This window comes from Pleurodeles waltl, chromosome 4_1, assembly GCF_031143425.1.
Source record: "Pleurodeles waltl isolate 20211129_DDA chromosome 4_1, aPleWal1.hap1.20221129, whole genome shotgun sequence".
NCBI lineage: Eukaryota > Metazoa > Chordata > Amphibia > Caudata > Salamandridae > Pleurodeles > Pleurodeles waltl.
Window position 1 is genome coordinate 395653810 of NC_090442.1, and position 576716 is coordinate 396230525.

Here is a 576716-nt window from a genome sequence, read left to right on the forward strand (position 1 = left end):
TTCCCAGTCCACGCACTTAACACGTATTTTTTATTCCAAATGACACATATGTAACACCTTCTTTATGGGGAGTCTGTTAGTACTTAGGTTGGAGATTGCCTGGTAATACTAGGCTGTGTAAGGCATTTTGCTGCATGCTACAAACTTATTGCCTTCCTCCTGTTTGCCATTTTCATTATTATTGCTTTATTTTTTTAATTTCTAAGACATCAGAACAGACCCGGGCCAGTAACTCTGTAATGGCAATCTGGCACTGCGTTGAGTGCATAGAATCCACTGGTGATCAGACACATAGCTTCGGGGCGGGGGTTGTTGGGGTGTTACACCCCCCTAATAAATGTATCATCTAGTAAATAGTTGGGTACAGATGCTTTCTGTGGGGTTTCTGTTTTGAAGTTCTTAAAAAAATGTTGGTTATTTTACAAAATATTTTGGTTTAAGTACCACTAACAATCTGCACTGCTCTCCCTTTCCACTGCCCCATAAGCCCCCCTCATGCCCTGTTTCTCAGATAATGTTTTTTACCATGATATGCCAGCGTGATTGTTGAGAAGTATGAAGCTCACGCCCTCCCCAGTCCTAATAACAAAGCTGCGCCCCTGGAGGTAACCTAGAGTAACTACCAGGCTCTTTGTTAGAAGTACAAGGCAGCAGGGTTGTCAAGTAACTCTTGTCGCGCTACATTAATGCTGCTGCAGCTGCTAGTGATGGGGCCTAAACGAAAGCTAGCTGAACCCCCAGTATAAGTGCATAGGAAACTGGTAAATTGTGTGCAATAAAGGGGCCATCCCTGGCTTTGACTGAGTGTAACAAGTGTGTGAGAGTTGTGTGGCAGGCTGTAGAAAGGTGGGCATTTGCTAAAGAGGAGTGTCCAAAGGTGGTGGAAGCCACAGCCTGTAAGCCAGCAGCTATGTCTGCATGAAAGGTCTGGAGTGGCAAGCTTCCATGGCTGCACCCATGCTACCCTCAATGCTGCCAGTCTCGTCCCATCCCGAAAGTTATGCAGGGTGAACTGGGTTAATAGCTGGGTGACAGATCACTAGGGAATACCAGGTTCTGTGGGCTTTTGTTCTTTTTACCTAATTTATGTTTTTTGTTTTCATTATTATTCTTATTTTTATGACATTTTTTAAAGGTCAATCATTTCAAAATAGACCTGGGCCTGTAGCTCATCAATGACAATCTGTCTGCGATTTGAGTGCCTACATCGACTAGAACGCTAGGGACGTCATAAAGCTCTTTGTTAAAAGCACAGGGCTGCTGCTAGCGATGGGACCTTAAAGAGTGCTGGCTGAGCCCCTGTGGATGTGCAAACGAAGCAGTGCCAAGCTTGTGTAAGGGGGGAGCTGTGCTTGGTTTTGGCTGTCTATAACAGATGTATGAGAGATGTGCGACAGAGTGTAGAAAGGAGCGGATTTGGTAAAGGGGAGTGTTGAAAGTTGATGGAAGGAACAGGCTGCGAGCTGGTCCTTATGTCATCATAAAAAGTCTCAAATGGCAGTCTTCCACGACTTGGCAATACCACCCTTGATGCGCCCAAAGCTGCTGTGCAAACTTCACCTCATGGTACTGCAGTACCAGTGAGCAAAGTCCAGACAGCAGCACCCATGCGAGTAGCACAGTCCCTAGTGGGAAGGATGCACGAGTCCAGTGAGAGGACTTCTGTGACCAAAAATCTTTTGTTTTTATTTTGCCCACTGGGAGGAATTTCTCTGAGTCTCCCCCACACGTGCCTGGTTCATATGGTGTCCCTGCCCTGCCCTCCTATACCTACTTTTAAAACATTATCAGGTCAGAGGGACCAAGTCCCTGAGTCCTGTAATGACAGCTGTTGCATTTTCTTCAAAGTTGCAGCAAGCCAATCAGATCAAATAATACCAAAATACCTCAGCCAATCAGAAGGCCATATTTTGTTTTAATTTTTGGTATTGCAGAACTTCCACCAGACCAACTGTTCAGATATAACCAACCTTTTAACCCTTTCATACCCACCCTGAGCACCTCTTTAACCACTCATTTTTCAAAAACAGTGGAACAGATTTACATCAAATTACAAAAACACTTTCTGAGTAAAGCTTTCACCTGGCATAATTCTGTACAGCCATTTTTTGTATCAGAGAGCACAGTTTTCCATGCAAATTAACACTGGAAATCAATGTTTTGGGACCCTTCCTGTTTTTTGACCCCAATTGACAGATCAGCACAAAACATTCCATGAAAAAGCCCAGGAGGATGAAACCTTTTTAAAGAAGTCTTTGTGCATAGTCCTCAAACAATGCGAAAGTCATTAGCAAAACAAAAAAAACCTCTTCCTAGGCAAACTCTGACCTAACTATAATAACATAGTGGGGACATGCCCTGTGTACTGTATATATACATGGCTTTATTTTGCGAGCACCTTGAAGTGAATAAATAAATAATATTATTTCCTATACCACTGTCTTTTTAAAATCTTTGGTGGCGTTGTCGGTGTGCCACTGTACCACAGGCGTGGAGGAACTTTGAGTATATTTTCCACAAGCGGGAAACTGCTCACCAGACGGCTACACCAAATCAGTCATCGATCCAAAGTGGCAGAAGAAACCGATTTCTTCAAATATAATTCATCAGCTTTATTGTCACTCATAATCAAATCAGCGCTGTCTCCACAAAAATGTCTACGCGTTTCGGCGAACGCCTTCTACTGGACATTGACAGCCCTCTTTGACACACCTACAAATACAAACCTAGAGCCTCATTTGTTTCAATGATACACTAGTGTAAACTAACATGGCGGCCATCTTTGAACATGTATATTGTTGAATTCAAACTGTAATGTATATTGTTATGATAAAAATCCATCCACATACCCTTGATGAAGGACGGCACATATTTAAAATAACAGTGCATTATGGCCAAACGTTTTACATATACAGTCACAATATAAATAATAAATAGTATGTAAATCAGGCCACTACACACTCATTCAGAGCTCTGTTGTAGCTGTCGAAACGTTTCTAAAGGCGGAATATCAAAATGATCTTTTCACTCACAGCTAAAGTGCCTAGTGCCTAATATGTCTATAAAGATATTAGAAAAACAATATGACTGGTAGCAGCAATATATCAATAAGTGTCTGTCAATGTATAGATTTGTCAATAAATAGATCACTGTTCATCATAACATATATACATATATATTCAATAAAGTTTAAAACATCTGTTGCATTATCAAAGTGTGCAATGTCGGCCATGTTGTATAAAGGGCCTAGTGCAAAAGTGCTAACCCATCTATACATATAGAGCAGTAAGACGAAAAATGCGTGATAAAAGAGAAAAATATTTGTGACACTTCCAGCATCTACAAATAAAAAGTCCACATATTATCAAATAGTGTTCAGTAAAGCGAACTGTGTCTATGTGGCACCAATATGTAAACCATCTGGGATATCTTGTATCATAACTTGAGGAGATGAAAAAGCTAAAAATATAGCTAAAGGGTAAAATCTTATTGATGTTGATTTGATTTCATCATGATGAATCGTCATAGATGGATATGTAGTTCTGCATCAAGATTATGTCCCAATGGGTTTTCTGAGCTGAGCACTAGTATTATCTTGGATTCCCTCTGACTCAACTCCAATGTTCTATCACCTGCCCTCGGACTCAGGACACAGGATGGGGGCAGGGGCGATTTCTCTTCTAGGGCTAAGGGGTTGCGCCCCTCTGAAATTCTTGCACATCAACATTAAATCGATCGAATCTCTAAACAAATCAATGTTTTTAATTCTGGGCTGTCTGTCCCAGGCTGCCTGCCCCACCTCGCTTTGAAGTAGGAGACGGAAGCCAGGCAGTAAATCAACTTCTCTGCACTGTGACGCAGAACGCAGGGCTTAGCTTTCTAAAGCCCTTCATTTCCATTATGGTCTACGGTGGTATCCACTATAGGCCAGTGACGCTTTTAGCTTCAAGGTTTTGGGCACTGGAGTCTTCATCCCTGCATGAGGGCAGGCATCTGTCATTCAAAGGCATCGATCCCACCCATTCCCATTCGTCACGCAGTAGGAGTGATTGCTAGCACGTCTGGTTTAGTGCCTTGTCCTCAGTAATGCTAAGTGTTATAATGCTAGTCTTGGGTTATTTATATTGTGCTGAGACCCAATGTCACCTTAACACCTCCAGGCCCTGGCGTCAGATCACTGGCCCCTTCAGAAGTGGAGCTCCTGTATTTGTTCCTCTGCTAAATTGTTCCAAAAGACGAGCAGGGTTCTGATTTACCTGGCAAAGTTTATCCACATATCCGAGTCAAGCTCAAAGCGAAAAATATGTGATTACTGTATGGGTTAAAACTGGCCCTATCTTCACTTTCTTCATGCCCTTAACATTGATGGCAAAACATGGATTGATTTGCAAACAATGAATGTTGAAAACCTTAAGGTAATGTGTGTCAGTGATTTTGTTCCTCTCTTTTTTCACGTTTTACTTAATGTTGCATTCACCAAGAGAGTTAGCTGTTTCATCATGCTCTGTTTCTGTATTTCTTTTTGTGCATTTTATTACTCTTGCATAGTGCATACTTTGACTTGTGCCAGGTGTTTATAAGGGGCTTTGATTGAGAGCGCTGGTGCTGAGGTTAAAGGCAAAGCAAAGTGCCTATCAGTGTGTTGGCGCCTCTGCAGAGCACACCGAACAATGATCATGTATTCCAGCTACAATTGAAATTCTGTGTAAATGTGTGTGAAGGTTGTGCAAAGAGGTCAAATATTTAGAAGGCACAAGCAAAAGGAAATAAAGTGCTCAAATGTGTATGAGTGCGGTGTATGTTTGAGATTGTAAAATGAAGGAGATGTGAGGAAGTGCATTCAGGGGACAGTGAAAAGAGGGTGCTAAAGAGGAAAGAGAGGAGATTGAAAACATGTAGATGGATGAGATGTGCAGAGAAAAAGGACATACATATCTAACATAAAGCACACATAACTGAAGGCCATGCTCCTTCTACAGGCCTAAGTAATATTTAATTCAAAGTCTCACAATTTCAGAATTGAAACATTTTCAATGTTAATTATTTATAAGAAATCATTGTTCTTACTCATTTACCTTAAACAGATAACCATTGCCAAAGCAAATAGGACTGACAAGTTTTAGGTGTATGTCAGTTGTTGTCTTATATTTTTGGATGCAATAACATCTCAGAGAGAAACCAAAAAATACTTCGGGTGGCACACTAAGGGAATCACAGAAATTTATTTTACATGCCCCTTTTAGAGACCGCCCACTTTTTTCATCCCACTTAAAGACCAATGTGCACATATTTCTGTATAACTGATTACAGCTAGCAGCTATGGGTGCTTCTTGATGCCTCGTTGGAATATTTTCTTCCAAAGTTGATGACGCATGCAGTGCAAGACAGTGCACAAGCACACACTTTAAAGGGCCAGAAGTTGTCACGCTGTACAATATGCACATTAAAATAACTGTTGAACTTATTTATTATTGCAGTAAGATATAGGGCGTTTTTTCTTTTGTTTAATGTTTCAAGGCAATACATTTGCACTGCTTTATAAACCTAGCTTTCTCACTAAATTAATTTGCTTTCAAAAGCACCATTTGTCCTTTTTTTCATTTTTTTCTTGGGAGGAGGACCCACCCTGGATGCTACGTTCGCTCGTTTCACTCCCTACATAATAGTCATAAAAGTAACTTTTACGACCTACGACTTTAAAATTTCACTAGCCACCACTGATGGGGGTAGAGCAGCCAAACTGGACTTCAAAGGAGGGAAGGACATTTGAGATATCAACTGTACCTCCCGCATTTCCTGCAGCCCCAACTAGGTGTCCCCTGCTTAGAATAAGGAAGGGGTGTGTTAAGGGAAACTTAGCCACACCAGTTGGTGGGCCCAGCCAGATCTAAACTCTAAGATTTAATTTTTGCCATCTTGGATTTTGGAGGAATATTGCTCCCTGGGATTGATTTTTGCCACACTTCCCAGGAAGTGGTCACTCAAGAGGGTGGTGGCCTGCACATGATTGGTCAAGAGCCCCCTCCCCCTGCTTTCCACCCCAAGATCAAAGATAAAAATGGCAGAGCTGCACCCCACCTCTGATCCCAACAAGAAACATAATAACGAAAAGAAGGACTGCCCTGTTGGACCCCTGACCTTCACGTGTACACTGCACTCTGAAGGACGGCACCAGCTGCACACTTAGGCTTCACAACTAAAAGAACTGTGCCTGGCTTCAACTTCTTCAAGAAGGGACTCCCTGTTTGCTACAGGTACAAAATAGCTGAGCAGAGTCCCCTGCATCAAGCCCTGAGGAAACTGACCAGCTGACCAGTGGCTTGTAGTCATTTCTGGATCTGAACCAGGTGCATTCTGGGAGTTGGAGTCCTAACCCTGTAGGAGCAACTTAGAACTTCTGGAACCTTGGGTGAGTTGTGAACTTCTAAAGTACCTTGAAAGACCTTTTGGAAGAAGATCCAGAAGTTTGGAGAAGATTGGAGAACATTTGGAAAAAAGCTCCATAAGTGGACTAACCCAACGTCGTGAGTCAAGCCGACTTGCACAGACCGCGACCCCTCCTGACTTGCAGGGTCATCCTGCTGAAAAGCTCCAGAGTCCCAGACTTCCAGGAGATCCCTGGGGGCTTGTGGAGAGGCAATCCGATGATGAGGCATCGAAATCGGCTTTCTGTGTAGGGTCGTCCGACGTCAGAGAGAAAAAGCTCCAAAAACGTTTCTAAGGCTGAATGTAAAAAGTTGACCGAGGATTCCCGCGCAGCGTATCTGAAGAGGGCTCCATGGAGGTTTGATTCAATTTCAAGTTTGTTCCAGATGAAGATTTCCATCACGGAAAATCATCTGAGTCCAAAGGTAGAATTCTTCAGGAGCTCTCCTGCGACAAGTATCCGAAGAGGGCTCCAGGGAGGTCAGATCTGACTTGCCACTTCATCCTGGTGAAGAAAATCTTCAAGAAAAAGACTTAGGGTCTCATTATGAGTTTGGTGGCATTTTGGCAAGACTGCCGCAGTGGCGGGCACCAAAAGACCGCCATGTTGGCGGTAATCTGACCACCCTATTACGAGTCACACAGCGAAGAGCGAAGTCTGCCAAAATTCCGAAACCGCCAGGACACTGGAGGGCGGGAACCACCAGCACACCAGCCTGCCTAGAAAACACAGATCCTATTAAGACCCACTAAACAGGTGATCCCTTTGTCCAGTGTTAAAATGCCAAAATAAGGAAGCAATCCTATCACAAAATGTGCCTCATTGTGCCAATAGTGGTTCTGCCATGGCGACGGTCACATCAGTAGTACACCACACCACACTGAATAGTTTGAAAACCCCACACCTGACACATATCCACAAACCTGACACACCTGCACACCACACTATAAATCACACCCCTTCACACCCTACAATCCTTTGCAACCAGAACACAACACACTGTTAGATAGAGGCCACAAAAAACGACTAACCATAGAATAGGAACCCCTACACACTTCACATAGCACTCATCCCACACCTGCACAACACACCCACCACATACATTAGTACCCCACAGATTCGACAGCACTTCTCAACAACTCACATCTCAGCACCCTCACCTCATCACCAATTGATTTTTCTTATTATTTTACTCTTCCTCACCATCTTGTCCACCACTACCATGTCCCCCAAAAAAAGTTCAGTTTCACAGATGATGAATTGAGGGTCCTGGTGGAGGAAATCATCAGAGTAGAGCCACACCTATTTGGAGCACAAGTCCAGCAAACATCTAGTGCCAGGAAAATTGACCTGTGGCAAAGAATAGTCGACAGGGTGAATTCTGTAGGCAGCTACCCACGGACAAAGGAAGACATCAGGAAGAGGTGGTAGACCTCAGGGGGAAGGTATGTTCCATGGCCGACAGACACCAGCTGGTGGTCCTCAGGACTGGCTGGGGGCCACCACCTCCTCCCCCAACTTTCACATGATGGGAGGAGAAGGTCTTGGACAGCCTGCATCCTGATGGCTTGACAGGAATACCTGTGGGAGTGGAGTCAACTACGTCACAATACAACAACTGTCACCAAACTGCAATGTTCTGCATGCTCACTGATCAGCTTTGGCCACCTTAAAAGCCAACCACCTCACCAACCCTGTGTCCAAATGTTCAAATACCCCTCTTTTGCATACCACACATCAACTAAACTCACCTGGGGGCACACTGTCTGTGTATGGCATGGGTAGTATAGGAACTGACAGCACTACTACTCCCAGCATGCACTGTTTTGCCATTAATGAAACTAGTATATCGTACTACAAGTTAAATAGCCTTGCATGTGAAACTAACAATCAATTCAACCCACCTGCCTTCTCCACTATTGTACAGTCCATGGCAATGACATTAAGGCTTTGGCCATCTGCCAGTGCTATTACAAGCAACACACAGCTACTGGGAAACTGGATGTACTTGGACTACACCCATGCAGAGTACATGAAAAGATATGTAACCACTAAGATACTCCAACATCTTGTATCAAGGTGTATGTTATTGGAAATCTCTGTGTCCCATGTAGCCCTAACCCAGATTTGGAAGCAGCTGCCGTTGTCATATTAGGGGATCAAGTAAAGGCTTTGTGAACATGTCACAAAGCATGTCGTGTGGTCAAACTTTGATATCAATTGTTGCATTACTTTCAGCACCTGTGTGTTCCACATCTCCTAAGAGTAATCTAGCCATTGTCACCGTGGAAAGGACACCAGAGCCTGCCACTACCCCTCTGGATGAAGCCCTCAGTAAGGAATACACCCCTGGATGTGTGAACATTGAGGAAGAAGCTGGCCCATCTGGGACACCTGGTCAATTAACAACTGTGACCCTCACCTAGCACACATCAACTCCTCCCAACCCTGTTGCTTCAACATCACAGGCAACCATTCACACCCAAACCTGTGTTCCATGGATAGTGACTGCCTCTGTAGCTGAAGAACCCCCCCCCCCCAAACGTGAACGTCCCCAAAACAGTCAGGCAGATCACATGCCAAGAGCAAAACCAATGCATATTTTAGAACTGGAATAGCATGTCACTGACAGTCTATGTGACATTAACATTCTTAACATGTTGCACATATATGGAACACATATACCATATGTCTGATTGTCATTGTTCTGCTGACTATGCTACTACAATTACATTACTTAAAACACATCAATTTTATACATATTTACGTGCATTTCTACATGTTTGCTCAAAGCCAGAAGTGAACACAATGTTGTAGAAATGCTTCACAGCTTGTGACACAACTTTTAAATAACTTTTCTCGTTCATGTATGGCAGCTGCAATTCAATTGCAATGTTTTAAGGGTTAAGTGTATGATGATGTCCAGGAAATGTCTTGGTATGGATTGTGGTAATATTTGTGGGTAGATGGGCATGTGCATGTGTGTACAGATACATTTTGAGTCCAGATACATATTAGAGAGTGTCATTTATGTAACCTGACTCAACTGCAGACTGTAATACATGATCATTGAAGGTGGTGTGAGAAATATTTGTTAAGATATACCATGTTTAGAGATATGCTTGTGGTCTGCTCACATGTTTCAAGCTGACACCTGCTGCTGGATATGCATTTTGTATGCCTGTCTCAACATCACACACGGCCTGACTGCAGATGGTCATCCCTCATTGAAGGGAAGTTGAAGGCAGTTGGGGATGTCTTCCCAAGGAGGATAGGGTGCCCGTTGGACCTTGACCCCCCTAATGGCCTGCATATTGGCGGTGGCCTACCGTAGTTGGATGGGAGTTTGAGGGCAGCACAGCAGCCACAAGAGGGTAAGTGCAAACTTGGCATATTTTCATCCCTTTTCCAGGTTAGTGTATGATGTGAAGGTGTTTAAGCTGTGACAATGTGGTAAGTGCAAAGGGTCAAAGATCTCTAAGGAACACACTGATGTACAGTCTCCAACATTGGCACACAGGTGCGCACATTCCAATTTGTATAGGGACATATTACTCTCGTATGTTGTCCCCTCTGTACAGAAGCACATGATGATGCACATGTGCCTGTGTCATATGTGTACCACTATACAGCTTTTCATACCCTGGTGGTTGTTCCTTCGCACCTGCAGGTAAATACTCCCAATATAATGATGGTAAGTTGTCCAGGTCTTGGCCCCCTGTCCATTCCAATGTCCTTGGTCCATGTCTGTGTGCAACATACAGTTTGACAATTTGATGCCATTCCTACTTTTCAAAAGGTTTCTGATGAGTGGTAGCATCATGTGAGCCTGTGATGTCCATCTGACATTTCACATGCCATACTTGCAAAATGTATTCAGACCTGTTACAAGGTGAAGCCCCTTGTTAAGTGAGGGATGTATATTGGTCTCTGTAATGTGTCATCTGAGTGGACATCCTATATGTTGTTAACCATGGAGGTATTGCTAGACTCCTATTGGATCACATACATTGGTGTCAGGGCTATGAATGTCAATACCATGTTCAAGTTCTATAGATGGGAAGTGGCTACACAGATATTTCCTTAGCCATAGAGTTCTAGGTATGATAAATAGGCCAAGACATAGGCCCTCATTACAACCTTGGCGGTCGGTGTTAAAGCGGGGGTAAAAACGCCAACAGGCCGGCGGTAAAAAAAATTGAATCACGACCGTGGCAGTAACCGCCAACAGACAGGTGGAACACAATGTACCGCCCACATTATTACAACAGTCCAATCCGCCACCTTTTCTGGGATAGATTCACCGTGAACAAAAACACGGCGGAAACAGGACTTGGAATGGAAAACGCTCACCTCTACACACCCCACGAGGAACTAGGATGCCATGGAACCCGAACTCCAGATTCTCCTAGCCTTTGTCTTCCTGCTCCTCTACCAGGAACATCAAAAACGGCAGCGAAGACCATGGGGAGTACTGCACCTACGACACAGGGGAGGCGGGAGGGAAAAAAGAGTGACACGCAACATGCAACACCCCCACCCCCACCCTCACCCACTACAACACACAAGTACATGTTGATACATTACATTTACAACCCCCCCAGAAGAATGCAAGGACAAAAGGAAATTAATTGAACGTTTGTAATCTATTAAAATACAGTAATCAAATATATATATATATATATATATATATATATATATATATATATATATATATATATATATATATATTTATATATACACTATAAACAAATAAATACACCAAGAATACAAGTCCAAGGTATTCTACCATTAAAGTCCGTGGACCACTGGGCCCAAAATGCATAGGCGAGGCCCACACAAGATACCCGATCAAAACGGAGAGAACACTTCTGGGGCATCAGATTGAAATACAACAGGCACCTCAGGGGGAAGGGAAGGGGGGACAACTCAGCCGGATGAGTGCACAACGCCAGCTCCACGAGGGGGCTCCATGCCCACTGATGTATCCTGGGGAGTGCAAAGCCACAGTCTCACAAGTCTTTACAGTGGGTGGTTTGCCCACTGCTTTATCCTGGGGAGTGCAAAGCCACAGTCTCACAGGTCTTTCCAGTGGGTGGTTTGCCCACTGCTGCATCCTGGGGAGTGCAAAGCCACAGTCTCACAATTCTTTCCAGTGGGTGGTTTGCCCACTGCTTTATCCTGGGGAGTGCAAAGCCACAGTCTCACAAGTCTTTCCAGTGGGTGGTTTGCCCACTGCTTTATCCTGGGGAGTGCAAAGCCACAGACTCACAAGTCTTTCCAGTGGGTGGTTTGCCCACTGCTGTATCCTGCGGAGTGCAAAGACACAGTCTCACAAGTCTCTCAAGTGGGTGGTTTGACAACTGCTTTATCCTGGGGAGTGCAAAGCCACAGTCTCACAAGTCTTTCCAGTGGGTGGTTTGCCCACTGCTTTCTCCTGGGTAGTGCAAAGCCACACTCTCAAGTCTTTACAGTGGGTGGTTTACCCACTGCTTTATCCTGGGGAGTGCAAAGCCACAGTCTCTCAAGTGGATAACAGTCTCCTCTGGTTCTGGAGGGGGCTTTGTGCCCAGAGTGCTTCATCCTGCCAAGGACAGAGGTAGTGGATGTCTTTCTCCACTGGTTCTGGAGGGGGCTTTGTGCCCAGAGTGCTTCATCCTAATCGTGGTGGCGTCAGTAACGTCGGAGCTTTTGGTGCTCATTGGCCTGCGGTGCTTGTGGTGGTGGTGTCCTGTGCAGCGGTGCTTGTGGCGGTGGTGTCCTTGGCAGCGGTGCTTGTGGCGGTGGCAGCGGTGCTTGTGGCGTCGGTGTCCTTGGCAGTGGTGCTTGTGGCGGTCTTGTCAGGCGACTTGCCTCTTCTTCTGTGCCTCTTCCCCACCTTGGATGGTGTCTTCCCACTCCCAACTGTACTCCTGGGAGAGGCTTTGGTGGTAGATGTTTTGCCTCTCTCCCGCTGGGCAGTGGCCAACTTTTTATGCTTTTGAGGTGGGGGACTGTCCGTGGTCTGGCTCCTTGGCACACTGGCTGCCCTGCTGCTTGGCGCACTCCAGAAGCTGGTTACTGCAGATGTTGTGGCTGAGGTGCTGGGTTGGGACCTGGAAAGGCGGGCCCTAGGGGACTGAAGGGGTGGGGAAGGTGAGGGGAAGAGGTCAAGGTTGGACAGGAAAAGTTTTTTGGACACACTGGGACGGGTAGATGGTGGGGGTTTGGGAGTGGAGGAAGAGGTAGTGGTTGTAGGAGGTATACATTTGCTGACTTTGGGTGAAGGTGCATGGGCTGGAGGCTGTTGTGAGGTGGATGGCTGTTGGGGGGTGTGTGGCTGTGTTTGTGTACCTTGGGATGTGGGCTCACAGACACACTGGGAGAGGACACAGGGGATGTGTGAATAGTAGTGGGGTGGTGAGTGCAAGTGAGCGGGGTGTGGTGATGGGTGTGCTGGTGATGGATGTAGTGGCTGAAGATGTAGTGCATGCAGGTGTGAGTGGAGGCGAGACAGGAAGGGAGGATGGAGACGAGGAGGAGGGGGACACAGTGGAGGCAGTGGATGTTGGTATGTGTGCATGGGTATGATGCTTGTGTGAGTGCCTGTGGAATGTGTGGTGCTTATATTTGCCTGAGCTTCCCTGGTGTGTTAAGGTGTGTGCATGCTGGTCTGATGGTGTGCTTGGGATAGGCTGAGGTACAGGTGTTTGGATCTGGGTGGAGGAAGTTGGAGGGGGGAGGCTGGACACAGGGACAATGGCTGCCATCAGTGCTGAGGCCAGAGTCTGAAAAGCTTGCTGTTGAGCTGCCTGACCAGAATGAATGCCCTCCAGGTATGCATTGGTCTGTTGCAACTGCCTCTCTACACCCTGGATGGCATTCAAAATGGTAGACTGCCCAACAGTGAGGGACCTGAGGAGGTCAATGGCCTCCTCACTGAGGGCAGCAGCCTGACAGGGGCAGGGGCTGAGGTGCCTGGGGCAAAGGAGATGCCCACCCTCATGGGTGAGCGGCCACGGGGCATATGCTGAGGAGCTGCTGGGAGGGCGGTGCTGGTAGGGGGGGTGGCGGCCGTACCTGTAGATGCGGGGGGCACAGACGGGCCCGCCACGGCGAGGGAGCTCCCATCAGAGGAGGAGTCCGTGTCACTGGTTTCAGCTCCTGTCCCCGCCGTGGAGCTCCCCTCGCCCTCCGTCCCACTGGTGACTTCTGACTCTGTTGTGTCGCCCTCCAGGGCCATGTGGGATGCAGCTCCCTCCTGCTCCGGTGCCACTGCTCCTCCGCCTGTGATGCTAATGCACACAAGAACAGAAAGACCACAAAAAGGGGGGGGGGAGACAGAAGAAAGACATGTTGAGTGCGTGCAATACCGCCACCGTTGGCGGACACTACAGACACAGAAGCCCCCTGCACTACGCCGTGCACTTAGAGTTCCCTAATTAATCCCCGGGACATGGGGTACAAGGCCTATGCTCGATTGCTGCACACATGGAAGTCACAGGAGCCTGACTAGGTCTAGTTGGCTCTGAACACATGTGGGGTGGGGTGACACATGGCCTGCCTTATGAAGGGACCTTGCCAACTAAACTCGCCCTGGCCTAGGGGAACCCACAGCCCACCTCCCCCCCAGACACCTTCAATGCGCGCTGAACCAGCAGAATGAGAGTGTACTCACCCCCTTGTGGCTGCTGTGATGCCCTCAAGCGCCCATCCAACTCCGGATACGCCACCGCCAGGATCCTGAACATCAGGGGGGTCATGGTGCGACGGGCACCCCTCCCACATTGGGAGGCAATCCCCAGCTGGGCCTCTACCGTCTTCTTGCTCCAGCGGCGAATGTCTTCCCATCTTTTCCGGCAGTGGGTGCTCCGTCTGTAGTGGATCCCCAGGGTCCGGACTTCCTTGGCGATGGCCCGCCAAATATCCTTCTTCTGGTGGGCGCTGACCTACAGGAATAGTACAGGGGAAAAGGAGAAGATATAACTGTCCGCACCGTCACAGTCATTGGCCCCCAGCCCTACTCTTGCTATGACACACATGCACTCACCGCGTTTCATGCACGCCTCATTCTTCACCTCCCCTATCTTTCATCCACACCACTCCACACAGGCATTGCCCATTCAGCATGCTCACAGTGTACTTACCTGTTTGTCTGGTGGACCGTAGAGTAGCGTGTACTGGGGGAGGACCCCATCCATAAGTTTCTCCAACTCCTCCGATGTGAAGGCAGGGGCCCTTTCCCCAGACACATGAGCCATTGTCTCTTCCAGACTGAGGTCACAGCAGCACTTGCAGTGTAGGTCCTCTCCTGTCGAAGATCAGGTATCAAGTGATTGAACAGACAGAAAATGGCGGTCACGTCTGCGGCGGTGCGTACCGTCACCGCCGGCGTACACCGTCATTGGCTCCTGGGACCCATAGGGTCCAATGTTAACCAATGCAGGATTGCGCCGTGGTTTTCGACTGCCTACAGCGACGGTGTACAATGCCAACGCAGTTACCTCATATCCCCTTGTCCCAACTTACAGGTCAGGCAGCCGCCATTTCAGGGGGCCACATGGCATTAGTTTTAACTGCGTCACACATATCTAAGCTTTGCATACACACTAATACACGCACATAGCGTTTAAAAAAAAATGTGTGGAATCAAGTCGTGTTTACATACCTCAGTGTTGGTTGAGTCTCTGCTCGCTGTTCTCCTCCATAGAGCACGTCTGCTGGGGCAGGTGAGGAGATGGCGGCATCTTCCGGTGTACAGACCGCTGGTGGACCTGTCGACAATGGAGAAGCGACATGTAATTGTCACCTACAGACTTGATCGTACCACAATCCTGGAACTGTGTGCCCAGTTGGAGCCAGACCTGATGTCAGCTATCCGCCATCCCACAGGAATCCCCCCTCTAGTGCAGGTGCTGTCAGTACTCCATTTCCTGGCAAGTGGGTCTTTTCAAACTACAGTGGCCATAGCATCAGGGATGTCCAAGCCTATGTTCTCCAATGTGTTGTCCAGAGTGTTGTCTGCCCTGCTGAAACACATGCACAGCTACATCGTGTTCCCTCAGGTGGAGGATTTGCCTACAGTGAAAGGTGACTTCTACGCCCTGGGACATATCCCCAACATCATTGGTGCCATTGATGGAAACATGATGCTTACATTTTGAGGAATAGCAGCATCCCTTATGTGATGGGGCAACTCCAGAGGCACCGTGTGTGGCAATTAGGTGAGGACATGGATCCTATACAGTGTGAATAGTTGTCTGGGGTTGTCCCTAAGGGTTAGTTTGTGTCTAACAGTTGTCCCTCAACATTTGCAGGTGTCTCTGGGTACCACAACCTGTCATGGCTACTGACTCCCAGTGAGGAATCACAGGACAAGGGCAGAGTAACACTACAATGAGGCCCATGGGCGAACTAGGAGGATTATAGAAAGAACCTTCGGCCTCCTGAAGGCCAGGTTCCGGTGCCTCCATATGACAGGTGGTTCCCTGTTCTACTCACCAAAGAAGGTGTGCCAGATCATCGTGGCCTGCTGTATGCTTCACAATTTGGCTTTGCGACGACAGGTGCCTTTTCTGCAGGAGGATGGTCCAGATGGAGGTGTTGTGGCAGCTGTGGAGCCTGTGGACAGGGAGGACGAGGAAGCAGAAGAAGGGGACATAGACAACAGAGACACGGTGATTCATCAATACTTCCAGTGAGACACACCTAAGAAGACATCACTGCCCGCTACATCTGATACCATTGTTCTACCTCTCACCTGTCTGTCACTTTCACCCAGTGTATGGACCCTGATTTGTCACTTTCCCTTCAAATTTCACAGGTGTGGGCCCCACTGTGTGACATCTGCGTTGTTTCCGCATGGACTAGAGCTGTGTGACATAGGTATGTTGACAATGCATAAGATATAGCATTTTTCCACAGTTATTACAAATACACATTTTCGGAAGCACAGACTGACTCCAGATTGTTTTGTGATTTAAGGGTGTTTATTTAAGTGCTAAATATTGGAGGGTGTTGTAAAATGGTCAGGGGTGATGGTGGAGGAATGTCCATGGCAGAGTCCAGTCTATTAGTCTCACAGGTGCATTGTCCAAAGGGGCATAGGAAGTGGAGCTGGGGCAGTTTAAGGATGGACAGGGTGACAAAGTGGGACAAAAGGATGACAATCAGGGTGGTCTCATTTCTTGGCAGGGGTCTTGGCATTGTTCTCTGTCTTTGTCCTGGATCTCAGGGACCGTTTGCGGGGTGGTTCTCCATCTGCAGGGGGTGGGGTGCTGGTGTCGTGGTCCTGTGGCGGTGCCTCCTGTCCACTAGCGCCGGCAGAGGTGGTGGGCAGTTCGTCGTCCAGGCTAGTGTCAGGGGCCCCTTGTTGTGCCACAGCGTCCTTCCTGATGTTGATGAGTTCCTTCAGCACCCCTACAATGGTGCCCAGGGTGGTATTGATGGCTTTGAGTTCCTCCCTGAACCCCAAATACTGTTCCTCCTGCAGCCGCTTGGTCTCCTGAAACTTGGCCAGTACCGTTGCCATCATCTCCTGGGAATGGTGGTAGGCTCCCATGATGTTGGAGAGGGCCTTGTGGAGAGTGGGTTCCCTGGGCCTGTCCTCCCCCTGTCGCACAGCAGCCCTCCCAGTTCCCTTGTGTTCCTGGGCCTCTGTCCCCTAAACCGTGTGCCCACTACCACTGCCCCCACGTCCCTGGTGTTGTTGAGGTGGTGGGTTAGCCTGGGTTCCCTGTAGTGGTGGACACACTACTGCTTGACGTGTCCTGGGGACAGAGGTATGGGCCCGCTGGGTGGGTGCTGTGCTGGTGTTTCCAGAGGGGGGTAGCTCTGTAGTGGCCTGTGCCAGTGTGAGGGGAACCGACTGTCCCGAGGTCCTGGATGGGCCAGGCTGGTCATCTTGATCCAGTTGGACAGAGCTGCTGTCATCACTGTGGGCCTCTTCTGTGGGTGGAGTGGTCATGTCTGGACCCTCCTGTCCGGTGATGTTGGGTAGGGGTCCTGCAGAGGTGTAAAGGCATGATTATTGCATCTGTGTGTGCCATGGTGTGCAATGGGTGGGTGACCCTGTACCCCAGTGCTTGCATTCTTGTGTGGGACCTTGTGTGATAATTGTTTAGGGGGGTGTGTGGGTATGTGCAGCGGCCATGCATTGGTGATGGGTGTCCATGCTTTGGTGTTGAATGCAGGGCTTGGGGTTGGGATGGGTGGTTTGTGATAGTGGGACATCTGTGAGGAGTTGGAGTGATGGGGGTGAGGGCGAGGGTGGGGGTATGTGATAGCATGCAGGTAGGGTGGGGGATGAAGTAGTAAAGATTTGACTTACCAGAGTCCATTCCTCCAGCTACTCCTGCGAGGCCCTCAGGCTGCCGTATAGCCAAGACCTGATCCTCCCATGTTGTTAGTTCTGGGGGTGGAGGTGGGGGTCCGCCGCCAGTCCTCAGAACTGCAATCGAGTGTCTTGAGACCACGGAACGTACCTTCCCCCGTAGGTCGTTCCACCTCTTCCTGATGTCATCCCGTGTTCTTGGGTGCTGTCCCACTGCGTTGACCCTGTCCACGATTCTGCGCCATAGCTCCATCTTCCTAGCTATGGTGGTGTGCTGCACCTGTGATCCGAATAGCTGTGGCTCTACCCGGATGATTTCCTCCACCATGACCCTGAGCTCCTCCTCAGAAAACCTGGGGTGTCTTTGCGGTGCCATGGGGTGGTGTGGGTGATGTGTGGGGTGGTGTGTGTTGTGATGTGTGGGGTGATGTTTAGGGGTGTGTGGTGTTTTGTGCGTGGATGTTGTGTGAGTGATGGTGTTGAGTGCCTGTGGATGCTAGTTTGTAGATGGTGGAGTCTCTCTCTGGCCTTCAGTCGCAATTGTGGTCGTAGGGGTTTGTGGGTGATGTGAGTGTGTGTTTTATATTGTATTGAGTGTGTGGGAGTGGTGTGTGTATGTGTATCACGTGTGTGTATTTGGAATTGTCCAATGTGGTAGTGTTTTGTAAATGTGTGTGTATTTTGAGCGCAGCGGTGTGTACCGCCAATGGAATATTGCGGTTGAAAGACTGCTGTGTGGATTCGTGGGTCGTGATAGTGTGGGCGTATTCCTGTTGGCGTGACGGTGTCGGTTTTGTTATCGCCAGTTTATCACTGACCTTTGGTGTGGCTGACTTGTGTGGGTGTTTAAATTTTGGCGGATTCCGAGCTGTTGTTCATAATAGCTGTGGCGGAATTCCGCAGCCGCGGCGGTGTGTTGGGGGTCTTTGGCAAGGCGGTAAGCAGCTTTTACCACCAATGTTGTAATGACCCCCATAGTATTTATATTTACAATATTAACTGTGTTTGCCAACATCATGTGTACATTAAATGATTATCTCATGATTCCACATTGTAATGAATTATAAACATACATTCTGTTGCTATTTTGGATTTGTTTTCAGTCCTTGTATGGAAACCTATTATTTTGCACTGACACCAATGTGGTGCTGGACTGGTAGTTCACATACACATGTGACTGGTATGGTATGTGTATTCATGCATTTGGCTTGCACTATGGTGGGTGTACCTGTCATGGAAGCCACAGATGTGGTTTGTCTCTTTGATTTTTCCCCAAACAGATGTAAGACTAGTCATGTCTGATGTGTGTATAGTGATTTTGCCACTGAGTCATTGGGCTATTGATGGAATAACTGCATGATATGTTGAACTGTATGTCACCTTCATGCACCTGGCAGGTGTCCATTGACTTGAAAGAGCAGATATACTACTGGTGGTTGTTTCTGAGTAAATGCTCTGAGCTTATTATGCCCTTATATGAGTGATATACTTTGTTTTCAGAAGGACAATGACTTAGATGACTTGGTCCACAAAGTATGTATTCTCCTTTCCTACATCACTATTGGTACATGTGTAAGTGACATGTGTTCTGACTCTTTCATCTTCTAACATTTGGTTATGCCAATTAAAGTAGTTGCATGTCTTGCGTTTACCATACAATATCTTTCCTTGCCTGGTACATGACATCAGGACAATTTGTTAGTATGTTTTTAGTTTGTGTATGTGATATGTAGAAACCTATGTTACATCTATTTCCCATAGTTTAGTTGTTGGTTGACTATGTTGCTGTAGATAGGGACCCAGTATCATGTGATCAAGCACCTTCTCATGGAATAGTTAGTGTGATAACTCCACTGATAATGTCGCGTAGGCTCTCATTATTCTAACGAGACTATTGGTATTCGAGTGGCAGAATCGCCTGTGGTGTGGGAGACTGAGTCTAACCCACTACAGGCGACACCTGTCGCTCCAATCCGGGTTCTGCTCCGACTAACTAGCAGTGCCTCATCTCTACCCCAGGGCAGGGATGATTGGGCAGCGGAGCCCATGACATAACTGGTTTCTCAGGGAAGCCGTGGTCACTCAGGTCTCATCCATTTCTCTCAGTTACATTAGTCTCACATGCACAATGACAAACAAAGGCAGTATATATTTCAGTAATGCTTTAATAAAGTGACTGCATCTTAGATAGCAAAGCATGGACTGCAATAACCAGGACAATACAGCATGACAAGATTAAGATTGTGACAAGGAGAGTAAAACATAAAAATAATGTTACCATATTGTCACTAGAATCAACAGACTAATTCCTACCTAAGTATGAAAGAGCCCAGCATATTAAGCTCTAATTCTGCCCTTCATCAGCCTTCATACCTGAGAAAAGTCTGCAAAACAGCTGTAGCGATGCATTTGGCAATCGGCATACAGTCGTGATTCTCTGGCTGGAATCTCCCTCTAACATGTAAGGGACAGGGAAGTGTTTTTATAATAAAACAGCTGATGTTCTGAGAAAATGTCCCTACATAAGGATTTGTATTTTCTATGAATGTCAGGGACTAAACTTATAGCACGTTCACCGGCAACATATCTTACTGCAGCTTTGGAAGAAGCACAGAGTGAGCAAGAATGTTTTGTTTGAGAACAGAGTGCTGGCTGAGGCAAAAACAGCAAGAGAAAATAAAACAAGACCGTAAAAGTGGCTACTGTAACATTAATAAAGCAAAGCCAAATAAAATATATCTAGGTTAGAGTGCACAATATCATGATATTGTAGGTGTGAGATCGGTAGTTTAGCTGGTGTGTGACTGTTTTATGATTGAGGGATGTACATTATAACTTGTTGTGACATGATGTTGGCACTAAACTGGTACTACCTGGGGTTGTTGTACAACTAGATGTGATGTTACTGATGTGTACAATGTAATGTAAGTGATATTTAAAGAATGTGATGACCCTACCTCACGTTCTGTTTCCCAGCATCAGCTTCAGCAGGCGAAGGCTTCTGGCCATGGGACCTTCAGTCGCAAGAACACCGACACCGAGGGACCCAGAGCCCCAGAGGGTGAGGGGAGGGATGCGGGGGAGACTGGATCCAGTTCATCATCTTCAGACTCCTCCTCAAGTGGACACTCCCTGGCGGTGGCAGACCCATCTGGGACCACCCCAGCACCATCTCTGTCCGCCACCCCCCTTTCTATCAAGCCCTCCCTGTAGCTTCCAACCCAGTTGGCCATGCCCACTCACCCAAGAGAGTGAACGTCTTCTTTGTCACAGGCACAGGCACCTCTTCCCAAAGCCCTGTTAGCCCTGCTGCCCATAGTGAGGAGGCTATTGTCCTCCTGAGGTCGATATCTGTGGGTCAGTCAACCATTGTGAATGCCACCCAGGGACTGGCAACTCAGATATAACAGAGTAATGCATTCCTGGAGGCCATTCATAGTGCACTGGCTGGCCTACAGAGACCATTTCAGGCTTTGGCCTCCACACACTGACGGCAGCCAGTTTCCCTTTGTCTACCGTGCCCCCCCACCTTCCTCTTCCTCTTCCCAATCTCAATCCCCCCTTCCCTGACCCAGCCAAATCACACAAACAGACAGACATGCATCCACCTCAACATCCAAGGGTAGCGCAGTCAAACATAAGCACCACAAGACACACTACCGGCATAAGCACAGGCAACATACACCTGCACACACAGTAGCAGTCAAAACCTGCCCTGGCACCCCCACCATCACAGACACAACACCTGCAGACACCACACCAACATTCATTGATCCAGCCACCACAACTATCCTACCCACAGACATCACCCAGCAGACTCTCAGACATCCACCCCAGTCACCACACCCACAACATGCTTACATGCAGAACATCCACCATACCTGTAGCCATCATCCCAACAGACAGCCATCCACCCACCACCGCATCCCCCAGCACTTCCAACCCCCTCAGCACAAGACACATAAACACCCACACTCACCCACTCAACAGACATCCAAAAGCATACCTCACACAAACACGCACCCAAGACATCTACAACAACACCGCATACAACCACTCCCTCTCCCTACACACACAAATCCTTTTGTTATGACCATTGCGTGTGTGCAAAAAATCTTTCCTCTCGGAGTTTGACCTTTTCCTTACTCCTTCCCTTGTGACACCCCTAAATGATCCGTTCCCTCCCCAATGCCATTCCTTCCACCTCCAAGGCCCCCCACACCCTCTGCCAGTACCCATTCCCCTCCCGTGCCCAGAAGTCAACCCCACTCAAGAAGACCCAACCCTCCCTCAAGCCTAAATCAACACCCCCCTCCCAAGCCAAATCCCAAACCCCAACTCCCAAGCCTAAGCACAAACCTTCCCTCCGCCCCCAGGTCATCCCTGAGGTGTCTTACTGTCCCCTTGATGCCCCTACCTGTGGAGGTTACATGGCAGTCAGGAGTCAAGTTCGGGCATCATATAGGGGGTTATTCTAACTTTGGAGGAGTGTTAATCCGTCCCAAAAGTGACGGTAAAGTGACGGATATACCACCAGCCGTATTACGAGTTCCATAGGATATAATGGACTCGTAATACGTCTGGTGGTAAATCCGTCACTTTTCCGTCACTTTTGGGACGGATTAACACCTCCTCCAAAGTTAGAATAACCCCCATAGTGTCTTTGACGCACCACATTGTTTTTATATTGGACTGCCCAATGCCTTAAACTTTTCTATTTGTTATGTAAAAAATATATTCAGACCAACAAGTTGTTGGTTTTCTGGATACATTTTTGTCCTGCTTTTCCTTTCCTAAGTTTGAGTTGTTCCTGCCTGACATTGGTTATGTGCAAGTATTTGTATGTGTGTGGTGCATGTGCTTCCTGTATTGTTTGGGCAGTTTGAGAGGGTCTGTGTAGTGCTTTTGTCCCCCAGGGATAGGGTGTGTGTTGTATGATGGACATGTTGTGATGGTATTGTGTGGTGTTTGTGTTGACATGTTTTTGTAGTTGTGGTGTGTGGCTTTGTGTGCTGTGACTGTGTGAGTCTACACGTATTGTGCATGGTATGTTAAGTATGATATGCTGTGTGTGTGTGTGTGAAGTGTGTGTTGATTGCTAAGTTGTATGATAGTGTAATTTTGTGTGTTAGTTCCCTGTTAGTTGTACATTGTGTTGCATGTGTGATTAAGCCCTGGCCTATGTCGGTTGTGTGTGCTTGACAATGTGTGAATGATGGTGCAGTTGTGGTGTTGTTGTGATGTGTTGGTATGTTGTATGGGATTGTGTGAGACTGGGCCTGTGCGGTATTGCCATGGGTAAGTGTGTGTTCTTGATGTGTGGGGTGTGTGTGTGTGCTGGCTGCAATGTGTGCTGTGTATGTGTGGGTGTCTTAGTTGTTGTATGTGAATGTGCGTGTCTGTGTGCTGTTATGTGTGAGTGCTGCCCTCAAAGCCCCCTCCCAATGGTATGTTATGTATTTGTACAAAATGCCACAATATACAACTCTAACAGGTGAGTGTGTGTACTCACGGTTGCTGCTGTCATCGTCAATGAAGATTCCTTTGTCTTTCGGCGAGCAGGATCAGTGGGATGACGTCTAGTTGTGGTTCCATGGCAGCTCCAGACAAGTATGGCTTCCTGGAAGTGAGTCTCGTTTTATACAGTTCATTTCTGCATGGGAATTCCATGGTGGTCCGACCTCTGCAGAAATGTTGGCGGTGTGCAACCTCGTAATAAGTCAGATGGAAATTTGGTCTCCGCCGGCCTACTGGTGCCTTCAACCGTCTGCGGCGGTCTGACCGCACTGGGGGTGCCGCCTGTGCTTTGGCGGGATTCTGTATGCGTCACCACCAAAGTCACAATTTGGTGGGTCTCTTCACCACCCTGTTGGCGGTCGGACCGCCAAACTCCTAGTGAGGCCTACCAAGGGTTGAGCTGGGATTAATTTATTAAGACCTAACAGGACCTAGTGGGTGTTAGTGGCCTATTGCTAAGTGTGGGTACTTTTCTGCCCTTACCAATAATCCACTTTCCAACAGGGACGTTATAGTTAGGCTTACATTTTCAAACATACACATCCATAGAAATTCACCAGATATAGTTAGAGTTACCTCACGTAAATGTAACTCACCCCCTAAAGGTATCTATAACTTGTACCACCATCATGCACAATTTTTTCATCAAAAATGATACTGCAAATATTACATTGATATTATCAATTATGTTATCAAAGATGTCCTAATTTGTGGGGTAATTACCAGTGCATGGCAAGGGTGCGAGATATTGTTACCTTAGGGCACGAGTTATAGTAAATTGAGGTAACTCTAACTATAACTAGTGAATTTCTATGGTTTTGTACCTGTAAAATGTGCACCTAACTATGACGTACCTGTAATCTTTGGCAATAAAATCAAGCTCTGGGTAGGTGGTGGTCCCCGGGACTGTGGGGGAGGCAAACTGGCCTCCCCCATACAATTCATGCATTTTGCCCCAGGGGGTGGTTGTCCACGGGGTGCAGGGGAGCCGTGGGCCCCCCGCAGGCATGATATTAATCGCCCTGGAGAGGTGTTGGTCCTTGGGGCTGTGGAGGGAGAGGAGCCCCCCCCCCATTAAAAAGAAAACAGTGACCAATGGACCTGGCCCACCTGGGAGCATATTTAAAAATAAGCTCAGGAGCCCGCTCTTGTTTTTTTTAAATTTCTACTGCGGATTTGCAACTCTGTCCCAAAATGGCTGCCAACACTTCCTTGTTGAAGGGATGGCAGCCAATCATATCTCAGCATAATATCCGAAGGGATCGCGAAACCTTCGCGTCCTTAGCTATACAAATTAGGATTTCCTTAAATTTCTCGAAAACTACTAATTAATACCAAATAACAGAAAGGACTCTTTCTGGACCAAGGACTACCTTTCTGCCAAATTTGGTATAATTCCGTCCAGCGGTTTCTGCACTATCGCTGTTCAATTTTTCCTATGGGAATTAACATTGGAAACACTCTAAATTTTACCCCCCTCTATCTCGGCCCCTGCTTGACGGATCACCCGCCACGTTCCAGACAGCAGCTCACATGAGTGGGCATTTTTTTGGGGACATTTTGTGAAAATTCAGCAAGCGCCGCCAAAGATATAGGAAAGCACAAAACAGCTTTTTGCATAGAAACTAAGTCCTAACTATAACTACCTAGTGGGGAACTCCACTATATATATATATATATATATATGTATATATATATATATATATATATAAAGTCTCCTCCACTTCAGCTCCTTCCTGGAAAGTTTTGGGGTGAGCTATTAAGTGGGGACCAAAACCATAGGAAAATTTAACAGCAATACTGCAAAAACAGCAGAACAGAATTAAACCGAATTTGACAGAAAGCTAGATCTTGGTCAAGGAAGCATGCTTTTTGTGATTTGGTGTAAATCTGTTCAATAGCTTTGGCGAAATTAAGCCTCAAAATGTTTATATGTTTCACACTGCAGTGCCACCACAGATCGGCAGCAGTTGATACGTAACTCCACAAGTTTAAGCTTGAGTTGCGATTGGCTGGCTGCATCCTGAATGAAAAGTTGCTGCTGCCTTTTTAGGACTTGTGGACTTTGTTCCCGAGTCCTACAAAATAAAATAAAATAAAATACTAGAAGGCAGGGTAGGGGTACCCTGACCTCCTAGGCCTTGTGTGGGTGAGGTTTCCATAGGGACCCTTTTGGGACCAAATAAAAAAACAAAATTGGTGGGGGGATGATTCCATGGATTCTCAGAACCATTTCGAGGCACAGTATGGCTGCCCTAAGGAATTGCAGCTGATCTTTGCATCAGTGGCACCTGAAAATCAAACCAAGGTGTTGGGTGCAGGGCCAGATGTCATGCCCAGCCTGTACTCTCACATATTACATCACTCGGGACAAGTTCAATGACTGCATTGATAACATCCCTAATGACATCACTGATAGCAAGACTGTGCATGGCGAGGGCACGAGTTCTAGTTACTTTTGGGCACAAATTCTAGTTAATTGAGATAACTGTACCTGGTGAATTTCAGTGGTATTGTTACTTTAAAATGTCTTGTTTTAACTGACATTTTCAGCTGACTATAATCTCCCTTTAACCTATTTTTAGCTAATATATATATATATATATATATATATATATATATATATATATGTATATACACACACACTCACACAGAAGTTGATATTGTCAACTATCTCATCTTCGTTACTTCACTTTTTGCTTCAAATATATATATATATGTATATATATATATATGGTCACTTAAAAAAACCAAAGGTTGAAGGGACATAATAGTTAGGCACACACTTTAAATTTACAAAACCACAGAAATTCATCTGTTATAGTTAGAGTTATTTCAAGTCACTATAACTCGTACCCTAAGGTAATTATGACTCACCCCCCCCACCATGCACAGTTATTTCATCAGTAATTTTACTGCAAATGTTTCAGTGAAATTATCAATGATGTTATCACAGATGTCATGAGTGCTATAATATCTGGGGTAATTAGCAGTGCATGGCAAAGGTACAAGTTATAGTTATCTCCGCGCACAAGTTATAGTTACTTGAAATAACTAACGATATCAGGTGAATTTCTATGGTTTTGTACATTTAAAATGTTCGCCTAACTAATGTTACGTCCCGGAAACCTTTGTTTTTTAAGTGAATTCTATGTTTTTTTAATGTAAAGTAATTTTAGTTACTGTACGTTAATCCAACTGCTGTCGTGGATGCCCTTTGGCCGGACGGGGTGGAGGATGGCCACCAGCCAACCCCCTATAATCACCCATCCCCGTGCCACGCATGGCCTTTGACAGTGTGTGGGAGGAGTTGGCCACATGTAAGCATGGAGGAGGAGCTTGAAGTTAATTCCTTTCTCGATAGGAAGCTTTTCCAAATAAGTAAAAAGCACTCGTTGGAAATATGTTGAAGTTGTTTATTAAGTCATCAAACAAGGACCCTGTTGCCATCCAACTCCGTGCCACTCATGACCTTTGGCCGTGCATGGCAGGGGTTTGTCGCAGGTCCTGGCCTGGGGTTTGTCGCAGGTCCTGGCCTGGGGTTAGGTGGTTTAGTGGGAGTTGGCAGCAACACAAACATTTTCCTGGGAACAAGACTTCAGTGTTCCATCACGAGGATAGTTTAACATTCAAAACACTGGTAAATAAACCAACACACAAAAATGAGACAGGAGGATTTGAACCCTCACCCCAGTGCTTGTCAGTCCAAGAGCTTTACCAGTAGGCTACAAGTAACTCTGCTGGACAGCCCATCAAAACATAGCTATAACATTCAAACCAAACATCTTGCTAGTGTGACACTTTTAAGTCATTTCAATACCAATCTCTCTTGATCTCTTTTCCATCCCATTAGGATATGGACTAGAGAGAGAGAGAGAGAGAGAAAGAAAGAAAGTGAGAGGTTGAGTGAGAGGAACATTTGGAGAAAGACTTTGACAGAGAGAAGTTGAGAGAGAGAGAGGGAGAGAGAGCGAGAGGAAAAGAGGTTTTCTAGACTTTGATGAATGATATACTTAGAATGAGATATTTTAGGGCAAATTAAAAAGAAAAATTTATTTGTCAATTAAAAAGAGTGAGATCACCTATGAGTATGTGCCTTAAATATTTGAAACTGAAAAGAAATTCAAGCAGGGAAATGACCATAGGCACACCTCTACTCGAGTGTTCGACTTTCAGTGTGAGTGTTTAAGAACTTAACCACTACACCACAGGTTAATCATTATTATGCAGTGTCCAGACATTACTATGACATTCAACTCAAATATTTTGCCAGGAAAAAGACTTCAATATTTCATCACAAGGAATGTTTACCATGCAAAACACTGGTAAATAAACAAATACACTGCATTGGGATTCCTGGATCTGAACCTTCAAACCTACTGAGTGACACTCCAAGAGCCTTACCAGTAGGCCAGACATCACTCTGTTCTGCTGTGTTTTAAAATATCACTATAACATTTGAACCAAACATCTTGCTTGTGTGCCGTTTGAAGTCATCCTATGGAGCGGCTATTGTTATTGCAATGGTCTCTCCACAGAATTAATTCAAAGTGGCAGAAAGCAAGATGCTTGCTGCCAGGAGAGGACCACAGGGGGCTCCTGGCCGGCTCCCCATGTCCTGTAAGAGCTGGCATGGCTCCGCAACCAGTGAACTGCTTTAAATAGCAGCTCCCTGCTTGCGGGAGCAATGTTTTCATCTCTTTCCCTGCACGCATGTTTGCATGCAGGGAAAGAGATAAATACTTTGCTTTCAGCAATCGGGAGCTCTTTGCCAGCTCCTCAAATCAAATCAGGGTTTATAAAGTGCAACTACTTACCCGTAAATGTCTCAAGGCGCTAAGGGGGTTTGTCCTCTGAGCTTCAGTTAAAGAGCCAGGTTTTAAGGTATTACTTGAATTGAGGTAGTGATGGCGATTGCCTGAGGTGCAGGGGGCAGGGTGTTCCAGCTCTTTTCTACAAGGTAGGCTAAGGATCTTCCACCAGCCAAGGTCTTCCGTATGTGGGCTACAGTGGCTAGTGCTTGTTGAGTGGAGCGGAGAGGTCTGGTGAGGGAGTAGAAGGGGATGCGGTGGTTGAGGTAGGAGGGTCCTAGGTCATGGAGGACCTTGTAAGCATGGAGGAGGAGCTTGAAGTTAATTCCTTTCTCGATAGGAAGCTTTTCAAAATAAGTAAAAAGCACTCGTTGGAAATATGTTGAAGTTGTTTATTAAGTCACAAAACAAGGACCCCTGACCGCAGCCTTCATCAACTGTCCTCAGTCTCCCCCTCATGGAATCCTCCCTCCGGCCACATTCTACATTCCATAGCTTGTCAGGAGCAGTACAATGAAAATAAAAGTACATAGAATAGATTGTCATTTGACATGTCACAAGATATAACAGAAGCCAGTGGTGGTCTCTTAGGGAATTGGAGATATGTTAGCGGCGGGGAATGTCCAGGATGAATCTGGAGGAGGCATTTTGGAAGTGCGGTAATTTCTTCAGGTTCTTCTCAGTGGTAAAAGCATAGAGGGAGTTGCCATAGTCGAGTCTGCTAGTAGCCAGGGCATGGGTTACGGTTTTGCAGCAGCCCTTTGAGATCCATTTGTAGACCTTCCGGAGAAGTCTGAGTGTGTGAAAGCAGGAGGATGTGACTGAATTGACTATGCGGGTCATGGAGAGCGATAAGTGCAGGATGAAACCAAGGTTGCATGCGTGGTTTGTTGGGGTGGAGGGGGGGCTGAGGGTTGATGGCCACCAGGAGTCGGCCTAGATGGTCCCAGGATGAGGAACTCACCTTGTCAAAGTTGAGCTTGAGTCAGCTGTCCTTCATCCAGGGGGCAACTACCTACTTCCATCCAGTTGTGGAAATTCTTCTTGGCAGTAGTGTGGTTTTCAGTCAGTGAGATGATCAGCTGGGTATCGTCGGCATAGGAGACGATGTTCAGTCCATGGTCCCTGACAATGGTTGCAAGCGGGGCCACCTAGACATTGGAGAGTGTGGGGCTCAGGAAGGTGCCCTGTGGAACTCCGCAGCTGATCTCTGTTGGTTTTGACAGGTAAGGCGGGAGTCGGACTCTCTGTGTTCTGCCTGCTTGCTGAAAGCGGAGCTATGTTTGCTTTTGCTTAGCTACCTCCTGAGTGTGGGCACCTCAGGAGATAGCAGGAGCCAGCTCTCAGGGATCGGCGGTCCCCAGGGCCACCCCTGGCTCCAAAAGGCCCCTTCCTCTTTAAAAATTTGCCCCAGTTGGGACTAAGCAACATCTGAACGTACATGTGGTCATGGCAGCGCTGCTAGCTTTGTGATTTATGGAGACATTTGAGTCCTTTTTTACTTAGGAATATAATGAAAAAACAATGAAGGAAAAATATTTAAAGCACCTGTGAGTGAATGTCAATGTTTTACTGGCATTTGAGAAAGGCAACCAGCTGAAACACGTCATGCTGGGTGAAATGAATGTGGCTGTGAATCCTTAGAGTGCTCCTCTTGGCTCTGAACTGGAGGCTGTATATATATATTTATATATATATATATATATATATATATATCCAATCCTTGTTACCACACCTCAATCGAAGAATAAAGAAGCCAGTACTACAAATTTTTGCTTCAACTATTTACTGGCACACAACGCGTTTCGGCTACTACTTAGCCTTTGTCAAGTTATCATACATTCCAACTTCCTCATAAAAGTACGTAAATGGTTCATCGACATGAAAGATATACTATAGACACAGATGGCAGAATACCTGAAACAATTCAAACTTGTCAAAATACACCATGTATTACAAATTCATAAAATGCAATTAATATTCTCCTGCCTATTTGTATTCCCATTATCCTTCACTAAGTACATTATAATTATAATCATATATGCAACACTAGCATCTCTTTGGAACCCTTTCCTGTTTAAAGTGCAACAGTGCAATTAACACCCCCAGTAGCCAATTTTTGGGAATAAAATGCAAAGCAGAAGGAAGAGTCGGAAAGGAGGAAAAGAAAAAGAAAAAGGAGAAAGAGGGTTAAGATAGAGGGGGAGAGGGGAAAAAACAACATTGCTCTCAATTCTTATTTGCTGATACTTGTTTTCCAATCTCCACCTCCATTTTAACCAATACAATACATATTTCACAATATGTCACATAGGCCTCTTGATTTTGCCCTGTCCACAAGTCAATTGATACCTAATCCTCCCCAATATCTCTTCCTACAAGCTATGTTATTAAAACCTAAAACCACCACCCAGTGCAAAGAAAGCTTTAACCATAACATGCCTATATGTACCGCCTATTCTTCCTCGCTGTTTTGCCCAAATGGAAATTTGGATTTCAACATGATTATGATTCTGATTCCAACATTCTCAATGTATTTTCTTGGTCACCACCTGAGACGTTCTTCTCAACTCTGTTGATGGCAAAATATATAAGGCAATCACTTCGGCTCTCATGGTACCTGTAAAAATGCCTAGCTACAGGATAATGGGGGTCATTGTTGGTAATGGCACATTAATGTTCTAAGATTCTCTTTTTAACTTGTAACGTAGTACTACCTACATATTTGAGACCACATGGGTACTCAAGCACATAGATCACATAATCTGTGGTGCGTGTTATATGTTGTTTAATCAACCATTGCCTGATCATAGGTAGGAGACTGAATTGCAATTTTTATTGGCACTACAAGCTTTACATTTCCCTCATTTATGTTCTTGAAGTCAGCCAAGACTTCTTTTGTGGAGAGATGTAACTGTGCACCAGTGTGTATTTTAAAGAACGTGCCTTCCTGTATGCGATGGGTGGAATTTCGTTCATTGTATGGCCAATGACGGGTTCAGCTTTAATAAGTTGCCAATGTTTATTAATGCATTTCCTTACTTTTTGTGAACTTCTGTTGAAAGTAGTGATAAACCTGGGATTAGGGTCAGATCGAAATTTAGCCTTTCTAGAATTATTAGAAAACAAGGCTTGTTCCTGAGAAATCTGCATTATTTTGTCTGTGGCTTGTTTCAAGATCTTAGATGGATAGCCCCTCTGTGCAAATCTCTTCACTGATAAAGCCAGAATCTCCATTACAATTATGCCTGGCCCTCTGGAGTTCTCCATAAGGGATGCTCCATTTGGGTGAGCTTGGGTGATAGCTTCTGGCATACAAAGTCATATTTCCTGCTGTATCCTTACAATGCAATGATGTCACTATCCTACTCTTTTCTATGTGTAATGCAATGCCCAAAGCTCACAGTCAGTATTGTTTATCTTGTGTGTGAATGCCGAATTGAGTTCATTGTGTCCCAAATTTTTGATCAATTCTTGAGCTAATGCAATCTCACCATCATATATTAGAAACAAATTGCCAATGTTCCTCACCTAAATGGGAATGTGTTGGGTGTATTCCTCATTCACCTCTGTCCAGACCACCTGCTCCTCCCACCAGCCCATGAATACATTTGCAAAGCTGGGGGCAAAGCAGGTACCTATTGCAGTCCCTGTAAGCTGCTGATACAACATATTCTCAAATATAAAGATGTTGTTTTCCAAACAAAAAGACATCATACATTGAAGCATACAAGTATGTTTTAAATATTTCAAGGGACGACTTCTCAGAAAGTAAAGACATGCTTCCGCTCCTTTCTTCTGATCAATACACATATAGAGGGAACACACTTCCAATGTGATCATATAATAACTGTATTCCCAAACAATATCATGCATACGTTTCAAAACGTCTGTGCTGTCCTGACAGTACAATCTCAGTTCCACAACATATGGAGACAGGAAGTGATTCACAAAAAAAGTGGTATTCTGAAGAGGGCCCTCACTGGTCTTCCTGGTTGTGATGTTATACTCTTATGGATCTTGGGGAGAAAATATATACAAGGAATAATAGGATAATCTGCCTTTAAAAAGTTAAATTAATCACTGTCAAGGAGTCCCTCAGCCAGCCATGTTTTCAGAAGGTTGTTATATTTGGCAATGGACTGCCGATAGTTTTCCCAGGTGGTAACCTCATAGCAGGTCTGGTCCCCAGGTTGTCATATTGCTTCTGCCCTGTAATCCCTTAAATTCATCAGAACAATGTTCCCACCCTTGTCTGAGGGTTTTATCACAATGGACGGATCTTTTCTCAAAGCCCTTAAGGCTTATCTTTGTCGCCTTGATAGATTATCATGTTTGTGAATATTTTCTTCCCTGGCTACTCACAATAGTTCTTGACTGACAAAAGCCTCAATATTATCATATGCTGTGTTGGGATTAAATTTAGACTTGGGTCTAAAGCCACTTCTAGGTGATTCATCTACTGTATAACCCATTTCCCTCAGTGTTTTTTTTCCATCCTCTCCTGAGAGTTATATTGCATATTCTGTTCCAATTCATATAGAGATACTACAGTTCTGTATCTCAAAGTCCTCCCAGGGTCAAGATGTGCTTCTCTAGCTTACCACGTTGTGGTTTTTCGATCATGCCCTTCATGGCAAAAGGTTTTTGTAGTTTTAATTTATGCACACATTTGAATAGATCTTCCTTGGTAGAAGTGTAGTCAAAGTCATTCATGGGACAAAAGGATAGCCCCAACTTTAAAACAGATTCTTCTTCCTGTGACAATGTTCTATCACCTCGTTGGTCTTTTCCTCTTTGTCCTCCTAAAATTTTACCTTTCCCTTTGCGCCATATTCTGTTTACTTGTGGGGTTTACTGTCTCTTTTTCAATAGTTTGAATTACTAATAGGAAGTCAGGGGACGTGATCCTAAAAGGGCACTGTGCGCTTGATTCCTAGAATCTAAGGTACATCTGAGCTTGAGCCTGTAGAGAGGAGCGCCTGTTGGCGTCGTCGTAAATCCACCCTGAGGTGTCATCTTGGACCATCAAACCATTTGGCACATGTCAATATTCTGCCTTCAGCATTATCCCTTTTGTCCTTTAGAAATTTGCTTTATTGTTTGATTTTAATCTCTTCCTCATATTTATTGAGTCGTCCTTCCAAGTCTTTAAGAATGTCCGTCACTGCTGGGTCCTCTTTCTGTTTGTCAATAGTTTCTTGTAGCCTAATCAATTCTTGTCTCATATTCTCCAGATCTATCTTAGCATATTTAATAAGCATCTCTATCATGCCCTTGAAAGTCTTTTCCATAATGAAGCCCATTCTCTCAGCAAGTCTAGGTTGGGATTCTCATATGTAGGAATTATAGATATCCGAAGGCCTCTGGGTACCCTTCCAACTTCCACATAATTAGACAATGAGGGGATCTCTCTCTCTCTCTCTTTCTCTCTCTCTCTCTCTCTCTCTCTCTCTCTCTCTGTCTCTCTCTATCTACCTATATCTCTCTCTCTCTCTCTCTCTCTATATATATATATACTGTATCACCCAGCTGATACCTCCACCTTGCAAGGTTGGTGTGAAATTGCGGGAAGCCGGAAACCCGCTAATATGCATACAAAAGCACCAGAAAGTACTGCAGACATCTAGAGACGCACTCCAGGACTGGGGTTTATTCAGCAACACATTCGGATTTAACGATCTTTTTCATGGCCAAACACAAACCGGTGCCTAGTTTCCTTTAAAAACATGTATACAACGTCATCAAGAAAGGCAAAGAAAATGAAAGACAGACAAACTACATTGGTAATCTATGCGAAAATATTTTCGATTTCCAAATCTGTTTCAAATTAAACACCCGAGCAAGATGCCCAAAGACAAAAATGTCATCTTGAGAACAAACCATTATTATAATAGTCTAATTATATTTACCAATTTATATCCTGGCCAAGTGGCCTGGCATTGCACAAGAATAATCAAAATGGCAACCCATCAATTATATGTCATGGTAACTATACATTTATAGAGTAAAGCATCTCCCCCTTCCTCAATGTCATACTGCAAACCCTTCTTATGGTATTCATTAGTTACCCTTCCCAACAATCTGTATGCGGGGGGAGAGTGCACAGCCCCTCCCACAGCTCTGTGGACCGCCACCTCCCCAGGGCTAAATACATTAAGAATGCGGGGGGGCTGTGTAGCCCCTCTTCAGCCTCGGGGACCGCCAGCTCTCTGGGGTAATGTTAAATTATATGCAGGAGCTTTGCGGCCCCCCACAGCCCCATCAACAGCCACCTTCCCAGGGCAAATGTTGAATGAAATGCAGGGGGGGGGTGCACAGCCTCTCCCACAGCCGTAGGGACCTCCACCTCCCCAGTGCACATGTTGATCTAAATGCAGGGGGCCCGCACCCCCCTGCAGCCCTGGGGACCGCCACTTTTGACAGTCCCGCCAAGTCAGAAGAAACACTCCGCTCGCAGCAAATGAGCTGTCAAACAGCTCTCACTTGCTCTGAGAGGAAGTTTCCTCTGTTTCCCTGCCTGCTCTGTGGCCAACAATTGCCCTCACAGAGAGGGAGCTGTATCTTTAGCAGCTCCATGTCTGTGACAGAAATGCCAGCTCCTACAGGAGGAGGGGACCCCACTGGGACCATGCGGGCCTTCAGGTCCCCCCACATCCCGCAACCTTTTTGACTGGGTGCCCTGGGGGGGCACCTGGGTGACATGGCTGGGCCCCAGGGGATGGGGTCCCCAGGGCTTAGATCAGCCTGGGAAAGGGGGCCACGCAGCCCCCCTCCCAAAAAATATATATATATTAACGCCAGGCCCTGGGGAATGGGGTCCCCTAGGTCAAAATCGGCCAGGAGGAGGGGCCGCTCAGCCCCCATCCCCTAAAAAATATATTCTAGAAGTCTGGGCCTCTGGGGATGGGGTCCCCAGGGCCAAAATCGTCAAGGGGAGGGAGTCCACATGGCCACATCCCCCCAAAAATATATATTTTAGAAAGCCTGGCTCCAGTGGATGGGTAACCTGGGACCAAAATCAGCCAGGAGAAGCGGTCCACGTGGATCTGCGGCCAACTCCCACTGCACATGGCCAAAGCCCATGCACAGCTTGGGGTTGAGTGGTTAGGGGAGTTGGCTGTAGGCCCTGGCCACGCGGCTCTCCTCCCCTGGCCGATTTCGGACCCAGGGACCCCAGGGCCAGACGTGAATGTATTAATTTTTTGGGGGGTGGGAGCCATGCGTCCTCCTCCCCCAGCTGATCTCGGCCCTGGGGACCCCTCCCATATATATATATATACACATACTGAAATTGTCAACTATCTCATCTTCATTACATCACCTTTTGGTCCCTTGTATGCCTCCTCCCACGTGTTATTAGACATCACAGGGTTCTGTCCAGGTGTAATTAAGTGAGGAGTGACAGCAAAGGACTGAAGCCATTTACTTGTTTCCAAATTAATTTGTTTAACTAGTTCCCTTCAAGGGGGGGCTTTTATTTCTGATTGTTTTACCTTTGTACCCACAGCCTTTTTGGATCTTCCTTGGGAGATATAGAGAGTCAGGAGCCTTTCGATTAAGGTTTTCTGTGGCAACCTAAGCCATGAACTTTTACTGCTCTGATAGAGGAGATGGCTTTAACGCTACTTATTGCAGTGTTGGGCACATTAAGAGACCTAAAACTGTCTAGACACTAACTGATCATTTATGCCCTGGTGATGATGTGAGCTTGGCGCAACATGGCTTTGGAATTTGCAAGTCATAAATTGCCTGTCATAGGGACATTATGCCGGGGTATCTATGGGTGTATATCCTCAAGATAGGACAGTTTTAAGGGCTGGTTCTCTTGATGAAATATTTAAAAACACTGACACTTTTGTAGAGCAATCTCTGTTCAGAGTGCAACTTCTGAGTGAGGTTTTGACGCTTTATTTGCTCGGTTTTAACAGATACTAACAAATATACAGGTACCAGTTCAGTATAATACCGTTTGTTCATTCTACTGCTTTATTCTTGACGATCCTACACAGGGTCGAACTGGTCTACAGGGCAACCAGGCAGCGCTAGACGGGCTTGTCTAACACGTCAGCGTGTGGGCCGGTGTTCTGGGTGTTTGTGAGCCTGTTTTGTAGTCTGCTGGGCCTCAAGCTCAAATTCACAAAGTCTTCCATACCTTGCAAAACACTTATATAGCGTGTTGTTGCGTAGGCTCTCATCATCCTAATGAGACTATTGGATTTTGAGCAACAAGATCGGCCACGGTGTGGGGGACAGAGTCTAACCCATGGTGAATGACACTTGTCACTCGAAATCCGGGTTTTGCTCCGGCTAACTAGCAGTACCTCATCTCTCCCAAATGGAAGAGACAATTGGGCAGCCGAGCGCATGACATCTTAGTACTTCTCAGGGAAGTCGTGGTCACTCAGGTCACAACCGGTTCTCTCATACAAAGTACGGTCTCATATATAAATGACAAAGGCAGTTTAAGTTTTAAAGATTGGTTTAATAAAACAACTGCATTTTGGATAGCAAAGCGTGAACTGCAATAACCAGAACTATACAACACAGTAAGATTGAAATAGTAACAATGAGAGTGAAGCAAAAGAATAAGGCTATCATAGTGCCGCTAGATTATTTTCTCCCGAAGTCATATTTCGAGCACAGCATGTAAGCTCTAAGCCTGCCTTTCAGGTTCCCTCGGGAGGACATCAACCCTCATACCTGAGCAAAGGTCTGTAATCTGCATTAGCATCTGCTATGGGGCATTCAGCATCTAGTTGTGGGTCCCTGGCTGGAATCTCCCTGTTGACGTGTACTAGGACTAAGAAGTGTTTTTATAACTAACACGCAGATGTTCTAAGAAAATGTCCCTACGTAAGGATGTGTATTTTCTACGAATACTGGAGACTAAACTTCTACCACATTTACCGGCAATGTACCAAACTGTAGCCTTGACTAAAGCACAGGGCGATCAAGAATGCATTATTTGAGAACACAGTGCTGAACTAAGCTAAACAGTGTGATAGAAGAAAATAAAACAAGACTGTAAAACTGGTTATTGTGAAATAACAGTGCGAAGCTGAATAAAATACATCTAGGGCAAAGTGCACAGCGGCCTAGTGTGTAAAACTAACGTGCATGAGGTTATATATAAAATGGCTACACTACACCCTCCCCTTGTTGGTAGAAAGTGGTTTAAGCCAAAGCTAAAATGCCCTAAGCTAAAATATATTTAAAACCCTACTTAATTTTAACAAGTCAAGAGGACACTCAAGCATACTATTTGGCCAATTTAAACATGAGCATGCGGCCAAAAGCCGAATTCAAAGGAAAATTTTAAACAGTTCCAAATCAAGCATCAGTCATGGAAAGCAGGAGATTCTCCTACTCGGCAGATGACAAAACCGGTAGATCCACGCCAAAAGCTACCAAGGAGCAGGTGTGTTCCATAGCCCCAGTCTCAGCCAAGGCGGCATCCCGTGCAGTGCCTATGAACGTGTTAATGGTAACTTCCTCCAGGAAGGGTAGCTCGTAATCAGCTTCTCTGAGCAAACGCAACCGCAGTGTGCATGTCGGGTAATGAACCCTCATAGAGAACATCAACAGATCAGCATCAATCATTGAGGGGCGTTGCTGTGAGAGACAGACTTCCAGTGCATGTTCAAAAGAGCACCAACGGCACCGAAACATGGGCTGCACACAGTCCAAAACCGGTCTGAATGACAGAGACCAGTCACACCCCAAATGTTCCCGGAGTGTTGCTCCAAAGTACTGCATCATGCGTTCATGACACAGCTGTGCTGATGGGAGCGCCTTCATTTGTCCTTGCTGCGGTGGGACAGCCATTGCGGAAAAACAACAGCAACAGCAAAATGCCCGCTAATAAAGCCAAAGTTTTGGGAAATCCCCAAAAAATGCTTCCGAAAATTGAGAGGATAGCCGAAGGTATCAAACCGAATATAGAAGAAAAGGTGTGAAAAAAAAAACAATACCAACAGCATTGAAAAAATTTGCTAATCCAGTCGTGCTGAACGCATTAAATATACGTCCCACGAGTTCACCAAAGTGTCTTGGAATGTTCATATTTAACAGGGACTGTATTTCTGCCGATGACCTTGCCTCCAGAAGTGCGTAGGTCTCGCATGCAGATGTAAGGGCCACATGCTTTTGAAACAATAAAGCCTTCAGTCTACTTAACTTGTCAAAATTCACCTTGGAAGTAGCAATGTGAGGCCAGATATCTGCTACCTCCCTTAACTTAGTGGGAGGAAACAACACGCTCCCGCAGCATGTAACGACCTTAGAGACCGAAACAACGTAAACTATTCCAGCCCGCATGCCACAACAGTCTTTACTATTGAGGAGGACGTAGCTGCTGTTTGAAAGCACCTGGAAGGTGCGTTTATTCAAGGGGACTGGATCTCCCTTCAGATAGCAAGCCAAATTTGCAACCGAGGCATTACACACCCCATGCAAGGACAGCTGCTTACAAATCATCGAATGGCTGACTGAAGTCTCGCATTCACTACCGCTAAGAAAGTCCTCTTTCATGCCATTGAGGCATTTGTACGAGAAGGGAAGCTCCCATACCTCAAGGATGTAACTATCTCCCAACCTTTCATATCTGCCTACCGGAACATGTTTCAAACAAGAAGTGAATTGTAATGTCGAAATAGGCAGATTAATAACCCTGTGTATCAACCACTCTGCTGAAGGAATCTCAGCCACGGCAAAAGACAATCTTTCTATATTTTCAATATTAAGCATGACATGAGTCGCCTTCTTTTCAGCCATTAGTTGTTGTTGTCGCGTCAAATTAAAGGAAAAAAATATTTCTCTGGCACTGATGTGCTGCCATGGAACGCGACCCGCCTTCAATGTCTGAAGTGTCCAATCCAGCTGCATAATGGACCTGGTCTGACTTTGTCCATGATATAAAGAAGACATATCAGATCGTATAATGTCTATAGCAGAAGAAACAATGTTGTTAATTGTATATATCCGGTCGGACAAGGTGTGAATCCTATTATCCACAATAGCTAATGCCTTTTTCAGATTTTCCTTATTTATCTGCCTTAACCGGGCTTCAGCCTCTTGCCGGGAAAGTTTCCATATTTCATTGTATACCTCACACAAGAAACGCTTCCTACGTGGTATCTTTGGGCCTGACAAAAAATCTTGTAAGTCAGTGTTGTTAGACAGGAGACTGAGATGTGTCTTAACTGCATCTAGTAAGGATGATTTTAGTCACTGTTGGCACAATTTTCCTACACTATATGTTGTAATTATGTCAGCATGTTCTGGTGATATATAGTGAGGGTCTGACCTACTCGTCCGGAAACCTCCTGAGGAGGTGACAAATCGTTGAAGAATACCCGTTGGTATCTATTGGCCACAATAACCACCCGCCTGGACGTGTCAGTGAAGCATTAAATGTACTATTCTGGAGCCACTCATTAAGCTCACTAAACGTTGCATTCATATATTTTTGGCAGTTATTACATTTTGCAGGGGCAGGTATACTGGGCATGTTTAATTCTCTAATTGTTGCTAAGCCTAAACAACTTATCTGTTGTACTGTTTCATTCAAAAAGATAATTTGAACGGGGATGAGACATGCTCTAAACAATGTTTCTCTACCCTTGGTCTGCCAATTTTTTGTTCCCCAAACACTTTTCAAATCAAAATTTTTTGACCAATAGTCTTAACCTTCAATTGATAACCGGGAAACAAAGGAGTCCGAATATATGAATTTAGTGTTGGTCAATAACATATGTTTATTCTTAGTCGGAGTTACCTTAAAATAATATGACTTTTTTGATGATGCCCAGAAAAATACACAAACTTTTCAAAATAAGTTTTTGAACTCCCTTGCGGGGGAGTTGGACAATGTTCCAATTGTGTATAATCAAATATCGTTTTTGGACTGCTCACTTTATGTATGAAGTGGTGCCCATAATAATTTAGCAAAACATGTCACCATAATTGTCTTTAAACTGGTAAACATCTTCACTTTCATAGACAGTATAATATTGCAATTCTGTCATCATTGAATCAATTGTTTTCACATCCCAATCATCAGATACAATGCCTGGTATAACTACATCATTCATAGATAACTTTAACACATACAGTATTTGAAGAATTTCAGTGGGACCATATATATCAAACATTACTTTATCCCACACAATCCCATCCGGAACTGGCACTGCAGAAATGTTCACAAAGGACAAGTCTCTTCGAACCTTATGTGATGAAAAATGTGGTTTCAACACCTCCTCCACCTGTTCAACCGCTGATCTCTCGGGAAGAAAATGACCATGTATTAACAGGAAAAAAGTAATGACAAACCCAATCCAAAGCAAAAAGGCTAGGACAGTCAAGGAAAGCCACACATAGTTCCATGGAAAAATGAAATAAGTATCTTTAAGCCAATGTATTAGCTTACGTGCACCTGACAGGTCAGCTGTCGAAGAGGCAAACAAGTCTGTTAGACCGTCATTGTAGTCGGCAAAATAACCAGAGGATGTTCGTGCAAATGGTGTAGCTGTTGCCAACGGTGGAGTTGGTGTTTCCTGGGGTGGTACGCTATGAAGAGGACCATCCGCCTGGCTTGTAGTCATAGTGACTTGATCAAATGTTTCTAAGTTGCTTGTTGTTAGTGGAACTAAGGCAAGATCATCATCATCCACCCTCCCCAAGCTCGGAGAGGCATCTGTATTGGTATAAACAACCTGAAGCAGAACTTCTTCTCCAGTAGTGAGAGGGATTCGGGAACTACTGGACGTTCCTCTTGGTCGGCTGTGTAGAATCGGCCACATGTTGTAGTTTGACATTGTCAATGGAAACAAAGCAATTTTTTTGGCACCTGGCAACGGTGGTAGAATAACAGTTCTGGTACCGTGTATCCCCAACACAGGGACTGGTGCTCGATAAGAAGGGCCAAATAATTTTTTCACTGCGACCTTTTCACGCACAAGATCCCCAACCCTGGGAATCCAGCCGGTAGGTGTTACTGGCACATCCTTAATTCCTGTGGAGGCAGCACTTTTAGAAGAGTTATCTTCACGGAACTGCTGTAATTCCTGTAAAACAGTGACATGATCATTTATGTCAAATGGTGTTTCTGCTGCCTCCACGCCAGGACCATCAAGATCAGGAACAAACATTTGTGTTCCGAACAGGCACTCATATGAAGTATGACCCCCCAGGGACCTTCTAGGCAGGTTATTTAGTGCTCTCTGAACTCCATGCAGGTGGGTTAGCCAACTACGACCCGTACCTAAGGCTCTGGCCGTTAAGGATTGCTTTAGATGGCGGTTTAATTGCTCCACAACAGAATTTTCCTTGGGATGAAATGGAGGCGAGTACTGAAGCTGGCCCCCAACGAAGCCATGGTGTCCCTGAATGCCCTTGAGGCAAAAGCAGGGCCCTGGTCCGAATGGAATGCCACAACTGCATATGTACTGACAAAGACTCACAAATCTTTAATAACAGTCCGAGCGTCAGCCAAGCGTTGTGGCCACACCCACACAAATCTGGAGCAAGAATCAACAGCGACTAATATATATTTGTATGCACTATCAGGTGTTAATGGACCGCAATGATCCAAGTACACACATTGTAATGGTCTATTTGAGATCAGGAGGGGTGTCTGCAGCGGGGGCTTAGCCATGGAAACTTTAATTTGTTGACAGATATCACAACAAAGGACATACTGCTTAGTCTCTTTATAGAGACCAGGCCACCAATAACGGGCTTGCAAGAGTGAAATTGTAGCCGCCACACCAGCATGTGCAGATGCCACCCCTTCATGCGCTGCTTTAATCAGTTGAGGTCTTACATCTTTATTGGGGATGTCGCGTACGCATACGCCTGGAATCTTAACTTCAGCGTTCAGCATACTTCCCATCAAGTATTGATATTTATTAGGAAATCCTCTAGGATAAGGCGTACCATCAACCGTAGCTTTTATGGCAGCCATGATGTATGTGTCTGGTTTAGAACTTGAACGAGTCACTGCAGCTACAGTGGCAACCACCACTGCTGACTTTGCATCTTCAGCAGCCAAAGTATTTCCAGCAACGTGTATTCCAATGCGCTGGTGTCCAAGTGTATGTATGACATGGACTTTGGATAGCATCTCTTTCAAGTCTGCTACCTTCCCCCACAGAAGTCTGAGCGCCAGTAATGCAGAAATTCATTAAAAGACTGTACGCAATAATATGAATCACAAACAATCACTGTGTCGGATCCGTATGTTCTAGTGCCATCAGTAGAGCTTTTAGCTCAGCCAACTGTGCCGTACAATCCCCTAACGTCTGTGTATAGGTATGTTGAGGACAGAATTTCTCCCCCTCCATATAGCCGCTCATGAACGCACATGAATATTGATGTTTAATTCCAATCGCTGGTTGCGCAGAGCCATCGGTGTACATGACTACATGATATTGATCAATAGGCAAAGTATCAGCGGGAACTGGCTATTCTACTTCATATTGTAGAAATTCTTGAGTTTGTAATTTTGGGTAAAAAATGTAGTCTACATCAGTGGCTGTTAAAGACGTAGCCCATTGTATCCATCGTGGATGAAGTGCTTTTGCATTCGGGACGCTAGCTCTTGTAACAGCCTCTAGGGCCGGAAAGGGGAAACAACAATAATGCGTTTTCCTTGGGCAAGAGGTCTTTCCTTAATAACAGCCATCTGCACAGAAGTGAGAATTTTCTCCGTGGGTGCAAAGCGTTGTTCAGCAGCGGAATACAAATGTGATTTGTATGCTATCGGGACTGTCTCACCTTCATTAAATGTGACATAAGTAAAACCGATGGCCCCAGCTATAACCCTGATGACCAAATGTGTCTTATTGTCCCGTGTGTGTAAATGCTTTGCTGCTAGCATATCTACCTGTAACTCGCGAAAAGTATGTGTATGTTCAATTGTCCAGAATTTGCTTGAAAATTCAGGACGTATTAACTCATATAAAGGTTTTATGCGTGTAGCATAATCAGGAATGTATGTTCGGCCAAAACTTAGAAAGCCCAACAATGATTGTAGTTTTTTAATCGTATTTGGTGGTTGCAATTGTGGACATTTTTCTAAAACTTGTGGCGCTAGGCTCTTCCCTTCATTTGAGAGCTCGTATCCCAGGAACAGGACGCTATGAGAAGGCAATCTTTGACTTTTTGAAGTTAAATTTGTAGCCGAGTTCGGCAAACCCTACAACAATGCAGGCTACCCGTCTTAAATGTTGTAGTAATTCATCATCCATGAGATATATATCTTCCACATATGTCAAAGCTTCAGGGTCTATTTCGTGTAAAATAGCAGTCACACGGGCTGCAAACAGTCCTGGGCTGTTCCTATACCCCTGAGGCAAACTACAGAATTTTTTCTGAGAGCCTAATGCGCTAAAGCTTGTTAAGTCCCTGCTTTCAGGAGCTATATTCTGGCAGAAGAACCCATTCGAGATATCTAAAGCCGTTTTATATTTCTTTGCACAATGTTGCTCATTAGTGCAGTGCTATGTGAGTTTTGTATAGCATATTTACGTGTATGTCCGTTTAAATGTCTGTAGTCCAAGACTATTCTATATGAACGGTCCGGCTTAGCTACAGGGAATAAGGGGTTATTCATCGGTGAGACACAGGGTTCAATCACACCCTGGTATTCCAATTGTGTAAGTATCTCTCTCACCGGTGCCCTTGCTTCATGTTTTATTGGATACTGTGGATGTGGCTGAGGTTAACTTTTAATGGGAATGACATGGTATGGAGAATCCCTATCCCAACCTACGTGATTTCTATAAAACGTAGGTGCTTGTGCTAGAGCCCATTCTACCGAATAGGACTCAGCGAGTTCCTCTGGAACAAGGGGCGAGAAGGAGGGTTTAATAACCTCCTCTCCATATGGGCAGGTGCAGACAAAATCAGGCGGCCAATCTTATTCGGCCAACAAGATGTCATATATTTTTACTACACGGTCCCAAAAGATTGCGTGTATGGTGCGTTCAATGTCTCCTTCCAATTGTAGAGTTACTCTATGCACCCTATCGGGTTTGGAGACACGCATGTCTGCTGTTTCTACTTGTATAAAGTCATCAGTTGCTTTCACCTCCAGATGCTCTAGAAGATTCTGGCGAAATATTGTGACCTCTGCCACGCTGTCTAGCAGTGCTAGAGCCCAGTTATTGTTCTTCAAGAGAACCCTCTTCCTGAGTGGCATGTCGAACTGAGACAGCTGCCACTTTTTTCTTTTTAGATTGTTGTTTTTGTTGTACTCGTTTCTCTTCCTTCTTAACAGAAACCTCCGAAGAGCGTTGTGATTCCTGTCTTGGTTTCAGGTACTCTGTTCTCCGCTCTGATCGCCCACCTCTCTCATTTCTCTTTTCCGATGAGTCCTGAAAGGAACGAGATTGGCGTGTATCAGTATATTGATATCTATCAGGCGTTTTTATATTCTCTCTATTTCTGAGATTATAACTATTCTGTGGGGTCTCCGTGCGTGGAGATTCTCCCCTTTCTTTTTTTATGCCTTTGCTGTTTTTTCTCCCAGTGTTTCTTATACCTCAGGTTGTTGTTTAGCATTGTCTTTATTAATTTTACCCTGAAATTGAGGTTTTTGTGGTCTAGCCCCTAGGCTATCTCGACGGATACTGGAAAATGTTTCCGCTATTATTTTAGGCAGCTCTCGCTCCTGGTCTTGTTGCGGACGGTCACGGAGCCGCATGCACACTGCAAGTGCAACTGCTTCCCCTTCAAGGTTACTTAGAATAATTGCGGAAACTGTGGCAAAATTGCCCATCAGTTGCATCCCCAAATCTAGGGCCGGGGCAGCCCCATATTCATCTTGAATTTGTTTAAGCACTTCCGGTAGGTTGGCTAATGTCGGTGTACCGTGTGCCGTTGTATAGAGCCCGGCAAATACCGCACCCCATGTATTAATGTGTTCAACTGTAGGAACCATCCCAAAGGGCAAGCACATAGTTAATATTCTATGTTTATCCTGAGGTCCTGTATGGGGAAATACTGCCTCCAGAGTATTAATTTTTTGTGCCAGCCAAAACGGAGTTTCCTCTCGTTTGGCTGGGACTTTACCCATAATAGAGTGTACAGTCACCAGATTTATACCTGGTGTTGCTGCATGTGGTATCGCTGGAGCAGCATACGCTGGGTTTGTATTTAATGTCTGCATTACAAATTGTACTAATCGTCTATATATTCCTGTTAATTCAGTATATAAGCGTCGAACCTCAGCTACCGCCACATTCGCAACCGCATAATGAGGTGTATATGTGGCCAATAAAGGCCAGGTAGGACCATCATTACTTAGTGGACCTAACCTTACTGGTAATATAGTATGGGGTAGAGCGCCATCAAGCCAATTATTATGTTCTTGATAAGATAGAGGTATCTCTAAAAATGTGTATGCCCTGTATTGCCCAGGCGCGTTCGCAGGTGTATACGTATGAAATGCATTTGTGTTCCCATCAACTGCTGGAAATGTGACCCAAGAATAAAATAGCTCTGTTCTATAGGATGCGTGGGCGTCCACCACAAATGAGACTGGACCTCCTTTTGCTGTGAGACCATGTGCTAGTAAATGTGTCGTAAGAGGATGTCTCATGTTAAGAGCTATTTGTACAGCGTGGGGATTCACCATCATGTAATCACTAAGAGTTCAGAGAAGGCACACCAAAACGGGGTTGTTTCCTTTTAAGGTTCGAGCTTGAACAACCACCAGCTGAAAAATAGGGTTACCTATACGGTGGTGGTGGAAATCCTCAGTACCACGGACGTCTCCGTATACGGAACTGAGGGGTCATTTAATAAAATGAGACCGAGATATGCCGGTGGACCCAAAAATCAGAGCCTGACCAAACGTTGGCGGCCCCATGCCGCGTAGGCTCTCATTATCCTAATGAGACTACTGGATTTTAAGCAACAAGATCGGCCACGGTGTGGGGCACTGAGTCTAACCCACGGTGAATGACACTTGTCACTTGAAATCCGGGTTTTGCTCCGGCTAACTAGCAGTGCCTCATCTCTCCCAAATGGAAGAGACAATTGGGCAGCCAAGCGCATGACATCTTAGTACTTCTCAGGGAAGTCGTGGTCACTCAGGTCACAACCGGTTCTCTCATACACAGTACGGTCTCATATATAAATGACAAAGGCAGTTTAAGTTTTAAAGATTGGTTTAATAAAACAACTGCATTTTGGATAGCAAAGCGTGAGCTGCAATAACCAGAACTATACAACACAGTAAGATTGAAATAGTAACGATGAGAGTGAAGCACAAGAATAAGACTATCATAGTGCTGCTAGATTATTTTCTCTCTAAATTATATTTTGAGCACAGCATGTTAAGCTCTAAGCCTCCCTTTCAGGCTCCCCCGGGAGGACATCAACCCTCATACCTGAGCAAAGGCCTGTAATCTGCATCAGCATCTGCAACTGGGCATTCAGCATCTAGTTGTGGGTCCCTGGCTGGAATCTCCCTGTTGACGTGTACTAGGACTAAGAAGTGTTTTTGTAACTAACATGCAGATGTTCTAAGAAAATGTCCCTATTTAAGGATGTGTATTTTCTACGAATACTGGAGACTAAACTTCTACCACATTTACCGGCAATTGACCAGACTGTAGCCTTGACTAAAGCACAGGGCGATCAAGAATGCATTATTTGAGAACACAGTGCTGAACTAAGCTAAACAGTGTCGTAGAAGAAAATAAAACAAGACCGTAAAACTGGTTATTGTAAAATAACAGTGCGAAGCTGAATAAAATACATCTAGGGCAAAGTGCACAGCGGCCTAGTATGTTAAACTTACGTACATGAGGCTATATTTAAAATGGCTACACTACAGTGCCTTTACAAGACCTACTTTCTGTTTCAGTCCGACTGTGGGCATACAAAATTTCTGTGTTCTCCACGGTGAACTAAACCAATGGACATTTCACTTGTTTTTTATTATCCCTTTATTTTATGTTAATTTTTAGCTGTGATAGGTCATAGCAAAGGCGAATGATGCAATAAAAGTCGTACAGCAAACCACATTTGAATAATGCATTTGGGGCTGGTTATGGGATCCCTAAATATTATATGAACTGTTCATAAGTGTATGCATTACATTAGCTATCTACCAAGTACTGCTCTGTCTTCACCCATTTGACTGTTTTCTCACCTGAACTCAACATCAAGATACTCTCACAAAAGACTGCTGTAATGATATGGCTTGGAATGTTTTGCATGTCACATAGAACCTGGTGACATCGCATAGACACGAAAGCGGCAGGTGTTCGTTGGTTGTCTTTTTCATACCAATCCTCTTTTTTCACACTTGACCGGCTTTACACCAACTATCTAAAGATCTCCGGCAAAGAGCCCCCCTGTGGGGCCCGTCAGGCATTGCAGTGACGGCCTGACGAGGAGCATAGCCCTATGATGAAGCATGTCACCAGATGGTGAGTGAGGGCTCTTGCTTCGAGCATATCGCTCCCCCTTCCTTTTCCACCTTCTTGTTTTTGGAAACCTGCCCTTAAAACCATAACCCTCTTTCTTATTTTGGAACTGTGTGTATATTTTGTTGAGTATATTATTGGGAGACGTACACACAGGACCAGGAGTTACTCTTTTTTCTCCGAATCTCCCACTCTGCCCCTCCTTTTTGAATTTGATGGTTCGTTGGTGGTCTCCAGCTCAGGCTGTGTTTGTGCTCTGTGCCCTTTATTATCATTTCTTAAATCGTGAGCTTCAATCTAAATAAATCATTTACCAAAAAGGAACTACGGAAGAGTTATTTCAACTGCTTGAGCCAAAATGACAGACTGAAGAGGACGCGAAAGTCAGGGATTCCAAGTCCCAGCAGCCACCAGGGCAAGGAAGGGGCAGAGGTTTCTGGCCCCACTTCACTCAAGCGCTACATACCGCAAGAAGACTACCTAATGAGTGGGATTCTAAGATCAGGGACTCCAAATCCACGCAGGCACCAGCGCAAGGAGGGAGTACAGGATGCTGGCCCCACTTCACCCAAGTACCGCAAGAAGACTACCTACTGAGTGGGAATCAAAGATCAGGGACTCCAAGTCCCAGCAGCCACCAGCGCAAGGAGAGGGCAGAAGGTGCAGGCCCTACTTCACCAAAATGCTGTATACCACAAGAAAACTACCCGCATGAGCGGGATGCTAAAATCAATCACTCCAAGTTCCAGCAGGCATCAGGACAAGGATGGGTGGTGGAGGCAGGCCTCACCTCCCCTAAAGAAGATTGCCGCTGAGCAATACGCACGAGGAATGCAGACCCGTTTCCACCCGTCATCACCCAGAGGAAGCCACCCTTCCTGGTCCTGCCGTAAGTGACCTTGCTGTTGATGTGCTGCTTCCTCGAAGAGGACAAGGTTACTGTGCGATCCACATATTGATTTTTTTATCACCCATTGTCTTATTTTACGCTTGAACCTATATGCCCCAAAGGGAGAAAGTGAGTTGGTGATTTAATCCTTGCCCTGTTTGCTCTTCAATGGAAGACTGTATGGGAAATGCTATTTACAAGAAGCTGACTCTCATTGAACATGGGGAAGAGGAAAGCTGCCCCAAGTCAGTGGGGGGTCAGTGACAAATCGACCTTGCAGCACAGTCATGTCTTAATACCAATTTATACGGTTGAAATCCGAAATTATAGATTTAAAATTGACGGTTATTAAATTAATGAAAAGTGTGTTTCATTTTAGCACCAGAAGCCCCCTGCAACAAGTGGGAGACCTGCAGGACAGTAATGGTGATAGCTCTGTCTCTGCTGCCAACAGCCAGGTAGATTTCCGTACACCATGGGCCTCCCACCTGAAGCTATGGCCGGTGCAGCCAGTTATCATGCCTGCTCATCCACCAACTCCACTAAACTGCATAAAGACCCAGACAACATAAATGGTAAACATTCTCGATCAAGGAAACTTCAGAGAAGGGTGACACTCATGGATGCTAGCAGCAAGGGAATAGAGCCACATTATCACCCCCATACTATAAAAACTCTTGTTGCCCCCAAGGCAACCTTCTCCGAGTCTAATATACCAACTTCCATCTATGACTTGCACATACGTAAAGCAGCTTATCACCTTTGTAACATTCACAAGAGAGAAATATTCATGGTTCAAGTCCCCAAGTTGAAACTGAAACAAGGTACCCACAAAGATGCAGTGTCTCTAACAAACAAGGAAGTATATTGGATAAGGAGTGTGCAACTGTTAGAAAGGGGGTCTCTGGTTGGCAGTCCGTTTGCACTCTGTCCAAGCAGGGACCCTCACTCTAGTCAGGGCAATGGAGATACACACTTAAGATAACCCCGGCTCACCCCCTTGCTAGCTTGGAACAAGCAATCAGGCTTATTAAAAAGGCAAAGTGTGAATTATTTGTACCAACACACAGAGTAATACAGTGAAAACACCATAAAAGGGACCCCACACCAATTTAGAAAAATAGGCAATATTTATCTAAATCAAACAAGACCAAACAACAAAAATCCAATATACACAAGTCAAGATATGAATTTTCAAAAGAATAAGAGTCTTACTCCATAGAAAACAATGGAAACATTGATTTTACACAAAGTATCTGGTTTGCATAAAAAATAAAGCTGCACAGGCGAGCGGTGCATCTGAAAAGTCAGTGATGCCTCATTCCTTACTCGCAAGTGAGGCCGTACGTCGCTTCTTCTTTGCCCGGGTAGGAGATGGTCGTTTTTCTCCCTTGCAAGAGAGCGATCCGTCGATTTCCAGACAGGGCACCTCGGACCCCCCTACCTGCATGCCATCACATATCCTCACCCTCACCCTCACTCCCTTCACTCCACTACATCCCACACACTCCACCATCACATCTCTTCAATCCCAATGCCAAGCCCTGCATGCTGTACCAATGCATGGACATCCCTCAGAGCCCTGCGTGGAAACTCATCACCAAAGCATGCACAGCATAGAGAACTAACAATCCCACCATGCACTTACATACAAAAGTGAAAGCTGACAGGGCAAATCCAACTGTAGAGGGGAAGCTAGGGATGTACAATATGTCGTACACATCAACCATAACACATCATTTACATCCCCACAGGTACCCCAGCCAATGTCACCGGAGAGGAGGTGCCAGCACTATCCAGTCCCCCAACTGAAGAGGCCCACAGTGATGACAGTAACTCTGGTCTTCAGGATCTGGACAATCTACGTTGCCCATCAGGGTCCACTGGACAGCTGGTTACCCAAGCCCAGTCACAGACCACCACAGGGCCTCCCTCATCAGGAAACCACAGCACAGCTCCCACCCAGCGTACCCACACCTCTGTCCCTAGGACACATCAATCAACAGTGACTCCACCTCTACAGGGACCCCAGGCCACACCTCTCACCCAAGACAACCAGAGACCTGGGGTCAGTGGCAGTGGGCACACCGTTCAGGGGACAGAGGCACAGGCCAACAGGGAAACTGGGAGGACTGCTGTGCACCAGGGGGAGGACAGGCACAGGGAACCGACTCTCCAGGAGGCACTCTCCGAGATCCTGGGAGCCTACCAACATTCCCAGGACACGATGGGCCCGATCCTGAACAACGTGCAGGAGAACAGGCGGCTGCAGGAGGGACAGTGCTAGGGGATCAGGGAGGTCTTGCAGGCCATCAACAACACGCTGATATCCATTGCAGGGGTGCTGGCAGACATGCCCAACATTATGAGGGAGGCAGTCTCACACCAGCGTGCCCCTGCCACTAGCCAGTCATCTGAACAACCATCCACTTCTGCTAGTGGCCAGGAGGCTCTGCCACAGGACTCAAAGGCCACCAAAACCCCTCCCCCTGCAGAAGGTGAACCACCCCGCAAACGTTCCCTGTGATCCAGACAGAAGCCAGAGACACATGCCAAGACCCCCGCCAGGAAATGAGACTCTCCTGATTTTCCCCCTTATGTCCTACTCAGTCACCCTGTCCACATTGAACTGTCATTGCTCCCCTTCCTATGCCCCCCTGGACACTGCACCTGAGCTACAAACAGACTGGAACAATATCCTCGACTTTCCTCCTATATGTTAGCACTTCAATAAACACCCTGCATGCCATTGCCACACAGATTGCAACCAAAGTCATTTAAATTTAAAGTTACATTGTCCTACATGTGTGTCATTGGAAGTATTGACGGATCACAGATGTTCTGTTGTCCTCATCCTCATCCTCTGCCTCCTCATTCTCACTGTCCACAGGGTCCAGTGCTGCCACAGGGGCATCTCCAGTCTCCTCCTCCTGCAGAAAAGGGACATGGCGTCTAGGGGCCAGGTTGTGCAAAATGCAGCATGCCACTACTATGTGGCAGACCTTCTTGAGTGAGTAGCACAGGGATCCACCTGTTAGATGGAGGCACCGGAACCTGGCCTTCAGGAGGCCAAAGGTTCTCCTTATAGTTCGCCCATGTGCCTCATTATAACGTTCTTCTGGCCTGGTCCTCGCATTCCTCACAGGGGTCAGCAGTCATGATAGGTTTGGGTAACCAGAGTCACCTACAAATATTGAGGGAAAACATTTAGGCACACACTATCCTATATGACCAACACCATACCCATACACCAACATCTACTGGGTGGGAACCAGGGCTCACCTATTACCTACACCCTGAGCCTTTGTAGTTGGGGCATCATATTTGGGATGCTGCTATTCCTTAGGACAAAGGCATCATGCACCGACCCAGGATACTTAGCATTGACATGGGAGATGTACAGGTCTGCCAAGCACATCATCTAAACATTCATGGGGTGGAAACTCTTACGATTCCTGAACACCTGTTCATTCTGCCAGGGGGGTGAGGGGACAAATGCAATATGTGTACCATCAATCACCCCAATTATGTTGGGGATATGTCCCATTGCATAAAACTCTGCCTTCACTGTGGCCAAATCCTCATCCTGGGGGAAAACAATGTAGCTGCACATGTGTTTTATCAGGGCAGACAACACTCTTGTCCGCACTATTGAGAACATTGGCTGTGACATTCCTGCTACCAAGCCCATTGTCACTTGGAAAGAAGCAGTTGCCAGGAAATGGAGTGGGGTGACAGATAGCGGATATCAGGTCAGGCTCCAATTGGGCAACAAACATGTAATGGGTCAGTGTGATTTGTCCAGTATGTGCCTATCTCTGCTGTTACGTAGCATGATTCCATAGGCCTGCTCCCCCCATGAAATGGCGTCCGCCTGTCCTGTGTGGAGGGACAGGTGGAAGTGAGCTAATTCTGCTGGCATTGTGCGCTGTGGCAGGAGGCGGTCGGGAACTGCTGTGCAATTCCCCATTGGTTAAAATTGGGGCCTATGGGGTACAGTGGCCAATGGTGATCTATACCGGTGGTGACGGTATGCACCGCCGCGGACGTGACCGCCATTTTCTCTCTGGTTCCTCACTTGCTACCTGACCTTCATTAGGAGAGGACCTACACTGCATGTGCTGCTGTGACCTGTGTCTGGAACCTACCATGGCCCGTGTGACCCAGCCTTCACTTCGGAGGAGCTGGAGAGACTGGTGGATGGGGTCCTACCCCAGTACGGACTGCTGTATGGGCCTCCAGACCAACAGGTGAGTACACTGTGGGCACGATGCATGTGGCATGAATGCATGGAGTTGTGTGTGTGAAGGCCTCATGTAAGGGGGTGGGTGAATGTCCTCTTTGCAGTGTACACGTTGTGTGCTGGGCTATGTGTCTGCCAATGGTGATGAAAACGGGTATGGTGGGCCATATGTGTAACTGGCTGGATTGTTTGTCTAATGGTGTTTTCCTGTGTGTATTGCCTCTGCCAGTCAGCGCCCATCAAAAAAAGGGTATATGGCGTGCCATCGCCAATGACGTGCGGACCCTGGGGGTCTATGGCAGGCGGATCACCCACTGTTGCAAACGGTGGGAGGACCTGAGATGCTGGGCACAAAAGACGGTGGAGGCCCAGTTGGGGATGGCCTCACAATGAGGAAAGGGTGCCCATCGGACCCTGACACCCCTGATGGCCTGCATACTGAGGGTGGCCTATCCAGAGCTGGATGGGCGCTTGAGGGCATCACGGCAGCCACAAGGGGGTGAGTACAGTTACTATCATTACAACTTACGGCTGTTGGGGTGATATCCAGGTGGTGGATATGTGTTAGTGAGTGTCCCTAGGCCAGGCCTGACATAGCAGCGTAGGTCCTCTGGTGGCTAGGGTTCTGAAGGGATAATACTGCCTACTTAGCTTGTAAGCATCCACTACTGGTCAGGGCTGTGTGGGTTCCGCATGTGCTGCCCTTCCTCATGCTTTAGTGGCTAGCAATATCAGTGGTGGTGCAATGCATAGTACTTAGGCCGGTTGCCTGTGTGTGAGGGTGCTATGTACACCAATGGTGGTGTTGGTGCAGCCATTGACCCAGTGTATCCTTTGTCTCTTTCTCCCCCTTTCTTGTTTTGTCATCCTGTCCCCATGTGCATGGAAGCTCCCTGGTGGTAGCGGACACTTCTGTGACCACCCCAGCTACAGGTACAGCCTCCACCCCCATACCAGCACCGCCCTCCAAGCAGCCCCTCAGCCAGTTGCCCGTGCCGGTTCACCCAGGAGGGTGGGCATCTCCTTCGCCCCAGGCACCTCAGGCCCTGCTCCAGTGAGCCCTGCTGCCTTCAGTGAGGAGACTATTGACCTCCTGAGATCCATCTCTGTAGGGCAGTCAACCATTGTGAATGCCATCCAGGGGCTGGCAGCCCGGATGCAACAATCTAATGCATTCCTGGAGGGCACTCACACTGGATTGGCAGCCCAACAGAGATCGATTCAGGCTCTGGCCTCCTTTCTGATGGAAGCCATTGTCCCTGTTTCTACTGTCCCCCATCCAACTACCACTTCCCAGTCCCATTCCCTCAACCCCAACCCATTCCAAGCACACAGCCAGACGAGCATGCACACAGGACAACACCCAAGAGTGTCACAGGCAAGCACAAGCGCCACACTTCATCCCACAGGCACTCACACAAACACCATCCAGTTACAGACACAACTACATCCACTATTTCCACTGTCTCCCCATCTTCATCCTTCTCCACCTCCCACCAAGTTACATCCACACTTACACCTGCATGCACTACATCCTCATCCACTACTTGCATCATAACCACAAGCATAACACACCTCACTGGCAGACACCTCCACAACACCCATGCACACGTCCCCTGTGTCCTCTCCAACTGTGTCTGTCCCCCCTCCTAAAGTACACAAACGCAAGCAGTCAGACACCCAACAGCCATCCACCTCACAACAGCATACAGCCCATGCATCTGCACCCAAATCCAGCAGACAAACACCTCCAACAACGACTCCCTCATCCTCCACTCCCATTACTTCTTTCTCTTCCCGCCCCTATGTCCCTAAAAAGCGCTTTTCATTTCCACCACTGACATCTTCCCTCCCCATACCCCCGTCCTGCACGTATTGCCAGGGTATCAAGAACTCAGCCACACAGTCCACGGGCCCAGTTCCATCTGCACCTACTTGTGGTGGAAAGGATTCCAGGCCACATATACTGAAGAGGAAGGAGCCTGCACCAGCCATCCGAAAGGGGAAGGAGCCTGCATCAGCAGGCAAGAAATGCAAGGAGCCTACACCAGCAGGCAAGAAGAGGAAGGAGCCTGCACCTGCCACCCGAAAGAGGAAGGAGCCTGCACCAGCAGGCAAGAAGGGCAAGGAGCCTGCACCAGCAGGCAAGAAGGGGAAGGAGCCTGCACCAGCGGGCAAGAAGGGCAAGGAGCCTGCACCAGCAGCTGTCACGGAGCCCCCACCACCAACCGTGGTTGTGCAGCCATCTGAGGGTGCAGGGGCTGTGCAGGGGCCTCTCACCACCACAGTGCAGCAATCCTAGGGTGTAGGGGCTGTGCAGGAGCCTCCCACCACCACCACCAGCACCACCACAGTGCAGCCATCACCGCCGCCGGCCGCAATGTGATCCTTCCTCCATGGGCTGCTGTGCAGCCTTTCCACTCCAGAACCAGTGGGGAAGACACCCACTTGAGAGACTGTGGCCTATCACTCCCCAAGACCAGGCACAGGGCATGTTGACCCCTCCAGAACCAGTGGGGAAGACACTCACTTGAGAGACTGTGGCCTATCGCTCCCCAGGACCAAGCACAGGGCATGTTGTCCCCTCCAGCACCAGTGGGGAGGACACCCACTCGACAGAGTGTGGCCTATCGCTCCCCAGGACCAAGCACAGGGCATGTTTTCCCCTCCAGAACCAGTGGTCTTGTTTCTGCTTCCGACTGATGTGCCACCCCGAGGTGCCTGCCTATTTGCCAACTGATGCCCTTGCAGTGTTCTCTCCATATTGATGCAGATGACAACTGGGGCCTTGGACTTTGCCCTGTGGCCATGTGGCCCATGCAAACTGAGGACTGGGCAGAGTCCCTTTTTCTATACATTTGTACATATCCGTAGCATTGGCTAAATTATTATTTATACTGTGTTGATCTTATTACAATCACTTTGGTACATTCCTGTTGTCCTTGCATTATTCAGCCGGTTTAGGTGGATTAACTTGTTTTCTTGTGCAGCTGGTTGCATGTATGTTGTGTGTGTGTGGGGTGTGTATGGTGCGTGTGTATGTCACTGTCGTTTTCCTCCCCCCATCCCTTGTGTGCTAGATGGCTGTACTCATCGTCATCGTCTTTGCCGGCCTTGGTGTTCGTGGTGGAGCAGAACGTAGACTATCATCGGAAATACTTGCAGTTCTGATTCCATGGCGGCATGGTTCTTCCCTGTATCTCCAAAGGTGAGTCCTTTCACTTCTGTGCAGTGTTTCCACCAGGCTTTTGATGTCGTTTGTACCGCCCTGGAAAAGGTGGCGGATTGTCTGGATATGGTGGGTGGAACTTTGACATCCACCTGGCTGTATTCGTCTACCGCCATGGTGCCTGTTGTTTCCGCCCTGGCGGCCGGTGTGGTACATTGGCTGTCTTTTGGATTTCTTTCCGCCATGGTCATAATTTGGCAGTAGTTACTGCCGGCCTGTTGGCGGTATCACCGCCACGTTATCACCGACCGCCAGGGTCGTAATGAAGGCCTATATGTACAATTAAGACTGAGCACTCTCCCACTGGCATCCTTAATGAGCAGTTGGTCAGTATCCAGATCTGAGTCTGGTATGTGCTCTGTATGTAATGCTAGCTATGAAAAGAAAGTGTTATTCCTTTGTCCTGTGTACAAATAACCCAGGTCAAAGTGGATTTAACCACTATGTTTAAGCCTGGGAATTAGACATTTCAGGGAAGCATTAAGGATTTGCAAAACAGATACTAAGCCCATGGTTCTGTGTGCAAAGTCAAAATTGTAGCGGGCTGCTTGGTCTATGAGACCTAAGCTGTCTAATACTGTGACCGATTTGAACTTTTGGTAATTAACATTTAAACAAGCCGTTTTGTGTGGTTAAGCTGCTTGATTTTATTTAATATTCCTAGGAACCTACCCCCGAGAATTGGATGTAAGTTTTTTAAGCTTTTTCTTTTTATCCATTTAATATCATTTTATTGTGCTATCTTGATGTTTTGTATGTATTGTATGCATTGTCGATTAATTGAATGTATTCAAACTGACAAATAAACTTTGACTGTGAACATATTGAGTGAGTATGGTCCAGGCGGACCACATTCTTTCAAGTCCACGCCAGGGCACTATCATCATCAGATGGTTCTATGATGCTGAACACCATCGCTCTAAGCACTTTACATAGTAACATCAAGGGCCTACTTAGAAAATAAAGGGGTTTAAGACTTTCTGAGTGGTAACAGCTAGTGACTGATCTTTACTTTAGCCAAAGGCCGTTGCATAGGATACTACCATAGCTGTTAAAGTTGTCCTCCTGGCCTAATCTGTTGTATGCTTGATAGCGCCAATAAGAGTTCAGTCTCCAGGGCCGAGGAGGAGGAGTCTGTATTTTGGGAACTTTGCAACAACCCCATGCACTGAGTATGCAATAGGCTGAGGTCTCGACATTTAACCAGTAACTGATGCACACGCCTGAAAACTGGGGTCGTGCTCCTCTGGAGTCGCAGGTTTACTATGTCTCTAGCAGCGGAGTTTTGAAGAACTTGAACTTTTGTGTTATTTTACATGACTGTATCAATCCGTTAGAACATTTATTAATTGGGGTTTACTCTGATTGTTCTTGCACAATCTGTTCATTCAGGAGTTGTGGGTCCTGTAGAACTATTTGCGATGATATTCGATGTAGAGACACTTGGGTTTGATTGATAATACACAGTCGTCCTAGAGTCAAACCACACTTTGAAGGTTGTGAAATGGAAAAAATATTCATATGAGACAGATTGGTCTAAATTAGAATCCTTGACTTGAGATTGTAAAGTGTTTTCAGCCATGCAATCATAGTTTTGAAGGATTTTGCTTGTGATTTAAAATATTTAAAGTTAAATATTCTTTCAGTGCATTCAGCGACGACTTTAAATAGGCTTAACCCTCAGATGTTTCCAGTGTACCAGTGTGCATTTGTTGTCAGGCCTGTTATGTTTGTGGATGGACCACCCCGGGTCGAATCTGCACTCTGATCCTGAGGTCTGTCGGCCACAAGAAAGACCTGGAACTGGAGTTGAAAATCCCAGCCGGCAAGGGACTGTGAGATACCACCTCAGACCGTGTCTAATGAAGCCCTCCCGTTTGAATGACTTTGTGGTAAACTGATTTAATGTGTGGACAGTAGTTTCCAGTAAATGTTGTGTTTCATAACCATATATCTATTTGCCTCTCTCTCTCGCTCCCTCGTTGTTTCACTCATTTTACCGATTTGTTGGTTTTGAAATGCTATGCACCATTTTGTCATTGTGCATCATTCAAGTGTTATTCAAATGGTTATTTTAGGAATTTTGGTGTCTGGGTAAAGGAGGAACGTTATGTTTGGGGATGGACCACCTCATGTTGAAGGGTCACATGGGAGTGTTCACTGGATGGACCCCTTGAATTGGGCTAAGGTGGTCACGGCTGTGATGTCATGGCCGAATGCAATAAAAATGGCCAGGACCCCAAACTCATGGTCCTTAGCCAGTATACCACCATATCGAGTCTCTGCCTCTTTATTTTACAATGCTGTGCAGCCTGGTACCTTTGTGGAGTATCCAACAAACCAGCGACGAATGGGTACATGCCTACCCACCTTCATGCTCCTGGGTGCCGTAACTGACATGGTCCGGCCCGTTCCTGTGGAGCATTTCCCATTGCTCCGCTTTCATTGCTGCAGCCTGTTCCGGCAATGTACCTGCTGCTCCGCTTCCCATTCCACAGCCTTTTCCTGCTGGGAGGCCTGTTCTGGCCATGCAGCATGCTCCTGCCATGCAGTTGCACTCACCTGTGCACACACAGGTGTGAGTCTCAGTGAGGGGAGGAGCAGTGGGCTCCGTCTCACTCCCCTGGCCTCCTGCCTGCAGCGGTATCTACGAGGCTGTACTTCCCCCAGTTTCTTCTCACAACAGAGGCCAAGTTGAAAATAAGGCTCTGGAGTTCTTGGGAAAGATGCTGGTCTAGGGTGCCTGAACTTGTACCACAGCAGTGATTCTCCCCTACCTTAGTTCTACTCTTCAGGTGTGAAGCGCTTTCTGACCTGCCCCTCTTCACCTCATCTAGCTGCCAGGTGAGTCATGCAAGACATACCTGCCACCTCCTGCTTGCACCTGTAACACCCTTCTCATATTCACACCACGGGCACACCTGTCATGCGCATAGGATACTGGGCCTCATCTCTCTGCGTAGGTCATTGGCTATCTAGGCAAATCCTGACCACAAGAGGTTCTTGTCGCCCCAAGTCCGTCATCTACCCGAAGAATCCAAGGACACCTTTTCTGCTCACCTGAAAGACTTAGCCAGCACATGCACTTTTCCCAATGTCAATGATGAGATTCATGCACAATTCACACCGGGTTGCTCTTCCGTCAAGCTCAGAGAGAACATTCTCCAAGTTCCTAGGATGTCCATGGGCAACATGCTGATGATGGCTCACTCTAACAAACTTTCCAAAGTGTGCGCTGCACATATGGAAGTGGCTCTGCAGCTCCAGTTGAAGATGGAACTGGTCAATGCAGTAAGTACAGACAAAATTAAACCTTGTCCCAAATCCAGCTCAGCTCCCACGACATGTTACAGATGCGGAGGGTCATATCCACACCAAGGACCTTACCCCGCTCATAGAAATTGGTGTTCAGCATGCAACAAACCCAACCATTTTGCCACAGTATGCCATTCCTCCACACCCAAAAAGAGACTGATACTCAAAGCGATCAACAGGATGCAGTCTCCCACCATGCCAGAGGATGGGGAGGACATGGACTATGATGATGACCCTGAAGGAGCTGTTCAGGTCATCCATGCACTACAACCTAGTGGATATCTGCGGAGATGCATTCCCAAGTGCAACATCCTCATGGCAGGACATCAGTTGCCAGAGTTAATTGACGCCAGAGCTTCACTTAACAATGAGCCGCAGGATGTCTTAAAGACACTACTACTTCAACCCATCTTCCACCCCACTTCCACCCAGGTTTTTGCATATGGATCATCCACACCCCTCCCACTGGCAGGAATCTTCACAACAGAAATTGTGCATGAGTGTAACTCAACTAGTGCCAAGGTGTACGTAACCAAAGGTGGGTATGGAATGCCATTAAGCTGCTGGACGGCAGAGTGTCTTCAACTCACTACTTTTGCTTTCAGTATCCACGGAGGAAGCAATTTTGAATGAATTTGCATCTCTCTTTGATGGCATAGGATGTCTCAGGGACCTTTTAATACACCTGGACATTGGTGACGCTATCCAACCCATTGCCCTGAAACATCTGAGGGTAGCTTTTCATCTACAGTACGAGGAAGAAGCTGAGCTGTGGAAGTTAGAGCAAGCGGATATCATTGAGAAGATTGATGGCCCTACGCCATAGGTGTCCCCAATAGTGGTGGCTCAGAAACCCAAGCAGCTAGGGGAAGTCAGAATTTGGCTTGATATGCACCGTCCCAATCTGGCCATCGAATGTGAAAGACATCTCACGCCCACTGTCGATGACATTGTGGCTGAAGTCAGTGGCTCCAGGTGGTTTTCTAACATAGACCTCCGTGCAGGGTACCACCAGTTAATGCTTGCCCCAAAACCAAGAGCAATCACTGCCTTTTCCACCCATGTTGGCTTGCGGAGGTACAAGCACATCAGTTTTGGAGTATCGAGCCCCGCAGAAGCATTTTAAGATACAATAAAGGGAGTGTTGGCTGACCTCAGATGCCAGTCATGTCAGTGATGGCATTTTGGTCCATGCACCGACACTAGAGGAGCATCTCAACCATCTCAGAGCCACCTTTCAATGACTAAAGGACAATAATGACAGCGGAGTTTTGGGTGAGACATGGACCGCTCATGGCCTTATTCCTGACACTGGCTTAGGGGCTGTATTATCACAGAAACAGTCAAGTGGTGAATGGTCCCCAGTGGCATCCCCCAGTCATGCCTTGACTGAGGCTGAAAAGCTCTATTCACATTGAAAAAGAGGCAGTTGCAGTGCATTGGGGCTGCCGCCATTTTCATATTAATGGACAGCCATTCACAGTTCATACAGATCATAAGCCACTCATCTCCCTCTTCACTGGGCCCTCATCAAAACCATTTCCAAGAATCGAGAAATGGATTCTTCAACTGCAAGCATAGTGTTTCTCTGTGGTATATCACACCAGTTCACAAAATCCTGCAGATTATTTATCCAGGCATGCAAGGCCCGCCACTGTGGAAGAGAAGTCTGATGCTGAGGAAGTGCAAGAATATGTTCAACTGGTGAGGGAATGTTCCATGCCACTCCCCATCTCCCTTGCAGACACTGTTAAGTCCTCTACCTCTGATGAATGCCTTCAAGTGGAAATCGGTATACCCTTACTCAAAAGGCCTCCCATCTCACTGAGGAAGCGAGACTGACCTTGTTATCCCGCCACAATGTTCAACTGGTGTTAGCTGTCTCTCTGGAAGGGTCTTTAATGAGAGGTCCCCGACTGGTAATCCTGAGAACCATGCAACAACAGGTGGTTGACCTCGCCCATGCAGCTTAGCAGCGGATCATTAGAACCAAGTCCAGATTGCCAGACAAGGTATGGTTCCCAAATCTGGATGATCTTGTGGAGCATATGGTTCGGTACTGCCTGATGTGTCAAGCTGCTGGACCGGCAGAGTCATCAGCACCCATCATCACTGAGACCATACCACCTATTCCGGGGCACAGAGCCAGTGCTGATTTCAGAAGTCTACTTGAAGGCAAACATATGCTGATCATCATAGACAATTTTTCAAAATATCCTGAAGTTGAGATCATCAAGTCAACGAAAGCCAGTCAAACAATTTCCCGTTTGGAAAAAAAGCCATGGAACTCATGGGCCATCATTATGACATTGGCGGTATGTGCTGCTTACCGCCATGCTGACTGCCGCCAACATCTGCGGCGGTATACCGCTACGAGTATTATGACCCACACATAGAAATCCGCCACTATACAGACACGCACATAAGTCCGCCAGCCCAAAGGTCAGTGATAAACTGGCGGTACCAAAACCCACATCGTTACGCCAACAGAAATACACCTACAGTATCATGACCCACGAATCACTGTGGCAGTCATTCAACCGCAGTAAACCATTGGCAGTACAGATTGCCGCACTCAAAATAACCACACACATACAAAACAACACCACATTGGACAATTCAAACTACACACACCCACAACTCTATAAAACACACACCCACACTACCCACAACCCTTTATGACCCAACGAATTTGACAACTGAGAGAGAGACAAGCCAGGAGCACCCACTGAATCTGAGCCACAAAACACCATCACTCATACACCATCCATGCACCTCACAGCACACACCCCAACACATCACCCCACACACCCTTACACACACCACTCACACTACACCCATGGCACCATAACGACACCCCAGATTCTCTGAGGAGGAGCTAAGGGTCATGGTGGAGAAAATCATCCGGGTAGAGCCACAGCTATTCAGATCACAGTTGCAGCAGACGTCCATTGCTAGGAAGATGGAGCTGTGGCAGAGAGTCATGGACAAGGTCAACGCCGTGGGACAGCACTCCAGAACAAGGGATGACATCAGGAAGAAGTGGAATGACCTACAGGGGAAGGTGCATTCTGTGGTAGCAAAACACCAGATAGCTGTACAGAGGACTGGCGGTGGACCCCCACCTTCTCCCCCACAACTAACAACATGGCAGAAGCAAGTCTTGCCGATCATGCATCCTAAGGGCCTGGCAGGAGTAGCAGGAGGACTGGGCTCTGGTAAGTCAAATCTTTACTACTTTATCCCCCCACCTGCATGCCATCACAAACTCCTACTCCTACCCACACCCCCATCACTCCACCACCTCACATATACTCCACCATCACAACCCACCCATCCTAATACCAAGCCCTGCATGCAACACCAAAGCATGGACCCCCATCGCAGACCTGCATGGACTCCCATCACCACAGCATGCACACTAGTGACAATCACTTAGTCAACCAAACCACGACTCACACAAGCTAAAGCTTCCTTGGCAATAACAACCATAGAGGTAAACATACCCATGCACAAGATGTCTCACGCAGAAACAATAACACTGCATTTACATCCCCACAGGACCCCCACACAACGTCACTGGAGAGGAAGTGCCAGCAACATCCAGTCACCCCCAGAAGAGGCCCACAGTGATGACAGCAGCTCTTCACCGCTGGATCAGGATGACCAATCTGGCCTATCAGGGACCTCTGGATAGTCGGTGACCCAGCCACAGTCCCAAACTACCGCAGAGCTTCTCCCCTCACGAAACACCAGCACAGCACCCACCCAGTGGGCCCATCCCTCTGTCCTCAGGACACGTCAATCAGCAGTGTGTTCACCACTACAGGGACCCCAGGCAACCCCACAAACACAGGATGATCAGGGACCTGGGGTCAGTGGCATTGGGCACACGGTTCAGGGGCCAGAGGCACAGGACAACAACGGAAGCTGGGAGGACTGCTGAGCGACAGGGGGAGGACAGGCCCAGGGAACCGACTCTCCACGAGGCACTCACCAAAATCCTGGGAGCATACCATCATTCCCAGAAGACCATGAGCCAGATACTGGCCAAGTTACAGGAGACCCAGCGGCGTCAGGAGGGACAGTACCTGGGGATCAGGGAGGACTTGAGAGACATCCACACCACCCTTGTCACCATTGCAGGGGTGCTGGCAAACATGGCCAACACCATGAGGGAGGCAGTGGCACACCAACGGGCTCCTGACACTAGCAACACCGAAGAACAGCCCTCCACCTCCACCGACGCTAGTGGACAGGAGGCCCTGCCACTGGAACAACAGGCCACTAGCACCCCACCCCCTGCAGAAGGAGAGCCACCACACAAAAGGTCCCTGCGATCCAGGCAGAAGTCAGAGAATATTGCCAAGACCCCTGCCAGAAAATAGGACTCACCTGATTGTCACCCTTGTGTCCCACCCTGTCACTCTGTCCACCTTGAACTCACATTGCTCCACTTCCTATGCCCCCTTGGACAATGCACCTGTGATACCAATAGACTAGACTCTATCCTGGACATTTCTCTACCATCAACCCAGCCCATTGCAATACCCCCTACACATATTATCACAGAAATTAATACCCTTGGAACAAATACAAGTATGGAGTCTGTCAATTGATTGAAATATGTATTACTTAAACAAGCTGTAAACATTGCAATTCAAATGTACAGTTATATTTACATAGGTATTACCTGTAGTGGGCAGCAGTAAACAGACCAGGAGCCAGAGTGAGCACAGATATCTGAAAATAGAGATGCCAAAGGGTACAGTAAGTGGCCCTAGAAATAGGGAAATCAGGCTGCCATGTACAATGTCAAACACAAAACTGCAATGGAAGGTGAAGTTACAGTGTCTTACCTGTGTGTCACTGGAAGTATTGTTTGCTTATTGTAGTTCTGTTGTCCACATCCTCTTCCTCTGCCTCCTCTTCATCACTGTTCATAGGCTCCACCGCTGCCACACAACCATCCCCAGGCTCATCCTCCTGCAGAAAAGGCACCTGGCGTCTCAAGGCCAGGCTGTGCAACATGCAACATGCAACATGCAACGATGATCTGGCACACCTTCTTGGGTGAGTAGTACAGAGATCTACCTGTCAGATGAAGGCACCGGAATCTGGCCTTCAGGAGGCCAATGGTGCGGTCAATGATCCTCCTTGTTCGCCCATGTGCCTCATTGTAATGTTCCTGTGCTCTTGTCCTGGAATTCCTCACTGGGGTCAGTAACCATGAGAGGTTGGGGTAACCAGAGTCACCTGTAAATATCGAGGGATACCTGTTAGCCACACACTCACCCTTAGGGACAACCCCCACACCCATATACCTACATCAACTGGGTGGGGACCATGGGCTCACCTATTAGCCACACCCGGTGCCTCTGGAGTTGAGCCATCACATATGGGATGCTGCTATTCCTCAAGATAAAGGCATCATCCACACAGCCAGGATACTTTGCATTGACGTGGGAGATGTACTGGTCGCCAAACACACCATCTGCACATTCAGAGAGTGAAAGCTCTTGTGATTTCTAAACACCTGTTCATTTCTCCGGGTTGGGGGGGGGGACAAAGGCAATAAGTGTACCATCAATAGCACCAATGATGTTGGGGATATGTCCCAGTGCATAGAAGTCAACCTTCACTGTGGCCAAATCCTCCACCTGGGGGAATACGATGTAGTTGCGCATGTGTTTCAACAGGGCAGACAACACCCTGGCCAGTGCGTTTGAGAATATAGACTGTGACATCCCTGATGCCATGGCCACAGTCGCTTGGAAGGAACCACTTGCCAAGAAATGGAGCACTGACAGGACCTGCACTAGAGGGGGGATACCTGTGGGGTGGCAGATAGCTGAAATCAGGTCTGGCTCCAATTGGGCACACAGCTCTTGGATTGTGGCCCTATCAAGTCAGTAGGTTAGGATAATGTGCCTGTCCTCCATTGTTGCCAGGTCCACCAGGGGTCTGTACACAGGGAGATGTCTCCTTCTCCTATTCATCCTCAGTGGTTGAACTCTAGAGTGAAAAATAGTGAGCAGAATGTCGTATTCAAGCATGTACTCTGATTAATATGCAATTTTTGTTTTACAGAAACAGTATGTGAACTTGTAAGTCAGTTGATGTGCCTATGTTTGCTGTGATGCAGTCAGGTGCCATGGCCTGTGCTCCCCTGAAATGGCGGCTGCCTGACCTGTGAGGAGGGACAAGTGAAAATGAGGTAATTCCGCTGGTGTTGTGCGCCGTTGCGGTCAGCGGTCAACGACCTCTGTGCAACACCACATTGGTTATCATTGGGGCCTACGGGTTCCAGGAGCCAATGGTGATGTACGCCGGCGGTGACGGTACGCACCACCACGGACGTTACCGCCATTTTCTATCTGTTCACTCACTTGCTACCTGGCCTTCAATAGGAGAGGACCTACCCTGCAAGTGCTGCTGTGACCTGTGTCTGGAAGCGACCATGGCTCGAGTGTCTGTGGAAAGGGCCCCTGCCTTCACTTCTGAGGAGTTGAAGAGACTGGTGGATGGGGTCCTACCCCAGTACCCGTTACTTTATGGTTCTCCAGACAAACAGGTGAGTACACTGTGAGCATGATGCATGGAGCATGAATGTATGGAGTGCTGTGTGTGTGTAATCCTCATGTAAGGGGGGGCTGAGGGGTCCTGGGCAGAGTGCTGCATGTATGGTGGTCAATGTCTGTGCGTAAGGGGATGGGAGTAATATGGTGGGCCATGACTATGACAGTCCGGATGGTATGACAAATCCCTTTTCTGCTGCGTTTTTCCTGCAGGTCAGTGCCCATCAGAAAAAGGGTATTTGGTGTGCCATTGCCAAGGAGGTGGGGACCCTGGGGTCTTTGACAGGCAGAGCACCTACTGCCGCAAACGATGGTAGGACCTGCACCGCTGGGCAAGGAAGACGGCGGAGGCCCAGCTGGGGCTGGCCTCCCAACGAGGAAGGGGTGCCCATCGTACACTCATCTCTCTGATGTTCCGCATCCTGGCGGTTGCCTATCCGGAATTGGATGGGCACTTCAAGGCATCACAGCAGCCACAAGGGGGTGAGTACAGATTCAGATTCTTGACTTTGCGCCCGTTAAGGTGTTACCTGGGTGGGGGATGTGGGTTGTGAATGCCCCTAGGCCAGGGCGAACATGGCAGGGTAGGTTCCATGATGGGCAAGCTCAGATGCTCTCCAAAAACAATAATGTTGGTGGGCGTCTACTACTGGGCAGGGTCCTGTGGGTTTCAGGTGTGCAGCTAAAGCCGTTAGGCATTGTACCCCATGGGCTGGTGACTGGCATTGTAACTGGTAGTGCATGGCCTAGTACATAGGGCTGTTCCCTGTGAGTTATGTATGCCAACTGTAGTGTTGTTGCTGGCGTTGACCAAGTGTATCCTCTGTCTCTCCCCCCACTTTTTGTACAGGTACAGCCGCCACCCCCGCACCAGCACCGCCCTCCCAGTAGCCCCTCAGCATGTTTCCCTTGCCCGCTCACCCAGGAGGGTGGGCATCTCCTTCGCCCTGAGGCTATTGACCTCCTGAGATCCCTCTCTGTTGGGCAGTCAACCATACTGAATGCCATCCAGGGCCCAGCAGGGCATTTGCAACAAACACAGGCATACCTGGAGGGCATCCACTGTGGCGTGGCGGCCCAACAGAGAGCATTCCAGGCTCTGGCCAACTCACTGATGGCAGCCATTGTCCCTGCCTCCAGCCTCCCCCTTCCAACTTCCTCTACTCAGTCCCAATCCCCTCAACCCCAGCCTATCCCAAGCACACATTCAGACCAGCATTCACCCAAATCAACACACAGAAGTGGCCCAGGCAAACACAAGCACCACACTTCATCTCACAGGCAGTCACACAAGCACCATCCACATGCAGACACACCAACATCCACTGCCTCCACTGTGTCCCCTTCCTCCTCCTCGTCAGCCTCCCTCCCAGTATTGTCTCCACTCACACCTGCATGCACCACCTCCATCACCAGCACGCCTATCACTACACGCCCCTCACTGACAGTCACCACCCCCACATCCATGAACACGTCCCTGTGTCCTCTCCCACTGTCTGTGACCCCTCCTCCCAAAGTACACAAACGCAAGCACATAGACACCCAACAGCCATCCACCTCACAACAGCATCCAGCCCATGCACCTGCACCCAAACATAGCAGACTGACACCTCCTACAACCACTCCTTCTTCCTCCACTCCCAAACCTTCACCCTCTTCCTGCCCCAGTATCCCTAAGAAGCTTTTCCTCACCACCATTGACCTATTCCCTACCCCTCCCCCGTCCTTCACTTCCGGCCAGGATGGCCAGAACCCAGCCCTGCACCTCAGCCACCCAGTCCACGGCCACTGTGGTTTCTGCAGCTACTGCAGGTGTGAGAGGCTCCAAGGAGGCACCCGTCAGCACAGCCAGTGCGACAGCACCACCTGGCAAGGCAAGAAGGGTCCGCCACCTAGCAAGGGCAAGAAGGGGACACCAGCCAGCAAGGGTAAGGAGGCACCACCAGCCAGCAAGGGGAAGGAGGCACCATCAGCCAGCAAGGGGAAGGAGGCACCACCAGCCAGCAAGGGCAAGAAAAAAACACCAGCTGGCAGAAGCAATGAGGCACAACTATCTGCCAAGGGCAGGAAGGGGTACACAACACCAGCCATGGTACTTCAGCCGTCCGAGGCTGCAGGTGAAGGCCTGGAGCCTACCACTACCGCGGCCAGCACCGCTACCTGCACCCTAGCCAGCACCGCTACCTGCACCGCGGCCAGCACCGCCACCAGCAGCACCACTGCCAGCAGCAGCAGCCCCAGTGGGCAGCCGTCCGAGGCTGCAGGTGAAGGGATGGAGCCTACAACCAACGCGGCTAGCACCGCTACCTGCACCGCGGGCAGCACCACCACCTGCCCCGCCGCCAGCAGCCCCACTGCCAGCAGCAGCAGCCCCAGTGGGCAGCCGTCCGAGGCTGCAGGTGAAGGGATGGAGCCTACCACCACCACTGACAGCACTGCCACCTGCAGCGCAACAGCCATCCACTGAGCAGCTGTCACCGTCGGCAAGCAGTGTGTAATAGTGACTATTTGAGCTGCAGTGCGTCCTGGCCCCTGCAACGCCTGTTGGTGTGACACCCAGGTGAGAGACTGTGACCTTGCCCCATCCAGGATTAAGCACACTGGGCACAAAGCCCCCTCCAGAACCAGTGGAAGAAGGCATCCACTCACCCCCTCCTTGGTAGGATGAAGCACACTGGGCCAAAGGCCCCCCCCCCAGTACTCCCCACGACCAAGCAGTGGGCATGGAGCCCCCTCCAGGCCAGTGGCATTGTACCATCTTCCGGCTGAGGTGCCACCCCATTCCCCGTCCCCTTGAGGTGTCTGTGTTTTTTCAACCTGATGCCCCTGCAGTGTTCTCTCCGTATTGAGGCAGGAGTCAAGTGTGGCCTTGGCCTATGTGTTATGGCCCTTTGGGCCACGGACATTTTGGAATGGGCATTGTCCCTCCTGTTGTATATATTGTACATACTGTTTATTGTTTAAGGACATATTTATCTAAAACTGTACTATTACACTCATTTTAATCCATTCCTTGTATCCTTGCGTTATTCCTGAGGGTTACGGGGTGTATATGAAATGTTTTTGCATCTGTTTGTGTGTATGGTGTTGGGGGTGGGGGTGTTGTGTGTTGCGTGTGTGTTACTCTCTTTTTCCTCCCCCTCTCCCTTGTGTGCTAGGTGCAGTACTCGCCGTGGTCGTCTTCCCCAGCGTTCGTGTTCCTGGTGTATGAGAAGGTAAACCAGCATTGGAAAAAAGTGCAGCTCGGGCTCCATGGCGTTGTGGTTCTTCCTTGAGTGTCGAGAGGTGAGTCCTTTCCCTTCGGTGTACTGTTTCCGCCGTGCTTTTGATGGCTTGGTACCGCCCCGGAAAGGGTGGCGGATAGGCCTGTTGTAATGATTTGGGCGGTACATTGTCTTCCGCCTGGCTGTTGGTAGTTACCGCTGCGGTGTTTGCTGCTACCGCCATGGCAGTCGGTGTGTTAAAGTGGCGGTATGTGTTGGTGGTTTCCGCCGTGGTCATGATTCCATTTATTTTACCGCCGGCCAGTTGGCAGTGTTACCGCCGCTTTATCACAGACCGCCAGGGTTGTAATGAGGGCCATAGTTTGTCTGGTGACAATGGTACCCCGTTCTCCAGTCAGGAGTTCCAAGAGTACTTACAATCTTGTGGCGTCTGTCACAGATGAATCACGTCACGTTTGCCTCAAACCAACGGAGAGGCCAAAAGATTTATGCAGACTTTAAACAAAATCCTCAGAATTGCCCTGGCAAATTGATTGAACATAGAGCCTGGCCTCTATGCCTTTCTGAGAGACTACCAGCTCACCCCACATGCAACAACCAAGGTGAGCCCCAGGCCATAAACGATACCATTCCCCATAGAGAAGAACCCTCAGTCTTAAAGAACCAAGTGGATGAAGCGCTGCGTCAGCACCAGGCCAAGAACGACCATGTCTCTCAAACAAGACGTGCCAAGAGGCAAGTAATTCAACTTGGTGATATGTTGCTAGTCATGAACCAACATTTCTGGAGTAAATTACTGCTGCTTTTTGAGTTTGACCCGTCAAGAGTAACCTCTGTTACTGTTATTATGATAATTAATCAGAATCAAGGCGAGACTGTCACAAAAAATATATACTTCTTCAAGCTCTACCAGCAATCAACTGTCAGTTTGGCTGATCCATCACCAACACCCACTTGGGGTGTGTTAGCACCTGAAGAAAATCACTCATTGGCTGGATGTCCAAGGAGCCAAGCCCTCTCCCCCCTGCTGACACCCTCTCAAGAGTATGATGAACATCTATTTCCAGTGACCCCGTCCAAGTCCAGCGATAGGGCGAGGAAGGACTGTTCAAATCTGCACTCTGATCCTGAGGTCTGTCAACCACAAGAAAGACCTGGAGCAGGAGTTGAAACTCCCAATAGGCAAAGGACTGAGAGATACCACCTAAGGCTGCATCTAAAGAAGTCCTCCTGTTCAAGAATTGATAAGTACAAGTTAAAATATCACTTCAGAGGATGATAAAAAAGAGTCTTTAGTCTTTAAAAAGCAACAAGTGTCTCTTGCAAGCACAAAGTACCTGGTTTGCGTTCAAATTCTCCGCAATGGACCACAGAGGAGGAGATGCATGGAAAACGGGGAGGTGTGCGTCAGTCTCTCCGGGCGCACACAGACAATGCGTTGATAATTTTCCACACAGGGTAGGCTTTGCATCAATTTCTAGCGCGCAGACTTGGATCCTCTTCGGGTTGCAGGATGCCCCGGGGACAATGTGGAGAAATCCTGGGCATGCAGGCAAAGTCACAGGAGCTGCGTCGATCCCCTGGGTGATGCGTGGAAATTTCTGTCAGACGGCAGGCGCTGCATCGATTCTTCTCTTCGGCTGCGTCGTTCCAGCTCGGCTTTGCGTTGATCCAGTGGGCCGTGCATCGAAGTTCCGGTCGCAACACTGACGCTGCGCCGATCTCTTCTCGGGGGATGGGCTGCCTCATTCCAGTTAGGCGTGCAGTGCTTTTCTCACCGTGATGCAGGCTGTGCATCATTTCTGGCAGGCTGTGCGTCGAATTTTCACTGCACAAGGAGTTCTTGGCAGGAGGAAGTCTTTTTGGTCCTGAGACTTCAAGGGACAGGAGGCAGGCTCTATCCAAGCCCTTGATGAGCACTTCTCAGCAGAGCCAGAGGGCAGCAAGGCAGCCGGGCAACGGCAGGGCAGTAGTCCTTTTCAGAAAAGCAGTCAGGTAAGTCCTATGGGCAGCCAGGCAGTTCCTCTTGGCAGGGTGCAGGGTCTGGTTCAGAGTTTGTTCACCAGTGGTATCTTGTCCAGAAGTGTCTGAGTTGGTAGGGTCAGAGGCCCTGTTTAAGTACTCAAATGTGCCTTTGAAGTGGGGGAGACTTCAAAGAGTGGCTTAGAAGTGCACCAGGTCCCCTTTTGGTTCCATCCTGTCTGCCAGGGTCCCAGTAGGGGGTTTGGTAGTCCATTGTCTGAGGGCAGGCCTCTGTCCATTCAAATGTAAGTCAGGCCCTCCCAGACCAGGAAGACCCATTCAGTATGCAGATGTGTGCAGGTGTGACTGAGCATCCTGTGTTTGGAGTTGTCTGAGTGAAATGCACAAGGGAGCTGTCAAGTAACCTAGCCAGACGTGGAGTGTAAGGCACAGAAGGATTTAAGTGCAGAGAACTGCTCACTTTCTAAAAGTGGCATTTCTAAAATAGTATTATTAAATTCAACTTCGCCAGTCAGCAGAATTTTGTATTACCATTCTGGCCATACTAAATATGACCGTGTTACTCCTTTCAGGTCAGAATCTACCACTCAAACAGTATATGAGGGTACCCCTAATGTTAGCATATAAAAGGAGCAGGCCCGACCGCAGTGTAAAAACTAATTTAGGAGTTTTACACTACCAGGATATATATACTGCACAGGTACATGTCCTGCCTTTTACCAACATAGCACCCTGCCCTATGGGTTATCTAGGGCCTACCTTAGGGGTGACATATGTAGAAAAAGGGGAGTTTAAGGCTTTGCAAGTTCTTTTAAATGCCAAGTCGAACTGGCAGTGAAACTGCACACACAGGCTTTGCAATGGCAGGCCTGAGGCATGGTTAAGAGGCTACGTATGTGGGTGGCACAATCAGTGCTGCAGGCCCACTAGTAGCATTTAATCTACAGGCCCTGGGAACATGTAGTGCACTTTACTGGGGTCTTACAAGTAGATTCAGTAAGCCAATTGGGTATGATACAATGTCACCATGTTTTAAAGAAGAGAGATTATTCACTTTAGCACTGGTTAGCAGTGGTACATTGCGCAGAGTCCTAAAACCAACAAAAACATTGTCCAAAAAGTGAAGGGAGGCAGGCAAAAAGTTAGGGGTGACCACCCTAAGGCTGTCAGGTTTAACAACAACCATCTTGCTCCCTCTCTTACTCTTGCTCGCTCCCCTTCACCAAACTGGTTTTGAAATGCTGTACGCCATTTTCGCATTGTGCATCATTCAAGTGTTCTCCAAATGTTTATTTTTGGTGTTTTGATGTCTGGGTAAAGGAGGAATTTTGTGTTTAGGGATGGGCCCCCCATGTTGAAGGGTCACGGAGGGGTGTTCACTAGGTGAACCCCCTGAATAGGGCTAAAGTGGTCAAGGCTGTAATGTCATGGCCGAGTCCAATAAAATCGGCCAGGAGCCTCACCTTGTGGTCCTAAGCCGGTGTACCACCATTCGAGTCTCTGCCTCTTTATTTTATAACACTGTGTGGCCTGGTACCTTTGTGGAGCATCCAATAAGGCCAGAGATGGGTACTTCCGTATTTCTCAGAATTTAGAAAATGTCAGACGTTAATTCAATGGACATCAGTAAATCATTTACAAACAGGAGGAACAGTCCCTGAATTCAACCAACTTCTGCATTTTGTTTGCTAGTCATTTGCACACGAATGTTTGCTGTGTTACATTTCATAACTGTAACACAAGAAGAAGAAAGTTCAGATGGCAACTCTGAAATGCAACAGGACTTGTGTGCAACTTGAAAGTCTCATGGTTGTCATCCAGAATGCATAACACAGCCTTATTTCTTGAGTTGGATTAAGCACACACTGTGGATTGTGTGGAGCACGTTTAATTATGCACAAGGCAATTCCTTTGAAGCGTGTGCTAAAGAAATGGTTACTATGGCTAATACAGGGATACTCATGGTTCGAAGTGCATTCCTCAGACACTCATGGTTTGTTGTGTGGGTCACAGGACTCAGATGTCAACTCTGCTCCTTCACTGTCAAGACCACCAGTTAAACATGATGAGGAAAAGGCTGTGACTATCTGGGGGGGGAGGGAGAGGGAGCAGACACAGCAGGAGCACAGCAGTGATCTCTGGTCTGCCTCTTTCTGCAAGATACTGCATCAACAGGGAAAAGCGGATATCAGTGGTGGCCTGCAGTTTTAGGAGGGAGGACGGGAAGCACACTCACACTTTCACACATGCACGCACATCCATTAACAACACTCATCAACATTCAAACATGCACACATGCACCAAACATTAATTTAAAAAGATCGCACACAAACACACATACATTCAGCCTCGGAGGTCCCAGGAGGAAGGCAGCAGTCCCAAATTCGTCACAGAGTGGGATGGGGTCAGTGATACTGCTGACCCCACCCCACTGTGTGACGAGGTGTCACTGGTTGACACTCGCCCTGGGCACTTCAGGGCTTAAACCTGAAGCACCCAGGTCGAAGTCAATGGGTGACGCTTCCCTCATCACCCAGGGAGGGCCTCAAGGCACCTTTGCTGAGCCAAGGAAGTCAAGCCCACAGGAGCTGTGACCTCTTCAGCCCAGCAAAGTTCAGCTCAGGCAGCCAGGAGTCTGCGCAAATCGTGCATGGCTGCTCCTGGCTGCATGACCTGAACATGAAGAGTGGCTGTCAGGCTGACCTTTGTTCAGCTAGACCAGCACTATTAATGGGGGGCAAAATAGGGATGGGGTGGCCCCTACGCCCTAGAGGACAGGCCGCACCTGGCAGATATGCTCGTGGAAGAACGTAAGCCAAGCAAATAATTAGACATAAAAGATTTAAGGAAATGTAGAAATACAACACCTTCCACTTCCCACTCTGACCTCAAAGACCAGGTTTTACCAACTTTTCACTGAAAGAGTGCCATAACTTGTCCCAAGCTACCAGGAAACTGCCCAAAAACCATCACCTGCGAAAGAGTATAATTAGATGGTCTAACAGGTCATCAAGAAGGAGAATGGTGAGCTTGAAGGAGGCAAAGGGTAAAGTGAGAAGTACTATGCTGAAATAACCAGGAGAGGCCTCAGAAGGAGTAAAGCAACAAAGATGTAGGGATGCAAATGGCGCAAACTGTCGAGCATTAGATTAGTCTTCCAACTACTTTTGCCAAGGGTGCCCTACTGAGAACATCCTTGTATTATATTGCTACCACGGGTGTATGCTGTCTTTCACTGGTTAGTACCCATAACTGTTTTTTCTTGCAGTGGCTTAGTCCCGTCCTGATTCTCTGGCCAAACCTCCAATCACCTGTCTGCCAGAACCGCCTATTATGCCTTTGTGCACTTAATCTATGATACGATGTGCACCCATTATGTAGTCTAATAGATCTTACAGGTAAATATGTAACCTTCCGGTTCCTGGAGTAAAGAGAAACTTGCCTCCCTAGAGACAGTGCTTTTTATGCTGTCTTTGACAGGACCACTCAAGGGCACTCAGCTCATTTTGCCTTAGTAAGAGTGCTCCTTACTCCTTGCTGTGCGTCACGTGCTTAGATGTTTACGGCTCCTTACTCCTTGCTTGCGTCACGTCCTTAGGTGTTTACGGCTCCTTACCCTTCAGTGTGTGCCAGATGCGTAGGTGTTTATGGCTCCTTACCCTTCAGTGTGTGTCAGGTTCTTAGGTGTTTATGGCTCCTTACTCTTCAGTGTGTCAGGTGCTTAGGTGTTTACGGCTCCTTACTCTTCAGTGTGTGTCAGGTTCTTAGGTGTTTACGGCTCCTTACTCTTCAGTGTGTGTCAGGTGCGCAGGTGTTTATGGCTCCTTACTCTACAGTGTGTGTCAGGTTCTTAGGTGTTTACGGCTCCTTACTCTTCAGAGTGTCAGGTGCTCAGATGTTGAGTGCCCCTTAATCCTCAGTGTGTGACATGTCCTTAGGGGTGCAGACGGTGCATTACTAATGCCAGAGGTCTTCAATCTTCGGTGCCTAGCAGGGTCCTCCGAGGTGCATGGTACATGCCGAACTGATAACAGTATTCTTCAGTCCTCAGGGTGTAACGGGGAGTGCTCAGCAGAGCAACGTGCAACTGAAGGTGGTATTGAATCAACAGCGTGCAAGGTTAAATCTAGTGTACGGTATTTAAATCAGCCGGCCTTTATGATCTGTGATTGTCTACTATTTCTATCGTAGTTGCTCCTCATATTCTTTTTTTAGCTTACTTTGAGTTACGTCCCTGCTTTGTTATAACTGTATTTAGGACTTAAATAATTTCATTTTGCACAACTAGTAAGGAAAGGTGCCTTATGGGAGGCTAATTCTGGCTGTATATGTATATAGGAAACCAGTGTTTGATGACTGTAGGATCCAAAAATCACGTGGTATTTTAAGTTTAAGGAAATGTTTAGATATAAAATGTTTGTATTGCTTTATTGGCATGATATCCAACTGTTAAATAAAGCATATAAATATATATGAACAGTGTGAATTACGCACCACACAGAATAAAAAAGCACGTGCAGAACTAGTGAGCGTGCAGTTCCATTCTCAGTGTGTGACAGGTGCATAGGCGTGCACAGCATGGGCTGCACTTATGCTGCGGTCTTTAATCATCTGTGTATTTGATGCTCAGCGAAGCGGAAGATGTACAGCACTGGGGGAGGTGATAGTCAATCCTCAAAGTGTGATGGGTGTGCAAAGAATTTCTCAGCACATACTTCAATAGTGTATATGTTATTCAATCGTTAGTGAGTGACAAGGGTGATCAGGGAAGCAGAGCATGTGGTGCACCTATTCAGTCAGCAATTCGCAACGGGGAATGCTCAGAATTGCTGGGTATTTGCTGCAGCATTCTACTACTCAATTATCAGTCTGTGACCCTCTGTGCTGCAGTAATCAGGGTGCTATTCAATCATCAGCTGTGAGCAGCAGTGCACAGAAGTGGTGAACATGTGCTGCAGGATTGTGGGGGTTCTTCAGTCCTCATTAGGTGACAAGTAGCGCACAGAAGTGGTGAATATGCGCTGCAGGAGTGTGAGTGTTCTTCAGTCCTCATTCTGTGACCGGTAGTGCACAGAAGTGGTGAATATGTGCTGCAGGTGTCATGAGCGGCTCACGGTGCTAAAGAGGGGTGGGGCAGCGCACGCGGATGGGGGGAGACTTAATTTTTTTTTAAAACGTACCTGACTTGTCACCACCGCGCTGCTCCTCTCCTGCACAGACAGGCTGCAGGCACAGGCTCCCAGCCCTCCCTGTGACCAATAGTGACACTGCTCAGAGAAGCGTTAGGATTGGCTGGGAGCACACAGCCAGGGTGCTCCCAGGTAGACTTGGAGCCTGTGCCTGCTCTATCCTGCCCGACAACACAGTGCTGGGCTGGCGATAGCCTACTGCGCATGTGTGTTTGGACGGCCCGAGTCGGCTGACCAAAACATACATGCGCAGTGAGAAGGAGTGCTGTGAACTCCCCCTCAGTGCTTGTCACAGTCTGTGGCACCGACCCTTTTACCAAAAAATGATAATAAACATAGTTTATTATCGTTTTTGGGTAAAAGCTTTGCAGCTGCTGGTGGGGGAGTGATGCTCCTCCGCCCGAGCGGGAGTGTGGATGGTTTTAAATCCTTGGTATGTGACAACACTCGTCTGTGACAGGTAGCACAGAGGAGTGGTGAATATGTGCTAAAGGAGTGTGTTTTTAAATCCTCTGTTTGTCCACGGCACTGGTGAAAATGTGCTGTAGGAGTGTGTGTGTTCTTCAATTCTCTGTATGTGACAGGTAGTGCACAGGGGTGGTGAATATGTGCTAAAGGGGTGTTACTGTTCTTCAGTTCTCTGTATGTGACAGGGAGTGCACAGGAGTGGTTAATATGTGCTCCATGAGTGTGAGTTTTCTTCAGTCCTCCGTATGTGGCCAAGGTATTGAAGCATACCCTAGTGGAGAAGCCACACCTGGCAGGAGTGTAGATTTCTTCAAATCTGTTTGTGACAGATAGTGCACAGGTGTGGTGAATACATGCTACTGGAGTGTGGGTGTTATTTATCCTTTGCATGTCACAATGATGCTGAGTCATGCTATCCTCCCTATGGGGGTAGGGATTCTTTAATCACAAGTGACAGGCATTGCACTGAAGTTATGAATATATGCTGCAGCAGAGTGGGTGTTCTGTCCTCAGTATGTGGCAGGCAGTGCGCAGGAGTGGTGAATATGTGCTGCAGGAGTGTGGGTGGTTTTAAATCCTCGGTATGTGACAACATTCCTCCGTGACAGGTAGCACACAGGAGTGGTGAATATGCACTACCTGAGTGTGAGGGTTTTTAAATCATCTGTTTGCGACAGGTAGTGCACAGCATTGGTGAATATGCGCCACAGGAGTGTAGATGTTTTTCAATCCTCATTTTGTGACAGGTGGTGCACAGGAGTGGTGAATGGGTGCTGCAGGAGTGTGGGTGTTCTTCAGTCCTCTGTTTGTGACAGGCATTCCACTGGACTTATGAATGTATGCTGCTGCAGAGTGGGTGTTCTCTCCTCAGTATGTGGCAGGTGGTGCACAGGAGTGGTGAATACATGCCGCAGAAGTGTGAGTGTTCTTCAATCCTCTGTATGTGACCAAGGTGCTGAGGCATTTTGTGTATGTGTTGTAGGAGTGTGGGTGTTCTTCAATCTTCTGTTTGTGGCAGCTGTGCACTGGAGTTGTGAATATGTGCTGCAGGAGTGTGTGTCCTTCAATCATCTGTATGTGACCAAGGTGCTGAGGCATTCTGTGTATGTCTTGCAGGAGTGTGGGTGTTCTTCAAACTTCTGTTTGTGGCAGCTGTGCACTGGAGTTGTGAATATGTGCTGCAGGAGTGTGTGTGTCCTTCAATCATCTGTATGTGACCAAGGTGTTGAGGCATTCTGTGGATGTGCTGCAGCACCAAGGGCTCTATTCAATCCTCAGTTTGTGACGGGTACTGTTGAAGAGAGTGAGTGTGGTAGTGACAGTGCTGTCTGTGCCCAGAGTGTGACGAGGCGCTCAAGGGTTCCACGTCTCGGCTTCACAGGTGAGGATTCTCTTCGGTGTTTAGTGTATGATGGGAATTAACAGGTGGTTCTGACTATTTCTTGCAGTATTGAGAGGGGTATTCAGTCCTCTGTATGTGACAGGCAGTGCTCAGGAGTGCAGAGTATGTGCTGCACGTGTAACAGTAGTGCCAATCCTTTGTGTATGACCTGATGCTCAGGGATCCCGAGTCTGTGCTCGACTGGTGAGGATTCTTCCCTGTGCTCACTGTGTGATGAGAATCCACAGGGGGTGCTGACTATTTCTTGCAGTATTGAGAGGGGTATTCAGTCCTTTGTGTGTGACAGGCAGTGCTCAGGAGTGCAGAGTATGTGCACGTGTAACAGTGGTGTCCATCCTCTGTGTATGACCTGATGCTCAGGGATCCTGAGTCTGTGCTGGACTGGTGAGGATTCTCTCCTGTGCTCACTGTGTGATGGGAATCCACGGGGGTGCTGACTATTTCTTGCAGTATTGAAAGGGGTATTCAGTCCTCTGTATTTGACAGGCAGTGCTCAGGAATGCAGAGTATGTGCTGCACGTGTAACGGTGGTGTCAATCCTCTGTGTATGACCTGATGCTCAGGGATCCCGAGTCTATGCTGGACTGGTGAGGATTCTCTCCTGTGCTCACTGTGTGATGAGAATCCACGGGGGTGCTGACTATTTCTTGCAGTATTGAAAGGGGTATTCAGTCCTCTGTATGTGACAGGCAGTGCTCAGGAATGCAGAGTATGTGCTGCACGTGTAACGGTGGTGTCAATCCTCTGTGTATGACCTGATGCTCAGGGATCCCGAGTCTGTGCTGGGCTGGTGAGGATTCTCTCCTGCGCTCACTGTGTGATGAGAATCCACAGGGGGTGCTGACTATTTCTTGCAGTATTGAAAGGGGTATTCAGTCCTCTGTATGTGACAGGCAGTGCTCAGGAATGCAGAGTATGTGCTGCAGGTGTAACGGTGGTCTCAATCCTCTGTCTATGACCTGATGCTCAGGGATCCCGAGTCAGTGCTGGACTGGTGAGGATTCTCTCCTGTGCTCACTGTTTGATGGTAATCCACAGGGGTGCTGACTATTTCTTGCAGTATTGAGAGGGGGTATTCATTCCTTTGTGTGTGACAGGCAGTGCTCAGGAGTGCAGAGTATGTGCTGCACGTGTAACAGTGGTGCCAATCCTCTGTGTATGACCTGATGCTTAGGGATCCTGAGTCTGTGCTGGACTGGTGAGGATTCTCTCCTGTGCTCACTGTGTGATGGGAATCCACGGGGGTGCTGACTATTTCTTGCAGTATTGAAAGGGGTATTCAGTCCTCTGTATGTGACAGGCAGTGCTCAGGAATGCAGAGTATGTGCTGCACGTGTAACGGTGGTGTCAATCCTCTGTGTATGACCTGATGCTCAGGGATCCCGAGTCTGTGCTGGGCTGGTGAGGATTCTCTCCTGTGCTCACTGTGTGATGAGAATCCACAGGGGGTGCTGACTATTTCTTGCAGTATTGAGAGGGGTATTCAGTCCTTTGTGTGTGACAGGCAGTGCTCAGGAGTGCAGAGTATGTGCTGCACGTGTAACAGTGGTGCCAATCCTTTGTGTATGACCTGATGCTCAGGGATCCCGAGTCTGTGCTCGACTGGTGAGGATTCTCCCCTGTGCTCACTCTGTGATGAAAATCCACAGGGGGTGCTGACTATTTCTTGAAGTATTGAGAGGGGTATTCAGTCCTTTGTGTGTGACAGGTAGTGCTCAGGAGTGCAGAGTATGTGCACGTGTAACAGTGGTGTCCATCCTCTGTGTATGACCTGATGCTCAGGGATCCCAAGTCTGTGCTGGGCTGGTGAGGATTCTCTCCTGTGCTCACTGTGTGATGGGAATCCACGGGGGTACTGACTATTTTTCGCAGTATTGAGAGGGGGTATTCAGTCCTTTGTATGTGACAGGCAGTGCTCAGGAGTGCAGAGTATGTGCTGCACGTGTAACGGTGGTCTCAATCCTCTGTCTATGACCTGATGCTCAGGGATCCCGAGTCTGTGCTGGACTGGTGAGGATTCTCTCCTGTGCTCACTGTGTGATGGTAATCCACAGGGGTGCTGACTATTTCTTGCAGTATTGAGAGGGGGTATTCATTCCTTTGTGTGTGACAGGCAGTGCTCAGGAGTGCAAAGTATGTGCTGGACGTGTAACAGTGGTGCCAATCCTCTGTGTATGACCTGATGCTTAGGGATCCTGAGTCTGTGCTGGACTGGTGAGGATTCTCTCATGTGCTCACTGTGTGATGGGAATCCACGGGGGTGCTGACTATTTCTTGCAGTATTGAAAGGGGTATTCAGTCCTCTGTATGTGACAGGCAGTGCTCAGGAATGCAGAGTATGTGCTGCACGTGTAACGGTGGTGTCAATCCTCTGTGTATGACCTGATGCTCAGGCATCCCGAGTCTGTGCTGGGCTGGTGAGGATTCTCTCCTGTGCTCACTGTGTGATGAGAATCCACAGGGGGTGCTGACTATTTCTTGCAGTATTGAGAGGGGTATTCAGTCCTTTGTGTGTGACAGGCAGTGCTCAGGAGTGCAGAGTATGTGCTGCACGTGTAACAGTGGTGCCAATCCTTTGTGTATGACCTGATGCTCAGGGATCCCGAGTCTGTGCTCGACTGGTGAGGATTCTCCCCTGTGCTCACTGTGTGATGAGAATCCACAGGGGGTGCTGATTATTTCTTGCAGTATTGAGAGGGGTATTCAGTCCTTTGTGTGTGACAGGCAGTGCTCTGGAGTGCAGAGTATGTGCATGTGTAACAGTGGTGTCCATCCTCTGTGTATGACCTGATGCTCAGGGATCCCGAGTCTGTGCTGGGCTGGTGAGGACTCTCTCCTGTGCTCACTGTGTGATGGGAATCCACGGGGGTACTGACTATTTTTTGCAGTATTGAGAGGGGGTATTCAGTCCTTTGTATGTGACAGGCAGTGCTCAGGAGTGCAGAGTATGTGCTGCACGTGTAACGGTGGTGTCAATCCTCTGTGTATGACCTGATGCTCAGGGGTCCTGAGTCTGTGCTGGACTGGTGAGGATTCTCCCCTGTGCTCACTGTGTGATGAGAATCCACAGGGGGTGCTGACTATTTCTTGCAGTATTGAGAGGGGGTATTCAGTCCTTTGTATGTGACAGGCAGTGCTCAGGAGTGCAGAGTATGTGCTGCACGTGTAACGGTGGTGCCAATCCTCTGTGTATGACCTGATGCTCAGGGATCCTGAGTCTGTGCTGGACTGGTGAGGATTCTCTCCTGCGCTCACTGTGTGATGAGAATCCACAGGGGGTGCTGACTATTTCTTGCAGTATTGAAAGGGGTATTCAGTCCTCTGTATGTGACAGGCAGTGCTCAGGAATGCAGAGTATGTGCTGCACGTGTAACGGTGGTCTCAATCCTCTGTCTATGACCTGATGCTCAGGGATCCCGAGTCAGTGCTGGACTGGTGAGGATTCTCTCCTGTGCTCACTGTTTGATGGTAATCCACAGGGGTGCTGACTATTTCTTGCAGTATTGAGAGGGGGTATTCATTCCTTTGTGTGTGACAGGCAGTGCTCAGGAGTGCAGAGTATGTGCTGCACGTGTAACAGTGGTGCCAATCCTCTGTGTATGACCTGATGCTTAGGGATCCTGAGTCTGTGCTGGACTGGTGAGGATTCTCTCCTGTGCTCACTGTGTGATGGGAATCCACGGGGGTGCTGACTATTTCTTGCAGTATTGAAAGGGGTATTCAGTCCTCTGTATGTGACAGGCAGTGCTCAGGAATGCAGAGTATGTGCTGCACGTGTAACGGTGGTGTCAATCCTCTGTGTATGACCTGATGCTCAGGGATCCCGAGTCTGTGCTGGGCTGGTGAGGATTCTCTCCTGTGCTCACTGTGTGATGAGAATCCACAGGGGGTGCTGACTATTTCTTGCAGTATTGAGAGGGGTATTCAGTCCTTTGTGTGTGACAGGCAGTGCTCAGGAGTGCAGAGTATGTGCTGCACGTGTAACAGTGGTGCCAATCCTTTGTGTATGACCTGATGCTCAGGGATCCCGAGTCTGTGCTCGACTGGTGAGGATTCTCCCCTGTGCTCACTCTGTGATGAAAATCCACAGGGGGTGCTGACTATTTCTTGAAGTATTGAGAGGGGTATTCAGTCCTTTGTGTGTGACAGGTAGTGCTCAGGAGTGCAGAGTATGTGCACGTATAACAGTGGTGTCCATCCTCTGTGTATGACCTGATGCTCAGGGATCCCAAGTCTGTGCTGGGCTGGTGAGGATTCTCTCCTGTGCTCACTGTGTGATGGGAATCCACGGGGGTACTGACTATTTTTCGCAGTATTGAGAGGGGGTATTCAGTCCTTTGTATGTGACAGGCAGTGCTCAGGAGTGCAGAGTATGTGCTGCACGTGTAACGGTGGTCTCAATCCTCTGTCTATGACCTGATGCTCAGGGATCCCGAGTCTGTGCTGGACTGGTGAGGATTCTCTCCTGTGCTCACTGTGTGATGGTAATCCACAGGGGTGCTGACTATTTCTTGCAGTATTGAGAGGGGGTATTCATTCCTTTGTGTGTGACAGGCAGTGCTCAGGAGTGCAAAGTATGTGCTGGACGTGTAACAGTGGTGCCAATCCTCTGTGTATGACCTGATGCTTAGGGATCCTGAGTCTGTGCTGGACTGGTGAGGATTCTCTCATGTGCTCACTGTGTGATGGGAATCCACGGGGGTGCTGACTATTTCTTGCAGTATTGAAAGGGGTATTCAGTCCTCTGTATGTGACAGGCAGTGCTCAGGAATGCAGAGTATGTGCTGCACGTGTAACGGTGGTGTCAATCCTCTGTGTATGACCTGATGCTCAGGGATCCCGAGTCTGTGCTGGGCTGGTGAGGATTCTCTCCTGTGCTCACTGTGTGATGAGAATCCACAGGGGGTGCTGACTATTTCTTGCAGTATTGAGAGGGGTATTCAGTCCTTTGTGTGTGACAGGCAGTGCTCAGGAGTGCAGAGTATGTGCTGCACGTGTAACAGTGGTGCCAATCCTTTGTGTATGACCTGATGCTCAGGGATCCCGAGTCTGTGCTCAACTGGTGAGGATTCTCCCCTGTGCTCACTGTGTGATGAGAATCCACAGGGGGTGCTGATTATTTCTTGCAGTATTGAGAGGGGTATTCAGTCCTTTGTGTGTGACAGGCAGTGCTCAGGAGTGCAGAGTATGTGCATGTGTAACAGTGGTGTCCATCCTCTGTGTATGACCTGATGCTCAGGGATCCCGAGTCTGTGCTGGGCTGGTGAGGACTCTCTCCTGTGCTCACTGTGTGATGGGAATCCACGGGGGTACTGACTATTTTTTGCAGTATTGAGAGGGGGTATTCAGTCCTTTGTATGTGACAGGCAGTGCTCAGGAGTGCAGAGTATGTGCTGCACGTGTAACGGTGTGTCAATCCTCTGTGTATGACCTGATGCTCAGGGGTCCTGAGTCTGTGCTGGACTGGTGAGGATTCTCCCCTGTGCTCACTGTGTGATGAGAATCCACAGGGGGTGCTGACTATTTCTTGCAGTATTGAGAGGGGGTATTCAGTCCTTTGTATGTGACAGGCAGTGCTCAGGAGTGCAGAGTATGTGCTGCACGTGTAACGGTGGTGCCAATCCTCTGTGTATGACCTGATGCTCAGGGATCCTGATTCTGTGCTGGACTGGTGAGGATTCTCTCCTGTGCTCACTGTGTGATGGGAATCCACGGGGGTGCTGACTATTTCTTGCAGTATTGAAAGGGGTATTCAGTCCTCTGTATTTGACAGGCAGTGCTCAGGAATGCAGAGTATGTGCTGCACGTGTAACGGTGGTGTCAATCCTCTGTGTATGACCTGATGCTCAGGGATCCCGAGTCTGTGCTGGACTGGTGAGGATTCTCTCCTGTGCTCACTGTGTGATGAGAATCCACGGGGTGCTGACTATTTCTTGCAGTATTGAAAGGGGTATTCAGTCCTCTGTATGTGACAGGCAGTGCTCAGGAATGCAGAGTATGTGCTGCACGTGTAACGGTGGTGTCAATCCTCTGTGTATGACCTGATGCTCAGGGATCCCGAGTCTGTGCTGGACTGGTGAGGATTCTCTCCTGTGTTCACTGTGTGACGGGAATCCACGGGGGTGCTGACTATTTCTTGCAGTATTGAGAGGGGGTATTTAGTCCTTTGTGTGTGACAGGCAGTGCTCAGGAGTGCAGAGTATGTGCTGCACGTGTAACAGTGGTGCCAATCCTCTGTGTATGACCTGATGCTCAGGGATCCTGAGTCTGTGCTGGACTGGTGAGGATTCTCTCCTGTGCTCACTGTGTGATGGGAATCCACGGGGGTGCTGACTATTTCTTGCAGTATTGAAAGGGGTATTCAGTCCTCTGTATGTGACAGGCAGTGCTCAGGAATGCAGAGTATGTGCTGCACGTGTAACAGTGGTGTCCATCCTCTGTGTATGACCTGATGCTCGGGGATCCCGAGTCTGTGCTGGACTGGTGAGGATTCTCTCCTGTGCTCACTGTGTGATGAGAATCCACAGGGGGTGCTGACTATTTCTTGCAGTATTGAGAGGGGTATTCAGTCCTTTGTGTGTGACAGGCAGTGCTCAGGAGTGCAGAGTATGTGCTGGACGTGTAACAGTGGTGCCAATCCTCTGTGTATGACCTGATGCTCAGGGATCCCGAGTCTGTGCTCGACTGGTGAGGATTCTCCCCTGTGCTCACTGTGGGATGAGAATCCACAGGGGGTGCTGACTATTTCTTGCAGTATTGAGAGGGGTATTCAGTCCTTTGTGTGTGACAGGCAGTGCTCAGGAGTGCAGAGTATGTGCACGTGTAACAGTGGTGTCCATCCTCTGTGTATGACCTGATGCTCAGGGGTCCTGAGTCTGTGCTGGACTGGTGAGGATTCTCCCCTGTGCTCACTGTGTGATGAGAATCCACAGGGGGTGCTGACTATTTCTTGCAGTATTGAGAGGGGGTATTCAGTCCTTTGTATGTGACAGGGAGTGCTCAGGAGTGCAGAGTATGTGCTGCATGTGTAACAGTGGTGCCAATCCTCTGTGTATGACCTGATGCTCAGGGATCCCGAGTCTGTGCTGGACTGGTGAGGATTCTCTCCTGTGCTCACTGTGTGATAGGAATCCACGGGGGTGCTGACTATTTCTTGCAGTATTGAGAGGGGGTATTCAGTCCTTTGTATGTGACAGGCAGTGCTCAGGAGTGCAGAGTATGTGCTGCACGTGTAACAGTGATGTCAATCCTCTGTGTATGACCTGATGCTCAGGGGTCCTGAGTCTGTGCTGGACTGGTGAGGATTTTCCCCTGTGCTCACTGTGTGATGAGAATCCACAGGGGGTGCTGACTATTTCTTGCAGTATTGAGAGGGGGTATTCAGTCCTTTGTATGTGACAGGGAGTGCTCAGGAGTGCAGAGTATGTGCTGCATGTGTAACAGTGGTGCCAATCCTCTGTGTATGACCTGATGCTCAGGGATCCCGAGTCTGTGCTGGACTGGTGAGGATTCTCTCCTGTGCTCACTGTGTGATAGGAATCCACGGGGGTGCTGACTATTTCTTGCAGTATTGAGAGGGGGTATTCAGTCCTTTGTATGTGACAGGCAGTGCTCAGGAGTGCAGAGTATGTGCTGCACGTGTAACAGTGGTGTCAATCCTCTGTGTATGACCTGATGCTCAGGGGTCCTGAGTCTGTGCTGGACTGGTGAGGATTTTCCCCTGTGCTCACTGTGTGATGAGAATCCACAGGGGGTGCTGACTATTTCTTGCAGTGTTGAGAGGGGGTATTCAGTCCTTTGTATGTGACAGGGAGTGCTCAGGAGTGCAGAGTATGTGCTGCACGTGTAACGGTGGTGCCAATCCTCTGTGTATGACCTGATGCTCAGGGATCCCGAGTCTGTGCTGGACTGGTGAGGATTCTCCCCTGTGATCACTGTGTGATAAGAATCCACAGGGGTGCTGACTATTTCTTGCAGTATTGAGAGAGGTATTCAGTCCTCTGTATGTGACAGGCAGTGCTCAGGAATGCAGAGTATGTGCTGCACGTGTAACGGTGGTGTCAATCCTCTGTGTATGACCTGATGCTCAGGGATCCTGAGTCTGTGCTGGACTGGTGAGGATTCTCTCCTGTGCTCACTGTGTGATGGGAATCCACGGGGGTGCTGACTATTTCTTGCAGTATTGAGAGGGGGTATTCAGTCCTTTGTGTGTGACAGGCAGTGCTCAGGAGTGCAGAGTATGTGCTGCATGTGTAACAGTGGTGCCAATCCTCTGTGTATGATCTAATGCTCAGGGATCCTGAGTCTGTGCTGGACTGGTAAGGATTCTCTCCTGTGCTCACTGTGTGATGGGAATCCACGGGGGTGCTGACTATTTCTTGCAGTATTGAGAGGGGTATTCAGTCCTTTGTGTGTGACAGGCAGTGCTCAGGAGTGCAGAGTATGTGCTGCACGTGTAACAGTGGTGCCAATCCTCTGTGTATGACCTGATGCTCAGGGATCCCGAGTCTGTGCTCGACTGGTGAGGATTCTCCCCTGTGCTCACTGTGTGATGAGAATCCACAGGGGGTGCTGACTATTTCTTGCAGTATTGAGAGGGGTATTCAGTCCTTTGTGTGTGACAGGCAGTGCTCAGGAGTGCAGAGGATGTGCACGTGTAACAGTGGTGTCCATCCTCTGTGTATGACCTGATGCTCAGGGGTCCTGAGTCTGTGCTGGACTGGTGAGGATTCTCCCCTGTGCTGACTGTGTGATGAGAATCCACAGGGGGTGCTGACTATTTCTTGCAGTATTGAGAGGGGTATTCAGTCCTTTGTATGTGACAGGGAGTGCTCAGGAGTGCAGAGTATGTGCTGCACGTGTAACAGTGGTGCCAATCCTCTGTGTATGACCTGATGCTCAGGGATCCCGAGTCTGTGCTGGACTGGTGAGGATTCTCTCCTGTGCTCACTGTGTGATGGGAATCCACGGGGGTGCTGACTATTTCTTGCAGTATTGAGAGGGGGTATTTAGTCCTTTGTATGTGACAGGGACTGCTCAGGAGTGCAGAGTATGTGCTGCACGTGTAACGGTGGTGCCAATCCTCTGTGTATGACCTGATGCTCAGGGATCCCGAGTCTGTGCTGGACTGGTGAGGATTCTCCCTTGTGATCACTGTGTGATGAGAATCCACAGGGGGTGCTGACTATTTCTTGCAGTATTGAGAGAGGTATTCAGTCCTCTGTATGTGACAGGGAGTGCTCAGGAATGCAGAGTATGTGCTGCACGTGTAACGGTGGTGTCAATCCTCTGTGTATGACCTGATGCTCAGGGATCCCGAGTCTGTGCTGGACTGGTGAGGATTCTCTCCTGTGCTCACTGTGTGATGGGAATCCACGGGGGTGCTGACTATTTCTTGCAGTATTGAGAGGGGGTATTCAGTCCTTTGTGTGTGACAGGCAGTGCTCAGGAGTACAGAGTATGTGCTGCACGTGTAACAGTGGTGCCAATCCTCTGTGTATGATCTGATGCTCAGGGATCCTGAGTCTGTGCTGGACTGGTAAGGATTCTCTCCTGTGCTCACTGTGTGATGAGAATCCACGGGGTGCTGACTATTTCTTGCAGTATTGAAAGGGGTATTCAGTCCTCTGTATGTGACAGGCAGTGCTCAGGAATGCAGAGTATGTGCTGCACGTGTAACGGTGGTGTCAATCCTCTGAGAATGACCTGATGCTCAGGGATCCTGAGTCTGTGCTGGACAGGTGAGGATTCTCTCCTGTGCTCACTGTGTGATGGGAATCCACAGGGGGTGCTGACTATTTCTTGCAGTATTGAAATGGGGTATTCATTCCTTTGTGTGTGACAGGCAGTGCTCAGGAGTGCAGAGTATGTGCTGCACGTGTAACAGTGGCGTCAATCCTCTGTGTATGACCTGATGCTCAGGGGTCCTGAGTCTCAGGGGTCCCGAGTCTGTGCTGGACTCGTGAGGATTCTCTCCTGTGCTCACTGTGTGATGGTAATCCACGGGGGTGGTGACTACTTCTTGCAGTATTGAGAGGGGGTATTCAGTCCTTTGTGTGTGACAGGCAGTGCTCAGGAGTGCAGAGTATGTGCTGCACGTGTAACAGTGGTGCCAATCCTCTGTGTATGACCTGATGCTCAGGGATCCCGAGTCTGTGCTCGACTGATGAGAATTCTCTCCTGTGCTCACTGTGTGATGGGAATCCAGAGGGGGTGCTGACTATTTCTTGCAGTATTGAGAGGGGTATTCAGTCCTTTGTGTGTGACAGGCAGTGCTCAGGAGTGCAGAGTATGTGCTGCACGTGTAACAGTGGTGCCAATCCTCTGTGTATGACCTGATGCTCAGGGATCCCGAGTCTGTGCTCGACTGGTGAGGATTCTCTCCTGTGCTCACTGTGTGATGAGAATCCACGGGGGTGCTGACTATTTCTTGCAGTATTGAGAGGGGTATTCAGTCCTTTATGTGTGACAGGCAGTGCTCAGGAGTGCAGAGTATGTGCTGCACGTGTAACAGTGGTGCCAATCCTCTGTGTATGACCTGATGCTCAGGGATCCCGAGTCTGTGCTCGACTGGTGAGGATTCTCTCCTGTGCTCACTGTGTGATGAGAATCCACGGGGGTGCTGACTATTTCTTGCAGTATTGAGAGGGGTATTCAGTCCTTTGTGTGTGACAGGCAGTGCTCAGGAGTGCAGAGTATATGCTGCACGTGTAACAGTGGTGCCAATCCTCTGTGTATGACCTGATGCTCAGGGATCCCGAGTCTGTGCTTGACTGGTGAGGATTCTCCCCTGTGCTCACTGTGTGATGGGGAGTGTTCGGAGGTGCTGAGTGTGCGATGCACTTCAAATCTCAATTTCATGTTATGTTTTTATTTAGTGCAATGTCTATCGTTTTTAACTACCCCCTAGTTGCTTATTCTCTAAATAAATGCACGAATATGTACATTTGAATGAGGGTAGAAAGTATAGTGGCTAGTGCCAGGTGCAAGATCACATGTGAACTATGTACACAACCTTAGAAACAAGGACCCATCTCTAACGCAGCCTTCATGCAAAACGTGGTTCAGATACTTTGCATCCAAGCGAACAGTACTGGGAGTTTGCATCTTAAACCGTAAACTAAACATGGCAGCTGTGTATAGAAATTACCTCTACGCACAGCAACAAGTCTAATTTAATGTTGGCTTGTGCTAATCTACAGGGCAGATAATGCAAAAACGTAGGCTATCACGATATTATAGCACTTTTATCAGTCAGAGTAATCATATCTTCATATGTTTTCACATTGCTTTTCTGTTGCCTTAACGTCCTTTAGTGATTCGTTCTCTCCACACTGGCTGATGCTGGGCATTTTATCCCACACGTAGCATATTTCTTTATTTCCTTCCGAGGTATGATTTTTTTTAATCTAGTGTCCATAATATTTGTTAGGTAGAATAGCTCCACAAGTAGCTGGCCACATTTGTGTTATCACCTAGAAAGCAGGTTAAATGGTCACCTTTGATACTGAGGCGTTCCACAAGTCACATTGAAATGTTTTTTCTGAATGCTGTTACAAATGGATATTAACTAGTGAAAGGGATCTGCCCCTGTCAGGACCAGTGAGAGGACAAGGTAAGTTAGATCCTTTGTACATGTAGGAGATATAGACACCGAGGTTGTATCTGTATTTACTCTATAAGCCGGATGTAGAAAGAGTGGAGTCGGTAAAAAGAACTTCAGTTCACCAAATTGCATTTTCACTCACACACGCTTACACGTGCACAACTATCCACACTTACACACACTTTCTCATGAAAACACACTCACCAGCAAGCACGCACACACACAACATACCTTTAAGAGGATTTTTTTTTTACTTAACTCATTTACCGGGGAAGGTCATATTCCAGATAAACTGTACTCTATTTTTTAATATACTAACAGAGAATAATGATACATTGTTCACTGTTAGTCTAATAAATAAAATTGAGAGAAAGCAACGACAGCGGAGCCCCAAATGATTACCATAAGGATGAGCTTGCGCTGAGTTCCTGGCAGTGGTTTTGCCATCTCTGCAGCCAGGGGTCGCAAAGACAGTGCTAGGGTCTCAAGGAGCAAGCCAGAGTCGTAACTGCAACCCCTGGCAACAACTCAGTGATGTCCCTGGCCAGTAAACGTCAGCCCAAATTGTGCACCCACTTTTACTGAATCTATTCTGTTTTTGCAGACTGATCTGTGTATCAACAGATCAGCTCACCTACGTATCAGTAGGTCAGTTCACAAAAAAAACTATTCATCGTAGGTTGTAATTCGACCTACCTCATGAGTATTAATGAGGTTGGTTGCAAATTGGAGCCCACTATGCATTGCTGCCATCATAGGGATGGTAGCCTTCTAAGTTCAGCAGACCACCATGTCTTTGATTGCTAAATCACTTTTTTGTAAAAGCACCCCATATTCTTATGAGTTCAAAAAAAATGAAAAGATTAACATTTTTAAGGGTAGTACCCTTGAAAAATATTTTTTTCAACATTCACTAAGGCGAAGGGGTCCCTTGGGGGACCCTCCCGTTTGCAAATGCCTTAAAGTTACCTTTCAGTAGTCAGTATAACATTGTTTTTTGTGACCGGAATTTGGTCACAAAACATTAAGACACCCCACTATGATTCAGTATTTGGAAGGGATAGTCAAAACATGCCTGTTCCAAATACCATATCGGTATGCAGACGCGAACCCAAAAACGTTACCAAAACACAATTTGTGTTTCTTCCATACCAAAATGCCTTTTTGCGGTTGCAAACAGCCCAATTCTGAGAATCGGGCTGTTTGTGAATACAAAAAGGTTTGGTACCTATCCTCTTATTTCTTAGTAGTATCAATGAAGACAGTTTTACAAAAAAAAAATCCAGGTGCTTACTTACACAAAGGTTTAGTGTGCAGAATATACACGGGTTACCAGTGCAGGCTAGAGCAGTGCCTGGGGAACTAGCTGCAAGATGGTTAAGTGTGCAGGTAAATGGGCCTCGCCCAGAGGGGAGGCACCATCTTCTCTCTGCTGGGTCATTGGGAGAGGTGCACAGGAGGCTGCAGGAGATGTGACATCTGCAGCCACTGCTTTCCTACCTTAGTGGGCCCCTGTGAAGGTATTTATTACTTTTTAAAGTGCAATCCGTAGACCAGGGCAACACAAGGTCCCAGATGGTGGCATATGGAGGCTACTCATGGCTGTCCTCATGTGCTTGATGCCCTCAGAAGTTGGAGGAGAGGGCCAAAAAGCTACAAAGAGGCAAGCAGGACCCTAGGACATATGGCTTCATGAAGATAGTAGTAAAGGGGTGAAGAGCAAAAGGGGACTAGCCCCCAAGAACACACTCTGTAGCAGGAAAGGAGAAGTGCAATTTGGGCTCCATACACAGTGGGGCTGGACCTCAAAGAGGGCATACAGAAAGCGGGAGAGGAAGAGGAAGCAGTGAGGCCGGAAGTGCAGGCACCCAAGAAGGGGACAGACAGGAAGTACTGCATTCGCAAAGGGTAGAAGCGAGCAAGGCTGGGGACAGGCTGTCAAGTGCTAATAGTGATGGAAGATCAGGAGGCCCAGGAAGAAGTGCAGATGGGAGACAGAGAAGAGGCAAAATCGTCACAGGTGAATATGGGATGACTACCAGATCAGTCACCTTGAGAGGAGAGTGTACCAAGGAACATTGAGAACACCAATTTTGAAGGGCAGAATTACCAGGCCATTCACCAAGACGAAAAGTGTCGTCCAGATGCAGAGGACCAGACCATATAATAGAGGGTGGAAGTGACAAATGGAACCCCACTGAATCAAGACGAGACACAGACGAGGATCTGAGCAATGACTATGAGGGGGACATCGAAGCCTATAGGGCTAGACAATCGGAAATATGGAGCAGAGCTACTTGTAGTGAAAGATACATAGGGGCAGGAACAGGACATGGGGCATTGGGCTGAGTGCTCATAGGTGGTACCAGGACTGGTAAAAAGATGTATGGCGACGGGTATGGAAATTGTGGAGCTGTTCAGGGGACCCTCTCTGTTGTATGAGAACACAAAGAAGGAGAGAGGTCGGCCACCAAAGTGACAAGCGAGGGGCAAAGACGAATGATGGTATCGGTGGTGATGATGCTGAGAGGACAACGGGCAGATGCAACTGATGTTCCAGAATGGACTAGGAGAGAAGGAATGGGAAGATACATGGGAAGCAACAGCCCAGGTAGGGTGAATGATAGGTACAAAGGAGCAAAGAGGCAGTTAACAAGGGGGGAGGTCCTGGGAGAACAGAGGCTGCAAAAGCTAAGTTCGATGGAGTTCCCAAATTCCTTGGTCATGGACACTGACTCTGACTGTGTATTCAGGGGAATGGTAGGAGAAACAGGGGATTGAAGGTATGGAAGAGAGTGTGCTGCAGGGAGACACATCAGAATAGAGGGATGATGACAATAGGACGAAGTAAGAGAATATGGAACAGAAACATCTGATAAGGTAGAACAGAACAAGACAGGGAAAGTAAGTTTATCATGTATGTGAATAGCAGCATCCTTTGGGGCCCATTTGCTGACTAGCACCAGAGAAAAAAAAATGGCTAGTATGTACATTGACATCGTCAAGATACTGTAAAGAGAGACATGTAGCAAAAAATGATCCAAAGTGGAGAAAAGGAAATTGGCCAAGAGACAAAAAGTCTCATCCAATAGAAACAAATGCATGACAGCAGTCACAATTTATGTTAACATTGTTTGTGAAAAATATCCAGATAGCAGTGTGGCTCTATAAAAAATATATGGACATAATTACGATGGTATGTGTCAATTTTCATTTGATAGCATGGATAAGATATGAGCGACAAGGATGGGATATGATGTATTCAGGGCAAGAAGGTCCAAGATTCCATGAAGCCATGGATTGTGGTGGACCAAGAGTGGTGGTTACGGTAGATGACGCCACCACCAATCATGAACACAACAAGCAGATTACCGTTGCTGCATGTGCTCTATCAGGGCTGTCCTGCTCCAGGATAGGTGGAGCTTCCAGTATAAGAGCATACTTGGAGCCGCGTGATAGAATTTTCACAAGGAAGCTACTTTTTAAGGTCGTGCATGAGTGCTCAAAGTGTGGCAGTAATTATTCATTAGTGCAATGCTTTGCAGAACAGGAAGATAACATTGATGACAAGGGCCATAAAGTTTGAGGCTTGGAGCTGTGGCTGCGACTGTACCCAGGCTGATTGGCCTCAGGGAAGTTGAAAGATTTGAAGGGTTCCGTATTCAGTAAAGTGGGCAGTGTGTGAGATGCTGGGCTGACAACTTCAAGTTCGTGAAAGGATTGGAGCACATACTGTGAGACAAATTGACAAACTAAATGCAGGTAGGTAGGATGACAAGCCCATTTCAGGAGTGCCCTTATCAAATTTAATGATATCCCCTTTAGGAATTGTGCATAAGAAGGCAAAAGGTGAAGGCAGGTTAATACATGTCCTGTCCTGGTCCAGTGGCAGCTGACTACGTGTCAGTGGAGGGTTGTTCTTTATACTACATTGTTATAGACAAGGCCATAGCCTTGGCCAGGAGAGGTGAAGAAGGTGGAGATGGTAAACATGGACATACATTGGGCTTTCAGGCTGCTGCCGGTAACTCCAGTACTTTCCCAGTCTTCAGAGTAATAGATTATTGGTAAGTGACAAGTGGGTGCTGGTGAGGACGCTGGTGCTGACATGTTTGCACTTGAAGATGCTACTCAGAGCCACATACATATCAGCCACTGACAAAGAACTGGTGGATGCTTAATCTCATTTTCATTGTTGCGGTTCTGCGGACAGGCACTAGAGTCAGAGCAGTATGGAGGAAGAGTAAGAGAAGAAATGTAGGAGTTGGGGAGATGGGGACACTGACTTTAGCTAAAAACTCCCTGTCGAGTAACAAGACCACCACAAAGACAGGCATGGACGGAATTTATAGAAGAAGAGTGAAAAGTAAAAGATGAGACTGGGATGGAACGATGGACAGGAGAGAAGATGTAAGGCATTTTTAATGTCAGTAGTGCAAAGGGGTTGTCATCTGTGACGATTACAGGAAAGAGAGCAGTATAGCCTTTTATGGTAAATGCATAGGAATATGTGAACTAAATGGGACGAGTTTGCAAGAAGGGTAGTGGAAGGATGGGCCACGATCACATGGAGGGTGGAGGACGATAAGAGGCCCGTTCCATAATCTTTCAATTGTAATTGCACAGTAGTGGTGAAAGATTACAGCACGGCATACGTAAAATCACATGCAATGTTACTGCCCTATCAGTACCGAGCTACTTGGAAATAAGGGTTTACGGGAGAATGCCCTGGTGTAGGTTCCAGGTCTAGAATTGTGAAAAATGTTGACAACTGACTTGAGAATAGTTCAGGAAAGGTGGGATGGGACAGGTGTCAGATGTACACTCCTACTGCTCTGGAGACGGTCGAGGTGAGCCAGAAAGGCTGCCGCCATTAACAAGGTGTTGAGGTAAATTTCGCCAGGTGCACACCATACGGGTGGCGAGTCATGTGGACACTGAGGCCCATATTTATACTTTTATAGCGCCTCATTTGCGCTGCTTTTTGACGCAAAAACGGCGCAAACTTATAAAATACAATTGTATTTTACAAGTTTGCGCCGTTTTTGCGTAAAAAAATTACGCAAATGCGGCACTAAAAAAGTATAAACATGGGCCTGAGTATAAGTGGCCTGGGTTGTTTTCAAAGGACAGTGTACACATGTCACTGTTGGAGTACAGAATTTATTTGATCAAGGTAGTGGAAATAGCGAAAGAATGGCAGGGGAAGAAAAGAAGAGGCAGGAGGTGGGGAAGAAGAACAACTCTAGGGAAGGGTTTTTTGGTGGCGAAAAGAAAGCTCAGGATGAGGTGGGGAGACAGGAAGGTTAATGGAAGAGGAGCCCGGAGAATGACATGATGGAAAGACATGATTGAGGATGGAACACAAGGCACCCTGGGCCTGGTGGTGGCAGGAGGAAAAGAAAGACCGGGGAGTCAATGTCAAACTGTAGGAATAAGAGTTATTGGAAAATACGATAAGGTGTTAATAAAAGTGGGGGTAGGACACTGTAGAGCTGGTAGGGGTGAGATTGCTTATGGGCGAGGGGATGGGTTTAACCCCTTCGCTGCCAGGCTTTTTCCCCCTCAGGTGCCAAGCCTTTTTTTGGCTATGTGGAGCAGTTCACGCTTAGGCCCTCATAATATTTTGTCCGCATAAACTACCCATGCCAAATTTGCGTCCTTTTTTCCAACATCCTAGGGATTCTAGATGCACCCAGAGTTTGTGGAGACCAAGAAATTAGCCAAAATACAGCAAAAATGTTGCTTGTTAAAACAGAAATGGGAAAAAGGGCTGCAGAAGAAGACTTATAGTTTTTTCCCTGAAAATGGCATCAACAAAGGGTTGTGGTGCTAAAATCACCACCTTCCCAACTTTCAGGAATAGGCAGACTTGAATCAGAAACCACATTTTTCAACATCATTGCCCCATTTTCACTATTTTTTGTGTGCTTTTAGCCTCCTTCCAGTTAGTGACAGAAATGGGCATGAAACCACTCTGGATCCCAGACAGCTAAACATTTCTAAAAAGTAGATACAATTCTGAATTCAGCAAGGGGTCATTTGTGTAGGTCCTACAAGGTTTTCCTACAGAAAATAATAGCTGAAATGAAAAAATATTGAAAGTGAGCTGAAAAAAAGCAGCCCTTTTTCTCCACGTTTTACTCTGTAACTTTTTCTTGCGATATAAGATTTTCAAAAGCAAGGTACTGTTACGTCTGCTTGACTCTTTTGGTTGCGGGGATATATAGGGCTTGTAGGTTCATCAAGAACCCTAGGTACCCAGAGCCAATAAATGAGCTGCACCTTCCAATGAGTTTTCAGTGTATACAGCAATTCATTTGGTGAAATACAAATAGTCAAAAATAGATATCATGGAAATCTTTGTATTTCCAAAACGGGCACACGATAAGGTGTTGAAAAGCAGTGGTTATTTGCACATCTCTGAATCCCGGGGTCCCCATACTAGCATGTGAATTACAAGGCATTTCTCAAATTGACGTCTTTTTTACACACTGTCTTACATTTGGAAGGAAAAAATGTAGAGAAAGACAAGGGGTAATAACACTTATTCTTCTATTCTATGTTCCCCAAAGTCTCCTGATACAAATGGTACCGCACATGCGTGGGTAGGCCTAATGTCCGCGACAGGAAATGCAACATGGACAATCACATTTTTACATTGAAATCTGAAGTTTTTTGGAAAGTGCCTAGCTGTGGATTTTGGCCTTTAGCTCAGTCGGCACCTAGGGAAACCTACCAAACCTGTGCATTTCTCAAAACTAGACACCTAGGAGAATCCAGGATGGGGTGACTTGTGGGGCTCTCACCAGGTTCTGTTACCCAGAATCCTTTGCAAACCTCAAAATTTGGCAAAAAACACTTTTTCCCCATATTTCGGTGATAGAAAGTTCTAGAATCTGAGAGGAGCCACAAATTTCCTTCCACCCAGCGTCCCACCAAGTCTCCCGATAAAAATGATACCTCACTTGTGTGGGTAGACCTAGTGCCCGCAACAGGAAATCAAGTGCCCCAAAACACAACATGGACGCATCACATTTTCCTAAAAAACTGATCTGTTTTTGCAAAGTGCCTAGCTGTGGATTTTGGCCTTTAGCTCAGCCGGCACCCAGGGAAACCTACCAAACCTGTGCATTTGTGAAAACTAGACACCTAGGGGCTTCCAAGATGGGGTGACTTGTGGAGCTCTCACCAGGTTCTGTTACCCAGAATCCTTTGCAAACCTCAAAATTTGGCAAAAAAAACACCTTTTCCTTACATTACGGTCATAGAAAGTTCTGGAATCTGAGAGAAGCCACACATTTCCTTCCACCCTGCGTTCCCCCAAGTCTCCCGATAGAAATGGTACCTCACTTGTGTGAGTAGGCCTAGTGCCCGCAACAGGAAATGCCCCAAAAAGCAACATGGACACTTCACATTTCCCCAAAGAAAACTGACCTGTTTTTGCAAAGTGCCTAGCTGTGGATTTTGGCCTCTAGCTCAGCCGGCACCTAGGGAATCCTATCAAACCTGTGCAATGTTGAAAAGTAGACTCCGAGGGCAATTCAAAATGGGGTGACTTGTGGGACTCTCGTCAGGTTCTGTTAACCAGAATCCTTTGCAAACCTCAAATTTGGCAGAAAAAAAACACTTTTTCCTTACATTTTGGTCATAGAAAGTTCTGGAATCTGAGAGGTGTCACAAATTTCTTTCCACCCAGCATCACCCCAAGTCTCCCGATAAAAATGGTACCTCACTTGTGTGGGTAGACTTTGTGCCCACAACAGGAAATGCCCGAAAACAACATGGACACATCACATTTCCCCCAAAGAAAACTGACCTGTTTTGTGCAAAGTGCCTAGCTGTGAATTTTGGCCTCTAGCTCAGCCCGCAAACCTAACAAACCGGTGCATTTTTCGAAACTAGACGCCCAGGGGAATTCAGAATGGGGTGACTTGTGGGGCTCTCGCCAGGTTCTGTCACCCAGAATCCTTTGCAAACCTCAAAATTTGGCAAAAAACACTTTTTCCTCACATGTCGGTGATAGAAAGTTCTGGAATCTGAGAGGAGCCACAAATTTCCTTCCACCCAACATTCCCCTAAGTCTCCTGATAAAAATGGTACATCACTTGTGTGGGTAGGCCTAGTGCCCACAACAGGAAATGCCCCAAAACAACATGGACACATCACATTTCCCCCAAAGAAAACTGACCTGTTTTGTGCAAAGTGCCTAGCTGTGAATTTTGGCCTCTAGCCCAGGCGGCACCTAGGGAAACCTAGAAAACCTACATGTTTTTGAAAAGTAGACACCCAGGGGAATTCAGAATGGGGTGACTTGTCAGGCTTTCGCCAGGTTCTGTTACCCAGAATCCTTTACAAACCTCAATATTTGACAAAAAAACTCTTTTTCCTCACATTCCAGTGATAGAAAGCTTTGGAATCTGAGAGGAGTCACAAATTTCCTTCCCTCAGCATTCGCCCAAGTCTCCCGATAAATATGGTACCTCACTTGCGTGGATAGGCCTAGTGCCCGCAACAGGAAATGCCCCAAAACACAACATGGGCACGTCATATTTTCCCAAAGAAAACAGACCTGTTTTTTACAAAGTGCCTAGCTGTGGATTTTGGCCTCTAGCTCAGCCGGCACCTAGGGAACCTACCAAACCTGTGCATTTTTGAAAACTAGACTCCTAGGGGCTTCCAAGATGGGGTGACTTGTGGAGCTCTCACCAGGTTCTGTTACCCAGAATCCTTTGCAAACCTCAACATTTGACAGAAAACACTTTTTCCTTACATTTTGGTCATAGAAAGTTCTGGAATCTGAGAGTAGCCACAAATTTTATGCCACCCAGCGTTCCTCCAAGTCTCCCGATAGAAATGGTACCTCACTTGTGTGAGTAGGCCTAGTGCCCGCAACAGGAAATGCCCCAAAAAGCAACATGGACACATCAAATTTCCCTAAAGAAAACGGACCTGTTTTTTGCAAAGTGCCTAGCTGTGGATTTTGGCCTCTAGCTCAGTCAGAACCTGGGAAACCTACCAAACCTGTGCGATTTTGAAAGGTAGACACCGAGGGCAATTCAAAATGGGGTGACTTGTGGGACTCTCGCCAGGTTCTGTTGCCCAGAATCCTTTGCAAACCTCAAAATTTGGCAGAAAAAACACTTTTTCCTCACATTTTGGTCATAGAAAGTTCTGGAATCTGAGAGATGCCACAAATTTCCTTTCACCCAGCATCACCCCAAGTCTCCCAATAAAAATGGTACCTCACTTGTATGGGTAGACCTAGTGCCCGCGATAGGAAATGCCCCAAACACAACATGGACATATCACATTTTCCTAAAGAAAACTGACCTGTTTTTGGCAAAGTGCCCAGCTGTGGATTTTGGCCTCTAACTCATCCGGCACCTAGGGAAACCTAGCAAACCTATATGTTTTTGAAAAGTAGACACCCAGGAGAATTCAGAATGGGGTAATATGTGGGTCTCTCGCCAGGTTCTGTTACCCAGAATCCTTTGCAAACCTCAAAATGTGGCAAAAAAACACTTTTTTTCTCACGATTCGGTGATAGTTCTGGAATCTGAGAGGAGCCACAAATTTCCTTCCACCCAGCGTTCCTCCAAGTCTCCGGATAAAAGTGGTACCTCACTTGTGTGGGTGGCACAGGTGCCTACAAAAGGAACAGGACAAAAATGTGTAGAGATTGATGGGCTAGCACAGCGAGTTGATAAGTAAGCACAATTTTTTCTTTTATATATTTTTAGACTGACTCTGCTTTGGGGATCCACACAAGTGAGGTATCATTTTACTTGGGAGACTGAGGGGAATGCTGGGTGGTAGGACATTTTTGGCGTCGCAGTGATTCTAAAAAGAAAAGTGTGGAAAATATGCTTTTTTAAGCAAATGTTGAGGTTTGCAGAGGATTCTGGGTAAGACAATGTTGGGGGATCCACACAAGCCACACCTCCCTGGACCCTCCGGGTGTCTAGTCTTCAAATATATATGGGTTTGGTAGGTTTTCCTAGATGAAGGCCACACCCGGGACCAAAAACCCTGGCCCCCACCCCGGGAAACAGTAGTTTTCTAAAAGATCATGTTGATTTGTCCACATCCTTCTGTGATGTTCCAAACACTAAAATTGTGAAAAGAAATCCTCTTAGGATATGTTAAAAAGACCCCTCACCCACCAACCAAGTTGGTGTCATGCTTCATCATCGGGGTCCCACCCGAGACACCTAGCATGTCACGGGTGTGCTGCGATGCCTGATTACAGAGGAACAGGTTATTTCATTTTTACCAAACATACTGGTTAGATTTGGCACCAGGGTGAGTGATGGTTCAGTAGATCAAATTTTATTAACAAGAGATTTCACAAATATAAAATGCGTTGTTAATAACTGGAAGGCCAAAAAACTGAACCAATGACTCACAGCTCGTGAGCTGTAAAGCAGCGACAAGGCACCAACCGCTTTACAGTCTATTCACACACCTTTCATACATGACATGCACAAGGCCATTCACGCTGCCAGCCGCGGGTCCAGCACATTTCAAGACTCACATCAACAGACAGCGCCATTCAAGGGCCCATCACTTTTATGCGCCCACATGCCTGGCACAGCAATCACACCACCTGATGGGAGTATGTGGACTCGCGTTTGGTTATCAGTGTGTTGCAGTGGCCAACAGCAAGTCACTATTTACACCGCCAGCCAAGTGCCACTCCACGCACACCTCCAGCCAACCGCCACTCTGTGCACGCCGCCATCACTTTTTTTTTTTAACAGCAAAGAAACCACTAACTAATTAGTAATAAGTACAAAACTTCAAATGCAAAAGCTCTAACTAAATGCATGACAGTAATGTCAACCGTGAAACTGAACACATGAAAATATAAAACAGGCAGTTCACGCTCACAGTAGTTCCTAATAATGTTTTTGAGTTTGGTAACTCCTGAAACAGCCACCCACACACAGCCCAGGCTTTGAAGGACAATCAGGGCAGTACATCCTAGTCTCCTTCCGGATACCTTTTCGAGCACAGACACTCTTTTAGCAGGAAAGTCTTTTTTGGCAGTGGGAGGAATGTGCTCAGCACAGTGGCAATCTTTCAATCTAGCCATATCCTCCACCACTGCTTCTCTAGGACCTCTTGCCTGTTCCAGCACAACAAGGCTCGCTATCACAGACTCCTAAAATTTCACAAATGTCATCCTTGACTCTGGAGAACTATTCTTGAACACAACAAAAGCTTTAAAAGTTGCCAAGTGGAACAGATGAACCGCTAATTTCTTATACCAAACATTAGCCTTATGAGCAGCAGTGTAAGGTTCCAACCTCTGATCTACTCTATCAACACCACCCATGTGCTTATTATAGTCTAAAATGCGCACAGGTTTGCGCACTTCAGCAACTTGACCCCAAACAGCCACAGGTGAAGTACTCTCATCATGGATGGTAGTTAGCATGTAGACATCCCTCATGTCTGCAACTTTCAGGGCTAGCAGCTCATCATTCCGCAAGGCACTGCACTGTCCCTTCTCAAGTTTTTTTACAGACAAGCTCTCTTGGGTAGCCTTCCCAGTTAGAGCGGATTTTGCCACAAGCAACAGTGTCCACTCTGAACAATTCCTTGAACAACTGCACTCCAGTGTAGAAATGATATACGTAAAATTGGTGACCTTTGTTAAACAGTCATCTACCAAGTTCCCACACCATTTTTTCGCTAACTCCAAAAGTGGGCGGACAACTGGGGGGGGGGAGGTCAATACTGAAATCCCTACCAGTGCAGATCCAGAAATTATTTGCACTACTTTCAGACTGCATATGCAATTTAATTCCATACCGTGCCCTCTTGCTAGGACTGTACTGCCTAAAAACCAAACAACCCTTGAACTTGACCAAAGACTCATCTACAGATATTTCTTTGCCTGGAACATAGACCTCTGAAAACCGGTCTACAAAATGATCAAGGATAGGTATAATCTTAAAAAGACAGTCAGAATCAGGGTGATCTTGTGGCAGGGCTAAAGCATTATCAACAAATGCAGTATCCTAAGAAGAAGCTCATACCGGTTATGACTCATGGTTGCAGGAAATATAGCAGTTGCCATCAAGGGACTAGTAGACCAATATAAAGGCAGTGATGGCTTCCTTATCAGCCCCCTCAAAAAAGTTAAACCCAAGAACATTTTCAACTCTCCCACATTTGTGGGAATCCGCCGGCTATCTCTAAAGTGTGGCCTAAGTCTGGCAACGTTGTCCCTCAAATACTGCTCTGCATACAAATTAGTCTGCTTAACAATCTCTTCTAAAAATACATCATCCCTAAACAACTGAAAGAAATTGACAGCCAAAAGGTTTTCCATATTCACTCTACACCCTGGGAGACCAGTAAAGGCAGGCAACTGTGGCTGTTCCATGTTTGGGGCAACCCAGAGTTCAGGTCTTCCAAAGGGAAGCCTTTCAACTGCTGGGTGCGGCATTATTGGCACATCAGTGTCCTACTCTAAAACAGGCACTTCATCAGCACTGAGAGTGGCTTCATCATCAGACTATTCCTCTCTGACAGAAAATTCACTTCCAGAATCTTGCACTTCCTCCTCTGCCTCAGATGCAGAGTCAGTCTCATAATCATGGTCTGAAGATGACTCGCAAAGCACACCAACAACCTGCTGAGTGGTCATCCTATGGCTAGCCGTGATCCTCCCTACAATAAGTAACTTGACAAATGTACCACCAACAACCAGCACTGTGTAAGATAGGTAATAAACAAAGTGTGGCTTTAGCACTAGGAGTTATAAACTCAAAAACTATACCACTCACTTTCCCAAAAAAAGCTAGACTCACCAGCAACTACTCTGCACAGCCACAGCAATCACGGATGATATCCCACTAAAAAGACAAAAGAAAAAAAAGACACATAAGACAACACAAATATCATTGTGCATTAATCTAATGACAATTTCACACACAATCCTGCATTTAGTACACCACTTACAAAATGTCATTCATGCATGGCAACAATAGTCATTTGGAGTAAATGTTTTTGACTTACCTAAAACATGCAACTATGCAAACCGCATGTCAACCACAAGCAACAGCAAAGGAAGCAAAAGCTTTGAACTAGAACAAAAAGGAAAAATAACACTTCAACTGTTGACAAATACCACGCCACCGAACATTTAGAAATGTTCCCTGGTGTCAAGTGGTCTCTGCCCCCCTCGGGCAGATGGGCCTAAAATAACTGGCCTATCTTCCCCCAAAGGGGGCAGATGTGGTGTAAATAATATTGCCCCCCCTTGGGGAGTGACCCTTTCCCAATGGCCCCCCCACACACACAAAGCACACACACACACACACACAAAATCCCTGGCACTAAGTGGATTCTGCCCCCCTTGGGATAGGCCTAAAAAAATAGGCCAATCTGCCCTCAAGGGGGGCAGAACTGCCCAACAGTGCTTTGCCCTCTTTGGGGGGTGTCCCTTGCCAAAGCGAACGCCACCCCAACACAAAAAAAAACAAAGGGAAAAAAAAAACCAAGCTTCTTGGTGGCTTTTACAGATGGGCCTAAAAAAATAGGCCAATCTGCCCCCAAGGGGGACAGAAATGGCATAAAATATATTGCCCCCTTTGAGGGGTGACCCTGGCCCAAGGGGCCAACCCCCCCTCCCCCCACACACACACACACACAACCACACACACAAGATCCCTGGCTTCCAGTGGCTTCTGCCCCTCTTGGGGGAAGATCAGCCTAAAAAAAATAGTCCGATCTGCTCCCAAGGGGGTCAGAAACGGCGTAAAATACATTGCCCATTTGGGGGCTGACCCTTGCCCAAGGGTCAGCCCCCCACACAAAAAGCACACACACAATAGCCCTGTCGCTAAGTGGCTTGCCAAATAGTGCTTTGTACCCTTTGGGTGGGCGACCCTTGCCCATGGGGCCACCCCCCCACACACAAATAAATAATCCCCAGTTTCTAGTGGCTTCTGCCCCCCTTGGGGGCAGATCGGCCTAAAAATAATAGGCCGATCTGCCCCCACGGGGGGCAGAAATGGTGAAAAATATTATGCCTCCTTAGGGGAGCGACCCTTGCCTAAGGGTCCGCTCCCCAACACATAAACACACACGCACAAAAAACAAAATCCCTGGTGCCTAGTGGGCATTCCTGTTGCGCGATCGCATTGCGATCGGGCAGCAGGAATGCTTAAAGAGACATTGAGGGAAAGGAAAAACCTCTCCTTCCCCTAATGCCTCTTTCTCTCCAATACCCCCTCCCTGGCTGGAGGAGAAACGTACCTGCTCTTCTGTCAACGCGCTGGAAGCAAATGGCTTTCACCACAGCTGGCACCCTCTGATCAGAAGTCATTACATAGGGGCAGGGGTGAAAGGGGAAGCAATTCCCCTTCCAGCCCTGACCTGGGGGTTGAGGAGGCCCTCGGGGGGAGTGCTAGCGCTTCCCCCGAGGGCCGATCCCAGGATGTAATGGGTGGATCCATGGTGCCTAAGCGCCGCGCCACCGGACATAACCATTACGTCCATGGCAGCCAAGGGGTTAAAGGTTAACTTGATAAATTGCTGGAGATTTGGTAGAACTTTGAGTTCTGCTTGTCTCCAGTAAAGCAGCCTTTTCTACATGAATCTGCGTCAGGAGTGGACCTTCTACGAATGATAAAAGCCAGTGAGAGGTGTGTGCGCTAGGTCACGAGGCCTGTTGCTACACTCTGCTTTGCTGAGCTGTCTGTGCACATGCTCGCCTGGAGTTCTAGCACCTCCCTGAAGCTCAACCTATTCAAGTCGGATTTCCTTTTAGTTGGCAATAACAACAAACAACAAACAGTACAAAGCTGCCTCAATGACATCAACCTGATGGCTTTGAACTCTAGCTTTCGTCAAATTCCAAAACACTTGGATTTCACCTGGGCACCTACCTCACACTTTAGGACTATATTGTTAAAAAATCAGAGACAACTTACTACTAAGCTCTCTCGTTTAAAGAGAGACAAACCATTTCTAACAGAAAGTGAACAGAACTGCTGTGTAAGCCTTCATACTCTTGAATCTGGATAGTGATAATGCCCTGATCCATGGCCTCCCAGTCTCCACACTGACACCCTTAGAGGGCATCCGGCATTCTGAGGCAAATCTCATCTAGGCCCTGTAGAAATATGATCACACTACACCCACCCTAATGAAACTCCATTGGCTTCACGTGCCACCACACACCATCTTCAAAACCAGCTGTTTTATTTACAAAACCACCAAGACCAGACTATTTTACTATCTCTGGTGGTTCCCAGCACATCCACAGCCAGGGCATAATTAGGCTGCAGAACAAGAAGTGAAACAAAAGAAAGAAATAAGTATCCTTTTTCTATCTATGAACCCAGGATCTGGAACAACATCCCCAAATCTATCATGATCACCACAGCACTGTCACATTCACAAAAGAGTTGAAGACTCACCACTACACTACATCACAGTGTAGTAACTATGCACAGTCATGCTAACTCTTTTCTCACTCGTTGACTTCTATGCTTGTCTTTGAGCCTGTACAGCACTCTGCTACCTTTTGGCTGGGTTTGCACTATAGAAATACAACCAACATACATATACATAGTGCTCATGTAGGATTTCTAGAAAAGATATAGCTTTACCTGTGGAAATATGTAAATCATTGCATAGATTCATTTACACCTTGTCAAACAATGTTAACGATGTTTCAAACAAGTTTACTGTTACAATGAAGACACTCTCTTGGTAAGCAGGAGTTATGTAGCTAGTTCTGGTTAATAAATCAGTTGCAGATGTATTGTAGAAGACACATTACTTAGTCAAATTCGCCATCAGGAGTAGTATTCTCTTTGCTCATCCCACTCAGCCTAACTACCCAGTCAACCACACAGCAACACACTAGCATTCTGTGACCTCATCGGAAGGGATAGTAGTGCATGGAATGCATAACAAGAACAGCATGTTATACTAGAGGCCAGATTTACAAGAAAGTGGCGCATTAGTACTGATGTGTCACTTTTCTTGCGCCGCCCTTGCCCCACCTAACGACACCATATTTATAATACGGCGCACCGTGGCAGTCATTAGAACAATAGTGTCAACATTTTTGGTGCGATTGTGGCACTTTGCTACACTAGCGTCAAAAATGTTGACGCTAGTTTAACAAAGTGCAAGGGGTCCCATTGATTTCAATGAGTGTGTACAGGGGTTAAAATGACAGGAAAAATGGTGCAGTGAAATCTTGTAGATTTCATCGCACCATTTTTGTGGGCCTCCTAACACTGGAAAGACCCCTTGCATACTTATGCCTTATCAGGCATAATGTAGCATAAGGGGTCGCAAAGTGGTGCAATGCACGCATTGCACCACTTTGTAATTATGGAGTGATGAAAATTACCTCCTTGATTCACATTAGCATCAAAAAAATTATGCTAATGAGGCGCAAGGAGGGGCTTGGGCCTTGTAAATCTGGCCTTATGTGCCTAACGCATATTTACTAACATTTCACACATCACAGAGCAGCAAGTGAAGTTGCTGCGCTGCATTGTGTGAAAGGGAGGAAGGAGAACAGCAACATACCTTCAAAGACATGGAACAGTTCTTCTCTCTCCCTCTCTCTCTCCTAGCACTGGAGCACTTGTGGCTCACTAGCACCAATGCAGGTACCCTTGAACCATGGCGCAAGGTTGCCTACATAGTAGTCAGGACAGTTTTTGTGGAGGAAGGGACACATTCCTGCACAAATGCTAGCCTTTGACACAATTTCCTCCTTCCTTGTGGAGCAGAATGCAGCAGGAAAGCAAAAAGAAAATAATGAAGAGAAATAAAGATATTTCTGCCTGTTACGTCAACCTTGGGTAGGTGCACGATTTTTTACCTGCAGGAGAGCTCTTCTGAAGAAGAAAATACCTGAAGACTTGTCTTTTGTAAGTTCCCCTTTCTTCTGATAGACAGATCTCTAGCTAGAATCCTAGCGTTGGGACACTTCGCCTGAGGCAGCCATGTGCTCTACAAGTTAAATAAAATAGAAAATAGAAATGTCCTTTATTGGGAACCCTAGATTTGTAAGAGACGTTGATTCAGAACGAGTTAGGTAGTGAATTAGACCATATTCTACTAGGATCCACGAGGTTAAATACATTGTCGGGGACATGTGCTGCAGGATGAATTCGAAATGTGCATCTGTAAGCAGTGAGAAAAAATATGTTTCTTAAATCCACACAGACACCCCTGGGAGCAATTTTGGTTGCAGTTAGAATAAAAGTTTACACAAAAATGTACTTAATGTTCAGCAAACCGAGACACAGCTCGTGGTTTTCACAGCAGCCAAAACTGCATCTTATTTTATTAAATGTCTTTCCTTACGCTGCTGCAGAAACTTCTGGAGGGTAGAGCCACAAAATGGCAGCTGCAGCAAGAATGTCAAGTTCACGGCAGGCAACAAGATCGCCTTTACTGATTCAAATATTGGTTCAAGAATCACATCACAAACTCAATTGCATACAGTTATAAATTCTTTGCCCCAACATTTTTAGGTTTCTCAGAGAAAGGGCATGCAAGACATATTTACATACAGTGTGCTTACAGCCTGCCCACAGCTTACCGTTTGTTAGCTTCAGAGTCACTCTCGTTTGCCTTGCTTTAGTTTGTTATGCCATGCAGGCATCATGTCCTCTTCTTGTGTTTGGCGCTCCCCTGGGGCATGGACCAAGTACTTGTGTTCAGCCACTGTTGCATTTTTTGAAGCTACTTTTTTCTTTGTGCTCAAGTACTCCATGAATGAACGCTTGTGTTTTCAGTCCATCTCCCATACCCACATACATGTGCCTTCTAGTCCCTCCCACTTGCCCCACTTCCATGATGCTTCTTTTTCCTTCCATCACCTACTCTGTACTGTACACCATTGCACTCCACCCCAACCGATTCTGTGCTACTGCACCACTGCACTCTACTCTGCACCACTCTACTCTCTGCCACTGGACTCTATGCCACTGTAATCTACATTACTCTTCTCTTTGCCACTGCACTCTACAACATTCTACTCTGCACCATTCTGCTCTACTTTGCACCACTCTACTCTAAGCCAATGCACTCTATGCCACTGCACTGTATGCCACTGCACTCAGCTATGCACCACTCTACACTATGCCACTGCACTCTGTGCCGCTCAAATCTGCACTCACCATTATTCTCTATGCCACTGCACTCTATGCCACTTTAATCTGTACCACTCTATGCCACTTCATCCAATGCCACTGCATTCTTCTCTGCACCACTCTACTCTGTACCACTCTACTCTGTACCACTCTCCGTCCCTGCACTTTATGCTACTCTACTGTACTCTGCACCACTCTACTCTACATAACGATACTCTACATCACTGCACTGTACATCACTGCACATTATGCCACTGCACTCTATGATACTTTACTCTGCACCCTCTACTCTAAGCCACTGTACTCTACTCCTCTGCACTTTACTCTGCACCACTCTACTCTGCACCACTGCACTTTAGCTACTGCACTCTTTGCCACTGCACTCTACTCTGCACCACTGTACTCTAAAGCTCTGCAGCTACACCACTGCACTCTACTTTGCACCAGTCTATTCTATGCCACTGCACTCTACACCACTCTACTCTACACCACACTACTCTATACCACTGCACTCTACTCTGTCACTGCACTCTGCTCTGCACCACTCTCCTCTGCACCACTGCACTCTATGCCACTGTACTCTATGCCACTGAACTCTACTCTGCACCACTCTACACAGTGGCGGTCCCTGGGGCCAGGGGGGCCGTGGGAGATCCCCTACAGAATATATTACACTTTGCCCTAGGGAGGTGGTGGTCCTCGGGCTGCCTGGGGGGAGGGCAGGTAGGACGCCCTGCATCACTTTAACAACTTTTGCCCCGGGGAGGTGGCAGTCCCCAGGGGCTACGAAAAGCCCTAGGAGGGAAGGCCCATGCGTCCCCTCCTTTTTTCACCCCCAATGTCCCAGGACATGTCCACCCAGGGGGAAAGTAAAGGAAAAGTGCAGTACTTATTTTCTTCTCTGAAAAATCCACAGTTCCAACAGCGGATTATTCCAATTCTTTTTTTTTAAATGTTTTTTAGCCCTGGCAGGGTTCTTAGGGGACCCTGACACCAAGGCTAGGGGCTCAGGGTATCCCTACCCTGCCCCCTTTTCTTTTTTTTGTGGGACTCAGCTGAAGCCAAGTCCCAAAAGGGCTGCCAACACTTCCTTGTTGAAGTGTTGGCAGCCAATCAGATATCAGCACAGGGACAGTCAGAACCCCGGAGTTTCCGCATCCCTAGATATCTATATTATTTTACCTTTAATATTTCCAAAACTACTGAATGGATCTACACCAAATCACGAAAAGCACAACTAACGCAACAAGATCTAGCTTTCTGCCACATTTGCTGTAATTCCAATCAGCGGTTTGGGCTGTAAGAGTGTCTAAAGACCCTATGGAAAAATGAATCTGGAAAACATATTTTGCCCCCCCTCTTTTCCTCTGCCCCTGCTTGACGGATCTTCCCAACACTTTCAAGACCGCCGCTGAACCAAATGTAGTATACATTTTGAAAATTTCATGAAGATTCATCAAGCCATAGAAGTTCAGCTGTTATAGTTACCTAAGCTAAGTATAACTTATGTCCCCGTAATGCACTGCTGATGACCTCACATATTACATCACTGATGACATGGTCAGTGACACCACTGATGACATCTCAAATTACAGCACTGATTTACTAATCCACAAAGAGTGGCACTCAGAGTAATAATTTACTTCTGCATGGTGCGAGTGACAAGCATCAGCGAGTTTCGGCTGGCTGACAGCCTTGGTCACGATGTATATATACATATATATATATATATATATATATATATATATATATGGAGATAGATAGATATAGATATATATAATCACTGAAAAAAATAAAGGTTACAGGGACGTTATAGTTAGGTTCTGAATTTACTAGTACAAAACCATAGAAATTCAGCAGTTCCTAAGGTAAGTATAACTTGTGACCACAGCATGCACAGGTCTTTCTTCAAAAAATGGACTGCTAATGTTTTATTCATACTTTTAAGGATGTTATTGAAGTTCTCATGACTGCTGTAATATCTCGAGTAGTTAGCAGTGCATCGCAAGTGCGCGAGTTATAGTTACCTTAGGGCGCAAGTTATAGTTACTTGAAAGAACTCTAACTATAACTTCTGAATTTCTATGGTTTTGTATGAATAAATTCAGAACCTAAATATAAAGTCCCTGTAACCTTTGTTTTTTTCAGTGGCCCCCTCCCCAGGCCGATCTCTGCCCCATGGATCCCATCCCCTTGGGTACGACCTAATTATTTATTTTTTGGGGAGGAGGGAGGGGTGCTGCCTGGTCCCCTCCCCGGGCTTATCTTGGCCCTGGGGACCCCACCCCCGGGGCTCGGGCTGATTAATAATTTTTGGGATGATAAGGGGCCCCCTCCACAGGGCCGACCCCACCCCAAGGCCTGGCCATGAGACCTGGGTGCCCCCCAGGGCATCCAGTCACAATGCTGGGGAGTGAGGGGAGGAGCTTGAAGGCCCCCACGGTCCAGGTTGGCTCCCCACCTCCTGTGGGAACCAGCATTGCTGTCACAGAGAGGGAGATCCTAAATCAGCTCCCTCTCTGTGAGAGCAGTTTCCTCTGTCTCCCTGCCTGCATCTTTGCAGGCAGGGAGACAGAGGAAACCTCTGCTCGCAGCAAGGGAGAGCTGTTTGACCGCTCTCCCTTGCTGCGAGCAGAGGGTTTGCTGTGTTTTAGTGGCAGCTGTGAGAGCTGCAGCCGAGCCACAGCAAACATCTATGTCACGGCTATGTCCCAGGGGTGGTGGTCCCCAGGACTATGGGGGGGACTGTGCGCCGCCCCATACACAATTTGGCAAATGTCCTGGGAAGGTGGTGGTCCCTGGGGATGTGGGAGGGGCGCACGGCCCTCCCTGCACACAATTTGACAAATGCCTCGGGAAGGAGATGGACCCCGGGTCTGCGGAGGGAGGGGCACTGGGCGCCCCCCCACATTTCATCTTTTTAAAGTCCTGGGGAGGTGGCGTTACCCTGGGCTGTTGGGGGACCAGAGGGTCCCCTCCCATTAAAATGTAAGTGCCCCCGTGACCTGGTCCACCCGGGGGCCTCACAGAAATAAGGACAGGAGCCTGCGCTTCTTTTTTAAAAACTTTTTTACTGCAAATTTGCGGCAAAAAAAATTCAGAAAAAATGCTTTTTATCCCTGAAGGGGGTCCCTCTCGGACCCCACTACCAGAGTTAAGAGGTCAGGGTATCCCTATCCGGGCCCCTTTTCCTTTTTTTTCACAGTTTTTAGTGGGACTCAGCTGAAGTCAAGTCCCAAGATAGCTGCCAGCATTTCATGGTTTGAAGTATTGGCAGCCAAACAGAGCTCTGCATTTGCCATGAACAAGCTCTTAATCTTCGTCACGTCATCGCGGCCAGAAATATAGGAATTTGTTTTCCCTTTAATATCTCTGAAACTACTGAAAGGATTTACGCCAAATAAACTGAAGCACAGTCTGAATACTGAAAGCTAGCTTTATGCCAAATTCCATCCAGTGGTTTGGCCTGTAGTCGTGTATAAAGGTCCTAAGCGAATAAGCATGGGAAATGCAACTTTTTTGATCCCCCCCCTTTTTCTCGGTTCCCCTTGACAAATCACCCCAAAACTTTCCCTGCGCAACAAGAATCACCGGGGCACTTTCTTTTTTTGAAAGTTCGTGACGATTCATCAAACGGTGCCAAAGATATAGACAAGTCAAAAAACGCTTTTCTATGGAAACAAGGTCCTAACTATAAATATGTGTGTGTGTATATATATGTATATATATATATGCACATATATATGGTATTGTAAGCTTTGGTTGTAAGATTATAAGAAATTAATGTACCATTAAAAAAAAATATATCACAAATTCACTGAAAAAAAACTCAGTGATGACAGCATCCAAAGATATACCAACGCTTTCCTTTGACTATGCACATCAGGAATTAGCTGCGTGACCAGTGTCAGACCCCATTTATAGGACTACAGTTCAGACAGGGGCTATTGGCCATCAAAACATAGTGATTGAGGTAATTTGCCATTGGCGTCCTTGGGTCCATCCTAGTGTGTTTCTGCAAACTAGGCCAAGTACACATCCTCCCTTCGACTTCCATGGTAGCAAGAGAGAGCAGTCCATGACTTCTCATGGAGGTAGCGTGGACAACAAAAGCTGAAAACTCATCAGTCAACCAACAGACACAATAACATATTGTCCAGCTCAATGCTTCTCATTTAGGTAAAGGAAATGCTTTAATGTCACAGCAGAACTGAAAATGACAGCACTCAGTGGGACTTCAATAACACCTTTTAACCCAAGTTACTATTCTCATTAAGATGCTACACTCCCTGCTTGTACAATCTTTAATCCTATATAGACGATATCCAATTAATACAGTCCCCAATATGTGGTCCCTTACACTTGTAGGACGTTGGAATGTAGCCCAGGAACATGTCAGCAAGAAAGTGGTTGGAAGGCATCATGTTGCTTGGGAGGATAGACTGTTATGTACTGAGTCTCTGAATCCTGAGTGAGAAACTAGCAAGTGGCTAGTGGTTCCCCAAATCCATAGGAATGTCTTTCCGTAATTGACCCCTGCGGTGTTCCATATAAGGACAGTCGGGCATAAGAAAGACCCAGGATAATTTGGACTCTTTTCTTCTAGCCAGGCATGATCAAAGACACAACGTTGTTCTCAAGAAAATGTCGTACTTGCCAACTGAGTGTTAAGTCAGGAGGTTAGACCAAAGCAACATTAGTTTCATGCCAACAATAAGTGTTCCATATGATTGGTTGACATTGACATTGTTGGTCCCTGTGATTCCCCCCTCCACAGCATCAGGCAAAAAATATCTTGTTTTTTGTGGATCATTGTGCAAGTTATCCAGAGGCAGTACCTCTGAAGAGCAACACTGTAAAGGAAGTGGCTAAGGCACTCCGAGGGATCTTGTCTAGATTGGATTTTCTAAAATAGGGATTTCTGACCAGGGAACAAACTTTATGTTCCCTTAGTTGACAGAAATGTGGAAGCAAGCATGCTGGTTTGACCTACCACTTCTGAACATCAACCTAAATCAATAGGTTGGTGAAAACATTTAATGAAACCCTTAAAAGTATGATGGAAACTGTCAGGGAACATTGGGAGGAATTAGGATCTTCCCTTGTCATGCTTCTTGTTTACCTACAGAGAAATGTCACAGAAAGGAGTAGGGTTCAATCCCTTTGAACGACAATTTTAGGCACCGAGTGCAAGGCCTAATAATCTTACTTAGAGATGGGTGGGTGTCAACTTCAGAGTCTGAATGTCGTAGATTTGTTGTGACAGAGAGAAGGTACTGTACTGCACAGCATTCAAGACAGCTCCTATAAAAATGAAGCCTCTGTCAAGAAGTGAAGTGCCACTTCAGCATACTGATTGAGAACCATAACAATGTTAGGATGTTTGCTGTTGTCTGGAGGTGGTCCGTGACTGACTGTGGTGAACATGCCTCTAACAGCGACTCGTTGAGGTAGGGAAACACTGGTACCCCCAACCTTTAAAGATGGATGACAACTACTGCCATCAATTTTGTGAGCACCCAAGCAATGACAGATCCAGTGGTGTATCCTGACTGGTGTATCCTGACTATAGATCCTGCCGGCCAGAAGCTGCACCAGAGGGAGTTGGAAGAATGCCAAAAATATGCAGGATGGCCTCCCACAAGGCCTCAACCTGCTGCAGTGCTGCCAATGGCCCGGGAAACTCAGACACATTGGGATCAATTGTGGGATTGATTCCTCATCCAGAGGTCAGGAGCGAGAATGGGTGCCCCCTTGTTTTCCTCACAATTTCTTTTTTAGAGTGGAGAGAGCACATCTTGGACCTGAACTGACTGACTTGGGATGATTTTCCCCAAGTCGCTATGTATCTATGTGTGCATCACATAGATACAGGAGACGTATTTCAGACTGAGTTCACAAATGCATCAAGGCAGAGGTTGCTACGATATTAGACTTTGGAATGACAGAGCATTCCTGTAGTCCTTGAGCCAATCTAGTGGTGTCTGTTCCCAAGAAAGGATCAAGAGATTTGCCATTTTTTTGGACTACCAAGTTTTTTTTGGCTACCATCCTCTCAATGACGGAGCCGCCCGAGTCCCAGAGTGGATGAGCTAGTCGATTGGTTTGGTGCTGCTTACTTGGGACTGTACAAGTTTAGAGTCATGCATTTTGGGCTTAGGAATGCCACTGCCACTTCTGAGCGTCTGTTGATCTTGGCACCCACGGGATCTATTATGGTTGACTCTGGTTAAGAATGGTACACAATGGAGGATGGGCACAGCTTCCCCAGGCAGTATTGATAAGTGTATTTCCTGCATTCGTGTGGCTGGAGAGTGGAGACTCAGACACTAAAGTGAGAAAGTTGGAGAAACTGGTTACCTTAGAAATCAAATGATGGCCGTATTAGCAAAAGACTGATGATTAATTCTTCCAGAGCACTGCTATTTAGTAGTGTTAGAAATGGGGTTTTTGGTTGGCAGTCAGGTTACCCCCTGTCCAAGCAAAAGCCCTCACTCTAGTCAGGGCAAGTCACACACAATCCAAGATTATCCTGTGCCCACCCTCTGGTAGCTTGGCACGAGCAGTCAGGCTTAACTTAGAAGGCAATGTGTAAAGTATTTGTGCAATAAATCATACAATACCACCATATAGCACCACAAAAATACACCACACAGTGTTTAGAAAAATATATAATATTTATCAGGATAATTGTAGGTAAAAAAGAATAAAGTTGCAATGGGAAATTGTAGAGATATCACTAAAAAGTGATATAAAGTGTCTTAAGTATTTAGAATATAAACAAAGTCTCTTTCAAGCACAAGTACCTGGTTGGGAGTGGAAAAATCTCCTCAGAGGGTCACAAAAGAAGAGGTGCGTGGAAAAAGGGTGTGTGCATCGATTTCTCCCCAGCACACCCGGACATGCGTCGTTATTTTCCACGCGGGGAAGTCGTGCGTCGTTTTCCGGAGCGCGGACAGTCTCTTTCTGTGGATCGCGGGGATTACCAGATGTCCAGGGTCTGTGTGTGGATTTTCCTGCTTGTTTTCCGGCTGCGTGTCGTTCTGCGGGGCTGCGCGTCGAAATTACGATCTCACGGCAGGCGTCGCATCGATTTCTCCTCTAGAGGCCGGGCGGCGTTGTCCTTGCGAAGCCGTGCGTCGGATTTTCGGTCGTCCCAAGAGCGTCGCGTCGGTCAGCGTCGGTGTGCGGCGTTTTTCTTGCCGCGGAACAAGCTGTGCGGCGCACGGAGCGTCTAAGTGAAAAAGAGAAGTCTTTTTGGTCCTGAGACTTCAGGGAACAGGAGGCAAGCTCTATCGAAGCCCTTGGAGAGCACTTTCACAGCCAGACAAGAGTTCAGCAAGGCAGCAGGCCAACAGCAAGGCAGCAGTCCTTTGTAGAAAGCAGACAGGTGAGTCCTTTGAGCAGCCAGGCAGTTCTTCTTGGCAGGATGTAGTTTCTGGTTCAGGTTTCTTCTCCAGCAAGTGTCTGATGAGGTAGGGCAGAGGCCCTGTTTTATACCCAAATGTGCCTTTGAAGTGGGGGAGACTTCAAAGAGTGGCTAAGAAGTGCACCAGGTCTCCTTTCAGTTCAATCCTGTCTGCCAGGGTCCCAGTAGGGGGTGTGGCAGTCCTTTGTGTGAGAGCAGGCCCTCCACCCTCCCAGCCCAGGAAGACCCATTCAAAATGCAGATGTATGCAAGTGAGGCTGAGTACCCTGTGTTTGGGGTGTGTCTGAGTGAATGCACAAGGAGCTGTCAACCAAGCCCAGCCAGACGTGGATTGTAAGGCACAGAAAGGTTTAAGTGCAAATAAATGCTCACTTTCTAAAAGTGGCATTTCTAGAATAGTAATATTAAATCCGATTTCACCAGTCAGCAGGATTTTGTATTACCATTCTGGCCATACTAAATATGACCTTCCTGCTCCTTTCAGATCAGCAGCTGCCACTTCAACAGTGTATGAGGGCAGCCCCAATGTTAGCCTATGAAGGGAGCAGGCCTCACAGTAGTGTAAAAACGAATTTAGGAGTTTTACACTACCAGGACATATAGCTACATAGGTACATGTCCTGCCTTTTACCTACACAGCACCCTGCTCTAGGGGTTACCTAGGGCACACATTAGGGGTGACTTATATGTAGAAAAAGGGGAGTTCTAGGCTTGGCAAGTACTTTTAAATGCCAAGTCGAGGTGGCAGTGAAATTGCACACACAGGCCTTGCAATGGCAAGCCTGAGACAAGGTTAAGGGGGGCTACTTGAGTGGGTGGCACAACCAGTGCTGCAGGTCCACTAGTAGCATTTAATCTACAGGCCCTAGGCACCTGTAGTGCACATTACTAGGGACTTATAAGTAGATTAAATAGTTCAATCAGGTATGATCCAAAGTTACCATGTTTAAAGGGAGAGAGCATATGCACTTTAGCACTGGTTAGCAGTGGTAAAGTGCGCAGAGTCTAAAAACCAGCAAAAACAGTGTCCAAAAAGTGGAGGGAGGCAGGCAAAAAGTTAGGGGTGACTACCCCAAGGCTGTCAGGTCTAACAAGTAGCCAGTGCCATCCAACACCAGGAACCAAAGGCTGGGTACACAGTCAGATGAGACAAATGCTGACATTAATGCACCTCGGTCTGCGGGATCTGCAGTTTACCAATAGAAATGAAGACTCTTCAGACTGACCTCATAAATGAGGTATGTAGTAAACTGGATTAATGACAATAAGTTAATGACAAATGCACCTCGACTCTGAGAAAAACTGAGATAGGTTCAATTGCAGTGAGAATACTGTATAGGAGCTTTGAAGACAATGCAAACTTCTTAATCTCAAATCTTAAAACTGCAACGTCCAAGTTGCAGAACCTACAGAGCGGGATAAAAGAGAGAAAATGTGATCTACACAATGGAGACAGAGTAGAGACTGCATCTGCGATACCATCCCTGATGACAAACTATTTCTTATGGGCATAGCTGTGAGATCCTTGGGCTTCAGATCTGTGCCGGGAGACAACCTTTGGCCAATAATTGCCATAATGGTAAATTGTCATGATAGCCTTCAAAGACAGCAAGGAAAAAGGGTAACTTTCATTGTGAATATAATTCTATATTCTATGTAGACTTTACTTTGGAAGTCAAATGGGCTACAAACCACCTCAGGGTTCTTAAATCGGCTTCACAGGAAGGGAGAGTGTAAGACTAAGCTGCATCCAGCCAAAGTAAAAATATTGAGGTGCACATCACTAAGGGTTAAAAGGTTGCGGTGGCTTATGTAGCGCTGACATTGTTCAAGTGTATATGTGGATAGATTCATTCTTACACATCATGCACACAGTTGGCCGATACATTAGAGGATGAGAGGATGTTGGATTTTTAACTATGTACACAATTAAGTCCCTACATATTTTGTGTCAAACTATGGCCATATACTCACTGGTCTATGGTAAATTGACTGCATTTTGATTGAAATCTGTTTATTCATAGTGTCTGTTCATATGATGTTTTTCTTAACTTTTGGTACTTGATTTGATGCAACAATGGAAACTACTTTATTACCCTTTTTCGACTATAGTACTGCTTACATATTTGATTGTTGCTTTGAGTTGTTTTTTTTCCGTCTTTTTCTTATTGTTTCATAAATCTTTAATAATTGTTGGTTTTCCATTGTACTTGGGTTTGAGATGATTTTTCTCCTGTCACCCCACATGCTTGAATTCAATTACTTTGGGTGGATGTTTTTTTATTGCACGTTTTCTTGGTTATTTGGTTACTTGGTCATCCTTGAGAAAGCCCCAGGCCTACGCACCAAAAGAGGGGCAAACACAAATGTTGGCTGTTCAGTTGTCTTATTATTCACAATCACACTTTGGAGTTTTATCCTTAGAAGAATAAACATTACTTCATATTAGAACGTTGTATTCTGTATGAACAGGAATTGAAAAATAATTTTCTAACTGGTCAACCAGCTTTATCCCCTATCTCTTTATGAACCTTGTCTCAATGGGTTACGGGTTTCCCATTTCTTGGGGACTGCTGAGTACTCAGATTGTACCCATTTAACAAGGAAAGCAATCCCTAGGACTTTTACCCCTCATTTCAGTTCCCATACATATGTTTCAGTGTATACCTGTCCCCACTACGTGATCGCATCAACACCGTCAACCTTACCTGGTATAAAAATGCTGCCGATCATCTTCAAACTGGAAAACATCTTTGGACCTTAGGCCCACAGACTTGGTGATTGAATCATGGCTGTTTAACAGTGGATGCTAAAGAACCATATTAAAAGTAAACTTTTCAAAACATGAAAATTATGACTTCTCTACATGGTCTCTAGCGATGGTTCCACCACCAAATGAGATGAAAAAACTCCACCTAATGAAAAATTCTAGTTCATTGATTAATCTCTCCTTACAGCATACCTCCCCTTGCTTCCATCTTTCTCACAGAATTGCCACTGGTCCTAGTGTTAACATTCTGATTCAGACAATGGACTAAGCCCGACCTCTAGACCAATAACCAGCAAGCTACAACAAACCAAGAGAGCTGCAGCAAGGCAAACACTATACCTGAGTAGAAGGGATTGCATTGTCCGTGCCCTCATAGTTTTACATTGGTGTCCAGCTGCAAGAAGAAACTCCTTCAAAGTCCTCTGTCCCGCACACCAGTTATGCATGGAACAGGACTAATCTTACAACCTAAACTAAAACTCTACAGTCAAAGGAGAAAGTTCAGATTTACAATGACTGCATCCGAGATAATTTCCCCTTTTAAAAAAGTCTGCATCTATGGGAGCTCCTTCTCCTTGCAGATATCCAAGCTCTGAAACGCATTTATAAAAACGATAGGGATAATCATCAACCCAAAAGTTCTGGGAAAAAGTAAGACATCCATTAAACATTGTGAATAATAAGCCTATACCATACACAATGTAATAATGCCTATTGGGGCTTTACCCTAAGAGGGCTAAGTACTTGCAAAGTGAGGTTGCTGTGTGCTCAGATAACATCTATTGGCAGCTGGCCTAAGGATATGGTAGAATGGGTTACAGCTGAATATATCTACATGAAAAGGTGAGGTGAGACGAAAAACTATTTTATGATATGATTGATTGGTCTAATATACAGTTACTGATTATGGTTGTTTGAGCTTTGGTTGTTAAGGGTAATATTTGTGCAGGAAATTTCGAGGTGAACATTTGCTAATATTTGTGTTTATATTATTCAGGAGGGATGGGTCAGGGAAAGTAACAGCGGTGACGTAGGAATTGCTATGCGAAAGGTTTTATGTGTGGTGTTTTGTTTTGGAGTAAGTTTAGTTTAAGAATGTAACAGGGTTTACGATAGGCCAATGAGATATGTATTGATAGCATAAGAGACTGTTGATTTGCATGAAAAGTTGTTGGTCTGTAAATCCTATCTATGTAAAATATTGAAACCCCTTAAAAAAAGGCTAATCAACAACCGCCTGTAATTCATGAAAGCAAAAATCCTCATGTGTTCCCAAAGTAATGACTGAAGTGACTTTCAGGTTACAGGTCAAACTGGTTTGTGTAAGCAGGTGTGGGAAACTATATCTAAACCCCATACCAGACCACATTCCTCAAAGATTACATCTCAACAATCACTGTTCTCCAGTCATGCACTGCTAATGGAGAAGTTCAACCAGCCAGAAAGTGCACTGGGGCCTTGTCAATGGGAAGGACATCACTGAAGTAAAGCTGCAACATACACTCTTGTTACTTCAGATTATTAGTGAGGTGGATGGGGCAAGCAGGTATCCAAGAGTGCAGGCTTGAAGCACCTGCTGGATCCTGCATGCAAGTGAAGCGCAGAATGGTTGCATGTTATGCTGTTAACTGGACAGATGTACAAGGGGATCACGATCTGCTCATTGGGGTGCAAAACAAGGGTGGGGGTAGACCATTATGACCTTACTGCACGTTTGCAGTGTGTTTTGTAAATGTAAATGTATGGAAGCAAGCTGAAAAAACAAAATTTGCTAGAGGCATGTCAAAACGTGTCAGCCAATTCCAACGGAGTGTAATCAGCTCTACAGAAATAAATTGTGTATCTGCAGCGTAGGGTCTCGAGGGGGTAACCTATCTCAACAAGCTGACAACCCCACAATACTGCGGCGGAATTCTCACTTATTGGACCCAGGTGGGTGAAATGAAGGAAAGAAAAGGTCTAATCTAACCCACTATTAACTTACTGGGGAGTCAGGGCGCTATGGTGTAAACCGGCAACAGGCACCGATTCTTTGCATTCTTACACCTTTCTCACTAGTTAGTCAGATGGGGTCATTATAATATTACAATAGGCACCTGACGTAATCGGTCATATGGTTGCGCGCTACGTAAACATATCAGCAACACTTTGCAATAGGCAATGTAGCATTGAAAAACAGGGGGCAAATCACAACGACCCTGGCTTCTATGACTATTACAAAATGTCTGCAAACACATGCAAGTATGATACTGGAGGAGCGACTTGCTCTAAGATTCTAGCTTCCAAATCATGCACCACTTACCTACCACTGCAAGGCCTAAAAACAACCACTTTTACCTCTAGAACCCAACAGATGTCTGGAGCCCCGTAGATAGCGCAGCACATCGAAACAATGCAGGGTTATTTGTTAGTAAAGGCCTCAACGTGTTTGGTTGCGTGTTTGCCACAACTGGAATAAAAGACGGAAGGGCCGGACTGCTTGGTGCTACCTCGAATACACCAGATTGCTGTCATATAAGTCCAAAAGTGGAAATTCAAACATGTCGCATTGTTGTCAGACACTATATTATAGAACAAATTTCAGGATGAGATAGTGCAATTAATGTAGGAAGTTGGCTCTGTATGCACTATTTCAAAGTAAGGAATAGTATGCACAGAGTCCAAGGGTTCCCCTTAGAGGTAAGATAGTGGCAAAAAGAGATAATACTAATGCTCTATTTTGTGGTAGTGTGGTCGAGCAGTAGGCTTATCAAAGGAGTAGTGTTAAGCATTTGTTGTACATACACACAGGCAATAAATGAGGAACACACACTCAGAGACAAATCCAGCCAATAGGTTTTGTTATAGAAAAATATATTTTCTTAGTTTATTTTAAGAACCACAGGTTCAAATTCTACATGTAATATCTCGTTTGAAAGGTATTGCAGGTAAGTACTTTAGGAACTTTGAATCATTACATTAGCATGTATACTTTTTATATAAAACACAATAAGCTGTTTTAAAAGTGGACACAGTGCAATTTTCACAGTTCCTGGGGGAGGTAAAGGATTGTTAGGTTTCACAGGTAAGTAAGTCACTTACAGGTTTCAGTTTTTGGTCCAAGGTAGCCCACCGTTGGGGGTTCAGAGCAACCCCAAAGTTACCACACCAGCAGCTCAGGGCCGGTCAGGTGCAGAGGTCAAAGAGGTGCCCAAAACACATAGGCTTCAATGGAGAGAAGGGGGTGCCCCGGTTCCAGTCTGCCAGAAGGTAAGTAACCGCGTCTTCGGAGGGCAGACCAGGGGGGTTTTGTAGGGCACCGGATAGGACACAAGTCAGCACCAAAAGTACACCCTCAGCAGCGCGGGGGCGGCCGGGTGCAGTGTGCAAACACACTTCGGGTTTACAATGGTTTTCAATGAGAGATCAAGGGATCTCTTCAGCGTTGCAGGCAGGCAAGGGGGGGGCTCCTCGGGGTAGCCACCACCTGGACAAGGGAGAGGGCCTCCTGGGGGTCACTCCTGCACAGGAGTTCCGTTCCGTTAGGTGCTGGGGGCTGCGGGTGCAGGGTCTTTTCCAGCCGTCGGGAAATGGAGTTCAGGCAGTCGCGGTCAGGGGGAGCCTCGGGATTCCCTCTGCAGGCGTCGCTGTGGGGGCTCAGGGGGGACAACTTTGGTTACTCACGGACTCGGAGTCGCCGGAGGGTCCTCCCTGAGGTGTTGGTTCTCCACCAGTCGAGTCGGGGTCGCCGGGTGCAGTGTTGCAAGTCTCACGCTTCTTGCGGGGAGTTGCAGGGGTCTTTAAATCTGCTCCTTGAAACAAAGTTGCAGTTCTTTTGGAGCAGTGCCGCTGTCCTCGGGAGTTTCTTGTCTTTCTTGAAGCAGGGCAGTCCTCAGAGGATTCAGAGGTCGCTGGTCCCTTGGAAAGCGTCGCTGGAGCAGGTTTCTTTGGAAGGCAGGAGACAGGCCGGTAAGTCTGGGGCCAAAGCAGTTGGTGTCTTCTGTTCTTCCTCTGCAGGGGTTTTTCAGCTCAGCAGTCCTCTTCTTCTTGTAGTTTCAGGAATCTAAATTCTTAGGTTCAGGGGAGCCCTTAAATACTAAATTTAAGGGCGTGTTTAGGTCTGGGGGGTTAGTAGCCAATGGCTACTAGCCCTGAGGGTGGGTACACCCTCTTTGTGCCTCCTCCCAAGGGGAGGGGGTCACATTCCTATCCCTATTGGGGGAATCCTCCTTCTACAAGATGGAGGATTTCTAAAAGTCAGAGTCACCTCAGCTCAGGACACCTTAGGGGCTGTCCTGACTGGCCAGTGACTCCTCCTTGTTATTCTCATTATTTCTCCTGGACTTGCCGCCAAAAGTGGGGGCTGGGTCCAGGGGGCGGGCATCTCCACTAGCTGGAGTGCCCTGGGGCATTGTAACACGAAGCTTGAGCCTTTGAAGCTCACTGCTAGGTGTTACAGTTCCTGCAGGGGGGAGGTGTGAAGCACCTCCACCCAGAGCAGGCTTTGTTTCTGTCCTCAGAGAGCACAAAGGCTCTCACCGCATGAGGTCAGACACTCATCTCTCAGCAGCAGGCTGGCACAGACCAGTCAGTCCTGCACTGAACAATTGGGTAAAATACAGGGGGTATCTCTAAGATGCCCTCTGTGTGCATTTTTTAATAAATCCAACACTGGCATCAGTGTGGGTTTATTATTCTGAGAAGTTTGATACTAAACTTCCCAGTATTCAGTGTAGCCATTATGGAGCTGTGGAGTTCGTTTTTGACAGACTCCCAGCCCATATACTCTTATGGCTACCCTGCACTTACAATGTCCAAGGTTTTGCTTAGACACTGTAGGGGCATAGTGCTCATGTACATATGCCCTCACCTGTGGTATAGTGCACCCTGCCTTAGGGCTGTAAGGCCTACTAGAGGGGTGACTTACCTATGCCACAGGCAGTGGGAGGTTGGAAGGCACCCTGAGGGGAGTGCCATGTCGACTTAGTCATTTTCTCCCCATCAGCACACACAAGCTGGCAAGCAGTGTGTCTGTGCTGAGTGAGGGGTCCCTAGGGTGGCATAAGACATGCTGCAGCCCTTAGAGACCTTCCCTGGCATCAGGGCCCTTGGTACCAGGGGTACCAGTTACAAGGGACTTACCTAGGTGCCAGGGTTGTGCCAATTGTGGAAACAATGGTACATTTTTAGGTGAAAGAACACTGGTGCTGGGGCCTGGTTAGCAGGGTCCCAGCACACTTCTCAGTCAAGTCAGCATCAGTATCAGGCAAAAAGTGGGGGGTAACTGCAACAGGGAGCCATTTCTTTACACAAGCCCCCCCCAGCCCACAGGCCAGGAGACTCAGCCAAAGCTGGGAGAGTCTTCCTAGTCTGTCAGACGAGGAAGAGTAGAGGAAATAGGCTGGTTTGTTGCAGGGCCTACTCTGCCTTACATCCTCCTGTTCAGGTCATTCCCTCTGGGGAACTGACCCACTTCCACAGTGATAGGACCTAGTCTGAACTGCCTCTTGTCTGTGCTTTTTATGTCTTCACCCATTCTCTCTATTTTGGGGTTAGAGGTATCCACCTCTGCTAATCTTATCTTAGCCAGGGTCACCCCTAGCTTACCCAAAGAGGTTACCCAGAGCTGGAGTAACCCCACCATGACCAAAAGGGTCAGGGGGCCTAACTTGCTATTTGGCATTGGGTCTGACCACCATACCAAGGATAGGGCAGCCATAAAGGCTAACACCCAGCAGAGGCCACTGACAGCTGTCAGTGCCCAGAACCACACCTTTAGCTCTTCACCTACAACTGAAGGGGCTAAGTTACAGGCTTCTTTGGGTTCAGGGTGCCTGTCTGCTGTATTAGAGTGGGGGGTTACCACATCTTGTAGTAAACACCCTTCTTCCACTCTTTCTTCTGTTAGCTGAGGAGCCACCCACTCAGACTTAACAGTTGCCTGACTAGCCAGGACTTCTTGTGGGTCAGGTTGGTCTTTATCAGAGCCACTTTTGGAGTTCTCCCCTACTGGAGCAGAATCTCCTTGGCTTGCTGGAACCTTGGCTACAGGTTGTCCACCTTTCCTACTCTGTTTCCTTTTCTTTTTCTTCTGGGGCCTACTTGCATTTACTGCAGAGGCAGGAACTCCAGAATCCTTGGGAGAGGACTGGCACTGGACCAGTTCCTCTCTTGGGCTCTGACTAACCTCTGGGTAGTCATTTCCAAGGAGACAATCAAGGGGGAGGTCTGTACTGACTACCACCCTTCTCCAGCTAAAAGTCCCACCCACTTCTATGGGCACAAAAGCCACAGGCCTATCAGTGACCCTGTCTGGGCTAACTCTTACTCTGGCCATCTTACCTGGGATGTACTGGTTTGAGAACACCAGCCTGTCATGCACAATAGTGTGACTGGCACAAGTGTCTCTCAGGGCAGTGGCTGGGATTCCATTCACCAGTAGGTGGTGGAAGTGTCTACTTCCCTCTGGACTCTCCAACTCACCTGTTGGGCCCTTTTTCCAGTTGAAGGCTATGAAGACCTCCTCATCTGAGGAGTCATCCCCAATGGCTACACTGGTTACCCCTGGGATTTTGCTAGGGGGTTTGTTTTTGGGACAAGAAGTGTCCTTGGTGTGGTGCCCTGCCTGTCTACAGTTATGGCACCATGCCTTAGTGGCATCCCAGTTCTTACCCTGGTACCCACCTTTGTTTTGGGTTGTGTCTCGGGGCCCACCCACCTGGTCTGGTTTTTGGGGGCCTACAGAGGACTCTTTTTCTTTATTTCTAGTGTCACCCACTTTCTCCTGGGGAGGCTTTGTAACCCCTTTCTTTTGGTCACCTCCAGTGGAAGTTTTGGTTACCCTAGTCTTGACCCAGTGGTCTGCCTTCTTTCCCAATTCTTGGGGAGAAATTGGACCTAGGTCTACCAGATACTGATGCAACTTTTCATTGAAGCAGTTACTTAAAATGTGTTCTTTCATAAACAAATTATAAAGCCCAACATAGTCATGCACTTCATTTCCAGTTACCCAACCATCCAGTGTTTTCACTGAGTAGTCAACAAAATCAACCCAGGTCTGGCTCGAGGATTTTTGAGCCCCCCTGAATCTAATTCTATACTCCTCAGTGGAGAATCCAAAGCCCTCAATCAGGGTACCCTTCATGAGGTCATAAGATTCTGCATCTTTTCCAGAGAGTGTGAGGAGTCTATCCCTAACTTTCCTGTGAACATTTCCCAAAGGAGAGAACCCCAGTGAGATTTGTTCACTTTTCTGGTTACACAAGCCCTCTCAAAAGCTGAGAACCATTTGGTGATGTCATCACCATCTTCATATTTAGTTACAATCCCTTTAGGGATTTTCAACATGTCAGGAGAATCTCTGACCCTATTTATGTTGCTGCCACCATTGATGGGTCCTAGGCCCATCTCTTGTCTTTCCCTTTCTATGGCTAGGATCTGTCTTTCCAAAGCCAATCTTTTGGCCATCCTGGCTAACTGGATGTCCTCTTCACTGGAGTTATCCTCAGTGATTTCAGAGAGGTTGGTCCCTTCTGTGAGGGAGCCAGCATCTCTGACTATTATGCTTGGAGTCAGGGCTTGAGAGGCCCTGTCTTCCCTAGATAGGACTGGTAGGGGGGAATCACCCTCCAAGTCACTATCATCATCCTCTGTGTTGCCATCCTCAGAGGGGTTGGCCTTTTCAAACTCTGCCAACAGCTTCTGGAGCTGTAGTTTGGAAGGTCTGGGGCCCATTACTATTTTCTTTATTTTACAGAGTGACCTTAGCTCCCTCATCTTAAGATGGAGGTAAGGTGTGGTGTCGAGTTCCACCACATTCATCTCTGCACTAGACATTATGCTTCTAGAAGTTGGAATACTTTTTAAGAATCTAAAACTAGTTCTAGGTTCTAATTCAAACTTTCACAAAACTTTTAAACTCTAAAAGGAAATGCTAAACAGGGACTAACACAAGGCCCTAGCAGGACTTTTAAGAATTTAGAAAAATAGCTCAAATTGCAAAAATCAATTTCTAATGACAATTTTTGGAATTTGTCGCGTGATCAGGTATTGGCTGAGTAGTCCAGCAAATGCAAAGTCTTGTACCCCACCGCTGATCCACCAATGTAGGAAGTTGGCTCTGTATGCACTATTTCAAAGTAAGGAATAGTATGCACAGAGTCCAAGGGTTCCCCTTAGAGGTAAGATAGTGGCAAAAAGAGATAATACTAATGCTCTATTTTGTGGTAGTGTGGTCGAGCAGTAGGCTTATCAAAGGAGTAGTGTTAAGCATTTGTTGTACATACACACAGGCAATAAATGAGGAACACACACTCAGAGACAAATCCAGCCAATAGGTTTTGTTATAGAAAAATATATTTTCTTAGTTTATTTTAAGAACCACAGGTTCAAATTCTACATGTAATATCTCGTTTGAAAGGTATTGCAGGTAAGTACTTTAGGAACTTTGAATCATTACATTAGCATGTATACTTTTTACATAAAACACAATAAGCTGTTTTAAAAGTGGACACAGTGCAATTTTCACAGTTCCTGGGGGAGGTAAAGGATTGTTAGGTTTCACAGGTAAGTAAGTCACTTACAGGTTTCAGTTTTTGGTCCAAGGTAGCCCACCGTTGGGAGTTCAGAGCAACCCCAAAGTTACCACACCAGCAGCTCAGGGCCGATCAGGTGCAGAGGTCAAAGAGGTGCCCAAAACACATAGGCTTCAATGGAGAGAAGGGGGTGCCCCGGTTCCAGTCTGCCAGCAGGTAAGTAACCGCGTCTTCGGAGGGCAGACCAGGGGGGTTTTGTAGGGCACCAGATGGGACACAAGTCAGCACCAAAAGTACACCCTCAGCAGCGCGGGGGCGGCCGGGTGCAGTGTGCAAACACACGTCGGGTTTACAATGGTTTTCAATGAGAGATCAAGGGATCTCTTCAGCGTTGCAGGCAGGCAAGGGGGGTCTCCTCGGGGTAGCCACCACCTGGACAAGGGAGAGGGCCTCCTGGGGGTCACTCCTGCACAGGAGTTCCGTTCCTTTAGGTGCTGGGGGCTGCGGGTGCAGGGTCTTTTCCAGCCGTCGGGAAATGGAGTTCAGGCAGTCGCGGTCAGGGGGAGCCTCGGGATTCCCTCTGCAGGCGTCGCTGTGGGGGCTCAGGGGGGACAACTTTGGTTACTCACGGACTCGGAGTCGCCGGAGGGTCCTCCCTGAGGTGTTGGTTCTCCACCAGTCGAGTCGGGGTCGCCGGGTGCAGTGTTGCAAGTCTCACGCTTCTTGCGGGGAGTTGCAGGGGTCTTTAAATCTGCTCCTTGAAACAAAGTTGCAGTTCTTTTGGAGCAGTGCCGCTGTCCTCGGGAGTTTCTTGTCTTTCTTGAAGCAGGGCAGTCCTCAGAGGATTCAGAGGTCGCTGGTCCCTTGGAAAGCGTCGCTGGAGCAGGTTTCTTTGGAAGGCAGGAGACAGGCCGGTAAGTCTGGGGCCAAAGCAGTTGGTGTCTTCTGTTCTTCCTCTGCAGGGGTTTTTCAGCTCAGCAGTCCTCTTCTTCTTGTAGTTTCAGGAATCTAAATTCTTAGGTTCAGGGGAGCCCTTAAATACTAAATTTAAGGGCGTGTTTAGGTCTGGGGGGTTAGTAGCCAATGGCTACTAGCCCTGAGGGTGGGTACACCCTCTTTGTGCCTCCTCCCAAGGGGAGGGGGTCACATTCCTATCCCTATTGGGGGAATCCTCCTTCTACAAGATGGAGGATTTCTAAAAGTCAGAGTCACCTCAGCTCAGGACACCTTAGGGGCTGTCCTGATTGGCCAGTGACTCCTCCTTGTTATTCTCATTATTTCTCCTGGACTTGCCGCCAAAAGTGGGGGCTGGGTCCAGGGGGCGGGCATCTCCACTAGCTGGAGTGCCCTGGGGCATTGTAACACGAAGCTTGAGCCTTTGAAGCTCACTGCTAGGTGTTACAGTTCCTGCAGGGGGGAGGTGTGAAGCACCTCCACCCAGAGCAGGCTTTGTTTCTGTCCTCAGAGAGCACAAAGGCTCTCACCGCATGAGGTCAGACACTCGTCTCTCAGCAGCAGGCTGGCACAGACCAGTCAGTCCTGCACTGAACAATTGGGTAAAATACAGGGGGTATCTCTAAGATGCCCTCTGTGTGCATTTTTTAATAAATCCAACACTGGCATCAGTGTGGGTTTATTATTCTGAGAAGTTTGATACTAAACTTCCCAGTATTCAGTGTAGCCATTATGGAGCTGTGGAGTTCGTTTTTGACAGACTCCCAGCCCATATACTCTTATGGCTACCCTGCACTTACAATGTCCAAGGTTTTGCTTAGACACTGTAGGGGCATAGTGCTCATGTACATATGCCCTCACCTGTGGTATAGTGCACCCTGCCTTAGGGCTGTAAGGCCTACTAGAGGGGTGACTTACCTATGCCACAGGCAGTGGGAGGTTGGCATGGCACCCTGAGGGGAGTGCCATGTCGACTTAGTCATTTTCTCCCCATCAGCACACACAAGCTGGCAAGCAATGTGTCTGTGCTGAGTGAGGGGTCCCTAGGGTGGCATAAGACATGCTGCAGCCCTTAGAGACCTTCCCTGGCATCAGGGCCCTTGGTACCAGGGGTACCAGTTACAAGGGACTTACCTAGGTGCCAGGGTTGTGCCAATTGTGGAAACAATGGTACATTTTTAGGTGAAAGAACACTGGTGCTGGGGCCTGGTTAGCAGGGTCCCAGCACACTTCTCAGTCAAGTCAGCATCAGTATCAGGCAAAAAGTGGGGGGTAACTGCAACAGGGAGCCATTTCTTTACAAATTGTTTTAAAACAATATATGGAGGAGGTTGGAAAGCATCTTTAATTTGTTCAGGAGGGAAAGGGTCCTAAAAGAGAGCACCATTATCGTGTAAAATGCCACATAGTGGCAGGTAACTGACAGGACTGTGGTAGGTGTCATTGGGAGAAGGAGGAGAGACAGACCGTCATAAAATTCAACCTTAAATGTCCAATCTGCAACACGAAATAAGCCAGGACCGGAAACTGGAGACTGGCTGCACAGTGAGGTTTAACAACAGCACATGAATCAGTCGTCTCAGAGTCCCATGGGTCTCAGCACACCTGCAGATTTGCAATAATGAGGTTCATGTTAACCTGTCACAAATTAAGAGGAAAACACTAGAATTTGAAGGAAGAGAGAAGTTGGAAACTTCAATCTCACTGCAGATCATCATGGCAGCAATTACGTACCTTTAAGCAGGAAATTGGAACCCAATGGCCACTTGTACAACTCTTCAAAAGCCTGGCGGAGATACTGAAACCTAATCTTAAAGAGCTATACAATGAGGGTGTAAGTAATTGTACACTCTGATTGTAGGGCAGACGTCCGGACAATGGTGCTGACAAGGTCTAACAAAGAGGAGCCACTGTGATTTCTAGAGACCCTTGTTTTATGAACACATTTTATTGATTATGCAACACAAATAAACATTGCTTGCTATTTTATACATATTATGTTTCTTTTCCAGAGACATTCAAGTCACAACAGCAGAACCAATGTGACATCAACACCCCCCATTACTATCCCTTCCTCCTCCCTCTGTCGCGCACCCTATACCCTGCGGTCTGATAGGAATGTGAAGTGGCGCGGCAGGATATACCTTTGAGATAGCTCGGGACTATCTGCTTTGTAGCAACGCGGGTACCCGGTTCTCATAACCTTAGTACCAAGGAAACAGGAATTCTATGGCCAGACAGACTTTAATGAGTGCTCTGTAGTGAGTTAAGCAGGGGGGTTTCTGGGTTTTTTAATGCTTCCACCAACTCTTCCCTTCCCTGTCTAAGTCCATGGAGCCCCGCCTGCGTTGGGCTTCTTGAAGCAGTACTGCTCCCTTCTAGTCAGCCTATTTATCTAATTTGTGTCTACAGACAAGTAATCAAGGTCCCCCGTCATTTTCCAGTTCTGGTGATTTCCCTCTTCACCATTCTGAAAGCTAAGTCCTGAAATCTACTAGTGGCTTTCGTTTTAGCTGGGTGTGGGAAATGGCTCAGGAGGCAATAAGTTGTTTCACATGGGACCGCTTAGTCTATGATATCAGCAACTGTCCTAGTAATCTCTTCCCAAAAGATAGCAAGAGTTGGGCAGGACCAGAGCATATGGAAAACGTTTGCCTCCACTTAACCACATCTGCGGCATTTTGCATCTGTTATGTGGAAAAAGCTATTAATCCTCTGCGGTGTAAGGTGCAATGTATACAAGTTTATTAGTTTGAATCTGGCATTCCTCAATTTCTGAGGGACTCTAATATATTTGGCCAACCCCTCAGCAATGGGGTTTTCCACATCTCCCTTCCATTGTGTGCGCAGAGTGCTCAAAGGTAATAGCATATCTTCTCTATAGGCAGGTAACTGCCTTGTACGTCCCTGAGGATGTAACAACATACATCCAACCCTTGTTCTGGGGGGGTTCCATCATCCCCGCTCTCCATTGTTTGAGCATAGAAGCAGTCAATGCACTGTGTAGTGTCTAGGGTGTAGATGATATTCTGCCCTGAACTCCTTGAACGGTAGGAGTGCTCTGTCACTGTAAAAGCCTCATAGTGTTGTCACGCCAGCATCCGCCCACTCTGCCAGCTCTCTCCAATTACCTCCACGTGGGAGGACCCCTAATATTTTAAGTGGTGTGAAAGGAGAGTATGGAGTACCTGCCCATGTCCTCTGTAAGCATCTGATCCAGCAGTGCTTCAGTACTGCAAATTCTGTAGAATCAGTTTCTGTGGGTCATTTCAGCCATGAAATTACTTTGAACAAATGGTCACTGTTAGACATCCTCAGCCTCCTCTCACTTTCGGGAGTAAGTCGCCCCGCCACCCGTTGTGTCGGCCATTGCAGCTGTGCAGTCAGAATGTACAATTCAAAATCCGGGACCGCTAATCCTGCCTCCCCACTGGATGCTGCAATGTAGTCAGTGCCACCCATCAGTGACCAAACCCCATAGGAATATTACCATAAGAGACTTGAGTTCTCAAAAGATCACCAGCAGGTTCCACACCAGTAATACTCCAAAGTAGTATAGTAATAGGAGTAATGTAATAATTGTCATTATTGTCACTCTGCCTGGCACTGAGAGGGGGAGTGATCTTCAAAAGTCCATATGTAGAAGGAGGGCCGAATCGCCCAATTGACCTAAAATGTCATTAGAGTCGTGGAATACTCGTACTCCCAAGTATTGTATACATCTGGGTCCCCACTGTAGGGCCACTAGTTTCTGTGTTGGTACAGTATTAGACTTTCTTGGGAATAGGCTTGACTTTTGCCTGTAAAATCTCAGTCCTGAAAACATTCCAAGCTGATCTAACAGCCTCCTGGCACCTGTTAGGGCTTCTTTCCTATCACGGAAGCCCAATAGATGATCATCAGGATATAAAGTTTCATAGTGGGTCTGCCCCTCTATCTCTATTCCCTGATAGTTGTTCCTCATTTTAGCATAAGAGGCTAAAGGTTCCATTGCTATCGCGAAACGTAGGGGTGACAAAGGGCATCCCTGGTGAGGTCCTCGCTCTGTATCATAACTCTGAGTTAATCTTCCCAGTCTTCACTCTAGCTTTAGGAGCCAAGTACAGTCATTTGGCCCATTAAAGAAACCCCCATCACAGGTGGAAGCACTCCATAATCCCATATAAGAAGGTCCATTCCAGGCTGTCAAAAGCCTTTTCTATGTCAACTGCGAAAATCATAGTATCCCATTGAATATTAGCCTCAGCTTCTAATATTGTAAGAAGTGGGTGAATATTAAACACTGTATTTTGACTAAGGATAAACCCCATTTGATCCGGATGAATACATTTTGGCATGTAGGGGAGGGGCCTGTTAGGTAAAATTGTGCTAAGAATTTTATAATCAACGTTTAAAATCAACATAGGGCATTATGTTCATTTGTCCCCAAATGGCTTTCCTTGGATCCTAAGTGGTACAATGAGCATCCGTCGAGTGGAATATGGAAGAGTTCCCACTTCCCTAGTCGCTTTATAAAGATCCACCAACTTGGGGGCCAGTGTCTTAACTTATGCAGCATAGAATTCCACCAGGAATCCATCAGTACTCAGTGTCTATCGTTTGTCCAAATGTTTTATAGCCCCTTGTACTTACAATAGCGTGATTCTCCCCAGTCCCCAATTCTTTGGCCTCTTCAGGTGTTAAAGTTTGGAATTCTAGAGAGGCCAGGAAGTCTTGAACCTCCGCCACATTTTCCAGGTTCGCTCTCCCATAGGGGGCCAACTATTAGGTGTAAAATTTGTGATTAATGACCGATTTCAATAAAACCTACTTCCCTGATCTGGATCTAGTTCGACTATTACCGAGCCTCGTTTGGCAGGATTTGCCATCCATGCCAATAGTTAACCTGTAGAGTCACATTCCACATGAGCCCTGACCATATATGCTGTATAGTCGAAGCAACCCAGGCATTCGACCTGTTCTGCAACTTTCTCCTTCGCTTCAAGTAAAGATGTTTTGAGGGCTGGGGATCCCAGTCTGACTAGTTCAACGGACCTCAAGGTGTTCTCGAAAGACAGTACCTCTGACAACAAGGTACGTCTCACGCTCACTGATTCAGCAATGCACCTCCCTCAAAGCACCACTTTAAATGCATCTCACTCCACCCAGGGGGAAGCAGTTGTTCCCGAGTTATCCTCAAAGTATTGACTGATGCTCTGTCCTAACAAAATCTTTATACACAGGCTCCTCTATGAACTCCGGTTTCAGTCTCCATGTGGGTAAGCAGGAAGGGGTCCGCCCTCATCCCAGGTGTAGCGAAAGCGAGTTGTGATCAGATATAGCCTTAGAGAAGTATTCTATATTATGCACCAAGCTAAGAACCTCCAGTGTGCACAAGATTGCATCCAGCCCCACATGGAGATCGTGTAGAGGAAAAAAGGAATAATCCCACTCCTGTGAGTGATATAACCGCCAAAAGTCAACCAATCCCCATTCCCCCTGCCAGATGGAAAAAAGTCGGGCCATCCTTAGAACCGGAGAACCACTGGAGGTAAGCGGTCCAATGCTGGGTCTGCTATACCGTTGTAGTCTCCTCCAATGATAACAGACCCCACTAAGTAAGGGTCCAGTCTCCTTGACATTTCTGACAGAAACCCTGCTTGATATGTGTTTGGGGGCATATATGTTAACTATAGTGATGTCTCTACCATGAAGTCGACCCATAACCACCACACTGCAGCCCTCTCCACCTTTGGTGCAGTGCCTCCCCTTCTCTAGCAATGAGGAGTGCTATCTGGGCTTCTCCCCCGTCTGGATAAATAAGAGAAGTCTTTTTACCATTTTGTCATGATGTGCATCCCCCTCACGTTCCAGGATATTATTTTATATGATGGTGGGTAACCATAGTGGGGTGAGCTAAGAAGGAACCCATTCTCTTTAGGGACCCATATTCAATGGAGTCATTAAGACACCATTTTCAGTTTAAAGCAACAGATATCCCTGGTGTGCGACAGGTAAATCCCTACCCCACATTCAAACAGGCCTGGAACACCGAAAATGCAAAATAATTCCCAGTAAGTTGCGGGCTTTGCTACATTCTGTAATAAATAACCTGTTGGTAGTGCGCTTTCATCTGAGGACAACCTTGTTTGCACAACTTTAACGGCCTGTCCAGCCGTGAAGGCAGCACCACTGCATACAGGAGTAGGTCTGTGTGACTTTATGGATCGTCACATTTAGAGCAGCAGGTTGAAACACTTTCAGCAAACCCAGTAATTTTACATTGTATTTGCCCACTGGGGGTAACAAACTGTGTTTTATTATTCTGCTTGGCTCCAGCAACCCACCTGGGATACTGTTATAAAATGTGCAGGACTACCTTAACCAGGATGCACTTTCCAACTCACTTTAGATGCACACTGGGGCAGAACTGGTACTTAACTGAGTAATCAGGTGCCTGCAATTAAATCAGCTGAGCAGCCATGCACTCGGTCTTTGAACAATGGAGGAGATGTTTGAAACACTTTCAGCACTGGCTGCACCTACTGAGGTGAAATACAACAGACTACTGTTCTCTGCTGATGAAGGGATGAACCCAGAAACACGTGTCCAGAGATGAGAGAGATGAATGAAAATATAAGAGCTGGAACAATGAAAATGCAAAAGAATTCCTTGTAAGTTGTTGACTTTGCTACATTCCTTAATAACTAACCTGTTGGGAGTGTGCTTTTGTCTGAGGACAACCTTGTTTGCACATATATATATACACACACACACATTTACTATATATATATGATTGTATATATATGTGTGTGTGTATATGTATATATACATATATATATATATATATGTGTGTATGTGTATGTGTGTATATATATATACATATATATATATATATAATCTTCAACAGATGGAACGATAACCATCTGACGGCTGCACTAATCCTGTGAGTCAGATCCCAATTATTGAAACAACATCGTATGGAGCAAGAGCCAATTCAGTTCATTGAATTTATTTCTTATAGGGGTAACACAGTCCTGAGATAAGATGTCAAAGCGTTTCGGCAGAACGCCTTCTACTGGACAAATCCGGCTAACAAGCCGGCACCATATAAATACAAGTTAAGATCCTTCATTTGTTTTCATGTCATAGTGATTTGATCCAATGCAGCGGCCATCTTAAAACATGCAACGACCTTTCCTGCTCTCAGGTGACGTGATGGAAATATCTTACTGCCGGCACACGCCGCATGTACGAGGCGCCTGGACTTATATATATATATATTCACTGAAAAAAACAAAGGTCAAAGTAACGTTATAGTTTGGGGAAGTTCTTAGTGACAATGGTAATGTTTTGAACCAAAAAAAAAACACAGAAATTCACCGGTTATAGTTAGCAGCACTGTCAGTTGCGGCCCTGCCATGCACTGCTTATGACTTCAAATATGACATCACTCATGGCCTGGTCTATGACATAATTTATGACATCACTGATGACATCTCAAATTACATCACTGATGACATCATCCAACGTGTGTCCTAGTTCATTTTACATAGTGACAAGTAGCTACCATAGTAATTTTACGTAATTTTGTACAGCTTGGGTGTAGCTAGTGGGTGTAAGTGTGTATAAAACACGTGTGTTCCTAATTCATCATAGCTGTGTAGGGGGAATGATGTGTTATAAATGTTTGCATTCATGAGTAACTCTGTGTGCGAGTGACAGGTGACTTGTATTGATTATGCTCCACACAACGTTTTGGTTCTGCAGAGAAAGTTTCAAACAGGAGAAAGATTCTATGTAGTAGATAATAACTTTTGTAAGCAGCCTTGAGATAATAAAGAGAAACATGTCAGCATGATAATTTATACGTAACATGGAAGTGAGTGTGCATCAGGTACTAACCTATGTACGCGCGCTTGTTTTGCTTCAGTAGGACTATCTCTAAAGGTTTCACCACAGTATGAAGAGTGCAGGTAATATTATCTTTAGCACTTCCAGATCTGGTTTGTTTTTAGCAAATAGTGTTTTTGACAACTATTGCATAGAATGTACACTGTTCTTAGTAGATCCTTTTTAATAATCCACGTATTTCTCATGCGAATGTCACTGTTTGCAAACAGTATGGTTTAGAGAGAACTCTTACCATAGAGTAAACACTGTTTACAATACTTAGGGCCTCATTTAGAAGAATGTGATGCATCGGCCCAATGTGTCAGATTTATTGTGTTGCCCTACAATCCCCTAACAATGCCATGGATGCACTGTATTTACAATACAGAGGTCCATGAGCACGTTTTCACAGCTGTGCCATAAATTCTGACGCATCTGTTGGTGCTAAACTCTTGCTTTGCTGGACTAGCGTAAAAAAAAAGACGCTACTCCAGCAATGTGAGTAGGCCCCCATAGAGAACAGCCCTGAATACATTTTACACCTCAGAGCCGGCGGTAAAATTCTGACACAGTGAAGTTGCAAAATGAAAGAGTAAAATGTTGTAAATTTCAATGTGTCAGTTCTGTGTGGCTTTTCCTGTGGGAACGCCTACTCTGCATACATTATACCTGGTGCAGGTGTACTGTGACGCAAGGGTTTACAAACTGATGCATTGGGCCCAATGCGTCAGTTTGTAAATCTGGAGTAGTGTAGAGCACTGCTAGTGCCACTGCTGCGTAAAAAAAAAAAAAAAACAGAATGGTGGCATAAAGTCCTTATAAATGAGGCCCTCAGTTCTCTACTGACAGCAACTTCATTCTATAGGTAAGTTCAGAGTGCGTCAGGGGTACGATACAGATAAACGGTGTCCATAGTAGAGCATTTGTTTTGAAATTGGCATTCACTATTTTGGTTTTCCCTGAACAGTTGTATACAGATTGAACACTATACGCAACAAGGGCTTCTCATATATCTGTGCTTGACTGTGAATGCAAACTATAGTACATGTAAAGCCATAGCAATTTATACAGCAATATGTGGGAAAACGAAGCTTGGATGATGTCATCAATGATATCATTTGTGATGTCATTAGTGATGAAATAAATGATTTAATAGGAAACATCATGAGGTCATAAGTAGTTCACGGTGGGGGCAGAAGTTATAGTTAGTGCTGCTAACTATAACTGGTGATCTGTATTTTCTGTTAGTTCGAAATTCACCTATGTACAACGTTACTATATCCTTTGTTTTTTCAGTGAATTTCTAAGGTTTTTTAAAGATCCAAAACTCATATTTTTATTACACCTAACTATAACGTTACTGAATCTTTGTTTTATTCAGTGAATTTCTAGTTTTTTTTAACAAAAATAAAATATATGCATAAATACTTATAAAGTAACTACTCCAACAATGTTTGTGATAAGAATTTTCAACTTCTTAGTTGTTGTAAATAACATATTCAGAAATATTCCTTGCATACCTGTCATAGTCTTTACATAAAAAACATATTTATATTTCAAAAAGACACAATCAATTTTTCCTGTACTGTAAACTATGCGGGAGACTCACAATATCATAGAGTTATAAATTTGTTCTAATCTGTTGTACAGTTTTATTTTTTTATCTGGTCAGTTACAGAATGCTAATCTTTAATATTAAAGTCAGTACAGTATGCATATTGAATTTTGTTTTGCACACTTGCAGCTCTCACTAGACGATCACAGGAGCCGAACACACAATCCCTTGAGTGAACTATTAGGGGGCCATACTTCCTGTCCAGCTCTCATGAGCCGCTCGCAAGATGGTACATTTGGAATTAAGTTCAGAACAGTGTATTTTTGTACTTCTGAAGAAAGTAAGACGAGAACTGTTGTTTAACATACAAAAACTGTTGCTGTTTTGTTGCATTTGAGATATTTAAGAAAGTTCTCTGTTTTTTTACAATCTTGCGGGCCTTTTGCAAGACACCTGCGGGATGCACATGAGAGGAAAGACATCCCAAGGAAGGGCTGTGATTGGTTCATATGGATGTCTTTATTTAGCAAAAAAAAAGATTTCTTTCTTCTTGCATCGTTTGCCTATTGGGAGTTTCTGTGATTACACCTTTTTGGCTACCTCTCTGACTTTGCTGATTTTCTGTGATCGGAATGTCATCCGATTCAGATGAGAACCCTACCGCTGTTCCTGCAAATCAGCCACCTCAGCCACCCAAGGTGTCCTTGGTCTGGGAATTCTTTCATACGAGGCCTGGTGGAAAGAAAGTGTCCGCCAACTATGTAATTTGTAAGATTTGCAAAAAAGAGTTCAGTAGGGACAGCTGGCACAAGCTATATTCCATTGGGATGTGGCGACATTTGAGAGCTATGCATCCTGAATGCCGGGCTGAGTTAATCTGTGCTACAGAGCTTGATAACTCATCAGGGGCATCCACAACTTTTCAACCCAGTGACACTGTGTCTGGCCAGGTATTCACCGCTCATGCAACTAACAACCCTTCATATCTGAACAAAGCTCTTTTTTACTGCTTTTGCAAGGAGATTATTTATTCTTCTGAGACAGGCAGGGTTTGCCAGACCAGACTTGTCCAGGAGCATAAATGCCCACCTTGACAGTACTTTTTTAAAGATTGTTTTTCTACATTTGTCTCCTCTTTGTTTTGAAGGAGACTTGAAAATGTTCTTTTCAGAGCTACCTAGTACTTTCATTATGTGTGTTATTTATGTTATGTACCCCTTTTATTCCCTTCTTGATGACTCAGAGCCATGATGCTCCGATACATAGCATGGGTGATTCTCGTGAGCCTCTTGTGAAAGTCAGGTGCACAGTCTTCTGTATCCACTGGAAAGGAGCAGTGTCCACAAGTGTCACAAGACTGTATTTTTATAATTGAATTTGCAATTTCACTGAACATATCCTGTTGTAATAGGTATAATTTATATGCACCAGATGTTCACTCATCCTCCACTTTTTTCCTGTGATCCAATGAGACTCTTGCAAGATCATAAAAATACTTTAGAGGTACATTTTTCATTTCCCTTCATTACAATAGGTGTCCCTTATAATTCACACTACTTGACTATGGGATGAGAGTCGCCTCTCCACTACAACCTTGCATGAAGATAACTAGTGTGTAGAGTAGGGTCTAAAGAGACACTGCCTCTCAATTCACACCTTTCCCAGGCTCAGTGGTATGCCTGTTAGGGTGTGGATGGTACTCACCTCACATGCAAGTCCTCACTATTCCATACTATCCCCAGGGAAATAACCATATTCATTAGTGTGTTCTCCCCAGCATGACAAATATATACAGCAGTATTTAGGGAAATGTTGTCTTCTGCACTAACACCTATCTACAGGACAACTGGGATATACAGTACAATTTTGTGAACCAGTAGCATCTGTCCTCTCACCTCTTCTAATAGCAACAGTGATATATAGTACTGCCTGAGACGAGAGTCCTCTATCTGCTGACACATCTTACCAGGGTAAGAGATGTGTCTAGAAGGGTTTGAGAGAAATGTATCTCTCTACTCATACCTCTTCTCATGCTGACAGCTATGCATAGTGGGCTGTGGGGAGAAACTGCCCTATTTCCTGAGACAACTCTCTTCCATGATAACTCTGTGTAGTATACTGTGTAAAGAGAATGACCTCTTTCCTGTGATGTGTCTCGTAGATAATGTGTGTGAAAATTAGGGTGTTTAAAGTGGCTTACATTTGTGGTCACACCTCTCCTTATTATGAAAGAAGTACAAGTAAAATAGGGAGTTGAAATTACATTTATGGTCACAAGTATATCTTGCATAACAACTATAGAGACTATGGCCCTAATTATGACCCTGGCGGTCAGCGGTAATATGGTGGAAAGTGCTGCCAACAGGCTGGCGGCATTTCCCACCATATTATGACATTGGTGGTTTGGCTGAAGCCAAACCGCCAATGTACCACACCGACCGCCACAGTGGTCACTATACCGCCTGCAGAATAATGACCCCGCCTACCCCCATGGTTTCCGTGGCTTCCTTACCGCCACGAAAACCATGGCCATAGGCACTATTAGTGACAGGGAATCACTTCCCTGTCACTAATAGAAGTCTTCCTCCTCCTCCCTCCTCCCTCCTCCCTCCCCCTCTCCACATACCCCCCACATCCCTTTCCTCTCCAAACCCCCTACATTCAAGCCCCCCTACACACACACACACACACACACACACACACACATACACATACACACATCCATTCACACACACATCCGCACACACTTTCATATATACACGCATTCCCACCTCCATACATGCACACACATTCAACATAAAACACACACCCGAATACACGCACGCACAAACAAACACCCCCCCCCCACAACACAACCCCACCCCCCTTCCCTGTCGGAGCACCCACTTATCTGTGTTCAGGAGGTCCTCTGGCAGGAGACGGGATGGGGCGCTGCTGCCACCAGCAGCGTCCACCAGCAGAACACCGTCAGGCCGTATTATGGGTCATCAGCGCCACCTTACCACCATCTGCCGGCATGGCCTCAGACGGATTTCTGCCCTTCTTCTGGCGGAAATCCGGCTATGGTCATAATACAGCAGGCCGCTGGTAGCGGCAGCGGCGGTCTTCTGGCAGCCATCGCCGCGGTGGGAGGCATTTTTTACCACCAATATCATAATGAGGGCCTATGTTATGAAAGCACACTGCACTCTCAGCTGAAACATCTCCTGGGAGTAACACATGTACAAAATACATTGTGGGTAGAGACTGCTCTCTCTGATCATACCTCTCTTCATGATAATGATTGTCATGATTGGAGTATAAAAAAATTTAGTTTTCTCTCTGTTGACAACTGTGCCTTTGACAGCTAGTGTCCACATTTGAATTTAAGGACACACTTATCTCTCTTTTAGACATCTTTTTATGGGGAGACAGGAATGTGCAGTACAGTATACACAAAGACAGAGCTCTGTGCTGAAGTTTCTCTCCCCAGCGACAAGCATTTATACTAAGGTGTGCAAAAGAACTGCCCTCTTGACCAGCAGACAGCACTGCGTGGCATATTATGAGAACGCATTCATCTCTGTGCCAAAACCTGCCTCTTCTATGAAAATCTTTATTTTACAGTGGGGAGAAGCATTAATCTCTCTATGGTACGTTAAATATTCATATACATGTAGCAGAACAGTTACGTTTCTTGAAGAATAAACTGCCACTTTATGTAAATATTAGAAGACTGTAATAATTTTCAAATCTTTAAAAGCTATTAAGGAAAGAAATCAGTAGTAAAATGTAACAACAGAACACAAAATAACAACATTAGTAAACTACAACAACAACAGTAAAAAAAACAACAACAAACTTTACAAACTATATACATTTCTTCTTCCCTTTCATTGCTAGGCAGCAATACATTCTCCCCTTTTACTTTATTTGCCTACTGGATTTTGATGTATGCAGATCTTCTTTTTTTATTCTTTGTTACAGCCATCTCAGCCTGCCAAACAATATCTCATTTAATAGTCTTTTTCTGTCAGGCTAGGTGGCAAAACAGTCTCTTAGAAAATATGCAAAAAGGATTTCAGCCAGGAAACTAGGAACAGCCAGTGTGAAACATCCTTTTCAGGAATGTAGAAGTATTGTAGATGCAGTCATTCTAAAAGGATAACTAAGACAATATTAGAGCATGCAGCCAAACTACACAATTCTTCAGCTGTCTACACATTATTTCAACTGGCAGATACAACCTCTCCCCATGTACCAACCGTCCTTATATAAATAAAATATTTGTTTGTGCTTATGTAAGCCGATAATTTTTTCATCAAAACCAAGTAGAGCTTCAAAGAACAAGCTTCTCCAAGAGTATAAATGTCACCGAAGGCAGCAATAACAACATCATATGTGCACTTATTTTTCTCCTGACTTTCCACACAGTTACTTTTCCATCTTTCTTTCAAAGTAAACAATTTGTTTTTCTTCCTCCGTGTTTTGTGTGACATGGTACTTTAAATTTCCAGTGCTTCTGTTTTCTATTTTCTCTCTAAAAATTACAAATAAATCAGAAAATGTAAAGTTACCCAGTGATCAGTAATTGATAACAATGATACATCACTACATTCCCTGAAGATTTCTACATTTTCTACCCACAAACACATATTTATATATACTGCACCACTAACTGCATGTTCCTTTCTGTTGAAAAATTCCACAGCCTCAAACACTGCATTATTTATCCACACTTAAATTATAACATGCCTTCAAATGTGGTTAGATAACAATTTGTAAAGTAACACATTCCTCTTTCCACACCTTTCCTAACAGTGAGCACAGTGTTTTGTTCTAGAAATGGCAATCACTCCACTCAAATATCACATGAGGTAAGGTGTGTGCATAGGAAGATTCACAAAACACTTGGCCTTGAATTAATAGATAGCAGATGCTTTGTTTTAAAACACTGCCTCTTTTACTTACAACTATATACATATTAGACATTTCATTTTTTAACATTCCATCCAATACTTGGAGACATTCCATCCACCACATTCGAAACTCTACCTCTCAAAACCTATATTAAAAAACACGCACCTCTATAAACTATTTTTTACTCACTAAACCTTGTATAGAATACAGTTACCAAGAGTAGTGCACTTAACAAAATTCATAAAGTATATTTTTGATGACCTGAACTTAGAGCAGTTTATTTTATGCAGCTGAAGACATCGGTCTGTCTCAGTTCCAGATTCAGTCACTTCTGTGGAGGACAACTTCCTTCTGCTCCAAGTCACCAAGAACAATCTGAGCTATCCCTAGTTCTGCACCCAATGACATCACACCATTTCTTAACCCATGCAATAAAAATGGTAACTATTGGTTGAGTCTTGGCTGTTTTTTTACTTCTCCCCATACGATCTCGCAAGACTCTTGCTGGATCAAAAAACATCCTGTGGCAGGCTCAATCATTTTCCATGTGAGTCTCACAGGGTGCTTGAGAGATCGAATGATCCCCCCATAAAAATTAACTATCTACTCATCACAGTCCTTGCCTCACACACTTTCTCTCAAAATCAAACACCACAATATGCATTAAAATTTATAGTGTATGAAGAACTCATCTACTCCTGTTTACTATTCGCGATCCTGCGAGAGTCCCATCAGACCATAAACATGAGTTAAGAACAAAATACATTTATTTTCTTCACATTAGTTATTCTTTAGACTCCTCCTTTCTAAATTTAGGGGTACATCATATCTTTCTGCTGCCCCCTTATATAGCTTTTTTACTTCATTTCTACAGCACCTTGAATTTTTCACAGTAAACAGTAATGGCCGCCATTGCATTTCTAACATTCCAACAGCCAGCCAATCAGAGAGCTCGTTCTCACAAGACTCATGGGAGCCTCTTGGTTCTGTGAGAGTGTGAGAGCGTGAGCATGTGTCTCCTTTTTTTTTTTTTGCTAGGGGCTTGAAGGGATTTTCCTAAAAAAAAAAACAAGATGCTTCCATAAAAAAGGGGTTACAAACAGATAGGAAGTGTAGGTACAAAGATTCTATAATAACCTTGCAGAAAACAAACAGAGATCTGTTATCAAGGAAAATTGCTTTTATATCTTAAATATATGTATGCAAAAGTCTATTGTGACAAACAATATTTTGTGAGTTAGTTTCTATGAAACAAACAGTAAATACCACTCACCTTGCAAATTTTGACTATATAGTTCAGGTGAAATGGTGTCTCAGTAATGGTATTCCATGAAATGGTTTTTCTATGAAATCACATACAACCATATAAATCCAAAGCAAGCAACTATTGCTCTGGGGTCCTTCTTGGACAGTGGCCATTTGGGTAAACATTCCAATTACAATTCTTTGCAGGATAGCTATAGTCCGGATGATTGTTTTAACATGTTTATTATACTCACTGATAGCACAAGTGTTAATATAAGTTAGAAATGGGGTTTCTGGTGGCTGGTGGCTAGGGTATTCACCAAACCCAGGCAGAATGCACCAATCTAGTCAGGGCAAGTCAGTAATGCACTAAAGATAAGCTGTGCACACCCTCTGGCATCTTGGCACACAGCAGGCAGGCTTATCCTCAGAGGCGATAGGTAAAGTGAGTGCGCAGCACACTCATACCAATGACACAATAAATACACCACAAAACAGACTCCACACAGGATTATATGAAAATATGTTTCTTATATGTAAATATATATCATAGACCAAAAATTACATAAGTTAGAAATACTATGCACATTATGTAATTGCTGACATAGTACTCATTATCCTGACACTGCTGGTATCCAGAACGGCATATAACAAATTATCAGGGTATGAAAAATACAGTAATTCTGCTAGAAACATAACACATTGTAGGAAGTTGGCTCTGTATGTGTTATTTCAAAGTAAGAAATAGCATGCACAGAGTCCAAGAGTTCCCCTTAGAGGTAAGATAGTGGCAAAAAGAGATAATACTAATGCTTTATTTTGTGGTAGCGTGGTCGAGCAGTAGGCTTATCAAAGGAGTAGTGTTAAGCATTTGTTGTACATACACACAGGCAATAAATGAGGAACACACACTCAGAGACAATTCCAGGCCAATAGGTTTTTGTATAGAAAAATATATTTTCTTAGTTTATTTTAAGAACCACAGGTTCAAATTCTACATGTAATATCTCATTTGAAAGGTATTGCAGGTAAGTACTTTAGGAACTTTGAATAATCACAATAGCATACATACTTTTTACATAAAACACATATAGCTATTTTAAAAGTGGACACTGCAATTTTCATAGTTCCTGGGGGAGGTAAAATAATGTGAGTTCTTGCAGGTAAGTAAACCACCTACGGGGTTCAAATTGAGGTCCAAGGTAGCTCACCGTTGGTGGTTCAGAGCAACCCCAAAGTTACCACACCAGCAGCTCAGGGCCGGTCAGGTGCAGAGGTCAAAGAGGTGCCCAAAACACATAGGCTTCAATGGAGGTAAGGGGGTGCCTCGGTTCCAGTCTGCCAGCAGGTAAGTACCCGCGTCTTCGGAGGGCAGACCAGGGGGGTTTTGTAGGGCACCGGGGGGGACACAAGTCAGCACAAAAAGTACACCCTCAGCAGCGCGGGGCGGCCGGGTGCAGTGTGCAAACACGCGTCGGGTTTCCAATAGATTTCAATGAGAGACCAAGGGGTCTCTTCAGCGTTGCAGGCAGGCCTGCACTGGAGTTCCGATCCTTCAGGTCCTGGGGGCTGCGGGTGCAGGGTCTTTTCCAGGTGTCGGGATTTCAGAGTCAGGCAGTCGCGGTCAGGGGGAGCCTCGGGATTCCCTCTGCAGGCGTCGCTGTGGGGGCTCAGGAGGGACAACTTTGGTTACTCACAGTCTTGGAGTCGCCTGGGGGTTCTCCCTGTAGCGTTGTTTCTTCACCAGTCGAGTCGGGGTCGCCGGGTGCAGTGTTGCAAGTCTCACGCTTCTTGCGGGGATTGTAGGGGTCTTTAAATGTGCTCCTCTGGAAACAAAGTTGCAGTCTTTGTTGAACAGGGCCGCTGTTCTCGGGAGTTTCTTGGTCTTTTGGAAGCAGGGCAGTCCTCTGAGGATTCAGGGGTCGCTGGTCCTGGGGAAAGCGTCGCTGGAGTAGTTTTCTGAAGGAGGGTGACAGGCCGGTAGGGCTGGGGCCAAAGCAGTTGGTGTCTTCTTCTTCTTTTTCAGGGTTTTTCAGCTCAGCAGTCCTCTTCTTCTTTAAGTTGCAGGAATCTAAATTCTTAGGTTCAGGGAAGCCCTTAAATACTAAATTTAAGGGTGTGTTTAGGTCTGGGGGGTTAGTAGCCAATGGCTACTAGCCCTGAGGGTGGGTACACCCTCTTTGTGCCTCCTCCCAAGGGGAGGGGGTCACATTCCTATCCCTATTGGGGGGATCCTCCATCTGCAAGATGGAGGATTTCTAAAAGTTAGAGTCACTTCAGCTCAGGACACCTTAGGGGCTGTCCTGACTGGCCAGTGACTCCTCCTTGTTATTCTCATTATTTCCTCCGGCCTTGCCGCCAAAAGTGGGGCCGTGGCCGGAGGGGGCGGGCAACTCCACTAGCTGGAGTGCCCTGTGGTGCTAGAACAAAGGGGGTGAGCCTTTGAGGCTCACCGCCAGGTGTTACAGCTCCTGCCTGGGGGAGGTGTTAGCATCTCCACCCAGTGCAGGCTTTGTTACTGGCCTCAGAGTGACAAAGGCACTCTCCCCATGGGGCCAGCAACATGTCTCGAGTGTGGCAGGCTGCTAAAACCAGTCAGCCTACACAGGTAGTTGGTTAAGGTTTCAGGGGGCACCTCTAAGGTGCCCTCTGGGGTGTATTTCACAATAAAATGTACACTGGCATCAGTGTGCATTTATTGTGCTGAGAAGTTTGATACCAAACTTCCCAGTTTTCAGTGTAGCCATTATGGTGCTGTGGAGTTCGTGTTTGACAGACTCCCAGACCATATACTCTTATGACTACCCTGCACTTACAATGTCTAAGGTTTGGCTTAGACACTGTAGGGGCACAGTGCTCATGCACTGGTGCCCTCACCTATGGCATAGTGCACCCTGCCTTAGGGCTGTAAGGCCTGCTAGAGGGGTGACTTATCTATACTGCATAGGCAGTGTGAGGTTGGCATGGCACCCTGAGGGGAGTGCCATGTCGACTTACCCGTTTTGTCCTCACCAGCACACACAAGCTGGCTGTGCTGAGTGAGGGGTCCCCAGGGTGGCATAAGATATGCTGCAGCCCTTAGAGACCTTCCCTGGCATCAGGGCCCTTGGTACCAGGGGTACCAGTTACATGGGACTTACCTGGATGCCAGGGTGTGCCAATTGTGGGAACAAAAGTACAGGTTAGGGAAAGAACACTGGTGCTGGGGCCTGGTTAGCAGGCCTCAGCACACTTTCAATTCAAAACATAGCATCAGCAAAGGCAAAAAGTCAGGGGGTAACCATGCCAAGGAGGCATTTCCTTACACACATGAATCACAATATGTCACCCTACGTATGGGAATCCCACAATACCATTATATGTCCCTAGGGTGCAGTGCACCTGGGCTCCTAAAATATTTTATAAGTCAGTATTTGGAGATTCCACATAGGTCACCAGAACATGGGTGTGACTACTACAGGTGTTAAGGTAATTCAGGCCAGTCCTAGATCCACAACACAGGGGCCTATTTTGAAGTCTTACATCAGAGAACTACAGGCCCACTAGTAGCATTTAATTTACAGACCCTGGACACATACAGTGCACTTTATTAGGGACTTACAAGTAAATTAAATATGCCAAACAGGTGTAGGCCAATCATACCATGTTTTTAGAGGAGACAGCACATGCACCTTAGCACTGATTAGCAGTGTTAAAGTGCCCAGAGTCCTAAAGCCAACAAAAAGAGGGTCAGAAAAATAGGAGGAAGATGGCAAAACTTTGGGACAGCCCTCCAGAAAGGGCCATTTCCAACAATATCAGTAACTGACAGATGAGATCACAGAAACAAAAATTGTCATTGTCATTCAGTGCACAGGTACCTCCTTTCCTGTCCACCTCCTTTGGTAGCCATCAGCATTACTCAATAGAACTTAAGCACATGTCTGATGATTCTGCCACATTCTTAGTCCAGTGCCTAAAAGGCCATAAGCCACTTTCTTCAAGCCTCTTCCCGTAATTTCAAAATTCTATACCATTTGTGGGCAACCATGTCCCATATTCAGTGATGTCTCTATGGCCATGCACCAGTCAATTGCCCTTCTCCAACGCTGGGTTACAATCTTTTCCTCAATAACGGACTGATGTGTGCAAGCTATAATTTGCACTGTATTGTATAGAATCAGATTCTAATTTGTAAGAGACAGTTCCCCCTTTACATATAGTAACATCATCAAGGGTCACAGTTCAATTTGGCTACCCGGACTTCTAACTGTTCAGTGAGAACTTTAGACCAAAATTAATGTATTTCGGGACTCTCCCACACAGAATGAATGAACATGGCTAATGCTCTATGTCAGCTAAGACACATTTGATCGGATACTACCCTCATTTAATATATTCCAGTCCAGTTACAATAGGTTTTGTGTAGGATTTTAATTGGTTCAGCCAACTACGCATGGGAATTGCAAAGCTTTGTTCCAATCCACATTCGCAAATTGCTCTAAATCAGACATCTATTTGTCCTAGTTGATTCTGCTGGTAGGTTATTTATGATGGTTCCTTAGATTCCAAAGACCGCTCCTTTCAAGATGTCGCCCCTGAGCAATCTCACGTCCAATAAAGGCATTGTTGCCCATACAATCATCCTATGCAACCTATTTATTGTTTACCTGCAAAAAATTTGAGAACTGTAGATCTGGCTAATTCATAGTTGGCCTGTTTTTCATAGAATGGTTTCATACCAGTGACACCACATATGTTTCTCAGTTTATCAATACCTCTGAGGCCTCACTTCTGAGATCCTTTGCTATTATAGCTAAATCAAGATAAGCAATCATGATGATTGGTGCACTGACATTTATCTATGAGTTTGCCAATATACTAATTGCACACTCGTCCACATTATTACAAAAATGTAAAATAATGTAATGTGAAGCGATATGGCTTTAAACATGCAAGAACATATATGGGCACCTTAGCTAGTTAAGTAAACAAAAAAGGATGAATACATCAAACCTATTTGCTGATTACAAAGCACAACTACAGTCCCTCCACTACATAGAGGAGGGTGTCGTGGATCCTACACGAAAACTGAAGACACAATGTGCTTTTCCGGATGTATTGTGGTCACGTTAACACATTGACAAAAAACGCAGGGCAGTTCCATCACAGTCACCCATAAATATCTTCATCTGCATGCTACCATAACTGCTAAATAGGGCAGCATCCAAGCAGACATCCAAAGCAAGAGCAGTCTCAACTTACTTAATAAAATTAAAGGTGGGCATGAGGTATAAACTGTTCACCTGCATATATTATATCCTGTGTGTAACATGGGTTTAGCCCAGAGCACACACATAAATGCCTGCATCTCCACAAGTGTAGACTCCACGCTTTTAGTGTGTAGTGCCCAATTATGCTTGAGTTCTGGTATATGACTATGCAGATGAGACTAAGGTGGTCATTACAACCCTGGCGGTCGGTGTTAAAGCGGCGGTAAGACCGCCAACAGGCCGGTGGTAAAAAATATGGAATCACGACCGTGGCGGAAATCGCCAACAAAGACAGCCACTTTAACACTCCGAACGCCACGGCGGTACAAACAAACAGCGCAGCGGTCACAGCCAACAGACAGGCGGAAGACAATGTACCGCCCACAGTATCATGACAGACCAATCCGCCACCTTTTCCGGGGCGGATTCACTGCGGATAAAAACATGGCGGAAACAGGAATTTCGAAGGGAAAACGCTCACCTCTACACACTCCACGAGGAATGAGGACATCATGGACCCGGATCTCCAAATTCTACCTTCGATAGTCTTCCTGCTCCTGTACCAGGAGCACGAACGCCAGCGGCGAAGAGCATGGTGAGTACTGCACCTACGACATGGGGAGGGGGAGGGAAAAAAACAGGGACACACACACGCAACACCCCCACCCTCACCCACTACAGCACACACACTAATACATATCTATACATCATAGTTACACCCCCCAAACCCCCTGGAAGAATGCAAAGACCAAAGGAAATGATTGTAACCATTTTAATCTATTAAAATACAGTATTATAAAATATATATACACTAGAAACAAATATATACACCAATAATACAAGTCCAGGTATTGCACCATTTATAGTTCGTGGACCACTGGGCCCAAAATGCATGGGCGAGGCCCACACTCGATACCAGATCAAAACAGAGAGAACACTGCAGGGGCATCAGATAGAAATACAACAGGCACCTCAGGGGGAAGGGAAGGGGGGGCACCTCAGCCGGATGAGTGCACAACGCCAGATCCACGAGGGGGCTCAATGCCCACTGTTCAATCCTGGGGAGTGCAGAGCCACAGTCTCTCAAGTCTCTACAGTGGGTGGTTTGCCCACTGCCATATCCTGGGGAGTGCAAAGCCACAGTCTCTCAAGTCTCTACAGTGGGTGGTTTCCCCACTGTTCCATCCTGGGGAATGCAAAGCCACAGTCTCTCAAGTCTCTACAGTGGGTGGTTTGCCCACTGTTCCATCCTGGGGAGTGCAAAGCCACAGTCTCTCAAGTCTCTACAGTGGGTGGTTTGCCCACTGTTCCATCCTGGGGAGTGCAAAGCCACAGTCTCTCAAGTTGATAACAGTCAGAGTGCTTCATCCTGTTAAGGACAGACGGAGTGGATGCATGTCTCCACTGGTTCTGGAGGGGGACTGGTGCCCAGAGTGCTTCATCCTGTTAAGGACAGACGAAGTGGATGCATGTCTCCACTGGTTCTGGAGGGGGACTGGTGCCCAGAGAGCATCACTCACCCCGTGACAGTCCCAGTTGCATCAGTGCCCCTGCCGCTCATGGGCTAGCGGTGCTTGATTTGGCAGTGCCCTGTTCAGCGGTGCTTGATTTGGCGGTGCCCTGTTCAGCGGTGCTTGAGTTGCCCGTGCCCTGTTCAGCGGTGCTTGATTTGGCGGTGCCCTGTTCAGCGGGGCTTGAGTTGGCGGTGCCCTGTTCAGCGGTGCTTGATTTGGCGGTGCCCTGTTCAGCGGTGTTTGATTTGGCGGTGCCCTGTTCAGCGGTGCTTGATTTGGCGGTGCCCTGTTCAGCGGTGCTTGCCCTTTTCAGCGGTGCTTGATTTGGCGGTGCCCTGTTCAGCGGTGCTTGATTTGGCAGTGCCCTGTTCAGCGGCGCTTGAGTTGGCGGTGCCGTGTTCAGCGGGGCTTGGGTTGGCGCTGCCCTGTTCAGCGGTGCTTGATTTGGCGGTGCCCTGTTCAGCGGTGCTTGATTTAGCGGTGCCCTGTTCAGCGGTGCTTGCCCTGTTCAGCGGTGCTTGAGTTGGCGGTGCCCTGTTCAGCGGGGCTTGAGTTGGTGGTGCCCTGTTCATCGGTGCTTGCCCTGTTCAGAGGTGCTTGAGTTGGCAGTGCCCTGTTCAGCGGGGCTTGTGCTGGCGGTCCTTCATGGCCCAGCGGGGCTTGTGCTGGCGGTCCTTCATGGCCCAACAGGGCTTATGCTGGCGGTCCTTCATGTCCCAACGGGGATTGAGCTGGCGGTCCTTCATGGCTCAACTGGGCTGGGGCTGGCGGTGTCCTCCTGGGCAGCTGGGCTGGGGCTGGCAGTGGCCTCCTGGGCAGCTGGGCTGGGGCTGGCAGTGGCCTCCTGGGCAGCTGGGCTGGGGCTGGCAGTGGCCTCCTGGGCAGCTGGGCTGGGACTGGCGGTGGCCTCCTGGGCAGCGGGGATGATGGCGGTCTTCTCCGCCGTGCTGCTCTTCCCAGACTTGGCGTGTTTCTTGTGGCCCTTCACCACCTTGGGAGGTGTCACAGCTGAGTCCAAACTCCCACCGGGACCCCTGGGAACGGCTTTGGTGGCTGGAGTCTTCCCCCTCTCCCGCCGGGCACTGGCCACCTTCTGATGCTTCACAGGGGGGGACTGGCTGTGCTGTGGCTCCGTGCCACACTGGCTGTCCTGGTGGCCGGTGCACTCCACATACCTGTGACTGCAGGCACCACTGGTCCCGGAGATGTTGTGGCTGAGGTGCTAGTTCGGGACCTATGACATGGATGGGGTGGGGGAGGTGTGGGAAAAAGTTCAAGGCTGGACATGAAAAGTTTTTTTGGCACACTGGGACGGGTAGCTGGAGGGGGTTTGGGAGTGGAGGAAGAGGTGGTGGTAGTAGGAGGTGTACGTTTGGTGACTTTGGGTGCTGGTGCATGCGCTGGAGGCTGTCGTGAGGTGGATGGCTGTTGGGTGGGTGTGTGGCTGCGTTTGTGTATCTTGGGAGTGGGCATCACAGACACACTGGGAGAGGACACAGGGGACGTGTGAATGGTAGTGGGGGAGATGACTGCACGTGAGCGGGTGTGCTGGTGGGTGTGCTGGTGAGGGACGTAGTGGCTGAAGAGGTAGTGCATGCAGGTGTGTGTGTAGATGAGACTGGGAGGGAGGAGGGAGACACAGTGGAGGCAGTGGATGTTGGTGTGTCTGCATGTGATGCTTGCGTGAGTGTCTGTGGGATGTGTGGTGCTTATGTTTGCCTGAGCTTCCCTCGTGTGGTGAGGTGTGTGCAGGCTGGTCTGATGGTGTGCTTGGGATAGGCAGAGGTACAGGGTATTGGGTCTGGGTGGAGGAAGTTGGAGGGGGGGGCTAGACACGGGGACAATGGCTGCCATCAGTGCTGAGGCCAGAGTTTGAAAGGCTCGGTGAAGGGCCGTCTGACCAGAATGAATGCCCTCCAGGAATGCATTAGTTTGTTGCAACTGCCTTTCTACACCCTGGATGGCATTCAAAATGATAGACTGCCCAACAGTGAGGGACCTGAGGAGGTCAATGGCCTCCTCACTGAGGGCAGCAGGGGTGACTGGGTCAGGGCCTGAGGTGCCTGGGGTGAAGGTGATGCCCACCCTCCTGGGTGAGTGGGCACGGGGCGAAGGCTGAGGGGCTTCTGGGAATGGCGGTGCTGGTAGGGGGGGTGGCGGCTGTACCTGTAGATGCGGGGGCACAAGTGTTGCCTCCACTACAAGGGAGCTCCCATCAGAGGACGAGTCCGTGTCGATGGTGTCAGTTCCTGTCCCCGCCGTGGAGCTCCCCTCGCCCTCTGTCCCACTGGTGAAGTCAGAGTCCGTAGTGTGGCCCTCCGTGGCCGTGTGGGATGGAGCTCCCTCGTGCTCCGGTGCCACTGCTCCTCCGCCTGATGATGCTAATGCACACAAGAACAGGGAAACCACAAAAAGGAGGGGAGAAACAGAATAAAGACATGTTGAGTGCATGGATTACTGCTACCGTTGGCGGACAAGACAGACACAGAAGCCCCCTGCACTACGCTGCTCACTTGGGCTCTACAGTGCAATTCCTGGGAATTGGCCTACAAGTCTATGGACGACATCTGCACACATAGATGACACAGGGGCATGAATAGCTGTACTTGGCACTCTACAGAGGTGGGGTGGGGGGCCACAGGGCCATGCCTTACGGAGGGGCCTATCCTACGGAACTCGCCCTGGCCTAGGGAAACCCACAGCCCTCCTCCCCCACCCAGACAACTCCACTGCACGCAATGTCAGCTGAATGAGAGTGTACTCACCCCCTTGTGTCTGCTGTGATGCCCTCAAGCGCCCATCCAACTCCGGGTAGGCCACCACCAGGATCCTGAACATCAGGGGGGGGGTCATGGTTCGACGGGCACCACTCCCACGTTGGGAGGCCAACCCCAGCTGAGCCTCCGCCGTCTTCTTGCTCCAGCGGCGAATGTCCTCCCATCTTTTCCGGCAGTGGGTGCTCCACCTCTGGTAGACCCCCAGGGTCCGGACGTCCTTGGCGATGGCACGCCAAATATCCTTCTTCTGGTGGGCGCTGACCTACATGAAATGTACAGGGGAAGAAGAGAAGTAATTACCAACTGCACCGTCAAAGTGTGTGGCCCCCATCCCTACCCTTGCCATGTGGCACATGCACTCACCATCTTAAATGCACGCAGCACTCAGTCCCCTTCCTTCTAACATCCAGCCCTCTCCACACAGGCATAGCCCATACAACATGCTCCCTGTGTACTTACCTGTTGGTCTGGAGGAGCGTAGAGTAGCGTGTACTGGGGGAGGACCCCATCAACGAGCTTCTCCAACTCCTCCGATGTGAAGGCAGGGGCCCTTTCCCCAGACGCACAAGCCATTGTCTCTTCCAGACTGAGGTCAAAGCAGCACTTGCAGTGTAGGTCCTCTCCTGTCGAAGATCAGGTATCGAGTGATTGAAGTGATAGAAAATGGCGGTCACGTCCGCGGCGGTGCGTACCATCACCGCTGGCGTACATCGTCATTGGCTCCTGGGACCCGTAAGGGTCCAATCTTAACCAATGCAGCATTGCGCCGCGGTCTCTGACCGCCTACCGCGACGGTGTACAACGCCAGCGCAGTTACCTCACATCCCATTGTCCCACTTTAGAGGTCAGGCAGCTGCCATTTCAGGGGCCCACATGGCCTCATTTTCAACTGCATCACACTTACCTAGGCCTAGTCTCAAAACACATACAGGCCACTTTTCGGATTATGATTCGTGTTCTGTGTAAGCTGTGGGTACGTACCTCTGAGTTGGTTGACTCTGTGCTTGCTGTTGTCCTTCATAGGCACCGTCCGCTGGGACATGTGAGGAGATGGCGGAATCCTCCGGTGTACCGACCGCTGGTGGACCTGTCGACAATGGAGGAAAGAAATTTGATAATCACCTACAGGTTTGACCGTGCCGTAATCCAGGAACTGTGTACCCAGTTGGAGCCAGACCTCATGTCAGCAATCCGCCATCCCACAGGAATCCCCCCTCAAGTGCAGGTGCTATCAGTGCTCCATTTCCTTGCAAGTGGGTCATTTCAAACAACTGTGGCCATGGCATCAGGGATGTCCCAGCCTATTTTTTCCAACGTATTGTCCAGAGTGTTGTCTGCCCCGCTGAAACACAAGCGGAGCTACATCGTTTTCCCTCAGGTGGAGGATTTGCCTATAGTGAAAGGTGACTTCTATGCCCTTGGACATATCCCCAACATCATAGGTGCCATTGATGGGACCCATGTGGCTTTGGTCCCCCCCCACAGGAGTGAACAGGTGTACAGAAACCGGAAGAGTTATCATTCCATGAACGTGCAGAAGGTGTTTGGCAGACCAGTACATCTCCCATGTGAATGCCATGTTCCCTGGCTCAGTGCATGACGCCTACATCCTACGGAATAGCAGCATCCCTTATGTGATGGGTCAACTCCGGAGGCACCGTGTGTGGCTATTAGGTGAGCCCCTGGAAGCAAGACAGTGGGAATGGTTGTCTGGGGTTATCCCTACAGGTTAGTGTGTGTCTAACAGTTGTCCCTCGCCATTTGCAGGTGACTCTGGTTACCCCAACCTGTCATGGCTACTGACCCCATTGAGGAATCCCAGGACCAGGGCAGAGGAACGCTACAATGAGGGCCATGGGCGAACTAGGAGGGTGATCGAGCGGACCTTTGGCCTCCTGAAGGCCAGGTTCAGGTGTCTGCATATGACAGGTGGATCCCTATTCTACTCACCAAAGAAGGTGTGCCAGATCATCGTGGCCTGCTGTATGCTTCACATTTGGCTTTGCGACGACAGGTGCCTTTTCTGCAGGAGGATGGTCCAGATGGCGGGGTTGTTGCAGCTGTGAAGCCTGTGGACAGTGATGAGGATGAAGCAGAGGAAGAAGACATGCAGAACAGGGACTCAGAGATCCAGCAATATTTCCAGTGAAACACAGGTGAGAATACATTCCTGCCTACTACATGTACTTTTACACTGATACCTCTCTACTGTCTGTCGTTTTCACCCAGTGTATGGTCACTGAGTTGTCACTTTCCCTTACGGTTTCACAGATGTGGGTCTCAACGTGTGTCATCTGCTTAGATTCCTCATGGACTAGAGCTGTGTGACATAGGTATGTTGACATTACTATTTCAAGAACATTTTGTCACTGTAATTGCAAATACACTATTTCGAAATCACAGACAGACTCCAGATTGTTTTGTGCTTTCAGTGTGTTTATTTAAGTGCTCAATATTGGAGGGGGAAGTTAATTGGTGAGGGGTGATGGCGGAGGAGTGTCCATGGCAGAGTCCAGTCTATTAGTCTCACAGGTGCATTGCCCATATGGGCATAGGAAGTGGAGTTGGGGCAGTTTAATTATGGACAGGGTGACAAAGTGGGACAGTGGGATGACAATCAGGGTGGTCTCATCTCTTGGCGGGGGTCTTGGCATCGTGCTCTGTCTTGTTCCTGGATCTCAGGGACCGTTTGCGGGGTGGTTCTCCGTCTGCAGGGGGTGGGGTGCTGGTGTGGTGGTCCTGTGGTGGGGCATCCTGTCCACTAGCACCGGCGGAGGTGGTGGGCAGTTCATCGTCCATGCTAGTGTCAGGGGCCCCTTGGAGTGCCACAGTGTCCCTCCTGGTGCTGAGTACTTCCTTCAGCACCCCTACGATGGTGCCCAGGGTAGAGCTGATAGTTCTGAGTTCCTCCCTGAAGCCCATATACTGTTCCTCCTGCAGGCACTGGGTCTCCTGAAACTTGGCCAGTACCGTTGCCATTGTATCCTAGGAGTGGTGGTATGCTCCCATGATGGAGGAGAGGGCCTCGTGGAGAGTGGGTTCCCTTGGCCTGTCCACCCCCTGTCGCACAGCAGCCCTACCAGTTCCCCTGTGTTCCTGGGCCTCCATCCCCTGGACCGTGTGCCCACTGCCACTCCCCCCAGGTCCCTGTTGTTGTTGGGGTGGTGGGTTGTCCTGGGTTCCCTGTAGTGGTGGACACACTGCTACTTGACGTGTCCTGGGGACGGAGGTATGTGCCCGTTGGGTGGGTGCTGTGCTGGTGTTTCCTGAGGGGGGAAGGTCTGTGGTGGCCTGTGCCTGTGTGAGGGGAACCGACTGTCCTGAGGCCCTGATGGCCCGGGCTGGTCATCTAGATCCAGTTGGACATAGGTGCTGTCATCACTGTGGGCGGAGTGGACATGTCTGGACCCTCCTGTCTGGTGACGTTGGGTAGTGGTCCTGCAGGGGTGGAAAGGCATGATTATTGCATGTGTGTGTGGCATGGTGTGCAATGGGTGGGTGACCGTGTACCCCAGTGCTGCCATTCCTGTGTGGGAGCTTGTGTGATGATGGTTTAGGGGGGGTGTATGGGTATGTGCAGTGGGCATGCTTTAGTGATGGGTGTCCATGCTTTGTTGTTGCATGCAGGGCTTGGTGTTGGGATGTGTGGTTTGTGAAATTGGTACATTTGTGAGGAGTTGGAGTGATAGGGGTGAGGACGAGGGTGGGGGTATGTGATAGCATGCAGGTAGGGTGGGGGATGTAATAGTTAAGATTTGACTTACCAGAGCCCATTCCTCCACCGACTCCTGCGAGGCCCTCAGGATGCAGAATCACCAAGACCTGCTCCTCCCATGTTGTTAGTTGTGGGTGAGGAGGAGAGGGTCCGCCGCCAGTTCGCTGAACCGCCTGGTGGTGTCTTGAGACCACTGAACGCACCTTCCCCGTAGGTCGTTCCACCTTTTCCTGATGTCCTCCCGATTTCTTGGGTGTTGTCCCACTGCGTTGACCCTGTCCACTATTCTCCGCCATAGCTCCATCTTCCTTGCAATTGAGGTGTGCTGCACCTGTGCTCCAAATAGCTGTGGCTCTTCCCGGACGATTTCCTCCACCATGACCCTGAGCTCCTCCTCCGAGAACCTGGGCTGTCTTTGCCATGCTATGGGGTGGTGTAGGTGATGTGTGGGGTGGTGTGTGTGGTGATATGTAGTGGTGTGTTGTGTGAGGTGCGTTGAAGTTGTGGGGGTGATGGTGTTATGTGCCTGTGGATGCTGTTGTACTTGCTGGTGGTGTCTCTCTCTGTGCTTTGTTCTCGATTTTTGGTAGTAGGGGTTTGTGGGTGGTGTGGGTGTGTGTTTTATATTGTAATGGGTGTGTGGGAGTGGTGTGTCTATGTGTATCAGGTGTGTGTATTTAGAATTGTCCAATGTGGCTGTGTTTTGTAAGAGTGTGTGTATTTTGAGCGCGGCGGTGTGTACCGCCAATGGAATACTGCGGTTGAAAGTCCGCCGCGTGGATTCGTGTGTCGTGATAGTATGGGTGTATTTCTGTTGGCGTGACGGTGTCGGTTTTGTTTTCGCCAGTTTATCACTGACCTTTGGTGTGGCGGACTTGTGTGGGTGTCTGAATTTTGGCGGGTTCCGAGATGTGGGTCATAATAGCTGTGGCGGAATTCCACGGCCGCGGCGGTGTGTTGGCGGTCTTCTGCACGGCGGTAAGCGGCTTTTACCGCTAATGTTGTAATGACCCCCTATGTGCGCTAATAATAGTGCTTGCACGCAGTCGTCACTGGCGACTTGGCAAAATGGCAGGACGGGAGAAGCAAAACAAAAATAGAAAAATATATATATGTGTAAAAAAACAATTCATCTTACCTAGTCGCCCTGCTGCTGCGTCGCCGCCGCTGCACTCCAGGCACAGGCTCCATGCCTGCCCTGCGCTAATCATGACACTCCTCAGAGCAGCATTATGATGGGCTGGAGCTCCCTGGCTCGGCGCTCCAAAGCAGACTGGAAGCCTTGATCGGCATTCTCCAACTCGGCTACACAGTGCTGGGTTGGAGAGAGCCCTTGTGTGTATGTGAGTTTGGCCGGCCCGAGACGGCCAGCCAAACATACATGTGCACTGAGGGGAGTGCTCTGTGCACTTCCCTCACTGCTCGTCAACCCCCATGGCCCCACCCCTTTAGAAATAAAACGACAATAAACAGCAGTTATTGTCGTTTTGTTTCTAAAGGTTTGCTGCTGCTGGCGGGGTGGCGGGCTGGCGGGGTGGCGGGGTGGCGACGCTCCTCAGCCTTAACTGGGGAGCCGCCCCAGCTTGCACGCATGTCAGAGGTCATTACTGAAAAACAGCAGTCTAACTAGCGATTCTAGTTAGCCTGCTCTTCAAGAATAGGCTGAGACAAAGGATGACTTAAAAGTGGAAGGATCATTTTAGCTTCAAGCAGCAACACTAAGGAACGTTGTATAAAGCTACCTCACCTCAGAAAGTGACCTTTGAACATCTGGGATGACTTAGGGAATTATGTGTTTGGTCAAGAAAACAAGAAGGGTGTCTACAATGGATCATTTTAGCTGCAAGCAGCAACACTAAAGAACATTATATGGAGCTAACTCACCTCAGGCAGTGACCTTTGAACTTCTGAGATGACAAAAACAATTATATATTTGGCCAAAAAAAAAAAAAGTTTGACTGCTTGAAGAACAGACGACTAGCGGGCTTGTTGGAAGGTGGGGCCTTGACTTGTTTCTCAGGGAGATTCAGGCAATCCTGCTGAGTAAGCAATAAGCAATAGCAAACATACCACACACTTGGGACAACTACAATATTAGTAATAAGAAATCTGGAATGTAGTAATCACCATGCAATGTAGTTTTACTGTAACATATTAGGTGCCAACGATAATCTGTTCAATATATTGCTTAATGGTATGTTTTGTCTGCCCGACAAACAAGGATTAAAAACGAACATTTGGTAAACAAGATGCATAAGAATAACTTTGTATTCAAATGAAAAGTTGCTTACCTGCGGTAATGATGTTTCTGGAGGATACTCTATCTATCTGCAGATTCCTCACCTGAAGAACAATCCCAAGGTGTCAGACTGAATCCCGAAAACTTCAAAGCCTCAATGTCACCAGTAGAAGGAGCTGGAAATGACATCAGGTGATTTCCCCAAGCCATAAAACTCCCTCTCCCCGACATCAACGTCAGTTTCCCTCTATTTTTTCCTAGCATTCGAGGTGAGAGGGAGTTTGCAGCACCTTTATAAATAGATAAATAGTTTGGAACCTTATTAACTGTCCCTACAAGTCATCTATCAAAACGGGGAGGAGGGCGGGTCAGTGATGAATCTGGAGTTAGAGTATCCACAAGAAACATTGCTACCACAGGTAAGTAACTGTTCCTTCTGATTTCTAATTCTACCTGCAGATTCCTCACCTGTAGTACAGATTTCACAGTAATACCCTGCCCAGGAGGAGGGTTGATGGATGAATCAGACCAGGAAATCTTGCAAAACGGATTCAGCGAAGTGCCTGTCCCTGCATACATCTGCATCAAGGCAGTAATTTTTTGCAAACGTATGCAAAAAAGTCCATGTCGCTGCTTTACATATTTCTGCAATTGGGACACCCCGAGCCCGTGCCTAAGTGGTGGACTTAGCCCTAGTGGAACGGGCCCTGATTCCTTCAGGTGGCTACTTAGTGAGGGCATAGTAGATTTTTATGTGGTGGATGATCAAACGGGATAGACTCTATCACAAAGACACATGCACGGGAGACCAGGGGGAGATCACAATGGAATCAGACAGGTCGCCCCCATCCTTTAGCCACTGCCTGCGAAGGCAGGGCCCTGATGTGCCAACATGCATGTGTGATAGGAGAATGCAGAAAGCCAGCAGACCTAGGTATTGCAAGACTCTCAGGACTGGGATTCTTGCACCTAACTGGAAGAATAGAATAATCACCTGGTTGTGTGTTATCCTCTGTAGAGGAGGGAAGATGTGGAGAAGGGTGGTGTTCATTACTGAACCTATGAACTGGAGTTATTTGCTATTAGCAGGGCAGCAGGTGAGATTTGGGCTCATTGATCGAAAAGCCCAGGTCAAACAACAGGAACATCGTCAACTGCAGGTGGTGCAATACTATCAGTAACGAGTTGGCTTTGAGAAGCCTGTTGACCAGGTATGGGAAGGTCAGCACACCTGACCATCTGAAGACTCGAGGTGCCGATGTTAATCCATAGGATAGTACCACAAACTGGTAGTGCACTGAGCCCACCACAAATCGCAAGTATGTTCAATGGGACTGCAGGATAGGGATGTGAAAGTACTGATCCTTCTGGTCCAGTGACACCACCAAGTCTCCAAGCTTCAATGCCAGTAGAACCTGAGCTGGGGTCATTATCTTTAACTTCTCCTTTTTGAGGAAGAAATTCAGGCCCCAGAGCTCTAGGATGGGGTTCTGGTGGCTGTCCTCCTAAGGAATTACGACGTAACATGCATGGCAACCTTGGCCTATTTCCCTATCTGGCACTAACTCCACTGCTCCTTTCAGAAGGAGAGGAGGAGGGTTGCAAGATGGATCCATGGCCTCACACTCTGAAATGATCCCTGTTTTGGTAAACATGGGGATTAGATTGCTGCTGGAGCAGGTGATATTACCTGGAATGGAAGAAGGACCTCTCCCAAAGCCATGGAATTGGCGAAAGAACTGAAAGTCCTTTGTTGGTGGTGGAAGCTGAAGGCCTATTAAACGTGCCATGGCCCTTGATTAATTGCTCCTTTCCCATAGATATACAGAGGGGATGAATATATATTTATATGGATATCCTAAGTGAAAAAAATAATTAATCACTGAAAACAATTACTATCTTAACCATTCAAATTATTTATTAGTTTTTGTCTCTCTTTATCTTGCTCTCATAAATAAAATTGGAACATTACAACACTATAGCCCTCATTACAACATTGGCGGTAAATCCCACTTACCGCTATGCAGAAGACCGCCAACACACCGCTGCAGCGGCGGAAATCCGCTACAGCTATTGTGAACTACAGGCCGGAATCCGCCAAAATCCAGACACCCACACAAGTCTGCCACACCAAAGGTCAGTGATAAACTGGCGATAACAAAAACAACACCGTCATGCCAACAGGAATATGCCCACACTATCATGACCCACGAATCCATGCGGCGGTCTTTCAACCGCGGTATTCCATTGGCGGTACACACCACTGCGCTCAAAATACACACACATTTACAAAACACAACCACATTGGACAATTCGAAATACACACACCTGATACACATACACACACCACTCCCACACACCCAATACAATATAAAACACACACCCACATCACCCACAAACCCCTATGACAAAAATTGAGAACGAAGCACAGAGAGACACACCACCATCAACAAACTAGCATCCACAGGCACACAACACCATCACTCACACAACATCCAAGCACCTCACACAACACACACAAACACATCCCCTCACACATCACAACACACACCACCTCACACATCGCCCACACCACACCATGGCACCACAAAGACACCCCAGGTTCTCTGAGGAGGAGCTCAGGGTCATTTTGGAGGAAATCATCGGGGTAGAGCCACAGCTATTCGGATCACAGGTGCAGCACACCTCCATAGCTAGGAAGATGGAGCTGTGGCCCCGAATCGTAGACAGGGTCAACACAGTGGGACAGCACCCAAGAACACGGGATGACATCAGGAAGAGGTGGAATGACCTACGGGGGAAGGTGCGTTCCGTGGTCTCAAGACACCAGATTGCAGTTCAGAGGACTGGTGGCGGACCCCCACCTCCGCCCCACAACTAACAACATGGGAGGAGCAGGTCTTGGCTATACTGCATCCGGAGGGCCTCGCAGGAGTAACAGGAGGAATAGACTCTGGTAACTCAAATCTTAACTATTACAGCCCCCACCCTACCTGCATGCTATCACATACCCCACCCTCACACTCACCCCATCACTCCAGCACCTCACATATGTCCCACTAGCACAACCCACACATCCCAATACCAAGCCCTGCATGCAACACCAAAGCATGGACACCCATCACCAAAGCAAGTCCACTACAGATACCCACACAGATCCCCAAACCAAATATCACACAAGGTCCTAGACAAGAATGTAAGCACTGGGGTACAGGGTCACCCACCCATTGCACACAATGGCACACACAGATAAAATAATCATGCCTTTACACCCCTGCACGACCCCTACACAACATCACCAGACAGGAGGTTCCAGACATGTCCACATCCCCCACAAAAGAGGCCCACAGTGATGACAGCAGCTCTGTCTAACTGGATCTAGATGACCAGCCCAGCCCATCTGGGACCTCGGGACAGTCGGTTCCCCACACACTGGTACATGCCACCTCAGGAAACACCAGCACAGCACCCACCCAGCGGGCCCATACCTCTGTCCCCAGGACACGTCAATCAGCAGTGTGTCCACTTCTACAGGGAACCCAGGCAAACCCACCAACCCAAGAACATCAGGGACCCGGGAGCAGTGGGCACACGGTTCAGGGGACAGAGAAACAGGAAAACCAGGGAACTGGGAGGGCTGCTGTGCGACAGGGGGAGGACAGGCCCAGGGAACCCACTCTCCACGAGGCCCTCTCCAACATCATGGGCGCGTACCATCATTCCCAGGAGACGATGGCTACGATAGTGGCCAAGTTTCAGGACACCCAGCGGCTGCAGGAGGAACAGTATTTGGGGATCAGGGAGGAACTCCACCCTGGTCACCACTGTAGGGGTGCTGAAGGAACTTGTGAACACCAGGAGGGACACTGTGGCACAACAAGGGGCCCCTGACACTAGCCTGGATGATGAACAGGCCACCACCTCCGCCGGCGTTAGTGCAAAGGAGGCACCACCACAGGACCAAGACACCAGCACCCCACCCCCTGCAGATGGAGAACCACCCCGCAAACGGTCAGTGAGATCCAGTACAAAGACAGAGAACATTGCCAAGTCCCCCGCCAAGAAATGAGACCACCCTGAATGTCATCCTTCTGTCCCACTTCGCCACCCTGTCCATCCTTAAACTGCCCTAGCTCCACTTCCTATGCCCCTTTGGACAACGCACCTGTGAGGAAAATAGCAATGTCCATTAAATTGTCAACATACCTATGTCACACAGCTCTAGTCCATGAGGTAATATAGCAGATGTCACACAGTGGGACCCACATCTATGAAATGGAAATGCAAAGTGACAAGTCAGGGTCCATACACTGGGTGAAAGTGACAGACATATGATAGGTCTAACAATTGTATGAGATGTAGGAGGCAGTGATGTCTTCTTACCTGTGTCTCACTGGAAGTATTGCTGGATAACGTTGTTTCTGTTGTCTATATCCTTTTCTTCTGCCTCCTCTTCTTCACTGTCCACAGACTCCACAGCTGCTACAAGACCTCCTTCTGGACCATCCTCCTGCAGAAAAGGCACCTGTTGTTGCAAAGCCATGTTGTGCAGCATACAGCAGGCCACGATGATCTGGCACACCTTCTTTGGTGAGTAGTAGAGAGAACCACCTGTCATATGGAGGCACCGGAATCTGGCCTTCAGGAGGCCGAAGGTCCTTTCGATCACTCTCCTAGTTCGCCCATGTGCCTCATTGTAGCGTTCCTCTGCCCTTGTCCTGGGATTTCTCACTGGGGTTAGTAGCCATGACAGGTTGGGGTAACCAGAGTCACCTGCAAATGTCGAGGGACAACTGTTAGACACACACTAACCCTGAGGGACAACCCCAGACCCAGACAATCATTCACACGGTATAGGGTCCTTGTCCTCATCTATGTGTGCCTCTGGAGTTGCCCCATCACATAAGGGATGCTGCTATTCCTCAAAATGTAAGCGTCATGCACTGAGCCAGGAAACTTGGCATTCACATGGGAGATGTACTGGTCGGCAAAACACACCATCTGCACATTCATCGAATGGTAGCTCTTCCTGTTTCTGTACACCTGTACACTCCTGCGGGGGGGTACCAATGCCACATGTGTCCCATCGATGGCACCTATGATGTTGGAGAGATGTCCCAGGGCATAGAAGTCACCTTTCCCTGTGGGCAAACATCCACTGCCTGCACTGTGTCCCCCTCCTCCACGTCTCCCTCCTCCCTCCCTGTCTCGTCTCCACTCACACCTGCATGCACTACATCTTAAGCCACTACCTCCATGTTCTGCTTTCCTACTTATCTCATATCAGAGCTTACAGAACCTCTCTGGAATGCACTTCTGAGTTCAAAGAAGACCTTTATTGTTGTTAATTCTTCCCCACCCACAAGTTCTTGAGAGACGAATTAATAGATTTCAAGCACAAAGTAGTCGCAGCAAGAAAACAAAATATATCACAGTACTTCTCAGTTGCAATGTACACAGCATATATATACCTTTATATGATTATAGTAGCAAAGCATAAAAAGGAAAATTCATCACCGTATGAGCAAGTACGATCTATCTTCAGCTTCATCTTTCTGGGGTCTGCAAGTTGATGACTCGGTCAACTGGGGAAAGAGATTATCTACCCACACGGGAGACTGGCAACTGACGCCTAGTTCGAGCCTGAAGTCAAGCAGATTCGAATCTAACTCACTGTAGCCCAGAGTCATCCTTCCAAAAGCGTGCCCCCTCCTCTCAGACTCGGGAAAACTACACAAGCCTTTGGAGACTGGCCAGATCTCCTAGACTTCTCCTCTTCCCAAGCCTGAGCAGAAAGGAAAACACCAAATGTACTCTCTCTTATCAGGTCTAGTCTGGTGTGAAGAAAACAGCTTGGTTCATCTTGTGGAAAAACACAGCTTGGAAGAATACAGACATCTGCGATGTTTCAACTGCAATGTCTAACTCCATGTTAAAGCCAATAGGCAGCTAACCTAAATATCAAGTGTAATGTCTAATATCCTGTCAAAGCCAATAGGCAGCTGAACTGAATACAAAATGTAATGTCTAATATCATGTCAAAGCCAATAGGCAGCTGAGCTGAATACAGAATGTCAAAGCCAATAGGCAGAATACACAATGTAATGGCTAATGCCATGTCAAAGCCAATAGGCGGCTAAACTGAACAAAACATATAGGCCCTCATTCTGACCCTGGCGGTCTTTGACCGCCAGGGCGGAGGACCGCGGGAGCACCGCCGACAGGCCGGCGGTGCTCCAATGGGGATTCCGACCGCGGCGGTAAAGCCGCGGTCGGACCGGCACCACTGGCGGGGTCCCGCCAGTGTACCGCGGCCCCATTGAATCCTCCGCGGCGGCGCAGCTTGCTGCACCGCCGCGGGGATTCCGACCCCCCCTACCGCCATCCAGATCCCGGCGGTCGGACCGCCGAGATCCGGATGGCGGTAGGGGGGGTCGCGGGGCCCCTGGGGGCCCCTGCAGTGCCCATGCCACTGGCATGGGCACTGCAGGGGCCCCCGTAAGAGGGCCCCTAAATGTATTTCACTGTCTGCTGCGCAGACAGTGAAATACGCGACGGGTGCAACTGCACCCGTCGCACAGCTTCCACTCCGCCGGCTCGATTCCGAGCCGGCTTCATCGTGGAAGCCTCTTTCCCGCTGGGCTGGCTGGCGGTCTGAAGGCGACCGCCCGCCAGCCCAGCGGGAAAGTCAGAATTACCGCCGCGGTCTTTCGACCGCGGAACGGTAACCTGACGGCGGGACTTTGGCGGGCGGCCTCCGCCGCCCGCCAAGGTCAGAATGAGGGCCATAATGTGCTACTGGTGAACATTGAGCAACTAATATGTGCAGTGGTGAAACACAAAGTCATTGGTCAAACACAATTAATAGCATCACATTCTACCCTATGACCAATGAATTTTTGTTTCTCATATCTCTTGTTTCAAACAAACAAAAAAAAAACATCAGCACAAAAAAATAAACATTATCAGCAAATCAGATTTGAATGATCAAAGCAATCACTGTAAAGCAATGGAAGTGGAATAACATATAGATCTCAAAACTTTTCACATCAGATACATCTACACAGAAAAGACTGAAACTTTTATACTCCGAATCAGATGATAGTGTCTCTAATTCAACAGTGTTTATAGAATAGCAATTTGATGTAGCATGAATGCTACTCATTGAAAGGTGCACGGTCCACCTGAAAGGTTTGCTGGAAGGTAAGTGAAAGTCAGAGTTCCACACGAAAAAACACAGACAGTTAACTGTTAAGGTTGCTTAGTTCCAGTGGAGGAATGTAATCAAACAAGTTGAACTTGAACTGAAGGCGCCATTTGCGCAAAATGGATCCATGGTGCTTGCACTTTACTCAGTCAGGTTCAGGTTGGGGGTTCGGTCCCTTCCCCGACCCCACACGCACACACCCGAAGGGAGACCACACAGCACACTCAGGGACAGTGGCGAAACGTGGTAGGATCTGCAAAAGAAAAAAGTATGACTTTTCTTGAAAATAACATTTGTCATTTGAAATGTACCCTTTCTCTTCCTTTCCCTGTTTTATAATCAGCAGGACATTTTTGGGACCCTTTACTATAATTTCTGCAGGTTCTGGAGGGTCACTTGGGGCTTCAACCCACACCTCAGCACTGAGGTTTTTATCTGCTGCACCACAGCTTCCCTTTTCTTGCACTGTCAGAAGGGCTGGGGCAGACTCATTCTTTACCAAACCTCCATTCACTGCACTTTTGACAAGTTGGGCCATTCTGTCTCCAATTTGTATGAATAAATCAGATTCTTTTCTAGTTATCAGCATAATTTTGATTTCTCCTTGGTAATCTGCAGCAATCACTCACCCTAAAACCTGATCAATTTGCCATATCTGTCCTGGTAACTTTCCTCTCCCCAACTGCTCTGTGACTGCTTGTGGGACAGATTGCTCTTGTGCGTGCTGCACAGTTTTTATCAAATCTAGGGGAATGTGCATCTCACTCCTCTCTGCCCACCTGTAAGTGGCTTTTTCTCCCAGCTGTTCACATTTCTGGTGCACCCACTTAGCCATGCCCACTAAGTCAGAATTCAGGGTGTACACTTCTCTCTCTGAATTTTTCTCTTTAACATCTGCAAGGGAATTGAACCAGTTAGGTACAAGCCATGTGGAAAACCAAACGGCTAAACCATTGGCAATGAACCAAGAATCAGCGTAAAAATGACACATCTCAAGCAGCTTTTGCTTTAAAATCTGACACACATTGTACAACGCTGTTCCTTCTACTGTGCTAGAAAACAACATTTCAGTCAAAGAATCATTGGTCAAACAAACATGCTTTTTATCCTCAGTGGACACGAATTCAAATGGTGCACTCAATTTCACTGGTGACTCTTTTACCTGTGGTACTCTAGCCCTGTCTTACAGGTACCAGATCCAGTGTATGATCCTAGCTAGGGGCACTCTTTTCTTCCCCTGTTCCTGATTTACATGTAAATCAGTGTTTCCCTCTTGCACTGAGCAGAAACCTAAAGTCATTACTTCATTTACCAAATCACAAGCGTGCAGCTGCATATAATTTTTCCTAGTGACCATATACCAAAGTGTTAGGATTTCACTCAGATGAGGGCTATACTTTTTCCAAAAATCAAACAAGCAAATTAAACTTGGTGTCTCTTGCTTAGTGCAAACAGTAAGAAACTCTAAAATCTTTTGTTTTTCTTGTGCATTTTGCGATGGTACCTCATAAATCACATTCTGAGCTCTGTTCTCCGTGTTATCAGTTAAGGAATGCACTTCAGCTGCCAAAAAACCTGGCTCACAAGGAGGCTCAGACTGGCTCACAGCTGTCTTAACCCCCTCATTACTGGAATGGGAAATGACAAATTCTTCTAAAACAGCAGTTTTATAACTTTCAGCATTATCTTGCATTAATGTATTATGGCTAATTTGCTCACGTAAATTCTTATTTTCATGTTCTAACTGCCTACATTTCTCCTGCATTTTTTCTGTAAGCAGATAAAAGTATCCAAACCCTTCTGTCCAAAACAAAAGGAACATCATTGCTTCCAAAAGGCACATTTTCTAAATATGCTTTTTCACAGCAAGAAAACATGTTTCTCACAGCACCATCAGGCAGTTTAACTACACATGCATTTTCAAACATGGTCTGCCGTGCTTCTGTAATTCTCTAAACAACAAAAAACAATTACATTTTTAAATTGTGCACGTAGAAATCTATAATTCGACTTTCAAGACTGCTGACTACGTCAAAATGTTCTGCTTTCCTACTTATCTCATATCAGAGCTTACAGAACCTCTCTGGAATGCACTTCTGAGTTCAAAGAAGACCTTTATTGTTGTTAATTCTTCCCCACCCACAAGTTCTTGAGAGACGAATTAATAGATTTCAAGCACAAAGTAGTCGCAGCAAGAAAACAAAATATATCACAGTACTTCTCAGTTGCAATGTACACAGCATATATATACCTTAATATGATTATAGTAGCAAAGCATAAAAATCTAAATTCATCACCGTATGAGCAAGTACGATCTATCTTCAGCTTCATCTTTCTGGGGTCTGCAAGTTGATGACTCGGTCAACTGGGGAAAGAGATTATCTACCCACACGGGAGACTGGCAACTGACGCCTAGTTCGAGCCTGAAGTCAAGCAGATTCGAATCTAACTCACTGTAGCCCAGAGTCATCCTTCCAAAAGCGTGCCCCCTCCTCTCAGACTCGGGAAAACTACACAAGCCTTTGGAGACTGGCCAGATCTCCTAGACTTCTCCTCTTCCCAAGCCTGAGCAGAAAGGAAAACACCAAATGTACTCTCTCTTATCAGGTCTAGTCTGGTGTGAAGAAAACAGCTTGGTTCATCTTGTGGAAAAACACAGCTTGGAAGAATACAGACATCTGCGATGTTTCAACTGCAATGTCTAACTCCATGTTAAAGCCAATAGGCAGCTAACCTAAATATCAAATGTAATGTCTAATATCCTGTCAAAGCCAATAGGCAGCTGAGCTGAATACAAAATGTAATGTCTAATATCATGTCAAAGCCAATAGGCAGCTGAACTGAATACAAAATGTAATGTCTAATATCATGTCAAAGCCAATAGGCAGCTGAGCTGAATACAAAATGTAATGTCTAATATCATGTCAAAGCCAATAGACAGCTAAACTGAATACAGAATGTCAAAGCCAATAGGCAGAATACACAATGTAATGGCTAATGCCATGTCAAAGCCAATAGGCGGCTAAACTGAACAAAACATATAATGTGCTACTGGTGAACATTGAGCAACTAATATGTGCAGTGGTGAAACACAAAGTCATTGGTCAAACACAATTAATAGCATCACATTCTACCCTATGACCAATGAATTTTTGTTTCTCATATCTCTTGTTTCAAACAAACAAAAAAAAAACATCAGCACAAAAAAATAAACATTATCAGCAAATCAGATTTGAATGATCAAAGCAATCACTGTAAAGCAATGGAAGTGGAATAACATATAGATCTCCAAACTTTTCACATCAGATACATCTACACAGAAAAGACTGAAACTTTTATACTCCGAATCAGATGATAGTGTCTCTAATTCAACAGTGTTTCTAGAATAGCAATTTGATGTAGCATGAATGCTACTCATTGAAAGGTGCACGGTCCACCTGAAAGGTTTGCTGGAAGGTAAGTGAAAGTCAGAGTTCCACACGAAAAAACACAGACAGTTAACTGTTAAGGTTGCTTAGTTCCAGTGGAGGAATGTAATCAAACAAGTTGAACTTGAACTGAAGGCGCCATTTGCGCAAAATGGATCCATGGTGCTTGCACTTTACTCAGTCAGGTTCAGGTTGGGGGTTCGGTCCCTTCCCCGACCCCACACGCACACACCCGAAGGGAGACCACCCAGCACCCTCAGGGACAGTGGCGAAACGTGGTAGGATCTGCAAAAGAAAAAAGTATGACTTTTCTTGAAAATAACATTTGTCATTTGAAATGTACCCTTTCTCTTCCTTTCCCTGTTTTATAATCAGCAGGACGTTTTTGGGACCCTTTACTATAATTTCTGCAGGTTCTGGAGGGTCACTTGGGGCTTCAACCCACACCTCAGCACTGAGGTTTTTATCTGCTGCACCACAGCTTCCCTTTTCTTGCACTGTCAGAAGGGCTGGGGCAGACTCATTCTTTACCAAACCTCCATTCACTGCACTTTTGACAAGTTGGGCCATTCTGTCTCCAATTTGTATGAATAAATCAGATTCTTTTCTAGTTATCAGCATAATTTTGATTTCTCCTTGGTAATCTGCAGCAATCACTCACCCTAAAACCTGATCAATTTGCCATATCTGTCCTGGTAACTTTCCTCTCCCCAACTGCTCTGTGACTGCTTGTGGGACAGATTGCTCTTGTGCGTGCTGCACAGTTTTTATCAAATCTAGGGGAATGTGCATCTCACTCCTCTCTGCCCACCTGTAAGTGGCTTTTTCTCCCAGCTGTTCACATTTCTGGTGCACCCACTTAGCCATGCCCACTAAGTCAGAATTCAGGGTGTACACTTCTCTCTCTGAATTTTTCTCTTTAACATCTGCAAAGGAATTGAACCAGTTAGGTACAAGGCATGTGGAAAACCAAACGGCTAAACCATTGGCAATGAACCAAGAATCAGCGTAAAAATGACACATCTCAAGCAGCTTTTGCTTTAAAATCTGACACACATTGTACAACGCTGTTCCTTCTACTGTGCTAGAAAACAACATTTCAGTCAAAGAATCATTGGTCAAACAAACATGCTTTTTATCCTCAGTGGACACGAATTCAAATGGTGCACTCAATTTCACTGGTGACTCTTTTACCTGTGGTACTCTAGCCCTGTCTTACAGGTACCAGATCCAATGTATGATCCTAGCTAGGGGCACTCTTTTCTTCCCCTGTTCCTGATTTACATGTAAATCAGTGTTTCCCTCTTGCACTGCGCAGAAACCTAAAGTCATTACTTAATTTGCCAAATCACAAGCGTGCAGCTGCATATAATTTTTCCTAGTGACCATATACCAAAGTGTTAGGATTTCACTCAGATGAGGGCTATACTTTTTCCAAAAATCAAACAAGCAAATTAAACTCGGTGTCTCTTGCTTAGTGCAAACAGTAAGAAACTCTAAAATCTTTTGTTTTTCTTGTGCATTTTGCGATGGTACCTCATAAATCACATTCTGAGCTCTGTTCTCCGTGTTATCAGTTAAGGAATGCACTTCAGCTGCCAAAAAACCTGGCTCACAAGGAGGCTCAGACTGGCTCACAGCTGTCTTAACCCCCTCATTACTGGAATGGGAAATGACAAATTCTTCTAAAAGAGCAGTTTTATAACTTTCAGCATTATCTTGCATTAATGTATTCTGGCTAATTTGCTCACGTAAATTCTTATTTTCATGTTCTAACTGCCTACATTTCTCCTGCATTTTTCTGTAAGCAGATAAAAGTATCCAAACCCTTCTGTCCAAAACAAAAGGAACATCATTGCTTCCAAAAGGCACATTTTCTAAATATGCTTTTTCACAGCAAGAAAACATGTTTCTCACAGCACCATCAGGCAGTTTAACTACACATGCATTTTCAAACATGGTCTGCCGTGCTTCTGTAATTCTCTAAACAACAAAAAACAATTACATTTTTAAATTGTGCACGTAGAAATCTATAATTCGACTTTCAAGACTGCTGACTACGTCAAAATGTTCTGCTTTCCTACTTATCTCATATCAGAGTTTACAGAACCTCTCTGGAATGCACTTCTGAGTTCAAAGAAGACCTTTATTGTTGTTAATTCTTCCCCACCCACAAGTTCTTGAGAGACGAATTAATAGATTTCAAGCACAAAGTAGTCGCAGCAAGAAAACAAAATATATCACAGTACTTCTCGGTTGCAATGTACACAGCATATATATACCTTAATATGATTATAGTAGCAAAGCATAAAAATCTAAATTCATCACCGTATGAGCAAGTAAGACCTATCTTCAGCTTCATCTTTCTGGGGACTGCAAGTTGATGACTCCGGTCAACTGCGAGAAAAAGATTATCTACCCACACGGGAGACTGGCAACTGACGCCTAGTTCTAGCCTGAAGTCAAGCAGATTCGAATCTAACTCACTGTAGCCCAGAGTCATCCTTCCAAAAGCGTGCCCCCTCCTCTCAGACTCGGGAAAACTACACAAGCCTTTGGAGACTGGCCAGATCTCCTAGACTTCTCCTCTTCCCAAGCCTGAGCAGAAAGGAAAACACCAAATGTACTCTCTCTTATCAGGTCTAGTCTGGTGTGAAGAAAACAGCTTGGTTCATCTTGTGGAAAAACACAGCTTGGAAGAATACAGACATCTGTGATGTTTCAACTGCAATGTCTATCTCCACGTTAAAGCCAATAGGCAGCTAACCTAAATATCAAATGTAATGTCTAATATCCTGTCAAAGCCAATAGGCAGCTGAGCTGAATACAAAATGTAATGTCTAATATCATGTCAAAGCCAATAGGCAGCTGAACTGAATACAAAATGTAATGTCTAATATCATGTCAAAGCCAATAGGCAGCTGAGCTGAATACAAAATGTAATGTCTAATATCATGTCAAAGCCAATAGACAGCTAAACTGAATACAGAATGTCAAAGCCAATAGGCAGAATACAGAATGTAATGGCTAATGCCATGTCAAAGCCAATAGGCAGAATACAGAATGTAATGGCTAATGCCATGTCAAAGCCAATAGGCGGCTAAACTGAACAAAACATATAGGTGGTCATTACAACCCTGGCGGACGGTGTAAAAGGTGCGGTAATACCGCAAACAGTCTGACGGACAAAAAAAGGGAATTATGACCCTGGCGGAAACCGCCAACAAAGACAGCCACTTTAACACACCGCCCGCCATGGAGGTACAGACAAGCAGCGCGGCGGTCACCGCCAACAGACAGGCAGAAGACAATGTACCACCCACACCATTACAACCCGCCAATCCGCCACCTTTTCCGGGGCGGATTCACCGTGGATAAAAACACGGCAGAAACAGCTTTAGCTATGGGAAAATGCTCACCTTCTACACATCCAACGAGGAACGACGACTCCATGGACCCGGAACTCCAAATATTACCTGCCCTTGTCTTTCTGCTCCTTCACGACCAACAGCGACGTAGGCGCAGAAGATACCGGCGAGTACTGCATCTACGACACGGGGGAGTGGGGAGGCAAAAGTTAGAGGGACACCCAACAAACACCCCCACCCTCGCATTATACAACATACACACCAATGCTGTCAAAAATATCACATTAACAACCCACAATCCCCCCGGAAGAATGCAAAGACAATGCGAATTACGGTCAAACATTGTAATGTGCCAATATACATGTCATACAAAAATATACAGATATATATCTCTAAATCACTCATATTTATATATACAATACAAGAAGTAGTGCAGATATGTACACAACAATGTCCGTGCACAAACAGTCCAAAAATGCATGGGCAAGGCCCACAAAAGATACCTGACCAAAATTGGAGCGAACACTGCCGGGGCATCAGATAGAAACACTACAGGCACCTCAGGGGGAAGGGAAGGGGGGGCACCTCAGCCAGATGAATGCAAAGCCAGATCCACGACGGGGCTCCATGCCCATTGATGTATCCTGGGGAGTGCAAAGCCACAGTCTCTCAAGTCTCTACAGTGGGTGGGTTGCCCACTGTGCCATCCTGGGGAGTGCAAAGCCACAGTCTCTCAAGTTGATGCAGGTCCCTACTGGTATTGGGGGGTGACTGGTGCCCAGACTGGATGAGTCTCCCCGTGAGAGGTAGTGTCCTGTCACTGTCCCAGCTGCACATGGGATAAGGATGCCTGATGTGGCGGGCCATTCATTCCCACCCGGTGCATTGCCCTGTTCTGCGGTGCTTTGCCATGGTCGTTCAGGACTGTTCAGCGGTGCTTTGCCATAGTGGTTCAGGACTGTTCAGCGGTGCTTTGCCATGGTGGTTCTGATACGGACATTGGTGTGTGGCATGACGATTTCCACACTGGACATTGGTGTGTGGCATGACGATTTCCACACTGGACATTGGTGTGTGGCATGACGATTTCCACACTGGACATTGGTGTGTGGCATGACGATTTCCACACTGGACATTGGTGTGTGGCATGATGATTTCCACACTGGACATTGGTGTGTGGCATGATGATTTCCATACTGGACATTGGTGTGTGGCATGACGTTCCATCATTGCCCAGCGGGGCTGTGGCATCCTGGCCCCGCCTGGGCTGCGACTCCGGCGGTGGTCTCTGGACCAGTGACCATACTTGGCCCCTCCTGGGCTGTGACTCCGGCGGTGGTCCCCTGACCAGTGACGATACTTGGCCCCTCCTGGGCTGTGACTCCGGCGGTGGTCCCCTGACCAGTGATGATACTTGGCCCCTCCTGGGCTGTGACTCCGGCGGTGGTCTCCGGACCAGTGACGATACTTGGCCCCTCCTGGGCTGTGACTCTGGCGATGGTCTCTTGACCAGTGACGATACTTGGCCCCTCCTGGGCTGTGACTCCGGCGGTGGTCTCCGGACCAGTGACGATACTTGGGCCCTCCTGGGCTGTGACTCTGGCGGTGGTCTCTGGACCAGTGACGCTACTTGGCCCCTCCTGGGCTGTGACTCCGGCAGTGGTCTCCGGACCAGTGACGATACTTGGGCCCTCCTGGGCTTTGACTCTGGCGGTGGTCTCTGGACCAGTGACGATACTTGGCCCCTCCTGGGCTGTGACTCCGGCGGTGGTCTCCGGACCAGTGATGATACTAGGGCCCTCCTGGGCTGTGACTCCGGCGGTGGTCTCCGGACCAGTGACGATACTTGGGCCCTCCTGGGCTGTGACTCTGGCGGTGGTCTCCGTACCAGTGACGATACTTGGGCCCTCCTGGGCTGTGACTCTGGCGGTGGTCTCCAGACTAGTGACGATACTTGGGCCCTCCTGGGCTGTGACTCCGGCGGTGGTCTCCGGACCAGTGACGATACTTGGGCCCTCCTGGGCTGTGACTCTGGCGGTGGTCTCTGGACCAGTGACGATACTTGGGCCCTCCTGGGCTGTGACTCTGGCAGTGGTCTCTGGACCAGTGACGACGGTGCTGGCGGTTGTGTCTGGACCGCCGGAAATGATGGCGCACTTCTCCGCCGTGACACTCACAACAGGCTGGGCAGACTTCCTCTGGACCTTCCCCACCTTTTTTGGAGTTACAGCTGACTCACCAATCGCCTTCAATCCCATTTCACTTGTTGACCCACCAGGAGTCCTGACACGGTCCCGTCGTCCACTCTCCAATTTCGGAGCCTTTACAGGGGGTGGGCTGCCAGTGCCTTGGCTCCGGGTCCTACTGCCTGCCCTGGTGGACGGTGCACTCCAAAAACCTGGAACATGCACAACTGGTACTGGAGGCTTTTTGGCTGAGGCGCTACGACGGGACTGATGAATTTGAGGGGGGTGTGGGGGCAAAAAGGTCAATTTGACATAGGGAGAGTTTCTGACGGACACTGGGATGGGTAGCTGGAGGGGGTCTGGGAGTGGAGGAAGAGGAGGTGGTTGTAGGAGGTGTCACTTTAGCTGTTTTGGGTGCAAGTGCAGGTACTGGAGGCTGTCGTGAGGTAGATGGATGTTGGGTGAGTGATTACCGGCGTTTGGGTACTTTGGGAGGGGGCGTCACAGACACACTGGGAGAGGACACAGGGGACGTGTAAATGGCAGTGGAGGTGGTGAGTGCAGGTGAGCGGCGTGTGGTGCTGGGTGTCCTGGTGTGAGTCCTAGTGCCTGTAGATGTGGTGCATGCAGGTGTGTGTGTAGACGAGACTGGGAGGGAGAAGGAAGAAGAGGAGGAGGGGGACACAGTGGAGACAGTGGATGTTGCTGTGTCTGTATGGGTGTGATGCTTGTGTGAGTGCCTGTGGTGTGTGTGGTGCCTATGTTTGCTTAAGCTACTTGTGTGTGTTGACTTGTGTGCATGCTGGTCTGTAGGTGTGCTTGGGATGGGCTGGGGTACAGGGGATTGGGTCTGGGTGGAGGAAGTTGGAGGGGGGAGGCTGGACACAGGGACAATTGCTGCCATCAGTGCTGAGGCCAGAGATTGCAGGGTTCGCTGAAGGGCAGCCTGACCAGAATGAATGCCCTCCAGGAATGCATTACCGTGTTGCAACTCCCTTTCTACACCCTGGATGGCATTCACAATGGTAGACTGCCCAACAGTGAGTGACCTGAGGAGGTCAATGGCCTCCTCACTGAGGGCAGCAGGGGTGACTGGGGCAGGGCCTGAGGTGCCTGGGGCGAAGGTGATGCCCACCCTCCTGGGTGAGCAGGCATGGGGCGAATGCTGAGGGGCTGCTGGGAGGGCAGTGCTGGTAGGGGGGTGGCGGCTGTACCTGTAGAAGTGGGGCGCACGGATGGTGCCGCCACCACAGGGGAGCTCACATCGGCGGACGAGTCTGTGTCGCTGGTTGGTGATCAGGTGGCCGACGTGAAGCTCCCCTTGCCCTCCGTCCCACTGGTGCATTCAGAGTCTGTGGTGTGGCCCTCCATGGCCATGTGGGATGCAGCTCCCTCGTGCTCTGGTGCCACTGTACCTCCGCCTGTTGATGCTGATGAGCAAAAGGACAGGGAGAGCAGGAAAAGGGAGGGAGATAGAAGAAAGAGAGTTTTAGTGCATGGCATACCGCTACCGTTGGCGGACAAGACAGGCGCAGCAGCCCCATGCACAACGCCGTGCTCCTGCCCTCTGCACATGCAATTTCATGGATATGGCCTACATGGCAATGGTGGAAATCTGCGCACATGGATGCCACAGGGGCAACTATACCTCAACTTGCTACTTTTCTGAGGTGGGGTAGAGTGCCACATGGCCTACATTACGGAGGAGCCTTGCCTACCTAACTCGCCCTGGCCTAGGGACACCCACAGCCCACCTCCCCCACCCAGACACCTCCACTGCACGCAAAGTCTGCAGAATGAGGTTGTACTCACCCCCTTGTGTCTGCTGTGATGTCCTTAAGCGCCCATCCAACTCCGGGTAGGCCACCGACAGGATCCGGAACATCAGGGGGGTCATGGTACGACGGGCACCCCTCCCACGTTGGGAGGCCATCCCCAGCTGAGCCTCCGCCGTCTTCTTGCTGCAGCGGCAAATTTCCTCCCATCTCTTCCGGCAGTGGGTGCCCCGTCTCTGGTGGGCCCCCAGGGTCTGGACCTCCTTGGCGATGGCACGCCAAATGTCCCTCTTCTGGTGGGCGCTGACCTACATGACATGCACAAGGGAAGAGGAACAGTCGTTACCAATTGCACCATCAATGTGTGTGGCCCCCTCCATACTCTGACCATGTGGGCCATTTATTCCCATGCTTTACTGTAGTATGACTTCTGCCCCCTTCCCTCTTCCACCCAGCCCTGTCCACCCAGGCCTAGCCCCTACAACGTGCTCCCTGTGTACTAACCTGTTGGTCTGGAGGACTGTAGAGTAGCATGTACTGGGGGAGGACCCCATCCACAAGTTTCTCCAACTCCTGTGCAGTGAAGGCAGGGGCCCTTTCCCCAGACGCAGCAGCCATCGTCGCTTCCAGACCGAGGTCACAGCAGCACTAGCAGTGTAGGTCCTCTCCTGTCGAAGGTCAGGTATCTAGTGATTGAACAGATAGAAAATGGCGGTGACGACCGTGGTGGTGACGTCCGCGGCGGGGCGCATCATCACCGCCGGCGCACCTGTTCATTGCCTCCTGGGACCCATAGGGTCCAATGTTAACCAATGCAGCATTGCGCCACGCTCTACGACCGCCTACCGTGACGGTGTGCAACGCCAGCGCTGTTACCCCACAATCCCATTGTCCCACTTTAGAGGTCAGGCAGCCACCATTTCAGGGGCCCACATGGATTCATTTTCAACTGCGTCACACATACTGAGGCCTACACTCAACACACATACAGAGAGGGTTTATTGTCTGGTGTAGTCTTGTGAGTGACTGTGGGTACATACCTGGAGGAATAGTGACTGTTTCTTTGCTGTTGTCCTTCGTAGGCACCGTCAGCTGGGACATATGAGAAGATGGCGGAATCCTCCGGTGTACCGACCGCTGGTGGACCTGTTGACAATGGAAGAGAGACATTTAATCGTGACCTATAGGTTTGACCGTGCCACAATCCAGGAACTATGTACCCAGTTGGAGCCAGACCTGATGTCACCAATCCGCCATCCGACTGGAATCCCCCCTGACGTGCAGGTGCTGTCAGTGCTCCATTTCCTTGCAAGTGGGTCTTTTCAGACAACAGTGGCCATGGCATCAGGGATGTCCCAGCCTATGTTTTCCAACGTCTTGTCCAGAGTGTTGTCTGCCCTGTTGAAACACGTAAGGAGATACATCATTTTCCCTGAGGTGGAGGATTTGCCTACAGTGAAAGGTGACTTCTATGCCCTTGGACATATCCCCAACGTCATAGGTGCCATTGATGGGACCCATGTAGCTCTGGTCCCCCCGCAGGAGTGAACAGGTGTACAGGAACAGGAAGAGTTATCATTCGATGAATGTCCAGATGGTCTGTTTGGCAGACCAGTACATCTCGCAGGTAAATGCTATGTTCCCTGGCTCTGTGCATGACGCCTACATCCTGCAGAATAGCAGCATCCCTGATATGATGGGTCAACTCCAGAGGCACCGTGTATGGCTATTGGGGGACTCTGGTTACCCCAACCTGTCATGGCTACTGACCCCAGTGAGGAATCCCAGGACCAGGGCAGAGGAACGGTACAATGAGGCCCATGGGCGGACTAGGAGGGTTATCAAACGCACCTTCGGCCTTCTTAAGGCCAGGTTCAGGTGCCTCCATATGACAGGTGGATCCCTATTCTACTCACCGAAGAAGGTGTGCGACATCATCATCGCCTGCTCCATGCTCCAGGCTCCATAATTTGGCATTGTGACGTCAGGTGCCTTTTCTGCAGGAGGATGATCTAGATGACGGTGTTGTGGCAGCTGTGGAGCCTGTGGACAGTGATGTGGATGAAGCTGAGGAAGACGAAAACGACAACAGGGAGTCAGTCATACAGCAATATTTCCAGTGACACACAGGTGAGAACATTTTCATTTTTACCATTACATTAACTTTCACACATCTACCTCTATCCTGTACCGACATTTCACTCACTTTTTGTTAACTGAGTTGGCCCCTTCCATTTCAGTTTCACAAATGTGGTAACCTACGTGTCAACTGTTTGCATCCTTGAAGGGCTTGTGATGTGTGACATAGGTATGTTAGCATTCCAATGGGTAACCCATTATGAAACTGTTATTGATAATACAGATTTACAAATCATAGGCTAACTCCATTTATTTTTAGTGTTTCATGGGTGTTTATTTAAGTGCTAAAAAATGAAGGGGGGTTGTAAAATGGTGATGGGTGATGGTGGAGGAATGTCCATGGCAGAGTCCAGTCTATTAGTCTCACAGGTACATTGCACATCTGGGCATAGGAAGTGGAGCTGGGGCAGTTTAAGTATGGACAGGGTAACAAAGTGGGACAGTGGGGGGACAATCAGGGTGGTCTTACTTCCTGGCAGGGGTCTTGCCATCTTGCTCTGTCCTGTTCCTGGATCTCAGGGCCCGCTTGCGTGGTGGTTGTCCGTCTGCAGGGGATGGGGTGCTGGTGTGTTGGTCCTGTGGCGGGGCGTCCTGTCCACTAGCGCCGGCGGAGGTGGTGGGCATTTCATCATCCTGGCTAGTGTCAGGGGCTCCTTGGAGTGCCACGGTGTCCCTCAAGGTCTTTTGAATGTCCGTCAGCACCTCTATGATGGTCCCCAGGGCGGAGCCTATGGTCCTGAGCTCCTCCCTGAACCCCAAATATTGTTCCTCCTGCAGACGCAGGGTCTCCTGCAACTTGTCCAGGACCGTGACCATCGTCTCCTGGGAGTGGTGGTATGCTCCCATGATGGAGGAGAGGGCCTTGTTGAGAGTTGGTTCCCTTGGCCTGTCCTCCCTCTGTCGCACAGCAGCCCTCCCAGTTCCCCTGTGTTCCTGTGCCTCCGTCCCCTGGACCGTGTGCCCACTACCACTGCCCCCAGGTCCCTGTTGTTGTTGGGGTGGTGGGTTACCCTGGGTGCCCTGTAGTGGTGGACACACCGCTGATTGACATGTCCTGGGTAGGGAGGTTTGGGCCCTCTGGGTGGGTGCTGTGCTGGTGTTACCAGAGGGTGTAAGCTCGGTGTTGGGCTGTGGCTGGGGAAGGGGAACCGACTGTCCTGAGGCCCACGATGGTCCGGGCTGGTCATCAAGATCCAGTAGGGTAGAGCTGCTGTCGTCACTGTGGGCCTCTTCTGGGGGTGGAGTGGTGTTGTCTGGACCCTCTGGTGTGGTGACGTTCCTTCGGGTTCCTGCGGGGGTATAAGTACATGATTATTGCATGTGTGTGTTTCATGGTGTGCAATGGTTGGGTGTGCGTGAACCCCAGTGCAGGCATTCCTGTGTGGGGGCTTGTGTGCTGATGGTTGGGGGGTGTTCTGGGTCTGTGCAGTGGGCATGCTTTGGTGATGGGTGTCCATGCTTAGTTATGTCATGCAGGTCTTGGGGTTGGAATGGGTGGTTGGTGTCATGGGTAGATTGGTGAGGATTTGGGGTGATAGGGGAGGGTGTGATGGTGGGGGTGTGTGATAGCATGCAGGTAGGGTGGGGGTTATGATGGTTAAGATTAGACTTACCAGTGTCCGTTCCTCCAACGACTCCTCCGAGGCCCTCAGGATGCAAGATGGTCAAGACTTGCTCCTCCCATGTTGTTAGTTGAGGGGGAGGAGGTGGGGGTCCGCCCCCAGTCCGCTGTACCGCGATGTAGTGCCTGGATACCGTTGAACGCACCTTCCCCCGTAGGTCATTCCACCTCTTCCTGATGTCCTCCCTATTTCTTGGGTGCTGTCCCACTGCGTTGACCCTGTCCACTATTCTTTGCCATAGCTCCATCTTCCTGGCTATGGATGTGTGCTGTACCTGTGAGCCAAATAGCTGTGGCTCTACCCGGATGATTTCCTCCACCACGACCCTGAGCTCCTCCTCGGAGAAGCGGGGTGTCTTTGGCATGCCATGGGGTGGTGTGTGTGATGTGTGGGGTGGTGTATGTGTTGATGAGTGTGGTGAGTGTAGTGGTATGTGGTGTTTTGTGCTTGGATGTTGCGTGGGTGATTCTGTGCTGTCTCTCTGGCCTTCTCTCAGAAATTCTGGTTGTAGGGGTTTGTGGGTGATGTAGGTGTGTGTTTTATATTGTGTTGGGTGTGTGGGAGTGGTGTTTGTATGTGTGTCAGGTGTGTGTATTTGGAATTGTCCAATGTGGCGGTGTTTTGTAGAAGTGTGTGTATTTTGAGCGCGGCGGTGTGTACCGCCAATGGAATACCGCAGTTGAAAGACCGCTGCGTGGATTCGTGGGTCATAATAGCATGGGCGTGTTTCTGTTGGCGTGGAGGTGGAGGATTTGTTTCCGCATGTTTATCGCTGACCTTTGGTGTGGCGGTATTGTGTGGGTGTCTGAATTTCGGCGGATTTCGTGATATGTGTCATAATAGCTGTGGCGGTCTACCGCTGCCGCGGAAGTGTATTGGCGGTCTTCTGCACGGCGGTAAGCGCCTTATACCGCCAATGTTGTAATGACCCCCATAATGTGCTACTGGTGAACATTGAGCAACTAATATGCGCAGTGGTGAAACACAAAGTCATTGGTCAGACACAATTAATAGCATCACACTCCATCACCAGCGCTCCCATCACCACACACCGCTCACGTGCACTCACCACCCCCACTACCATTCACACATCCGCAGTGTCCTCTACCAGTGTGTCTGTGAGCCCTCCTCCCAAAGTACACAAACGCAGCCACACACCCACCCAACAGCCACACACCCACCCAACAGCCATCCACCTCACAACAGCCTCCAGCCCATGCACCTTCACCCAAAGTCAGCAAACGTACACCTCCTACATCCACTACTTCTTCCTCCACTCCTAAACCCCCTCCATCTACCCGTCCCAGTGTGTCTAAAAAGCTTTTTATATTAAATGTTGACCTCTTCCCTACACCTCCCCCCTGTTCACCCCATAAGGCCCGCCTTTCCAGGTCCCAACCCAGCACCTCAGCCACCACATCACCGGGCACAGTGGTGCCTGCAATAGCGGGATTTTGGAGTGCGCCAAGCCACAGGGCTGCCAGTGTCTCACAGAGCGAGGGCAAGGGAGGGCATTCCGCCACCTCCTAAAGCAAAAAGTTGCCGACATCCCAGAGGGAGAAGGCGAAAACACCTGCCACCAAGGGCTCAGGCAAAACAAAAGTGGAAAGTGGCAAGACAGCTGCGCCACCATCCAAGGTGGGGAAGGGCCAGAAAATCAAGGGCAGGTCCACGTCGACGCCAACCTGCACGGCGGACAAGACCGCCACCAGCACTGCCGCCACAGAGACCGCCGCCAGCACTGCAGACACTGAGCCCACCACCAGCACCACAGTCAGTGAGCCCGCCACCAGCACCGCCACCACAAAGACCGCCACCAGCACCGCCGCCACAAAGACCGCCGCCAGCACTGATTCCACAGAGGCCGCCACCAGCACAGATTCCACAGAGGCCGCCACCAGCACCGATGCCACAGAGCCCTCTGCCAGCACCAATGCCACAGAGTCCGCCGCAAGAACTGCCGTGACTGACACCGCCGCCAGCACCGCCAGCGGCCCCGCGACATCCTGAGTCAGTGGCACCACCAGAGACATGGCTGCCATCCCCAGTGGTCAGTCATCCAAGGCTGGTGGTCAGTTCCAGGAGCCTGGGCAGCTTGCATGTTGCACTACCGTCAGTGGAGTGTCACATCCACTACCTCAGTCCTTGGCAGGATGAAGCACTCTGGGTACAAAGACCCCTCCAGAACCAGTGGAGTATCACATCCACTACCTCAGTCCTTGGCAGGATGAAGCACTCTGGGCACAAAGCCCCCTCCAGAACCAGTGGAGTATCACATCCACTACCTCAGTCCTTGGCAGGATGAAGCACTCTAGGTACAAAGCCCCCTCCAGAACCAGTGGAGACTGTTATCCACTTGAGAGACTGTGGCTTTGCACTCCCCAGGATGCAGCAGTGGGCAAACCACCCACTGGAGAGACTTGAGAGACTGTGGCTTTGCACTCCCCAGGATGCAGCAGTGGACAAACCACCCACTGGAGAGACTTGAGAGACTGTGGCTTTGCACTCCCCAGGATACATCAATGGGCATGGAGCCCCCTCATGGAGCTGGGGTCGTGCACTTATCCGGCTGAGGTGCCCCCCCTTCCCTTCCCCCTGAGGTGCCTGTTTCATTTCAATCTGATGCCCAACAGTGTTCTCTCAGTTTGGAGTCTGGTATCGAGTGTGGGCCTCGCCCATGCATTTTGGGCCCAGAGGTCCAAGGACTATGAATGGTGCACTATCCAGACTTGTATAGTTGGTGTACATAATTGTTTATACTGTATTTCAAGTATTGACTAATGGATTTTTATTGATTACAATCGTTCAACTAATTTCCTTTTGTCATTGCGTTCTTCCAGGGGGGGTGTAAATGTAATGTTGCAGCATGTATTAGTGTGTATGTTGGTGTGGGTGAGGGTGGGGGTGTTGCGTGTGCGTGTCACTCTCTTTTCCATCCCCCTCCGCCATGTTGTAGGTGCAGTACTCACCGTGGTCGTCACCGCCGTCGTTCGTGCTCCTGGTAGAGGAGCAGGAATACTATCGCAGGGAGGATTGGAGTTCTGGCTCCGTGGCGTCCTGGTTCCTCGTGGAATATGTAGAGGTGAGTGTTTTCCCCTCCAAGTCCTGTTTCCGTCGTGTTTTTGTTCGCGTTGGTTCCGCCGCGGAAAAGGTGGCGGAGTGGCCTCTCATAATAGTGTGGGCGGTACATTGTCTTCCACCTGTCTGTTGGCGGTGACCGCCATGCTGTTTATTTGTACTGCTGTGGCAGTCGGAGTGTTAAAGTGGCTGTCTATGTTGGCGGTTTCCAATATGGTCGTGATTCAATTTTTTTTTACCGCCGGCCTGTTGGCGGTCTTACCGCCGCTTTAACAGCGACCACCAGGGTTGTAATGAGGGCCTATGTTGGCTCTGGTGACTCCATATGCAGAGCCGGTGGAGGCTGTGGTTGGATGTGATAGTGGTGGCAGTGTGGGCCATGATGATAAATGTGGTGCTGAAAACCTGAGTGCTGGATCCAAGCAGAGCAGACGTGCATGATACCAAGGTGCGTTCCTGAATAGCCTCAGTTGGAATGTCATAGACAGTGGTAGCTGTTCTGGAATTGTCAAGCCCAATGGGGCTCCATATGGCATTGACGCCTTTGCAAATATGTTATACATGACATTGAGGAATACGTAGGTATCTGAGCCGTGCATCAGGAATTTGGGGAACTGCGGAGTCAAAGTCTCAGGCGTCGAAGGTGGAGCCAAAAGTTCCAGGCACAGTGGAGGTCAGTCATGGGAGGAGCAGGGTTCCATGGAGGATGCTCAGCTGGGATTAGGACCAACTCCAGTTCCAAGGACAAATGTCCAGTGAGAGTCAGAGAACATCTGGGAGACTTTCCTCTTGAGTGCTTTTTGGATTTTTTGTGGTGTCTCCTCTACTTGGTGGATGAGGAAGACTGAGAGCAGGAATGGCGCTGAGAATATTTCTTGTGTTGAGAGTCGTCCCTGGCACGAGCCATAAAGAACTTGGCCTTCTTCTCCTTGATGGCTTGGGGTTCATACTAAGGCAGGAAGTGCACATTTGGGTGTCATAGTCAGACCCCAAGCACCGCCAGCAGATCGGATCGGTGTTCATGATAGACATCGCCGACAAATCCCTACAGGGTTTAAAAACAGATTTCTTAGGTGGAGACATTGGTACTGCTTTTTGTAATTTTGTGAGGAGAACTTAGAGATTGAAGCTCCGGATCTGCATCAAAGAGGTGCAAAAAAGTGAACTCACATCAATGCATTGGAGTGGACACTTTACAGACCAAGGGATATCACGTCTGTCGCCGAATGAGTCCGGCGCCCTCTACTGATGGTATTGAGGCTTTGAAGTTTTCTGGTTCCAGTCTGATGCGAAGAGATTGTTCTACAGTTAAGGAATCTGCAGTCAGCAGTATCCATCAGAACAAAACATACCCTAATTATTATTATTTTTTTCCTTTTCCTTGGTGTTTTCAACAAACATCACACATTGCCTATGCATTCGAAAGACAGGGGTCAGCAAAGGCTGCCCAGATATGTGACAACAAGTAACTATCCCTATCAACTCCAACAATTCCCTACCCCCCAACTCGAACATCTTCTAGACAGTGGGTGTCGTGCATTGCGTGACTATGTTGATCATTGGTGTCTATCCCAACAACCATATTTCTGGCAGTTCGGCAAAACACAAGTGTTGGTCTATATCTCAGTCATGGCATGAAACCCCAGGTGTCTGTTCCGGGCACACCTTATGGGGCCTGACATTGTCTCTTCCTGCTGCTGGTCTCCCTCTGCCTCATGCTAATGTGGTCCATACTAATTACCCTCCTTAGCCCCCACAAAGGGGCTGTTGGCCTTCAACAGCAGTCCTCCTCAGGCCTTCAGAAGTTCCATATTTTTTCAAATTTGCAAGGGTACCCCTGGGCTTTATACACCTGTTCCTCCACCCTCATGCACCAGCAAAGGTTTGAGTCCCATCCTGCACTGTGGGTGCTGTGGGGCTCCCCATCCTTTGGCTATGTCCCGCCAACCAACTGTTAGGACTACATTGCATAAGAGCAGTGTTTCTCTCTAGTGTTTGCTCTCCCTGTGAGAAAGCCATCCTTTTGGCCCTGATCACTCCGCATTTTCTCACTGATGCTGGTGGTTACAGACTCTGACTGTGCCTTGGGCTTAGCTAACCAGGCCCAGGGAGGGTGCTCTATTTAAAAGGTATATGGTAATTAGGTGTAACTAAAATTAGCTCTGACAACCTAAGTCCCTAGTATATGGTAGGTTATGTATGTTTAGGGACCTCAGTGGAGTTAAGGCACCTATGGGTGCACTTGTGTGGTGTCTGATGTCATTTAAAGTCAGCCCTGCCTATCTGGCTGCTTTTAAGATAACATTAAGTCCAAATCCGGCTTCCAAGTCCTAAACTACCTTATTTTACATATAACTCACCCCTAAAGTCTGCCCAAGGTGCCCGAAGGGTAGGTGCAGTGTAATTATATGCAGAGACTTTATGGGGAGGTTTATTTTAAATTAATAAAGTCTTACTTTTGATAGGAGTGAGAGACAAATATCATTCAAGATATCAAATAATAGAATAAATCCAACAACTTGCCAATGGTAGATTTATTATAACTATTACAGGAAAATAGTTTTAGAACTCTTTCTTAAAGTTACCTAAAATCAGCCCTGTAGAGGCCTTTCCTGATTGATCAGCCTCTGGCGGCTGAGCCAACCTACCTTACTGAGGTGTGAAGTGACCTGGACTAAGACAAAGGAAGCATCTGGTGGGTGGAGAACAGCAACAGCAGATGGCAGATTAGGAAGGGGGCTGAGTGGCCAAACTGGTCTTCAAAGGAAGGAAAGACAGTTGAGACAGAAACTGGACCTTCTTCCTTTCCTGCATTCCCACCCAGATGTGAGCCCCTGTAATTAGATTAGGAGAGGAGCTGGAAAGGAAGTGTAGGGGAAAGTTAGCCACACCTGTGGGTAGGCTTAACCAGACCTGCACATCCAGGATAAATTTTCTCCAGCTTGAATTTTTAAAAACAATGCTTTGTTGGATTGGAATATGCCACACTTTGCATAAAGTGGTAATCACAGAAGGTGGCACCCCGCACCCCATTGGTCAGGGATGACCCCGTGCTTGCCAGCCTGGAAACCTGCATAAATATGGAAGAGCTGCCCAGCAACTCAGATTCCTGTTGGAAGAAATCAGAGGAAGAAGGACTGCCCTGTTGAACCACTGGTCTGCACAAAAAAGGACTGCACCTGCTGCACACTTTGGGAAGCAAGGACTTTGCCTTGCTTCTAAAGATTCAGGAGTGGACTTCCTGTAAGCAACAGGTACAAAGGAGCTACCAAGAGTCCCCTGCATCAAGTCCTGAAAGAACAGCACAGCTGACCAGCTTCCAGTGAACTTTTAAGGATTTGACCAGGTGCATTGCGGGAAATGTAGTCCCAACTCCCAAGAAGCAAATCAGAGCTTCTGCAACCTTGGACCAAGTTTGTGGAGACTGTCAGATCCCAAAGAGGCCTACTGCAAGAAGATCCAGAAATTTCAAGAAGTTTGGAGCAACTTTGAAAAAAAAGCTGTCAATGAGAGCCATGCCGGCAACGTTGGACTGCAACACAGACTGAATTTCAGATTCGTCCCACTGAAGCTTTTCACCATCAACAAGACTTCCAGGAGTTGCCTGGGGCCTCCCACTGAGTCAAGCTACTGTCATTGCATCGCAAGCCAGCCTGAAGAGGAGTCCTGCTCGATGACCATAGAAAAAGCTCCAGAAAAGAGACTAAGTCCGAAGGTAAAATTTTGACCAAGGCCTACAGCTTGGTGTGTCCGACTTGGGCTCCATCACAGTCAGCCCCAAACTTTGACTTGGGCCTGGTCAAAGCTAACCATATGTCCGCGGTTGGCGCTTTTTGTTTTTAAGAACCAGAAAGCTCACATCTCCGGTTCCATACACTGGATTTGTGTCATTTTGGTGTCATTTTACTAATGAACCACTTTCCAACACTCCCCACATGCCCAGTGTAATCTATTGGGGCGTGAGTTGCCTCTGTACTGCTGTCACCTGGGATATTCATGCCCCCAACTGTCTCCCAGTACGTCCCCACCTATATGCACCTCAAAATAGTATTTAGTAGGGTGCCTCTCTGGCCACAACCATTAGGCAGAGGTCTGATTAACTGTGTCCGATTCTGTGTATTGTCTCCCTCATTTAATATGTTCTGTTGAGCAATTTTAGCTGAAACCAGCGAAAGCTTGCCCATATTGCCACCTCCCAAAAGTAGCAGCAGGCCTCACCCTGAAAATCATCCTCCAGTTTGCCCTGATTCTGCTCCCACCTATCTCTCTAAGTGAGTCACATGAGGAGAAGCTATGAGCTATAAGTGTGATTTATGCTAATTATATGGCATGAATGGTACAGGGGATAGGCAAGCCCTCTAAACTCAGGTGGCAATTCATCTGGCAAGACTTCCAGGAGGGCTCCATCTTTCTTAAGATGTACTGTGTCTGGAGGTACCTACAGTAACATTTCGTATTCTGCCTGCACCTCCAAAAAGGGTACCATCCTCTCCTCCTTCCAGACATCTCCCACTGCTGAGATACCCGGTGTGTCCCATCTTTGTATCCCTCAATCTTCATGAGCTCTTTTAGGGCCTTTGACTCCCACAGTGGTGTCATTCTTTTGATCCTCCCTCTCTAGCCCATGTTCCATTCAGCCCTCCTCCAGATATTTACCACTATTGTTGTTGGTGATGGGAGCTCGTGTGTCCCCTACCCCTCCCCCCAGACAAGCACTCTTCTATACGCCTGGAGTGAGGGCTTCCATTGACCTAAAAAGACACAATCAAGCACAGCCACCAATTTTGCTGCTCAACAGAACAACTTCATATTTTACATGGCAATGCCCCTGTCCTATGTCTTTCTTGTCAGCATCGTTAGGGCTACCGGAGGGGCTGCATTATCCCAGAAGCATACTAGTGATCTTATCTATCTGTTAGAAAAACTATACTCGTATGGCATTTGGTGTGTTTCGGAGAAGGCAAAGTAATTTGGGCACATATATCATTTTATATAGCACTACCCTACTCAGCAGTGACAGAGGGAGGCTCCGCCAATGGCCTGTATGTTGCTTTTATGTCTCCAGGACCCTTCCCAGGTTTTTCAGAACAGCAGCTCTGGGTTAGCTGTAATGTGGTTTTAAACCAATGGGCTGCGCATGGACCAGGAAGTGTCCGGGTGGTGGATGCCAATGGGCAGTCCATCAATTTATTCCAATTGATGTGCAACCCTGTGTATGTTCCAAAGACGTTCAAGATGTATAGTATCTAAGCGACAGACCAGCTAGAGTCTGGCGGGTATGAAAGGATGTCGTTTGCAGTTAAAGATTGTGTGTCTTCCCAGTTGAGCCCCTTTGCAGGGCCTGGATCTACGTATTCAGTTTGCAAGCGGTTCAAGTGCCACCACAAACAATAATGACACTGGGCATTCCTGTTTGATACCCTGTCCTATCTGTATTTCCTCTAACAGCATGCCATTCACTCTTACCCAAGCCACAGGGTCTTGAAATAGCAATCTGACCAACCCCATCAAAGACTGACCGAAGTCCATCTTTCCTAGGACTGTCTATAAGTATGGTCATTCCATAGTCAAATGCCTTTTTTGGTGTCCAACAATAATAGCATCGCCGGTTCCCTCATCCTCCCACCGCGCACAAGGTAGCCAACAAAGTGCCTAAAATTGTGTTGCGCGCTCTATGTGGCTTAAAGCCCAGTTGGTTGTCATCCACCAGGGTCTCCATCACTTGCAGCATGCGGTTCATGAGGACCCACACCAGCACCTTTACTTCCATCTTGAGCAACGAAACAGGACAGTAGGATGCACAGACCACACAAAGCTTTCCCTCCTTGGGTATGGGAACAATCAGGACCCAGCGAAGGCTGTCCAGCAGTATTCCCTCCCTCCTCGCACTATTGAACAGCTCCCATAGGTGAGGCACTACCTGCGTTCGGAGACATTTGAAGAATTTGGGAGGAAGACTATTGGGAGCCTGAGCCTTCCCACTCTTAGATGGGTCAGGACCTCTGCAATCTCAGAGTCTGAAATCTCAGCCTCTAATGTTTATCGTACCTCGTCCCCAGTAGTGGGCATCAGGCGATCACAGATGAAATTGAGAACCCCACCCCATCATCGGAGGTAAGCGGAGCTGTAGACATCCCACTAGTAAACCTCCATGTTTCGGGCTATGTCCTCTAGTGTACTCAGCATGGCTCCATCTCTCTCCTTTAGTTTGTGCATCCATTTCTGCCCTTGTTCCTGCTTTGTCAACCAGGCCAAGAGCTTTCCAGTTTTGTTACCAAATTCATATAATCGCCCTTGTTTTGCCCAGAAGCAGGCCCTAGCTTCCTGTTGTGTCAGTCTTCTATATTCCTCTTGGATCTTTTCATTTCTAATCATCAGTTGGGGCGTTTGGGGGTATGACCTCTGCCTCCCCGAGCACCATTTTCATTTCCCGATCCAGGCACTCCTGCTCCCTCTTCTTTTTTTTCCCCCACTGTGGGAAATCAATTGCCCCGGGTTAACATTATTATAGGGCTCACACAGAACAATTACCAATTCCACTACCTCTTATTTTCCTCCAAATAGCAGGTGGTCACATCTGTAAGCTATTTTTTGATGCCCCAATCCATGAGCTCCGACAGGTCGAGACTCCACCCCACCCTTGGACTCCCAAAGGTCATCTGGAGGAGTGGTCGGAGATGACTCTTGGCATGTACTGGGTGTCTTCACAGCAGCTGGTATGCTGTTGCGGGACTTGGAGGTAGTCCTGTCTGGGGAGTGACTGCATGGCATTGGCCGCATATGAGAATTCCTGGCGTTTTGGGTGCTGCACCCTCCACAGGTCAGCAAATCCCATGGTGCCCAGGAAGGCTGCTGGGTGAGTATCAGCCATGTGTGGGTGTCAGGATTGTGTTATCCTGTCCTTTTCTCCCTGTGCTGTCTTATTGAAGTCCCCCCATCAAATGTAAGGGAGTCCGGTATGATCGACAGCCAGTCCCCCATTTTCACAAGGCCATGTGTCTGCAGTCCCAGCAGAAGGTACCATGATAGTACACTTAGGAGGCTGCCCAGCAGCCATCTAGGGTCACCATTGTGAGGTTGAAAGGTAGGTTTTTACCTACCAGGATTCCACAACCAGAACCTAGAGCGTGCACTGCCATCCAGTATTTTCCCCTATTGAAGAATCCATATGTATTACACATCAGGTGGGTCTACTGCAGCAGGACTGACTGGGTCATGTCAGGATATGAATTTTGTGACGACTCTTGTTAGTGTGCTGCAAAGGGCACTGAAATTCCATGAGACGCCTTGTTACGTGGGCTCAGTTGCTCTACCTAGGGTGTTTTGCTTGTAACCATTTAGTGCCCGCCCACTCCAATTTTCACATCGATAGCCACTGTCTAGTCTTGTGAATTCCCCTCCCCTCAATAGTAACTACTCTCCTCCCCACATTCTCTAGCGGGTGAGCTTAAAACTGCTCACCCCGATGCTCAAGGTGTCTGTCCCCCCCCAACTTTTGTATTAGCTGTCCCAGCCTGTCCATTTGGTTCAGTACTGGGTTCATTTTGGGGTGGGCCACAGTCCAGCAAACATTTGTTGTCTTCTCAGATAATTAAGTCTGCAGTCATGAGGGTCACCACGGGTGGTCTCCCTCTTCCTGTTCATCTCCCATTGCAGAGGTCTCCCCGTCTGTAGCGTTCTTGTCCATGTCCAGTGCGACACATTTATTGCCTGTGGACCAGGCCTGACTGCTCTGCATTCCAGATACCACCCTAGCTCTTTTGGACTCTGTCTGTGTTTTGGTGGGGGTAGACCCAGGTCTACTCAGTTGCTCACATACTGGTCTCTGGGTCCTCCAGCTCCCAGTGCGGTTGCCTTCAGGGCATCCCCGAACAGGGCGACCATTTACCTCCAACCAGTCTCACACTTCTGCCGCAGTCCCTAAGAAGTGTGAGCCAGCAGTATTTGTTATACACAGCTTCGAGGGGAACATTAGTGCATACTTGAAGTTCAATTGTCTCAGCTATCACTTTACATCTATGTACATTTCTCCAATTTCATGGTGTTATCTGGGTACATTTTTATGGTCCCGCCTTCCAGCTTTCATTGTCTTTGGGGCGTGCTACTTTCAGGATATGGTCACTATCACAAAAGTTAAGGAGCTGTGCCACCATGGGTCTCGGACAGGCACCTGATCGGCCCGTTCTACCTTAACCAGCTTTGAGGGTCACCAGCACCACTGAGCCCAGCCAATCCTCTAAGTAGAGTTCAGGCAAAGGACCCTCTGCCCGCTCCAGGACCCCTACTAAATGGATATTGTTGAGGAGAGAGTTGCCTTCCAGGTCATCCGGCTTTGTGACTGTGGCCAGGTTTTCTAATTCAAGTCTCTAGAAGTGGTTTTGGGTCCCCCACCACCTTCGGGGTCAATTGGGTGAGGGTCAGTTCCGTGGCTCCAACTCTCTCCACCAATTTCCTTTGGTTTGCCGGCAGCAGCCGTATCTCTTAGGTCACTGTCTTGACTTTGTGTTCTAGGGTGATCTTCTCTTGAATAGCCACCAGGATTGATGCAGAGTGAGCCTTCAGATTCTAGTTGGCAGCCTCCAAAGGGTGACTACTCGTGCCCCCCAGTAGCTGTGCAGAATTCTCCTGGTGCTCCTGTTTCACTCCCTTGACATGGTTCATCCCTGTTGCATGGCTCTCAGCATACTAGGTACTCAAAATCTTGTCTGATCTCCAGGAGCCTTTCACGCAGCGTAGTACCTTCCTTCAAAACTACACTAGGGCTTCATCATCCACTGGTAAAGGCGGCCTGGGTTGGCCCAGCATCTGGCACACCGCACCCCCCCCCTACCAGGAGCCCACGCTGCCACCTCAGGGCTACAGCCTCCTCCCCAATGGCAGCTCCAGGGGGAACACAGACAGGAGATGCACACCACATCCTGCCAAAGTGCCCCGGCCACTCCCAGAGGGCATGAGCACCTGCCACACCTCTCTTCCCCTCTCACCGAGGGACATCAGAACCCAAAGTTGGGCATTTAGTTGTCTGTGTAGTTGGCTTCCCCTGGTCTCTGGTGGTACACACCTCCACTACTGTCTCCTGCAGGCCTCTTCTGCTGTCATGATCACCTGCAGGACTTACCTGAGGTAACCCGACCCCAATCATGCTGCGGTCAACTCAGACACCGGCTGCAGGCACCCATGGGTTGTCATCCCGTTGCTCTCGCTTGCCATTCCTCTATTGCTCCAGACTCTTCCTTTCAACCACTTTGCTGCGAGGATCACAGCCATTTTGGCCTGTGGTTCTCCAGCTCTCCCCTTCATTCCCTGGCCACAATTTAGGGCCCGCCGTTCTCTCTATGTCCCAGATGCCCCTCCACTTGGTTGTGGGCCCCATTGGCACCTCCTTTATACAGGATAACTGACTCTGCCAATAGTGCCAGAGCTTTCAGGTCACATGACCGGCTCCATGAGTCCCAAAGGTGTTCTGTTTATGCTGAACAGAAGAACATAACTCACTAACCTCCTAACCAAAATCGGAAGTGCAAACAAAGGCTGTGTCACGTGTCACTAGTTTAACATACCTGTATGGCACATGTTTGAAAGGTTTAATAACAAGAATAGAAGCACTCTATAAATCCAAAGCAGGATAAGAAATTTAAACAGACACAGGAATCAAGACAAATCAGAATCCCTCTCAAGAAATCTATTCTATAGGAAGAAGTGCAACCTCCAAATTCTGAATGCAACCAAACATATCAAAATAGGATCTATATTAGGGGTGGGTGGAGTTCACAGAGTTGGTTTAAAACTCCATGGAATTCCACAAGCGGCGGAGTGCCACTTACCCTAGTGGCACTCTGGCCTGAATGTGCCCGATCTCAGAAGCACTAAGCAGGGTCGGGCCAGATTAGCCAGGCCAGGAGCATTCAGGCCAGGGCCATAGGTAGCAAAAGTTTCCATTCAGGCCTCTTGTGCACCGTCCTGCCACGTGCGCACTGCACATGGGGCAGGCCGGTGCCCAAGATGCCTGAAACTGCAGCTTTCGCTACATACCACCATGGAATGAATTCAGGCTAGGTACATAGGCAGTGAAAGCGGCAGTTTCAGACCTGTTGCGCACCAGTGTGCACAGAACAAAAAAAAAAAAAGAGGACTTACCTGGGTCCTCCCAGGGTCCTCGTTGCCAGCGATGCCTGGCTCTCTGCCTCCCTCTGCCCCTGCTCCCGGACTGCTGGTGGAGGGAGGCATGGATCTGGAGCTGGCGGCAGAAGCAGCTTCATTTGTCTCACTGACGTTGAGACAAATGTGCACTGCAGCCCAGTTATGGGCCACATAGCTCAGGTGCAGACCGTCTGCGCATGCGCAGTGTGGCCCATAACTGGGCTGCAGTGCGCATGCGGTGAGCTCCGCTTTGCTGCCAGTGGAGTTTTTGGTCAAACTTCATGCTCCAAGCGGAGTGCCAAAAACGCTGTTAGCAGAGCGGAGCTCGACGCCCACCCCTGATCAATACTCTAACTGCAGTCTTACTCTGGTCATATGTTGTAGTCCAGAAGTAAAGAAATCTGGAAAATGAAAACCTGTTTTTCTGAAGTCCACTGACAAAATCATACAGTTTGCTCTCTAGAACCAGGTGGGTTCTCTCCATGCCACGTGAATTTATATGGTTGCTCTGAGATGCTATTTACCTTCGGTAATGCTGTTTCAGGTGTTTGCTCTAACAGCAGACTTCTTAACTTATTTCTTCTAGACGCCAGATTGGATGTGAATAAATTTCTTAGGAGTGCTCCTGCTTACCGTTAGGTGGTGCCATGCAGCTCAGTGCTCCCCACCATACTGGAACTGATGGGGCAGAGCCACATATAAGCACCACCCCTGCCCACAGAAATTAATTTTCTATAGTCCCTTTATGCACCCTCAAGTGTGGAGCATTAACAAATGATGGTAGAAGTGTTCTGAACACTAACTTGGTATTTTTTTTTAGATGTTAAAAAAGGCCTCTACACAAAAACAGTGAGGTGCGAGGGTAGACAGAGTACCCACCAGAAAAAGCTTTAAAGAATGTAACATGTTCTGATGTATACTTCTTTTTTCCCAAATTAATTTTTTTATTTTACACTCATAAACTGCATCAGTATAGGTCATCTAAACAGTGCCGGATTACCTAATAGGCAAAGTAGGAACTGGCCTTTAATGGCCACTCCTTTTAGGGGCCAGCAACAATGGATCAATATAATATTGATTTGATCTTGAAATAAAATGACAATCAAGCTTTCTGAAATTGTTTCCAAAACACAGAAAAAAATTAATCAACTCAAAGAGGCGAAACTTGAAAAGCTCAAATAAACATAGCTCACACAAAAAATAAAATAGCTCCCTGCAATACAGGTATCACCAGCCAATTTTACAAAATGATCGCAACCCTCCACCACCCTCCCAGCCGCACTCAAGTGATGCACTTGTTCACACTTCTAAAGTAAGTACTACAACTCGCCCCTTCCCTTTTGCCAGTTTTATACATACTGATCACTGGCATTTACCAGGGGAATAGGAGAACTCAAGAAGTGCTTGAAGGGATCCCAAATAACTTTACAAACATAGCATTAATCAAACTGGCTGAAAAAGCTAGGCCTAGTTCTCTTCTAAACTAATATGATTGCTACAATGTTCACAAATTGTTTCCAGATGAGGGCATGGTTAAAATTCCAAATCAGAGTTTCCCAGAACTATACAGCAGGACTTCAAGTCACTCCAATGCCCTTCTTTATGCTAGTGAAGTTCAAGGTAAGGCATTAGGGTTTCAGCAGGCATGGGGGATCAACACAAACGTCTGCAAGCTACATGTGGTAAGTGACCTGCAAGAATTGCAGCAAAAAAAATACACAGGTGGGGTGTCTAATATATTGGCAGGCAGAAGCACTACAGGCTGGTCCACACCTGTTCACAGAAATCTTAAGCATAGCAAATTCTTTCAAACTCCATTTTTAAAAGATGCAAAGTACTGAAATAACTTAAAGATATCTATAATGGATGGCTTAATGGGAAAACAGTTTGTGATCTGGAACAAAAAGACTGCCAAATCTACAGTAGGATCCAGTCACTAAAGAGATACATTAAAGCAAAAAAAAACAAAATGGGCCTAATAAAGTAGACTTTATATGGTTTACAATTAAATGAAAAGGAAATGTAGCAATGTGGAATAGGGAAGGATGGGGGAGGTGGTGTGTGAATGGCAGACTAATGCTAAAGTAATACCAGAGACTTACAGTTTAAAAATAATTAAGTCACATGTCCTTAATATTTGAGAAGACACTTGCCAAATCCAAAGGGACTGACCCATGCTGCTCACTCATATTAAGCCTTAAATGTAATAATAAATACAGGGGTTCTTGGTTAAAGAGATAAATAAATGCAAGACCATTTTCATTATCCACAAGTCAATCCAGTCACTCCCTGGGTACCTAACCAGCCTCCAATTAAAGATCTATCTTCCTGAACCTAATGGATACCTACTTGCATAGGTTCAGTGTTTGTCAGATCAATCAGTGTGCAGTGATGTACTTTATAGAATGCCTGTTGCTTCTGAGCTGCTCTCCTCCCCAACAGACCCCATCTCCTGCACACTTGTTCTTCCCCTCACCACCCACAGGAAGCCAATTCTAACGGTGTTCCTCAAAAGCTATCACTTCCCCAGGCCTCACTGTCACTTCTTGAGGTGTGGGATTATATGTGGAAGGAAGAGGCACACATTATCCTGTGATTGCCCAGACCGGCCCATTGTTATTCTGCACATGACAATGAGCTGGGTGTCTTTATGAGCACAGTCAGACGGACTGCACACCAACCTTGAGGCTGTTGCATTATCTTGGGTTGTGCACCAGCTGCCAACCCAAGCAAGGAGTTTATCCACAGTAGTAAAAGCATCTTCTCACCAATTGGCCTGGTCATAGGCCCACTAGTCAATTGTGGATTTTATGCCTTTCTTACTAGAATCTAGTCCCTTCTTTGGGCTTCGCAACACTTAAGTCTTGCAGGGTGACTGCTGTCACTTTGACCTTACAGAGGTATTATTAGACGTATGTTTGGTATTGGGGGACTAGTAGTCACAGAACAATTATTGTTTCATTCCATTACCACCTGCTCTAATTCAGTACACTTTAAAAGACATAGCTAGGCAGGCTCAATAAAATGCTAATCTAGTATGACAAATATGACATACATATTTGAGTTCCAATACTTCTATCACCTCCTGGAGTAAGCTTTGACAGCTCGCTATTGCCTTCATTGGAGAGACAAGTTTCCAAAAGGAATAACTCAGTCATATGAAACAGTCTTAAGTTCTGTAACAGCAATCGTAAACAATGATATCCACCACCAATGCTGCCAATTAATAACCTATTGCCTGTGACCTAAAGAAAAGGCCTCACAATATATTTCAGATTGTTCCCTTTCACAGAAAAATAGTGTGGGACATTTGAAAAAGGTAGCAAAAAAAGTCAGATGAAGCTGAGATGTTTTGAGCCAGCTGAAGGCTTTTTGAGCAGAGAAACAGATCGCTTGTTTAGATTTTACATTGGTAGGAAAGTATGAGAAGGCAAGCAAGATATTGCAAAGGGAGGTGATGGCAGGATCTATGATCTCTATATCTCCAGTCAGGACATGTGAAGGAAGGGGTCCCACTGGGAGTGAGTTTTAATAGAACGGTCAAGAGGAGTAATAGAGTAGACAGAGAGCAGGCCGAAATTTAGCTGACAAATTGAGGATGGTTCAAGCTTCACAATCTTTTGTGAAGGATAACACATGCATTGCAAAAACCTTTTACAGAAAAAGAAAGATGTTTACATCTCTTCGGCCTCTCATGTTTTCACTGATTATGCCCACTTACATCATCCTCACCCCTCCTAGCTCTACTTTTCACCGGATCTCTTGCTTAGCCTATTAAGTACTCTTGCTGCTTCAGCCCCCCCCTTATATCCACTTCACCCCTGCCACGCAGGCCCCGTTCCCTAGGCCTCACAGCGCTGAACCACTGCTTCTACCTGAGCTTGGTAACACTGAATATTTTTTTTAAGTGTTGCAAGGCCCCTTAGTTAAAAGCAGGAGCGGGGCCCTGGGCAGCTGACCACACTGCCCATGCCTAGTGCCGGCCCAGTCTAAAATGAAAAAGCTGTGCCTGCTGTTAAGGGATATTTGTTTCATGTGCTGACAACAGTAAGACCACCACACCCCATCTGTAACTTCCTTTCCAAGGAATGCCCTCCATTCAGTCCTGGTCTCAGGTCCACAGGCTTCAGCTCATCCATCATCAAGTTGTATATTGGTGTACATTGGTGTTACCAGACCACGTGGGACAAGTAGAGATAAAACAACCCAACGTTTTGAGAGATGAAGGCTCCCCGGAAAAGCAGGAAACTCTGGCTTTATAGCCCATCCAGCCATCCCCATGTTTCTCAACTGTTGTTGAGCTTCCGGTTCTGCTGTGACCAGCAACACTGGCTTATGCAGTAAGGGTGCAGAGGGGCACACAGGCTCAATTTCCCCGCCCACAATGTCAAACTTTGCCAAGCACGGCTTGTGACAGCAAAAAGAATCTAGTAGTATGCCTATATAATACTGCAATTTGTTTTTCAAGGTGCCTCCATAAGCGTTTCCATACAGTATGACGGAAATGTTTTAACTGCTTGGTACCAATAGTATGGATAACTGGCGGAGCTATACAATAATGCAATTCTAAATTTGGGACAGCAGGGCCCTCTGTCAAACATGGTTGCACAAGAACTTCCCATTTAATATGCAACTGTTTCCCAGCCCAAATAAACATCGAAAGGGTTGTCCTAACTTGCTTAAACTAACATTGGCAAAGCCAGAAGGGCTCGCCTCTGCTAGTGGAGTAGGGTTGATTGGAGTTGAGTGGTGTAGATTTTAGTGGATTATGGTAGTGTGGAGTGAGATAGACTGGGGTAAGGTGGGGTGGGATGGGGTAGGATAGATTGGTGGAGTAGAGTGGAGTATGCTGGGGTAGACCAGAGTGGGGAGACTGGAGTGGGGTAGTGTCAGGTGGGTTAGATTGGAGTAAGTTGGAGGTGAGTGGGGTGAGAAGAGGGGCACAGAGTAGAATGGCATACAGTGTCATGGCATTGAGGCCCTCATTATGACATTGGCAGTCAGCTGACTGCCACGCCGGCGATGGCGGTGGTACCGTCGCCAGGCTGGCAGTGAAGACCGCCAAATTAGGACCATGGCGGGGATCCCTCCCATAGACAGCCAATTTAACACCCCAACCGCCAGTGCGGTCCGTCCACTGACCCTGGCGGTAGGCCTCTTCAGGCAGGCGGAAGACAACGACCCTCCCACCATATTATGACATAGCACACCACCAGTATTTCCGGGGCGGGACCATCGCCCTCAAAAGCCTGGCAAAAAACACATCATATAAAAGGAAACACTCACCTCCAGGGACACAGAGGAATCTGCGGCAGCCATGGAACCTGAACTGGAAGTCCTGCTGATGCTGTACCACGCGATGGAAGTCCAGTAGCACCAATGCTGACGAAGACGACGATGGTGAGTACAGCCGCCTAGCACACAAGGGAAGGAGGGGAGAGTGGTACATGCGTAACACACACCATACACACACACCACACACCCAGAACAATCTGCAGAGAACTCCTACACCAACAGAATCCAGAAGTAAAGAACGCCAGGACACATACCTTAGGTCCAACCTCAGTATTTTGTTGGACCTGCGCCCACAACAACTGAGGCAACTATATGTAAACGGCCATTGGCCAGTCCAATGTTAGCCATAAGCCACAGGGCAACATCCAAGGCCCACCTTGACTCCTGACAGCCCAGTCATTCCACTGGGCAGGGGCATCATGTTGTAAATAGGCAGGCACCTCAGGGGGCAAGCGGTGGTGAGGGGTATTTAGGAGGGGGGGTCCTTGGGTTTAAGTTTAGGAAGAGGGTCGTTCTTTACCCTTCTGTTTAGGGGCAAAGGAGTGGGCTGGGGCGAAGGGCCGGAGTGCCACTTATGTGCCCCTTAGTGGCAGTTGAAGTCTTAGGGGAGGAAAAGGAGTCGAACGGGAGGTGGAGGTACTGGGCTGGCGGGAGGGATCTTCCTCCTATAGGCCGGAGGAGGGGGGAGGGAAGAGGTCAAGGTGGGAAAGAAAAAGCTTCTTAGGACCAAGGGGTCCGGTTGTGGGAGGAGGATTGGGAGTGGAGGTAGAGGGAATGCTTGTAGGAGGAGTAGGTGTGCTGGACTTGGGTGCAGGTGCATGGACAGTGCATGTGTGAGGTGGATGGCTGTTGGGTGTCTGGGTGGGAGCGTTTATGTGGAATTGGAGGGGGGACAGACAGGGTGGGAGAGGACAAACAGGATGTGTGTGTGTATGTTGTGGTGTCTGCAAGTGAGGTGGGTGTGCTGCATGAGGTTGTGATGGTGGTAGTAGTGACTGCACATGTGGTGTATGGGGTGCATGTCCGCGTGTCTGCTGTTGTGGTGCCAGTGGGCAAGGCAGTACAGGTGGCAGGAACTGGGACTGATGATGCAGTGCTTGCAGGTGTGGGTGATGATGTGATTGTGAAGGAGGAGGGGGGAGACAGTGGAGGCAGTGTCTGTTGAAATATGTTCATGTGTGTTTTGGCTGTGTGTGTGCTTGTGGACTGAAGTGTGGTACCTGTGTTTGTCTATGCGAGTCCTGTTTGTTGATTTGGGTGCATGCTTGTCAGATTGTGTGCATGGGATGGGATGGGGAGAGGGCTTTGGGACTGGGAACAGGCAGTTGGAGGAGGGACTGAAGGACCAGGGACACGGGCTGCCATCAGTGAGGAGGCCCGAGCTGACACGATCTCTGTAGAGCAGCCAAGCCACCCTGAATGCCCTCCAGGAAGGCACTGAATTGCTGCATCTGGGATGCCAACCCTTAGATGGCATTCACTGTGGTTGACTGCCCTACAGAAATGGATCTCAGGAGGTCAATAGCCTCCTCACTGAGGGCAGCAGGGCTGATGGGGGCAGGGCCTGAGATGCCTGGGGTGAAGGAGACGCCCATCCTCCTGGGTGAGTGGGCACGGGCAACTGGGTGGGGGACTACTGTGAGGGAGATGCTGGTATTGGGGGTGGCGGAAGATCTAGTAGCGAGGGTGTTTCCAGAGGGGTCCGCCACCACCAGGGATCTTCCATCGGAGAAGGAATCAGAGTCTGTAGTCGTGGCACCTGTCTCCCTGGTGGTGCTCCCCTCGCACTCCAACCCACTCGTCCCCTCGGCATCTGTGCTCTCCACCTCCTTGGTCCCATGGGCTGCAGCTCCCCCACTCGCCGGTGCCCCTGCTCCTTCGCCAGATGTTAATGCACACAAGGACAGGATGAGAAAAGGAGAGAGGGTGGGGGAGAAAAAAAAGGGCGCACAGGGTCAATCATCAATCACAGCAACAACGTCACACATGGCATACACATCACAATCACTCACTGGGACTAACACAGTGCAGTATGGACAAGAATGTCAAACCACTACCTGGGTACAACAGTAGTAAACCACCCAAAGACTACCATCTGCACACCTACTAGGACTCTCTAAGCCCTGTCTGCCATGGTATGCTACCTACTTACCAATACCAAACATACATACCACCCTACTTAGCTAAGCAGGACTACATTGGAAAAGCTAAACCAGCTTTCTGGGGCACCCACTGACTAGAGCCTTGCACCCAAACCCCATGCCAGGCCACAAAAAAATAAATACCACACACTCTGTGCTCACCCCCTTGTGGCTGCTGTGCTGTCCTCAAGTGCCCATCCAAGTCAAGATTGGCCACCACCAGTATGCGGGCCATTATAGGGATCAGGCTCCAACAGGCACCCCTCCGTCATTGGTAGGCTGTCCCCAGCAGGGCCTCTACGGTCTTCCGGGCACAGCGTCTCAGGGCCTTCCACTGTTTCCTGCAGTGGGTGCTCTGCCGGCTATGGACCCCCAGGGTCCACAGATCCTTGGTGATGGTACACCACAACCCTTTCTTTTGATGGGCACTGACCTGCAGAGGAGACACAGACAAAAGGACACCATTAACTCAATAATCCATTCTGTCACACAGATGGCATACATTCTGCATATGACCCACATGAAGCACACACATGACCCCTACTTCTGCATACACATTGCATGCCACCAACCCCCCAACTGACACACTGCCAGCACACACAAACATCTACATGCAGCCATGCCACATCCAACGTACCCATGATGTACTCACCTGTTGGTCTGGAGGCCCACACAACTGCCCATACAGGGGTAGGACCCCATCCACAAGCTTCTCCAGCTCCTCCAATGTGAAGGCTGGGTCCCATTCCCCTGTAGCACGGGCCATCGCAAGTTCCAGACACAGGTCACAGCAGCACACGAAGTGGAGATGTTGATCTGGAGAGAGCTAGGAATCAAGTAAAGGGGTTAATGGAAAATGGCGGTCACGTCTGCGGCGGTGAACACAGTCACCGCCGGCGTTGATCATCATTGGTTCCTGTACTCCATAGAGCTCCATGTTAGCCAATGAGGAGTTCCACAGCTGTGCAGACCGTCTTCCGCCATGATGTCAAACGCCGGCGGAGTGAGGTCACTTCCACCCACAGGACAGGTGGTTGCCATTTCCTAATGCTAGTACTCATGTGGGACCAATATATGTGCGTCAATGGTACAGATTGTACACATCTATAAGATTCTTGTCTCGTACATACATACATGCACTGTGTACTGTGATGTTGTGAGTCCATACTTCGTGTAGTCAAACACATTTTAATTTTGGCCCACTTAGACACCAACCACTGGGGAGTATGAGGCTGAGGAGGCAAGCACACATGTACAGACCCTTTGTGGGTTTGGCTACACTGGAGGACCGGCACATAATACTCATCTATCATCTGGACAGGGCAACAATCACAGAGCTGTGTGCATAATTGGAGCCTGATCTAATTCCTGCTATCTGTAGCACTACAGCAATTCCTCCTGTTTTGCAGGCACTCTGAGTGCTCCATTTCCTGGCAAGTGGTTCTTTCTAGGTGACTGTTGGCTTGGCTGCAGGAATGTCACAGCTAATGTTCTTGATTGGGCTTGGAAGAGTTTTCGCTGCCTTGCTCAAACACATTAGCAGGTACATCTCATTCCACCAGACTGAAGGTTTGCCCACTGTAAAGGCTGGATTCTACACTATGGGACACATACCACAGGTGATTGGGGCCATTGACGGAACCCATATTGCCTTGGACCCTCCCAGGTCAAATGAGCAGGTCTACAGAAATAGGAAGAATTACCACTCTCTAAATGTCCAGGTGGTGTGCCTTGACTGTCACTTATGCCTTCCCTTTTTGCAGATGTTGGTGTGGTTACAACTGTGTACTGATGTGATGACTACAGACTGCTAAAACACATTTGTTGGATGGATTTGCACCTTACAGAACATTTGCACAGGATAATACAGTACAATACATTGCACATTTCTGCCTGATAAATAACTAATACTCTAGTTGTGTTCAAGGGTGTTTATTGAGGTGACAATAACGAAGGGATGTTGCAATTGAGTGGGGTGATGGTTGGGGAAAAGTTCAGAGTAGTGGCCCAGTTTGTTTGTAACATAGGTCCAGTGGCCATGGGGCCATAAGAAGAGGAGCAATGGCAGTCCAAAGTGTACAAGGTGACTCAGTGGGACATTCTGGAGGGGCTCATTTCCAGGTGGTGGTCTTGATCTTGGCAACAGTCTCTGGTGGCTGTCTGGGTCGCAGGGAACGTTTGCGGGTTGGGTCGCAGGGAACGTTTGAGGGTTTGGTTTACCTTCTGTAAAGGCAGGGGTGCTGCTGGCCTTTGGGTCCTGAGGCAGGGTCCACTTGCTGTAGCAGATGTGGAGGGCTGGTCAGTACACTGGCTAGTGGAAGGGTCCCGCTGGTGTGCTGTGTCCTACCTCATGATGTTGGCTATGTCACCCAGCACCCCTGCAATGGAGACCATGGTGGTATTCAAGACCTGCAATTCTTGCTTAATCTCCTGGTAGTGTTCCCCCTGAAACCACTGGTCCTCCTGTCCACTAGCTGCAGCAGATGTTGATGGCTGTTGAGTGGAGTGGCTAGTGGAAGTGGGCTGCTGGTGTGCTCGGTTCTCCCGCATGGTGTTGGCCATGTCACCTAGCACACCTACAATGGAGGGCCCTGTAACTGCTGCATGACCTCCTGGTGGTGTACCCCCTGCAGCGGCTAGTTCTCCTGCATGATGGTGATCACCTGGGCCATACTGTCCTAGGATTTTTTGTATGCCCCCAGGACATGTGTGAGTGCCTCCTGGGCAGTCGGTTCCCTGTGCCTGGCATCCCCCTGGCGCACAGCTGACCTCTCACTGTCCCTTGCCCCCAGTGCCTGTGTCCCCTGAACGGTATGCCCATTCCCACTTACACCCAGACCTTCATCATCTAACCTGTGTGGTGTCGACTTGGATCGCTGCACAGGTGGGCACACTATTGACCTACGTGTCCTGGGGACAGGGGTCTGGGGACGTTAAGTGGCTGCTGTGGTGTTGGAGTCAGAGGGTAGTGGGCCTGTGTGGGATGATGTGTGGGATGTGGAAGCTGACTGGCCAGTGGTCCCAGATGGGCCAGGGAGTTCATCCAGCTCGGGACATCCAGAGTTGCTATCATCACTGAGGGCATCTTCTAGTGGAGGACTAGGTTGCCGTGGCTGCTCCTCGCCGTGGACATTGGCTGGGACACATGTGGGAATGTAAGTGTTTTGTCAGGGTCATTGTCACATTCTGCATTCCTACCTTTGCCTATAGGTTTGGTGTTGTCCTCCCACCTTTGGTAGTGTATGGTGATGGATTGTGGGATTGGAAGTTCTACATGCTGTCCATGCATTGCTGGTTGGTGTGCATGCAGAATTTGGAGGGACATGCTTGCAGTGGGTAGGGAATGCAGGGGTACACATTTAGGTGTGGTAATTGAGGTGGTGCACTGTGTGGGATGGAGTAGGGTGTAGGTAGTCAGGGTGAGTTGGTGACATGCCATGCAGGTATGGGTGAAGGTAAGGTAGTAATGGTGACTTACCAGTGTCCAGCCCTCCAGTGACTCCAGTTAGGCACTCAGGATGCAGGATTGCCAAGACTTGATCCTCCCATGCTGTCATCTGTGTAGGTGGAGGTCTACCGCCAGTCCTCATGATGACGACCTGGTGCCTTGATGCAATGTAACACACCGTCCCCCAGAGGTTGTTCCGTCCTCTCTCGGATGTCGTCCCTTATGCGTGGATATTGTCCCACAGAGTTCACCCTGTCCACGATCCTCTGCCATAGCTCCATCTTCCTGGCAATGAAGATCTGCTGAACATGTGCCCCAAACAGCTGTGGCTCAACCCTGACGATTTCCTCCACCATCACCCGCAACTCCCCATCTGCGAAACAGGGGTGCTTTTGTGGGGACATGCCTGTTGTGTAGAGGGTGTTCAGTGTTGTGATGGGGTGTGTGATGCGTGACGGATGAATAGGTAGTTGTGGGTGTGTGTGTGTGTGTGTGTATGTCTCTTTTCGTGTTTGCAAAGGATTGTGAGTTATGTGGGGTGGTGTTTTATAGTGCTGTTGGTGGGTGTGTAGGGGGTGTGTATTTGTGTCAGGTGTGGGGTTTTTGTTCTGGCCAATGATGGCTTGAAGTGGTTTTGGGTGCCCAATTCCACCACGGCAGTGTGTACTGCCAATGGTTGATCGCCGCTGAATGACCACTGTGGTGATTCGTGGTTCATTATTTGGAGGGTGGTGTTTTGCTGGCGTAGCAGTGAGGGTGGTGGGTCCGACAGTTTTTCGCCTTTGTTGGGTCTGGCAGACTTGTGGTTGTGGCAGGTTTCTGTCGGTTTTATGTTTGTGTGTCATAATCTGGCGGGCGGATTACCGCCTCCGCGGCGGTCTGTTGGCGGACGTCACCACGGCGGTCTTCGGAATAGACCACCAATGTCATAATGGTGACCAGAGTGTCTTAAAGTGGAAGAGCATGGAGTGGCATGTCATAGAATGGAGAGGCGTAAGTGGCATGTCGTAGAATGGAGTGGAGAGGCGTGGAGTACATTTTCAATAGAAAAGTTATGTTTGCACAGAAATGCAGTTTTACTACACAGAATCGATAATGTGTGGCAATGTCATCCCCTAGTGTATTAATGTGTTTTGTTCATATTAAATTGTTTGCACCATACTTCAGAATTACAACAAATGTGCTTTTTTAGTTTCCTAATTCTGATAGGAATTAATATGTGCTAGAAAAAGCTTTTTGTTTCACAGCAAGATTGTCACATAAATTCTCTCACTTTCAAGTCAGAAAAAGAAAAGTAAACATCAAGCTCACTCAGAAGACAGAGGCTGATTTCTGATCTCTGTTGTCGGTCTATGGATGCACAGCAAATGTAACAAGAGAAGAGTAAGATTTAAAGGCATGTTCACAGAAAATGATAACTTGGAAAAATATACAGTAAACCAGAGGCTCCATGGAAGGGTCGAACTCGAGCTGGACAGCCTAAAACAAATAAAGCCAGCAAATTGGAAGCAAGCAACTGTCTGTTACAATCCACAAAGCCAATAGAGAGAAATGGGTGGAATGCTTTCCTAGGGAAGCTTTTAGAATGGCTAGAGCTGTCTGGTAAGCTTCAACCTAAAAATCCCCTTATTGGGGGGATGGGAATGTAGAAAAAAAAGATGTAAATGTTGTGGCAGGAACACCATCTTCAGTACCACTGTTCTTCCTGTCATGGATAATGGCAAGCTCTGGCACCTAGAGATCCTCTCCTTCACTTTCATCAACGTTGGTCCGTAGTTTGTTATGAGAACTAGTGAATGATCTAAGTAGATTTTTCTTCCCATAATCCTGATGGCCTTTTCACTCCACAATTAAGAAAAATCATGTGAGGGCCTTACAACAGCACTAGTCATGGAAATTAGTACCGATTTATTCCAGTTAATGTGAATGCCCCATACCACACCACACCTGATGAATTCTTTGATGACGTGCAAAATCATACTTTCCGGGGTATTGAAATACAACATAATGTCATATGCGTACAGAAATATCAAAACTCCTGCCTTCTAGATCAATACCACTCTGGGCAAATCTTTCTTTAACAACAGTAAGCATGGGTTCTGTTACAAAGGCAAACAAAGAGGGGATAGTGGGCACCCCTCTCTCATTCCTCTCTATATGTTAATTCCAGGAGTAAGGTTGTTATGGATGCTAATCCTGGCATTGTATTTGTATTTATTTTTTTAATATTATGCTGACACGGCAATACAAATACAACATATAATACACTCAACAATAAAAATCTATACAACACTTTCCCTACATTTCTGTAATGACACAATACCCACATACAAAATCCTGGCAGTGGAATGACTGTATAATAGAACTACCCATCACACAATTCCCTTTCCTGGGGCTATCTGCCACAGAGTTGCAAAGATATTTCCAGCTGAGGAAATCAAATACTTTTTGAGCCTCTATGAGAATTGCCACTACTGAAGTATCAGGGTCGATCTGATGGACCAGAGAAAAAACAAATATTGTCTTATGTGGACCTAAACAAGATGAATTCCAACTGCTTTGGGGACACCAGCCCTTTCATAAATGGGTTTGCCATTGCATGCTTCTCCAAATTCTTGACTTTTCTCTAAGCCTCCTCCCTACATTTAAGCAACGTTGTGTGGATTTTATGAGCTATTGCACATCCTGGTTGTTGGAACATTGTGGTTCAAGGTGCTTTAATTTCCCATTCCAATCTTTGAAGTGTACTCCTAATTGACTTAAGGAACCCAGCTTGCTTGGAGATAGACACACCTCAAATGAAAGACATAATGGCTTCCCAAAGAAACAAATTGGCACGGAGCCAACATTGTGCTTAGCGTATTCTGTAATACTTTCACCTTTTTCTTCTTTGTACATCGTGTCAAGAAGGGCATGAGACTGGAACCTCCATGATCTACATCCTCTCTCCACACGGAGGACCATGAGGAACCATCATCCATGTCAGAAGTGGTGTGTGCAGTGCATATATAAGTTCCAACATGGAATGCTGACTTCAGTTGTTTTGTGACTATTTCCACACCAAAAAAGCAGAGCCACATATGAATAATGGGTGGCCAGTGTGCAGAAACTAACAAAGGTTTACTGGTGTATAACCCATTTTGCAGAACGGGGAGGACAAGAGAGTCAATTAGGAATCTGGGGTTATAGGAGTCTATACCAGAAAAAGCATTACCAAAGTTAAGAAGCCTGTATTTCTCATAGAGACTTCCAACCACAGATTCCTCACCTAAGAATAGATACCCAAGAAATACCTCCACAGAAGTTGGTGTGCAAATGGCTCGACCAGGAAGTTCTGGAGGACTGAATATGCAAAATGCCTGTCTCAACGGACTAGACTGCCCAAGCAGTGGTGCTTCTTGAACGTACGGAGTGACATGCATGTGGCAGCTTAGCAGATGTCCAGGGCAGGTAACCTGTGTGATAACGCAGTAGTAGCAGCCTTGGCCCTGGAGGAATGGGTCTGCAAGACCTCAGGAGGCTGCTTCCTAGCTAGCCTATAGCAGATTTTGATGCAGATTAATCCATCAAAAGATGATCTGTTTCTGGCCTGCCATGCCTTTTTTCACTCCAGCGAACCCAATGAAGAACTGACCATCCACCCCTTGAACTTTGGTGGGCAAAATGTAAAAAGAGAGGGTCCAAATGATAGAGTCTCTCCTGTTTTTTAGAATGATGAGGAGGGGTGAAAAATGTAGGTAGTGTGATGCTGTGGCTAGCATGGAAAGGCATCATCAGCTTTGGCAAAAAAGAGACACAAGTCTAAAGAACCAGTTTGCCTAGGTGGAAACTACTGTATGGAATTGTAACCAAAAGAGCATGAAGCTCACTGACCCTTCTGGCCAGTTTAATAGTCACTAACAATACTGTCTTAAGGGTTAGGAGCCACAGAGGGCAGCTATGTAGGGGCTCAAATGGGACGCACATAAGGAATGTCAGCACCAGATTAAGATCTTAGTGGGACATGACAAAGCAGTTGGGGGATACAAATGTTGCAGACCCTTAAGGAAATGTGCCACAACTGATTACATGCATGTCCGCTGGTTTAGGTGCAGAACCCCACTCTGTTACTGCAACAGGAGGTCCTCTTGAAATGGCAACTTGATCAGAGGACTGATGCTTATGCTCAGGAGTTTGGGATATCAAAGATTCCTTGCACAGTCTGGAGCCACTAACATGACTTGGCCCAGTCAGTCCTGATCTTAAGAACTCGTGGCAGAAGCGGTATCAACAAAATGATTCCAGTCTAAGCGGAAGCGTCTCTGAGCAAGAGCCGCTTGGAAGCTAAAACGCACAGAAGCGCTTACATTGTATGTTCTCGGCAGTGGCAAATAAATTGAGACAAGGTCTTCCCCATTCTCAGAAGAGCCCTTGCGCCACCTGTGGATGTAGGTGTTATTTGTGATCTGCAAGGCATCAATTGCTGAGTTTGTTTGCCCTGGTGTTCAGAGATACTCCCAGGTGCCTCACAACCTCTGTTGCAATACCCCATGGCTGTGGTGTTGTCCATGAACACCTAAACCATCCTTTCTATGATGGATGGGAGGAAGGCTATCAAAATTAAGTGTCATTGTCAGCTCCAGCAGATTGATATGGGCCTGAGATTCAGCCTAGGACCATATTTTCTGATCTCCACCTTTCACATGTGGCCACCCAAACCCAGATGTGATGAATCAGTCACTGGTGACCGACTGTCAGGTGACCGACTTCTCAGGAGGCCCCTAACATCCTGTCTTCTAGATTTCACTACACTATGAAATGCTCTTGTCTGAGCACATATTTACACCCCACTATCACCTATTTGTTTGTTTAATTTCCTTTATTAAAACAATATTTTTGGAATACATTTTTGCTTATTTATGGATGCATAATTATCAGGTTAAGTACCACTGTTCCTCTAAAGCATCAGTCACCACTGTCAGCTCTGGGTGGGGAATGGAGAGGGGGTCTGCTGCTAATCCAATCACAGCCAACCACCACTGCAGAGATTTTGCAGTCCCCTCCAAAATCTGAACCAGGTCGGAGAGATTACCCAGGTGCTGTGCGCACTGGAACGTCTTATTCCACTACAGATCCTGCATATGCCAGTGAATGTGCTTCACCAGCAGGATGCAGGAAGCCATCAAACTCATCAGTCTCACAGAAATCCAGGACTGAGGTTGAAACATTGGGATCCTAGCCTGAATGTCCTAGACTCTCCAATCCTGAGGGCAGGTGCGGAATTGCACAGTGTCCCCAATGGCTCAGATAAAAGGGAGAGTCTGAGAAAGGAGACAGGTGTAACTTCTGCATGTTGATAATGAACCCCAGTGAATACAGAAGGTTTTACATAATGTGGAGGTGGGTGAAGAGTGCCTGGGGGGAGCCTGCCTTCAATAGCCAGTCGTTGAAGTAGGGGAAGACTATTGTGAACACCGAGGGGCACTTGTGAGGCCAAAGAGCCATCAAACACAGGTAATGCCTGTGGGCCTGCAAGATGGGAAATGTGGAAATATTTGTCCTGAAGATCCAACACTACCTTCCGGTCTTCGGGGTCCAGCGCAGATAGAACCTGAGCCAAGGTGAGCATCTTGAATTTCTCTTTCTGTACAAAGGCGTTGGGAGGGTGAAGATCTAGTATGAGATAGAGGCCTATGTCCTTATTCACACCAGAAAGCAGCTGGAACAACCACAAATTACTTCTGATGCCGGCACCCTCTAGATGGCTCTTTCGGTCAGCAAAACCTGCACTTCCTGATGGAGAAACAAGAGATCGTCTTTCATCAGCCATTCTGCAGGTGGTGGGAAAAAAAGGACATAACCTCACTGCATGACTTGGAGCACCCACTTGTCAGAGGTTACTGCTTGTGATGGGAGACAATGTTGCTGATGCACTGATAAGGTTGCTGGACCTCTTGGCCATTTTCAATACTGTAGATCAGTTGTCCAGGGACTACTGGGGGTCTGAAAAGCTTACCCAGGTGGTTCCCGGCTGCTTACAAATTAAGTAATAATAATAGATTAATAAACTGTATATATATAAATGCAGCATGTCAAAGTGAATATGTAAGATTTAAGGAATTTTAAATTAGGAGCTAACAATTAATTTAGTATCCTCAGTTTGATTTGAGGAAGCATTGCATCAAACAGAATATAGTATGGATGATGATAAGCTCCAACCTTTCCACTGAAATAAAAAGTCTGATTTGTAATTTATTTTGTGAATTAAATAAAATATTTCATTCTTTGTGTATTTGCTTGATGAATGATTGTTTCTGTATTTTTGGTGTATTGTCTTATGATTCAAATAAAGTCATTGAAAATGCTTATACCTCGGTCCCTGGCTTCATGTAATGGGTCAATGGGTGTTCCTGGGTACCAATAATGAGCCAATGGGGGTCCCTCCAATGGCATACTTCTTAGTGGATGCCCAAGCTGGCTGATCTTCCTCTGTTGGAAACACAATAGCTACCCCCACCACTTCCCAACTCAAAATGAGGGAAGGTAGCTGTGTTTTGGACAGACAGGGCATTGGTTGATTTCTGGCAAATGCCATTACTTTATAACAAACATCTTGACTACTACAGAGAGGACATGTAATGACTTCAGTTTCAATTTACAAGAATACAACCATGCTTGTTCATTTGTAAAGCTTCAGTTTCCATTGTTCCACTAATTGAGCAAGGTATTTCTGTATCTTTGACAAGTATATCATACTTTGCAATGCAAACATATTAAGAGGAGAAGGGGCAGTCAATCTGTGGAGGTGTGGATGGCTCACAAGGAAACTGAAATCTGTAACTGAATCACTGCAAATTGTACTAATTGAAGTTGTATGGGGTATTAAGAAATATTTTGGGGTAAAATTGTTGATGAATAGGTTACTAACCTTGAGTAAATTGCTTTCTGGTGGATACTTTCTGCAGATTCTTCACCCTGTGAATCTTCTCAGGTGCTAGACTGGATCCAGAAACTCTTGCACTAGTTCCTGCATATCAGCAGGTGGCACATCGGCCTATGTTGAAACTCAGTTGCATCTCAAGACTTTATTACGTTGAACCACATATAAGCACCACCCAGTGCACTGACCTCCATTCATTCAATGGACTCAGATGCAGTGTGTAGCTGACTGATTGAAATGAGCTGCTAGTGTGCAAAACTAACTGGGAACCTTATTAACATTAATTCTCATAATTATATTCCACAGAATGGGTCGAGGTAAGGCAATAAGGAATCTGTAATTATCCCCAGGAAAGAGCGTTACCAAAGGTAAATAATGTATTCCCCTGATGGTTGCTTCTAATAGCAGATTTCTCACCTTGGGAATAAATACCAAAGCAATGCCCCCTCAACGGATATGAGTCTGAGGAGTGGGCCAAGCAGGAAAGATGAACCTCCCTGTGGATTTGATTGTTAATACAGTAGTCCTCGATGAAAGTGTGCCCATGTGGCAGCTTCACAAATATAAAACAGAAATACACAGAGCAAGCACTGAAGTCAAATCCTACCTGGAGGAATGAGCCCTTGGCACTCAGGAGAACCCTTCTTGGCATAAAAGTTTGATGCAGAGGACAAAAAGTCATAGTCTATTTGTGGGCTGCTGGTACTTCTTAATACCAGCAGATCAAAGAAACAGAAGATCATTCATCTCAGATCTATGTAGGGACTGTTTAGAATTAAACGAGGGCAGCCTTTCCTCTTCAAATGAGAGGTGGTGTGGGGAGAAGATGGGGAGCGTGATAGGCTGCCCATGAGAAAAGGTGACATCACTTTTAGAAGCAAGGACGAACAAGTCTGAAGCACCAGGTTGACTGGAGAAAAGTTGTATACCCAGGATGGACTGAAAAAGCTTGTAGCTCACTGATGTGATGATTGAAATAAAGAAATAGAAATAAAAGGTCTCAGAGGATGGAATACTTTGTCACAGACATGACGGATACCCCGTCTGCCATTTTACAATCTCCATAGGTTATAATGAGATTGTAATATGGTGGAGGGGATATCCGTCACGTTTGTTATAGAGTATTCCCCTCTGCCAAGATCTAAATCAGGCCCTAAGGGGCTGATTATGAGTTTGGCGGACGGAAACATCCGTCTGCCAAACTCCCGCTGGGGAGGTCGTCACAGTGCTGGCGACCTCCCCACCGACCCCATTACGACATTCCCACTGGGCTGACCGGTGGAAACCAAGGTTTCCGCCAATCAGCCCAGTGGGAAAGGTGCAACAGCATTGTCACCGGCTCATGATAGAGCCGGCAGCAATGCTGCTGCATGCAGGGGGCACCCGCACCCTTGAAATGTGCACTGTCTGCACATCAGACAGCGAGCATTTTGAGGGTGCTGGTCAAGGGGACCCCTGTACTGACCATGTCATACCAGGGGCCTCTCTGTGGCCCCCTGCATTTGTTCTCCACCAGCCTTTTCCTGGCGGTCTGACTGCAACGAAAAGGCTGTCAGAGAACAAGGTTGTAATCAGCAAGGCAGCGCTGAGCCGCCCTAGATGATTACAACCAGGACCATCGTCAACCCTTCTGGATCACTGATCCTGGTGGGGATGGTGGTAGGTTGGCGGGTCTGCTGTGGCAGCGCGACCGCCAACATGAGGATGGCAGTCTTCGGACAGTCTTTTGTCGGAGACAAAAGTCTCACAGCAAACTGTGAAGATGCTTGCAAGAATCTCATATGAAGAATGTTGAAGCCAAGCTGAGATCTCACTGTGGCATTATGAAGCAGCACGGGGAAACGTGTGTAAGCCATTTTAGAAAACGCATCAAAACAGGAGTCTGGAATAAGGAGGGCTGATGAGGCAAATAAAGAATGGCCGGATGGAACAATAAGCAACTTTAACTGTGTACACAGCAAAGCCTTGCTTGGCGAAGGACAAGACAAAGAAGAGAACATCAGACAGTTTCACCTACAGGGGTTCAAATTTCTTCTCTCCACACAAGGTGACAAATTTAGCCAAATGGCCTATATTTTCAAACTTAGTGGATGGGCAGTGAGTACCCAAAATTATATCCACAACTTCTGTCATAAGATCACAACTCTAAACTGCTTCTGCTCGAACTCCATGCACAGAGGTGCAGATTGTGCTGGTTTGGGTGGAACACTTTGCCTTGCTGTTGGGACAGCAGGCCCTCCCAAACATGCAGTCGAAGTGGAAGCCATACACTCAGAGCCAAGTTTTCAGAATCCCAAACTCTAAGTCAAGGCCAGGGTTTATGAGGATGCTCTCAGCTACTATGCCTCCTGATCTTCTTCAGGACCAGTAGGATCAACGGCAGAGGTGGGAATGGATACAGAAAACCAAAGGCCCATCACAGGTATGTGTCTCCTATATAACTTTGAGGAGGATACTCTACAGCACAGAAGGCCAGGTAATACATATTCTCAGCAGTGGCAAAAAAAGTCTACCAAGAGAATTCCACACACTACCTCAGCCTACTTAAGCCACTGAGGGTCAGCAAGATGACACCAGCTAAGTTTGTCTGCTTTGATGTTTACGGATGAGGTCAGTTGGTTCACTGTAAGGAAAATCTGAGAAGTACCAGGCATTACCAAATGCTCACAGCCTACAGAAACCCAAACCCACTCTTCCCTATTTCCTACAGAACCACATGGCGGTCAAGTTGTGCCATCAATTGTACTAGCAAACAGATGATCGAGGCCCACCAGATAACATGCAGCTACAGAAGAAGGTGTATATGATGGTGCTGCTAAATCTGAGGACATGGGCTTCTGCCCTCCACCTCGTCAGTTAACATCATCAGTTTCCAATTCACATGAATTTGCAGACAGTGATCATCGCAAGGGTGCTGGTGCAACCTGTGGGCTACAGCATTGCCGCTGGCTCGATTAGCCTGTTTCCAACTAGGCTGGTGGACAGAAACCAAGGTTTCCACCCACCAAGTTAGCTGGAAACTCTTAATGGGGCCAGCAAGGAGGTAGCCTGTGTGGTGGCAACCTCCCGTCGGAAGTTCATCGGACGGTAAAAAACGTCCTCCGAACTCATAATGACCCCCTAAAGGTTGACATTTACTATTCCTACTACAACCTAAACCAACTTAGGGAAGGTGTTGCACACTATAAGGGTGACATTCACTATTTGTACTACAACGTAGAACAACTTAGGGAAGGTGTTGGACACTAAAGGGGTGACATTTACTATTCCCACTCCAATCTAACCCAATTTTGGGAAGCTGTTGGCCACTAAAGTGGCAACATTTACTATTCCCACTCCAGCCTAACCACCTAATAAGAATAAGAATCTTTTTTGCGTGATTCATTAAAAAGAAAACCATTGCACTGCAGTACAGTACACAATAAAATACACTTAAAATGAGATACATGTTCACAAAGCAAAATGTGACATTAGACAAAGACAGCCCCTAGTAAAATAATAAAATATCAATAAAATGCTAGAAGGCTAAAAATTACTGGGGAGTGCAAAGTGGATTCGATCAGCTCCCAAGCACATTAAAGTCAATGAGCTGTCGGCAGATGAACAATAAAAATATCGAGTTAAGAATCAATCAAATGAAAAACACAATTAAGCCTGCATCCAGAGATGTCCTAGTAACATGCAAGGTGTGTTATCGCAGAAAGTGTTGGTGCAGCAAATCGGGCATCTAAAAACCTTAACATGTAGTAAAGTGCAGGGAATATTGTGACAGGGCATGCTAGAGCACTCCTCTGACATCTAGAAGTCTTTTCCTCCTACTAGGGCAACCATTACCAAGTGAGCTGGAAAAGATCATGAGATACCAATGAACAGTGGGCAAGGGGTGACAAAACTTGAGGGTCAAGATAAGTCTGGCCTGGTGAAGAGTCAACGTATGCCTGATAGGACTAAAAAAAGGGGCCACAATACATAGTTGCAAGAAGCAAGCAGGATAGCAGTAGGGGTTAAAGTAAAGCGCCAAAGAGATCAGTGTCTTTGTGATGTTAAATAAAGAGGGCCTAACCATATTGGGGAAGGTGTTGAACACTAAAGGGGTTACATTTACTATTTCCACTCCAATTGTAACCAACTCATAGAAGGTGGTAGACACTAAAAGGGTGGGATTTACTCATCTCACTCCAATCTCAACCAACTTGGGGGAAGGTGTTGGACACCAAGGGGGTGACATTTACTATTCCAACTCAAATCTAAACCAACTTTAAGAAGCTACAACTATTTTTTTTATCCAATTCTAAATACAACCTATTTAGAATAGTATATTTTAAAAAAGCACAATACACTATTAATAGTACAAATTATATTTACTAAATTAAACAATATTAATATCATAAACCACAATGTTTAACTATGAAAAGGTATATACAACTTCAAAGTTAAGAAATTATATTCATATTTTATTTAATAACACATTTTTCAGTTTTGTAAAAAACATCTACCATTCATAAACGTTAAAAGAAATACAATTTAAATTACAACAAATTTGCAAATTTACTAAATAAATTGTATAAAAAAGTTCTTCAATTTATACATTAAATAATATTTTCAAAAAACATTTCTAATTTTTAATAGTTGATACAATTATACCAGTTTCATTAAAAAGCATATTTTAAACTATCTATAAATATCCAAATATAATATTTTATAAAAATAATTGTTTGAATTTTTTTTAATTTGTAATATTTTTTTTATAAAAACATCAAAATACATCTTCTTTCACATAAAATGTAAATTAATTTTATAAAACACATTTTATAAAACCAATTTATTTGCATATTTAAAAAATTAACTTAAAAATAAAACTTAAACTAGTGTTTTTTTTTTAGAAATCTCCTGACACTTATCCCCTAATTCAACATCCCACTGCTAAAAGTATTTTTCTATACTTAATAAAAATACAGTAAAACATAGGAAGTTCAACAATTCAATAAATAAAATAACTTGAAAACGAAAATAAATAAGACATTACATAATATTTTATTATCAAAAATGATATTATATCCAATGATATTTAATGCATCAATATTTTTTACATCAACATTATAAACTACACAAAAAAAAAAAAATTCATAGCAGATTTTATTGGGGTTTTTCAAGGCGATATGGCCAACAAGTCCCTCTCATACATAAAAAATAAGATCATCTGTGGGTCCGTAGAATGCAACATAAAGCATGCACATAAGACCCCCTTTGTCCCACCACACCACAGCCATTAAAAGACCCCCAGCAAATAACAGTTCATGTGGATATCTCATGTTCCCTTAACCCCACACATCTGAATCTCTTCCTCAAGATGCATACTGCTAGTGTGGACCGGTTCCTGAATAATCTCTCTATAGTCTGCTCACTTTTGCCAGATTTTATGGTATTCCTGTGAACCACGCCTTGCCTAATACAACATAATCTCTAGCCCCATGCAGTGGTCAAATTCCCGTTTCCACACCGCAAAGGAAGTGGGGGTCTCAGCCTTCCACGCTTTAGAGATGTCCCTTTTTACCAGCATAAGCCCTAAGAATAGGAGTGCCCTTTTATATCTATCACCCTAAAGCCCCTTCGTGACATACAAAAGTATCAACCGTGGATCCAACAGGATCGTTCAAGAGAGGACTTCACTAAGACAGGAACTCACCCCATGCCAAAATGTATTTAGTGCTGTACAAGCCCATACAGTGTGTAGGAATGTACCTTCTGCTATCCGACAAAGCAGGCATAATGGGCAACTCAACATTCCCATGCACTACAGACAATATATAGGGTAATGAGCCCTGTGGAAATATTTGAGTTGAATGAATCCGAGACGTGCCGATATGGCTGCTTCGTGAAGAGCTCTCAGCGTCTCGCTCCCATCATCTGGTCTAAATAAAAATGATATTTTTAACTTCGATATTACTTACTACAATATGTCAAGTCCCACGATTCTTGACATGATATTTCTGCTGCATGATATTTTTTATCCAATATTTTGGGCAAACACCATTTCAAGTATCCTAGAAACTTCCTATATACTGCTGACAGAATTGGCAAGTTTGGGAAATTAATTCCAGAGAATGAGATATAGCTCTGCTGTCGTTAAAGAATTTGGGCACTGCATGTGATTTTACGCCAGACCTTGCTCCATCAAGGCCCATGTCAATAAGCGTGGCTAGACATCTTTAGAAAGCCCAGATACACAAATGTGGCATCTGATGGCAACATCTCCGCCCAAAGCACAAGGAACTCAAACCAGAGTGTCTAGGCTGGACCGTAAAATGTATTTTGCTGTGCCATGGCCATTCTACAGTGTCTGGGCAAAGGAATTTTACTAACCCTTCAGGCTAACAGGTAAAACCTCAACTGTAGTGTCCTAAAGGACAACAGTATAGTGACCCAGAAAATATAAAGCATTCAATGAGCAAAGCGCTGGGCTAGCTGATGAAACACCTTTTGCTAAGAATATGTATTTCATGCTCGGTCCCGCGGGGAAGTAAGAAACAAGTTTATTACATTTGGTCATGGAAGTCTGAATTATAAGGCTATCAGGAGTAGGATGCTGCATTAGGAATGTGAGATCACCTGGCATCGGGCTATGACATTTCACAAATAGGGTGACTCACTGGCAGGTCGAGCAAGGCTTAGGCATGGCCACGTGACAGACTCAGTCAGGCCTTTAATAGAAGGCAGCAACAGTTCTAAGTCAAAGGCCTCAGCTGCAAACTTCAAGTTAGCACATGAGCCACTGCAAATCCAGTGCACCTGCAGCCCTATGGACCACCACTACAAAAGACGCACTATCCTGTTGGGGGCTCTAATTCCATCTCTTATGAGCGTAACGTTGGGCGAGCCCTTACTAAAGCCAGCTCAGGATTGGAAACAGCATCTGAGTAGGAAACAGCACAAGTGGAGTTGTGAGCAGTGTCAAGCAACTAAGATCCAGGGATCCTGCAGCATAGAGATGCAGCCTGGCACCTAAGGTAAAATGGGCTGACTGTGCTGGCAGTCAGTCAGTGCCACAGAGGGCCCACTGGTGGAAGCTAAACTGGAGGCCATGACATGGACCGAAGGTGCACCAGAGGGATCCGGAACCACAGCTGCAGCATGGCCTCCTTGAAGGCTGAAATTTGCTGTGGAGTTGATGGTGACCGGAGGAACTTAGTATGCATAGGCTCTGGAATTAGTATCGGATCTGAATTGGAGTTCAGACTCAGAGTCCAGATCTTCAAACACTAAGAATCCTCCTCCCGGAGTGTGTGCATGTGAAAGTAAAAGTGCTTCTTTTTCTACTCTTCTTGTGCTTTTTCCTTCACCTAGTCCCTTAACTTCAATTTGGACTTACCTGAAAAGAGTAAATGGGGCTGGGAGCGGCCTTGCAATTTGCAGTGAGATTGAAACCATTTCCTTTGCTCAGTAACAAAGAGTCTGGATTCCCTTCCCGATTGAACTTTGGATACATCAAGGAGCATTTGTTGCAAGATGTAGAGCGAAGCTTTGTGTCCAAGCACCAAAGAGAACGTTTTGTGGGTTCATGACTGACGTGCCTGCTGCACACTGGGTATTACTTGAAACCTGTCGTTTTCAGGGGCACTGCCACTGCAGACAACCAAAAAAGAGCATTTGCACAAACTTTGATGAAAAAGGCAAAAATATTATGAGTGTTGTCCCGAATATGCATCTACAGGCTTGGATAAAGAGTAGCTAACGCCTGCATGGAGTGCCAATGCCTAAATGCAGCTTTTGCATCGCCCTGCCTGGAGGTAGGACAGAGTCACAATGGAGGCCCGTGGTGCAACCTGCTGGCATGCAGGAGCTGTTGCAGGAGTTGGTAGATCCAATCTAGCACATGGGAGATTCAAAGTGAGGAATCCGAGGACTAGCACAGGTGCGGCTTGTGAGACTTTGCTGTGGGCGGGGCGGCAGCAAATTAATAAAACAACAACAAAAAAAAATATCACTTACCTACTCCACTCCTCTTCCGTCACTGCAGACAGAGGCTCCCAGCCTGCCCTGTGGCCCAGCGTCAGGATTGGCTCGGAGCACCCCAGCCAGGGTGCTCCCAGGCAGACAGAGCCTGGGTATGCTTTCTGCAGGGCTGGCGAGAGCCTACTGCGCATGCATGTTTGGCCGGCCTGAGATAGCCGGACAAACATACATGCGCAGTGAGCGGAGCACACAGTGCACTCCCCTCAGCTCATCATCCTCAATGCCCCGCCCCTTTAACAACTATAAAAAGATAAACATGGTTTATAATCTTTTTGTTTGTTAAAGATGATTTGCAGCGGCTGCTGCTGGCCGGGGACGCTCCTCCACCCTAACGGAGGAGCTGGACCAGCGTCTGTATCAATTAACAAAAACAAAGTAAGGATACCTCAATTTTGAAGTAAGCACTGTACAGTGGCTTCTGCTGATAATATGGTACTGCACAGGGAACAGCTGAAAGATACGCCTTGTACCTTGAACTTGCTTGCATGGGGGAACAGAAGGGGACGAAAAAGGGAAAGCTGTGCTAAAGTCCATAGCCGATCCTCAAAGTGCGCTGTGTGAAACCTAGGCCATACATATTGGGTTTGAGGCACAGGCTTGCCCTGTTGGAGCCTTGTCCTGTACCCGCATACCGCTGTGCATGGCTGAATGATAGTCAAAGTGATTTCAGCAGGCTGATGGTGACACACTTTTTTGCTTTACATGTTGATGAAGTCCTAGAGATTTTCCAGATCTCTTATCTGTGCACTCAAAGGTGTAAAGAATCACTGAAAACACATTTTAGGGTACAGGAAGAGTAGTGAACATTTTGGAACTTAGAACGGTAAAGAAAACACACCATTTGAGAAAAAAAAACCCGATTGACATGCTGCAAACCTGCGCAGTGCAAGGAAACGGTCACTATCTTATCAAAGACAGATTTGGGCTTAAAAATGCTGCGGAACACAAGAGGACCTTACAAAAGTGATAGAAAAAGCTGTTTGAATCACCGCCATGTACTTTAGTGCAAGATCCAGAGAAATGAGAAAAAAATGATAGCACTATGAAATACATTGGCAGGCGTTAAAAAGTAATGAAAATACACTTTGGAAAACCACTTTATTTGTGAACACAAATAGCAGAAAGTAACACATGGGTCCCTATGGAAGACATTCTTAGGTTTAAAAAAATGTCAGCGACTGTCTGACACATTAGTATAACGCCAAAAATTGGTCCTTGAAATATAATATATTTTACTGGTAGTTTAATATATGGCATTCATGGTGACATCTGCACAGCACGTTGGCTTTAAAAACTACAATATATGTAAGTTTGGACAAAACAAAGTAAGGTGTGCATATGGGTATTACTGCTACAATTTACTTATCGTTTATTTAATTGACTTGTGTAAGACACAAAAATAAATCCTATGATTCAATATTTTAATGTCAAGCAGGAGAGAGGCATAATTCAACTGCTTAAAAAGCATTTAAGATTAATGAGCTAGATAAAACACATAAATGTGATTCTCATTATTGTATGTATCTATAACAAACTGTAGTGCATTTTTTATTTAATTAATTCTAGTATCAGAATATTTGGTGTTCCTGAATTTATTTTAGTACCCAGACGAGGCGTTGCTGATCCTTGCGTCTTTTCGTCTTTAAAATTATCTGCCACCTCTATTTTTATGGGTTTGAAAATGCTTTATTATGTTAGAATTTAACCCCTGAACACGCGATGTAATATTATTGGAATAAATCACAAAATACGTGTTTGTCCTTAGCTGTTCTTTGTCTAACAACTTCGGAGGCTGTCATGGTTTGTTGATTTGGAACTTCAAATGATCCTTATTAAACTTATTTCGTTTAAAAGAAAATATCTTCTACTTCATGCTTTTTAAATGCTTGACGAAAAATCCATATGAATATTTGCAATATCAAATAAATCATTGATACCTACACAAGTACTTCTTGACCTTACATGTAACCTAACTGATATCAATGTTAGGAGTGTTAGAGAATGAGACACTGTATTTTTAAGGTCTGGCGCTGGTTATTGTTGAACTGATTTTAATCACCAAGCCTATCTAAAGAAGTAACCCGGGTCATACAAATTAATTCACACAGACATTGCAGTTACATTGAACCTTCGAAGCAGATTCAACTCTTTATTGGAAGCGTGTACAGTTCTACTTTTAATTCTCCAGAAATTACGTCAAACATCAAAACTCTCCTACCGGTAGATTTTCTGTTAATTACATTATTGCTCTTCATATTTAAAACTGTTTGTCTATGTGAACAAATCAGATATTCACAAACAACTGCACAGTCCTCTGAGGTCAGGGCTGTACTGTTCCATTAGGTGGCTCCCCGGATCCCACTCCCTCCTCGCTTCTCACAGTAGTGGTTATTCCCCCATTCACTATAGGCAACCTCCACAGTAACCACACTGGTAGTCCCTATATCAGGTGTCCACTATGTCTATTTCAAAGTCAATAGTGTTACAGCGCAGCAGCGCTAACTAAAAGGAAGTTCCCCAGGGTCGACTGGCCTTACACCCACCTCAGATGATCAGAAGTCCTTGAGCGTGCCACTTCTACAGGTACTGGAGTGGCAGCAGCTGCTGCTTCAGGTGACTTCACTGCATACAGGCCAAGCGGATTGCACTCAGCAGTCTTCACAGTACTCACACGCCTCCACAGCAGCCAGAGATTCTTGGCAGCTCTTCCTTGTTGGTTAAGTCTCTGCTTCCTCCTACAATTGGCTGGAGGAGGAGTCGAGGGGGGTGCCCATGGACACATAGCAGCCTCACTCACTTGGCAATGAATCGAACAGGTCACACGTTTTCTGGTCCTGTTGAACCCCTCTGGCACACTAAGTTACCGTATTCGCACAATTCATGGTCGGCTCAATTCATTGCAGCCCTCCTCTGGCATACGAGGGCCACAACTTCGCTCTGCACACAGACAACAACGCAATCAGTGCAACAGCTGTCACCTCACAGCTAGCAAAGGGTTTGAAAGGGGTCCCCCCACTGGACCCTGCCTCTTTCAAAGTTTTTCTCTTCCTCACAGACCACACAGGTCTTAGCAACCAAGTAGGTGCTCGTGTGCCCGGCTCCATGGCAGGAGGTCTTGAGTTGCCTCGATAATGTCTCCTCACCAAGTAGGGAGCCTAGCAGGTACTGGCTCCCAGTCCTGGTCACTGGCAGAAGTCTTGCAGAGCTTCCCCTTTTCACAAAGCCAATCTGGCTGCTTGGCAGATGACAATTTTGGGGTGTCAAGCTCCCCTTTTTATAGCCCATTTCCAGACACCAAATGTGATTTAAAGTCTGAGTCTTTGAAGTTTATATTGGGGTCCTGCTTCTTAAAAGTGTCCACTCCTCTGCTCTCTTTAAAGCTGTCACAGCAGGAGCTGCTAAGAGCCCCACAACACAGACCATGGAGTAAAAGAAAGAGTTCACACCTAAAAGCCAGCCACAGTGATATGTGCATCAAAGGATTAGTCCAGGGCCCCAGCCTTACTCTAAGATTTTCTTATCAGCCCAATCTCCTCCCCGAGATGTGTCCAGGCCCCTTTCCTGTGAACCACTCACTGAATCAAAGAGCACCTCTTTGAAGTGTATGGGGGGAGAAGCCTGGCTCAATGCAACAATCCACACATTTGTCTGGGGGATTCCTCTACTTCCTCACGTTTCACCATGCAGCCCTGGGTCTCCTAAAATGGAATGCTGAGTTTGCCATGTATTGTACCATCCACAGTCACCCATACACTCAGTGCATGTATACACCATACATACGCTGCACAGCACTATACTTTTTGTACTGTACCACTCACGGGCACACAAACATCCAGCACATGTTTAATAGGCATGTACTGCACAGCACTACATCTTTTATGAACTATATCATTCACAGGCACACAGACGCAGCACATGCATTCTATCTGCAGTCACTGCACAGTGCTGCCTTATACCCGTAGTGTGCCCTTCACAGACACACATACACCCAGTGCAGATACACCACTCCTGTGCCACGCACTATTACACATCAAACCAATGTGGGCCAAGTGTGAGTTAAGCATACAGCTAAGGAACCTTAAAAATGATTGAGCCTGTTGGTCTCACTCCAGTGACACATGTTAAAAAGGACCTGTTCACTCCTACTGATCGCTACATGGTATGCTGCTACCTCTGGGTTCGTGCTGAACACAGTAGCCTTCCACCACTATGAGGGTAGCGATTTCGGTGCCCCTCCCGATACAACAAGACCGCAATCTGCGAGACGGGCCTATGTCATGGGGCACACGCATGATCTGTGTTTGCCTAAGACAACAAAAATCAGCTTTAGGCATCCAGATATTAGCACAGTTGGGCAGGGATGTACATCAAGCGGATGATTTAATGCAGAATGCTTTCTGTAACTACAGCAAGCTTCTCAGGGTAGGAATTCAGTACTCATGCTAAAATCCTGGTTTGGACCAATCCAGCCTGGCAGACTATCTGACCTGTTCAAAATTAAACATTAAAAGAAAACTGTGTTTTTGTTACTTTGTAACTTTAAAAGCAGAATTAACAAATGTGCATTCTTCTCCAATTTTGAAGATCACACCGTACTGTAAAAAATCTCAACTAATTTGTGCAGGCGGTGCAATGTAAAATCTTCATATACACATCAAAATATGACTTTTTAATTGCTAGTATACAAAAATGAGTGCCACAGTTCAGTAAAAGCACAACACCTTTATACGTGTAATTTAAAGAAAATGTTTAATATTTAAAAATATTTATAGCACTTTACATTTGTGGAATTACAATTCAATGACACCAGAAAAATAAATTTTATTTTTCGGTGTGGTGTGTTAACAGAATCCGATGAAGTCTATTCCAGCAATGTTTCTGAACCTTTGCATTTAATAAAAATGTTGAAAGGTCCAGGGAAATAGAAAATACTAAAAACAAGGGAAACAGTGTAACTTCACAATTGTGGGGAAGTAAAACCAAGAAGTCCTTTGTACAATATTTGGTTAACACCATATTTACAGTAGCTCAAAAAAGGTTTCACTGTCTGCTGGCTTTTCCATTTTCTGTAGCTTCCATCCTGAAACACAAACCAGGAAATTATTTGTTTTGTTTTGTTATCAACATCAAATGTGTTCATAAATACACAGGTAAAGACAACTATTTCCTACAGAAATGTCCCTTACAAATAAAATGTGTTATTAAGTCTATGCTACGTCATGCAGTCTGATATTTAAGGGACTGCATCTTTAACTTTACAATGTTAAGAATGTTCTGAGACAGTCCCATGCACATCATCCTCTGTGTTAGCTAGGGCTGCAAAGTGTAGGCCCAAAAACTGAAGATAAACTATGAAACGAAACTGGGAAGGCATCTTTTATTACAAGAAGTGCATACATTTCAGCTTGTTTTCTCCTCATTACAAAACTGATTGCTTTAAACTATTTATTTCACTCTCGCAGTTAGAAATAGCACTGTTAATAAAATCGTCCTCTCATGCTAGTATCTAAGTTTACAGAATTAACTGCTGGTAAATAGCATTTTCACTAGGACCTGCTCAATGTGTATAATTTTATTTTGTAATTAATTGTATAGTTTACTGAGCATTAGGAAATAAATTGCACTGCTGTGTGTTATAATAGCAATATAACAAAGGAACAGAGTGTGCCCCATAGCGGCTCACAATTGGCGTTTGCTTTCCACATTATTTAACCACAACTGCTGCTTTACTTGGTCTTGCACTACCACTCCATTCCAGTGCTCCAGATGTAGAGTGAACTGGAATGCACAGTGCAACAGCCTCAAAATGTCGAAGAGCACAACATCCTAGGACTGAACAGAGCAAATGACAATTATATGATAAAGAAAATACAGATAATAGGTACTACACAAAAAGCTCATTCTGTTGAAAACTGGACTCCAGAGCAGGAGCAGATGATCCACTAATAGGGTTCTGGTTGGTGATAGGCCATGGGAATTCCCCTTAAAGACTCTTTTGGCTAATCTGCCCTTTTCGAATGCCTGCTGTCAATACCACCCGTGCACACTTATATTAAAGAGCAGCAAGATTGATGACAAATAGCATATACTTAAAAATACAAACCCGTTTTCCTCTTTCAGATTTTGGTATAACTCAGCTTTGTTGTTGATAGAGTTGAGACGCCCAGCAAACTCTTGGTGCTTCTTGGAGTTGGCAGTGTTAACTCTATTGCTCCACAGGGACAGCAAAGACATAGGCCCTACCAAAAACGAACATTGGAATACAAATCAAATAAGCATTATAAAAATGTATTACTCTAATTATGATTTTGGTAAGCAAATATATACTCACAGAAATGTGATTTTCACCTACATTTAATTACAAGTAAATGTATAAGACAAAACGGTTTTAAAACTAGAGTATATGTGCTTTATAACCATTCTAAAAAATCAACATGTCAAAAGCATCTGTTAAAAACATAAATACTAAAACTGACTTCTAGCACTATACAAAATACATGCAATAGGAATAATCTGAAATAGCCTTAACGAATATAAGATTTTTTTATAGGTTTTGGAAACAACTTATAAAAAATATCAATAAAACAGCAATATTCACAATACAAAATAAAACAGCAATATTATATTTTATTCAAATATATTTATATCACTAAGAAGTTTTTGAAGAATTTAACAACTCTATGGCAATTTAGCACAGTTGGTGGTGCAAGCGCAAACATGACTTGTTCAGCTGTGTTTACACTATTTATGAAGAATATTAATTGACGAAATCGTCTGCAATAAACAGAACAGTTTCCAGACGTTGCCCTCCTTGAGTGCCCACAACACTCTCTATGAGTTAGCCCCACCCTCTTGCCTTTATTAAATCTCACTGGAAGAGCGTCACTTTTTAAACTTAATAAATCTTCTCAGTGTATGATCAAGTACCGGTGACAAATGAGGTTGCATATCAGAGTCCCTTATACAAGTTAATTTGATGACTGCTTCACTTCACTCTGAGGCTGCTCTTTGAGACAGCCCATTCAAATAATTGCTTCATTTGACTTGCACTTGACCAAGAGAATACATCAGTAAGTTAAAAATTAAGATAGTTGTGATATATTGTACAGTTAAAAGCACAGGTGATGGACCTGGCATCCTTAGGGTGCTCTTATCCCAGACGTTTTGCCTTTCCCTTCTGTTTTGTTGCTGTATATTTTTGTTGGCCTTAGGACTCTGAGCACTTAACCACTGCTAACCAGGCTAAAGTGCATGTGCTTTTCCCCTAAAAACATGCTAACATTGGTGGATCTACAATTGGCATATTTAATTTACCAGTAAGTCCCTTGTAGAGTGGTATATCATATGCCCAGGGCCTGTAAATTAAATGCTACTAGTAGGCCTGCAGCACTGATTGTGCCACCCACTAAGTAGCCATGTAAACATGTCTCAGGCCTGCCACTGCAGAGCCTGTGTGTGCAGTTCCACTGCTATCCCAACTTGGCATTCAAAACCTCTTGCCACACCCTACACTCCCCTTTTCTTATATATCCCCTCAAGCAGGCCCTGGAGAGCCCATGGGGAAGGTTACCATGTAAGTAAAAAGGCAAGACATATACTTCCAGTTTCCATGTTCTGGTAATGAAAAACCACTCAAGTGGTCTTTCATCATTGTAAGGCCTACCCCCCCTCCCCCTTCAAAGGCCAGCATTAGGAATTCCATATAATAACTAAGTTGTAATTCCTGATTTGAGAGGAGTGGCTGGGTCATGTTTAATACCACTGGAATGGTAATACTAAATCCTTTTCACTGGTAAGGTAAGGTCTGATTTGTTACTACTATTTTAGAAATGCCATTTTTAGACAGTGGGCATTTCTCTGCACTCACTGCCTTGGGAGCCTACAGCCTCCTCTTGGGTTGGGTGACAGTTCCACTTGTGCATTCCCTTCAGGCACCCACAACACAGGATACTCAGCCATATCTGCATTCGTCGGCACACTGATGGGTCTTCCTGGGGAATGGGTGGGGAGGATCTCACAACTACATCTCAAAGGGTAAGGGCGGGGGTACACATAAAAGGGCTGATTACCTCTCACTGGCTGTCTGGTGCCAAGACTGACTTGAAAGAAGGACCTGCGCACTTCACAAGGATTCTTTGTTGGTCACCCCCTCACCCCACATCAAAGGCACTTTCCTGTACACGTAGTGGGCCTCCGGAGCCACTCTCTTCAGAACACGATTTGACTTGGAAGAATTTCTGCCTGGAGTAAGGGCTTCTGTGCCAAGAGGATTGCCACATGCTGCGGTGATTGCTCCCAGGAACCACTGCCTGACATGCTGAGTTGCCCTGTTGACTGCCAACCCTGCCCGGTGGATTCTACAACAAAGAAACATCCCCAGAGTGCCTCTAGGTTCAGGCTGGCCTGCCCTGTCTGCCCAAGGATCAAAACCGGCAAACTGTTGCCAGCCATGACCGGCCGTCATCTGGGCTTTGCCCCATGGTGAGCGTTTGCTGGGCCATCTGACATTTGAAACCGGTCCCAGTGCTGTCACTCTTGGTGACCCTTTGTGGCGTTTGCTGGGTCATCTGACCTTCGCACCGGCCCAGAGCTGTCGCTCTTGGTGACCCTTTGTGTACTGCCGCCCCCTCCTTCCCGTGGATGAGTTTGCCACTCGAGATCACCCCCTGGCCCAGAAGGCCTCAGAACTCTGCTACCTCTGGGGCCCACCATAGCTGCACCACAGAACCCACCAGCGCCACACAAGAAACTAGGGTCCATCTGCAGTCAGGATTCGTACCCCAATCCAGCAGAGCAAGGCATCTGGGGCTGCCTTCAGCCCCAGATTCATCACGTAGGTGCAATTGCTAGGCAAGACAAATAGGACTACAGTATGTACGCCCTATAAAATGATCCAATATCAAAAGTTAAAGTACTTTAAATAATCTTTACAAAATTCTACAAAAATGACTTCTTTCTAAGCAGGTTACACCTACCAAGTAGATGACATATTTACATCAGCTACATACTGCCTTCATTGGTAGCAGCGGCGATCCCCTCCTTGTCTGCCACTCACCTGATTTGGTGAGTCTGAGGGCTGGACTTGATCAGTGGAGCCCCACGCCAATCTCTGCCTCCCTGCATCCTTCTTTCTGTGACCCAGGGGAGAGCGCAGGACTCCGTCCAGGACACCATTCCCTGCCGCTCTAGAGAAGAGACCGCACCGGGAAAAACTACCATTGTAACCTGAGGTAAAGCGCCTCTGCAATTATTTCTAAAACACTGTGAGGGTGCCTGACACTCTGCTTCTTGTAACAGTATTGAGTTACACATTCAGAAGCATTACTAAGTGGATTATTGTTGATTTTGAATATAACTAAACATATAAACATTCTATATATTTTTTTTAATACTGTGTGGAGAATTGCACAAATACTTTACACATTGCCTGCTAAGTTAAGCCTGCCTGCTCTGTGCCAAGCTACCAGAGGGTGAGCAAAGGCCAATTTAGTTTGTGTATCTCACTTGCCCTGACTAGAGTGGGTGAATTCTGCTTGGCTGAGGTACATACTCTAGCCAACCAGAAGCCCATGTCTAACAAAAGGACAGACCTAAACTCAACACCCTCCTGACATTATTGTGGCAAGTATTTGATGTACATGAACAATGTGATAATATCATCTGATTTCTGCCACAAATGCTTCGTAGTGGGCTTTCTCTGTCATTATTTTAAATGAAAGGACCTGTATGGAGAATCTGTTTTCACTAATGTCGAAGACTTTTAAAAGTTTCCTGCAACTAATCAAAGAAGTAACACTTCTTACAAGGAATATACTAAACCCCTTAAAACACAGCTGGCAGAACCTTAGTTTCATAAACATTAAAAACTGTGCAGTCGCAAACATGTCACAATGCCAAGCTAGTTTTTTTGCTCCATATCAGGGGACTCAGACCTTTTCTTTAACAAGAGCTACTTATGTTTAATGAAAGTTATTATGAGCTACTAATATTATGAGTGTTGTAGTAGTGACAGCATAAGAAATGATTACCTTAGGCAATACTACCATCAGTGATCACCTCAGTCCATTATGCAATGCTGCGAGCAGTAATTTAAAAAAGGTGCTGTCAATTTATAATGCCTTTACATAGGTAATGCGTAACAGCAGTGTTTGTGGCACTAATGTAATATTAGCAATAAATCTCCCCAACATTACATGGTGCATGAATGTATCAGGTTTAAAAGTGTCCACCATTTTTCTCCAAACACCATGTTATGAGTTCTGAAAATATACACATTTTCATCCTGAATACATACTTTTCAGGGTGGGTATAAAAGTATCAATTCTGTCAAGCAAAAGCTTCTAATTTAGTAGGCTGGGATGGACACAGAAGAGCTACTCAAAAGTAGGTGGAGAGCTACCAGTAGCTCACGAGCTACTCATTGGAGAAGCCTGCTCTCTATGAAATAGATGAGACCTATTCTGAGAGACTACATTGCAAAGGCACACATACATTTTTTCGAGTGACACCTCATCAACCTCTTTGTAAAACTTCACAGGCCTATATTTCAGAAAAAACAAGATTTTATATATCGATACATTAAATAAACTATTTGAGTATAAATGCAGGATCAGGAGGCCACAATTTAATTCTGAAGAAATTAGATCTAATCCACTAAGATCGTCTGCATGTAGCAGAGTTTCAGTGGTTGTTCAGCCTAGTGTAGGAGGAAATGTTCTCGCACCATTGAACAAAGCAGGGAAATCAGGCATGTAAACAGCTTTATTCTAAAATAGATAGCTATTTTATGGTTTCAAAAATGTTTTTAATTCACCTTTGTTGAGCTGAGAAAGACAGCAAGTTCTTCAGGTAAGAAGGGCTAAAACAACAGGAGTTCCTATATGCACCCATGTGTAAGCAATTTCTATTTCTTGCAAGGGACCCACATCTGGGCATACCCTGGCCACTTAGGGAGCACATAACACCACAAAATAAAATGATGGATGGAGTGCTGAACCTTTTAAACACTCACCCCCAGTCACAGATCTGGGTTTAATCCTTCGTTATTTGGCGCACCATGTCACCCCAGTTCAGACCCAGCCTTATGCAAATCAGTCTTGACCCTGCTCCCTAAGAGCTACCCTAGTGGCCAGGGTATGCCTAGATGATGGTCCCTTGTTCACTGTGCCACTGGATTCAAGCTAGCCAGGCTAATGAAGGGTGATACCCTGAAACCGGACACAGGATGCTTGTTTCCAGTACAGGGAGATCCTAGTCTGGTAGTTTAGGCTGGACTGTTTCCATGGGGAGCAGGGTCAAGACTAATTTGCATATGGCTGGGTCCAAACTGGGGTGGCATAGTGTGCAAAAACACATACCAGATCAAACCCAGATCTGTGACTGGCGATGAGTGTTTGAAAAGCTTTAGCACGCCGTCCATCATCCTTTTGTGTTGTCAATAAAAAAGTAGCCTAAGCATATGGGAGTAAAGGTCTAGCTGAAGAAGCTTGGGTGACAGCATAGGCATTGGAGACCCTTCCAAACAGCTTCCACTGTCTCAAGTTTTAGTACATGAAGGTCTAAAAACGGTCCGACTAAACACTAAGGCCCTCATTATAGGCTGGCAGTACTGCCTGCCTCATTTCGACAGTGGCGCTTCCGCTGCAGTAATACCATCGGGACTGGCGGTATACCACCATGGTGGTCCAGGCAGTCATAATCCACCAGGGCAGCGTTGCTCTGAGAATTTTGCCTCTCCTTAACGCCAGCCTGTCCATGACGGTAGACACCGCCATGGAAAGGCTGGCGGTAAGGGGACTCGGGGTGCCCCTGTGGGCCCCAGCACTGCCCATCCACTTGGCATGGACAGTGCAGGGGCCCCCAGGCACAGCCCCATCGGCAATTTCACTGCCCGAATTTAGGACAGTGAAATGTGCGACGGGTGCTACTGCACCCGCTGCACATCAGCATTGTCGCCGACAGCAATGTTGATGTGACTTTTCCGCTGGCCCAGCGGAAAAGTTGAAATAGGGAGCCTGAACTACTGCCAGCAGTGGCGGTATTCTGGCGCCCGCAGCCTCAGTGGTATTCTCAGAAGACCGCGGAGGTTGTAATGAGGGCCTAAGTGTCCTATCACTCCAGAGGGCAAAGAAATTGACAGAAAATGCTACACCTCTGTCATCTATAAAGCAGGCCAAAAACATATGCTTAATTTTTTGTGAGGTAATTACTGGCCTAGGTACCTAAGACACAAGACAGATATGTGAAAACTTGCCAGGCCTTGCAAGTGCAAATTCCATCATCCAAAAATGTATCACACTGAAGACCCTCATGAGTGCTCAAAAGCCATCATGAAAAATGATGAATATGGATCCCAGTCTAGCAGATAATGGGCCATGAGCTGTGGTTTACATCAGTGGTATTAAAGCCCGACTCTAAGAGGAGGTCAACTGTCCAAAGACCAGTACAAATACAAATAAGGACCTTGTACCAGTGAAGGAGAGGAATTCAGTTTTTAACCAAAATTATTTCTTTTTTTTTTTTTTTTCGATTTGGGAATGACAGAGTTCTGAGAAGGAAGGCTCGGTACTGATGGGGGGAAAAACGTAGTATTTCGGACACCTAGACTAGATCATCTAACACACAACTTTACAGCATAGGAGTTATCCGTCAGGAAACATCCAGGATGAACCAAATATTTAAAGCCCTTTGTTACTATTACAAGGCATTTGCCAACAAAGGTCCCTGGTACCTCCAATCCTTTGTCAAACACTATGTGCCATCTAAGTTCAGCGGGCGCCATGCTGACCAGTGTTCAAAGTGAAGAAAGTGGGCATAGGTGGTAGCTATTTAGAACCTAAACTATAGAATACTCTTCCTCTTGCAGTCCGTCAGGCCCAGTTGGCACGTCTTTTCAGGAAAACTTTTTTTTTTTTAAGCTCTGGCTGACTAGGAGTTTAACGGCTGCATTTTTGGCTTATTGGTGCCTATGACTAGCGCTGGGACACCTCAGATGAGGTAGCTACGCGCTTTACAAACTACCATTATTATTATTATTTATAAAACATAGGTAAACATGCTAAATCCCCAGACCTGAACAAACGCTGAGAGGATTTAATTCTGTCTTTCTGAGTGCCTTACAGTACTTAACCACAGACTGCATAACTTGAAACTGGTTACTACTACTGGTTGTGCAAAAAGTCTGTCAAGGAGCCAGGAGAAAAATCAGAAACAAAAGTATAGTAGTGAGCTCTGCACTGGGGGGTGAGAATAGACAGCTTTGAGTCCAGAAAAGACAGTAAAATGCAGTAAAGTATGGCAGTTGAGTAAGAAATCTACTCTTTTCACTTTTCTTAAGGCTGGGTTTGTTTGCTTTTTTGGTCTTTGCTGGTTTTGCATACAGCTCACAATGCAGGACAAATGTCATCTTAAATTCAATTGAAAGAGCATGATTCTGTTACAATTCTGGGATGCTCGATCATACAGTTTTGCTCCCAGAGCGTTCCCTGGACTCATGAACAGCATTTCAAGCATATGGTGTTGCTGAAGACACCTGCTTAGTTAATCTGTTCTGGCATTCAGGGACCCTGCGGACAGGAAAATATTGTGCTGGCCCAGCCCCTTCTAGAGGAATAGGGGTCTCCTGACACAAGATCCAGGACCCCAACTCCACCCTGCTGGTTTCAGTACATTCCACACAGCTATAGTGTTGCCCTTAAGGACCTATACCAGTCTCCCTTTACTGGAAGGCGAGAAGGATTTGAAAACCACAAGCAGGCTGATATAAAGCTGGTCCTCCACTGGTTAACAGAGACCTCTGAGCTCTACCGCTCTCAGATGACCAACCCCCCACCCCAACCCCACCCAGAAGAGACACGTCCATCACCACCTTGGGTGGGAGAGAGACAGTGGCATGCAGGAGGACAGGTTGGAGTCAAACAGCCTTCCTTTGGAATCTGAAAGAAGTCAGAGAAGCAGCCCTATGCTGGGCCCACTGGTATCTGAGGGTATAAGGCAGATCCCTCATGTGCCATCTGGTATTCTGGATGAGGATACTCCATGACTGTAGACAAAACCAAGGATTGATCCCAAAATGTTGGCTCACTTCCTGAATGTACCACATCTCTTGTAGCAAAGGAAAAGTACTGAACGCCTGTCTCCAGAAATGCCCCACTAAAAGGAAGCCTCTGGATGGGGCTCAGGTGAGACTTCAACTCGTTGATAGTGAAATCCAAGGATGTCAGGAGTTCAGCTATCGTCTGTAGGTATTCTATGATTAGTGGTGAAGGAATAGGTGTACTCTTGACCTCCAAAGATGGACAGCAACCACTGCCATCACTTTTGTGACAATACAAGGGGCCTAAGCTGAAGGGGAGTACTACAAACTAAAAATAGTCTTGGCCAAACTTGAAACGCAGGTAATGCCTGTGGGATTGCAGGATAGGCATATGGAAATATTCATCCTACAAGTCCAAGGACACCATCCTACCTTCTTATACCAATGCATAGAGATCTGAGCCAGCATTCGATTTTTCAATCCGTCCTTTGAAAATCATTCAATATACAGAGGTCCTAAATGGGACTCTGGTGCCAGTCTTTTGGAACATTGAAGAAGCTTAAATAACATCAGTCTCCCTTCTCCAAGTCTGAAACTTGTTTGATGGCACCTGTTGTGAGTAACAAAAAAAACCTGGGCTCTTGAATTAGGATTGCAGAGTGCGCCTCTAAAATGTGTCTAGTATGGGAAGCTGTAACACCCAACTGTGTGAAGTGAAGAATCTCCAGCTGGGAAGGAAATGCTGGTTCCTGCCTTCTACCTTCTTGGCACAAGTCGACAAGGGCAAGAAGAAGCGGTTTCATAGATGCTGCAGCAGTAGAGGTAGAACTGGAAGACAGCAGTACTAGCTGGCCTGTACAATTCCTAATGGTGCTCCATCTATGAACTTGAAAGGACTGGGATGGCTGCTGTGCAACCTGTTGAGACAGCTGGTGTTACCAGTAAGCTAACCGTCTGGAGTAATCCTTAAATTTCCTGAACTGATCTGGTGATCGATTTTCTGATGTGGATAATTCCAAGGATTGTGCAATGGCGCACCTATTCTTAGATAGTTCTTGCACAGAATAAGCTTTATCTCTGAACCAAACATCGTGCATATCGATTAGGGATGCTTGCGTGTCACCAAAAAAACAGGTTTTTCTCATCCAGGCATGCCTCCTGAGCACAACACTGGTGCCAGTAGCTCTGCCAATGAAGTCAATAATGTGCAGGAAATCCTGGAATATGTATTTTGCCATACCCTGGCCATCATATTTTGGATCCTAAGGACCTCCGTAACCGCCAGCAAGATTTCACTGACCATGTCCTATAATGCATGTATGTACATGCCTCCTAAGCAAACCACATTGATGGATCTAATTGCCCAGCTAGCTGATGAAAACATTATTTTCTCAAAACCAGCAACACTTCTGGATTCTGTAGAAGTTCAGTCAGAAAAGAATATTGATTGACCTCACTTGTGAAGGCCTGCACTATCAGACTCTGTGGTGTAGTGTGCTGAAGTCCTGATCACCAGGAGAAGGTGTACATGGCTGAGCCACAAGTCCACTGACTGGCAGACATGAACAAGGTTTGCACCATGTAACAATAAGTGCACCATTAAATGGCAGTAATGGCTCTGACAAAGTGGGCACTTGTTCGACAATATCTGTCAGAAAGTTTGTTTTCATCTCAATGGTGGGCAACTGTGGATTCTAGTATCTAAGCTGCTCCGAGCCATCTCTGCAAAACAAGCACTTTCCATAGCTGATGGTCCATGTGCTAAGCGACAAAATGTTCCAGGAGATTCATCTATCATTTTCCACATTTACATGCACTGCATCAGTCTAATGAAGGGGGGAACCCATCCCGATATTGCATGTGTCCTGAAGGGACATATAAGCCTCCTGTACTAGGTCTGACTAACAGACAAAAAACAAATGGAGTCGTTGCTGGTAGTAGCATTGAGGCAGAGATCTCGGATTACAGTCAGGTTGTAGGTAAATTGTTTGCACTTTAGTCAACTCGTAGCTCAACATCACTGTGGTCAGGGCAGATGTTAGTGAATCAGGGTCTGAGATTGGGACCAGATCTTCCACTTGCACCATCAATCAGCACTTCTGCAGTAGGAGCTGGCCTGGAAGTCTGTGTCAAAGTTAGTAAGGACCAGATAGCAGGTCCAGGGTGAGCAAATGGCGTGCACAGCAGCCCCACTGGCAGTAACGGGACTGGAGACCCCTAAGGCTCCATGGGCCCAGAATGCACACCAGAGGGAGTTAGAATGTACCACAAATCTGCAGCATAATCTCTTTGAAGGCTGCTATCTGCTAAAGAGTAAATAAAAGGGAAACCCGGGGTATGCCAGAAACGATCGTGGAATTCGTTCCGACTCTGCGGACTTTGAAGGGGTGAAATTTTTATCTTGCTGCTCTCACACCTTCTTCTGATATTGTGTATCAGAAGAAGGTGTGAGACTGGGGCCGACTCCTGCTTCATCTTTTTATGCCTGTGCTTGGACTTTGCCTGTGAATGGGCTTCCAATTAGACTTGCTCATAAAGTCTACCTCTCACAGGAATGGCGTGTGACCAGGACAGAGACTAAGCGTGGGACTTGGAATAGGTGTAGACCAATGATTTGACTTGAACTCTTCTAGTGTTCAGTGACATAGCCTTTCACCTCCCATTCCTGGATCACCTCCGTTGCATAGCTGCAGTTATGTCTGGAGCCTAAGCACCAAAACATAACCATGTGCATAGGCTTGAAGCCTGTCTTATTCTCTGGGGACACTGTTACCTACTACACTGTCAATCTTCTGAAGATTTTGAAATTCTCAAACAAAGTTGAGGGGGTAGCTACGAATCTGCATCAGAAGGGGTGCAAAGAAAGGACCTGGCATCAGCCCACAAGAGTGGTGCTTATATGCGTCTGTGCTCTATTACCTTTTGGCAGTGCAGACTCAATACGGAGCCACACAACCCAGCCTACTTCTTGTTAACAAATATACAGAACTTTCATGTACTTAAAAACTTGATTACAGACTTCAGATATATCATGCAAAATACGTTATTGCAGAGTGACTTGGGACAGAATTTCAGGCCCTCAGAACAGAGAGTTCACCTACAGCCACTGAACATATTTTTGAGAAGTTTACTTAATCTGAAGTCCCTGCCTGACTCCACCCGACGGAGTTTCTGCCACAACAAGATTGTTGAAAGAAGGCTTGTGTACGCAAACTCACCCTACCTTGGTTGCCTGGATCGCATTCAGATGCATGAGGGCAGTTATGCCTAGAGCCTAAGCACCAAAGGCATACCTTGTGCATAGTCTTAAAGCTTGTTTTATTCTGTGGGCACACTGTTCCCCTAGCAACTTGTTTGAAAATTTCAAAATCTTCACTAGAATGACAAAGGTAGGGGTGTAGCTACGAATCTGCATCAGAAAAGGTGAAAGGAAGAAACTGACATCAGCCTTCAGAGGTGGTGCTTATATGTATCTCTGCTCAGCTACTTCTGGGCAGTACAGACTCAATGTTGAGCCGCACGATCCCACCTACTGGTGCACAGGATCACTACTAAGAAATTTTCAAGATCAAGTCTGGCACAGAGTGATCTTCTAAAAGTGAGGAAACTACAGTTAAAAGTATATGCATTCAAAATGCTCACACATGTTTGCGTTTGGCTGCCCATGCAAGATTGGTGCGGTCTTTCTTTTATGTCTCTCCTGCATTTCTCAGTTCGTTCATAAACTGTTACTCTAACCTTTACCACATCCTTAAAATACATGTCCTATCACTTTCTCAGCTACAAACATAAAAGTTCAGACTTTAGGCCTCCCTTTCAAATATCTAAGTTTTCTTAAAATCCAAAGAGATTCTCTTTGAACTTCCAATTTACCTTCCGAGTATCATCCATTCTACCACTAAATCCAGTCATTTACTTTTCATGTTTCTGCTGCACTATATTTAAATATCACCAAGGTATCTTGCACTTCAATGTATCGCCCCCCCTCCACTGATAAATCCTCATTATATTTTTTGTAGTATGTTTAATAAATGTATTTCCTACAATGATCTTTGAGTTAGATATGAAATCTGGTTTCAATCATGCTATCAATTACATTCCGGACTTTAAAAAGCTGTTCTGCTTTCCAACAAGTTTCTCTCAGTTAACATTTTCTGCAATACGACTACAGTTTTGCTATTTATTACTGATTATGTGTTCTGTTCTTGTTTACAAATATATTGAACTTTCATGTACTATATGCTTGATTTCAGACTTCAGATTTATCATATGTTATTGTAGAGTGACGTGGGACTCAAATTCGGGCCCTTAGAACAACTTGTTCATCTGCAACCAAAGAATATATGTTTTTTTGAGAAGCTTAGTTAATTTGGAGTACCCACCTAATTCCTGCCGGCGAGGGTTCTGCCACAACCACTTTGGTGAAGACTTGCTTAGGCAAACCCACCCTACCTTGGTTTTTGCCTAACAGTCACTTGGTCGCTTATTGACATTTCAAAATGTTGCAGGTTGTATTGTGACTCATGTTCTTGGGTTCAACCATGCTATTCTCCTTTAAGCACTCTAAACTGGCTGCCTGCTAAGACCCAAATCACTTACAATGCAATATGCATTGACCAACAATTGCGCTATGGATTAGCTTTTCAAGTTTTTAAGAACAAATGTTTTTTTTCATGTTCCTTTTTTGGCTTTGTTGTCTTCTTATCCGTATCTTCTCAAGACCAACCCCTGCTTTCTGTGTTGAACTGGAACATATTTCTTTGTCAAATCCTCTTCCATCTGGAATTAGTTTACCTCTCAGTTTTAGCACAATAGATTAAAACAATTGTGACAATTAAGTTATTTACCTTGTGGTATGTTCACTAAAGCAGTGCTCAGGACTCTTGGTTGACGACATCCATGAAACACCACTATATGTCTGAGCATTCTAAAATAGCAAAATGACAGGACAGAAATGCACGGATACTACTGAGATAAAACCAGCCTCAAACTAGACTAGATTGTTCACTAACGGCTTTGTTGTGTTTTTTCCCAACTCCCTTGGGGAAGTTAAGCCAATTTCATGTTAGTCTTGCCTCTACAGGTTTGCGCATGTTAAGTGAATCTTGTTACATGTAGTATTTTTTTCGGTTCACAAAGGATCCTGTGTGCAATTTACAAGTGGACATACTAGTACTGGAAAGTTTGCTCCCACAAGTATAATTTGTGTGACAGGTCTTTGTGAAATACGTTAGCAATCATGAGCTATAAAATGGAAATAACAATTTTCGTGCCCATTTGGTTACAGATTTAAATACTTTCTACAACCAGGATCACACAAGGCATTCGAAACATGCTTTTTGATATTTCCATTCCTTCTACGTTTTCAACTTAGTGTTTCTCAATCATACTTAATATACCTTTAGCTTTTTCCACTTGAGGTGAATCTTCCACAGTAATGAGAGGCTTTTTGTTGGGCGGCTCTGGGGAATCTGGGGAATCTTTAATGATCTCTGCTTCTGCTAATTCTTCTTTTTCACGCTCCAAAGATACTTTTAACCTTAAAAAAATACAATATTGGTTCAGAAAATACATACAGGTGTGGTAAAAATATGGCAGAATAGTATATGTCTGGTTGTCCTGTTGAAACCATAGTAGTCAAAGACACAGAATATGGTCTAGTTTAAGAACCAGGGAGAGAACTGTACAGAAGCAAAATTTGTTGTTGTTCATCAAGTATTTCTAGGCATACATACAGCACAATGTAAAGGGTAATTTACAAAGCACCTGTTATACAACACATTAACACAGTAGTGAGATGAACAGGGTAAAAGCCTGGTTTAATATGCCGTCAACATCTATAAAAGTTACACAATAGCAAAATAGAGCAGAGTAACGAAATCCCAACGAGTTAGAAAATAAGAGCTACCTCTACCGGTGCTTGCCAACTACCGTAGAATCAAATGTTTAGAGCATTGCCAATGTTTAAGAAAAGGTTTAGAAGAACCTTTTAAATTAGATATTTTGGGCATTGTGAAGCTTGTTTCATCAAGCACCTTTATATTTTTTATCTAATGTAAGAATATAGCATGGTTCTCATTCTGAAACGGGACGCAGAGTACTACATTTTAGAACAAGTTACTCAACTACAGTGATGCTCTTTTTGGTGGATAATCTATCAAACCCCGGATTCCTCACATTTTAAATTACCCCCAAGCACAAGAGTTGATCCAGAAAACCTTTCTAGCAATTGCTCCAGAGTGCCAGTTGGTGGCACAATCAGACACCACAACAACTTCACTCTGTAAGTGACAGTGTACATCCATAGAAAGGCACCACCCCTGCTTACTGACGGTAATATAAAACCAAACATTGTGCACCTTCAGATACAAAGCGTCATTGCTAGATTGAGAACTGTGACAGTGTGTAAAATTGAACTTAGGACCTTATAAGAACCTAGAGCGCCACTCCACACAAAGGGCTGGCAAGTGGGTAGGTGAGAAATCTGTGGCAAGAGTATTCACCAGAAAGATTGCTCCTGCCAATCGACAGCAAACATGCTATGTTCTGGTGGTAGGCACCCCAGGACACAGCTGGAGCCTGACCCTGGAGGGTGGTGTCCCCAGAGCCATTATAGACTCCATGGGGGGGGGGGGGCATGTTGCATTTCCCTCCCTTTCCTATGCACGGTCAGGCCCTGAGGGATAGGGTGCCCAGGGCCGAACACGTTTAAGGATGGGGTCCCCAGGGCCATTATTGGCTTCAGGAGAGGGGTGGTGTGGCCTCCCACCCTTTACTATGCATGGTCGGGCCCCAGGGAATGGGATATCCGGGGCCAAAAACAGTCTTGGGAGGGGGGCCATGCTTGCTTCTCCCAACCCCTCCAAATTTTGCTGGGGTTTGCAAATCCTCTGTAGTTGCCCGACAAATTTGGAAGTGGAGGGGGGGGGGGTCAGTTTTTGGCCCACAGTGGCGGGGACCTCACCACTAGGCCTAGGGGATCGGAATATTCATAACATACCCTCTTCTGTTTTTTTATTCTTCTCCATTTTATTCTTGGGACTGAGCTGAGTCCGAGTCCCAAGATGCCTGGGACCACTTCCTGGCTGAAGCAGTGGTAGTCAGTCAGATCTCATTTTGAGATCTCTAAAACCTGCGGACCCTCTGCATTCCTAGATATCTATAAATCTTTTTTCTTTAATAACTACTGTACGGATTTACACTAAATCACAATAAGAGATCTTTCTGGACCAAGATCAGGCTTTCTGCAAAATTTGGTGTAATTCAATTCAGCGGTTAGAACTGTAGTCGTGTTCAAAATCCCTATGGGGAAAATAATTTTGTGCCCTCCTCCGACCCCTCTTTACAAATCACCCTGAAACCGTCACGACAGCAGCTGAAGGGAGTGGTAAACTAATTATAAAGATTTGATGACGAATTGTCAAACGGCGCCAAAGTTATTAGCAAAACAAAAAATGCTATGTCTATGGAAAATAGGTCCTAACAATAGCTACGTACTCATGACTGCCAGTAGGTAATGTAGACAGAGTTTTGACCTTCCACAATTCAACAGGTCATCATCAGCACAAAAATAATGATTGCTGCCTAAATATAACAAGGACAATGGAGAGAAATCAAATAAAAAGAGGGATTATTCAAGGAGTTAAAGACTGACCAATTATTTCAAGAAAAAAGGTATAGGGACTATATTATAATGTACCTATTAAAATTCCAACTGGGGCTGTATTAAGAAAAAGGAGAGAGAAACAGTGTATTAAAGACCAACAGGCGTATGGTCAAAAGTGAGGATGGTGGCACAAGTGGCACACCAAAGAGGAAAAAATGTACAATTGTGTTAAATCAACGAAGACTAGTTTTGCCTAAAAAAAAGAGATGGGGGAGGGAGGAAAGGGCAAGAGAATTGCAAAATTAGCGATACTCACAAGCGACAATTGAAGTCTTTGCCAATGTATGTGTGAGTCCAAAATCTACTCACAATTAATTGTAAGGTTATACAGGTATCCACGGGTAGTTTAACAAATAAAGTCTTCAATATGGATTAGGTTAAAAAAGAACCAAGTGCTCCAAATCCTAAGGCCGACAGAAAAAAAAAATAAAAAAAAAATAATTCAGCAAACAGGAGGGGAAAAAGTAAAATGTTTGGAGGAAGATCGCTTTAAGGGCTGTCGGGTCTAACAGTAACAAACAACATAATGAATCAGGAGTAATGGAAAAAAACCAAAAAGATAATAAATTGGCAAATATTACTCAGTAATTATCAAGGCTCGTGGGCCAAGCCTTGAATTCTATCCAGGACACCCACAAACGTTTATGTTTGGGAGTATTCTCATACATTTTGGAGGACATCCCATCCTATGAATACTTATAAATGCTGCAAAGAGTGGGAAAGCATGGCTGCAGTAGAAGGAATTACTTGTCCACTACAGAGATATTGACAATTATAATGAGAAACTGCAGAATTACTAGTATGGGGTGCTATTTTTAACCACTGTTTTAATGCTATTCTAAAAGGAGCACAAATTCCGAACTCATGGTTACGAGCGGAGGTGGGCCCAATTTATAACAAGCATTTGCAATGAAATAGGTTTCGCATTAGCTTGAGTTAAAGCTATTGGCGTTGTAAATGCATTACTGGACTTTTCTTGCCACATAAATTGGTCAACCCTGCTGCATAATTTAGTCCTCTCTGCCACATAATACCAGTGACCCCGCATGTAACTAAAGCACTTCTTTTTACCTTCTCCCGCTATGTTCAGCAAAAAATGAAAATATTGCCATTATTTATTAAATTTTTTCTATTATTATTTTGGGATCCTGCCAATCTAGGGTGGGGACTCAGAGATGACAGACAGAAAGAGCCCATCGTGCAGTGAGTTATGGGCAAAAATGTTTTGTAAAAGTAATACCCTACAAAGCATTATGGAGAGTTTCCAAGTGCAGCAAATATTGTAGTATCTAGACTGTAATTCTCAGAACAGCCACTAAAAGGTACCACTATAAAAATAACATCTGTAAGAAACATGGTCATGTAACCATATAGTCAGCCCCGAAACGGCATAGCCACACGAAAACAGATTGGCAGAACGCAATGCACTGTAACCATATATTTATACATTTTCAGGCATAGCGGGCCTAATAGATTAATATTACAAACAAGGCCCTTAAAACACAAACTACACCCAGCTGTAAAACAAAAGTTCCAGCCATGAGAGAAGGTAAAAAGATTTAAAACAACACTGGCTGGTGGCGGTGGGAAGGGTTATTTGAGCCCCCCCCCCAACCTAGTGTGAGGACCAGAGATGCCCTAGACAGAGTGTGCCATACTGAACATTTTTATGGTGGTCCCACTGTCCGAGGACCACCACAGAGTGAGTTATAGGCAAAAATGTTTTGTAAAAGGAATGCCCCGCAAAGCATTATGGGGCAAGTTTCCGAGTGCAGCAAATACTGTATCATTTTGACTGTAATGCTCAGAACTGCCCCCTAGAGGACACCATAAGGAAATTAGCATTTGTAAGAAACATGGTCATGTAACTATATAGTCAGCTGCTAGAGGGCATAACGACAAGAAAACAGAATGGCAGAAAGTAATGCAGTCTAACCATATGTGTAACCCCTAGAGGGTGTACTGCCTTACACAATTTCGGGCCTTAGCAGGCCCACTGCAACACTATTACAAACAAGGCCATTAAAACACAAACTACCCTCAGCTGTAAAACAAAGGTTCCAGCCATGCGAGAACTTAAAAAGACACTGAATGGTGGGATTTACATTTTCATTTTTCTTTCTCTTTCTCTCTCCCCCCTCTAGGTGCAAGTGTGTGTAATACTAAAATGAATCTGGACTTAGGAATAAAAAAACAGAGCACGACATGCACAGAGTGCCAGCTAGCAACAAGGCACCATGAATATAATTTGGAACATACTGATACAGACTTAACCATATTAAATGTGTGTAGCATTTCACTAAATTTGAAACAAGTGATGCTGTAAAAGGCAGACAGCCCATCAGACATCACAAGCCCTTGAGGAGAGAAGAGATGACTGCACTGCCTCGCCCGGTATAAACGCCTGAACAGAAATTGGAAAATACGGTTGGAAAAGTATTTTCTTTTTATTTCAATAGAATAAAAAATCCTGCAAGCATTCATGCCTCGTATTTCAATGAGCAGAGCAGCCTGAGAAGATTTATAGCCCCAATAAAGGAGATAAGCAATGCCCCTATGTGAGATGTTGTGTGAGTGATGAGAGAGAGAGAGAGAGAGAGAGAGAGAGAGAGAGAGAGAGACACAGACACACACACACACACACACACACACACACACACAAGATGCGATACAAAGCTATGCAAGTTTCACAATATTGTTTCTAGGTTTAGTTACATTCTACCAGAAAGGGCATATTTTAGGAGCCAGAGGTAAATGTGGACAGCACTGGAATAAAGCCAAAACAAATGTCAGCGACATAGGAGGAGGTGGGGGGTATTGAATGCTGCAATGAAACGCAGGCAGATAGCCTAAAACACCCACAGTGAAAAGTGAGCAACCAGGAAATGACAAAAGTAGTCTATCACTTTAACAGATAAAGAAACCAAAGTGGAATAATACGGTAGTGGCCACTGCTCCGAAACAGAAAAAGGAGGGGGGAAAAAAAGGACTGATCACTTGCACGCCAAACATTTTTCGAGGACACTGCAACCAACAAATGGAAGTGCTTTAAGCCGTAAGAAGTATACTAAAAGTATACATGAGGTCAAACACTTACGCTCGACCTTAAAAGGGGAACAAAAGTGACCCTGCATACTACAGGCCTATTAGCCTTATACACATAGCCCAAAACTGTTCGGCAGGCATGTGGACTGGATAAAGTAAGGGGGTATTTTGGTCCCAACCCTATTCATCTTGTATATTAAGGGGCTTTATCTAATTGTAATGGAGATCCACATAAGATTGCTGGCTGTCCCGTAGCATCGTTGTTGCTCCCGGATGACACATTATTGACATCAAGCACACCAGTGGGACTTCAAAACCTATTGGAGAGGTTCTCAGAGGCATGCAAAAATCGTGGGTAGAAATTAATTTCAATAAAACAAAGTTCATGGCATTTAATCTCCATGAATCCTTTAGTGGTAAGGGGAAACCGGGAGGAATTTATTTAGAGCAAGTTAAAGAGATTTATTACTTAGGGGGTAAGGCTTTTTTACACTCTAGCATGGACCCCACATATTACCAAAAGTCAGCTTCCTCCTCAGCACATCAGCTTTGCTTTACAAAGGAAGGTGAAGACATGTAGGTTTAGGCTAGCAGGTCCTATTATTGAAATATACCTGGCTAAAGGGGTTAGTGCTGCACTTTATGGTGCAGAGTTACGGGGCATACATAAGCTGAGTGGGCTGGAAAAGCAGAAAATGGATTTAAGAGATCTGTCCTGGGTCTACCCTGAAATACGCCCTTAACCCCTATGCACCTGGATCTTGGCCTAAGAAATATAGCTCATGTTGCAGCACTTAGACCTTTAGGGTATTGGTTGTGAGTTTGGCATCACGAACCCTACTTCAGTTGAGGGATTCATTGTCTGAATACTGGAGCTTAATTGTAGAGACAGCATTCCCTAGGTGAAAACATGGCTAATCACTCTTGATATGTGTGACTTGTGGACCAATCCCAATAGTATTAATCAAAATTCTCTGGCGTCCCTCAAGGAAAGATATTTGGGCCAAATACTTGATTCATGGCTGAATGAAGCTAACAGGGGGGACCTGACAAGTAGGTTTCTGAATTTTAAAGATACTTTGCAATGTGAGGATTTTACTAGCTTGTTTGAACCTCCTTAAGCCAAGTCCCTGTATTTAAAATTTAGATATGATATTTTGTCGTTAAATAATTGTTGCAGTAGATGAAATAGGTTAAATATCAGCACCCTATGTCCACTCTGCCAAGACAGCTGAGAAACTGAAGAGCATTTTCTATTCTTTTGCATTTATTATGCTGAGAATAGGAGATCTTGGTTATTACTAATCAGTCAAGTATTTGCATCTAGACAGTTGAGGTTGATTATACGAATCCTCAGAAGCACAACAACAGATTGGTTGGTTTCTGCTTTATCTAGATATCGGTGGAACGCTTGGAGAATTAGATGCATGCTCTGTCGGCACACATAAGTTATACTTTAGTTGCTGAGTGGATCCATCCAGAGATTAGGCTAAGTTATTGCAATAAATTAAATGAGCGATAACATTTCCTGATAGTATAGTTTTAAGTACATAGATGAAATGTGCCATTTTAAGACAGTTTCTATTGATATATTGTGATTTTATAATCTTATATTTTAGCTTGTTATACATAATCTTGTAATATGTATGTATTTATATATGTTTTTATCTACTACATGGTTTACAAAGCAGAATAAAGATACTACCACTGCTATTAGTATGTATGGAAGTCAAGGATTTGTATACATTTTCATGTGTGGAGCAGACCTTAGTGAATCCCCAGAAAGTAAAACATATATACAAATCATAGGCTTATGCCCACAAGTTTCAGACTTTCGACTATCCTACTGAAAATTGGACCTAGGCCATGCATCTAAAACCATCTTCATAAATAAGAGAAGGCTTTTGCAAAAAGCCTTTTACCTTCAATTGCATTAAAAAGAATGTAAATATCAAGTGGCCTAGACTTCATCTACAATATTTTGCCCAGCACAGGTATGAAGTCTGTACACAGTGAATGGTTCTGACCCAGAATGCCATGTGTGAGACAAACAACGATGCTCGTTCATTTAGAATCCAACCTGTGCCAAACTCAGTCGTGAACAATTTCTGTAAACACTACATGGCATTAGTGGTGTGTGCCAAGGTAAACACCTCAATAGTTAATTATTTTAAAAAATATGAGTTAGTTCAGTTGTCTAGATGGGTCACAAATATGCAATTTTAGCTTTGAACAAAATAAATGTTTAAAAAGCACTTTATTTTTCTATATTTTTAAATGGTAAAAACATCACAAGTTGAATGTCAGATACTGTTTACTTCTGTACTTCAAGTAAAAAGTGACTGTCACAAATATGTAAACCTAAATCTTAAGTGTGGGTCAAAGGTAACTGCATCTATCAATAAGACTATGAGTGATTATGCATATTTAATATCGAAATAACTGTACCTTTCAGATTCCTGCCACAGTTTTTCCGGTTCCAAGTCTTTTACCGTTTTTTCTGCCTTGTCCTCTTTTTCTTCCCTCTTTCTCCCGCGTTTCTTACGTTCCTCCTCTTCCGGTGGTTTGCTTCTGCAAGCCAATACACACTCCAAGACACGCTGGTGTCTCTCAGAATTGTTGATATGGGCCCTTACCAGGGTCTCGAGCTCGTTCCACATGATTCGGTATTGCTCATCTCTTTAGACACAGGACGAAGTGAAAAGAATAACAGACATATTACATGACGAATTTGGACAACATTATCGTCAAGTAGTAAGTAAAGTTTATATTTTGCCATAAGCCATTATGGCTGCTTAAATACAACCCGAAACACCCAAGCAAGATTATTGTTTGGTGGATATTAAGAAAAATAACATCTAAACAGAGGAAAATCCCGTGCATATTGTAATTAGTCGCCGGATAGGGCTCTTAGTCTTTGAACTTAACAGTGAAACAATACATAGTACATCCTATTAAGAGATACACTTATAGCTTCTTCTTGAAGAAAAGAACATTTGTTTAAAAAATGAGAGGCTATGGGCCTCAATAGAACATTGGTAGTATTGACCGCCGCAGCGATGGCCGCCAAAACACTGTCGCCGCAGCTACCTACTGTCCGCCATATTATAACCGTAGCTGGAATTCCGCCAGAAGGGTGGTGGAATGCCGGCTGCAGCCATGGCGGCGGACGGTGGTAAGGTGGCTTAAGGTGGGTTTTTTTCATGACACCTGATACGGCCTGGTGGTGTTCTGCTGGCAGCAGCGCCCTGTTGCGTTTCCTGGCGGAGGACCCCCTGTAATCAGGTAAGTCGGGTGCTCCGACAGGGAAGGGGGTGGTGTGTGTTGTGTGTGGGGGGGTTTATGTGTATGTTTGTATGTGCATGTATGCAGGTGTGTGGTGTGTGGAATGCTTGTGTGCATGCATGGTTGTGAATGTGCATGTATGTTGTGTGAATATGTGGGTGCATGTATGTATGTCAGAGTGTGTGGATGTGTGTGTGAATGGATATATGCATGCGTGGGTGAATGTGGTTATGAGTGTGTGTATGCACGTGTATGATGGTGCGTGAATATGCGTGTATGTCGTGGGGACTCAGGAGAGGGGAGGTGGGGCGGGGAAGACCCCTATCAGTGACAGGTCCCTGTCACTGATAGTGCCTACCGCCATGGTTTTCGTGGCGGTAAGGCAGCCACGAAAACCATGGTGGTAGGCAGGGTCATAATCCCACGGGTGGGATAGTGACGCACGCCTGGCTGGAGACTGATGTCTCCAGCTGGGCGGCTGTTACCACCCTGGCGGACAGAGTGGAACAATGGCGGTTTGGCTCAATATTTTGGGGAAGAGTACCACCAGCCTGTTGGCAGTACTCTTTTCAAAAATACCGCCGTCCGCCAGGGTCGTAATGAGGGCCTATGTGTTTCATATTAAAGACGCCTGAGCCCTAAATCCCTTCAATTCGAGGAGAGAAGAGGTTGTATAGATGAGAACTGCAACTTTGATGCCTCTAGATAAGGTAGATGAAAGGCTTTGGTGAATTCTTACAGAATAGTCAATGTATTAGTGTAGTAACTTGTAAGACAGAAGCAGCCCATCTGCTTTCACACTAAAATTCTCGACTGTAGTAGTCCCAACAATATCTGTCTGTGCCCCTAAGCAATTTCTGATATTTTCCCAAAACACATACCTCCAAACTATAGGCAGTTCAAAGTGGAAGGTGCATTTTAGGATAAACAGTGTAATTGCTTCAAGATCTGGGACTTTAGGTTAACATACAAGGCCTTTAAAACAGGTAAATAATTTGTTTAGTATAGGAGTCAAGAAGAAAATAATACCTGGAAATAGTATTATATCATAATACAAAATGCAGGACAATTTGTAGGGTGGACCATTTTTCGTGACAGCAAACACATCTTGTAAATGTTCCAGTACTCTGGTTGGCATTTTTTGAGAAGTACACTTGCCATGAACAAGCCTAGTTTACACTTTCTTTCTTGACACCACTGATCGCCATTTATAAAGCATACATAATTTTGTCATTGTTTTACCTTTTAGGACCCTTTCCTCTAGTACCCAATGTGGAAATAGGCAGTGGATCATTTTTCCTCTCCATATCAACAAGATTATATATTGTTTTCTGGCAGTTCAGCACCTCCTCATCTGTCAAATTTTCTTTCACAATGAGAGTAGCCAGCGGTACAACCTGCATGGAAAAAAATGAATACAAAGGTAAAAAGTAGAGGCCTGAGTGTGGTTGCCTTCATATGACACAGTAGATTTTTTTTTTTAACTCATAGACATAGTAGGAACATACTTTGCCTGCTCTAGAACCAAAGACTAAACAGTAATCCCCAGCAAAGATACATCATCATCTCTAAGGTCCTGCTTGCACAGTCCGACTATCATTGCCATTGTGTGCTGGACTGGGCTGGGAAATTGGCCATATCATCATCCTCCTTTATGATCTTAGGTAATCTCAATTTCCATGCAGGTGACAAGACCAATACTAAATACCATATAGTTACGCTCAACCTACCATCCAATTGTCTCATTAAGGGGTTCTCCACTCCCACCCATAATGTGAGCACTGTTCTTAATCTGGCATTTACTCTGGCCACAGCCACTGTCCACCATATTTCTCTCCCTTACAGTGGTCAGATTACCACTTTGTGTGTATCCAATGGGTTTAGCTGCAGAATAAAGAAAGCCCAAAAGCAATCCCCTACATGAAAGAGAAAAAGCAAAGCAGAACATTTGACGTTGGCCATGGCTGATCTTATGCTTTTGAACTGGCCCGGCCATGAAGGCAATGTCCTGGAAACTACCCAATAATAAGACATGCCTACAAGCTACTAAAATGGCAATAATTTCCACTCACCTGCAGTGCATCTGCCTTCAGATGGACACTATTGCTGTGCAATAAGTTAGCCTCCCTCTTATCCAATAAGATGAGTGAAAGCTACAAGGAAATTAGGATACTAGAACTCACCAATAAGATAACCCTTCCTCCTAGTATGATTCTTCCATTAGAAAGATACAACTGCCTATAACGTCTTACTTGAAAGTTAGTTGTGTGCCATCTAGGCTTAGGTAGGGCTACCCCAGTGATCCCTGTCCTATGGCAAAGCTGCAATCCTTGGGTTGGGTTCTTGCACCACTGCTAATTCTATGATTGCCTTGAGGTAAGCCAAGTGTAAATTTTTTGCAAGACACTTGTCACCATTCCGATCCTGAAGAAAGCAGACAATAACCCAGGATACCAGAAACTACAGACAGATTACCTAGTTGCCAAACTTTTGCTAAAAATTATGAAGCAGCCTGAGGTCACATGCCTCTCCAGCACCCTTGAGACCTTGGGGGAGCTGTACTGGACGTAGGCAGGCTTCCTCAAAGCAGACAGTGTAGAAGAAGTTCTGATTATCACCTCCCTTGAAAAGCGTAACATCAGAGATCTCAAAGTTCTTGCTGGCCTACTGTTGCTAGATATCTCAGCAGCATCAAATTGACCAGATAACAGTAGTTGGGGTAGTTAAATCATGCCTTCAATTGGTTTAGGTCTTTTCTCAGTGTCCCTCTCTCCTTTTTGCTATTGAGAAATGGCTAGGTGGTGTCAGGGTCCTCCGAAAGTTCTGCTCTATCTCCTATCATGTTCAACATTACTCAACAACTATAGGAACAGATTAGGGACTTTGACCCAGTCCTGCACAGATCGCATGCACCTTTAGGTTAGGTTAAACCACCGATCCTCAGGGTTCAATATCCCTTGTGATCTACCTTTAAGGCATGTTATTTGTACATTTGCATGGTCTCCAATTTCTAATTTCACCACAAGTCTTGCAAACTACGTTGTTTGGATTATAGTATTTAGTTGGGAACGATTCAAAGAACTTTTTTGCTTTAATGAAAAAGTATTGGCTGAACGTTAGTTTATTGAATATTAATGTGATGCATTGCTGTGTTCTGAGTCTTTAACCCACAGCACCTTACTGCATCAGCCTTACCCTTAGGGAGAAGTATTAAACGGGGTACTTAATCACCAGTTTGAGGGTCTTGGGTATGGAGGCCTGCAAATCCAAGAAGTAAAATACCCACATTGACACAGTTGTGGCAAGTAAGTTCTGACTTGCATTAGACCTCCTGAACTGGATTTTCCAAGTACAATAGTAAGGGGTTTTACATTACGATCGCCTTGACATGCACCATAACAATGGGCTTACATTGTAAACCCTCTGAAAATACAATATTAAGGGGTTTTACAATCTGAATGGAAACACAAACACCATAGAAAGAGGCTTAACATTTTGAACTATGTGACAAATGCAATAGGGAGGAGTTTGCTGACCCTCTGACAAATGCAATAAGAAGGGGGTTTACATTGTTAACTATTATAAAAGTTATAGCAAGTGGTTTACACTGTGAACCCTGTCAAATAAAATGGGATCATACATTGTGAATATCAAGAACATGATAACAACCACTATATATAATGGCCCTTGACATTTTGAACTTTCAGTTGAAATATGTGATAGATACAATATGAAGGTTTTTTTCTCCATTGAGAATTTTGAGAAATGCAATAGGAAGTGGTTTAGTACACTGGTCCGTTTTTTTTTTTTTTGTTGGTCTAGCCATATTAAATGCTTGGGTTATCAAGATGATTTTATGTTCATTAGAATGTATATTTTGAGTCTGCCTCGAATGTTTGAATGGAATGGTCTCTCTGCACAGGGACAATAGTCATGGCCACGTGTAAGTTGATGCTTAAGCCAATATGCCACCTTTACTTATTTTTAAATGTTGTGAAAATTGAAGTAAGGCTTCTCATTTTACACTGTAAATGACTTGAGAAAGCATGTAGGCCTAACCTTACTGCTGGTGAAAAGCTCTGTGTTACCACTGGCCCCAATAAAGATATTGCTGTTTTTCAGGGTTAAAGCCTGTTGATGCCCAAACTGTCATGTGTAACCACGTAGGTAATGAAAATAGTGTCGCTGCCTGGTGATATTTTTCAGGGTACTTGATTTTCACCCAGTGGTTCTGCAAGGCCTTGTTAAGAGGGGTTTGCTAGATAATGCCACTTGAAATATTGTACATATTTGGAACATTGTTCATTGTGTTTGTAAGGAAATGCCTTCCTTGGCATGGTTACCCCCTGACGTTTTGCCTTTTGTTGATGCCAGTTATGATTGACAGTGTGCTAGGACCCTACTAACCAGGCCCCAGCACAAGTGTTCTTTCCCTAAACTGTACCTTTGTTCCCACAATTGGCACAGCCCTGGCACACAGCTAAGACCCTTGTAAATGGTACTCCTGGTACCAAGGGCCCTGTGGCCAGGGAAGGTCTCTAAGGGCTGCAGAATGTCTTATGCCACCCTGGGGACCCCTCACTCAGCACATGCACACTGCCTCACAGCTTGTGTGTGCTGGTGGGGAGAAAAAACCTAGGTCAACATGGCATGCCCCACAGAGTGCCATGCCCACCTCTCACTGCCTCTGGCATAGATAAGTCACCCCTCTACCAGGCCTTACAGCTCTAAGGCAGGGTGCACTATATACCACAGGTGGGGGCATAAGTGCATGAGCACTATGCCCCTACAGTGTCTAAGAAAAACCTTAGACACTGTAAGTGCAGGGTAGCCATAAAGAGTATATGGTCGGGGAGTCTGTCAAACATGAACTCCACAGTTCCAGAACGGCTACACTGAAATCTGGGAAGTTTGGTATCAAACTTCTCAGCACAATAAATGCACACTGATGCCAGTGTGAGATTTATTGTAAAATATGCCCAGAGGGGATCTTAGAGATTCCCTCTGAATACCAGTCCGACTCCAAGTGCTAGACTGACCAGTTTCTGCCAGCCTGCCACAACCAGGCGAGTTTCTGGCCACATGGGGAGAGTGCCTTTGTCACTTTGTGGCTAGGAACAAAGCCTGTACTGGGTGGAGGTGCTTCTCACCTCCACCTGCAGGAACTGTAACACCTGGGGGTGAGCCTCAAAGGCTCATGCCTTTTGTTACAGCACCCCAGCGCATCCCAGCTAGTGGAGATGCCCGCCCCTCCGGCCACTACACCCACTTTTGACAGCAAGGATGGAGGAGATAATGAGGAAAACAAGGAGGAGCCACCCACCAGTCAAGACAGCCCCTAAGGTGCCCTGAGCTGAGGTGACCCCACTAGGAATAGTGATATGCCCGCCTCCCCTCAGGGAGGAGGCACAAAGAGGATGTAGTCATCCTCCAGGACAGTAGCCACTGGCTACTGCCCCCCAGACCTAAAAACACCCCTAAATGTAGTATTTAGGGGTGACCCAGAACCTAGGAAATCAGATTCCTGTAACCTGAAGAAAGAAGGACTGCTGACCTGAAAGCCCCGCAGAGACGACGGAGACACCAACTGACTTGGCCCCAGCCCTACCGGCCTGTCTCCAGACTCAAAGAACCTGCACAGCGAAGCATCCAACAGGGACCAGCGACCTCTGAGGACTCAGGGGACTGCCCTGAACCCAAAGGACCAAGAAACTCCTGAGAACGGCGGCACTGTTCAAAAACAGCAACAACTTTGCAACTTATTAGCAACTTCCAAAGAACTCACTGTTCCCTACACAAGCGTGAGACATCTCACTCTGCACCCGACGCCCCCGGCTCGAGCTCCAGAGAACAAGCACTGCAGAGAGGACTCCCAGGCGACTACGACGACGTGAGTACCCTGAATCGACCCCCCTACACCTCCACAGTGACGCCTGCAGAGAGGATCCAGAGGCTCCCCCTGACCACGACTGCCTGGTAACAAGGAACCCGATGCCTGGACCAAGCACTGCACCTGCAGCCCACAGGACCGAGAGAAACCACCTTCCAGTGCAGGAGTGACCACCAGGCGGACCTCTTCCTGGCCCAGTTGGTGGCTGGCCCGAGAAGCCACCCTGTGCCCTGCCTGCATCGCCTCCATTGCTTTCAATAGCAAACTCGATGCCTACTTAGCATACTGCACCAGACCACCTCTGTGCCACTGGGGGTATGTTGTGTGGGTTTGTGTGTGTCTCCCCCCAGGGCTCTACAAAACCCCTCTGGTCTGCTCACCAAGGATGCAGGTACTTACCTGTAAGCAGACTAGTGCCAGAGCACCCCTGTTCTTCATAGGCACCTATGTGTTTTGGGCCCTCCTTTGGCCTCTGCACCTGACCGGCCCTGTGTTGCTGGTGCAGAGACTTTGGAGTTGCTGTGAACCCCCAACGGTCTGCTGCCTATGCCCAGGAGACTGACTGTGTAAGTGCTTTACTGACCTGAAAAACCTAACCAAACTTACCTTCCCCAGGAACTGTTTATTTTTGCAGTGTCCACTTTTAAAATAGCTTATTGCCATTTTATCCTAAACTGTGTATACTACTGTATTAAATCAAAGTTCTATACTTACCTGTTTGATGTACCTTGCATTTTATGTACTTACCTCAAATCTTGAATCTTGTGGTTCTAAAATAAATTAAGAAAATATATTTTTCTATATAAACACTATTGGCCTGGAGTTGTCTTTGAGTGTGTGTTCCTCATTTATTGCCGGTGTGTGTACAACAAATGCTTAACACTACCTTCTGATAAGCCTACTGCTCGACCACACTATCACAAAATAGAGGATTAGTAGTATCTAATTTTGGCACTATCAACCTCGAAGGGGAAACCTTGGACTCTGTGCACACTATCTCTCACTTTGAGATAGTATATACAGAACCAACTTCCTACAGTGTTTAGTTGTGTGTTCACTACAGATATTGTTTTCAAAGAAGCATTGGAAATTATTTTATAATTATGCAGTGCTGTCTTCTGAATTTCTAGTTTTTCTAGCCCTCAGCACATCACTGAGTCAGCCTAGTGCTGTTCTACCTCTTTACCCTCAGATTAAAGGGATAAAAGGGGTACTTGACCCCCAGTTGGGGGGACAAAGGTACAAAAGCTCCAGGACACCAAGACAAATAGACCCCCATTGGCAAAACTGCAGCCCAGTAACTACTGAATGCCCGGGGAACATATCAAATCTCAAATAAAATAGAAAGGGGGTTTGCATTGTGAACTCAAAGATAAATACAAAAGGACTGTACTTGTACATTGTGATATACTTCTAAAACACCATAGGAATTAGTTATTTTTATTGTGAACTATGTGCCAAATACAACAGCAATGGGTTTTGCACTGGAAACTCTGACAAATGCAATAAGAAGGGAGTTGTCAACTGTGACAAATACAATAAGAAGGAATTTTACAATGTCAACTTTCTGATAAATTCAACAGGAACAACATTTACATTTTGGACTCTGACAAACATCCCAGGAAGGAACTTTACATTGAGAACTCTGACAAATAGTATTGGAACTGGTATTTCAATGCGAACTTTGGCAAACGCAATGGGAAGCAGTTTTACATTTTGAACTGCAGTACAGGGGCTTTACATTTTAAAATATTTTACAAACTGACCAACACTATAGGAAGCAGGTTTAAATTGGGAACTCTCTGACAAATGAAATAAGAAGATGTTTAATTATTATGCCCCCCTTTACTTGCTCTGGCACCCCAAAAAATGCTTGAAATTATTAGAGGGAGGTGTAAAGGTCATGTCATTGTGTACTTTGGGTTTTCTAAAAATGTTAGATGGGTCTCACTATTTTATTTACTCATGCAGTTTTTGTAAAGCATGCTGTCACTCACCTACATTGTCTCCTGGCACTCATACTGCTGCATTAAAATGGGATACAGTGTCAGAAAGGCGTCTGTGAAATTTTGAAAGATCTGAATCCAACCGAATAGACAGGGTTAGAGAGTTCCTATATTGTCGGGCCTAATACCTGAATAGATTTTACTCACCAGTTATTTAGCCTGCAATGTGGGACTATGGTTAGCTTTGGACCTTTTTGGCAGTGATAGAACTGAGTAATAAAAGGTTAAATGCACAAGGCAGGTAGTTTTAAAATGATGTGCTTATTAATGGGCAGCCAGTGAAGTTGATTTGTAAAAAATAATTACACGCTTATTTTTTAATTTAAAGATAAGCCTAACTGATGCATTTCGTATCTTTTGTAAATGCGATGCAAGCCTAGAGAGAGCGAGTGCCCATAATCTAATTGATAATAGATTAAATCACTGGCAAAAATACCATTATGTGAGAACTGCAAGCGAGGAAAGACTAGTCATTGTTGTTTGAGAGCGAAGAGACAGGATCTACTTATGGCTGTGATCTGAGGTTCTAGTAAAAGCTTGAAAACAAGTAGGACTCCAAGGTTACGCGTAGGGGGTACTGCTCAGGAAAGAGACCTAGGCTGAGTGACTATAAAGAAGAAACTCGTCTATTCACTTTGTTAAAGATTGGAAGGATTTCCGTCTTACTAGGATTACGTTTAAAGAAATTAGCTTTCATCCATGATCAAGTAGTTTCCAACACAGAAGGGAGGGTCAGCAGAATTTTTAAGGAAGCTGGCAAACAAGTGTGTCATCAGCAGAAAAGTATGATTTTACTTGAAATGTCTGCAACAGGTAGGACAAAGAACAAATAAATAAGCAGCTATGGGTAAATTATGGCTCCGTGCAGGACTCCTCATGTTATGGGATTCAATAAAGAGCATTATTGTCCCAACTGAATAGTCTGTGATCTGTTTAACAGGAAGGATGATAACCCGGTTATGGCAGTCTTCATAATACCAAGACAGAGAAGCCACTGCAACTGGAATAGGTCTATAGTGTCAAAGCAGTCCAATAAAATAAGAACTCCTCCGTTGCCTCCATACATCATCATTCGAAGATCATCAACTATTGTTACCCTCATCTCTGTGCTGTGTCCTGGTCTGAAACCTGATTGCCTGTCTTGTAAGCAATGGGAACCCTGAATAAAAACATGAAGTTGAGAATAACAGTTTTCTCAATGACCTTGGAGATGTAGAGTGACTGGGAGAAATACCTAACATTTTTAGAGTCTGTCAGATCCAATGATTGTTTTTTTTCTTTTGTTGTAACAGGGGACATGCCATGGCATGTTAAGAAAAATCTCAGGTTACCGGGTAATATAGATGAATTTTTGACATCTCTTAGGTATAGTGCTATCTGTTTGAGACTGGGACAGGATAATCTGGGAAGCCAGAAGCTATGCTATCTGTAATCAATTTTATACAACCTCCTGTCTCAATAGGCCTGAAAGCATTAGAGGAACTGCCTACGGGATGAGAGCTTTTAACACTAGAATAATTCAACATGTCATTTGAGTGGGCTGCAGAGGTAAAATGAATGAATCTGTTACTGATGAAACATCCTGTGACCCACTGGAACGGTTGCATTCTTTTGTGACCTGTAAAACCTTCTCTAAGAAGAAATCAGAGATGACGTTCCAAAGAGCGGGCAAGTGGGCATAATGAGAGGTAGTCTGTAAAGGTTACTTAGTGGAGTTTTAAGCAGTCAACATTTTGTTAAAGTAAAAAGATCTTTTTGCTGCTCACATGAAAAAGATATTCGTGGAGTTGGCAGAAACCACATGATCATGTTTATTTATTTTCATGTTAAAGTCAACAGGCTTGATTTATTGTTCTTCAAATATAGTGGCAAGGGAAGTAGCCCTTTTGTTTTACAATTTGAGAGACTTGAGAAAGACTGTAGGCTTAAGCTTTTTGATTGTGAAAAATATAATGTTTTCCATTAGGCTCATATAGGAGGATTGCTAGTTTTTATGTCTAAAGTCTGCTGGTGCGCAAACTGAAATGTTATCTCACAAATAACAAGAGAAGACTACGTTATCATGGTTAGTTGCCCCATGTGATATTTCTTTAGGTTACAAATTTTGCACCCGGTTTAATCTGCAGGGCTCCTAAAGAAGGGGTTCCAATAATTAATTTGACCTGAAATCTTGAACATCCTTGTCCTTTTGAGCATAGTAGTTACCTGTGTGTGAATTACAATACTTTTCCTTTTCAAAGAAACAGCAATGGTTGGGCACTGTGTGTGTTTGTGTGTATTGCTCAGTTCTGAGTATCTATCCAACATCCCCACTCTGCATCAGATTTTTATTGATATGCCACAATACCTTGAGCACATGTTACATTATAAACTCTTTGAGAAATGCACTATGAAAGAGTGAACTCTGAGAAATGCAAGAGGAAATGATTTTAGATTTGATAACTTTGTAATACCTAGAACAGAAACACAATAAGGAGAGGCTTTGCATTGTTTAACACTAAGAGATCATCTGACCGATCTATACTTAAGGTGGTACTAGAGGAGTCTTGATTCTATTGTGTACATTAATATGTTTATCTTTAGCATATAATGGTGTGTGAATTGACATATTTTTTCTTTACAAAATTAAAAACAGTGAACATTGACTAATTAAGAATTGTTGTGCCCATTTTGGAAGTTTCTAACTTGTATCTAACCCCTTTAATTCACGGTGTTGGATCTACTTTTCTAACTACCCAATTGATACTCAATTCCTGATACAATAAAGTGATAGTAACTCTGACATTACCTTTAAAATCCTGCAATGCCTTGCTTCAATCCCATGTATAACACCAACAACCTTTTAAATCTGAATGCTGATAAAACAGAGGTGGTTATTCTTGGAATACTGCCAGCCCTCCTCTTCAGTCCAAAAATGTTGGTGTTTCTATCAGAGATTATTTTATGATGGGGGTGGTGTCTGCGTGGCGAGGATGATGGCTGCAATCTAGCCTAGCTCTGAGCCAGACTCCCACATCCTCTCGCTAATCCTGCTCTCCCGCGTGCCATCCAGACTTCATCAGCCACTCATTGGTGAGCAGGAGCGCACGGACGCCGAGGAACTGTTGAGACAACGGAGAAGGGTCCTCTGGGGCAGCGTCGCCTCTCACCTTTTCTAGAAGGCCTCTCCCTGCGGGTGTCGCAGTTGCCTGCACACCGCTGGAAGCTAAGGCGGTAATCGATTGCTTGGCTTCCTCTTGAAGGCAACTCACACCCCTTTAGGATCGTAGAAGGATGCTGGCAGGGGAAAGAAGAACTCCCCCATCAAATATACTCTCAGACTGGAATTTAATCAGTGATGACTTGCAGTGACTGACTGCAATGGGTCCCTGATCGTCGGAGGCAGTGCCTCTCCACGCATTGATACCTGGAACCTCCCTGATGTCTGCACTGAAGGATCCCTTAGTGCTGAGATGCATACCACCTTTCTGAGGCGCGCCGCACACCATGAAAACCACTCAGCATGCCTAGGGCTTAGGCCTGAAACCTGTGCGAACCCGGCTGACGCCCCATGCGGTGGCAGCTGGATTGCAGACGGCTTGTGCCTTCACTGATAGACGCCCACAGAGGACCCCCTCATAATCTGCCCCTCAGCTACACAGGATGATGTGCTCAATATGTGACCTACCCCCAGGCCCAAGAAGCCTTCAAGAACTTACACTACAGTGCATGCTGCAGTAAGAAATAAACTTTGTTTAGTCTCTTCCTCCCTCTCATTACCGTGGGATGGGCTCCCGTACTAATTCTGGCACAATCGTTTGGACTCATAGTTGCCTCTGAAGCTTGCTTTATTTTTTTGGGGATGTACTTGCGGGGCTTGCATCTTGCCAGCGAATAGGCCCTTGAACCGTTGCTACTGCAGTATACACGAAATTTGTCCAATTGTTGCCTTAGCTGGAGCTACCATAACACAGGAGGAGGTCTTACATGTACTACTGGCAATGAGGAACTGTATATTGTACTGCTTATGCCCGTGATTGAACCTACTAGACAGTCTTTCCAAAGCTATCACCATTTACCTGCTACCTTTACTGTCAACATACCATGCTGTGACCCTAATTGCAGGCTGCTATGGACCTCTCCTGTACAAATAAGAGGCCAATTACTGTTTTTCCACATCAGGTATTTCTACTGTGATCTATACATCTGCCTCTGGTTAACATACCTGAATTGTTCACTTGCTCTGGGTGCCTGGCCCGGGCCTGCTGTCGCAGCTCTTTCTGCACACCTGCTGGATCCCATCAGTGGAATCGGGCCCACCACTATTATTCTGTGGTTTGGACTGCTTGTGCTGCGCAGTGCCCTCGTCCCCCCTGGGCGCTCGCAGGTGGGTCCCTACTGTTGTGAACTTTCTCAATTGGATTCAACTACCTGAGCCTTTGATCATGGGATGCCTCCGGTCTGTGAACCCACAAACCACCTGCACCACCCAGGGACTCGGCTTCTTTGCCTGTCCCAGCCCTCCCCAGTCCATGCAGAATACAACCAATACATCCATCAACAGCAAACTAGATGTTGTTTTGACAGCTATCAAAAGTTCTCAGACTTCTTTGGAACAACATATAGACACTATATAGTTGCAGACCTTATGCTGCTGCGTGCAGCCCATCGCAATTTGCTGACAAGGTCCAGGCCACTGAACAAAGCATCCTTACGTTACAATCTCAGGAGCGAGACACAGATAAATGCCTGCAATCTATGAAGAAACAGATTTGCTTACAGGAGGAGAGGGGCGCTCCTGCTGATACAACATTTGCATTGTGGGCCTCCCTGAAAATACAGAGGGTTCAGATCCGGTTTCCTATGTATAACCTGGCTGCAGTCAATATTGCCCGAGTCCACGCTGTCTTCCATGTTTGCTGTCGAGAGGGCCCACTGAGTGCCTTCCTGCTGTCCTCCCCCCGGATCGAACCCTAAGCCCATGGTGGTTCAACTACTATATTATCAAAATGCCATATTGTGTGAGACCCGTAGACTACAGATCTGACAGTGGACAATGCACGTAACCTGATGTTTCCAGACTATGGTGGTCATTACGACTTCAGTGGTCTTTTTCCAAGACCGAAGAAGCTGCCGCTGCCAGCAGACCACAAGTGATGGCGGTCCGAAGATCGTCATATTTTGACTTGGGAAGGATTTCTGCCCATTTATGGGTGGGAATCTGACCCCGTCGGCCTGGCCAACAGAGGAAGAGAGGTGGTTCATCACCAGCACCGCCATGCCAACAAGGCTATGTCTGCCATATTATGATACGCAATAGAGCGTGGTGGAGTCCTTTGGGCAGTGCAGTGGAAAACACCAGGACCCATTCTCTGCCGGACGACCACCTTCCCAGGAAAGGTAACTTGATCGTCCGAAGGGGGGCGGGGGCTTGTTGTGTGCATGGTGGGGTACGAATGGGGATGTGTGAATGAATGGAGAGGGGGGAGTGCGTGAAAGGGTGCAGTGTCTGGGTGTGTCCATGATTGCAGAGAGGGGGTGCATACGTGTGGGTGCAAGTGGAAGGGTGTGTATGGTTGTGTGTGGTTGGGTGGGGTGGGTGCGTGGAAGTGGGGGAAGCTGTGTGTGTGGAAGTGGGAGGAGGCTGCATGCATGTGCCCGGATGGTGTGTGCATATGCGTGGAAGTTTGCCTGCATGTGCGTGGAAGTGAGGGGGAGGGTACGTGCATGTGCGTGGAAGTGGGGGGAGGGTCCGTGCATGTGCATTGAAATGGGGGGGGGGAGAGGGTGCCGGCAACAGGAATGGAGATTCCTGTCACCGGGTACGTTACCGTCAGAGTTTTCATGGCAGTGCGACCACGGCGGAAAACCTGGCGGTCTGCCGGGTCATTATACCACTGGCGGTCTCGTGGCTAATGCCGGGCCAGAGCTGCTCACCTCTGGCCTGGCGGTCTGACCGCACTAGCGGTACTGGTGGTGATGCGGTTGTGTTTGGTTCGGTTCAAAGCTGCAGTCGTAACATGGTGCTCATCACCGCCAGCCTGGCAGCGAACCGACAGCCACCATGGGGGTCAGGTGGCCTCCAAAAGCATAATGACCACCTGTACCTTGCTGATGAAACACCTTTCTTGCAGCTAAACCTCGCCTGTGTGAGCTGGGACTCAAGTACTGGCTCCTTTTCCCTGCTAAACACCTAGTAGTACGCCACAGCAAGTCGAGATTCTTCACAGATACTATGGATGTTTGGGACTGGAGTGAGTCTTCGGGCCTATGCACTTCAGGCCCAGTTAATCGTGGTGATCCACCTGCTTCCAGCATGACAGTAGGAGGTTGCCCTGGTGGGCGAAACCTTGTGATCCCCTTGACTCCCGCAATTGCGACTGGGACACACTAATTGAACTCAAAAGAACACAAATTAAGACTATACTACACAGGGCCGTCTTGACGAAATATCTACGCAATAATGCAGCCCCTAACGGGTTACTAGTAACCACTGAACCATGCATCTTCCTCGAAGACAGGGAATTCAGGAAAGATTGGTCACTGATAGCCTGGAAGTGCACACGTGATTGGCTGATATTGATCATTAAAACAACCTCCAGGCTATCTGAGACCTTGATGATACAAATTAAGACAGCTGAAAGCAATTTGAAAACCGGCTTTACAATCGCCGCATTAAAAAAGAAACTAGATGAGACAAACAAAACAATTAATGAATTCAAAGATTATCTTACCCAACGCAAAATCATGAAATTCCAGAAAGACCTAGAGAGGTTCTCACTGGAGAAGGTGCACCCATACTCAAAGGAGGACTACATGGCCAAGTCCCTTCTACCCTCTGACACATCCTCAGGGGGGTACTCGAGCTCTGACTCTGAGAATGATCGCATGCAGCCCTCACGCCCAAGACGGGCCCGGAGAGGGAACCCGAGGAATAATTGGCCTCCCGCCTATGCGGGTCCCCCGTCAGTCCCCCCTAACAATATACCACCTTGGTCCTGGCCATCCCCCTATGGGCCACCAAGTCAATTCCATCCCCCAATGTATCCTCTACCATCGGCCACCTGGGCTTACCGTAATGTTCCTTTTTTGGGGAGAGGCCCGAGACGAGGAGGAGGAAGGAAAAAGGGAGTGAGCTGGAACCTAAGAGAGGCACAACCAGACAACGAGACTCCCAGCACAAGCAAGATGTAGCTAATACATCGACCACTGTCATCAATTTGAGTAATAAGACACTAACAAACAATGAACTCCAAGCACTGGAGAAGGGCTTGGGTTTCGTCCTGACACCCAAGCTGGATGTGTTCAAGTTAAGAATCGAGTTGGCCGAGTTCTTCCGCAAAATTAGACTAAAAACCTTCTTCCTCCATCATCCCGAACCAGATACCAGGCTAGAGAGGCACACAGGCCTACGTCCTAAATCAAAATTCACACCCTCATGCCAACAAATGCCACCCGAAGTACTGGCCTTTGAGAAATCGGTAAGCAGGAAAGTAGATAGCTTACAAACAAGTCAGAGCGAGGTCTTTCATAACATCAGCAAGCAGGAAATAGTAGCCCTAAAAAATCTGAGCAATGATCCCTCAATTATTGTAAAACCAGCCGACAAGGGGGGCGCTATAGTAATAATGCCTATGGTGATGTATAAAGAAGAATGCTTACGCTTACTAGGCAACAGTCTCCATTACAAGAAATTATCAAAGGACCCCACAATAGATATAAAGGAAGAAATAACCTTTTTGACAAAGAAGGGCCTAGATAATGGCTGGATAACCAAACATGAGGCAGCTTTCTTGAACCAAACCAACCCCAAGACTCCATACTTCTACATACTGCCAAAGATTCACAAGAATAAGCATCCACCCCCGGGGAGACCAATAGTCTCAGGGATTGGTTCCGTCCTGGAACCCCTGTCACAATTCTGTGATTGGTTCCTCCAAACATATGTGAGAAGAATTCCGACCTACCTTAAAGATACCAAAGATGTCCTGATACTACTAAGCAACCTAGAGTTTGACAGAGACCGAGAGCAACTGATGACCTTGGATGTTGAGTCGCTTTACACCAACATCCCACAGGAAGCAACTCTAGAAGTGATTGGCAATTTGTTGAATAACAGCACCTGAGATTTTATTACTCCCCAGGAATTCGTTCTAGACCTCGCACATCTATCATTGACCAGAAATTTCTTTGAATTTGACAAAAACTTTTATCTCCAGATACAGGGCACGTCAATGGGAAGCACTTTTGCACCCAGCCTGGCCTGCCTCTATATGGACCATTTCGAAAAAGAAATGGTGCTCACAGAGGACAATCCTTTCTTTGATAAAATCAAGATATGGAAAAGATATATTGATGATATCTTCCTCATCTGGAAAGGCTCGAAGGAGGAAGCCACGATCTTTGTCTCCTGGCTAAATGCGCTCAATCCCTTTCTCAGATTCCCATCCACCATGGGAGATCCAGCCATCTCATTTCTTGATCTTCTCGTAACTGAAAAAAACGGACTCCTCAAAACCGAGGTATACTATAAACCAACTGACAGGAATAATCTACTCCAATTCCGCAGTTTCCACCCCCGTTCACTTAGAGAGAACCTACCTGTGGGACAGTTCCTACGTCTTCGCCGTAATTATACTGAGCTGACAGACTTTAAGAATCATGCAAAGAAGCTCACAGATAAACTGCAAGCAAGAGGATACCCTGCACACCTCCTGAGGAGCCGAGAAACGTGCTCGCTTCAGTAACAGAGAGGCACTACTACCACCCGCCGCCAGAACCGACATGGGAGACACCATGATATGCGTCACCACCTTTAACCCTGCGTCCAACACCATCAAGAAGATAATAAATGAGGACTGGAATATTCTCACCTCAGGAGGACTACCCTTTCAATCTCCTTTGAACGCCTTTAAAAAGGCAAAAAGTATCCGGGACATGATTGTCCACACTCGCCCACGGGAGAATCCCGCAAGAAACAGACAAGGAACCCTTTGAGACCTGCCATCCCCAAGAGGACATTTCCCCTGCGGCAACTGCAGTGTCTGCACCTTTACCAAAAAGACTCTTACGGTGGAATTGGGCCTACAAACACCATGGGAACTGAGGCAGATGACCAACTGCAAAAGCAAGAATGTTATCTATATGATAACCTGCCCTTGCGGCCTAAGGTACATCAGGATGACAATCCGTAGAGTAGGCACAAGCATTTGCGAACACAGGAGCAGCATTCGCTGCAAAAGAGATGCCACAAAACTGACAGAACACTATGTCACCAGGAACCACCATCCCAACGATATGGAATGGGTGGTTATCGACCAACTTAAACTCACAGCAACAAATCTAAAACAAAAGTTGCTACTTTATGAACAAAGATGGATATGGAGGCTATGTACTGACGCAAAGGGACTTAACAATATTACCCAATGGTCCACCCTGGGTTAACTTCCCGACTCTATATCAGCCTGAGTACACAGCATACACTCCCATCCAGTACCCCTGGTTCCTTCCATTCACCTTAACCCACTTGAGCCCTTTTTGTGTAGGAGTTCTTCAAACCCAGTCTGTCCCCCCTGTCTCTCACACTGGCCCCAATTCTCTTTCTCTCTTTCTTTTTTTCTTTCAGTTTAAAACCCCCCTTTTCCACCCCTCCTCTTCCCTGTTTTCCCCCTTGTTTTTCCCGTCTTCCCTCTGACCCCCCTCCCCTCCTTTTTCTCCCCCCCCTTGCCTGTCTACTCTTTTCTCCCCTACCTTTTTTGCATTTGCTCTATCCCCTCCCTCTCCCCCCTTTTCCCTTCCCCCCTTGCCCCCTTCCTCCCCACCTTCTTCCTTTTTTCGTTTATATATACATATATTTTTTGCAACCGCCCAGAGTTCTTACACTCTGGACGGCCTGGAGCCGTGCCCCCTCGGGGAAACTACAGTTCCCAGCTTCCCCGGGTGCTTTCTGACGCACCGTGGGCGCCGCGGCACGTCCTGCCAGCGTGCCCGGCCGCGTCACCTCGCACGAGGGGCGTGGTACCGGGAACACTTGAGGTACTACCCTCAGGGAGCGGGGTGGCGCGCCGTGGGGTACGCGACGCGTCACCTATTCGCGCCCCGGCCGTATCACCTTTCGTTTTCTGATTGTAGTTTATTCATTTATCCTTTAGATCTACCATAATATGAACCACCTGTTCAGGTAGGCCTCTTTCCCTTCTCCTTACACCTAGCGAGCATGCCTATTAGCTGCCCTATCTAGGGGATCTTCGACCCTGACGAATGCCCCTGACCTTCCAGCACTTAGAGAGGGCAGAAACATGTTGGTCCTTGTTTTTTAGACTCTACGAGACATTGATACTAAACTGAGTCCCCATTCCATTTTAACCCTACCTGCGCACACCTGTATTAAAAATACCCAATCAGGACTGGTGATACGTACAGTATTTTTATTCCTAACCTCATCTGGATCCCTGGTATTTATCCAGTAAGATTTATTTCAGCACTCCCTCGACTGTTCCTTTAACAATGAGGTTAAGTCCACCCAGGTAGTACTATCTTACCTGGGTGGGGCTAGGTGGTCAAATGATGAAGCATGACACTATAATGTGTGTGAGACCACCTAGTCCGTAAAGGGAACTCCCTCTTCTGAGACACAACCATAGTTATCCCTTCACGCACATCTCCATCTAGTATTTATCTACACCTAACCGGTACGAGTATCTGAGGACGCACTAATCCAGCTGCACCCTCCTCTCCGACTCACACTTCCAGTGGATTATGGACCCCCAAATCTAGAACAATTGATTGATTGTTGAGCGCAGAAAGGAGCTACAAACTGCTGCCACATTCCATGAATTGTCGCCCCTTTTAGATGAAGTACCATTAAAGTCCTCATGTGACGAGTCCCACATCCACTCGGCGCTCACAGTCGAATTCATCAACACTTTTACAAGTGACACCGCAGGCAGGTGATGACCTTGGTTAACTCTTTTGTTATACATAATAGTTCTTTCTGTTATTTCAGACATCTGGCTTATTAGACAATGCAGGCATGACAGAGTGATTAATTTGTCATCTATTACCTCCCTCTCGCTAGCAAAGCTACATGGGAGTTTGGAAGATGTTCTCACTTTGAGGCATAAGGGCACTAAGGAACATATGTTTTGACCTGTAGCACACACTCCCTGCTGGTTGGCTGTGGATCTTTAGCATGTTTCTAAAGTGTTTGGGTGGTCAGATGTTACTTTTCTCCTCATATAGTATTGTTCAATTATGGCAGTTATTTTGTTTGCTTTGTTTCAAGTATGCCATTCTTTTTAATCAGCACTCATGACCTTTCACTATTGGAATGCCAGCCATTTACCTCTCAACTACTTTTACCTTCCCTTCCCTCCCCACACAACTGCAGTATACATGGCTAAAACCAACATAATACCATGTCCACGATATCCACACCCCGTGTCTGCGCTATATTATCTATTTTACCTGTGCCATCACCCCGCCCCTACAGCTTTATTACAAGAATCACATATTACACTCACAGAGGCTGTGCAGTTGCAGCAGCGCTGGAGAGATCAAATATTCTCTGCCAACTTTTCCACCTATGCCAGAGGTACCCAGATATGGCTAAGGGCAGGCACCACCTTTGCCCCAATAACATCTGTAGCAAACATGGACGGCTGATATACGCTTGTTGAGGGCTATCTCAATGCCATGATATACTCCTGGACTACACTTATGCACCAAACTCTGATCAGCAGGGATTCCTTAATCATCTCACAAGGGTGTTATCAAAATGGACTGGGATTTCATGGCTTCTTGGAGGAAATTTTAATAGTGTGAGGAACAGTTTTATTGCTTGAAGGCCTGGCACTTTTAAGCTGGCCTATAAGGCCTTTAAGACACGTAAATAATTTAGCATAAGAGACAAGAAGAAAAAGTAACATGAACTAGTATAATATCATGATACAAGACGCAAGCCAATTTGTAGTATGGACCATTTTCTGTGACAGAATATACTTCTTGGAAATTTTCCAGTACTCTGGTTAGCTGCTTTTGAGAAGTACATTTGCAATGAACAAGCCTAGTTTACACTTTCTTGACATCACTGATCGCCATTTATAAAGCATACATAATTTTGTCATTGTTTCACTGATTGACACATATCTAGACTGCTCCCCCTCCCTCATACGACTGCCACCACTAATGCCCAAGTGTTGACTGCTTGGCTTACTCACTGGTGTCTGCCTGATATCTGGAGAACCCTCAACCCACAAACTACAGTCTATTCCATCTACTGTAGCCCGCATAAGCTTCATGCCATTATAGATTGATTTGCGGGCTCCCAGACTATTCTTCCCCTAATAGCACACAAGGATTATCTAGGTTGCACCTATTTGGATCATAATCCCCAGTGTTTCCGTATCGACTGGGACACTGCCCCTCCTCAGATACCTGCATGGCGACTGAAACTATCTACCCAGGAGTATCCCCCCTCCCCTTTCGGTCTACTCTTGATTCTGCTATATGTGAGCATTTAATGCTGATTACAGGGTCCTCTCACTTAATTGAATGGGATGCCTTCAAAGCAGTGATAAGGGTTTATTGTTTGTATTCCACATGAAACATGAGGCAGACCCTGGACAGAGACATCTCTTGCATTTAATGAGATCTTCTTGATCTTGAAATGTGTGTGATAACAGACCCCGAGAGTCGCAATACCTTATATAAGGCACAACGCAAACACACCACACCTATGTAGCACCTTTGATGCACTCATTTTTCTGCGCACACGGCTGGATCCCATGCTTCTGCAAACAAGGCAGGCACCCTATTAGCCTAGCTCATTAGACAGGAATACTCCAGGAATTCCATGAAGACACTACACTCGTCTGAAGACACCCTCTTATATACTCAATTGTCAATCCCCGCTGAAATTACAACAATGTATAGACACACCCCTGGCTAGGACCTCCATGGCATGGGCTCTTTTCTTTCTCGTATATTGTTACCAACCATTGCTCCCGATCAGAGACAGGAATTAGATGCAGCCATCTCCTTGTAAAAAGCAGAGGAAGCCACACATGCTCTGGCTGCAGGAAAGTCCCCAGGATCCAATGGGCTACCATCGGAATTTTACAAAGCCTATGCCAGACATCTAGCTGCAAACCTCCTGCTATTATACAAGGAGGCCCTGCAAACGGCCTGCTTACCACTTTCCCTTCTCAATGCCCTGCTTATTTCTTTAACCAAACCTGACCGAGACCGAGACCCTGCGCTACTTGGATAATATCATCCGCTTGTGCTTCTTAACACAGATAACAAAATACTTGCCAAGATACTGGCTGATCGCTCGGCTCCTTTGGTCCCTCTTCTCATACAGCCAGATCAAAACAGGGTTGTACCCGCTCGCAGCACGTCCTTAAATATGCATAGGCTGTTCAGGGTTATGGAAAACGCTCCTGAATTCTGGCCAACATCTCACTGTTTGGTCCTTGGTTTGGGGAAAGTTGAGATTCCCTGTTATGGGATTTCCTTTGCAGTTTTTCTTCCTTATGAAATTGACCTCAGATTTCTTAGGCTGGTGAGGCTACTCTACACCCATCCGTCAGTGCGTGTAAAAACAGGTTCACTGGTATACGACCCTCATCTTGATACAGAAAGGCACCCGTCAGGGCTACCCTCTTTCCCCTCTACTTTTCTCCTTGGCAAATGAACCATCTGCAGTGGCTCTCTGTATACACAGACACAGCTGGGGCATCCCACTATGTGATGGTGTTCATTCATTGTCCCTATACGCGGATGATTTACTGCTCTACCTCGGAGAAGTCCACAAGATCCCATCAGATTTGATGCATGTATTTCAGACACTGGCAGACTTTTCTGGCCTCAGACTTAATTGAGAGAAATCCTGTCTTCAATCCTTCTGCGGCATGGTCCCAGACCCAGCTCTCGGTCTTGCGGGTACCCGTCTCATATGGCAGCCCACTACCTTTAAACATTTTGGCATTCGAGTCTAAAGCAACATTGCTAACATATTTAATGGCATTAAACGTTTACGGTATCCTTGATACGCCTCCAATCACTGTGTTGGAGAACGTTCTTCATGGTGGCCAGGGTGGCGCTGGTCAAAATGGTTGTACTCCCCTGCCTGTTATATCATTTTGCTAACTTCCCCTACACCTCCCTCAATCTTTTTTTCACATGTTGAGTAGCCTAACACACAACCTAATATGGCAAATACACAGTGTAGGCTGGCTCTAGGCTAACTCTAATTACCAACTAAAAGTGGCAGACTGGGAGGCCCTGATTATGACCATTACTACCTAGCCTCTTAGGTGCAGAGGGTGGCCAGATGGTTGCTGGGGTTGCAGCTGTCCAACACCACCCCTGCCTCACCTCCTTGGCATCTCCCGCAGATATTACGTTTGTTCCATCCATGCTCTAAATACCACACCCCCTCAATCACTGCTGTTGAAGATAGAGTATTGCTGCTTTAAGCTTAGTCTCTATTTCACTAAAGTACACAGCCATCTGCTCCTGCACTCCCCTTGTTAGGCACCCCGAGAAAAGGGAGAGTTTTACAATGACTAAAGAGCTTTCTTCCTGGCATGACATGGGATTGCACATACTAAGAGACTAGAATTGAGACAGCGCTTTACTGACATTTGAAACCTTGTCAGCAGTGGAAGGCCTTCCAATTGGGCACTTCCTGTGATATAATTCCCTGATTGATGCTCTTGACACTGCATGAGATAACATGCAGTTGGAGCACCCAATGCATCTCATGATTCAGTACCTACACCTCATGGGTTCAGCCCCACACCTAATGCGCTGGTTCACCAACTCACTGCGCACACATACTGCCACTTCTCTATCCTTACTGCGTGTTCGATGGGAAAACAACCTGGGCCGCCCTTGTACTGACAGGACTGGACAGCCGTAATGGAATACTCTGCTCTCATCCCACAAACGCTCGCTTTTGCCTTATCTCTTTCGACATCTCATCACAAGAAGTTGCTGGCTGGGAGATGTCTATGAAGGCATGGTCTTCTGCAGCTGGGGTATCAACAAGTAGGGAGGATACACGTGGGCTCTTCAAATATCCATTATCTGATAGCTGGGACACCATCCTAGATGCCTTCCAATCCACATAATATTAGGAAGAACCATCCCATGTTGCCATTACCGGGGACATCCCAGGACTCAGTTATACCTACTACCTAATTTCACTACACTATGTATTCCACTCCCTTCTCCACATTTCCTACTCACAGCCACTGAGACTCTTATGTCTTTCACATAATACCAATCTGCCAAAGACAGACATTACCCCTAACCCTTTTCCCAATCCGTGGGCTTGCTCACTCGTTCCACTCCCCACTATGTTACCTCTGGACCTTGCATTTCATATGCATTATTTCTCTCTCCTGCTATGGTTTATTTTTAACCTTTCTCTTTATGATTTAAAATGTTTGATATGAATCTCTGGCCTCACATAACTTAACAGTTGCAATCCAGCAGCGAAGTGGCACACTTTCATGATATTATCGATTACAGTAACTAGAATGTTCTGTTTGTGAACGTAACCAATGCAGAAAATGTAATAAAGAGATAAAAAAAATAAATATAAATGATTATTTTTCCTTCAGCCCACATGTCAACAAGATTGCTGTTACATGCTACTCCTGTTGGAAGAGCTTATGGGAAATTCTTCCTCACCGCTTAATTAAAAGGAGAAGGCTAGTGAGCCAGGCAGCTATCGCATCTAGATTGGGTTTCAGCAATGTACTCTTTTCTAGCTTACTTAAATACGTAAAATGTCGGCTTCAGATTGTGCAATATGCAGCATCTCCGCCTCCTAATTTACCTCCGTATGCTTCTGTTAAACACGTGATGGACGTTTTTCACAGGTACTAGTAAATAAACAGATCTAATTTAAAATGCTTTGCATGGTGCACAGGGTACTTGGCCAGTATGTGGAGCATCTGAGCTCTCCACTTCAGCCATACGTGCATTTTCACGTGATTTGTTCCTCTTCTCCTGCACTTTAGGTTGTGTTCATATTCAAGTGAAGCAGAACAGACAGATCTTTTCTTGGTTCTTGCTTCTAGTCCCAGGACACCAGTGTTTAAGATTTTGCCCATGTGAGTGTAAGGTGAGCTTTGTGCATTTCAGTGCAGAGTGCAGCACATTTAAGCGAGACCAATTTGCATTGCCAATGCTTGTTTGCTTTGTACAATTACACAAAAAGGTACTGATTCTTGAAAGATACTACCTATTTGGGATTCACACGACAATCAAACACATTCATCTGCATTTAACCACACAGTGTAAGAGGTATAGCAATATGAGAAAATTCACCAGCACAAGCATTTGTCAATGGTGTGTAATTAAAGTAAACACGCTTATTGAAAACCTTTTACTGAAATGGAAAAATAATTGTACAGATATCGCAATATAGCTGACAGCAGCTAAACCAGGAATATTTGTCAATTACATACCTTTTAAGTGAATAGCAACTGCAAATCTTAGATCTTGCTTGCACATGCATGAAAGCTATATCAATCTAAGAAGCAGTCAAATCTCTGCTATGTGGTGAAATATCCCCCAGTTTCTGGAATTTACAAATTTGTTTGTGAATCGAAAGACAGATGATTAAACAGGAACAGAACATCTGTTATTTAACTATGACACTTTCAGATTTGTTTATGAACAAATCAATAGATTTCCGAATTAGGATACGTGTAACTTTTAATATTAACAATAGAGCATAACTCGGCAAATTCCATGTGGCCAAAAAGGGTAGGAAGGCAAGGTGGAGGCAAAGTCATTCAACTGCTCTTCGCCCTTGTTTAAATAAATAATCAGGGAAGTGTTCTGCAAGTACTGATGGAGTTCAAGGATGAGCAATTATTTACATGTGTGAAGTAAGTATGACATGCAAACAAATGTTCTCCACCACAGTCTTCTTCTCCACGAAGATTTGCACCATGGGAGGTAGTTTACATTGCCTTAACTTTATCAACCTGTAGCACTAGTTCTATACAATTCATCTCAAGCCTAACCTTAAATGGCTGCATTGTATCCGAGTTCTTAGAAATGCAAACAGCTGTGTTTTTTCTGCTGGTTTACTCCAGCAAGATGTTCTCAGCCCCAGATAGTTGAAACGGGATACATTCCCCACTGCGTTATCTCTGAGAAGAAATTACCTTTTCTGCCATAGTTGCCAAAGCATTAGCATTCCAAACATTTATTGCCAGACCTGAGTACACTGCTTGGTGAAAACATCAAGTAGCCTATGCAAAACGTTCAGCTAGTGTTGCATCGCTCACAGAGACGGTTGAGACACCTCCTTCAGCTTTAGATAATATGACTTCAATCCAACAAAAAACAGCTTCAGATCATTAATAAAAAGGATGAAAAAAAGGAATGCTAACCCACATCCCAGCCACTTCACCCCAACACCAACGTTGGCTAGGGCATCTCAATCTGCTAATCCAGGCGATCACAAGTTATGTCTGTTGACAAGAACAAACATTTCATGTATAATGGTGATATACACCACTGTTTATCTCAGGTTAATACCTTTTCTGCACATCAGAAACAAACAAAAACTTTGGTTTTTGGACTGAATGCCCTACCTAAATCCTGTTGGCCATTACTCAGATTTGCCTCATCTTCTAACCAGTTTTGCATCCTACTAAGAAACAACTCTCCATAGGTTGGGCGAAGCTGCAACTGACAATGATAGGGGCAGGTTTGGGGCACAGAATTTCAAAATCTATTTGGTTGCACAAGCTCAATTTGTGCACCACCGGATACATAACTGTAGCAAGTTCCACATTATGATCTGGAACAGGGAATAGTTGCTCCACTACCAATACAAGCTGTGTTGTTTCAAAATTCAATTAGACCATACAATGGAATTGTCACAGTGCAATGCAAAATATAGACCTGGTCCTGTTTATAGATGATTTGGTGGGGAAATCCAGTGATGTACTCAGCCAAGACAAACATAACAATTACCTATTCATGCATACTGCCAGCAAGTCCACAATGTGCGCTCTCCTATACAAGGACAATGTAACATATATTGGCGATTTGTTCCATAATCCGAGATTTCGCTCTTTTGCAAATATTTGGGGATGTCTCTCAACACCACACTAGAAATACTCACATACCACATTATAAGGAGTGTGCTCCCTGAGTGGGAGCCTCTGCACGTCGTCCTGATCAGCCCCTGGCCCGATAAACTCATCACTAAGCTGTATAACTCTGTGCTACATGGGATAAGCAAGGATGACGTCTCTGCTAGACAACAGTAGGGTTGAGATCGAGGTCTTTGATATCATAGACAATGGCTCACGGTTGCAGACAGACAAAATACGTATCATCTAAATGTAATTAAAGATTGATATATACATGTTTACATAGAGCTTAGTATACACTGGTGCAGATGGTCAATTATGGTTTAGAACAGGGTTCAACCTGCAACAGATGTTCTAGCCCTGATGCTAATTTTCACCAACTGGCTTGGAGCTGCCCGGAGGTTGGGGGTCTTCCTGTCAAAGGTAATAGTGGCAACAGAGAACGACAGAGAATACCTTCACTATGACTTCCATGGTGGCCCCCCAAGGTTATGTAGTAGACGCCCCTCCACACTAAAGAACATTAGTGAAGAAGGCTATGGTACTGAGGTGGCATAAAGACTCAATGCAGGGGGTGGGGTAGCGTAAGGGCAGGGAGAAGACCTTGTTTTAAAAACTGTCTCAGAGACATGGGGGGTTATTCTAACTTTGGAGGAGTGTTGATCTGTCCCAAAAGTGACGGTAAAGTGACGGATATACCACCAGCCGTATTACGAGTGCCATAGGATATAATGGACTCGTAATACGGCTGGTGGTAAATCCGTCACTTTTCCGTCACTTTTGGGACGGATTAACACCTCCTCCAAAGTTAGAATAACCCCCATGGTGTTTTGTGAAGAAATGTCGGAACTGTACATTTGAACTTTGCAGTAGATGTCTTGCCCGCAGGACTTCTGGCCACCCTCATGTGCCTATGTGGCAGGTGTTGCTGAGCTGGAGGACTAAACTAGGACAACAAAGGTACACGGCATATGTATGATGGATGAAACACCCCATTAGGACTGCTAAGGGTGGAATACAGGCTGTGTTGAAGTTATGATTATACCCCGGCTTTTGCACCATGTGACCACATGTGCACAACTGCTTGTAATGGAGAGTACTTCTATATACTATACTACAATACACATATTATGAATTAATATTCATGTACTTTGACTAAGTTCTACATAGTAATGTGTGTACTACTGGAAAAAAATAAAACAAAATTAAGAAAATAAATATCGCCAAAGTATTTCCCATTAAATTGAATGTTGAAATAGGCCTTTTTAGGTTCATTATACAGATGACCAATGATCACAAAATGCCATGATGGAGGAAGGGAAGTGGCTAAAATAACTGCACTCATAAACTGTACAAATACCGCAGATCCTTATATAGAGATTAATCTTAAAGATGTTAATGGAGACCTAAGTCAGGGCTTGGCATATTTTTGTTGTGTGGTCTCCTTTTACCATCACAGTGAGCAATGGTTTACTCTCACTTGATCGTCTGCAGGATGTTTGCTCGTGCTATCTCATTATACTTTTTTTGTGTATCAATTATTTTATTGGTGGGTGGAGTGGTTTGGCTGCAGCCAAGATAGCCACAATCTAAGGGAGCTCTGGAGAGCCCGCACTTCTAACTCTCACCATCTGTAAAATAATACAAATGCATCTGGGTCACAGTGTGCCCCCAGCCGGGCTGGAAACCCAAGGGACACACTCAAACACAGTCTAACAAGATGGACAAATACGCGGTGACCAGGCCAGCAGTGGTGAACAATGGGGGAGGGGAGGGGACGCCGGAGGCGGAGCAGCCCTCTCCGGGTGCCATAATGGCAGCGACCCAAGATCTCAAGAGTTCACTTGAGCCCAAGCTGGATGCCGTCACAATTTCCACAAGATGTCAGAAAAAGTTAAATCTGGGGAATCGCACATTAACCTGCTACAATCCATGTCCAAAAAACTGGAAGACCAGGTTCAGTATCTGACGAAACATCAATTGCTCAACACAGCCAGGCTGGAAGATCAGGAAGGCAGGGCAAGGAGAAACATTATCTGGGTTGTGGAGGTCCCTCAGGGGGCGGAGGGGCCCAGCGTGGATCTCTTCTTTGAAGACTTGATAGTCAATACCCCTCTGCCCCAAGCGCCTTTCGAAATTCTTCTACATAGAACGGTCACACAGGATGCCAATACCGGCGCCCAGGCCGGGGGTCCCGCCGAGGACCATTATCGCGAGGGTGTTTAACCACAGGGATGCCATCCTCCAAGCTGCCCGCACGCACGGCGATCTAATCTTTGAAAATGCCACAATACGGTTCTTTCCAGACTTTACGTTAAAGGTCCAGCACCAGAGATGAAATTTTGATGAGGTCAAGAAGATACTATAGTACAAGGACATTAAGTACACGATGCTCTTCCCAGCTCGCTTGCGAGTACTGGCGAGGGCAAATCCTGGTTCGTTACTACACCGGCGGAGGGGTGGGATTGGGTAGAGGGCTGGCACGCACCTGGAAAACGCTCCGCAAGAGGCACAAAGACAAACCATGCCACAGATCAGCAAGAAAGAGACACAGTGGCACAACCTGCAACGAACACAATGGATCATGATCCTCCTGAGAGCTGACTCTTGCCAATGTGACATGTGCTTGGAGGGGTCTATTGTCGGACTTGCAGGTGAGGTAGTGGCAGGGGTAGGAGTTTATGGAGACCACATATCAAGCAATTTCAGCCCTGATGTCATTGATTTCTAATGTCCAAAGAGCAGCAAAATGACATGATTGTGTGGCTGCTGTGGGCGGAAACACACAGCCAAAGAATAGGTGGTGGTAAACTAGGTGTTATACAAATCAGATGTATGGTTGGAAGTGTTTGCTAAGAAGGGTTTTTGTACAAACATATTGCACTTAAATTTTGCTTGGCGACACCAGCAAGTCCTTAACTAGCTGTATTGACTCTGGGGCGACAGGCGCTCTGCAAGATGGGGGTGGGGGGGCAGATTTAAGCCTACTATGCAGGGTAGCAGGGTGGGGACGTTTAAACGGTGGAATGTTGTTGTGTGCCATGCTGTGGTGCTTCAAGAGTTTACTCTGGTCTTGCCCAACTACACTATATCCCCAGTGTTGGGGTGCAATTACAAATTGGCAGGGGTAGGAGGGGTTGTCAGGTCACGACTGTATGGGGGGAGATTATTGCACTTTCTGACGTACCATGGAGCTTAGGAGAAAATCAGATGTTAAGGTCATGACCTGGAATGTCAATGGCCTTGGTAATAAAATCAAACACACTGTAGCTCTACAATACATTAGAAGGCATGCACCGGACTTTGTCCTGGTACAGGAAACCCACTTGAAAGGGAACAGACACAAGGCATTGGATCTAATGAGTTATTCCCTTATCGCACATGCGGGCTATACGTCTAACTCCAGGGGCACAGGAATATTGTTCGAATCGTCTGTGTCCTATATACCGGGCAATACACGGGCGGATCCGCTTGGTAGATTTGTAGTGCAGACAGGTAACTGGGAAGGTCAAACGCTAAACATATGCTCTGTCTATGTGGCGCCATGGCTACATATTGAAACCTACCAGGCACTGGGTGAAGTACTGCAGGAACTGCCTAAGGGTACCCTGATTTTGGGAGGGGACATGATTGATATTATGGACCCGGGGAGAGAGAGATTGACAGGAGCCAAGAAGTGGGGAAAATGTTAGTTCACTCAAGACATTTGTGGAGGCAATGGGACTAGTGGACCTCTGGAGGGAGCATAAACCGGTGGGGAACCAGTGCACATATTTCTCGACAGTACACAACAGTTTTTCACGAATAGATTATATCTTCGCATTGCATTCCCAGGAGGGACAGTTCCCTGGGGCTACACACCTTGCACGGGGCATATCCGATCACTCCCTAGTGGTGGTTGCACTCTTGGGCCCAATCAGGGACTGGAAGTTACCCCCAAGGTTGGACCCGTGGTATCTTAAAGATGCCGCCTTCCAGGACAAAATACGGGACCGGATCATTCAGTATTTCCAGGACAATGAGGGGTTGGTAACCTCACTGAGTACCCTCTGGGAGGCTTTTAAAACCGTAATCCAGGGCCAGACCCAGTCCCTGATTGGAGGGATAAGAAAATAACAATCCCTCCAGTGTGAGGGGTTGGAAACGGAAATTGCAGCTCTGGAGTCAGCAATATTGCAGAGAGGGCAAGCAACTCGAGTAGAGTCATCGGCTCTGGCAACAGGAGCTCAGAGACCTGGTGGAAAATAAGGAGAGAAGATGAGCACTTGCCACCCAGCGTCGCTTGTACAATGTTGGGGATAAAGGCAACAAACGAATAGCCTGGCTTGCGAGGAGAGACAGGAGGAGAGACTGGGTAGTAATACTCCGGAACACAACAGGGGCAACACATACTACCAGTGAAGACATAGCTGAGACCTTCGTTGGGTACTATGCGTCCAAGATTACGTACTCATCTGAGGACTGTGCTTATCTCCTGGGGAATGTACCCCTCCGGATCCTCTCTAGTGAGCATCAGGAGGAACTGGAAAAAGACTTATAAAAGGAAGAGGTGGGACAAGCCATTAGAGTTACAATCCAGGAAAGCAGCTGGGCCGAAAGGAATACTGGTCGAGCTATACAAATGTGTAGTCAAAGACGTCGCAAAACATATGTTACATATGTTTCAAGCAGCTAGGAAAGAGGGTATCCTTCCAGTGGATCAGAGACTGGCCACTATAGTAGTAATTCCAAAGAACGGTAAAGACCCGGTGGCTTGTAGTTCGTACCGGTCCATACCTCTCCTGAATGCGGAGGTCAAGGTTCTGGCGAAGGCTTTAGCCAATAGAATGAAAAAGGTAATAACAGTGATTCACCCGGATCAGTCTGGGTTTTTGCTCCATAGGTGTACCAGACTCAATCTTAGATGCCTATACGGGGTCTTGAACATGATGGGGTCTCCCGGCCACAAAGACGCAGCTGTGCTCTCCCTGGATGCCAATATTGAATGGCGTACCTCTCGCTGCCCTTGACAGGTTGGGTTTTGGCCCCCAGTATTGCGCATGGATTCAACTCCTCTTCAGGGCCCCTTAGCGCTTTCCCGCCCATTCGCTCTTCATAGGGGAACGAGACAGGGATGCCCCCTGTCCCCAATGATTTTCACACTGGCACTGGAGCCCTTGGCTGCTTGGATTCGGCAGTACATGTTGGTGCAGGGGATTGCAGGAGGAGGAGGATGGGAGGATAGTATCTCCCTCTACACTGACGATATCCTGCTCTATGCTACACGACCTCGCACCACAGTGGACATCTTCCAGATTTTTGCTAGCTATTTTGGATACCAGATCTACTGGGACAAGTTCCTTGCTTTCCCTCTCACAGGAAACACCCCTACATTGGGATCAAGTTGGACCACCCTTGTGGTTGGGTTCTGATACCTGGGTATGTATGTAACACATAGTATGGACAGATTCATGGGAGGAAAATTTGCTTTCTCAGTTGGAGCGCCTCCATGGTGATGTTTACCACTGGCGGGGACTCCCGGTGTCCCTGATGGGATGCGCCGTGCTCTTCAAAATGATAGCTCCCCCACGTCTGTTATGCACCCTCCAGAACACCCCATGCTGGGTCCCGCCCATGGTGGTCCAAAGAATTAACAGTGAGCTGCGAGTCTTCTATGGGATGGAGGTAGTTCACACATCTCCTTGCTTAAACTCCAAAGAAGTGTTTTTAAAGGGGGGCTGGCAGTTCCGGATATACGCACCTACTACTGGGCGGCGCAATTGTGTACGATAAATGATTGTGTCTTCACAGAGGTAGACAACCCGGCATTCCGAGTGGACAGAGAGGCAATGGGTGACCGTGACTATCCGTCAATCTTATATGGTGGATGGTCGAGGGGGTGATCACCTGCCACTTCATACTCGGTGGTGCGAGCAAGGAGGGAGGCTAATAAGTTTGTGGGATTGGAGGGTAAGCTTACAAAGAGAACCCCACTGTGGGACAGTAAACTGCTTCATGAGGTCGGGAAACTGCAGGGCTTTAGGCAATGGGAGCTGATTGGTATAGAGCATCTGGGGGACGACTGGAGGGGAGGGTCGCTGCTGACTTTTGAGGACCTAGAGAGGGAATATGAGATGGGAAAGTCCAAACGCTTTAGATTTCTGCAACTGGGGCACACATTATGCAGGCACATACTAGAGGGGGAACAATTGCTGGAATCATCTCCACTGGAAGACAGATTATTGTCAGACCCCAAGACTGACAAGGCCATCTCCCTGACATACTGGAAATTAATTAATAACTCACCTGATCCTATGCAGTCATTAAGGGAGCCTTGCAAGGGTGACCTGGGGCTAATCGAAGAGAACGACTGCGTGGAAGTGAACCAGAGCACAAGAAAGGTTGCAATAAGGGCACGCTTCCGGTTGATACAACTAAGGGTCTTACATACAGCATACTACTCAGGGTCACTGCTGCATAGACTGCGACGTAGTGAATTCACTCTGTGTGCTCGGGATGTGGTACAAATCATGAACAAGGTTATGGGTCGGCACATACTGCTGGAAGTTAGATGGCTTGTCTTGTGTATCACGGGAGTAGAGGTGTGGCCCAAATATGTGAAGATCTGGATGCAGCTGACAGCCGGGGTCACCAAACAAAATACAGCAAGGGAGTGGAGAGCGAGCGGACCCACCTGGGGTATCGGAGTGGGAGCATGACCTGGACTGGTGCCTGCAGGAAGAGCAAGTGATCTATAAAAGCAGAGGATGTCAGAAGAAGTACGAGAAAATATGTCATAGCGAATTTCCTACAGAGACACAGGGGATAATTTGGGTGGGGGAAAGGGGCTTCAGGGGCCCAGGGATGGGTAGTAAAGACTAGTTTGGTGTGATTTCCATGTGATTATGCTGGTAATATTGTCACTTAATGCTATCTAGTCCAATGATGCTGTTGTATACCTCACCTGTAATGTTTTCTACGGGGTCAATGATTGTGTCAAATATTGTATGCTGGGCAAATATATATATATATATATATATATATATATATATATATATATATATATATATATAGTACCAAAAAGGAAATGTCAGCAAATTCAATGACATGCAAGCCCAACAGAATTTCACAGTAAGATACAAATGCTGTTTGAGTAACATGCATCAACACCAAACGTTACTAAAATATAAGAATGGAATAAAAATAGATTAATAGGCGGGAGAAAATAAGAAATAGATGGAGAGAAGCAAAGAGAAGAAAGTAAAAGGACAGGAGGAAAAAGAAGGGAAGGAAGTCGAAACTACAAAGCAGGGGAGAGAGGGCAGGGGGATGGATTATTCAGGCAAAGCCAAAGTACTGTAGTGCTGGGGATGGGGCGGCAGTGACAATGACGAGATAGAATTATTATCCTGACACATTATAAAAGTGTTGCACCCAATTCTTAGGGATGATATTCATGACATGCTCATAGTGGTCAGGGTGCCTTAATCTGCATTCATTCTATCAGCTAGAACTCCTTTTAAATAAAATCATTAATTCCTATGTAGGAGTTAAATATTAATACAGCGATCAATAGAAGTTCTTTTCACTTAGTTTTAAGTGCTTAATTCAATGGTGAAAGTAGATTTTTTAATAACGTCAGTGGAATAGGGAGTGTACTTTGTGCTACCTGAAAGTAAACTCATCTAGAACTGGTTTTCCTCACAGCCCTGCTCCAGAGACGGAATACACATCCTAGGCTGACGTGTTAATGGCATGGCCTGTGGCAAAAGGAAAGTAAGAATGGCGTTAACAGTAGCCAGTTAGCTGTCTGGGAGGGGGTTTGAGGGGGGAGGGGGGGCAGCTGGAAACGCAATAGGCTGATTCCACAGTTTTACTTTTGAAGTAGAAATGCCAAAAAAAGCTGTCATGAACTGCAACCAATTGAGTCCCAGAGCTACCCTAGATGACCCGTCTGTGCCCCCAGAAACCAGTTCTAGCACTGACAGACAGGAGTAAACATCATCTCCACAAGGGTATGGCTAGCTGGAGGATCAAAGCTGGTACTGTGATTAAGTCTCCTAAAAAAGGATCCAGAAGATTACAAGCACTGGAAAGTTGCAGCATGAAAGATTACCTCCCCACCTCTGTGAGTCAGAAATATTTATTTGCTAGTAACATTTACTCGTTTACGTTTCTAGTGAGTGAGTGGCATCTGTAGGAAGCTAGATCTCGCTATAGTGTGCATGTGCAAAGAGTCAAGGTATCCCCAATTAATGTGCAGGACTTGCTTTAACAAATCCCAAGGGGCTCTATTTGTGGTATTGTGGTCGATCAGCCTTAGACTTAACAGAAGGAAGTGTTGTTCACTCACAAAGTCACACTCAGACACATTCAAATAAGGAAATCCGACACCAATTTAGAAAAATAACACACATTTTTATATTATTTGAGATACCAGAATCTACAAGATCAGGTAAGTACTTTTCGAGTTAGCGATTTTTTAAAGTGTAGAAAATACAGCTGTCAAATCTAAGACATGAGCCTAGAGCGTGGTAATATTATCCTATGGGATGGGGTCACTTGCCAACGAGTTACAGGACTGTTCTTCTGGACTTAAGGTAAATAGGGGCTAAGGTTCCAGAAAGCACCAACAGTTCGGATTTACTTGGTGCCTGCTGGTGAAGGAAAGTGGCTCCTCCACTCCAAGGGAGATGCTGGCAGGTTGGCAAAGTGCTGGCAGGCCTCCGAGGCTTTTGGAGGATGCACAGCTGCAGGACGAGTCAGGTCTTTGCAATTGTCGGGACAGTAACAGGTAGGCAATGTTTGGTGTTAAAGTCTACAGCTAGTCCACAGTTCTTGCGCTGATCGGCATATCTTTGTCCTTCTTGTAGTCAGAGGAGTTTAAGTTTCTGGTGTCAGGGGGACACCTAAATACTGAATTTAGGGGCGTTTAGGGGAGAGTAGGGTAGTAGCCAATGGGTTGACTACAAGCCCTATATGACCGCTTCCAGTGGGGGGGTGTATAACCTTATCCCAGAGTTCGCTGTTCCACCAAAAACAAGATGGTAGAACCCTTCCTTCTTTGAGCACATTAGGCAGCCCATCTTAGGGGTGGGACTGGCCTGGCGGCGCAATACGCCTCCTGCATAACTAATTTCTCTCCTGTCCTAGTGACAAATGGGCCTCAGGGCAGAGGGTGGCATTCCCCAGATCTGGGGGAAGCCAGCTTCATATATCAAACGGCGGCAGAGGCCTTGAAGCCCCCAGCCCAAAAATGCTGATTTACTAGCCATCCTGCTGGAGAAGGTGATAGCACCTTCCTCCAGAGCAGGCACTGTTTCTGGCCTCTGAAAGCACGGTCTCTCCCTCCAGGGGGCCAGAAACTTGGCGTGGTGGCAAGCTGGTCAATACCAGTGAGTCAGCACACTAGAGGACAGGTAGGTTTTCACAGGACACCTCTAGGGTGCTCTCTGCGTGCATGTCATAATAAATCAAATAATGGCATCAGGATGGACTTATTAAGACAGGATGTTTGATACCAAATACCATAGGTTTCAGTGAAGCAATTATGTAGCTGGGTAACCCGTACTGACCAGTGCCCATACCATAAGATGGCTTCCCTATTCACTTGTAACGTTTAGTAATCGAACTAGACATCACAAAGGCATATATGCTCATGCAGGTATGTCCTCACATAAAATATAAGGCGCCCTGCCTCTGGGCTCTAAGGCCTGCTGTAGAGGTGACTTACATATATTATATGCAGTGACTCTGGCATGGCACACACTGAGTGTGACACGTTGTGTTTTTACACATAGATTGCACCATGTCACACAGCCTGTAATGGTAGTGTGCATGAACTTTGAAGGGGAGAGGTCCCTTAGGGTGGCATAATACATGCTGCAGCCTTAGGGAGCCTCTTTAGTAACCATGCCCTAGGTACCAGGAATACCACTTACAAGGCACTTACAGGGGTGCTCAAGTGTGTGGCAATTATACACAATTAGATTAGTTTACCTTTTTTTAGGGAAACAGCAATGGCACTGGTGACCTGGTTAGCAGTAACACAGTGCACCTTCAGTAAAAAAAAAAAAAAAAAACCTTAGTACCAGTGGCAAAATGTGGGTGCGACCATGACAAAGAGTGTACTTTCCTACAGCATCCTGTGGTTGTTTTGGGTAATGTACGTGGACTGAAAGTGAAATGTAGATCTATATTATTTCTCTGTGTTTTCCTTCACCATTATGCTTTCATGTTTTGAAACTACAAATCTTCAATTCCCCTTGTCCAATTCTAACTCTTTTGTGTCTTTTTGGTTATTTATGTTTGCTTGATCTTAAGATACTGGAATTGTATTCTGATGTATTTGCAACTTTAAAATTGTTTGATACTACTTTACCTTAACACATTTCTCTGAGGAACTGCAGCTAATTTTGCCATAGTTACCAGAATTTGAGCCGAGAATCTGCTGAAGTACTTAGTTGTTACAAACCAAGATTGTGTTTGTTAAACTTTCAGGGTTAATCCCCTCCCAAATTAACAACCCATTTTCTGGCAAATACTCAATATTGGGTACAGCAGGTAACAGGTAAGTCTATATGGTGGTGTCCTGGAGCATTAATAATCTCCTCCAGAAGTCTTTTCTCAGGTGCTGTCTGTAGCAACCCAACCCTTTTTAGTTATTGGTTTCTCCACGTCACTGACATTTCCACGCACCTAGAAAACTCTCAACAAATTAACAACTTATTCCTTCAATAAAGCATGTTTGAGGAATAGCGGTGGGACTGGATACGCCACAACGAATATTGTGAGTCATAGCTTTATAAAGCTTAAGACTCACTTGTTTAAATTACCCCCTGATAAAGAGAACTTAGCACCCCAAAATGTGTTAAGAAAATATGTACATACGATTTAAGCAATCACCGATTTCATAAAGAATATTGCAAAACTGGATAATGTATTTTGAAAAAGGGAATGAAATTAAAAGATTAATTTGTCCTGAAGGATAAAGTTGTCTATTTGTAGTGCGCACCTTGAGGTCAGTGTAGAGGTACAGGAAGCATTGAAATTACATTGGAGTACGGAGATTTTCTCCAGTTGTTACTACACCATGACACAAGCCTGATCAATAAACAATAATTAGCAAGCAGTACCAGGCGATGACCAGTCTCTAAAAGTGGGGATTTTTCAGACCCTCGCAGAGTATGCAAATAATACTGCCATAAACAACGTTAAATATGCATATCCTAGTGGTGGCAGGTGGTAGACAAAGCAAACAAGAAGAGGTAGGCACACATTTTTAGAATATTTTCTCCACTTTGTGCTACTTTAGAATGTATAGTATTAATAACATAAGTGAAAAACCATGGTTTACAGGAAACAATAAACTTACTGCTTGCATGTTGAAGATAGTCGTCTGTGAAATAATCATAGGCCAGTAGCGAGTATATTTCTCCAACTGATCTTTCGCTCTATCCAATGGAATTTCCAAACTTCCATCAATCTTGTACCGCGCCTCCAAGAAAGGTGCTAATCTGTTTTCCCTCATGAACTCGCCAAAATCCTATTAATAAGGAAATAAAATAAACTGGAGATTAGTTCTCTGACATTTAGTTAACTTGCCAAATTAATGCTGTTGGCAGCGGAGTAGTGGCACCTGGATTGCACAGTCCTATGATAAAATTATAAATATTGACCAGAGTTTACCTTCTTTGTTGAAATCATACTGATGAACAACAGCATGTATTGTGCACTCGTGTTTATCCCTGTTGGGCTAGTTCAGTACAGGTGGCACATTGGGTACAGTACAGGTGGTACATTTTTAAGCTACTGGTGTCTTCATTTAGCAAAGTTTAAAGTTAATTTATCCTACAGACCATGTTCAAAACAAAGTACATTCACAACTAAGTCACTACCATCATAATATGAAGAATAAGCAATAACAAGCAGACTAAACATGCATAACTTTATGATAACAAGGTTACTCTAGTCTGTAGGCTCTTTACCATTATCAACATGAGGGTACCTTACTAACCGTGCTTTAAAACATCTAAGGTTTGTGCACTATCATTGTGCAGGCATTCTTTCTGACAAACTGTACTCCTTGCTTCTTTACAATAATAACCACCCTCAACAGGCTGCTTTAAAAAAAAAAAAAATTAAAAAAAAAAAATAGCTGGTCAATTAGTGTTTTTGGATTACGTCTCACGGGTTGGTGATACGGGGCTGAAATAGGACTGAGCCATTCCAGGGTCATTATAAATGTACTTTGATTATAGGGCTGTGCTCTAACTCTTTACCATCCTCATGATGAGGGTAGAAAGAACCCACAGGATTGAGACTGCAGCCTTGGCAAACACTATGGGAAGAAATTCCTGGCCACATTCAGCATTGCTCCATAAGGAAGACTCAAGAGTGCAATGTCTGCAGAATGCCCATGTGTAGAGCCCAGGTAGCTTCTTGGCAAGTCTTGGATTTGGGCAGGGCTGGAGAATCCAATGAAACCTACCTTAGCTCGAATGGAGTATTCTTCCCAAATAAATGGAGGTTCAGCCAAATACTCAAGTTGAAAATGGGGTGAAGAGAGTTAATCTATCGGGCATAAGTGGCTTTAGCATTCAGATGGACTGCAACATTGACTTCAAAGGTCACAAAATGTTTGTTGGTGCAATGCAGTGTGGTGGGTCTATTGAAAGCTACTGTAGACGAGGTCCTAACATTTTTGACACGTGTGACCTACTGAACCTACATATCAACACAGCTCATGGACGTCCTTCAATGCCACTGAGGCTGTCAAACACCAACTCATAGACCTTGTGCATCTAGATCGTCAACCAGACTCTAGCCAGACTGAATAATAATATTTTTCATACTACAGCATCTTGCAAAATGAAGGTCCTCTCCTACAGGAAATCTTTTGGAACAGTGCTAGATCAGCTACATTTAAGTAAGCTGAAAAGTGTCTGCTTTTCATAACCATACTCAGACTTCCATCATGATGGGGGGTCTGCTGCTCTATGTTTGTTATTTGCATGAGAAAACTGCTACACCCACATTCTCTCCACATCTATATACAAACAGTAGGCACCACATTTCCAGGAAATGTGGCTTCCCTAGAAGTTCATGCTGACAGCTTGCAGAGTCTCTCTTTGTAGTATCTAGAGAGTCCTTAGCCAGAGCACAAGGGTGTAAGGTCACAGATGGCCAAAGATTGTGAAATAGCCCGACACAAGTAAGAAACCATGAGGAGGGGTAATGTAGCTATCATCAGATATGAAAATGGATTAGCTTAGGCAGTGAAACCTACTTTGATCAGTCTGTTGTGTTCATACCAAGGGTACACTGCAGCCACAACCACACAAAGGAGAAAATGAGGTGGGGTATCCAGAAAGAAATGAAATGAAATACAGCTTACAAAGTGCAAAAAATACCCTAAGACGTCAAGGAACTGAAAAATCCAAAACAACCCGTTTGAGGAACAAGAGCATGGCTCTCAAAGAATCCTACAAAACAAACTGAAAAAAGAGCCAAGTCTTCAGGTCCTTCCTGAATGACTGATGGCCATCTAGTTCAAAGATGTGATGAGGAAGAGAATTCCAAAGTTTGGCAGTCATAAAGACAAAGGACCTGCCTCCCCATCTTGCTCTGTGAGATGTAGATATTATCAGCTGTTTCCTATGGGCCGATAGCAATGGTCTATCCAGATGACAGCACTGAAATTTGGACCAAAAAAGTGGGATTCCGTCCATGTAAGTCATAATGAGCAATACAGAGAGCTTTAAAAATAATTCTTCGCCTAACTGGGAGCCAATGTTATTTTTTTCAGCTCCTCTGATCTGAATTTAGAGATGTCGATAATGACATGGGCGGCAGCATTCTGTCCTGTTTGTAACTTGATCAGAGAGCCCTGCTTAATATTGAGTAAAAACGCACAGCAGTAATCCAACCTAGTAGAGATTAGTGCAACAATAATGTTTTTCTGAGCCGACGCCAGGATAAAAGTAAACATTTTCTTAAAGTAGGAGGGGATGCATTAAGAAACCATACAATTTAGAAACCATACAATTTACATGGGTATCAAACGTGAGATGTTCATCTACCATCACCACGGAATTTTTAGCTACCTTTGCAGGAACAGGAGGAGAACCTAACCCAGAAACCTACCAATTGTGACACTAGACCAGGCTGAGGGATGACAAACAAAAAGAAAATCCTCAGAAATAACAGAAATTAATGCCATCAGTGACTGTACCAATGATCTGGGTGTCACCTCCATAGAATAATACACTATGTCCAAACGACTGGATTAGCTTCGCCAGTGGTGAAACATACAAATTAAATAAGGTTGGACTAAGGGACGAGTGCCTGCGTACTTTCAGATAGAAACAAGTTGAGTAGATTCAAAGCTCTGCCCATGATCCCTAGCTGAGTGAGAAAAGATATCAGGAGTAAAGGGGAACACTGAATAAAGGGATGCAGAAAAATCCAGCATAAGGAATACCGCAGACTCTCCCGCATCTGCAATGGTTCAGATATAGTCGACTGCTACCACCAGTGATGACTCTATGCTGTGCCCACTCTGAATCCAGTTTGAGAATGGTCTAAGAGATCATAACATTCAATCAAAGCAATCAGTTCCCAATTCATATGTTTTGCTAAAACTTTAGCTGAAAAAAGGCAAAAGCGATACTGGACGATAGTTCTTTAAGTCTACAACATCAAGATTAGCCTTTTTAATTAAAGGAATTACCATTGCTTCCTTCCAAGCATTACGGAAACAGCCAGATGTGATTGCAGCATTAAGTAGCAGATTAAGCTGAGAGGCAATCGCCTCTAAAAAATAATGTAGAATGTAGAATTTTAGGTAGACAGGGGTCCAGAAGAGATCCTGACTTAATTTTCAACATAAGAGGCTCTACTCGAGAGATGGAAAGTGAGGAGAAGGACAACAATACAACTGTATCAGTTAATTCACAGAGATCAATAGTAGCCTAATTGACTGGTGGCTTTAGTAAAGGCAAAGATAAAGAGAAAGATTAGATATTCCTGTTAGCCACTTCTAAGGGATTAGAGATAGATTCCAATGGGATACATTTCTGAGTGTCAGAATATCCATAAAAGATGTTACCAATCTTGTCACAACAAAAATATCACCAACTCGTCACAAATAGATTGTGATAAGTCTGTGGTTGCTGGATCATTACAGTCAGAGAGCAGATTAACTACTTCAACAATTGCTTTGTAGGATTTTGGGCCTTTATGATGTTAGAGGTGCAAAACCAAAATTTGTCCTCATAAATGGCCTGTATGTAGTCACAAATTAAACCTACAAGCTACTTTTTCCTGAGAATCATACACTTGATGCCATTTGCGTTTTTTGCCTACAACATGATGTCTCATAATTTTAAGACTGCCCAAGATCCAAGGAGCTGAGGGTTTCGCTTGTTGTTAATAGTTGTAAATGGAGTCATAGTATCAGAACACTCCATAAGCTAGTTTGGATATGTGCTGTCTCTCCTCAGGATCAGAATGAGTGGGAAAACACATGGACTTCAAGGCCAGATCAAACTAATCCATATCCACCTGTTTCCTGTTCCGAAACTTAACTTTAACCGAAGAGGCCCAAAGAGTATTTTTATGACAGAGACAGATTTACAGAGAAACTTATAGCACTATAGTCAGACCAAATAAAAAGGAATGAATGAGGGACTTTGCAAAGCGCAACACATACTACAAGAGTGCCCCAGCGCAAAGGCAGGCGGCCAGTGAGGAGTGTAATCAAGCCTACAGCATAAAAAGATGAGTTTTCAAGCACTTACGAAAAACATTCTTCTCAGAGATAAATCTGAGAGAAAGAGGAAGCTCATTCCAGTATTTGGCCACAAGAACCAAGAAGACTGAACCACCTCACATTTTCCATTTGATACGTAAGATTGTCAATGGCCTTGCTGACTGGGACAGTAAGGTTCTTTTAGGACAATATTCCACCATCCTACTGGACCAATATTTGGGCCCAGTCTTATAACAGCTGGCATGAGCCACTGTTGGTCCTTTAAACCGAATCCTCTTTTCCACTGGAAGCCAATGTAATTGTTTCCAGTACTGGGGAATGGAGGTATGATTGGGAAGCTTAAATAGGAGGCAAACTGTAATCGATTAATTAAATAATCTGGGGCCCCTGGGTACATGATATTTGTGTAATCCAGTCTAGATAGAATTAAAGTCTGGACTGCTGTTTTTTGGGCAGCCCCAGGAAGAAGATTAAAAAATGTCCTCAGCAACCTCAGAATCCAGCAGGAGGTTTTAACCACAGCTTTAATCTGGGCTTTAAAGTAAATATGCGTATCAATGTGCACCCCTAAATTCTTAGCAACCTTTGTTGGCGTGGGGGGAAGCTGGTGGGGGGTTAGCTGCAGCTTGCTGGCCACACCCCTAACCAGCCAAGCAGTGGGTTAGCACCAAATAATAAAACCTCAGTTTTCTCCAGGTTGCATTGAAGTTGATTGGTCTTAAGCCACCCCATTACTGCTACTACACAGGCAGAAAATTCTGACCTGGTTTCTGATATATTATCGTCAAAGGTCAGCAGAAGTTGAGTATCATCTGCGCATGACACCAAATGGGTATCAAAGAATTCAATAAGGTATGCCAGTGGCGTCATGTGTATATATTAAAATGCGTTGAGCTCATGGCCAAGCCCTGAGGCACTCAATAATAGAGGATTATAGCCTCAGAGTAGAACAGGTTTTAGTCACACTGCCTGTTCTCTAAGTTCAAGGACAGAACTCAACCAAGCTAGTGCAGGCCTCTCCACTCCAATGGCGGTCAGGCATTGTAACAGGATCTCATGAGAGACTGTGTCGAACACCGCAGAGAGATCCAGTATAATTAAGGCCACGCTCTGACCAGCATCAAGCACAAATTTGATGGAGTCTGTTATTTCCATAAGCGTGACCTCCATGCTGTGGAGAGCCCTGAAGCCAGACTGTGATGGATGGATAAGATTAAAGGTGTTCAAATAGATCGACAGTTGGCTATTGACAATCTTCTCAATGATTTTCGGGCCCTCCGGGAGCAGAGATAGCATTCTGAAGTTAATAAGGTAGTCAGGATTCCTGTTAGGCTTCTTGAAAAGGGATTGACGTTTGCCCTGTTCCAAGAAGTGGGGACTATCCCAGAATTAAACAAGGTAGTGAAAACCTCCCAATAGATCAGGCTTAGTATAGCTCCTAACTGCCTTACAATCTGAGGAGGGAAGGGATCCAGAAGGAAGCCTGATTTTCTTTTGGCGAAAAGGTATGTTAATTCAAAGTCGTTAGGCGATATAAACAGACAACTTGCCCTGGACTGGTGGCAAAGATATAGAATACCATAATAGACAGGGTAACCCAACATTCCCCCAAGAAATGGGTACTTAGAATTCTAATGTAACAAATATTCTCCTCCTTGAACATTTGCTACATATAGAATAGGCATCACACTTGGATTCATTATCCATTGTGTCAAGCGGATGCTTCTGAATTAAAAAAAAAAAAGAAATCTAGTACTACATAGGGAGAGATTCGTTTCCAGAGGGGAGAGCAGTAATTTTATGGTCTGTAAAGGTCCATCAGGATTTTTAAAAAATCTTTACAGTTATTATTAGCTCCTACAATCTGGTTAGCATTGAAGGTGCAACAAGTGAGCTTCAGGTTGTAATGCTATGTACACTCAAGGCTGCTTTGTATCTGGTTTTATCATGTTCCGAATAGTGTTTTCTCCATTGACATTCTAATTTTTTGCACCCCTTTCTTTCACCTGCTAGTTCTGTAGTTAACCAGCAGGCTGAAGGACATTATCTGACAGTTCCTGACCTAATTATGGGAGCAACCCTGTTGGCAGACTTTGATAACCATGTATCCATAACCTCCTTGTCAAGTATAGTGTCTCCACCTAGGACTGATTTAGTAGAGGCTAAGACATTGCTCAGTGAGGAAATATCAACCTTCTTCCAGGCTTGATTACCACATGGGTGACTTAGTTTCCTGTTGTTCAGTGGAGAAAACGAAGGGCAAGAGAAGGGAAGTAAAAAATCAGACCAAGGGACCTTCGGAGGCTTATCATAAATAATTGGCTTGTTAGAAAACATAGTATCAGCTGTGCGATCAGCCCTATGGGTAGGTCCCAAGGGAATTATAGCCAGGCTGATGGTCACCAGTGTTTCCGTCAGGTTCAAAGCAGAACCGTCCATGGGATTGTGTAAATGAATGTTGAAATCACCCAGGATAGTAAAATTAACATAGTTAATGATTTGGTGAGCAAGTGCTTGGGCGATACAATTAATAACATTTCCTGCATATTCTGGGGAGGCAATACAACAAGGTCCCAGCAAAGGAGCAGTGAGCGATGGGAGAAATGCAGAACCCCAAAGCCTCGGCTCCTGTCAGTCCTTTGATCTGAAACATAGTACATTTGAGAGATTTCCAAAAATGCAAGGGCGACCCCACTGCCCCTCTCTGTCTAGATGGACCCAAGCATAGTAAGGAGGAAGGGATAGTTGCAGATCTGGACAGGATTAATAATTGAGCCCAGTTTCCATCATAAAGAGGATATCTAACTGCTCCTCTTCAATCAGATTAAATATGTCTAAAACGTGTTTAGGGAGTGAGCGAACATTAATGAGGGCTGCTTTCAGACAAAGAAATATCTGACTTCCCAGTCTTCTCTCCGATTCCCAGATTTACTGAGGAAAAATAATGTTTGCAGAAGAAATGAGCGACAGGCCCCACACAGACCGCTAAAATTGGGTTTAACACTTCCTCCTACAAGCACCTAATCCATAAAGTTGTTTAGAGGTATAAGTTGTGGGGAAACTCACCTCTGGAGTGAAACTGGCATAATGGCTGGCGCAGACAGCAGTCCGGCTAAGGACTGGCCGAGATAGGCTTGCCTTAGGGGCGCTGAAGCCATATTTTTATAATCAAACACTAGAGTGCTGCCCAGGACCTCGCACATCCTGTATTTAGAGGCCCCACTTCCCAGCCACTGTAATGGCACTGCAGCACCAAAACAAGTCGGTGGAGAAAACTTGAAAGAAGCAAGTAAGTTTGCTAAGAAAAACTACATTTAAAAAAAAAAAAAAACACTGTTTATTAGAGACAATCCCCCCTCAGCTGGACATAAGCAGCATAAAACATTCCCTTTCAACAAGATAAAAATAATTTCACATCCGAGCTCCCCCCCAAATTAGTGCAAAATATTTCACAGCAAAATGATATCAAAGTAGGTAACATTAGACAATGAGAGATCCCAAGTAGATGGGCTCACCTCCCAGAATAGCCTAGTGCCATACTGGGAGGTTAGTAGCATTGTATTAGCTTTACGTGACAAATTATTAGTGAAAATCCATTCCGAAGTGTGTCTGGCTAAGTGAGTAAGAAAATTTATCAATTGAAAGTACCAAAAACTGTACATACTTTCAATGAGTGATCTAGACTACAGACAGGACAACCTTTCTAAATGAATATTAAAATCCCCCAAAATATTGACATTTAATTTATGAACAAAAGGTTCAAGGAGTGAGCTGATAGAGGATTCAAAGTCCGCCCTAGGTCCAGGGGGACGATAAATTAGTAAACCTGAGAAGGTAAAAGTGTCAAGAACTATCAGATCGTAAGAGATAGCCTCACAAGTGGAAGAGGTAATTGATTAAATAAACTGACACATACTACAAAAAACAACTGCCAGTCCTCCACCCTGCTTGTGTTGATGATTCTGACAATCTGGTACTGCTTCTGCAATGTCTGGGCCTGAATCAGCTGAGCCAAGGTCTCACTTACAAACATGTAGTCAGAATTGTGGGACTGAATAAAATCCAAAAATTAATGAGCAAGCACATATTCAAGAGAAAGGACAACAATTTATTAGAGGATGTCTCCACTGGCAATTCAAGTGAGTTGTAAATCTGAGAACGCACAGATATGGGACGATCTGGACCAGGGTCTCCAACCTTTTCTGTAGTAAAAACTACTTATGTTCAATAATAGGCATCCAGAGTAACTGACAAGTTTACATTTTTGCTTTGCTCTTTTTATTTTTTGTAGGCTGGGCTGCAAACAGGAGAGCTACTTATGGGAAGCTGGAGAGCCACTAGTTGCTTACGAGCTACTTCTTGGAGACACCTAATCTGGACGGATTGAAAAGCAACATCTGTTGTAGCAAACCTCACTGTTTGAAACCAGAGTCTCTGGTTTAAACTGGGAACATAAATAACCAGAGCATTTCACCCTATAGCTTGGACGATCCTCTCGCATATAATAAATGTGAGGGCCCTCTATTGGCCCCAAATATTGAGAGGTTTTGGTACACGGTGCGGTGCTGCCCTGCAGTTTAAGAAACCAGCCATACAAAAGGGGTGTGGCTAGGCCATGGTGTGTCGCGTCGGACAAAAGGGAAGTGGAGAAATTAAAAAACAAAACTGAAGTCCAGCAACTCCTGCTTGCATTCAGAGGCTACATAGACATTATATTCAAACTAAAACAAATGTAAACAAAACCATAAGCAGATTAATAATGTCCTTCCAAGATGGTACGGCTAGGTTACAAATGGATCCAGGCACCTTCGACCAACAACTAGTGCTGTAAAAGGAAATTAGATGTGCGTCCCAGGAGTAGGACATAGGTTTAATGCACTCCAGCATACACTCGGTTCCACAGAGAGAATTCAAGTGACTACAAAGAGCAATCCCAGAAGGGCCTGACCCTGTGCAGGGAATCAGAAGTTTGTGCAGAAAATTACATGTTTGTGTTGTGTGAAATGTGCCAGCGGATACAAGTCAAACCATGCCCTGTCTTCACACACAGCACATGTACACCCACACTCCAAATACACAATTATAGGAAAAAGGTCATTGTCATAGGACTAAACTGATTTTACATGGAAATTGTTGTTAGACTCCACTTCTACAGCTAAAAAGGTCTTTTCCCCAACTAGAATTTCAGCCGCCACCAATCCTTACTCTTCGGACAGACTGGTGAAGAATTAGAAGTCACACTCTACCCACAGTGGGGCTATGCCATGGATCTGTACAAGTTGAGAAGAGCCTTGTGACAAAGAAGCACATACTGAGTCAAATGGAAAGGGAGGAAATATAGGGACAGCCAGAAAATCAATTGAAAGGCCAGTATTGTGCAACTATCTGCAGCGTGAGAACTTCATGTCCAGGATGCAGTGGTAGGCTAACCAAAGTTAGTACAGCCCACTGCTGTTAAGTTATGGGATACATCCAATTTAACAACGTTATGATTCTAGAATACATGTTAGGTTCTAGACTACTAGAACCAAGTGGAAGAAGGGTCTATTTAGGGGAATTACATTTTTCCTCAGCTCTGTATTTTGTTTCTGATTTGTAGAGCCACTTTATGAGCACGGGGTACTCTAGTAACGTGCACGTAAAGTATGCATCCTGAAAACAAATTTACAAGTTCAGAAGTTGTAGGCCTGTCTCCATGACAAATTAAGTACATACAGGGTACTTCGAAAATGTCCACTCCTCCACCCATTTCCATTGCACTGATGTGATGACCAGGGTATAAATAAGTCCAGGCAAGATGAAATAAGATAGCAATATGCTGCGCCTGATAACTGTATCACTACCTCCGCAGCACAATGCAAACAGGCATCTACAGGCACACTTCAATTATAAAACTATCTCTTACCACCACTGCGTTGTTGTTACACACACACACACACACACACACAAATACTGTTTCTTATCTTAATTACCTATATAAATATCCCTTTTGCATGCCTGTGATAGCCCTCCTGATGCGCACAAGATCTGTACATGTTACAAGGAAGTAGTTCACTTCAAACAAGACTTTATTTGCCGCATGGCCCTGGCCTCTAACACCCTACAATATGCCGCAGTGAAATACATCTGTAGAATGAGATCGTGCACCAAGACCAGAATTTAGATGTAATGATTCACATGAATTCCAAAACATTGCTGGCATAATGACACCGAATCAGGTATTCACTCATGTTTTTTAAACAATCACTTCAGAGACATCTTCACCCTTAAAATATTTGTCTCTCTTTTTGATAGGCTTTTAATGTGAAATGTGGACAAAATAAGTTAATTCACCATTCCTAATAAACATCCCATCTTCCTCGTTAACCAACAAACATTTGTGCTCAATCAACATCTTACCCCTTATCTTAAAACATCCCCAGGCCCCATCTTCATACCTTCATAAAGCACAACATTCCTATACCTTCAATAATATTTTACTCCTATATCTGTACATCATCCTCAACAACCTGCTTTTCTTCGAGCCTCACACACATAACATACCTGTGACCATTTAAAATTATATCCTCTCTGCAACCCACTCCCTGTACTTCAGGGTTGTTTTGGATCAGGGAGGAAAGACAAATTTTGGAATACCCCCTTCCCCAACCCACTTCCACGAAATCCATTAGAAGTGATAATAGACCAGTGAAGAGGTGACCTCTGTGCCCTTGTCCTCTGTACCACTGTAGAAGAAGATCTCAGAAAGTATAATGGCAGGTTAACAGTATCCAGCAGTCTTCTGTGTACATTGCCTATACTAAGCTGAATTGTGAAAATCTCTCCCGCATGCATAGCATGTCATGAAATATTACCTTCATTAACACCCTACTTCCTATGTATGCGCCTCATCCTCAACATCCTGCTTTCCTTCCAGCCCCACAAAATACCTGTGCCCATTCCAAATGATATCCCCTCTGCAACCCACTTTCCTGTACCTCAGGATTGTGTTGGATTAGGGAGGAAGGTAGAATGCTGGAATACCCCCTTCCCCAACCCAAATCCACAAAATTTGTTACAAGTGATAACAGACCGGTGAAGAGGTGACCTATGTGACCCCGTCCTCTATACCACAGTAGATGAATACTTTGCCCATATGAGGGTGAATTGTGAACATCTCTCCCTGTATGCATAGCATGTCCTGAAATAACGGCTGCATGGCTGGAAAAATGCTACCTGATCATCTCCCATCACAGATGGTACTCAATAGTTTTTTTATTTTGTTCCGACATCACTACATCATTGCTACCATTTGTTAGACTATCTGATCTTGGCTGTGTTGTATGTCAGTAATGACTGTCAGACATACCAGGTGGTCAATATGGTTTGTTTGACTAGATAAGGAAACAAATTGGTTACTTACCAGTAGGAGTTTTGCAGCCTGAGGAGTTTTCTAGATTCACACTCTGTGCATTATTTCGCCACGTAGTGGTTAGAATTGTCTTTTTTTTTGTTGCTTTTGTGGGCCTCATCGACCACCATTTGGTGATATGTCTGTCCCCTGTGTGACATCAGATGGTGCCCCGGATGTTCCTGTGTGTTGGACCTGGCCTTTTTTACATGGTCATCCCCAAACTTTTTGCCTCCCTCCTCCTATTTTCTTCTGCACCTTATTGTTGACATAAGGACTCTGGGCACTTTACCACTGCTGATCAGTGCTAAAGTGCATGCGCTTTCCCTTCTAAATTTGGTATGATTGGCCACTACACTGTGGGGGAATTAAAGGTTTTCTGTAGGGAAAGGGGACTACCAGAGATGGGGGATCTTGTGAAAACCCTGTAATATTTTAAAAGGGTCCGAGAGAGAGTATCAGCAGAGAACCAGGGTGGTAGTGAGTTTGAGGAGAACCCTGAGGGGGACCTCAAAATTTGTGAGGACTCTGAGTGGGAGGGTTCCCAGTACACACCACAGGGGGACAGTGACCCCGAAGAGTTTGAACCAGAGGGAGAAAATGGCTCACCAGGAATGCCAGTAGAGAAAGAACCCCATGGATAGGGAATCACTTGCTGGCTCTAGTCCTAGGAGCAGTGTCACCACGCATTCCCTGTTGTCTGAGGAGCTCAGAGATTGGCAGGAAGAGAGGGAGCTGAGGTTGCAGATAGCGCGACTGGCTGTGGAGGAGTGAAGGGCTGAGGTAGAGAAAGCCTTAGTCATGAAGAGGATGGCAGAGTAGGAACAGGCCTTTGCCAGGGAAAGACTCGCCCTTCAGTACAGTCTGACAAGTCTGGACTCACCAGCACTGTTGGTGAAGTCGAGTGGTGGCAGCAATTGTAAATGTAGTGTCAGGGACAATCCCCACATGCTCACAGACTTGGTGCCTGTGTTCAAAAAGGGGGAAGACATATATCAGTGGCTGTGGGATGTGAAGAGGCTCTGGTAGTGTACAGGATCCCTGAGAAGGAATGAGGGACTGCCCTGGGGAGCTATATACCTGTGGAGGGGAGGGATGCCCTACAGGCCCTTGAAGGGAGTGGCAGGCAGGAGAATTCCCACAAGAAGAAGGTGCTGATAAAGAAGTATGGCTTCACCCCTGAAGACTACAGGTTGAGGTTCAGGGACAGCAGGAAGCTGTCCCACCAGTCTCGGGAGGGAGCTTAAGGAGGATTGCTGCATGGCACTGGAAGGCTGGGTGAAGGGTTGCACAGCAAACAATTTTGAAGGGCTGTTCAACCTGAATGTCAGAGAGCACATGTTCTGTTGTTCTTTTTCAAGGTTATGCCAACACCTGTTGGAGTGTAAGTTCTCTGACCCCATGGAACTTGGAAAGGATGCAGACCTGTGGCTGAGTGCCTGAGAATTTGGTAAAACACTCAGGAATGATCCTAAAGGGAGTGGCTCATGCCCCCCCAACCGAGGGCAGGGGAGGTTTAGAGTAGCCCAGGCAAGTCCCCTAGTTAGGCGGGGGGGGCAGATTCAAGATTGTCCTATGTCCATCCCAGCCCTTGGAGAGTACCCCGAGGGAGCCCCAGAGAGGGAAAGGAGTCTGTACCAGGAGACCATCCTCAGAGGGGGATACCCTAGTGTCATGAGAACTTGGAGGTGCGACTGGAACTAGCGTCCAACCAGTTCTGCTGTCTGGCAGTACCACTCTGCAAAGGGGGGGGGGGGGTGCAGAAGCCCAGATTGAGGGATGAGAGGGAGGACTCTCCCCTAACTCCTACCCAAACTAGGAGTGCAGGTCCTAGGTTGGGGAAATCGGCCCAGGGAAACCCCCTTGATCTGGGGGTAGGGACAGCTGTTACCAGCATCCCTACCGTTTGTCTTCGTGGGGTCCCACTGCTGGTGGGAGGGTGCGGAACTCTAGAAAGAAGGGTTTGAGGGAGAACTCTCCCCTAACTCATGTCCAGCTCAAGGATACAGACCCTGAGTTGGGGAACCAGGTCCAGGGAATCCCCCGTGAGCTGGGGGTACAGACAGCTAGCTGTCACCAGTGTCCCTACTGTGCTGTCTTCTAGGTGTACAACTACTAGTGGGAGGGTGCGGAACTGGGAGACCAATTACAGGGTAGCTTCCCTGTAGTAACGGTTCCAATAAGTATAGTAAGGCAATAGACAGTGCAATTCGAACCATTCTTATTAAAAAAGAAAAAAAAAAGTCAGCCCCCCCCCAAAGTCAACAACTAGATAAAACAACAATTTCTGCAAGATTACAGTCAAGAAGCACTAAATTGAGCTGCGCAATTTTATTGTGCAACATAGTAAATGTTCGTCAGTGCCTACTAGAAACTTTGTTTTAGATACACTTTAAAATGAAAAATTCGGGGAACAACCCTAGGACATCAAGTCAGCCTGGTAAATCAAATGTGTTGAAAGTAAACTTCAGTGGCTTACTATGACATTACATTGGTCCTTCATTCTCTCAATAGATACTTGTTTAGAAATGTGTGCAGTTTCTAATCTTAAATCATAAAAGAGATTCAAAATTGTGAAGGCCACCTGAAACAGCAAAATCAATAAGATTAAAACAGCCATGAGATGGGGCACAAGTGAGCATCTCCACGTTCCCACAGTCTTTACAAAGCTGAGGAGCTCATAAGGATAGGGCAGAAAACCTATTATAAAAGTACTCTCCTCCTAATGTAGTACTCATTAAGAATCAAACATTCAAATTCTAAAAGTCTAACTCTTACTGTGATCCTGTAGTCTGTGACTCTCCCTCCACAACCTTCACTGATAGATGGAGGCTCCTCCAGAATGGAACGCGAGGTGCTCAAAACATGCAGGAAAATTTCTCCTCCATGACTACTTAGCATATGACTTATTACTTTGGACCCCGATTTCCGTGGCTGTTCCAATAAAACAGAACGACCTGTTAAAAGTAAAATAATTCATAAGTGGCTTTCTAAAAAGAAAGATACATATGTTTAAAAATTATACACCTTTACAAATTCATTCAGGTGTCATATCACATCCTCAAGAGGTTCAAAAGGTATCCAGTATATATAAGAAATCTTGGTTATTCAGATGTGAGCTTAATCGAGAGTGAGCTGCATACGTCTATTAAACTATGAAAATGGATTGGCTTTGGCACTCAGAGTTTCATAGTAGCATTCAACTCTCAACTGAAAACTCGTGGTGCAGCTTGAGAAACGCAAAGCAATGCACATAGGAGGCGGTAAACACATTAGGAGATAGGATACGTTATATACTATGGCATGTATAATTGATAAAGAGGCGTTGGCAAAGCCAATTGGTATGGTTTGCATTTTAAGTAAACTTTTGTTTTCTTTAAGAGTGCTGCAGTGAAAAATAAACTTGCTATCTTTATGCACAGCATCTCTGAGTTTAACTATTTTGTGTGCAATGATTCAATGTACTTTTGAGATGTAAAGTAGTAATTTATGCATTTTAATGGAAAGGGTAATCATACGACCAATCAACCAATGGCATGAGGTGAGAGGGTAATACTCACGTGGGGCAGAGCAAAAACCCACTATGTTTAATGATTGGTGAAAATAGGTCAACAGAAAGCTGCACTGCTAAGCTAGAATAAAGAGGAGGTGATAAAAGTACACTGGAAAACTATAATGATAATACAGCAAAACAAGCTATAATGAAAGACGGCAATGTGTGGCAACAACCACACATACTCAACTAACCCGCAAGGCACAGCAGCCACAACTTTTTTTTAGCTCCCTGCAAAGCTCTCAAAGTCAGCTGGGTCTGCATTCCTTGTCACTCCTGGGTACGATAGTATGTGCTATATTATTTATGGGTGGAGGGCGAATGGAGGGAGTCTACTGTGGACAGGTTTGTTTCCTCCCCGAACTGGTGGCTACAGTAAACAAATATAACAAACAAAACAGGCATGCAAGCAGAGCTCTATCATTAGAGCTACAACATCTCTGGATATATCCTTAAAAAAGGTGTGTGTACAGGCTACCAGGAAACAGTGAGAGAATATCAGGAAGCCAGATACACTTCAATGCATTATCTATGGGCACCATTCCTCCCAAGCAGGAATTACATTCCTCTATCAACAATTCAAAGCTAAAGAAACTTCACCAGACAAGCTAGAACACTGACAAATTCTCTGCCAGCAGATCTTAAAAAAAAAAAAAAAAAATCACACCACAAGGATACTGACAACTTTGCCAAGCTAAGACTGCTCCATTGAAAGAACAACAAAATAAGAGTCGGGTACAAATGCAACATATCCACTGCTAAACATAACAATGCAACATGGAATTTTAGATGCAAAATATTATATAATTTCTAACTTTACCGTTTAAAAGAAAGTTTGTAAGACAAGATGATGGTCTGCTATTTACATCTACCGGCGAAATTCTGAATGCTCCTGTGCAATAGTGTAATTCTGAAAAACACATGAAAAAAACAAAACGTGCTTTATAGGATAACTTTAGCATCAACAATTCGAACATTGATATGTTTACTTTTCATGTGTTGGTATCGCATTAAACAGGGACAAACACTTTAAAAACATTTATATATGAACAATTTCACCAAGGGTTACTTAGAACGAAGGATAACTGGGTATATGTATTCTAATTGCATAAGCCAGGTACACAGCTGAGCATTGCTCACATGGATATGTGGAGTTGTTTTGTTCGAAACCAATAAAGAAAAGAAGTATCATATATATATATATATATATATATATATAAACACATTTCTGTACTAGATGAATACTTTTGATTCTTCAGGACACAAACATGTAGGGAGTATTCAGAGCAATTTGTTGACTAGGCAAGCAAGCACCAAGTATCTTGTCACTGCCTGACTCCCTCCCCCTACCACAATATCACTGTTTCTTCTTCTTTGATAAAGGATTTCCATCACCAGTGAGTTGGCCCACAATTAATATTTTTTTCTCTACATCAGCTGAACAGGTACGATGGTCAGCAGGATCAGTAACTGGTGTTATTGTTCCTCAGGATCCTCAGCCACATCCAAGCTACCACAAGCAGCCCCAGTCAGTAATCTCCATGCCCTCTCTCACATCAAAAGCTTTCAGCAACGTTTGTGCAGATTGAGCCTGGAGACTGGTAGTTCTCTTAGTACGATGTTGGTCTGGAGTGCCCAGTCAATTCTCCTCAGTGTCCCATCAGGCACATAACCCCTCTTGCTCAGCACCAGAGGGCACAAGCAGGGCAAGCAAGGATAGAACCCTGCCTCTAGGCCTTACCAGGGGCATGAACACAGCCCCATCCAGGAAACGAGTGCTTCACCCAGTAAGCGACCCACCACAAAAAGTGGGACCCCATGCTCAAGCTGATGTCCTTACGCAACTTATAACATCAACCACTTGCTTTTCTTAGCAAGAGGAATCGATCAAAGGTAAGTGGAAGTCGACAATGTTGTCCTTAGAATGCTAGCATAGAATATTTAGAGCAGTCTCTGAATCATTTTGTGATAAAATAAGTACACTTAACAAATGAACAATAAATATAAATCCTACAAAAACTAGTAGAATGCCTTTTCCACAGAATATCAATTACCAAAAGCACACATTATGGCTTCAATCTACTCACCCACGCTATTAGTCCTAGGGGTGCACCATTTCAATGTTACAGTTTCCTTCAATCCACCTTCTCTGCCATTACTGTTTCCAATATGATCCCCAGCTACAAGAAAAAGGGAAACATGCTAACAAAATGAAATACAAACTATGCATTTAAAAATGTAAGGCATATTTGACAAATACACTCAAGCTGCCTGGCAACAAAAAAAACATGTGTAACAATACAACCTTTCATCATTTTCATCAGTAAAAAAAATAATGCTGAAAACCAATAAAAAGATACGACATAAAAAGATAATGCGATTTTCCTGGCAGATTAACATCAGAAAAACAAGTGTCGACAAAACCAAAAGGTCTAGCTTTTGTTATGTACATGGTTCGTTATGGCTGTGCAACTTTATGTGTGTTGCCCCCAGATGAAAGAAAATGCCATAAAATAGAACATATTGGCCTACAAAATGGAAGCTAGGACCAATATCTCTTTGAAGAGCAGATTAAAGCTGTACGCTCAAGCAGGAGTGTTACGATAAGGGGTCAGAAGAGGAAGCTTATGTTTTAAGTGCTGAACTTGAAAGGCATACACCAGCAAGTTATTGCATAGTACACTGTTAATATTTTTATTGCAACTTTAAGAGTCTTTTATGTGTGCGTGACTTTACTTTTAAAACAAACAATTTGTAAATGACATAAACAACATGTTATGATGATAAAGTAAAACAAAAGAACAGACGGGCAATTAGAAAATATTACTGTGATTAGCAGCATACGCTCCCTAAACAAATAATCCACAAAAGAGTAATTAAAATGCTGTCTTATCAGGTAAATGTAAACTTCAAAGGAAACACAGTAGCTCTTATTTACAAGCTACCATCATGTCCCTCCTGCAAACTACTTCATGCCCCATCGTAAAGACTAATGGGAACAACACAAAGGGGACAATGTAACCAAATATAAAATTAAAACATATGAAAGCCAATGACAGAGAGAGACCGACAGAAAGCGCACACACTACATAACGCTTATAGCACCTTTTTTTGTTAATTGGTGAAATGAGATCTTCCAGGCAGTTAAAGCTTTCTGCAGATCGACCTAAACAACAGAAGTGTGATCCTGCAAGGGAGCCGATGGTCAGCCAAATCTAATAGTACTGAAAAACATCCTTCCTTCAGAAGACTCTGCAGACTAGAATAATTTTGCATAGAGGAGGAACAAATGTTCCCTACTTTTATTAGATGCTCTTCTGCTGGAAAAATATGCATTATTCGCCTTCTAAAACATCACCAAACACTAGACTGGGACTGAGGAAACCTTTGATCTCTGCTGCAACTGTAATGTTAGGATGCATGGCTTATCGCTGTCCCTCTGCCAGAATGCTGTCACAAAACTCAAAACGTTGTCTCCAACTGAGTTCATTTCAAGGAAGGGAAGGCAGGTGACTTTTGCTGACTGTAAGTGCTGCCTCATGTGATGCTACACATCAGTGAAGAAAGCACTATGTAATGCAGCACTGTAGGGAGCTGGGTTCTGGTGGCAGTACCCCACCCCCCACCAACTTCTGGCCTGGTTTTCAGATGAAACTTCGACTGAAGTGCACTGGATTTCTGCTAACCAGGCTGTAGGAAGTTGGCTCTGTATATACTATTACAAAGTAAGAAATAGTGAGCACAGAGTCCAAGGGTTCCCTTTAGAGGTAAGATAGCGGCAAAAATAGATAATTCTAATGCTCTATTTTGTGGTAGTGTGGTCGAGCAGTAGGCTTATCAGAGGGTAGTGTTAAGCATTTGTTGTACACACACAGGCAATAAATGAGGAACACACACTCAAAGACAATTCCAGGCCAATAGGTTTTTATATAGAAACATATATTTTCTTAGTTTATTTTGAGAACCACAGGTTCAAGATTCACAAACAATACTTTAAATGAAGGATATTTCACTCAGGTATCTTAGGAACTTTGAATAACAACAATAGTATTTACAGTTTTGGCAAAAATGGCAATAAGCTATTTTAAAAGTGGACACAGTGCAAAAATCAACAGTTCCTGGGGGAGGTAAGTACATTTTAAGTTCACAGGTAAGTAACACACTTACAGGGTTCAAAGTTGGGTCCAAGGTAGTCCACCGTTGGGGGTTCAAGGCAACCCCAAAGTTACCAAACCAGCAGCTCAGGGCTGGTGCAGAGGTCAAAGTGGTGCCCAAAACACCTAGGCTTCAATGGAAATAGGGGTGCCCCGGTTCCAGTCTGCGAGCAGGTAAGTACCCGCGACTTCGGAGGGCAGACCAGGGGGGGGTTTGTAGGGCACCGGGGGGAACAGAAGCAGGCACAGAAAGTACACCCTCAGCAGCACAGGGGCGGCCGGGTGCAGAGTGCAAACAGGCTTGGGGTTTGTAACAGGATTCAATGGGGAGACCCGGGGGTCTCTTCAGCGATGCAGGCAGGCAAGGGGGGGCTCCTCTAGGTAGCCACCACCTGGGCTAGGAAGAGGGGTCGCTCCTGCACTGGAGTTCGGTTCCATAAGGCCCTGGGGGCTGCGGGTGCAGTGTGTTTCCCAGGCGTCGGGTTCTTTGAAGCAGGCAGTCGCAGTCAGGGGGAGCCTCTGGATTCCCTCTGCAGGCGTCGCTGTGGGGGATCAACTCTGGCTACTCACAGGCTCACAGTCGCTGGGGAGTCCTCCCTGTAGAGTTAGTTTTCCGCAGGTTGAGCCGGAGGCGTCGGGTGCAGAGTGGAAAGTCTCACGCTTCCGGCGGGAAACGCGTGGTCTTTAAAAGTTGCTTCTTTGTTGCAAAGTTGCAGTCTTGGTGAACAGGGCCGCTGTCCTTGGGAGCTTCTTGGTCCTTTTAGATGCAGGGTAGTCCTCTGAGGCTTCAGAGGTCGCTGGACCCTGTGGGACGCGTCGCTGTTGCAGTTTTACTCGAAGTGGGGAGACAGGCTGGTAGGGCTGGGGCCAAAGCAGTTGGTGTCTCCGTCTTCTCTGCAGGGCTTCAGGTCAGCAGTCCTTCTTTGTCTTCAGGTTGCAGGAATCTATCTTCCTAGGTTCTGGGGGCCCCTAAATACTCAATTTAGGGGTGTGTTTAGGTCTGGGATGTTAGTAGCCAATGGCTACTGTCGTTGAGGGTGGCTACACCCTCTTTGTGCCTCCTCCCTGAGGGGAGGGGGGCACATCCCTATTCCTATTGGGGGAATCCTCCAAAATCAAGATGGAGGATTTCTAAAGGCAGGGGTCACCTCAGCTCAGGACACCTTAGGGGCTGTCCTGACTGGTGGGTGACTCATCCTTGTTTTTCTCATTATCTCCCCTGGACATGCCGCCAAAAGTGGGGGCTGTGTCCAGGGGGCGGGCATCTCCACTAGTTTGAGTGCCCTGGGGCAATTTAACACGAAGCCTGAGCCTTTGAGGCTCACTGCTAGGTGTTACAGTTCCTGCAGGGGGGAGGTGTGAAGCACCACCACCCAGAGCAGGTTTTTGTTTCTGTCCTCAGAGAGCACAAAGGCCCTCACCACATGGGGTCAGAAACTCGTCTCTCAGCAGCAGCTGGCACAGACCAGTCAGTCCTGCACTGAACAATTGGGTAAAATACAGGTGGCATCTCTAAGATGCAGTCTGTGTGCATTTTTTAATAAATCCAACACTGGCATCAGTGTGGGTTTATTATTCTGAGAAGTTTGATACCAAACTTCCCAGTATTCAGTGTAGCCATTACGGAGCTGTGGAGTTTGTTTTTGACAAACTCCCAGATCATATACTTAATATGGCCACAACTGTACTTACAATGTCTAAGAATAGACTTAGACACTGTAGGGGCATATTACTCATGCAGCTATGCCCTCACCTGTGGTATAGTGCACCCTGCTTTAGGGCTGTAAGGCCTGCTAGAGGGGTGACTTACCTATGCCACAGGCAGTATTTTGTGTGCATGGCATCCTGAGGGGGATGCCATGTCGACTTTGCCTTTATCTCCTCACCAACACACACAATCTGCAATGGCAGTGTGCATGTGTTAGGTGAGGGGTCCCTTACGGTGGCACAACATATGCTGCAGCCCTTAGGGACCTTCCCTGGTCACAGGGCCTTTGGTACCACTCGTACCTTTTACAAGGGACTTATCTGTGTGCCAGGGGTGTGCCAATTGTGGAAACAATGGTACATTTTAGGTGAAAGAACACTGGTGCTGGGGCCTGGTTAGCAGGGTTCCAGCACGATTCTCAGTCAAGTCAGCATCAGTATAAGGCAAAAAGTGGGGGGTAACTGCAACAGGGAGCCATTATCTTACACAGGCCCCCAGTGCCAATGTTCCTTCCCTAAAATAATACACCTGGTCATTTGATCCCCAAGAGACCATACCCTTCAGCCACCTGTAAGTCCATAGTAAATGGTACCCCTGGTAACTAGAGCATGGGTACTGAAGAGGGCCACAGAGCTACAGCACAACTTCAGCCACTCTGAGGGACCCAGCACCAACCTTATGCAGACTGCCATTGCAGGCTGCATGACAAGGTGCTACCAAAATTGAAAACACGGCATGGCACACAGCCTGTGTGCCATGTCCCTTGACAATGTAATATATGTAAGTAACCCCTCTAGCTGGCCTTCCAGCCCTAAAAGGCAGGGTGCATTATATTACATGTGAGGGCACATCTGCACGAGTAGATATGACCCTGCTATATCTTTGTCGATTCTCAGACATAGTAAGCAACCAGGGAAGCCATTTTAAATGCATGATCTGGACACTTGTCACTACAAGCTTCCCAGCTACATGATGGCTGCTCTGGATATAGGGATGTTTGGTATCAAATATCACAGATTAATAAACCCTCACTGATGTCAGAGAGAGATTTATTAATAACTGCACTCAGAGGGCACCTCTAAAACCTACCAGCTACTAGACTCGTTTTTAACCCCCAAGGTAACAGCCAGCGCTCTTGAGGGCCAAAGACAAAAGCCGACACTCGGTGGGGGTGTTAGCACCTCACCCAGGCAGGATGGATATTCCAGGGAAATGAGCTTCTAAGGCTTAGCCGCCTTTGTAATGCAACCGAAGTCTCTCCAGATGGTGGAGATGACCGACCCCCCTGTCCTGACACCACTTTTAGCAGCACAACAGGCGGAAAAATTAGTCAGATTAGGAAGTGCGCCCACTTCAGGCCAGTCCCACCGCTACGGTGGACGAGCTGAAGTGGACACTTCTTTTTTTAATTTCTCTATCTTGTTTGGAAGAAATTAGGCCACTAGGGTTAGGGTTATGGCCACTTCCCAGCGGAAGTGGTCATAAGAACGGTGTAGTCACCCTAAAGGAGGTCAGCCACTGGCTACCACCTGGCACTCCCCATAACACCCCTAAATTGAGTATTTAGGCGGCACCCCTGAACCTTAGAACTCAAATCCTGACTACCTACGAAGAAAAATACAGAGGAATCGCACCTGCAGAAGAAGAAAAGAGGAAGCAGCTGACTTGGTACCAGCCTCACCGGCCTGCCTGCTGACCTCAACGGACTCTGCCCAAGAAGATGACACATCCTCCAGCTGAGCCTCCAAGAAACCGAGGAGGACTACCTGCCTTCCGCAAAGACTCAGGGCCTCATTATGAGGTTGGCGGGCCCAGCCCCGTGGAGAAGAGACTGCCATGGCGCTAGCGGTCTCCCCTCCAGCAAGGTTTCCACTGGGCTGACTGGCAGAAAGCTCAGAAATCTGCTGCTCAGCCCAGTGGAAACTGTGCTGTGGCATTGGCCTCGGCTCTTTATAGAGCCGAGGCCAATGCTGTAACCGAGGGTGCTGGGGAGGGGGGGCCCCTGCACTGCCCTTGACATGGCCCCCAGCTCGTCCTTTCTGCCAGCCTTTTCATTGCGGGGATCCCACCATGAAAATGCTGGAGGAATCAGGACTCGTGATCAGCATGGCAGCGCTAAACTCAGCACCGCGGTGGCTGACCATGACTCCGACCGCCGCCACCCTGTGAGGAACCATGTTACCCGCGGTGGTCCCCTGGGGCCTGACTGCCAGGGTGGTAATGTGGCTGTCTGGCCGCCTCCACGAGTCTGGCGGTCTTTCGTAATGAGGCCCTCAGACTCCCGTGAGCAGTGGTCTGCTCTGTAAAAAATCCAAGAAAGGACTCTGAAGCCTCATGAACAGCAAAAACCCGACACCTGAAGTGACCTCTGCACTCGATGTCCACGACCCGAGGTGAAGCCAACCAACGGTGCCAGCAAGGTTCCCCAGCTGTCCAGAGTCCGAATTAACCCCCTCTTGGACTCAACCAGGTTGTCTGCAGCCTCTCCACGCAGGCCCCCTCTCCCGCGGCCTTGTGGTGAGAGAAAACCCGACACCTGCAGCAACTACTGCACCTGTCGCCCACAAACCAATCTGAGGTGGGTCACTGGTGCCAAAAATGTCTCCCAGTTCCCTTGAGCTCGAGTCCACCCTGGTTCCACCCCTGCTGGACTCCCCATCGACGCCTGCAGGCTCAACACAAAGGATGCTCTGCCCGCGTGTGCTCCCAGATGGAGAAATCTGATGCCTAATGACACACCTGCATCTGTCGGCCCTGGACCCTGGTTTAAAGGACTAAAGGTGCAACTATGTCCTGAGCACCCCAAGTCTACAATCTATCTGTTAGTCCCCGATTGGCTTCCTAGCCAGAGCCTGCAGCCTGTCTTCATGAGGACCAATTCCCATAGAAAACCACTGAGCACCCGATGCCTAGCTGCACCCTGCACTTGGCCGCCTCAGTGCTGCCCTGAGTGACCTGCTGGTTGGTTCTGATCAGTGCCTCGTATTTACCTTAACTCTCTGAGATTGGCCTCGTAAGGAGTTATCCCTGTTTTTGCTGAACATTTTTTTTCTCCATAGGTTAACAATGAAGAACTCTGAAATTGCCAGTGTTGATTTTTGAAACTAAAAAGTATTTATGTTGAAACTGTACTTACATTCTAACAAAGATCTTGGGTTTAAAGTATATATAAACAAAAGTATTATTTTTCTAAATTGGTCTTAGATTTATTCTTTGAGTGTGTGTCTCATTTATTGCCTCTGTGAGTACAACAAATGCTTAGCACTATCCTCTGATAAGCCTAACTGTTCACCCACACTACCACATAATAAAGCATTAGTCCTTTCTACTTTTGCCTCTGCAAACCAACTGGGGATCCACTGGACTCTCTGCACGGTGTACTTTTTTTTTGGTGCACCATATAGAGCGCCAGCTTCCTACATGCACCAGCAAAAAACGATATTTCTCATTAGTCCTTGAGCTCTAACATTGTTTGACGATGATGGCAGCTATTTTGGATAATCAGGTATGACTTTAGTCGTGTTGTGTCTCATAGCATCCTTGCTGGGCAATCATGCTACAATGCTGCTGAACCCAGGACTTTACAAACTGGGTTCATTATTTGTTCTTGCAAATTTGCTGGAGAACACTTCACGGTTATCAAAAAATATACTGAATGCCAATTAGTGCTTGCCAACAATAATTTGAACTGTATTGAACATTTGACTTAGTGTAGTTAAGCACTTATAAAATTGCTTGCGTTTCATCTTTGTGCTTTTCCATGAAAGAACAAGAATAATCTTGCATAAAGTCAAAGATTACTAACAAGATATATATATGATTATCAGTTAAAGTATAAGTGTATTGAGCAAGTGATACGTGCACTGCTAATTACAGGGATTACAAAATATGAACAGCACATTTATTTTCAGTTATGCAAGAGACATGACACAACAAAGGCCTATTAGCATCAGTGATTGTATATTAATGAAGCTAAGGTAAAAACCTTGTCAAGAGAGGAGGACAGTTGGTAAGCTGTAGTTCTACTGAATTCTTGTTATGCTTTGGTTTCAGAAGCATCAGATTTATGCCAGAAAATAGGCAGTTGGTGACAAAGATATATCCTTTTCACTGGTAAGAGTAGAAGCAGGGGTTTAATAGCAAGGTAATAAAAGATTCTCTCATTACCTTTAGATACTGTATTTACTGACAGAAGTCAGTGCCCAGCAGAGTGTCAAAACAGAGTGGCGATATCTAATGATTCTGTATTCTCTCTTATCGAATTCCCCTTTTCCTGTGCCTACTACTGACCAATATATTCTTAGCGAATGGGGTTAGAAGTGGATGCGGCAAGGGGAGGATCAGAAAAATTGCTCCCGCTGGATCAAGAGTACACGATTAGTGGTTTCTGACAGACAGACATTGCACAAAAATCTACAGGGGAATTCCTTTCCCACCAGTGCCATATGTACATTGCATTATTGTGTAATTTTAAAAGTGACGTCTGGATCATTCTTCTCCCTCAGGTGATGCATTGTCCCACCACTGTACAAAGAACATGTGGACGTAAACTTCAACAGAGAAGGAACACCTACCTTCAGTTCCCACAAACAATGTTACAGTGCTTAATCTCCAGGTACTAGACTCATACCATGGTGCCTAATGGTCAATGTTATCATAGGATGAAACACTGAAATGTTCTTTACAGCCTTTGTTTACTGCTAAGCAGTTGATACGGCAGAGGTATTAGACAAAGAAATAAGTATTACATTAAATACAGCTCTACCATCTACACTAGTGTTAAGTGGTGTTGGAATCAAGTTGGAAAGTGGACCAACTATCCCCCAGAACAGTCCAAACCCCGTAAACAAAACTAGCCAAACTAGAATATGGATACCCATCAAGCTTAAGGAGACTTAAGGATCCCAAAGACAAGTACACAAAATTGCTAATGAACATCGTGTAGTTGGAGGTTTTGGTACTTGAGACAGCTACCAGAAGTGGAGATACTGGTCATCCTAGTCAAATGTTATTGCAGAAGGGCTAAGTGCTAAAGCACAGCAAAGTATCTCAGAAGTACTGAGCTTCAAGTGGCCATATCTTATACCTGGTCAGTCTAGTTCAAGGTTTTCAGTTGGTGAGACACCCACAAGACCGGGATGAATAAGTATGCAGATTTAGGGTCAGTGGCCAACTGAGAAGTAATCACACTACTTCTGGCAAAGCGTTGCTAACTGCTCCAACAATTGTGGATTGTAGCCAAACTTGACTTTAAACACATATTTGCTGAACAAGTAAAAATCAGAAAAGGTCAATGGTTCCAGAATCAGGACAGATTACAGTCAACAGGACACAACCCCCAAGACCTGGGGTAACAGAAGGAAATAACTTATTGTCCCTCTGGTTCTGTACTTGGGGCACCTAAGGGAACTGGGAAAATTATTGATACTGCCAGCTTAGTACAATAAGAGTACTGAAAGGCCTATATGTGACATATTAACAATCCTTCATGACCTAATTCAACCGACCTACGAGAAAGAAAATTGTGCTATGACCGAGCTTGCACTAATCACGTAGAATCCATGTCATTCCAGGATTAGAGAAAAAAATCAAAATCAAAAGGTGCAGGCATCTTGATTGTTTAGGTTTCATTAAAGATACAAGGTCTTTGGACCAGTACTCCGTTCCTTTATCTTTCATCATAGAGCTGCCCATCAGTGTAGCTGAGAAAACCTGTGTTACACTGGTAGAGTATTGAGGACTTCTGCCCAGGCTAGGAACAAGTCTGGGTAATGATCCTGACAGTATTGAAGTAGTTAGCATCCTATGAGGAGAGAGCCCTGCCTACACGCGGAGAAGATGTCCATCTTTTGAGACTGAACTCCGCTGACAAAGGATTACAGGAAGCTGTCTCTAGAGTATACCAGGTAAATTGTTTGCCCCCTACCTGCTGTTCAGGACATCATCTATAATCAACATCTTCTGCAACTAGCCAGTGAGGCCCGGGAGAAGAGTAGCTAGTTGTAACAGTTTGCTCATTGAAGCCTTTTGTGCCGATGTTGCCACCAGAGGTATCAAGGATTAACTCACCTTCATCCCTTGGCTTGGGGATTTTGTGTGACAGGTGGAGGAGATTGCGCTGTGGCAGGAATCATTAATCACTTTTCTCTAGGACAAGCTGTTCTGGAGATATTTATGTGTGAAAGCAGAAGCTGCATTGTTTCCTGATGTGCGTTTTCTGGCAGTGGCAGTTCTTGTCCATGACCTGGCAACTCTGGGCACCCCTGCCACTGCAACCTGTAGGTTTTGCGTTACAGGCTCTTGAACATTTTGCACTAATCTAGTGCGATTCCAGTGTACTGGAACCAGAACCAGCTGAGGCTTGCAATGGACTAGCCAGTAGCTAGATTTCAGTAGACTTTATCCATACATTATTCACTCAAAGATGTCCCGACCCCTCAGAAGAGACAGTTATGCTTATTATTGTCTATTAAGCAACTGAACTGATTGTCTAAACCTACATCGCTAACTTAAATTGACTTTCCCTGTCTCATTAAGAGACTCAAATGTTAAAGGTATGTGATCTTTTAGTTTTGAGTCCAATTGTACTGTGGTCCCAGGACACCAGCACTAAACGCTTGCAACTGTTACAACTTAAGCCCAGTAAAATATGCCTACTCCAAGACCCCACGAACGGGGTCGCACATATGTTGTCTTTGCACTAGATACTACTACGAGCTCACTGAACAGCTGTGTATCTCCACTTTAGGTATCAACTTTCTGGGAGTAGCAAAGTCAAACTGTTAAGACTTACTTTTGAAGGGTCTTGAGAGTGTAGGTATGGGACTGTAAGCAAGCACAGCATCTGGGTTTCCCTGTTCTCACTAACATATTTCAATTCATGATTCAGTTTTCAGTTACTGTTGCAGTTCACTGGACTATATTCTTGCCACTTGTTAGGACCGACAAGCACTGCCTGTATCAGGTAGCCATCACCAGTAAGAAAACAGCAGTCATATATCAAACGATGAGCAGCAGTGTAATAGAGGTAGACATTTGCACACAGGAAGCAATCTGATACAGGTGGGAGCTGTGGGAGGAGGAAAACTATATGAGGGGGAAACACTTTACATCAACAAATGCTCAATAAAGATGAATGATGCCACAGTAAACAAAAGGTCCAAACATGGACACTGGATTGCTGAAGAAAGGGATACACAGTAATGATGTGACAACACATATCCTTGACACACGCACTCTGGCTTCATATGGACACTGAGTTCCCTGCCCTCAAGAACAACATCCGCAGGCACCACCAGCTCATTTGGACCACCAAGAGATCCTCCTACAAGGGGCACATCGACAACAACGCACACGACAGCAAAGAGCTCTTCAACATCGTGAAGGAACTTGCCAACCCCAGATCCTGCTCCAACGACACCCCACCTTCGCAAGACCTCTGCAACTCCCTCTCCACCTTCTTCCACTGCAAGATCACAGACATCCTCGACAGCTTCAATACCTCAACCCCCACGACAGCCGCTGTCACCCAAACTCCGACTCACTGGACCCCAGCCACACCAACCTCCTGCTCTCCTGGACCCACGTCAACGACGATGATACCATCAAAACCATGAACACCATTCACTCCGGCTCACCATCCAACCCCTGCCCACATCATGTCTTCAACAAAGTAAGCTCCATCAATGCCCCCCAACTCCGAATGATCGTCAACAGCTCCTTCGAGGCCGCTACCTTCCCAGAAACCCAAGGCAGACCCGAGAGATCTCAAGAACTACCAGCCCATCTCCCTGCTCCCTTTCCCGGCAAAGGTCATCGAAAAGATCGTCAACAGTCAACTGACCCCCTTCTTTGAAGACAACAACACTCTGGACCAGGCTCAATCCGGCTTCTGCAGCAACCACAGCACCGAGACCACCCTCATCGCCGCCACTGACGACATCAGGACCATGCTAGGCAGAGGCGAAACTGCGGCCCTCATCCTCCTAGACCTCTCAGCCGCCTTCGACACCGTCTGCCACCACACCCTATGCACAAGCCTCCACGACACAGGGATCCGCTACAAAGCCCTGGACTGTATTACATCCTTCCTCACCAGCAGAACCCAGAGAGTCCACCTCACTCCCTTCCGATCTGAAGCCACCGAGACCATCTGTGGCGTTCCCCAAGGATCCTCCCTCAGACCGACCCTTTTCAACACTACAGGGCACCGCTTGCTAACATTGTCTCATACGCCGATGACAACCTCCACAACGAAATGAAGGCCATCGCCGACTGGATGGAGAGCAACTGCCTGAAACTGAACTCTGACAAGACGAAGATCCTCATCCTCGGCTCCACCCCCTCTGCCTTGGGACGACTCCTGGTGGCCGGCCACCCTAGGAACTGCACCGACGCCCCCAACCACGCACGTAACCTGGGATTCAACCTGGACTCATCGCTCTCCATGACCCGTAAGTCAACGCCGTCTCATCATCCTGCTTCAACACCCTCCGCATGCTCTGCAAGATCTTCAGGTGGATCCCCACCGAAAACCAGAAGGACAGTCACCCAAGCCCTGGTCAGCAGCAGACTGGACTACGGGAACCACGGCCAAACTCCAGAAAAGACTGCAACGTATACAGAACGCCTCCGCACGCCTCATCCTCGACATCCCATGCCGCAGTCACATCTCGGCCCACCTGGGAGACCTACACTGGCTCCCCGTCAACAAGAGGATCACCTTCAAGCTCCTCACCCACTGCCACAAAGCACTCCACAACGCCAGTACAGCTTACCTCAACAAACGACTCACCTTCTACACCCCCAAGAGACAACTCCGCTCCACCAACCACGCCCTCGCCAGCGTTCCACACATCCACAGGACTACAGCCAGCGGCAGATCAGTCTCCCACCTCGCCGCCAAGACCTAGAACACCCTCCCCATCCACCTACGGCAGACCCAGGACCTGCTGACCTTCAGGAGACGCCTCTATCAGATCTGGCTGTTCGAGCAGTAGCAACCCCCCCCCCTTCAGACCCTCGCGGGTGAGTAGCGCGCTCTACAAATGATTGATTGATTGAGTTCTGAGGTCAGTCTCACAAAGTAGCGGTGGTGGTTGATGCAAACAGTCAATAGTGCATCAGCAACATCTATAGTGAGTACAGAATTCCTGGCTTAACGTCCGGTCCTTCTATACTTCTGCCTGCAATGCTCTGAATGCCTACAATTGGGATCTGGGCGTACCTTCTTGAGATGCAGCATCTGCAAAGTCTTTACCCTCAAGCTCCCAAACGCTCACCTTAAACCCTTGGGGTATAGTTGTGACGAGAGCAAGAGACATGAATACTACCTCTGGTCCTGGCCTTTTCCCACAAAGGTGAGCACAACTTCTTGAGTAAAAGGTGAAAGCTAAACAAGTTAAAATAAAATAAAAAAAGGTCAGCTTCTATCCAGTAAAAGGCAGAGCTATAGAGTTTTTTATATAATATCTACTTCTGCAGGGGACTAAATGTATCAGAAATCTACTTGTCCTGAAAAAATGTTTTTTAGATATTCCTTATTTCTGAGCTTTGATAATAGCTCTGATAATAGCCTCTTTGATAACAGCAGGGATCATATCGTTCAGATGTTGGATTTAAGCAAGGAAACAACTAGTCCACCTTTCTGATTTTGTATCAGGCCCCAAATAATCGAGGACTTTATGTCAAATATTTAAATTTTCACACACTCTGCATATGCAGAGGCTCTGATTAGGCTAGTTTAGAAGAATTCCGAAAAAGCCAGCACTTTAATTTTGCAAAAGTTCTGAATACTGGCAAGCTGAGGATACAGAATGGCTCTAATGATTTCATTGCTCTCTTTCTTACTATACTTTCTGAGCAAGTAGCTTGTGAAATGCTCCAAAAATTTAACTCAGTTTCACAAAATGAGCTGAAAGGCCTACTTTCACCTTACTCATGAATTGGAAACTATCCCTCGAATAACTCCAATCCATTCACTTCCAGTAATTTCAATGATTCACTTGGTATATTTTTCTTGCCTTGTAAGGCATACATTCATACATTAATTTTATCACAGTCATGCTGTCCAATGATCTCCTTTTCAGTCCTGTATTATCATTACAATTTTAGAGATCCTCCTTTTTCACAACTTAAGCATCCAGGCAGGTCTCTACATAAATAACTTTTTACGGTCACTCTCAAACATATATTTATATTCAAATCCTAGACACGGCTCAGAACATATTTACACAGTAGCTCTGAAATCAATCATCAGCTAGCTCCATCATGCATGATTATCTAAAACAATTTGTCCCCAAGTGCCCCTGAAAGAATCTAGAAAAAAAAAAGAATCAAGGGATGTGATTTTAGAGCAAGGGTTGCCATAAAAATATTATGCAACTCTTCACATTTATTAGGGCCCAGGACGCCCAATAATTGTTATATTTGATCACTGACAATGGGATTAAACTGGCTAAACCTGTGACAGATTGTGAAAAAACTCGTGACCACTGTAGCACTGAATAAACACTAAATGCCAGTTTTGTCCTTTTGCAAGTTCATGGGGTAAAGCAATACATAATTCCTGCTATGTTAAGGTGACCACGAAAATTACATTTATTTGTGAAGATCCTTTCTTATGTCTCTAAAAAGACATACTTCCTTTCTCTGAGCCAACTAACGTATTAGTACTGATTATTTGGGGTGACCACTTAAATTATGCAGAAAGCAGTGATGGCTGAACACGCTAAACAAGTAGGCATTTTTTACCATTTTGTCTATTTGTAGCAGGATGAGGAAAAATTATTTCAGCTTTCAAGCACGACCAACTAGAATGGAGAAGCTTGGAGAAATATTTAAAAATATTGACCCCCATGATACACAGATTTATGGCCATATTTTAAGTAAGAGGGAAAGGTGAAGCGATAAAAATCACCTGCAGTAAATCCATAATAGCACCATGTGGTTTTAACCCCAGCATTTCAGAGTTTCTAAACTCAGCATGAGGGACAATATGAGTAACCTGTGTTACCACACCAAAATTCTGGACATTTTTTCCTCAAACCATTTTTCCCTGTGCACTCTTCAAGATGTACCAGCTAGCAAGTGTGCACTGAAGAAAAACGAAAACAAAATGCAACTTGCCATTCATTACCGCACATCTCATTATATTAGGATGTAGGCACAAACAATATTTGTACCTGATCCCGGTCAGCAGGGAGGAGGGTCCGACTGTAAAGAACCAATGGTAATAAAGCTGAGTTGCAGTTGACTAAGCCCGGAGATATGTATGCCATCAGTCTGATGCCAACAAAATAGTAGTTGTCAAAACAGATCACTTTGAAAGCACAAATGTAAACTAAGGTGCCGATTCTGTGCTTTGAATAATTGTATTTTTTAAAGGTTTTGCAACAACCAAATAAGAAAGTGCGATATTGATCCTCCATATTATTTTTATAATTTGTGCACGAGTATTCACAGTCCCTTAAAATGTCCAGAAAAGTAGGTCAAATGTCTCACATTTTCAAGCTACACAAAAAAATGATGCAGAAGGGTGTTATCAGACCTGGTTAAAATAATTGCTGGGTCCATAAATCTCCACCGCAGAATTTTATAACACATTAAGCCTGCAGACTTAGGCATTAGATTCATTGAGTTACACATGTTAAGACAAACATTTTTCATCCTTGGACACCTGATCGGAGGCCCCTTCTGCATTAAACCTGGCAGTTTCAATTAAGACATCTAGACATACCCAATGTGTCTTAATCCTGTGTCCTGTTACTGTTTCAGCTTTCTAAAAGAGCTCTTTCTCCTTGGATACTCGGAATAAAGAGGGATGTTGGATGACCTAAAGCATAAAAGCCACCGTACATGTTCAGCCAAGACAATTAAATCACTTAACATCTTATGCATTCAAATATTTCTTATGCATTCATGTTTCTGCAAAACATGATGCAGAAATTGGGATTTTCTTCCCTGTATGCTAATAAAACAAAACATTGTAAGCGTGTTTATTACCACATAACTATCTGAGAAACTCGTACATAGCATTACTTTCAGCTCATGGATACGTTAGCCCTTCCCGATCCAACCCGTGTTGCTCCACATGCCACTGACCTGAAAATCTGGCACTGACCAGTGAACAATCTTTAACAGTTTTATGATAGTCATATACGTGGCTGATATGTTATCACTGGCAGGCGCCAACAGTAGTTGGGCATCAAATGAGATTAAGCACCTCACATGGGGAAGCATCATGAAATAGTAATGCTCAGCCAGACATATCTGCAGGCGAAAACTTCCAAAACCTTAATTATAGGAAGATGGTCAGATAGAGCCGTATGTGAAGGAATGAGGGTGTCAACAGGAATGGCTGGACTTTACACACTTCTGCAACCATGTGGAGTTACCAGGGCAGACTAAGACTTGGGCCCTCAACTAGCTACCATGGAAAATTATTAGCACAACCTCTGGGTAAAATATGGAGTTAGGACCACTGTGACCAGAAGAAAAGCTGCAATTGCAGTATCAGGCCACCTTATGTAGATGAGTTGTGGGATTTGTCAGACTGTACACAGGAATCTTTGTTGCCAGAAGAGTTTAATTTCCCAAAAGGCTTTCTGCTCCTAGATGTCTGAGAAAGCTAATTAGCAAATTCAAAATGTACTTCACATTTTTTGTATTGCCAACTGTTGGCCTTTAAAACGTGCACAACAAATATTCGTGGACAAGTTTCTCTCAGTGTAAAACAGAAAAATATTGTGAATTAATTTTCATCTGCCGATAATGGCTGATCTCTATTCTTCCTTGCCTAACAAGATAAAATGTGTCAAAGGAGTAGGATGTAGCCTGTTGACTGAAATGACTGTTGTCTTTGTCTATTATATGAAGGTTATTTCAGCAGATACGTGCCCGAAAAAACAAAGTGAAAAAACATGAATTTCCGCAATGTATTTTAAAGTTATTTTACTTTTGGTGCAAAGGTTGCATAAATAATAAATGCCTGCACAGAAATTCGTAATGTACTTTGTATTTTGAAGATACATGTGTCCAGGCAGAACACTAGAGAAATATTCTTATTTTTGAATGGAAGCTAGCAGGTTATTAATTTAAAAATGTCACAATTATTTTCTGTATAACAGGCATTGCGTAAAATAGTACAAATGGGCTTCAGTTGATGACAGTTTGAGGGTTTTTAGCCTGCACTAATCTCTAAGCTCTTTTTGCCAGTGCATTTAATTTTTGTGCATGTGCTCATATTTTGCACAGTTCCTCTTTTTATTGCCAGTGGCTGATTTCATTATATATTAGCAGGCTTCTCAAACATGCACAATTTACGGGCTCGCTTTGAGCATACATTTGTTCTTGTGTAGAGTATTTTGTTACATAATCTGAATGACTCATTTGATTACATCTTTTTAATATTGTTTGTCTATTGCTCCCTTAGACAATTTACATGATGTGAGCATAAAACGTATGATATATTTTTTATTATTTTTGCTGGCTACATTTCTACTATAAAGAAGAAATAAAGATTAAAAGATCAAGTGGAAGTCTTTTGCATACATTATTTTTGGCAGAGTTTCTAATACACTTTGCCTCCTACTGATCCTGTGGATCTAAACATTTATGATAGAAGAAAGTTGTTACCACATCAACATTGACCACTGGGTTTCACAATTCCTGTTACTCATGCACCCTCCCTTTGAGTACAAGGGTGCCCTTTCACTTTCTGCTGAGAACAGAGTGATAAAAAAGGAGGAAAAAGTGACTAGTTAGCCAGTGTGAGGAATTAGCCTCCTATGAACCTCACTGGTCCAACCCTATACAGGCTAGCCTATGCTCCCACTAAGAGCTGTTGCCCACTTCAAGCTGTCCTCCAAACGCAAGCAAATCATTGGCAACACAGAGACACACATTTATTTTTAACTCACATCAGTTAGTTGCCGATACAGTGATGACCCACCATGCATTGCCCACTTACTGCTTTGTTAGGAGGGCAAGGATTCCTGGCTCCAATACCGCCTCTCTGTCTCCAGCCATTTCCTTGCTGCAGAGATGGTGCAAGACCAGGGAGTAAACAAGAACTCTTTGCCAGAGGCTCCAGAAATCCTAGGACTCTCTTTGCTGGAGGCCCCAGAAAGCCTAATGAATCCAGTCTGACATATTAATATCCCATGAACATTGAAACATCCTAGGCTTAGGCTCTGAAAAGGCATATCATCTGGTACCTCCGAATCAATTGTGTTGGTGCATCTTCTTAAGTCCTGGCCAATGAGAAGACCACACACACACCCCTACACATAAGAGCACGATCAGCCATTACCCTACTGATGCAAAGAGAAGCAGTTATCTATAGTGCAGGGAATCCCACCATGCTCTGCCCAAGCATATCACAGAGTCCTTCTGACACTCAGCAATGACCAGATCCCTTCCTCACAAGCACACCAGCTGTAACACTCTCTGCAGAGCTGACTGGAGCAAGATATGCTCTCATACAGGCAGAGTCACACTCACACTCTTTGTCTTCAAACCAGTGCCAGTGTCTTAGACCAGAACTTCAAAATGACTGACGCACACAAAGAACATTTCTATCACTCTTGTTACTCACAACTAAGGCTAAAATGGCTATCTTTATAACTAAACACACATTCATGCAACTAGTGATGTCTCCTCCTGTCCTTGATTGCACAATAGTTCTGCCCCATCATCACACCCAGACCTCCCTAGCTGCAAGCAAACCCACTGACTAATAAAACATTAGACTTTTTTATTTTTGTGATCAAAAACCATAATATTTTCATAGTAACAATACAAAAGCTTTAGGGTAGCCAAGGGGATATAATGGTAATTGGTTTAATCACTTTAGCAGACAAGCTTGAGATGGTGTTCCACAGCTTATCCCCTTATATTAGGAATGCTCTGCCGTCCCATTTTGTACAACTGAAGTGAGAAATGGCAAGGCTGGCCTTCTAGGATCTAGTATTTCTCAAAGGAAAGTATTTTTTGAATTGGTCAAAGAATTTTGTAGCTGTACAATGGACATTTGTATACATGATGATTTGAATGTGTTTTTTTCACTGGCAGCCAATGTAACCTAAACTAAAATAAACTAAAGACCTGATTACGACCTTGGCAGGGGGAATACTCCATCACAAACATGGGATATAATATAGCCTTAGAACCAGCCGTAGCGGGCTCTACCGGCTATTAAAGGCCCGCTCCTGCGTTAAATGCCCGAGCCGAAGGCGAGGGCATTTAACAAGGGAAAGGGCCTTTAATAGCCGGTAGAGCCCGCTACGGCGGGTTCTAAGGCTATTAGAACATTCTGCCACTCAGGGCAGAATGTTCTATTAAATAAAACAAATTGCTCACGGAGCCAGAGGGGATAAAAATCCCATCGGGCTCCGTGAGGCTTTGTTCACAGCTGTTGCTGTGAACAAAGCGAACATTGGAATGTTGGTGCTGCGGGCTTTTACCGGCCAGTAAAAACCCGCAGCACTCCATTGTTTTCAATGGAGCTGCCAACGTTCCAATGTTCTAATGAAACTTGTAACATGGCAGGCGGGATATCTGTCACGTTTGTGACAGAGTGTCCCAACCACCACGGTCGCAATCAGGCCCTAAATTACTAAACTGCAAAGTCAACTTCTCCATGTGAGTAGAAATCTTAGGAGGAATCCCAACTAAGGAATGATCATCATAGTTTAAAAGAAAAAACTGAAATTCTACTTGCTCTTAACGCCTGCAAATGCATGGACAAGCTGAAACGTTAAATGAAATTATAAACAGTAATGTGGACTGGTGGGTGATCCTACTTTCTGGTAGCGTAGGAAAGTGGGTTATAGTTCTTGTCGGTTGATAATATTGCAAGACACAACACGGAAGCTCAAGCAGAATAGAAGCGCAAGACAAAGGTAAAAATTGTGTCTTTGCCTTAAGTGTAATTAGGTGATGAAAATCTATCTGTGCTTACTGTAAGTTTATATCTAGGCTAAAGAAGGAGGACACCCTAGTGAAAGAAGAGGCTGCTGAAGTACACTGCACTGTTAAGGGGACTTTGATATGATTAAATCATGCACAATGTGAACAGACCTGCCCCTGTCAGACATAATCATTCTATTAAAAGGATATATCTTACACTAGATAAGCTATATTTTCTAATTGAAGACCCCTTGAAAGGGCAAACCACCGTTTATCTTCTTCTCCCATCTTTTACTTACCACTTTTTGTAAAGTCTGTATGTGCCTCTTTGTGATGAAGAAGCTCCACGTCATAATTTGCAGATGTGTTAGCATGCTGCTCTTCCTTTAGATAAAACAAAACAAAAGTATGCGTTGAACACAAAATATCAACTCAAATGACCATTTTGCTCCCAGAGATTGCCAGCTGCTCACTGATGAAATAAAAGATGAAGTCTATCATATTCACAAATAAAATACTGTACTCTTGGATGCGATCCAACAGCTATATAATTGCAAATCATTCCAATGGAACATATATGGTAAAATAAAAACGCCAACTAAAATTTTCAAATGCGCCCAAGTTCTAAGTGGTAGACTACCAACATTACAAATTAACTTTTCTAAAAGTGTCAGCACCCCAAACTAAATTGACTACTACTCATCTATTTATGTGCATGCAAGAGGTGAGGGTAAAATAAAAAGAATAAGAAATGAAGATGAGGAGACAGCACAGGAAAAGGTGCACAAAAATGCAGAGCGATTAAGGTAAAGGGGTGTATGGAAGACAATGCACGAAGGGATTACTAGTTGTATAGAAAATATTAAAACCTTATCGCACTCCTCATGTCATAAAATGAATAAGACTTAGAAAAGAGTTTCTGTTTCCCACCAACTTCGTTGTATAATTTGCATTCCTGGTATTTCAAACATACTAACTACACCCCTTGTGCCAAGCAAAAACTACTAACCTAACACTGAAGTCTGATTTTTCAAGAGGAATTATATGGGTAAACAGATCACTGTGGCCCAAGTATCGTTAAATACAGCGGATGACAAAGATCATCTAGAATCATATCAAAACCTAAATAAATTATATCAGAACCCAAATAATAGCACATAAAGAAATAAATTTAAAAAAATCTAATAAATCAAATAAATCATACCAGAACCCAAATAAATCATATCATATCCAGAATCATATCAGAACCAAATAAATGACGAAGGAAGAATAAGGAAAAGTGCTCAGCCTTCCTTAATTTGTAATGGAGTAAGTGCCTCTGCCAAAAACCCTGCTCAGAAGCCCGCACATCACACTATAAAATGACAGCGTACCAAATACTAAGTCAGTGTGGTCTTGAATACACCTCATACCTCTTTAACCCACTACCAGACACTCTGTGCACCTTTATCTTACTCCTGTGGGTTCCTGCTTTCTCCCTTTGTGACGGTTCAGTCTTTCTCTCCCTCAGACTCTCTTTACGTTTGCATTTTTTTCTCTCTGTTGCTCTCAGTCAATGTCTGAAGCAGAAAAATAAGGGCTGTCCCAAAAAATGAGTGCTGGGGTGCCCCTCCAGCATCCACTGGCACAAATTAAGCACTGATCATCAGAGAACCTTAGGGACAAAAGGTCTACAGTATATTGGGTAAGCATGAAAAAAGTGCAGGATCATACTTAACTTCATAAAGCCAAATGCGACCCTACACTTTTTTCAATGTTGTTACTTTCCTCTTCTACCCTAGATACAAAGTATGCACTTAAAATGTCAAACATAATCTAAACTTTTACCTTAGGGACGATGCCAAGATTTGGCATACTGTATTTCTGAAAACAGGTATTTCCAGAAAATGGGCATTTATCTGCAGCAAATGGTGAGTGGTACATGAAAAAGGACATGCTCTCTTGCCAATAGGCAGGCAGACATTCCTAGGTTTATTCTGGATGGGTGTGCAATATGACCACCAAAATCCACTTTGCACTTTAGTTTTCAGCAATACAACTGCAGTGTCTGGACTTCAGTTCCTCATGAACAGTGACAGGTTTCATCCCAGATTAATGAATATTTCCAAGATTAGATCACACTGGACAAGCTTTAACTTCTAATGTGGCATAACCTGCGGGCTCATCCGAGGTAGTCCACAACTTCTCCTATGAATACCTTGAAATTCTAGTTGATCTGAAATATGAGGATGACTGCCAAAAATACACACAGGCGAAAGCGTCCTCAGATAAGTAAGGTTTAGAACATACCTATGTGTTTGAGTGTGAAATTATGCAGTTGAAAGTATGTATTCCATTAAGAGCCCAATTACGGGTGAGGATGAATTATGAATGAAGATTCTGATTGGCAGGTATTTTCATTACCAGTCAGAATTTCTGCATATAACTTTGCAGGCCAAGTTTTCTGGCTGGTGAAATCATGCCTAGTCAAGTGTTCCAACACCAGAGAAATCCTAGTGTGGAAACACTACATAACTTAAAATTGTGTGTAGCAGAAGTCTACACAGGAACCAGGCTGTACACAATTCCTAATCAGAACCGAAGTCCACAGTGATACAACATCTGAAATGCATTTTACATTGACCTTTTATAACACATTTTCGTTGAAATATATGGCCATTACTCAATATTAACACAGCACTGCATCATGAGCATCTCTGACCTGAACCTAGCTGTAATATACTAGTGAAATAGAGATTACCAGTAAAGTAGGATTGTATTGTGACTGTATAAGGAACATTGTAGAAACAAAAATTGTTGTTTAGTTTGAAATGTATGTAAATAAAAATATAGAAAAACATACACTTATGTATTTTGACAGATACATATAACAATGTCTTGGATTAACTGTGCCTTAAAGTTTTTTCAACACAAAAGGATGACGAGCGAAGTGCTGAAACTTTTCTAACACTCTCTCCCAGTTCCAGTTTCGGGTTTAATCCATCGTTCTTTTGCTCACCATGCCACCAGTGTTTGGCCCGGCCATATGCCAATCAGTCTTGACCCTGTCATGTTACTCATCGGAGGAGAAGGTCTCGCTATATGTGGGTGATATTCTCCTCTATGTCACCGAGCTACAGACCACACTTCCGGTAGTCTTTGAAACTATAGAGCTCTTCAGTGGCTACTTAGGATATAAAATATATTGGGCGAAATTGGTGCTTTTAATCCATATGGCACCCTAGACTCTGCTGCCTTGCTGGGTAATTTGTGGCTAGAAACAGTGAGCTTTAAGGATGAAGGTATGCAGGTTATGACTGACAGAAATGTATGTTTTGGCTGCTAACCTTGGATGGATATACGAGGCCTTCAGAGGTGATTCGGAGCACTTGTGTAGGCTGCCTATAACCTTCCTGGGTAGGGGGGACCTCTTCAATATGATTACGCTGCCTAAATTGCTGTACAGCCTCCAGAACACACTACACGAATCCAGAAGAGATGTTTAACAAAATACATAGAGAGGTAGGGCTAATCCTCTGGGATGGGAGGACACCCAAGAATTGCATTGAGAATGCTTCAGCAGAATTCCTATAATGGGGGATATCCCTCTCAACTATCCGGGCTCACTACTGGGCAACACATCTGACACCAAATAATGAATGATTGTTTATGACCCAGAAGCACCCAACATATGCGCTGGAGAGGACCCAGTTCCAGCCACGTTCCCCTATACACTATATTTATGGGGCTACAGTTTTGAGCAGGCTATTGCCAGCAAAGCAGGTAACATTAGGCTTGTGGCGGAGAGCCTCCAAGATGATAGTATGGGAGTCAAAGGTTACTAGGAAAACAACCTAGTGGGGGGAGTGCTAAAGGAAATGGGTAAGCTGCATGGTTTTAGCTCCTGTGATATGATTGGCATCTCCGAGGTAGGGGATGTATTATATGATAGGACTCTTATGCCATTCCCCTCTCTGCACCAGGAATACCACTTGCACCAAAATCAATATCTGAAATTTGTGCAGCTCCATCATGCCTGGTTGGCTGAGGAGCTAGATAAGGTTGCGATGGAAGAGTATGCCCCGCCCGAAGGACGCTGCGTATGGAATAGCTCAGGCTAAGGCCATCTGGTTTTCTTCTAAAACCATTAATAACAAAATCCCTAATACTTTAGGCAAGCTGTGTGATAAGTGGATAACAGACCTGGTGAGACAGATGACACTGACTGGGCGGCAACCTTGATGCATCCTCGGGAAGCTGTAATAAAATCCTTTCTCCGCCTGGTACAAATCAATATAGTTAATAAAATGTATTGCGATCAGGCTCGATTACAGGGAATAGAAAGAGAAGCCTCACCGGAGTGCCTGCAATGTATGCGGAGAAGGGAAGACTTCCTGCATACTCTTTGGAGTTGTCTCATCATTCAGGCATGCTAGTCAGCCATTGTTCAAGAATTACAGGCTGTGTTGGAGGTAGAAGTCCCACTAGACCCAGAATATATATGGCGGGGAATCCCCACTGAAAGTGATATATATAGAGCTAAACTCCTGTTGCTTTATCAAGTATTAATTGTTGCAAAACGAGACATAGCGAAACACTGAGGTGCACGGGAACCGCCTCCACACTTTTCCCCATAATGAGCCAATGGAAGGATGGCATGGTTACGTATATGGGTACGGAAAGGGTCACATACAAGAGCGGGGGTGCAAATTCAGTAAAATATGTGAACCATGGATGCAATACTATGGTTTGGGGTCTGAGGTCTGTCGGAATGAGGAGGTGGATGTGGGTGCTACCTCTACTATGTAAGACTGTCCGGCTTGATTACTCAGTAGTGTTTGTCCTGATTATTATTATTAAGGGAAGCGCTGTGCCGGGGTAGATCTGGATGCGTATTAGTCACCTCTCCCACCCCCTCTTTTTTCCTCTGTTAACTGTCCTGCCTTTCCTTAGCTATTCTAAACTTGTATTGTTCGATGCTGCCCGAACTGAAACTTATGATGGTGACACCGTAGATGCTCCATGTTGCTTTTTTCTGTAGTATTTGCTGTTTTTTTTTCTTTACAGTCAATAAAGGTATTTAAAAAAAGAGATTTTAATACAGCTTGAACCACATCAATCCATACCCTAAACTTATAGTCTTTCAAGAATGGAAAATGTGAAAGGGAAGAATCAAGGAAAAAATGAACATTCATATATTTTGAGTTATGCAGTTAGCTTTTGCTACGTTTAAAATCGGCAACAATGGTCTATGGTCACCTGACACTTCTTCTAACTAACTTTACAAATAAGAAAACAGACGAAATGTAGCAAAAAAAAAAAAAAAAGAACTAATACATTTGTCAAAATGTCAATAATGTTGGAGAATTCATATTTAACCACTTGTGATAACTGAAAGGCAAAACGTAGTGTGTTTTTGATAGACAGTTGATATTGGCATCGACATGATACTGAGGAAGCAACATTCTACTGTACTATTCGAATACATAGGGTAAGAATTAGCTAGTTGGCAAACTACAGGAAAATAATGACAGACACCAAACAAGACAAGCTTATCGGACTGCAATAGGTCCTGGGAAGCTACGTCTAAACGGGTCACAGTACAATACAGCCGCTTGATCTGGGGCCCTTTTTTCATTAATATTTTTCCTTTTCCATAAAATGTACTGACCTGATCACAGACATTAAACGTGGGCTAGCAAAACAGAAAATATGATTATGAAGAGGAAACAATGCAAAAAAACTAAGAATTAAAATAAATGTTAAAAAACAAAGCAATATTAGCGAGAGATGCAATTGTCCGAACATTAAATCGGTGGAGGAGGTCAGAGTACCTTCATGGGGATGTTCGTGATGGTGGTTGATGCTAAGTCAAAGTGCTGCTGTACTAAGATATTCAGTTTGGTAGAAAGATGGCGTCCTGCTCGGACACTATGCACTTCACTGGTCAAAACCGAAGAAAGCTGAAAATGAAAAAAAAAAAAAAAAAACATTAAAAACGGAATACAACAAGAAAAGAAAAAATTTATATTTTCACATCTCAATGACAAGCAACGGTTTAACATAGTAGAGCAGAGGGAATGAATCTGGGTTTAGGCACTATGTTCAAATTAAAAGGGCACAGTCATTAGGTCGAGCATAGCAGTGTACAAGTGCTGCTTTTCCGACCTGTTGGTATCTAGTTGGGTTAACCACACCCACCTCATACCCATCACTTTCACTCCTTCGTGGACTTGCCTTTCAAAAATCCTTTGATGACATTGGTAAAAAGCCTTACCTTTGTCCCTCCTTAGGGCAGTTTTTTTTACCGATTTGGCCACCGAGCGTATTACATGGATAACTGCACGTTTGCAGATATGTTTGACTGTGAGCAAACTTCTTTTTCCTTTTGTGTCTGACGGCAGCTGTGGCGCTTTGAACTGACTTGCTTATGTCAACAGTTTTATTTTTCATTTTATGTGGCAAAAAAAGTCCATTTCGGAATTTACAACGCTAATAGCTGTAACATGAGCAAACTTGAGACCCACTGCATTGCAAATGCTTCTTTTTCTAGGCCTTCCAATTTTTACACTTGTGAACTGGGCAAAATGGCACAGCAGATTACCATTTTTTAAGCAGCACAAGCAACGAGATGGTAAAGGCTAAATAAGCAGAGCGATGTCTAAACAAAGCAATCACTCCTAAAGTGATTCCTAATTTGAAACTTGTAATATGTAAAAGCTTGTGCAGAAAAATGTAAGCGGGATTTAGCTCTCCATAAACAAGAGTTAAAGACACTATAAGTGGAGTATTGTCTCTAATGTTTTACAAATTCCAATAAACCTCCTTCCACGTCTCAAGGGACCCTTCTAATGGCCTACAACAAAATATTGTGAAGTCAAAGCTACAGATAAAGAAGTCAGCTTTCTTTTTACATGCAGGACCTCACTCTTTAAATCCACTGTAGTAGTGGACACACAAAGGTATTGTGCTTTGTGAATGTAGACCCACAAGTACCTTAAAATATTTCAATCATGAGAAATCAGAAGTTCTAATGAAAGAATGAGATCAAGTCAGCAGTTGCTTCCTAACTAGTAAAATGTGCTTAAAACCTACCCAGAAACACAAATTCATACTGCCCTGCTCACAATTTAAAAAAAAAAAAAAAAAACACACTTAAATGTATCTGGCAATGAAGAGAATAGGAACTCGGAATAAGAAAACAGAAATCATCTTCAGGATTGATGTGGCGTTTGTTTGTGTTGTGGGTAATACATTACCAAAATCAATATGAACTTTGAACCACTGAGTTGTAACAGTGCTAGAAGACAAACAACAGTCATCCAACTCAGCTTGGTATTATACACCTTTCTTTTATATGAAGAGCTCTAACCTTTGAATTCTGATCCAAATGTTAATTTGATTTCTGTGTCTCAGAACTTCTAGCAAAAAATGAAAGGTAACTCTGTGGTAGCCTAAAGGAGAACACAAGGGGGAGTCACCGCACTTTGACCTATGTCCTTACAGAAGTAGGCAACGACATTTGTTTTTTTGACCAGGTGGTAGATGTACTGTCCCTCTACTAGTTTATGTAAGATCTAGCACTATTATTCCTTGTGTGATATCAGAACCCTCTTTTACAGATTGTCCTTGAGGAAGGCGCTGTATAAAAATCTTGAGTTGGTACTATGGTAAAAAGGGATATTTTCTCTTCCAAGCCGAACCGCTGTTTGTTCTGGGCTGCAACTGCTCGCTCTGTTTCATCTCTGTTTTTTAGCGCTTTGATGCCTACTGGTCTAATGCGCTCTAGAAATACCATAAATGCAAATACTGATACGTTCATACTGACACCTGTAGCTTCTTTATGCAGCCCCCCACCAACCCGCAATAGCCTCCCGTAACAGCAACCCAGCGGTCCACTGTAGCTCTGCACCCAGATGGCCTGAACCAAGTAGAAGAGGACCACTGGTGTTTCTGCATTCCCCAGGCTCATGAGACTTGAGCCCACTTATTGGTTTACCCAGACTGGTCCTCCAGTCCACGTCTGCCGCCTGTTTCTGTGGGCCCCCTCCACCGTGACCGACACCCTATGGTCCAAGAAAACTCTGCAGCCGGATGCCCAGACCAAGTAGAAGAGGACCACTGATGTCCCTGCTTCCCCGAGCATCACAAGACCTGAGCCCTCTCAGTGGCTAACCCTGACTGGACTCCCAGTCCTAAACTGCAGCGGCGTTCCAACTAGACCGATCCCCCATTGACTTAACATTGGGCACCCGATGCCCAAGAGCTGTGTGGTGTGATCCTTGCCCAATACTTGCCTCAAGTAAGAGATTGGGCCCTTAAGTCGCTGTACTCTACCCGTTTCCCGTATTTGTTGTTCCTCCATAGGATAACAATACAGCTTTCAAGCTGTAAAGATTTCTCTTGCAAAACGTACTTACCTGATCGTATTGATTCTGGTGCCAAAACATATATAAAGATACTTGTTATTTTTGCAAATTGATGTGGATCTCCTTATTGAGTTGTGTCTCATTTATTGACTATGTGTGTGTATTTACAAATGTCTCACACTCCTCTCTGATAAGGCTAAGGCTGCTCGGCCACACTGCCCCCCCTAAAGGAGCACCTTGGGACTGCTAGCGCAAGCCGTGTCCACTAGTAAGGGAACCCCATGACTCTTTGCCAGTATATCTCATTTTTATATACCATATAAACAGCCAGCTTCTTACATTATTTGACTGCCAAAGAAGGATATGTCAACAAATAAAGTGGCCATGCATGACACCTTAAGTGCTAATGGTTAAAACATATTACTGAATTACTGAATTGTACACAAAAGGGCAAAAGGGGAAGACAGCTAGTTTCAATTTGTTGTGTGGGACAACACCCCCCCAATAATCACAGGGTAGGGGAAGGTGGCTGTGTAGCTCTCAACCAGCATGCAAGCTGGTTGACATGTTACTTACAAAAATGAGCCTGCATTGCTTGTTTTCTGTGGAAAGGGAGAGCAAGGAACTGACACTTTATGGGAGCATGTAGATGTCAGCCTTAACATTGAAAAGGCGAGCAGAGTCAGCTGTGGCTTGGAAGAATTAGTATGCTGGAAGCCATCCAAGACTTAGGTGTACTGGTTGAGAGGGCTCGCAAAAGCTGAATTCAAGATCCCATGTTCTCATTCTGTCAGTAGACAGAAAAAAATAGAAGACTCATTTAAATTCAGATTTGGGGCAGATTCACGTGGGCTCAGTCACCCGATATGGGGGTCCACAGATAACTTTGTAGAGACAGACTGCCAAGGCACCAGTGGATATTTTCTGATAATAGGAGAGTTGTGAAGAGGGGTCTCATTATTGAGTCTCACCATCTGGATATTAAAAGAGCCATAAAGCCGAGCAGCCCATATCACAAGAAGAATACACAATTTACAAGGTCATGATAAGAAAGCAAGAGGTAAAATTGGGAAACTACCTACTCAAAAAGAAATCTATGCACACTTTTGGCACTGTGTCTTCAAAAAATAATTAAGAGTGTAAACAAAGGTTTTTTATTGTACATTAACCAAGTACACTTTTAAGCACAACAAAATATGTGGACAGGCAAGCAGATGTCCACTTGCGACTTAGCTCTCAAGTCTTTAGCTGTCATGTATTCAACATCAGCCCTGTCATGAGATAGGGCTGATGTTGTACCATGCTTTATTTCTTCATTTGGTAACAAATAAACTTCACCTGTACCCTTTTTTAGTGATAGGTGCTGGAACTAAAACCGATAATTTAGCCACACTAATCTAAGAGACTGATGATGTTAACACTATTCCAATATTAATAGGTTTGCAATATTACAGTGAGATAGAAAAAATGAAGAAGCTTCTTCAAGAGAACCATAGATGCAAAAACAGAGACAGAACATGGCAGAGAATGGGGTGCAATTCAAACTACACCAACAAAACTACCAAGAGATTTCTTGAAAGATACTGAAAGAGATGAGAAAGTGTTGCCGGACAACACCACTATAAAGAAACGGATAAAATGATGATGAAGTGATATAATGCAAAAGTTTGAAATCTCAAGACAGCTTACAAAAAAGTCCCAGTTGACATGCCAATTTCGATAAAAAGCCAGGCGGTCCACCTCAATCCAACAGTTTCAGGTAAATGACAAAGCATTTGGAAGTGCTTGAAAAATCAATCAAGACAAAATAATTTCAGAACATTATTATTTTTCTTTTACATATGTCAGGTTTGTAACTGGAGCAGTAAAAAGGTGCACTGCTGCAGAAGGAGCTGACAAAACTGAAGAAAAGGAGAGTTTTCAAGGCTTTTCTAAATTGAAAATGGCCTGAAATTGATCAGAGGCAGACAATCCTATGATGGGGTGTGGAGTTATAGATTCTTTGCTAAGTCATCCTTCTAGTAATATGAAGTTTGCATAAATTAGGACTTCATTTTATAATTCACTGAAAGACCACTACCTACACTCATTTGCAAGCTTATTGCACTGAAGAACAAGTTACTTACCTTTGGTAACACTCTTTGTTGTGGATACTCTATCTAACTGCATATTCCTCACCTTTGTAATATTTCTAGGCATCAGGCTACAGCGAAAAAGATTTATACAGCATTGCTCATACACGCTAGTGGGCAGCGCTGTGTGGCTCAGTGCTGTCTTCATTCTGCCCTGTTAATGGCAATAAAGCCGCATATGATAGATTGGTGTAGGCTGTTGGAGTCTCTTTTCCCCTTTCAACGGGGAGCAAAGAACGCTGGAAGAGTGACAGATTGGCCAATGTGGAAAGCAGTCACAGCACTTAGCAAAAAGGCCACCCAGGTCATAAACACTACTTTTTCTGAGAAAAGGTGGTGTAGGCCACCTGCAAAGAGAGAGTTTGGAGTTCACTCATGCAATAAGTCAATGTTATTGCAATCAAGAACACAGTCTTCAGAGTCAGGAGACGTAGTGAACAGCATTGGTTTGAAAGGACTGAAAGTGGGGATCGAACTAATATCCCACTATGGCATAACAAAGGGTTTGAGATTAAACATATGAGTCAAACATTTCATAAACCTCATTACAACAGGTGATTTGAACAGGGACAGCTGGTCCAGCAAATGTAAAAATAAAAAACAAAAATTGACAAGATACCTTTAACAGTGATCACTGAAAGTCCTTGCTGGGCCAGAAGTAAAATAAACAAGACAGCGAACAATTTTTTCCTGTAATGTGTCTATACTGCAAGTGCCACACAAAGCCACATACTTGTCTCAGCACCTGGCATAGACAGACTTGGTAGTGGGATGCCTAGCAGAAAGGATGACACCCACAACTTTAGGACGACGATATCTCCATACATCAAGGTACTGATTGCAAAGGTTTGGGTGCAAGGCCATGCCGTGCAGCTGGTCAAGAGATCCTACCAAAGCAGTAGCGTCTTCAGAGGACAGATGATAATGGCCACAAGTTCCGGGCACCACACTCTCCTTGCCCAATCCAAAGCCACTAGAATATCTTGAGCCCAGTCATTCCTCACCTTCTTCCAAACTCAGGGCAGAAAGGCATACAGGAATCCCATCTTCCACTCTATCTGGAATTCATCTCAAATGAACGCCTTCTTAGAAACTCCAGCAGGCAAAGGTTTTGACACTGTTCATTCTCTGCGGTGGCAAAAAGATCTAGCCAGGGTTCTCTTTATTGATGGAAGATGCCTTGTGCAACCTCAAGATGTAACCACCATTTCTGATCTGCCAGGCACTGATGGCTGAGTTAGTCAGCCCAGGTGATTCACAATCAGGAAGAGAGCCTGAAGCTCCAGCCAGCTCCAGAGTTAAAGTGCCTCTTGGCACAGGACCCAGGACCCACTTGCTCAGCTTGTTGTAGTACCATAAGGAAGTGTTGCCATCTACGAGGATCTGAACAAGCCTCTCTTTGGAAGGCTTTCAGCGCCTGTCGAATGGCCCACAACTTCAGTACGTTAATGTGGAGATGGGTCTCTGCCAAAGACTACTCATCTCTGTTTCTTCCAGATGACCTCATACCAGTAATGACGGTTCCGTCACCACTGTCGCATCTGAGTAGGGAAGGAAGAGGGGGTCTGCTTCTGATCCAACTGCTGTTGAGCAGCCACCATTGCAAATCATTTTGCAATCTCCTCCAAAATCTGGATGGAATCCAACAGGTCCAGTGCGACTTCAGGTCCCATTGCAGAGACTGCATTAGCCATCTGGCAAAGTTGACAATGGGATGCAAGAGGTTAATAAGTCTGAAAGTCACTCTCAGTGGCACATAAGACCAAGGCCAAAATATTGGAATAATAGCCCAAATGTTCTGGACTAGTTGTGATGGAGGGAAGGCCCGGAACCGCACAGTATGGAAAACAGGTCTAATGAAAGGTAGCCTTTGTCACATGTGACTTCGGCATGATGCTAATGAACCCCAGTGAAATCAGTCTATGACTGACTGTGGCAAACTCACCTTTAACAGTCACTTGTTGTGGTAGGGGAAAACTGAAATCCCCAATCTCCAAAGGTCTGCTGGGACAACCACCATTTTTGTGAACACCCAAGGGGTACTGATGAGACCAAAGGGAAGTACAGCAAACTGAAATCCTCCTGGCCTACCTTGAAGCACAAGTAGAGTCTGTGGGACTGCAGGATGGGTACATGGAAGTAGGTGTCCTGTAGGTCCAAAGTCACCAACCAGTCCGACTGATCCCTCTTGGCCTTCTTGTGCTTCTGCTTTGACTTGTCGGAAAGTTTGGACCACAAGTATAGCCCGTCGCAGGAACAGACTGGGGAGAGGGAACGGGCCTGTGCCCTTGACTTCAAGTGGGACTTCTGTGACTTCCTCCGAAGTTCGACAACGAACAGCTTTCGACCAGAGCTTGGGTACTTTGCCCTGAATCGAATCACCAGAGGCATGCCTTGTGTGGATTTGTAACAGTCATCTGATTGTGACAGTTCCTACAGCCTTTAGTTTTAGGAGGAGACATAGCTTTCCTGCACACTGATAAAAACTGCAGAATTTTAAGAAAAACCTATGAGGAAAACGTTTGGAGCGACCTCCCAATTTGTGTTCAGAGGCATGTAAAGAAAGGAACTGATGTTGATGCACGTGCCTGGCACTTACATGTCGGTTCTTCATTACTTTTGGGGAGGAACACATTCAACTCAGAGCTGCATTAATCTATCTACTGGCACGCAGGAGCAATGGTGTTTAAATCTTCAGGATCCAGTCTGGTGCCTGGAGATATTCTAAAGGTGAGCAGTCTGCAGTTAAAAGTATCAATCAGAAAGCGCAGATGACAAGATTAAAGTCCTTTTACAATCTGGTTGTATGGCTATACATACATAATGCTGCACTGTGTAAGAGTGCCTGACGGGTAGGCATACCTTTATCTGCACCATTATTTCTTTGTGTACAGTCTTATAAATGGCAATACAGCCCAATTAAAAAACGCATCTAGAGTACAAAAGGCACTGAAATTAGTGACACTAAAAAAAACAATTATTAAATTATCATCAACATATCACACAGACCTTTAGGAAGGAACAACACAAGTTGTATCAAATTATTTTTAAACATGCAGTAGGCTCAGCAATACAGACGAGCTGAAACAAAGACAGAACTATGAGAACACGTCAGTAGTTTAAAGCCACCTAAAGTGATGCATTTGTATTGTTTTACTTCTTCCCAATTCATTCTTTGAAATATTGTGTGGGCATTTGGGAACTTAAGAGAGTTCAGCAGTAATTTGTCTCTGTTGGTGGCTGACAATAAATTGATTGTGCTATAAAAGAGGGTGACAACCTCAGACTTTACAATCCTGCTTTATATTTTAAGCAAAAGTGTCAGTCCTGATGCGTGTGAAGACTGAACTGAGCTACACAATTTCAGTTTACAATAAACACTTGGATTCACATCCTGCAGCCCGAGAGCGCAATCCCTGTGCAGCATGCGTCTTAATTGCTCTTGCTCAGAATCTATGCTATATAAATCTACTTCATTTTTACACCGTAGACAACGCTTTCAATTGGTTGTCAAGATCCATAGAAATTTTCGTTTGATTTTGTTATGAATGTGAGCGCATTATTAAACCTGACAACATATGCCTAATGAGCTAAATGTCCTGGACACAACCAAAATACTGACGAAGTATAAGAGATAAGCAACCATGTGAAGACTAGGAAGCTTTGCATCTCTGGTTCAATGAACAATAAGAGCAGATTTTGAGCCTCAATGATTAGGTAAAAAATACATTTTTTAATGAAAGGAAATTGCAGACATAAGTAAATCACAGAATTCTTGCCATACTGTGGTACTTTGTGCTTCATAAATGAACTATGGAACCTCAGTATGTCCCCAATAAAGAGCACATAAATATTTATGACTGCTTCCAACCTCTTTCTTTGGACGATCCGACACAAGGCTCTCTTCACCGACTGGGTAAGTATGGATCAGGATGAGTTCACATTTCTGAATCTGCATGAGACTAAGGCACAAAATGTTCATTTAGTATGGAATGTCAGCTTTTAAACAGTTATGCATACCATACAGTTGCAAAACATTCATGAAGTAATACATTTTCATCAAATTTGTAACTTTTTCAGATAATACAGTGCGTTTCAGTTCACATCATGTTTAAGGCTGATGGTCAGGTTTATTTTAAAACTGCGTAACATATGTTTCAATATGGGCTCATTCTATATGCATGTGTGCTTCTGCCCACTACCAAGTGCTCAATATGGCTCCTGTGCAACGAGTGATTGCCTTTTCTTAGAACAGCTGTATTACATGCTGACCCCTGCAAGCACTTTCACTCCTGCTCTCGCCTATCTTGTGGTTTGCTCAAATAACTCACCACCTGTACTATTCCCAATCATGCTTATTATAGACTGTTCCCAAATTAGTCCTCATGTAATGGATTGCCATTATGGCTGTGTATTGATATGCTTTGTCTGTGCATGCACAGGCTGAGCGTGCCTTAGAACACTGAGTGTGGATGCATGGAATGTTGGTCTTTGTGCTAAGTGGAGTCTGGGAGTTCACTGTAGTGTCCAGGCATGGGTATCTGGGATGTGTACATACATGGGCATCTGGGAGGATCAATCAATAATTAGTAATATTCATCATCATTAAGCAGCCTTAAGATATGCCATTCCCTTTTTCCATTTTTATAGCATGTTCATCACTTTTATTGTATATGTAATTGAGTTGCATGTTACATGTGGTTTTGCAGTTAATATTGATGTGGGTATTCTCAAGAGCTTTATTGTTTCAAACATATTATTTACCTGCATTGTTTGTTTACTACGTTGTCAGGCCTTTGCACATTTATGCCATCAGCATTTTGTTATGAAATATTTGATATGTGACGTATTTGTTTATAGCCTTGATAAAGTCGGAGGTGAATACACCATAAAGGCGAAACACGGATTGGTTGCATTGATGTCATGAAAACGTGACTTGTACTCATGTCAGAAAGCGTGGGCTTAAAGATTACAAGGAGCATGTGGATCTAATAAAGAGACTGGAACATGAATATAAAGACTATTGGATTTGGATGTTGTTATTTGTGTAACAAAAAGTGAGTTCTCAGGGAATCCTATAAGTGAGGAAGATAAGTATCCTGGAGAGGTGTAGTACCCTTTTATGTTGTGACTGGAATCCACAAGTTCTGTGTGAGTGCTCTGGGAACTCATCACGGTGTACATATGGGACGATTAAACAGGTGTGTGGTACTAGAGGCAGAGTACATCAATATGAAGTATCTTGTGTGTCTTTCTTTTCTAGTGCATTTTTGTTTCACCGATATGTGCTCTGGGGCCCATCAAAGTTTTGTACAATGAGAGGATTTGACAAGGCGTGGTAATGAAACCACTGTGCAGTGGTATGTATAGCCTAGCTTTTATTAACTGGAGTGAGCCAGAATGGGAGAATCTGAATTGGCTTTCAAAGAGTGTAATTGTAGGTGTGGGAAAAAGATCCTGCTCTACTGGCAGTTCGCAGAGTGTTGCCCACACTGCACAGATTTCAAGCAAATGTCCCCCAACAGCCACATGGCAGACTTTTTAACAAATGCGGCTCACCAACGTTAAGTGCGACTGCAGGCTCACAGCTGGCAGCATTCAGTTAGTTGGTTGGAACTCTTATGTTGCTGAGAGTTCAGATCAGGAGACCAGCTGGCTGACCCTTGAAGTCACAATAGGTTCTGTTTTGGAGAGATGCAGGTCCAGTCCTTCTCACATAGGCAAGGAGGGCAAGCAGGCCAGAACGGTCAGGCAGAAGTTCTTCCAGATCAGCAGTACAGCAGTCTGGGAGTCCTTGTAGAAGCACAAAAGGCTTTCTTTCTGGCAGGGCATCCATAGGTCCAGAAATGTACTGAAGTGGTGGTGCCTGATACTCAGTTCAAATACCCAGTGGTGCCTTTGAAGTGGGGGAGACGTCAAAGACGTTTTTGAAGTGCACAGTGGTCTTCCCTTCCTGCCCTGGCTCCAGACTCCCTCAAGGTGGGTGTGCAGCCCTTTGTGTGGGGAGAGGAAACAGCCTATTCAGGTGTAAGTGTGAGGTTGTGGCCAGTTCCTCGCTCCATCCAGTCAGAATGGCCCACCAAGTCACTTCTAAGCTCCCACTATGTGTGGCTGTCTAGATGGAATATACAAAGCCAGATGTCATCCACCCCAGGCAAGTGATCAGAGACAGGCTGCAGACACACAGGGCTAGGAGCAGGAAAACACCAATGTTCTAAAAGGGGAATTTTCGAAAGTGGAACAATAAATCATTAAACGGGATTTATCGTTACAATTCCATAGGTACTAAACATGACAGATCTACCTACTCTCAGTCCGGAATTACAGCTTATTGAATTCAATAAGGAATCCCCAATGTCATCCTATGAGAGGGTTAGGCCTCACAGTAGTAAAATTAGGAGTTTTTTCACTACCAGGACATGTAAAACTGAAAGATGCATGTTGTCCTTTTTAACTACATAGCACCCTACCCTTTGGCCTACCAAGGTCCTACCTTAGGGTTGACTTACATGTCATAAAAGGGGAGTTTAAGGTTTGGCAAGGGGTTTTCAAATGCCATGTCAACATGGCAGTGTGACACTCTATTCTGCATTGACAGACCTGGGATATGTTTAAAGGGCTACTAAAGTGGGCCTGAAAAAGCACACACTCATGTGAAACTCACTAATAGACAATGTATAATTAAGCAGGAGATCCTGCTACTGAATTAATCAGAGAACAATGCTTCTATCTTCCACTGTCTCTCCGAACGGGCGATTTAAAACTCAGGTTCACGTGAACATTTGGGTTGCTCTTGTACTTTATTAGCTTACCTAAGTGGGTGGCACAATCAGTGCTGCAGGCCGATTAGTAGCATTTAATCTGCAGGCCATGGGTGGATGTAGTGTACTTTACCAGGGACTTATAAGTAAATTAAATATGCCAGTTAGGTATACCAATCAAACCATGTTTTGGGGAGAGAGCACCAAAATAAAACTTTAGCACTGGTTAGCAGTGGTAAAGTGCACAGAGCCCTAAGGTCAACAAAAACAAGTTCAGCAAAACTGGAGGCAAGCAGGCAAAACGTTTAGGGGAAGACTACCCTAAGTCTGATAGATCTAACAGTTCCTCCTGCTGCATTTGTCCCTCCCATGGAGCATAGTCTTTTACTAACTTAGCTGGCACAAAGCAACACCCATCCTTCATGCCACAGGCCATCGCAAAAGCAGATTCAGCCCACAGAGTAGGAGATCAATCAGACCAAAAGCAGGAGGGACTGAACCAAAGAAGACAAAGAAACCAAGGCCTGCCAATCACAATACCAGAGAAAGGAGCAAACATTTGCATATCAAGGGCTTGCTTGGCTGAGCAACTCCCTCTCCCTTCCAGTGCAGGAGAAAAAGTTCCTGAACAACAGAGCCCAAAGCGGCCTAGCAGAACAAGGCCAACATCTGGAGTCATGGGTAGTCCCCCATCTACCTACTAAACAGGCAAACTCTGCATAATTTAAGAATACATTAAAAAAAAAAGCAGATTTGGTGATACAGCCAAAAACCAACAAGCTAAAGTGAAGCTAAAAAATAAATACTAAAGCAATGTCCCTCCAAGAACCATAAGGGAACCAAACAAAGTGGCAACAAGATCCCGCACCTAGGGACAAATGTCCGTAAGAGAACAGAGGCCACATGCAAGCACTGAGGAGGCAGCTGCTGAAAAACGCTAAAAAGAAAAAGACAATAGCCACATCCCTTGGAACTATTAAAAGCTTAGGGACTCTTGCCAGACATTAAAAAGCAAAATGCCAAAAACTTGTCTACATTGACCTGAGAACATATTCTAAAGCATTAAGTTTGCATAGCATGACAAGTGCAAACAAGATGAAATGCAAAAGTTTGCAGCTTTGTACTAAGGTGAGATTTGGCAGAGTGCATTGCAGTCATTGGTGGAGGTTACAGTGGTGGCATTGAAACCCAATGTTGAGAGACTTATTATAGGACTTCATGTTTCTGGAGCCTTAGAGCTTCAGCAATTTTGAGTGTGATCTAGCTATAACTGGAGTCTTGTCCCAGTCTGCACTGCTCAGTATTCTTTAGCCTTTCCAGAGGAATATTCAAGCTCAAAAAAGCTGGCTCAGAATAAGGTAGTGTTTGATTGTATCAGAAAGCAGCACACATTAGAAGACTACACAACTCAAGTCTGGTAGATGCATCTTGTTATGCCATAACTTGAACAAAAGACAATTGTTTGCCGAGACATTCCAGGAGAACTTTGGGATAGTCAATACTTATAGAATGTAGTCTTCTGAAATCCGGTTGTTTTAACTTCAACCTCTCCACAGTTTCAGTGCACAAGAGTGGTGCAAATTTATTAGTATATCTTTTTAAAAAACAACAACAAATACAATTGTTTGGCAAAGTGTTCTCTCGCATTTCCTGCACAGAGAACTGTCAAACATTGCCTGGACATTCTTAATTCTGGGGTTGGAGTGAAGACACTCCTGAAATGCTTCCATGTAATTTTCTCTCTGGTTTACAGAAAACGTTTGAATGAAAAAACTCCTTACTGTTGAGAAAGCAAATTCACCCATATTTGCATCACAATATATTGTTTAGGTTTACTATGAAAACGGTAAAGCTTATGTGTGCCTTACCACATGCAGCTATATTTTATTAATGATTTCCAATTTCATTTTTGTATCTGCTAGATGACTACTAAAATATTAGTATTCCTACACATTTACACGCATTTTCAATATACCATGGCCAGGTAACTCATTATACAATGAGCATTTACTGAATTGTTAGTATAGTGTAGCCTAGTTCTGTGGTTGGAAAACCGAAGCAAGGGTTTTAGAAGTGGCATCAGCTCCTCTTAGTATTATTTGTTTCACATTGTCATGAACTTTTCACATTCCTTTCCAAGAGAAGATCCTGGTACCTGCTCATTAGTCCTTTAAGCATGTTTTTATCATGTGGTCCTGCTCTTATTCAATCATTGGGGGGGAAAGTGTATAAAACATTTTAGAACTGAATGCTGCAACTGATCATGGGTGATGTTTTGGTCTTTTCAAACAACATTTATACTGCAATACTTTTGGTTGTTTGCTGGCTATTTCGCATTAAATTAATGCATACTACACCTTATAGGCTACTCTAAGTTAGGATTTCCTTTTACAATGTTTACAATAAACTTGTTTCTTGTAAATACTTTGTTGAATTACAGAAAAGATAGAGTGAAGAAAATCTATTCTGGTCAAACATTCTAGTAGCATTCCTGGCATTAATAAAGTGTTAGAAGTGAACGTGTGGAAAACAGAGGAATGCACAAAAGCCCATAAAGGGAAAAAATGTGATAAGAAACAGCTGAAACCTGAAACACTGTAGTCTGAACCTTAGAGGTCAGGAAAAACTTGGTCCAAGGAAGGCAAAGAACAGACCATGGGCAAAGCAACAGCGCACAAACCAGCAAGCGAAGCACAGATGCCAGAGATAGAACATGGACAAAGTGAAACCAAAAACTGAGAAGCAATCACGGTGGAATAGATCGTCAACCCCCTGAAAACAATGACAGCAAGGTCGCTCACCAACAGCTTCCTGCACAACACTATCACCATCTAAAGGAAGCCAGAGGAAGCCACAGCAGAGGGTGATGAATAGGGGAACGTTGTCAGCATACACCAATCTTCAAGTATACAACTCTTCACTCAAGTCACGAACTGTAAGGACGAAGGGGGCACTGCAAAAATGGGAACTAAACCAAAGACAACCTGGCCCACCAAGACCCTGGAGAGGCAATTCCATCCAGGAATCCAGACCCGACAAGAAAATAGTAAACAGGGGCGAGAAATGCAAACCAGGTCAAAAGAGAAAGAGAGCCTTCAACATCACCGGCCAAAGGAGATGGAAGACCTAAACAGCCCTCTCATTTGGCATTAGATGTGCAGAAAATCCAAAGCACATAAAACAGACAAAGGAACAAACAGGCAGACAGTAAAAAGCCTTGAACCAAAGTACTTGGATGCAACACTGCTCACAATGCAACAGGCAGGCCAACACAAGGACAATGAGCACAAATACTGATCTTCCCACAAGTCAGTAATATAGAGAAAAAATACACAAACCAGAAAGGAAGTATCTAAGGGAGAAGAGGGGAGAGTAGCTCCATATCTGCAACATTGACAATAAGCATATCCAAGGCTATAGTGCATGGGAAAGCAGGCTCTTTAATCCATCACTATCTTAAAAGAGGGAAACCGCCGGCAGAAAAAACATTGGGGAAGACACACGGAGATGTGGATGACAAAGAGTGGCAGTTACCAACACAAAAAAGGCAACCATCACACAAGATGCAGGCCAACCCACATTAATTAAAGGCCAATAAAGGGCCAAACCAAAAGCAGCAGGGGAGAACAGAACATGCACAAAGGCATGCAATACCCACACAACACTGGGATGAAGGCCTAAAAGACCAAACTGCCACCTGAGCAGCAGACTGCTGGAACACTGATGCAAACTGCCAACAGGACATGAGCCGAGATGATCACTAGACTAAAAGACCAAGGAACCGGCAGAACTAAAAACCAGTGCACAGTGCCAACCAGTTTCTCCAGGTCCTGGGGCAAAACTCTGCTACACTAATAAAAAGAACCTTGGAAACCGCCATAACTAAACTAAACAAGCAGTAATAGCTCCTTCTCCTGCCAAAGATAAGGACACAGGATAGGGCAAAGCAGGACAAGACCCACAAGCAATATAACAAATTTGTAAGAATAAACAAGTAACAGGCAAAAAGAACCGTAATCTGACCCAGGGAACAGATGATCCAGAGCCATAACCACGCAGACAAATCCATGGCTCGCAACCACCGGGCACAACAGACACCTAAGGGATAAGTAAGACTGAAAGAGAAGACAATCACCTAAGTCCCTCTCACAAGAGAGATCAGACTACCAGTCTCTGGAGGATAAGACCATGGAAGAAACTCCACCTGGCTAGCCTGGGCCCAGGAGTACAGGTAAAGACACAACAGGGACATCTGAAAGAACCATGGAGCCATGTACCACAGGCACATAAATCTAGGGAGGGGGTCCTGTTTCTTTTAAGTTGTATTGGTGTGCTACTTCTTACTAACTTGATCATCTTTGGAGTCTCACTGATAAAGACATTGACTGTTTATCTCTTGTGTGAGTTTTGCTTAGCAAAGCATCCACAAATCACCTGGTCTATTGGTGCTGCTAGAAATCTGTGAGTGCCAACTATCATCTCCAGTCTTTCCTCAACAGAGATGGCAAAAGTTTACCACATTACTCTATAGCAATGGCTGTGTGAAAGGGTGTAGGTGAGGACGTTGGTCTTGTAACCTTCCACTTAACCCAAGGGAGAGTAAGCTAAAGTCTTCTATGTGCTATGTTTTCCTGCTCCTCTGCCGCCCAGTCCATGTGTTTCCCTGTCTCTGCATATTTGTAGCTTTGTTACAGTGTATCGCGTTATCCAAGGATCTTCTGCAACAGTGCTCATGACTTCCCATAAGCAAATGTTTTTGCGTCTCCAATTGTCGGACCCGACTCCTTCTCCTCACATTTCATACTGCGGTCCCACTGCCTTCCCATTATATTACAATGTTTTAGAAATTATTTGTTTTCACTATGTTGGGTTCTGTTATGGAATGTTAGAGATGTAATTATTGCTAAGCAACGTGATGGAATGTGAAGGGAGGTAAAGATTGTGAGCAGTGACAGTTGCTTACTGGAACCGCCAGTGTTGGTAGCATCTTGCTTTTTTGGAATAAAGCTTTGAAAAGAGACTGGGACCGCGTCTTTCACACTAGGTCCTCTTGGTGCCAGAAAAAAAGAAAAAGACTGAAATCCCTAGTCTTACCAACAGAGGCAGATACATTACTAGATTGTCACATTATGATGGAATAGTTATAGTTCTGAATGTTTCCTAGGATGTATAATCTTATAAAATTGTTTAAATTGTTCTGTGGATATTCTGAGTTAGCGCCATGTCTTTACCATGCAGGCTAATTAGTGCATTTCCCTCGTCCAAGTGCCTCTCAAATCACTGTGTAGGGGCCAGTGGGGACTGATTCTGGGCAGCTGCTAGATGTGCCCGTTGTGTAGATGAGCATGTGCAGTACAGCTGTGGAAGGAAGAACAAATACGAGGGCAGATGAACCAGTTTGGAGTTTATTTTTTTTTGTTTTTACTTTTTTTTTTTTTAAGACTAACCAGAGTGCTGCAGAGATGTAATCCCCTTCCTTAGGAAAGAAGGGAGGACGAGTGTCCAGCATATGAATTTTCAAAGGAGGGCAGAGAAGAAAGAATGGCAACTAAATGGGAGTTTCATCATTTTTACACAGAAATTACTCAAGTCTAATATCCTTGCAGTGTCGCGGTCACAGTACGGGGCTAAAGCTGCTAAGGCAGAGTTGGGCGTCACGGACGTCAGTGACACTGCACTCAGGACTCAGGCTGTGGCAGGACTTCAGCAGCGCTGCTCCAGCATCAGGCCTGGGTTGCAGGTCACATTCATTGCACTCATTGGGGACCATAGCTCCAGTGCAGGCAGCGGCGCCGGTTCCGAAGTCGGACTGGAGTTGATGTGTTAAGTTTCTTCTTGGTTGCACCAGAGTTCACTTCCAAGGGCCCAGGGACTGGATTTGGCACCACTTGTCAAGTCGGGACTCTCAGCAGGAGAACCTGATCGCTGGCAGGTGAAGACTCTTATGGCCCTGAGTCTTCTTAACAGGAGGAAAGCTCAGTTCAAGCCCTTGGAGAACCCTGGAAAGCAGGATGTAGAAAGTTAAGTCCAGTCCTTTCACTCACAGGACAAAAGCAGCAGGCCAGCACAGCAAAGCAACAGGCAGAGTGGCATCCAGCTCTTCTTCAGTCCAGAAGTGTTCGAACTTTGTGGTGTCAGAGGTCCAGTACCTGAAGTCAGCAAACTTCAAAGAGAATCCTTTGCAATGTACAAGACCCTGCCTTTCCTGCCCTGGCCCCAGACACACTCCTGGGGATTGGAAACTGCTTTGTGTGAGAACAGGCACAGCCCTATTCAGGTGCAAGTGTCGGCTCCTCTCACCACTTTAGCTCAGGAAGAACCATCAGCCTGGTGATGGGCCATCAGGATATTCAGGGCACACACCAGCTCTGTCAGTGACATATGTTTTTCAATGGATTTCACCAGGAGACCTTGCACAACAATTTAAATTGTAGCATACATTTTCGAGACAAGAGTATGTTTGCCTACATGTCCATAAATCAATCTTTTTAATTATAGACCTATCTGCCTTCATGAGCCAATTTTCTGTAAGATAAATACAATATATCCAGAGATGTACAATTTGCAGTCTGGTTGGTAATTTTCCCAAACTTTTGTAAAAACCCAGGGCAACACTGTTGATAGTGGATCCATCTCTCTCTACAACAGGGGTCTTCAAACTAGGGGGGCCTAAAGAGATCCCGGGGGGAGGTGGGACAGGCTCTGGCCAAAAGAAGCATTATACAGATTACAGGGCTTTGTTTTAAACAGAAACATGTTAATGCATTTTTAAAAAGGTAACAGTACTTAATTGCAATGTTTAAATACATCTAGATGTATTTAAACATTGCCATCTGTAGGAAGTTGGCTCTGTATGTGCTATTTCAAAGTAAGGAATAGCATGCACAGAGTCCAAGGGTTCCCCTTAGAGGTAAAATAGTGGTAAAAAGAGATAATACTAATGCTCTATTTTGTGGTAGTGTGGTCGAGCAGTAGGCTTATCCAAGGAGTAGTGTTAAGCATTTGTTGTACATACACATAGACAATAAATGAGGTACACACACTCAGAGACAAATCCAGCCAATAGGTTTTTGTATAGAAAAATATCTTTTCTTAGTTTATTTTAAGAACCACAGGTTCAAATTCTACATGTAATATCTCATTCGAAAGGTATTGCAGGTAAGTACTTTAGGAACTTCAAATCATAAAAATTGCATGTATACTTTACAAGTTATTGACAAATAGCTGTTTTAAAAGTGGACACTTAGTGCAATTTTCACAGTTCCTGGGGGAGGTAAGTTTTTGTTAGTTTTACCAGGTAAGTAAGACACTTACAGGGTTCAGTTCTTGGTCCAAGGTAGCCCACCGTTGGGGGTTCAGAGCAACCCCAAAGTCACCACACCAGCAGCTCAGAGCCGGTCAGGTGCAGAGTTCAAAGTGATGCCCAAAACACATAGGCTAGAATGGAGAGAAGGGGGTGCCCCGGTTCCGGTCTGCTTGCAGGTAAGTACCCGCGTCTTCGGAGGGCAGACCAGGGGGGTTTTGTAGGGCACCGGGGGGGACACAAGCCCACACAGAAATTTCACCCTCAGCAGCGCGGGGGCGGCCGGGTGCAGTGTAGAAACAGGCGTCGGGTTCGCAATGTTAGTCTATGAGAGATCTCGGGATCTCTTCAGCGCTGCAGGCAGGCAAGGGGGGGATTCCTCGGGGAAACCTCCACTTGGGCAAGGGAGAGGGACTCCTGGGGGTCACTTCTCCAGTGAAAGTCCGGTCCTTCAGGTCCTGGGGGCTGCGGGTGCAGGGTCTTTTCCAGGCGTCGGGACTTAGGGTTCAGAGAGTCGCGGTCAGGGGAAGCCTCGGGATTCCCTCTGCAGGCGGCGCTGTGGGGGCTCAGGGGGGACAGGTTTTGGTACTCACAGTCGTAGAGTAGTCCGGGGGTCCTCCCTGAGGTGTTGGTTCTCCACCAGCCGAGTCGGGGTCGCCGGGTGCAGTGTTGCAAGTCTCACGCTTCTTGCGGGGAGCTTGCAGGGATCTTTAAAGCTGCTGGAAACAAAGTTGCAGCTTTTCTTGGAGCAGGTCCGCTGTCCTCGGGAGTTTCTTGTCTTTTCGAAGCAGGGGCAGTCCTCAGAGGATGTCGAGGTCGCTGGTCCCTTTGGAAGGCGTCGCTGGAGCAGGATCTTTGGAAGGCAGGAGACAGGCCGGTGAGTTTCTGGAGCCAAGGCAGTTGTCGTCTTCTGGTCTTCCGCTGCAGGGGTTTTCAGCTAGGCAGTCCTTCTGCTTGTAGTTGCAGGAATCTAATTTTCTAGGGTTCAGGGTAGCCCTTAAATACTAAATTTAAGGGCGTGTTTAGGTCTGGGGGGTTAGTAGCCAATGGCTACTAGCCCTGAGGGTGGGTACACCCTCACAATCCTAACCCTATTGGGGGAATCCTCCATCTGCAAGATGGAGGATTTCTAAAAGTTAGAGTCACTTCAGCTCAGGACACCTTACGGGCTGTCCTGACTGGCCAGTGACTCCTCCTTATTTTTCTCATTATTTTCTCCGGCCTTGCCGCCAAAAGTGGGGCCTGGCCGGAGGGGGCGGGCAACTCCACTAGCTGGAGTGTCCTGCTGGGTTGGCACAAAGGAGGTGAGCCTTTGAGGCTCACCGCCAGGTGTGACAATTCCTGCCTGGGGGAGGTGTTAGCATCTCCACCCAGGGCAGGCTTTGTTACTGGCCTCAGAGTGACAAAGGCACTCTCCCCATGGGGCCAGCAACATGTCTCGGTTTGTGGCAGGCTGCTAAAACTAGTCAGCCTACACAGGTAGTCGGTTAAGTTTCAGGGGGCACCTCTAAGGTGCCCTCTGGGGTGTATTTTACAATAAAATGTACACTGGCATCAGTGTGCATTTATTGTGCTGAGAAGTTTGATACCAAACTTCCCAGTTTTCAGTGTAGCCATTATGGTGCTGTGGAGTTCGTGTAAAACAGACTCCCAGACCATATACTCTTATGGCTACCCTGCACTTACAATGTCTAAGGTTTTGCTTAGACACTGTAGGGGCACAGTGCTCATGCACTGGTACCCTCACCTATGGTATAGTGCACCCTGCCTTAGGGCTGTAAGGCCTGCTAGAGGGGTGTCTTACCTATACTGCATAGGCAGTGAGAGGCTGGCATGGCACCCTGAGGGGAGTGCCATGTCGACTTACTCATTTTGTTCTCACCAGCACACACAGGCTTGTAAGCAGTGTGTCTGTGCTGAGTGAGGGGTCTCTAGGGTGGCATAATACATGCTACAGCCCTTAGAGACCTTCCCTGGCATCAGGGCCCTTGGTACCAGAGGTACCAGTTACAAGGGACTTATCTGGATGCCAGGGTGTGCCAATTGTGGAAACAATGGTACATTTTAGGTGAAAGAACACTGGTGCTGGGGCCTGGTTAGCAGGGTCCCAGCACACTTCTCAGTCAAGTCAGCATCAGTATCAGGCAAAAAGTGGGGGGTAACTGCAACAGGGAGCCATTTCTTTACACAAGCCCCCCCCAGCCCACAGGCCAGGAGACTCAGCCAACGCTGGAAGAGTCTTCCTAGTCTGTCAGGCGAGGAAGAGTAGAGGAAATGGCTGGTTTGTTGCAGGGCCTACTCTGCCTTACATCCTCCTGTTCAGGTCATTCCCTCTGGGGAACTGACCCACTTCCACAGTGATAGGACCTAGTCTGAACTGCCTCTTGTCTGTGCTTTTTATGTCTTCACCCATTCTCTCTATTTTGAGGTCAGAGGTATCCACCTCTGCTAATCTTATCTTAGCCAGGGTCACCCCTAGCTTACCCAAAGAGGTTACCCAGAGCTGGAGTAACCCCACCATGACCAACAGGGTCAGGGGGCCTAACTTGTTATTTGGCATGGGGTCAGACCACCAGGCCAAGGATAGTGCAGCCATAAAGGCTAACACCCAGCAGAGGCCACTGACAGCTGTCAGTGCCCAGAACCACACCTTTAGCTCTTCACCTAAAAGGGAAGGGGCTAAGTTACAGGCTTCTTTGGGTTCAGGTTGCCTGTCTGCTGTATTGGAGTGGGGGGTTACCACATCTTGTAGTAAACACCCTTCTTCCACTCTTTCTTCTGTTAGCTGAGGAGCCACCCACTCAGGTTTAACAGTTGCCTGACTAGCCAGGACTTCTTGTGGGTCAGGTTGGACTTGATCAGGGCCATTTTTGGAGTTCTCCCCTACTGGAGCAGAATCTCCTTGGCTTGCTGTAACCTTGGCTAAAGGTTGTCCACCCTTCCTACTCTGTTTTCTTTTCTTCTTCTTCTGGGGCCTGCTTGCATTTACTGCAGAGGCAGGACTTCCAGAATCCTTGGGAGAGGACTGGCACTGGACCAGTTTCTCTCTTGGGCTCTGACTAACCTCTGGGTAGTCATTTCCAAGGAGACAATCAAGGGGGAGGTCTGTACTGACTACTACCCTTCTCCAGCTAAGAGTGCCACCCACTTCTATGGGCACTAAAGCCACAGGCCTCTTAGTGACCCTGTCTAGGCTAACTCTTACCCTGGCAGTCTCACCTGGGATGTACTGGTTTGAGAGCACTAGCCTGTCATGCACAATAGTGTGACTGGCACAAGTGTCTCTCAGGGCAGTGGTTGGGATTCCATTCACCAGTAGGTGGTGGAAGTGTCTACTTCCCTCTGGAATCTCCAACTCACCTGTTGGGCCCTGTTTCCAGTTGAAGGCTAGGAAGACCTCCTCATCTGAGGAGTCATCTCCCATGGCTACACTGGTTACCCCAGGAATTTTGTTCTGGGGTTTGTTTTTGGGACAAGAAGTGTCCTTGGTGTGGTGCCCAGACTGTTTACAGTTGTGGCACCAGGCCTTAGTGGCATCCCAGTTCTTACCCTGGTACCCACCTTTGTTTTGGGTTGTGTCTTGGGGCCCACCCACCTGTTCTGGTTTTTGGGGGCCTACAGAGGACTCTTTTTCTTTGTTTCTAGTGTTACCCACTTTCTCCTGGGGAGTTTTTGTAACCCCTTTCTTTTGGTCACCCCCAGTGGAAGTTTTGGTTACCCTAGTCTTGACCCAGTGGTCTGCCTTCTTTCCCAATTCTTGGGGAGAAATTGGACCTAGGTCTACCAGATACTGATGCAACTTTTCATTGAAGCAGTTACTTAAAATGTGTTCTTTCATAAACAAATTATAAAGCCCAACATAGTCACACACTTCATTTCCAGTTAACCAACCATCTAGTGTTTTTACTGAGTAGTCTACAAAATCAACCCAGGTCTGGCTCGAGGATTTTTGAGCCCCCCTGAATCTAATTCTATACTCCTCAGTGGAGAATCCAAAGCCCTCAATCAAGGTACCCTTCATGAGGTCATAAGATTCTGCATCTTTTCCAGAGAGTGTGAGGAGTCTATCCCTACACTTTCCAGTGAACATTTCCCAAAGGAGAGCACCCCAGTGAGATCTGTTCACTTTTCTGGTTACACAAGCCCTCTCAAAAGCTGTGAACCATTTGGTGATGTCATCACCATCTTCATATTTTGTTACAATCCCTTTGGGGATTTTTAGGATGTCAGGAGAATCTCTGACCCTATTTAAGTTGCTGCCACCATTGATGGGACCTAGGCCCATCTCTTTTCTTTCCCTTTCTATGGCTAGGAGCTGCTTTTCCAAAGCCAATCTTTTGACCATCCTGGCTAACAGGGGGTCATCTTCACTGAGAGCATCCTCCGTGATTTCAGAAATGCTGGACCCTCCTGTGAGGGAAGCAACATTTCTGACTATCATTTTTGGAGACAGGGCTTGAGAGGCCCTGGTCTCCCTATTTAGGACTGGAAGGGGGGAATTGCCCTCCAAGTCACTAATTTCTTCCTCTGTGAAGTCATCCTCAGAGGGGTTGGCTTTTTCAAACTCTGCCAACAGCTCCTGGAGCTGAATTTTGGTAGGTCTGGAGCCAATGGTTATTTTCTTTATATTACAGAGAGACCTTAGCTCCCTCATCTTAAGATGGAGGTAAGGTGTGGTGTCGAGTTCCACCACCTGCATCTCTGTATCAGACATTATTCTGCTAAGAGTTGGAATACTTTTTAAAGAATCTAAAACTGTTTCTAGAATCTAATTTCAAACTTTTAACAAACTTTTAACTCTAAAAGACAATGCTAAACAGGGACTTAACACACAAGGCCCTAGCAGGACTTTTAAGAATTTAGAAAAATTTCAAATTGCAAAAATGAATTTCTAATGACAATTTTGGAATTTGTCGTGTGATCAGGTATTGGCTGAGTAGTCCAGCAAATGCAAAGTCTTGTACCCCACCGCTGATCCACCAATGTAGGAAGTTGGCTCTGTATGTGCTATTTCAAAGTAAGGAATAGCATGCACAGAGTCCAAGGGTTCCCCTTAGAGGTAAAATAGTGGTAAAAAGAGATAATACTAATGCTCTATTTTGTGGTAGTGTGGTCGAGCAGTAGGCTTATCCAAGGAGTAGTGTTAAGCATTTGTTGTACATACACATAGACAATAAATGAGGTACACACACTCAGAGACAAATCCAGCCAATAGGTTTTTGTATAGAAAAATATATTTTCTTAGTTTATTTTAAGAACCACAGGTTCAAATTCTACATGTAATATCTCATTCGAAAGGTATTGCAGGTAAGTACTTTAGGAACTTCAAATCATAAAAATTGCATGTATACTTTACAAGTTATTGACAAATAGCTGTTTTAAAAGTGGACACTTAGTGCAATTTTCACAGTTCCTGGGGGAGGTAAGTTTTTGTTAGTTTTACCAGGTAAGTAAGACACTTACAGGGTTCAGTTCTTGGTCCAAGGTAGCCCACCGTTGGGGGTTCAGAGCAACCCCAAAGTCACCACACCAGCAGCTCAGAGCCGGTCAGGTGCAGAGTTCAAAATGATGCCCAAAACACATAGGCTAGAATGGAGAGAAGGGGGTGCCCCGGTTCCGGTCTGCTTGCAGTTAAGTACCCGCGTCTTCGGAGGGCAGACCAGGGGGGTTTTGTAGGGCACCGGGGGGGACACAAGCCCACACAGAAATTTCACCCTCAGCAGCGCGGGGGCGGCCGGGTGCAGTGTAGAAACAGGCGTCGGGTTCGCAATGTTAGTCTATGAGAGATCTCGGGATCTCTTCAGCGCTGCAGGCAGGCAAGGGGGGGATTCCTCGGGGAAACCTCCACTTGGGCAAGGGAGAGGGACTCCTGGGGGTCACTTCTCCAGTGAAAGTCCGGTCCTTCAGGTCCTGGGGGCTGCGGGTGCAGGGTCTTTTCCAGGCGTCGGGACTTAGGGTTCAGAGAGTCGCGGTCAGGGGAAGCCTCGGGATTCCCTCTGCAGGCGGCGCTGTGGGGGCTCAGGGGGGACAGGTTTTGGTACTCACAGTCGTAGAGTAGTCCGGGGGTCCTCCCTGAGGTGTTGGTTCTCCACCAGCCGAGTCGGGGTCGCCGGGTGCAGTGTTGCAAGTCTCACGCTTCTTGCGGGGAGCTTGCAGGGATCTTTAAAGCTGCTGGAAACAAAGTTGCAGCTTTTCTTGGAGCAGGTCCGCTGTCCTCAGGAGTTTCTTGTCTTTTCGAAGCAGGGGCAGTCCTCAGAGGATGTCGAGGTCGCTGGTCCCTTTGGAAGGCGTCGCTGGAGCAGGATCTTTGGAAGGCAGGAGACAGGCCGGTGAGTTTCTGGAGCCAAGGCAGTTGTCGTCTTCTGGTCTTCCGCTGCAGGGGTTTTCAGCTAGGCAGTCCTTCTTCTTGTAGTTGCAGGAATCTAATTTTCTAGGGTTCAGGGTAGCCCTTAAATACTAAATTTAAGGGCGTGTTTAGGTCTGGGGGGTTAGTAGCCAATGGCTACTAGCCCTGAGGGTGGGTACACCCTCTTTGTGCCTCCTCCCAAGGGGAGGGGGTCACAATCCTAACCCTATTGGGGGAATCCTCCATCTGCAAGATGGAGGATTTCTAAAAGTTAGAGTCACTTCAGCTCAGGACACCTTAGGGGCTGTCCTGACTGGCCAGTGACTCCTCCTTGTTTTTCTCATTATTTTCTCCGGCCTTGCCGCCAAAAGTGGGGCCTGGCCGGAGGGGGCGGGCAACTCCACTAGCTGGAGTGTCCTGCTGGGTTGGCACAAAGGAGGTGAGCCTTTGAGGCTCACCGCCAGGTGTGACAATTCCTGCCTGGGGGAGGTGTTAGCATCTCCACCCAGGGCAGGCTTTGTTACTGGCCTCAGAGTGACAAAGGCACTCTCCCCATGGGGCCAGCAACATGTCTCGGTTTGTGGCAGGCTGCTAAAACTAGTCAGCCTACACAGGTAGTCGGTTAAGTTTCAGGGGGCACCTCTAAGGTGCCCTCTGGGGTGTATTTTACAATAAAATGTACACTGGCATCAGTGTGCATTTATTGTGCTGAGAAGTTTGATACCAAACTTCCCAGTTTTCAGTGTAGCCATTATGGTGCTGTGGAGTTCGTGTAAAACAGACTCCCAGACCATATACTCTTATGGCTACCCTGCACTTACAATGTCTAAGGTTTTGCTTAGACACTGTAGGGGCACAGTGCTCATGCACTGGTACCCTCACCTATGGTATAGTGCACCCTGCCTTAGGGCTGTAAGGCCTGCTAGAGGGGTGTCTTACCTATACTGCATAGGCAGTGAGAGGCTGGCATGGCACCCTGAGGGGAGTGCCATGTCGACTTACTCATTTTGTTCTCACCAGCACACACAGGCTTGTAAGCAGTGTGTCTGTGCTGAGTGAGGGGTCTCTAGGGTGGCATAATACATGCTACAGCCCTTAGAGACCTTCCCTGGCATCAGGGCCCTTGGTACCAGAGGTACCAGTTACAAGGGACTTATCTGGATGCCAGGGTGTGCCAATTGTGGAAACAATGGTACATTTTAGGTGAAAGAACACTGGTGCTGGGGCCTGGTTAGCAGGGTCCCAGCACACTTCTCAGTCAAGTCAGCATCAGTATCAGGCAAAAAGTGGGGGGTAACTGCAACAGGGAGCCATTTCTTTACACCATCTTTATAAAATAATTGTGAAAAACTGAAGGCAATGATTTTTTTTTTTAATCTGGGGGTGCAGCATTAAAAGGTTTGGAGACCACTGCTTTACAGTGTCTTGTAGTCATGTTTTGCACATTTAATTAATGTTCCTTGCTTGTACTGGCACAGCTAAACAACAAATGATGGAGTATTCCATGAAAGGCTATCGCATTTTCAGAAATGTTCCATAACCTTCACTAAGTTTGTTTTCCATTCCACTTCACATAACACCTTTTGGATAACAATACCAGCTGTAAGGAAAAAGCATTCTGGTCAGTATTGGAACAGGCTATATTGTCACAGTTTACAACCAATCATTTTTTTCCTTCTGGCATCTAAGAACATGACCTTGATTTGATTGTAAGATATTGGCCAACAAAGATGTCTTGTGCAACATCATCCACTTTCTGAAAAAGGCTACATGCTTAGCAGAGCTGGCTGATGTGGAGCAGGAAATCAGGGTTAATTTCCTCCGGTAGGCAATAGGAAATAGCATCTTTAGTCCTGAAGAAATTAGGGTTTAGTAGGTGCTTCATCAGTGAAAAGAAGATGCTGGAGTCAAAAACAGACAGGTGAAGCAATCAGGTATTGGGTCCCCTTTTTAAATCTTTATAATTATTTGGAGGACATTGATGCTACAACTTTCTACTCTTTTTACGTGGTCATAGTAAGCAAAGTAAGGCTCAGTGCCCTTCAGCATGGAAACCTGAGGAGAAAAACACAGAGCTCAAAGCAAGTTCTACATATAATACAACCTATGAATTCTAAAAATACAAGAGTAAAAGAGAATCGACAATGTGCAATGGAGGTACACAAGGATATGAGGACAGTGATGAATTGCCATCAAGACATTCTCACGTTTAAGACTCACCAGCATGCTGTATTCAATGAAAACTCCTTAATATAAATGCAGATTGATGTTACAGAAACTTTCAGTAAGCAGCTAATGGAACATGGATAAATTAACAATAAGTGTCAGAAGAGGCTAATAATAATACATTCTGTAATTTTCAAACAGGTTTTAACACTTACTGATCAGAACCGGCAGCAAGCTTATTATGCTCATGGATTGTTTCATTAACACAATCTTCCAACATACGTACATGGCTGTCACTGAAAAATAGCAACAATAAAGGGTTTTAGGCAACAGTTAGCACATTTGTATGAATGACTGGTTTAGTTATTTTATAGGTTATGAAAAAGGTTTATCCATTAATGGTTTGTTGCAGCTTATATCCCAGATTACAGTATTTACTATTTGCACAAAATTTTACTGTGGAGTTTTGTTCTCATCCCTTTAACCTGTTAACAACAAACTCAATTTCTGTCTGCATTGTGTCCTAGAGTGAGGTTGTTTTAATCACTGGGTCTTAATTATGCGAATTTGCATTGGGAGCAGTCTTTTGTGTGGATTTGGTGTTTGACCATTTTGATTTAGAAGGTTTGTTCAAGTAGTTCCTTGACCTTTGCACTAACAGCAGCCATCTGATAGATCTGCTTCCAGATAGATTCACCCAATTTGAAAAAACGGGCCCTTAATGTGGTCTGCAGTGGGTGCGCCAGCAGTGCCCAAAAGGCCAGTCAGTCTGCACCGTGGGCAACCATGTTGCTAGCTTTCCATACATTAGGTGAGAAGTGTATTGCATAGCGGTCGAACCTCTATTCTCCATTTCACTATTTAAACAATAAGATCAGTTGAAGTAACAAGTTAGGGTATCTACGTAAAAAGTCTATGGCTTCTATTCCTTTCTTTAGACCAGATACTACCAGGACTTTTAATCAAGGCACATCGTTCAATAAATAATTGAAGATTTTATTAAACATCACAACTTGGATGTAAAGCCCATGAATGAAATATGGTCTTTCAACCACTCTATGGAGGTTCTTAACTATTATAAATTGATAATTAGAACATATAAACCTATTGAGAGAGGTGGTAGTTAGGCTTTTTTGGTTAAGAAGTCTTTAAAATGCATAAACTACATTCTACTGCTGATTCAGCATTAGAAATGCTTAGTATTAAACTGAATGGCCCTGGTGGTTCTCTAGGGACACTCATATTGACAATTAGATCTTTTTTAGCAAATTTGAATTATGAAGCAATTGGAATATTGATTATGTCCTCCCCACTGAATCTCTGGCTCCTAATTTTTTAGACTGATTTGAAGACCAATCTTTTGTTCCTTACTCATGTTAAAGGGCACACCTAGGACATTGTTGTAATTCCCAGCCATGCCAGCCCTATAAACTCAGATCTGAACCCTGGTCAGAACATTTGGTCGCCCTTTCATTTGGGATCCTAGTAAAGACCATTACAATCAATCTCTTCTCCCCATGGCCAGGTTTAGGAGGTTGAACACTGTTTATGGTGAAACCCTAGTCTTTAAAATCCCTAAAAACACTTCGGTGTATTGCACCGTGGACCCACGATGCCACTGAATGATTATTATTTACTTAATTCTACTGCTGATAGTCTACCTCCACCAAATCCAGCAAAAAATCTTGTTCTTCGGTTTTCTCAGATCGAATACCCTTTAAGTGCTCACTGCGAGCTGATGAACAACACTGAAGCTGTTACTACGATCCAGCTGCCAAACTGAGGTGGCAGAAACGTAATCAAACTTATTCGTGTGAAATCAGGAAAGCTAAGGTTTTATTTTAACATTTTTAACGCCCCAAGCTTTCTTCTGCTATTGTACTGTTATCACAGAATTGCACGACCTTCCAAAATAGGTAGTCTGTCTGACTACAGCTGACAGATGCAACCAGACTGCAGATTTATTTAATATTTCAAATATTCAGGCTTCCTTGCAGGTTGCCTAAGGATCCCTTTTAGCTCATCCTGCAGTTTATTTTTTATGTGTTCTGTTAACTCTTATTTTTTTGGTTCCCAGGACCATGTAAAGTTTGCCACATTGGTTGTGTTTAGTAAAGACTGAATGTTGCTCGAGTCGAGTTAGCCAAGAGCTATTATCAAACTATTCATATAGTCCAGTATGGTAACTGGACCCCTTACATGTGTGTATGGCACTCTTTTGTTTACAAATCCTGTCTGTATCTGGACTCTTTACCAAATCGGACCCTTTCTCAGTTATCACACTTGGACAAATAGAGATGACAGTCTAAATTTGTGGAGACTAATCAACTTTTATATCTCGCCCAGATGGGATTTCTTTCTGGCCACAGTACTGAAAGGAACAGTGTTATCTGCTCTTAACGATCTGTAGGTCCCAATATCTCAGCCATCCTGATATTATTTGTTCTCTTGGTTCACTTGACACTGTGAGGGGCTATTTTACTGACCAAACTTTCTGACTTGGTTATTAAAAACTAGCCCTATCTTGTCTGTCTGACTTCTTTGCCAAATCTGCCTCTTGCCATTTATCTAATCAGCCACACTGTTCCTGTGGTGTTTTCCAAAGCTCTATGTTTAAAAAAATAAAAAAATAAAAATTTGCATTTTAAATTCAAACAGACTGTGGTTTATCCTTGTTATAATAGGTAATTCAGCCATTCTTACACAGGTTGCACAATATATCATGAACATATCATATTAAGTTGCAGTTTGTCATCCCTGATCATGAGCTTGATGTGTCAATGTGCATGTTACCCTCTAGTTTACAGAATAAACTAAACCTTTAAACAAGTAACTATGCATGTAGGGAAGTGTGGGAGACCAGTTATGGATGCAAGGCCCTCAGTGGTTTCACAGATGTGATATGACAATAACTCTGTGCTATTACTGTGAGTGAGGGTATGGCCTAACTTTTCAAGGATAATCGCTAAAATGCAATAATATTTGCCCCGCCATGAGAGCTGGTGAAAGAGATAGTTAGGCCACCACATGAGAAGTCCCTTGCATTGGGGTTCCCAACAAATCACTTAGGTTCTGTGGTGGGAAATATAATCCTTTGGAGCAGTTTTGAAGTTGCGGAGCAGATCCTTAACTTCAATGGGTATAGGGCACTAACTGATGCTTTTAATCTCTTTCCTTCTTCGGACTTTGCCCTGAGCTTTGGCTCATTTTAGTGTGGTGTGCCACAAGGTTATAACATTGAAGGCACATCTGCTCTCCACTTCCATATTTTGGTTTGCTTGCCTAAGAAAAGGCCCAGGTCTAGACGGCCAGCCAGCTTATTTTTTTTAGGTACGTTTATTGAGGCCCAAAGGGCAAACCTCACAGTTGCTGAGGTTGGGGCAGACAGTGATGTCAGTGACTGTGAACCAGTAGTTTGCCAAGGAGGCGCAACTCCACAGCATGTGCTTCAAGTCCACTGCAGAGGCACTGCATTTGAGGTATAAGATGTTGGCTTCTGAATACAACTATTGATTTTGTCAGGGGATAATTAGGATCTATGTAGGACATTAAGCAGAACATATTTGAAACAGATGTTGTGCGAGACTGAGTGGATACGAGAGTACTCCGGCTCATTCCATGTCATTTAATATCCTTCATATATCTGTTTACCACTCCTCATGCAGTCCGTGCAGTGAGATCTTGATCATTTTAAAACAGGTTGCTCAACATTGTAGTGCAAAGCGCACACCAGTGTCTTAACTCTCCTACAGAAAAGCAGGGCCTCATGTTGTGATATCAAAAGAGGGACAACCAGTGTATGTGTTCAGTGAAGAGTTAGCTTCTTTGAAGGCAATTCTTGGCTAAATGCAGCAGCAGAGAATGCCGCCTTCTAGTTTCAGCTTGTTGAAGAAAAATGCTGAGTAAGTGCTCAGGTCACAGCAACCCTGCTCTGAGCAGTTGTCATCCAGCAAGGGCCCCGTGATCTAACAACTCACCCACCGCAGCTGGGTGATAGTGCTCAACATTGACCATCCACCCAGGCCCCCCTTATCTATAAGGAGTCACAGTCTGGCTAAGGCCACTGTGAGACAACCACTGAAATAAACAAGGTACCGGAGAAACATGCACAGGTCCCAAAAGATTTTTTCTGAGTATAAAGCAGGTGTCCAGTAAAGTAACAGAGGAGACAATAAATCTTGGTCTGAGTGACAGGTTCAATAAATCTTGCCCAGAGTGACAGATTTTAAAATTCTAACACCCAAGAACTGAAAGGATGCGTACTCCCAATTGATTATCGTACCCCATAGTTGTAGCCAAGCACCTGGAGTGCTTGGTCAGAGGTGTCACAGGCAGGATTTAAGCTAACTGATAAGAAACTCCAATGCTCTTCAGAAATCCTACAGAATGTGTGTGATGCCATTATGCTCCACATGGACAACTCGGATGTAAAGCAGCATGTCGCCCCGGGCACAGTCAGACAGTGTGAATAATGTCACTGAAAATGGATGCCCCTTCTAGGAGCATCTTGACAGCAACAAGCCCCATGGCAAGAGCTTAAAGCAGGGGGGATATTGGGCATCCTTGATGCATCCCATTGCAGACTGCAAAGGGAGAAGGCTTTAGCCACCCAACTCAGACCATGGTTGCCGGGCCCATATACATCAGTTTAGATTAACTTAGTTATATGCCTGCCAAAGCCAAATTAGGCTAAGACACTAAACAGATAGTTCCAGTCAAGAAAGTCAAATGTTTCTTCCAGGTCAATGACCAGGCAGGCTGAGTGAGCCCATTTACCGGAAGCCATTTACATAAGTCTGTAAAGTCTACGAATGCTCCGCGAGGGGTTTCTTCTGAGGACAAACACATATTGGTCCAGGGTCCATTAGATCTGAAAGAACCTGTAATACATTCCCTATGATAAATTCTGCTGAGGATTTTGTAGACAGAGTTAACAATCACTAGTGGCCTATACAAAGAAAGGCCAGAGGGGTCCCAACCAGGCTTGGGTATTAAAACAATTATTGCTTTTCTAAGAGAAGGGGGCAACATGGCTTCTATTGCTGCAACTCATATTGCACAGCTAATTGTGGTGCTAGTGCCTCGGAGTAAGTTTGGTAAAATCTCAATGAGAATGCCTAGTGTTTACTCTGTGGTCTTATTGCCTTTTTGATTTCATAGTCCGGTGTGAGGGCATCCATCTTGTGTCTTCGGTCAAAAGGGACAAGGGGTATCAGTATTTAAGCTAAGAAATCCTCCATTGCAGGGTCAGGGCTGAGGTTAGCGGCACTGTATAATGTTTGACAGAAGTGGCAAAACGCTTTGTGTATTTCATGCTGGGTACATAGTGAAATCCAGCGCTACTTAGAGTGAGGAGATCGGGTGTACATTTGTAAATGGTCAATGAGACACACCAGTAGTCTTCCCGCCCTATTCCCCTCTGAATGTGTTCTGGATGTATAAGGCTTGTAATCGAAGCAGTAAAGACGCATAATTAATGCTGAATATGAAGTGCATAGCTCTCCAAGAGCATCTCTGCAAGTGGGATCCAGTGTCTTTTTTTTTTTTTTGCTGGAGCAATGGGTTCTCTGCTGTTCGCGACTCCCCTTCGATGGTCGTATGGGCTTTCTGCTGGTCACAACCGTAATTGAATCCCCCTCAAGAGGATGCTGTACCATGACTGTCTGTGAAGTAATGGTGAATTATCTTGCTTAGGGCAGTGCAAAATGCAGAGTGGTTTAACAGAGGGTGCTGTAGAAATGCGAGGGTGAACTCTATATCAGCAGAACACAATGAACAATTTGTTGTGGTCACAAATTATTCTACCATGGTAGTCTTAGTGGGGAAACGTGAGCACGGAGTGAATAAAAGCATACAATTCAATCTGGGCAAAGATGTAAGTCCTGTGGGGTTGAGTAAAATGAGTACATTTCAACCCCTGGATTACGCTGCCTCCAAAGGTCTACCAGAAACTTTTGTTCGAGCCAGCGGGATAGTACCCTTGAGTGTGTTGTGGGAGCCTGGTGAAGAGGAGGGTTTGATCTATGTAGACTGGTGTTAAGAACAAAATTTAAGATCACACCCAGGATCCAAGGCACGGCAGCCCAGTGAGCGAGTTGCTCCGACAATCTATTTAAAAAAGCAGCACCAATCAATAGCCCTTCTACAAGAGCATATCTATCCTCCTTGTCAAAGACAACAGGGCACAGTTGGAAGGCGACCCCACTCTCACCCATAAAAGAGCCCTTTGGCATAAGCAATGTTAACCATGGAGAAGACCTGCACTCCCTTGCTTTTCTGGATGCACCCATCACAGTTATATGACATTCTTGGAGGAGAACAATGTGCATTCCCCTGAGTATGAGGTAGGATTGTATTGTGTTATCATTTGCATGAGGAGTGCACACACCATTTTCCATATACGAGAATGGTGAGATTAGCTGGTCTTGTCATGATAGTGTTGGGTTAAGTGGTTAGTCTAGTAGGCCAGCCTGTCCCGCTCAATCAAGTATTAGCTGCAAAAAGACTGCTGCACAGTGATGTGATATGTTATATGGGTCTGTGTGACATTTCATTCCCATCCCATGTGTGCAAAAAAACTAACATAAAACTCCAATATATAGGGGAGGTGGAAAACGACCTCCCACACAAACCAGCCAGTAATCTGGAGCCACACTGTACAGGAATGCAGTGTCTAGCCACAAATAGATAGTGCTTTGTCCGTACCCCAGAATAATTGCTGTATGAGGTCATAAGATCTGAAGTGTTGGTATAGGTGTAGAGGGCCAGTTTGGGCTTTGTGCTGCTGAGGGAAGCTCGTAGCAATGTATTTGACCAAGTGTTAACTACATGCCAGATGGCCATTATCAGGTCCTCACGGTAATCATGTAGAAGAACTAACTATGTCAGCTGTGTTGACAAGTGTATCATACAGAAACTGGCATAGCACTGTGCCCCAACCAGGAACATAGGGTGAACATGTAGCAATAAAAGCAAGCTGAGGGGTATTTAAAGCATAACAACTTCTGTTTGAAGGAAATCTTGCTTGGACATCTGAGGCGAAGAATGAGACGAATAGCTGTTGCCTTCACTCGAGGAGCCAGTCTGTCTAGAGTCTGAGGCCATCATTGTTAACCTGAATAAGGGCACCATCTCCAGGCTTGAGTGATGCTCATCTTGAGCCTGCGAGTTTTAGAAGATGCTGCGAAGTGCCCATGTTGTGAGCCCGGCCTTTTCCTGGTTTGCTATGTGGACGCCTTCTGGTCTGCTATTCCCATTTCCCAGAGAAGTCTACTTGTCACTTGTTTCCTTGCTGCTCAGCCCAGTCCCCGAAAGCCGCTGGATCTGTGTAAAAGTGCGATCATTAACCGGAGATGATGTTGAGCTGAGAGGAGAACAGCAAGTAGTATTGTAGCCCCATGTTCCCAAGCCTATTTTTCACTCCAGAGAAGAAGACCCACTATTGCTGAACAGCCAGGGTATAACACAGAAAGACAAAGCTAATGTTTATCCATTATGAGGTGGGGCGTTTATCAGGCCTCCCACAGGACTTCATCACGGTCCCTGAAGTGAAGCAGCTTAGCAATGACCGGGTGAGGTGCAGAGCTTGGGGGGAGGCCTTTGACCTGGTACTTTCTGAGCTCTCTCAAAAGAAAAGAAAGGAGATGATTTGTGAGGTGCCACAAAGCTTTTGATCGGTGTCACCAGGAAATCCAGCATTACCTACTCCCTCCTGCCCTCCAAGAAGCGCACGCCATCACTCAGTTCATACTTTTGCTGCTGCAGCTTGGGTGTTTGTGGCTGCAGTTCCAGCAGAGCACATTATGATTGTGCCACCCTGTCTACTTACATTATGTGGTTATCCTGAAGCAGGCCCCCATCTAGTACCACTGTGTCGATTTTGGTTTTGTGGGACGTCCTGGTAGTTCAGATTGCTTCTAAGAAGGCTTTCCATTTGTCAGCGTCAGCAGGTTGGCATGTTAATGAGTACATGACTGGAAGATCTGCAGTCTTGTAACTAAGAGCATTTGTGGGTGACCGAGGGTCAGTTTGCCCGCTTCCAACATGCCCATTCCTGTAGTACTTCTCACCTCAAAAATAAATCGTAGTAGTCAGATAGGAAGGATTGTGAGCCAAACCCAGCTTCTCAGTGGGATGACAATGTAGTCTTGAGACAGAGTGCACCCTCTCCTAGCACAAAGGCCTTGGGGCTGCTAGTGACAGCACCACAAGCAACTTGTTAGCATGCCTCTAGCACTTATATGTGCACCCTTAAATCCACTGACACTAAAAGTCTGTTCTGCAGTTGTAGTATTCTGCTTTCCCATTGTGCCCCTCTCTACTATGCGGGTCTGTGCACATCAACAGGGCGTATCCGGTCTGCCGTTCCAGCCTGCGCAAACTATGTTAACAGATTGGGGAGATTTAAGCTTAAGGCTGGCTGGGGTCACCTACTGTAGGAGCCAAAGACTGTTTATGTGGCAGAGAGGCATTCTGCAGATGGGCAATAGAAGAGGAAGTGCAATCCTGCCACAAGGGAGAGCAGGTAAGGAAGACAGGACTGTGTCGCACCCACTTCAGTTCACTCCAGCAGCCACAGTTGGGGCTGACTTATGGCGGGGGGCTGTGTGTAGAAAAAACATATAGGTTTACAAGCACCTGCTGCTGAGCTTACTGTGTATCCTGAAGATTTCAGCAACAATAAAAATGCCAAGATAACTAGGGTGATTAATGTTACTGTTGGAGAGAGACTGGAATTTTGTGTCAAGTAGCAGTTTTGACTCATCGTAAAGTAGCGGAGAAAGAACGTGTACTATGTAGATCAGAGAAATGTATTTTATGGATATTTCTGCAGGTTACTGCCTTTGTCACAAAGATCCTTCTGTAACTTGCAGTTCATATACTACAATCCTAATGTAACATAGTGACTTATGAACTAGCATCAAAGAGCTGCAAGCAAACTGCGTAGTATAGGTTAGGACATTATGCTTTTTTCTGCAGTATTTCATCATCTATTTCTAATGTTGCTCAAAAGGGTTTGTTTGGATATAAATACATTCGTATTAGTTAAGCCAACCCCGACCAACACTTTAAAACATATGACATCTATGTGACAGAGGGGCTCTACAGAGATAAGGGGCACTTGTGGAGGGTGGTAGTGAGGGAATACGTGGAGAAGGCGGTCATTGGGAAGGGAGGGGGGGACGACGACAAAAAACATTGTCGCACTGGGTGCCATCAGCGTTGAAGCCGTCCCTGGTTCACTCTTGTTGGTCTGGAGGAAGGGGATGCCTGTGATATGAGGCCAAGCGGTAAGCACAAAGTCTGTGCACCTCAGTTTTCAAAGTAGCAGGGCACAACGGCACAATTATTCAGCAATAAACTTGAGCCCCAACATAGGGGAGTGAGCTTCAGGGCAAAATGCTGGAACGGTCCTCTCCCATCCAGCTGCTCCAGTTCATAGGAAGGAGGGTGCCCCAAGGGGGTGAAGCACAGTTGGGAGGGGCTCAAGGCTCCACAAACACGATCTGCTTGCCACACACACACTTCGTGTCGCTCGCTCCTCACCTCACACCCAGTCCCAAGACAGAGCCAGGCCCTCCTGCACAGCAGACCTGCAGTTCTTCCCAATGGCTCCAGCCATAAAGCCACAATTTTGAAACAGGCTGGTCAATAGGAAACCTGCCCGTAACATTGGATAAAGACTACTGAAGGTGTAGCACAGGGGCCACCACTTCCTTTGCCAACAGAGATTGAGCCAGCCAGGGTGTATCACCCCCCAAACTGCTGCAGTCATGCTAGATCCCAGTCACTGTGGGCACGGATAGCTTGGCAAGGCAGTCCCCCTTTCTGTAGGACCTTCTAGCAGGATCATGCAGTAGCATGAGGTACCCACAGAGAGTTGGCCAAAGCCCAGCCACCCGACCAGGCCCCTGCGGCGCAAAGGAGAGGCACTGTTGGAGGTTTACAAATCAAGTACACCAAACACTGTAGATCACTGCTCCCTTTGTTGCTGAGTTGGTAATGGGGAGCAGTCCTCCATGTAATTCCGACTTCAGGGAGTTCAGACTTGGATCCTCTATTGCATGGCCACCATTTTGGCTGTCATAGCCATGCCCTCTCCAACGTGTTACCATTATTGTTGAATCTTTATACAATTCCATTGGCACATCTTGTCCAATCCTTTGTGTTTAATTTGTTTATGCTGACGACACTGACAACATACTGTAGGAAGCTGGCTCTTCGTATGATATATCAAAGTGAGATATATCGTGCAAACAGTTCAGGGGTTCCCTTACTATTGGATAGGGGCTTGCTCTAACAATCCCAAGGTGCTCTTTATTAAGGGGTAGTGTGGTCGAGCAGCCTTAGGCTTATCAGAGAGGAATGTTAGATATCTGCAAATACACATAAGTTCAATAAGTGAGACACAACTGTAAACTGAGATCTACACCAATTTACAAAAATAACAAATATATATATATATATATGGAAAATTTCACTTACCCAGTGTACATCTGTTCGTGGCATGAGACGCTGCAGATTCACATGCTGTGCACATCCCGCCATCTAGTGTTGGACTCGGAGTGTTACAAGTTGTTTTTCTTCGAAGAAGTCTTTTTCGAGTCACGAGATCGAGGGACTCCTCCCCTTTCGGCTCCATTGCGCATGGGCGTCGACTCCATCTTAGATTGTTTTCCCCGCAGAGGGTGAGGTAGGAGTTGTGTATATAGTAATAGTGCCCATACAATGGAGTAAATATGTATGTACATAATGTGTTTAAAAGTAATATATTTACAAATTTACAAATGTACAAGTCTAATTTTTTGACAACTTAAAACGGCTACAGGCTTCCGGGGAGGTGGGAGGGCGCATGTGAATCTGCAGCGTCTCATGCCACGAACAGATGTACACTGGGTAAGTGACATTTTCCGTTCGATGGCATGTGTAGCTGCAGATACACATGCTGTGCATAGACTAGTAAGCAGTTATCTCCCCAAAAGCGGTGGTTTAGCCTGTAGGAGTTGAAGTTGTTTGAAATAAAGTCCGTAATACTGCTTGTCCTACTGTGGCTTGCTGTGTTGTTAACACATCCACGCAGTAATGTTTGGTAAATGTATGAGGCGTAGACCATGTGGCCGCCTTACATATTTCAGTCATTGGTATGTTTCCGAGAAAGGCCATGGTAGCACCTTTCTTTCTAGTTGAGTGTGCCTTTGGTGTAATAGGCAGTTCTCTTTTTGCTTTTATATAACAGGTTTGAATACATTTAACTATCCATCTGGCAATGCCTTGTTTGGATATTGGATTCCCTGTATGAGGTTTTTGTAATGCAACAAACAATTGTTTTGTTTTGCGAATTTGTTTGTAGTATGTAGTACATTAGTGCTACTTTAATGTCTAATGTATGTAATGCTTTCTCAGCTACCGAATCTGGTTCTGGAAAGAATACTGGGAGTTCCACTGTTTGATTTAAGTGGAACGGTGATATGACTTTAGGTAAGAATTTAGGATTTGTTCGTAGAACTACTTTATGCTTATGTATCTGAATAAAGGGTTCTTGTATAGTAAATGCTTGTATTTCACTTACTCTTCTGAGAGATGTGATAGCTATCAGAAAAGCTACTTTCCATGTTAAGTACTGTATGTCACACGAGTGCATGGGTTCAAAAGGTGGACCCATAAGTCGTGTTAAGACAATGTTGAGATTCCACGAAGGAACTGGTGGTGTTCTTGGTGGGATAATTCTTTTCAGACCCTCCATAAATGCTTTTATGACTGGGACCCTGAATAATGAAGTTGAGTGCGTAATTTGCAGGTAAGCTGAAATTGTGGTGAGATGTATTTTAATGGATGAAATAGCTAATTTTGACTTTTGTAAGTGCAGTAGGTAGCTGACGATGTCTTTAGCAGATGCGTTTAATGGTTGAATCTGATTATTATGGCAGTAATAAGCAAATCTTTTCCACTTATTTGCATAGCAATGTCTTGTGGTTGGTTTCCTAGCTTGTTTTATGACCTCCATACATTCCTGTGTAAGGTCTAGGTGTCCGAATTCTAAGACTTCAGGAGCCAAATTGCTAGATTCAGCGATGCTGGATTTGGGTGCCTGATCTGTTGTTTGTGTTGAGTTAACAGATCTGGTTTGAGTTTGTTTTGACTCAATTTGTTTACTAGATATGGAAGGAGTGGGAGAGGGGGAAAAGCGTAAGCAAATATCCCTGACCAACTCATCCATAACGCATTGCCCTGAGAGTGAGCCTGTGGGTACCTGGATGCGAAGTTTAGGCATTTTGCGTTTTCTTTTGTTGCAAATAGGTCTATTTGCGGTGTTCCCCACTTTTGGAAGTACGTTTTTAGTATTTGGGGATGGATTTCCCATTCGTGGATCTGTTGGTGATCCCTAGAGAGATTGTCTGCTAACTGGTTTTGAATTCCAGGTATGAACTGCGCTATTAGGTGAATGTGGTTGTGAATCGCCCAATGCCATATTTTCTGTGCCAGGAGACACAACTGTGTTGAGTGTGTTCCTCCCTGTTTGTTCAGATAATACATTGTTGTCATGTTGTCTGTTTTGACAAGAATGTGTTTGTGGGTTATTATAGGTTGAAATGCTTTCAGCGCTAGAAATACTGCTAGTAGTTCTAAGTGATTTATGTGAAACTGTCTCTGCTGAGTGTCCCATTGTCCTTGGATGCTGTGTTGGTTGAGGTGTGCTCCCCACCCTATCATGGAGGCATCTGTTGTTATTACGTATTGAGGCACTTGGTCTTGAAAAGGCCGCCCTTTGTTTAAATTTATAGTGTTCCACCATTGAAGCGAGGTGTATGTTTGGCGGTCTATCAACACTAGATCTTGAAGTTGACCCTGTGCCTTTGACCATTGTGATGCTAGGCACTGTTGTAAGGGCCGCATGTGCAATCTTGCGTTTGGGACAATGGCTATGCATGAGGACATCATGCCTAGTAGCTTCATCACTAATTTTACCTGTATCTTTTGTTCTGGGTGCATGGCTTGTATTACGGTTTGAAATGCCTGTACCCTTTGTGGACTTGGAGTGGCAATCCCTTTTGTTGTGTTGATTGTTGCTCCTAAGTATTGTTGTATTTGACACAGTTGTAGGTGTGACTTGTTGTAGTTGAGTGAGAAACCTAGTTTGTGAAGGGTTTCTATGACATAATTTGTGTGTTGTGAACACCGTTGTTGCGTATTGGTTTTGATTAACCAATCGTCTAGGTACGGGAACACGTGTATTTGCTGCCTTCTGATATGAGCAGCCACTACTGCCAGGCATTTTGTAAAAACTCTTTGCGCTGTTGTTATACCGAATGGCAACACTTTGAACTGGTAATGTACTCCTTGGAATACGAACCTTAAGTACTTTCTGTGGGAAAGATGTATAGGTATATGGAAATATGCATCCTTTAGGTCTAGTGTTGTCATGTAGTCTTGTTGTTTGAGCAGTGGGATCACGTCTTGCAGTGTCACCACGTGAAAGTGATCTGATTTGATGTAGATATTTAGTGTTCTGAGATCTAATATAGCTCTTAAAGTTTTGTCTTTTTTGGGTATGAGAAAGTACAGGGAGTAAACTCCTGTTCTTCTTTGATGAATTGGTACTATCTCTATTGCATCTTTTTGCAACAACGCTTGGACCTCCAGTTGTAAGAGTTCCATATGTTGTTTGGACATGTGTGTTTTCGGTGGGACATTTGGAGGGAATTGTAGAAATTCTATGCAATAACCATGCTGGATAATGGCTAGGACCCACGTGTCTGTTGTTATTTCTGTCCAGTGTTTGTAGAACTTGGTTAGTCTCCCCCCCACTGGTGTTGTGTTGGGGATTTGTGACGTTGAAGTCACTGTTTATTTTGTGGAGTTTTGGGACTCTGGAACTTCCCTCTACTCTTTGGGAATTGTCCCCCTCTATATTGTCCCCGAAAAGTTCCCCGCTGATATTGACTCTGATAAGTGGGCCTTGTTTGTGAGGTTGAGGGTTCTGTGCTCTGTCCCCGAAAGCCCCCTCGAAACTGTGTCTTCCGAAAAGTGCCTCTGCTCTGTGGAGAGTAGAGTGCGCACATGGCTTTAGCCGTATCTGTGTCTTTTTTGAGTTTTTCAATAGCAGTGTCCACCTCCGGCCCAAACAACTGCTGTCCGTTAAATGGCATATTCAGTACGCCTTGTTGTATTTCCGGCTTGAATCCTGATGTACGCAGCCATGCGTGTCTCCTTATGGTCACTGCTGTATTTACAGTCCTAGCAGCTGTGTCCGCTGCGTCCATTGCTGACCATATCTGATTGTTCGAGATACTCTGTCCTTCCTCCACCACTTGTTGTGCTCTCTTTTGGAACTCTTTCGGCAGGTGTTCTATGAAATGCTGCATTTCGTCCCAATGAGCCCTATCATATCTAGCCAGCAAGGCCTGGGAGTTGGCTATGCGCCATTGGTTGGCTGCTTGTGCCGCAACCCTTTTCCCCGCAGCGTCGAACTTGCGACTCTCCTTGTCTGGAGGTGGTGCGTCTGCTGAGGTGTGTGAGTTCGCTCTCTTGTGAGCTGCCCCTACTACCACTGAGTCTGGTGTTAATTGCTGCGTGATGTACACAGGGTCTGTTGGTGGCGGTTTGTACTTCTTCTCCACCCTTGGAGTAATGGCCCTGCCCTTCACAGGCTCCTGAAACACCTGTTTGGAGTGTTTCAGCATTCCGGGTAGCATAGGGAGACTTTGGTACTGGCTATGTGTGGACGATAGTGTGTTAAATAAAAAGTCATCCTCAATGGGTTCTGCATGCAGGGTGACATTATGAAACGCCGCTGCCCTGGACACCACCTGTGTGTAGGCTGTACTGTCCTCAGGTGGTGACGGTCTCGCTGGATAACAGTCGGGACTGTTATCTGATACTGGTGCATCATAAAGATCCCATGCGTCGGGATCATCCTGACTCATTCCAGTATGAGTTGGGGACTGCATCATTGGTGGAGTGGCTACCGGTGATGGTTGTGGTGAACGTTGTGGAGATGGTGGCGGGGTTACTTGTTTTGCCACCTTTGCCTGTGGCTGCTTGTCTTTCTCTTGGAAGGCAAGTTTTCTTTTCATTCGAATTGGGGGGAAGAGTACTGATCTTCCCTGTGTCTTTTTGTATGTGGAGCCTTCTTTGAGTGTAATCTGGCTCTATTGTCTCCAGTTCCTGTCCGAATCTGTGTCCTTGCATTTGTGAGGACAGGCCCTGTTCCTCTGTATAGGAACTTGATTTTGGTTCCGAGGCCGGATGTTTCGGTATGGAAACTTTTTCGGCTGTCTTTTTCGGTTCCGGCGTACTGATCTCTCGGTGCCGACTCGTTTCGGTGCCGCCCTCTCGGTGCCGAGATTGCTCTGAGCCGGTGTCTCGGGGTCGAGTCTGCTCTGTGCCAGTATCTCGACTGGAGTCGGATGACTTCGACACATGCATGCCCTTTTTCGGTGCCGATGGTCAGTCACATACTTTCCGGGTTAAGCCATGGCCTGCTGGCGGTGGCGTCTCCTGGGCTTTAGTGCTTTTTCTGTGAGTTTTGTGTATCGACGTCCTACAGTTTTCAGCGTCTGTTCGGGATCGACCTCGTCCGAGTCCGAATCCTCGATGGAGAAGGTTTCTTCTTCCTCTTCCAAGTGTTTTTGTCCTGTCGGCGCCGAAGCCATTTGTAGTCTTCTTGCTCTTCGGTCTCTTAACGTCTTTCTGGACCGAAACGCTTGAAAGACAGACACAAATTACAGACCAGATGCTGATCTGTATAAGGATACTTGTTGTGACATTCGGGGCAGAAGCGGAATGGGGTCCGTTCCATTAGCCTTGAAGACGCACGTGGTCGGGCCCGACCAGGCCCCACCGGGGAATCGAAAACCCTGAAGGGCCACCGGAGCTCTTCAAGATTCGGTGTCGATCTGTTGTAACTAACCCGATACCGAACGCAAGCAATACTGTCGAATTTTCCGAGATTTTAGCTAACTTTCCGAACCGAAACGCGGAGCGAAAAGGAACACGTCCGAACCCGATGGCGGAAAGAAAACAATCTAAGATGGAGTCGACACCCATGCGCAATGGAGCCGAAAGGGGAGGAGTCACTCGATCTTGTGACTTGAAAAAGACTTCTTCGAAGAAAAACAACTTGTAACACTCCGAGCCCAACACTAGATGGCGGGATGTGCACAGCATGTGTATCTGCAGCTACACATGCCATCGAACATATATATATATATATGTTTAGGCACCAGCATCAATACTATCAAATAAGTGCGTTTTGCAAGAAAAATCTTTACACTTTTGAAAAGTCAATACTTATTGAGAGGAAAAACAAGTACTGCATTTAGGTATAGTACAGCGACTTAAGGGACCAATCTCCTGGACTTAAGATATGTATTGGGCAAGAGTCAGGCCCACACCAACAGCTCACACCAAGCGGCACTAGAACGGCCGGATGCAGAGGTGCAGTACGGCGTGGTGTGCCAAATATTAGTCAAGGGGGGTTGGCCAGGTTGAAAAGAGGCTGCAGGTTAGGGCTAGAGGTCCAGTTGGGGTGAGCTACTGAGTAGGCTCAGGTCACATGATGCTCAGGGACATAGGGACACCAGTGCTCCTATTCTCCTTAGTCAAGGGCATCCAATGGCGGGAACGGTCGTGGTGAAGGGTCCCGCGGAAACAGACAGCAGATGTGGACTTGGGGACCAGTCTGGGCGAACAAACAAGTGGGCCCAGGTATCACGAGCCTGGGGGGATGCAAAGACACCAGTGGTCCTCTTCTGCTCAGTCCAGGGCGTCCATGTGCAGAGGTACAGTTGGGGTTGCTGTCACCAGAGGCGGTCACGGTAGAAGGGGGGGCCTGCATAAAGAGACTGCAGGCGTGGGAGTGAAGGTTGCAGTGAGGAAACCCATGATGGACTTTGTCTTTGGAGATGTTGGGGACCAGGTTGGCACCATTGGCTTACTTCAATGCGAGCGGGGAGACTCGGGTGCAGTGGTGCTGTCCGGCAGGGGTTTTGGTGGTTTGGAGTCCTCTTCAGGGGTTCTTGGGTGCCTGCAGGGATGCAGGGAGCAGCTCTGCTACTCCACTGGAGTTCCTTGTGCTGGGGTGAAGGCTGGCAGTTTTCCCAGGCTTTTGGAAGTTTCAGCAGCTGGAGGACAAGGAGTTTTTCTCGCAATTGTCAAAGTCTACAGGCAGGCTGGCAGGGTTGGCACAGAGTTTGTCACAGATCTTCAGTTCGTGCCTTTTGAGTCTCTGGAGTGTACTTCTTCTTTAGGATAGCAGGGATCTGCTTTCCTGGTGCCAGGGGCTCCCCTAAATACTGAATTTTGGGGTATTTCGGAGAGTGTAGGGGAGAAGCCGATGGGCTACTTACACCTGGGGGTCACTACATCACCTATATGATGCTTCCTGTGGAAAGTGGGAATGACCCTGTCCCAGGGTTCCTAAATGTGGCAAAACCAAGATGGCAGATTTCTAAATGTTGGGTCTACATCAGGCAGTGCAGCTTATGGGAGGGACTGACCAGAGGGGTGGCCATACCTCATTGAATACTAAATGTCCTGCCTGACAGGTAGCAAATGGGCCCTGGGGTAGGGGGGCTGCATGTTTCCTTTAAGTGAAGTAAGATCTGCATGCCAAGGGCATTTGGCTTCTTTGAAGCCCCTTGCCCTGGAATGCATATTTGCAGGTCACCCTGTTGGGTGGGGTGTGTAAACACCTTGCCCAGAGCAAACTTTTTCTCTGTCCTCCTGAGAGCAAAAGCTCTCACCATAGGGGACCAGAATCTTTTGTGGTGGTGCAGGCTGGCTAAAACTAGCCAGTCCCCACACAGGCAGTTAGGGCCAGATGTAGCAAAGGGTTTTACCCATTTTGTGTCTATGGGAAAATGTGTTCGTACATATGGCCCCAAGTACATTTTCAAGGTGCATTTATCAATAAATCCATCACTGGCATCAGTGAGGGTTTATTATTATGAGATGTTTGATACCAAACATCACTATCAGTGAAACCACCCTGTAGCTGGGGAACTCACAGTGACCAGTGTCCAGCACATGTACTTAAAATGGCTTCCCTGCTTACTCGCCATGTCTTAAGAATCAACAAAGACATAACAGGGGCATATTTGCTCTTGCTGATATACCCTCACATGTAATATATCCTCTTTGGTGCCCATGCCTTAGGTCCCAGGGGTACCATTTACTAGGAATTTACAGGGGGGGGCAAAGGTATTGCCAGTTGGGGAACAATTTCACAATTTTAGGGACGAAATCTGGCACTGGGGACCTGGTAGGCAGAAACCCAGTGCACTTTCATTCAAAACAGAATCAAGTACCAGGAGAAAAGGGGAGGGTGACAATATCAAAAAGGGGCACCTTCTTACACATCCCAATTATTGTGAAGTATCTGTGGACATCACACTGCTAACCAACTTCACAATGCTTCTCTAAGGTCCAACAATGGATGAGTTTCAACAACTTCAGACTTAATGGCAACAAAACTAAAATTCTCTGCCCCATTAAATCTTTGCCGTTTTGGGAACTTCCTTTCTGGCTGGATGTGCTAGGGTCTATGCCTTCAAAGGTTTACACTGTGAAGTATCTGGGTATTAAAACAGATTCCTCCTTCTAATCAAATTTCTATGGAAATTAAGCCCCATTTTTTCCAGGTTCATTTTCTGAAACACATCTTTTTACCTTTTCTTAGAAGTTGAACACCTCCGTATTATCTCGGCTGGACTACTGCAATTCAGTCTATCTCTAATTACTTCCACATCAGATTTTAAGGTTGCACTTCGCCTTCAAACCAGATACTGCAACTACTGTGCTCTTGTTTCTTTGCATTGAATTCCCATGAAACTGTTTTTTTAAATTAATGTTAGAGTAGGGCCTATTCAAATGCACCTGCTTCCAACTGGGACCCCTGGCTTATTTTCTTCATTCAGAAGCAAATTTTTCAAGTTCAACAATTCAAAATTGCTGGAGACCTGATGGTTTCCTCCAATTTAGTGATGTTTTCTGCTTCCACATGTAGTCATTTTGAAGAAGTACCCCGACGGTTTATTCCAGCACCAAGATACCCAGTTCTGTGTGAACATTGCTCTTCATAATGCCCCGCAAAAGAAACAGAAAGTTCGTTTTTTACAATACAGGTTTTCATTATTGATAGTAATCATTACCACTGGGGTTACCATCATCAACATGTTTTACCAAAATGAGTTTAAGACTGATGGAAAGTTCTTTGAAGGCAGAAAACCCTGTTCACTCCTATTAATAAGGGTGGGGTATTCAGAGGCTTATGAAATGATGTTAATCACAAAGTGACCTTCCTTTTAGATTTAGCTACGAGTATAGCTAGTTGTTCTTTCGGAATAGTCTTAATTAAATCTCAAAGAAAATGTGTGATTAATCTTGAGATGGTACACCTTTAAATGCCATTTTCGCACAAGTATTTCAAAAACAAGCTATTGGCCTCGGCACAATTCAAAATTAGTCACAAATTGTTGATGAAATTAAATTGAATCCTTTTAAAAATGCACATATGCTATGAACAAGCTCCTAGATTTAGCGGGCTTGTACCTATACTCTTGAACATGAATTAGCCCCTGAACTGGTGAGAACCCAGGTGGATCCAAAGATTAAAAAAGACAGGACCAAAAATCGATGTGCCTTCTGGTGTATCCCAACTGCTTACAATTCTACCAAAAGGACAATTTATAGTCTATATGTGGTGGTGTATGTGTCTAAGTTCAGTTCAGTGGCATGGACAGACAAAAATCCAACCTACATATTGGATACCTACATTCCTTCCCTTGCTATTTTGGTAATGCTAATCATTTTCTTTTTCTTTATAGTGTCAACATTTCGAAAAGATTTGATAAGAACAAAACATCTGTGAGAGTGATAACAGTGGACACAAAGTGAATTGTGGCATAGATCAGGAAGCACAAATGGAAACAATTGAAAACAAAGTACCTTTTAGCATTTGTGAGACAGATTATACGTCCTCGGTTTCCAACACGGTCAGCATTCTCCATAAGCATGGTACGTGCTTCATGCTGGTAGTCTGTAATTTTGCAGAGACATTCAACAGCTGCCACAAGGCCATGCAGTATACTGCAGCATTCTGGATCAGCACGGGGGTTAGGAGGTCCAACAGCAGCCAAGGCAGCCATTAACTGCAGGACAGAGCAAATAAATGTTAGACAGTCAAAAGGAAAACTGGTATGGTCAAATGTTTATGTCTTAACACAACATGTACATATAAAGGATAGCATAACTACAATGCAAGTCAATATTAGGTACTTTATATTATATGTGTTCCTGTCATAACAATCAAGTAGCTATATTGTCAATAAAATGAGGAATGCAACCTTCCTTGCTTCATAGCATGTTCTTTAATCAGATTTCCAGCCTGGTTTTCAATGTAACCCTGCACTATTTGATCTATAACACCCAGTCAATCCAACATCTGATGTTTCCAAAGTTTATGATTCCCACTAGGCTGTAAAATACTGTTGACTGATGATATGTCCATAAAGGAGAGTCACTCTGAACTTTAGGGGCTGCAACAAAAATTATCCCAAAGATACAGCCAGAGATTCACATCGAACAACCCCCCTGCTCTAGCGGCAAAGAAAAAAAAATTACTGCACAATTTAATTACGTTGAGAATAATACCAAGACAGGAGGACCTTTGAGGTATCTAAGGTACTCCCTATTTACGGTTTCACTATACCAAACAAAATACTGTAGATACAGGACAACATAATCTATGCTTGCATGGGGAAGAATTTTAGGCTATGCCCAAGGGTACAATGATTGACATTTCACTGATGCACCTTCCAACAATGCAGTTTAGGAAGGTAAAAAAAAAAAATACCTTTAGACGTCATCAGAAAAAGCACAAGAGGATTATTTAATAAACTTTGAAAATATCACACTTAGTCTAATTTCACAATAACACTGTTAGTGTTTCTTTGTTGTAACCAAATATATCCAAAAGTTAAGTTTGATTGTTCTAGAAGTGTCACAATGTTACCATTCATCTGGCAGCAGAAGTTGTATGCAACCCTCTTTCTGAAAGTAGATATGGATGTAATTGTTAATGGAGGAAACAGGGCTCTAAATTCAACAAAGCCTCATTAGAGCTCACCATTCAAATACATCTGTCGGAAAGGAATTGTCAGTTAATGACTATAACGACCACCATAAGTATCAGACTTCAAATGGTGTGGAGGGATTCACCAAGGCAAGTGAAGATACATTAAAATAAAACTATTTTTCTTTGTGACAAATGTATGCTCATAATTCAATTTGAAAATAAGGTAAGGGCTCCAGTGTAAAAAGAAACAATCTTTGTTTCTTAAAAGAAAGGGTGAGCTTGTACAGAAAAACACACATATTATTTTGCTCCATCTGAAAAATCCAGCTCTGCAACGAATATTCACTGTCCATATACAAATATCCTTTGTTTACATGCAAAATAGAAATGTCCCTGAAACCTGACTATCTAAGATGTTTCTCCATTAAGTAACTCATCCTCCAAGTACAAACAGACTAGGGATGCAGATTCTCGTCAAAGAAAGGCAGGGGGTGATAACAGAGCTCAGTAAAATGAACTTTCCAGTGCATCAGTAGCCATAACAATGGCATAAGCAAAATGAAATAAGAGAGACTAACAAAACAATGGGCCAATCACACATGCTGAGAAACAGAAAAGCATTTCACTATGATTTTCTAAACCGCACACAATTGTATATTTTTGTTATCTTCAAGAACAGTCAAAGTATCAATTATCTGCTCAGACAAAATGCACAAATACCATAGCCGCAACTCAAAAATACCAAATACTGTCTAATCCTACGTCCTCAACTATAAACAAATACATTACAGACAGACATTGCAGAGTACCATTTGCTACCAACAATACGATCTCAATGGGGAACCCGGTCTAGATCTTCCTAACTTTCACACAAACAAAGGTGCACTCAATCACTTCAGTCAGCAGATCACAGAGATGATCAATCAATACACATACAAATCAATACACTAATAATTAAGATGTGCCTGAGCAAAAAGGGATAACCACAAGGTCATTTAAATAATAGAAAATATACAGACCCAATTATATATAGTTAAAAAAAGTGCTTTCACACATCTACAACTTCTCATGGGTGTATTGCTACATTTATGTGGGATTTTCAAAATGTGTTCACAATAAACCTGGAAACTTGCACCAGTTAAAGTGTTCAAGACATAGCCCTGGAAAAATTCTCCACATCTTCCTCCATAGAGCAACCCATTCCACCATACCTACACAAATTGTGAGGGTCTTCGCTTTCCTCTTCTGACAGTAGAGAGGCATTTGGTCCTGCACTTAACAGGAATACATCTCCGACTATATCCGTGGGGGAAAGGGTGTTGGACTTTGTGAATATAGCCCAGTGTTTTAATGTGTTAAAAGCTCACTTGCAAATGGTTTCGTACACAGAATGCACCTTTAATAGAAGTTATTAGCTACTGTCTAGACAGATGATTCAAAAACTAACAATCAGAATGTCTTTGCAAAATAACCAACAGTAAAGACTGACCTCTGCATAAAATAATTTAGGAGGCAGTGGGGAGACAGCCAACACATGGGAGATGAAGCAGACAAAGGTTCAAGGGTTCAAAACCAATTATATTTTTCCGTTTGAAAATTCCACACAAATAAATTGTGTTGCCTTTTATTAACTAGGGGCCACAGCTCCTAATGTCCAGTTTCTATTGTTAACGGAAAAAGTTCCTTGCTACACTTACACTTCTCAAGAGAATCAGAAAGATATTTAACTACAGCCCCCCCCCCCTCTGGGGAGCTTTCTACTCAAGTCAATCACAAGGACATTGAGAAAAAAAGACCCTCTCTTAACAGTCCTTAACAGTATCAGCCCATCTCTCAAAACCCATCTACTCAAGGGAATCAGAGTAATACCACTACTGACAATCCATTACGTTTATATACATTCAGACAGAAAGTGCTACATTGATGCATACTGCTACATCACATAAGATAATAATGAAGGTAAATGGTAGGGCATGGATGCCGTAATACTACAGCTAAAGCTAAGATAAGGTTCATGAATAGGGTAAAAGTTATAATTGTGTTGAGGTTTATGAGAATGTTGAGGGTTAGGATAATGTAGATTCATATTTCAATATAGTGTTAATTTGATATAGTGGTACCCTGACTTAGTGGTAATCTATTTAGTAAAATGAAACCCACCTGGAGTTTCTCCAAAAAGGCAATCACAAGTGAAAAACCCCGTAATATAAACTCTCTGCTGAAGTAATGCGGGTATGGAAGATGTAATACTTCACCTGGAAGCCGTAAGTACAGACACCACAGGGGTAATAGTGCAATATGTAATACAGACCTAAAGAAGAAGGCAAACATCTTCATTCCCTAGTATACAACAATAAACCAGGCGGTTTAAGAAGATCAATGGAGGCCTGCATTCAAAAGATACACTTCCATAGCTCTATCATACTTGGAGAATAAATGTTTAAGACTCTCTGTATGGTCTTTCTCACTTCTGTTACAGTAGCGTCTGAAAATCCTGAGGTCACCGCTCTAAGAAGAGAAAGGAAACTAACCTGTAATATTCTATGCCCACTGCCTCTACGAATTTCAAGCTAAGGCACTACTGTATTTTTGCATAGATTCATTAAAAACAAAGTTGCTTTGTTTAACTTAAAGCATTTGGTGCCACCACTGTAGCATTTGAGGACACCTTTGGCATCAAGCATATGAAGAGGCATTCCTGTCATACCTGTAAAATGTACATTAAATACATATTAGCACATATAAAAAATTATTTTTACAAAAGGTCTGTGATTTTTGCAGAAATGCATTCTAATACTGTGATGTTAACCATACCTCCTGCAAACTCTGCTCCTCTTGAACCCAGGAATTCAAAATATGAGAGCCAGAATCACTGACAATGAAATTCACCTAAAAAAATGACAAATTAAATTGTCTGTTAGGAAGACCCATAAAAAGTGATATATAATTACAAACTTCAAGGTCCTTACAGTCTTTCTACTGTTATTCTAAACATACCTGGATTCATTTTTCTCAAACTACACTTAATTCTCCAAAGGTGTGTGTAAGAGTGAACTCATACTCTGAAGAAATCAGGCCAAGAACACAATTTATTCTGCATGGTGTCTCAGGGCCAGTCGGTATATCCTAGTTCCTTTCTTCCTCTCATCCACCATTCCAAGGAACCACATGAACTCACCTCACAGAGTATGAAGTAATCTGCATGCTAAATACGCTCTAGGATGCCACCCATCTCCATTTTTATACAAAATGACAAATCTGTCATAATATTTTAACACAAACTAACAATGCTGCTTGTGGATTATTATACTTGAAGACATTCAAATAACATGGCAGTTCTAAATTAATTAGAAAGCAACACTACACGTAAACCAATGATGGTAGGGAAAAAGTCAATATTGCTTTTACTCATTTCAATATACAAAGTGCTGCAGTTGCAGTACCAAAAACATTAGTAAGCTTCAAGGTAACGAAAGATCAACACAAAACTATTCAGATATATATAATTCTGCACCAGTCTCTTTTCAACCTACAAATCATTAGTCAATGTGTATCTTGTTCTGTTCCTCCTCTATTGCTTAACACAAGATATAACCAGATTCATCCTTGACCCTTCTCTTTCAGAGAACAAGTTATTAGAAGGCAAGTCCTTGCATGGTCATTATGGTAATAAACCTTATTTAAGTTCTAAGTTTCCTACTCTTGAATAACTCAAAGGAGGTCTATTCCAGTCATAGCATGAGGTGTTACTCTATGCACTACAATACTTTCCCTCAGTCATTTAAGCTAGGTTTTTTTATTACTCTTTACAAAACTATAGTATTTGCTTGATTGCCCTATTATTTCTCTCTAGTTCTCTCTTCGTTTCAGAGTGATGCATGGCACAACTCCAAATTGATACCCTTCTCCTGTTTAAAATGACATTTCCTTTAAATTCCATTTTTATCCTTCATTACATTTCATTAGTGTACAGCACACTGCCCAGCGCTTACACATATTTACTGCAATTATGTGGTCCTCCAAGTTTCATCTTTCACACACTTCACATTTGATCTAACACACTTTCCTGCTCCATCTCCACTCCCAAGAGCTGTTGTGTCCCCGAGAGTACAGTAATAGTATGCACAGTAGTCTTCCATCATTGGTAAATTATAATAAGATGCTGCCTTGAGTCTCTGTCAAAGTAATCCAATTCTGTTCTGTATAGCTTCCCCAAGGCTCACACACCAGACTCATGCAGTTTTCCTTCAAAACACAAAGAGTTAAATCAACCACACATCAACTTGTCTTAGTCTATAAAATTGTGCCTCTATAAAAATCCTGTCAATTTAAAAGGTAAAAAGAGACCACAGATATACCTCCTTACTGCGCTGTATGCCAACTACAAAATGTAATTGCTCTCACTCCCTACTCACTATATCCTGGACCACTGCCCTCTTGTGTGGTCCTGTTGAAAGAAAGTACTAAAATGACAAAGTCCATTCGCGCAGGTGCATGCTACATCCTTCACGGAGGGCAATCTAGCCAAAAAAATATAAAGAGACCAGATGTTATGGACAGGGAAGTTAGGTGACATAATAAGGAGATAGTTAGTCTCACATACGGCTAACAGAAATGCTGTAATTACTAAGAGTGACGATGTACTTACTTGTGCTTTAACAACAAAACAGAATGATTCTAATCTACTGCAGGCAACAAAAGATGAAAAAAATAACTCATGAATGTAACATGCAGCTAGGAAAAGCCTTTGTCAAATTACTGATTGAGCTATATTAAGAAAGCCAAACCTCTACGAAAAGAGAGCTAAAGAAAGCTGCCAAACTTTAAACCCAATGTCCGTGGTGAGTCTGATGGGGGCAGGATGGGGAGAAAGTAACTTTCGTTCCACTTGAAAAAAGTATCATAATTAAAAGGTAATTGAACCCCAAGGGAAAGATGAGGATATGGATGCTCAGGATAAAAAATTAGACTCTCAGGGCAAGCAAAGGAGGAAAAGTTAATAATGGTGCACACTGTGCTGCCAGGAATCATGGCAAGTAAATATCACATGCTACGCAACAATTAATGGAAAGTTCTTCTTTTGATTTGAGAACAAAAGAGCTATTGGACAAATAGGACTTCTATAATTATCTAACTTGTCAGTCCTAAGACAAATGAGGACACTAAAAGTCAATGACTTATCAAGAAGCTATCAAAACATCAGGAAGTAAGTCAGAAGATGCAGGGCAGAAGGAAAGGAGTAGAAAAAGTAAATCTGCCACTAATTTCACAGACATATCTGTGATAAACAAGACTATCAATAAAGCACCACAATGCAGGAAACAGTACTTAGGGCCAGATGTATGAAAAGTTTTTGCGCTCGTAAACAGTGCAAATCGCAAAAATCGGCCTTTTGCGAGTGCAAAAACGTGGTCTGCGATGCACGAAAGGCATTCGCAGACCAAAAATAAGAAATCGCAATTTTTGCGATTTTTTGCGTTGCGAGCTGGTTTTGCGAGTCGCATTTTGCGATTCGGTATTTCCAGTAGGAAATTGCGAGGCGCAAAATGCGATTCGCAAAATCCAAGTCGCAAAGAGATGCATCAAAAAATCGCAAATAGCGATTTTTCACAGAATGGCATTTTGCACATGCAAAATACCATGAACTGAAACCAGGTGGTAACCAGGTGCAACCTATATAAAGAGGCCCAGAATGCTTCAGACACTTTTCCACAATGGCTGCACTCTACGTCATGGCGAGGAGGATGAGGATCTTGGCAGGTTTGAGGAGAGGGAGGAGGAGACAGGAGCGCATTTTCAGAGTGCGCATTACACTTTTTGACCTGACAGAGGAGGAAATATATGAGAGGTATAGGTTGAACTCAGCCATGATACTTGACCTGATAGCTGAGCTACAACCCATACTGCAGCGCAGAACACAAAGGACTCACAGCATACCCACCCATGTGCAGGTATTATGCTCCCTCCACCTACTCGCCTCAGGGAGCTATCAAGGGGTCATAGCAGCAGCTGGAGGGGTCTCACAGAGTACCCTCTCCAGATTTTTCAATGCATTTATCAACGCCATGCTAAGCAAACTCCAACAGTACATCAGATTCCCCCACACCCCACAGGAAATACAGGGAGTGCAGAATTATTAGGCAAATGAGTATTTTGACCACATCATCCTCTTTATGCATGTTGTCTTACTCCAAGCTGTATAGGCTCGAAAGCCTACTACCAATTAAGCATATTAGGTGATGTGCATCTCTGTAATGAGAAGGGGTGTGGTCTAATGACATCAACACCCTATATCAGGTGTGCATAATTATTAGGCAACTTCCTTTCCTTTGGCAAAATGGGTCAAAAGAAGGACTTGACAGGCTCAGAAAAGTCAAAAATAGTGAGATATCTTGCAGAGGGATGCAGCACTCTTAAAATTGCAAAGCTTCTGAAGCGTGATCATCGAACAATCAAGCGTTTCATTCAAAATAGTCAACAGGGTCGCAAGAAGCGTGTGGAAAAACCAAGGCGCAAAATAACTGCCCATGAACTGAGAAAAGTCAAGCGTGCAGCTGCCACAATGCCACTTGCCACCAGTTTGGCCATATTTCAGAGCTGCAACATCACTGGAGTGCCCAAAAGCACAAGGTGTGCAATACTCAGAGACATGGCCAAGGTAAGAAAGGCTGAAAGACGACCACCACTGAACAAGACACACAAGCTGAAACGTCAAGACTGGGCCAAGAAATATCTCAAGACTGATTTTTATAAGGTTTTATGGACTGATGAAATGAGAGTGAGTCTTGATGGGCCAGATGGATGGGCCCGTGGCTGGATTGGTAAAGGGCAGAGAGCTCCAGTCCGACTCAGACGCCAGCAAGGTGGAGGTGGAGTACTGGTTTGGGCTGGTATCATCAAAGATGAGCTTGTGGGGCCTTTTCGGGTTGAGGATGGAGTCAAGCTCAACTCCCAGTCCTACTGCCAGTTCCTGGAAGACACCTTCTTCAAGCAGTGGTACAGGAAGAAGTCTGCATCCTTCAAGAAAAACATGATTTTCATGCAGGATAATGCTCCATCACACGCGCCCAAGTACTCCACAGCGTGGCTGGCAAGAAAGGGTATAAAAGAAGGAAATCTAATGACATGGCCTCCTTGTTCACCTGATCTGAACTCCATTGAGAACCTGTGGTCCATCATCAAATGTGAGATTTACAAGGAGGGAAAACAGTACACCTCTCTGAACAGTGTCTGGGAGGCTGTGGTTGCTGCTGCACGCAATGTTGATGGTGAACAGATCAAAACACTGACAGAATCCATGGATGGCAGGCTTTTGAGTGTCCTTGCAAAGAAAGGTGGCTATATTGGTCACTGATTTGTTTTTGTTTTTGAATGTCAGAAATGTATATTTGTGAATGTTGAGATGTTATATTGGTTTCACTGGTAATAATAAATAATTGAAATGGGTATATATTTTTTTTTGTTAAGTTGCCTAATAATTATGCACAGTAATAGTCACCTGCACACACAGATATCCCCCTAACATAGCTAAAACTAAAAACAAACTACAAACTACTTCCAAAAATATTCAGCTTTGATATTAATGAGTTTTTTGGGTTCATTGAGAACATGGTTGTTGTTCAATAATAAAATTAATCCTCAAAAATACTACTTGCCTAATAATTCTGCACTCCCTGTACAGCAGACAAAAATAGAGTTTTACCAGATAGCACAGTTCCCCCACGTTCTAGGTGCCATAGATGGCACACATGTGGCAATGTGTCCACCATCAGCCACAGAGTATGTGTACCGAAACCATAAATACCAACATTCCATGAATATTCAGGTGATATGCAATGCCTCCTATATCATAACAGATCTCGTGGCCAGGTACTCAGGGAGCACACATGATTCATACATCTTTTGCCACAGCGGCATTCACACAAGACTGCTAGCTGGGGAGTTTGGTGAAGGATATCTACTAGGTATTGTCCCTCTGTCCACTGGCGCATTTATGCAGTTGTGACGTCAGATGGCTCACTTACTCATTATACCCTCTGTTCCTTCCAGGAGACAGTGCCTACACAGCGCGCACCTACATGAGGACGCCCTACCTCAATCCTACAACACCAGCAGAATGGAGATACAATGCAGCACACAGGGCAACCCGCAACATGGTGGAGCGCACATTTGGACTGCTGAAGAGTCGCTTCCGGTGCCTCCACAAAAGTGGAGGAGCACTACAGTACAGTCCAGAGACTACATGTAGAATAGTGGCTACTTGTGCAATCTTGCACAATAAAGCTACAACCAGGGGCATACCTGTAGAAATCAGTGACACTGAATCAGATGAGGATGACGATCCCATACCACCTCTACAGCCAGCAGACAGGACCAGTGCAGCAGAGGGAAGGCAGAGGCGTGCCAACATCACACACAACCATTTCAAATGTGAGTATGAATGACACAAATCCACTGACAACTGTACCTGTAGTGATATACATTACCGGACGTAAGGTAATAAATGTATGAGTGAGTAATAAATGAAACAGGTGATGTGACAAAAGCAAAAAACACTAATGACCAGAGTCATGCACTATTTCCTCATAGTGGCAACAGCAGTCTAATGGCGGCAAGAGTCATTTTTTTCTCCCACGCACACCACTCGGTGCCCAGTTACGTCACTGGCACCTCTATTGTCACCTTCAGTGGCAGTGCTGTGCCTGGCACTACGCTGTCTGGTGTCTGCTGCTGGTACGGCAACACTGCTGAGGCTGGAACTGTCCTCAGTGTCCCCCAGTGCTACCTCACTTGGAGTGGCTGATCTTTGTCCCATTATGTGTTCTATCACATTCGTGATCTGAACAAGTCCCTGGACAACGTCACTGCTGCTATGTGCAGCCTCCACTTGCGCCGCCACTGCGTGACGTGCGATCAATGCAGTGGAATTTGCCATCCTATTAGAGGACCTGCAGTAGCTGCCAAACATTGTCCGGAATCTGTGCTCCTGTCTGCGCCGGCTAACCCTCTCATGGCGCAGCTCCTGGCAGAGGTCACGGACAGCACTTGTAAGGTCCCTGGTGTCCTCTGAAGCCTGCACCTGTCCCGCACGCAGCTGTACAATATTGCCATTGAGTGCGTCCAGTTGGCGATGCAGGCCCATCATGTTGCGGTTGTGTTTGCGCAGGTTTCGGTCTAAACTAAGGATCCGCTTATTTTGCAGACGCTGTTGTGTTTGCGCAGGTTTCGGTCTAAACTAAGGATCCGCTCATTTTGCAGACGCTGCTGCTGCAACATAGCAGCTTCAAGGCCCCCGAATAAGGAGGGACCCTCACCTGCCTCATGATGTTGTGCTCAGGACTCTGTCGCAATCCTGCGTGGTGCTGTGGTTGGCTGACCCCTGCCCTCCAGAATATGGCTGCGCCTGTCTGGTGCTGACGGTGTGCTTGGCCCTTCTTGCTGCTCATCAGAATCGTCGCTAAGCTCTGGCAGTGGCAGTGCCCTGGGCCTGCGTCGGACAGTCGACATGTGGAGGGACCCACTGGTGTTTGTATCTGAGGGCTGATGGGTGTCCGTCTCTCCTACACATGTAGATGGTGTGGCTGCTGGGCCTGGCCCACCTGCAACAACAATATGCAGCATGTCAGTTCTGTATGTTACATTATCTGTCAGACAATGGCAATAAAGGTACAGGTACTGCTCTACACGGTGTTGTGTGTGTTGTGTTACTTTGGGTGTCACTATACTTAATTACATTGTTGTGCTACTTTCAGTACTAGTTTGTGGACTGCCACTCCCATAATCTATTGTTGTGCTGCTTCTAAGATGTGGACTGGACTACTTCACACACTGCTTCACATTACATGCTAATTCCTAAGGGGCTTTTGTGCATATACATATACAATATAGCGCCTACCTTGGCTGGTACTCGGTGTGCCAGAGGTGTCGATGTCTGTGACCCCAGTCACAGCTTCAGGGAGGAGTGTGGACTCCACCAGGTCCTCCAATGGTGTTGATGGTGATTCTGTTGGTGGTCCGCCACCTGTACCCCTGGCCTCCGCAAGTCTCCTTGCCACTCTCTCCTTTGCACGGAAGCGCAGGTCGTACCACCTTTTTTTTTAATTCTTCGATGGAGCGCTGTGCCACTCCAATGGCGCAGATTTTGGACTGTATGTCCAGCCATAATCTCCTCTTTTCACTCTCAGGCACCTGGAGTGAGCTTTTTCCAAACAGGCGGTCATGGCTCCTCGCCACCTCCTCAGTTAGCACCTCAAGCTCCTGTTCACTGAATTTCAGCTTGAGCTTCCTTTCAGCCTTCTCCTGTGCTTGGCCTGGGGTGTCCATCCTGGCTCAGGTGTTCTTGCTCCTTCCGAGTGCTGCTCTGTGTGGCTGGGCTGCTCTCTCTCAGGATGCTGGTTTGGGTGTGGCACCTGAAACTGCCTGGGATGACTCATTTCCTGCTGGTGATGTCATCAGGCTCCTCCAGGTGTGCATTCTCGAACATTCTCGCATTTTGCGATTTTTTACCGAATCGAAAAAAAGAAGAAAAAAAGAAATTTGCGATTCGGTATATGGGCCTCGCAAACCACAAATAGCGATTTTTAAGAAATCACTATTTCCGATTCGCAATTTTGTTACATGGCCAATTGCGACTCGGAAATAGTGATTTCTTAAAAATCACTATTTGCGAGTCGCAAGCTCCAGTTTTCATACATATGGCCCTAACTCTGCCAACTTATAGGAGGAGCAAGAAGAAGAAAATGTTTTAACTTCATAATGCAACTCACACAGAAACAACTTATTATGCCTCAATTTCTGTGATAAAGACAGCCACTCGGCATTCTATACATTCTGAGGAGTAGGTGCTGCTTAGCATCAGTTTAATCTTCTCCTACAACTGACAATTCAGAAGCAACCTTTGTTTTTGAAGATCCTTCTGAAAGAAAAATAAAACAAAATTTGACCAAAGATGACCAGCTACAAACAAAAATATAAAATGCTCAAGAAAACCACCAGTCTAAAGATTCACTGTGTTTAAGAATGACTTTAAGTGAAGAAAAAAAAAATGATCGTGTGCCACTGGATCACAGATAAATGCAATGGCCCGACAACTCATAACGGACAAATCCCGAAATGGCTCCAGACAACAAAGACATCAAAGTTCAGCCTAAAAAAAAGCTCCTTTTTAAACGCGAAGTTACATGGTTTGCGTAGATTTTTCGACTATCATAAACAATTCCCCCTTAAGAGAGCTAGATGATCACAACTGATGGAAACTAATGACAAATGTAGTTTTTCCTCTGAAAAAGGCCTAATATATCTTTAAAACTGACAGCGTCTGTGAAGCTGCCTTTGACTTTATAACATTATTAGAAACATTTTGAAAAGTCACTAATTACAAAACTAGAGGCCAACAGAAAGTGTTTGTTTGCAATACTCAAAATCCACTGCAGGCTCAATTCCATGTTCGGTTAGTCCTGTGAAACTGTCAAAATAAGAATGCTTTTGTGATATTTGGTGAAAGGCAGTGAAGAGCTCGAAGGATCACCACGAGTCAATGATGGGACAGAACAAGAAACTACATACATTTCTAAATCAACAAGCTTGATTAGGATTCCTCATTTACCACAAAAATTTTGAGGTGGCCCAGATGGAAAAATAGGTCACTGGTCCCCTCAATTTTAGACACGGTTTTCTCAAATGAAAAACAACAACGGAATTAAAACATGTGGAACAAAAAAACTAAGTTCAAAAAGCTACCAAAGCAGAAGATTATTTGGGAGCCAGCACTGCAACAGAAATCATTAGGAAAGTCCAGTACATCATTATCCAAGCCCACATTACTAATAGAAAGGCCATGGCAAATTTTGTTTCTATAGGTTATGGAATTAAACTATTTTAAAATTATTTGCTTTTCATTTTCCTACACATCCTAAGCCACAACCTTCAAGTGAGAAATACATTCTAAAAAGGTTTAGATAACACATTACAAATAAAAATGAGATTGGTTGGTTTGGCGAGCGTCTGGCCACTTGTAAAACAAATCCTCAGGTGTGACCAATTGCCTTCAAAACTGTGGCTTCCACAGCTGCAGATAATACACCTCTTCTTTGTTGAGTGCTGCCTTGCCGTGGAGTTGGGTCTCTTCTTGTTTTAGAGCAGATCTGACATTATGGTGCCAGAGTACTGTAGGAGGCTGGCCTGGCTTGTGGTGGGTACCAAAGGTACGTATACCTTGTGCCAGGTCCAGTTATCCCTTATCAGTAGAATAGAGGTGTTTCTAGCAGCTTAGGCTGATAGAAGGTAGCTATGGCAAAGCAGCTTAGGCTGAACTAGGAGACATGCAAAGCTCTTACTATACCACTTATATCATATGCACAATATCATAAGAAAACACAATACACAGAGTTACTAAAAATAAAGGTACTTTATTTTTATGACAATATGCCACAAGTATCTCAGTGAGTACCCTCAGTAAGAAGGTAAGTAATATACACAAGATATATGTAAACAAAACCAAAAATAGGTAAGCAAGAGTCAGAAAAGTAATGCAAACAGTGTAGAATTACAATAGGTTGCAATAGGCAAGCATAGGTATCGGGGCAACACAAACCATATGCTCCAAAAGTGGAATGTGAATCACGAATGGACCCCAAACCTATGGGAGCTTGTAGAGGGTCGCTGGGACTGTAAGAAAACAGTCAGGGTGTCCAACATACCCCACCCCAAGACCCTGAAAAGTAGGAGTAAAGTACACCTACTACCCCAATAGAGCACAATAGTCGTGATAGGGGGATTCTGCAAGAACAACAAACACCAGCAGTGCACTGACAACGGATTTCCGGACCTGAGGACCTGCAAGGCAAGGGGACCAAGTCCAATAGTCGCGACAGTGTCCAGGGGGGGCAGGAGCCCAAGAAACCCCGGATGAAGGTGCAAGGAAGCTGCCTCTGGATGGAAGAAGCTTGGATTTCTGCAAGAACGTAGAGGACTAGGAACTTCTCCTTTGGAAGACAGATGTCCCACGTCACGATGAAGGTAGCAGAGGTGTTCCCACGCAGAAATACCACAAACAAACCTTGCTAGCTGCAAGGGTCGCGGTAGAGTTTTTTGGGTGCTGCTGAGGACCAGGAAGGACCAAGATGTCGCCTTTTGGAGGAGACAGTGGGGGCGCTCAGCAACTCAGAGAGCCCTCCCAGAAGCAGGCAGCACCCGCAGAAGTACCCCAACAGGCACTTAGAAAATTAGTGAACCGGAGTCCACGCGAAGTTACAAAAGAGGGTCCCACGACGTTTGAGGCCAACTCAGAGGGTTATGCACTGCAGGACGGAGTGCTGGGGACCCAGGTTAGGCTGTGCACGAAGGAAATCCTGGAAGAGTGCACAGGAGCCGGAGCAGCTGCAAATCACGCAGTACACAGCTTTGCAGTCTAGCGTGGGGAGGCAAGGACTTACCTCCACCAAACTTGGACTGAAGAGTCACTGGACTGTGGGAGTTACTTGGACAGAGTTGCTGTGTTTCAGGGACCACGCTTGTCAGGATGAGAGGGGACCCAGAGGACCAGTGATGCAGTCTTTTGGTGCCTGCATTAGCAGGGGGAAGATTCAGTCGACCCACTGGAGATTTCTTCGGAGCTTCTGGTGCAGGGTGAAGACAGGCTACCCCCAGAGCATGCACTACCTGGAAACAGTTGAGAAAGCCGGCAGGATTACGCGCTACAATGTTGCTGGTAGTCGTCTTGCTACTTTGTTGCGGTTTTGCAGGAGTCCTGCAGCAGTCAGCGGTCGATCCTTGCTAGAAGGCGTAGAGGGAGATGCAGCGGAACTCTGGTGAGCTCTTGCATTCGTTATCTGAAGAATTCCCCAGAGGAGAGACACTAAATAGCCCGAAAAGGAGGTTTGGCTACCAAGAAAGGAGGATTGCCTACTAAGAGAGGTAAGAGCCTATCAGAAGGAGCGTCTGAAGTCACCTGCTGGCACTGGCCACTCAGAGAAGTCCAGTGTGCCCCCAACACCTCTGTTTCCAAGATGGCAGAGGTCTGGGACACACTGGAGGAGCTCTGGGCACCTCCCCTAGGAGGTACTGGTCAGGGGAGTGGTCACTCCCCTTTCCTTTGTTCAGTTTCGTGCCAGAGCAGGGCTGGCGGATCCCTGAACCGGTGTAGACTGGCTTATGCAGAGATGGGCACCATCTGTGCCCATCAAAGCATTTCCAGAGGCTGGGGGAGGCTACTCCTCCCCAGCCCTTCACACCTATTTCCAAAGGAAGAGAGGGTGTAACACCCTCTCTCAGAGGAAATCCTTTGTTCTGCCTTCCTGGGCCAGGGCTGCCTGGACCCCAGGAGGGCAGAAACCTGTCTGAGGGGTTGGCAGCAGCAGCAGCTGCAGTGGAGACCCCGGAAAGGCAGTTTGGCAGTACCCGGGTTCTGTGCTAGAGACCCGGGGGATCATGGAATTGTCTCCCCAATACCAGAATGGTATTGGGGTGACAATTCCATGATCCTAGACATGTTACATGGCCATGTGCGGAGTTACCATTGTGACGCTATACATAGGTAGTGACCTATGTATAGGGTACGCGTGTAATGGTGTCCCCGCACTAACAAAGTCCGGGGAATTTGCCCTGAACGATGTGGGGGCACCTTGGCTAGTGCCAGGGTGCCCACACACTAATTAACTTGGCACCCAACCTTCACCAGGTGAAGGTTAGACATATAGGTGACTTATAAGTTACTTATGTGCAGTGGTAGATGGCTGTGAAATAACGTGGACGTTATTTCACGCAGGCTGCAGTGGCAGGCCTGTGTAAGAATTGTCAGAGCTCCCTATGGGTGGCAAAAGAAATGCTGCAGCCCATAGGGATCTCCTGGAACCCCAATACCCTGGGTACCTAAGTACCATATACAAGGGAATTATATGGGTGTACCAGTGTGCCAATGAGAATTGGTAATTTTAGACACTAGCCTGCAGTGACAAATTTAGAAAGCAGAGAGAGCATAAACACGGAGGTTCTGGATAGCAGAGCCTCAGTGATACAGTTAGGCACCACACAGTGAACACATATAGGCCACAAAACTTATGAGCACTGGGGTCCTGGCTAGCAGGCTCCCAGTGACACAAGACAAACATACTGACAACATAGGGTTTTCACTATGAGCACTGGGCCCTGGCTAGCAGGATCCCAATGAGACAGTGAAAACACCCTGACATATACACACAAACAGGCCAAAAGTGGGGGGTAACAAGGCTAGAAAGAGGCTTCCTTCCTACAAGTACACCTTAAATCCAATACTTAGGAGTGTTAAGGGGTGTAAGGGCCAGTGGACTCTGGGCATCTAGTTCTGCGGCTAATCTGCCCCTGAGGTGACCACATCCGGTAGTAGTACATCACTAAATTACCCAGAACCCACTATTCCTAAGCCTTTTCAAGATGGCACAGGCCACCTGCCATGGTACACTCCAGTTAGCCCACCCTAGAGGTGTGGTCAGCCTTAGGGGAGTGTCTGCCTCTTGACTAGCTAATATTCCTGCCTGTCCGCCTCAGAAGGGGCCTCGGGTAGGGAGAGGCTTTGATCCCAAGTAGGGGACAAATTCTTTAGTCCAGCAGCAGTGCTGTAGCCTTTGAAGATCACCAATGTGATGGGTCTAAGCACTAGCCATCGTTGTCAGGGCGGATGCGAGACCCATTTCCTTCACAGGCCTTTGTCTGGACCTCTGGGAGCAGCACACACTCCCCATCATATGATCAGAACTCTGTTGTGGCAGCAAACAATCGGGAAATCCTGTCACTGTAGGGAAAAGCTGGCAACTTGGTAGGCATCCTCTGTGATGCCACCTGGGTACATGCTACGTAAACCTGGGCACGAGTATCATGTTCAGGGTTAAAAAGCACGGTGTTTGACACCAAGCACAAGGCAGTTAGGTCAGGCCATCATGGAGCTAGACATCTGGGGTTTGCCCGGTTGTCAGCCCATGTTACCCTATAGCCCGCCGGTCACTTGAGGTAGTATTAAGTTTTAAATTCTACTACAGGGCATTTATGCTTGAACATATATGTCCACACTCGTAACACAATGCACCCTGCCTCCTGGGCTAATGGAGGCCTACCCTGGGGTTGACATGTTATGGGGAGTGAGGTGGCTCTGCCTGTACCTGGTGTGGTCAAAGTCGAAGTCAAGCAGACATGATGCTCTTGCAAACTGGCATGGCAACCTTGCAGGCTTTTTACTCATGTCATTCAGGGTGGGCACTTAGTGCTGCAGCCTTGGGGACCCTTTTACCAGCCCAACCCTGGGTACCACTAGTACCATTTACTAGAGCCTTACAGAGTGGTAAAGTCCTTGCCAATCGTGATCACCAATCACAGTTACAATTTAATGGAGTGGGCACTGACTAGCAGGCCTCCGTGCACTTTCAGATAAAAAATGACAGCATCAAGCAGCAAAAAGTGGGGGGTGACCATCCAAAAAGGCCATTTACATGACCTCCCCCCTCAGACAAAAAGGGATAAGCAGTAACCTTCCTTTTGGTAGTCCTCATTGTCTAAGTGAAATAACCTGGGAAGGCCATATGCATTGGCATGGTCAGCCCCTTGGCTGTGTTCCACTACAAAGTTCATCCCCTGTAGGAAAATGGACCACCTCAACAATTTGGGGTTATTTTATCTGCATCAACCACCCGGAAGGCCTGTGGTCGGTTTGAACTCTGAAGTGAGTCCCAAACAGGTATGGTCTCAACTTCTTCAGGGACCAAACCACAGCAACTGCTTCTGTCTCAATGGTACTCCAACGCTGTTCTGTGGGGAGAAGTTGCCTGCTTCTACTGGCTGATTTTGAACCTCATCATTGGTTTATGACAACAATGCCCCAATCCCATGTTCAGAAGCTTCAGTCTGAACAATCAACTGTTTCCCATAGTCTGGTGCTTTTAGGACAGGTGCTGAGCACATGGCTCCATTCAAGGTGTCAAAAGTAAAAGGATGATGGATGGAAAACTGAACAATGCAAATATTCACCCCCAGTCACAAAGATCTGGGGTTAATCCATTGTTTTTTTGTTCAAGGTGTCAAAGGCATTTTGACAAGCTATGGTCCAAATGACCTTCTCTGGTTGCTTCTTTGAGGTTAACTCAGTGAGAGGGGCCACACTGGTACCATACCGTTTCACAAACCTCCTGTAATACCATGTCAGGCCAAGGAAGGCCCTGACTTAGGGCTCCATAGCCGAAGGTTCCCAGTCCAGAAGACTCAGAATCTTGGGTTGGAGAGGTCTAACTTGGCCTCCACCTACCAAGTGGCCCAAGTAGACTACAGAACTCTGCCCTATCTGGCACTTACCGGCCTTGATAGTGAGGCCTGCCTGCCTTCTGCAGGGCCTGCATACCCTCTCTCAGATGGACCAGCTGATCCTCCGAGATGGAGCTAAAGACAGCTATATTATCTGCATAAGCTGCACTAAAGTATTCCAGACCTGACAGAACTCTGTTCACCAACCTTTGAAAAGTGGCATGTGCATTCTTTACAGAAATCACCTTAAACTGAAAGTGGTCCTTTGGGTCTGAGAATGCCTTGGCTCGCTGGGTCAGACCAATCTGCCAGCATCCTGATGTTAAATCAAAGGTACTGAGAAACTTGGCTGCTACCAGCTTATCAATAAGATTGTCTGCTCTTGGTATGAGGTGTGCATCTGTCTTGGTCACTGCATTCAACCCTCTGTAATCCAAAGAAAGTCTTATGTCAACTTTACCACCTTTTGAGTGAGGTTTGGGGACCAGTACCACTGGGCTAGCCCAGGGACTGTAAGAAGGTTCAATCACCCAGAGTTGTAGCATCTTCTTGACTTCAATCTTGATGCACTCCTTGACTTGATCAGACAGTCTATATATTTTGTTCTTGAAAGGGAGGCTTTTACTGGTGTCCACATTATAGGTACACCAAGTTGTCTGACCAGAGGTCAAAGTAAAGAGCTCTGCTAACTGGCTGAGAACCTGTATGTGGTCAGCCTGCTGCTGTACAATGTGTGTCGGAGAGTTCTACACTCTCCACTGTACTATCCTTGGGATCAAGTTGACAGTAGATCGGGGAGTGCTTCACTCTTCTCTTCCTGAACCCCATCAGTGGCCATGAGCATTGTCATGTCAGCTATATATTGGTGTGTCTTTAGGCAATTTACATGAATCACTCTGCGAGGACTCCTGGGGTGCCTAGGTCAACCAGATAGGTAACTTCCCCTTTCTTTTCCACAATGGGATAGGGCCTAGTCAATTTGTCCTGGAGGGCCCTGGAAGCCACAGGCTCCAACACCCACACCTACTGACCAGGTTGATACTCAGCCAAGGCTGCCTTCTGGTCATACTACTGTGTGACAAGCTCCTGGCTGCCTGCACATTTTTTTTTGCTTTCTTCGTGTACTCAGCCATGAGTGAGCAAAGGCCAAGCACACGGTCCACTATGTCTTGTTTGGGTTGCTTGAGAGGTTTCTCCCAACCTTCCCTCACCAGAATTAAGAGGGCCCCTTACAGGGTGTACAAACAGAAGTTCAGAGGAGATGAATCCAACCCCCTTCTGGGGAACCTCTCTGTATGCAAACAAGAGGCATGGCAGTAGGACATTGCATCTCCTTCTGGGTTTGATGGGGAGTCACATGGTCATTCCCTTAATGGTCTTCTAGAATCTCTCCACCAAGCCATTAGTCTGGGAGTGATAGGGGGTGGTGAATGTATAACGTACACCACATTTGGGCCACATTGCCTTTAGGTATGCAAACATGACATTTCTTCCTCTATCAGAGACCACTTCCTTAGGAAACCCAACTCTAGTGAAGATACCAAGGAGGGCCTTTGCAGGGGCAGTTGCAGTCCTAAGAGAGATTGCCCCGGGATACCTAGTAGCATGGTTCACCACTACTAGAATAAATCTGTTTTGAGATACAGTAGGTGGGTCAAGACAATCTACCGTGCTGATGCCTAACCTCTCAAAGAAAGACCCAACCACAGGTAGTGGTATTAAGGGTTGTGAAGAACAAGTCATTCCACTGGCCTGACAAGTTGCAAAGGAGCGACAAAACTTAATTACTTTCTCAGACATTTGGGGCCAATAGAAATGGGCCACCAACCGGTCCCAAGTCTTTGACTGTCCCAGATGTCCAGCAAGGGGGATGTCATGGGCTAAAGTTAGAATGAACTCATTGTATGCTTGGGGAAGCACCACTCTCCTGGCTATCCCTGGTTGGTAGTCCCAGACCTCATCATACTGCAAGCCATTCTCCCAATAGAACCTGGGAGTGCCACTGACATCTCTCTCTTTTTGTCAGGCAACTTGCTGCTTGAGGCTCTCAAGAGTTGGGCATCTCTTTTGCTCGTGGCAAAGCTCCTTTCTGGGGGGCCCTCCCACACTTAAAAGCTCTGGCTGGTCAGCACAGGCATATTTAGATGCAGTTCCCTCCTCAGGCATCAGGGGCTCTCCCTGGGGTGAGTTCCCACTCTGATTTTGTGTTGGCTCCGAAGCTGGGTCAGCAGTCTTCTTGCTCTTCCTCTTGTTCTTAAAGTGCTTGGATATAGTTTCAGGTTCTAGTTCTTTACGTTTACCCTGTCATACAACCTGTGCCCTAGTTGTCTCGCACACCCACCCAGGAGACCCAGCATTTCTGCGTGAGCCTTTCTTTCTTCTTCTGCCCATGCAGAAGTCTCCAGATTATTGCCTAAAAGACACTCTACTGGTACAGCAGGAGACACAACCACCTTCTTTGGGCAAGTAACTCCTCCCCACTCTACGTTCACCATAGAGATAGGCTGAAGCCTATTCTCATTATCAGCTAAGGTAATCAGGTGACTGCCACCAGCGAACATTTGGTCTGGGGAAACCAGTCTTGCTGTCACCATGGTGACACTAGCACCTGTAACCCTCAGAGCCTTTATTTCAGTCCCAATGATTCTTAGCCTTTGTCTGTACTTCTCCAGGCTTGGGGGCAAGACTGCCAAGGTTTCAATGTCTACCCATCCCAGGGAAAGCAAAAGTTGCCTCAGTGTGTCCTTTGTCCTCTCCAGAGAACACTTCTACTCCTTCCCAATATTAACAATACTCTTGAGCTGTCCCTCAGTGGGGGACGTCTTGGTATAAACTGCATCACCTCTCTTGTGCCCTGCCTGATGACAGTTAAAACACATCCGAGCCTTCTTGGGGTCCCAGTTCTTACGCGGATACCCTTTTCCTTTTGTCTGGGAAGAGTCTTGGGCTCACCTTCATTAAAAAGTCTTTTGGGGACCTGCAGAAGATTCTGTCTTTTTACCCTTGTCGGTGCTCCCTCGCTTCTCCTGCTGGGACGTCTGAGCGCCCGTATTGGATTCACCTCCACTATGAGTCTAGTTCCGAGTAACCCTGTACCGGATCTATTTGTCTGCTATCCTCCCCAGCTCTCTGGGAGAAGACAATTAAGAATCTACTAGATGCTGTCACAATTTCTCTGTGGAACAATTTGTCAGTATGTGTTTATAGGGAACTGAGCGTTTGTGGCCACCCCACCCCCAATTTCTGCCTGGTATTTGATACAAACTGACTGATGTACACTGGGGCCCTGCCAACCAGGTCCTCAGGGTCAATGTTCTTTCTCCCTAAACTGTACAATTATTTCCCCAATTTTCAAATCCTTCAGCACCCTCTGTAAGTCCCTAGTAAATGGTAATCCCTGGTACCCAGGACCTGAGGTGCTAAAGAGGGTCCCATAAGGGCTACAGCACAAATTGTGCCATCCTAAGGGATCCCTCACCAAGCACATGACAGGCTGCTATTACAGTTTGCGTATTGTGATACAGACAAAAGTAAAAACATGACATGGCACAGAGCCTGTGCACCATGTCCCCTAACACTGCATACAACAAATGTAGGTCACCCCTACAGCAGACCTTACAGCCCTAAGGCAGGGTGCATTATATTTAGGGGTCCCAGTTAATGGTATTTTTTGTTTAACATTAACATCTGTATTTCTCTATTTTTTTTAGCCATCTGATTAGGATTTATCCATATTTGTTTTGTGATTTGAGAATAAATTAAGTGTTAAAATGGTACATTTCCACACTTATTAACTGATGAATACGCACTCACGCTTTAGCAAATTAAGCAGCCAAATATAACAAAACAATACACCCACATGTAAATATTACCATTATACTTCGTATATACCTAAACAAATGTTTGTATTTAAGAAATACCATCCTGTTTTGTAACTCTCCATGCTGCCTATCTGTTCAGCTGTTGCCCTGGAATTCATGAAAGACAGCATGGTGAGTCACTCACCAGAAGCACAATTTTCAGTACAGGAAACACATTGTTTTCTTTCTGTATTTATCGGTTTAAAAAAAACAACAACAAAAAACAGTAAAAACTGAAAATCGGGAGCCTTCATTATATCACATGTGAGGGCATATCTGCAAAGGCAGATATGCCCATGCTATGTCTTTGTCAATTCTCAGACATAGCACATGGCCAGGGAAACTATTTTAAATGCATGTGCTAGACAATGGCAAATATGAATTCCTCAGCTACATGATGGCTTCAATGAAGATAGGGATGTTTGGTATTAAGCATCTCTTACTGGTGAAACCATGCTGATGCTAGTGCTGGATTTACCAATACATGCACCCAGAGGGCACCTTAGAGGTGTCCCTGAAACCCTACCAGCCTCTGGTTTGCATGCCTACTGGTTTCTGCCAGCTAGCCAACTGAGACACAGGTCTGACCCCGTAGGGTGAAAACCTTCTGCTCTCAGGAGACCCAGAACAAAAGCCTGACTGGGAAGAGGGTAATATAACTCCTCCCACAGAATGACCTGCTGATTAGCCTTCCTAAGGTGGCAAGCCTCACAGGGCGGCCACCTATGAAATGTGGCTCCCCCTCACAGGAGAGGAAGGCCCCCGACCCCAAGCCAATTTGGCACCTGGACAGGTGGGAAAATTAGCAACTCAAAGTAGGCGTGCCCTCTCCAAGCTAGTACCATCTCTAAGGTGGGCTAATGCGAGGTGGACATGAAATTTTAGAGGTAGCCATCTTTGTGATGGCATACCTATGAATTCTGGGACATGGCTATGCCCACTTCTCGCAGGAAGTTGTCATATTGGGGGCATTGTGATCCTAAGGGTCAGTGGCCCATTGGCTACTACCTTACACACCCCAAAAGCCCCTGAATTCAGTATTTATGGGAGCCCCCGACACCAGAAAAACTGATCCCGATGTCCTAAAAAGACCAAGGACACTCAAGAGCCCCAAAAGGACAAGAAGAGAAATGAAGCAGCTGACCTGGTACCAACCTCGCCGGCCTGCGCGCATCCCTCACTGAAATCTGCGCCAAAGTCAACTTGTCCTGCAGCTGTGACTCCAGAAACCCAGGAGGACTGCCTGCCTCAATAAAGACCTCCCGATGCCAACAAGGTTCTCCAGCCCCCCAGAGTCCGAGTCCATTGTGGTTTCACCCCTCCTGGAGTCCCTAAGGATGCCTACAGCCTCTGCACGCAGCCCCCCCCCTTCCACCACTCCCGTTCTGGTAAAGAAGACCCGACACCTAAGGATATCTCTGCACCAGTCGCCCCTGAGCCATGGAAAAGAGGACCAAAGGTGCCTACCTGTGCCCGAGCATTGCGAGACCTGACCTCGCAGTTGTTCCAGCCCAACTGGCCTCCTGTCCGGAGCCTACAGCCTCTTTCCGTAGTGAAAGATATCCAATGGAACACCTTGGGCACCCAATGTTTTGCACCCTGCACCTGGCCGCCCCGTGCTGCTGAGGGTGTATTGCTGGTGCTGTCTTGTATCTTGCTCACTACTCACCTTAACTCCTGAAGATTGGTCTTGGAAGTCACTGTACTCTACCTGTTTGCAGAACTTCCTTTTCCTCTCACAGGATAATACTGCAGAATTCAGAAACTGCACTGTGTCTACTTTTTAAAGTGAAAAGAATTCCTATTTACAAATGTACTTACCTGAACGATTTTTCTCTGATGCCTAAACATAAAGATACTTGCTATTTTTATAAATTGGTGTGGATCTCCTTTTTGAGTCACGTCTCATTTATTGACCATTGTGTGTATTTGTAGATGTCTTGCACTCCTGTGTTAAGCCTAAATTTGCTCCACCACACTATCCCTATATAGAGCACTTTGGGATTGCATAGAAATCCCTGTCTACTCACTGGGGAACCCCTGGACCCCTTACACGGTATTCACAAACCACATAAAGGGCCAGCTTCCTACAGTGCTCTTTCATCAACAGATTATACAGCCCTTTATATGTATCCACATTATTGCCCTTTATCCAGCCCTCCAGTGCCTTGACTGAGGAGTCAACAAAGTCTACCTACGTTTGGCTTTGGCCTTTAAGGGTATCCCTAAACCAGACTTTGAACTCCTCTGTGGTGAGTTCAAACCCTTCTATGAGTTTTTCCTTCATGTGTTGGTAAGACTCAGCCACATCCTCATTAAGGGTCAGAAGTCTATCTCTGCACTTCACTCAGTGAAATAAAGAGCCCCAGAGCTGGTGACCTATCCTCCTCATGTTGCAGGCCCTCTTAAATGCTGTAAACCATGTATCAATGTCATCACCCTCACTGTACTTTGGGGATAATCCATCTGGGGATCTTAGGGTTTCTTTCCCTATTTACATTGCTGCCACCATTGTTGGAAACTAGTCCCAATCTAACCCTTCTCTCCTCAAGGAATAGTCTCCTCTTCTCATGCTCAAGCGTCCTCTCCTCCAGGAAGATTTGATGCAGTTTGTTCTCCAGGGTCCTAGCCACCCTGCCAGTAGGGGGGCCACTAGAGTGACTTCCCACTAGTGAAGTGGGCCAGCGAAAGGGTTGAGAATCGTGGACCTCACCTTTTTCCCCTTCATTTTCTGGGGCCAAGGCATCTTCCTCCATCTCTACAGGTTCTCCTTCTGAGGAAGAAGCCTCTCTTCATATGCTTGCTTTCCTCAAATGAGGTGAGGGCCTTCTCAAGGTCCTCTCTTTTGGTAGTAGCTCTAAAGCTAATGTCCCTAACCGCCTAAGGTCACTCATCCTAAAAGCTGGCAGGATGGACAAATCGAGGTTCTAGCCATTCTCCATTGTGCTGGTTTTATCTGAGAAGGTGAGTACTTGTTAAAACACGTTTTACTTAACTTCCTATGTACTTTTGAATACGTTGACAAACTATTTTAATAGGGATGTAACACAAGACCCTGGCAATTCCGATCAAGCTCAAGTTTTTAAAAAAAAAAAACTTTTTTTTTTTTTTTTTTAAAGACAAAAGAGGATTTCTTGTGCACCAAAAATATACTGATGTCTAAGCGGTGAAGTAAAACACAAGTACTAGATCCCACGCTGAAACACCAATGTAGCAATGTGGCAGTATTATGTGGTATGACGGGGTGGGTGTCTTACCATGTAATACTAACACAATACCCAAACGTGGACCTTGGACACACATCAGTAAACCTTAGATCAGCCCTGGAAGAGTGGCAAAGAGCAGTCAGGCTACTTGGAGGAGCATGTGTGAAGCATTTCACAACACCAATAAGGAAGATAAGTAACTGACATGACTCAAAAGAAATCCAACAACAATTTATAAAAATCAAACAGATTTTTATATTTATTTAGACACCAAAACAGAGTTGATACGTTCAGGATAACCAAAGTTATTAATTTTAGTGCATTAAGTAAATCAATAGTTTGCAAAGCTGTCAAATTCTATAATTGCGGTCAATGGGAGAAAACACAGTATCAATTGTGGGGTGAGCATTGTGGAGCGCACCCAGGGTTAAGGTCTTTCGGTCCCACAGACCAAGTAACAGTCAGTACAATTTTACTTGGCTCGAGAAGCCACGCTTGAGGGCCTGGTGTTAAGTTCTTCAGTGGTTGTGGAAGTGTTGTCTGTTCCTGCTGTCGTCTAGTCGACTAGTCCCTCTAGTCCTAGGGAGTTCTGCTGACGGGGTCCAGTTGCAGAGGGGTTCACCTTCCGTTTGGAACCGGTTTCTGGTCCAGGCAAGTCAAAGTCCAGCAGTGTGCAAAGTGGCTGCCAAGTGTGCAGAGTGGCTGCCACAGCTGCAGATAATACACCTCTTCTTTGTTGAGTACTGCCTTGCCGTGGAGTTGGGCCTCTTCTTGCTTCACAGCAGATCTGACGTTCTGGTGCCAGAGTGCCCCTTAAATCCCATACTTAGGGGTGTAAGGACCAGTGGACACTGGGCATCTAGTCCTGCAGCTAATCTGCAACTGAGGTAACCACATCTGGTGGGAGCTCGTCACTAAACTACCCAGAACCTACTATTCCCAAGCCTTTTGCCATGGTACACTCAAGCTGGCCCACCCTAGAAGTGTGGTCAGCCATGGGGCAGTGTCTACCTCCTGACTAGCTATTTTTTCCATCTGCCCACCTCAGAAGGTGCTTGGGGCAGGGAGATGCTTTGTCCCTGAGTGAGGGTAGAAATTCCTTTGTCCAGCAGCGGCAGTGTAGCCTTTGAATCTCACCACCATGATGGGTCTATTCACTAGCCATCCTGGTATGGTGGAGGTGTGAACTCCTTACTGCACAGGCCTTTGTCCTGACCTCTGAGAGCGGCAAACACTCAGGGAAGCCCAAGGCAGGGGAAAGCTGGCAACTCAGTGGGCATCCTCGGAGGACACCACCTGGGTACATGCTATGTAAACCTGGGAACGAGAGTTTAGGGTTAAAAGCACAGTGTTTGACACCAAACACGAGGGAATTCAGTCATGCATCATGAAGCTGGACATCTAGGGTTTGCCCAGGTGCCAGTCCATGTTATCCTAAGGAAATCCGGTCACTTGCAGTAGTATTAAGTTTTAAATGCTACCACATGTCCATATTCGCTTGCACATATAGATCCACACTCCTAATACAATGCACCCTGCCTCCTGGGCTATTGGAGACCTACCTTAGGGGGTGATTGACTTACATTATAGGCAGTGAGGTGGCTCTGCCTCTGCCTGGTGTGGACAGAGTCGAACTTGAAAAGGCGAGCTTCTCGAGCAGGCCGACATGGCAGCCCTGGAGGCTTTGCTTTTACTCTCGTCTTTAAAGGTGGCACGATCAGTGATGCAGCCCTGGGTACAATTTACTAGGGCCTTACAGGGGTGGTAAAGTCCTTGCTAAATGGGATTACCAATCACAGGTACAATTTAAGGGGTCTGATTAGCAGGCCTCAGTGCACTTTCAGATCAAAAACAACAGCATCAAGCAGCAAAAAGTGGGGGGCTACCACAAAAAAAGGGCACTTTCCAACAACTGGACTTCACCCGATATCAGGACTCCACACAATATCAGAATAATATTTAAACGGGTCCAGTACATTCCATCAGCTGGGCAGGGCATTTCAAAGGAAAGGGCTGAGAAGGTGGCTTGCTAGATTGTCTTCAAATCGGGGGAGCTCCTCACCTTGTCAGAATGGTAGTCTAGGCCTGTAGTCTTGGTAAACCCTACGAATAGCTGGATTAGGCCTGACATCTGAGATAAGTGCAATGGACTCAAGTGACCAGAAAAAAAGACTGATCGAAAAGACAATTCATATTCTTAAATTCAAAAGCAATTATGTTCTTTCATTAATGCCCTTTCGCATCATTCCATTACCCACACCCATGACCAAATATTCATGATTTTAAGATCAAATCTGTTTATTGTTTTATAAAAAAAAAAATATAAACATACAAAACACCGCTCATCGCAGGGCAAATTGAGATATATCAACGCAATAGCAATATCGTATTTTCATACAAAGGTCTCTCTCATGAGTCCCAAAACCATGCTCATATGGACCCCCCAAAGGATCTTCTCCTTGCTAAGCCATGTGTCCAGTGGCGATGACCAATAGTCCTCCAGAATGTCAGCCCCGCAGATGAGAACCACATAAACATATAAAAAAGAAACATTTCAACAATGCTTCCCTCCGAGAGACCGTGTCATCCATCTATCTTTCCCCACCTTAACCCCTACATCATCCAATTGCGCTTCCCCTCTAGCAACCCCCCCCCGCAGCACTCCAGCCAATGATTCAAATCAGCCTCAAGACTCTCAGGTAGGTCGGGCATGTCAGCTCAGTAAATTCTGCAGAAAGAAGCAAAATAAATGGCTTCCACAATGCGCCCAAATCTTCTACCCGCTGCTGGGAGGCTAACGTAAGTTTCTCCATTGCAAGAATAAACCAGAGTTTCTGGAGCCATGAAACGCGAGTCGGGGCCCTATCTGTACCCCAGAGAGCTAGAATCAGTTGCAACGCTGCACTGAGTGCTAGGGCTATCTACCTCCCTTTTAGAGATCTTAAAGGAAAAGTAAAGGGGATTGGGCAGCCCCAGTGGGATGTACGATGGGAACCTCGGGATCGTGACCTGGAACGCTACATCTATATCATCTATAATGTTTTCCCAGTAACGATGTAACTTGGGGCAGTGCCAGAGCAAATGCACCAGTGTGCCTGTAGCTCCACACCCTCTCCAGCAAAGGTCTGTCTTATCATGATCCCATGCGTGCAACCGCGCCGGAGTGTAGTACCAGTACGAGGCGACTTTATATGATGTCTCTGTCCCAGCAGCACTATATGCTGTATGATGTATTCTATAAAATATGCTGTCCCATTCCTCATCCGAGAGTTCTCTCTCCAGCTCCCTCTCCCATCTCAGCTGACCCTTTGACTTAGGCGGGCGGCTTACTCCTTGCAGAAGGCGATAGAGCTCCGAGATAATTCTCTTATCGTCCTTCTTTAGGAACAGCCATTTCTCAAATGGCGTGAGAGGCCTATCCTTCAAAGCTCTGTTCGCCGGTAAGAGAGCCCAATGCCGAACCTGATAATACATCAGCCTATCAGCCTCCACTAGGCCATAAGCCTCTCTCATCTGGTCAAAGGACAAAACCCCATGTTCGTCAAAGAGACTTCCCACCCTCCTACAACCCCCCTCATACCAGCGTCTAAGGCCTTCCAGACGTAGTTCAGGCTCAAAGTCAGGGTTCGCACCTATGGGGGGGGGGGGGTCATTGGGGAGGGAAAAGAAGTCAGCCCTAAACATCCAGCCACCGTATCCCATACCGGCAGCATTGTCTCAGTAATCGGGGATGTATAAAGACCTCCAGCCCTATGCCTACGCCGGAGCCAAGGCTCCTTCCAAATATGAGAGCTCGCCACGGCCTGGTCCATTAAACACCAGTGTTTCTCCGTGAATGGGCGACTCCACTCTACAAGAAAGCGCAGCTGGGTTGCCTGAAAATATCTCAGAAGACACGGGATCGCCAATCCCCCACTGCTTTTGTGGCGGTATAAAACCTGTCGCGATAGGTGCGCCGGTCGACCCTCCCATATAAATCTCAAGACCGCGGATTGTAGGGTGGCAATCGTCCTGGGGTGGGGTCAATGGGAGCACCTGAAATATATATAATATTCGCGGCAAATCCGTCATCTTAACCGCAGCCACCCTACCCAACCAAGATAGCTTATGATCCTGCTGTATATCGCGTACCAGTTTCTTGTAATTCAGGCTCACCGTTTTTGCGGCAGACGTCGCTAACTCAACCCCCAAATAGGAAAGGCGCGAGGACGACCAAATAAAGGAATATCGAGCTCTCAACTCTTCCTCATGATCTGTGCTCAAAAACAGACTAAGGACCTGAGACTTCTGCATATTCACTTTAAATCCCGAAACCTGGCTAAACTCAACTAATAACTCTATGAGCGCAGGCAAAGAGGTGGCAGGCTCCGCAAGTGTAAGAATCACATTGTCTGCGTATAGGGTAATAAGGTGGTGGTCTCCGCCAAATTTCACGCCAGAAACCAAGGGGCTGTCTCGCAAGCGGTGTGCGAGGGGTACCATATAAAGCGCAAACAAGAGGGGGGAAAGTGGGCATCCCTGTCTAGTCCCACGCCCAACCAGAAACGACGCAGAGAGCACACCATTGACTCGAACCGCTGCTCTAGGGGAGCGATAGGCACACTGGATCAAAGATCTAAAGCCCGGACCCAGACCGAATCGCTTCAAGACCCGGAAGAGGTATGGCCAATGGACCCTATCAAATGCCTTATCAGCGTCAATTGAGAGGAAGAGCGCCTCTCTACAAGATCTATAAATTTTAACTAGCAGATGCAAAAGCCGCTTCGTATTATCGCCGCATTGTCGATTTGGAATGAAACCTGACTGATCGGGATCAATAAGACCCGGCACATAAGGATTAAGGCGGAAGGCAAGTATCCCCGTGGATAATTTGGCATCTATGTTCAGAAGCGAGATCAGCCTATCCGAAGCACAGTCCTCCGGATTCTTACCCGATTTATGTATAACAGCAATAGTAGCGTCCAGCATGCTCGGCGCCAGGGTCCCCGTCGTCCGAAAGGAATTAAAAAGCCGGCTGAGTTTCACACAAAAGGTCTTATAAAACAACGCCGTGAACCCACCTGGGCCTGGAGACTTCCCATTCTTCAGGCGGGAAATCGACGATATAACTTCTTCTGGCCTTATCTCCTGGTGTAATAACATCGCCTCCCTCTCCCCAAGAGGAGGGATTGCTACGCCCTCTAAAGTAAGAGTCCAGGGCCGCATCGTCCCGCTCATCTGCCGCATATAAACCCCGGTAAAACCCCGCAAAGGCCTCAGCAATCTGATCACTCGCGCAGGCCACTTCACTGGAAGGGGAATTAATCAATTTAACTGTCGACGCTGCACGTTGCGCTCGCAACCGATGCGCTAATAGCTTTCCACATCTATTGCTCCCAATATAATATTTGTGCTTAAGACGTGCTACTGCGTACTCCGCCCTATCCCAGTCTAGTCGCTTCAGCTGCTGCCTTGCCTTCTCTAACTCTCGCCAGATTCTGGGCGCACCAGTCGATTTATGGGAACGCTTCAGGACAGCCACTCTCTGCTCTAACTTCTCTCTCCCCGCTCTATTATCCCTCGCTGACAATGCCATAACCTCACCCCTCACTACTGCCTTTAACGCCTCCCAGACAATCTCCATGGAGGTGCTGCCGTCATCATTAAAAACAATATAGTCCGCAATCGCACGTCGAAGCGACTCCACCGCTGACTCACTCTGAAGCAAGGAGTCCTTAAAGCGCCAGCCCGGGGTACCGACGTGACCTACCTCCATGGCCAGTTCATCAGTAATAGGGGCATGATCAGTCAAGGCCCTGGGCTCAATCGTAGCCTTTCTAACCCGAGACAAACTCTCGCGAGGCCAAGAAAAGATCAAGCCGGGCGTAGGTCTTGGTCACCGCAGAATAGAAGGAATAATCTCGGAGTGTAGGATGGGACTTCCTCCACACATCCTCCAACCCGCACTCAACCAACCATTGACGCCCCATCTCCGACACTGCCCCAGTCTGTCCAAAGCGTTGGCCCGAGCGGTCGAGCTCGTTGTCCATCACTAGATTAAAATCACCCCCTATTAAAATAGCGCTGTCTGGCGAACTAAGTACAGGGGAGATTGACTGTCTCAAGATAACCTCCTGCTGGGAGTTCGGGGCATAAAGGGAAGCAACGGTAAAAGAAAACGCCCCAAGCCGCATTCTAATAGCCAGGAACCCACCTGGAACTTCATGTATCTTCCCAACTATCTCCCCAGCAAACGTCCTCGAGAGCAATATTGCCACCCCGCATGTTTCGTAGTAGTTGAGGACCAAAGCTGCCTAGGGAACCATCGTGAGCACATGCGAAACGTATCTTTATGTACCAAGTGGGTCTCTTGTAATAGTCAAATGTGACTCCCAGATTTCTCTAGAGCCGACAGAATCGCTAGCCGCTTGGTTGGGTTGTTAAGTTCCCAAACATTCAAACTTATACACTTAACAGCCATATCGTCGCCGGGAGAGGGTCACCCATGGGCAACGGAGCACGGGGCTGCTCCGCAAACACTACTCCTAGACAGGACTCCCAGGGAAGCACACCAACAAACAACCATTGCGCACAACAGGTGCTCACAACCATAAAGTCCTCTCACTCTCATCTCCAAAGGGGAAAAAGTCTCGACTGGGCCGTGAAACCCCCTCAAGTTCACCAGCTCGGCCCGTCCACCCCGCCGCCCAGGCCTCTCCTTGACAGCCCGTAGGCTAACAAATAAGCGACCCAGTGCTAAACAGTCGCCCTCAGACGCCCCAGACTTAAATATTGGTCCCAGCTGCCACATTGTTCACTGCCGACTTCCGCTCCGATAACTGCTCTGACGCGGTAGGTCGCTGTCGCTTCCTCCTTCTCTCCTTTCTCCGCCAGCTCGGACGGTCCTCTCCGCTCAGGCCTGGCTTCGCACCCGGTCCTCCGATATGGACTTCACTTGATGGAGCTGCGCCTCCCAGCGAAAGATAAGGCGGAACGGGTGGCCCCAAGAGTATGACACTTCCTGTGCTCGCAAATGTTCCGTAATAGGCTTAAATTCATGCCGCCTCTGCAAAGTCCGTGCCGAAAGGTCCTGAAATAATTTAAGCTGGAGCCCTCTAAATTGGATCTGCGGCAAATTGCGTGCTCGTTGCAATATATTGTCCTTAAGCCTATAGTTTGGAACGCATGCCAGGATGTCCAGTGGGCGATCTCCATCCCCCCCGAGCCCAACCCACCCGATGCACTCTATCCAGCGTAATCTCTCGGGACTCCTCCAAACCAAGAACTGAACGAAATAGCTCCACCACGAACTCTCCGATGTCCTCCTTCCCAGCCCCAGACGGTACTCCTCTAATGCGGATATTATGCCGGCGTGAGCGGTTCTCCAGGTCCTCCACCGCAAGCTGAAGGAGATCCTGTTGCTCCCGCAAGTGAATGCATTCTTGTTGGAGATCCGCCACCTCCTCTCCCTGGGAGATTTCACCATCCTCAACCTGTGCCACCCGTTCACCGAGGGAGGTGACCTCTGCTCTCAGCTCTTTTACCTCGTGGGAAATGTCCCTTCGAAGCTCTTGGAGATCACTCCGGAGCGAGTCGAACAGGGAGGCCAGAAAGCCCCTCGTAACCGGGGCCCCTTCATCCTCTTCCACCTCGCCCCTCTCCTCTGGAGACCTCGCAGCAGGTGGCCCCTCTAGAGCTCCGCCCGGCACTAGACGAGCCCCGGTGAGCATATCTCTTACAGTCCGTTCCCGCTTGCCTTTAGCGGTCGCCATCACTCCAGCTCCCTCACCGCGTCGGGAGTCCAGCTCAGTCGAAGCCTCCGACAAAGTACGCCCGGGGGTCAGGTCACCCTAGGCCCAGCGTAGTCACCAACCACCGCTAGCCTCTTCTCTGAGTGGCAATGCACTTCACTTCTCCACCGCTCCTTATGCCTCGGCACCAACAGGGTCCACCGCGGGCCACCTTCACCGCCGATCAATGGGCCCAGGGTCCCGCCTCACCAAGGGCCGCTCTTCGCCCAAATCCAGCTGCCCATCAAAGGAGCAGCTGACTCATGTCCCCATCCAGGGGCCCAGGCCCTGCTGCCCTCAAGCTCCGGCGCTCCGCGCCACGTCAGGAGCGCATCACAGCCCCCACAGTGCACCAGCAGCGTGGCGCCCTCCTGGGCCGCCGCCGCACCACTCCTCAAGGCCGCAAGGCCACAAGGCACAAGGCCCGTCCCGCGGCCCGAGCCACCGCAAGCCGCGCACGCCTACTGCAGGCGTCGGCACCGGTACCGGTACCGCAGCTCCGTCCTCCCACTCGGCGGTTCTACAGGCGTCCTGGGCCCTCCCGGGCACCCCACCGTCCGGGGCGTCTGGCGCGCTCCTCAGGCCGCCTGATTTCACCCCAACTGGGGCCGCAATGCTGTGTCGGAGGCCTAGGCGGCGGAGCCCGGACAAACACGTCCGCTCACGCCGCCATCTTGGCCATGCCCCATATTCATGATTTTAGAGGGGCTGGCACCCTATTTTTAAATAAACACCATAGACATTCTGGCAGGAAGGGGTAAGGTTTAAGCTCAGGAAAGTCAGATCTCAATACATAGGAGGAGATAGTGATGGCCTTACTACCACCCATGCATACGAAATTGGATAAGAGTATACAATGATTTACTGATTGGGAGAAAGAATGACCGTTGACCTCAAGACTCTCCTGTTGCACTGAAGTTAAACACAAACAACGGCATACGGACATGATTATATAGCAACTCTGGAAAGAGTGGAATAGTACAGGAGGGCTTTCATGTTTTTAACAGAGCACATTTAGGGCTAGAGGTAAGGCCTGGGCAGTGTGCTGACAAACCGCTTTACCGGCCTTAATAATTTTGTTTTTATGTTCTTTTTATTGCATGGTGCTTTTAAGTAGGGTGTTTATCTGGAGGTTTTATTGCTGAGTGGAGACAGTGTTAAGGGTCTGTTAGAGCCCATTTCACGTTGATTTTCTGGTGGCCATTTTAAAAGGGCCATTATGCTGTTACGTACGGTGCAGGGTAGTGTGCTAGTTTTAGATATCCCGGCACCCTGGAATTTAAAAGCTGGTGCGTGAACATGCAGGGGATGCAAGCAACAGGCATGCTGAAAGTTCACCCAAGGCAAGCCGGGCTTACTTCAGGAAATGATTGCTTGACCTACTCAAAGCAAGCTCATTTAGAGCTGGAGAAGAAAGCAAGATGTGGAGTAGAGGAGACATTACACCTCAGTCTCAGTCTGGAGATTGGCAAAGTGATTGAAACAGCCGATTTGGATTGTTCATTTGTGAGACTTGGGCCAGAGTCTTCCTTTTTGTGACAAAGTGGCAGAGTTTTTCAAAGAAAAAAGATATTGAAGATCCATGCAGAATTTGAGGTCCCGTTTGATGGTTCTGATGTAGCTGGATCTCAATCGCCAGATGGTGAGGAGGAGAGGGGTTTGGGGGTGTTAGACAAACTGAGCTCATGGTGCTTGGATGGATTATTTCAGCTTCTAAGAATAGGACCTTATTACTTGGCAAAACTTTGGCTCCCCAAACGGCCCATGTCCTCCTAGGGTCCTGCAGTTGGTCCCAGACCTTATGGCCGAGGCCTTAGAGAAGTGCTTTGCTGAGGCCCTAGAGTCAGGGGTGTAACCCGCAGGAGTGGAAGAGGGCAGTGGTTATCCCTTTGAAGACGAAGTTAGGGGGAGATCCCAGTGATTTAAAAAAATCTTTGCCCTATTTCATTGCTACTGACCCCTGCTAAGATTCCGGAGAAGCATATCAATAAGGAACTGGAGGAACATCCACATGACTTGGAGCACTCGGACCCACCCAGACCGGGTCCCGGAAGAACCATAGTACAGAATCTGCTCTGATTTCCAATACTGATTCTATTTGTAGGTAAGTGGCTCAGGGAGGATCAGCTATCCTGGTCTTGTTAGACCCGTCTGCAGCCTTCGATACCATTTCTCCATCTGTATTGGGGCGAAGGCTTCGGCAGGCCGGGCTGAAAGATAGGGCCCTTAAGCTGATGGAGTCATTTTTAGCTGATAGGACCATTACTGTGAGCTGCAGTGACTTAAGAGCAGCCCCATTTCAGCTTCCGTGTAGGGTTTCCCAAGGGTCGTCTTTAAGCCCTACCTTATTCAAACTGCATGTCGCCCCATTGGCAAAATTGGTATGCTCCTTTGGCTTCTAAGTATCATCCTATGCAGATGATACTGAGATTATCATGTTCATTCTAGATGAATATGGCCGCTCGCTTGGTCCTGGGTCTCCCCAGACATTGCTCTGGGAGGGATGGTCTGAGATCTTTGCACTGGCTACCAGTTAAAACGTGCACTGTCTTCAAAGAACTTTGATGCATAAAGCACTTCATTTGCAAGGGTCTCAATATCTCAGGTCCACCCTGAACTGGTAAATACCCACAAGGACTTTGAGATCAGCAGGACAGTTTAGAGCAAGGGTGCCAACATAAAGGAAAGTGAGATGGGGAGATTGTGCCTTTACTGTAGCAGCAGCTAGATTGTGGAATTCCTTTGTGGGTCATATTAGGTGTTTGAGCTCCCACCTACCTTTCAGTAAGCAAGTGAAAACATGGCTCTTTTCAAATTAGTCTTCAGCAGTAGGGTTTATCTCCTTGATGGTTATTCTAGGTTTGGTGGTCTGTCCCCTTTACCCGCTGCCTTCTAGCACTTTGATCATTTTTTGGTCACATGCGCTTTATGCCAAATACAAATACAGATGTATGTAGCATTTTTGTAGTTGTAAACGGACAGATTCACAGAATAAGCATGCTTCAGAAAAATGCATTTTGGTATGTATTAACTCCAAATTGCGATTCAGTAACACTTTACCGATTGGCAATTTGGAATTGTGAATACATACAGATTCGGTATTTGGGAGAGGCTTGATTACAGCAAAAATATCTTTAAGAGCAGGCAGTGGTCCCACGGCTCGCTGCCTACTCTTAAAAAAAAAAAAGAAAATAAAACTTTCTTTCTTTTTTCTTTTTAAACTCAATCTTCTTTTCCTTTAAACAAAATAGGCTGCATTTTAAAAAATGATTGCTTTATTTAAAAGCAATCCCAGACATTGTGGTCTGCTGAACCCAGCAGGCCACCATCCCTGTGATGGCAGCGAATTCCAGTAGGTTACAAATTGTGACCTGCCTCATTAATATTCATGAGGTACACCTATCTGCGACCCACTACTAGGTTTCTGAACCTAGAAAAACTCTTCACTGCCTCCCCATCAAGGAGAGGATTCTATGTCAGGACCGGAGGCTCCGATTATGCTATCTCTCTCTTTACTGACCCACACAGCAGCCAATCAAAATAAAGTAAATGAAAAAACTACACATCCCATGATGTTTATCACTAGGTCACATGGTCCAATCACCAACATCGACCTTTGTCCATAAATGCCTTGAACCACGATGTCACTTCCTCTTTCTTTGCTGCTCCGCAGCAGATAAGTACCCATATTTCTTACTCTAAACGTCAGAATGTTCTATTGAATCCGGAGGGCCTTCAACATCCAATGATCTCATCAGAGAACTTAACTCTGTTGGCCTGGTTAATTTCAGGTCAAGATGGAGTACCCCAGGCATTTCGCAACAGGCTGCGAACTACATTAAACAGGCTTGGGCCGGTAGCACCCATAAAAGATATTCATTCCTCAGCCTGGCGTAGATGGAATAGTTGGTGTGATGGAAGAGGTGTCAATCCAGTGGAAGCACATATTGAGTTGATTGTTAATTTCTTAGCGGAATTAGCAGGTTCAGGTTTGGCATAACGGACGATCAATAATTTCAGATCAGCCATTTCGGCTGGCCATATTCATATTAAGGGTAAACCTGTTGGAGAACACCCTTAAATCTGTAAACTGTTGAGGGGTATCCGTTTATCTATTCCTCCGCAAGCAAAGTATTCTGTGTTATGGGATGTTAACATGATTTTAAAATTCTTAGATTCTTGGCCTGTCAATAGATACTTGTCTCGCAAACAGATTTCAGCTAAGCTGACCATGTTATTATGTCTGATTTCTTGTAAGAGGGTGTCAGATGTTAAAGCCCTAGATTTAGCTGGTAGAATGTATTCCCCTGAAGGGGTTACCTTTACGGTTACCAGAAGGACAAAAACGAATTACAGGTCAGTATCATATCCACTGTACCCAGATAATTCAAAGTTATGTGTGGTTCAATGTTTAAAGGAGTATGAAGTAGTTACAGAAGAATTTAGACAAGATAATAATGGTCAATTATTGATTTCTTTGCAAAAACCTTTCAAACCTGTTACGTCAGCCACTTTATCTAGATGGATGAGATGGTTAATGAATGAAGCGGGCATAGACACCATACATTTTGGGGCACATTCTGCTAGAGGAGCTATGGCCTCCAAGTCTTATGCTTTAGGTTTTCATTTAGAAGACATTATGAAGGCAGCTGATTGGTCTTCAGAGCTTACTTTTCATAAGTTTTATCACAAACCTGTGGTGGATGTAGCTACTGTGGTAATGGAACAGCTTTAGACTAGCATAATCAGAGCCTCCGGTCCTGACATAGAATTAAACAAATTCTAGCTTACGCGTCAAGAATTTTCAATTCTATTAAGGACACGGAGGGGAGGATTATCCCGCCCATGGGAAGGTATTTGATTGAGTGACTCAAAAGTGTCTGTTAATTTGATGGTATTTGGTTAATATTTGTTACCCACCCATTTTGATTATACTGTTTGATTATCAGTTCTTATTGAAATTTGTTCAATCTTTGGATATTACCTACCTTTTATATGTTATTTTAGGGTATGATCAGAAGACTACCTGAATCTCTCCTCTGCTTCTGGATGAGGATCCTTTTGCTCGATTTCTTCCTGGGAGATTTTTCTCTACAAGTTTGGACTCTTGTTGAGTCCTTATGACATTTGGTTGGGGTTGTTGTTCCTGACTCGTAGTTTCAAGTCTATCTAAGAAGTTTCGATTTTATTTTTTGAACATTATCTGACTTTACCAAAGAAAGAGGAAGTGACATCGTGGTTCAAGGCATTTATGGACAAAGGTCGGTGTTGGTGATTGGACCATGTGACCTAGTGATAAACATCATGGGATGTGTAGTTTTTTCATTTACTGTATTTTGATTGGCTGCTGCTTGGGTCAGTAAAGAGAGAGATAGCATAATCCTCGCCTCCGTGTCCTTAATAGAATTGAAAATTCTTGATGTGTAAGCTAGAAAATGTGTTATTCTATTCAAATTACTGTACCTAATGCACATGACTTTTTATAGTCTAGAAAAGTCTCCTTTAGTAAGGTGCTTTTTTAAAGTATACCCTGAAGATAACTTTAAGATTTCTGGAGTCTAACTATTTCAGAATACCAATAATCCAAAGATAGAGAACTGGAGGTACAGCATTAGGAGTTGTGGGTCCTAAATGGTGGAATTCTCTCACATATTGTGTACAATAAATACTACTATCTACTGTTTAGAGAAAGACTTTAAACATTTCTGTTTTGTTAGAAATAATATATTTTCTTTGAGATCTTAATGTTCATAGTGTGAAGATTAATTGTCTGTATTGGAGATTTCTGGCCTCTGTTTTTTCAGTTTAATTAGGTCTTTGCCTTTTTACATCTTAGTGCAGTGTTCTCTGTTTTCCTCTGATTTGAGCACCTAGATATCAAGCTATGGGTGTTGGTTCAAGGTTTATAAATGATTAAATACATAAATAAATAAATTACTGAAGCAAGCCACAGATTTCTGCTGAATGAATATGGCATGACCTAATCTGCTACTATGTTAATATAGACTCACTGTAAATCGCACTGTGCTTTAAAAGACGTGTCACTAGACAATTTACACTTTAAAATAGTAATGATCTCAAATAAGCGTAAGGTTACAGTACTAGAAGAGCTGAGATACATTACCTAACAAACTAGAAACAAGGATGGTATACCTAGTAACAACTAAAACAACTGATATGTGACTCTTAATTTGCACTGCAAATCATGTCTGGCAACCTACAGAATAAGCCAAAGTTGTGAGCATGCAAACTGGCATTAAGTACATACCTGTTTTTTAAAGGGAAATATATCATACATTATTCTACAGTACTCCATGGATGCTTCAACAGCACAGGTCCATAGTGATTTAGAGATAGGAGCCAGAGGTATGATTCCCTGTGTCCGGTTTTTCGTGAGCATATCAAACTCAACATGTTGCCTGCAAGATTCTGCCATGTAAGGACAGTGATCTACAACAAACACTGTTTTGTGAGCCTCCGAGAAGACCTTCATTCTTCCCTAAAACAAAAAAATAACAAAAGCAAAAACTTGAAACATAATATACCAAAATAATGAGAGTGGATGTTGAGGCACCAAAACAGTACAAGATTTTGTGTTATACTACTGATTAGAGGGCTAAGAATGTGGAACATGTAACAACAACAACAACAACAATAATATTTAATACTTACTAAAGGAACACATTTCTATTCAAATCTACTGGCCCACTACAAATAACAATCTACCTGTTCAAAGTGCAGCCTATATTGCTCCTAAGTAAAGCTCTCAACCGCAACCAAAACATCAGGACAAAAAAGTGCAAGGGTGTCTTTTGACTTAAAATGCATGTTTTGACACGTGCATATTGCATAGTAATTCTCAGAATGACACTGACAAAAGCCTCAGAAACAGCATTATGCTATATTTCCGACCCCAGAAGAAGGATGACTGTGGAATGAGTCACTCCATGCATCACAGTCCTGGAGAGTTGGTTGTCACAAGGCTAAAAGCTGATGTTAAAGACTATGGGCCTGATTACAACTTTGGCAGAGGGGGTTAATCCGTCCCAAATGTGACGGATATCCCGCCCGCCGTATTACGAGACCATTATATCCCATGGAACTCGTAATACTGTTTGGAGTATATCCGTCACATTTTGGGCAGATTAACCCCCTCTGCCAAAGTTGTAATCAGACCCTATGATTTTGAAAAGTACAGCTCGGAAGAAGTCCTGAAGTCGCAGCTCCTGGTTGGCTGTGAACTCTCAATTTTCAGGATGAAGTAGTAACAAAAAGGTCAGACAACTGGATGACATTCATGCCACAGGATATGCTACATATTCTGCTCTGCAAATGGCCAGGCAGAGGTAATGAATCACCACATGCATTTCAGGTATTGAATAATGAACTGTGACATGTGAGGGGTACCCATTAGTTGTCACAGAAAACAATGAGAGATTGCATTGAATGGGTAGCATTTTCCTCACACAGGAGAATACTCTACACTTGAAAAGGACTGCAGTGCATAGGGAGTGGCGGGTCACTTCCGTAGTGAGTTCAATCCAGTACCACGTTCAAACAAAGTTCTTGCCCATATGTTGCTGCCTCCCAAAAGTACCCTAAGTCTGGTGACCTCAAATCAAGGCAAAGAGAAATAAAAGGCATTACAGAGAAGACAATTTTGGGTAACAATGTCTGTTGCAAACATTATTCTGAGATATGTCAGTATAGTCCAAAATAACATGATGGCAGCATTACTGCGCTTTTGCTCAACATAGATAATAGTGGTATTTTGGTTGCAGATTTTAGCTGACACTAGGGCCTCCATATACAGCACCCAGTTCACGAATATTCCAAGGAGCATCACACTCAAACGTGTAAAGTTAAGATCTACAGCTCATGAAGGCTATAATCCTGTAATTGATATTTCTGCATATCACTCTTGAGGAGTAGATTACCAACTTCAGTGCAGACATATGGTACTGCTCGAGTCTTGGATCTGTAGTTTGCTTTAGGTGCCTCGGATGCTCTGCCATATCACAGCAATGATAGAAACTTCTAAAAGCACTGAAGTGGTATTCATCCCAAAACGTCTTTGAAAGTAAACAAAAGCTGAAGGGTAAGTGAATCGGATTACTATTTAAATCAAGATGAGAAGCCTGTAGTGCAATTGCGACCTGTGCATGGTTTTTAACATTCAAAAACTGATAGAAGCTCCAATTCTGTAACATTCTACAAAAGGACCTCATTTCACACATCACAAGGCCCACGCTACTCATCACAAGACCCAAGACACCGTGTGGTAGCCAAATCCACCTTTGTGTGGACATCCCTCAACCCAATCTTACTATTCTGATGGAAAATCACTAGCTGCAGAAATTCAAGACACGATCAGCACTCAATATTTCTTGTAATAGACTTATCAAAGCGTATTATTAGTTGGAACTGGGCACGTTTGTTGTCTATCACCACATTTTGCCATTGGTCTGTTCCAATAGAAGTGACTCAGATTTATTGTATCCACAGGCAGCACATGTATTTCAAAAAGAAAAGTGCAAGGCAATTCAGACTATTCCCAACGGGCTGAACTATGGTGATGATTTCCCTGTTGTCAACCTGAACATACAAAGGCCATTTCTGAAGGTTTGCAGAAAAAGGTGTGATTTTTATCAGCGCGAGAACTGCCATTTTAAGAGCACATAATCTCTCAGAAAGATATAGAGCTCGAGTGGCAGTTCTTACATCAATGCCTGCCCCATGTAACATATTATTTGCTCATTTCATAGCACGGCCAGTTACTGTGCGACATACAGGACATTTGATCATGAGTTGGAGAAGCCAGCTACACAGCCTATTTTGGCCACACTTCAAACATTGATATCACTGTGGATGCCAAGTCGGGTTAGATGACATGATCTCACACGGGGAATTTTGATCCACAGGTCCCATCCAAAAGCACTGCCTAAACCAGCAGAAGCTTGGCCAAACCTGAGACAGCTTCTTCTCAAGCAGAAAACAAAAAAGAGTCAAGTAGTAATGTTGGCCTGCAAACATTTCTATCTGTTTGCATACAGAAAAACGTTAACTGCTGTTACTGCCTATCATGCTTTTAGCACCATAATTCGAACGTTGAAGGCAAAGATGCCAGAAATAATTATTCTATGTCCACAGCAATACACGTTATGCATCCATAGTCTACACCATGGAAAACACGACAATCTAGTCAGTTTTTTTCTCCTTTCCCCAAGAGCCAAGCGTAAAGTTCGCTGCTTTGCCATAACTTGTGAAGTTGCAGTGATAGAGGATCTTCGGCACATGAAGGAAAACTCCTTAGAAATTGAATCTTAAAGAATAGAAAGCTTTTCACCTTTTGCATGGTGAACTAGTGGACAATGACAAGTGTCGACTGCCGTGGGACGCATACATGATTATGCTGAAAACAATGAGGCAGAAAGTACATGAATTAACACACAAGATACACAGAGACATAGGGACATAGGGACACAAAAAGACTTCTGCACTCATCCATGTCTTGTGTCTAGAGCGACGGGTGAAACACCTAATGGACCTTTACTCCCTGACAACCTTGTTTTTGGCGCCTTAAATCAAACAAGCAGTAATCCTAACAACCTAGGTCCGACCACTTCTGCAATCAGAGACATAATAGTGGTCCGGTGGACATCCGGCTTCAGAGCTGGGACACAGCAGGTATCAAATCTAAGCTTGTGGATGCAGACTGGGGGCTGCTTCTTGGAGGATTTTCAAATTTGTATGTTTCAAGAAACATAGGCAGTTGAACAACTCTTTCAGCAACTTTACTCCACATATGCTATTGACGCTCTCGCCTCTACGGCAGGTAGACGATCGGGTGGCCAGCTTATATGGATTAAAACCTCACTAGACTGGTCGATTAAGGTTATTGAGACTAATTCCCCTGACATACTTGCACTTAAGCTGTCCCAAAGAAGGATACTCCCTACATTCTGGTGAATGCGTACAATAGATCTTCCCCGTTCAATAAGCTGTAGCAAACCATGAAAATCCTTAACACTGTCTTAGAAGACCATCGGACAGGTACTCACAAGGTTATTGCAGGTGACTTTAATTGAGCCCTTTCAGCCACTTTTAGATTAATTTAAGCAAGAGGATTAATGCTGTTCCTTCCTACTCTTCGGCTAGAAAATCCCCAAGATGAGTGCAACTGGCATCCAGATCTCAGGTATAATTGCCATCCATGGGCCAAGAGCTTGTAAATGGTGTACCCCGACATTCAAGAGGGGTAATTATTTTAGTAATATTGACTATCTATTAATTGACCTAACGATCTGGCAAGAGATGGTAGATAAGAAGATAACTTATAGTTTGGAGACTGACTATTTTCCTCTTGCCTTTACACTAAGAGGGACCCACCTCAAAGACAAATCCTGTTTGGAAGCAGTTACCCATAATCCTATTGCCCTGAGCAACAATAGACGTAAGGTAAAATGGGTGGACATTCCTAGTGATTTGACCTTACCGGAAAAGATCTATGGTGTTATTTACAGCGCACTAACCAAAACTGCAAAGATCCAACTAGCACTATCCTCCAGATATTGTCCACACACAAATCATTATTGAGGGAATTAAGTTATTTTTTGCGAGGAAGAATTTATCACACACACCTGCTTCTAGATCACACGAGTGTTTGACAAAAAATGTAGAGTGTCCAAAGCAGCCCTGATGGAAGCCTTAAAAAGCAGTAAGATAGCAGACATATTAAACGCTAGACAGGACTATGATCAAGTGAACAAATCTAGAAGTCCATGTGGGAAGCCAAGGTCTGGGAGGATCTGTCTGAAGCAGCGAAAGGAGGGGAGGGAGGCACACTAGATTGTTTCGGCATCCGGTTTACCATAGTGGTCGCAAAGATCATGCCTATCCTGAATGCCAAGCCTCTGAGATGGCATAGGTGGAGCACTTTGCAGCAGTTTATGCTGCACCTCCTTCCCAAATACCTCCAACTAACACCGTCATCCAGACCACTAGAAGTGTTTATATGAAGGAGGTAGTGTCCTTATCTATTAAAGAATCCTTTGAAAGCACAGAAGGGGCAGAAAGTGGGGAGAGCTCCTGGGATTGGTGAAATCCCTTTGGCTATGTTTAGTGCTGAACCCCAGGTCTGGGATCCCTACATTAATAGTCTGACTAATGCTATGGCAGTGGGTGCCCCATCCCTAATTCATGGAAAGGGGCAGAAATAATACCCATCTTCAAATAGGGCTCAAGGAAAGAACCGGGCAATTATCGCCCTACATCTTTGATTAGCAATATCTTAAAAAATATAGGGTAAACAACTTTTGGGAAAACTTTGAGAATGGATTAGATCCAATAAGGCCCTATCTTATCATCAAGCTGGCTTAATTCCCAAACCTGGTATTGTGAACAAGATGTTTCGTTTTTTTACCTTAAAAATTGAAAGTTGTCGATTTGGAATGGGGGAAGTTTTTTGTCACCTTCGTCGACATTTGTGCAGCATTCGACTTTGTCCCAAGGGTCAAACTTTGGGATGTCCTCACAAAAATCAGGGTTCCATCAGAGTTACTGATGGCGATTCAAGATTTGTACACCAATAGCTTTGCCAGAGTCACATGAGGTCCAGGGGGAGAAAACCACTGAGAATTTTCCTTCAGGGCGTGGTGTCCGGCAAGGATGCATCCTTGCTCCAACATTATTCTTATTATATATTCATTTATCTATATTCTATCTAAACAACTGTGTGAATAATGACCCCCAAAATCGCTAGATCTAAAATACCAGGCCTGCTATTCACAGATGATAAACTTCTCCTATCTAAAACTGCTGTGGGTATTAATGCCCTTTATTATGAGAAGACCAAGTTACAGCCTTTGGTGAAATTCTTCGTGGCAGAGTTTCTGAATCCACCTTGCCTCCCACTGATCCTGAGGATTATTCTTGGTAAAAACAGAAGCATCGACACCTAAGCTACCCGAGGCGCTGCACGACTGCCGGCCCTAGTGGAAGATATAGTGTTGTTATGTTCAGGCCATCACTAACATGCTAGTGCTGACCCACTTTAATGTGTGAGAGCTCTCCAGAATCCAAGACTCAGTCAATGAGAGCCAACGAGCTCCTTGCTGTTCCACTGAAGCAATTACCTTAAGCAATGTGAGCTGCATAATCAAGTGTAATGATGGTCATCGTCCTCCCACCTCAGAAGAAAAACAGAACACTTCTCCCTGCACTTAAGGGGGTAGGAGCACCAGCTGACCCAGAAATCAAGTGCTGCTTTGGTCACGGTCTACCCTGCCCCATCAGGTGAGTAATGTTTAGCACCTTGGTGGATCCTGGAGGCTTATGTACAAAAGCAAGGCAGGATGCCGAGGAGAGACTGGAGGCCAGTAGTGATAAAGCATAAATGGAGAAGCAGGAGATGAATACTGAGAGGGGGAAGACGGGAGAAGGAAATAAAAGAGGGGTTAGGTTGACGTGTGTACAGAGAAAGAAAAGAGTCGAAAGAGTGGGGAAAGAAAGGGAAGTGCAAAAAAGAGCATAGAGCGATAATACGGGAATTGTGCAATAGCATCTGTGCCCTTTCGGCACTGACCTCTCCTATTTATGGGACGACCCTCGAAACGAACGAGAGGTTCCTGAAAGTGGACCCTTACCTCCTATCGGTAAACAGAAGAACTCAAACATCCGAATCCCACTCCTTCGATTACGACTCTAACCAGCTTCAATAATTAAGTTAAAAGTATGAGAGATCATTAGAAAGCCGGCTTGGAACTGTATGAAAAGCCTAAGGGGAAGCACTATATGGTCTTTCTAGCTGTAGTCGCCAGAAAGCACTGCAATTGGTTATAAGTAAGTCCCGCCCAGAAAAAAAAAACCAGCGCTGAACCGGAAGACATTGCTCCGGAAGCCATGGATCAGCCGCTTGGGTGCCGCACATATTGAACTGTGGAGTCCGGCTGCAGTAGACTAATATGAGATATGGCTCTTGACAGGAATTTACCCACAGGCTGGGGAAAGGCGATAACAAACTCAGCAGGGATCGGCTGCACCCTGCCGCTGGTAGCAAGCAAAGGAGTGTCGCCGTCCTTGTCAGGCTGAGATAGGAGTTAATGCCCTCGGTACACTTTTGACTTATGTATGAAGTGAACATTACACATCTTTAGCAGAGGTGAGCGAGTCAATAAATTAAGAGGAATAGCGGGGTCTTGCTTGGATGTACAAGCTCGTGTATTGACCAAGCCATATAAATATTGAGCATGTAAATCAGGCAACGAATATCATGTAACCACATTATAAAGTCAGTTAAAAATTCAAGAGTGTGTTTCTTCACTCGTTGAAGCGTTTCATCTCAGTAAATCGATGATATCACGGCAATGAAAGATGTTTATTAAATGTGATGATTTTTATACATGAATTTACAGTCCTGTCCCCAGCACTGACAATGTCATTAGTGAACTAAAAAGCAAGTTAGTTGTCACGTGTACTTTGTATGTGGCCTAGATTCTTATAAATGGTGCAACATAACAGTCTTAAATCAAACGAGAGTGTTTGTTGCAGCGCACACCCAGAACTCGCATTCTGCAGACTCTGTCGTGTGATAATGAAGAACAAGTTTTATGTCAAGGTCATGACGTAAGTTTCCTATGTTTATGTTGGTATTGATTATTCTTTCTTAGTGTTAGAGGCTAGACGTGAATGCTTCCTATTTTGATTAGGTAAGGACAGAATGTGTGATTGAAGGAGCAGGCAAATGTATTTAATAAAGATGCGGGAGCAGCATTTTTATACATTAAAATGTTTGCTTTAGCTGTTGTTATGTTACCCTAACAGGGCCTAAGTCCGCAGTACTAGACCGCAGCCTTTTTTACTGACTTGCACTTTGCACTCACTGACAAAAGGTTTTGCTTTTACTTTCCATGCATGAGTTTTCACGTTCATGTTTCTAGCTGGTGTTCCTTTCCATTTCAGAAAAAACTGAATAAAATTAAATTTCATGGTGCTGTAGATCAAAACAATGAATGAATTTGTACTACTGCAGAAGGAAGCTGTGGTGTTTGGGAGATGTGCCGCACAAGTAACAATTTCAAGGCCTGTTGCCCTGGCCACAACTGTGCTCTTCATTAATTGCTTAAATAGTCTATTGCGTTGTGTTTGCTTCTATAGTGCAATGTAATTTCTCTTGTTTGTAGGGTAAAGGGTGCTCAACTATTATTCATAATAATGTATGTGTTTTCTAAAAGATAACACAATTTCTCCAATGTTGATTGATTTGTGTCATGTAACTTAGTTAGTACAGCCTTATCCTATGTTGCTGAATCTTAATCATGTCAAGTGTGTGGTTTTTAACTGTTTAAAGCCTGTAAAATGTATGTGCCCTTTCTGGGATGCGAGACAGAATTTCCTTGCCTTTCAAACCGAGCAGCCTCTATGTCACACAGTTGTCTGATTATTTTCTTAGATTTTGTTCGCATGCTTCTGTGAAGGGCACTCCATGTTAGTCTGTGTACTTGATTTACATTTAGAGTTTTGACTCTCTCTGGAGGCAGACTTCATGTCAGTCCTCTTTCCAATTTATACTTTGACTGTCATTGAATCTTATACTGAGCAGAATTTATGTTAGTCTGTTGCTAAACAATAGTTTTGTTCTGGCTATTTACTTGGTTTGGAGTGGACCCTCATGACCTCTCGCAATTGGTTTTATTTGATTCATAATCGATGCAGATTGGAATCTGACCAACTAACTACTTTTTGCCTTCTGTAATGATTTCTTAATTTACAATAAATCTTTATGGGTTTTACTTTGAATTTTGCCCAGTTGAGGTTTTCTTAAAAGGCAAAGGTCCACCACCCTCTGGGGCTCACAAAGATCTAATCCTGTGCATCAACCCTTTTAATTCATTAGTTAAAAGCGCTAACAGTGTTATAAATGTTTTAATAAGTAACTGTATGTACATAATAAGCTTGTGTTTGGGAAAATATGAAATATTGATGCATAACTTGGCTTTATGTAAGAAGTGTATTTGTAATATTAATAAATTAGAATCTAATATGAAGTGTAGACGTTATTAATTCCAGGTGTTAGTAAACATAAGTTATCCACACAGGCATAATTGTAATGTGAAATTAGCAGAGGAGCAAACTATTATTATGTCTGAGTAGGTGTCTAGATTGCGCTTAGTTGTGCTGTGGAATGTAAAATGAGAGAAGAGCTCATCGTAGGTCATATGTCAGTCAGATGTGTACAGTTAGGAAGGATTTCGATGTGCCATCAGGATGGAGGACATTATAGTGGTAGGCCAATTTGATGTTTTAAATGGAGATACAGTTGAAAGGAGAAAAAATCAGTAGTCTGCAAATAGCAACACTGGATAGTATTGTAAATTTGAGATAAAAGGCAAAGCAGATGTGTCTGTGTTATATGGACAAGACACACTGTTTGGGCTAAAGGCATGAAATTAAAATATAGGCAAAATGTTAGATTGGAAGAGGCACGAAGTGGAATAATTATTAAAAGAAGAGGGTAAGGCATAGCAACAAAATGTAGGAACAGGGAGTAATAGTGTGATAACAACAATGTGCTAATTGTATAACATATAGAGGAAACACAACAGCCTGTCTCAAAGAACTGAAAAATGTAGGTATAGGCAGGGAACAATACAGTTAAATGTGGAGTTGTGGGAACTACTAAAGTCAATTAGAAGGAGACGTTGGATGTATTATAATAAAAGTCATGCTTTAGTGAATAGACACGTCTTGGTGCTATCTTGCAGTTTTGAAGAAAAAGCTAGACTTGGCAGTAATGTATGTCATTTTGGTTAGAAAATCGTAAAGTGGAAGATGCACTGACTCCATCGCCCATCGGAAAGACAGTTAGGCACCAGTACAACTTCACACCTGTGTGGAACTATGAAGGTAAAGCCTGCACATCAAAAGATGACTAGATGAGAAAGGAGAAAAACATAGGAGTCTTGACAGTAAGAAGTGCAAAATGTTCATCGTAAGTCAGCAAAGCTTTAAGGTGAAGAGTGAATGGCGGCCAGAAAGATGGAAAACAAAGGTGAACAGCTGTAGTACCTTATAGCCTTATAAAATCATGAAGGGGAAGCCTGCACATGACTGAACCAACAATGTTATAAATTAATACAATGGTTCAGAATTGGGATAATGTGTGTCTGTGTGTGTAGTTAATGTTTGGGACAAATGTTTTAATATGTAAAAATAGAAAGTGTGCTGAGGGAAATGCAAAACACAATCACCAATGCAGGCTATTAAAAAATGTTGTCAGACATATTAGCGTTTTGTCAGGACAAGAAACCCAAAGGGCAAGAGTGGAGCTGGAGGTGAGGTTGGGGGGCAGAAAAGGCAGAAAGCATGTGCATGGAGTTGGTGCAAAGAAGGACCAGACTGTGGGTGGTGGAAAACAAACAGTTGGGAGAGAAAAACTATGGGGGTCATTACAACATTGGTGGTAAAAGCCGCTTACCGCCGTGCAGAAGACCGCCAACACACCGCCGCGGAATTCCGCCACTGCCATTATGACCCACAGCTCGGAATCTGCCAAAATCTAGACACCCACACAAGTCCGCCACACCAAAGGTCAGTGATAAACTGGCGATAACAAAACCTCCACCGTCACGCCAACAGGAAAATGCCCACACTATCACTACCCACAAATCCACGCAGCGGTCTTTCAACCGCGGTATTCCATTGGCGGTACACACCGCCGCGCTCAAAATACACACACATTTACAAAACACAACCACATTGGACAATTCGAAATACACACACCTGATACACACCACTCAATACACTATAAAACACACACCCACAAACCCTTACGACAACAATTGCGACAGAAGGCCAGAGAGGGACACCACCAGAAAGAACAATAGAATCCACAGGCACTCAACACCATCACTCACACAGCATCCACGCACCTCACACAACACACCTCTAAATATCACCCCACACATCACAACACACACCACCCCACACATCACCCACACCACCCCATGGCACAGCAAAGACACCCCAGGTTTTCTGAGGAGGAGCTCAGGGTCATGGTGGAGGAAATCATCCGGGTAGAGCCACAGCTATTCGGATCACAGGTGCAGCACACCACCATAGCTAGGAAGATGGAGCTTTGGCGCAGAATCGTGGACAGGGTCAACGCAGTGGGACATCACCCAAGAACTAGGGATGACATCAGGAAGAGGTGGAACGACCTACGGGGGAAGGTGCGTTCCGTGGTCTCAAGACACCAGATAGCGGTTCAGAGGACTGGCGGCGGACCCTCACCTCCTCCCCCAGAACTAACAACATGGTAGGAGCAGGTCTTGGCTATACTGCATCCTGAGGGCCTCGCAGGAGTAGCTGGAGGAATGGACTCTGGTAAGTCAAACCTTTAGCTACCATATCCCCCACCCTACCTGCATGCTATCACATACCCCCACCCTCGCCCTCACCCCCATCACTCCAACTCCTCCATATGCCCCAATATCGCAAACAACACATCCCAAACCAATGGCCAAGTTTCAGGAGACCCAGCAGCTGCAGGAGGAACAGTATATGCAGTTCAGGGAGGAACTCAATTCCACCCTGGGCACCATTGTAGGGGTGCTGAAGGAACTCGTCAACATCAGGAGGGACACTGTGGCACAACAAGGGGCTCCTGACACTAGCCTGGACGATGAACTGCCCACCACCTCCGCCGGCGCTAGTGGACAGGAGGCACCGCCACAGGACCACAACACCAGCACCCCACCCCCTGCAGATGGAGAACCACCCCGCAAGCGGTCCCTGAGATCCAGGACAAAGACCGAGAACAATGCCAAGACCCCCGCCAAGAAATGAGACCACCCTGATTTTCATCCTTCTGTCCCACTTTGTCACCCTGTCCATCCATCAACTGTCCCAGCTCCACTTCCTATGCCCCTTTGGACAATGCACCTGTGAGACTAATAGACTGGACTCTGCCATGGACATTCCTCCACCATCACCCCTGACTATTTTACAACCCCCTCCACTATTTTGCACTTAAATAAACACCCTTAAATCACAAAACAATCTGGAGTCAGTCTGTGCTTTCGCAAATGTGTATTAGCATTAACTGTGGCAAAATGCTATATCCAATGTAATGTCAACATACCTATGTCACACAGCTCTAGTCCATGCGGAAACAAAGCAGAGGTCACACAGTGGGACCCACATCTGTGAAATCGAAAGGGAAAGTGACAACTCAGTGTCCATACAATGGGTGAAAATGACAGACAGATGAGAGTTAGAAGAATTAAATCAGATGTAGCAGGCAGTGTTGTCTTCTTACCTATGTCTCACGGGAAGTATTGCTGGATCAGAGTGTTCCTGTTGTCTATTTCCTCTTCTTCTGATTCCTCGTCTTCACTGTCCACAGGCTCCACAGCTGCCACAACACCTCCATCTGGACCATTCTCCTGCAGAAAAGGCACCTGTCGTCGCAAAGCCAAGTTGTGAAGCATACAGGAGGCCACGATGATCTGGCACACCTTCTTTTGTGAGTAGAATAGGGAACCACTTGTCATATGGAGGCACCAGAACCTGGCCTTCAGGAGGCCAAAGGTCCTCTCTCTAATCCTCCTAGTCCGCCCATGGGCCTCATTGTAGCGTTCCTCTGCCCTTGTCCTGGGATTCCTCACTGGGGTCAGTAGCCATGACAGGTTGGGGTAACTAGAGTCACCTGCAAATGTCGAGGGACAACTGTTAGACACACACTAACTCTTAGGGACATCCCCAGACACCTAGTCACACTGTATTGGGTCCATGTCCTCACCTAATAGCCACACACGGTGCCTCTGGAGTTGCCCCATCACATAAGGGATGCTGCTGTTCCGCAGAATGTAAGTGTCATGCACTGAGCCAGGAAATTTGGCATTCGCATGGGAGATGTACTGGTCTGCCAAACACACCATCTGCACATTCATAGAATGGTAACTCTTCCGGTTTTGGTACACTTGTTCACTCCTGCAGGGGGGTACCAAGGCCACATGTGTCCCATCAATGGCACCTATGATGTTGGGGATATGTCCCAGGGCATAGAAGTCACCTTTCACTGTAGGCAAATCCTCCACCTGAGGGAAAACGATGTAGCTGTGCATGTGTTTCAGCAGGGCAGACAACACTCTGGACAACACGTTGGAGAACATAGGCTGGGACATCCCTGATGCTATGGCTACTTGTCGTCTGAAAAGACCCACTTGCCAGGAAATGGAGTACTGACAGCACCTTCACTGGAGGGGGGGATTCCTGTGGGATGGCGGATAGCTGACATCAGGTCTGGCTTCAACTGGGCACACAGTTCCAGGATTGTGGTACGATCAAGTCTGTAGGTGATAATTACATGTCGCTCCTCCATTGGGGACAGGTCCACCAGCGGTCTGTACACCGGAGGATGCCGCCATCTCCTTACCTGCCCCAGCGGACGTGCTCTATGGAGGAGAACAGCGAGCAGAGAGTCAACCAACACTGAGGTACATAAACACAACTTAATCGGCAACTGTTTTAAAATCGACATATGGTTAGTGTTTAAGCAAGGCCTAGATATGTGTGACGCATTCAAAAATAATGCCATGTGGCCCCCTGAAATGGCGCCTGCCTGACCTGTAATGTGGGACAAGGGGATATGAGGTTACTGCGCTGGCGTTGTACACTGTCGCAGTAGGCGGTCGAAGACCGCGGCGCAATCCTGCATTGGTTAACATTGGACCCTATGGGTCCCAGGAGCCAATGACGATGTACGCCGGCGGTGACGGTACGCACCGCAGCAGACGTCACTGCCATTTTCTGTCTGTTCAATCACTTGATACCTGATCTTCGACAGGAGAGGACCTACACTGCAAGTGCTGCTGTGACCTCGGTCTGGAAGAGACAATGGCTTGTGTGTGTGGGGAAAGGGCCCCTGCCTTCAGCACGGAGGAGTTGGATAAACTAGTGGATGGGGTCCTCCCCCAGTACACGCTACTCTACGGTCCTCCAGACAAACAGGTGAGTACACTGTTAGCATGCTGTATGGGCAATGCCTGGTTGGAGTGGTGTGGATGAAAGATGGGGGGGTGGGAATGAGGCGTGCATGAAACGACGGTGAGTGCATGTGCGTCATGGGAATGGTAGGGATGCGGGCCAATGACTGTGACGGTGTGGACTGTTATATCTTCTCATTTTCCCCTGTACTATTCCTGTAGGTCAGCGCCCACCAGAAGAAGGATATTTGGCATGCCATCGCCAAGGAAGTCCGGACCCTGGGGGTCTATCACAGACGGAGCACCCACTGCCGGAAAAGATGGGAGGACATTCGCCGCTGGATCAAGAAGACGGCGGAGGCCCAGCTGGGGATGGCCTCCCAACGTGGGAGGGGTGCCCGTCGCACCATGACCCCCCCTGATGTTCCGGATCCTGGCGGTGGCGTACCCGGAGTTGGATGGGCACTTGAGGGCATCACAGCAGCCACAAAGGGGTGAGTACACTCTCATTCAGCTGATTCAACGCGCATTGTAGGTGTCTGGGTGGGGGAGGTGGGCTGTGGGTTCCCCTAGGCCAGGGCGAGTTTAGTAGGCAAAGTCCCTTCTTAAGGCAAGCCCTGTAGCACCCCACCCCACCTGTGTATAGAGCCAACTACACCTAGTCAGGCTCCTGTGACTTCCATGTGTGCAGCAATCGGGCATAGCTTTGTAACCCATGTCCCTGTGATTGATTAGGGAACTCCAAGTGCACAGCGTAGTGCAGGGGGCGTCTGTGTCGGTAGTGCCCGCCAACGGTAGCTGTATTGGATGCACTCAACATGTCTTTCTTCTGTCTCCCCCCCCCCTTTTTGTGGTCTCCCTGTGCTTGTGTGCATTAGCATCATCAGGAAGAGGAGCAGTAGCACCGGAACAGGAGGGAGCTGCATCCCACATGGCCCTGGAGGGCGACACAACGGAGTCAGAATTCACCAGTGGGACGCAGGGCGTGGGGAGCTCCACGGCGGGGACAGGAGCTGAAACCAGCAGTGACACGGACTCCTCTGATGGGAGCTCCCTTGCGGTGGCGGCCCCTCTGTGCCCCCCGCATCTACAGGTACAGCCGCCACCCCCATCCCCTCCCCCCCCCCACCAGCACCGCCCTCCCAGCAGCCCCTCAGCGTTTGCTCAGTGGCCGCTCACCCAGGAGGTTGGGCATCTCCTTTGCCCCAGGCACCTCAGGCCCTGCCCCAGTCAGCCCTGCTGCCCTCAGTGAGGAGGCCATTGACCTCATCAGGTCCCTCACTGTTGGGCAGTCTACCATTTTGAATGCCATCCAGGGTGTAGAGAGGCAGTTGCAACAGACCAATGCATACCTGGAGGGCATTCATTCTGATCAGGCAGCCCATCAGCGAGCTTTTCAGACTCTGGCCTCAGCACTGATGGCAGCCATTGTCCCTGTTTCTAGCCTCCCCCCTCCAACTTCCTTCCCCCAGACCCAAACCCCTGTACCTCAGCCTATCCCAAGCACACCATCAGACCAGCATGCACACACGTCAACACACAAGGGAAGCTCAGGCAAACATAAGCACCACACATCCCACAGGCACTCACGCAAGCATCATACACTTGCAGACATACCAACAGCCATTGCCTCCACTGTGTCACCCTCCTCCTTGTCTCCCTCCTCCCTCCCAGTCTCATCTCCACTCACACCTGCATGCACTACATCGTCAGCCACTACCTCCATCACCAGCACACCCACCACCACACCCCGCTCATGTGCAGTCACCACCCCCACTACCATTCACACATCCCCTGTGTCCTCTCCCAGTGTGTCTGTGAGCCCGCCTCCCAAGATACACAAACGCAGCCACACACCCACCCAACAGCCATCCACCTCACGACAGTCTCCAGCCCATGCACCTTCACCCAAAGTCACCAAACGTACACCTCCTACAACCACTACCTCTTCCTCCACTCCCAAACCCCCTCCATCTACCCGTCCCAGTGTGTCCCCAAAAAACTTTTCCTATCAAATGTTGACCTCTTCCCCTCACCTCCCCCACCCCTTCAGTCTCCTAGGGCCCGCCTCTCCAGGTCCCAACCCAGCGCCTCAGCCACAACATTAGTGGGAACAGTGGTGCCAGTAGAAACCGGCTTCTGGAGTGCACCAGGCAGCAGGGCAGCCAGTGTGCCAAGGATCCAGAGCACGGACAGTCCCCCACCTGTCAAGCATAAAAAGTTGTACAGTGCCCGGCGGGAGAGGGGAAAGAAACCAGCCACCAAAGCTTCTCCCAGGGGTACAGTTGGGAGTGTGGAGACAGCTGCGCCACCATCCAAGGTGTGGAAGGGGCACAGTAAAACAGGCAAGTCTGGGGAAAACCTGCACGGCGGACAAGACCGCCACAAGCACCGCTGCCAAGGACACCGCTGCCAAGGACACTGCCGCCAAGCACCGCTGCCAAGGACACCGTCGCCAAGCACCGCTGCCAAGGACACCGCCGCCAAGCACCGCTGCCAAGGACACCGCCTCCACTAGCACCGCTTCCCAGGACACCGCCGCCACCAGCACCGCTGCCCAGGACACCGCCGCCACAAGCACAGCTGCCAAGAACACCGCCGCCACCAGCACCGCTACCCAGGACACCGCCAGCACCGCTGCCCAGGACACCGCTCCCACCAGCACCACTGCCCAGGACACCACCGGCACCAGCACCGCTGCCAAAGACACCGCCGCCACCAGCACTGCTGAACAGTACACAGCCGCCACCAGCACCGCTGAACAGGACACCGCCGCAACAAGCACCGCAGGCCAGTGAGCGCCAAAGATTCCGAAGCTCCTGAGGCCGCCACGAGCAGGATGAAGCACTCTGGGCACAAAGCCCCCTCCAGAACCAGTGGAGAAAGGCATCCACTACCTCAGTCCTTGGCAGGATGAAGCGCTCTGGGCACAAAGCCCCCTCCAGAACCAGTGGAGAAAGGCATCCACTTGAGAGACTTTGGCTTCGCACTCCTCAGGATAAAGCAGTGGGCAAACCACCCACTGGAGAGACTTGAGAGACTGTGGCTTTGCACTCCCCAGGATGCAGCAGTGGGCAACCCACCCACTTGAGAGACTTGAGAGACTGTGGCTTTGCACTCCCCAGGATGCAGCAGTGGGCAAACCACCCACTTGAGAGACTGTGGCTTTGCACTCCCCATGATGCAACAGTGGGCAAACCACCCACTTGAGAGACTTGAGAGACTGTGGCTTTGCACTCCCCAGGATATATCAATGGGCATGGAGCCCCCTCGTGGATCTGGCGTCGTGCACTCATCCGGCTGAGGTGCCCCTTCTTCCCTTCCCCCTGAGGTGCCTGTTGTATTTCTATCTAATGCCCCAGCAGTGTTCTCTCCGCTTTGATCGGGTATTGAGTATGGGCCTCGCCCATGCATTTTGGGCCCAGTGGTCCACGGACTATGATGGTGGAATACCTTGGAATTGTATTCTTGGTGTATATATTTGTTTCTAGTGTAAATATATGTATATGAATGTATATATTTTTGATTACTGTTTTTGAATAGATTACAAACGTTCAACTCATTTCCTTTTGTCCTTGCATTCTTCCAGGGGGAGTTGGGGGTTGTTAATGTAACATGTACTTGTGTGTGTGTCGTAGTGGGTGAGGGTGGGGGTGGGAGTGTTGCGTGTTGAATGTGTGTGTCACTCTTTTTTCCTTCCCCCCTCCCCTGTGTCGTAGGTGCAGTACTCACCGTGGTCTTCGCTGCTGTCTTTGTTGTTCCTGGTAGAGAAGCAGGAAGATAAAGGCTGGCTGTATCTGGAGCTCGGGTTCCATGGCGTCCTGATTCCTCGTGGGGTGTGTAGAGTTGAGCGTTTTCCCTTCCAAGTCCTGTTTCTGTCGTGTTTTTGTTCGCGGTGAATCCACCCTGGAAAAGGTGGCGGATTGGACTGTTGTAATTCAGTGGGCGGAACCTTGTCTTCTGCCTGTCTGTTGGCGGTTACCGCCGCGGTTTTTGTTTGTACCGCCGTGGTGGTCAGAGTGTTAAAGTGGCTGTCTATGTTGGCGGTTTCTGCCACGGTCGTGATTCCATCATATTTATAACAAAGAACACAGAAACACCCCATAAAATCCCCCCACCAACTCCATCCCCCCTTAATACTCAGAGCAATACATCTCTACATAATATGGCACTTCATGAACCTGATGTGGTCGTCCTAGTCGGTATCTTCAAATTGTGAATTGGTGGCAGTATCTGTCAGGCGGAGTAAGTGGAGGTATTTGGGACATGTCAGTTCCCTGAATTCTGCTGAAAATAAGGCGGTGGAATGGGCACCAAAGCTCCCTATAGGAGTCAGCCTGTGCGGTGAGAGCAATGGCAAGCTTCTCCATTCCCAAGATATGCCATAGACCGTTCATCCATCCCTGATGTCTTGGGATGTGTCCGGTGCCCCAGTGCGTTAAGATATTCTGAAGAGCTGCCCCTAAGGGCAATCCTATCTAATGTCCCCTTCGGCATTTTAGCAGAAACATGAACACATTTGGGATCCCCAGAACAGCATATGCAGAGAATCAAGGCAGTTGCGTATTCGGGTGTGTGTCACTGTGGGAGGAAGCTGGCTTTCTATATAGTGCACTAAAATGAAGTACACTGTTCAGAGAGTCCAGTGGATCCCACATTGGTTTTGCAGAGGCAAAAGTAGGTAGGACTAATGCTCTATTTTGTGGTAATGTGGGTGAACAGTTAGGCTTATCACATGGTTGTGCCCACCATTTGTTGTACTCACAGAGGCAATAAATGAGACACATTCTCAAAGCAGGCCTCGAAAAAGCTACTCAACCACTTGCTATGGCGAGTCTTATTTAATCAGGTTGATCTATTTTTAGGACTTACCCGCCCCTTCTGGTGAGTTGTCAAAGAACAGGTGTTCTGTTCAGTTGAAAAGTGGAAGGGCAATAAAAGATGCCTTTAAATCTTGTTCTTATGTCACATTTGCTCTGTTTTCATAGACAGAAGTCAAAAGTCAGTGTGTCTTACAATTACTTTTCCTTCTGAATGCAGAGTTCCAGGACTTTGTAAGGTGAACCTAGTGACCTGCTGTTAGAGTGTAAAATAAAAGGATATAGGGTGTCAGGTTCTTCCTAACTCACAACATTTATATGACTACGTCAACTCTGCAAACATTTCAAAATATATTCAGTAGTTGTGAAAGCCCAGATTTTATATTTCTGTGTGATTAAAAAATGTTTGAATAGGATGAAAACAAATAAGAATACTTTGTGTTGATGTTCAAAGGATATGTTTTCTGAAACCCAATTTTCACAGATTGTTAATACACTATATAGTCTTATCTGTAAAGCTGAAAGGTAGTAGAAAGGTTTTTGGACATTTCTTGGAAATTTACTGTGTGTGGATGACAATATGCTACCACATCATGGTTTAGTAATATAGTTATTAAAAGTGAGTATTTAAACAAACTGAGAAACACTCCTGCACTGAGGGTAATGCTGTTAGTATACTAAAAGAAGTCATGGGTCATGTGTCCCATATATGTGGGATGTGGGCTAGATTATTGTGATACATGCAGCAAACTTTAGTCTACTTAATCAAACAAAAGAGGTTTTTTTGAACTCCAGAAATGCTGAGCTCACATATTTGAAGGTCCAATCAATTGTGAGAATGAAGAAAAAGTTGACTCTGTAAACTAACATTACAGTTAGGTCGAGTAGATTATTTAAGCTACTCGGCCTGCAGGTCTAGTAACATTTTTATGTTTTTTTGAGGCCTGCAAAGAATAAATCAGAGACCAATTTAGAAAAATACCAATTCTTTTTATATATATTTCAAAGCCAAGAACTTCGTAATCAGGTAAGTAGACTTTTAAGCATAAATACTTTGCAATTTTCTCTCAATGTTATCCTATGGGGGAAAACAATGTTCAGCAAAACACAGGGTTAACAACGACTTACAGGCCCAGTTTTGGAGAACAAAGGTAAGTACTGGGAACTGAACAAAACCGAACAGGCAGGTCACACCGGGCAGTGCTGGGGCAGTCGGGTGAAGGTGTACAGTGAGGTATCAGGTGCCCAATGTTCCTCAATGGGAGTTGGACCTCGTGACAATCAGGCTGCAGGCTGTGGCTAGGAAGCCCATCAGGGACAACAAGCATGTAGATAGCAGACTCAAGGATGTGGGTCCACCTTTGTTCTTCTTCTCCTATGCCCAGGGAGATAGATGCAGGGGTGTCTTTCGGTGTCAGATTTTCTTATCTGGGAGCACTCGTGGTCAGAGGGTCCGGTGTGTTGAGGCTGCATGGGGCCGGGGAGTCCAGCAGAGGTGGACCCAGGGTGGTCTCGAGCTCTCGGGAGCCGGGGGACGACATCAGAACCAGTGACCCACCTCAGATGGGGTCAGGAGCAATGGGTGCAGTAGTTGCTGGAGGTGTCGGGTTTCTCGCTCCACAAGCCTATGGGAGACGGGACCTGCATGCAGAGGCTGCAGACGTCTTTGGAAAGTCCATGATGGGTGAGACCTCACTGAACTCGGTCTCTAGGCAGCTGGGGACCCACGTTGGCAACGTTGGCTGGCTTCACCTTGGGTCGTGGACGTTGGGTGCAGTGGACACTTCTGGTGTTGGATTTCCAGGATCCTGCAGCTGCAGAGTCTTTTCCTTGGAGTTTCTTTTTGCAGGGCAGGTCAGCTACCAACAGTAGACTTGAGTCTTTATTGAAGGCTGGGTGAGTTGGCTTCTTGTGCAGAGTCCTTCGAGGTCAGCAGGCAGTCCAGCATGGTCAGCGACATCTTTTTTTCCTCTTCTGTGGGTGGAACTCTTCTTTGTCTGGGTCTTCTTAGGTTGTCGAAATTTGAGTTCTGGGGTTCAGGGGTGCCACCTAAATACTCAATTTATGGGCATTACAGGGAGTGCCAGACGGTAGCCAACAGGCTGACCATCTTTAGGGTGACTACACCCTTCCTATGACCACTTACGCTGGGAAGTAGGCATAACCCTAACCCTAGTGGCCTAAATCCTTCCAAGCAAGATGGAGGAATTTGAAAAGTAGTGTCCACTTCCGCTCGTCCACCTTAGGGGTGGGACTGGCATGAAGTGGACACTCATCCTAATTTAACTAATTTTCCCGCCTGTGCTGCCGCCAAAACTGGTGTCAGGACAGGTTGGTTGGTCATCTCCACCATTTGGAGAGACCTGGGGCGCATTACAAAGGCAGCAAGGCCTTTGAAGATTCCCGCCCTAGAATGCCCATCCTGCCTGGGTGAGGTGATAACACCTCTGCCCAGTGCAGGCTTTTGTCTCAGGCCCTCGAGAGCACTGGCTCTCACCTTGGGGGCCGTAAGTACGTCTGTGGTGGATGAACTGGTCAGGACCAGCCAGTCAACACACTAGTATTGGTAGGTTTATTAATAAATCCATCACTGGGATCAGTGAATGTTTATTATTCTGAGATGTTTGATACCAAAGATCCCAGGATTCAGAGAAGCCATCACGTAGCAGTGTCCAGAGAATGCATTTAAAATGGCTTCCCTGTTCACTTACTATGTCTCAGAACCGACAGAGACATAACAGGCACATCTGCTCATGCATATATGCCCTCCCATGTGCCTTGATGCGCCCTGTCTTAGGGGGACTGACACCTGGCACATGCAGTGATGGTGGAGCTGGCACACAGGGGTGTGTGACAGGTTGTGTTTTCAATATAGCCTGCACCAACACACGCCGCCTGCAATGGCAGCACTCTGTGGGTTTGATGAAAGGTTCCTGGGGTTGGCAGAACTGGTGCTGGAGCCCTCAGAGACCTTCTGTAGTATCCCAGGCCCTAGGTACCAAGGGTACCATTTACTAGAGACTTACAGTGGTAGCTAAATAGTTTGCCAGTTGTGCAAAACAACTGTGCAGTTTTGTGTAAGTAGATCTGGCACCGGGGACCTGGTTAGCAGGGTCTGAGTGCACTAACAGTCAAAGCCACATCAGAAACCTTGCAGAAAGTGGGGGCTACCCATGTCAAAATATCTGCTTTCCTACAAATGTAATTTAGGATCATGTCCCAGCACCTTGTAAGGTTAGGGCAATTCCGCAGCAGGTGGAGCAATGCCCCAGGGGAACTGCAGCCTTTCCAGCAATCGGCACTCGGTGCAGGGTTGCCTCTATGGAGGCGCACAGGTGTAAGGGTCCAGTACATTACTATTTTAGTGGCAGTTTCGATGCTGGCTGTGTTGAGTGCTGTGTGTCGCTCTCTGTAATACATATCCTCCCAGTTCTAACTCCCTTCTTTTCTGTCCTGCTGTCTTAGACAGCAGGGTGGTCTGGTGTAGAATGCTGTGCATTTGCGTGACAAGACACTCATCAGAGGTTTTCGTCACCAGCCACTTCTCAAAATGCGTAAGGGGTTGCTGTGCCCGGGCATATCGTCGGGTGTGTAAGACAGTGTCGGACCTGGATGTAGTACACTCTCTCCGATTCCAGCAACGCGTAGTCGGTGCGTAGATGGTGAAATGACAGTTGGCTTTCTTTGTCAAACATGTGACCTATAGATCAGCACCCTGCTCACTGCCAGGGCTGGAACTCCCCCTGGTCTAAGCCTGGAGTGAAATCAGCGTTGCATATAATGGGCGTCAATGGGGAGGGGAATGAGAATAAGCCCTTACGCGCCACCACCTGTCCCACACATCCAATGTGGCTCTAGTGATGGGGAAGGATTAAAGACTCCTCAGCCGGGACAGTCTTTTCAAGAAAGGAACTTTCTTCAAGTGCTGCCGTGCAACTGCCTTGTCCATGAATAACCAGGGCTTCTCGGATTTCTCCCTGGTCCATTCCACAAAATACAGAAGCAGAGTCGCCTAACAGTAATGTAGGAGATTTGGGATGCCCAGGCTTCCTCCTCTCGGGATCTATAGCTCTGGTACTGCCACATCTGGGATCTCCCTTCTGCCCAGACAAAGCTATTCATGTCCCTGTGTAAGGATTGGAGCAAACCTGCAGAAGGTTCTGTTGGAAATAGCCCTTTTTATAGGGCTATCCCAAACCTTTTGCCTTCTTCCTCCTAGTTGTTCAGACCTGTTTTTGTTGGCATTAGGTCTCTGGGCACGTTACCAATGCTGACCAGTGCTAAAGTGCAAGTGATCTCTGTCTAAATGGTATTGGTGATTGATTTCTTCATGACTGGCATATTTAATTTACTAGCAAGTCCCTATTATAGTGCACCCAGTGTGCCCAAGGCCTGTAAATCAAATGCTACTAGTGGGCCTGCAGCACTGATTGTGTCACCCACATGGGTAGCCCGGCAAACACGTGTCAGGCCTGCCATTGTAGTGTCTGTGTGTGCAGTTTTGAACGGCTATTTCGACCTTGGAAGTGCACCCACTTGCCATGCCCAAACCTTCCCTTTTATTACCTGTAAGTCACCCCTAAGGTAGGCCCAATGCAGCTCATAAGAAGGGTGCAGTGTATTTAAAAGGGAGGACATGTACCAGTATGTTTTGCATGTCCTGATAGAGAAATACTGCCAAATTCATTTTTCACTAATGCAACAACTGTCTCTCCTACTGGGTAACATGGGGATTGCCTTGAAATATCTTTTAAGTGTAATTTCCCATTGGGGGCAGATAGAGATATAGAGTTCGGGTTCTGTGAACCCACAATTTAGAAATACATCCTTTGGTGGAGTTGTTTTTTAAATTGTAAGTTTGAAAATGCCACTTTTAGAAAGTGGGCATTTTCTTCCTTAACCATTCTGTGCCTCTGCCTATCTGTGGAATACACGTCTGGGTCAGCTGGGCTACAGGCCTCGAAAAATCATAAAAATGTGACTAGACCTGCAGGTCAAGTAACTTGAATAATCTAGTCAACCTGACTGAAATGTACTTAACCTGTAAACGGGTCTCAAATTGTGTGATCCTAGGCAAATATTTTAGTCACCTTTTCCTTCATTCTCACATATAAGAGCACCTTTAAGTATGTGAGCTCAACATCTGTGCTGTACAAAAAACCTCTTTTGTTTGATTAAATAGACTAAACGCTTGGTCCATGTAAAAATATTCCAGCCAGCATACGGGGGACACGTGATCCATGACTTACCTCTTAGTTTACTAATAGCATTGCTCTCAGGGCAGGAGTGTTTCTCAGTTTATGTTTAAACACACACTTTTAATAAATATATTACTAAAGCATGGTGTGGTAGCACACTGTCATTTACAGACCGTAAATTTCCAAGAAATGCCCCCAAATCCTCCCACTAATTTGCACCAGAGTGGTGGTCCCTGCTGACTGCAACGACCGTGACTGACGCCGAGGGCCCGAAACAGCGTCTCTGAAGTCCCGCCATAGCGTGCGTCTAAAGTGCTGTGTCACTGACATCCGTGACTCCTGACTCCGCTGCAGCACCTGTGGCCCCGAGGTGTGATCGCAACACCTCAAATTTGATGCCTCATCAACCCACTTTGTTGTCAGGAACCGACACCTCACCACCAATGCCGCGTCACCTTCCCTACAACCATAAGGAACTGACTTTTCACCTCCCATGCCTAGCAGTAAGGCACAGACTGTCAGGCTTTTAACTTTTTGCAGGAGTGAAATGGACACAACGTAGTTCCCAACTTCCCTATGAATCAAACAGACTCCATAGAAGTCACACCAGACCCACCGGGATGAAGGGGCGAACCTTGACCAGGACCAAACCAGATTTCCGCTGTGCAGTGTCAAGTGCCTTTCCATTTTTCTGAAATCATAAGAACCACCTTTAGTACTTAAAATTCAGTAGTTGACTTCTTCCCAGTTTTATGTAACCCACATTTGATTACCCAATGTCCCTTCTCCCTTTTATAGATGTTGATTCCTAGAGACTGAATTTGCTATGCAATACTTCTAGAAGACAAACTCAAGATAATTAATTTCCACAGGTAATAACCGCACATACCTGTACTAACACTTACCTAAGTGTATAGACATTACTAATCTAAATAATCAATCAGTCCTTTACAGTGAATCAAGGTTTAATTAACGGTTCCTAGGCTTAATCAACTTTCATCTCCTGAAATCATAAAATAAACAGCATTTCATTCAGGGATGTGGAATTCCTATCGCCCGGGACATCTTGTTTGAGGTCAAGGGCAACAAGTTTTTATGTTCACTTTGTCCTTGGGACAAGTAGGCCCAACCCTCTGCAGCACAAACCCTGTGGCTGCCTGTTTACAGAGAGTGGAACTCTCTGCAGTTGAGGTAATGTGTTTCCAAAAGATAATGCTGTTCGAACTTGTATTTATGGTTCATTATTTGAAAACCTTCATTATTAGGGTGAGTGCTGTAAATAAATGTTTTAAGGTCACACTTCACTACTGACATTGGTTCCAGTACAAAAAAAAAAAAACGTGTATACACATGTTTGAAAAGTTTAGGCTATGAGGCTAAGTATAATGCTCCCAGAATGCTCTCTGATTAGATGCAAATGAAGTGTCATTTAGTAAAATGTTTTGATGCATGCTAGTATTTCCCAAAAATATTTCGAATGGAAAATCAGTGTAACCATTTTCAACACTATTATGGGAAGCATGAAAATAAACAAACACTGACAAAGCCAACTGATCTGACATATTTTTATAAGTCTTTTAGTTTCATCAATGCGTGTCTTGTTTTGACATGGCTTTTGTAACACTTTATTGTTGTGGGAGCTACCAGGCCCTCAACATTGTAACAAACACTGGCAAAAAAAAAAAAAAAACGTTTTTGAACTCCAAAAGCACACGTTGCCACCAGTGGCATAACAAAGGCCCCGCAGCCGCCCACCAGGGGGCCCCTTCAGCACAGCACCTGCCCTGAGTGAGTCTGGAGAGGGAGCTCCTCCATGTTCTTTGCAAAGGGGCACCCTCCAGTTTCGTTACGTCACTGATTGCCACTGTTGTTCCTGACACTGAACAAAACTACTTTGTGTGCCAATATGCTCCTTGTGGAAGAGAAGAATGCGATCACTCACAGTAAAGCCAGCCAAAAGAGAGAGAAATAGAAGTTTAATAAAAACAAAATGTCTTTGTTAACACCAGACCTAATTAGGGACCAAGACCCACATGTAGGTAGCTTTTTGCATGTCACAAACAGCGACTTTCGCTGTTTGCGACGTGCAAAAAGCACATTGCGATGCACAAACCCAGTTTTGCGATTCGGTAACCTGGTTACCGAATCGCAAAACGGGTTTGCGACTCGCAATTAGGAAGGGGTGTTCCCTTCCTAATTGCGACTCGCAGTGCAATGTAGGATTGCTTTGCGAACGCGGGCGCAAGCCAATCGCAGTTTGCACCCATTTCAAATGGGTGCTAACACTTTCACAAAAGGGAAGGGGTCCCCCTGGGACCTCTTCCCCATTGTGAATGTCACTGTAAACATTTTTGCGGACCACTGCCTGCTCTGAAAAAATGAAACTAAAACGTTTCATTTTTCGTTTTTGTAATGCATCTCGTTTTCCTTTAAAAAAAAACTGCTTTATTGAAAAGCAGTCTCCAGCAGTCTCCAGCAGGCCACCATCCCTGTGAGGCCGCCATTCGCAAAGGGGTCGCAAATTGCGACCCACCTCATGATTTTTCATGAGGTGTGCATTTGCGAAGCCCTTGCGAATCACAGATGGTGTCAGGGACACCATCCTACATTCGGATTTGCGACTCGCAATTTACGGGTCGCAAATCTGAACCTACCTACATGTGGCCCCAAATTCTTAAAGAAAGTCACAAAAGTGCACCCATGGTATATGTCGTACCCCTATAAAATATTTGTGAACTGTATTTTAGCATGGGTAAATACGCATGTGTAGATTTTCTCATGTGAAAATCTATTGAGCATTTGCAAGTTCATTTTCCCTCCAGCCACTTTCTTCCCAACCCTGGAAGAAGTTCTAATTCTGCCATTGTCCGGAGTAAATGTCCAACCTTTCTTATTATGGGAAAATATTAGAGAGAAGCTGGTGAAAATCTTTAAAACATGCAGGTTAGTAGGTTTGCAGACTCAAAGGCATTCCAGCCCTGGAACTATTGCTTTACTGCTTCCTCCAGCCCCAGTATGCAGATCTGCAGAAAGGTGGAAAAATAAGGAAATTGCTACAGTAGGGATTGAAACTGCAAGTATTCAAGCCCTACTATGGTAGTAGCCCTGGCATAATCAGAGAGGCTATTATCAGAGCTCTTACATAATGAGATTGCTGCTATAATTTGGCACCACACTACATGGCACCAAAGGGACAAGTAGATCTTTTTACAGGACAAGTAGATTTGAGAAGCAGCGTGTCCTGTGGACAAGTAGATATTTTAATAAATTCCACACCCCTGTCATTACTCTAGCTATGAGTCACTCAGCAATAATTAATGTCTTATACATGTACTAATAACAACCTTAATATGAGCCCTCGATCATATTTAAACAAAACACTGCTGAAAACAAAAATAAATGTATTTTCTTTCCTCTAGTAGAACAACAAGAAAAAATGATTGACTTCACCAGTCCTTTCAACAGGATTCCATCAGATAAGTATTTCCGATAAGTATTTCTTTCTTGTCTTTAGTACAATTCGTAAGTATTACCAAAATGTATAGGTTGCCAATTGAATAATGTCTTTTGATTATCTTTTGAAAGTTGCCAGCAGATTACCGTGAACAGAAGCAGGGAAACCAGCGACCAGACGGAGAAGAGGAATGGCCGCATGAAGACGCCAAGCACTCTGGAAGAACGCAACGAGAAGAGGATGGAGCGTCAACATAGGTGAGTACTAGGCGAAGGAAGCTAACGACGAGCAGTCGTCCTGGTGGTGCACATATCCTTACAGGCTACGCGCTGCATCTTAAAGGGGCCTCCACAATTATGCATGCGGTGCCCGTCACCAATATCTCACCTCCCTGGTAGCAGTAAGGAACCAACGCCGTACTGGTTCCAGCAACGCCTCACGTCCCTAGCTTTGTGCAACATCCTTGTTTCCTCATTTTCCAAGGCACTGTACCTGGGTCAGGGTGACTCCATGACCGACCTGCACTCCCTGAGTGGCATCGGACTGTTTGGAAAAACTCTGTCAAGACGTTGTGATATCCCTAGTTGTAGCTATTGTGTTTCTAAGCGCTTTACTAAGATTTATTCTTTGAAACTTTGTATCTGCTTGTGTATGTTGGATTATTATTGTTTTGGTCTTGTTTGACTCAGATAAATATTGCCTAATTTTCTAAACTAGTGTGGAGTACGTTTGTGGTGTTTTCACTGTGTTACTGTGTGTATGTATACAAATACTTTGCTCACATTGCCTCTGAGATAAGCCTGACTGCTTGTGCCAAGCTACCCAGGGGGTGAGCAGGGGTCCCTACTTGGATAGGGTGTAAATCACTGCCAACTAGAGACCCCATTCCTAACAGGTTCTGTCAGGAGAGCCTGGAATAAAAACAGAATCTTTGGAAGAGCAGTCATCTTTAGGGCGGCTATTCGGCCAAGCCAGGAGAGACAATATTGCCTCCATCATGTTAGGTCACTTTTAATCTGCTGAAGCAAGGCCCGGTAATTTAGGGTCACGGTTACTTTTGCCGAGGTAGCCAACTGTACCCCGAGATAGGGGATGGAGGTAGCAGCACACTGAATTGGATATTGTACTCAGGTCAGCCCCCTGGGGTCTCTCAAGTCCCACCGGGCAACGGTGTGTCTTTGGCATGCTCCTCTGGTGTCCCTTCACGCTGCTCCATCCAGGATCATCACATAGCTCCCTTCTGGGGCCCTCCCAGGACCCCAGAGCCTCTCCAATATAGCTCATGTGTTTAGGGTTCCTGACCATGGGGATGTTCAGCAAATTCCGCTGAGGATGTATGCTGCAGCAGTCCACCTCTTTCTGACCCCCATCGCAGGCGATGGAAGTTGCTGTGCACAGGGCACCATTATTTAAGTTGTTCTTGTCCCTTTGAGGGTAAAGTGTGTGACTTCAGGGTTGATGCTAGGAGTTATCCTGTTGGGGTCTCTCTCCCACAAATGCCTGTAGCATTGCCTGCTTTACATTCCATTGGCGCAATTAGCTGGTCCTCCGAGGCTGCTGATGTCAACCTTCAGCTCCGTGCTGTCATGCCACCATCCCGTCCCCAGCTGTTGCCGGTTAAATATCCCCCCAAGGGCAGCAAGGCCTGTAGTGGCACTTATAGTCACCCCTCGTGTTTCTGGTTACCCCGCCACGAAAACACAGGGGGTAACGCATCCGGCGACATTCGTGTTGCCGGCACACGCATCCCCACACGTTCACACACATGTCCACACTCTTACAAACATGCACCCCACTCACCTACGCACTCGCTACATACACCCACATTCACTCGGAGAAAGACACTCAAACATGCACACTGAAACACGCATTCATGCACTCAGGCACACCCATACAAACGCGCACACGAACACCCCCATTCACGCGCACACACACACACACAAACATTCACATTCAATCGCAAACCCATACGCATTAAAACCACTCCTCACATACATGCATGCATTCACCACCCCTCTGCATACTTATACATACCACACACCCCTCTGCATACTCGCACTCACACACGCAGGCACCCTCCACCCCCGCATTCAAACTACCACACATGCACTCACACACACAGACATGCCCCCCCCTTCAGACGATCACTTACCTTCTCTGTCAAGAAGGTCATCCGGGAGGGGGTGGGTCCCGGCGGTTTTGCACCGCCAGCACCACCATGCCGGCAAGCCGTATTACAGCTCGTAATACGGTGGGGGAGTCTTGCTGGCATGGTGGTGCTGGTGATGCAACCGCCTCTTCAACTCAGTCGGCCATGTGGTTGGGGGTAAGTCCAACGACAACTCCAATATGGGGGTCAGCACTGGCGGTATGCTGGCTGCAGTGGCTTTGGCGGTCATTGAAAAAGACAGCCAAAGCCATAATGAGGGCCTCAGTCTCCTACTTCTTGGAAAGCTTCTTTTTGGTCAAACTTGTAGCTCCTACCTCCTAACAGCAGGCTTCTGGACACCATATCTTTCTCCATATATGTCTCTTGCAAGATTACAAGTTCAAGTTCTCTGTAGTCAGCTGAGCCTTGTTGGAGTCAGGAGTCTCGTGCCTTTTGTGTCTCTGATGCAGCACTTGTCATTTGGAGAGCAGCTCCAGTCCTTACCAGCAGGTTTCAGAAGTCCTTGTGTGTGTCCTCTTCTGCCAGCAAAAGTCAGAAGTTAGGATTTTTCTTCTGTCTAGGACTTCAGATTGAGTCTTCCCAGGAATATTCTGAGGTGATGGTTGAGGGGCCAGATTTAACCTGTGACCTAGCCAGCGAATGGAGTGATTCTGCCACTTAATCCTATTTTCTCACAGTTTTCAACCCTTTTTGTAGCACTCCCTCTTTGCATTACTGTAAATTACATGAGTCCTGGTTTCAAGATGATAAAACCTTGAGACAGGCCCGTCTTCAGCTCCTATGTCACTCCCCTAATTAGGTAGGCACTGCTCCCACATGATAGGGGCAAAGCTGCTTTCCGCTATGAATGGAGCCTGGCTCATTGAATGTCTTGAGAATAAATAGAAGCACTTTTTTGGCATCTCCGAGGCCTTGAATCATTATCAAATTACAAACACAGTGATTTAGTCTACAATTCCTACTTAAATTATAAGCAACCTTTCTTTGATTCTACTTTAAAGGCCTCAAAGAAAAGGAAATACTTGAGATTCAGATCACTTTATATTCCTTTGGCTCATTTCGAAAAACCTTGGAATCCTCATCATAACAATGGTGTGTAGTCTATGTACCTGTTCTATAATGTTAAATCCGAAAAATTGTATCTTCAGAAACATTTTAACAAATCAAATATTAGGTCCACTACAGAGCAATCAAATTCTGTTTTATCGATCAAACTGCTTCCTTTATTGTGGCATTCACATGTGTTTTTAGATTTATCTTACAGCTTTTTAATGATGTAATTCATCAATGTGTTTCTTTTTATTCAGAGCTTGTGCATTGCTTACTGACTACACTGTGGCAACCAAATTAAGCTTTTATTGCTGCTTAGTATTTTTTTAAATCAAATATTCTGGGCTGGCCAGGCAACATGGCTGGCGGGACGTGCTCCTAGTGAGCTCCCGATCCCCGGCGACATCCTTCCTTGATCCTGGGGTGCCCTTGTATGTTTTTGCCCTCCGGGTGGCGTCTGTGGGTTTCCTGTGGTGGCTGGTTGTGTCCGCCTGCCGAAAATCGGCAGAGACGGGCTTGGGGCAGTGATTTCAGCCTCACGCAGGACGGCATGGGCTGACTGCGGGGCCGCAGCTGCGGCCTGGTGCTGCAATCGAAACTGGTGAGGGGTGTGCCCCTCCCCTGGAACTCCTGCCGGCGCAGAGTTCAGACGAGGGTTCCTCTTACCTGCTGGTGGCGGCCGATTGTTCCTGCCGCTGACGCTTGGAGGGGACAGGCTGCTGTGGTGATCTCGGCCTCGCGCAGCACAGTGCTGGCTGGGTGGTCGGGGTCGCGGCTGCTGCCTAGCCACGCGATCGGAGCCGATGAGGAGTGTGCCCGCTCCCTGGAGCTTCTGCACGGCCTCAGTGATTGGATGGGGATTTCCTGTCTACTGGTGGCTCACTTGAGGGGCTGTAGGATGAGAGACGATCCGGCCCGGATTGGGTCTGCCTGGTGAGCTGGTGCCGAACCTTGAGGACTGGCGGAGATGTCTCCCATGTGGAGAAGGAAGCGTGCCTGATTCTCTGGACATACCTGGAGGGCGATTGGGCTGAGGTGCTGGAGACTGAGGCTGTAATCCTGCGCAGATCCTGACTGGGGGCTTCTACATAGTGCCTGTTTTCCCTGTTGGTCATTTGGACATATGGGGCTGGAGTAAAGGGCTACCTGGACAGGGAGCTCTCATCCCTGACTTGGTGGGGGCTTTCAAGTATTTTGGATCTTCTGTTTGGCTCTGCTGGCCTGGAGGGTGAGCGGACTGCGGCGGCACTCTCTTTGGACCTTCGCTTATTGGCGCTAGACAACCCCTGTTGGTGCTGGGGTGTTTGGGTGCCGGGTGCCCAGGAGGTGAGCACTGGCCTTGGGTGTTGTGAATTGCAGGTGACCCTTTCTCATATTGGGCTTTAGCCTGGAGGACACAGGCTGTGCGTTGACTGCCCTGTGATGGTACGACATCGGAAGACTGATGTGTCGCAGGGCAATACCATGGAACAATATACCACTGCTGTGCCCACACCGCTGAGTGTCATCCGGGTGGCAGGGTCGGATGGCGGACAGAGTGGGTTGTTGCCTGTGGAGGAACTGTCGCAAGCAGAAATTCTTGCAGCCATTCAGGGAGCCAGAGTGGCACTAGAGGGTAAGATTGAAACGGTGGCGGTTGAGGTGAACCTGTTCAGAGCGGACCTCAGAAAGGTTTCGGACAGGGTTAAGGTGGCGGAGGGCTCGATTGTGGAGCTACAGGCAGAGGTGGGAACTCTACGAAAGCAAATGGCACAGGCTGGCTCTACGGTTGGCAGATTGGAGGCGCGGCTGGAGGATGCTGAAGGTCGCTCCCGGCTAAATAATATTAGACTGTTGGGCTTCCCAGAACGGTCGGGGGAGACTATGGTCAAGGCCTTCGTGGAATACTGGATCAGGGATGTTCTGCAGCCTGTGGGTCTCTCCAGAGTGTTTTTGGTCGAGAGGGCACATTGAGCGCTTGTGGCGCCGCCTCGGCCTGATGCGCCTCCAAGGGCCACCATTGCTCACCTCCTGAATTACAGGGACTATGTTCTGAGGGCAGCTCGTGACTCGGACAAGGCGGTGTTTGAAAATAGGAAGATTTCCATCTATACTGATTACACCAACAAGGTTCAGAACTCGCGAAAGAGTTTTTGGGAGGTGAAGGCGAAGCTCCGCGCAATGAATATCAGATATGCTTTTATATCCGGCGCGTTTGAAGATACTCTCTAGAGGCAGGTCCCATTTCTTTGAGCAACCAGAGGAGGTTTGGAGATGGCTGGAAATGTGGGATAAGGCGGTACTGGGCAGGCTGACTGGGGCTCGTGGAGTGGTGAATCGATCCTCTGGGGCTGACTGATCTGATTGGCGGAATCTTGGGGGAGAACGGACAATGGATTCTATGGATCAAGAAGTGGTGGATGTCCCTGCCCCTCGGGTCGAGATACAACAAGATGGAACAATGGCTGTGGTTCCTGATGAATCAGTGGCTGGCACTGGTGCAGGGCCGGACTTGGACTCTTTGGCGACTTCCATGCAGAGCTGATTCTCTGTCCGTTTGGCGATCTTCCTGGTGAACTGGCATCTTCTGGGAGCGGCCGCTTCTAGAGAATGATACTGTGTGATGCTATGGTGAGCTCAGAAGTGGCTCTCTTATAGTATGGTCCCGCTGGACATTAATGCTTGGGGGGGAGGGGGCACTGTTCTTTTAATGTCTTTTTGCATTGAAGGTTTTTGGGTGGGCAAAGTGCTTGGGTTGCCGGGGTGAGGGATTATCACTCCACAATTGTGGTAGGCCTTGAATGGGGGGTTGGGGATTAGGCTGTAGTCCTGACAGCATTTATAGATTGGACCTGCAGTATCATGGTTCGTTTCAGTTGTTATGCTGTATTTCCGGGGTGGGGTGGGACGTTTGTGTGGTTTAGTTGACACAGTTCACCGATGTTCATTGTTGGGATTACAGTGCACGTGCTATGGCGTGATGGGCATTGGATACCTCTCTTAGATTAGGGGGGGTTCTGTAGTGGGTGAGTTGGGAATTCAGTACCATTATGGGTCGCTGACTTAACATAATGACTTGGAACGTCAGGGCTTGAAGAGTTATACCAAGAAATATAGGGTTCACTCATTTTTAAAGAGGCAGATTGCGTGCCTCCAAGAGACGCATATGACGGAGGAGGAGGCGCAGAAGTTATCTAAGAAATGGCGGGGTCAAATGTTTTCTTCCTCCTTCTCCTCCTACTCGAGGGGTGTGACCGTGTGAGTGGCTCCTGGGGTTCTCTTTACCCACACGTATAGTGAAGCTGATGTTGAGGGAAGGTATGTTCTTATTGAGGGCATGCTGGATGGTTTACCCGTCATTCCTAATACTTATGCACCCAATATTGATGATCCCTTCTTCTATACCAAAATTCCGGAGATTCTGGGGGAAGGTGTGGATAGGCCTATTATTTGGGCAGGAGATTATAACTGCGTGCTGAATGGCGAGTTACATTGTGACCCCTCGAAGTGTGGTACTAAGCCTCAGATGGTGAGATCACTTACAGATGTGATGCGACAGTTGGGGCTGTGGGATGGTTGGAGGGAGTTGCATCCGTATGGTAGGGAGTTTACCTGTCATTCTAGAACGCATCATACTCATGCCTGGTTGGATAGGTTTCTCCTGGCTGGCCTTCGTGGATCCCGGGTTTTGGAGTTCACGCATCTGGGTCGGTTTCTATCTGATCATGCTCATGTATTGATGCAATTGCAATGAGGGGTGGCGGGTGCTCGTACTGCACATAGTTGGCGACTACCAGCAGAGTTTCTTGTGGATGTGGGGTGCAGAGAGGGCGTTGGTGCAGCTATTACTGGTTGTATGGAGTTGAACTGGAACACGGTTGATTCCAGGGGTCTGGAATGGGAGGCATTGAAGGTGGTGGTGCAGGGTGTGTGCATTGGGATGATGTGTGGAGTGTGCAGGCGCATGGAGAGTGAGCTGTCTGGACTGGAGGAGAGATTGGGTGCCCTGCAGCGGAAGCACCCAACCACTAGAGAACTTAGATTACGTAAGGAGGTCAATGATTGCTGGGTTTCCTTGAGCAGGGTTACCCTCAAAGCCTACAGGCAGCGACTACACCGTGAAGGGGATAAGGCTTGCAAGCTTTTGGCATGGATTCTGAAGAGGGAGGTGGAGTCCCTCCCTATACTGCATATTCGATCTGCGAAAGGTGAAACAGTTACGAATCGGGCAGACATATTGGTGGTTCTGGCTGAATACCTGCGTGCGGTTTCCAGGGCTGGACCGGCTCCACCAGGAGAGGGTGTTGGGGGTTTCTTGCAAAAAATTTGCCTTCCTAGATTGGATGCGGAGAGTAGAGAAACTCTGGATGCGGTGATTCCTGTTGAGGAGCTGAGTGACGCAGTTGAAGCGATGTCTAAATCTAACTCTCCTGGTGGCGACGGGTTTCCTATTGAATTGTATCAGACGTTTTCGTTGACTCTGAGGGAGAAGCTTCTGGAGGTGTTTGAGGAATCTTGTGAGTGCAACAAGTTGCCAGATTCAATGCGACAGGGCATAATCTGTTTGTTGCTTAAGCCGGGATGAGACCCTATTGATCCATCGTCGTATCTTCTGCTCACGATGTTAAATAGTGATGTAAAGACCCTTTGCAAAGTCCTAGCCTCTTGACTCCGAGGGGTGATTTTGGGACTGGTGCACAAGGACGAGTGTGGGTTTATCCCTGGTCGCAGCACGTCTTACAATTTGCGTCGGCTGGCACATGTGCTTTATGAGACGGAGAGTGAGAACACTGAGATGGCATTGGTGTCTCTGGATCTTGAGAAGGCCTTCGATTCAGTTGAGTGGGGGTATCTGCTGGAAGTATTGTGGGGTATGGGGTTTGGTCCTGGTTTCTGTGCCTGGGTGAGGCTACTGTACACTGCTCCTACTGCACGGGTACGAGTGGGGGGGGGGGCTGTCTGATGCCTGGGAGATAGGTATGGGTACGAGGCAGGGTTGTCCGTTGTCACCTCTTCTCTTTGCTATAGCCATGGAACCACTTGCAATATGGCTTCGGGAGAGTATGGCCCCTTGGGGGATTGGGGTTGGGCAGTCCACTCACGTGGTTTCATTGTATGCCGATGATGCACTAGTGTATCTCCGGGACCCTAGTGTCTCGGTTATGTTGTTGTTACAAAGGATCGAGATTTTTGGGGTTGTGTCTGGCCTGAAGGTCAATCAGAAAAAATCGCTCCTGTTTCCCCTGAGTTCCCTCCGTGGAGTCCCTCGGGCCGACCTACCTGAGGCCGGCCTCCGATGGGACACTGAGAGTTTCTGTTATTTGGGTATTTGGGTCACGCATACGGTGGCTGCGCATAATACACATTATGTCAAACGGGTGGTGGCTGGTGTGGAGTGCTCGGTCTCTTTTTGGAATAAATTGCCTCGATCTGTCATGGGTAGCGCAGCGATAGCAAAGATGGTCTTTTTGCCGCAGTGCCTTTACTTGGTTCAAAATTCTATGTATCCATTGTCCCCTCAGTTCTTTCGTAGGTTGGACAGCCTTTTAATTTCATTGGTGTGGTCTGGGCGATGTAGTAGAGTGGCATTATCGGTTTTACAAGGTGCACTTGAATGCGGAGGGTTGGCGATACCCAATCTTAGACACTACTATTATGCGGCCCATTTGCAGTTTGCTGCTAAGTGGCTGACAGATACTGATAACTGAGAGACAAGACTGTTTGCTGGAGTGTTGGACAGACAGGCACTGGCATATCCTTTGATGGCAGGTGGAAGGTCTGCCACTATCGTTCCACGATTGGCAAGGGTTGCTGCCGGGATCTGGGAATAGGCTGTCAAACATGTGCTTAAACGGGCCCCTTTTGACAGGGAATTCAGAATATGGGATCTTCAGCCCTTCCGGGAAATGGAGCAGTTGATGTCTGTGGAAGCCTGCAGAATGGGGGGTTGTGAAGTAGTGGGTGGTCTTTATCCTACTGGTGAGTTAATCTCTTTTGCTGAGGCCAGGGACTTGTTCGGTCTGGGACCCTGTCAATTCCTTCAATATGCTAAGATCAAAAGTTTGGCGCTTGAAATTTGGAGTGGGTTCCCGGTGGCACCTGTGGCCTCCTCAGTACTACATGGCCTGCTTAATTGGGGCGATGAGTTGCACCTGATTACTCGCTTTGATAAAGCGCTCTGTGAAGACCAGGCAGTGGTGGTGGGAGTGAGTCGCAGGACTTGGGAGAGGGATCTGGGGGCTCCTCCAGGGGTGTGGAATTTATTAAAATATCTACTTGTCCACGGGACACGCTGCTTCTCAAATCTACTTGTCCTGTAAAAAGATCTACTTGTTCCTTTGGTGCCATGTAGTGTGGTGCCAAATTATAGCAGCAATCTCATTATGTAAGAGCTCTGATAATAGCCTCTCTGATTATGCCAGGGCTACTACCATAGTAGGGCTTGAATACTTGCAGTTTCAATCCCTACTGTAGCAATTTCCTTATTTTTCCACCTTTCTGCAGATCTGCATACTGGGGCTGGAGGAAGCAGTAAAGCAATAGTTCCAGGGCTGGAATGCCTTTGAGTCTGCAAACCTACTAACCTGCATGTTTTAAAGATTTTCACCAGCTTCTCTCTAATATTTTCCCATAATAAGAAAGGTTGGACATTTACTCCTGACAATGGCAGAATTAGAACTTCTTCCAGGGTTGGGAAGAAAGTGGCTGGAGGGAAAATGAACTTGCAAATGCTCAATAGATTTTCACATGAGAAAATCTACACATGCGTATTTACCCATGCTAAAATACAGTTCACAAATATTTTATAGGGGTACGACATATACCATGGGTGCACTTTTGTGACTTTCTTTAAGAATTTGGGGCCACATGTAGGTAGGTTCAGATTTGCGACCCGTAAATTGCGAGTCGCAAATCCGAATGTAGGATGGTGTCCCTGACACCATCTGTGATTCGCAAGGGCTTCGCAAATGCACACCTCATGAAAAATCATGAGGTGGGTCGCAATTTGCGACCCCTTTGCGAATGGCGGCCTCACAGGGATGGTGGCCTGCTGGAGACAGCAGACCACCATGTCTGTGACTGCTTTTCAATAAAGCAGTTTTTTTTTTTTTTTGTAATGCAGCCCGTTTTCCTTAAAGGAAAACGAGATGCATTACAAAAATGAAACGTTTTAGTTTCATTTTTTCAGAGCAGGCAGTGGTCCGCAGGACCACTGCCTGCTCTGAAAAAATGTTTACAGTGACATTCACAATGGGGAAGAGGTCCCAGGGGGACCCCTTCCCTTTTGTGAAAGTGTTAGCACCCATTTGAAATGGGTGCAAACTGCGATTGGCTTGCGCCCGCGTTCGCAAAGCAATCCTACATTGCACTGCGAGTCGCAATTAGGAAGGGAACACCCCTTCCTAATTGCGAGTCGCAAACCCGTTTTGCGATTCGGTAACCAGGTTACCGAATCGCAAAACTGGGTTTGTGCATCGCAATGTGCTTTTTGCACGTCGCAAACAGCGAAAGTCGCTGTTTGTGACATGCAAAAAGCTACCTACATGTGGGTCTTGGTCCCTAATTAGGTCTGGTGTTAACAAAGACATTTTGTTTTTATTAAACTTCTATTTCTCTCTCTTTTGGCTGGCTTTACTGTGAGTGATCGCATTCTTCTCTTCCACAAGGAGCATATTGGCACACAAAGTAGTTTTGTTCAGTGTCAGGAACAACAGTGGCAATCAGTGACGTAACGAAACTGGAGGGTGCCCCTTTGCAAAGAACATGGAGGAGCTCCCTCTCCAGACTCACTCAGGGCAGGTGCTGTGCTGAAGGGGCCCCCTGGAGGGCGGCTGCGGGGCCTTTGTTATGCCACTGGTGGCAACGTGTGCTTTTGGAGTTCAAAAACGTTTTTTTTTTTTTTTGCCAGTGTTTGTTACAATGTTGAGGGCCTGGTAGCTCCCACAACAATAAAGTGTTACAAAAGCCATGTCAAAACAAGACACGCATTGATGAAACTAAAAGACTTATAAAAATATGTCAGATCAGTTGGCTTTGTCAGTGTTTGTTTATTTTCATGCTTCCCATAATAGTGTTGAAAATGGTTACACTGATTTTCCATTCGAAATATTTTTGGGAAATACTAGCATGCATCAAAACATTTTACTAAATGACACTTCATTTGCATCTAATCAGAGAGCATTCTGGGAGCATTATACTTAGCCTCATAGCCTAAACTTTTCAAACATGTGTATACACGTTTTTTTTTTTTGTACTGGAACCAACGTCAGTAGTGAAGTGTGACCTTAAAACATTTATTTACAGCACTCACCCTAATAATGAAGGTTTTCAAATAATGAACCATAAATACAAGTTCGAACAGCATCATCTTTGGGAAACACATTACCTCAACTGCAGAGAGTTCCACTCTCTGTAAACAGGCAGCCACAGGGTTTGTGCTGCAGAGGGTTGGGCCTACTTGTCCCAAGGACAAAGTGAACATAAAAACTTGTTGCCCTTGACCTCAAACAAGATGTCCGATAGGAATTCCACATCCCTGCTCCTCTGTCTGAGCCTGATTGGGACTTAGCGTTGTCTATGGTGCGTAAGGTATTGTGTAACAAAAGATTTAAGTTGCTTCACTTTAACTTTGTGCATAGAACGTATCTCACGCGCAGTCGTTTAAATAGGATCGACCCGGGACACAAAGTAGGGCGTCCTCGGTGTGGCTTGATCGGTGCCTCTTTCTTGCACCTGGCCTGTGCTTGTATGCCGGTGAGCGGGTTTTGGCATGATGTGGTGGAAAGGGTTGTGGATGTGACCGGCCTGGGGATAGAGGTGACACCAAAGGCTTGTCTGTTGGGAGTGTTCCAGAAACCGCGAGGTCGGACTGTTCCATATAAGCTAGCGCAACTGGTGCTGGTGCTGGCTAGGCATAGGGTAGCGATTGGATAGATGAGCGCCCGGAATCCACTGTTTTCTGAATGGATACGAGACCTGCTGGAATGGGGTGTGGCTGAGGAGCAACACATGCGGTGCACGCGCAGGGATGACAAGGTGGTCACTGATTTAGAGGTGTGGGGCTCTCTGCTGGAGCGAGTTTCTGGTGTGGTGGAGGTGGTCTCTGCTGACAGTACGGAGGATGAGGATGGGGATGGTGTATAATGTATCCGGTGTTTTGGAGATGATCAATTATGGTTTTGGCCTTATTACCCTGACTTCCCATAGATCGCATATTGTGTTTGGTCTCATGTGGATTCCTAGCAGTAAGGGTGGTGGTCAGGAGGGGCAGGGTTTCTTCCTTGTATATGGAATATGACTGGCCCATGTTTGGTACATGCTTGATTTCGCCATTATGTTGTACCATAATCTACATTTCCTTTTCTTATTGGGCATGTCGGCACTGCACTGTTTGTTTACAGTTTATAATAATCAATAAAAACAGTTTAAAAATATATATATATACATTTGTTGTAATCATTTTATGATTGACAGAAATACTTCATATATACAGAGGCACACTAGTAACATTGGCAAAACCATCCCAATCACTCGCAGCCTTGGTTGAAGAATTTAATACATTTGAGGAAGCCATTGTTTGTTCCTAAACTTACAAAAATCTCAAATCTTAAAACTCCCAGTCCCACAAAATCAGCAAGACACAATCTTACAGCAGCATTCAAACGAATGGCCTGAACAAGCTGTCTCATGTAATTCCTTAGCCCCCTATATAGCGACTACTGCCTCCCTTAACTATAAAAACCTCTTATGTACCACCACCAAGACCTCTGAAATTGGCAGCAACATAGCCTGTCTTGGCTAGGTAAAATAACTGCAGTCAAAATAAACACAGTCTCTTATATAATGTTACATTTCCCATTGCTTTTACTGCAACCCCACCGAAGACCCAGAAAATGATAGGTGGCTTCATCTGGTCTGGGAAGGCACCTTGATTGGCCTGAAAGGTTTCTTATAAACTCCAAATGAGGTATGGCTGGGTATTCCTTATGGCGCGCACTACTGCTAAATGGCACAACTGAGATACACAGTTTGTGAATTGAGCACAAATATGGAAAACATTGGTGATTTAGAGACCAGTGCAGAGCAGGGTTAGACATTTGGAAAGCTACTTACCTGTCCAAAAACATAGGGTGTAGGTCCTTTGCACCTCGCCAGTCAGGACAACAATGCGATGTGGAACAAGATGGCGAAGAGGAGAGGACTATTGTTGTTCCAGTCCCCATTATCTCCGTTTGTGGAAAATCTAAATTTCCCACCAACTTTGAAAGGGGATGAGTTTTCAAATGGGCAGAAATCTGGTGGCAGAAGAGTCGTAAGTCTTTATGACCAAGGGAGAATTTCTCCTTTTGAACAACTCATGTCAAATTACACCTTGCCAGAGATGGAGAGTATACACCACTTACAAATCAGATACTAAGAAGCCAATACTATTCTGCAACCAGATGTTAGTAGACCGCAAACTACTATGAAAAAATTACTCTTCACAACAGATAATGATAAATACCTACTTTCAGAAATGTACAAGCTGCTATCAGAATGACAGACTACGGAAATCCCCAGGTCAAAAGAAGTGAGAAGCAGTGTTGGGCCGATTGCTCAGAAGTAAGGAATAATATCTCTTTTGCTGATCCAGGACAACTCCAAGAAGCTAGCGGGTAGAGAAGCATTTGGGAAAATATCTACTTATTTGTAGTGCACCCCTGCTAGAATACACACATGGAACCATGAGAAGTTGGGATGTAGCTGGACGGGTTGAGGGAGCCCCGACACTTTACTGCACCAACTCTGACACTGACCTAAGTTGAATAAATACTGGGAAGCTTTTCCCCAACAACATAGAAATTACATTTGACGCTCAACGTCTAAGATTCCCCGCATATATCATTTTAGATCTTCCTAATAAACAACAATGTCTGTTACGTTCAATAATGATGTAACAAATGCCTCTTGCATGCTGTACAACGAAACAAGTGATTACTTCATTGTGGGGCATGGATAGGATTCCTGGCCATAGTCTAATGTTGTACCTGATCTGGGATCTTCTGGGCATGGAGAAACTTTCTCTAGAAGGCAACAATGACAGTTTTGAGAAAATATGGGCTCTACTGCTTACCTTTGTCTCAAATGAATTCTTGGGACCTCACATGTACACAATACTTGAAGGTTTTTTATCTCTGCACTCAATCTATTAATGTTTGAGAGCAGGTCAAAGTCTCTAGGCACTGATGTATGTACAGGACACAATGTGGATCAAATCGGGGAAATAGGATACATTTCTAAAAGTAAATGCGTCCTTTTTGCCTCATGTCAAAATGGATTAGAGCCCTTGGTTGGAGGACGAGGGTTGGGGTTGAAGTTTTTGTTATACTTGTTCCTCGCCAGTTATTGAATGTAGGCAAGCAAGTGTGTGTTTTTTAAACTTTTCACTAAACAGATTTGATCTTTAAATGGAGCAACACCCCAGTTATCTGTATGGAAATTGTCGGGTCCTTGTATGGGAATGTGGAGTAATTTAAAAACATCATAAATATTTGAGAGCCAGTGTAATTTTCCTGCTGAGCAAGTATGATTACTTATTCAGAAGTAAGTGCATAGGAATGCGTTGAAGTGAGGGTGACCCTTTTGGTCCACCCGATTTCACACATTTAGTAATGCTCATACAATTTACATACAGGTAGTGTAAATGGGTGCTCCATTTATTGAGATCAATATAAATATTTCTAATCCAAGTTTAATTTCATTAGAGAAAGGGTTATTACTTATTCATCTGTAATTCCATAGGAATTGTATTAGCTAAGTGGTAGCACAGTTGACACGTTTTAGTGAAAACATTGGTTCATTGAAGCTTAATCCTCATGGGCCTTGTAAGGAGATGTAGTGTGTTTGAAAAATCACATAGTCATAGGATGATAATGCTCAAAATGATTAAATACAATTGTTTGAAATATTAATTGTTCAGTAAATGGAATGCATGTTATATAATACACTGCCTGTGAATAAGATGCTGTCTGAACAAGAGTCTAACTTCAGCACAGTTGAGAGCTCTCCCTATTAATTTTCTGATTTGCATGCCTCAAAACAATGATCCCCCCCCCAAAAAAATAGAGCTGGCTGAGTGAGCCACTGAAGGCTTGATCTACGCTCAAGTCAGGTGCCTGACTCTTTGTGCAGCTTGAGGGCCTATTGGGCCCTCGAGCACAAAACAAGGTGACTTTTCATGTGACTTCTGCCTACCACCCACGCAGTAACACCAACACAGTAACATCAGGTGCCATCATGTCTACAGTTCGGAGCTCTACCTATTCATTTTCTGGTTCGCATACCTTTAAAAAAATGACCCCACACATTCATAGAGCTGGGCGAGCCACTGAAGGCTTGATCTAGGCTCAAGTCAGGCGCCTGGCTCTTGGTGCCTGCCGCTCACGCAGTAACATGTGCCAATAATTAAAGACAAAGAAATAACATTTGATAGAGAATGGGAGCAAGCAAGAGCTACCCAACTAGTGGCAGAATTGTATAATGTGAAACAGGAAAACGTGGGAACAATCCCAGCTTCCCCGCTTTACAAATTTCTGACGCATCATAGAGCACTGTATTGTAAATACAGTGCATCCATGGTAACGTTAGGGTCTCGTAGGGCAGCGCACAAAATCTGACGCATCGGAGCAGATGCGTCAGATTCTTGTAAACGAGACCCTGAATTTGTTTTTTACCAATTGACTTTCAGTTGTTCCTCGATGCAGTAGTAAACCGCTAACCTCATTTGCAGGGAATCGAAAGGAAGTACATTTTGGGTGAGAACCTGTGCATGTGTCATACCGGAATGTCTACTGGGATAGGTTAAATGAAGAGAGGTAGTCCTGGCTATCCTTTAATGCTGCCTTACAATAAGCCTCTGACTTCTGATGGGATTACTTTAAATTAAATACCTGTGTTGTGTTGTGTTGTGTTTAAAAGTTTGTAACCATGTCAGTAATAATCATAACAATATTAACCCTTGATTTCTCTCTCCTTTCTGTACAGAGGATCCAACTGTGCATTCCATTAAATCAGGCTAGTTTAAGCTTGAAAATTAAATTTCAAGACTAGTGTAATCCAGGGGCCTGCATATAATTAAATTGCCCAGGTCTCTGCGTGATTTGTGTGATATCCTTTTCAGAACTGCAGGGTTGATTACCCTAATATCAGTTACTCTTTAATGATAATACATTTCATGAACAGGACAAATACATTTCGTGAAGGGGCATTCATGCCTGAATGATAGAGTGAAAGCTGTAACACGTGTTTAACTTTCAACCCAGCAGCTTGCTCTCTTGGTAAACATCTGTGGTCACATTGTTCCCACGTCTCACATAGAACTTGTTCTGCCTCTCTATGCCAGTCACTCCAGATCATTGCTTAATGAAAGCATGGACCCAATCATGGCTGCTTCAGATGTAGCCCTGAAAGAGAAAAAGAGAAAGGCTACTCTGTGGTTAATCAACACCATATTACAAAATAGAAAAAGTTAAAAACAGCTAATTGTTTAAAACAGTCACATCTAGTCATACATTTAAGAAAGTATAAAGGTCCCTTGGAAGTCTGATGATTGTTTTGTAGTTTTGTTAACAAAGTCATCTCCAAACATTTATTCTTTTGTGTATTGTTTTCTCAAAGTATACAACATAATTACTATTAAAACCTACCCATAAAAGGGCCCCCTTAGTCTCAATATAGAATGATTATTTAAAACGAATTGTTTTCAATTGGACCCAAGCCAGCTCCTAGTGAGGATCATTTCTTTAAAAAAACTGACTGTTTTTCTGTAAATCTTGTAACTGCTATAGACTGAAAGACACATTGTTGTCTAATTGTCAGTATTTTGTTATAATCTCTTTACGGATTTTTAAAAGAGCCTTCCAATTCTACAGAAGTGCAGTACTTGAAACGGTGTAAGATTACATTTGAATAGTAATTTGGACCGGTCTGTTATGTATATTTATGTGTGTATGTGGTATTTGTGTGTAGTGTAAACGTAGTAAAAGATAGCAGACGCTGTACACGGTCAAAGGCAAGAACAGTCAATGAATGATTAGAGGATTCTGAAAGTAGAGGTGCATTGTAACTTTGTTTATTCCTCGTCACAAAATCAGAAGGGTTTAGGTGGTCCTGATGGACACAAGGACATTGTTGCAGATCTGGGGTGCATTAATGGAGAATGCCTGTTAACTTGTTTTTCTCTTTTTGCACTTCTTTGTCCTCGGTGTGATAATATCTTGGCAGCAAGTATGCCAAGACCCACTGAGGTGGTGAGCTTATCTGGCAGCTAGGCGAAGGTGTTGGTTGTGATGAATTTGTAAATGATGCAGCTTTGTTTGAAGATGGTATGGGCTGGCAAAGAGAGCCAGTAGAGTTCCAATGATGATGAGTGCTGTAGCATGCAGGATGCCCTTACTAAGGGAGTCTGGGAACAGAGTGTTGCAACCATCCAGATACAAAAGTACATGAGCTTAAACAAACCGCAGTTCTGGAATTGCTTTCAGGAAGGAACGGTTTCACTTATTCAATAGAAAGAACTGGTACTAATTGTGGTTTACCTGATGATGTGTGCCTTTCGGGTGAGGTTGAAGTCCAGGGCGAATATGTAAGCAATCTCAATCACCTCATATTCTCCCTCCATTATAACCAGTGTTGGCAAATTTGTGCTCATTTACATTAGTCTGCTCAGTAAGAATATCAATATGCTTGTTCTGCCTTTGGATATCCTAAGATTAAACCGAATGTGGCACATTGTGTTGACAATGATGTGCTGATAAAATGCACATTGGGATCCTCCACATTTTTTCCTTCTTGGACAGCCACCTAATTTAGAACATATGTGTCTGATGCCTAGATTGTGGCCACATAAAATAGGGGTGTAACTTGTGCTTCAAAGGAGTTTAGCAACGTAGTGCACCTATTGGCTCCATAATAAAATTAAGCTTTTGCAGACAGCTTACTGTCTGGGCCTTTTAATAGTGTGACTGGAAGAAATAATACTACTTTAAGATGAGGCGCATAGTTATTGTGTTTTAATAACTTTGCATATATCATTTTAGATCAACAAGGACAAACTGTGTGAATATGGTCCAAGATTGTAATAGGGAGGCGAGTTCTGTTACGGAAGGAAACAGGCCGGCAAGCTCCAAACTGTCTGTCCAGTGCCACAGGGGGACAATCGCAAGAGTTATGTTGGTATACATAGGGAAGCATACCAACATCAGGGAGAAGGAAAAGGAGCCGGAAGAGAGAGGACAGGAGGGGAAGGAAGCCGGCCTGGGAGCTCGAGGATTGATACGGCGGGGAGAAGGAGGAGTCGAGGAGCTGTACCAGACCGTGAGGGGAGTCTTCCGTTGGCAGAAGGGACTGCGGAGCCGACCCAGAGAAGTAGCGGAGCGGAGGGAGAACAGGACTGTCGGGAAAACCGGGGAGAAGCAAAGAGGCATGCTTTTTCAGGTATGCAACCACTTATGTGGACGGATTTGCACAATATTAAAAAGGGCAGGGGGGGAGAGGAAAGGTGTGGGGAACGAGGAGCACGCTTGAATAGTCACTTAAGTCCTCCCTAGCTTGCGACCACACTAACTCACGGGGACCCCCTTTGCCACACAGGTGACATTATGGGGCAAATACAGTTTGCTTGATTCGAAGAGAGCCAGTTCACAAGGCTGTTCACTGCCTACATTTTCGGCGCACAAAGAACCCCCTCACACATCCCCCCTCTTTGCATGTATAAAAGAATAGACAAGATCAATTACCTGACCCTCGCCTTTGTTTCTTTTTACCTATGAACCCCGGGTGACAAACAATTCCGAGGGCATGAGAAGATCCTGGAAGAGAGAAGATGACAAATAGAGGAAAAGGACTAAACCAAGAAAGGACTACAGAACGATTACCACCTCCCTGACTGGCCTGTGTGTGTAATAGGACTCTTATAACATTGTACCCTCTGTGAAAACCCTATCACATTGGTGTCAGAAGTGGGATAAAGAGGACTGGGGAAAATAGAAGGGACTGTGGAGGTGAAACCATCCTGGATTACATGATAACCCAACTTGCAGAGAGACAATGGCACCTACAATTAGTGTGGTAAGAGCAGGTGAGAGAAGTACAGACGGACAGAGAGACATTATAGAAAGCTCTAAAAAGTCAAGTCACCATTATCGCAAATAACCAGTTAGTCCATGAGACCACCCTGCAAAAGCTTACAGTTACAATTGCTACTACCAGGGTACACCAGAATATACAGAATTCTGTACTACAGAAATACAAGGAGGGTGAGGATCCGGATGCCTTTTTTACCAACTTCGAAAGGGTAGCTGTAGGAAAATGCCTCTGATGGCATGGTTACCCCCTAACGTTTTGCCTTTTGTTGATGCTAGTTATGATTGAAAGTGTGCTGGGACCCTGCTAACCATGCCCCAGCATCAGTGTTCTTTCCCTAAACTGTACCTTTGTATCCACAATCGGCGCAGCTCTGGCACACAGATAAGTCCCTTGTTAATGTTACCCCTGGTACCAAGGGCCCTGTGGCCAGGGAAGGTCTCTAAGGGCTGCAGTGTGTATTATGCCACCCTGGGGACCCCTCACTCAGTACATGCACACTGTCTCACAGCTTGTGTGTGCTGGTGGGGAGAAAATGACTATTTTGACATGGCACTCCCCTCAGAGTGCCATTTCCACAACCCACTGCCCGTGGCATAGGTAAGTCACCCCTCTAGCAGGCCTTACAGCCCTAAGGCAGGGTCCACTAAACCGCAGGTGAGGGCATAGTTGCATGAGCACTATGCCCCTACAGTGTCGAAGCCAAATCTTAGTCATTGTAAGTGCAGGGTAGCCATAAACAGTATATGGTCTGGGAGTTTGTCAAACACGAAATCCACAGTTCCATAATGGCTACACTGAATACTGGAAAGTTTGGTATCAAACCTCTCAGCACAATAAATCTACACTGATGCCAGTGTGAGATCTACTGAGAAATGCACACAGAGGGCATCTTAGAGATGCCCCCTGTATACCAGTCCAACTACTAATGCTAGGCTGACCAGTTTCTGCCAGCCTGCCACATCCAGACGGGTGTCTGGCCACATGGGGTGAGTGCCTTTGTCACTCTGTGGCCAGGAACAAAGCCTGTACTGGGTGGAGGTGCTTCTCACCTCCCCCTGCAGGAACTGTAACACCTGGCGGTGAGCCTCAAAGGCTCAAGCCTGGTGTTACAGCACCCCAGGGCACTCCAGCCAGTGGAGCTGTCCGCCCCTCCAGACACAGCCCCCACTTTTGGCGGCAAGTCCGGAGGAGATAATGGGAAAAACAAGAAGGAGTCACCCACCAGTCAGGACAGTGCACTGACCTGAGTTGACCCCTGCCTTAGGAAATCCTTCTTGTTTTCGACCCCGGGTCTCCCCATTGATTCCTATCTACAACCCGACACCTACTTTGCACAATGCACCTGGCTGTCCCTGTGTCTCTGGGGGTGTATTTTGTGTGCCTGTCTGGGACCCCCACCAGTGCTCTACAAAAAAACCCTGGTCTGCTCCCTGAGGACGCAGGTACTTAACTGCTAGCAGACTGGAACCGGAGCACCCCTGTTCTCCATAGGTGAATATGCTATTTGGGCCCTACTTTGATCTCTGCACATGACTGGCCCTGTGTTGCTGGTGCTGGGTTTTTGGGGTTAACTTGAACCCCCAACGGTGGCCAGGAGACTGGACTTGCAAGTGCCTTACTTACCTAAGAAACTAACCAATACTTACGTCCCCCAGGAACTGTTGATTTTTGCACTGTGTCCACTTTTAAAATAGCTTATTGCCATTTTCGCCAAAACTGTGTACCTTACTGTTTTAATTCAAAGTTCCATACTTACCTGTGTGAAGTACCTTACAATTTGTGTACTTACCTAAATTCTGAATCTTGTGGTTCTAAAATAAATTAAGAAAATAATATTTTTCTAACTGAAAACCTATTGGCCTAAAGTTAAGTCTTTGAGTGTGTTTTCTCATTTATTGCCTGTGTGTGTACAACGAATGCTTAACACTACCCTCTGATAAGCCTACTGCTCGACCACACTACCACATAATAGAGCATTAGTATTATCTAATTTAGCCACTATCAGCCTCTAGGAGGAACCCTTGGACTCTGTGCACACTATCACTCACTTTGAGATAGTATATACAGCGCCAACTTCCTACAGTAGCCACCTCCGCTAGTTGGCCCCAAAACAGGTGGGGACAGTATGTAGCACCACTTTTAACAGGTACTTTACAATCTGCCTATCAAGCTGTATACCCATGTGGGATTACTCCTTATGGGGATGTTAAGAAGGCTATACTGGAAAGAGTGGGGTTCGACACAGAACACTATTGGTTGTAATTCTGTAGAACAGAATGGAACCCCTCTGAGAATCCCAGGTCTGCGGACAGTACCAGAGAGGTCATACAGACCATACTGTTGGAACAATACCTGAAAGCCCTACCTGCTAGTACGAGGAACTTGATTAAGCAACATCCTGACGTTTCAATATCCACCACAATCCAACTAGCATGTGCTTTTCATAGAGCACCCGAGTTCAGAGTAACCCCTGCGAAGTGGTGAACCCCAACTTTGAGGAGTAATACACTGTCTCAGAAATCCAGTCAACAGTCACCCCAGGAAGGTAGCCTTAATGTGCTTCCCGGCAAAAGCTCTCAATGTTATAATTGTGCTGAGTGGGGCCATATTACTTGCAACCGTTTTCATAAGCTACCCTCCCCAGAACCGATGGAAATAGGACTGACAAGGGGTAGAGTCTTGTGGTCCAGAGGAAAGACCCCTCAGTATATAAAAATAATGAAGGTAAACAAGATAACTACTAGGCAGTAATAGACTTGGGGTGCAGCCAAACAGTGATCAGTGCAAACATGGTGTCTGACAAGCAGTGGGTAGAAGGGGAGATTGTAGTCATCAACTGTGTACATGGAGACAGCAAGGTATATCCTGTGGCTGACAGAATGGAAAGGACATGAACAGTAGATCCGAGTCGGGGGAATACCGCAACTGGTAGAAGATATAATTATAGGCACAGATTATCCAGACTTTCAGGGCCTGTTAGACAAGACACGTACGCAGGACCCAGTAAGCTCCTTGATGGCCGATGCCCCTTTTTCCACTAACTGTCTTGAACTGGGTGAGGACAAAACAAGGATTAGTAGACAACAGAAAAGAGAACAGAGAAGACATTATCATGAAAACACAACCCTTGACCGTCTCCCTCCTTTTTCTGCAGGAAAGAGGGTCTTATCTTTTCCGGGATGATTCAGAGTATTCCGGAGGGAGGATCCCTCCCTGAAACACTTGTGGGCTGCTGCGGTTCCCGAACCAACAGGACAGGTGGGTCCCTATTTCCTTATAAAAAATGGGCTGTTATATAGAACTATACAACAGAAAGAAAACCTGAAAACCCAACTAATTGTTCCCAACCCATTCTGTATAAAGGTACTTTATCTGGTGCATGGTCAGGTGGGGTGCGTTCATTACGGCAGGGAAAAAAACTGAAGAGTACCTACTGTGCCACTTCTATTGGCCTGGGGTTTTTCGGCTATAAGGATGTTCTGAAGCACATGTCCTAAATGTCAGCTGGTAAACCCGTCTAACGACCCTAAGACACAACTACTTCCCTTGCCCAACATTGAGGTGTCTTTTTCTAGAGTAGGTATGGATCTGGTGGGCCCCCTTGTATCCTCATCGAGGGGATACCAATATATCTTGGTACTAGTAGATTATGCTACTCGTTATCCCCAAGCAATACCCCTTACTGGTATGACCACCAAAAACGTAGAACATGCCATGATTGGGTTATTTTCCAGGGTAGGGTTTCCTCAGGAGATCCCTACAGATCAGGGAACTTCTTTCATGTCACATCTCATATCCCAGATTTTTCATATTTTGGGGGTAAAACAAATACATACTTCTGTCTACCATCCCCACACTGACAGATTGGTAGAAAGGTACAACAGAACCATCAAGGCCCTCCTGAAAAAAGATGATCTCAGAATCAGGAAGGGACTGGGATAAAAAGTTACCCCAGGTCCAGTATGCCATTAGAACACATGTTCAAGCATCAACCGGGCATAGTCCATTTGAGTTGGTCTTCAGCAGACAACCGAGGACTCTCCTAGATATGGCAGCAGAACAATCAGAGGAAAAATAAGAAGGCAGAGACATACTAGAGTATATCCAACAATTAAAGGAAAACCTACACTCGGTATGGGAGGATGTGAGGGTACATCTAGAAGAAACCCGAGAGAAACAGAAAAAACAGCAAGATGTAGGGAAAAGACTAAGAGACTTACCCATAGGTGGTAAGGTCTTGGTTCTGTTGCCATCCTCGAAAAACAAGTTGATAGCCAAGACCCATATAGAATTGTAGAAAAGGTCACCCCGGTTACTTATAGGAACAAAATCCCACACAACCCCAGGAAAAGTCAGATCTATCAAATTAACCTCCTTAAAGCCTGGGAAGATAGAGAAATCCCTACCAACAAAGGATAGCTCAGTCCTCCTCATAAATAAGACCAAGCCCTTAGAAATAACTCTGCTTCCCCATCCTGGAGATATGGGCGACATCCCACCCCCAGTAGGCCCAGATCTGTCAGAGAAACAGAGAACCCGGGTAATAAATCTTATCACAGGACATAAGGGGGTCTTCTCAAAGACCGCAGGGAGAACATCATGAATCCAACATAACGTCAAAACTGAGGAAGGGAGAATTATTTGCCTAAAACCATATTGTATCCTGGAGGCCGGAAAACAGGTTGTGGAAAAAGAGATGCAGGAAATGTTGAAAGCAGGCATAATAGAACCATCAAATAGTCCCTGGTGTTCCCAGGTAGTCTTAGTACCAAAATCAAACGGGTCTATTCGGTTCTTTTTAGACTTTCACCAACTAAATGTTATATCCAGGATTGACACCTATCCAATGCCCTGTGTAGATGAGCTAATTGAACAATTAGGCCACGCAAAATATCTCTCTACCTTAGATCTCACAAAGGGTTATTGGCAAATCCCCCTGAATCCCGCGGACAAAGAGAAAACAACATTTTCTACCCCTTCAGGACTTCATCATTTCACGGTATTGCCTTTTGGGTTACGGGGGGCCCCAGTCACTTTTCCGCTCCTCATAGATACCATATTAAAGCCCCATCGGGAGTACGCAGCGGCCTACCTCAATGACATTGTCATCTACAGTCGTACTTGGGAACACCACCTAGAGCAATTGTCAGCAATTTTACAATCACTAAAGGATGCTGGGCTTACGGCTAACCCGGAAAAATGTAACATTGCCCAGAGTTCTATTAACTATCTGGGGTATGTTATAGAGAAGGGCAGTATACGACCCCGATTGGATAAAGCTGAGGTAATTAGAGTGATGCCACCTCCCAAAACAAAACACAACATACTTTCCTTCTTAGGAATGGTGGGATACTATAGACGGTTTATTCCACATTATTCTACCCACGCAGCCTGACTAACCAACCTGCTAGCAACAAACCAACCAAACGAGATTGCAGGACTAACCGGCCAACAATATAACAGCTATCAAAAACTCAGAGTTATTGGCCACCAATCCCATACAGCAGTGTCCTGACTTTGAGAAACCATTGATACTACAGACAGATGCCTCTGATCAAGGATTAGGTGCCGTCCTTTCCCAGGACGATGAATAAGGGCCATCACACCCCATAGTATATATCAGTAGAAAACTACTACCTCAGGAAAAACACAATCCAACCCTGTAAAAAGAGTGCTTGGCCATAAAATCAACTATTGAAGCCTTACAGTACTATCTACTTGGACACTCATTCACGTTACTTACAGATCATGCCCCCATAGACCTGGTTAGCATGCCATAAAGATACCAACCTGAGAGGGATAAGATGTTTTTTATCCTTCCAACCTCTTTTCTTTCAGGTGCGACATGCACCTGGTACTGGACAGACCAACGCAGATTTCCTCTTGAGGTAACCCATGGACTCATGCCTGAATCAGCCACTCCCGGGGAAGAGCAAATGTAACAGGGAGGAGACTCCTGTTATGGAAGGAAACGGGCTGGAGAGCCCCCAAACTGTCTGTCCAGTGCCCCAGGCGGACAATCACAAGAGTTACGTCCGTACGGATAGGGAAGCGTACCGACGTGAGGGAGGAGAAAAAGGAGCTAGAAGAGAAACAACAGGAGGAATAGGATGCCGGTCCGGGAGCTCGAGGACTGACACGCCGGGGAGAAGGAGGAGTCGAGGAGCCGCCGGACTGCAAGGGGAGTGTTCCGTTGGCAGACCAGACTGCGGAGCTGCCTCGGAGAAGTAGCGGAGGGAGAACACCGTGACAGATGGGGCTAACCCGGGGAGAAGCAAAGAGGCCTACCACGTCCCTGGAGGGACGTGGCTTTTTCAGGTATGAAACCGCTTATGTGGTTGGATTTGCACAATCAAAAGGGCAGAGGAGGGAAGGGGGAAGGTGTGGGGAACAAGGGAAATGCCTGAATAGCCACTTAAGTCCTACCTCGCTTGCGACCACACTAACTCACGGGGACCCCCTTTGCCACAAAGGTGACATTTTGGGATGAATACGGTTTGCTTGATTCAAAGAGAACCAGTGAACAAGGCTCTTGACTGCCTACATTTTTGGCGCACAAAGAACCCCCCTCACACAACCCCCCTCTTGGCATGCATAAAAGAATAGAAAAGGCCAATTACCTGACTCTAGCCTTTGTTTTTTTCCCCCATGAACCCCAGGTGATGAACAGTTCCGAGGGCATGAGAAGATGCTGGAAGAGAAGACGACAAATATGGGAAAAGGACTAAACCAAAGAAGGACTACAGAATGAGCAGACCACTGGCCTTTATTTTGATTTAAGGAAACCCTGTGAAATGAACAGAATAAATAGGTTTACCACCTCCCTGACTGGCCTGAGTGTGTAATAGGACCCTTATAACATTGTACCCTCCGTGGAAACCCTATCACAAAGACCTTACTTCTCAATAAAGAATGATTATTGAAAAGTAATTGTTAGTTATTGGACCCAAGCCGGTTCCTAATGATGCAAATGTATCTCAAAGCACAATTTTCTTTTACCAAACTTGTTTCTATAAATTTTGTAATTGTTATAGACTGGAAGACAATTTATGTTGTTATTGCTTGTTAGTATGCTTGTCAATATGTCAGTATAACTTCTTTACAGGCTTTTAAAAGAGCATCCAATTGTACGGAAGTGGTGGTGCTTAAAACGATTTTGAGTAAACACTAATTATTGTGTTAGATTTGTTTAACAACTGTAACAAAGATGAATAACTTTTCAACACTAAGACTAAATTATTAAAAGTGACATCTTGACATTAATTTTTAATCTTCAGTAGATCAGCATTTTGGATATTCTTAAGTGTATGATTATCTAGTGTGTTTGTGTGGAAAAGTCATTAGTCATTAAGGATGGTAGTTAAATTAAACCAACAATTTGGCATTCGCTCAACTGATATAATCTAATCATATTTGCTGCATACTATATATGCTTTTATAGGTTTATCATAAAGGAGTACTATTTTTTCCAGTTGTCGGTGTGTATATACAGGTCAAATCCCTTTAGTCTGAAACATGCCACAGACCTCCTTCCTTTTCATCATCATCATATTTATTTGATTATTAAGAATAATCATAAAAGAGCAGAACAAAACATACATATGTTAAAAACAATAAAATCCATTTGACATAAGCTAAAAGTTTACAAAAGTACGCCAACATAATGCAATTTTTAAAAGGGCCCCAACACCAGACCCACGGTAGGGTTGGCAACCACACAAGGATGATAAAAAGCAGCCTACAGTGCCAGAACCGTAAAACTTTAAGAGGTAATAAATATCTACGTCTAAAATGTTCATAATATTAACAAAAGGGAGTAAAGTGCATTAAAGTTTGTAGGGAAGAGTTTTATCACAGGGGCACACCAGAATAAATTTAGGGGGTTGGTGGTAATATGGAGGAAAGTACCCAACAGGCTGGCGGTACTTTCCTCCATATTATGACATTGGCGGTTTGGCTGAAGCCAAACCAACAATGTACCACACCGACCGCCACAGCGGTAACGGCCGCCTGTGTGATTATGACCCCGCCTAAAACCATGGTTTTCGTGGCACGAAAACCATGGTGATAGGCACTATCAGTGGCAGGGAATCCCATCCTTCTGGCGGAAATCCGGCTGTGGTCATTGTTAGACCTGGCAGCTTTTTGGCGTGTCTCCCCTGTCTTTTTGCCTTCTGACCTCCTGGTATTGGACTCTGTTTTTGCTGGTTTATTGTCTCTGCGCACTTTACCACTGCTAACCAGTGCTAAAGTGCAAGTGCTCCCCATATAAATTGTACTGTGGATTGGTTTATCCATAATTGGCATATTTGATTTACTGGTAAGTCCCTAGTAAAGTGCACTAGATGTGCCATGGGCCTGTAAATCAAATGCTACTAGTGGGCCTGAAGCACTGGTTGTGCCACCCATATAAGTAGCTCTGTAATCATGTCTTAGACCTGCTACTTCAGTGTCTGTGTGTGCAGTTTTAACTGTAAATTTGACTCGGCAAGTGTACCCACTTACCAGGCCTAAACCTTCCCTTTTCCTACATGTCAGACACCCCTAAGGTAGGTCCTAGGTAGCCCCAAGGGCAGGGTGCAGTGTATGGTTAAGGTAGGACATATAGTAATGTGTTTTATATGTCCTGACAGTGAAATATTGCTAAATTCGTTTTTCACTGTTGCAAGGCCTGTCCCTCTCATAGGTTAACATGGTGGCTACCTTTAAATCTAATTAAAGTGTAGATTCCCTTTGGGAGCGGACGGACATGTGGAGTATGGGGTCTCTGAGCTCACAATTTAAAAATACATCTTTTAGTAAAGTTGATTTTAAGATTGTCCGTTTGAAAATGCCACTTTTAGAAAGTAGGCATTTTCTTGCTTAATCCATTCTGTGACTCTGCCTGTTTGTGGATTCCCTGTCTGGGTCAGTTTGACAGTTGGGCTGTTTACACCTCTCCTCTAGACAGTGACACAAAGGGGGCTGGGGTGTAGCCTGCATGTCTTGATTAGCCATCTGTGCTGGAGGGGAGGAGTGGTCACTCACACCTGAAAGGACTGTGCCTGCCCTCACACAATGCCGTCTCTGACCCCCTGGTGAGTGTCTGGGGCCTGGCCTGGACAAGGAAGGATCTTGCAAACACTTGAGACTTTGCTTTGAAGTTTGCAAACTTCAAAGGCAGAACTGGGTATAAGAAGCAGACCCAAAACCCAAGACTTTTAGAATCTTTCGGGAATCAAGAGGAACCTCTGCCCAGGAGAAGAGCTGAAGGAGGTGTACTGTCCCTTTGCTGTGTTGCTTTGCTGGACTTGCCTGCAGTTGCTCCTTCTGCCTGAAAAGAGTGCAAAGGGTGAACTTTGCTGTGTGTCCCGCTTGAGAAAAGTCTCCAAGGGCTTGGAGTAGAGCTTGCCTCATGTTTGAAGTCTCAGGGACACCAAAGACTTCAGTTTCTTCGACCTGCAGCACTGGGAACTGTGTGTTTTGTGCTGTCCAAGAGGAGAAACCACTGCAATTCCACCAACGACGCCGCTTCGCACCGCGACCCAGGTATCACCGACGCTGTCATCAGACGACTTCACCGAGCCGCTGCTCGCACCGCGACCTGTTGGCCCGCACTCCGGCGTCACCTTCTAATACTGCAGCCTGGGCATCCCCGACGACGTCGCTCCTGCTGACACCGGCGCCGCTGCCTGCACCGTGGCCTGTGGACACCGCTCGTGAGGAGCACGAAGCACCGTCCCGTCCCACGCCGCAGCCCGGTCCACCGACGCCAGCACCATCGGCTCCAGTGTCGTCACCAGGCATCCTTGCCTGCACTGTGGCCTGTGGACACCGCTCGTGAAGGTCACGAAGCACCGTTCCGTCCCGCACCGCTGGCTTGGGCCTACAGACGACAGCGCTTCCACAACGACGACGCCGTGCCTGCACCGTGTCCTGTGGACACCGCACATTGCACCTCCCCACTCCACACCGCAGCCCTGGTCTCACCGACGCCGCTGGACGCCATCACCGAACCGTTGCCTGCACCGTGACCTGTGGGCACCGCACGTTGCATTGTCCCGCTTCGCACCACAGCCCCGACGCCATCCCCGCCAGCGCACCTGATTTCATCAGCCCGGAGTTCAATCCCCGAGGTGCGTGACTTCAAGGGCCCGACGCCGCTCTCCGGAGCTCACCGTGAGGATCACGACGGCGTGCGAATCCAAGGTACTGTTTGTGGGTCTTCCCGACACCGCAGCTGGCCCGCGACACCGAGGCCAGCCTGAACTTTTGGTTTTGTTGTTCACAAAGCCGTGATAGCCCCAGGTGAAGTTATCGACTTCAAGGAACTGTATTAAGTACCTCTGGCAGCATTCATATTTTTATTACTGTATGTTGGATTTTTTATCGTATTTGGTCTTGTTTTATATAGATAAATATTAGCTATTTTTCTAAAACTGGTGTGGTGTCCTTTTGTAGTGTTTTCATTTATTACTATGTGTTATGTGCAAATGCTTTACACATTGCTTCTGAGATAAGCCTGACTGCTCGTGCCAAGCTACCAAGGGGGTGAGCAGGGGTTATCTGAGCAGGTATCTCCGTTATCCTGACTAGAGTGAGGGTCCCTACTTGGACAGGGTGCAAACCGACTGCCAACTAGAAACCCCATTTCTAACAGTCATAATATGGAGGACGGCTGGTAGCCGCAGCTACGGTCTTTTGGCGCCGCCGTCCCGGCGGTAGGCGGTTTATACCGCCAATGTTATAATGAGGGCCTTAGTGTCAAACTGGCCTTGGGGAAAGCAGAGTTTGCACCTAATTGAGCCGACCTGAACCTAGTCAAAAGTGACCTCTCATACATTACCTACTTCATAAAGATAAGGTTCAATACCCTGGCATGTCTTGAATAATATAAAAGTTATCTGGGAGGAGTTTTGGAGTTCCCTTGCCTCTCTAGCTGCAGATGCTAGTCTCAAAAACATTTCTTTAACCCATCCAGCCTCCCCTTAATTCAACAAATGCGGATATGAAAACAGCACCGGTCTTCACCAACCTATCGGCAGGGGATTTTGTGACCCAGATCACATGACAGACAGACAGAAATCACCTCCCTATTAAATGTGGTGTGCATATTGCCCCAGACTGAGATTCACAGTAACAATGGTGCAAGCTTAATACAGTCTTCTATGAAACCTAGGCCAAGTTCTTCATGTAAAAAAGGACTGTGGAATTCCAGACACCCCAAGTAAACACCTGCTAAATTGATTCTCCTCCTGCTATAAACTGTGGCAATCTTGATATCCTCATATAGATGCCACCAAAGTTAGAATGGAGAGATATTTCAGCATAAACAGTAAAGGTAAAATGTATTTCTTACTTACTCTTGAAGCCATATCAAAAACATCCCCTACTGTGGCAAGCGGGAACTCCGTTAGGAAAGACAGGGTAACCAACTAGACCTGAAGTCAAAAGGTACCCCAAATATAAAAACTCCTTGACCCGGATAATGGGCTGCTCCTTTATCATCATGGGCCCATTTTTCTGCACTGGCTTGCCACAGACCATATAGTGTGTTTTTGATATATTGACTCCCAGGTCTAGGTGGGTCAGACAAAGCAAAAATACGTCATCAGCAAATAAAAGGCATGGCACCTGTTTACCATTTATTACCAGATCTAGACCCTGGGAAACTAAAAAGGGATGCAAACCATTAATGTATAAGGGGAATAAAATTGGGCCCAGGGCACACCCCTGTTGCACACCCCTTTAGAGATAAAAAGAGTCAGTGGACTTACCCTCCATTCCATACCTAACTGACGCGTTGACCCCCTCATGCAGTTGCCATTAGGAAATCAACGATCCAGTGAGACAGACCCAACTCAGACAGTTTTCCCCAGTGTTTGGAATGACTCCAATAAAGACATCAGTCTGTAGCACTTGGGATCCTGTTCATTTCATTTTTTGAAATCAGGAACTGTACAGGCTGATTGCCAAGAAGCAGATATTCCCTTGAGGGTGACAGTGTTAAGGATGTTAGTAATGATGGGGACCCACAGATGGATATTCTCCTTGTAAAGGTCCATTGGCACACTGTTGGGATCTGGTGCTTTTCTTGATGGACTCTCCTCAATAGCCACCTTCACTTTCTCTAGGCCGAATCCAATATCCAAAAGAGAGCTAGAAATGAAATAGCTCCCCTTCTTCCCAGAGTGATCTCCATAGGAATAAATTCAACTGAAGTGGTCATGCCAACAATCTGGGAGATATTGGATCTGAGACCCTCCAAAGATGCCACACTGAGACACCCTTTATTCACGATACTCAAAAAGCCCATAGAATCCTTCAGTTTACATGCATGCACTAAATTATCTCATGTTTCCCTCTTAACCTCCTGTTTCCTACTTTTGATGGCTTGTTTGTAATCATACATAACAGCTGCCACCAGCATCGTAGCTCTGGGTTCCTGGCTGAGGGCCAAGCACAGCTTCCTATTCACGACCCTACACCATCTGTCAAACCAACGGGGTATGGGTTCTTCAGCGGTTTCATCTGTTATTAATCAGATCCCTTACTAAACTGTTCAGTTTTCCAAAAGCAGAAAAAAATTCAGACGCAGGGGGACTATCCATTAGTAATATATCCAGGGTTAAGCTATGATTGAAGCCAATAAAGACGGGATATGTGCCCAACATCAATTGACCCTGAGCCCCTTGTCCTTGATAGCTAAACCATTCGGCCCTACAAGCTCACATGGGTGTTGTGAGATGGTACATCCAAAACCATCACTATTGGATTGTGGCCACTATGCCTGTTCTTCTCGACACCCCTAGCTGTGACGAGCTGGCTCAGGTTCTTGTTGACAAAAATATATTATTCACCAAGCCTTGTCCCCAGCCTACAAAAGTGGGATTCTGCGTAGATACATCAACAACCTTTTCAATTCTATTAATCAATCCTAAGCTTATCACTGCTTCTAGTAATGCCCCCCCATCACCTTCAGTTTGGTCATGTGAGTAGCTATCCCAAAAAAACGAGTCAAATAAGTTGTGTGAGCACCTAGTTTGGCATTAAAATCCCCACCTACTGTAGATTAAAAATTATTAAACATTCTAACAGACCTTTGCTTAAGGGCATCTATGGCAAAAAATAGGGTTTCAAGCTGGCAGCCTAACTCACAAACGGGGTTGTGAAAATTAATCACAAAAAATTTGCACTTATTAGAGAGAAGTACCCATACAATTAAAATTCCCTGATGCTTACAAACCATTTGAATAGCCTTAGCAACCTTTGCAATTCGAATTAAAGTCACCAAAGCCCCCTTAGCCCTCCAGCCAGGAACCTCAATAGCAGGAACAAAGAAGCTAACAAAGCCATCTCAGATTATATCCCGGTGGTACGTTTCCTGCAGCATTACTATGTCAAAGCTGGAAATATTTTTGAACCAGTCCTCGTCATCAAGCTTGGATTGGTATCCTGCAATGTTCTATCACACAAGATGAAAAGCGGAAGCTACTGTGTCTGGTGACTTGGAGGAGGTGTCCATTAATTTAGGTTTGGCAGATTTGTGGTCTCTTATGGTCAGAGGTCTCTCTCCAAGTGGAGTTCTAGCAATATTGCTGAGGCAATTGTTATCCTCCAGGCCTGATAGGGCAGAGAACCTATTACTGGTCACAATAGGAGACATATACCTGCACTCAAGGGTGGCGCCCAGCCGCTGCTCTAATCAGGGCTGGGCGATGCATCAAGCCCGGCTCCACCCTAGGTTGTAGATGTTTAAAGAAAAACCCCAGTGGGACCAAATTAATACCCTTAGTCAGCTGAGTATGGTAACATAATGAGGAAATCAAGCATCAAGCTAACCCTGGGTAACAGCAACTAATGGCCACATCATCCCCTTTCAGCTGCTTAGCCATGGGACCAACCCAGCCAATTCTTCTTGACAAATAGAATATCATTGTATTCTCTTAACTGGAAATTCGAGTTCTGATTTAGCCAGAAGCAGACCTTGTTCTTAAGTTGGACCATGGACTCCTCAACTGGAGATAATAAAGGTGGTACGCTGCTGAGTTCAGCAACATATGGACAGCAGTCGAGGGAGGGGGGTTTAAATGAGTGTAACTCCCCTTCCTCACAGCAGGATCAGACCCTACTTCTATTAGTATGGGGTGAGAATCTTACATTGAGTTGCTGCGGTTCCTACTTCTGGCATGGGCCAAAGGAGGAATTGGGTGCCTACCTGTACGTATTCCAAGGGTGCACAGGGTGTCACCTCAGTAGACTTAGGAAACAAGGACTTGTTCCCCCTTTGGTCATAATTGTATGACAACAGGCGTCACATGAAGATGTAATGGCCATCGCATTAGTGTGTCTGGGTGCTGATTTATGCAAGGTGGTTAGTTCTAAGGCCATTGCCCCCAGAGAACAGTTGTCTTTCAGGTGGGCCATAAGGGCTTCAATGAGTTCTTTAATGTGAGCTGAGAGATGGGTCTGAAGAGGTTTACTGATGTCATTAAGATCCATCCTAAAGGTGTTATTTCCTGCTTGGACAGAGACAGAGGCATCTGAATCGGGGCACATGACTCGCCCCCCCCCCCCTTCCCGCTGCTTGCACCACGAGGTCTTTTGGACTGATGCTTCCTTTTGGTGGGGAGGATTTTCAGCTTTTTCTGGTGAGAGAATTTGCCCCACTGAGCCAGAACTCTGATGCTGGCACTCTGGGCCATCTGAAGCAGAATCAGTGCCCACCACAGAAGTCCCTGGTGCCTAGGGCCTCCTCAAGATCTGAATGGCCAGTGCTGGTAACGCCGGTCCAACTTGCCGTTCACAGAGTTCAAGAGATAGCTGCTGCTCCGCTAAGTCTATTTCATTTGCGCCATTCCCCACTGCTCTGGCCAGGAAGGAATCCAAAGTGGTAAAGTGAGGATCCTGTTGTTGGCAAGCCCACGAAGGCATTCTTCCCGCCTTGGGTTCAGAAACCACAAGCACACTGGTGAGACACTATCATTATTCTCACCAATAGAGGTCGAATAGATCTTTGGACCTGGTGAAGAGTGTAGTAGTCAGAATCATTCAGTCACAAATCAATAACATTGTAACAATTATAAACGTTATAAACAACCTGACTCTAAATCAAATTCCAAACTGAATACGTTTCAAAGCTTTATTACAATCGCGAAATCAACATCACATTTATGGTGCGCAAAATTAATACCACCAACATGCTGGCGGTAATTACCGCCAAATTATGACCAGTATGACAGTCAATGTACCACACCAACCACCAGGGCGGAAACAACACTCACCACTGCAGTACCCGCCAACAGCCAGGTGGGAGACAAAGTCCCGCCCACCATATTATGGCACAGGAAACCGCCACGTTTTCCAGGTAGGTACCAACGCCATCAAAAGCCTGGCGGAAACACATCACTGAAGAGAAAAGACTCTCCATCGGAGACACAGGGAAGAACAACTCCGCCATGTAAACCGAACTGCAGGTTTTCCTGATGATCTTTCTATGTTATGCTCCACCTGGAACACCAACGCCGACGACGATGGTGAGTACAGCCGCCTAGCACACAAGGGAGGGATGGAGGAAAACAAGAGTGACACACACAAGCACAACACACACCTGACACACGCACACCATACACACGTCCAGCTGCACACGAAAAACAATTTGAACACGATACACAGCAGAATAATGCAAGGACAACAGGACTGCACGAAGGTGAATGTATTAGTATCAACAGCTAATAAATAATCAAATTGTCCATGAAACAGATATGTACACATGTACACAAAAGGGCACTGCCCAGTCCAATGTTCAAAGGGCCCACATGGCCACAGGGCAAAGTCCAAGGCCCAACTTGAATCCTGACTTCATCGGGATAGAGCACTGCAGGTGCATCAGTTTGCAAGTGGACAGGCACCTCAAGGGGATGGGGGACACCTCAGCCGGAGTCGGTAACAAGCCCACTGGTTCTAGAGGGGGCTCCATTCCCATTACTCTGTCCTGGGGAGTGCAAGGCCACAGTCTCTGGAGTGGGTGACTTGCCCACTGGTTCTAGAGGGGGCTCCATGCCCTTTTCTCTGTCCTGGGGAATGCAAGGCCACAGTCTCTGGAGTGGTTGCTTTTTCACTGGTTCTGGAGGGGGCTCTATGCCCATTTCTCAATCCTAGGGAGTGCAAGGCCATAGTCTCTCAGGTGGGTGACTACCCCACTGGTTCTGTAGGGGGCTTCATGCCCAATACTCTGTCCTGGGGAGGGCAAGACCACAGTCTCTGGAATGGGTGACTTGCTCACTGGTTCTGGAGGGGGCTCCATGCCCATTACTCTGTTCTGGGGAGTGCAAGGCCACAGTCTCCGGAGTTGGATGACTTGCCCACTGGTCCTGGAGGAGGCTCATTGCCCAATAATCTATCCTGGGGAGTGCAAGGCCACAGTCTCTCAGGTGGGTGACTTTCCCACTGGTTCTGTATGGGGCCCCTCATATAGCAGCCCCTGGAAGGTGGCCTACATGGCGTCCGCTGGTGGTGATGTTTGCAGTGTGGTGGTAGATGGAGATGCCTCCTGGGTAGCCTCTACAGGTGGTGATGTTTGCAGTGTGGTGGCAGATGGAGGTGCCCCCTGGGCAGCCTCTGCAGGCGGTAATGTTTGCAGTGTGGTGGCAGACGGAGGTGCTTCCTGGGCAGCCTCTGCAGGTGGTGATGGCTGCAGTATGATGGCAGATAGAGGTGCCTCCTGCACAGACTCTGCAGGTGGTGATGGCTGCACTTCCTCAGCTGGCAGTGGGGACCCCTGACCGCGTGTGGTGGTGGAGGTGTCACCCTGACAGCCTCAGCTGGAGTAGAGGGCTTCATCCTCTCCATGACATGGGGCATGAATTCTTTACCCTTCTTGGCAGGGGCTGATGGCTTCTTCCCCTTCATGGCAGGTTGTACATGGTCCTTAGCCTTCCAGGCAGGAGTCAAGGGCTTCTTACCTTTCAAAGCAGGAAGTGCAGGCTCTTTCCCCTTCTTGCCTGGAGGTGCAGGCTCCTTCCCCTTCTTGCCTGGAGGTGCAGGCTCCTTCCCCTTCTTGCCTGGAGGTGCAGGCTCCTTCCCCTTCTTGCCTGGAGGTGCAGGCTCCTTCCCCTTCTTGCCTGGAGATGCAGGCTCCTTCCTCTTCTTGCCTGGAGGTGCAGGCTCCTTCCCCTTCTTGGCTGGAGGCGTGGCATCCTTCCCACCACGACTATGTGGTGCCACCACTGTCCCCATGGACTGTTTGGCTGAGGTGCTGGGCTGGGTCGTTGGGACCCTGCTCTTACATGGAGGCCGGGGGGAGGGGGAGGGAAGAGGTCAATTTGGGCAAGGAAAAGCTTCTGACTCACAGTGGGGCAGGAGGAGGGAGGAGTGGAGGTTGAGGGAGTCATTGTAGGAGGTGTATGTCTGCTGGATTTGGGTGCATGCTGATGCGAGGTGGATGGCTGTTGGGTGTGTGAGTGCTTGCGATTGTGTCCTTTAGGAGGGGGGGACAGGCAGGGCGGGAGAGGACACATGGGATGCGTGCATGGATGTTGTTTTGAGGTGTCTGCTAGTGAGGTGTGTGTGCTGCTTGGTGTGGTGCTGCTGGTGGTGGATGTTTATGTAGTGCATGCAGATGTGAGAGTGGACGTGACTGGGAGGGAGGCAGAGGAGGAGAAAGAGGAGGAGGGGGAGACAGTGGAGGCAGTAGATGTTGTCATGTCTGCAACTGTCTGGTGTTTGCGTGACTGCTTGTGGGATGAAGTGTGGTGCTTGTGTTTGCCTGTGCCACTCTTGGGTGTTGTCTTGTGTGCATGTTCGTCAGTATGTGTGCCTGGGATGGGTTGGGGTTGAGGAGAATGGGACTGGGAAGTGGTAGTTGGAGGGGGGACGGTAGAAACAGGGACAGTGGCTGCCATCAGAGAGGAGGCCAGAGCCTGAATCGATCTCTGTTGGGCCGCCAATCCACTGTGAATGCCCTCCAGGAATGCATTGCATTGCTGCATCTGGAATGTCAGCCCCCTGGATGGCATTCACAATGGTTGATTGCCCTACAGAGATGGATCTCAGGAGGTCAATAGCCTCCTCACTCAGGGCAGCAGGGCTGACTGGGACAATGCCTGAGGTGCCTGGGCCGAAGGAGATGCCCACCCTCCTGGGTGAGCGGGCACGGGCAACTCGCTGAGGGGCTACTGGAAGGGCGGTGCTGGTACGGGGGTGGCGGCTCTACCTGCAGCTGGGGTGGTCACAGAGGTGTCCGCCGCCACCAGGGAGCTTCCATCGGAGGAGGTATCTGAGTCTGTGTTGTCACCTCTTGTCTCTGCCGTGGTGCTCCCCTCGCCCTCCATTCCACTGGTTCCCTCGGCGTCAGTGGACTCTGCCTCAGGGTTCTGTGGGATGCAGCTCCCTCTGTCGTCGGTGCCCCTGCTCCTCCGCCAGATGATGCTAATGCACACAAGGACAGGATGACAGATCAAAAAATGGGGGGAGAGAGACAAAGGAAACACTGGGTCAATGACTGCACCAACACCACAATTGGCATACACAGCACCGTCACACACAGAGAACAGGCGTAAGCACTATGCATTGCACTGCCAGTGATATGGCTAGATGCTAAGTCAAGATGAGGGCCACACACCACCAACTGCACCCCTCCTGGGACCCACGATGCCTGAAATGGACTGCTAACAAGCTAGGTTACCTGTATTTGATAAACACCCATTACTCTAGAGATGACCGCCCTGCAATGTCTGGCCTGGCCTTAAGGACACCCACTAACACACCCGGATCCCACCCCAACTGCCAAAAGTTGTGAAGATACCCATTGTACTCACCCCCTTGTGGCTGCTGTGATTCCCTCAAGCGCCCATCCAGCTAAGGGTAGGCCACCAGGGGGGTCAGGTTCGGATGCGCACCACTTCCACATTGGGAGGCTGTTGGACCTGGCTTTTTGACAGGGACATCCCCAAACTTTTTGCCTCCTTCCTCCTATTTTTTCTGACCTGTTGTTGTTGGCTTTTGACCTCTGAGCACTTTACCACTGCTAACCAGTGCTAAAGTGCATATGCTCTCTGTGTAAATTGTACTATTGATTGGTTTATCCATGATTGACTATTTAATTTACCTGTAAGTCCCTAGTAGAGTGCACTACATGTGCCTAGGGCATGTAGATTAAATGCTACTAGTGGGCCTGCAGCACTGGTTGTGCCACCCACCTCAGTAGCCCCTTAACCTTGTCTCAGGCCTGCCATTTCAAGGCCTGTGTGTGCAGTTTCACTGCCACTTCGACTTGGCATTTAAAAGTACTTGCCAAGCCTAGAACTCCCCTTTTTCTACATATAAGTCATCCCTAATGTGTGCCCTAGGTAACCCCTAGAGCAGGGTGCTGTGTAGGTAAAAGGCAGGACATGTACCTGTGTAGTTATATGTCCTGGTAGTGTAAAACTCCTAAATTCGTTTTTACACTACTGTGAGGCCTGCTCCCTTCATAGGCTAACATTGGGGCTGCCCTCATACACTGTTGAAGTGGCAGCTGCTGATCTGAAAGGAGCAGGAAGGTCATATTTAGTATGGCCAGAATGGTAATATGAAATCCTGCTGACTGGTGGAGTCGGATTCAATATTACTATTCTAGAAATGCCACTTTTAGAAAGTGAGCATTTCTTTGCACTAAAAACTTGTTGTGCCCTTCAATCCACGTCTGGCTAGGTTTAGTTGACAGCTCCTTGTGCATTCACTCAGACACACCCCAAACACAGGGTACTCAGCCTCACTTGCATACATCTGCATTTTGAATGGGTCTTCCTGGGCTGGGAGGGTGGAGGGCCTGCCCTCACACAAAGGACTGCCACACCCCCTACTGGGACTCTGGCAGACAGGATTGAACTGAAAGGGGGCTTGGTGCATTTCTTAGACACTTACACATTGCCTTCTAAGTTAAGCCTGACTGCTCGTGCCAAGCTACCGGAGGGTAAGCACAGGCAGATTTTGGATTGTGTGTGACTTACCCTGACTAGAGTGAGGGTTCTTGCTTGGACAGAGGGCAACCTGACTGCCAACCAAAAACCCCATTTCTAACATTGGTGATCAGCGGTGAGGATGGGACTTGTGTTTGTGCAGTGACATACAGTAGCTAAGTATTTCACTACCTACCCACAGTTGAAGGTCAACTTGATTTTTCATCTTTTTTGGCTTTTGGTTCTCTGATGTCCTCCTGGATATACTATTGATATTTTGGACTTTGGATTTTGGTTTTTGCTAGTAAGATCTTATCAGAATGGGATTGCTTACCTACTCATTCTTTGTTCGTACTGACCACCTCACTAAGGCTGACCTAAGGAAGCTTTGCAGACAATGGGGCCTTCCTGTAGCAAGGAGATCTACTAAAGCGGAGATGCTCCATCACTACATAGTCTGGGGGGAGGAAAGATGGGCAGAGAGCGAGGCAGCAAGAAACCAAATGACTAAGTACCCCTCAGATGAGGAGGAAGACTACTCAGATGAGGAGGAAGACTACTCAGATGAGGAGGAAGGCTACTCAGAGTTGGACAGTGACCCAGAAATAGATGAATGGCTCCGAAGTCAAAGGCGACAGGAGCAACAATTAGAGGAGTATCTTGCAGAGGTTGAGGCAAAAAGACTTTTAGCCCTGGAAGAAGAAAAGATTGCAGCTCAAGAGCTGAGCTGTAAAGAGCTGAAACTGGAGGCCGGAAGGGCTGAGTCCAGTTCAGATGGTGGCAGCAAAAATCTTGCATCTAGTACTGCTGAAGAAGGGCACAAGCCCAGAGATGTGGTGCCCAACTTGAAGAAGGGAGTTGACACACCCCAGGCAGTTCAAGGGTATGAGGTAGTTCCCGTTATGCACAGGGTCCCTGAGAAGGATTGGGGAACTGGCACAGGGAGTCATATTCCTACTGGGGGGAGGGACACTTTACTGACTCTAGCAGAGAGTGACAGAGAAAAGGGTTCCCCCCTGGTGGACGTCCTGGATATAGAGTGTAGAGACATCCCAGAAGAGTTTGGGTTGAGTGTCAGGGACAGACAGATACTGTCTCACCAGTCTCAGGAGGGTGAAGTAGAGTGCTTTTCCAAGGTTGAGTTACTGGGTGGTTGGGTGAAGGGTACTGTGGTTAATACATGTGAAGGGCAGAGTGATGTAATTGCTGGAGAGCATATGTCTGGTCCTTATTTTCCAGAGCTACGCCAACACCAGGTGGAGTGTGAGTTCTCTGACCCCAGGGAACTTACAATGGAGGCAGACTGCTGGGTGAGTACCAGAGAGTCTGAAGAGGCATTTGGGGGTACTCCTGAAGGGAGTGGTCTAGGTGGTTCCCAACCGAGTGTGGTGAGAGAGGATTGTAGTGTCCCAGGTAGGTCCCAGGTCCTAGAGGGTTCCATGAGGGAACACCAGGAGGGAAGCCTAGCCTGTACCGTAGGGCCACCTTTTGAGGGAAGCCCCGCAGTGTCAGAAGAACTTGGGGGGGTGACTGTAGCCAGCATCCCAACAGTTCTGGTGTCTGGCAGTACCCCTCCTAGTGAGGGGGTGCAGAAGTCCAGACATAGGGTTGAGAGGGGGTTGCAGACCCCAGTGGAGGACCTTGAGAGTCAGGGGACAGCTCTGAGAGCAGAGCCCCCCAGGAATGACCCAGGTGAAACCGTTTCTGGTTTGGGGGAAACCCAGACTCTGCCAGATGGGCAGAGGTCGGGAGACCTGCGCCAACCAGACTCTTGTGTGGCCCTTGGGGACGGTGTGTCCCTTGTGGGGGGTGAGAGTGCCCCCCAGGAAGTCCTGGCATGCCAGGCAAAGATTCAACCTCAGGGTGGTGACTCTGGGTTGGATACCCAGGTTCAGAGGTTAAACTCTGACCTGGTGGGAGGTAGATGTGCCTCCCAAGAAGTCCTGCTGTGCCAGGCAATTGTCCAACCTCAGGGTGTTGACTCTGGATTGGATGACCAGGTTCAGAGGTTAAACTCTGACCTGGTGGGGGGTAGGTGTGCCCCCCAGAAAGTCCTGGTGTACCAGGCAGGGGTCCAACCTCAGAGTGCTGACTCTGGGTTGGATAACCGGGTTCAGAGGTTAAACTCTGACCTGGTGGGGGGTAGGTGTGCCCCCCAGGAAGTCCTGGTGCGCCAGGCAATGGTTCAACCTCAGGGTGGTGACTCTGGGTTGGCTTACCAGGTGAAGAGGTCAAACTCTGACCGGGTGGGAGGTAGGTGTGCCTCCCAAGAAGTCCTGCTGTGCCAGGCAATTGTCCAACCTCAGGGTGTTGACTCTGGGTTGGATGGTCAGGTTCAGAGGTTAAACTCTGACCTGGTGGGGGGTAGGTGTGCCCCCCAGAAAGTCCTGGCGTGCCAGGCAGTTGTCCAACCTCAGGGTGTCGACTCTGGGTTGGATGGCCAGGTTCAGAGGTTAAACTCTGACCTGGTGGGAGGTAGGTGTGCCTCCCAGAAAGTCCTGGGGTGCCAGGCAATTGCCCAACCTCAAGGTGGTGACTCTGGGTTGGCTAACCAGGTTCAGAGGTCAAACTCTGACCTGGTGGGGGGTAGGTGTGCCCCCCAGAAAGTCCTGGTATACCAGGCAATGGTTCAACCTCAGGGTGGTGACCCTGGGTTGGAGAACCAGGCTCAGAGGTTAAACTCTGACCTGGTGGGAGGTAGGTGTGCCTCCCTGAAAGTCCTGGCCTGCCAGGCAATGGTCCAACCTCAGGGTGGTGACTCTGGGTTGGATATCCAGGTTCAGAGGTTAACCTCTGACCTGGTGGGGGGTAGGTGTGCCCCCCAGAAAGCCCTGGTGTACCAGGCAGTTGTCCAACCTCAGGATGGTGACCCTAGGTTGGAGAACCAGGTTCAGAGGTTAAACTCTGACCTGGTGGAGGGTCAGTGTGCCCTCCAGGAAGTCCTGGCGTGCCAGGCGATTGTTCAACTTCAGGGTGGTGACTCTGAGTTGAATGGCCCAGTTCAGAGGTTAAACTCTGACCTGGTGGAGGGTCAGCGTGCCCTCCAGGAAGTCCTGGTGTGCCAGGCAATTGTTCAACTTCAGGGTGATGACTCTGAGTTGAATGGCCAAATTCAGAGGTTAAACTCTGACCTGGTGGAGGGTCAGTGTGCCCTCCAGGAAGTCCTGGCGTGCCAGGCAATTGTTCAACGTCAGGGTGGTGACTCTGAGTTGAATGGTCAGGTGCAGAGGTTAAACTCTGACCTGGTGGAGGGTCAGTGTGCCCTCCAGGAAGTCCTGGCGTGCCAGGCAATTGTTCAACTTCAGGGTGGTAACTCTGAGTTGAATGGGCAGGTGCAGAGGTTAAACTCTGACCTGGTGGGGGGTAGGTGTGCCTCCCAGGAAGTCCTGGTTTGCCCGGCAGTGATCCAGTCTGAGGGTACAGACCCTGGGCTGGAAGACCAGGTTCAGGGTGTCCCCCCGGACCTGGAGGGAGGGGCTACTGATAACAGTGCCCCTACCATGTTGTCTTCTGAGGAGGCCACTCCCAGTTGGAGGGTGCTGGACCCCAGAAGGGAGGGCAGGGGGAGGGAAGCCTCACCCCGGGCCCTAGTCCAACCTGAAGGTACAGGCCCCAGGTTGGAGGGCCAGTGGCAGGTTAACAGCCCTGCACTGGTGGAGGAATGGTACAGGGTGACTTCTGTAAGCACCCTGACCATGTTGGACTCTGGGGGTACCGCTCCAGGAGGGAGGGTACAAAGCCCCAGAGGGGAGGACCAGGTTCAGGCTGTCATCCCTGACCTGGTGGAAGGGAGAGTGGTTAAAGGGTGCCCAGCACCTGGGGCTACCGCCCCCCACTCTCCACAGCCACAGTGGTTGGAGAGCTTTGAGAGGCCTGGGGCCTGGCTCTCATCCCTGGCAGCTGTCAGTAATCACTGTGGCTTGCTGTCCGGGTGGACAGAGTTATCCCTGGGGAGGGGACAAGTGTCACACCCCAGGGGTAGAGTGGGCAACACCACTGTGTTGGTCATGGTGGTACTATCCTGCTCCTGGGATACATCTGTGAGCAAAGTAAGGTTAGGTGCTGCACAGATGGGATCCGCAGGAAAGGAGAAAGGTTCCCCATGGATGGGCTTAGTGGGCCCTGAGAGTATGGACAGAGGGATCCAATTGGAGTCAGGAAGGCGAAGAACTGGAGCATGCCCCTGCTGTTGTGGGCCTGGGTCCTTGTTCTGTCGCCTCAAACAGGGAAGTACATCAGGATAGTGATTGTTCTCCCCTGGCTTTAGGCTGGTGGGGGGTCATGTTGGACCTGGCTTTTTGACAGGGACATCCCCAAACGTTTTGCCTCCTTCCTCCTATTTTTTCTGACCTGTTGTTGTTGGCTTTTGACCTCTGAGCACTTTACCACTGCTAACCAGTGCTAAAGTGCATATGCTCTCTGTGTAAATTGTACTATTGATTGGTTTATCCATGATTGACTATTTAATTTACCTGTAAGTCCCTAGTAGAGTGCACTACATGTGCCTAGGGCATGTAGATTAAATGCTACTAGTGGGCCTGCAGCACTGGTTGTGCCACCCCCCTCAGTAGCCCCTTAACCTTGTCTCAGGCCTGCCATTTCAAGGCCTGTGTGTGCAGTTTCACTGCCACTTCGACTTGGCATTTAAAAGTACTTGCCAAGCCTAGAACTCCCCTTTTTCTACATATAAGTCATCCCTAATGTGTGCCCTAGGTAACCCCTAGAGCAGGGTGCTGTGTAGGTAAAAGGCAGGACATGTACCTGTGTAGTTATATGTCCTGGTAGTGTAAAACTCCTAAATTCGTTTTTACACTACTGTGAGGCCTGCTCCCTTCATAGGCTAACATTGGGGCTGCCCTCATACACTGTTGAAGTGGCAGCTGCTGATCTGAAAGGAGCAGGAAGGTCATATTTAGTATGGCCAGAATGGTAATATGAAATCCTGCTGACTGGTGGAGTCGGATTCAATATTACTATTCTAGAAATGCCACTTTTAGAAAGTGAGCATTTCTTTGCACTAAAAACTTGTTGTGCCCTTCAATCCACGTCTGGCTAGGTTTAGTTGACAGCTCCTTGTGCATTCACTCAGACACACCCCAAACACAGGGTACTCAGCCTCACTTGCATACATCTGCATTTTGAATGGGTCTTCCTGGGCTGGGAGGGTGGAGGGCCTGCCCTCACACAAAGGACTGCCACACCCCCTACTGGGACTCTGGCAGACAGGATTGAACTGAAAGGGGGCTTGGTGCATTTCTTAGACACTCTTTGAAGTCACCCCCACTTCAAAGGCACAACTTAGTATAAAACAGGGCCTCTGCCCTACCTCATCAGACACTTGCTGGAGAAGAAACCTGAAACTACATCCTGCCAAGAAGAACTGCCTGGCTGCTCAAAGGACTCACCTGTCTGCTTTCTACAAAGGACTGCTGTCTTGCTGTTGCCCTGCTGCCTTGCTGAACTCTTGTCTGGCTGTGAAAGTGCTCTCCAAGGGCTTGGATAGAGCTTGCCTCCTGTTCCTTGAAGTCTCAGGACCAAAAAGACTTCTTCCTTTCACTTGGACGCTCCGTGCGGCGAAAATTTCGACGCACAGCTTGTTTCGCGGCGAGAAAAACGCCGCACACCGACGCTGATCGACGCGACGCCCTCGGGACGATCGAAACTTCGACGCACAACCTCGCAAGGACAAAGCCGCCCGACTTTCCAGGAGAAATCGACGCAACGCCTACCGTGAGTGCGAAACTTTGACGCACGGCCTCGCAAGGACAACGCCGCCCGACTTCCAAGGAGAAATCGACGCGACGCCTGCCGTGAGACCAAAATTTCGACGCACGGCCTCGCAAGGACAACGCCGCCCGACTTCCAAGGAGAAATCGACGCGACGCCTACCGTGAGATCGAAACTTCGACGCGCAGCCCCGCAGAACGACGCGCAGCCGGAAAATAAGCAGGAGAATCCACGCACAGACCCGGGACATCTGGTAATCCCCGCGATCCACAAAAAGAGACAGTCTGCGCGCCGGTAAACGACGCCCGACTTCCCCGCGTGGAAAAGAACGACGCAAGTCTGTGTGTGCTGAGAGGAAATCGACGCACACACCCCTTTTTCCACGCATCTCTTCTCCTGTGGCCCTCTGAGGAGATTTCCCACCAGAAACCAGGTACTCTGTGCTTGAAAGACACTTTATTGCTTTTTAAAGACTTCAAGACACTTAATATCACTTTTCAGTGATATCTTTACAAATTCGTATTGCAACTTTGATCGTTTTGACCTACAATTACCCAGATAAATATTCTATATTTTTCTAAACACTGTGTGGTGTATTTTTGTGGTGTTATACTATGGTGTTGTATGATTTATTGCACAAATGCTTTACACATTGCCTTCTAAGTTAAGCCTGACTGCTCGTGCCAAGCTACCGGAGGGTGAGCACAGGCTGATTTTGGATTGTGTGTGACTTACCCTGACTAGAGTGAGGGTTCTTGCTTGGACAGAGGGCAACCTGACTGCCAACCAAAAACCCCATTTCTAACATTGGTGATCAGCGGTGAGGATGGGACTTGTGTTTGTGCAGTGACATACAGTAGCTAAGTATTTCACTACCTACCCACAGTTGAAGGTCAACTTGATTTTTCATCTTTTTTGGCTTTTGGTTCTCTGATGTCCTCCTGGATATACTATTGATATTTTGGACTTTGGATTTTGGTTTTTGCTAGTAAGATCTTATCAGAATGGGATTGCTTACCTACTCATTCTTTGTTCGTACTGACCACCTCACTAAGGCTGACCTAAGGAAGCTTTGCAGACAATGGGGCCTTCCTGTAGCAAGGAGATCTACTAAAGCGGAGATGCTCCATCACTACATAGTCTGGGGGGAGGAAAGATGGGCAGAGAGAGAGGCAGCAAGAAACCAAATGACTAAGTACCCCTCAGATGAGGAGGAAGACTACTCAGATGAGGAGGAAGGCTACTCAGAGTTGGACAGTGACCCAGAAATAGATGAATGGCTCCGAAGTCAAAGGTGACAGGAGCAACAATTAGAGGAGTATCTTGCAGAGGTTGAGGCAAAAAGACTTTTAGCCCTGGAAGAAGAAAAGATTGCAGCTCAAGAGCTGAGCTGTAAAGAGCTGAAACTGGAGGCCGGAAGGGCTGAGTCCAGTTCAGATGGTGGCAGCAAAAATCTTGCATCTAGTACTGCTGAAGAAGGGCACAAGCCCAGAGATGTGGTGCCCAACTTGAAGAAGGGAGTTGACACACCCCAGGCAGTTCAAGGGTATGAGGTAGTTCCCGTTATGCACAGGGTCCCTGAGAAGGATTGGGGAACTGGCACAGGGAGTCATATTCCTACTGGGGGGAGGGACACTTTACTGACTCTAGCAGAGAGTGACAGAGAAAAGGGTTCCCCCCTGGTGGACGTCCTGGATATAGAGTGTAGAGACATCCCAGAAGAGTTTGGGTTGAGTGTCAGGGACAGACAGATACTGTCTCACCAGTCTCAGGAGGGTGAAGTAGAGTGCTTTTCCAAGGTTGAGTTACTGGGTGGTTGGGTGAAGGGTACTGTGGTTAATACATGTGAAGGGCAGAGTGATGTAATTGCTGGAGAGCATATGTCTGGTCCTTATTTTCCAGAGCTACGCCAACACCAGGTGGAGTGTGAGTTCTCTGACCCCAGGGAACTTACAATGGAGGCAGACTGCTGGGTGAGTACCAGAGAGTCTGAAGAGGCATTTGGGGGTACTCCTGAAGGGAGTGGTCTAGGTGGTTCCCAACCGAGTGTGGTGGGAGAGGATTGTAGTGTCCCAGGTAGGTCCCAGGTCCTAGAGGGTTCCATGAGGGAACACCAGGAGGGAAGCCTAGCCTGTACCGTAGGGCCACCTTTTGAGGGAAGCCCCGCAGTGTCAGAAGAACTTGGGGGGGTGACTGTAGCCAGCATCCCAACAGTTCTGGTGTCTGGCAGTACCCCTCCTAGTGAGGGGGTGCAGAAGTCCAGACATAGGGTTGAGAGGGGGTTGCAGACCCCAGTGGAGGACCTTGAGAGTCAGGGGACAGCTCTGAGAGCAGAGCCCCCCAGGAATGACCCAGGTGAAACCGTTTCTGGTTTGGGGGAAACCCAGACTCTGCCAGATGGGCAGAGGTCGGGAGACCTGCGCCAACCAGACTCTTGTGTGGCCCTTGGGGACGGTGTGTCCCTTGTGGGGGGTGAGAGTGCCCCCCAGGAAGTCCTGGCATGCCAGGCAAAGATTCAACCTCAGGGTGGTGACTCTGGGTTGGATACCCAGGTTCAGAGGTTAAACTCTGACCTGGTGGGAGGTAGATGTGCCTCCCAAGAAGTCCTGCTGTGCCAGGCAATTGTCCAACCTCAGGGTGTTGACTCTGGATTGGATGACCAGGTTCAGAGGTTAAACTCTGACCTGGTGGGGGGTAGGTGTGCCCCCCAGAAAGTCCTGGTGTACCAGGCAGGGGTCCAACCTCAGAGTGCTGACTCTGGGTTGGATAACCGGGTTCAGAGGTTAAACTCTGACCTGGTGGGGGGTAGGTGTGCCCCCCAGGAAGTCCTGGTGCGCCAGGCAATGGTTCAACCTCAGGGTGGTGACTCTGGGTTGGCTTACCAGGTGAAGAGGTCAAACTCTGACCGGGTGGGAGGTAGGTGTGCCTCCCAAGAAGTCCTGCTGTGCCAGGCAATTGTCCAACCTCAGGGTGTTGACTCTGGGTTGGATGGTCAGGTTCAGAGGTTAAACTCTGACCTGGTGGGGGGTAGGTGTGCCCCCCAGAAAGTCCTGGCGTGCCAGGCAGTTGTCCAACCTCAGGGTGTCAACTCTGGGTTGGATGGCCAGGTTCAGAGGTTAAACTCTGACCTGGTGGGAGGTAGGTGTGCCTCCCAGAAAGTCCTGGGGTGCCAGGCAATTGCCCAACCTCAAGGTGGTGACTCTGGGTTGGCTAACCAGGTTCAGAGGTCAAACTCTGACCTGGTGGGGGGTAGGTGTGCCCCCCAGAAAGTCCTGGTATACCAGGCAATGGTTCAACCTCAGGGTGGTGACCCTGGGTTGGAGAACCAGGCTCAGAGGTTAAACTCTGACCTGGTGGGAGGTAGGTGTGCCTCCCTGAAAGTCCTGGCCTGCCAGGCAATGGTCCAACCTCAGGGTGGTGACTCTGGGTTGGATATCCAGGTTCAGAGGTTAACCTCTGACCTGGTGGGGGGTAGGTGTGCCCCCCAGAAAGCCCTGGTGTACCAGGCAGTTGTCCAACCTCAGGATGGTGACCCTAGGTTGGAGAACCAGGTTCAGAGGTTAAACTCTGACCTGGTGGAGGGTCAGTGTGCCCTCCAGGAAGTCCTGGCGTGCCAGGCGATTGTTCAACTTCAGGGTGGTGACTCTGAGTTGAATGGCCCAGTTCAGAGGTTAAACTCTGACCTGGTGGAGGGTCAGCGTGCCCTCCAGGAAGTCCTGGTGTGCCAGGCAATTGTTCAACTTCAGGGTGATGACTCTGAGTTGAATGGTCAGGTGCAGAGGTTAAACTCTGACCTGGTGGAGGGTCAGTGTGCCCTCCAGGAAGTCCTGGCGTGCCAGGCAATTGTTCAACTTCAGGGTGGTGACTCTGAGTTGAATGGGCAGGTGCAGAGGTTAAACTCTGACCTGGTGGGGGGTAGGTGTGCCTCCCAGGAAGTCCTGGTTTGCCCGGCAGTGATCCAGTCTGAGGGTACAGACCCTGGGCTGGAAGACCAGGTTCAGGGTGTCCCCCCGGACCTGGAGGGAGGGGCTACTGATAACAGTGCCCCTACCATGTTGTCTTCTGAGGAGGCCACTCCCAGTTGGAGGGTGCTGGACCCCAGAAGGGAGGGCAGGGGGAGGGAAGCCTCACCCCGGGCCCTAGTCCAACCTGAAGGTACAGGCCCCAGGTTGGAGGGCCAGTGGCAGGTTAACAGCCCTGCACTGGTGGAGGAATGGTACAGGGTGACTTCTGTAAGCACCCTGACCATGTTGGACTCTGGGGGTACCGCTCCAGGAGGGAGGGTACAAAGCCCCAGAGGGGAGGACCAGGTTCAGGCTGTCATCCCTGACCTGGTGGAAGGGAGAGTGGTTAAAGGGTGCCCAGCACCTGGGACTACCGCCCCCCACTCTCCACAGCCACAGTGGTTGGAGAGCTTTGAGAGGCCTGGGGCCTGGCTCTCATCCCTGGCAGCTGTCAGTAATCACTGTGGCTTGCTGTCCGGGTGGACAGAGTTATCCCTGGGGAGGGGACAAGTGTCACACCCCAGGGGTAGAGTGGGCAACACCACTGTGTTGGTCATGGTGGTACTATCCTGCTCCTGGGATACATCTGTGAGCAAAGTAAGGTTAGGTGCTGCACAGATGGGATCCGCAGGAAAGGAGAAAGGTTCCCCATGGATGGGCTTAGTGGGCCCTGAGAGTATGGACAGAGGGATCCAATTGGAGTCAGGAAGGCGAAGAACTGGAGCATGCCCCTGCTGTTGTGGGCCTGGGTCCTTGTTCTGTCGCCTCAAACAGGGAAGTACATCAGGATAGTGATTGTTCTCCCCTGGCTTTAGGCTGGTGGGGGGTCATGTTGGACCTGGCTTTTTGACAGGGACATCCCCAAACGTTTTGCCTCCTTCCTCCTATTTTTTCTGACCTGTTGTTGTTGGCTTTTGACCTCTGAGCACTTTACCACTGCTAACCAGTGCTAAAGTGCATATGCTCTCTGTGTAAATTGTACTATTGATTGGTTTATCCATGATTGACTATTTAATTTACCTGTAAGTCCCTAGTAGAGTGCACTACATGTGCCTAGGGCATGTAGATTAAATGCTACTAGTGGGCCTGCAGCACTGGTTGTGCCACCCACCTCAGTAGCCCCTTAACCTTGTCTCAGGCCTGCCATTTCAAGGCCTGTGTGTGCAGTTTCACTGCCACTTCGACTTGGCATTTAAAAGTACTTGCCAAGCCTAGAACTCCCCTTTTTCTACATATAAGTCATCCCTAATGTGTGCCCTAGGTAACCCCTAGAGCAGGGTGCTGTGTAGGTAAAAGGCAGGACATGTACCTGTGTAGTTATATGTCCTGGTAGTGTAAAACTCCTAAATTCGTTTTTACACTACTGTGAGGCCTGCTCCCTTCATAGGCTAACATTGGGGCTGCCCTCATACACTGTTGAAGTGGCAGCTGCTGATCTGAAAGGAGCAGGAAGGTCATATTTAGTATGGCCAGAATGGTAATATGAAATCCTGCTGACTGGTGGAGTCGGATTCAATATTACTATTCTAGAAATGCCACTTTTAGAAAGTGAGCATTTCTTTGCACTAAAAACTTGTTGTGCCCTTCAATCCACGTCTGGCTAGGTTTAGTTGACAGCTCCTTGTGCATTCACTCAGACACACCCCAAACACAGGGTACTCAGCCTCACTTGCATACATCTGCATTTTGAATGGGTCTTCCTGGGCTGGGAGGGTGGAGGGCCTGCCCTCACACAAAGGACTGCCACACCCCCTACTGGGACTCTGGCAGACAGGATTGAACTGAAAGGGGGCTTGGTGCATTTCTTAGACACTCTTTGAAGTCACCCCCACTTCAAAGGCACAACTTAGTATAAAACAGGGCCTCTGCCCTACCTCATCAGACACTTGCTGGAAAAGAAACCTGAACCAGAAACTACATCCTGCCAAGAAGAACTGCCTGGCTGCTCAAAGGACTCACCTGTCTGCTTTCTACAAAGGACTGCTGTCTTGCTGTTGCCCTGCTGCCTTGCTGAACTCTTGTCTGGCTGTGAAAGTGCTCTCCAAGGGCTTGGATAGAGCTTGCCTCCTGTTCCTTGAAGTCTCAGGACCAAAAAGACTTCTTCCTTTCACTTGGACGCTCCGTGCGCCGAAAATTTCGACGCACAGCTTGTTTCGCGGCGAGAAAAACGCCGCACACCGACGCTGATCGACGCGACGCCCTCGGGACGATCGAAACTTCGACGCACAACCTCGCAAGGACAAAGCCGCCCGACTTTCCAGGAGAAATCGACGCGACGCCTACCGTGAGTGCGAAACTTTGACGCACGGCCTCGCAAGGACAACGCCGCCCGACTTCCAAGGAGAAATCGACGCGACGCCTGCCGTGAGACCAAAATTTCGACGCACGGCCTCGCAAGGACAACGCCGCCCGACTTCCAAGGAGAAATCGACGCGACGCCTACCGTGAGATCGAAACTTCGACGCGCAGCCCCGCAGAACGACGCGCAGCCGGAAAATAAGCAGGAGAATCCACGCACAGACCCGGGATATCTGGTAATCCCCGCGATCCACAAAAAGAGACAGTCTGCGCGCCGGTAAACGACGCCCGACTTCCCCGCGTGGAAAAGAACGACGCAAGTCTGTGTGTGCTGAGAGGAAATCGACGCACACACCCCTTTTTCCACGCATCTCTTCTCCTGTGGCCCTCTGAGGAGATTTCCCACCAGAAACCAGGTACTCTGTGCTTGAAAGACACTTTATTGCTTTTTAAAGACTTCAAGACACTTAATATCACTTTTCAGTGATATCTTTACAAATTCGTATTGCAACTTTGATCGTTTTGACCTACAATTACCCAGATAAATATTCTATATTTTTCTAAACACTGTGTGGTGTATTTTTGTGGTGTTATACTATGGTGTTGTATGATTTATTGCACAAATGCTTTACACATTGCCTTCTAAGTTAAGCCTGACTGCTCGTGCCAAGCTACCGGAGGGTGAGCACAGGCTGATTTTGGATTGTGTGTGACTTACCCTGACTAGAGTGAGGGTTCTTGCTTGGACAGAGGGCAACCTGACTGCCAACCAAAAACCCCATTTCTAACAGAGGCCATCCCCAGTTGGGCCTCCGTGGTCTTCCGTGCCCTGCGTCTCAGGTCCTCCCACCGTTTCCGACAGTGGATGTTCTGCCTGCCTTAGACCACCAATGTCCGCACATCCTTGGTGATGGCATGCCATAATCCCGTCTTTTGATGGGCGCTGACCTGCAGAGGCAATACAAACAGGAGAACACCATTAAACAAACAGTCCAGCCTGTCAGACAAATGGCACTCCATACCCATTTCCATCACCATTGGCACACACATCACCCGGTGCACACCATGTACACCACCACAAGACATTCTCCCTGCTCCCCCCGATGACACGATGCTTGCACACACATCCCCATGCATCCTTCCCACCTGCATCGTTTCCAATGTGTACTCACCTGTTGGTCTGGAGGCCCTATGACCCCATCCACCAGTCGCTCCAACACCTCCGAAGTGAAGACTGGGGCCCTTTTCCCAGTCACACGGGCCATGGTGGGTTCCAGACACAGGTCACAGCAGCACACGCAGTGTGGGTATTCTCCTGTTGAAGGTCAGGAAACAAGTGAGGAATCAGATAGAAAATGACGGTCACATCCACGGCGGTGTGCACCGTCACGTCTGTGGCGGTGTACACAGTCACCGCCGGCGCAGATTCCCGTTGGCTCTGTACTCCATAGAGCCCCATATTATCCAATGAGGAATTACACGGCGGTGCAAGACTGCCTCCCGCCATGATGCCCAACGTCTGCAGGATTACCTCCCTTCCACCTGTCCCTACATACAGGACAGGCGGTCGCCATTTCAGGGGTGGGGGGAACAGTCATATCAACATTATCTGCGTCACAGATTAGATTGGCACATACCTCACCATTAACACTATCCCATTACATAAGTGCACCAAGTAGACTGAAGTTGTGATTCCATTGTTACAATTGTGACAGCCTACTCACTCTTCTGTTGCTGCGGATGAATAGGAAGTGGAGACATACCCCGTGTACAGACCTCTTGTGGACTTGGTAACACTGGAGGACAGGCACATTATCCTCACCTATAGACTGGACAGGGCCACAATCACAGAGCTGTGTGCCCAACTGGAGCCAGACCTGAGCTCATCTATCCGTCATCCGACTGGGATCCCCCCTCTTGTGATATTGCTATCAGTGCTCCATTTCTTGGCAACTGGTTCTTTCCAAGTGACAGTGGGCTTGGCAGCAGGAATGTCACAGCCAGTGTTCTCAATCGTGCTGGCAAGAGTTGTCTGCCCTGGTAAAACACGTGCTGCTACATTTCTTTCCCCCAGGTGAAAGAATTGGCCACTGTGAAGGCTGGATTCTATGCAATGGGACATAACCCCAATATTAATGGGGCGATTGACGGTACACATATTGCATTTGTCGTCCTCCCGCCAGAATGAATAGGTGTTCAGGAATCATAAGAGTTTCCACTCACTGAATGTGCAGATGGTGTGCCTGGTGGACCAGTACATCTCCCATGCCAGTGCTAAGTATCCTGGGTCGTTCATGATGTCTTTGTTCTGAGGAATAGCAGCATCCCAAATGTGATGGCCCAACTACAAACTCACAGCGTGTGCCTAATAGGTGAGCCTTGGTCCCCACTCAAGTGTATGCCTTCTGGTGTTAACCCCGTAGGATTGTGTGAGGCTAAATGTGCTCCCTCAATACTTGCAGGTGACTCTGGCTACCCAAACCTATCGTGGCTGCTAACTCCTCTGAGGAATGCCAGGACAGGGGCTGAGGAACGTTATAATGAGGCACATTGGCGAACCAGACGGATCATTGAGAGGACCTTTGGCCTCCTGAAGGCCAGGTTCAGGTGCCTCCATCTGACAGGTGGATCCCTGTGCTACTCACCCGAGAAGGTCTGCCAGATAGTGGCATGCTGCATGTTGCACAACCTGGCCCTGAGACGCCATGTACCTTTTCTGCAGGAGAAGGAAACTGGTGATGCCCCTGTGGCAGCAGTATATCCTGATGACAGAGAGGATGAAGAGGCTGAGGATGAGGACAACAGAACATCAGTTATCCGTCACTACTTCCAATGACACACAGGTAAGACAGTGCAACTGCACATTCCTATGACTATTGGTGTATTCTGTGTGGCTGTAGCATGATGGCATTATCTTCCTTTGCATCTCAACTTACTGTCACCTATGGTTTGTCATTTTACAGATGTTGGTGATATAACAACTGTGTACTGATGTGCTGACTACAGCCAGCTACAGGTCATTATTTCCATGCTCACAGAGTACAGTTCATTTGCACTAGATATGATTGTTTCCATAAATACACATTTTCAATACATAAAATACTAGTAGTCAAGTTGTGTTCAAAGGTGTTTATTGTAGTGCTAAGAAATTGAGTAGAAAGTGCAATGGAATGGGGTGATGATGGAGGAAAGTCCAGGGCATTGTTCCAGTCTGTTTGTAGCACAGGTGCAGTGTCCAAGGGGCCATAGGAAGGGGAGCAATGGCAGTTCAAAGTGGGCAAGGTGACTGAGAGGAACATAAGGGGGGCAATCAGTAGAGTTTCATTCCTGGCGGGGGTCTTGGCAAGTGTCTCTGGCTTCTGTGTTGGTCGCAGGGAACGTTTGCGGGGTGGTTCACCTTCTGCAGGGGGAGGGGTGCTAGTGGCCTGTGGGTCCTGTGGCGGGGCCTCCTGCCCACTAGCTGCAGTGGAAGTGGAGAGCTGATCAATGGACTGGCTAGTGGTAGGGGCCCACTGGTGTGCTGTTGCCTCCCTCATGATGTTGGCCACGTCTGCCAGCACCCCTGCTATGGAGATCAGGGTGGTGTTAATGGCCTGCAAGTCCTCCCTGATTCACTGATACTGTCCCTCCTGCAGCCACCTGTACTCTTGCACGTTGTCAAGGATCTGGCCCATCGGGACCTGGGAATGTTGGTAGGCTCCCAGGATCTTGGAGAGTGCCTCCTGGAGAGTCGGTTCCCTGGTCCTGTCCTCCCACTGGCACACATCCGGCCTCCCAGGGTCCCTGTTGGCCTGTGCCTCTATCCCCTGAATGGTGTGCCCACTGCCACTGACCCCAGGTCCCTGATTGTCTTGGGTATGAAGTGTGGCCTGGGGTCCCTGTACAGGTGGGCACACTGCTGATTGACGTGTCCTGGGGACAGAGGTGTGGGTACGCTGGGTGGGTGCTGTGGTGTTGGATACTGAAGGGGGAGGCTCTGTGGTGGACTGTGAGTGGGCTTGGTGATGGGCCAGGTAGGTCACCCAGATCCAGAATTCCAGAGTTACTGTCATCACTGGGGGCATCTTCTGTTGGGGTACTGGATAGTCATGGCACCTCCTCTCCGCTGACATTGGCTGCGGTACCTGTGGGGATGGAAGTGATCTATTATGCTTCATGTGTGTGACATATTGTACATCCCTGTCTTCCTCTCTATCGTTGGTATTGCCCTGCCACCTTTAGCTTGTGTATGGTGATGTATTGTGGCATTGTTAGTTTCCCTATGCTGTGCATGCTTTGGTGATGGGTGTCCATGCAGGGCTGGGAGGGCTGTCCATGCATTGGTATAGCATGCAGGGCTTGGCATTGTGGTTAGTCATATGTGTAGGTGCAGTATGTGGGGTGGAGTGGAGTGATGGGAGTGAGGGTGGGAGATGGCATGCAGGTATGGGAGGCGATAAGTGGTAATTGTTGACTTACCAGTGTCCAGTCCTCCGGCTACTCCAGTGAGTCCCTCAGGATGCAGTATTGCCAAGACTTGCTTCTCCCATGCTGTGAGCTGTGGGGGAGGAGGTGAGGGTCCACCGCCAGTCCTCTGTATGGCGAGCTGGTGCCTTGCTGCTACGCAACGTACTTTACCCCGTAGGTCGTTCCAACTCTTCCTGATGTTGTCCCTTGTTCTTGGATGCTGTCCCATGGCGTTCACCCTGTCCACGATTCTCCACCATAGCTCCATCTTCCTTGCAATGGATATCTGCTGTACCTGTGCTCCAAACAGCTGTGGCTCTACCCTGAGAATTTCCTCCACCATTACTCTTAACTCCTCATCAGTTAAACAGGGGTGTCTTTGTGGGGACATGGGTATTGTGTGGTATGTGTTGGTGAGAGTGTGTTGAGTAATGTAGTGGGGTGTACGATGTGGGGTGCGTGAGGGATGTATGGGTGTAAGTGGTGTGTGTGTCTAGTTGTCGCAGTGGTCTTGGTGTCAGTCTTGTGGCAATAATTTGTATTCATTAAGAGTTGTGGGTAATGTGGGTGTGTGTTTTATAGTGGCGTGGGTGTGGTGTGTGCATGAATGTCAAGTGTGTGTTTTTAGTATTGGCCAATGTAGTGTTGTTTTGTATGTGGGTGTCCATTCTGAGCACGGCGGTATGTACCGCCAATGGTTCACCTCCGCTGAATGTCCGCTGTGGTGATTCGTGGGTCGTAATGTGATGGGCATTGTTTTGTTGGCGTAAAGGTATGGGTGTTGGGACCGCCACTTTATCACTGACCTTTGGGCTAGCGGATTTGTGCATGTGGCTGTATTCTGTCTGATTGGTGTGTGTGTTATTATATGGCAAACAGATATTCGCGACAGTGGCGGTATGTTGGTGGCCATCACCGCAGCGGTATGTGTGATTTACCGCCAATGTAATAATGAGCGCTTAAGTTATAAACATACATGAAAACCATTGGCTTACCAAAACTTCTAAAACAATTTTACCTACTAATCATCAATACTGTTAAACACTCCAAAAGAGTAACATAAATCAGCAACACTAGAATATGCACATTAATTTCCGATTTCAAAGCAGATGATGGTGACATCAATAAATCATGAAAATACAGTTTTAACAATCAGTTTTAGAGCTGGGCCATCCTTATCTCTAACACGAATTAAGACTTGCATGTGTGGGAGCGTGCAAACACATACGGACAAAAGCAAAAGAAAGACAAACATAATTTGGAAAAATCATTTAACTAAAGCAGCTAACTATAAAAATATGCTGGGGCAAGTGCCCAAGCTGCAATGGAAACAAGAAACCACATTTATTTCTACCTCTCCTCGTTGGACAGCAGGCAGAAATACTTCATCGGTAAGAGCGATCACTTTCTTTTGACATCAGTTGACAGCAGCATCAGGACGTTGTAGAACACGGGCTGCACATCAGACAAGTGAGCAATTCAGATTTAGTTGGGCATATTAGTACTCAACAGCATAAACAAATGGGACAATTAAAAATAAAAGGAAACTCAGAAACTTGGAGGGACAAAAGGCTCACTCTAGGTGTCAGATTCAATGTCCAGTGGTTGTCGATGACACCACCAAGTTTGCAACTATTCTGGATTTTCACAGCAAAAGTGTATTGTTATTTCTATAATTTCCTACAGTTCTGCCACATATTACAGTTTCTTATTATTTTTTACTTCAAGTTCTTTCTCACGACACACAAAATAAACTAAGCCTGTTTCATATAAAAATCAAGAATTTGCTGTCTTGTTCGGCAGTTTTAACAAATAATGTTACATTGTTAACTATGAAACATATTCCTTGACTTCAATACAATAGGACATTCAACATGACATCAGCAATCTAGGAAAAATAATTCAGGTCAGATGGAACAGAATAACAAAGTCATTTTCCACTACTGCTGCAAAAATTAACCTTTCAGGCCTACTTGAGCTAAGAAAGCCCAATTACATATTAACACAGTTAATACAATAATAAACCTATTGCACACCTTACAATTACAAATATGCAAAACAAATTATTTAATTACAAACATTATTTAGAACAACTTTAAACATGCATTTATTTTTCTGCACACATGTAACTCATGCTAATAAAATGAATTTAATCAATATAAGAATGGTAATTCATTTTCATTTAATTCTTCGTTTGTAATATTTATCAAATAAAATATATTTTACATTATCCCATGTCAGTAATTCACTCAAATATAGGTGCACAATGTCTTCATGTTAAAAGTAATGTCAACAATATGAATGGCAGCCACAATGTCCGCTATAATTTAGACGTGCACATTTTACATTTCCATGTTAATTTCTCTGTTAGGCTTTTAAATGAAGGTTAGTTAATCACCATACGCTGACTTCTATGCCACTAATATATCAATAAAATTTGATATCTATCAGTGTGAAGAACTAAAAGTGTCCTTTACTCCGGTGTTCTTCCTTTTCACCATCTTAGGAGATATGTGAGATAGTCTAAATTGAAATGAAACTCTCAAACTTTTAAGGGTACACAAAGGAGGCCACTGATAGTCAAACATTGATAAAATGAAGTAATCGTGTCCAGGCTAAGTCAGTCAACATAAATTATCCAAAAGTGGGTGACACAAATCAAGTAAAAGTTCACTCACCCTGCTGAATCGTGCGATCTGGGGCCAAGTGAGTAGACCCAGCCTCCTCCAATCAATGATGGGTGAAGACGACCGAGTCTTCGCCAGGGTGTGCCCGCACTGTGGGTTATAACCCACACTTTTAGAGCATCTTCGGCCCTCCACTCCTCTCCTTGCATTTAGGATAGCTGGGGGATGAAGTCCCACCCCAGAGAGGCAGACAAAGAGTCACTGTGGGCAGGGAAACATTTTTGCTGTATGTCCCACGCTGCAGGGAATACCCCGTGCATTTAGAGCGTCTCTGCCCCTCCATGTACTCAGGACAGCTTGGGGAGGAAGTCCCACCCCAGCAAGGCAGCCAAAAAGGAAAACCTTTTTGCTCTGTGTCACCTTCATTTTATTTTCTTAGTGACACATGCTGCTCCAGTTTCTATTTTTATTAAACGACATCCACATATATTTTTAACTTTGCACCTCTTCTAGAGGAATCTGATCTTTCATCCACATAAATTTAATCACCTTTATTTCATATGTCAAAATTTTAATTTCCTGACAATTTATTTTTAATATATTTACCTTACTGCGCGTGTGTGTTTGGCACTGTCATCGTCCGTGGCCCCACCCCCTGAAAAATAAAAACGATAATAAACATAGTTTATTATCAGTTTTATTTTTCGTTTAACCTCTTCCCCGCCACGGACGAAGCGGTTATGTCCTTGGCTGCGGTGTTGAGGCGCCAAGGACGTAACCATTACCTCCTGGACCTGCTCCCCATATGAGCCTCCCACCCCCTCATTCTACCCCCCCACAGTGTTGTCTGATGACATCAGGGCGCAATCTCGCACTGACTTCATCAGAGGCCGCCCCATCAAGCTGGAAGCTCAGCTGTTAGCAAGATCGGAAGAGAAATGCTTAGTATTTCTCTTCTGATCCTGGGGCTGGGTGCGGCACAGAGACATGAAAGGAAAGGAACGGCCTTTCCTTTCCTTTCATGTCTCTTTGAGCATTTCTGCAGCCCGATCGTGAAGTGATCGGGCTGCAGAAATGCCCAGTAGACACCAGGGATTTTGTGTGTTTGTTAGTTTTTTTGTTTATTTTACATATAAGGTGAGCAGCCCCTTTGGCAAGGGCCACTCCCCATGGGGTAATATATTATTAGGGCTTTTCTGCCTCCTCCCACCGCCCCCCCACGGGGCAGATCGGCCTAATTTAATTAGGCCGATCTGCCCCCAGGGGTGACAGAACCCACTAGGGATATTTTTTGTATTTGTCTTTTTTCCATGTGGGGAGCGACTCCTTAGGAAAGAGTCTCTCCCCTCAGGGCAAATTGTTTTTTGACCATTTCGGCGTATTTTTTTTTAGCCAATCTGCCCCCAAGGGGGGCAGAAACCACTAGACACAGGGAATATTTTTTGGTCAATTTCACGCAAGGTGAGCGACTCCATAGGCAATGGTTGCTCACCTGGGGGGCACATTTATTTTAGCCCATTTCTGCACCCCATGGGGGCAGATCAGCCTATTTTAACTAGACCGATGGGGCAGAACTCACTAGGCACCAGGGATCTTTATTTTTTTTATTTATTTACACATGGGGAGAGACCCCTCAGACAAGGGTTTTTCCCCTAGGGGGCAATTTTATTTTACACCATTTGTGCCCATCTTGGGGACAGATCGGCCTATTTTTCTTAAGGCCACTAGACACCAGGGATTTTTTTTCTGTTTGTGCCAATTTCTCGCAAGGGGAGCGACCGCTTAGGCAAGGGTCGCTTCCCTGGGGGGCAAATTTATTTTAGGCCATTTCTGCCCCTCCTATTTTTATTGGGCTGATCTGCCCCCAAGGGGGGCTGAAACCACTAGGCACCAGGGATTTTTTTTTTTGTTTAACAGACGGGAACGACCCCTTAGGCAAGGGTCGCTCCTCTGGGGGGCAAATTTATTTTAGGCCATTTCTGCCCCCTCGGGGGCAGATCAGCCTATTTCTATTACACCACATAGGCACCAGAGATTGGTGTGTGTTTGTGTGTGTTTTGTTTGGGGAGGCAGCCCCTTGGGTAAGGGTCGCTCCCCAGGGGGGCACATTACTGTTGGTCATTTCTGTCCTCCTTGGGGGGGGCAGATCGGCCTATTTTTGTAATGCCCATCTTTCCCCAAGGGGGCAGAAAGCCCACCAGATACCAGGGAAGATTTTTTTTCAAAAAAAGAGGGTGGGGGTATGGCCATACCTCTGCCCCAAATAAATGGCGGCAAAGTTGTTCTGCCCACCGGTGAGCATATGAGGCAATTACCCTGGATCCACTCCCGGGCAGTAGAAAGCTTACTAGATGCTAGGGAATTAAAAAAAAAATAGTGGGGTGGTGGCTACCAACCAGTATGGGTATGGTTATGCCCCCACCCCAATTGAAGGGGGTAACAGTCTTTCAGCTCTCAGCTCTCCCCCGCACACTAAAACATCTTTTCTGACAACAAGCAAGAGGACATTTGATTATTTTGGGTTTTGTTTTTACATTTGGGCCATGTGAGCTTGGCTAACTCTCAAAATCGTCCCACTTGGAATAGTGAGGGCTGCACTTTTTGGACTTTGGGACGCTGCCATGTAGAAAAATCTTTGAGATCTAGATACATCTGAAAACTAAACATCTGGTTGAGTCTAGAGTGGTGTGCCTTACATGCACCCTGCAGCATTTTCTTAACCACAATGCACTGCAAACCTCCAACTTTGCTGGAAATCACAAATTATTCCCACATTTTTGTGATGGCACCTGCTGGGATCCACACAATTCCTACCACCCAGCATTGTCACATCTATACAGATAAAAATTCTGCCCCACTTGTCAGCCTAAAATTTTTTTTTTCCAAACTGCCCTTTTGGACCCGCTTTGGTTTCCCCTCATTTTCGACACATTTTTGGCTCTTTTTGAGCTAAATTTGAGGTTTGGTGAGGATTCTGGGTAAGAAAACACTGGACTCCCTCAGGTGTCTAGTTTTCAGAAATGTTTGGGTTTGGTAGGTTTCACTATATGGCTGCTGAGCCCAGGGCCAAAAATGCAGGTGCCCCCCGCAAAAACAGGTCGTTTTGTACTTGATAATTTTGATGTGTCCACATAGTGTTTTGGAGCATTTCCTTTCTCCGGCACTAGGCCTACCCACACAAGTGAGGTAGCATTTTTATCGGGAGACCTGGAGGAACGCTGGGTAGATAGAAGTTTGTGGTTCCCCTCAGATTCCAGAACTTTGCAGCCCCAAAATGTGAGGAAAAACTGTGAACCTTGCGAGCCCCACAAGTAACCCCATTCTACATTCAGAAATGTCCAGGTTTGCTAAGTTTTCCTAGGTGCCGGCTGAGCTAGAGGCCAAACTCCACAGATAGGCACTTTGCAATAAATAGGTTAGTTTTCTTTGGGAAAATGTGATGTGCCCACGTTGTGTTTTGGGGTACTTCCTGTCACGGGCACTAGGCCTACCCACACAAGTGAGGTACCATTTTTATTGGGAGACTTGGGGGAATGTTGGGTGGAAGGAAATTTGTGGCTCCTCAAGATTCCAGAACTTTCTATCACTGAAATGTGAGGAAAAAGTGTTTTTTTGCCAAAGTTTGAGGTTTGCAAATGATTCTGGGTAACAGAACCTGGTTAAAGCCCCACAAGTCACCCCATCTTGGATTCCCCTAGGTGTCTAGTTTTCAAAAATACACAGGTTTGGTGGGTTTCCCTAGGTGCTGGCTGAGCTAGAGGCAAAAATCCACAGCTAGGCACTTTGGAAAAAAAAAAACAAGTCTGTTTTCTTTGGGAAAATGTGATGTGTCCATGTTGTGTTTTGGGGCATTTCCTGTTACGGGCACTAGGCCTACCCTCACAAGTGAGGTACAATGTCCATCGGGAAACTTAGGGGAACACTGGGTGGTAGGAAATTTATGGCTCCTCTCAGATTCCCGAACTCTCTGTCACCATGAGAGAAAAGTGGTGTTTTTCCAAATTGTGAGGTTTGCAAAGGATTCTGGGTAACAGAACCTGGTGAAAGCCCCACAAGTCACCCCATCGTGGATTCCCCTAGGTGTCCAGTTTTCAAAAATATACAGATTTGGTAGGTTTCCCTAGGCGCCAGCTGAGCTACAGGCCAAAATCCACAGCTGGGCACTTTCCAAAAAACACATTAGATTTCAATGTAAAGATGTGATGTCTCCATGTTACGTTTCCTGTCGCGGGCATTAGGCCTTCCAAGTGGGGCCAAGTGAGGTACCATTTTTAGAAGTCCTGGTGATGTGCAAACTTGTAATATGGTGGGTGGAAACTGTCTGACTGCCGGCCTTAAGAGGCCTTCCACCGGCAACAGCGGTCTGTCCACAATGGCGGCCCGGACGGAAACTTGACGGTGTTCTGCAGGCGCCTTCCCAGTGCTCATAATCTGGCGGTCCATGCCGCCAGGCCTACGGCATTGCGACCGCCATCTCCTCCACAGCGGACCACTGATCACCGAACTAATACTCAGGGCCCTTATCTTGTGCCCATTTTGGAAATACAAAGGTTTCCTTGATACCTATTCTTCACTCTTTCTATTGCACCAAATGAATTGCTGTATACTGCTTTACAATGAAAACCCATTGCAAGGTGCAGCTCCTTTATTGGCTCTGGGTACCTAGATGTCTTGATGAACGTACAAGCCCTATATATCCCCGCAACCAGAAGAGTCCAGCAGGCATAACGGTGTATTGCTTTTGAAAATCTGACATCGCAGAAAAAAGTAAAACGTGGAGAGAAATTTATGTTTTTTTTTCACGTCAATTTCATTATTTGTTTAACTTCAGCTGTTATTTTCTGTAGGAAAACCTTATAGGATCTACACAAATAACCCCTTGCTGAGTTCAGAATTTTGTCTACTTTTTAGAAATGTTTTGCTGTAGGGGATCCAGCATTGGTTGCACATCTATTTCTGTCACCAACTGGAAGGAGGCTAAAAGCAAAAAAAATTGTAAAATGGGGTTTGTCCCAGTAAAATGCCAAAATTGTGCTGGAAAAATAGGATTTTCTGATTCAAGTCTACCTGAAAGTTGGAATATGATCATTTTAGCACCGCAAACCCTTTGTTGATGCCATTTCCATGGAAAAACTACAAGCCTTCTTCTGCAGCCATTTTTTTAAAAAAATAAAAATTTTCCTGTGTTTTGGCTAATTTCTTGGTCTTCTCCAGGGGAACCCAAAAACTCTGGGTACCTCTAGAATCCCTAGAATGTTGGGAAAAAAAGGACGTAAATTTGGCTTGGGTAGCTTATGTGGACAAAACATTATGAGGGCACAAGCACGAACTGCCCCAAATAGCCAAAAAAAGACCTGGCACCTCAGGGGGAAAAGGCCTGGCAGCGAAGGGGCTAATAAACATAGTTTATTATCGGTTTAATTTTTCGGTTTGCAGCTGCTGGCGGTGGCGGGGAGGCGATGCTCCTCCATCATAACAGATGAACCGCTGCTGGTTAGTTGTTTCTTTAAACCTTTCTTGGATTGATCTAGAGTTGTTGAATAACTTTAGCAGAGTATTCTATCGAAACTGCAGCTTTTACTCCTGTTTGTTTCATAATTGTTCCATGAACACATTGTTATTAGGCACCATTGAAAGACTAACCTCCCTGAGTTGTTTCTGCTTCCAGAGCTGCTTCGTCTGCCGTTATTCTGTAAAGGAAAATCATACGGGAAACATGACCACATCAAGTTCTAAAGAGAACTTAACTTAAAAATATACTGTCAGTGAAGACTAGAAAGTCCGCCAAACCCACTTCTTAGTGTTGCGTCTCTCTAAATCTTTTGAATAGAACAATTCATACGTGTAATTGAAACCTTTACAGCAGTGGTTCTTAACTTTTTCACTTATGTGGACCCTAACTTAATCATTGATGGAACCCAAAAACCCCCACTGATTCAGTATTGGAAACCAGGGAACCCCCACTGAGTTATTGCTGGAAGTCACTGACCCCTGCCTAAGTATTTTTGATTATTTGAACTGCATTACAAAACAAAAAGATATGCAAACAAGCATTCATCAATGCACAAATGATGCAATATGTTATTTAATTGAAGAACAACTATAAAAAAATCAACATTTTAATAGGAAGGTTGGAGCTTTTCTAAATTCAATAAGGCGGCTCATTGTCTATACTACATTCTGCGTGATTCACTTGCATTGCTCCCGTGAATCAATCTGAGGATACAAACTTAACTTCTAACCTCCAGTTTCAAATTCCTTCACATTTACAGAACGTTTTACAGTTTCCGTTTCTACATTTTGTTCTTAATTTATATCACATTGTTAATCTGTTATTTTTATTTAATTTTGTAAGCGGTCATGGATCCCCTGAGTAGGCTGCTCTGTCCCTTAGGGGTCCCAGGACCACAGGTTAAGAACCACTGCTTTACATGAACCCTAATTTTATTGAAATTGCTGGGCCTTATCTACACACCCTGCCGCAGCATGCTGACATCCTTTTTTACTGTTTGTGCTCCGGAGCCTGAGGTAATACTGACTGCTCATTGGACTGCTTATATTTCTCTTGGATCTTAATTCTCCAAGGGTAGAGTAGTAAGCCAGACAAAACTTCCCTTAGTAAGTGATGAGATTTTGGTTCCAGGATCCCATTTATGTTTTCTACCAGGAAAGCTGTTTTAAGGAGTAATCCTGTACATAGCAATCGGGGACATATGCCATTGCCGGATTGGGTGGATATTGAAATGCAAAGGTTAGGTAGTATGGGAGGTGATTAAAGAAGCACAAAGGAATATTTTACAGAGAAAACAAATTTACATTACCAATATACTAAAGGTACGTGGATGGAAGTGCTGTAGGTGAGAAGGGTAGGATAATGTTGGTTACCCACTGGTAAACTTTGTTTTCCTTAGTTCTCCTTGTCCTCGTCACAGTCATTGCAAAAAAAGAGATGTCTTCATCTCATGCAGGAGAAAGAAAGAGGAAGTAAGGGCCATATGTATGAACACTTGTTCCCATAGACACAGAATGGGTAAAAACCTTTGCTACATCTGGCCCTAAGTTACAGCTCCACCAGTCCTCAAGGCATTCATGGCATGTGAACCATAGAACCTTCTGTCATACAAAGCTCATAAGGCCAGCATACCGGCAGCGTGGGTGGGTTGTAATGACTGAGATGAGGACAAGCGGGCTAAGGGTAATGACCTTTATGTATAAGTGACCAGGCAGTATCACTTTGCCTCTAGTTTTCGTCCTATTCTTTACAAAAAGAGAGATACCAAAGCTAAGCTAGCCTTATAACTACAGAAAAACATCAGACATCATCTCTTAACCAAATGCACCATTTTAGCCACTGATTACAGCTGTTCTTTTGACTTCAAACCACCACCTTTAAGATATTATGGCTAAAAGAAAGATTTTCATCACCACTATTCTTAATCCTCTAGTGCACTGATACTCAAAGTACGGCCCGGGGGCCGCGTGCGGCCCTCCTGACCTTTACATGCGGCCCCTGGACAATAGCAGCACTGGGCTGCTAGTTACACATCTCAGCACTAGCATACAAAGATGTCACATAAACAGGCAATCGTTTATTTAAAGGTTAATGAAGTAAAAGAAAGGAACACCTTCATTTTAAAGACATCATGCAGCAAAAATCACTTAAAAATCCTAAACGGGTCCTTTTATTTACAAGCAGAACTGTTTCACCTTAGTATATTGGATTATATATGTGCATTCAGAAGTATTTATTTTTTAAAGTGATAGTTTAAAAAATTGATTTAGGAGCAATCACCCCCCACAATGAGACCAGTGAACTAAAACGCAAGCCAGTTGTTACGTGCACTCTTTGGGTGGCCTGGGTTCTTATTATACATGAACACCATTATAGTTTATTAAACCAAACACAGGACAACGTTTTGTGTGGTTCACATCCTGAAGTCTTGTATTTTAAGGCCCTTTTATATGGTGAAAATGAAGAAAAAGGAGGGCTATAGAAATAAAACAATTGACTAGAATCTCACAATTTGGTTAAGTGGAGAAGCTGGGATTAATCCTAGGTTTTCTGGTTACACATTGTGCAGTTCAGCCACTAAATGTTTATGCTTTGCTTCCCCTACACCCTCCTTACCGACAACCCCCCTCTTCCTCCCACGCCGCCCCCCAAGCCCCTCACTGCTGACGTTAATGCGGCCCTCGGTCACATCGCAGACCAAAGATTTTGGCTCCTGGGAAAATGTTTGTGAGTACCCTTGCTCTAGTGCTTTACAAAGGTATCGACAAAAACCCATGTAGCAGCATGACAGATCTAATTCTGAGGAACCCTATGAACCTGTGCCCACGAAGCCACCATCCCTCTTGTAGGCGTGCCCTGTATTCTTCAGGTATAGGAATGTCTGATAGTTGGTAGACAATAATGGTAGGATCTACTTATAGCCATGTTGGACGCTTTATGTGCTTGGCTAGATCCTCCAAAGTGGATGAACAGATGGTGAAACTTTCTAGAAGTCTGTGAACGCTCCAGATAAATGGAAGCAGCAGATTTCATATCCAGTAAATGAAAAAAAGTTCTTCTTCTCTGGAAGAAGGTGAATGAAAGAAATATGGGAAGATGTATTTCTTGTTCCCTATGCATTTTAGGAGTCCATCTTCGGAAGACTGGCTGGGTTAGGCTTGATAATTATACCATCATCTCACACAATAAGAAATATGTTTTGTATAATAAAGCCCCCAATTCTTCTGCCAAATGTGATAGCTACAAAGAAGGCTACCTTCATACAAAAGTAGTTGAAATCTGTAGAGGAAAGAGGGTCAAAAGGAACTTCCTGCAGAGAGTTCACTAGAGGGAGAGCCCAAGGAGAGGCCACAGGCCACAGGCTGTACCACTGAGTGTGACAGAAACACTCTTCAGTATTCTCCCTTATCTATTACTCCACAAGAACCTCTCAAAGCCTTAATTGCTGGGCTTTTAAGGAGGGGCTAGCCAAATTCTTTTGAAATCCATCTTGAAGAAACTGCAGGATGGAAGCGGTATCACATTCTGCTTGAGAAAGAGATCTAGTTGAACCCTAAGGCTGAAAATGTATCCATTGCTGTAGTGCTTTCCTCTTACCTAGTTTCTAAGCACTAACATAACACACCAGAAATGCACTTCTGAGTTCAAAGAAGACTTTTATTGTTGTTAATTCTTCCCCAATCACACTTTTTATGTTGACGAATTAGTAGATTTCAAGCCCGCGTTAATCAAACAAAATATATCAGTTTGCAATATACACAGCAGGTTATATTTATAAGATATTGAATGCAAAGCAAAACAAATACTTCACCGTGTGGGAAACTATTTACAGCTTCATCTTTCTAAGGTCTGCAAGCTGATGACCCCCTGTCAGCCGCGAGAAAGAGATTCATCTACCCACACGGGATTGCTGCCAGCTGGCGCCAAGCTCCAGCATGAGGTCCGGCAGATTCGAATCTGAATCTCTGCAGCCTGTGACATTCGTTACAAAGGTGTGCCCCCTCCTCTCAGACCTGGGAAAACTGAGCAAGCCTTTTGGAGACTGGCCAGGTCTCCGAGACTACTCCTGTTCCCAAGCTCAAGCGGAGAAAAACAACCCATGTACCCTCTCTTATCAGGTCTAGTCTACTGTGAGAAAAACATCTTGGTTCATCTTGTGCAAAAACACAGCTTGGAAAAATACAGCTTGGATTCTCAACTGCAAGATCTAACTCCACGTTAAAGGCAATAGGCAGCTAACCTAAATATCAAATGCAATGTCTTATATCATGTCAAAGCCCATAGGCAGCTAAGCTGAATATAAAATGCAATGTATAATATCATGTCAAAGCCAATAGGCAGCTGAGCTGAGTATAGAATGCAATGTATAATATCATGTCAAAGCCAATAGGCAGAATATCTAATAGCATGTCAAAGTCAATAGGCAGCAAAGCCAATAGGCAGTTAAGCTGAATACAAAATGCAATGTCTAATACAATGTCAAAGCCAATAGGCGGCGAAACTGGATACAGAAAGTAATGGCTAATGCCATGTCAAAGCCAATAGGCGGCTCAACTGAACAAAACATACAATGTGCTACTGGTGAACATTGAGCAACTAATATGCGCAGTGGTGAAACACAAAGTCATTGGTCAAACAAACTCCATTAAGCGGCAGTACATTCCGCCCTTTGACCAATCAATTTTTGTTTCACATATCTCTTGTTTCAATCAAAAACAAAAAACAAAAAACATCAGCACAAAAAAAACATTTTCAGCAAGTCAGATTTGAATGATCAAAGCAATACCTGTAAAGCAATGAAAGTGAATTAACACATTGATCTCATAACCTTTCACATCAGATACATCTACATAGAAAAGACTGAGCAATTTGTACTCTGAATGAGTCTCTAATTCAACAGTGTTAGCAATTTGATGTGGCATGAGTACTACTCATGCAAAGGGGCACGGTCCACCTGAAAGGTTTGCTGGAAGGTAAGCAAAAGTCAGAGTTCCATACGAGAAGGGGAAACAAAAAAAAAAAACACAGCTTAGTTCCAGTGGAAGAATGCAATCAAACAAGTTGAACTTGAACTGAAGACGCAGTTTGCGCAAAATGGATCCATGGTGCTGGCACTTTACTCAGCCAGGTTCAGGTTGGGGGTTCGGTCCCTTCCCCGACCCCACACGCACACACTGGAAGGGGGACCACACAGCACACTCAGGGACAGTGGCGAAACGTGGTAGGATCTGCAAAAGAAACAAGTATGACTTTTCTTGCAAATAACATTTGTCATTTAAAAGGCACCCTTCCTCTTTCTTTCCCTGTTTTATAATCAGCAGGACGTTTTTGGGGCCCTTTATTATAATTTCTGCAGGTTCTGGAGGATCACTTGGGGCTTCATCCCACATCTCAGCACTGAGGTCTTTATCTGCTGCACCACAGATTCCCTTTTCTTGCACTGTCAGAAGGGCTGGGGCAGACTCCTTCTTTACCAAACCTCCATTCACTGCATTTTTGCCAATTTGGGCCATTCTGTCTCCAATTTGTATGAATGAATCAGATTCTTTTCTAGGTATCAGCATAATTTCGATTTTTCCTTGGTAATTTGCAGCAATCACTTTCCCTAAAACCTGATCAATTTGTCATTTCTGTCCTGGTAACTTTCCTCTCCCCAACTGCTCTATGACTGCTTGCATGACAGATTGCTTTTGTGCGTGCTGCACAGTTTTTATCAAATCTAGGGGAATGTGCATCTCTCTCATCTCTGCCCACCTGTAAGTGGCCTTTTCTCTCAGCTGTTCACATTTCTGGGGCACCCACTTAGCCATCCCCACTAAGGCAGAATTCTGGGTGTACACTTCTCTCTCTGAATTTTTCTCATTAACATCTGCAAGGTAATTGAACCAGTTAGGTACAAGCCATGTGGAAAAACAAACAGCTAAAACATTAGCAAAGAACCAAAAATCAGCGTAAAAATGACACATCTCACGTAGCTCTTGCTTTAAAATCTGACACACATTATACAGCGCTGTTCCTTCTACTGTGCCAGAAAACAACATTTCAGTCAATGAATCATTAGTAAAACAAACATGCTTTTTATCTTCAGTGGACACGAATTCAAATGGTGCACTCAACTTCATTGGTAACTCTTTTACCTGTGGTACTCTAGCCCTGTCTTGCAAGTACCAGATCCATTGTATGATTCTAGCTAGGGGCACTATTTTCTTCCCTTGTTCATGATTTACATGTACATAAGTATTTCCTTCTTGCACTGCGCAGAAACCTAAAGTCTGCATTATTTCATTTGCCAAATCACAAGCGCGCAGCTGCATATTATTTTTCATAGTGACCATATACCAAAGTGTTAGGATTTCACTCAAATGAGGGCTATTCTGTTTCCAAAAATCAAACAAGCTAATGTCTTGCTCTAAAATCTTTCGAAATCACATTCTGGGCTCTCTCCGTGTTATCAGTTAAGGAATGCGCTTTGGCTGCCAAAAACCCTGGCTCACATGAAAGCTCAATGCAGCTCGGAGCTGTCTTAACCCCCTCATTACTGGAATGGGAAAAGAAAGATTCTTCTACAACAGCATTTTTATAACTTTCAGCATTATTTTGAATTATTGTATCCTGGCTAATTTGCTCACGTAAATTCCTATTTTCATGTTCCAACTGCCTACATTTCTCCTGCATTTCTCTATAAGCAGATAAAGGTATCCAGACCTTTCTGTCATCATTACTTCCAAAAGACACCTTTTCAAAATATGTACAACAGAAATTATTTCTCAAAGCACTATCAGACAGTTTAGCTACACATGCATCTTCAAACATGGTCTGCCGTGCTTCTGTAATTCCCCAAACAGAAAACAATTCACAGTTTTTCATAGCACCATCGAGCAGTTTAACAACACATGCATTCTCAAACATGGGCTGCTGTGCTTCTGTGATTCTCCAAACAACAAAAAACAATTTCTGTAATTCTCAAAACAACAAAAACAATTACACTTTTAAAGTGTGCACTTAGAAATCTATTAATTCGTCAAACCCCTTAATCAACTCTTAATGATCGGCCCCACTCCTGGTACCAATTGTAGTGCTTTCCTCTTATCTAGTTTCTAAGCACTAACATAACACACCAGAAATGCACTTCTGAGTTCAAAGAAGACTTTTATTGTTGTTAATTCTTCCCCAACCACACTTTTTATGTTGACGAATTAGTAGCTTTCAAGCCCGCGTTAATCAAACAAAATATATCAGTTTGCAATATACACACCAGGTTATATTTATAAGATATTGAATGCAAAGCAAAACAAATACTTCACCGTGTGGGAAACTATTTACAGCTTCATCTTTCTAAGGTCTGCAAGCTGATGACCCCCTGTCAGCCGCGAGAAAGAGATTCATCTACCCACACGGGATTGCTGGCAGCTGGCGCCAAGCTCCAGCACGAGGTCCGGCAGATTCGAATCTGAATCTCTGCAGCCTGTGACATTCGTTACAAAGGTGTGCCCCCTCCTCTCAGACCTGGGAAAACTGAGCAAGCCTTTTGGAGACTGGCCAGGTCTCCGAGACTACTCCTGTTCCCAAGCTCAAGCGGAGAAAAACAACCCATGTACCCTCTCTTATCAGGTCTAGTCTACTGTGAGAAAAACATCTTGGTTCATCTTGTGCAAAAACACAGCTTGGAAAAATACAGCTTGGATTCGCAACTGCAAGATCTAACTCCACGTTAAAGGCAATAGGCAGCTAACCTAAATATCAAATGCAATGTCTTATATCATGTCAAAACCCATAGGCAGCTAAGCTGAATATAAAATGCAATGTATAATATCATGTCAAAGCCAATAGGCAGCTGAGCTGAGTATAGAATGCAATGTATAATATCATGTCAAAGCCAATAGGCAGAATATCTAATAGCATGTCAAAGTCAATAGGCAGCAAAGCCAATAGGCAGTTAAGCTGAATACAAAATGCAATGTCTAATACAATGTCAAAGCCAATAGGCGGCGAAACTGGATACAGAAAGTAATGGCTAATGCCATGTCAAAGCCAATAGGCGGCTCAACTGAACAAAACATACAATGTGCTACTGGTGAACATTGAGCAACTAATATGCGCAGTGGTGAAACACTAAGTCATTGGTCAAACAAACTCCATGAAATGGCAGTACAATTGCTTATCATAATCTTTAAGAGCAAAGTGGCGCCTAAACCCTTGATTTTCTGTAGCTAAGTGCCTTGGTATTCCTCTACTCTGCACCCCTCCCCTTTCAACCTTCAGAGCAAGAGAGAAGATATTGAAAGTGGAACACACCCCAATGCACGAAATGGAAGTTGTGAGAAATGTATTTTCCAGAAAGGAGCTAGGGCCGTGCTCTTTAGAAGTGGAAGCCAGGGTCTGCAGCTCCAAAAGGTAAGAACAGCTATAACCTCAGCTTCTTCCTTCTGGATTCTTGAAAAACATTGAGGGTTAAGATCAAACAGTGAAAAATCATAAAGCAGAAGAGGAGGCTATGATGTACATAGAGCGTCCACATACAAGGTTTCTAATCTCAAAAACTCTTTTGGTTATTCTAGGGAAGCCAATAGATCCACAAAGGGATCCCCGGATTTCTGACATATTAGAGAAAACACCTGTGGACTAAAGAACAGATCTTGAGATTACAGGAAAAACATCCTATAAAACTGTCTGCCATCACTTTGTCCTGTCCACAGATGTGAATTTCATTTATTGAGAGAAAATGGGTTTTTACCAGTGCCCCAATCTTCAGAGCTATCAGATTGAGAGCATAGTATCCAGTTCCTCTTTGTCTGTTGATGTATGAGGTTGCTACAGAATTGTTTGCCCAGACAAGGACGTACTGTTGCACCAGATGGCTTTAGAGGTGCGGTAGAGGTAGATGTATCACCATTAGTGCTCACCAGTTGAAATATCAAAGACAAGAGCAGATCCTTATTCTCTTCTGGATTGACCTGGACAACAATGTAATTCTCCATCCTGCCAGGGTGGCATCTGTTGGCACGGTCTGGGGAGAACCTGCTGAAGGAGGAAACACTTTCTAAATAGAGTTGGGGTCCATCCACCATCTTGGGAACACTTTGACGTCTAGATTACAGGAATTTCCTTCTCCAAGGACATCCATGCGGACTTCCAATGTCTGAGAAGATGAGTTAGTAAAAATCTGAGATGCAGTCTGGCCCAGGTTACCAGTGTAAAAGTGTGTTTTATTTTATGTGGAATCCATCTTGTCCTGTTCACGTTTGTGATATTCAATGATGATAAGGCCTGCAAGACGTGCCCAAAAGTCACATGTCCACAGGTAAACTAATGTACTGTGCTGAGCATCTTGTAATGCAAGGCTTGTACAAAAGGACATCTTACGTGATATGCATTGCCTTGCCTGCCCAGAAACAGTGATAGTTGGACACTTCTATAACCATATATGGCCAAAGGGCTAAGGACCTGCATTTTGATTGGGTAAGAATTGTGCAGAATCAGTGGATTTGCACATTGGAAAGTCCCCAACATTGAGCATGCAAAGGTCACACACGCAGGCATCTTGTATCACGCTTCTATCACGAGTTGTCATTTTATTTTGATTGGCTGGATATTTTGATGGTTGTGTGATTTCTGTACCTTCAGATTAGTATAACATCATCTATCTAATCATAATGATGAAGCAATCATCTCTGTGTCACGATTGGATGTGCATTTTTAAGCCTTTGGTGGTTTTCATTTCTAAAAGACTGAATGGAAGTTCTGCAGATTGGTCATGCAGCTGTTAAGCGCTTGTCCCCATGAATTCATATGTAAACGTTTGCCTATGAAACTTGACAGCGTCTGTGTTTCTTTTAGTGAGGTTCTACATTTGGTGGAGAATGCGGACCTTCGCTTTGGACAGTGAGACTACGGCTACTCTTGCTGCTACCTTCGCTCCGGATTGGTGGAATGAGGATGCCTTCTGCTCTCTTCTCCCTCTGCCCAGCCCTTGTGGCCTGAGGTCTTCTCTCTACACTTATCCACTGTGACCCCTGTGAGGACCCTAAACTGCCCCTTCCCTAGACTCCATCCTGCTCCTCACACTCGATTTTGGATATATTTAGTGACTTTTCATGGTTCATATGCTACAGTTCCTCAGGATATCCTACTTTTGTTTTATTTTCTGTTATTTTTTTGTGATTATGATGTTTCATGTGAAGTGGCGCGGGGTGCTCTGCTGTGGTTCTTTCCTTTAGTTGACTATAATTCCTTGCTGTGGTTTCTTTCTGTTTCTTTATATTTGTCTGTCTCCTCCCTGACACACTGACCTCCATGTGCCCTGTGAGGCAATTCGACCAGAGCCTCTACCTGATGGTCAAGTGTCCCTCACTTAGTGCTTGAACCATGTGACACACCTCATACCGAGATGGCACCTGACATTCAAGGGTCCTTCCCTTGGGTTTCCAGATGGTTACTGTGTCGGACTGGATCACGAGTGAGCCCCTGGTCCTCAGAGGAGGGTGTTTTCAGTTTCATGCCTTTTGACTTGAGTTTTCCATTTTGCGACACTGGGCTCTCACAGGCAACTGACTAAGAGTACAGGATGGTCTTTCACAGGTGAAGGCACACATCTTGTTGTTGGTGCACAATTTTGTTATTTTTGGTATACCAGATATTGCTGGACAATAGTGTAAGGTGTTTGTCCTTCCAGGGCTGTACGGTGGAGTTTAGTGCCCCGCTGATTGCACGACTCCTCTCTCAACCTCCTGACCTACTCGTACCAAGGGGGCATCTAACGGTTGAGTGTTAGCAGGTTCCAAACTCCTGTGGGGTCTGTGGTTGTCCCCAGGGGTTTGTCTGGATACAAGAGGAGGGTGACTAGGGATTTGCTTCAGGTGATCCCATGCTCACTGCATGCATATGGATGTTTTACATGACCTACTAAGGTCACTGCTGAGGTACTGGGTCCCAGGATATGACTGCTGACGGCGGAGAGCCTTACCACGTACCAAGGGGTTGGCCTGACGGTTGGGTGTCTCACTGCTTACCGAGGGTATGTTATACCATGTGTTTACAACTCTTTGGCACCACTCATTATCTTTGGCGCTGATCTACCTTACATTATCATGTTGTAGTCTTTTATATTGTTTGTCATCCTCCCGCTATTGTGATGAGGTGTTTATTGTTGTATTTTTTCTGTTTTCAAAAAGCAGTTGATTTGGGATACAAGGTTATAGTTTGAGGGGACCAAAGGCATCTGCATTATTTTTCTCCTTTCTCCCTAGTAGCGGTGGGGGACCTGCAGATTTAAAGCACTCTGACTAGATGTCCAGTTCAGTTGAGTGATTGGAGCGCAGTGACACAAGACATGTTTTGAGGTGAGGGTCAAGGTCCTGAGTGGTGAGATCATTGTTCAGAGTGGATAAGCACGGAATTTCCCAAACTGGTGGGTCGCAAGCTAAATTTTGGTGGCCCTCGAACGTCATGGTATACATGTAAGTAATATTTAAAGTGATTGTATGTACCAGTGCTAGACTATGTCCCTAAGTCCGGTTTTAAAAGAAACCCTTGCAAGTATTTCCAAGCAAGACTCCAGGTGAATCTTCCAGTATTTGTTATTGCTGTTTTTTAATTCACCAAGCCATTTCAACAGAGAAGGTGCTTATTATACGCAAGCATACAAAACATAACATTTGTGTATGACTTTCACACATAGTTTAAAAAATATGGATGTGGCCTAACACTGCTGACTTTGGATCCTGAGAACCCAGTTAGAGTCCCTGTGTTGACTTAACATCCTATAATTCTAGGCAAATCAATTAATCTATTATGCTTAAAATGACTATAGTCTTATTTAATCTAATTTGGTGCTCACTTAAGGTGCTCCAGTGCTTTTGGGCCGTGTTCACTCTGCATAAAACTGCAAAATATATATTATATGGCATCCAAAATGCACCACTGAGCCTCATTAAAACACAACAATTGACATGAGGCCTTACCCCCTGCTGCAGAAGGGTGTTTTCAAATTTTCTAAAATCACTGGTATCAACACCAAGATTTTTCGGAAGTCTTGTGAGTTTAGTGAACACATGCCACATGCCAGCACCCTACTGTGAAAAGTGTTCTAGATCTAGACTCAAGTACAGTTCCCCGTTTGCCACTTTTATGGGCTGATCAATATCCTATTCACAGTCTGACACTGAAGGGTGTGATCAAGGCTGAAACTATTTCTGGTTTTATATTTTCAAATATCACCCCCCAGCTCATGTCCTTTAAAGAAAGGTGGACCGCGAAAGATTATTGTTCTAAAAATTGGGTTATTGTTCTAAAAAGTTTGGGAAGCACTGGATTAGCAGCTTTAGTAGATCAATGTATTCAAAAAGAGTTGAAGGGAGACAGGGTTATGTGTGGTGTGGGTGGGAAGCAGCAGGGAGTCTCTAAGGGTGGAGCCAGAAAAAGTATGACCTGTGGTTCTCAAAACTGAGGTTTAACTTAAAAGTGGGAGGTAGATCCGACTGATGAGAGGGAGGAATGGGTAACAAGCATGTGAGGTACTGATAGGAGGGCACTGATGGTGCTCGCAAGTGCTTGAGGCTGGTTGCGAGCACATAGAGGATAATACAAATCGTAAGAATGATGATTTTGCTGTACCCATAGCTGGTTTATATGCCTCAAGATGCTCAGTGGTCTGCATTTGCAGCGACCTGTGAAGAAATGTGTGCCTTTTAGTTAGCAGATGGTAGGAGTGGTCCAGGGCTGAGGGCCATAGGGCTTTTATGGGGAAAGTGCAGTGAGGGTAATGCAAGTCTAAAGCAGATTGCAGACAGTCCTTAAACAGGTTGCAAGAGGCAGAGTTTAGCAGGTGAGCAATTTCTTTGTGAATTTGGTCTAAAATGAAGGCTTGGAATGTAGAGTGTTTGATTTAATGATTGTGGTCTTGGTTGTGGGGTTTCAGAATTGGGAGATAATAACTAACATGTATTGTGGCATGGTCAAAGGGAGAGTGTCACTAGTGGGTAGTGAGTGGTCTACAGACAGATAAGACTAAGGTCCAAAAAAATTCCTCTGTGTGTGAAGTGTAATTGATGTTAAATAGTTAAGCCAGCAAAGAACCTGGGAAAACCTGGTACATTGTGATGGATTTTGAGGTCCACAAGAATATGGAGTGACGTATCAAGTGACAATGAGTCCAGAATGTTAGGGACATCTGTGGAGGATCCAGTTGCTCCTGTTGGATGGCAAAAGACAATCCTGGGTCACATTTTCTTAATTTAATTGACACAATCATTTGTTCAATTGAGACAATGAACTAGGTGCAGCATGTTGAATATATTGAATACTAAAGTACTTTCAGTAAACCGAGGTAAGCAGAATGATCAAAGTCTAGTTGAGATTGCATTGACCACTACCAGTCTTTAGGACAATGTCAAAATAGTGTAAATTATTCTGTACATTCTCAAATGATGGGGGTGAGGGTGGTGGGCAGATTTCTACTTGTGCTTGATTTGTGCTATTATTCTTTGTTGGTTATGGCAAATGTTTGCTGTATTATACCAGCCAAGGCTGGTTTATGTGGGGAAAAAATAATAACATTTGTTGTGGAAAAAAAAGTTCTCAAATGGTAGAAACAGCCTTCAGAAACCTCAGTGACTAATGGATTTTAGGAAAGATAGGAAGTCTATATTCTGTGCTTGGGTGGGTCAAGGGGGCATAGTGTGTGGCCACAGACACCAGTCAGAGTTCACTGGCATATTCTGGTGAGTACAATTTCAGATTTTTATGGTGTAATTTTTTATAAAGTGTCCCTCAGTTACCAGTAAACTACAGCCAATACCTTCCAGAGAGGAGAGGTTTTGATGTCTTTGTTACCATTTACATTTTATATGGCAGATTATAAGGTACATTTGTGTCATCGGCATACACGTAAAAAGTATTGGATCCGCAGATGAAATAAAATACTGGATAAATAGTCAGAGAGACAGTTCACAAATCATTCGACATCACTTTGGCCTAGGTGAAGAGGGATAAGGCCCCATCTGCTCTGTCTGTGTTTTATTTATGTTACATATTTTATCCAACTAAAAGTCCCACCAGTGATGTTGCAATCACACAGGCATTCAGAGCGCAGTTGGTTCTCAACCATATTGCGTGCTGCTGAAAGAACCTGTCAAAAAAATGTCAACACTTGTGCCCCCTGCTAATACCTGTACATTGTCTATCATTGATGTAACAACCCCCACTGTGCCCATTCTAGGATGGAATCTTGCTTGATACAAGTTGAAATAAAACCTGAAAGTTTCAACAAAGGCCTCTAAAGGTTTATGGACCTCTTGGGTCCGGTGGCTTTTTTTTAAAAAATGGTCATAAAGAGACACTTGGATTGTAGGTACATCTCTGGGCCACCAATTCTTGATCCACTGGGCTGGGAAACCAGGAGCATTTCTTTGAATAGATTCTGAAATATATAAAAAAAACTATTTGTGGGTGAAGTTTGAACAGTCACTCTACCCTTAACATTATCCTCATTGGCATTTGATCAGTATAGGGAAAGGTGCGGAAGACGTTGTGAATTAAAGGGTTAATTAGCTTGAGCAGTGTGGATGAGTGTGATGCCTGCTGAGCCCCCCCCCCCCCCAAACAACGTGGAAAAGTTCATGATATTATTTTCAAGCTTGTTTGTGTAGAAGACTCCGTCTCAACCTTGAGAACGAGAGTACAGGGAGAAGATGGAATGAAAACAAAGGCTGGATAAGGGCAGAGCAGCCAAGTGCTGATAACATAGCTAGAAAATGCCAGAAAGAGATAGAATCCAAGCTTCGAGTTATTTAAGCACTGAAGTGTGGGTGAGGGATCTGAAGCTCGCAGATGGAGTTGTGAAAGCTGCCATGGCCCAGCGCTGCCTCCCTGTTTTGCTGACCGTGATGCTTGACGGGGAGAGAGGTCCAAGCAGGCGGTAGAGGGCTTCCCAACATTTTGTGGACTAAGTTAAGTTCCACATAGGGATGAAAGGCCTTTGTTTCTCTGCTCTACTATTATGACTGATTATTTATGCTTGCACTGTGTTTATAACCTGAAGTATTCAGCTCGTTTATATTTTGCTTTCTAAACCTTGTAGTGTGAACCTGCTGCAGTAACTGAAACATGCATTTTGGTGTGCAGTAAATCAAAGCTTATCTGAAGTATTCAGCTCGTTTATATTTTGCTTCCTGAACATCGTAGTGTAAGCCTGCTGCAGTAATTGAAACATGCATTTTGGTGTGCAGTAAATCAAAGCTTATCTGAAGTATTCAACTAATTTATATTCTGCTTCCTGAACATCGTAGTGTGATGCATTTTGGTATACAGTTAATCAAAACTTATATCTGTCAATTAACTCTTTGCTTATATATATATGCATAGATGCTCTTTGTAGTGTCCTTATATATAAATAGATGCTTTTCATTGCTATTCTCATTCTACTATTGTTAATGTGCTAAATGCCTACATTTACCTGAAATTCTAGTAAAGCTAAATTGTATTTATAATTGGCGTGTGGTCCTTCATTGAGCGTCCTTATTGACTTATACCGAACAGGTGTCAACCAGTCACCTGGATAAGACAGCATTTTTCCCTGAGATTATATTTGAATGGTCATTAATAGCAAGTGCATAATGTTGGCATATAAAGATTACCAATGAATGGGTATATGGTGAGGACAATAACAGGACACCGTGGCAACACTATTATCCCGTCTGCCATATTGATGAACCAGCAAAGATACATGGCTAAATACTACTCAAATCCATGTTTAAATTGTTAAAGGAGAGGAACATTTTGTCACCAGGATGGTTTTGCAACAGCTTGGGCACACTAGGGTGAACAGTCTGCCTTTACTTAATTACTACCTCATTTTTGAGTGATCAAACGAGTGTGCCATATACAGGGCTTGTTGACTCTTAAACAGCCATTGAGCGAGTGCTGCTAGTGAGTAGTGCAGGGATGGATGCAGGACTCAGTTTATTATAATAGCTCTTTACACAAGAAGGGTAGCTCATCTTAGGTGTGGATTTGAGCAAATAAACCTTTTCGAGCACACATGGAACGTGCTTCATAACACCAATACTTTAGAAGCTTGATTAGTGAGGTTACATAAGAACATTTATGTGCTGATGATGAAGCTTTTATGTCTTGAACTTGTTACAACCTTCAAATTGTGGTAGATCTTTGAATCTTTTTTATATTATATCATAGTTGCTCTACTTTGATATTGGCTTTGCTTACAGTATGAGATTGATAAATGTACATTGTTAGTGTCTGTTAACTGTGTTCCATAGATTTTACAGCTTCATCAAAATTTAGCAAACAGATCTGCAGTGGTTTGGTATTCCCTGCTCATGAGCTGTATAGAGCCCAAGTCACCTAACCATGCTATATGATGTAGAGGTGTTATGTGGATTGCTAATCTTTTGCTATATTCCTGCCATTCCTTTACACCCATAGTCTGGCTGACAATTTATATCATTTCACGTACACCTTAAACCCGTAGCATTTTGGGTACACTTGTTGGTTGGCTGACAAACACTTGACACCTTTTTGGTGAAGCAGTTTATGATGTTCTGTGCTTCTCCCATTGAATGAACGTAATTTGTGATTGACGCCTTTGACAAAATAGGGTTTCTGCATCATTGATTTGTCATACGGTTAAAGAAAAAGGCCTGCTAATCAACTTAAAAAAATACCATGACTTGTGAACGACTATTCTGAAATGTGGGTTTCTCTGCCCCCCCCGTAGATGCTATATGGACATCACTAGTTGCATTCCTTGCATATTTAACTAACACTCTGTTTTTATACACTAATAGTGAAATACACAGGGATACATGGAGGTAACCAGGAAAATAGTTAACATTGGAGAACCCGTTTGTGCAACAATTTGAACATAACCTGGCAGTATGTGGCATGTCCTCCACTGGATTACCACTGAGCAGGTGTAGATTAACAGTTGCTTGGCATTTCGAATCGCTAATAGACTGATTCGTAACAGTTTTTGTGAACCTGTTTCCAGTCGGCATGTATGAACAGCTATTTCCAAGAGTTAATTCCACATACTGATTGTCAGAATCAGGACTGATGAAATTCTATTCTTGCAATTGTGATTATGTTGGGCATAGCTCATTATTAAAGGTAGGAGCATATGGTAGAATGGTGGTGCTTCGACTGTGATGCCAGATTCTGCTCTAGAGACCAACAAAGTCAAATGTTTGTGGGTTTGTACAAACACTTTTAAAATGTTTAAGTCTTTGAAACTCACAAACTGTTAACATGAAAAGCAGGACTGGAAGCCTTTCCAGTGTTCGAGTAGTGAAAGCAAAACCCACATGGAGGAATATTCACATTTTGTCCCCTGAAGTACTTCAGAAAATCTAAATCGGCAGCTGAAATCCGAAGTACCCTGGGGATGTCTTGTGCTGTTCTACAAATCTTCTGCAAGAATAAGAGTAACTGCCCCGGAATCCATTACTGACTCTGAAGAGCTGTTCTTTTGTAATCAGTGCCTGCACAATAAGGTCTGTCCTGTGCAGACATAGACTTTGATCTGTATTTTAAAATTGCATCAATTGCTAAGGAAACTAGTTATTTTTTAGCTAACCTTCTCAAAAGGAACTGAAGTACAGTAGTGCTTCGATGATATTTTACCTTAGTAGTTTTTAGGCAACGGCACATATTCGTACTCAAATACATTCTGTAAAACTAAGTACCCCTCAGTATTGTTGAGTTTAACTGTTATTTTCTGATCCTTTTTTAAAACGGTATGCGATATAACCTGTTTTGAGTGAATTGCTGTTTCGCGGGAATGTTTTCGGAAATAAGCTTAATATTGCCTGAGTTTAAAACAAGAAACCAATGAGCTATTCTCATATGCATAAACACAGACTGCATTTTTGCACGCCTAAATCGCCCACTAACCAAATAGTCATTGAATAAATTAAACTTTTTTTTAACAATATTTTTATTGAGGTACAAAGCAATATGCACAATACAAGGGTATACTTTGATTAATTAAGCTTAAAAATATGTTGCCAAACAGCCAAATGTCCTAGCGTTGCCTAACAGACAGCCTTATTAGTGGCATGTTAAGGTATGCTGGGATTACCCGTTCATTCTGCTGCCACCGCCTTGTGAGCAGTTGGAGTTAAAAACGGTGTAATACTCAGTGGCTTAGAGTAGTCGAATATATGCAGTTATTCGTGTTTTCATTATTCTCTTTTACAGTTGTCTCATACTCTGAGCCACAAACAGATATGTTCTTCCTCTTGATCGAAATCTGAATATATTTCCGAAAGTAGGGAATAACAGTTATTTCTGTTCTGTATGTATGTAAGGCAGATAAAGTTTCATGCCTCAGTGGTTGAGTTCTAGTCAGCTCATCCCTTAAATCACAAGTCCGGAATAGCAACTTGTGTTCTTTCAGAATCACATTTATTGTGTCCAAGTGTATGATACACATTTACGTATGGTCATGTTGTTTTAGATATGTTTGTTGTAGTTTCATTTTGCGATCAGATTGCGTCATGTGTTGAAAATCGCTTTGAGATACAAATAGATTTGGTAAGTAGCATTTGCTCTGTTAAAAACACATATAAATACCCTAAAAGATTGTCAACACATACGTTTTCTGTTGTCTAAGCTAGCACCCTTTACCGGTTTGATATAATATATATAAAGGCTAAAGTAACCCCTACCGTATAATATAAGGATATTGCAAGTCACCGAGGAGTTTCATAACCATATAGAGAAACGAGGCGAAAGGCAGAAATCATTCATAAGGTTATGGAACGCAGAGGTGACTTGCAGTATCCTTATCATGTGCACCAGGGGGTACTTTATCCCATATTATACATGGCCACGCCATCACCTTTCCTGCAAACCACTTAAAACAACGATGCATAGCACTTTCATTTTAAAAGAGTGAGCATGTTTGCAAACATAATAAAAATAGAACCCCTAGTGCAAAACTAAACACATCAAAAACCTATTAGATATTTGTTACTAACAGATATTAGAAACAGTTTAATACAAGTCAGTTTAAAAAAAAAAGCTGCAATAGCGCGGAATGTGTAGACACATGCATAGAGTCTAGCTTTTCTCTGTCTAACCAGTGCAAAAAATAAATATGTTCTCTCTGCTTGTCATTGTAAGCTAAAAAAATAAAGCAGAAAAATGAAAAGCAATGTTCGATTTTCATTGTTTTAAACAGCTGCTTCAATTATGCCCTGTGACCTGGCCTGCCTTTCACTTCGACCACTGGCTCTGGCAGCAGGCATTGTGACATTAGAACGCGACTGTAATAACTAATAGTTGAGTTCTGAGATCTTTTCTTTATAATCGGTGACTGGGTGCGTCATAAATCACGGATTATAAAGAAATTAGAGATTAACCTTTATGCATGGATTACAGAATCCCATGTATCATAAATCTATAATTCCCTATATGTGGGACTTCAGAAAACTTCTATCTCCCCATTGCAGCTAATTAAAAAACTTGTCAGAAGGGCGATACTGGGTTTGACCTCCGGCTGCTGTTTTTCCTCTCATCAGATGTAGCTGCAGTGGCTGGTGATGCAGAAACAACTTACATTTAAACCCCTGTTCTTTTGCCACAAGGCCTTTTAACAAATATTGGCAAAGCCAATAGGCAGGGCCACTGAACTTATGCAGCAGAGGAGGACCAAACTGTGTATCAGAGTTGACTAAATTATGTGGCAAGAAAAGATACATTTTGCAGCATATTGCAGCACATTTTGTTATACTATTACTTTATTATTTTGTCATATTTACACCTGATAGCAGTGTCTGAAAAAAGAGTTCACCTTAAATTCTACCAATTTAACCCCCAAATACAGCGATAAGCAACTGAAAGATGACAGGTCAAGGTTTATGAAAAGCCTTCCGCTGCGCAGCAACACAAGTTGCCATATTTTTAGTAACTTTTGATCCGTTTGAGCTAGCAACACATTTTTTTTGTTACAATCTACAGAATATGCAGCAGATGATGGATTATTCTGCAGATCCAAAATTATTCGAAAATCGATGCAGCTGCAGAATACCATGATTCCAGTGGCCCTGCCTATAGGTCTCGCCTATGTGAGAGCTATTGGCTTTGCGTTTGTCTCTTAGCCATGTTGTATAGCAGTGTGGCTAGAACTTATTTAAAATAATTGCTATCAATGTAAAAAAAAAAAGCCACTATGATACAGGAAGGTTGAAAAACAGCACTATGACATGTCATAGCGCTATTTTTTTATATGGTGGGTGGAGGCATCATGTGCAACTAGGGGTTGGAGGGAAGTGGGGACATGGACAACAGGGTGAGAGTTTAGAGAGAAGAAGAGGTATGGACAACAGAGTGTCTAAAAGGCAACATGGACGGTGGAGTGCATTGTGATGGGGGGAAGAAAAATAGTACCTCAAGCACAGCACCAGCAGCGGGAGGACCTCAATCAAGATAAAGCTATCCATACTTGGTGCGTGCTCCAGATCAAAGAAGAGCAAGTGAAGCCGGTTCATGCTGCCAATTAGGAGGTGGCCAATTAGACTGACAATGAAGCCCACAAATGGTAAGCAATAGGTGAGCACCAACCCCCTTGTAGAAAACAATATTTCTCGCAAGCAAATGGGCTAGCGCATAAATACGCTCTTGCGTGCAAAATCTAAAAAGTAGGACTGAGCTTTTCTTGTATGTACCTGTTCTGGCACTGCGCTCATCTGATGCTCTACATTTCCTCACATTACCCGTGCAAAACCAGGCGGCAGGTCTTTTCTCTTTTCCATCCTTAAATTATGGAAGATTCTCCTACTTAACTTTCACTCAAAAGTCAATCACTTACAATTTCACAAAGACCTGGTTCTTCATTAGATCACTCTGTCACTAACCTCCATAGACCTAAATCACCGTTATTGGGTAGCTGTTTTCTCTCTAGACGTACCTAATCATTTATTCATTTAAGCATCACTTTTGTTTCAGTGAGTACAAAATCAGAAAGGCCCTGACATTCATCAGCTGTGGTGTACAATGCACATCATAACTCATTCCACTTCCATGTTCTTTGTGAACAGTTTGTGTTCTTTTGTTTCCTTTTTACATGCAATTGGCCAAGGGGTGTAATGAGCACGAGGTCATGTGTTATGGTATGCATTGTACATCATAACTGGTGAATTCTAGGCCTTTTTCACTTTTGTGTTTGCTAGCCTTTAAGTAGCTTCTGTGTTTTTTAAGTGAAGTTCATGTTTTATTTAGGATTTTTCACATTCATCAACTTTGTACCAGCTTCGGCTATGACCGGCACCCAACCCCAGATTGAATGTGCACAGCGAAGGAAGGATGTTTGCAGGATCTGCTTATTATTGAACTGAGCTTAATTTGCTTGCTGCCATATTTGAAGTAGATTTATGGAACATCACCAAAATAATCACGGAATGTAAGTTCAATTGCCTGAATTTATCTTTGCCTGATGGGTCTTCTTAAAACTTGACATAATCAACAGTGAGATAAAACTGCTAAGCATATGCCAAATTTTGTGTTGATTCATCAAACTGTACCAAATGTGTTAGATTTTTTTGACTTGCCCTCCCAGTAATTAATCTGCATGAGAGAAGGTTGAATATGCTATGTCGCTGACAAACTATGTGCAGGTCCATCAAATAGTGCCAAAGATATTAGTGAATCAAAATTATTTTTGAATCCCTCTACCCATTTAACATTGCACCCGTTCAATCTTCATGAAATATCTGCTTTGTCCATAACTTGATAATTGCTTGCCACATTTTTATTGGTCCTTCTTTATATTTACCTCTATAAGGTGGATTGACACAAAACTTGACACACCAGTAGAGAACTAATTCTTCGAGCCGCTGCTAAATTTTATGCAGATTAGTCACAATTCCAAATGTATTAGCAAATTCATTTTTTTTAACCCCCCTGGGATGCCTGGCTTCACCTTGGAGGTTGCCCAGGAGTGGGCACCTCACAGGGAAAAGCCAGGAGGGGTTCCACAGCGGAATGCATACAGCGCCTTGAGACCCTAACGGGTGAGTAGTGCGCTATACAAGTATGAAGTTTTACAGTTTAGTGCAGATGTACACATTTCATGAATTCACAAGAATTTATAGAAGTAGACCAGGAAATCATACTCCTAAAAGATATTTGTTACCTTTATTTTAGCACGAGCAGGTGTGCATGTGTAGGTTTTCTCATGCGAAGATCTGATGAGCGTTTACAGGTTCACTTTGCCCTCCAACCACATTCTTCCCCATCCCTGGAAGAAGTACATTTCCAAACTTTCCTAATATGGGAAAAGATTAGAGAATAACTGGCGGAAACCCTTGAAACATGCCAGTTAGTACGTTTTCAGAGACTCAAAAGGGCATTCCACCCCGGAACTATTGGTTACCGGTACCTCCAACCCCAGTATGTAGATCTGCAAAAAAGTGAGAAAATCAGGAAATTGCTAGTATTCAAGCCCTACTATAGTATTAGCTCTGGCATAATCAGAGAGGCTATTATCAGAGTTCTTATAAGATGAGATTGCTGCTATAATTTGTCGCTGCATTACATGGCTCCAAAGGGACATATAGATTTCTTTTACAGGGCAAATAGATTTATGACACAAACTGTCCCATGGACAAGTTGATATTTTATTACATTCCACACCCCTGTAGACCACGTTTGATGTTCTACACTTTTTCGTGTTCTTAAGAGAAATCTGTAATCCTTTATTTGTTATCTCATTAGCAGTAACATTTCCTTTGCAGAAATGACAATGACCACATCCGTGGTTATCTGTTACAGGGTTGCTCCCTGATAATGACCTTTGTAAATATGTGGTTTGTTTAACCAATCTTGATGTGATCAGTTTATCTCGAAGATAACGATTCCTCTGAAAGGTAAACAAAAGGTTTAGATAACCTTGATTCCTCTTTGTTGGTATTGAGAATATGCCATTTGCAATAGATAATCTGTCTAATCCTCTGATCCAAAACTAAGTGGTGCATTACACATATCTGACGGTCCTTGGTTAATTTTTGTCTTTCTTGAAGCATGTTATAACAGAATAATGCTGTCACTTTCAGGCCAGACTGAGTGTATAAGTGTGAGAAAACAGGGTAGATTACAGAGGCCTCCTAACTTTTTGCCCCAGTTTTCCCTTTTTGCTGGTGTTTTCCTGACTCTGATGGTGCCCTGGGTACTGCTAACCAGTCCCAGGGCCTGTGCTCTGTATAAAATAAGTATGCAAATTCGGCTAATTATAATTGGCTATGTCAACCTACTTATAAGTCCCTAGTATATGGTCGGGCATATAGGTTTAGGGACCCCATCATAGGTAGTGCACTCATAGGTGCATTGGTAAGGTGCCCAGGGTCATTTTAAAGGCTGCTTTTAAATTAAAGTTAAATGCAAATTCAACTTTGGAATTAAAAGTACTTCCAAAGTCTTAAACTACCTTATGTTTACATATGTCACCCCCAAGGTGTGCCCTATGTGCCCCCAGGGTTGGGTGCCAGGTAACTATAAGCAGGGACCTTATACAAATAGTTTTATAAGCCCTGGTGAGGTAAAATAGCCAAATCTGTTTTTTCTTTACTGTAGTGAATGGCCTCCATAGGCTAAAATGGGGAGACTTTGTTTTAATTAACAAAGTCCGTATAAGTGTCAGATACCTCAGGTTTGCTATCAAATTTATTGTTATATTAAATCCCACAACTTACAATTGTTGGATTTAATATAACTAGTTCAGGTAAAGAGTTTTAAATTCTACCTAAAAGGTTTCCAACTTCAGCTCTGATTGGCGAGCCTCTAGCAGCCTGGCCAGGGTGTCTTGATGAGGTGTGAAGTGGCTTGGGCTGAACACAAAAGATGTGCCCGGGGAAGGAGAACTGCCTCAGCAGATGGGGAAGCAGGAAGAGAGGAGGGCTGTCAAACTGGTCTTCAAAGGCAGGGAAGGACATTTGGAGCAACCCAGCACCTCCCTCACATCCTGCAACCCCAGACAATTAGGTAGAGGGCAGGAGAGGGGTGTGTTTAGGATATTTAGCCACACCAGTGGGTGGGCTCAGCCAGATGTAACCTCCAAAAATCAGTTTCAGCCATGATGGATTTTTGAAGAATGTTGCTCCCTGGGATTAATTTTGCCACACTTTCCAGGAGGTGGTTATCACAGGGGAAGGACCCTGCATCTGATTGGAGAACCAGGACCCCTTTGTTTTTCACCCAGGAGCAAGGATACATATGACAGAGCTGCACCCACACCTGAGATCCCTACAAGGAACCATACAAAGAAGAAGAAGGACTGCACTGCTGGACCCCTGGCCTGTACCTGGACACTGCACTCTGAAGGACTGCACCAGCAGCACACTTGGGCTTCACCTACCGCTTCAAGAAGGGACTCCCTGTTAGTTACAGGTACAAAGGAGCTGCCCAGAGTCCTCTGCATCAAGTCAAGTCCTGCAAGCAGAGCCCAGCTGACCAGTGCCCAGTAGCCATTTGAGGATTCTGACCAGGTGCATTCTGGGAATTGTAGTCCCAACTCCCAAGGAGCAACTCAGAGCTTCTAGAACCTTGGATCAAGTTGTGGACACTTCAAGGACCCAAAATGGATATCTGGAAGAAGATTCAGAAGTTTGTATCCGTTTGGAGCAAATCCATAAGTTGGAGAGGTGCATTGTGGGAGTTGTAGTCCCAGACCCCAAGAGGCAAACCAGAGCCTCTGAACCCTTGGCTGGTGTTGTGGACCACTTTCCAGAATCAAGAAACACTTCTGAAAGTAAGTGTAACAATGTTATCTCATGGGTGGTCTGAACTCTGGATTTTTTACCTTTCCAGTGTGACCTTTTTTAACCGTTTGAGCGCTAGTTGCTTCGATGCGTTAGAAAACATTAATTCTTTAAAAATTCATATCTCTGGTTCCCCTTATCCGATTTTAATCATTTTGGTGTCATTTTAAAGATAAACATATAATCCATTTATATAAATTGGTGTTGGATTTTTATTGCATTTTGTGTTTTACCTATTAACTGTTTTGTAATTTCTAAATGCTTTACACACTTGTCTCCTAAGTTAAGCCTTGTCACTCGTTGCCAAGCTACCAAGGGTTGAACTGGGTTTAATTTATTGAGACCTAACTGGACCTAAGTGGAGGTTAGTGGACTTTTGCTAAGTGTAAATACTTACCTGCCCTTACCAATAATTCACTTTCCAACATTTTTGGTGGCAGCGGTGGGATCTAGTACTTGTGTTTAATATCACACTACAGTTTTAAGTGAAATAAGTTAAAAATCTGCTAAATTGACCTAGAGCAAAAGTACTTTTGAGATTTCAAAATTGGACACATTTTTTTATTATTTCATTTTGTATCTGATTCTGATCAATTTGTGCCAAAGTTTTTTTTAAGTGACACAAAACTTAAGGGAGACCATGAAGCTTGATCTGGCTAAACTACCTACACTTACTGCAGCTGAGCTTAGGACGTTGTGCAGAAGTGGGGATTAACTGCTGCTATCAGTCATAGGAAGGCTGTGATGGTCAAGTTCCTTGAAGCCTTGGTTGCGCAGAAGGAGACAGAGAAAGCTTCATAGGGAGAGGGAAGATGTCCTCTCCCACCTCCAGGAGGAGGAGGAGGATTGCCTCACTGTAATCTCAGAAGCTAAGGCCCCATCCAGAGCTAGGTGGAGGGGAGGGTCTGTGGCATCAGACCAAGAAGAAGTAGAACTGGACCTCAGGGAAAGGGAACCTGAGGCACAGGTAGCCCTCATAGCTTTGGAGGCATAGAAGTTGGCCCTGGAGAAGGAGAAGTGGGCAACGATTGAACAGAGAGATGGTGTCAGCAACAGCAAAGTTGAGGTGTCCCTGGGTGGGGCTATTTTGTCCCAGACTACCTAAGGGGGTGGTTCCTGCTTATGTAAAGGGGGATGATATAGACAAATGGCTAGGGGCCTTTGATAGTGCCCTTCAGATGAAAAGGGTTAAGCCTCAATACTGGGGTTCACTTCTATGGGAGTTGGTCCCCAACTCTGGGAGGGATAGGCGTCTAACCTTAAGTGGGGAGGAGGCAGATTCATACCCTAGTATGAAGAGGTGCTTAACCAAGAAGTTTGGTCTGACCCCAGAGCAATACAGGATGAAGTTCAGGGACACCCAAAAGGTCAATACCCAGTCTTGGGTTGATTTTGTGGACATCTCATTTAAGGCACTAGAGGGCTGGATACATGGCAACAAAGGAAATACTTATGAGGGGTTATACAATTTGATAATGAGAGAGCATATTGTGATAAATTGTATCCAAGAAAGGTTACACCAGCATTTAGTGGACTCTAAGCTGACCAACCGTAGAAGGCTGAGGGAGGAAGCTGATGAGTGGTTGAAAACCAGGGTGGTTGCCGAGCCCCAGGGGGGAGACTCTACGAAGGGGAGGGGTCAGGTCCCCAAAAACCTAAGAAGGGAGGTGGTAAGCCCACCACAAAGACTCCCTCTGTACCCCAGAACCCTAAGAAGGAGGAGAGTAAATCTCACTCCCACTCTGACAAGCAGAGACAGGGAGACCCAGGGTTGAAAAGGTTCTTGGACAGTAAGGCTTGCTTTGACTGTCAGCAGACAGGTCAATTATGAGGAGATGCAGCCTGTCCAAGGAAGGTGGTTAGCACTGGGGTGTCCAATGTAGCCATGGGGGAGGACTCCTCAGATGATGAAGTCCTCATAGCATAGGGCTGGGAAACAGGACCAGATGGTAAACTGGTAATCCCCGAGGGTTGGAGTATGCACTTTCACCCCATTCAGGTGAATGGGATCCCCACCATTTGCCTGAGAGACACCTGTGCCAGTCATACTATAGTGAGTGACTGGTTGGTGACCCCAGACCTGTATGTTCCAGGGAAGACCAGGAAAGTCAGGATAGCCACAGGTGAGGTCACCTCTAAACCTGTAGCCATCGTGCCCCTAGAGAGGGAGGGTATCATTGACTGTTTAGGGTGGTAGTCAGTGCTGACCTCCCCCTGGATTGTATCCTGGGCAATGACCTCTCAGAGGTGAGTCTGGTCCAAGGTGGGACGGTTGTCCAGGGCACCACTCCATCCCAAAGTCCTGGAGAGCTAGTCCCTACAGTTAGGAGACAGGGGTCCCCAAGAAAAGGAAGGGTTGGCCACTCTTAAAGAGAGTTCTAGGGAGCCAAAGGCCTTCTGCCCCAGTATGGGGGAGCCCAGAGTTGGCACTGGTGAGGCCTCACCTGACCCCCAGGAAGTCCTGAGTAGTCAGGCAGCTGTCCAGCTGCAGGGTGTTGTCCCTGCACCGACAGAAGGAAGAGTGGAAGGAGGGTGTCTGCCACAGGAGGTGGTAGCCCCCACTCTAGGCAGCAAGAGGGGTGCAAGGACTCCACAGTTGCCCCTAAAGCAGCCCACCCACCTGCCAGTGGAGAGCTTAGGGTGTGGTTCTGGGTACTGGCAGCTGTCAGTAGCCTCTGCTGGCTGCTAGACTTCCTGTCAGTACTGCACTTGGCCTGGGCGGCAGACCCCAGGGCCAAAAGCACAGTAGGCCCCTTGACCCTGTTGGTCATGATGGGGTTGATCAAGTGTTGGGTGACCTCTTTGGGTAAGCTAGGTGTTGCCCTAGCAAAGTTAGGGATGGGGGTGGGCACCTCACTACCCAAGTTGGCAGAGATAGAGAAGGAAAACCCCCCTAGAGGGAAATTTCAGTTTAAGGTGGGTCCTTACACTGTTCGGAAGGGTTCACTACCCAGAGGGAGTGACAATGACAGGAGGATGTAAGGAAGAGTAGGCCCTGCAAAGGGACAGCCAGTTCTCCAGTTTCATCACCATCTTCTTCGCCTGACAAGCCAGGAAGACTCTCCCAGGGTTGGGCTGAGTCTCCTGGGCATGTGGGCTGGAGGGGGGGGGCTTATGTGAGAAAACAGGGCTGATTGCAGAGGCCTCCTAACGTTTTATCCCCATTTTCCCTTTTTGCTGGTGTTTTCCTGACTCTGATGGTGCTCTGTGTACTGCTAACCAGTCCCAGGGCCTGTGGTCTGAATAAAATAAGTATGCAAATTCGGCTAATTATAATTGGCTATGTCAACCTACCTATAAGTCCCTAGTATATGGTAGGGCATGTAGGTTTAGGGACCCCAGCATAGGTAGTGCACCCTGAGGTGCGCAGGGCCATCTTAAAGGCAGGCCTGCCTTGCTGGCTCTTTAAATTAAAGTTAAATGCAAATTCAACTTTGGAATTAACAGTACTTCCAAAGTCTTAAACTGCCTTATTTTTAAATATAAGTCTCCCCTAAGGTGTGCCCTGTGTGCCCCTAGGGTTGGGTGCCATGTAACTGTAAGCAGGGACCTTATAAAATAGTTTTATAAGCCCTGGTGAGGTAAAATAGCCAAATTCATTTCTCCCCCCCCCCCACTGTAGTGAATGGCCTCCATAAGCTAAGATGGGGAGAATTTATTTTAATTAACGAAGTCCCTTTAAGTGTCAGATACCTCAGGTTTGGTATCAAATTAATTGTTATAATAAATACCACGATTTACAATTGTTGGATTTAGTATAACTAGTTCAGGTAAAGAGTTTTAAACTCTACCTAAAAAGTTGCCAACTTCAGCTCTGTAGTGCCCTTCTCTGATTGGCCAGCCTGTGGCAGCCTGACCAGGGTGCCTTGACGAGGTGTAAAGAAGTCTGGGCTGAACACAAAAGATGTGCCTGGGGTAGAAGAACTGCCTCAGCAGATGGGGAAGCAGGAAGGGAGGAGGGCTGCCAAAGCAGTTTTCAAAGGCAGGGAAGGACATTTGGCGCAACCCAGCACCTTCCTCACATCCTGCAACCCCAGACAATTAGGTGCCCTCTTGATTAGATTAGGAGAGGGCAGGAGAGGGGTGTGTTTAGGATTTGTAGCCACACCAGTTGGTGGGCTCAGCCAGATGTAACCTCCAAAAATCTGTTTCAGCCATGATGGATTTTTGAAGAATGTTGCTCCCTGGGATTTATTTTTGCCACACTTCCCAGGAAGTAGTTATCACGGGGGAAGGACCCTGCATCTGATTGGAGAACCAAGACCCCTCTGTTTTTCTTCCAGAAGCAAGGGTAAATATGGCAGAGCTGTGCCCACACCTCAGATCCCTTCCAGATCCCTACAAGGAACCAGACAAAGATGGACTGCCCTGCTGGACCCCTGACCTGCACCTGGACACTGCACTCTGAAGGACTGCACCAGCTGCACACTTGGGCTTCACCACTAAAAGGACTTTGCCTGGCTTCTACTGCTTCAAGAAGGGGCTCCCTGTTAGCTACAGGTACAAAGGAGCTGCCCAGAGATCCCTCCATGAACACCTCCAAGCAGAGCCCAGCTGACCAGCATCTAGTAGCCATTTGAGGATTCTGACCAGGTGCATTCTGGGAATTGTAGTCCCAACTTCCAAGGAGCAACTCAGAGCTTCTGGAACCATGGATCAAGTTGTGGACACTTCAAGGATCCAAAAAGGACATCTGAAAGAAGATCCAGAAGTATGGAGCAACTCCATAAGTTGAAGAGGTACATTGTGGGAGTTGTAGTCCCAGGCCCCAAGCGGCAAACCAGAGCCTCTGAACTCTTGGCTGGTGCTGTGGACCACTTTCCTGAATCAAGAAACACACATGAAAGTAAGTGTAACAGTGTTATCTCTTTGGTGGCCTGAGCTCTGGACTTTATACCTCTCCAGTGTGACCTTTTTTAACCCTTTGAGCGCTAGTTTCTTCTATGCGCTACAAAACATTAAGGCCCTCATTACAACCCTGGCGGTCGGTGTTAAAGCGGCGGTAACACCGCAAACAGGCTGGCGGTAAACAAAATGGGATCACGACCACGGAGGAAACCACCAACATAGACAGCCACTTTCACACTCTGACTGCTACGGCGGTAGCAACACACACCGCGGCAGTCACCACCAACAGACAATGTACCGCCCACCGTATTACAAGGCACCAATCCGCCAGCTTTTCCAGGGCGGTCCCAACGCCATCAAAGGCACAGCGGAAACTGAACCACAAAGGGGAACCACTCAACCCCCCGACACTCCACGAAGAACCAGGACGCCATGGAGCCCGAATTGCAGATTCTGCCCATGTTGGTGTATCTACAATACACCACGAAGTAGAAAGAAGGCGGCGATGATGGTGAGTATTGCACCTAGCACACAGGGGAGGAGAGGAGGGAAAAGAGAGTGACACACACACACGGCATGCAACACCCCCACCCTCACCCACAACACCATACACACAAACACATCCAAACAACTGTACAGATACACCCGTCACCCCCTGGAAGAATGCAAGGACAAAAGGAAATGAGTCTGACCAATGTTATATTGGAACATTCAGATATATCAAGAGAAAATCAAATAATCAGTATATACAATTATTTAGATTATGTACACAAGGCCATACATTGTCCCTTGTAAATGTCCGTGGACCAGTGGTCCCAAAAAGCATGGGCGAAGCCCACACATGACACTTGCCTCAAAACGGAGAGAACACTGCAGGGGCATCAGTTCGAAAAAACACAGGCACCTCAGGGGGAAGGGGAGGGGGGCACCTCAGCTGGAAGGTGGTACAACGCCACTGCTCCTCGAGGGGGCTCCATGCCCACAGCTTGCTCCTGGGAAGTGCAAAGCCACAGTCTCTCAAGTGGGTGGGTTGCCCACTGCTTGCTCCTGGGGAGTGCAAACCCACAGTTTCTCTAGTGGGTGCCTTTTTCCACTAGTTTTGGAGGGGGCTTTGTGCCCAGTGTGCTTCATCCTGCCAAGGATTGGGTGAGTGGATGCCTTTCTCCACTGGTTCGGGAGGGGGCTTTGTGCCCAGAGTGCTTCATCCTGCCAAGGACTGGGTGAGTGGATGTCTTTCTCCACTGGTTCGGGATGGGGCTTTGTACCCACTGATGCTGCACCTGGGGTGTGGCAGTTAACATCCTCTCACCTGGGTGTCTGAGCCACGCGATGTACCTGGAACAGGTAGCATGATACTCCATGGAGGCAGAGCCACACTCCACCCTGCGGTGACTTAGGCTGCCAACTGCTGGTCGTGCCAGTGCTGGAGGTGGTGCCTTAAGTGGCGTGTCCAGGGTCTAGGATGTCACCTGCAGCCTCGGACGGCTGCCCACTGGTGATGCTGCTGATGTCCGATAGAGTGGTACCGGCTGGGCACGTGGTGGTGCAGATGGTGGTGCAGGTGGCGGTGGCTGTGGTGGAGATGCTGTCGGTGCTGGCCGTGGTGCAAGTGTCTGTTGTGGTGGAGGGAGACACCATACCGTCTCCGGCAGCCTCGGATGGCTGATCCTTGGGGAGAATGCTACAGACTGACGTGGCAGCGGCGGTGAAGGTGGCGGTGCAGGTGGTAGTCGTTGCGGCGGTGGTGACTGTGGTACAGGTCGCTGGCATCCCAGACGAAATGGTGGTCACCAGCCCCTCACCAGGTGGCATTGTGCCCTGAGGTGACTTGCCCTTTGTCTTGTGGCCCTTCCCCACCTTGGCAGTCGCTGCTGGGACCTTGGCACTGTCCTCTCTGTGTTTGGGCGAGGCCTTGCTGGGTGGGTGGTGTGACTTCCCCTGCTGGAAGCCGGACCCTTTTTTACCTTGGCAGGTGGCGGAATGGAGGCTATTGTGAGGTGGATGGCTGTTGAGTGGGTGTGTGCCTGCGTTTGTGTACTTTGGGAGGAGGGCTCACAGACACACTGGGAGAGGACACAGGGGACATGTGAATGGTAGTGGGGGTTGTGATTGCACGTGAGCGGTGTGTTGTGATGGGCATGCTGGTGATGGAGGCAGTGGCTGATGATGTAGTGCATGCAGGTGTGAGTGGAGACGAGACTGGTAGGGAGGTGGAGGATGTGGAGGAGGGGGACACAGTGGAGGAAGTGGATGTTGGTATGTGTGCATGGGAATGGTGCTTCTGTGAGTGCCTGTGTGCTGTGTGGTGCTTATGTTTTCCTGAGCCACTTTTGTGTGTTGATGTGTGTGCATGCTGGTCTGAAGGTGTGCTTGGGATAGGCTGAGGTAGAGGGGATTGGGTCTGGGTAGTGGAAGTGGGGGGGGGAGGCTTGACACAGGGACAATGGCTGCCATCAGTGATGAGGCCAGAGCCTGAAATGCTCTCTGTTGGGCCGCCACACCAGAAAGAATGCCCTCCAGGTATGCATTTGTGTGCGGCAAATGCCTCTCAACACCCTGGATGGCATTCAGAATGGTTGACTGCCCAACAGTGAGGGATCTCAGGAGGTCAATAGCCTCCTCACTGAGGGAAGCATGGCTTACTGGGGCAGGGCATGAGGTGCCTGGGGTGAAGGAGATGCCCACCCTCCTGGGTAAGCGGGCACGGGAAACACACTGAGGGGCTGCTGGGAAGGTGGTGCTTGTATGGGGGGTGGCGGCTGTACCTATAGTTGGGGTGGGCACAGAGGTGTCCACCACCCCCAGGGAGCTTCCATCTGAGGAGGAGTCGCTGTCGCTGGTATCCCCTCCTGTCCCTGTCGTGGAGCTCCCCTAATCCTCCGTCCCACTGGTGCCTTCACCCTCCGTGGATTCACCCTCCTTGGCCATGTGGGATGCAGCTCCCTCCGTCGCCGCTGCCTCTGCTCCTCCGCCAGATGATGCTAATGCACACAAGGACAGGGTGACAAAACAAGAAGGGGAGGAAAGACAGAGGACATGGTCAATGCCAGCAACACCACTACCGTTGGCGGACACAACACACACTGAGCTGCCCTGTGCACAAGGCCTTGCCCAACCAGTCACTATGATAGTCACCACCCCATATGGGGTACAATGCCTAACCCCAACAAATGCACACCTGACACCCACAGGACCCTGCACACTAGTATCTGCCCAATTGTACCATTGGGCTAGGGGTGCTTCTGAGCCTGCAAACAAGGGACCTACCCTGGCATGAGCGCCCTGGCCTAGGGGCACCCACAGCCCATACCCCCACCCAGATCCCTCCTAAACCGCACAGAGTCAGCTTTATGACACTGTACTCACCCCCTTGTTGCTGCTATGATTCCCTCAAGCGCCCATCCAACTCCGGATAGGCCACCGCCAGGATGCGGAACATCAGGGGGGTTATGGTGCGACGGGCACCCCTTCCACGTTGGTAGGCCAGCCCCAACTTGGCCTCTGCCGTCTTCTTGCTCCAGCGGTGCAGGTCCTCCCATTTCTTGTGGCAGTGGGTGCTCCGTCTGTGATAGACCCCCAGGGTCTGCACTTCCTTGGCGATGGCACGCCAAATACCTTCTTCTGGTGGGCGCTGACCTAGAGGGAAAGCACAGGAGGAAAGGAAATTACTCACCCGTCCGGACCGTCATACTCATTGCCCACCAGTTACCACCCATGCCCTGAAGCACATACACTGACCATCCTCACATGCAGCACTCAGGCCCCCCCAACTTGTGGCTTCCATCCACACCACTTCAAGCAGGCATTGCCCACACATCATGCTCACAGTGTAGTCACCTGTTTGTATGGAGGACCGTAGAGTAGCGTGTACTGGGGGAGGACCCCATCCACCAGTTTGTCCAACTCCTCTGCAGTGAAGGCAGGGGCCCTTTCTCCAGACACGTGAGCCATTGACGCTTCCAGACTCGGGTCACAGCAGCACTTGCAGTGTAGGTCCTCTCCTGTTGATGGTCAGGTATCAAGTGAGTGAACAGATAGAAAATGGCGGTCACGTCCGGGGCTGTGCGTACCGTCACCGCCAGCATACATGGCCATTGGCTCCTGGAACCCATAGGGCCCAATGATAACCAATGCTGAGTTGAGCGGCGGTCTTTGACCACCTACCACAACGCTGCATAGCGCCAACGCAGTTACCTCATTTCCCCTTGTCCTTCCTCACGTGGCACCTAACTGTGTCACAGCACATATTGGCACACATACGGACTATTTCACACAAGGATTTACTAACATTACTGCAGACACAGTTGTGCTACCTATGTGTTAAATGACCCTCTGCTCACCGTCCTCTTCCATAGGCTACAACCGCTGGGGCAGATGATGAGATGGCGGCATCCTCCGGTACAGACCCCTGGTGGACCTGTCGGCAGTGGAAGACAGACACATCATAATCACATACAGACTTGATCGTGACACAATCCAAGACCTGTGCGCCCAATTGGAACCATACCTGATGTAATCTATCCACCAGCCCACAGGTATCCCCCCTCTAGTGCAGGTCCTGTCAGTGCTCCATTTCCTGGCAAGTGGTTCCTTTCAAACTACAGTGGCCATGGCATCTGGGATGTCTCAACCAATGTTTTCTAACGTGTTGACCAGAGTTTTGTCTGCCCTGCTGAAACACATGTGCAGCTACATTGTGTTCCCCCAGGAGGAGGGTTTGCCCACAGTGAAAGCTGACTTCTATGCCCTGGGACATATCCCCAACATCATTGGTGCTATTGATGGTACACATGTGGCATTTGTCCCCCTACCGCAGAAATGAACAAGTGTACAGAAATAGAAAAAGCTACCATTCGATGAATGTGTAAATGGTGTGTTTGGCGGACCAGTACATCTCCCATGTGAATGCCAAGTATCCTGGCTCTGTGCATGACGCCTATATCTTGCAGAATAGCAGTATCCCTTATGTGATGGGCCAACTGCAGAGGCACTGGGTGTGGCTAATAGGTGAGCCCAAGGTCCCCACACATTATGAGTAGGTGTCTAGGTATGGGGTAGTCCCTAAGGGTTAGTGTGTGTCTAACAGGTATCCCTCAAAATTTGCAGGTGACTCTGGTTACCCCAACCTGTCATGGCTACTGACCCCAGTGAGGAATGCCAGAACAAGGGCAGAGGACCGCTACAATGAGGCACATGGCCGAACTAGGTGTATTATTGAGAGGACGTTCGGCCTCCTGAAGGCCAGATTCCAGTGCCTCCATCTAACAGGTGGCTCCCTATCCTACTCACCGAAGGTGTGCCAGATCATCGTGGCATGCTGTATGTTGCACAACCTGACATTGAGACGCCAGGTGCCTTTTCTGCTGGAGGATGAGCCTGGTGATGGTTTTGTGGCAGCGGTGGAGCCTGTGGACAGTGAGGAAGAGGAGGCAGAGGAAGAAGATATTGACAACAGCACGAACATCATCATGCAGTACTTCCAGTGACACACAGGTAAGAGTATGTAACTCCTCCTCACATTTCAGAATACTGTAGGACATTGTACATGTCAGCCTCTTAACCTCTGTCTATGGACACTGACTGCTCCCTTTGGATTTACTTTTTGCAGATCTGGGTCTCCCATGCTGCCTTCTGCTATATGTACTGGTCCCAACAACTGTCATATATTGGTATGAGTAAATGAACATTTACATTGCTATTTGTTGCTAATGTTGTAATAAAACATTTGTGAAAGATCAGACTGACTCCAGATTGGTTTGTGATTAAAGGGTGTTTATTTAGGGGCTAATGGGTATAGGGGTATGTGCAAGGGGCTGGGGTGATGGTGGAGGAAGGTCCATAGTAGAGTCCAGTCTATTTGTATCACAGGTGCATTGTCCAATGGGGCACAGGAAGGGGAGTAATGGCAGTTCAAGTTGGACAGGGTGACATAGTGTGACAGAAGGGTGACAATCAGGAGAGTCTTATTTCCTGGTGGGGGTCTTGGCAATGTTCTCTGTCTTCTGCCTAGATCGCAGGGACCGTTTGCGGGGTGGTTCTCCTTCTTCAGGGGATGGGGTGCTGGTGGCCTGTTGTTCCTGTGGTGGGGCCTCCTGTCCACTAGCGCCGGTGGAGGTGGAAGGCTGTTCCTCGATTTGGCTAGTGTCAGGGGCCCTTTGTTGTGCCACTGCCTCCCAATTGGTCTTGCCCATATCAGCCAGCACCCCTGCTATGGTGACCAGGATGGTGTAGATTTTGGTAAGGTCATCCCTGATCTCCATGTAGTGTCCCTCCTGCAGCCGCTGGGTCTCCTGAAACTTGGCCAGTACCGTGCCCATGATCTCCTAGGAATGGTGGTATGCTCCCATGATGTTGGAGAGTGCCTCGTGGAGAGTGGGTTCCCTGGGCCTGTCCTCCCCCCTCGCACAGCAGTCCTCTCAGCTTCCCTGTTGTCCTGTGCATCTGTCCCCTGAACCGTGTGCCCACTGCCACTGACCCCAGGTCCCTGATTGTCCTGGGTTTGCCTGGGATCCCTGTAGTGGTGGACACACTGCTGATTGACATGTCCTGGGGACTGTGGCATGGGCCCGCTGGGTGGGTGCTGTGCTGGTGTTTCCTGAGGGGGGAGGTTCTGTGGTGGTTTGGGACTGTGGCAGAGGAACCGACTGTCCAGAGGTCCCTGATGGCACAGGCTGGTCATCCTGATCCAGGCGTGCAGAGCCGCTGTCATCACTGTGGGCCTCTTCTGTGGGGGAACTGGATATGGCTGGCACCTCCTGTCCGGTGATGTTGTGTAGGGGTCCTGTTGGGATGTAAATGCATTGTTATTGTATCTGTGTGTGCCATCTTGTGCAATGGGTGTGTTCCCCTGTATTAATGTGCTTGCACTGTCGCCTTGGCCTTGTGTGATTGGTGATTATGTGGGTTGCGTGAGTCTCTCTACTGGGCATGCTGTGGTGATGGGTGTCCATGCAGGTCTGTGATGGGTGTCCATGCATTGGTGTTGCATGTAGGGCGTGGTATTGGGATGGGTGGGTTGTGATAGTGGGGTATATGTGAGGTATTGGAGTGATGGGGGTGAGGGTAGGGGTAGGAGATTGTGATGGCATGCAGGTAGGGTGGGGGATGTAGTAGTAAAGATTTGCTGCACCTGTGACCCGAACAGCTGTAGCTCTGCCCGGATGATTTCCTCCACCATGACCCTGAGCTCCTCCTCAGAAAATCTGGGGTGTCTTTGAGGTGCCATGATGTGGTGGGAGTGATGTGTGAGGTGATGTGTGGGGTGCTGTGTTGTGATGTACTATGTGATGTGCGTGGATGGTGGATGTGTGATGGTGTTCTGAGCCTCTGTATGATGGCGTGGTCTTTGCTTTTCTCTCTCTCTGCTTGTTCAATTTTTTTCATTGAAAGGATTGTGGGTAATGTGGTTGTGTGTTTTATAGTGGTGTGTGTATGTGTGTCAGGTGTGTGTATTTGGAATTGTCCAATGTGGTGTAGTTTTGTAAGTGTGTGTATTTTGAGCGCAGCGGTGTGTACTGCCAATGGTTTACCGCGGTTGAAAGACCGCTGCGTTGATTCATGGGTCGTGATACTGTGGGCGTATTCCTATTGGCATGACGGTGTGGGTTTTGCTATCCCCAGTTTATCACTGACCTTTGGTGTGGGCTACTTGTGTGGGTGTCTGTATTGTGGCGGATTTCTCTTTGTGGGTCATAATACCCGTAGCGGAATACCGCCGCGGTCACGGTATGCTGGCGGTCGTCGGCATGGCGGTAAGCAGGATTTTCCACCAGGGTTGTAATGAGGGCCTAATTCTTTTTAAATTCTTATCTCCGGTTCCCCTTATCTGATTTTAATAATTGTGGTTTCATTTTAAAGATAAAGATATAATCCATTTTTAGAAATTGGTGTTGCATTTTTATTTCATTTTGTGTTTTACATATCTACTGTTTTGTGATTTTTAAATGCTTTACACGCTTGTCTCCTAATTTGAGCCTTGTCGCTCGTTGCCAAACTACCAAGGGTTGAGTTGGGTTTAATTTATTGAGACCTGACTGGACCTAAGTGGAGGTTAGTGGCCTTTTGCCAAGTGTAGGTACTTACCTGCCATTACCAATAATCCACTTTCCAACAATAAGATAATGGCAGGAATAACATTTCTGAAAAATTATTTTAGTTTCTGTAGCAAGGGCTTAGCAATCCACATAACACCTCTGCATCATATGGTAAGGTGGGATGACTTGGGGCCTGATTTAGATATTGCCGGACAGGTTACTCTGTCACAACAGTGACGGATATTCCGTATGCCGAAATCTAAATCCCATTATATTCTATCGGATTTAGATATCGGCAGACAGATTATCCATCACCGTTGTGATGGAGTAACTTGTCCATCAATGTCTAAATCAGGCACTTGGTCTCTATACAGCTCATGAGTACGAAAAACCAACCCACTGCAAGCCTGTGTGCTAAATTTCGATGAAGCTGTAAAACGTATGGAACACAATTGGCAGACACTGACAATGAAGATTTATCAACCTCATGCTGTAAGCAAAGTCAAAATCCAGGAAGAGTAACTAAATCATCTTATCTAATCTCATAACTCCAATACAGAGTTCTAGGTAAGACTTTCTAGGTGCATTAAATGACCTGTTTTTTAATTACACCAACTATGATATAATAGGAAAAGGATTTAAAGATTTACCTCAATGTGAAGGTTATAAGAAGTTCAAGAGATAACGGGCTGCGTCATCAGCACCTAAAAGTTCTTATGTAACCTCAATAATCAAACTTCTAAAGTATTGGTGTTATGACACATCCTTGGTGCACTCCATGTGTGATTGGAAAGCTTCAGGTTTATTTGCTCAAATTCACACCTAAGAAAAGCTACCCTTCTTGTGCAAAGAGCTATAATAATAAAATAATGAGCCCTGGCTCCATCCCTGCACTACTTGAAATATCTTACTTGCCGCACTCAGTCAATCGCTGTCTGGGGATCAACAAGCCCTATTTATGGCACATTCTTTTGATCAGCTAAATATTAGGTAGTAATCAACAAACACAAGATTTCCCTCAAATTCCATGTACATAGAGCCAGTCCTGGTACCCTGGGCCAGACTGCATCTCAGACCTTTACTAACTCTTCTTCTCCGACACTGGTAGCCTGCATGGGTGTCCTTGGAGAAACAGATTGCTGTAACTCTAGAGATCAAAGTGACACTAAGATGGTAGATGGACCCCAACTCTCTTCAGAAAGTGTTTCCTCTTCCAGGAGGATCCCTGCAGACCATGACAACAGAAGCTAACCTGATAGGATGGAGAACTACAGTGTTTTCCATGACAATCCAGAAGATATTAAGGATCTGCTCTTGTCTTTGATCTGTCAACTGATGAACACTAATGTGATACAGCTAGGTCCACTGCACCTCAAAGCCCACCTGGTGCAACAGTATGTCCTTGTCTGGGCAAACAATTCTGTAGCAATCTCGTACATCAATAGACAAAAAGGAACTAGATACTATGCTTTCAATCTGATAGCTCTGAAGATTGGGGCATTAGCAAAAACCCATTTTCTCTCTTTAAACGACATACACATCTGTGGAAAGGACAATGTGATGACAGACCGTTTTAGAGGAGCTTTTTCCTGCCATCTCAAGATGTCTTCTTAGTCCACAGGTGTTTTCTCTAATGTGTGAAAAATTCATGGATCCCTTTTTAGATCTTTTGCTGTCACCCGAAGAACCCAAATTCAGACCCAAGGTCTCTTTCCTGCATCAGAAGCCTTGTATGTGGACTCTCGATCTATATCATGGTTTCCTCATCAGCTTTATGCTTTTCCACTGTTTCATCTCATCCATCTAGTTTTTCCAAGAATCCAGAAAGAAGGTAATAGCTATTACCTTTTGGAATTCCAGAAACTGTTTTTTGCTTCTAAAAAGCATAGCCCTAGCTCCTTCCAGGAAAACGTTTCACGAATTTCATTTTGTGCATAGGGGTGTTTTCCACTTTCAAAACTTTCTCTCTTGCTCTGGAGGTTGAAAGGGGTGGGGTGCAGTAGAGGAATACCAGGGCACTTAGCTATGGAAAATCAAGGGGTTAGGTGCCACTCTACTCTTAAGGATTATGATGAGCAATTGAGAAATTTTCAACCTTAGTGTTCAACTAGATCTCTTTCTCCAACAGAATGTAATACCGTTTCTGTCCTGCAGTTTCTAAAGATGGTTTTTCAAAATAATTTGGCTAGTTCCTCCTTAAGAAGAGAAGGAATTAAGACATTGATGGGTTCTTGGGGAGGACTAGATAAGGTTGAGTATCTAGTATGGAGATTACTGAGTAGTTTTTCTGTCACAGTATCAGTGGTATGGGCTGGAGGTTTCTCCTTGGGCTGTCTCTCTAGTACTGAACTCTTTGCAGGGAGTTCCTTCTGCCCCTATCTCCTCTACAGATCTCAATTACTTTTCTATGAAGGTAGCCTTCTTAATAGCTATCACATTTGGCAGAAGAACTATGGGCTTTATTATACAAACCCTTATTTATTATTGTGTTAGATGATGGTATAATTATCAAACCTAACCCAGCCTGTCTTCCGAAGATGAACTCCTAAATGCATCAGGAACAAGAAATAAACTTCCCATATTTTTTCATTCACCTTCTTCCAGAGAATAACTTTTTCATTTATTGGATATGACATGTGCCACTTACATTGATCTGGAGCATCCACAGACTTCTAGAAAGTCTGACCATTTGTTCAATAGTTTTGGAGGGTCTATTTAAGCACATCACATAAAGTGTTCAATATGACTATAAGTAGATTAATTTGTTCCTCTGTCATTAGTGCCTACCAGCTATCAGACATTCCTGTTCCTGAAGGAATACAGGGCAGGACTACAAAAGGGATGGTGTCTTCTTGGACAGAGGTTCATGGAGTTCCTCTGAATGAGATCTGTTGTATTGCTACATGGGCTTTTGTTGATGTCTTTGTAAAGCACTAGAGGATTAAAAGACTATGAATGCTGGTGCTGAAAATCTTTCTTTTAGCCGCAACATAAGTAGAATCTTGGACCATATTCACACAGTATGTCCTGGTTGAGCTAAAGTGATATATGCAACGTTATTAAAACACAATAACTATGCGCTTCAGCATAAAGGGGTACTATTTCTTCCACTCACACTAATAAAAAGAGCAGACAGTACGCCGCCTTCAAAAGCTTAATTTTATTATGAAGCCAATTGGTTTGCCACGTTGCTAAAAAACTTTGAAGCACAAGTTGCACCCCAATTGCACCCAATCTAAGGATCAGACACAAGTGTTCTAAATTAAGTGGATGGGGGGCGTGGCCGGCATGGCAGCGTGAGCAGACGTGTTCCGTTCTTGCTCCGCCGCCCGGGCCTCAACAATAGCGTAGCGGCCCCAGTGGGGGTCCGACGGAGCGTGTCGGTCGCCCCGGACGGAGTGGAGCCCCGAAGGGCTCGAAGCGCCCGTGCCTTCCCGGAGTGGGACGGCGGTGCCGTGGGGCCTATGCTGACGCCCGGAGAGGACGGCGTGTCCTGAGGCGGCTTGGTCTGCCTCGCGGCCCTAGGAACAGTGAGCAGCGTGGCGGTGACGCAGGAGGGCGCAGTGCCGCTGGTGCCCCGCGGGGCCGATTTACATATTTGAGGGACCGGTGGACTGGTGCCTGTAGCAGAGGGGGCTGGCCCCACGGCGGGAGGCACGGGCCAGCTCCTGCTGAACCAGCGCTCTGATTTGGGGCAAAGGGCGGCCCTTGGGTGAGTGGGCCTTGGGACCGATACACTGGCGGTGCAGGCGGCCCGCGGGGGATTTTACTGGCGCCGTGACTGGAGGAGTGGCTGAGCAGATAGGTGTATCACCATTGTGCAGTGGGGATTGGTGGCGCAGCTGGACCAGGTATCCGGTTCCTAGGCGATGGGCAGCCGCTGGTGAGACGGGGCACGGAACCCATGGACTGTCGGGCGGGTGACCCTTGGAGGTTTCTACTGATGCCAGGAAATAAGGAGCGGCGGAGAGGAGAAGTGCCTTGACACGTCGAAGGGAGGTTAGTGGTGGCTGGCCCCTTCGTTGGCGGGTGTATTTTGAGAAGGCCTAGATCGATCTCGACGCCCGACGCGCCAAGGTACTGGAGTGATGGGGTCTACTAAGGGCAAGAGAGAGCGGTCGGTGAGAGACATGCTCACGGGGGCCCGTCCGCTATCGGGCGGAGCGCCGGAGGAGCCACCTGCTGTGAGGGCCCCGGAGGAGAGGGGCGAGGTGGAGGACGACGAGGGGGCCCCAGTTACGAGGGTTTTTCTTGCCTCCCTGTTCGACTCGCTCAGGAGCGATCTTCAGGAGCTTCGTCAGGATATCTCCCACGAGGTGAAAGAACTGAGAGCAGAAGTCACCTCCCTCGGTGAGCGGGTGTCGCAGGTGGAAGATGGTGAAATCTCCCGGGGAGAGGAGGTGGCGGATCTCCAACAAGAATGCATCCACTTGCGGGAGCAACAGGACCTCCTCCAGATTACGGTGGAAGACCTAGAGAATCGCTCACACCGGCATAATATCCGCATTAGAGGAGCACCGTTTGGAGCAGAGAAGGACTACATTGGAGAGTTTGTGGTGAAATTATTTCGCTCAGTTCTTGGCCTGGGGGAGTCCCGAGAGATTACGTTGGATAGAGTGCACCGGGTGGGTCGGGCTCGGGGTGAGGGAGATCGCCCTCCGGACATCCTGGCTTGTGTCCACAATTATGGGCTTAAGGAAAGTATAATGCAACGGGCTCGCAATCTGCGCAGATTCAATTTAGAGGGCTCCAGCTTCAATTATTTCAGGACCTCTCGGCACGAACTCTGCAGAGGCGTCGGGAATTGAAACCTATTACGGAACATTTGCGTGCTCAGGATGTGTCATATTCTTGGGGCCACCCGTTTCACCTTATCTTTCGCTGGAAGGGTCAGCTCCATCAGGTGAAATCCATATCGGAAGCGAACCGGATCCTGGACATGGCGGAGGGTGGCCAGGACTTGAGCATGCAACCAGGCCCGAGTGGAGAGGTCCGACCGAGTTGGAGGAGAAAGGAGAAAAAGAGGAAGTGACAGAGACCTACTGCGTCGGAGCAGTTATCGGAGCGGAAGTTGGCAGTGAACAATGTGGCAGCTGGGACTAATCTATGAGTCTGGGGTGACTGGTGACAATTGCTTAGCATGGGGTCGCCTACTTGTTTAACTATGGGCTGTCAAGGAGGGGCCTGGGTGGCGGGGAGGTTGGGCTTGGCAGGTGAACTTGAGGGGGTCCCACGGTCCAGTCGAGACTTTTTCCTCTTTGGAGAAGGGGGGGGAGAGGACTATATGGTTATGAGCACCTGTTGTGCGCAATGGTTGTTTATTGTTGTGCTTCCCTGGGAGTCCAGTCCGGGAGTAATCATGGAGATGCGCCCCCGTGCCCCCTTGCCATTGGGTGACCTACCCTTGGTGACGACATGACTGTTAAATGTATAAGTTTGAATGTTCGGGGGTTGAACAACCCAACCAAACGGTTAGCGATTCTGTCGAGCTTAGAGCAGTTGGGGGTCACATTTGCCTATTACAAGAGACCCACTTGTTACATAAAGATACGTTCCGGATGCGCTCACAATGGTTCCCTCAGCAGTTCTGGTCCTCAACTACTACGAAGCGGGGGTGGCGATATTGTTTTCGAGGATGTTCCCCGGGGAAATAGTTGGAAAGGTGCACGAAATTCCGGCTAGGCTCCTGGCTGTTAGAATGCGACTTGGGGCGTTCTTCTTTACTGTTGCCTCCCTTTATGCCCCGAATGCCCAACAAGATGCCTTTTTGAGACAGTCAATCTCCCCTGTCCTTAGCTCGCCAGATAGCGCTATTCTAATGGGGGGGATATTAATTTAGTTATGGATAACAAGCTTGATCGCTCAGGCCAACGCTTTGGACAGACTGGGGCAGTGTCGTAGATGGGGCATCAATGGTTGGCGGAGTGTGGGCTTGAGGATGTCTAGAGGAAGTCCCATCCAACCCTGCGGGATTATTCTTTTTATTCTGCGGCGACCAAGACCTATGCCCGGTTGGATCTTTTCTTGGCTTCGCAAGAGTTCATGTCCCGGGTTAGAGAGGCTACGATTGAGCCCAGGGCCTTGACTGATCATGCCCCTATTCCTGTTGAGCTGGCTTTGGAGATGGGTCACGGCGGCACAGCGAACTGATGCTTTAAGGACTCCTTGCTTCAGAGTGAGTATGCAGTGGAGTCGCTCCATCGTGCGATTGTCGATTATATTGCCTTTAATGATAATGGCAGCACCTCTATGGAAACAGTTTGGGAGGCGTTGAAGGCAGTGGTGCGGGGAGAGGTTATGGCACTGTCGGCGAGGGATAATAGAGCGAGGAGGGAAATGAGAGAAAGGATAGAGCAGAGAGTGGCCATCCTCGAGCATTCCCGTAAATCGACTGGTGCGCCCAGAATTTGGCGAGAGCTCGAGAAGGCGAGGCACCAGCTGAAGCGATTAGATTGGGATAGGGCAGAGTACGCAGTAGCACGTCTTAAGCACAAGTACTATATTGGGAGTAATAGATGTGGAAAGTTGTTGGCGCATCGGTTGCGAGCACAGCGCGCTGCGTCGACGGTTAAGCTGATCCGTTCCCCCTCATGTTCCCCCTCAGGTGACGTGGCCTGTGTGAATGATCAGATTGAAGAGGCCTTTGCGGGGTTTTTACCGGGGCCTGTATGCGGCGGATGCGCAGGATGAGATGGCTCTAGACTATTACTTAGAGGAGGTGGCGGTCGCCCCTCTTGGGGAAAGGGAGGCGATGTCGCTGGATCAGGAGATACGCCCAGAAGAAGTGGTATCAGCGAAATTATTTATGGGGATACTTGCCTTTCGCCTTAATCCTTATATGCCGGGCCTCATTGATCCAGATCAGTCAGGTTTCATTCCAAATCGGCAATGCAGTGATAATACAAAACGGCTTTTACATCTGAAAGACAAAATGGATAGATCTCGTAGAGAGGCGCTTTTTCTTTCAATTGATGCTGAAAAGGCGTTCGATAGGGTTCATTGCCCATATCTTTTTTCGGTCTTGAAGCGTTTTGGCCTGGGTCCGGGTTTTCGATCTTGGATCTAATGTGCTTATCGGTCTCCTAGGGCGGTGGTTCGAGTCAATGGGGTGCTCTCTGCGTCGTTTCCAGTTGAACTTGGGACTAGACAGGGATGCCCACTTTCCCCTTTATTATTTGCGCCAGACATGGAGCCCTTTGCGCAGCGCTTGCGAGATAGCCCCCTGGTTACTGGCGTGAAATTTCGTGGAGATCATCACCTTATTACTTTATATGCAGACAATGTGATTCTTACCCTTGCAGAGCCTGCCACTTCTTTGCCTGCGCTTATGGAGTTGTTGGGTGAGTTTAGCCGGGTTTCGGGATTTAAAGTGAACATGCAGAAGTGCCAGGTCCTCAGTCTTTTCTTGAGCACGGATCATGAGGAAGATTTGCATACAAGGTACCCCTTTATTTGGTCGTCTTCGCATCTTTACTATTTGGGGGTTGAGTTAGCTACGTCTGCGGCAAAAACGGCGAACCTAAATTATAAGAAATTGGTACGACATATACAGCGGGATCTGGAGGGATGGGGGAAACATAAGTTATCTTGGTTGGGAAGAGTGGCCGCGGTCAAGATGACAGTACTACCACGAATATTATATATATTTCAGGTACTCCCGTTGACCCCGCCCCCCTGGACAATTGCTACCCTCCAATCTGCGGTTTTGAGATTCATATGGGAAGGCCGCCCGCTGCGCTTAGCAAGGCAGGTTTTATACCGTCCCAAGAGCAGTGGGGGGCTGGAAGTCCCGTGCCTCCAGAGGTATTTCCAGGCAGCCCAACTCCGCTTTCTTGTAGAGTGGAGTCGCCCACTTACGGAGAAACATTGGTGTTTTATGGACCAAGCGATGGCTGGCTCTCATATTTGGATGGCGCCTTGGCTCCGGCGTAGGCATAGGGCTAGAAGTCTCCATATCTCCCCGGTTACTGGGACAACGTTGCGGGTGTGGGATACAGTGGCTTGTCATTTGGAGCTAACTTCTTTTCCCTCCCCGATGACCCCCATAGGAGCCTGGACTCCGCCTGGAAGGCCTTAGACGTTGGTATGAAGGGGGCTGTAAGAGAGTGGGAAGTCTCTTTGATGAGCATGGGGTCTTGTCCTTTGATCAGATGAGAGAGGCTTAGTTGAGGCGGACAGGTTAATGTATTACCAGGTTCGGCATTGGGCTCTCTTGTCGGCGAACAGAGCTTTGATAGATAGGCCTCTCACGTCATTTGAGAAATGGTTGTTCTTAAAGAAGGATGATAAGAGAATTATCTCGGAGCTCTATCACCTTCTACAAGGAGCGAGTCGTCCGCCGAAGTCAAAGGGCCAGCTGAGGTGGGAGAAGGAGCTGGGGAGGGATATCTCTCGGACGAGGAATGGGATAGCATATTCTATAGAACACACCATACAGCCTACAGCGCGGCAGGGACAGAGATATCATATAAGATCGCCTCTTACTGGTACTATACTCCGGCATGAGTGCATGCGTGGGATCAGGCTAGGACGGACCTTTGCTGGAGAGGCTGTGGATCTACGGGCACAATAGTACACTTGCTTTGGCACTGCCCCAGGTTACATCGTTATTGGGGAAATATTATAGATGAGATAGATGTGGCATTCCAGGTCACGCTTCCGAGATTCCCATCATATATCCTACTGGGGCTGCCTAATCCCCTTACTTTTCCGTTAAGATCTCTAAAGGGGAGGCAGATAGCGCTGGCGCTCAATGCAGCGCTGCAATTGATTCTAGCACTTTGGGGAACAGATAGAGTTTCAACTCGGGTCGCATGGCTTCAGATGCTCTGGTTTCTCCTCGCAATGGAGAAACTTACGTTGTCCGCCCCAGCAGCGGGCAGAAGACATGGGTGCATTGTGGAAGCCTTTTATTCAGCTTCTCTCAGTAGAATTTACCGAGTTGACATGCCCGACCTATCTAAGAGTTTTGAGGTTGATCTGAATTATAAGAGGGGGCGAGAGAGGGGGTGACGGTGGGGAAAGGCGATTGATATTATGGGGTCAGAGTGGGGAGGGACAGATGGACGACGGTCTCATTGGGAGGTACTGTTGTAATATTTTTTTGTTGTTTTATTTATGTTTGTGTGGTTCTTAATGGCGGGCTGAATTGTTTAGACCTTTTGATTATTGTCATCAGCATATGACTCAGTAAGGAGGGGGCCCTTCGGAGGTCCATATTAGCATGATTTTGGGATTTAAGAGAGGATCCTCTGTATGAAACTATGATGTGTCATTGTGCTGATGTATACCATTTCGGCCCTGTGTTGTGCGATGTTTTGTATGTTTTGCTCTTCTATAAAACAATAATAAAAAAAGATTTGATCCTAAATTAAGTGGATGCCCAAGAAAGGAAAATGTGGAGTATTCCAATGTGCCTTTTCATCGGCACACCATTGTCAATGTACCAAATTTGGTTTAATCTGAGGATGTACTAAGGCAGAACAAGCATATTAATTATCTTACTGAGCAGACTACTGGAACTGAGCACACATTTTCAAACACTAGTTATAATGGAGGGAGAACATGAGGTTAATGAGAATTCTTATATATTCCATCTGGATTTTGAGCTCACTCTAAAGGCACACATCATCAGGTAAACCAAGACTATTTAGTATCAGTTCCTTCTACTAAATAGGTGAAACTGTTCCTTCCAGAAAGCAATTTCAGAACTGCTGCTTGTTCAAGCCCATGTACTTTTGCATCTGGATGGTTGCAACATCCTGTTCCCAGACTCAACATTGCCCCCTTTAATAAGGGAAACCTACACACTACAGTACCCCTCTTCAAGGACATTAAGAAAGAAGCTACACCTCCTCACAATCCCTCCCAAATTGGAACTCTACTGGCTCTCCTTGCCAGCCCATGCCATCTTCAAACCAAGCTGCATCATTTACAAAGCTCACCACCTCAGTGAGCCTTGGCATACTCACTGCAAGGATATTATCACACGGAGAACAAAGAAATGCAAAAGAGAAAAGCACAACAACAAGCATTCTCCATTTATGCACCCAGGATCTGCAACAATATCATTGTGTCCATCAGGACCAACTAAACCCTTCTCTGATTTAGTGAAGACCAGAAGACAATGCACCTCTACCTTCAGAGTCCAGCTTTTCCTTGTTGGAGCGGAAATGAAATGTGAAGAAATTACGCCACAACAGACATGGGTAGAAAACAATATAAATTCATACACGATGAAAGAGCAGTGTAGGCCTAAACTTTGTGCTGATGCCAGAGAGGTGAAGAGTTCACTTGAAAATAAAATGCATGACCAGTAAGGTCATAGTTAAAGGAAAACCCATGTTTGTAATCCGAAAGGAATTTATGGTTTTAAACACACATGCACATATTCTGTTGTCTCAGTAAATTAAAAATGCGATTGAAGAATGGGAGTAGGAGATTGAATTAGCCTAGGGAATGCAAAAACTGATTAGAGATCTTAAGAGCAGAGTAAAACAGCACACACACAAATACACATGCATTCAAGAGTAGTGAATAGGTAGTTTGGTAAGCATTGTTAGAACTGCAGTAAAGTATGTATAAAAAATAGGTTAATGGACACTGGTGATGTCGTTTTGCAACAAGTATGTAATTGCTAAGCTTACCGATTAACCTTTTTGTAATAAGTATTGTTCATATGCTATATTAATGTCTGCCTGCGAAGCAGCAAATTGAGACCAGCTGTTTTCCTGTATGGAGATAGCTACTCTCCCATCCGTAACAGTATATAGCTGTGTTTTGCCTTGCCTAGAGGAGTTCTGTCTTTTTTATCTTACGTTTCCCCTCAACATTTGGCAAGTTCAGCCAGGAGTCCCTTTTTGTCCTCAGCCAACTGCTGTCCCTGGAATACCGCCTACCCCGCTGCATAGATTTTTGTGCATCTCTGATGAGGTAACCAGACATCTTGTTCTTTCTAAAGCTCTGCCTGTTCATGTGGTGGGTAGGATCCAGTGATTGCCATCTTTTAAGGTGAAGACAGACTTTGTTCCATGTTTTGGATAAATTGTATGCCTTGTCTCTCTGGCAATGGTAAACCCAGATGTTATATAGATATAAGGATAAGGGCATCGCATGCAAGATTGTGTACATGTGTTGCACAATATTAAGTTAAGGTGCTGCGTAGTCAGCAGAGTATTTTTCCCAATGTAATAGTTGGATGTGGTTAATGTGGGTGATTCGAAGTTGGGTTTATAACATGCTTTACAATATTTTGACATAGAGGGATAGCCCATGTTGTTAAACTTTACCTCCAAATACAATGTGAACACGCAAATTACTGTCCTGGACCTAATGTCCGGAAGTCACTTCATGGTCTATAAGACACATGGTTTGCGGGTTATCCTCTCTATAGGAGAGCAGAGGGAAGTGACCAGTTACTACCAACAGTATTTACTGTTTAGAGTTATAACAATTGTGGTTCATATTTAAAAGTAGTTGAAGTGTTCATATTGTTTCAAATGTTGATGATGAGTGCATGTGGATGTGTGTAAATAGAAATGTGGCCACAGAGTGATTTTGTTAATATGGCATTGTGTTATTATGATGTATAATGTTTACCATTCGACTAAGAAGACACGTTGACAGATTTTTTTGATTGTAAGGACTAGTGTAAAAAGTTTAAAGGAAACATATTGAGTAGACAGATAAAAAGTTAAAAGTTATTAGAAATACTGGGAGATTACGAAAACTCGTTTAGAGCATATGCAAAATACCTGTCCAGGTGACAAGAACAAATTACAGAAATATTGTCAGGAATGGTTTAAGGCTACTCAGACGTGTACGTATCCCTGACCAAAGGAAGGGATATTTGATGACAGAATATTAGACCATATTGTGACATATGTTAAGAGCAAATATGTAGGAGCTAAATTGAAGCAAGAAGCCAACTTAGCCTTATGGTGATTGTTTTGTGAGAAGCCTAAAGACTCCTCAAATATTGATACCCCTAGTACACCGTCCGCTCCCCCTCCTCCCTATGACTCAACTGGTACTTCCCCTAAGGTACCTGGATTTTATCCACTGACACAGCTACATGAAGCCACAGTAGGATTTGAGAGTCCTGAAATTGAGTTCCATTCACAGTTTCCAAAGGAATCCCCTAATTGTACCCCACAGATGTCAAAGCCAAGACATATGGGTACTCCCAGATAACAAGTAGGGGTATTTGATTCTCAGACAATTAGAAATACAGTTTACACTGCATTTAGAACCAGCTTCTCACCGTGAAGGTAGAGGTGAAGGCCTGGGTTCAGGAGACAGTAACAATCAGTCGCATGTTTTGATAGCAACATTGCACCCATTACAGAAACGAGATGTAACAGGAAGAGTAGCCATTGAACGGATGTCTACCCCACAAAGAAGATATGCAGATGATATAAGATGGAATGACTATGCAGACAGGGCTGTTAGTAAAGCGCGATGGCCAGTACACAAAGAAAGAGATGAGGATTTTAGGAGGACTGAAAATATTCTACAACCTTCACAGAAGGGGAGTGTAATAATTTTGCTAGAAAGTGTTCAGGAATGGTTATCACAAAGTGAGGATAGAAGGGATGCAAGAGAAACAAGGAGAGAAGGATATTATGATAACCTTTCAGGGCAGTGTGATAGGGATGGGTGGAAACTTGGCTTAGGAGACTTGGCTATTGGATGAATCTTGCTTTTTATTGATAACACTGGATTAGTAAAGGTTGAAGCTATGGTTCTTAGTCTTGACAGGCATAGTAATGGTCTTCTCTTCACCCTATAGGATTCCCGAGGCGAAGAACTGCCGCCGGTTCCTTCTGAAACAAATAGGAATAATGCAGTGAGTAAGGTATTCTGCTATATTATTACTTTTTCCTGTCACCAGATCACCTGTGGTAAAAAAAATATGATCTTTATGTTTCTTTTCTTTCTCATAGGATTTATTGCATTTAGCTGGAGAGAGTGCAAATGGCTATTAAAGGACCTCTCAAGTAAGTCTAAAGAAAAAAGAAATCCCACTGGGAAATAATGAACCCTCTATTCTGTTGATTCGAATGACCAACACACGGGAGGCGTAGTTATGATTCTCCCCATGCCCAGGCATTGGCAGTGTCGGCAAGCTTCCCCTCTCCTATTTTGTGCACGTGCCACCACAATCCCAAATGACACTCTGCGTCCTTGGCGACATCCACCACTCAGTGTCGAACCAGAGCTCAGGGGCCTCCTCTGCCTCACCACCATACAGGGGCTTCTTTTCCTGCTCCTCCATGTCACCGGACTGGGGGTTACCTTCTGTGGTCCACTTGTGCCCCAAAGCTCTTCCCTTCTCCTCTCCTGTATCAGTGTCTCTTTTCCTCTCTCTCGTGTCGGTGTCTCTTCCTTCTGTTCCTGTGTTAGAGTCTTTCTCTCCTTCTCCTCCTGTGTCGTTGTCTCTCTCTATTTTTTTCTCTTGGTCTCTTCCTGCTTCATCCTTAAATGACCAATCGGTGCCAGTGATCCTGCCTCCCATCCTCCTGTGGAGAGAAGTCCAATGTTAATGTTGTGCTAGATGCGGTCCCAGCCCACTGTTTTTCCTCAGTTTTTTTTTTCCTTTCAAGTTCCTTTGCTCGTATGGAGCTGAGCAGGGAGAAAGCAGACAGTGGACCCGTTGAACAGGTATGGAGATGGGCTGGAAGGTGGTTTTCTCACAGGAAGATTCAGGGACATTTTGGGAGGATGGCAAATAGCCTAGAGTCAACACAGAGGTATGTAGGTAATATGAGTGAAATACTTTGACCTTCACAGACTAGGCACTCTACTTATGATATTAGTATTCAAGAAAGGCCCCTTATTGATCTTGACCATAAAGCGGGATCAATGGGATTACCTAATCGATACTAGGGAAAGAGAGCAGGACATGTTCTTTAGAGCTAGGAAACCCTGAGCGACTGAGCTTGAGCGGTTACGGTTTCAGGAAACGCATGGCTAGCCAGACCCTAAGATAGCATCTTGTAAAGCTATGGAAGGACTGACGCTACTTTATAAACCAATGAAGCAGATGGGTGTTCAATCAGTTTTGTGCAGCACTGATCTCACCCTTAGTAAGACAGTTGCTGAAGGAGAAAATAGTTGGTACAGTGTTGTACCTTCTGTGGATACTTTGGCAGGATGGACTGAAGGCTTAGCCCCACAGATGAGTTCATGGCCACGAGAAGGGCTCTTTGACCCACGTGACATGCAAAATGCTGAGGGTTGTATTCTTTAGGGAGAGGGAGAATCAGACTGGGATTATCTCTACATGCGGAAATGTTTGCATGTGTGGCAAAAATATGCCAGACAGCACAACCCCCAATATTCTGTCACTCTCATATATCAGATGCCCCTGATACAAAAGGGACCTGGGGAACCTCATTTTATTTCCACCACTGAGGAAGCAGGGAAATGGATTAGGCCTTTTGAAAAGCAAACTGCTTGGATCACCCTACCATTAGGTGAAATAAAGAATTTACTTAGCTCTCTTATAGGAGATGAGACAGATACTGATTTTCAGAAAGTTGGATTGAGAAATGTTGCCCCCACTGAGACTAGGTATAATGGTTCCCCATTTAGTTTAGTTCAGACAGTAGTTTGGGATCAGTTAAGGAAAATGTATCCTAAAAGACCAGATATTGGGTCCCTTATGGCTCAATCAACATAGCCAAATAACGATACAACACAGTTCCTTAGTTGGATAAAACAAAAGTGGACTCAAAAAGTAGGTTAGGGTTGGGAAGCAGCAGGGTGAAATGCCTTGTTGTTCTACACTGTAGTATAAAAGGGTTTACCCTCTGATGTACTAGACAGCCTTGATAACACAGTGGAATTGGAACTCAGGCCCTGGGCAGACATACAGGTACTGGGAAGGACCCTGCAGAACACAGTCAAGTTTCCATCCGGACCGCCATTGTGGACGGAACGCTGTTGCTGGCGGAACGCCTCTTCATACCGGCGGTCACACATTTTCCACCCACCGTATTATGAGGTTGCACACCGCCAGGAATTCCAGGGCGGTCTAACCACTACGAAAACCATGGCAAAAATGAACAACATAAAAGGAAGCACCCACCTTTTGGAACACAGGCACGTCTGTACACACTATAGCATGCGAATTGCAAGTCTTGCCAATGCTCCTCCTGGATATTGACATCCATGACCAGTGACGCCAACATAGACACCAGCCGTAAGTACCCCAGCCTAGCACACATTGGAGGGAAGGACATTAGTACACACACGCACAAACGCAGTCACCACACACATGCGCAAGGAAAGCCAGGACAAGCTATGTAGCGTCGACACCAATGGTTCCGTTGTAGAGAAATATTATTAGAAATATTAAATATGTCTTCATAACAACTATTTACAAAATGCCACAAGGGCCAGTGCATCATTGTCCAAATGTCTCGGGCACACTGGGCATGTGCCCAACTTGACTCCTGACTGCAATGCGCAGAGAACCACAGGGCAGAGGCATCAACGGGGCTTGCAGGCACCTCAGGGATGGGAGGTGGTGGGGGTGATTAGGCTTTGTATGGTGGTGTCCCTCCTCTTGTTTTTAGGCTTTCCCACCTTACTGTCCTGCTTTCATGGGGACGCCTTAGCCTTGCCCCCCTTTCCTGACTTTTTGAGTGGGACGGCGGTGGAGCCCGCCACAGCAGGGGACCCAGATGGAGTGCTACCAGGGCTTGAGGTGTGAGGGGCAGGTGATCCTGTTGTGGCAGCACTGCAGACTGCTATCTGCGGGGCATGGCTCATCCCAGAGCAGGACAGGGAGGTGGAAGGCAGGGGTCTGGGAAGGATAGGAGGGCGTTTGGAGGGAACAGGGACTGGACCAGGGGAAAGGAACAGGGAAAACTCATGCAGGAATCTTTTTTTCATGGGTAAGGCGTTTGGGAGTGGAGGGAGAGGGGATGGTTGACTGGTGTGTATGTAGATGTGGTTTGGGTGCTGGTGCGTGGGTGTATGATATGTGTGTGCTGGGTGTGTGTTGGGTGGATGAGTGTGGGCGTAAAGGCGTACTGGGAGGAGGAATGGAGGAGACAGGGAGATGGCAGGGGGATGTGTGAGTGAATGTTGGGGTGGTGTGTGCAGGTATGGGGGGATGTGCTGCATGTGGTTGTGTTGACTGTTGTGGTGCATGCGGATGTGGTGTATGGGGGCCATGTATGTGGGTCTGCTGTTGTAGTGACGGTGACAGTGACGGCACTTGTGGCTGAACCTGGGACTGATGATGTGGTGCCTGCATGTGTGAGTGGCAATGTGACTGTGAGGGGGGAGCAGGTGGAGGAGTCAGGGTAGGTAGTGGATGATGTTGTGTGTGCGTCTGAATGGTGGGTGTGTGCATGGCGGTTGTGGCGTTTGTGGTGCATGTGATACTCCTTGCACTCTCGGTCTGTTGGAGGGGATTCATGCGGGTATGAAAGTCTGCTTTGGATGGGAAGTGGGAGAGGGATGTGGGAGTGGGAACAGGTAGTTGGAGGGGGGAAGAAAGAAGAAGGTATACTGGCTGCCATAAATGAGGAGGCCAGAGCCTGAAACGATCTCTGAAGGGCAGACAGGGCACCGTGAATGCCTTCCAGGAATGCATTTGACTGTTGCATCTGGGATGCCAGTCCCTGGATGGCATTCACGATGGTTGTCTGCCCAACAGAGCTGGACCTCAGGAGGTCAAAAGCTTCCTCATTGAGGGCAGCAGTGCTGACTGGGGCAGGGGCAGAGGTGCCTGGGGTAATGAAGAAGCCCACCCTCCTGGGTGAGCGGGCACGAGCAACTGGGCGGAGAGCTACAGGGAGGGCGGTGCTGGTAAGGGGGGTGGCAGACAAGGATGGTGCAGACATAAGGCCTGAAGGTTCTGCCACCACCAAGGAGTCGCGATCGGAGGAACAGTCAGATGATGGTGTAGATGTTCCCGTCTCCCCTGTGGTGCTCCAATCGTCGTCCGTCCCACTGGTCCCCTTGGCTCTGCTGGTATCAGCCTCCAGGGTCCCAGGGGATGCAGCTTCCCCACTCGCTGGTGCCCCTTCTCCTTCACCAGATGATGCTGATGCACACAAAGACAGCGGAGGAGAGGGAAGGAGGGTGGGAGAAAGAGAAACAAGGAGCAATTGGTCAATACTAGCACAACAGCCACACACGTCACTACAACATACTATAATGCCATGTCATTACATGCCATTCTTTCACACACACATGACACTGCAATGACAGCCCACACACGCCACCTCAGTCATGCACATGAGTTTCACTCATGCTGACACACAATCTAACCTGTACAGGATGAAAGCTACACCCTTAACACATGCCTGACCCAGCCCATTTGCTCATGGCTCTATACGATCACTAGACCCAAACTTAATACTCAACGGGCGTTTGGAGGCATACTTGCACATCCTCATAATCCAAGTACTTATAGCTGTATGATGTGAAACCTCAGACTTCACAGACTACACATACACCACAGCAGACAGCAGATAGGGACATGGCCCCAGCAACACTGATTGGATAGTTGGGAGTACAATGTGTGAAGCAGGAACCCTGTCCACATCTAAGACCCTGCTCATGTACTACACAGTTGCCGTCATCAATGCCACATAGCAGTTAAGACAACCTCAACTCACATCCTGCATGGCATATGAACACATGTATGAAGCACATCCGGCCTCTATGTGTAACAAGCCTAGTCCGACAGTAGCTACCTAGCACACATTCCACAGCCCTCACACACTGCACAGGCTGCACCTATCACTCACCAAATCACCTAAGTACGAATGTGAACTGAACCCCTTGTGGCTGCTGTGATGCCCTCAAAGTGCCCATCCACCTCGGGGTACGAAACCACCAAAATGCGGGATGTGAGGGGGGTCAGGGTACGATGGGCACCCCTCCCTCATTGGGAGGAAGTCCCCAGCTAGGCCTCACCGGTCTTCCTCACCCAGGGTCTCAGGTCCTCCCACCGCTTCATGCACTGGGTGTTCTGGCGGGCATGGAGCCCCAGGGTCCGCACTTGCTTGGCAATAGCACACCAGATCTCCTTCTTCTGATGGGCACTCACCTGCATGGATAACATGGAGAATAGGAAACAGTCATAACGTGGAATCTTAGGGACAGTATTGGACACAACACATCCCCTATACTTCCGCACATTTCAACCATCCAGGCATCCTCACAGCCCTCAGCCAGGTCCTTCCACAACTCACTCATCCTTGTCCCAAGGTCCTCATTTACATTTGTACCACTCACAGACAGTACAATCATAGTGCACTCACCTACTGCCCTGGTGCCTCATACAACTGGGCATATGTAGGACACCCTCCACAAGTTCTCAAGTTCTTCCTGTGAGAAGGCTGGGGCCCTATCCCCTGAAGCACGTGGCATCTTGGCTACCAGTGGCAGAACACAGCAGCACATGCAGTGGAGGTCTTCTCAGCATGATTGCCAGGAGTCAAGTAAACATGGGCACATGAAATGGCGGTCACAGATGCCACAGACATCACCATCACCACCGGCAGTGATCGTCATTGGCTCATGTCTCCCATAGGCAACCATGTTAACCAATGAGGAGTTGCACAGTGGTAGCGACCGCCTACCGCCATGACGTCTTACGCCAGCGGGATTCGCTCACTTTCATCTGTCCTGTGCAAGCAGGACAGGCGCTTGCCATTTTACTTCTACAATGTGTACAGAGGGGGTTTATAATGTGCGTCATTGATGTTTATTGACACCTCCACTGCGTCCACACAGTCCTTTCTGCACATAATGATTGCCATTCCCTCCTATTCCTAGGTACGGTGAAAGAATGATGGTGAGGAATGCTCCTGTCTACAGGACCCTGGTCGATCTTGCCACCCTAAAAGAGAGGCACGTCATCCAGTGGTATCAGCTTAACAGACAGAAATCATGGAGCTTGTGAGGCTGTTGGAGCCGGATCTGCGGCCCGGTATTCATCTTTCAAATGCCATCACACCCACAGTACAGGTGTTTGCAGTCCTCCAGTTCCTTGCCTCAGGGTCCTTCCACATAACAGTACGCTGGGTTGCCGAAATGTCCCAGCCCATGTTCAGTAACGTCTTGAAGAATGTCCTATGTGCCCTACTCAAACATATTGGTAGCTAAATCAGGTTCCCCTAATGTGACGATCTGCCCACTATAAAAGCAGACATCTACGCTGTAGCACATGTGCCACATGGGATCAGGGCTATTGATGGGACTCACATTGCCATGGTGCCACCCAGGAGGAGTGAACAGGTGTTTAGGAACCGTAAAAACTTCTACTCAACCAATGTTCATGTGGTATGTCTTGGAGAGCTCTGCATCACTTATGTGACTGCCCGATTCCCAGGGTCAGTGCATGATGCCTACATACTGCGAAACAACAGCACCCCACACCTGCTGGCACCACTGCAAAGGGATCTTTATGTATCGTGTCATGTGTGTGCCTCTGTATTCTGCACACCCTACATCACCTTTCAGATTTACCTACAGTTTTCAATATGCCTATTACCTCTGTGCACTCAGGTGACTCTGGTTATCCCAACCTGCCATGGCTACTGACACTTCTCAGGCATCCGACTACAGCAGCAGAAAACAGTTTCAATGAGGCCCATGGCAGGACCTGACAGGTAATCAAATGCACCTTTGGAGTGCTGAAAGCCAGATTCAGGTGCCTGCACCTTACTGGGGGGGCCCTAATGTACAGACCAGCGAAAGTGTGCCAGATCATTGTTGCGTGCTGCATGTTACACAATTTGGCTCTCAGACGACACATCCCATTAGTGGATGCTGAGGAGGGTGCAGCTGTGCCAGTGGCTGATGAAGGGGACATGGGGAGTGATAAGGAGGGGGATGACGAGGATGCGGCTGATTACAGAGCAAAGCTGATACAACAATACTTCTGCTGACATACAGGTATGTTTCAAAGCCATGCTATGTAACCAGTAGCAATGTGTGCCATGTGCAGGGCTGCTACCAGGGTTGTGTGTTCAATTTGGGAATAGGTAAAATTAAATTAAAACCCATTATTTTAGATGTGGTGCTGTTAACTGTATTACAAAATTTGTAAATGATTACTGTTACATATGTCATGGCTGTATATTTTTTACTCATGGTAGATAAAGACGTAGACAGAAACTGTGCTTAAAGGTGTTTATTTTCATCAGAGTACTTAGCCCACCTGTAGGGAGTCGTTGTCCAGTATGATGGCCATGTGAAAAAGGAGTAATGACAGTGGATAGTCAACAGGGTGTCACTGTGACACACAAGGTGGTATGTTCTGAAGTGGCTCACTTCCTGGCGGTGGTCTTGCCATCAGTGAAGGCTGGATGTCCTTGCTTGTGTGGGGGCTCCTCATCTACAGGAGAAGGGGTGCTGGTGTCCTGCATGTCCTGTGGCAGGGCCTCGATTCCACTGGTTGCGGCTGACGTGGAGGGTTCAGATGTGATCTGGCTAATGGAAGGGGCCTGCTAGTGGGAGGTGGACTGTTGCAGGATGGAGGTAAGTTCCTTTAGCACCCCTGCTATGGAGGCCATGGTGGCATTGTGGGTATGTCACTGCTGCATGGCCTCCTGATAGTTCTCCCTCTGTAGCCATGGGCCATGGTGTCCTGGGTTTGGTGGTATGCACCCAGAACTAGGGTTAGTGGCTTCTGGCCAGTCTGATGTTGTTGCTGCCCCCTGCCTTGGACCACCGATCCCCACTAGCCCTGGCCCCCTGTGCCTGTGCCACTGGCACAGTGTGCCCACTCCCAGTAGCACCAAGGCCTTCATTGTCTGGGGGGATGCCCTTGACTCAGGCCCCTGTACTGTGGGGCACCCCTCTAATTGAGTGGTCCCTGAGGTGCAGGTTTTGGGGAGGAGGGGCTAGTTGTAGTGTTGTAGCCACACAGGAGGGTGAGTCCGGGGTGTCTAGGTTGGGGCTGCTGGAGGTGGACTGGCCAGTTGCCCCAGATGGCTCAGGCAATTCGTCGTCCTCCAGACATACTGAGACCTAAATCTTGGGAAGGGCTGTATGACCCTGGCATCCTCTGCTGGATGGCAGTAGCAGGGTTAGCTGTGGATGAAAATGGTGAGAGTTAGTACATAGAAATGCTGTTGTAGTGTCATGGTGTGCTGCTTGCAGTGGGTAGAATCGTTACCCAGGGATGGCAATGACATTTGCAGCAATGCTGACACTGCATGGTGAATGGCCTTTGGGCTATGCTTGTCATGTCAATTGTAGTTGTGGGTTTGCTGTTTGACATTGCTGTAATTGGCTTAGGTAGTGAGGTGGTGTTGGCTAGCAGTTTGGGTGGGCTGCTTGATGATTGTCCATGCGGGTGCACCATTGTGAGGTGCGAGTGTGACCCGGATCCAGCATGCCTAGTGATGGATTGTGGGAGTGGTAGTTGAGGAGATAGTGAAGGTTTAGTGTGCATTGTGTGGGGTGGGTGTGTGGATAGTGGGAGAGGGATGGTGTGCCATGCAGAGTAAGAAGGTGGCGAGGTAGTGGGGGGTGAAATCTTGTGGTTTGTGTTCTGATGGGGAGTGCCAGGTGCTTGGGGGGCATGCAGGACTGAAGGGGTTAATGCTCGGAAAGAGGTGGAACGACCTCGGGGGAAGGTCTGTTCCATGGCGTCCAGGCACAACTTCGCCCTCAACAAGACTGGTGATGGATCCCCACCCCTCCCCTTGACTTGACAACCTGGAAGGAAAAGGTCTTGGACATCATGCATCCTGGGGCCTGACTGGAATCATTGGAGGGATAGATACTGGTAAGAAACCTACCCCTACAATGATTCCAGTCAGGCCCTCAGGATGCATGATGTCCAAGACCTTCTCCTCCCAGGTTGTCAAGTCAAGGGGAGGGGGTGGGGATCCAACGCCAATCTTGTTGAGGGCAACGTTGTGCCTGGATGCCATGGAACGGACCTTCCCCCGAGGTCGTTCCACCTCTTTCTGATGTCCTCCATTGTGTGTGGGTAGCTGCTGACTGCGTTCACCCTGTTGACGATCCTCTGCCATAGCTCGGTTTTCCTGGCCATTGATGTTTGCTGGACTTGTGCTCCCATCAGTTGTGGCTCTACTCTGACGATCTCGTCCACCATGACCCGCAACTCATTGTCGGTGAAGCGTGGGTGCTTGTGGCATGACATGTTGTGGGGGTGCGTGCACCATGTGAATTCAATGGTCAATTTGTAGTGGTTTGTGGGTCGTGTATCTCTGGGTCGTGGTAGTATTTGCAAGGGTGTGAGGAGGTGAGATAGAGAGTGTGTTTTATGGTGCAGTGAACAGGTGTGTGTAGTGTGTGTATGTGTTTCAGGTGTGGGGTATTTGAACTGTCCATTCTAGTGTTGCCTTCTATTGGCAGTGATTTTCTAGTCCGCCGCGGTGCGCACCGACAATGGTTTTTCAACGTGCATGTTCCGCTGTGCTGAAATCTGACTCATAATATGGCAGCCGGTATGGTGTCGGCGTGGCGGGCCTGGCAGGCAGACAGTCCACCTTTCACCGTCGGTGGCACTGGCGATGTTGAATTTATGGCTGTGTTTCGTCAGCTTGGTGTTTGTAACTCGGAATACGGCGGTCACTGTGCTCGGGATGGTGGCGGTATTTTCCATGGCGGCCTTGCCCGTAGACCGCCAAACTCATAATGAGGGCCCAAGGGTGCAAAGCATTCAAATATCACAAAACAGTAATAAAATAAACCACAGGAAACAGTTTAAAAATCCCAAACCAATTTAAAAAAAAAAGGGAAATAGTTTTATATTTAATTTGACATCAAAACAAATAAAATAGGATAAGGGGAACCGGAGATATACATTTTTAAAGAATAAATGTTTTTAGAGCTTAGAAACTGAAAGCGCCAATCAGGATATTTGGTCGCACCTCAACCAGGGCAAAGTAAAAATTTGAGGCTGACGGCGATGTAGCCCTGCTCGGCTACAACAAGCGAGAGGCCTCAGTCAAAGTTTACCTTCTGACTTAGTATTTTTCTTGAAGATTTTTCTCACCGGGACGAAGTCACCAATCCGATCCGACCTCCCTGGAGCCCTCTTCGGATACGCATCTCAGGACACCTCAGTGAAGAATTGTACCTTCGGACTTAGACAATTTTTTGGGACGGAAATCTTCATCTAGGCTGAAGTTGAAATCGTATCCAACGTCCTTGGAACCTTGCTTGGATACCCCTGTGCGGTAAGTCCCAGTGAACTTTTTACGTTTGGACTGTCACTTTTTTGGAGCTTTTTCTCTCCGACGTCGGACAACCCTCCAGAGCAAGCCGATTTCGGGTCAACGTTGTGGAAGTCTGGGTTTTTGGAACTATTCAACGCACAAACCTGTAAGTCAGGCCGGGTCACGGTCAACGTAAGCCGCCTTGACTCACGATGTCGGGTCGGTCCCTTTATGGAGCTTTTTACCAAAAGTTCACCAATCGTCTCCAAACTTTTGGATCTTCTTCCAGAAGGTCTTTGAAGGTCTTTTAGGAGCCCCCAGCTCACCCCAAGGTTCCACAAGCCCTGAGTTAATCGTTGAGGGTTAGGACTCCATCTCCCAGAATGCACCTGGCTTAAATCCAAAAATGACCACTGGACAGTGGTCAGTTGGTCAGTTTCTACAGGCTTTGTTGTAGGGGACTCGGTTCGATATTTTCTACCTGTGGCAAACAGGTAGTCCCTTCTTGAACCAGTTGAAGCCAGGCAAAGTTCTTTTTGTGGTGAAGCCCAAGTGTGCAGCTGGTGCAATCCTTCAGAATGTAGTGTCCAGGTGCAGGTCAGGGGCCCAGCAGGGCAGTCCTTCTTCTTCTTGTCTTTGTTCCTTGTAGAAATCTGAGGCGTGGGTGCATCTCTGCCATATTTATCCTTGCTTCTGGGGTGGAAAGCAGGGGGGGCACCTGTCTAATCACAGGCAGGCCAACACTCTCTTGTACTATCACTTCCTGGAAAGGGTGGCAAAAATCAATCCCAGGGAGCAACATTCTTTAAAAATCCAAAACGGCAGGATCTAAATTTTGGAGGTTAGATCTGGCTGAGTCCACCCACTGGTGTGGCTAAAAATCCTTAACACACCCCTTTCCTGTCCTCTCCTAATCCAATCAAGGGGCACTTGGTTTTCCAGGAAATGGGGGAGGTTCTGAGCTGGTCAAAATGTCCTTCCCTCCTTTGAAGACCAGTTTGGCGGCTCTCCCCCGTCCTGTTTCACCATCTGCTGAGGCAGATCTCCTCCCCCAGGGTACTTTCTTTGTCTTCAGCCCAGGACAATTCATAGCTCATCAAAGCATCCTGGCCAGGCTGCCAGAGGCTGGTATATCAGAGAAGGGCACTACAGAGCTGAAGTTGGCAACTTTCAATTAGAGTTTTAAAACTCTTTCCCTGAACTAGTTATATTAAATTCAACAATGGCAAGTTGTTGGATTTATTATAACAATCAGTTTGATACCAAACCTGAAATATTTAGCTCATTTTGGGACTTTATTAATTAAAATTAAAGTCTCCCCATAATAAAATATGGAGCCCATACACTACAATGAGGGGAAATGAATTTGGCTATTTTCCCTTACCGGGGCTTATAAAATATCTTTTTTAAGGTCCCTGCTTATAGTTATACTGCACCCAAACCCAGGAGCACCTAGGGCACACCTTAGTGGTGACATATATGTAAGCATAAGGTATTCCATTTAGAATTACACTGAAGGAAGTTGCTATATTACCTAGAGGGAGACAGTGTCCTTATAATATACATTTCCGAAAGTGTAATTAATGCTGGGAATATTCCTCTGTAAATATGTTTGTACTGGAAATAGTTTGGTAGGTTTTATTATAGATTGTACTATGTCCCGCCTTCCCTTCCCCTGTAGAGTGGAACATTCCGACAGTTGACAGAGAGACAGGAGTTGACAGTAGAATGTTGGTGAGGCTTTGTCATGAAGAGAAGGCTGTGTAGAGAGCATAGAAGATGGAGCAGTAGAGATGGAAAATAAAGTCTGACATTAAAAAGTTGGATTGTTCTCTTTATAACAATCCTCTTTCTAAAGAAGCAGATGAGGGCATTGTTAGAGCAAGGAGTAATTTACCCCGGAGTGTCCCCTTGTAATACTCCTATTTATCCTGTTAAGAAATCTAAGGGTAATTCTTGGGCATGCGATCCTTGAATGATATAGTAGTACTAAAACTTCCAATTGTACCTGACCCTTTCATAATTTTGACAAACATTCCTCAGGGTGCTAAATATTTGTCTGTTATATATCGCAAGACTGTTTTTTTTTTATCATCCTGCTTCATCCAGATAACCATTATTTGACAGTGTTTTCCTGTCGCGGGGCTCAGTATGTGTATTCTCATTTACCTCATGGGTATTGTGAGTCCCCTGGCATTTTTAAGAGTTGGAAAAACAATTTGTCAAACCTCCAGTGTGACAGTACCTTGTTGCAGTATGTTGACAACATATTAGTTTTCAGTCCCTCAAAACAACAGTGTAGAAAAGATACCATATCTCCTTTGGTTCCTCTCGCACAGAGAAGACAAGGTAACAAAAGACAAAGGGGGTAAATACAACATTGGCGGTAAAAGCCGCTTACCGCCGTGCAGAACACCGCCAACACACCGCCGCGGCTGCGGAATTCCGCCACAGCTATTATGACCCACATCTCGAAATCCGACAAAATTCAGACATCCACAGAAGTCTGCCACACCAAAGGTCAGTGATAAAGTGGCGAAAACAAAGCCGACACCGTCACGCCAACAGAAATACGCCCACGCTACCACGACCCACGAATCCACGCGGTGGTCAAAATACACACACATATACAAAACACTGCCACATTGGACAATTCGAAATACACACACCTGAGACACATACACACACCACACCCATACAACCAATACAATATAAAACACACACCCACATCACCCACAAACCCCTACTACCAAAAATTCAGAAAGAAGGCCAGAGAGAGACACCACCATCCACAAACTAGCAGCCACAGGCACTCAACACCATCACCCACACAACTTCCACGCACAAAACACCACACACCACTACATATCACAACACTTATCACCACACACACCACCCCACACATCACCCCCACCACCCCATGGCACGGCAAAGACACCCCAGGTTCTCTGAGGAGGAGCTCAGGGTCATGGTGGAGGAAATCGTCCGGGTATAGCCACAGCTATTTGGATCCCAGGTGTAGCACACCTCCATAGCTAGGAAGATGGAGCTACGGCGAAGAATAGTCAACAGAGTCAACGCAGTGGGACAGCACCCAAGAAATCGGGACAACATCAGGAAGAGGTGGAAAGACCTATGGGGGAAGGTGTGTTCCGTGGTCTCAAGACACCACATCGCGGTACAGCGGACTGGCGGCGGACCCCCACCTCCTCCCCCACAACTAACAACATGGGAGGAGCAGGTCTTGGTGATTCTGCATCCTGAGGGCCTCGCAGGAGTCGGTGGAGGAATGGACTCTGGTAAGTCAAACCTTTAACTATCATATCCCCCACCCTACCTGCATGCTATCACAGACCCCCACCCTCGCCCCCTCCCCTATCACTCCAACTCCTCACAAATGTACTAATAACACTAACCACACATCCCAACACCAAGCCCTGCATGACACAACAAAGCATGGACACCCATCATTAAGGCATGCCCACTGCACATACCCATAACACCACCCTCAACCATCATCACACAAGCCCCCACACAGGAATGCTAGCACTGGGGTATACGGTCACCCACCCATTGCACACCATGACACACATAGATGCAATAATCATGCTTTTACACCCCTGCAGGACCACTACCCAATGTCACCAGACAGGAGGGTCCAGACATCTCCACCCCACCCACAGAAGAGGCCCACGGTGATGACAGCAGCTCTGCCCAACTAGATCTAGATGACCAGCCCGGACCATCTGGGACCTCGGGACAGTCGGTTCCCCTCACACAGGCACAGCCCACCACAGACCTTCCACCCTCTGGTAACACCAGCACAGCACCCACCCAGCGGGCCCATACCTCCGTCCCAGGACACGTCAATCAGCTGTGTGTCCACCACTACAGGGAACCCAGGATAACCCACCACCCCAACAACAACAGGGACCTGGGGGCAGTGGCAAGGGACGGAGGCACCGGAACACAGGGGAACTGGGAGGGCTGCCATGCGACAGGGGGCGGACAGGCCAAGGGAACCCACTCTCCACGAGCCCCTCTCCTCCATCATGGGAGCATACCACCACTCCCAAGAGACGATGGCAATGGTCCTGGCCAAGTTTCAGGAGACCCAGCGCTTGCAGGAGGAACAGTATTTGGGGTTCAGGGAGGAACTCAGAACCATCAGCTCCACCCTGGGCACCATCGTAGGGGTGCTGAAGGAAATACTTAACACCAGGAGGGACACTGTAGCACTACAAGGGGCCCCTGACACTAGCATGGACGATGAACTACCCACCACCTCTGCCGGCGCTAGTGGACAGGAGGCACCGACACAGGACCACCACACCAGCACCCCCCCTGCAGATGGAGAACCACCCCACAAGCGGTCCCTGAGATCCAGGAACAAGACAGAGCACGATGCCAAGACCCCCGCCAAGAAATGAGACCACCCTGATTGTCAAACCACTGTCCCACTTTGTAACCCTGTCTATATTGGAACTGCCCAGCTCCACTTCCTATGCCCATATGGGCAATGCACCTGTGAGACTAATAGACTGGACTCTGCCATGGACATTCCTCCACCATCCCCCCTCACCATTTTACTACCCCCTCCAATTTGAGCACTTCAATAAACACCCTTGAAGCACAAAACAATCTGGAGTCAGTCTGTGATTTCGAAATTGTGTATTAGCAATGACAGTGACAAAATGCTTTTTCAAATGTAATGTCAACATACCTATGTCACACATCTCAAGTCCATGAGGAATCTAAGCAGATGACACACGTTGGAAACCACACCTGTGAAACCGTAAGGGAAAATGACAACTCAGTGACCATACACTGGTTGAAATCGACAGACAGGATAGAGGTAGAAGTGTAAAAGTACTTGTAGTAGGCAGGAATGTTTTCTCACCCGTGTGTCACTGGAAATATTGCTTTACGACTGAGTCCCTGTTGTCAATGTCTTCTTCCTCTGCTTCCTCCTCATCACTGTCCACAGGCTCCACAGCTGCCACAACACCGCCATCTGGACCATCCTCCTGCAGAAAGGGCACCTGTTGTCGCAAAGCCAAGTTGTGAAGCACACAGCAGGCCACAATGATCTGGAACACCTTCTTTGGTGAGTAGAATAGGGATCCACCTGTCACATGGAGGCACCTGAACCTGGCCTTCAGGAGGCCGAAGGTGCGTTCGATCACCCTCCTAGTACGCCCATGGGCCTCACTACAGCGTTCCTCTGCCCTGGGATTCCTCACTGGGGTCAGTAGCCATGACAGGTTGGGGTAACCAGAGTCCCCCAATAGCCACACCCGGTGCCTCTGGAGTTGACCCATCACATAAGGGATGCTGCTATTCCGCAGGATGTGGGCGTCATGCACTGAGCCAGGGAACATAGCATTTACCTGGGAGATGTACTGGTCTGCCAAACATACCATCTGTACATTCATGGAATTATAACTCTTCCGGTTCCTGTACACCTGTTCACTTCTGTGGGGGGGGACCAAAGCTACATGGGTCCCATCAATGGCACCTATGATGTTGGGGATATGTCCAAGGGCATAGAAGTCACCTTTCACTGTAGGCAAGTACTCCACCTGAGGGAAAATGATATAGCTCCGCATGCGTTTCAGAAGGGCAGAAAACACTCTGGACAACACGTTGGAAAACATAGGCTGGGACATCCCTGATGCCATGGCCACTGTTGTTTGAAATGACCCACTTGCAAGGAAATGGAGCACTGATAGCACCTGCACTTGAGGGGGGATTCCTGTGGGATGGCGGATTGCTGACATCAGGTCAGGCTCCAACTGGGTACACAGTTCCTGGATTGTGGCACGGTCAAACCTGTAGGTGATGATCAAACTTCTTTCCACCATTGTCGACAGGTCCACCAGCGGTCGGTACACCAGAGGATGCCGCCATCTCCTCACATGTCCCGGCAGACGGTGCCTATGAAGGACAACAGCGACCACAGAGTCAAACAACTCAGAGGTATGTACCCACAGTCTACCCAGAACACCATTCATACACAAAATGTGGCCTGTATTTGTGTTGTGAGACAAGGCCTAGGTATGTGTGACGCAGTTGGTAATTAGGCCATGTGGGCCCCTGAAATGGCTGCTGCCTGACCTCTAAAGCGGGACAATGGGATGTGAGGTAACTACGCTGGCGTTGTACACCTCGCGGTAGGCGGCCGAAGCCCGCGGCGCAATGCTGCATTGGTTAACATTGGACCCTATGGGTCCCAGGAGTCAATGACGATGTACGCCGGCGGTGATGGTACGCACAGCCGCGGACGTGACTGCCATTTTCTATCTGTTCAATCACTCGATACCTGATCTTCGACAGGAGAGGACCTACACTGCAAGTGCTGCTGTGACTTCGGTCTGGAAGAGACAATGGCTCGTGCGTCTGGGGAAAGGGCCCCTGCCTTCACTGCAGAGGAATTGGAGAAGCTCGTCGACAGGGTCCTCCCCCAGTACACGCTACTCTACGGTCCTCCAGACCAACAGGTAAGTACACAGGGAGCATGTTGTATGGGCTATGCCTGTGTGGAAAGGGCTTGTTGTAAAAAGGAAGGGGGCACAGTTCTGCATGCATAAAGGACTGTGAATGCATGTGCCACATGGCAAGGGCAGGGATGTGGGCCACTCACTTTGACGGTGCAGTTGGTAATGACTTCTCTTCTTCCCCTGTACATGTCATGTAGGTCAGCGCCCACCAGAAGAAGGATATTTAGCGTGCCATCGCCAAGGACGTCCGGACCCTGGGGGTCCACCACAGACGGAGCACCCACTGCCGTAAAAGATGGGAGGACATTCGCCGCTGGAGCAAGAAGACGGCAGAGGCTCAGCTGGGGATGGCCTCCCAACGTGGGAGGGGTGCCCGTCGAACCATGACCCACCTAATGTTCCGGATCCTGGCGGTGGCCTACCCTGAGTTGGATGGGCGCTTGAGGGCATCACAGCAGACACAAGGGGGTGAGTACACTATCATTCAGCGGACTTTGCGCGCAGTGAAGGTGTCTGGGTGGGGGAGGAGGGCTGTGGGTTTTCCCTAGGCCAGGGCGAGTTCTTTAGGCTAGGCCCCTCCGTAAGGCAGGCCATGTGGCACCCCACCCCACCTCTGTAGAGTGCCAAGTACCCTCACTGTTGGGCAGTCTACCATTTTGAATGCCATCCAGGGTGTAGAAAGGGAGTTGCAACACACAAATGCATTCCTGGAGGGCATTCATTCTGGTCAGGCTGCCCTTCATCGAACCCTTCAAACTCTGGCCTCAGCACTGATGGCAGCCATTGTCCCTGTGTCTAGCCTCCCCCCTCCAACTTCCTCCACCCAGACCCAATCCCCTGTACCTCTGCCTATCCCAAGCACACCATCAGACCAGCCTGCACACACCTCACCACACAAGGGAAGCTCAGGCAAACATAAGCACCACACATCCCACAGGCACTCACGCAAGCATCACACACATCCAGACACACCATCATCCACTGCCTCCACTGTGTTCCCCTCCTCCTCGTCTCCCTCCTCCCTCCCAGTCTCGTCTACACTCACACCTGCATGCGCTACCACTACAGCCACTACTTCCCGCACCAGCACACCCACCACCACACCCCTCTCATGTGCACTCACCACTCCCACTACCATTTCCACGTCCCGTGTCCTCTCCCAGTGTGTCTGTGACGCCCCCTCCGAAGATACACAAACGCAGGCACGCACCCACCCAACAGCCATCCACCTCACGACAGCCTCCAGCCCATGCACCTGCACCCAAATCCACTAAAGGTACACCTCCTACAACCACCACCTCTTCCTCCACTCCCAAACCCCCTCCAGCTACCCGTCCTAGTGTCTCCCAAAAACTTTTCCTGCCCACCCTTAACCTATTTCGCCCCCGCCCCCCGTCCAACTCATAGCACTAGCACCTCAGCCAAAAAATCTCTGGGACCAATGGTGCCTGTTGTTACAGGTTTGTGGAGTGCACCGGCCACCAGGCCAGCCAGTGTATCACGGAGCCACAGCACAGCCAGACCCCCCCGTGAAGCACCAGAAGTTGGACAGTGCCCGGCGGGAGAGGGGGAAGACTCCAGCCAGCAAAGCCGCTCACAGGGGTCCAGGGGGAGTGTTGACTCAGCTGTGACTCCTCCCAAGGTGGGGAAGGGGCAGAAGAAATCTCCAAAGTCTGGGAGGAGCAACACGGCGGAGAAGACTGCCATCATTCCCGCTGGCGAGGAGGCCTCCGCCAGCCCCTTCGTCACTGCCCAGGAGGCCACCGCCAGAGTCACTGCCCAGGAGGCCAGCCCCATCGTCACTGCCCAGGAGGCCACCGCCAGCCCCATCGTCACTACCCAGGAGGCCTCCGCCAGCCCCATCCTCAGTGCCCAGGAGGCCACGCCAGCCTCATCGTCACTGCCCAGGAGGCCACCGCCAAAGTCACTGCCCAGGAGGCCACCGCCAGCCACAGCCCAGCTGGCCAGGAGGGCCCCGCAAGCCACAGCCCAGCTGACCCATGAAGGACCGCCAGCCACAGCCCTGCTGGGCAATGAAGGACCGCCTTGGCAAGGACCGCTGAACAGGGCAAAGACCGCCATGGAAAGCACCGCTGAACAGGTCTGACACTGGCAACTCAAGCACCGCTGAACAGGGCAAGCACCGCTGAACAGGGCAAGGACCGCCGTGGAAAGCACCGCTGAACAGGTCTCACACTGGCAACTCAAGCACCGCTGAACAGGGCAAGGACCGCCATGGAAAGCACCGCTGAACAGGTCTGACACTGGCAACTCAAGCACCGCTGAACAGGGAAAGCACCCCCAACTCAAGCACCGCTAGCTCATGAGCGGTAGGGGCAGTGACGCAACTGGATCCGTCATGGGGTGAGTGATGCACTCTGGGCACCAGTCCCCCTCCAGAACCAGTGGAGAGATCCATCCACTACCTCTGTCCTTCACAGGATGAAGCACTCTGGGCACCAGTCCCCCTCCAGAACCAGTGGAGACTTGCATCCACTCCGTCTGTCCTGCACAGGATGAAGCACTCTGGGCACCAGTCCCCCTCCAGAACCAGTGGAGACTTGCATCCACTCCGTCTGTCCTGCACAGGATGAAGCACTCTGGGCACCAGTCCCCCTCCAGAACCAGTGGAGACTTGCATCCACTCCGTCTGTCCTGCACAGGATGAAGCACTCTGGGCACCAGTCCCCCTCCAGAACCAGTGGAGAACAGCATCCATTTGAGAGACTGTGGCTTTGCACTCCCCAGGATTGAACAGTGGGCAACCCACCCACTGTAGAGACTTGAGAGACTGTTGCTTTGTACTCCCCAGGATTGAACAGTGGGCAAGCCACCCACTGTAGAGACTTAAGAGACTGTGGCTTTGCACTCCCCAGGATGGAACAGTGGGCAAGCCACCCACTGTAGAGACTTGAGAGACTGTGGCTTTGCACTCCCCAGGATGGAACAGTGGGCAAGCCACCCACTGTAGAGACTTGAGAGACTGTGGCATTGCACTCCCCAGGATGGAACAGTGGGCAAGCCACCCACTGTAGAGACTTGAGAGACTGTGGCTTTGCACTCCCCAGGATGGAACAGTGGGCAACCCACCCACTGTAGAGACTTGAGAGACTGTGGCTTTGCACTCCCCAGGATACATCAATGGGCATGGAGCACCCTCGTGGATCTGGCGTGGTGCACTCATCCGGCTGAGGTGCCCCCCTTCCCCCTGAGGTGCCTGTTGTATTTCGATCTGATGCCCCTGCAGTGTTCTCTCCGTTTGGATCGGGTATCTTGTATGGGCCTCGCCCATGCGTTTTGGGCCCAGTGGTCCATGGACTATGAATGGTGCAATACCTGCACTACTAATCGTGGTGTATATTTTGTTTTTGCATTCTTCCGGGGGTGTTTGGGGGTGCTACTGTAATGTATAGATATGCATTGGTGTGTGTGTTGTAGTGGGTGAGGGTCGGGGTGGGGGTTGTGGTGTTGAGTGTGTGTGTCCCTGTGTTTTTGCCTCCCCCTCCACTATGTGGTAGGTGCAGTACTCACCGTGGTCTTCGGCGCCGGCGTTGATGATCCTCGTAGAGGAGCAGGAAGACTAGCGCTGGCAGGATATGGAGTTCCGGCTCCATGGTGCCCTCCTTCGTCATGGAGTGTGTAGAGGTGTGCGTTTTCCCTTTGAAATGGCTGTTTCCACCGTGTTTTTATCCACGGTGAATCCGCCCTGGAAAAGGTGGTGGATTGGTAGGTTGTGATACTGTGGGCGGTACATTGTCTTCTGCCTGCCTGTTGGCGGTTACCGCCGCGCTGTTTGTGGCGGTCGGGAGTGTTAAAGTGGCTCTCTTTGTTGGCGGTTTCCGCCACGGTCATAATTCCATTTTTTTTACCGCCGGCCTGTTGGCGGTCTTACTGCCGCTTTAACACCGTCCGCCAGGGTTGTAATGACCCCCAAAGTTCAGTGTTGTCAGGAAGAAGCCCATTACTTAGGACAATTACTGTCAGCTTCTGGTCAACGAGTAACTCCTGAAAGAGCATCATCTATACATCGAATGACTGAGCCAGAAACGCGTAAGGGAATGCAGAAGTTTCTTGGTCTCT

General features: G+C 46.2%; 2 protein-coding genes across 11 annotated transcripts; one reads left to right on the forward strand and one right to left on the reverse strand.

Moving 5' to 3' along the window:
- Nucleotides 1-224002: 224002 nt before the first annotated feature.
- Nucleotides 224003-420839, reverse strand: INTS13 (integrator complex subunit 13). Of its 3 annotated transcripts, XM_069228607.1 has the most exons (17): nt 420648-420839; nt 414272-414502; nt 378721-378795; nt 374778-374980; nt 355046-355126; nt 336126-336216; nt 327588-327716; nt 322074-322158; nt 302091-302183; nt 300824-300913; nt 299229-299407; nt 284663-284833; nt 248546-248700; nt 246467-246697; nt 238707-238846; nt 225376-225511; nt 224003-224352 (listed from the first exon to the last, which is right to left on the reverse strand). In XM_069228607.1, exons 2-17 carry the CDS (start codon nt 414494-414496, stop codon nt 224313-224315), a joined length of 2124 nt encoding a protein of 707 aa, XP_069084708.1. In that variant the 5' UTR covers nt 414497-414502; nt 420648-420839; the 3' UTR covers nt 224003-224312. The 3 variants fall into 3 exon arrangements, with proteins under 3 accessions (XP_069084708.1, XP_069084710.1, XP_069084709.1); XM_069228609.1 differs by lacking the exon at nt 414272-414502 and having other exon boundaries at nt 420648-420768; XM_069228608.1 differs by lacking the exons at nt 414272-414502; nt 420648-420839 and adding an exon at nt 385221-385244.
- A 77-nt stretch (nt 420840-420916) lies between these two features.
- LOC138287785 (uncharacterized) lies at nt 420917-471128 on the forward strand. 8 transcript variants are annotated; one of them, XR_011202278.1, is made up of 7 exons: nt 420917-421162; nt 441426-441482; nt 441591-441717; nt 459737-460133; nt 463939-464042; nt 466623-467102; nt 467444-471119. XR_011202278.1 is itself a non-coding variant. In XM_069228613.1 (6 exons), exons 2-5 carry the CDS (start codon nt 441443-441445, stop codon nt 463999-464001), a joined length of 627 nt encoding a protein of 208 aa, XP_069084714.1. In that variant the 5' UTR covers nt 420917-421162; nt 441426-441442; the 3' UTR covers nt 464002-464042; nt 467444-471126. The 8 variants fall into 8 exon arrangements, 4 of the variants coding, with proteins under 4 accessions (XP_069084714.1, XP_069084711.1, XP_069084715.1 ...); XM_069228613.1 differs by lacking the exon at nt 466623-467102 and having other exon boundaries at nt 467444-471126; XR_011202279.1 differs by lacking the exons at nt 441426-441482; nt 441591-441717 and having other exon boundaries at nt 467444-471120.
- Nucleotides 471129-576716: the final 105588 nt, after the last annotated feature.

Bases quoted from the DNA above. Each gene is read 5' to 3' on its own strand.
- INTS13 (XM_069228607.1), bottom strand. From the start codon at position 414,496: ATGAAGGTCTTCTCGGAGGCTCACAAAACAGTGTTTGTTGTAGATCAC. The intron at 322,159-327,587 runs GTACTCTGACCT...TTTTATCTAAAG, and splicing joins TCACGAACATCCCCATGAAG to GAAGAGCAGCATGCTAACAC. The intron at 225,512-238,706 runs GTATATTAAGTA...CGTTTTTGGTAG, and splicing joins TCAAGTGGAAAAAGCTAAAG to GGCCTATGTCTTTGCTGTCC.
- LOC138287785 (XM_069228610.1), top strand. From the start codon at position 441,443: ATGATTGACTTCACCAGTCCTTTCAACAGGATTCCATCAG. The intron at 441,483-441,590 runs ATAAGTATTTCC...TATCTTTTGAAA, and splicing joins TTTCAACAGGATTCCATCAG to GTTGCCAGCAGATTACCGTG. The intron at 441,718-459,736 runs GTGAGTACTAGG...ATATCATTTTAG, and splicing joins AGGATGGAGCGTCAACATAG to ATCAACAAGGACAAACTGTG.